This window comes from Panonychus citri, unplaced genomic scaffold, assembly GCF_014898815.1.
Source record: "Panonychus citri isolate SS breed McGregor unplaced genomic scaffold, ASM1489881v1 Contig00138, whole genome shotgun sequence".
NCBI lineage: Eukaryota > Metazoa > Arthropoda > Arachnida > Trombidiformes > Tetranychidae > Panonychus > Panonychus citri.
The window spans coordinates 126,943-694,232 of NW_026515543.1; the positions used below are offsets into that span (position 1 = coordinate 126,943).

General features: G+C 30.7%; 98 protein-coding genes, 7 long non-coding RNA genes and 4 pseudogenes across 137 annotated transcripts; 49 read left to right on the top strand and 60 right to left on the bottom strand.

The window, feature by feature from the left end:
* Positions 1-3,825: 3,825 nt before the first annotated feature.
* On the top strand, positions 3,826-6,547 carry LOC128393409 (uncharacterized). The gene is made up of 2 exons (XM_053353586.1): positions 3,826-5,164; positions 5,363-6,547. Exons 1-2 carry the CDS (start codon positions 3,953-3,955, stop codon positions 6,032-6,034), a joined length of 1,884 nt encoding a protein of 627 aa, XP_053209561.1. The 5' UTR covers positions 3,826-3,952; the 3' UTR covers positions 6,035-6,547.
* A 2,453-nt stretch (positions 6,548-9,000) lies between these two features.
* On the top strand, positions 9,001-9,957 carry LOC128393413 (uncharacterized). Its single transcript, XR_008326139.1, has 2 exons — positions 9,001-9,559; positions 9,622-9,957. It is a non-coding gene; the product is annotated as an uncharacterized LOC128393413 (long non-coding RNA).
* An 870-nt stretch (positions 9,958-10,827) lies between these two features.
* On the top strand, positions 10,828-15,594 carry LOC128393408 (TBC1 domain family member whacked-like). The gene is given in 3 exon segments (XM_053353585.1): positions 10,828-11,486; positions 12,831-14,398; positions 14,401-15,594. Coding segments are annotated over 2 exon segments (1,926 nt in total). The 5' UTR covers positions 10,828-11,486; positions 12,831-12,852; the 3' UTR covers positions 14,781-15,594.
* Positions 15,595-15,737: 143 nt separating this feature from the next.
* LOC128393411 (zinc transporter ZIP13 homolog) lies at positions 15,738-17,497 on the bottom strand. The gene is made up of 4 exons (XM_053353588.1): positions 17,208-17,497; positions 16,867-17,123; positions 16,415-16,588; positions 15,738-16,330 (listed from the first exon to the last, which is right to left on the bottom strand). Exons 1-4 carry the CDS (start codon positions 17,350-17,352, stop codon positions 15,947-15,949), a joined length of 960 nt encoding a protein of 319 aa, XP_053209563.1. The 5' UTR covers positions 17,353-17,497; the 3' UTR covers positions 15,738-15,946.
* Positions 17,498-17,633: 136 nt separating this feature from the next.
* LOC128393410 (glucose-6-phosphatase 2-like) lies at positions 17,634-19,541 on the bottom strand. Its single transcript, XM_053353587.1, has 2 exons — positions 19,192-19,541; positions 17,634-19,060 (listed from the first exon to the last, which is right to left on the bottom strand). Exons 1-2 carry the CDS (start codon positions 19,257-19,259, stop codon positions 18,070-18,072), a joined length of 1,059 nt encoding a protein of 352 aa, XP_053209562.1. The 5' UTR covers positions 19,260-19,541; the 3' UTR covers positions 17,634-18,069.
* A 1,796-nt stretch (positions 19,542-21,337) lies between these two features.
* LOC128393412 (uncharacterized) lies at positions 21,338-29,294 on the top strand. Its single transcript, XM_053353589.1, has 3 exons — positions 21,338-21,774; positions 24,297-24,423; positions 28,388-29,294. The coding sequence occupies exons 1-3, from the start codon at positions 21,722-21,724 to the stop codon at positions 28,568-28,570; spliced, it is 363 nt and encodes a 120-aa protein (XP_053209564.1). The 5' UTR covers positions 21,338-21,721; the 3' UTR covers positions 28,571-29,294.
* A 93-nt stretch (positions 29,295-29,387) lies between these two features.
* LOC128393407 (dipeptidyl peptidase 4-like) lies at positions 29,388-61,776 on the bottom strand. 3 transcript variants are annotated; one of them, XM_053353582.1, is made up of 16 exons: positions 61,526-61,776; positions 41,621-41,744; positions 39,463-39,662; positions 37,993-38,067; positions 37,798-37,850; positions 37,339-37,696; positions 36,135-36,235; positions 35,908-36,037; positions 35,676-35,825; positions 34,204-34,280; positions 33,847-34,115; positions 31,990-32,088; positions 30,953-31,223; positions 30,488-30,666; positions 30,251-30,388; positions 29,388-30,172 (listed from the first exon to the last, which is right to left on the bottom strand). In XM_053353582.1, the coding sequence occupies exons 1-16, from the start codon at positions 61,598-61,600 to the stop codon at positions 29,946-29,948; spliced, it is 2,526 nt and encodes an 841-aa protein (XP_053209557.1). In that variant the 5' UTR covers positions 61,601-61,776; the 3' UTR covers positions 29,388-29,945. The 3 variants fall into 3 exon arrangements, with proteins under 3 accessions (XP_053209557.1, XP_053209556.1, XP_053209559.1); XM_053353581.1 differs by lacking the exon at positions 61,526-61,776 and adding an exon at positions 59,480-59,716; XM_053353584.1 differs by lacking the exon at positions 61,526-61,776 and adding an exon at positions 44,000-44,227.
* A 16,290-nt stretch (positions 61,777-78,066) lies between these two features.
* LOC128393447 (uncharacterized) lies at positions 78,067-78,712 on the top strand. The gene is made up of 2 exons (XM_053353631.1): positions 78,067-78,170; positions 78,236-78,712. The coding sequence occupies exons 1-2, from the start codon at positions 78,067-78,069 to the stop codon at positions 78,555-78,557; spliced, it is 426 nt and encodes a 141-aa protein (XP_053209606.1). The 3' UTR covers positions 78,558-78,712.
* Positions 78,713-78,728: 16 nt separating this feature from the next.
* Positions 78,729-82,899, top strand: LOC128393449 (NAD kinase 2, mitochondrial-like). The gene is made up of 2 exons (XM_053353632.1): positions 78,729-78,852; positions 82,610-82,899. Exons 1-2 carry the CDS (start codon positions 78,729-78,731, stop codon positions 82,897-82,899), a joined length of 414 nt encoding a protein of 137 aa, XP_053209607.1.
* A 4,059-nt stretch (positions 82,900-86,958) lies between these two features.
* LOC128393265 (uncharacterized) lies at positions 86,959-106,880 on the top strand. The gene is made up of 3 exons (XM_053353404.1): positions 86,959-87,379; positions 88,330-88,474; positions 106,462-106,880. Exons 1-3 carry the CDS (start codon positions 87,363-87,365, stop codon positions 106,696-106,698), a joined length of 399 nt encoding a protein of 132 aa, XP_053209379.1. The 5' UTR covers positions 86,959-87,362; the 3' UTR covers positions 106,699-106,880.
* Positions 106,881-112,194: 5,314 nt separating this feature from the next.
* Positions 112,195-114,730, top strand: LOC128393226 (uncharacterized). Its single transcript, XM_053353348.1, has 2 exons — positions 112,195-112,452; positions 113,580-114,730. Exons 1-2 carry the CDS (start codon positions 112,381-112,383, stop codon positions 114,147-114,149), a joined length of 642 nt encoding a protein of 213 aa, XP_053209323.1. The 5' UTR covers positions 112,195-112,380; the 3' UTR covers positions 114,150-114,730.
* Positions 114,731-116,758: 2,028 nt separating this feature from the next.
* LOC128393175 (anaphase-promoting complex subunit 7-like) lies at positions 116,759-119,485 on the top strand. The gene is made up of 6 exons (XM_053353298.1): positions 116,759-117,161; positions 117,253-117,372; positions 117,472-118,629; positions 118,696-118,862; positions 118,950-119,066; positions 119,223-119,485. The coding sequence occupies exons 1-6, from the start codon at positions 117,096-117,098 to the stop codon at positions 119,401-119,403; spliced, it is 1,809 nt and encodes a 602-aa protein (XP_053209273.1). The 5' UTR covers positions 116,759-117,095; the 3' UTR covers positions 119,404-119,485.
* A 308-nt stretch (positions 119,486-119,793) lies between these two features.
* Positions 119,794-120,577, bottom strand: LOC128393210 (mediator of RNA polymerase II transcription subunit 10-like). The gene has a single exon (XM_053353336.1). It carries the CDS (start codon positions 120,284-120,286, stop codon positions 119,885-119,887), a length of 402 nt encoding a protein of 133 aa, XP_053209311.1. The 5' UTR covers positions 120,287-120,577; the 3' UTR covers positions 119,794-119,884.
* A 211-nt stretch (positions 120,578-120,788) lies between these two features.
* Positions 120,789-122,749, top strand: LOC128393196 (dnaJ homolog subfamily B member 4-like). Its single transcript, XM_053353320.1, has 3 exons — positions 120,789-121,508; positions 121,704-122,184; positions 122,477-122,749. Exons 1-3 carry the CDS (start codon positions 121,147-121,149, stop codon positions 122,702-122,704), a joined length of 1,071 nt encoding a protein of 356 aa, XP_053209295.1. The 5' UTR covers positions 120,789-121,146; the 3' UTR covers positions 122,705-122,749.
* Positions 122,750-123,659: 910 nt separating this feature from the next.
* Positions 123,660-125,814, top strand: LOC128393185 (NAD kinase 2, mitochondrial-like). Its single transcript, XM_053353308.1, is given in 4 exon segments — positions 123,660-124,012; positions 124,236-124,514; positions 124,586-125,140; positions 125,142-125,814. Coding segments are annotated over 4 exon segments (1,446 nt in total). The 5' UTR covers positions 123,660-124,009; the 3' UTR covers positions 125,751-125,814.
* Positions 125,815-127,544: 1,730 nt separating this feature from the next.
* Positions 127,545-129,984, top strand: LOC128393176 (frizzled-like). The gene has a single exon (XM_053353299.1). The coding sequence runs from the start codon at positions 127,695-127,697 to the stop codon at positions 129,447-129,449; it is 1,755 nt and encodes a 584-aa protein (XP_053209274.1). The 5' UTR covers positions 127,545-127,694; the 3' UTR covers positions 129,450-129,984.
* On the bottom strand, positions 129,968-131,783 carry LOC128393182 (tuftelin-interacting protein 11-like). Its single transcript, XM_053353306.1, is given in 2 exon segments — positions 129,968-131,369; positions 131,372-131,783. Coding segments are annotated over 2 exon segments (1,494 nt in total). The 5' UTR covers positions 131,562-131,783; the 3' UTR covers positions 129,968-130,065.
* Positions 131,784-132,045: 262 nt separating this feature from the next.
* LOC128393213 (uncharacterized) lies at positions 132,046-132,771 on the bottom strand. Its single transcript, XM_053353338.1, has 2 exons — positions 132,535-132,771; positions 132,046-132,370 (listed from the first exon to the last, which is right to left on the bottom strand). The coding sequence occupies exons 1-2, from the start codon at positions 132,698-132,700 to the stop codon at positions 132,192-132,194; spliced, it is 345 nt and encodes a 114-aa protein (XP_053209313.1). The 5' UTR covers positions 132,701-132,771; the 3' UTR covers positions 132,046-132,191.
* A 236-nt stretch (positions 132,772-133,007) lies between these two features.
* On the bottom strand, positions 133,008-135,194 carry LOC128393215 (centrosomal protein of 95 kDa-like). The gene is given in 3 exon segments (XM_053353341.1): positions 133,008-134,299; positions 134,301-134,967; positions 135,025-135,194. Coding segments are annotated over 3 exon segments (1,779 nt in total). The 5' UTR covers positions 135,041-135,194; the 3' UTR covers positions 133,008-133,203.
* A 2,791-nt stretch (positions 135,195-137,985) lies between these two features.
* LOC128393171 (squamous cell carcinoma antigen recognized by T-cells 3-like) lies at positions 137,986-142,839 on the bottom strand. Its single transcript, XM_053353295.1, is given in 3 exon segments — positions 137,986-138,711; positions 139,030-141,239; positions 141,242-142,839. Coding segments are annotated over 2 exon segments (2,616 nt in total). The 5' UTR covers positions 142,548-142,839; the 3' UTR covers positions 137,986-138,711; positions 139,030-139,929.
* A 193-nt stretch (positions 142,840-143,032) lies between these two features.
* Positions 143,033-147,028, top strand: LOC128393189 (transcription initiation factor TFIID subunit 5-like). Its single transcript, XM_053353314.1, has 5 exons — positions 143,033-144,176; positions 144,255-145,567; positions 145,831-145,908; positions 146,050-146,537; positions 146,699-147,028. Exons 1-2 carry the CDS (start codon positions 143,304-143,306, stop codon positions 144,753-144,755), a joined length of 1,374 nt encoding a protein of 457 aa, XP_053209289.1. The 5' UTR covers positions 143,033-143,303; the 3' UTR covers positions 144,756-145,567; positions 145,831-145,908; positions 146,050-146,537; positions 146,699-147,028.
* A 3,660-nt stretch (positions 147,029-150,688) lies between these two features.
* On the bottom strand, positions 150,689-153,978 carry LOC128393450 (putative inorganic phosphate cotransporter). The gene is made up of 2 exons (XM_053353633.1): positions 152,708-153,978; positions 150,689-150,868 (listed from the first exon to the last, which is right to left on the bottom strand). The coding sequence occupies exons 1-2, from the start codon at positions 153,443-153,445 to the stop codon at positions 150,689-150,691; spliced, it is 918 nt and encodes a 305-aa protein (XP_053209608.1). The 5' UTR covers positions 153,446-153,978.
* Positions 153,979-154,184: 206 nt separating this feature from the next.
* LOC128393180 (uncharacterized) lies at positions 154,185-156,873 on the bottom strand. The gene is made up of 3 exons (XM_053353304.1): positions 156,303-156,873; positions 156,059-156,211; positions 154,185-155,953 (listed from the first exon to the last, which is right to left on the bottom strand). Exons 1-3 carry the CDS (start codon positions 156,856-156,858, stop codon positions 155,190-155,192), a joined length of 1,473 nt encoding a protein of 490 aa, XP_053209279.1. The 5' UTR covers positions 156,859-156,873; the 3' UTR covers positions 154,185-155,189.
* Positions 156,874-157,355: 482 nt separating this feature from the next.
* On the top strand, positions 157,356-160,712 carry LOC128393451 (phospholipase A1 1-like; annotated as a pseudogene).
* A 1,172-nt stretch (positions 160,713-161,884) lies between these two features.
* Positions 161,885-163,242, top strand: LOC128393205 (5-aminolevulinate synthase, erythroid-specific, mitochondrial-like). Its single transcript, XM_053353332.1, is given in 7 exon segments — positions 161,885-161,997; positions 162,193-162,274; positions 162,276-162,407; positions 162,699-162,728; positions 162,730-162,782; positions 162,785-162,880; positions 162,957-163,242. Coding segments are annotated over 7 exon segments (729 nt in total). The 5' UTR covers positions 161,885-161,936; the 3' UTR covers positions 163,232-163,242.
* Positions 163,243-164,551: 1,309 nt separating this feature from the next.
* Positions 164,552-166,492, top strand: LOC128393467 (phospholipase A1 1-like). Its single transcript, XM_053353651.1, is given in 6 exon segments — positions 164,552-164,666; positions 165,107-165,178; positions 165,181-165,288; positions 165,291-165,337; positions 165,339-165,543; positions 165,620-166,492. Coding segments are annotated over 6 exon segments (1,020 nt in total). The 3' UTR covers positions 166,093-166,492.
* A 2,115-nt stretch (positions 166,493-168,607) lies between these two features.
* On the top strand, positions 168,608-170,281 carry LOC128393199 (5-aminolevulinate synthase, erythroid-specific, mitochondrial-like; annotated as a pseudogene).
* A 1,309-nt stretch (positions 170,282-171,590) lies between these two features.
* On the top strand, positions 171,591-173,529 carry LOC128393468 (phospholipase A1 1-like). Its single transcript, XM_053353652.1, is given in 6 exon segments — positions 171,591-171,705; positions 172,144-172,215; positions 172,218-172,325; positions 172,328-172,374; positions 172,376-172,580; positions 172,657-173,529. Coding segments are annotated over 6 exon segments (1,020 nt in total). The 3' UTR covers positions 173,130-173,529.
* A 467-nt stretch (positions 173,530-173,996) lies between these two features.
* On the top strand, positions 173,997-175,205 carry LOC128393469 (putative protein TPRXL). The gene is made up of 2 exons (XM_053353653.1): positions 173,997-174,760; positions 174,854-175,205. Exons 1-2 carry the CDS (start codon positions 173,997-173,999, stop codon positions 175,203-175,205), a joined length of 1,116 nt encoding a protein of 371 aa, XP_053209628.1.
* A 426-nt stretch (positions 175,206-175,631) lies between these two features.
* LOC128393177 (5-aminolevulinate synthase, erythroid-specific, mitochondrial-like) lies at positions 175,632-179,463 on the top strand (annotated as a pseudogene).
* Positions 179,090-181,524, bottom strand: LOC128393190 (inactive selenide, water dikinase-like protein). Its single transcript, XM_053353315.1, has 5 exons — positions 181,096-181,524; positions 180,773-181,026; positions 180,584-180,696; positions 180,308-180,498; positions 179,090-179,852 (listed from the first exon to the last, which is right to left on the bottom strand). Exons 1-5 carry the CDS (start codon positions 181,373-181,375, stop codon positions 179,455-179,457), a joined length of 1,236 nt encoding a protein of 411 aa, XP_053209290.1. The 5' UTR covers positions 181,376-181,524; the 3' UTR covers positions 179,090-179,454.
* A 525-nt stretch (positions 181,525-182,049) lies between these two features.
* LOC128393197 (uncharacterized) lies at positions 182,050-183,436 on the bottom strand. Its single transcript, XM_053353321.1, has 3 exons — positions 182,645-183,436; positions 182,465-182,579; positions 182,050-182,365 (listed from the first exon to the last, which is right to left on the bottom strand). The coding sequence occupies exons 1-3, from the start codon at positions 183,298-183,300 to the stop codon at positions 182,108-182,110; spliced, it is 1,029 nt and encodes a 342-aa protein (XP_053209296.1). The 5' UTR covers positions 183,301-183,436; the 3' UTR covers positions 182,050-182,107.
* Positions 183,437-183,478: 42 nt separating this feature from the next.
* Positions 183,479-184,958, top strand: LOC128393203 (60S ribosomal protein L6-like). 2 transcript variants are annotated; one of them, XM_053353329.1, is made up of 3 exons: positions 183,479-183,610; positions 183,944-184,346; positions 184,427-184,958. In XM_053353329.1, the coding sequence occupies exons 2-3, from the start codon at positions 183,944-183,946 to the stop codon at positions 184,885-184,887; spliced, it is 864 nt and encodes a 287-aa protein (XP_053209304.1). In that variant the 5' UTR covers positions 183,479-183,610; the 3' UTR covers positions 184,888-184,958. The 2 variants fall into 2 exon arrangements, with proteins under 2 accessions (XP_053209304.1, XP_053209303.1); XM_053353328.1 differs by lacking the exon at positions 183,479-183,610 and adding an exon at positions 183,617-183,753.
* Positions 184,959-184,994: 36 nt separating this feature from the next.
* On the bottom strand, positions 184,995-186,213 carry LOC128393198 (delta-aminolevulinic acid dehydratase-like). Its single transcript, XM_053353322.1, has one exon. It carries the CDS (start codon positions 186,096-186,098, stop codon positions 185,097-185,099), a length of 1,002 nt encoding a protein of 333 aa, XP_053209297.1. The 5' UTR covers positions 186,099-186,213; the 3' UTR covers positions 184,995-185,096.
* A 66-nt stretch (positions 186,214-186,279) lies between these two features.
* LOC128393172 (protein bicaudal D-like) lies at positions 186,280-190,174 on the top strand. The gene has a single exon (XM_053353296.1). The coding sequence runs from the start codon at positions 186,847-186,849 to the stop codon at positions 189,289-189,291; it is 2,445 nt and encodes an 814-aa protein (XP_053209271.1). The 5' UTR covers positions 186,280-186,846; the 3' UTR covers positions 189,292-190,174.
* Positions 190,175-190,883: 709 nt separating this feature from the next.
* LOC128393181 (CAAX prenyl protease 1 homolog) lies at positions 190,884-193,172 on the bottom strand. The gene is given in 6 exon segments (XM_053353305.1): positions 190,884-191,155; positions 191,254-191,705; positions 191,708-191,796; positions 191,798-192,267; positions 192,543-192,689; positions 192,871-193,172. Coding segments are annotated over 6 exon segments (1,509 nt in total). The 5' UTR covers positions 193,003-193,172; the 3' UTR covers positions 190,884-190,936.
* A 65-nt stretch (positions 193,173-193,237) lies between these two features.
* On the top strand, positions 193,238-195,288 carry LOC128393193 (pre-mRNA-splicing factor RBM22-like). Its single transcript, XM_053353318.1, has 2 exons — positions 193,238-194,106; positions 194,210-195,288. The coding sequence occupies exons 1-2, from the start codon at positions 193,722-193,724 to the stop codon at positions 194,950-194,952; spliced, it is 1,128 nt and encodes a 375-aa protein (XP_053209293.1). The 5' UTR covers positions 193,238-193,721; the 3' UTR covers positions 194,953-195,288.
* Positions 195,289-195,747: 459 nt separating this feature from the next.
* Positions 195,748-197,454, top strand: LOC128393191 (uncharacterized). The gene is made up of 3 exons (XM_053353316.1): positions 195,748-197,068; positions 197,148-197,219; positions 197,270-197,454. Exons 1-3 carry the CDS (start codon positions 196,004-196,006, stop codon positions 197,366-197,368), a joined length of 1,236 nt encoding a protein of 411 aa, XP_053209291.1. The 5' UTR covers positions 195,748-196,003; the 3' UTR covers positions 197,369-197,454.
* Positions 197,455-198,347: 893 nt separating this feature from the next.
* LOC128393186 (carbohydrate sulfotransferase 5-like) lies at positions 198,348-203,072 on the top strand. 2 transcript variants are annotated; one of them, XM_053353310.1, is made up of 4 exons: positions 198,348-198,596; positions 199,345-199,418; positions 200,975-201,388; positions 201,477-203,072. In XM_053353310.1, exons 3-4 carry the CDS (start codon positions 201,250-201,252, stop codon positions 202,769-202,771), a joined length of 1,434 nt encoding a protein of 477 aa, XP_053209285.1. In that variant the 5' UTR covers positions 198,348-198,596; positions 199,345-199,418; positions 200,975-201,249; the 3' UTR covers positions 202,772-203,072. The 2 variants fall into 2 exon arrangements, with proteins under 2 accessions (XP_053209285.1, XP_053209284.1); XM_053353309.1 differs by lacking the exon at positions 198,348-198,596 and adding an exon at positions 198,670-198,980.
* Positions 199,412-200,895, bottom strand: LOC128393194 (estradiol 17-beta-dehydrogenase 2-like). Its single transcript, XM_053353319.1, has one exon. It carries the CDS (start codon positions 200,597-200,599, stop codon positions 199,487-199,489), a length of 1,113 nt encoding a protein of 370 aa, XP_053209294.1. The 5' UTR covers positions 200,600-200,895; the 3' UTR covers positions 199,412-199,486.
* A 138-nt stretch (positions 203,073-203,210) lies between the features above and the next one.
* LOC128393202 (pseudouridylate synthase TRUB1-like) lies at positions 203,211-204,724 on the bottom strand. The gene is made up of 3 exons (XM_053353327.1): positions 204,337-204,724; positions 204,160-204,240; positions 203,211-204,041 (listed from the first exon to the last, which is right to left on the bottom strand). Exons 1-3 carry the CDS (start codon positions 204,446-204,448, stop codon positions 203,368-203,370), a joined length of 867 nt encoding a protein of 288 aa, XP_053209302.1. The 5' UTR covers positions 204,449-204,724; the 3' UTR covers positions 203,211-203,367.
* A 145-nt stretch (positions 204,725-204,869) lies between these two features.
* On the bottom strand, positions 204,870-208,553 carry LOC128393214 (eukaryotic translation initiation factor 3 subunit C-like). Its single transcript, XM_053353339.1, is given in 5 exon segments — positions 204,870-205,423; positions 205,528-207,257; positions 207,342-207,992; positions 207,995-208,049; positions 208,352-208,553. Coding segments are annotated over 5 exon segments (2,931 nt in total). The 5' UTR covers positions 208,454-208,553; the 3' UTR covers positions 204,870-205,030.
* Positions 208,554-209,121: 568 nt separating this feature from the next.
* LOC128393183 (transmembrane protein 135-like) lies at positions 209,122-211,869 on the bottom strand. Its single transcript, XM_053353307.1, has one exon. It carries the CDS (start codon positions 210,917-210,919, stop codon positions 209,462-209,464), a length of 1,458 nt encoding a protein of 485 aa, XP_053209282.1. The 5' UTR covers positions 210,920-211,869; the 3' UTR covers positions 209,122-209,461.
* Positions 211,870-212,031: 162 nt separating this feature from the next.
* On the top strand, positions 212,032-212,887 carry LOC128393212 (nuclear envelope phosphatase-regulatory subunit 1-like). Its single transcript, XM_053353337.1, has 3 exons — positions 212,032-212,282; positions 212,375-212,633; positions 212,726-212,887. Exons 1-3 carry the CDS (start codon positions 212,255-212,257, stop codon positions 212,826-212,828), a joined length of 390 nt encoding a protein of 129 aa, XP_053209312.1. The 5' UTR covers positions 212,032-212,254; the 3' UTR covers positions 212,829-212,887.
* LOC128393188 (uncharacterized) lies at positions 212,849-215,384 on the bottom strand. The gene has a single exon (XM_053353313.1). It carries the CDS (start codon positions 214,641-214,643, stop codon positions 213,264-213,266), a length of 1,380 nt encoding a protein of 459 aa, XP_053209288.1. The 5' UTR covers positions 214,644-215,384; the 3' UTR covers positions 212,849-213,263.
* A 445-nt stretch (positions 215,385-215,829) lies between these two features.
* LOC128393207 (adenosine 5'-monophosphoramidase HINT1-like) lies at positions 215,830-216,901 on the bottom strand. The gene is made up of 5 exons (XM_053353334.1): positions 216,766-216,901; positions 216,498-216,698; positions 216,306-216,410; positions 216,124-216,216; positions 215,830-216,028 (listed from the first exon to the last, which is right to left on the bottom strand). The coding sequence occupies exons 1-5, from the start codon at positions 216,898-216,900 to the stop codon at positions 215,957-215,959; spliced, it is 606 nt and encodes a 201-aa protein (XP_053209309.1). The 5' UTR covers position 216,901; the 3' UTR covers positions 215,830-215,956.
* Positions 216,902-216,968: 67 nt separating this feature from the next.
* On the bottom strand, positions 216,969-218,965 carry LOC128393178 (acetylcholinesterase-like). Its single transcript, XM_053353302.1, is given in 3 exon segments — positions 216,969-217,350; positions 217,445-218,693; positions 218,696-218,965. Coding segments are annotated over 3 exon segments (1,629 nt in total). The 5' UTR covers positions 218,892-218,965; the 3' UTR covers positions 216,969-217,166.
* A 395-nt stretch (positions 218,966-219,360) lies between these two features.
* LOC128393208 (calcium channel flower-like) lies at positions 219,361-221,666 on the bottom strand (annotated as a pseudogene).
* A 2,349-nt stretch (positions 221,667-224,015) lies between these two features.
* On the top strand, positions 224,016-224,780 carry LOC128393209 (uncharacterized). Its single transcript, XM_053353335.1, has 2 exons — positions 224,016-224,382; positions 224,457-224,780. Exons 1-2 carry the CDS (start codon positions 224,106-224,108, stop codon positions 224,627-224,629), a joined length of 450 nt encoding a protein of 149 aa, XP_053209310.1. The 5' UTR covers positions 224,016-224,105; the 3' UTR covers positions 224,630-224,780.
* A 1,194-nt stretch (positions 224,781-225,974) lies between these two features.
* LOC128393200 (uncharacterized) lies at positions 225,975-230,002 on the top strand. Of its 2 annotated transcripts, none has more exons than XM_053353324.1 (2): positions 225,975-226,304; positions 227,287-230,002. In XM_053353324.1, exon 2 carries the CDS (start codon positions 228,145-228,147, stop codon positions 229,096-229,098), a length of 954 nt encoding a protein of 317 aa, XP_053209299.1. In that variant the 5' UTR covers positions 225,975-226,304; positions 227,287-228,144; the 3' UTR covers positions 229,099-230,002. The 2 variants fall into 2 exon arrangements, with proteins under 2 accessions (XP_053209299.1, XP_053209300.1); XM_053353325.1 differs by lacking the exon at positions 225,975-226,304 and adding an exon at positions 226,399-226,753.
* Positions 230,003-230,200: 198 nt separating this feature from the next.
* On the top strand, positions 230,201-231,673 carry LOC128393201 (ADP/ATP translocase 3-like). Its single transcript, XM_053353326.1, has 3 exons — positions 230,201-230,700; positions 230,827-231,232; positions 231,298-231,673. Exons 1-3 carry the CDS (start codon positions 230,544-230,546, stop codon positions 231,635-231,637), a joined length of 903 nt encoding a protein of 300 aa, XP_053209301.1. The 5' UTR covers positions 230,201-230,543; the 3' UTR covers positions 231,638-231,673.
* Positions 231,674-232,448: 775 nt separating this feature from the next.
* On the bottom strand, positions 232,449-234,410 carry LOC128393179 (uncharacterized). The gene is made up of 2 exons (XM_053353303.1): positions 233,924-234,410; positions 232,449-233,848 (listed from the first exon to the last, which is right to left on the bottom strand). Exons 1-2 carry the CDS (start codon positions 234,160-234,162, stop codon positions 232,552-232,554), a joined length of 1,536 nt encoding a protein of 511 aa, XP_053209278.1. The 5' UTR covers positions 234,163-234,410; the 3' UTR covers positions 232,449-232,551.
* Positions 234,411-234,676: 266 nt separating this feature from the next.
* LOC128393192 (uncharacterized) lies at positions 234,677-236,272 on the bottom strand. The gene is made up of 2 exons (XM_053353317.1): positions 236,007-236,272; positions 234,677-235,903 (listed from the first exon to the last, which is right to left on the bottom strand). Exons 1-2 carry the CDS (start codon positions 236,183-236,185, stop codon positions 234,916-234,918), a joined length of 1,167 nt encoding a protein of 388 aa, XP_053209292.1. The 5' UTR covers positions 236,186-236,272; the 3' UTR covers positions 234,677-234,915.
* Positions 236,273-236,498: 226 nt separating this feature from the next.
* On the bottom strand, positions 236,499-239,081 carry LOC128393174 (GATA zinc finger domain-containing protein 14-like). Its single transcript, XM_053353297.1, has 2 exons — positions 238,392-239,081; positions 236,499-238,325 (listed from the first exon to the last, which is right to left on the bottom strand). The coding sequence occupies exons 1-2, from the start codon at positions 238,718-238,720 to the stop codon at positions 236,690-236,692; spliced, it is 1,965 nt and encodes a 654-aa protein (XP_053209272.1). The 5' UTR covers positions 238,721-239,081; the 3' UTR covers positions 236,499-236,689.
* A 473-nt stretch (positions 239,082-239,554) lies between these two features.
* LOC128393216 (uncharacterized) lies at positions 239,555-242,527 on the bottom strand. Its single transcript, XR_008326097.1, has 5 exons — positions 242,402-242,527; positions 241,443-242,335; positions 240,851-241,090; positions 240,516-240,737; positions 239,555-239,994 (listed from the first exon to the last, which is right to left on the bottom strand). It is a non-coding gene; the product is annotated as an uncharacterized LOC128393216 (long non-coding RNA).
* Positions 242,528-242,665: 138 nt separating this feature from the next.
* LOC128393206 (uracil phosphoribosyltransferase homolog) lies at positions 242,666-244,220 on the top strand. The gene is made up of 3 exons (XM_053353333.1): positions 242,666-243,117; positions 243,287-243,907; positions 244,009-244,220. Exons 2-3 carry the CDS (start codon positions 243,352-243,354, stop codon positions 244,113-244,115), a joined length of 663 nt encoding a protein of 220 aa, XP_053209308.1. The 5' UTR covers positions 242,666-243,117; positions 243,287-243,351; the 3' UTR covers positions 244,116-244,220.
* A 902-nt stretch (positions 244,221-245,122) lies between these two features.
* Positions 245,123-247,096, bottom strand: LOC128393204 (LIM and SH3 domain protein F42H10.3-like). Its single transcript, XM_053353331.1, has 4 exons — positions 246,895-247,096; positions 246,281-246,799; positions 245,546-245,665; positions 245,123-245,463 (listed from the first exon to the last, which is right to left on the bottom strand). Exons 2-4 carry the CDS (start codon positions 246,747-246,749, stop codon positions 245,231-245,233), a joined length of 822 nt encoding a protein of 273 aa, XP_053209306.1. The 5' UTR covers positions 246,750-246,799; positions 246,895-247,096; the 3' UTR covers positions 245,123-245,230.
* A 134-nt stretch (positions 247,097-247,230) lies between these two features.
* On the bottom strand, positions 247,231-249,131 carry LOC128393187 (proteoglycan 4-like). The gene has a single exon (XM_053353311.1). It carries the CDS (start codon positions 248,980-248,982, stop codon positions 247,597-247,599), a length of 1,386 nt encoding a protein of 461 aa, XP_053209286.1. The 5' UTR covers positions 248,983-249,131; the 3' UTR covers positions 247,231-247,596.
* A 763-nt stretch (positions 249,132-249,894) lies between these two features.
* On the bottom strand, positions 249,895-250,626 carry LOC128393470 (uncharacterized). The gene is made up of 2 exons (XM_053353654.1): positions 250,330-250,626; positions 249,895-250,236 (listed from the first exon to the last, which is right to left on the bottom strand). The coding sequence occupies exons 1-2, from the start codon at positions 250,624-250,626 to the stop codon at positions 249,895-249,897; spliced, it is 639 nt and encodes a 212-aa protein (XP_053209629.1).
* Positions 250,627-261,201: 10,575 nt separating this feature from the next.
* Positions 261,202-276,097, top strand: LOC128393249 (uncharacterized). Of its 2 annotated transcripts, none has more exons than XR_008326113.1 (2): positions 261,202-262,856; positions 263,040-264,320. XR_008326113.1 is itself a non-coding variant. In XM_053353386.1 (2 exons), the coding sequence occupies exon 2, from the start codon at positions 275,388-275,390 to the stop codon at positions 276,039-276,041; it is 654 nt and encodes a 217-aa protein (XP_053209361.1). In that variant the 5' UTR covers positions 261,205-262,856; positions 275,369-275,387; the 3' UTR covers positions 276,042-276,097. The 2 variants fall into 2 exon arrangements, 1 of the variants encoding a protein (XP_053209361.1); XM_053353386.1 differs by lacking the exon at positions 263,040-264,320 and adding an exon at positions 275,369-276,097 and having other exon boundaries at positions 261,205-262,856.
* A 266-nt stretch (positions 276,098-276,363) lies between these two features.
* Positions 276,364-280,322, bottom strand: LOC128393270 (GTP-binding protein GEM-like). Its single transcript, XM_053353410.1, has 4 exons — positions 279,416-280,322; positions 277,588-277,912; positions 277,343-277,470; positions 276,364-276,776 (listed from the first exon to the last, which is right to left on the bottom strand). Exons 1-4 carry the CDS (start codon positions 279,945-279,947, stop codon positions 276,541-276,543), a joined length of 1,221 nt encoding a protein of 406 aa, XP_053209385.1. The 5' UTR covers positions 279,948-280,322; the 3' UTR covers positions 276,364-276,540.
* A 6,900-nt stretch (positions 280,323-287,222) lies between these two features.
* Positions 287,223-294,402, bottom strand: LOC128393148 (uncharacterized). Its single transcript, XM_053353277.1, has 2 exons — positions 293,390-294,402; positions 287,223-288,074 (listed from the first exon to the last, which is right to left on the bottom strand). The coding sequence occupies exons 1-2, from the start codon at positions 293,499-293,501 to the stop codon at positions 287,695-287,697; spliced, it is 492 nt and encodes a 163-aa protein (XP_053209252.1). The 5' UTR covers positions 293,502-294,402; the 3' UTR covers positions 287,223-287,694.
* A 3,145-nt stretch (positions 294,403-297,547) lies between these two features.
* Positions 297,548-301,175, top strand: LOC128393139 (dnaJ homolog subfamily C member 11-like). The gene is made up of 10 exons (XM_053353268.1): positions 297,548-297,760; positions 298,042-298,171; positions 298,260-298,838; positions 298,912-299,036; positions 299,120-299,202; positions 299,271-299,387; positions 299,469-299,943; positions 300,028-300,157; positions 300,285-300,570; positions 300,826-301,175. Exons 1-9 carry the CDS (start codon positions 297,680-297,682, stop codon positions 300,308-300,310), a joined length of 1,746 nt encoding a protein of 581 aa, XP_053209243.1. The 5' UTR covers positions 297,548-297,679; the 3' UTR covers positions 300,311-300,570; positions 300,826-301,175.
* Positions 300,576-305,407, bottom strand: LOC128393141 (F-BAR domain only protein 2-like). Its single transcript, XM_053353270.1, has 6 exons — positions 305,205-305,407; positions 304,354-304,887; positions 303,793-303,890; positions 303,191-303,532; positions 302,649-302,878; positions 300,576-302,554 (listed from the first exon to the last, which is right to left on the bottom strand). Exons 1-6 carry the CDS (start codon positions 305,259-305,261, stop codon positions 302,505-302,507), a joined length of 1,311 nt encoding a protein of 436 aa, XP_053209245.1. The 5' UTR covers positions 305,262-305,407; the 3' UTR covers positions 300,576-302,504.
* A 166-nt stretch (positions 305,408-305,573) lies between these two features.
* Positions 305,574-307,851, bottom strand: LOC128393138 (ATP-dependent RNA helicase DDX55-like). Its single transcript, XM_053353267.1, is given in 3 exon segments — positions 305,574-306,689; positions 306,692-307,460; positions 307,592-307,851. Coding segments are annotated over 2 exon segments (1,836 nt in total). The 5' UTR covers positions 307,592-307,851; the 3' UTR covers positions 305,574-305,622.
* A 128-nt stretch (positions 307,852-307,979) lies between these two features.
* Positions 307,980-309,906, top strand: LOC128393145 (PHD finger protein 10-like). Its single transcript, XM_053353273.1, has 3 exons — positions 307,980-308,138; positions 308,317-308,787; positions 308,875-309,906. Exons 2-3 carry the CDS (start codon positions 308,322-308,324, stop codon positions 309,684-309,686), a joined length of 1,278 nt encoding a protein of 425 aa, XP_053209248.1. The 5' UTR covers positions 307,980-308,138; positions 308,317-308,321; the 3' UTR covers positions 309,687-309,906.
* On the bottom strand, positions 309,715-312,569 carry LOC128393146 (pleckstrin homology domain-containing family F member 2-like). The gene is made up of 7 exons (XM_053353274.1): positions 312,140-312,569; positions 311,869-311,933; positions 311,522-311,729; positions 311,273-311,401; positions 311,079-311,185; positions 310,522-310,968; positions 309,715-310,230 (listed from the first exon to the last, which is right to left on the bottom strand). Exons 1-7 carry the CDS (start codon positions 312,153-312,155, stop codon positions 310,051-310,053), a joined length of 1,152 nt encoding a protein of 383 aa, XP_053209249.1. The 5' UTR covers positions 312,156-312,569; the 3' UTR covers positions 309,715-310,050.
* A 1,250-nt stretch (positions 312,570-313,819) lies between these two features.
* On the top strand, positions 313,820-314,804 carry LOC128393147 (signal peptidase complex catalytic subunit SEC11A-like). Its single transcript, XM_053353275.1, is given in 3 exon segments — positions 313,820-313,990; positions 314,122-314,491; positions 314,494-314,804. Coding segments are annotated over 3 exon segments (546 nt in total). The 5' UTR covers positions 313,820-313,930; the 3' UTR covers positions 314,610-314,804.
* On the bottom strand, positions 314,773-320,834 carry LOC128393142 (3-hydroxyisobutyryl-CoA hydrolase, mitochondrial-like). 3 transcript variants are annotated; one of them, XM_053353272.1, is made up of 6 exons: positions 318,610-319,213; positions 318,184-318,369; positions 317,649-317,950; positions 316,781-317,179; positions 316,329-316,667; positions 314,773-315,740 (listed from the first exon to the last, which is right to left on the bottom strand). In XM_053353272.1, exons 3-6 carry the CDS (start codon positions 317,887-317,889, stop codon positions 315,619-315,621), a joined length of 1,101 nt encoding a protein of 366 aa, XP_053209247.1. In that variant the 5' UTR covers positions 317,890-317,950; positions 318,184-318,369; positions 318,610-319,213; the 3' UTR covers positions 314,773-315,618. The 3 variants fall into 3 exon arrangements, 2 of the variants coding, with proteins under 2 accessions (XP_053209247.1, XP_053209246.1); XM_053353271.1 differs by lacking the exon at positions 318,184-318,369 and having other exon boundaries at positions 318,610-319,212; XR_008326076.1 differs by lacking the exons at positions 314,773-315,740; positions 316,329-316,667; positions 316,781-317,179; positions 317,649-317,950 and having other exon boundaries at positions 318,185-318,369; positions 318,610-320,834.
* A 134-nt stretch (positions 320,835-320,968) lies between these two features.
* Positions 320,969-325,937, bottom strand: LOC128393137 (E3 ubiquitin-protein ligase MARCHF6-like). Its single transcript, XM_053353266.1, has 9 exons — positions 325,757-325,937; positions 325,143-325,239; positions 324,966-325,039; positions 324,482-324,625; positions 323,860-324,392; positions 323,385-323,753; positions 322,952-323,307; positions 322,089-322,836; positions 320,969-322,002 (listed from the first exon to the last, which is right to left on the bottom strand). Exons 1-9 carry the CDS (start codon positions 325,776-325,778, stop codon positions 321,628-321,630), a joined length of 2,718 nt encoding a protein of 905 aa, XP_053209241.1. The 5' UTR covers positions 325,779-325,937; the 3' UTR covers positions 320,969-321,627.
* A 2,196-nt stretch (positions 325,938-328,133) lies between these two features.
* On the bottom strand, positions 328,134-343,664 carry LOC128393136 (putative uncharacterized protein DDB_G0271606). 4 transcript variants are annotated; one of them, XM_053353263.1, is made up of 10 exons: positions 343,128-343,663; positions 342,683-342,829; positions 341,992-342,126; positions 341,152-341,479; positions 339,454-340,969; positions 338,703-339,115; positions 337,544-337,831; positions 337,323-337,412; positions 328,716-328,793; positions 328,134-328,611 (listed from the first exon to the last, which is right to left on the bottom strand). In XM_053353263.1, the coding sequence occupies exons 2-10, from the start codon at positions 342,767-342,769 to the stop codon at positions 328,586-328,588; spliced, it is 2,961 nt and encodes a 986-aa protein (XP_053209238.1). In that variant the 5' UTR covers positions 342,770-342,829; positions 343,128-343,663; the 3' UTR covers positions 328,134-328,585. The 4 variants fall into 4 exon arrangements, 2 of the variants coding, with proteins under 2 accessions (XP_053209238.1, XP_053209239.1); XM_053353264.1 differs by lacking the exon at positions 341,992-342,126; XR_008326075.1 differs by lacking the exon at positions 328,134-328,611 and having other exon boundaries at positions 337,549-337,831; positions 343,128-343,664.
* An 851-nt stretch (positions 343,665-344,515) lies between these two features.
* Positions 344,516-356,708, bottom strand: LOC128393140 (four and a half LIM domains protein 2-like). The gene is made up of 8 exons (XM_053353269.1): positions 356,286-356,708; positions 354,534-354,764; positions 354,245-354,460; positions 347,652-347,852; positions 345,600-345,774; positions 345,366-345,535; positions 345,081-345,267; positions 344,516-344,973 (listed from the first exon to the last, which is right to left on the bottom strand). The coding sequence occupies exons 1-8, from the start codon at positions 356,454-356,456 to the stop codon at positions 344,816-344,818; spliced, it is 1,509 nt and encodes a 502-aa protein (XP_053209244.1). The 5' UTR covers positions 356,457-356,708; the 3' UTR covers positions 344,516-344,815.
* Positions 356,709-357,418: 710 nt separating this feature from the next.
* On the top strand, positions 357,419-361,340 carry LOC128393252 (protein lin-54 homolog). Its single transcript, XM_053353391.1, has 4 exons — positions 357,419-358,803; positions 358,977-359,489; positions 360,037-360,213; positions 360,303-361,340. The coding sequence occupies exons 1-4, from the start codon at positions 357,569-357,571 to the stop codon at positions 360,319-360,321; spliced, it is 1,944 nt and encodes a 647-aa protein (XP_053209366.1). The 5' UTR covers positions 357,419-357,568; the 3' UTR covers positions 360,322-361,340.
* A 357-nt stretch (positions 361,341-361,697) lies between these two features.
* On the bottom strand, positions 361,698-364,805 carry LOC128393255 (E3 ubiquitin-protein ligase RMND5A-like). 2 transcript variants are annotated; one of them, XR_008326114.1, is made up of 3 exons: positions 364,343-364,805; positions 362,259-363,958; positions 361,698-362,149 (listed from the first exon to the last, which is right to left on the bottom strand). XR_008326114.1 is itself a non-coding variant. In XM_053353394.1 (2 exons), the coding sequence occupies exons 1-2, from the start codon at positions 364,482-364,484 to the stop codon at positions 362,913-362,915; spliced, it is 1,188 nt and encodes a 395-aa protein (XP_053209369.1). In that variant the 5' UTR covers positions 364,485-364,805; the 3' UTR covers positions 361,698-362,912. The 2 variants fall into 2 exon arrangements, 1 of the variants encoding a protein (XP_053209369.1); XM_053353394.1 differs by having other exon boundaries at positions 361,698-363,958.
* A 180-nt stretch (positions 364,806-364,985) lies between these two features.
* On the bottom strand, positions 364,986-367,270 carry LOC128393258 (uncharacterized). The gene is made up of 3 exons (XM_053353396.1): positions 367,043-367,270; positions 366,340-366,608; positions 364,986-366,120 (listed from the first exon to the last, which is right to left on the bottom strand). Exons 1-3 carry the CDS (start codon positions 367,044-367,046, stop codon positions 365,989-365,991), a joined length of 405 nt encoding a protein of 134 aa, XP_053209371.1. The 5' UTR covers positions 367,047-367,270; the 3' UTR covers positions 364,986-365,988.
* A 214-nt stretch (positions 367,271-367,484) lies between these two features.
* On the top strand, positions 367,485-370,287 carry LOC128393253 (ras guanine nucleotide exchange factor K-like). Its single transcript, XM_053353392.1, has 7 exons — positions 367,485-368,710; positions 368,807-368,887; positions 368,987-369,117; positions 369,233-369,487; positions 369,636-369,729; positions 369,825-370,081; positions 370,158-370,287. The coding sequence occupies exons 1-7, from the start codon at positions 367,655-367,657 to the stop codon at positions 370,204-370,206; spliced, it is 1,923 nt and encodes a 640-aa protein (XP_053209367.1). The 5' UTR covers positions 367,485-367,654; the 3' UTR covers positions 370,207-370,287.
* A 233-nt stretch (positions 370,288-370,520) lies between these two features.
* Positions 370,521-373,153, bottom strand: LOC128393259 (uncharacterized). Its single transcript, XR_008326115.1, has 3 exons — positions 373,016-373,153; positions 371,707-372,607; positions 370,521-371,534 (listed from the first exon to the last, which is right to left on the bottom strand). It is a non-coding gene; the product is annotated as an uncharacterized LOC128393259 (long non-coding RNA).
* Positions 373,154-374,688: 1,535 nt separating this feature from the next.
* LOC128393254 (ral guanine nucleotide dissociation stimulator-like) lies at positions 374,689-381,785 on the top strand. Its single transcript, XM_053353393.1, has 10 exons — positions 374,689-375,874; positions 376,067-376,357; positions 376,893-377,016; positions 377,378-378,187; positions 378,284-378,364; positions 378,465-378,595; positions 378,713-378,967; positions 379,063-379,156; positions 379,248-379,504; positions 379,606-381,785. The coding sequence occupies exons 2-10, from the start codon at positions 376,332-376,334 to the stop codon at positions 379,652-379,654; spliced, it is 1,827 nt and encodes a 608-aa protein (XP_053209368.1). The 5' UTR covers positions 374,689-375,874; positions 376,067-376,331; the 3' UTR covers positions 379,655-381,785.
* A 7,107-nt stretch (positions 381,786-388,892) lies between these two features.
* Positions 388,893-389,630, bottom strand: LOC128393479 (uncharacterized). The gene has a single exon (XM_053353664.1). It carries the CDS (start codon positions 389,628-389,630, stop codon positions 388,893-388,895), a length of 738 nt encoding a protein of 245 aa, XP_053209639.1.
* Positions 389,631-389,768: 138 nt separating this feature from the next.
* Positions 389,769-391,877, bottom strand: LOC128393257 (fructose-2,6-bisphosphatase TIGAR-like). The gene is made up of 2 exons (XM_053353395.1): positions 391,516-391,877; positions 389,769-391,179 (listed from the first exon to the last, which is right to left on the bottom strand). The coding sequence occupies exons 1-2, from the start codon at positions 391,548-391,550 to the stop codon at positions 390,438-390,440; spliced, it is 777 nt and encodes a 258-aa protein (XP_053209370.1). The 5' UTR covers positions 391,551-391,877; the 3' UTR covers positions 389,769-390,437.
* A 300-nt stretch (positions 391,878-392,177) lies between these two features.
* Positions 392,178-393,074, bottom strand: LOC128393480 (spidroin-1-like). The gene has a single exon (XM_053353665.1). The coding sequence runs from the start codon at positions 393,072-393,074 to the stop codon at positions 392,178-392,180; it is 897 nt and encodes a 298-aa protein (XP_053209640.1).
* Positions 393,075-394,731: 1,657 nt separating this feature from the next.
* On the bottom strand, positions 394,732-395,688 carry LOC128393481 (spidroin-1-like). The gene has a single exon (XM_053353666.1). The coding sequence runs from the start codon at positions 395,686-395,688 to the stop codon at positions 394,732-394,734; it is 957 nt and encodes a 318-aa protein (XP_053209641.1).
* A 695-nt stretch (positions 395,689-396,383) lies between these two features.
* On the bottom strand, positions 396,384-399,954 carry LOC128393260 (protein GPR107-like). The gene is given in 12 exon segments (XM_053353398.1): positions 396,384-396,735; positions 396,843-397,267; positions 397,396-397,427; positions 397,430-397,586; positions 397,692-398,021; positions 398,100-398,359; positions 398,435-398,574; positions 398,694-398,794; positions 398,920-398,970; positions 399,129-399,239; positions 399,349-399,696; positions 399,815-399,954. Coding segments are annotated over 11 exon segments (1,833 nt in total). The 5' UTR covers positions 399,442-399,696; positions 399,815-399,954; the 3' UTR covers positions 396,384-396,602.
* Positions 399,955-399,989: 35 nt separating this feature from the next.
* On the top strand, positions 399,990-403,121 carry LOC128393261 (myotubularin-related protein 9-like). Of its 2 annotated transcripts, none has more exons than XM_053353399.1 (10): positions 399,990-400,109; positions 400,322-400,470; positions 400,718-401,029; positions 401,114-401,242; positions 401,315-401,471; positions 401,531-401,635; positions 401,723-401,848; positions 401,952-402,454; positions 402,521-402,648; positions 402,736-403,121. In XM_053353399.1, exons 2-10 carry the CDS (start codon positions 400,324-400,326, stop codon positions 402,767-402,769), a joined length of 1,641 nt encoding a protein of 546 aa, XP_053209374.1. In that variant the 5' UTR covers positions 399,990-400,109; positions 400,322-400,323; the 3' UTR covers positions 402,770-403,121. The 2 variants fall into 2 exon arrangements, with proteins under 2 accessions (XP_053209374.1, XP_053209375.1); XM_053353400.1 differs by having other exon boundaries at positions 401,955-402,454.
* A 90-nt stretch (positions 403,122-403,211) lies between these two features.
* On the top strand, positions 403,212-404,739 carry LOC128393263 (vesicle-trafficking protein SEC22b-B-like). Its single transcript, XM_053353402.1, has 4 exons — positions 403,212-403,388; positions 403,630-403,739; positions 403,874-404,181; positions 404,545-404,739. Exons 1-4 carry the CDS (start codon positions 403,314-403,316, stop codon positions 404,691-404,693), a joined length of 642 nt encoding a protein of 213 aa, XP_053209377.1. The 5' UTR covers positions 403,212-403,313; the 3' UTR covers positions 404,694-404,739.
* Positions 404,740-404,931: 192 nt separating this feature from the next.
* LOC128393262 (homeobox protein ceh-30-like) lies at positions 404,932-410,444 on the bottom strand. The gene is made up of 3 exons (XM_053353401.1): positions 409,861-410,444; positions 406,606-406,802; positions 404,932-405,844 (listed from the first exon to the last, which is right to left on the bottom strand). The coding sequence occupies exons 1-3, from the start codon at positions 410,126-410,128 to the stop codon at positions 405,392-405,394; spliced, it is 918 nt and encodes a 305-aa protein (XP_053209376.1). The 5' UTR covers positions 410,129-410,444; the 3' UTR covers positions 404,932-405,391.
* Positions 410,445-413,506: 3,062 nt separating this feature from the next.
* Positions 413,507-418,710, bottom strand: LOC128393532 (high-affinity choline transporter 1-like). The gene is made up of 6 exons (XM_053353717.1): positions 418,585-418,710; positions 417,725-418,361; positions 416,987-417,094; positions 416,322-416,906; positions 416,018-416,235; positions 413,507-415,904 (listed from the first exon to the last, which is right to left on the bottom strand). Exons 2-6 carry the CDS (start codon positions 417,729-417,731, stop codon positions 415,083-415,085), a joined length of 1,740 nt encoding a protein of 579 aa, XP_053209692.1. The 5' UTR covers positions 417,732-418,361; positions 418,585-418,710; the 3' UTR covers positions 413,507-415,082.
* A 43-nt stretch (positions 418,711-418,753) lies between these two features.
* LOC128393538 (mitochondrial folate transporter/carrier-like) lies at positions 418,754-422,101 on the bottom strand. Of its 2 annotated transcripts, none has more exons than XM_053353722.1 (4): positions 421,706-422,101; positions 421,464-421,617; positions 420,841-421,359; positions 418,754-419,495 (listed from the first exon to the last, which is right to left on the bottom strand). In XM_053353722.1, the coding sequence occupies exons 1-4, from the start codon at positions 422,031-422,033 to the stop codon at positions 419,339-419,341; spliced, it is 1,158 nt and encodes a 385-aa protein (XP_053209697.1). In that variant the 5' UTR covers positions 422,034-422,101; the 3' UTR covers positions 418,754-419,338. The 2 variants fall into 2 exon arrangements, with proteins under 2 accessions (XP_053209697.1, XP_053209698.1); XM_053353723.1 differs by lacking the exon at positions 418,754-419,495 and adding an exon at positions 419,961-420,452.
* A 787-nt stretch (positions 422,102-422,888) lies between these two features.
* LOC128393541 (myosin light chain 1-like) lies at positions 422,889-424,926 on the bottom strand. The gene is made up of 5 exons (XM_053353727.1): positions 424,769-424,926; positions 424,570-424,597; positions 423,577-423,885; positions 423,361-423,447; positions 422,889-423,262 (listed from the first exon to the last, which is right to left on the bottom strand). The coding sequence occupies exons 1-5, from the start codon at positions 424,769-424,771 to the stop codon at positions 423,204-423,206; spliced, it is 486 nt and encodes a 161-aa protein (XP_053209702.1). The 5' UTR covers positions 424,772-424,926; the 3' UTR covers positions 422,889-423,203.
* Positions 424,927-426,683: 1,757 nt separating this feature from the next.
* Positions 426,684-428,444, top strand: LOC128393542 (hydroxyacyl-thioester dehydratase type 2, mitochondrial-like). The gene is given in 5 exon segments (XM_053353728.1): positions 426,684-426,900; positions 427,059-427,259; positions 427,262-427,400; positions 427,459-427,541; positions 428,277-428,444. Coding segments are annotated over 4 exon segments (462 nt in total). The 5' UTR covers positions 426,684-426,900; positions 427,059-427,174; the 3' UTR covers positions 428,432-428,444.
* A 57-nt stretch (positions 428,445-428,501) lies between these two features.
* On the bottom strand, positions 428,502-429,623 carry LOC128393540 (uncharacterized). Of its 2 annotated transcripts, XM_053353726.1 has the most exons (3): positions 429,489-429,623; positions 429,132-429,378; positions 428,502-428,992 (listed from the first exon to the last, which is right to left on the bottom strand). In XM_053353726.1, exons 2-3 carry the CDS (start codon positions 429,361-429,363, stop codon positions 428,604-428,606), a joined length of 621 nt encoding a protein of 206 aa, XP_053209701.1. In that variant the 5' UTR covers positions 429,364-429,378; positions 429,489-429,623; the 3' UTR covers positions 428,502-428,603. The 2 variants fall into 2 exon arrangements, with proteins under 2 accessions (XP_053209701.1, XP_053209700.1); XM_053353725.1 differs by lacking the exon at positions 429,489-429,623 and having other exon boundaries at positions 429,132-429,482.
* A 16-nt stretch (positions 429,624-429,639) lies between these two features.
* On the top strand, positions 429,640-435,784 carry LOC128393548 (uncharacterized). Of its 5 annotated transcripts, XR_008326183.1 has the most exons (8): positions 429,640-429,785; positions 429,933-430,036; positions 430,269-430,853; positions 430,961-431,039; positions 431,181-431,303; positions 432,823-433,019; positions 433,209-433,486; positions 435,347-435,783. It is a non-coding gene; the product is annotated as an uncharacterized LOC128393548 (long non-coding RNA). The 5 variants fall into 5 exon arrangements; XR_008326184.1 differs by lacking the exon at positions 429,640-429,785 and having other exon boundaries at positions 429,799-430,036; positions 431,181-431,308; positions 435,347-435,784; XR_008326182.1 differs by lacking the exon at positions 429,640-429,785 and having other exon boundaries at positions 429,799-430,036; positions 435,347-435,784.
* Positions 435,785-452,451: 16,667 nt separating this feature from the next.
* On the bottom strand, positions 452,452-456,567 carry LOC128393533 (headcase protein-like). The gene is made up of 2 exons (XM_053353718.1): positions 455,041-456,567; positions 452,452-454,605 (listed from the first exon to the last, which is right to left on the bottom strand). Exons 1-2 carry the CDS (start codon positions 456,237-456,239, stop codon positions 454,155-454,157), a joined length of 1,650 nt encoding a protein of 549 aa, XP_053209693.1. The 5' UTR covers positions 456,240-456,567; the 3' UTR covers positions 452,452-454,154.
* Positions 456,568-458,472: 1,905 nt separating this feature from the next.
* Positions 458,473-459,392, bottom strand: LOC128393551 (uncharacterized). The gene is made up of 2 exons (XR_008326201.1): positions 458,926-459,392; positions 458,473-458,835 (listed from the first exon to the last, which is right to left on the bottom strand). It is a non-coding gene; the product is annotated as an uncharacterized LOC128393551 (long non-coding RNA).
* Positions 459,393-459,478: 86 nt separating this feature from the next.
* On the bottom strand, positions 459,479-463,752 carry LOC128393550 (uncharacterized). 3 transcript variants are annotated; one of them, XR_008326199.1, is made up of 5 exons: positions 463,634-463,752; positions 463,423-463,519; positions 463,156-463,320; positions 462,596-462,744; positions 459,479-462,048 (listed from the first exon to the last, which is right to left on the bottom strand). It is a non-coding gene; the product is annotated as an uncharacterized LOC128393550 (long non-coding RNA). The 3 variants fall into 3 exon arrangements; XR_008326198.1 differs by lacking the exon at positions 463,634-463,752 and having other exon boundaries at positions 463,423-463,627; XR_008326200.1 differs by lacking the exons at positions 463,156-463,320; positions 463,634-463,752 and having other exon boundaries at positions 463,423-463,627.
* A 285-nt stretch (positions 463,753-464,037) lies between these two features.
* LOC128393482 (eukaryotic translation initiation factor 4E-binding protein 3-like) lies at positions 464,038-466,797 on the top strand (the record flags this gene model as incomplete). Its single annotated transcript, XM_053353667.1, has 2 exons — positions 464,038-464,508; positions 466,517-466,797. Coding segments are annotated over exons 1-2 (435 nt in total), but the record flags the coding sequence as incomplete, so codon positions are not given.
* A 3,797-nt stretch (positions 466,798-470,594) lies between these two features.
* On the bottom strand, positions 470,595-474,787 carry LOC128393529 (protein O-mannosyl-transferase TMTC3-like). The gene is made up of 8 exons (XM_053353713.1): positions 474,212-474,787; positions 473,999-474,135; positions 473,697-473,878; positions 473,443-473,558; positions 473,190-473,350; positions 472,045-473,101; positions 471,881-471,967; positions 470,595-471,795 (listed from the first exon to the last, which is right to left on the bottom strand). The coding sequence occupies exons 1-8, from the start codon at positions 474,500-474,502 to the stop codon at positions 471,145-471,147; spliced, it is 2,682 nt and encodes an 893-aa protein (XP_053209688.1). The 5' UTR covers positions 474,503-474,787; the 3' UTR covers positions 470,595-471,144.
* A 527-nt stretch (positions 474,788-475,314) lies between these two features.
* On the top strand, positions 475,315-477,273 carry LOC128393536 (ceramide transfer protein-like). Its single transcript, XM_053353720.1, has 4 exons — positions 475,315-475,615; positions 475,790-476,821; positions 476,896-477,022; positions 477,097-477,273. Exons 1-4 carry the CDS (start codon positions 475,373-475,375, stop codon positions 477,222-477,224), a joined length of 1,530 nt encoding a protein of 509 aa, XP_053209695.1. The 5' UTR covers positions 475,315-475,372; the 3' UTR covers positions 477,225-477,273.
* Positions 477,274-482,415: 5,142 nt separating this feature from the next.
* LOC128393547 (proton-coupled amino acid transporter 1-like) lies at positions 482,416-485,903 on the top strand. Its single transcript, XM_053353732.1, is given in 4 exon segments — positions 482,416-482,553; positions 483,033-483,838; positions 484,555-485,419; positions 485,422-485,903. Coding segments are annotated over 3 exon segments (1,320 nt in total). The 5' UTR covers positions 482,416-482,553; positions 483,033-483,541; the 3' UTR covers positions 485,580-485,903.
* Positions 485,904-490,044: 4,141 nt separating this feature from the next.
* Positions 490,045-492,351, top strand: LOC128393534 (neuropeptide Y receptor type 6-like). The gene has a single exon (XM_053353719.1). The coding sequence runs from the start codon at positions 490,695-490,697 to the stop codon at positions 492,234-492,236; it is 1,542 nt and encodes a 513-aa protein (XP_053209694.1). The 5' UTR covers positions 490,045-490,694; the 3' UTR covers positions 492,237-492,351.
* A 140-nt stretch (positions 492,352-492,491) lies between these two features.
* Positions 492,492-493,246, bottom strand: LOC128393543 (microtubule-associated proteins 1A/1B light chain 3C-like). Its single transcript, XM_053353729.1, has one exon. It carries the CDS (start codon positions 492,986-492,988, stop codon positions 492,563-492,565), a length of 426 nt encoding a protein of 141 aa, XP_053209704.1. The 5' UTR covers positions 492,989-493,246; the 3' UTR covers positions 492,492-492,562.
* Positions 493,247-499,352: 6,106 nt separating this feature from the next.
* On the bottom strand, positions 499,353-503,657 carry LOC128393531 (protein PALS2-like). Its single transcript, XM_053353716.1, has 4 exons — positions 502,443-503,657; positions 500,862-501,353; positions 500,502-500,630; positions 499,353-500,406 (listed from the first exon to the last, which is right to left on the bottom strand). Exons 1-4 carry the CDS (start codon positions 503,379-503,381, stop codon positions 500,152-500,154), a joined length of 1,815 nt encoding a protein of 604 aa, XP_053209691.1. The 5' UTR covers positions 503,382-503,657; the 3' UTR covers positions 499,353-500,151.
* Positions 503,658-505,690: 2,033 nt separating this feature from the next.
* On the top strand, positions 505,691-506,238 carry LOC128393489 (MAGUK p55 subfamily member 2-like; the record flags this gene model as incomplete). Its single annotated transcript, XM_053353673.1, has 1 exon — positions 505,691-506,238. A coding segment is annotated over one exon (531 nt), but the record flags the coding sequence as incomplete, so codon positions are not given.
* A 265-nt stretch (positions 506,239-506,503) lies between these two features.
* LOC128393528 (cadherin-87A-like) lies at positions 506,504-513,686 on the top strand. The gene has a single exon (XM_053353711.1). It carries the CDS (start codon positions 507,167-507,169, stop codon positions 513,485-513,487), a length of 6,321 nt encoding a protein of 2,106 aa, XP_053209686.1. The 5' UTR covers positions 506,504-507,166; the 3' UTR covers positions 513,488-513,686.
* A 58-nt stretch (positions 513,687-513,744) lies between these two features.
* Positions 513,745-515,319, bottom strand: LOC128393544 (high-affinity choline transporter 1-like). The gene is made up of 2 exons (XM_053353730.1): positions 514,613-515,319; positions 513,745-513,986 (listed from the first exon to the last, which is right to left on the bottom strand). The coding sequence occupies exons 1-2, from the start codon at positions 514,785-514,787 to the stop codon at positions 513,877-513,879; spliced, it is 285 nt and encodes a 94-aa protein (XP_053209705.1). The 5' UTR covers positions 514,788-515,319; the 3' UTR covers positions 513,745-513,876.
* Positions 515,320-517,430: 2,111 nt separating this feature from the next.
* Positions 517,431-521,837, top strand: LOC128393530 (oxysterol-binding protein-related protein 9-like). Of its 2 annotated transcripts, none has more exons than XM_053353714.1 (5): positions 517,431-518,148; positions 519,038-519,840; positions 520,026-520,557; positions 520,650-520,997; positions 521,086-521,837. In XM_053353714.1, exons 1-5 carry the CDS (start codon positions 517,603-517,605, stop codon positions 521,209-521,211), a joined length of 2,355 nt encoding a protein of 784 aa, XP_053209689.1. In that variant the 5' UTR covers positions 517,431-517,602; the 3' UTR covers positions 521,212-521,837. The 2 variants fall into 2 exon arrangements, with proteins under 2 accessions (XP_053209689.1, XP_053209690.1); XM_053353715.1 differs by lacking the exon at positions 517,431-518,148 and adding an exon at positions 518,694-518,929.
* A 157-nt stretch (positions 521,838-521,994) lies between these two features.
* Positions 521,995-524,452, bottom strand: LOC128393537 (lysosomal aspartic protease-like). The gene is made up of 4 exons (XM_053353721.1): positions 523,948-524,452; positions 522,908-523,156; positions 522,268-522,833; positions 521,995-522,203 (listed from the first exon to the last, which is right to left on the bottom strand). The coding sequence occupies exons 1-4, from the start codon at positions 524,168-524,170 to the stop codon at positions 522,042-522,044; spliced, it is 1,200 nt and encodes a 399-aa protein (XP_053209696.1). The 5' UTR covers positions 524,171-524,452; the 3' UTR covers positions 521,995-522,041.
* A 3,316-nt stretch (positions 524,453-527,768) lies between these two features.
* LOC128393545 (T-box protein H15-like) lies at positions 527,769-557,187 on the top strand. The gene is given in 9 exon segments (XM_053353731.1): positions 527,769-529,275; positions 529,277-529,383; positions 529,386-529,442; positions 529,517-529,661; positions 543,230-543,503; positions 543,595-543,762; positions 549,527-549,603; positions 555,435-555,886; positions 555,984-557,187. Coding segments are annotated over 9 exon segments (2,901 nt in total). The 5' UTR covers positions 527,769-528,592; the 3' UTR covers positions 556,922-557,187.
* On the bottom strand, positions 534,260-543,095 carry LOC128393549 (uncharacterized). Of its 11 annotated transcripts, XR_008326193.1 has the most exons (8): positions 542,638-543,090; positions 542,224-542,556; positions 541,681-541,917; positions 536,873-541,575; positions 536,635-536,766; positions 536,431-536,541; positions 536,316-536,346; positions 534,260-536,085 (listed from the first exon to the last, which is right to left on the bottom strand). It is a non-coding gene; the product is annotated as an uncharacterized LOC128393549 (long non-coding RNA). The 11 variants fall into 11 exon arrangements; XR_008326191.1 differs by having other exon boundaries at positions 534,260-535,211; positions 535,279-536,085; positions 536,316-536,766; positions 542,638-543,095; XR_008326197.1 differs by having other exon boundaries at positions 536,316-536,766; positions 536,873-540,268; positions 540,833-541,575; positions 542,638-543,093.
* Positions 557,188-567,290: the final 10,103 nt, after the last annotated feature.

Sequence of the window (567,290 nt, forward strand, 5' to 3'; positions counted from 1 at the left end):
TCAGTTCAAGTCAAAACCCACCTTCATCTTGACCACCCTCTCCACCCACACCCACTAATCTGTTTTGTCAAACAAACATAAACAAACAGACTTTACAAATCTTCATGTTATCTGTCCAATGTCCAAATGAATGACCATCACTTATCCAAAAAAGAACTGATTTGACCCAAAGAAAGTGAGACAAACCAACCAAAAGCTTGACCATTGATACATTTTCCCCCAAACTAAAGGATAATCAATATGCAAAATCCAACCTTAAATCCTAAACTAATCATATCACAAAGAATACACAGTTACAGTTAATACCCACCGGTGAAAAATAAACCAAAAAAGAAAGAAAGAAAAACTTTCCATTGAAATAAATTACTTGACCAATGTCCATATTAAATATTACTGATTACTTATGATGATAAAAACTTTCAGAAATCATTTGAACACCTTTAAGGTAAAACTTTCCAACTGACCAATGGCTAATAACGATAATCAATATCCCAGCCATTTAACCTTTATCATTATCATCATTATCATCATCATCTCCACCCCAACCCCCCTAGATATATATATGTATGTATTTCACTAATACACAATGTCCACTTTGTGTGTCCAGTATTTACTCAGATTTCATTTTCAAGGAAAAACCTTTTAAAGTTACAATTTCTTTGTATTACTTTTATTACCAAGCAAAAAGGGTTCAAAGGTAAATACATATTTTAAAATCTCATTGATACACCTTTTCCAATGGTGATACTATTAATATATTTAAGGAGACTGGACATTAGTAAAATGTTATACTGGACACAAGGTAGATTAGGAGATTGACTGACAGAATGACATTTCTCCTGTGTAAAGAACAAAAAAAAAACTTTGCAAACATGAAATTACATTATAAGGATAACCCTGTAACTTTTTTCTCCTCGAAAAGGATTATCATTTATCTTTCATCTTGTATGTTCATAATTTTTATCCTTTTCTCTATCGGGTGATTTATATATATTATTTGACCAATGGTCAGTATCAGTTGTTGATGTTGTTGTTGTTGTTGTTGTTAAGTTCAATATGTTTGTTTACTTGACTTTTTGCTTCCTTGTTTTGTTGTTATTATTATACTTTTCCTTTATTGATTGTCTTTCATTGATTTAATTTATTTAATTTCGTATCATTTGTAACATCACAATCAATTACACGTTTGTTGTTAACAATTACAATCACAATTAATAATCACAATTTGATTCTGAAACTTTTTTTCTTGTTGACAATTGATTGAGAGAGAGAGAAAAGTTTTCCTTGATTACCTTTTATTTGTACTATTTATTATTATGATTTATATGTTAATATGAAAGTTTGATTAAGTATTTTAATTGTGACAATTTAAACTTTTGTTAACTATAACCAAGTTTGTAAATGGTTCATTTGATTCTGATGATGATGATGATTGGTTTTCGTCTTGTTGGTTGATTGTTATTATTAGTTTTTTTTTCTCGACCAAGTGATTTACGAGTTTCGGTGATGATTTGAATTGTGATTTAAACCATGAGGATTAATTGAATTCTGGTTAAGAGGTAATATAAATCAAAGAGATTGAAAAATTTACCTGAGGGTTTATTTTACCTGTGGGTTAATTTGATAATAATAATAACAAGAAAATAAAAAGGTACTTGTGAGTCTTTTGTGTCCACAGGATAAAAAAAAATAGATGAAGATGAAGTAGGTGAAGCAATCGAGTGACCAAAGATTACAGAGGTCAATTGGTGGGTATTAAGGCTCAATGAACCTTTGGGTTAACTTGGGTAAAAGGTAAGAGGTTGAAATTGGTTTAAGAGGGAAATTTATTCTTGGAACAAAAAATTAAAATTAATTTTCTATCAGAGACTCGCCTCTTTTACCTTTGCTTTTCTTTATTGGTCAAATTCTGCTGGACATCGTCATCATTATTCACAAAGATACACAGGTAAGTGTATCTACTCAGTGGGTTAGTTGTTGGTGATGAGGATTAATTTAGATTATGAAAGATTTTATCGATTATTGTAACAATTTGAAAGAGAGAGAGAGAGAAGAAAATATTTATTCAAATTTTCTTGCGATGGTCAAGATTTAAAGTGACATTGGTCAGCATTTTGTTGACTTAGAAAGAGAGAGAGTAAAAGTTGTTGGCAAACTAATCAATCAACATGGAACATTTCAATTAAATTGTTTAAGGTCAGTGTGATTAGGAATTGATGATGAAAATTAACCAGGTAACCTTATGAATAGAAATTGAAATTACAGGTAAATCAAAGGATGATGATGATGACAAAGGTAAATTGTTGATGATCAACTAATGGTTTCCATTGTGTTTATTACATTAGAGGAGGAAATAATAATAGTCTCAACGATTGTTTAAGATTGTAAATATTAATTGTTCTTGATTAGCATGATTGTTAATCAAACAATCATGATCATGTTAAGTAGCCGGTGTATTTGTAAATGCGGAAGCAAATTGTTATTATCATAAAGATGAATCATGTTTACATTTTTCTTACAGGTAAGTTACTTTTTCTGATGAATGAAAATAAAATAAGATGAAGAAAGTTTTTTCTTGATTCTGATTCTGATTCTGATGATGATGGTGATGGCGATACCTGAACTGACCAGTGAATGGTACTAACACTCACACTGAATTGAAGGATAAACTGTTAAACCTTCAGAATCATTTATCATCCTCATCATCTCTTATTCAATACAATAAACATGAAAATTGTACCAGGTACACATTATGACCAGTTTATCTTTCTCTTTCTTTTTTTCTCTTTCTTTCTTTTACTATTACTACTCTTGACCATCACATTTGAAATTGACCTTTAACAGGTTCCCTTTCTAATGATTCATTTTACTTGAAAATTTTCTTCTTCATTTTGATTTTTTTTCTCTCTCTCTTGCTAATTATTATTCTATTGGTATCATAATGGTCAATACTCTATGTTCTGGACACTCACTTGTACTCTCAAGGGTCAGTTTGTAATTTGCTTTCATCCAAATGTCCAGTTTCAAGTGATGAATAACCTGTTACCTAATTGTTAGGGTCACTTTCTAATTTCTTATACATTTGTTTCTCTCTCTCTCTCTCTCTCTCTCTCTCTGTTTATTTTATCTTAATGATTGATTTACTTTTCTATTAATAAATTTCCGTTTCAACAATTAACAAATTATCTTATAAATTTATCTCCCTATTCTAATAATATATTAGCTTTCATTTTTTAATTCTCTTATTTTTCTCTCTCTCTCTTTCTTTCTTATCTCATTTTGTCTTCATCATTTCTAATGGTCAACACAATTTCCTAATGGTCAGTTTACTTTTCCAAGGGTCAATTGGACAAAATAATAAGAGTGAGAAGAAGGAAAAAGTTTTTCAATCAAGTTTTTTGTCCTTGATTATTATCCAAATTAAATTGTTCAGTTAATTGTCTCCATTTGTTTAAACTGTTAAAAGATATGATAGATCTCTCCCTCTCTGTCAACAACAGCACTAATTGTCAAGCTTAATTGTTAATCACAATCACAAGAGATTAAAACAAAACAAAACTTTAACCACAATAGAAAATATCAAAGAAAATAATCTCACTCAAAAAATAAATATAAAAATATTTTCTTCTCTCTCCCTCTCTACGCGTGTCCCCTTTCAAATCAGATCCAACAATTAACTGTTAAATTAACTGTATTCCAGTGTAGATTAATTAAAAATGAGTAATCAACAATTTAATTGTTTTCTTTTCAATTCGTAGTGAGAATAAGCTATTTTCAGAGAACGTCACCAGTAGCGCCATCTCTTAGAAGAAAATTTTTTTTTCTGTTCCACTTTTGGATCTTTAATTTTTTTGTTTATCTTTTTTTTTCTAATTACATTTTGATTGAGCTTTTTTTTTACCAAATTACTTTTACTTTTTGTGAATTTAAATTCTCATCTATGGTTTAAATTATGTCTTCAATTGCTCTGAATAATGAACCATCTTCTCTTTCATGTTCAACCAATAACAGTTTGGATAGTGTTGCCCTGGCCAATGGTTGTATCCCATTTAGTGTAATTCTCAATAGACTTTCCCAGGAGACGATTGATTTTTATTGTAAAAGCAACTTGGAACCACCAGAATCACCTGAAGGTAACGATGAAGGTGATGACATAGACGCGGATAAATATGAAGAAAAGGAGCCGCAAATAATAACAATAGATTTGGAAAAGTTTGATTCTTCCATAGTAAATAATAATAATAATAATAATAATAATACAACAACAACAACGTTTGGAAATTTGCAGTCTCGAATTAAATTGGATGATAAAATTTTCTGCCTCTTTAATTTGGAAGAGTTTGATGATCAATATGAAGCTGTTCAAGCCTATTACCGGGAATTACGATATGCTCCTTTTAGATGTATTGAATGTGACGAGGCGACCGTTGAATTAAAAGGAATGGTTGACCATTACCTTAACCAACATCCAACAATTAAAAAGGCTCAATATTGGGTTGAAGAGATACCAGCTAAAGAGAAATGGGTCCACAAGTTTATCAAATATCAGATTGCTTGTCATAACGAGGAAGATGAAATGTTCCCAAATGATACTGTAAACAAATTTTGTCCCGTTTGTAATCATTATGATTATCTTTTACGCCTATCAAATCCACCAAAGACCTCGTTAAAGGTTACATCGATGTGTGATCGTAATCACATCAATAAACACCTTAAATATAATCCATGGGAATGTATTTTATGCCGTGAATCGGGTCGCCGTTATGCAATCTCATCTGTTAACAATAAAGCCCAGGAACACTTGATTCATAAACATAAATTACCAAGATCAGATGATTGCCTGTCATACTTTAAGAAGACTGCAACTATACCGGAATTGGATAACTTTCTACGTGAATATATTAATATTATCCAAGAAAATGAACGTTCAAATGTTAAACCTGTGGTCAGAAGGAAACCTTTAGCTGGTAAACCTAATCGACAAATCGCCAATCATCAAAATAGAGGAAAACAAACTGGACAATTGTACAAACAAGCGTCAGCTTCATTCAAAAAGTTTAAAGAATCTCGTGATTCTGTGAGAAATGTTAAAAAAGCCAACAATCGAAAGTCTATCGAATACAGAGATGAAGATAACGAAGACTATCAACCATTCAAAGATGATGTAATTATCTTATTCTTATTACAACGTTACCTTTGGGATTAAGAAACACTAATGGATTATAATCCTTTTTGTCTTTAACCCAAAAGCTTTTCTCTCTCTCTCTCTCTTTCTATGTCAATTTTCTTGAAATTTGATTCTTCTCATATTTTCTTATTTGATTACTAATCGATTTGAATTTTCTCTCTCTCTTTTTACCAGAGTTCAAGATTCTTTTGTATTTTCTGTACGGATGATAATCTATCGGACATTTACTCAGCTTGGGGACATTATGGTTTACATTTGAAATATACTCCAATTATATGTGGTATTTGTAATAAAACGTTTACAAGTGATACTAGTTTTCGATACCATGGAATTGAACATGTTGAACATTCTGATCTACCATTTACTCGTAACTGTGATGAAGCAATTGAAACTTGGGGCCATGAATTTTTACAAGGTTTAACTAATGGTACAGAAGCTAAACCCGAATTTGCTGAATATTGTCCAGTTTGTGAGAAAATTTTCTCTAAACCAGTTGAACCACCTCATCTTTCAGCTAATTCAATTAAAACTCACATCTATTCACACCTTAAATATCATCCATATGAGTGTTTACCTTGTCAACTTCAATGTGAGAAGAAAACTTTTGTCGGTGATCTTGATTACCAAGCGGCTCTTCACCTTAACTCTGAACATTCAATAACCGTAACACCCGCGGAGATAAAAAATTATTATATCAAAACCCGAGGAATTGAATCTCTTGATACATTTTTAAGGGAACATTTTGCCAAAATCGCCTATCACATTGGAGGAGCGCCCATGGAATTGTCATCATCCACAGCCTCAACCATTACCCCAACTACAATGCTCCCAAATTTGTTAAATTAACAATCAATCAGATGAACAATTTAAGTGATAAACATTGATCACAATCAAGTTTCAATTACTTTTTAAAATTGTATTTAAACAAGCGGATTATCAGATTGTCATCATCATCATTGTCACCATCATCATCACCAACAACAATAACATTATATTTCCAAGATAATCATTTGATTTAAATCAATGATTAAACTATTTTTTTCATTTCTCTCTCCTACTCTCTTTACATACCTTCAACTAATTTAAATCAGTTGATTTTTAAGCCCAACTGATTAAAAACAAAGAAAAAGCTGATCCCAAGTTAATCGTAACAACAACAACAACAATTAATCTCCATTAAGATCTCTCTCTCTCTCTCTTTCTCTCTTGTTTATCCTTAATTGCTATTGACAAAACTTAAAGGAAATCATGATAACATGAAGAAAAACGGGAAAATAAAAAGTCGTTAATTGTATAACAATCATTTTCTAATTGCTTAAATTAAAAATTTGAAAAGAAAATTTCAATTCAGTTGATTAACCAATTGAATGTTGATCATTTAAAATTCTGTTGACGATAAATTAAGATGACAATGAAACGATTGTTGATTAATTAAGGATGAATTTAAATACTCATTTGATTGTTGAAGAATTCATTGAATCGATTATCATGAGAGAGAGAGAGAGAGAGAATTTTATAGAAAGAAAGAGAAGATAAAAAGAGAGTGAGAAGATCGGGAGAGAGAAGAAAAAAAAATATCAACATTATTTTTCTATACGAAAAGTTACTCACTGAAAATAAACATTTTCTTTTTCTCGTGTTGACAAATTTTCTTTTCTTTTTCTTTATTAATTGAGTTTCGACAAACTATGTGCCTTTCACCATTGGAAGTTAATTGTTAATCAACTTGTGTCCCACTAAATTAGGTAATTAGAATGAATTTTAAATTTCTAATTAAAGACAATCAATCGTTTTCTTTTCTTCTTTGGCCAATTGAGTTTTCATTTTCCTTTTAGGCTTTGTTATTGTTTTCCATCCATATTGTTGTTGTTTGTTGTTACCTGTTGATTGTTGCCCTTTGATGGTTAATTGCTTGTTCCGTCTTCATCATCATCATCATTTTCATCTTCACCTGGTCTCACATTGGCTACATCATCATCACCTTTATCATCTGTTTTCTATTCTCTTTTATTGTCAATAATTTTCTTCGCCATCACTTGTTGTTGTCAACGTTTTCCATTTTCTTTTTTTCCAATTAATTTAAAATTTTCTCTTTCTCTGTGATTATTGGTCCAATTAATTGTTTTCTCTTTTTTCCTTTAATTTTTTCAGATAAAACGTTAATTAATCCATAGAATAACTTTGATAACATGGATATAAGATCAATGAAAGATGAAGAAAAGCTAATTATATGTAGAAAATATTTCTATGGTAAATATTTGATTCTTTGTTTATGTTAATGTGTTTACATTTTTTTCTATTTTGATTTGTGATTTATTGTTATTTTTCTAAAGATTTTCAATTACTAATTTTATTTTCCATTCTATTTTCTTTTCTTTCAGGTGGATTTGTGTTTCTACCTTTGCTTTGGCTCATGAATTCAGTCTGGTTTTTCCAGGAAGCTTTTAGATCTCAAAGAGATTATCCTCAAAAAAAGGAGATGAAACGTTTTGTCGTATTATCATTTATCGCTTCTGTAATTGAATTAACTCTTCTTCTTGTATGGATTATTTATTTCCAAAACAATCGAGCCACATCGGATTGGGCTGATTCATTATCCTTCCTTGATCCAGTCGGTATTCCATGAGAGTGTAATTTTACTCACATTATCCTTGATGATATTTTCTATTTTCATTTTTCAAGTTGCTAATCATTAACATAGTCTGTCAATTGTTACAAATCAAGTTTAAGTTCTGTAAGTTAATCCTTAGACTTTGAGAGTTTGGTGAGTATACTTGTAATTAGTAAATTTTTGTTAATTTATTACATGTGAGTTCGTTAATATAAGAATAATTTCCCATCTTCTTTTTTTTTGTTGATTTCGCAGAGAAAAGGTTTTGTGAAGATGAACCTCCAAGTGATTTGATTAATGTTCCCGTTTATTATTTGGATCATTATGAATAAAGCTCAATGGTTACCTGATGCTATCGATCTTAAAATTATCGGTACTTATGCTCAGACCGAACTGGGCCATGGAAGTTATCTCAAAGGTTTACAGACTGAAACGATTATAATGATGATTCAGATCATACATTTACCGGAGACTTCATATCCGTTCATTGTTCAAATTCGTGATTTGGAAACTTCATGAGCCACTTTCTGGAGGTTGGTGAACTTGGGCCAAAGTTCAGACTCAAGGCAGCCGATAATGGTTATCTTAAGTTATCGTCAGTCGTTGTCATCGAACCAATATGCTTATGAAAAACGCTATCGTTGACGAGAATAGATGTAACCAAGCTAAAGAAGCAACTGATAAGCTTAACCTTGGAACGATGTTGTTTGTTCGTGTGATCATCATTGACATGATGTCTTTCAACATTTCGAAAGTGGCCACAATCGAAAGTGGCCACAGCGACAAGATATTCAACCATTCGTAAGCAAGGTCCAAATCCTGATTCAAATAATTCAAGTTGAATGAAGATGATTGATTATTAAGCTCAAAAGTGCAAATTTTATTTCGTGTATCGCTTTGTCGCACGCTTGTAAAGCCGTTTTCATCTCTTTAATGACCGCTTTCAAAGATGTCAACGAGAGAATGTCAAAAAGAGGTAATTATGGATTGATGCCTTTACTTCACGCAATGTCCTCTGGTCTTAGAGCGTTGGCTGTTGAAACTTGTCGAAGAGCTTGTGGAGGAAATGGATTCCTCCTTGTTTCCGGATTACCACGAATCTTTGCCAATACGGTGGCTACGTGTACATATGAGGGCAAAAACACCACTTTGTATCTTCAAACAGCTCGTTATCTATTCAAAATGGTTTGAACCTCAACAGACAATCACTTTCACTTTTATTGGTTATCTTTATCGAGTCACTGGGCCGAATATTGGTGATCTGGGAAAAAAACGAAGGACGAATTGTTAATAATGTTGAAGGTCTATCACGATTGTTTTCAGCTTATTACTACTGTCATCGAGCTTTCGGTCAAGTTGAATGTCGAATATGAATCCAAGGAAAATCATATGAAAAGGCTTAGATTGAGAGTCGAAATGATCTTCGACTCTCGATCGAATCGAAAAGCGGCAAAATCTGATCTCATCTACTACATGTTAACCAAATACTGGGATTGGGTCTCGATAGCAGATAAATATGATGCCAAAATCACTTTTACGACAATTGGTCTGTTTTTATTTCGGTTTCACGATTGTTTGTTGAAAGTAAAGGTAATTTCTTGGCGGTTGGATTGGATCTAAATTCAATTGAACAAATTCAAGATGAATTAACAACACTCATGATTGAATTACGACCTGCTATGACCTCATCTCTCTCTCTCTCTCTCTCTCTCTTGTCTATGCATTTGATTTACACAATATGGTTCTTATGTCAGCTTTAGGTAAGAACGACAATCAAAACGATTTGATGAGCAATTAAATTCAATCTTCTTTTTAATTGTAGATTGTAATGATGGTAATGTTTACAAGCGTCTATTTGATTTGGCAAAAAAGCTCATCTCAATCAAGTTGATCCAAACCCATCGTTCATCAAATACATCAAAGACTCAAACTGAACCAAATTAAAACTTTATTTATTATTAAAAACTTTAACTTTTTTAAACAATTAATTTCCATTAAAAACTCTCTTGTTTATCCTTAATTGCTATTGACAAAACTTAAAGGAAATCATGATAACATGAAGAAAAACGGGAAAATAAAAAGTCGTTAATTGTATAACAATCATTTTCTGATTGATTAAATTAAAAATTTGAGAAGAAAATTTCAATTCAGTTGACAATCAAATTGGAAACCATGATTATACCTTTGAACACTGGTCATTCAACTGATTAACCAATTGATTGTTGATGATTTAAAATTGTGATGACGATAAATTAAGATGAGCATGAAACGATTGTTGATTAATAAGGATGAATTTAAATACTCATTTGATTGTTGAAGAATTCATTGAATCGGTTAGTTAATCATGTTACTAATTTTAATGTTGATTGTTGATTTGTAATTTATTTCAATTAACTTGAATTAAAATGATTGCGAACTTTTTTTTTCTCCTCTCACCGAAAAGTAAACAACAACAATACGAACAATTAGTGAACCAGAAAATCCTTGTTGATCTAATTCCAAGTTTAAATCGAAAACTTTTTTTCTCTTTTTTGATCAGAAAAACGAAGGAAAGAGAAAAGAGAAAAGGTTGAATCTCTTATTCTGAAACTGAATATTTCATGATAACTGAATTCACCCAAACTGTACACGTCCTCATATCTAAACACAATTAGAATCAATTGAATGGTTTTAGTTATGCCTTGACATGTTTGTGGGTTACCATCAATCACTAACCAATATACAGAGTGTTCCATGAATATGATTAACCATTTCAGGGGAAAATGAAAAAGTTCAATTTTCAATGAATTTCTTTTCCTTGCCTCATGGAAATGAGGGAATCGCTTCTGACGAATACGATTTTCCAACTCACTCTTTTGGAAAATCTCATAACATTCTGAGTTATTGTTCTTCACTTAAACTGTTAGTAAAAAGAGAGAGAGAGAGAGAGAGAGAGAGAGAGAGAGAATTTTATAGAAAGAAAGAGAAGATAAAAAGAGAGTGAGAAGATCGGGAGAGAGAAGAAAAAAAAATATCAACATTATTGTTCTATACGAAAAGTTACTCACTGAAAATAAACATTTTCTTTTTCTCGTGTTGACAAATTTTCTTTTCTTTTTCTTTATTAATTGAGTTTCGACAAACTATGTGCCTTTCACCATTGGAAGTTAATTGTTAATCAACTTGTGTCCCACTAAATTAGGTAATTAGAATGAATTTTAAATTTCTAATTAAAGACAATCAATCGTTTTCTTTTCTTCTTTGGCCAATTGAGTTTTCATTTTCCTTTTAGGCTTTGTTATTGTTTTCCATCCATATTGTTGTTGTTTGTTGTTACCTGTTGATTGTTGCCCTTTGATGGTTAATTGCTTGTTCCGTCTTCATCATCATCATCATCATTTTCATCTTCACCTGGTCTCACATTGGCTACATCATCATCACCTTTATCATCTGTTTTCTATTCTCTTTTATTGTCAATAATTTTCTTCGCCATCACTTGTTGTTGTCAACGTTTTCCATTTTCTTTTTTTTCCTTCTTGTTTCCATTTTTTCTCTCCCTTTTTTCCAATTGATTTAAATCTTAATTGCTCTCAACCCAATGATAGAACTTCTTCCCCAATTAATTTAAAATATTCACTGTTTAATTATCGATAACAATTAGTGATTCATTTTCGCCAGAAATTTATAATCAAATCAAATCCAAGTTCTGTAAGTTAATCCAATTGTTTTCTTTATTCATATAATAATCTCTGTTGTTGTTATTGTTTCTTATTTACAATTTAAATTGTTTAGATTTACCTGTTAGCTTAGTAATTGATTATAGTATTTGTGCTCTCTATCTCTCATTATATCCATTTAATCTTAATTAATCATCAAGTGGATTAATCTAAATTCAGTGAGAAGTGAATCATCTTATAAGTGGCTGAATCATCTTGAAAATGAACCAGAAAAACAAAACTGAAATGTCACCGGATCAATTTAGATGGACTATTAAATCAACGGTGGAAAAAAATTTCTCACCATCACCTTCATCTCTCTCTCTCTCTCTCTCTCTCTCTCTCTCTCTCTCTCTCTTCCTCCTCCTCAGCAACAATTATAAATCATATTTAAGGTCACCAGCATCAATTACAGTTAATTGTTGTCTCTGATCTGGATACATATTCCCAAGCAAATTTAATCTCATTGAATTGTTGATTAATTTGTGCACAGTTACACATGGTACTGGATAGAAAGAGCCAATTACTTTAATGTATCTATTCATATAATAGATTTTAATTGGTCTGAGAGAGGAAAAGAAGGAGATGAAGAGAAATGAAAGAGTAAAAGAGAAGGACTTTTAGGATGATAAAGAGAGGAGGTTTTCTTGTATTCTCTTGTATTCAGCTGGTAACTGTTTTAATTCAATTGTCGATGTTGATTATCAACATTATTCCTTCATCTTGTGAACTTGATATTCATTTGTAATCGTCCATAAACATTGAGAGTTTGTGCCACGCCTTGAACATTTTGCCCACCTTGATCCTTGGATGAAATATCAACATTGTGTGAGTGTTTATTTGAGTAACAACAACAACAACAACAACGATAAACAATCAGCCTGAATGAGAAAACAATCTAGTCATGATTTAAGAAGAATAATCAACCCAAATGAAGAACCAGAGTTTTTCCTCTTCACAATTTACACCAACTCACACTTGAAGAATCACTAATTCATTCAAGTCGAATTGTTTTTCTTTTCTCTCTCAAACAAATTGTTTACTTTATCTTTTCTTTTAATTTTCTATTCTCCTTGAAATTTTCTTTCTTTTTTCGTTCATCTTTTTTTTCTCAATTGAAATTGAACTGAATTAATACAATTAGTTTTCTCTCTCTCTCTCTTTTCCTTCATTTTGATTTTTCCTTTATTTAGGTTGAAAATGATGAGGGAAAATAATAATAAGACTGTCAACTTCCGCGCGGAACATTGTCTCACATGGTTGATCTAATTAAATCTTTTTCTTTCTTTCTTTTCTTTCTCTCTCTCTTTTTTTTCTCCATCATCATCATGAACAGGATATAAAATACATACAAAACCATGACACAAAGATCGAGTAGAGGTACTAATGGACCTTGGAGAGTAGTCGCTGCCGAAGCTGCAGCTACTGCCGCTGCTTCTGGACGAAGTATACGAAATGGTGGTGAAAGGTTGGCCACTATTAACGGCGGCGGTGGTGGTGGAAATGCAAGTGTCCTTGATGGAAGCTATTCTGATGAATCTCGATTATCTGGTAAAAATAGCACTTCACTTTTATCATCATCATCTCTGTCCAAAGTAGCAATAAAACCTTCATCAATAACAACATCATCTTCATATTTACCTTCATCAGCTAATGTTATCAGCACAATCTCAAATCAAAGACAACAACAACAACCACATCAACAGCAATCACAACGTTCAACACCAACCTTATTAACAACCACAAATACAACATCTTCATTATCTTCAATGTACCACCATCACCATGAGAATCATTATTCATATAATAAAACAGGGTATTCCAGTAATAATGGAAGTATTTCCAAATCATCTATGACTGCTGCTGCTGCCGCTGCTTTGGCATCAACATCAGCACCATCTTCAACCACGGGTACTAATGCTGGTAATGGAACCATGATTGACACCTCAGATGAAGAGGAGGAAGATGAAGATGATGATGAAGATTATTCCACACCAATTAGACGAACAGCCAATTATAAGAACAATTTAATCACCGCCAGTAGTGGCGGTGGTGGTGGTGGTGGAGGCAGTTCCAGTGGTGGTGGTGGTGGTAAAATGAAACAAGGTAATGGAGAGGGATCTTCGTCATCCTCTTCACCTTCAACCGCTGCAGCCGCAGCTAAATTAGATCGCTACGGGTTTTATATTAACGATCCTCAATCGAAAGGTTTATCTGAGGATATGAGTAATTTATCTTTGGTTGAAATGACCCGTAAACGTGAATCAAAATGGCTTCACATGTTCACTAATTGGGATGAATATATTCACAAGAAGTGGAAAAAGTTGCGAACCCGTTGTCGAAAGGGTATCCCTGATTCGGTTCGAGGTAAAGCTTGGTTTTACCTTTGCGCTGGACATAAACAGAAGCAACGAAATCCGGAATTATTTTTAAAGTTAGATGGTCAACCGGGCGATGAAAAGATTAACGATGAGATTCGTAAAGATTTGAATAGACAATTTCCTTCCCATGAGATGTTTGCCCAGGAAAATGGTTCCGGTCAAGAGGATTTATATCGAATTTTGAAAGCATTTTCTGTGATCAAACCGGACATCGGCTATTGTCAGGGTCAAGCTCCACTTGCCTCCGTCCTTTTAATGCAAATGCCCGCTGAAGATGCATTTTGGTGTTTATTACAAATCTGTGATCATTATGTTCCCGGTTATTTTTCACCAGGTTTAGAGGCTATTCAGCTTCACGGTCAAATGTTGTCCAGTTTTATAAAAAAGTTTCACCCGCCAATTTATAAATTGTTTAAGAAGCAAAAAATTGACCCGGTTCTTTACATGACCGAATGGTTTATGTGTTTCTTTTCTCGAACTCTATCCTGGCCTTGTGTCCTTCGAGTATGGGATATGTTTTTCTGTGAGGAATCGTAGTTATCTTTAAAGTGGCAATCATACTAATCGCCAGTGTTTTGGGTCGAAATGAGGATCGAGTTAAATGTGTTTCCGCTTATGAAACGTTATTCGCATTGAAAAATATTCCAAGTAAATTTGTTACCGATGAATTTCTCATTGAAAGAGTAATTAACATGGACCTAAGTGAAAAGGATCTTCAAAAGGAGCACAAAGAGCAAAGTTTAAAGCGTCGAAAGGAAAAGGAAAGGTTAAATCATGAAAGATCTAAATCAACAAGTTCGATAATGAAAGGAGGATCATCGACAATTAACTCAGGATCAAATATTTTATCCACAAACAATAAAGGCTCAATCAGAAATAGATCTCGTTCCAAGAGTGATTTTTAAGAAATCGGTTCACAATTTAAACCAATCAACTCTCCTTTTCAAAGAACCACCACCACCACCACCACGAATCAGTGAACAAAAAACACTCCACTCTCTCTCTCTCTCTCCATGGTGTGTTTTTTACTTTACCAATCAATCAACAAGCTACCAATTAGTTTTTATAATCAGTTTCTCATATCTCACAATATTGGAAAGTATTAACTTGAACCAAGAAACCGACAACGAACAGCTAAAAAATGACCTACAAGCAAGCTCTCTCTCTCTCTTTCACCTCGTCATCGTTGTTGTTACTTTCGTCGTCATTGTCGTCCCACTTTGACTCTTAATTGTTTTGGTATTGTTACCCTCGATTGTTTAATTGTTTCAGATTGTTTATTTGTTAACTTTAAATTGTTTATCTTGTTTTTGATAACAACATTTATATTTATATAAATCACCAAAATATTTTCCAATTGATATTTCCGCAAAAAAAACGAGATGTATTTCAAAACCATTACAATTTATATTCCTCTGTTGATTATATATATTATTACCTTTATAAATCACAACAATTAATTGTTTTCTATTAACTGAGATTTCTATCTAATTGATTTGATGATGTTTTTTTTAAATTGTAAATTGTCCCAATCAATTGATAGCAAGAAAAATGGAGAGAGAGAGAGATTGAGAGACAAATGTGAAATTGTATCTCTCCAATTGTCAAAACATGAAAAAGCAATTGTAACAATCAACTAATTCAGCTATTTAATCAGCTGAATAAACTATGTCTTTTTTTATTTAGCGATTAATCAAATTAAAAACTTATTATCATTTATATATATAAAAAAAAGAGTATTTAATTTACATTGATTTTGGTTGGATTTTAAATGAGTTGTTGTTTTGATGATTAACTCGTTAATTGTTGACTTTAAATTGTTTGTGTGTCTCTTTTGTTTTAATCAAAGAGTAAATAGAAAATAGTATTTGCAATTATACAGTTTGTATTGATTGTTGTATTGATTTTTGTATCGACGTGGAATCAAATTTGTTGATAGTTGATTGATTGTTTCATCTGATATTTTACAATTTGAAAATTTTCTTGCGTTTTGATTGATTGATTTTCCAAGTGATTATAACGGTAAATATAAATGCACTTATGAATATGATGAGGATGAGGATGATGGGATTTACAGGTAAGGTATGAATGAAATATCTTCAACCATATTGACTAGACCCATGATTGTGACACCGAGTGTGATACATGCTAATTGTTTGATTGACTCTTTTGGATTGTCTTCCTTTAAAATATCAGGTAGAATGTTGCTCATTGCAATGTAGAGGAAACAGCCCGCTGAATAGGGTAAAATCCAGCGAGTCCGTGTTCCGACCTCAGTTTCATTTGATTGAGCTAAAAGAGCAACAGCCGCACCGATCATGGCTACACCCGCTGTTAAAATTTGAGCTTGAACGGCTTTCCACCGAGAGAAACCTGATTTCATTAGGATGGCAAAATCACCAAACTCATGGGGAACTTCATGGATTAGGATGGCGATTGTTGTTAGAACACCGATCTGAAAAAAAACAACAACAACAACGAAAAAGTATATTAATGATTAATTGTTGGAAATTTTCAATTGGGGGACAAAATGATTTACCTTTACACCGGCGGTGAAACTTGCTGCTATTGCTAAACCATGGGTAAAATTATCAACTCCATTGGCAAAAACACTTAAATAACCAGCAACCGATGGAGATGATTTCTTATCACTTAATTGTCGTTCAATTGATTTTTCAGCTTTCTGATTGTTATCATAATTAGAATCAGTTATCTGTTTCCATTTCAATTGATATTGCAGACGCAATTAACAGGAGGGAAAGAGCAAAGAACAGAAAAATTATAAGAAATTGATAATCACAACATTGAATCTCAAAAGAAGTTACAAATTACTGAAAACACGGAAATTGTTGTTCAACAAGAGTAACAACAATTAACGAATACAATTGAATTACATTTTAGTAGTAAATATTACATGTAATTGTATCCGTTTTATTTGTTTCATTCACAACAAATGACATTATAATAAAAACGATTGAACCAAATTCTCACCTTAAATTGTTGATCATCATGATGATCATCATCTGATGATGATGATGATGATCCACATAGAGTGAAGATCATCTCGATTGCGAGTAAAGTTGATATTCCGGAAACGACCCAAAGTCCCATGTTGAAATATTCATCAACCAATGATCCCGATGATTTAATTACAAACGTCCAAGCTTCCGGTAGTAAATGTAAAAATACATCACCAAGTAAACCACCAACGGAAAAGCTTAATAATAATTTCAATCTATTTCTGGAATCTGGAAACGTATTCAAATCAATATAATATTATTATAAATTCTGGCGTTTTAAGATATAAATAATTATAACCTGACCCACTTTACCTTTATCGTTAAGTTCAAATGAGGACATAAAAATGATCGGGATTATCCCAGTTAATCCAATGGTTCCAGCAGCGAGTAAAGATAAACCCCAAACTGAATCAATTGATTGACTTTCCGGTCTAATGTTTAACTCACTAGAATTCATTTTGCTATTGATTTAGCAAAATAAAATCCAAAAATATAACTGTAAACACAAACACACACTCACAGAATATACAAGTTACTTGTTGAAGAAAAAAAAAATATCATGAATTGATGCTCAAGTTGAAAAGTTCAGAATTCAAGGTGGCGCTTCCATCAAATGGTTCTAATTGTTGACAGAACCAGAAAAAAGTTTTTTTTGTTTATCGAAAAAGTGGTGACATCTGTTGACGCGAAAAGAAACTAAAGAGAAACTTTTTTTTTCGAATTTAAATTTTAAATTGATTTTTGTTTATTTTAAATTTTTATTTTCAATTTTTGATTGTTTTTTGTTTTGGTTTTTGAAATTTTTAATGATTGTAATTGAACACAATCAATGGTGTTTAACAATAGATTTTAGAACTATTATAGATGAATAGTAATTCACAAATTGTACAATTTTAGAGTTTTGGAAGAGGAAAAAATAATTCGAAAAATTATAAACTCGAGGATTAGGTTGTTATCCTTTTCGGTGTTTTCGTTGTTGATGAAAAGTGATGAGGATGATTAGAGATGAATTTTAATTTCGATTATATCATTTTCTAAATAGAGAGAGAGAGAGATTTTCATGATAATAAATATAAATAGTTTTGTTTTTTTCTTCTTCTTTTGGAATCACAATGATAATTTTGTTGATACGTAAACGAATCTTGATGGAAATGATAATTATGATGATGATGATTTATTTTGATTTGGTTTTCCCTTTCACTGATAATTTGCTAACCATGTAAGGGATAAGAGCGACAAATGTATAAGGTAAGATGATATTGATTAGAAGAGCACTTGAATAGAAGAAAAGTTGACTAATCATTGGTATCTTAATGTATTCTGAAGCTTTACAAACAGCGAAGGCCAAAATTGTGGATAAAATTTTCATTCCCAGAGTAAATTTAACCTTTGACGCCGATTTAGAGTAAGATGAGGTTAATCCTAATCCCATACCGATAAAGAAGCCAACATATCTCATAATTGAAAAGAAAGGAGTTGTATCAAGGTGAACATATTCCCGTTTAGCGCACCATTTAAGTGCCCGATCAACCGACCACATTGGATCAACACCTAAGGCTCTAAGGGAAACATAAGTGGCCATGGCCGAGGCAAAAAGGCCGAAACCACCAGTTAAATAGCCACGACGTGAAAGTGAATCTGTATCTAGATTACTGATAATCATGGCAACGGCAACACCAATTATGCCCCCAAGGAAACATTGATGAGGAAAATGAGCAGCAATGTAAACACGTGAAAGTGAAACAACAGCCAAAATGATGGTATAAAATGACCAGGCCAATTTGGCGGTTAAATTGCTTTTAGTTGAATCAACTGAACGATGTCGTAGCCAAGCTTCAATCAGAATATACCAAACGGAAGCGGTAACCATTGAATGACCTGAAGGTGATCCAGGTCCAGTTTCACAGGTGATCACAAATTGTTGTACATCAGGTAAACCTGTCTTATTATAAACTGAGGTTTCATGGATCCACCAGTAAGGCCTTTCACCATGGAGAATCCATTTTAATATCTGATTTGACCATTCGGAGATAACAGCGACCCACATTATCTTACGTCCAGTATAACGGTCAAGAGAATATAAAATTGGAGCATAGAAAAGAAAAGCATATCGAGGATCAAATAAAGTCGATATGAGGAACATTAATTTCGACGATTGATCAAATCTACAGAGAGACAAAGAGAGAGAGAGAGAGAGAGAATTATCAAATGATTAGATTCAAAATCGAATAGAAAATGAAAGAAAATGTCAACAAAGGTAATCGAAGGTGAGAAAATAAAAGTCCAATCAACTTACCGATTCTGAAGTAATGAGATTGCAAAGATACTGTTCTCATGGACAAGATCCATAGCATTTGAAATCATATTTGATAGAAGAGAATAGAATTTGAGAGAGAACAAAAAAGAACAAAAAAAAAAAAAAGTGTAACGGTAAATGAAAAACAAAAGAATAAAATAAAAATAAATAATCAACAGTTAAGAGTGAAAGTTAATTAAGGTAAACATATATAAATGTTGTTTCTTTTTCTTTGATTACTTTTAGACTGATAGGTAAATGAAAATTTCTCTTCGTTTTAATAACAATTTCCTCTCTCACTTTTTCGTTAGTTTCTCACTCACTTTGTTTACTATTTTACTCTCTCACTTGTCGTGATGTCATCTAATCAATTATCATTTTAATTACTCTCTTTCCAAAGGTGATTTTCTTATATTTCCTAGTTAATTATTACATTATAACTTCTGATTGGTTAATCTTTCAATTCTAATCATCACTTTTCATCATCTCTCTTGTTAAGTAACAAACGAAAAGGTATTTTCCAACATCATCTCTCACTCTCTCATTCCTCTCTATCTCTCTCTCTCTGTCTTCAATCGTCATCACAAAACGACCTTCGAGCTTGTTATCATTATATTTGTTTTTAATCATCAACAATCAACTAATCATTATCATCACCATGATCAACTATTAAACCTCTTCTGGTGATTCTCCTCTTCTACCTGGATAGAGATTACTCTTTCCATCATAACAACAACAATCAAATTACAATGTTGATCATTGATCTTTGAGTAAATAAAATGTCTCTCCCCCAAAAGAATTAAATTAATTCTTCTAAATTGATTCATTATCGATTTTTAATTACGATCATTCAACATCTCATAAGTATTATACAGACACATTATCTTTTCCTTTTCTCAAGTCAAACTCAAAGTCTATTCTTTCATCATGAATGAGAAAAACAACAAGAAAAAAACTCTTCTGAACTGAATTAATTTCATTTCCAATTCAATTATTCAATAATTTCACCATTGGTTCAATCACAATTAAGACCATTAGATCAACAATCAGATCAATATCATCATCAATATTATTAAATACAATTGCGATCAACCATTATCCCTTACACAATTTTAGTAAATCAATTTAAATTGATTGAAGTGTATTATTATTATTAAATTGTTGCTTCGTTAGTACAACAATCAAGGTGAGTCAATGTAACTCATTCACATCACGCTTAAAATATCAAATTGTTCACGTGAAAAAAAAATACGATTCTTAATATTATCGTAAATATAATAATACTTTACCTATTTAATTTCTCTCTCTCTCTCTCTCTCTCAAAATCTTAATCATAATACGACAAGTTATTAGATTTAATTGCTAATTAGTAGTGAGTTTTTTTCTCTCATACCACCGGTAACAATTAACTCTCTCTCTCTCTCTAATTGTTGTTTTTCTCTGTTTAAATTTAGAGTTAATTAAATTGTGCTAATCTGTCCTTGAATAAAAGCTCATGGTAACATAATAGTGTATCAGTTAATCATCTTGTTAATCATCACCTTGATCAGCTCATGATATAATTTATCCTTGAGGTATCATTATAATAATAAATAATCAACTTGTGTGTTTTTTGTTGTTGTTGTTAATCAATCAACAAAATCTAAATCATCGTATTGATTTAATTGAAAATTTACACACCTTGACAAACTTTCAAAGTGTATTAGATTATTGTTATTAATTATTATTCCCATTGGTCACAATTAACCACTTAATCAATATACAGTAACGATATGAAATCAAACGTGATCATCTAACGGTAAATATCATTTTAATAGATTAATAAATTAACCAACAATTGACTTGATTGATTGATTGATATTTGCTAATAATATTATCAACATTTCAATGAAAAACTATCAACTCTTTTTACCTTTAGGAAAAAACTTACAATTAAATCAACTATTAATCTATTAATCATTGGTAAGATTAAGTAACCATTAACTTTTCTTAATCTTTAATCAATCAATTACCTTTTCTTGTTATCCTATTCATTGTTTTCATAGACTTTTACACTTGGAAAAAAAAGAAAAGATAAAAAACAATTGAACAGGTAAATAGATAATTAAGTAATTAAATCATGAATCGGTTAATCATATTTCTTATTGTTATCTTGGTGATTCTCTTGAGTGATTACAGTTATTCAAAAAGTTCTGAGTAGAATGAAATGAAAAATTTTACTTTTCCTATTCCATGATTACAATGAATGACCAGAATTAGGATCATGGTGATGATCATGATGGTGATAAGAGGACGAAAATAACATGAATAAACAACCGTTGATACGCAGCCTCAGGTTTCAATCTCCCAATTCCTGAATCATGAAAGAACAAAAAAAAGTAGTAAACCATCAACTCTCTCATTGATATAATGTTTGAAAACGATAACCTGAACTGAGAATTGTGATTAACTATCATAATAATAACTGTGTACTTTTCTTTGCGGATTGATAATAGTTTCAAGAGAAAATATCATTTATATATAAGTTCAAATGACGATTCCATTGAGCCAACGAGAAGTTGATTGTAGTTTAACTGAGAATCGGTGAGTGATTATAATTAAAATAATTCTTTTCATGGTGATCACTTTTATCTCCTTCCTTCCTTCCTCCATGTCTCTTTCTCCCTCTCTTTTCATATTCCATCTTCGTACTTCTATCTCTCTGAGTTCCAATGGAAAATCTCATCCATTGAATCTGAATTTTCCGTCGATTGACATGAGATTATTTCTTTGGATTATGTAACCATTTTGTAGCATTTTCAGTCGACTTTTCTTTGTCGTTTTATTAGAACAATTTTCCATATAATATAAGAATCCAACTGAGCGCAAACTCGCTTGGAAAATGCTCTCATCTTATTCCTTTTATTTAGATGTAGGTGAATTCTCAATGAGAAATTTGAACAATTTGAACAGTTCAATTATATCTTACGAATTCTTTATTATATTATAATAATAAGCGAGTAGAGAAAAATAATTCAACTCATCATGCAAAACATATTCTTCATCATGATGTCTACTATTATTATAACTTATTCCAGTTTCATCTAATTGTTGTTCACTGATTATCATTTGATTGTCAAAATTTTTTCCCCTTTCACTTGAATTGTTGCAAGAAAAACAAAATTTCAAGTCCAATTCTGAATAAGCTCATGAAAATTGAGATTTTATCAAATCGAAATCATTATTTTCTCAATGTTAATTGTGTTGATTTAATGCTACGTTAGTCTCTTTATTTAGTTAAGTATAATTATGATAATATAGATTTGATTAAAGTTATTATGTACATGGAAGTAATTTAAATTGTATTCATAAATTTATCACTTCAACATTTAATTTACTTTGGTTAACTAATATTTTTTTTTGTTCCTCATTCATTTCTTAATCTAATCTGTCAACTGAATTGTGTTCAGAACTTTTTTTCCCTTTGCTACTTCAACTCGATAACCAAGAAGCTCTTCAATTCAATTTACTCTGAATTTCAAATTATCTATTTCAAAATGAGAACAATCAATTTGAATGTTCATTAGTTTGATTACAATTCTCAACTTTCAACCAATAGAATTTTCAATTCTTCTGTTTTTCTGATCAATTCTGAGAGTAACTGGACCTTGGTCAGTATTTTCTTTTCGTCCTCTTCTTACTCTTATTTGGGTTAAGGTTATTTACTTCCTGAGATATGAAGAAAGGTGACCAAACTTTTTCCATTTTTCTACTCACTATAGATTCTGATATTGGGTGAAATTCATCATGAGTTTTAATTAAAACTGTTCACTTTTTTTTCTGTTGGTCAAATTGTCCACCAATTCACTTGAAACTTTTTTCTCTTCTTCTCCAACCATTTTTGAACTTGAATTCTGTATCATGGTTTAGAATTCATTCCAGTAGAAGAAGAAAAAGAAAAAGATTATCATGAATGAATGGAAACCAACTGAATTCATGATTACATTTGGCTCCATTTTTCAGTTTCAACAATTCACCAGAACCTTTTTCTTTTTCTTTGTGATTTATCATGAACCAATGAACAGATTCAAAGTGTTAGTTGAGTAAAAATAAACATTCCATTCAAATATAATTCAGATTGATGATTACAATTAAATTACAATCATGATAATCTGATTATTGATGACCTACTGATTCATATTCAAAGTATATTTTATTCATAAATATGAGGAGAAAATAAAAAATAAAACCGTAAAGTTGATCCCATGATTTATATATGACATGAATTTCATGGTGCACTGAGATTAAGGTTCATGGGAAATTTCAATATTTGAAAAAAGTTGAACAGTTCATTGTGGCGATGAGCATAATATCTCATGGACAAAAGTTCAATCCTTTACCTGTCTGGTTGAGTTATCAAAATTAATGGCGATTCACTTGAAAGTTAAACAATCTGATGATAAATTATGATGACCCTTTCTGATTATGATTAATTAATCAATCATAAGTGTGACAGATTCAAATTAAATTATTACCTGGACCAAATTGTGATATAATTAAGGTAATACAAACAAAAAGATAGACACAATAATAATCAAAACTGTTGAAACAAATTCAGAGGTAGATTGATAATCATCGGGAAGATGATTAATCTTGTCAGGTAAATATGATTATTAACAATTATCATGATGATGATGGTGAAAAACTAAAAGCAATTGAATATTATTATTTCCTGAGAGTTGAGTGAAACATTCAAATTCAATTGATTGACACTAATTGCAATCAAAATGAATCATTAATCATAACCGATATTCACAAATGAACACATACAAAACTGTATCTATTATGTATATAAATTATGCTCATGAACTCACCATGAAATGAACTGAATCTTCACCCTGATAATCCAAGTAAAATGAATAATAACTAATTTTCCTTTTCTTTTCTTTTTTTTCTTTTTCTTCTCATCTCTTATTTCCTTCACCCTTTTTATCACAATTTTCATCTTCAATATTTACTCATGTTCATTATTATGATTATCTTATTTTTCTTTCCTCATCTTTCCATGGTGAACAAAAAAAATATCCATGATAAATGATGAACAAATCCAATTGGAAACTGAACAGAAACTCAATATTTTGCAAAATTCTGCCTTTGGGACTTCCCTTTGATATTACTGAGAAAGGGAAAGATGGGAAATTATATCAGATTCATATCAAAACTCAATCAGCAGATACGATTCTTTATATCTCGGTGAGTTCAATATCATATATATATAATATATTTACATGGAAATAAGAAAATCATGTTACCATGATGTTTGTTTTTTTCATTTATTTGTTATCATTATTATTTATATATCATGTCGATTTATCAGATAATCAAATAAAATCAGTAACAATTTATGTAACTCCAAAGGAACTCTTATCCTCTAAGTACATGATAACTTTCAATTTCTAGTCAAAGTTCATGAGATTCTCAAGTATCATGAAATCGAAAACTGAACCAATTCCAATATTGAACATTTTCTTCTTCTTCTTCTTTCTACACTTTATTCCAGTGAATCGATTGGAACTGGGTGTTAGTTGAAATTCATTTAGATGATCAGTTCTTGAGAGTTGAAACAATATTTTATTTTATATTTTTTCTCATTCGTAATGATTAATCTTTATCTGATTTGGGTGATAATCTTTGAGAAAGATTCTGATTCTCGATGATAGGAAATAAGAAACATATAATCAAGGTAATTATTATCATTGAAAGAAAATAGGAAGAAAGTGGAAAAAAAAGTTCAGAGTAAAAGGTAGATAAATCTCATGAGATTGATTCGTCAGGGTTGAATAAGAGCTAAAAGGTTTATCATGGAGAAAGGAGAGAAAAATATTCCTTCCAGAATTATGATATTCATTGAGTTAAGCTTTTCATACGCAGTATTGGTAGAGTATTATTATCATCGTCATCATCATCATCATCATCATGAAGATGATTATCATGATGCTTATTATTAGAGCTCAGATATTGAAATTAACATTTATACACTTTGAGATTCATTGAAATGAGTTATAACTTTATTTTCATGATAAATTCAGATTTCAGATCGTCAATATTGTTGTGAATATCTATTCCTATCAGTGTTATCATGTAAATACATACAGTATATGAATTTGAATGATTCATTATGATTATCACCATGATAACTTTTTTGAATAATCTGATTCAAATATCATTTGAAATAAGGTTTATGATAATATTTTCATGGTGATTGGGATTGATTTTTCACTGAATTCTTATTCATTTCTCCTTAATGTTCATTTGAACTTTTTCTCTCTCTCTTTTTCTTACCTTGCATGATAACTTTCAGTGAATCAATAAAAATTGAAATTTCGGTGAAAATTTTTATTGAAATGGAACCGAAGTGTATTAAGAAAACGTATTGGATTCTGATCGTTAACATAATCATCTGAATGTTTATTATGCTACATGATATGATCCATCATGAAATCAATATATTTACACCTAAATGCTGGTCAATCTCAGGCAAATGCTAACTTCATGTAATCATTAGTTTGATGATAATTTTCTTGTTGCTGTTATTATAATGTGAATATCAAGGTTAATCAAATTTGAGTCTATTAACTTTGATTGCTTATTGTTGTTGAAAATAGTTGATCCAATTAAGTTTATAAATAGGTAAACTATCATGAGATCATCATGATGTTGAATAATCACATGAAATCATTATAATTGGATACTCTTTATGACAGTGATGATGCTTATACTTGTTTTATTGGAAAATAAAACTCAGAATAAACTTGAAATCAATTCATCTGTTTACCTAAAGTCATCACCATTCAGGCTCTTAGTTTACTCAATTGTCTCTTCATGATGATGATGATGATGATTCTAATGATTCCCTGGTAGGTAATGATAACCATCATTTGTTCATAATAAAGTTTAGCCTTAAGGTAAAGTTTCCATGAGACTCAAATCTCAATTGTTGACCAACTTTCTGACCATTATCATGGTATACATCAGAGCTTATCGATCAACAGAGTTTAGAAAGGATTGTTTCATGGATCGAATCTAAAAGAAAAAAAAATTTCGTAAACATTTCATGTTGTATTTAATGACCATTGAGAGAAAATTATTACCTAAGTAAACTGCAGGTAAGAGAGTTTTGTGATCAAACTGCCATAGGAACTGTAACATCATGAATCTTGTCATGAACATTTTATAATCTCATGGTACATATAAGACATGATTGTGAATGAATTTGAGGACAAAAAGTTAGATAACATCGCAGAATTTTGAGATTGAACTGATATGAAACAAAGAATCGATCGCATGACTTTCAAAGACTTTTCTTTCAATATCATCTCGGAAAATGTTCTGATTTTAATAGAATTTCATTTTTCAGGATCACCTGAGAATTTATTTCTAATCTCTATTCAGTAGGTGGTTCGAATGGATCTTGAAATTCATTGCGATTTCACGCAAAAAAATGTCCCACAGGGTGAAAGTGAGATAACCATTAGCTGAAGGTGTGGTTAACTGATAGGTGATGAACAATTAAACGATTCATCAATCAAAATTATCGGAATTTGATCAGAAATTTTCAATAAACCTTTTTGATCATCTTCTTCTTATATATATTATAACAAGATTGATTTTTAATCAACCTATTGATCACCATGCAAGTGATTGATTTTCATGAGGTCGATGATCAATTCACCATGATATTAACTATCTGATGTATATCATGAGCCATCATGCAGTATGAAATAGGAAGAGTGATATCTTGAGCATATGTAATGAAGGTCAAATGTTGATTCCCATGGATAAAAAATACCCTGAAGCATTTGAACAATAATATGATGGTGAAAAAAAAAGGAGTGAGATACCTTATTCATTGAATTTCCAGTTGATTTTATGTTGATTAAAAATCATCAGATAATAATGATGATCAAAATCCGATGAAAGATTATCATGTCCCGGAGCTATTTTTGTCACTGAATATCACAACTTTTCCTTTTTAATAGATTGTGGTTGAAATTAAAATTCGAGGTCAACAGTTGAATTGATACACTACTGTTATCATCATGAGGTTTATACCTTATTCTGTGAAATTTAATCAGTCTCAGAACTTTTGATATCATGGAACAGGGCGGATAAAAAAGTGCTACAGAATTAACTTCCCATGTGATATTTATACATATTACATTTTCCTATCTCTGGATGAATCATTAATAATAACATATTACATTTGGGAAGAAAAAAAATCCATGTCATCCAAATGAGTGTCGTCTTCATGGAAATGAACCTTTCCCCTGAAGATGTAGCTCCAAGGCTCACATAAGATTAGAAGCTAAGCAAACATTTGCTTGGATTTTTGGGTAAACATTCAGAGAGACAGAGAGAGAAAGAGAGCTGAAAGTTAGATGAAGAGAGAGAGAGATAAATGGAGATGGCAGATGATGAGGATGAGGATGGAAAAGCTAATAATATACTTTAGAAAGTTCTTTGAATTCATTCGGTTCAGTGGCTGAGTTACTGAGGAAAAAAACTCGCTACGTTATAGCAAAGAAAGAGAAACAAATCTCGAAATATTAGAAAATAAACTTATAGATTACAGGGTATTTACTTTTCCCTTTTTGTTTCTTTTTTTCCCCGACTTTATTTTTCCAAAGTAGAACTGAATGTATAGAATTAAGAGAATTTCATCTCTACACTGTTCATGGGATGGAAACTGTTAGAACTTTCAACTTATTCCTTTTCCATCAATCGGAAATTGTGAATTTGAATATTTTCGCAACTATTTTCCCTTTTTTCCCAAAGGAGTTTTCTATCAATTCGATAAATGAATAAGTAAATATCTACATAATGTATTCAATCAACACTTTTTGTTGCAATTCGATATTCATGTAAATCTTATCAATATTAGCTTATCATCACCTGAAACCCAGAATTTGGATGCTACTCATTGAAACTCATTGAAAATTGAAGAGATTTAAATAATTAATCTCAGTGAAATTCAATAATTAAACTGAAACTAATGAGAAGTTCTGGAAAAAGATTGAAATGAAAAAATATTCCAAAGACTCAGAATTACAATAAGATTTTAGTTGTCAAAATTTGGTCCTTATTTGAATTCTCAGCTTGTTATCACTTTTTTTTCTCACTCTCTTTCTCCCAATCTCTTTATATTTACATAAAATAGGCAGTTGTTGCTGTCTATGTATTAGTGGTCATCGTCCTGTTGGCCACTCAATTTCTTGAGAGAGGAAATCGCCAGAGTCGGATATCGATGCCATTCAAGAAAAACACTTTCCTATTATGGGACTCATCGGATGGGGCCAATTGCTCCCTTGAATCTATGGACGATGATAGTATTGTTGTCTGATGGTCAGTTCATCAACCCAAATGACCCAATCCACATATCAATTGAAACAAACGCACATAAACCTTAACTACCTTAGCACCAACAACGCTCACCAGCACAATGACCAGAAAACCAATAATAACAATAACTAAGGTGCCAATTTCAATATCTATATATACATATATTCATGATCCAGAATCATCAATATTATTATCGTGATTATCACTGAAAACAAATTATTATTATGTTATCATGTTACCATTCATTTATTATCCTCAATTGGAAATCATTAATTTGTTGAGTTGAATTGGAAAGGAAAGTTGAAATTGATCAGCTCATAATTTTACCATTAACTTGTTATTGACCGGAATTACTTTGCAATTGATTGGGCAAAATAAAATCATATCAACAATTAAATCAATCAATTGTATAAAAAATACAAATAATACTCAACAAAGTTATCGATTCCTTATTCAAACAGAAAATTAACTTTTTTTTTCTTCTTCATATCAACTTGGCCTCTAAGGGTTTCAATTGAATGGTCAGTTTTGCTATTCTCAAGAAAGTGATAACTTTTATTTCATTATCATGATAAATGACAACAATTAACAACTTTATTATTATTATTATTACAAAGTGAATTATGATTACATTTGATTACACATGATTTTCATTACAATTAATCAGCAGTTTGATAATAGTAATATATTAGTTGGACTTTTTGTTGTTTGTTTTGTTTAATTCGTAATAATAATTATTTGATGATTGGATGGCAATCAATTTGAACAATTAAGCTGATTGCTTGGACAATATAATATATATAAAGTTTTCCATTAAAATAGATTATAATTTTTTAGTTTGTTTTGTTGTTGTTTTTAAAGGAAGTTGATGATCAGCTGTTAAGTTTCATTGTTAACATGATAATCTTCATCTTTGGCATTCTGATGACTTTTGGTGTTGTTATTAATTATCTTGATTCTGATTTACTAATTAAAACAACAAGTAATAACAGAATATGTCTGAATTAAATGGGAGAGGGAGAGGGAGAGAGAAAGAGAGATGGAAAGTTCTTGAATAGAACTTTTTTTTTCTAAAACTTTGAATGATAAAAGTACATTAGATAAGCTCGAGTTTGTTGTAAGCACGAAATGAGGGACATTTGAAAAGATGACGAGCTTAGTCACGAAATTGGAAGATGAGAGAGGGAGAAATTAAATATTTAGGATGACCAATGACGATGACCATCTCGGGGACAAAGATGGAGAATAAGTTAATTTGAATATCTCCAATTGAATTTGTTTCTCTCTCTTTTTTTTGATTAGAAATCATTTGTTGGTTTCTTTTGATTGTAGTTCGAAAGAAAGTTTGATTTTTTTTGTTTGCTTCTCTATCGAAATTAAGAATATTCCTTTTTAATTATTCGCCGTCTTCTTAGACCCACTTCTTCGTAAACGGTTCCAAGGTCGAAACATTCACACAGGAAAGATTCAATTGTTCGGTATAAATGACGATGAACTTGGGGTAGTTCGTGGTTCTGGTCAGGGTAAATCATACTTTGGAACATTATCGAATTTCGTTGTAATGCTCTCATTAGAAGCATCGATTGTTGGACATGGACATTATCTAGAAATGGGAGAATGAATAAAGAATATTAATTTGAAATATTTTGGAAAAGAAAGTAATTCTTCTTATAATCTTTACCATCAGCAGTTCCATGGACTAGAAGATAATTTTTGCCTTTCAAATTACCAATTTTCGATATAAGATCGGATTTAGTGTAGCCGATTATATTATCTTCTTTAGTTGGTAGTCCCATGTATCGTTCAGTGTAAGTTGAATCTGAATCGGGTGATAGAAAAATAGAATAAAAAATGAAATTAAAAACTCTGACCAAATTGTTTTTCGTTTTTTTTTTGCTCAATCAATCGATTTACCCACCATAGTAATACCAGCTTGTAACTGGAGCAACAGCGATTCCACAGGAAAACACTGGCTCTGAGAAACCTGGGCTCGTGGGCTCCGAAGCCAAGGCCATTGTGGTCGCATACCCGCCATAAGACCAGCCCCAGATTCCAACTCTCTTGGCATCAATATAAGGTAAATTGTTGACCAGATATCTAAGTAAATCCAAAGCAAAATAATGAGATAAAAAATACAAGTTCAAATTGATTAAAAAAAAAAATTCAAAATCGAAAAATAAATTGTAAAAGTTTCTGTTTGGTGGCTCCATCTAGTTTAGAATTTAGTAACTAAAACTGATTGAGTGCAATTTTTGATTCTAATATTTTGATTATATAATAAAAGTAATTTGATCAAATTTAATTTGTTTTCTATTAATTTTAAATTTCTAATCATCAGGAGTCGTTTTTTTTGTTTGATGTTTTTGTTGTTCATTTTAATTACCTTGTAACTGCAATTTGATCATCAATCTCAACGGTTCCTAATCGTTTGTAAACCTCATATAAAAGTTTAACACCATTATTTCCGCTTCCTCTTCCATCAATCATCCCATAGATAATCCTACGACGGGAGGCAAGATAATGACCCCAACCAATATCAAATCTACTGGTAACCTGTTGAGTACCCGGTCCACCATAAACATTGATAACAAGAGGATACTTGGTGATCTCATCTTCTCGCAATCCAGGAGGAAGTAACAATTTAACACTAGCATCTTAATTAGAGAAAGATTAAAGTCAAATAAGTAAGAGTAAGAGAAGAAAAAAACTTCAGTTAGTAAATACATCAGATTAACATGAGTCAAACATCAAACTGAAAAGGAAAATTCTGGTTATCATGAAGAAAAAAAAAGTTCATCAGTTGTTGAATTGAATTCGGAAACAGTAGCAACACCTTACATATTAAGAGACTATGATTTGGAAACGGAAAAGCTTCAGGCAAAGTTATTATCTATTTTCAATTTTCTATCTCCATCATTTTCATGTCTTCCTCATCATCATCTTCATCTTATCTTTACACTAATTTGACAGGTAAAGAGAGAGAGAGAGAGAGAGAGAGATTAATTAAACAGAGAAGAGGATGATATGATACCCAGAAAACCAGGTTAACATCAGGAAGAAGCCATGAAGACGGAGGAAGACGGCAAAATGAAGATGAGGAAGATGAGGGATGAAAAAAAAATGAAAGTATTTACAGAAAGACACTGAAGATGATGATGGAAGATGAGAAAATGATATAAAATAGAAATGTTTATATTGTAGCCAAGGTAAAAGTAACAACAAGAGATATGAAAAAGTTAAGGTAAAAAGAAAAGAATTAAGCTGATAAAATAGCCTGAGGGTGAATGATTGATTGAATATGAGAGAGAAAGTAAAGAAAAAACAAAAGATGAATGAAATCACCTAGAAGAAGATAAAGTTAAATTGAAGAAGATGAAAATATTATATAACTGAATCTGAGTTTTCGTCTTTACAACTTACTGTAACCTCCTTCAATTGGAACCTGGAGTAACTTGACCTTTGGCAGTAAAAGCTCGTCAGCCTTTTCTCGTAGGGCATCATTGGGTTGAAGAGTGGTCACTAAATATCAAGAACATGATGAGAAAAAAAAAGTTATATATAAAATTGAGAAAAATTATCGTCACCATGAAAAAGATGAAAAATGGAAAATGGAAAAATAAAGTTGGAATAAAAAGAAAGCGGAAAAGACAGACTATTGAAGGATAAGTGACATTAATTGCAATTCCATTTGATTCAATTGAACTTCCTCGTGAGGATTATCATCAACATACACAAATCACCATGAAAAAAAAGGAGTCAGTGGGTGGTGAATGAAACAATTACACCTCAAATTGTTGATAATGTTTAATCAAGTTGATCAAATGATCACAATTTAACCAATAGTATATTAATCCAGTTCCCAATGGTAATATATTCCTATTTCTGTCAAATTAAATTGTCCCACCAAATTAAACTCTAATTGAAAACGATTAATCAAATGAATTTGAGGAAATTTATCATGAAACTCAAACTCAGACATTCAACTGAATCTGAATCATATTTTTTTCCTTCCAATCAACAATCAGTACATAAACAAATTTAAATGATTTGACAGCAATTTGAGGGCTAAATTTGTCAACTGTTGGATAAAATGAAAGATAAACATGAATCTGAATAACCTCTGAACTCTAATCATGGGGAGGGGAAAAAAATGAATGACAAATAGCATTTTCGATAATATAAAATATAAACAATATCTGAACTTTTGTTTTCTCTAGTAACAAATTGTAATCCCTTGTTATTTCATCTTCCATGCAAAAATCAATTGAATTATCATCGAGCGACTGACTAACTATCTGCTGAAATTAATGGTGAAAAAAACAAATGGTTTCTGAAAAGTTCAGTGGGAATTTTACCAAAGGAAAATGTTATCATCTCTCACTTGGAAACAATATCATTTTTTATTCTCAGTCTTTTGACTTTTTAATATCAATCTTTTCTCTTTCTTCCCTTTCCCTGAGCCTCATCATGTTCATCATCAAACCACCATGTACCATGGGGCCAATTTAGTATCTGCTTGAGATTGCAAAAGATGAAAACAAGTAAACATGATAGCGACTACATGAAGAAACACAAAAAGTAATGACAATGACAAATATAATCCCTTTTCCATGGCTCCTTGAACATGAACAGCAAATACAGTCAAAGACACTAGAGATACCATCATCTTAATCATCGTCATCAACAACAACATCATGGTTAAAGATAAAGTTCCAAAAGATATCATGATAATCGTTCAATTTCATCTTCATTATTATTTTCAACCCAAAGTCCACCCATTGGTAAAGACAATGAGGTTTTTTTTTCTAAGCTAAGTTCTGGCTCTTGAGTAGGAAGAAAAGGAAGAGACGAAAAAGTTACATAATGATCATGATGATGAAGATAAAGTGATATTAAACGATCAACATGATAAGCAACTATAAATTCAATTCAAATCATGGTAAAGTTGGATATTCATGATAGAAAGAAAAATATTTCATGAAAAAAAAACAAAATCTTCTTGAACCAAACAACAGATCCAAAAGTAGGATTACCTGGAAGATTCAATCTATTGTTTTTTTATATTATCTTCACCATTCTCATGGTCTCATGTATTTTTCTGTGTACCTGTGGTGAGATTTCAAGTCACTCATTGGATATTATTTTCCAGATTGTTATCAGAATCACCTTTATCCTTTTCTCTCTCTCTCTCTCTCTTCTTTATATATAAATGATTATCCTCATCTTTTTTTTCTGATCCTTTCCCATGAATGACCATTAGGAAAGAGACAAACTTACCTAGAGAATTAGATTTAGTGATTCTCAGTTCAGTTCTTGGTATTCCCGGTCCAAGGCATGAGAGTATATAAGCTGATGCATCTTCATTAAAAAAGGCTCTTGAGTAAAGGCAATCATTAGTATTGGAATTTGAATCTTTCACTGATTCTAAATTGGAACCTTGATAACCCTTTAAATCACAGGTAAGGCAGGTAACATATTGTGTATAAACATTAACCTTGAATAGATGACGTTCACCTGGTTTACCAGGTAAAGTTGCTTGATAATACCTATGATATTAATACAGAAAAATGATACAATTAATATATAACTGAAAATTTCAATCAAATTCAGTTCATGGATTATTGAAATACTCACAAGAAGTCACGATTATATTTGATAATACTTGTTACATCAAATAAACCTCTAGTTATAAAGTTGTCTTCCGTGTTTACCTGGATCAATTAGTTTTTGATAATTAATTGTAGGTCATCAGGTTCATTTGTTTTAATCCGATTTCCAATTGTTAGTCCATATATATCAAGGTGGAAAAGTTTATATATTAAAATGATTTATGATTAAATGTGAGAAGAAAAATAATAAAATTATAATTAGTAATTAATGTTGATCATCATCATTAATATTTCATATTGATTTGGGCTCTTGCTAATTAAACACATCTTCAATTATTAACTGAATTAATTTAAAATCTGATAAAATGTTACAAATTGTAAACAAATTTAAACAAAGTATTAAAACCATTGAATTGAAATTAAATTGCTAATTGTTGAGGAGAAATTAAATTTCCATCAATAATGATAACAAGAAATGCTAATTGCTAATTGCTGATAAATTTGATTGTATTGAAATTGTTTCTTCATTTAATTGAGCTTCCAGTTCAGTTTTGATGAGTTTTATTATTATTTAGGTTGGATTACAATTGAATTTTTTTAAATTGCTTCAGGCAATTTGTCACCACTTTAAAGATTAAGGCTTGGCTATGATGAGGTTTTTTTTGCTTCGCTTTGTTATTATTTGCATTTCTTTACAATGAAAGCATTTGATTCTAAATCAACATGAATGAACTTGAATTTCCATGAGTGTTATCATGAAAATGAGCTTTACTAATACCTGAAGGGATTTCCATTTCCATTTGCTAATTAGTGATGAAAAAAAAAATATCCAACAACTTTAATTGAAATCAATTTACAGTTTCATTTATCCTTCAATGATTATCAATGAACTTTTTTTTTCCAAATCCAACCTTATAAATGTAATATCCCTGATTCTCATCATCAGTTGAAACTCTCATATTGAATCATGATATTACATGGGAATCTATGGGGTGTTGATCAAGAAGAAGAGTAAAATAATCTTATCATCTCATTTCAAGTTGAACTTTTATTTGAAATTTCCTTCCTCATATAATATAAAGGTAAACAAACTCATGGATGAAAGTTAAGAACTGAATCTTTATCCAATTTCAATTATATTATACACTTTTCTTGGTAAATTTCATTTCTATACTTGAACATTTTTCTCTCGTATTCTCAGAACTTTCACTTTAACTCTCCACCTTTTTCATTCTCTCGAATGAAAATGGCAAAAAAAAAGTTCTAAATGATGACTCGAAACACTTAAGTCTCCAAACTCGAAGAGAGAAAAAAAGAACTTTCTTTTTTCGTTAATATCAAAATCTTCGAACTGATAATGAGCAATTGGAACTAATTAACTTGAGTTAGAATAAAGAATCTCTCTCTCTCTCTCTCTCTCTCTCTCTCTCTCTCTCTCTCTAATCAATATCTCATTCAGATTTCATGACATGTCAATATTTCCATGGTCATACTCACGCTTATATAGAACTGACAAATATGATGATAAGATCCATGCTGCTCATCTTGCAATGAAGGTGCGATAATGTAACCATTGCGTCCAGTGTCATCAAAAACGGGAGATTTTAACTCAAGCCAACCTTTTCTTAGGGTATTAAAAGAGGTCATCTTATTGGTGGAGAAACAAAAAAAAATCAATCCATTAGTACATATTGAAAATCTCTTAATTATAATCAACTGATTAACTTACCCTGATACAGTCCCAACCTGTCGAATCTGAGCAAAGACTGACCAAAGAAATATCTTGACTTCTTAATGACCAAGTAACACTGAGATGTGACGCATTAATCCAGGTAACATCAGTGACATAATAATCGCGACTTTGAATTATAAAGAAAAAAAAACCAAATATCGATTAAAAAATATCGTTATTATACATTGAAAGAGAGATTAGTTAATCTCGAGTTTATATCTTACTAGTTCCGTATAAGTAGAGGAGGACGGACTTGCATTTTCAAATATAAACTAGAATCCACCTCAATCAAGGTAAGCTTAACTCCGGGATTACGACGAGCGACCTAAATTAAAACAATTAACAGAACCAAATTAATCAACTTGAATAATATTAACCACAAAATAATAATAATAACGATGATAGTAAAAAAGGATAAGAGCGACTCAGTATTATCATGATAACAATCAGGGTAATGGAACAAGATTAACGATTCTAATACATTAATCAGAATAAAAGTTCGAGGAGTTGAAAAAAGAAAAGTTTCAAAAGTTAAGTGTAATATAAAATAGAAAAGTTCTAACGTTAATAAAATTAACCTCGAAATCGATAACAACCATAGATAATTTTCTGATCTATTACTAAGTACATACTATTACATAAGATTAATGAGTTTCCATCAACTCATGATACCATTTTCATGATAGAATCAATTTAATATTTCATTAAGAAAACTTTTAAACTTTGATAGTGAAAAAAAAATTACAAAGTTCTGATGAAGAAAAAAAAGTTCGAACCGACAATTCGAACCAACTAATTTATCATCATGTGAATCATAATTATTAATGAACAAGTGAATTGTTTAAATTGCTACATCAACATCATGGTTGGTTACCTTTTTTATCATCATGATAATAAAAGACCAAGGAAAAAGTTCATTATTAATATAAAAATGATTCCAAGAGATTTTTTTACCTCTTCCTGATTGAAGGAGACAAAAAAAAATATCATTCTAATAGGAAATCTACTGAACAATATGAGAAACCTAAAGAATAATTTGGAATTCATAGAATGAGAAAGAGAGAGAGAGAGAGAGAGAGAGAGAGATTCATGGTTCCATATGGGAAAAAAGTTCCAAGAGTAAATATTAATATCATGAGAATTGTTATCATTCGATATTATTAGAATGAATTATCCTGATTATTCAGTCTATTGGCTTGGAATGAGAAATTTTCTCTATCTAATCATTTGTTCATTTCATGATGGCTCTAATTTTGTCCATGGGAAACTCATAAAATCCAAGGTGATGAAATATATATTTATATTGTAACTTTTTCTCTGACTGTGATTCCCAGAATATTGAGATTATCTCATGATAAAAAGAAAAGAAAATGATAATAATAATAATAATAATGATACATCAACTGATAATAATATTAAATATCTTACTCTTGGATAACGTAGTCCATAAATTTTAGGTAAAAAGTCATTGTAAAAGGTCAATCCGATTGTGTCCACTTGAGAATCATTAAACTGTATGTAAACCACTCGTTCACCACCAGGTGACCAATAGATTGCATTTGAATCGGAAAGTATTTCCTCCTCGTAAAGCCAATCAGGTATACCATTGTAAATAACAGATTCGTTACCATCATGAGTTAACTGGACACTTGGGGCATTCACAGATGGCTGATAGTACAAATTGTTATTGTAAACAAATACAAGGTCATCTTTTTTAGGTCCCCAACGAGCATATTGTAACCTGGCATCCGGTAGCTTTGGACTTGGTGAAAGTGGAATCAACTCACTGAGGGTCGAGAAAAATTCACCATCAATTTAGAATCAGTTGACGAAAATTGGTCACATTATTCAATTGGAATTGATTTTGTACTTAATATTAATACTTACTCATCTTTGATTTTGTAGATTTTAAACTTTGCTGTATAAGTGTGACGAAAGATCTGAAATGTTCAGAATCAGGAGAGAGAGAGAGAGAGAGAAATTTAGATTAAATTACTTAGGTGTATTCATCGTGAATTGAATTACTTTTGAAATGAATTCATGATCAACTTGAATCGCAAAGAAAAAAGTTCAACACTTTACCTTTTGTATATCTTGTTTTATCAATAGATATTGATGATCAGCTGATAGGGTGAAATCTTGAACATTGTGAATATGCTGAACAAGATGATTCCAATGATGATGATGAATAAAAAAAAGAAAGAGAAAGTTTCAATATGTAATCATGAAAGATCATGTTATTAGATCAAATGAATCAGACTGGAGAGATGAGAGAGATCAATATTAATGATATTGATGGAAAATGGAACCTTGTTGCATTTTCCTTTTTTCTCTCATGATAAAACTGTTTCCAGGGTAAATGATAATGGTGATGATAATGTTCATAATTCTGAACATGATGAGAGAGAGAGAGAGAGAGTCTATTTTTCCCTTGGTATTTGTTTTTACCAAGACACAGAACTGATTCTGATAACATCTAATGGAAACTAATTATAGACACAGTTGATTATTGTTTCCATTCAGGGAAGCTCAGCATTCACCATGATGATGGATCAACAAACTATCTGAATAATATAACCACCTACCTGGAACTTTTTTTCTCTCTCAAAGTCTTCTCCTAAGATGCTAACCAGTTTGAACTATTCAAATACTTTGAATGTGATACAATTTTCTGCTGATTTTTTGCTTCGAGAAAATAATTAAACTAATAAGCTGAGGACAAAAGTTTCCACCTCAAATGTTCAGGAAAACTATTCAATTCTCAGGTGAGATTATGTGAGGAAAATCGGTTGGAAAATGCAAATTCAAAAGTAGATGCAAATTGTTGTGATAATTAAGATGAGGATGTTACCATTTACATAATCAAAGTGATGAAGGTTTACTCAAGTGATGGAAAGGAAACAGGAAGTTTGATTGGAAAATTTGATTAAATTGTTTTAAAAAAAAGACGAGAGAGAGAGAAAAAATAATCACCTAATTCATTTATCTTCACCATGAATAACATAAAATTAGATCAACTAAAAGAAACTCAATTTCTACTTGAGAGAAAGTTAAATCATCTCAAATCTCTCTCTCTCTCTCTTCAAATTTTGATCAGATTCCAATGAAATCGATTGACTAAATTATCACAGATTAAAGCATAAGTTTATGATAACTATTAGAAACACTTCCGGTCTAATGAACTTTATCTCCATTATCTGTTGATTTGGGTGATACTGATTTACATAAACACTTTAAGGAAAATAAGAGCAAAAATAACGGTAAATGAGCTGAGATACAAGTACATTCATCAACATGGACACACCTTTTTCACACCATGAAAATTTTGTGTAAAATTGATTGACCAGGGTAAGTGGATGATACAAGAGACAAGGATAAAGATGATATTGATCATCATGCAAATTTATCATCTTCTTGATATGAAAACATAATATTTATAAGAGGGAAAAATAATCAAGAATTGTAAATTTATGCAAATTTAACTTTGATGATGAAGATGAAGATGATTATGATTATGATTATGATTCTGTTAGTTAATTAGTATTGACTTACAAAAAATGATGCTGGAACAAAGGTTTCTCGTGTTGAAGTGTTCTGATTAATGTTCCAGGTAACAAGGTTGTCATCCTCATCTTTATAAATCAGCTGATCGTTTGTTAGCCAAGATCCGTTAAAAAGGCGAGGATAAAAGGCCCCGTTAATATAATCATTCAGGTCAATTTCGTCTTTTTTTGTGTGCTTTTTAAGGGTAACTTTTAGTTCATCATCATCATGAAATCAGGAAGATCAAGATAAGAATGAAAGAGAGAGAGAGAGAGAGAGAGAGAGAGAAGAGAAAATAAAATTAGATGAAAAAAAGATGAGGATAAATTGACCATCACCGTTGATTCTCATCCCATTTGAACTTGAAGATGAAACAATTGACCAACAATTAAATGTTCATATCGATGATAAATTGTAAAGTCTAAACTTAACCAATAAGAATTTAGTTGAATAAACAATCAATCGATTAATTTTATCATTATTGTTACTCATGATGACCAAATGATAATTAATAATTAATGATCAGCGCCATTTAATGGTAATCATCATTATCATCCCTTAAATAGTAAAAGTAATTGCTATTAACAATTTAAGGTAAAGTTTTACCTTTCCTTTCAATAATAATCCATTAAGTGCCAATGATCATTATCAAGGTAATCACATGGGGGAAAAAAAGTAAATTGTTGATCAATTGATTGATTATCGACTTGAAATGCAATTTAACCAAAGATGGTCAACAATTAAAAGGAAAAAGGGTTAATTTGGTTTTCCATAATGTATTAATTAATGTGATTCAAATTTTCATGATCATTACATTGGAAATGTAAATATTGTAACAATATAAATAAATAAACAATTAAAGTTCAATAGCCTTTCAATTTAAAACTAATTCGATTTAAATGATTAACAATTAACTTCCTTTTCCTCCTTTTCAATTATCATATACAAAATTTTGAAAGAAAAAAAAAAGTTTTCTCTCCACTGGTAATATTTAATTACTTTTCTGTGTTGATCATCATAATTTGGTTAATTTAGTTAACAATCTTGATTACTATTATCATCATCATCTAATGGTTAATGATTAACTTACTGGTTGATTGCAATTAACTAAATGAAAATAAAATCATGATCATAATTATCATAATGTTTTAACTTGGTATTGATTTGGAAATGATAAAAATTAATAAGCTTCCTGATTGTGATTAACTTGATTGTTTTTGTTTTGTTTTCTAGCCAAAATTTGATCATCACAATCAACGTTTCAGAGATTTTTTTTAAATTAATAGTAATCAAATTAATTCAGTTTATGTTTTAAAGATTGAAACAATTTAAGGTTAAAATATCATCGTGATGATGATCATCAGATTTAATTGTGAAAGTGATTAATCAGCAATCAAATTTTCCCTTAATGGGCTTCTCATAATACCTATGGTTAATTGTGATTAATAGTAAAACAAAATTGGGAACAATTTAACTAATACAATTTCTTAATTATTCATCATAAACAATTTGATTCCATTTCAAATTTAATTGTTATACTTTCAGTTGATCCCAATTAGAAAGTACAATTCAATTAGATGGTTTTGATTGTTGTTGACTTTTTTTTTCTATTTCCTCTTGTCAATCAAGTTAACAGAAGCAATTAATCAACAATTAAGTTACGTTTCGTATCTGTTAATTGTTTACTTGATTTGTAAGCTTAAAAATAGTGTAACTACAATTAAGTTAATTGTTTTGGATCTTTTTTTCCCCGATTAATTGGAAATAGAAAAAAAACTTATTTTCCCTTCGTTTGGTTTTTCAAACAATTAACTAATCAACATGAGATTATTAATAAACAATCAAGAGAGAAGAGGGAAAATCAATTTTACAATCAACAATTGGTGAGTTTGGATGAAAAAAAAAATCAACAATCAACTGGAAACTTTAAGCTAATTGATTAGAAAGGTAAAACTTTGTGATTTAAATTAAATTGTGTCAAATTTAAATTGATTGATTATGTTCATCCAATTGATTTAAACCGTTAGAGTCAATTAAATTGGGGACAATAAGGATAATAATATTTATATTTATCCGGTCAACAATTAAGCTGCCTTGGTAATCAAATTAAAATGAGCATTTGGCTAATTGTTGGCGATCATTTCTGGTTATTAGTTAATTAACTTACTTATTTCGGGACTTAAAAGGAAAACGGCAACAGCGATGATCCCACAAATGACCAGAATGACCAGGAAGGCGATTCCGATTCCCCTCCAATTGCGTCCATCGCCTTCAACAACAGCGGCCAATTCCTTATTTTTGATGGACATAATTAGACACAATTAATTATTAATTAATCCAAAATCCAATGAGAGTCCAATTAAGGTAGAAAAATAGTCCACAAAATTAATGATTAAAAGTAAAAGTTGTCACCAACACACATACACAATGAGATGGATTATCGTTGAGAGATTAAAATAAAAGAGAAACAGAAAGAAAATTGAAATTAGTCAATTAATCCAATTGTTAATCATTTTGAAGATCAAAGTAATTAGTTAACTGATAAATTGTTCCATTGTTTTTGTTTTGGTAGGAAAAATCATTTATCTAAAGCTGACCCACTCGAACTTGACTCGTTCTCATGATAGTAGCAATTTAATTTGATTGTTATGGCGACAAATTTAGTTGATGGCACACAAGTCGATTTGAAGTAATACAAGATGAAAACACCAATCAACTAATCAACTTATTGTTGATTAACAATTAAATGGAAACTGTTGATTGTTGATTGTTGGTGTTCAGTCCAACAGTTAACTGTAAACTAACGGATAATTTTATATAATTTTGAACAACAACAACAATTAACAATCAACTTGCCCCAAACAAGTTTGAGTCTCCCTAATCTCCCGCTCCCTTTTACCACTCTCTCCTTGTTTACATCTCTCTTCCTCTCTCCCTCACACACTTATCATCTATCTTACTTGCTCATCATTTATCCCCTTTCTCCCTTATCATCATCATCATCATCATCATCATCATCATCGACTGTCAGTTGAAATTAACTATCTGTTACTTTCCAATATATTTTGATCGGGTTGATTATGTTCATCCTTTCATATTAACCTATGGATTCTGGTTATTACCATCATGGTGATAATAATGATCATCATGATGCCGGTTGTGGTGAAACTAACGGTTATTAACATGATGAATTGATTTAAGGACTGAAAACCTTTTTTTTTTACTTTGATAACTCAAAGTATCACAAGGAATCAATAAAAAAAAATTCACCGTTAATTCATTATGCTCATTAACAAGTAATATCCTTTTATCAGAACTTTTTTTTTCCTTGTCATTAAAGCCAAGTAATTGATCAGCTTAGCATCATGTTATCACCATGATTATTGTATATTAATTGATTCTGAGGATAAGAAATCCAATAATTACAGACCAATGGTTATTATTAATATTAAAAAAAAAGACTCTTAAGGAAAAGTTGATATTGAAAGTTATCCATTAGCTATAAGTTGGTCTTGCCAAGATTTCATGATGATTCAAACATGATTAGATTTCTGAAAGTTCAAGAACTTTTAAAATTTTTCTTTCTTTTCTATTTACAGTTATTACACCTTGAAGATGATGAACATGATAAATATACAGCAGAATGATTGTAATTTTATCTTCTTATACTTTTTTATATTCTTTCAAATATTATCTAAATCAAATCTGAATCAGAACATAAGAAAAAAAAAGTAGCTTGACCTTTGCCTCGAGCGAGCTAATTTATCGTTCATTTGATTTAAATTTAGTTTCCCTTTTAGCATCTCATCATCATCATCTTTTTAATCTTAATGATGATCAATAAATAGTATAAACTTAAACTCAATCTTATTGATGATAGTGGACAACAAACCCTTAGCCGATTGACCAATAGTTTCCCAATTGTAAATCAGAACAACTGATGAATGTGATTAATTTATTGACCATCATCATGAAAATATCCTCAAGTATCAACATGAAAAGTTACAATAGTCAGCTGAACTTTCTGGGTATCGAAATTTTCACCATGAAATTTCCAATCAATTCCCAAGGGTTTTCACCATGAGAAAAAAAATCCAAACAAAAAACTCTGAAAATCTCTTGAATGAAATAGGAAAACTCTCTCTCTCTCTCTCTCTCTCTCTCTCTCTCTCTCTCTCTCTCTCTCTCTCTCTCTTCCATCTTCATTATCATCATCTCCTGAATATAAAAATATGATGACAGAAACGTGAAAGTAATATTAATATGATTTGACCTGACTTTGAGAATTGAATTATATTTATAACATGTAATATAAGAAACTGTTGAAAAAAAACCTTAGCAATCAATTTTGATTCAGTAACAATTCAATTCACAATCAATTTGGTCTAAAATTTTTCCCGAATAATTTATTTCAAAGCCTCAAGCATCTTCATCTTATATATAACGTTTTAAATGTTAATCTTAATCTCACCAATCTAATCATCACCAACAACTAAATCATCATTTTAAATTGTAATCAAAAGAGTGAAATTGTTTAAAAACTCACCGGATCGTTACTGTTAAATGTATTGAAATTGGCAAAATTAAATCGATGCATTGGAAACTTGCTAAATTTGCTTAATGATTACGATGATTAATAAATTTAGTTGTAGTTTGTAGGTTAATAACTATTGAGAAAGTTTCAATTACCCGAGTAACTAAATTTAAGTTCAATTAACAAGGTAAAGTGAAACAATTTACTAATCACAAGGTAAAATAAGTTAAATCATTTGAATTGTTGAAAAAAAAAACAAATGAAAAAATCTCACAACTTTAACAGTAATGAACAGATTAATTTGATTGTTGATGATTAAGATGCAATTACAAATTGATTGATTTGAAATCACAATAAACAATTAAATGATGATCAGTAAATATAAATGGTCAGTTAAAGTTAATTGTCACTTTGTCTTATCTGTTGATCGATAACAATTAAGTTAACTAACATAATTAGAAGGAAAATAATCAAATATTTCTTAATCACTTCAACCAATCACAATTAAAACATCGTCTACAATTGTTAATCATGTAGCTGAGAATTAACCAGATGAAATAATGTGATTAGTAAATCAATTGTGAATGGAGATGATCAATTAATCACTATTATTACCCCCTTAATTGCTGAGAACAACAATTAGTGATCAAAAATCAATATCGCTAACAAATCAATTAACGTCAATGTGTACAAATTTTTCGTTGTAATTATTTTAATGATAGTTAGTTAATTTGTTAATTGTTGTTTTCAATGATTAATCCATCAAAATTAAACAATAATCATTGAACAGTTAACATATAAAGTACAATTAAGACTAATATACACCTAGACATAAACACTAATTACTATTAATTAATTAGCTAGTAATTAGTAATAATAATTATAATATAATTTCTATCGGATATTGATTATTGAGAATATGAATTGATGATGTTAAACATTAACTGTTCATTGATTGTTCACAATCAGCATGATTATCGAGATATTAAAGTGAATCTCGATAATCAATTCACAACAATTAACATTCCAAAATTAAATCAGAAAGCTCTGATAACCTGGAAAAAAAAGTTCTGTTTCTTAATCAACAATCGATAACAATTTATAATTAAAAAGTTTTCATGCAACTTTTTTTTTTCTTCATCTTCTCTTGCAAAAGTCTAATCATCATCTTCACCTTGAGATGAGTTTTGATCATGTTTTTCAATTAGAATCAAAAGTTTCAAATATAACGGTTTTCTTTAATCATCATTAAGTTTATCATTTGATTGTAAAAAAGTAGTAAAAAAAAAGTTAATTGCAACTTTATCGGGTTAACAGTAACAACAACAATCAGTAAATTATGATTATCATGATCATTCATTTTCAAAAATGAATCAAATTTTTTTAGGTTATCATTTTTTTTCATATACATTAATTATAATCATGGATCCAATGAAATACAAAAAAAAACAATGATGATTAGTGAATGAAATTAAGTTTCAATTGTTAATCAGGAAATTAAAGTTACAATTGTCAAGAGTCTTAAGTGTTAGTTGATAATTTAATAGTTCTGAAATTGAAATGATCAATTTGAGCAAATTTATTGATACAAATCAAGGTTAATCAGTTTAATTACGATCTGAGTGTAATCATTTAAGTTGTAATCAAAATAAGGACAATTTAATTTAGTTAAGAACGAGTTGAATGTTACTTAAATAGCTTGATGATGATGAAGAAAATTAAGAGAACGAAGTGTTTAAGAGTGTATAAGATGCCCTGAGGGTGAAATTAACGCTGAATTTAAAAGGAAAAATGATAATCAACTTGAATGTTTTAATATATTCGATTGCAAATTGAAAAGCTGAGCATCTTTCCTGATAATTTAGAAAAGAGATACTTGAGCTTTTATATTGAAAGAATTGTTGACCAATCGATTTCAATCAATTTCATAGAATTACAACTTTTCATGACAAATTAAACTTCCATCATGGTCATGCTACTCATTATCTTTAAATTATCGTTCGTGTCTACTGATTTATTATACAAGAGATAATGAATTAGATGTTCTTTTTTCTTCTTCTTCTTTTTGATCAATTGATTATTTGTATCATGAAAAGAGAGAGAGAGATAGAGAGAAATTTTCATGAGTATCAGTAAGAATTAGAAACCGAAAGAGAATCGGATCTCTTTTGCCTTGGGGCGAAAATTTTATAAACGAAATGGAAAAGATGATAAAATCCTCTTGTCAATCAATTGGAATCAATTGTGTTGATGAAAAGAGAGAAGAAAAAAATTGATCAATGTGAAGATGAAGATGAAGATGATGATGAGGATAAAGTGGATGAGGCCACTAATCATTTTATCGTTAACATGATGATGATTAAAAAGTTTCAGTGAACAATAAACAAGGTGAAAAAGACGATGAATAGATTGGAACGTGAGTATTTCCATGAAAAGAAAAAGATAACAATAATAATAATAAATAGGATAATTTATGCAAATGATGTTAAAGAAAAGAGATCAAGTAAGTGACCAGCAGAAAAAGGGTCAATTATCAATTGAACATGAAGGAGAAACAATAAAAGGAGGGGCAGAGCGAAATAGGAATCGCCATGAGAGGAACAAGAGAAATGAGCCAAATGATGATAACAATTTAATCTTGAAATTTAATAATAACAAATGACCGGTGCCCTGGACCAGATAATCATTATCATCACCAGGAAGATGATTAACCAAAACCAATCAATGAACAATCAACAACAAAGTAACCAATCAACTCCATAAAACTTACAGTGATTAATAAGAGTAATAAAAAAATATTAGTTGATCAAAGGTAAAAGATATTAAGACATTTACTAATCTATTAACTTGATCTGTCAATTGTTAATTGTTGACTACCAATCATCCGGTAATAATTAAATATAATGATAAAAGAAAATGCTAACTAATGGATAGAAAGGTAAAAGATTAAAATGGTTATTCTAATCATTTTGCTAATTACAAGTTCGATTGATAATTAAAAGGGGCAGAGGTTGAAAAAAAAGTTCCAAAAGTAATAATCAGCTTTCTGGTCAAGATTTTCGGTCACTTCCTTTAACCGATAACATTTCATCACCAGCGAAATTTACTCAGGTATATAATCATTTTCATCCTCATCTTCATCAAGATGATTATATACCTGTTGGATTATCCCCTCATCCTTGTTGCTATTATCATGATAGAAATGCTATCACGATAACTAGGGATCGGTTTCTAATAATAATACCAACTACTGTCAACAAATTACTCTTTCAACTATTACCTTAATTGTCAGAATTTAATTGCAATTACATAAATCATTTTACTACTTGATGGAACCTCTTTACCTTTATAATTATTACTATTAATATGAGAAGTGAATGAAAAAAGTTAGACTATATTAATTATGGATTTAAATTGTTATCGATTAGATTAGATTTGAAAAGTTTTCCTATTAACTTATCATAATAAAGTAACAAAATGGTTTACTTATTGTTGATCATCTTCAACAATTAGCTAAATTATTCTAATATTATCCTTAACTGTGAGCCCCTTTCATTTGCTGGGCTCACTAAATTGTAATATTATCATTAGTTAATCACTAATTTATAAATAAATACACAAACAAATTAAAAGGTTACCTTAATTGTTTGGTATCAGTTGATTATTTTATTATCATATTAGATATGAAATTTGGATTACAAATTCAATAAGTATTATAATAATTTTCAGGGTAACATTTGAATTTCATAATTTACTTAATCATAATTGTAGTTAATAGCATTTAATCATTTAGGTTTGGCATAACATGTTAATTGTACAAGTATTATAAGTCAAATTCTGGTTAGTTTTTTTATAAATCATTACTATTGATGCAGTTGATTGTTGGTAAATTAAAAGATAATCTGAAACCTCAATAAAGTAAAATCATCTCTTGATTTAGGATTGAAATTGTGATCATGAATTCTGAGTGTTATTCACATCAAGTTCATGATGTTTCAGAAGAAATTCAAAAAGGTACCACACCTTAATTAGTATCAACACCCTTTCAACCTACACACACAACCATTCACTCAATCATTGAATAAACTTAACAGAACTTGAAAAATTTTCTTTGTATTCAATTCAAGATAATCAACTAATTGTCCACTGATTGAGATTAACGGTAAATATCACTGGACTAGATTTACCCATGGTAATCCCTTAAATCCTAATCCAAACAGAGAGAGAGAGAGAGAGGATAAAAATATTAATTATCATAACGATTTTGAACTTTATCTGTGTTATTATTATGCAAATTAATTGATATTTTTTTTGCATCTTTTATCATTGATTAACCTACACTAATCTCATTGGCACTAATTGAGCACATCTTATCATGTTAATTAATCTAATATTTCCTCGTCACAATTAAACCATCAAGTTTAATTGGGTTAAAAATAACGTTCAAATAATATCATGTCAACCACAATTAACCCAACCTGTTGGGATAATTTAATGCCAATCATGATGATTAATTTGATTCATGGTCTATTGTTTTAATTTTCCTGTTTAGTTAATTGTTGTTGTTTACCTTTTTGTTTTTGTTTTCCCAACAATTTAAATCTCAACTTGATCAACAGTTTTAGATATTAAATGTTCATTTTGATGTTAAATTAATCACTTGAATCGTGTTCAAATTAACCTTTTTAAAACTATCAACAATTTATCTTTCTATTTTCTTGATTAACAATCAACAATTAACCAGCTACCGGTTGATTAACCGTTAATCCAATAAATACCTTTGGGTTATAATTAATGTTCAAAGGGTCAATCGTTTTGTATGATTAATACTCAACGATTGACCAATGGAGACAATTAACAATTAGTTTTTTTCCCTTCTTATTAATTTGGTTAATTGTTGGGCTACCATGAGAAAATTAATTAACAATCCCGTTTTATTTTTCATAATTAAATTTCTTCCAGGTTAATCAACTAAATCAATCAATCTAATCATTAACTTTACAATAATTATCATCATAATCAATCAATTAACAAATTGTCTTGTGGTTAAAGTTTTTTTTTACCCTATCAACGTTAATTACAATTAATTAATTTCTATATACGTTAATACAATTAAATTTTGAAACAATAAAAAAAAGTTCAAGTTAATTAAGCAATTTGATCAATATTTTCAGCTCATTTATTAGTTTAATTAGTTTATTGTTTGAATTATAATACTAAATTGTAATCAATTGTTACTTGTATTTCAACAATTTAATTTTGTTTTACCTTTAATTGTAAAAACAATCAGACAGTAATCAAGTCGGAAGTTAATTTCAATAAGATTGTATCAAATTGATTAATTAATTGAGGTAAATATTATGAAACTGAATTAGCCTCAAGGTTAATTCAGTTAAACTATTGTTTTGATCAATCTTTTTGTCTTAAATTAATCGTAAATCAAATTATTGATTGTAAGTTAAATTGAGCACAGTTAATATTGAGAAATTTGAAACAATAAAATTAACTTAATCAACTACAATCACACATAATGGTTGATTTAATAATAACTAGATTATCATTTCTGTGGATAAATTGAGTTACATTTGAATCATTTTACTCAATTTGTGTTCAAAATTACAATTACAATTAACTTGTAAGTGAATTGATAATCAATCTAGACCATGATAATGGTAAAACAATTGATGAGAGAAAAAAGTTTCCAAATTGATTAGCCTAAGGGTAAATAATGAAAACAAATACACTACAAAGTTAATGAAATTGTGTTCACTTCACTATTAAGGTGGGTTATTAGGTGGTGGTGGTTTTGAGGTAAACTATTGATCAATAGTTATGAAAGTTTATTGAATCATCAGCTGATTTTGTTTACCAATATGATTAGATGATGAAAACTGTTGAGAGGGTTTTGCCTTGGTGAAAACCCAATCAATTCCTATGGGATTTTCCAGCCTTTGCTCTTCCTGGTTCATGAATTCAGGGGGTAGATTTTGTTTTTATATATTTCTCAATCAATTCCAATTCATTGCACCAACTCATAAAAGGTAATTTAATTTGAATCTTGTTGAATAATCTGACCGGAATCAAGAAAAGCAAATTCATGATCACAGTTACTTAAGATCAAATTTCTGATAGAAAATGTTATGATTAATTATGAAACAATTATCAACCTATTAACATTTAAGTGGCTGATTAACATGATTAAATTTTGGCAAGTTTATTGAATGAAATGATTATAAAGACAAATGAACTGAATTGGAAACAGAAAATCAGTCAATTGGTTAGTTTATTGATTCTTAATTCTGAAAAGGATTAACTTGATAATTTTATCATCAACTGACCACTTATTCAATTTTATCTCTCAATTTGAATGAACTTTATCATGTCAAGGTTAAGTTCAAGTTCAAGAGCAATTGATTGAATGAAAAATTCATTTTTTTTTCTTCTTCTTCTCTTGTCTAATCTTATCATCATTATGTTATATTATTAGTTGAGTTAATGGGGATGATTAAGGTGAATACATTTGTTGATTAAATGTCGTGTTAATGGGCAATTGATTTTCAGATTAATCTCCATCATGATGATGAGTAGTAGTAGTGGTTTGATCTTCATTGATAAACAGACAAAGAAAGATGAAGAAATAGTGATAATTGGGTCAATTGATGAAGATGAAAATGTAACTCTCATCATTTTATATTCCCTGGAGGGTATTTTCATTGACCCTCTCAAAGATTGAAGCTCATGTTTGTGAGGGTGGTAAAAGGTTATCCAAATCAGCTGCAAAGTCAGGTTAACCCTTTTATCACTTCAAGGTAGATTTATTTTTAAAATCTGAGTCTAATTTATGCAACAAATAAACATTGATTCAAATCTTGCCTGAGGCTATTTGATGGCTCATTAAGGCTTGACTAATACTTTAAAATTCAAACTTTAACCTAAACTGTAAATTGTTATCATCTGAGCATATCTTCATGATGATGATTAAGTGACAACAATTAAGAATGGAAAACTTTCCTCTAATTTAATTTGCATCAATTTTAAATTATCAAATTGTAACTATTTCACAATTAGTCCAATTGAATTGAGGTAAATTTAGTTACAATTAGGGTTTCATAGTTTAAATTGGTGTCACACTTATATACACATCGACACAACAGTCAATTTGATTACTGACAATTTCACAACAATCAATAGATGTCACAGTTTATCGTCAGGTAATAATTAAATCACTCATTATGATGAAATTGGTTGATCGATAGTAAATTTCAATACTCGAAACGAAATCGACTCTTTGATTCAAAACTAATCATTAACTTTCATCTAATGATGGAAAGTTAATTGTTGTCTATTGATTTAGTTGTAAAAATTCACTTTTATTGGCATTAAATTGTGAAAATTAGTCTAATTGTTGAACGATCGTTAAATCAAAACTCATTCACTGTTTAGGATATTGAATTGAATTGAAATTGGAAAGGCTGTTAGTGACATCAATGATTAACTAATTGTAAACTCAATTTTCCTGTCATATATCACTGTTAATTTTGATTGACAATCTAAACAATTTAATCAGCTGATTAACAACTCATAAAAATGACACAATAATAACTAACAATTGGCTCCCACTCTCAAATTAAATACCCACACACAAAGATGATCACAATTGAATCAGAATAACAATCAATCAACTAATTTGATTAATTGTCTCATGATGAACATGTTTATATACTTTTTTTTGTTATCTCCGGTTAATTGTAATTATAACTTAGACTTTTGTGTCAATCAATACAATTCACAATAGAAAACTGAATTTACCATGAAAGTCAGAGAAAAAAATTTGAGAACGATGAACTTTTCTTGATATTTATCATGGAAAAAAATGTCAAATTATCATGACAAATTGTTTCATTTACAGTTATTCGTGAATGATTATAACTCTTTCATGAGGTTGGATTAGTGGATAGAAAAGTTTACAAGAAAAACAAAAAGTTCTGAAGCTCAATTCAATCGTACCAACGATTCTGATGCCATCTTTTGGTACGACTGAAGAAAAACTATTCCAATATTATAATTGACATGATAAGTAGATTTTAGAGAAATAATGAATTATAATCATCAGAACATTTCCTCACTCATTTTCTCTTGTCAGTTGATATGAGAGATTTTCATCAATTGATGTTGACATGGAGAGAGAGAGACAGAGACTAATGGATCAAAGTTCATTGTATCATTTGGGTCACTTTTTCATGGAATCATTTCATTCAGAGTTACAACTTAATCCTTTCAATTGTTATCATGAGGAAGAAAAAACATCATCGACACAAAGAATCATGATTTTGATCAAACATCAAACAGATTTAATCACAACATCATGAATCTACCTTCATCTTGTTACCTACACCAACATTGTCTCTTTTTTTTTGTTTATTCTGTAACTCATTGTTTCATCATGTTACCATGATGTTATCTCCATCGTCATTGACTTTAATGAAACCTGACAGACAAGATTCATTAAAACTGGATAATAACAATAATGCTCATAAAGTAATATTGTTCATAGACGATAAATTCAGGGGAATCTAGAGATAACTTTTTCAGTGAGAAGGAGAGAAAGAAGAAAAAAAATAAAGTTATTTTTATCACCATGATGATAGCAAAAAGTGATAATATTATGAGCATCATCATCTTCACCATGAGTGAAAAAAAAACCATCAGAAAGAATCACAACTTTATCATGTAACAATTTTTTTCCCCAGAACAAGAATTACAATCAACTACGATAATGTATCCAATCAATTCTGAATCATTTTCATTACCTTCCATTTTTGGATATACACCTTTCAGAACTTTATTTTCGTTATTCATTCCCTGTTATTCAGAAACATTCACATTCATCTCATCCTCTCATCTATTTTGAATGAAATGAGGAATACATTTTCCTCATAAATTGAGTCAATCTAAGTTTCTATTGATAAATATTGAATATCATGCAAACCTCAACTGAATAATGTTCATTTTTACCTCTGAACATTCATTAACCATAAAGTTATCGTTAACCATCATGATAATATTACATCGAATTCTTTTTTTCTCCTTCTATTAAAAGCATTAGATTTGATATCGATTTGAAACATTCATTAATTATCTCATATGTTGGGTGTAAGTAAATGTTCACTATCAATTCAGATTAAGTGGTGAGTTTGTTGTTAGAATTTTGAACCTCATCAAGTTCAGTAAGTTCATGAATTAGTTAATGAGTTCAGAGCATGGGAGAAAATTTCTAGTTTCATGATTCCCAATTGAATTTCAAAAGGCATTTGGTATTCATTAAAGTCTTTTAATGAGAGACTGAACAAAAATTCATTCAAGAACACTGAGCTTTCAACTTTTAGAAGAAAAAAGAAAACTTTTCATATTATTAACGCTTATGTATTGGTCAGTATGGAAAATCAGAATAGTCCAAACAAATGAGGGTTGACCATTCCAGGGCGATGAAATTTGAAACAATTATCTTACGTTTAATTATCCAATAGATGAGTTTGTTGATCGTTTTCATCATGATAATTTGATTGGTTTGTTTTTCTTTGAATTTGTTTCACATCATCAAACTTTTTCATCTTCATCTTCATCCTCATCTTTTCATCTCTCTTTCTCCTTTTCTTTATCCAATTAGTAAGAATGAAAGCTAAGAATCATCTTCATTTTGTTCTTTATAAGTTTAGAATACTCGAAGCCGGGTTAGTATTCGGGTATTATTATTATTAGCAATAAATTACTACAAAGTAGCTCAAAGATGGACTAATAATACAAAGAGAGAAAGATGATAATGAAGATGAGGATGAGGATGAGGATGCAGTTGAAGATGATTGGGACCCAGAGATAAGGAGAGATGAGCAATATATCTGAATGGTAATACTAGTGAAGCTGGTCAAGCCTAAGTGAATGAATCAAGTCAATTGTGATGATGAGCATTTTCATCTTATTTCAACTTGTTTCATTTATCTCTCTCTCTCTCTAACTCTTTTTATCTTCAATTTCATTGTATTCTCATTTAGCATCATCATCTTCATCTTCATCATTATTTACTTGATATACTTCACAAAACGATTCAAGTTAATGCACAGATAGAGTTAGAGTACAATAATAGGTTTTTCATTTGTTACTTCATTTGACCTGAAATCTGAGCAATAATTTTTACTTAATCATCATTATCAACATCATCATGGTGAAAGTTTCTCTCTCATATATATAGATATATATACACACACGGAATCAATGGAGTTCCAATCACGCGAATAATAAATTCATTAGGATTAAGATGAAGTTACTGTTGACATAAAAAGGACGAAAAAAAAGTTCTGTCGTTTTTTTTTCTTGGACATACAAGATACTAAATATATAATTGAACATGTCTCATGAATCTAGAAGAACTCAGATTCTGAGTAGAGAATCTGTAACGCTCATTATCGTCTAATATTTACTGGAAATTTGCGACAAAAATATTGAGAAATTATTATTATTTCGATAATGTTATTCGAGAAAAGAAAGCAACCAAGATTTGACAAAATTCTATCCTGATTCAGAATTTTATCACGAATCATCAATGATATTTACATGAATTTCTCTTCAATTTCAAAATTTGTCAAGTTGACATTTTTCTCTTCATAAATGAACGAAACCATCTTATCTGTTTTCTCCATATTCTTTGGAAGATTTTCATACATGAGGAAAATTCTGGTTAAAATTTAGAATTTGTGATAGAACGAAAAAAAAAAGTTCAGAAAAGTTCATTCTTAGACTTTTTTTTATCTCATATCCATCAGACTTGACTAAATAAAGACAAATAAACATAAGATTCAGATGAGTAAATATCGTGAGTATCATCATCATTATCATCATGGAACCAGATTACAACAAAATGGTTGATAAAAAGTTTTCAAAGTTTTTTTGTTCGATATCAGAACTTTCCTCTCAAAGTAGGTTATCCTTTAATCATGGTTAATACAAACTTCAGGAGCTTTGGGTGATCATTACCAACAACGAGATAATGAAAGTTTCAATCCAATTAGAGTAAACATTTTCAAGTCGTCTCAATGGTTTGTCATGATAATTCATGAGGATGAAATTTTGTCATTTCCCATTGGAACTGAATTCAATTGAATTTTCAAAAACAAAACAATACAAAGTGCCAACTAATTGGTTTGTTATCATTCAATGTTTTCTAAATTGTTCTGTAACAATAATTGTTGCAACAGTTGATTGTTATTATATAACATCATGTTAGTCAACAAAATTTAAACAATTAGCTATTGAAAATTATTCAGTCTATTCAGAAATTTATAAAGAGTCACCATGAATCGATAATGAATCAGTCATAATGCCTCATGGTCAAAGACTAGCATCTAAATGTATTAATTTCCAAGTCATTGTCAATTTAACTTTGAAAATTTATCCAAATTAACGAAATGAATAATTAAGAGTTTGAGGAATTGATTTACATGAAATATTGATGATATATGATTGAGATGAATATCACTTTGTGTTGCATGATGTATTGTAAAGATATCGATGAAAATTTAACTTACTGAATAAATCATGAAATCACTTTGAGTGTTTCATGATGATGATTTCAATCAGAGCATCCATCATGAAAGAAACTGTAAATTCACTTGGATATACAGTCGTTCAAGTTCAATATGAACAATTTAAAGAGAAACTGAAACGGCTTAAAGATCAAATGAAACAGATTAGCGACTAAAAGGATTAACAATCTTCTTTTAAAATTCAAGTGAAACGCTTTAAATAGGCTCAGAAACAGATTCAAACATTTCATTTTCTTCATTGTATTTTAGTGATAAGTTTAATTTAAATCATGAAAGTTTCAAATGAAATAAAAAAGTTAATAATTTCTGCTTATTCTCGTGGTGTCAAATCAACCGAAATATCTAAACTTTATAAAGTTAATGAAAATACAGTTCGTGTAATAGTTTCTCGTGATAAAAATAGCTCAACTGAAAATCGGAGTCCAGGTGGAAGTAAAAAAAGACTCAATGACACCATGATATCGACACTCAGGTCATGGTTCGAGGATGATTGTCAAATCACATTGTCTTCTGCTGCTCAGAGAATTGAACAAATGTTCAATGTTAAAGTTTCACATCAAACAATTAAAAACTATTTGGATCAACTTCATTTTTCATTCAAAAGAACCTCAGTCGTTCCCATTCGTCGTAATGCTCCTGATGTAATTGAAGCTCGAAAATTATTTGCAAGAAAATTATTATCGATTTTTCCTGATCGAGATAAAATTTTCTACTTAGATGAGACTGGAGTTGCTATTCACACTCGTTTTAATTATGGTTGGTCGAAAAAAGGAGAACGAGCTAATGTTCCAGTTCGAGCTATTCGAGGTAAAATTATTCAGTGTGTGCGGTAATGAACCATAAGTGTTTGTTTTTGTACGAAGCTAAAGAAAAAGCTTATAACTCAAATGAATTTCTCGAATTTATCCAAAAGTTTATCGACTATCTCAGTGCTGAGAAAATTCAGAAAGCCTACATCATAATGGACAATGTTCCATTTCATCATAGTTCGAATGTCGAGACAGTTTTCTCATCATCAGGTCATAATGTCATTTATTTGCCACCATATTCACTTTTTTTAAATCCTATCGAAAACTTATTCAATCAACTGAAATTTCATGTAAAAAAAATGAAACCGAAAAATGTTGACGAAATTTTTTCATCGATTGAAAGAGCCTCTGAAGTGATCACCGAAAATGATTGTCGAAACTACTTCGATCACATGATGACTTAAATTTTTTTTAAAATAAAATTCTTTTGAAAAATACAATGAAGAAAATGAAATGTTTGAATCTGTTTCTGAGCCTATTTAAAGCGTTTCACTTGAATTTTAAAAGAAGATTGTTAATCCTTTTAGTCGCTAATCTGTTTCATTTGATCTTTAAGCCGTTTCAGTTTCTCTTTAAATTGTTCATATTGAACTTGAACGACTGTATATTAACAGAACGATTCTATCATCATTTCAGATCAAAATTATATCTTTTTCATGATAGTGAAAAAGATAGAGGCACAAATAGTGTGAGAATACAATCATTCGATATCTTTTCACCTACTGGATGCTGAGAATTTCAGAACATTTCTCTTTCAATGTCTCCCTGTTTTCGGTGAAATTTTAGATTCCAATTCAGTTGTATTCAATTGAGAGATAGAAAATTTCAAACCAAGTTGAACATTTTTCCATGAGGTTGTTTCTTATTTTACACTTTCGTTCATGATTGTTACAAGAAAAGTAGAGAAAAAGTTTATCTAAACTAACAAGAAATCAATTGATATTATTACAACATTTTCCTTCCATGAACCAGTTATACATTAACAAGTATTCACTGAGTATACATGATAACTTACAGAACTTTTTTCCCTCATGATAACAATTGAGAGATTTCATTTTTTCTTAAGAGATTTAATTTTCTTTATAACGATTTTTATTTTGATAATGAATGAGAATTGAAACTTTCAAAAGGTGAAAGAAACTCAATATCATTTGATAATGTTTTATGGAGAAAATTGTTTCCATCATGATGATTGGACTACTTTTTTTCCCATTCTATTTATAAAGTTGATATAACTGTAAATCGCATCAACATTCAGTTTACAGATGAAAACATTTGTAAAGATTATCATTAGGATGAGGATATAATTTAATTAGTAGTAAAACTTATTGCAAACAAGGAAAAGGTTGGGGTGAGGGGATAATATAAATAAGTTTTACTCGAAAACAATTGGGAAAAAATCATCAATTCTTGTAAAAGTTAATAAGATTATCATCATGTTGTTGATTATCTTCATCATCAGCATCATCATGAGTAGTATTAATCCGATTCTATTAAATCAACTGGGTCTATGCAAATGAAACAGAACAAGTTCACTTGATTAACTGAACCTGAATTTATCGTAATTACATTTGTTAGATCATCATTATCATCGTCAATTGGTTTATTCCTCAGGTTCAAAGGAGATAATAATTCATCAAGATTCATTTAGTTATGCAACATTTTGCTTATTCAGTTCAACATTTAGTGATAATTAGTCTTCCAGTGCATATACCCTGTATATATATAAAACCATTATCATGGTGATCATCATGTTAGTTATCATGAAATCTTTTACATTATCAAAATGTCACATAACAAACTTAATCCATGGATTCAATGATTACAATCGTGATCATATTATAAAGGTGAATAAATCAAACTAATATTAACTAATCACAACTGAAAATGATGATATTAACTCATGGAAAGTTGAGAAATCATCATGAACATTCAACCTAAGGAATTGGAATGAAATTAACCAAACAAATACATTGACTGACATTAAAAGTGATCTATTAAATGTTTCAAATCGATAAGCTGATCGTATTTGATTCAAATGATTTTAAAATTAATCAAAATCGATAAAAACTTTCACATATCAGATATTCAAAGGGAGAAACATGATGTACATGATTAAATTGAGGGCGAAAGAAAATGAAACTTTTCTAATATTTTTCTCCCCTACTTATATATTCATCATCATGATATTACATGGTAATGATTTACCTGAGAACTGAACAACGAATTGAATAAACAGTCGATTTAATTTAATTTACTTGTAAATGATATAAATGTTTTCACCACCCACTGAAATAATATCCATTTAATAACCATTTATCGTAATACATTTAATCACAATTCAACATGATTTATTTTCTTCATCATGAAACAACCATGGAAACAAATTTCACATCATTTGCAAGTATTAATATTCAATTTTTACTCTGAACTTTTTTTTGTTGTTGTTCCTATTCATTTTACTTCAAATGATGAAAATTTAAATCTTCCCAAATGATATTCTCATATACATTTGATTCATGATAAACTTTTCCATCTCATGATATTAACCATTAACTCAATCTAAAGGGAATCAAGAAATTGAATCTGTTGATTATCATTATTTTTCCATGATGATAATAATCACGGAATGACAGTAATAATGTTCATTCATGATAGGAAAATGAATTTCTATTCATGTTCATCAACAAAATATAAGCATATAAGTGATGAGTAAACAAGAAAATATTTCATACACATGAATACATGGGAATCATAATCATGATAGTCTCAGAATCAGGGAAATTTTAAATTCTCATTGTTGATAACATAAATAGTATGAGAGTTTGTAACACTTTTCAAATGAGGAAAATTGAAATTTGTGATTCAGTTCATGATAATATTCATCATTCAATACCATGAAAAGCTCATGAAAATCAAATGCTACAATAATAACAATAATAATTTCACCATCATTATCATGGTGATGATGGTTATGTTTAGTTGGAATGAAAAATTTTCAATTTTGCTCAAAAATCAAAAACTGTGGAAAATTTTTCGCAACCATCAGTCAACTAATTGTTAATTGTTTACAATTATTATCATACCTCATCGGTGACCGCATAATAGGATTTAAGGGAAGGTGTTGACCCAAAGGTATCCAGCTCGTCGATGTCCAAGCTTACCGATGGTTGAGTTAATACATGAAATGAATTAATTACTTTAGGTAATAAAGATTCAGATGATGATGATTGTACCAATAATAATGCACAAGAATCAATGTTATGATTATTATCCCAATGGTATTCAGGGTTAGTTTGTTTTTCCATTAACATACATTACACTTTGTTAACTTGTAGAGATAATGTTCAACTGAGATTCATTGATTTTACCATCAAAGGTGAAAGTTAAATGATTAATTAAAATGTTACAGAAATTAATCAATTCTCACAAGTTGATTTACAAGAATAAATAAATTGGGAGTTTCAACTTTTCAAAAAGAATCAAAAGTTTTGTCACTGTCAAAGTTTGAAAAGAGAGAAAAAAATTCGATGATATTTTTAACTAATAAACAAAAAGAAAATTTGATATTAAGGTTGAAGGAGAAAGAGGATTCGATTGATTGACTTGAGTGGGATAAACGAATTCTTAGTTTTGAACTGTTTACGAAGTTCGAAGTATTTATTTTTGTGTTATTATTATTCGTTGTTGATGTTAACTAGAATTTTTATTTCATATGAACATTTTCCCTCTTTTTATTTCACAGTTTTCTAGGTTCATGATCAACAATATTCTCAACAAGGTGGAAGAGGAACAGAAATTCTGCCGCATGAGCTGAATTCTCGGTGAGAAACTATTTCATCAGAAATAACGGAAAATTAGAACATTTTCGATACTAACGACATCTATTAGCAGCATTTTCTTGTAAACTCTCCAGTTGATCAATTCTATCAATAGATGTCACTTTAAACTCTATTCCAGGAGAAATTCATTGAAATTGAAATTATCATGGAAACTTGAATCTAGTTTGTTATGAAATAAAATAAAGAATATTTGATCTATGGTGGAAAATGAGAATTTGTTTACAGAGGAAATTTGATTCGATATTTGTAACAAAAATGTTTTTCTTATAAATCATAATTCACCTGAGTTCTTATTCATTTTAGAATTGATGAATTATAATTCCATTATTTTCATATGAAATTTGATTGAATAAATCGAATGATATCAAAATCGAAAGAATCAATCAACTTGATCAGCTATGTTCAGGGTCATTTTATCGATCAAATTTCGCCAGGAAAATCATCGAAAATGAGAAGTGAATAAAGGGGCTAATGTTACTGGTCATTCCATTGTTTTCTTTCATTCTCAGGGTGTTGGATATTCCATAAGGATTATGGAAGATATGAAAGAAATGGATAAATCTAAAATGGCAGAAACCTTTACTTCCGGAAGTTGATGGTGTTTCCAACTGGTAATGCTAACCCACTAGTCAACAGTTTCCGGTAATCAAGATGATCGAGATCTTTTCTAACAAAGCTAATCATAGTATCGATCTTCAGATAATTTGAACAGAACTTATCAAACATCTGATTCCATAGTAAAAAATTGTTATCAAACTGTTATCACAATCGCGACATTGATAAAACATAATCTCAAGGTTAGCATCTGAAAATTTCGAACCAGAATTTTGTTCAATTCTAACAATGGTTGATTGTGTTTGCTAAATTTGAAGCAACAATTAACTTAAACAATCAACCATTTTCACATTGTTTATATTGAATATGCATCATGTACTTTTAATTGGATTTCAATGAATTTGATTAAAAGCTTTTCAAGCCTCAAAAATTTGATTAAAATTTCTTCCCAATCTTTGAATCAGTTGCCGATAATCAATTTTACAGGAAATTGAACAAACAATGAGTGAAAATAAACTAATCAACAATTAAGCTCATTCAGGATTTTCAAATCACAGATTAAATTGACAAATAGATTAATTAAGACAATCAGAAATTTGGTTACCATGGTTGAGAGTTTCAAATGAAAATAAATAGTTGAAGATAATTCAGTTTACCAGGAAACTGAATTAGAGTATGAGTCTAATTGATTGGAACAATTTAATCAAATTAATCGTAAACAATTACGATACTTACCTTTGTCCTTCCAAGTAAAAGGGCATCCATTTCAGTCTGTGGAGTTGGTTGAACAGATTCAATTTCCTTGGACATTATTATGTTGGTGATTAGATTAGGATGCAAATTGCTCAATATTTACCATTAATCAGTTGAATACAATGAGAGTTGAGTCATGATCTATGTTTATGATTAAATTAATTGTCATCAAAACTAATGGCCATAAAGATGAAAAACCCCTAAGGATAAATGATTAGAAAACAAGATCAATAAATTATCACAATATTACCAATTAATACATGACGATTTTCACTGATTATGATGAGAGGGTTAATTGTGTATTTTAAGTTGAATTAAATGTGAGAATCAACAATAACAATGAAAGAGATGATTATTATTTAGATTGTGTTATTATAAGAAACTCTTTTATTATTAGGAAATGTAAGAAAACCATTAACAGGAAACGGAAATGATGAGAGTAAACTTTCACTTCAACTGATAATTTGTTTGCTCTTTAATTCACAATCATAAGATTGATGGTAAATTGTTGAGATTTGATTTTCTTGAGATAATTAATAGAAAATTGCTCAATAATTAAACAATTTTTTAATCATTTCACTTAATCATAATATTTTCCAATCAAATTTAATCCTCATCGGATTTGATTTAATTGACTTTTTGCTAATCAAGAAATATTGAGATAAAAATTAACTTAATTCATCCAATGATTTATGTAAATTGTCAACAATCAAGAAATAGATATTCAAAACTTCAACCCATCCCATTGGATGTATAATCCATTTGATAATCAAAATTATTTTTTCTAGACTAATTATCATTAATAACAACGATTAGGATGTAAATCAGATTAAATTTTTGCTCTCTAATTGTTTGATTAAAGGTTATTGTGATTATCTTGCAAATTAATGATGATAATCATAAAGAAATCAAATGGTTGGTTGAACAATTTAAACTAATTTTTGTTCTGCTGCTTTGATTTAAAGGATAATAAAAGATTATCAAGATTAGATGAATTTACCTTATTCTCATGAGATTATCTTCTTATTTGTTAATATCTCTTTTTTTTCTGGTGATGTTCATTTCGTCATTTTCATCTTCATCTCAATTTTCTGAGATTCATGGTGTTCACAGAATCATCAGGGGAATCTTAGCTTCTTAATATATTAATCTGACTTTTGATTTACTTTTTCTTTGACACCATTATCATTACAAACTGTTAATCATATCAACAATTTGTATCTTTGATTATGTATCTTATTTGGTATTTGGTGTCTTCTTTAGGTACAATTATCTGTCACCCACTTAATTGTTATCATAATTTCAGCAACCATTTCGTAATTAAACTGTATCCACAATTAGCGTTGATTAGTATTTATGAATATAAATGGAAATCGTTAATTAATCAGCTGTCACAATGTTGGTTAACAGCTTTTTATGTCCAGTATCATGACAACAACACAACAATCAACCTAATTGTCTTCATCTAAAGATACAAATCATGATGAAGATAATATCAAATTCTGTAAATTAGTTAGCAGAAATTTAATGAACACTAATTACTTTATGGAAAAGTAATTAGACTGAAAGATGACGATGATTATTATTAACAGAATCAAGAATAGAAGGAGAAAAAGAAAGAAATTTTTTTTCTAATCTTTTTCTTCATCACCATGAAAATGAATTTATTTTTACTCAAAATTGTGAAATTTTCATTGGGATAATGTTGATTTTCACACTTAAAATAACCTTTACATAGTCAAACAATTAACTAATTATCACAATGAAATTTGATCATCTATTTGTTAGATTGTTTCAGTAACACTCAAAATTATAATTTGAAACCTTTTCAGAGTTTGTATTGTGGTTCTTAACATGAGGGTATTACAGTATTCAAGCATAATTAGTAAAAGATATTAATACCTTCAAGTGAATTTTTGTTCATCAACATTTTCTTCAGACTAATTTCATGATGAACTAACTGTTAATGTGTCATCATTTTATCTGCACTAATATTACATTAATGTATTAGATTTTTACCTGAGCATAGAAAAGTAATGATTCCATTATTGTTAATGAGTAAAAAGTAACCAGAAACTTCATCTGTTGCTAGAGGTTGTAATTCATTTACTAGGGAAACGATTTCAAAATATAACCTGAAGTTATATTGAAAAACTGTTGAACTCTCAGGGAGTTTATCTCCGATTTTAGATGATGAAAGTCATGATAATTTACTATCTCTTTTGTTGATTGAGTGATTTTGTTTTTATTATCTATTTTGATTGGATAATGAAATTGTCTCGATAATGTCTGAATGGGAATTTGATTCTGTTTTGCTGTTTTACAATAATTCTGAATTATTCAGACAGAATTTATCTAATTCTCTTTTTTTCTGATTATCTTTTTTTTCTTGCTTCTTTTGCTTACGAATTTTCTTCTTTATTTTCTCTTCAATCAAAAACAATGGTAAGAATTTTATGAATTAATATTCAGATGAGATTCGATAAAATTAATGAGAGAAAATGTATCAACAGGATTAAATTTAGTTCTAATAAATATAATACAAATGGAACTAAAGAAAATGAGAAGATGAAATTTCATCATGATTTTCATGAGAAATTGGTTCCAATTTCGAGATAAAGAAGTAATATTACATATTTTTGTCTCTTTTTTCTTTTTCGAATTTTCTTCATTTTCGAATCATTTTCCAACGATGGTCAATCAAATAGTAGAGCAGCAATTTAACAATCGTCTCGGGTTTTCTTTTTAATCTCTTATCCACTCTATCTCATTAACCTCCAATCAAACAGATTAGATTAGTTGGTTTTTTTTCTCTCATTATAACTCATGAAATCGTTTTTCTTTCATCAAGTTCCTGATCATCTTCATCTTTATCCTCTTTCCTTTTCCTTTTCTTTTTCTTTGGTTCCTCCATAAAACCAGATCATTCCTTCATCATCTAGTCTTCCATTAACCTTGAATGAATTTTCTAGGTTTCAGAAAGATGATGATGATGTTGAACATAAGGATGACAATGTTGTGTTTGGAATAGGAAAAAAAACAGAAAAACATCAGAATAAAACACTGTATTCTAATTCTTTATTTTCTTTTCCTAAAGGATAATCTCTATGTTGAACAATGTTACTGATCCAAAGTGAATCTCAATTCACCTCATCATCTCCTTTCACTTGAATCTTTCTGTTTTTTTCCATCAGATTCGTTCTGATTCTGTATTTATTTTCTTTCTATTGTTTTTCATGAGCATTATTTCAATCTCTCTCTCTCTCTCTCTCTCTCTCTCTCTCTCTCTCTCTCTCTCTCTCTCTCTCTCTCTCTCTCTCTCTCTCTCTCTCTCTCTAGCTATCACTCTTCTTGCCTAAAACTGATAAAGGGGAAAAAGATGATAGATTATTAGTATACACCTTGTTCATTGAAAAGGTAAACAAGGTATTAGAACTTTTTTTGCTTCTACTTTCGCTCATATTTCATCATTTTCGTACTGAAACTATTAAAAAGAGATCGTGTCATTATCATTTAGCTCTGTAGATACTCATATTACCTGTGAAAACTCAAGATGTTATCTCATGGAGAGATTTTATTTGCTTAGAATCAAATTTATTATTATTGTTTATAAAACTTATTCTCGAAACCTTAGAGTGCTAGAACCTTTTAGACTGTTGAAATCTGAATTGAATGTGATTGTTTTGTTTTTCATATGATTTCTGAAAATGAATAAGATTGTGAATGATTTATGTTACTTTGTATTATTTGACTATCTTTATTTCATTGGATTTAGATGTATACTTAAATAGCTTTTTATGAATGGTATTAGATAAATAAATATCTAGGAAAAACCATCATGAATCTTTCAACAATAAGCCTTTTCCTTCATAAAGTCACCGTAAAAGCTAAATACCAAGGAAGATATTTGATTAAATGTAAATCAGTCAACCTTGTAAATAATCACAATCAGTTGAAATCAAATCTATACAATTTCAATAGCAATTCAATCAATTCCAATATCCATGTAATTTTTGTAGTGATATTTACACTAAAATTACCATAATGAAAATTTATTCATTGATTTATAACATTTTACAGAACTTATTTCAATAGCTAATTATTACATACTCGAAACGGTTAAACAGAAACAAACAACTTCATGTTAATCATTTTCACCTAATAAAAAAAATCATCAACAATCAATGTGCATGAAATTTGTTCATTTTCACAAAGAAAATAAAGCAAATTTATCATTTGCTTTATATTGAGATATTTGAACGAAATATTACAAAAAAGAAACATAATAAATTGATCAAGACATCAAGAATTTCGTTCTGAAAATCAACTAGAGAACGTTAAAGATTTTCGATTGATACCTGATATTAGATTCAGTAAACTGAAATTTCGTAATCATATCATCACCCTGCTCTCTTCATTTGGTTATTTCAAAATCCTTCCTGTTGATTACTTTTGTTCCCAATCAACAGAAAGGATTCATGACTGATTCAGAAAAATGGTTGGTTCAGCCATTTTGAATCAGTACTGAATCACTAGATTTTTGAAGTTTTTTGAATCACTTTTTTTCGAAAAGTAACGGAAATTCATTTGAAAACTAGAAATCAGTTTGGAAAAACAATTGAATCGAGAAAACACAGAACTTGATTCATTTTACTGAATTACCAGAATCTTTAGAATGATAGATTTTTTCCTGACTGGCACTAGTTTTTTGAATATTTTGATTCGTAGAAAAACGGAAAGTGTTCCGAAAGAATGAGAACTCAAAAAACAGAATTTTTACAGAAATTTGAAACGCGAAAGTGATTTCAAGGTTGAAACTGAGACAAAAGACTGCGAAACAAAAACTCAGTAAAATTGAAATGAAAAAGTAGTTTTATTTCATGAAGAAAACGATTAATCGAATGCATTCACATTCCAAGATTCAGTTGAATCTTCATCAATGTCAAGCTTTTCATCTTTCTGACTTTCGAATTCTTCAAGATCGATATCCTGGTATGAATTTGTGAAATTTATCCTATCCGTCTTTTCTTGATCCTTATTTTGAATTTTATCTTTATCAAACTCCATTTGATCATCGTCAGATGGTGTAAAAAGATCATCAACTAGTGGATCTTTGTCGCTCTTGGAGCTTTTCTTGTTTTCATCACTTCTCGTTGCATTTATGTTACAAAGTTCTTTTGAAATTCGGACTCTTATTTCATTTTCAAGATTTATGTCATACTCCATAACTTTGAATTTTCGAAACACATGATCTGTAAACGAGAATGAAAAAAAAGTTACAAGTTTATCTATAAGATGGATTTAGTTTTAACTCACCAATAAACGCTTGGACTCGCTTGAGGCCTAGATTCAGATCAAATTCTCCAACGAAAGGTTCGTCAAAAGGGTCTGAAAACCCCCAGATAAATGGAAGAACAAACTTTTTACCATAGTTTTCTTTTTTTTCAATCATTTCAGTGAGATCAGACAACTGATAGAACTTCTTCCCTAGTGAAACATTTGAGTAATAAGATTGCGGGAAGCAATGCTTTATCAAGTTATAAGCAAATGAAAAAGGTGAAGGCTTACAATTTTTTGAAGCAAATTCATAACTGTCAAGATTGAATTTAACCAATCCTTCAACGAAGATAAAGTTCTTCTTCTTGCTCTTGTAAGTCTGATCAATTTGTGGAACTTGTTTCAGTGACTTTTTCTCTTCTTTTTCTTTCTCACAAATAACAATATGTATTTTGGAAATCAAATCGATTAAATCAGTCAATACCATGTTGTTTAGATCAACCTGAGTCAAAAGACCTTTTCTAAGGTTGAGCCTGTCTTTTAGTTTGACCATTTCAGTAAAGATTTCTTCTTCTTCTTTCACGCTACAACCAGAGCATAAAGCTGTAAGATCTTTTTCATCCTTTCTGATTTCCGAGATTCGGTTCTCACTTTTTTCCATTTTATCATCTTGTTTATTGTTAGTTCCAGCGACTTTTTTTTCTTTCTCTTTAGTTGTTATCACCATACTTAATTTCGATTGATCAATGCTAGAAAAGTCTTTTATGAATAATTTCAAAGTATCTTTATCCATGATCACTTGCTTTGGCGTACGATCTCTCTGACTAAGGGGTATATATTTAAGCTCCCAATTTACATTAACATTGCCGACTACCTTGTTACATCCATTCCAGTCTGTGTTTTTCTGAATATTCTGAGCAAAAGCGACTTTCAAGTTTGATTTAGAATCTGAATGAGAACAATCGAAGTTAGAAGATTAGAACCAATCACGAAATCATTTAATCTGTTCAAACTCACCTCCTATTGCAACAATTTGACCAGTCAAATGATGACATCCAATAGCGATTGCGAAAAAGTTCTTTTGATGATCGAAAATCTCAATAAATGGCGAAACGAATCCAGAATTAACCAAAAGATCTTTTTCAACCTTGATCAACAATGGCTGCTTGACACGATTGAAACGTTCATCGTAGATATAAGGCAAAAAAACCAAATAAAATAAATCAAATTCACTTTTATCTTTTAAGCTATATTTTGAGTGTTGAGAAACAGGAATTTTTTCGATGATTGTTGTTAACTTTTCTTTTTCCGGCGCAAGTTTCTTTGGTTCTTGACTTCTCACTTTTTCACTCGATGGCTTTTCCGATAGTGGATCCTTGTAAGATGAATAAATTTTTATCACTTTGTCTTTACTTTGAATCTTATTAGCTGAAGAATTAGTTCCATTTTTCATTAAACAAGAGGATTTTGAAGTTGATGCTATTGATGAAAATTCAGATGACACTGAGGTGTTAGACTTTTTGGAAATTGAAACAGGAGAGTGATCAAAACTTGGTAGTAAACGACGTTTAACGTTTTTTGTAGACATCGTTGAGATGCACGTTTTAAATGAAAAATTGAAAAATTGAATAGAAAATATATACTCATTTCATAGGAAACGGAAATACACAGAAAAATTTATTCAAATTCTTTTTGAAGTGAAGAAACCTTCAAAATTTGGAAAAAAAACTGTATCGAGTTTTCATTGGTTTTTAAATTCTCCCTCATAATTGATTGGTGATTGTATAATAAAGGGGAAAGAAGTAATTACTGACCCCAAGAAATCAAAGTGAAATGATTGATTTAAAGTCTCTGTAAATAGACATTTTTCGAAAATAAAATCTGATTGTAAATTTCTGTTCAAACCATAGAATTTAAAACTCTAATTGCACTTTTCGAGTTCGAAACTAATCTAGAACTATTTCAGAGACGTTAATCCAATTAATTTCCAAAATAAATGTATAAATCATAGAAAATTGATAAAAAATAGAATTTAGAAAATCTGAAAAAATGAAAAAATGAAGTAACGAAAAATTGACTTATTTTTTGTCAGCATTTACTCCTGGTTTAGGAACGATTTTAGAGATCACATTTCTCTTTTTCTCCGGAAGTTTGTTCATAACTTTAGCAAGAATTCGCAATTCTTCATCGGTCAATACTGTTTCCTCTTGATCGTCATCATCGTCTGGTTCAACAGGTCCCCATTCAGTTGATTTTTGCTGAACAGTTTGTTTGGCTGGGGCAATCAAATCAAGAGCTTGTGACAATGGTGGATCATCAAAATTCAACTGACGTGAAGATTCAGGCATTGATTCGTGAGAAAGCTGTTCTTTTTCTTGAGATTTCTCTGAAATCGCATCTTTTTCTTGTGGAGATTTGAACCTTTTTGAGGGTTGAAAAAAGGCTGAAATAGTTCTTTTTTTCCTTCGTCCAGTAAGTGGAGTACTATCAGTTGCAACTCCACTGTCATTATTTGCATCAGAAACACTGTCAGAGTTTTCTGCATCGCCGCAAGTAGATTCGGAATAATCTATTCCTGGATTTAGATCTTGGACTGTTTCTTCAGCTTCTTCAACTGTTTTATCTGGCTCGTTAACTTGAGGTTCAAGAACATTTTCTGGCTGCTCCTCGATTGTAGTAGTTTGAACTTGTGGAAGCGTTCCAGTGGTATCATTAGCACTATTAATTTCTGTATCAGGAAGGACATTATCTGGACTGTCTGGAATTAGTTCTCCTGAATCGACTAATTCTTGAGAATCTTTTTCTAAATTTCTTGAAGAAGGCTCATCATTATCCACAATTTCATCTTCTTTATCATCAGCTTGATTTGGGTTGAATTGAAACTGTGATGCTATAGTCAAATTGATGGATGAAATATTCGGAGAAACTCCATCACCAATTGCGGCAGAAAAATAACCAGTGGCTATTTCTTCAGGACAGTCAGAGTTTACAGATTGATCTTCATCGTCGTCATCATCTTCTTCCGCCAGATCAGTATCCATTGTAACATCATCAGTATTGAAATCTTCGTTCGAATCTGAGCTTACATCCTTCTTTTTCTTTTCTTTTTCTTTTCTCATGAGGACAGTTTTATGGTAATTGATAGATTTGGACATTGATATAACTAGTGCCTTTTCAATGGATCTATCGTAACTTGATTTTTTACATTTTCTTAGAACGTGATCTATTTCAATATAAAGAGAAAGATATGTTAAGAAAAATAACCGCACAGAAAAAGATCGGGAAAAACTTACCAATAATAGCCATCAAACGCTTTTGACCTAAGCCATTTTTGAAAGCACCAGTACACGGATCCGATAAAGGGTTTTCGTAGTTCCAAATGGTAACCAGCCCGTTCTTTCCACCTGCACCTCGAATGGTTGTATTTTTTAACCAATGTTTAGGGAAACAATTTCGTATGATATTATTCAACAGCATCGAAGGTTCTAATTCTTCGTAAGATTTTCCTGCTTTGGTCTTTGCTTTGAAAGCCTGGCGATAACCACTTGATTTTACCGGAAGAATTCCTTCAATATGGGTGATCTTGTTCGCTTCATAAGTTTTATCCTTAGGAATGATCCGAATATGTTGAAACCCATCACCAGAGTCCAATGGGTATCCAGCTGGAACTGTTTCTTCGTCAGGTTGTTTCGTCATTAGTTCTAGAACCTTATGTAGCTCAGCAACATAAGCTTTGACTGATGTGTGTACAAGTCGAGATGCGGCAGATGCTAAAGGTTCTAGATCAATAACTGGAAATCGATATTCAATAATTGTCTTGTTCGCTGTTTCTCCAGAAACATCTTGAACTGGTTTAGAATTAGAACCCATCGGCTCATTAGCAGGTTGTGTATCTTCATCGATAAGAGTAACAACATTGTCAATAGATGATGTGTTAGGTTGATTTGAACTTTGAGTTATCTCCTTAGATTTCAATTTCAATTCTGCTACTTTTGTCAGAATAATATCAAATTCATCTTGTCGAACACAAGGAAATGATTTCGATCCCAATGGTTCTACTTTTACTCCACTGATATTGAACCATCGAGACAGACTTCTTTGGAAATTTTTCAAGTTCAACGACTTTATATTCTTCAAAAAGATTTTATACGTCGAGAACAAATCTTGGGAATCGTCTGTTGAAAAAGAAAACACTAATTATTACAAAATTTTTAGCTCAACAAGAAAAAAAACTTACCCGCGATCGCGATTACCATCGCTGGAAATGGTTTACATTCCGGTATTGTCACATTCACCAAACTTTCGAGAGCAATATTCAGAGACTTTAAACTAGTTGGAATAAGTTCTGATTTAACTTTAAAACATATTGGAACAGTTTTTTCTCCGGAAGAGCCTTTGATACGCGAAAAAGCAGCGAGTATTTTTTCACCCATTCTCAAATCTAAATAAGAACCAATTAAGGTTCCTTGATTAACTATTGTTGTTAAACTTGACCTTTGTCGAGAATTACGATTCAATTTAAACGTATACACTTTTCGATCGGGTTTAACTTCCATAAAATACAAAACAAAAGACTTAAAAAACTAATTAATCCATAAAAACGTGTAAACAATTAATAAATTGAATTTAAATCTAATCGAAAAAGGAAACGCGATAAGAGAATAAATTTTTATTCTCTTAATTCCTATTGGTCAATTTTTCTTTCGATGTATCGAAAGGGTGATTGTTGTCAAGACGATTATCGATTAATTCTCTTTAGAATTTAAATTTAAAAGCTTTTTTAAATCCATGTGATTAACATGTTTTTCTAAATGATTTGCTTAATTAGCTTTATTTATCTTAATTATAAACAGTTTTCGCCTTTAAATGTTTATTTTTTTCATTGAAATTGTTAATTTTCTAAATAGATTATTGTGTATTTAAACTCAAGTGTCAACAGTTTAATGAAAATGTGTTCATTGCGACAAACTAATAGAGTTAAACGTGCCCTTCATGAATGTCAACAATTAGCTTATTTAAATGCTTTACCGGATCTTGATCCAAGTGAAGAGAACCAAGAATGTGTTCCAGAAAATTTTTCTGATGATAATTTTGACCGAATGTCTTCGAGTTCTGGCCGAACGAACTCATCAGATGGCTCAACGGACTCGCCAGAAATAGATCTAATTTCACCAAAGCAAAGTGATTATTGTGAAGTTTTCTTTGAAGGGTTAATTTCTCATATTGGTTTGAAGCTTTCAGAAGCAGAAAAAGTAATTTTTCTATTTAATGACTATTTAATGAGATACACAAGTTCTCAAGTGTATCTACCAAGCTTACGATACTATTGGGATAAGCAGAGCAAACAAACAAGTGTCCATACTTATATTTTGTGCAAAAGAAAACACTCACATGGACCATTCATAGGTGAACCAAATCAATATGGAACATTTGAATGTGAAAAAGAAATTATTCCAGTTGTCATAAAGCCTGGCGACTTTTTCCTTCATATTCCATTCAGACCTCAAATTATTCCACTGATAACTACTCTTCCCGATTCATGTTGGATCTACGATAGCAATCGTCTCGATGTATCTAATTGCAAGCAAGCAAGAGCTTGTAAAGGAGAGGAAAGTGATCCAAAACATGTGAAATTTACATTAACACTACACGCTGATGAAGTAGCCGCCGGAAAAAGTTCCACTGAGAAAATATTTCCTGTTTTTCTCACAATAAATGAAATGAAACCAGAATTCAGAAGAAAATTTTTCTTAATGATCGCTCTGTATGTCGGAAGGACAAAACCCGATGTGAATTGTTTTCTGGGTCCAGTTTGTGACGAATTGCTCGATTTGGCTACAAATCCAATTGAAATTGATCCTGAGACTAAAGTTTCTTTCCACTTAATTGGTTTAATTTCTGATGCTCCTATGCGAGCATACTTGCGAAATGTGAGGCAATATAACCACACTCATGGTTGTGACTGGTGCTTGGTAGAAGCGACTCAAGGTACTCGAGCAAGACAGTTTACAAGTCAATCAAGAAACGATATGGTTGGATTGAAAAGAAAACAAAGTGATTTTTTGGAACTAAAGGATCTTATTCTGAATAACTCAGAAAACTTTCGCTCAGAATTTGATCTTAACCAACGTTTTAGAGGCTTAAAAGGTATCTCACCTCTACTCAATCTCCCCAGTTTCAATATCGTTGATGGTGTGGCTGTTGAACCTATGCATGCGATAAGCCTTGGAGTCTTTCGCAATATTTTATCTCGTGGCCTATTACAAGGGGATCTAATTCGATTAAGAGAAACGGGAATCGATCGAAATGTGTTGAGAAAAGAAATGAGTTCTCGATTGGTCTCAATCTCCGTACCTTCCGAGTTTACTCGTCAACCACGAGATTTTGATCAATTGAAACACTGGAAAAGTTCAGAATTCGATTCTTTTCTAGCATATTTTATTTATGTGACTCTAAAGGGATTGTTGAAAGCTCATGTAATCAATCATCTATGCTGTCTCTCTCGAATTTATTATCTTTCTCATGTTGGACCAGGTGATGGAGATTCAAGAGCTGAAATCTCGAATCTGGTTGAAGAGTTTCAAGTTGGATGTGATTCTATTTATGGTAAAAATTTCCTTACATATAATCTGCATATACTTTCACATTTAGCTGATTCTATTGAGAACCTCGGACCAAATTCAAACATGTCTAGTTATCCATTAGAAGACTACATGGGCATCATTAAGGAAAAAGTTCATCGCTATTCGAACATTGGACCTTCGCTAATTCGCTTTTTCATGTCAGACTTTCGATATAAAAACTACAAAGCCGAAAGACTAGAGAAATGGAACTTGTCAGAAAAAGAAAAGTGGAATTTTGGATGTTTAACCTCTAGAAATAAGTTAACATTCATTTCAGATAAATATCTGAATTCAAATTCTAAAATAACTGCAGTTGAATCGTTGAAAAAGAATCTTCGAATAACTTCAATTTCGGAAGCTGATCTAAATTTCTACTATTCGGTCAAAAAAGATGGCAAAAGATACTCTTCGAGAAGATACTGTGAAAAATGTCAAGAGATGATTCAAAAATAAAGGGCAAAGACGGACAGTTCTACTCTATTGAGTATATTATTCGATACAACTCGAAGATATATTTCCTGTGCTATTGGTATCAAGTAAAACAAGTTAATATTGCCTACAAAGGATTTACTGGATCTTTCCGTTTCTCTCTACCAAATACATTCGAAATTGATAAAATTCTGGAAAAAGAGCTTGTGTGTTTGCGTGCGGAATCAGTTATGGGAAAGGTTATTTATATTGCGAGCAAAAACTTCAGCCATCGCTATGTGAAAGATCACATTGTCGAACAGTATCTTTGGCACAAGTGAACTCAATCCATTCCTAAATTATGGCGGCAAAAGGATTTGAATGGATCTTTTTTCTCATGAAAAAAAAGCTATTCGTTTGAAAACGCTCAGTGATCAAGTGCCGTCTAATTTTCGCCTAGAATTTTAATCTCAGTTAATTTTTATTGAATTGGTTTAATTTCTCACAATCTTTTTTTAATTTGTGATAATCAACAAGTGTGGAACCAATTTGATTTCAATAGATCTAATTCTTAAGTGTTTTTAAAGTACAAAAGTAAGTATTTCTATTTAACCCATTCTTGAAACGAAGCTTATTTTTCATTTGGCTATTCTAATCTTCAATAGAAGCGCAACAATGGCCAATGAAAATGTAAACATTCAATTTAATTTCGAGGAAACAATTAATGTCAACATCATCATCAACATTTCAAGTAAATCATCACCATCGTCATCTGAAAAAGATCACCAAATTTCAAGATCACACAACATCGTCCAAGAAAAAGATCAAGAGAATGAAAAGATTAACGATATGGATTGGACACTGGAAGTTGAGAAAATGGAAATTGATCCCATTTCGTTTGACACTATGGATTATGACCTCGAAATTGATTCAATGGATTTTGAAATGGAAACAGAGAATCATTATTAAGATTTTTTCGCAGTTTCAAATTCTGCATTACAACCTGTCAAAGTTACAAAATTTAAAGATGATCAAGCCAAAGAAAATTTCACAAATTTAAACCTCACATTTGTTTCATATGCTTCAATAGCCTCTCAGTACTTTTGAAAAATCTATTTTTATATTTCATGGAACCCCAATTGTTTATACGAACTATTTCTCAAATTCTATAAAATTGTAGAAATCTAATCATTTCCTATTAGTACAAATTCACAAATTCAAAAAAAAAATCTGAATTTAAATTTCAAATACATGAAAAAAATTTGAAAACAAAAAGCTTTTGTTTGTTTACATTAATTACCGACGCGTTAATAAGCGGATCTTTTTCCCGAAAATCTGTGAAAACTCCCGATTGTTTTCCGGTTGACTTTTTAAAGCTTTTTTTGAAAAATCTAGAAATTTAGATAATTGGAAATGATTTTTTCCAACAATTAAGTCAATTTCTTGATTCAAAAAGAGACTGAATTCACCATGATTCAGTTTATGATTCAATATTGATTCAAAAAAAATTCATTTCTGTTCAGAAAAATTTCTTCTGTTGATTGGGTTATCATGAATTGTATTGATTTTCAGTGATTCTGATAATGAAAGTTGACACAAAATGAGATGATGATGATGCACATTCACTTATAAATTGATTGTAATTCTATTTGAAACAGAGATGATTTCGGCTTTCAGCCTTTTCTTTATAATAATTTCAATTGATCCATTAAATTGAAGCTAATTGTTTAAGTTAATTAGATCGTCATTGTCGAGTGAGATGATGAAGGTGAGTATCTCTTAAGTGATAAAGCATCTCATTGCCAATGAGAAATATATGTTTATCTTTTTCACTTCTTTTACTAAATAAATACACTTTTCACTTGTTATTTTTCTGCCTTTTCAACTTCCCTGATTGTTTATCATCTTCATCACCATTGATTCATTATTTTTCACCAATCTAGTAATGTGATTTATATATAATAAATGATTCTCATCGTCACTGGTGATGATGTTACAAAAGTGTTTCGATTGTAATGGAAAAGGACTGTAAGATGATTTTGTCACCTACAAATGATAACTCAACTTCTTATGATTAAGAAAGTAAAAAGTAATGTATAGTTGATCAGCTGAAAGAAAATAGATGAAGAAAAAAACATCTACTCATTGTAATAAGTGGATAAGTACACCAACAGAAAAGAGGAAACATTGAACTTCCATGAATATTTATTGTTCAAGACTCTTGACCAAAGCTCTACGATTTATGATTTATTTAATATTCTTTCTCTAGATGAGTACATTGTTATTATTAGTTGTGAGTTTCAATATTCTCATTATGATGGTAAGAGTAGGTATTCATATTTAAATGAAAGATTCAAACGAGGAAAAAATTTTTCTCATGTCAGATTTTTCCCCTTGCTCAATCCATTGATTTCACTCAGTCAAAAGTCAAGTTCATGGGTCATTCATTTTATATAAGGTAACTAGAAGTAGCCTTCAACAGTAATCATCTGATGAAAGCGTTAATGTTGTTTGAAAGAGAAGTCAAATTCATTTTGAGTGAACAGTTTTCATGATAATCGGCTCATTGAGTTTGTCAATCGAGAAAAAAGTAACATTTTTATCGATTGACGTTCATTGAAAATTAGACAATTTTCACTTATCATAACCATCAATGAACTTTAATATATCTCATAATATTGCTCTTTTCTCACAAGATTTCATCATGCAATTATCTAATTGTATTCTTAGTATTCTTGACACAATTTCTCTCTCTCTATTTATAACTTTTCTTAGTTATCAACCAGTTCCACATCAATTGGTTTCAGTCACTTCGTTGACAGCTCCTGAGTCTTCTTACATGTTCATCATGAATACTGTATATTTCAAACAGTAAATAACCGTTATCTTAATCGTTTCCAGTAAATGTTTAGCTTCAAAAGTAATGTGTTGAGAATAGTAGTTAGAAAAAGGTGGACTCTGGACCAAGTGATGTTTCTGGACCAGAGTCAAGTGATGATTCTGAACCAGGTAAGGTTTCTGGACCAAGGGGTTCCGAACCAAGTGAGGCTTCTAGACCAGAATTTTTTGAATAATTTTTGTTGAGCATTTTTTTGGCGCGAAATTTGAAATTAGTAGGAATAGTATAAAAGAGGATGAGCAGAATAACTTCAGCTCATTCGATGTGATGAAACATAACATGATTTTACGAATCATCATTTCTATAATTATTACAGTAATTTTACTTCTAATATTCCGTGCACTATTTTTTGATAATATTAAATATATCCAAATCAATTTGGCCTGATTATCGTATTGATAATGTAGTTTCAATATGGTCAATTGGACCAATAGACATCAAAGTAGACAACACGAACCGAAAGAAAAAATTCAATGCTCAAGTTATACGAACTGATAATGGTGTGCTGCTGGTTTTTGCATCAGGAAAAATTACAGCAACTGGATTCAAAAGTCTACCCATGACAATTCTGTCATTGATGGAAACGTTCCCTGATCGTTAAATAACATTTATCAGAATATCTAATATAACAGCATCAAGTTATAATTCAGTTAGATTTAATACTGAAAAACTGAAACAAATATATTGCAAAAAAGATACAAGTTATGAACCTGAATTATTCCCTCCAATATATACTAGTACAAAACTAAATGGACTAACCATCATGTACTTCCATACTGGATCAATTGTAATTGTTGGCGCGAAAAGTGTTGAACAAATTGAAACCGCGATTGCGCAGTTCATGGACAGAATCAAATCACTATAAATAGAGAGTTTCAACTAAATGAAAGTTCATTTGTCATTTGAACTTTGAAGAGTAAACATCAAAAATAGGTTGTGTAATCTGGAGAACACATAGAATTTTTAATGGACCAATCATCTTTAAAATTTCTCGAAGTTAAAAGTGCAATCGACTGGATATACGTTATAGTTATAATAGTTCACCAACTAAACTCGGAATATCTTTAACACCATCAGCATTTAAATTTGTATTCAATTTTTACAACAATAATGATTTACGTAATGAACAAGCCTTCTTCTATGACGTGCAAATCAAAAGAAACGGGAGTGAGACATTAAAAATAATGAAAAAAGATTCTTGTGTTCTAACTCCAATGGATTTCTGGAGAGAAGTTACGCCATTTGTTCATGCTGCACTATTTTTGTTATCCAAGGATATACCTATCAAACAGCTAGCTAACAGGTAACTAATTACAATGAATAGTTCATCTTCATCATCATTATCTCCTCCACCACCTCAACCACCATCATCATCACTATCATCTGAATCTGATGACGATGTGTTTATGAATTACATCAGGTAAGGTTTTCTCATGTCTATGATATTGTTTTTAATTAACTTCATATATATTGTACTTATTTCAGAGATTTTTTAAATCAAAGGGGACCGGTAACACATAAGATTGACCTGATCTTCAGTTTGATTGAGATGTCCCACTCATTGAGTGATCGCAAGAAATTCATCGTTAAAAAAGTGTCGAAATATGCGATGGAGCAATTAATAAACGGGCGAGCTACGCAAATTACTCATCACCTCAATTCAAGGATCGATAGTTTGATTCAACAGTGTGGTGAAATTGATGACCAGTTCAATCAAGAAGCGGCTAAAAATGCCAAACTTTACGCGCAAAATTGGTCATTGAAAACTGCTCTAAAAATATTGCAGGATGAAAATCAAGATAATTAACTTTCATTCATTGATTGGGTGATTCGCAAAATGGGGACAGAACTAGGTGTAAAAACTCAATGGTTTCACCCCGATGGCCGAGGAAGAGGCCTTTGATTTCATTGTATAGCTATTTTCATAAACTCATCATCATTTCAATAAAAATTTCAATTTGAATTTACCGCTAAAAAAATGCTCAACAAAAATTATTCAAAAAATTCTGGTCTAGAAGCCTCACTTGGTTCGGAACCCCCTGGTCCAGAAACCTACCTTGGTTCAGAATCATCACTTGACTCTGATCCAGAAACATCACTTGGTCCAGAGTCCACCTTTTTCTAACTACTGAGAATCAATACCATGATCTTCTCAATCAAATCTTGTAAATCGATATTGTCGAAGACAAAAATCGGAAGTAGTTATAATAAGACCGGCTCCAGACCAAAGTGCCCGATCCAGACCAAATTATTTCTCAATTTTTCTAATTTTTTTGCGCGCGAAATTTAAATTTTTTGTAGACAATAAAGTGTGTAGTTATTTGTGAGTATTGTTTTTATGATATCTTTTACTTGAAAGATAATGAAAAGAAGATAATGATGCTCAAAGTGAGCGATTAGAGGCTGGGAAATCCTCTCTCTTGATACCGTATTCTTGGTTTAATTTTTTCAAAGCCCAATCAATAAATTTGATTTCTTTGTTTCCTTCCGGGCCTTCCTGAATTTGTAATAGTTTTCTCATTTTGAGATTTTCTTCCTCAGTGCTTTTGTGTCTTTCATTGAGCTCATCAAACTGGTTCATCATAATATCTATTTCGATGAATAGTTCATTAAGTTTGACTCTCAAGCCAACTAATTTGCTTGATACTCCAGGCTGAACCAATTTTATAAGTAGGCTGGTAACAGTTTCCTTTATTAATAATTTTTCTTGGTGGTTGAGCCGAGGTATTGATTCTATTACAGAGGCGATGATGTTTATTTCAATAGAAGCTGGCACTGACGAGAGCCGATCCAGCCGAGAGAGATGATGATAAAATCATGTTATGTTTCATGGAGATCACCGTATCGAATGAGCTTATCCTCTTTTATACTGTCTTTAAAACATTTAAATTTCGCGCGCAATAAAATTAGAAAAATTGAGAAAAAAATTGGTCTGGATCGGACACTTTGGCCTGGAGCCGGTCTTATTATAACTACTATAGGAAAAGAGTAAAATTCAGGTTGTTAAGGTTAGGACAATAAATTTTACTCGATTTAAACACATCAGTATAAGGGGAAGTGGCAAACCACAACATATTTGAATCACAATAAATATTTTAATAACTTTCAATATCAAACAGGATAAGTCTTTTATTATGTCTTGGTTGCCAGCATTTCAAAGACGAAAATAGGGAGAGAGCTCTGATTTATTGATCTTGTCTAACCCTTCTTCTCTGTATCTAATTACACAAGCCACCCTAAAGGAAGTTTGTACAGAGAATCGTTTTATATGGGGAATGATTATCAGCGCTATATGTTGAGACCGAATATGCACCTTATGCACCAAATAGTTTAAGAGTGGAATCAACAAAAGAGAATCAACAAAAAAGTCGAGTTGGCATGCTTTCATGATTTAAAATACTAATCTGATTATGTACCAAAATGAATTCCATGTGATTGAAATATTTAATTACCATGGTTGGGAATTAACTTTAATTATTTTGCCTGTTTACTATTGTTCAACCATTTAAGTAAAATTAAAGTTAAATGATCCTTTATCACTGATTCCCTGATAGTTATACTAACTATCATTTACCATGATGAGATTAACTTTCGATTACAGATTAAATGAATTTATAACTTTTAGTAACAGAGTAAAATATTATTATAACAATAATATTTCAATCTATGAACCGAGATGTATTGAGGTTAAAAAATAAAAGGTTAACATTATAACCAGAATTTGCTCAAGGGCATGAGCCTGTCGAGAAAATTTTATTGAGTTACAAGATTTCTAACAGAGATAATATCTATGAATGGAAAGATTTCAATTTAAAGAATAATTCAATGATCTGATTATTGAATTATTTCCATAAAAATCTATCAAATTTCATGATAATTTAAGGTTAACCTGAATCCATCTTTCGTGTTGTATACATATGTATGTTTTTCATGACTCGGAAGTTTTCAACCTTCAGAATCAGAGTTTAGATTATATTTAAAATTATCATCATCATGTCTCGCTTAGAATTATAATTACATGTTGATGATGAATTTTTACTGAATCATCGAGAATGAAAAGTACGAAAATGGTTTCACATTTCACTGTGAGAGTAAATAAAATTATATTTAATTGAACTCAATTGGAATCAGAAAATTGGAGCAAAAATTAACAATTCACATGAGAATTTTATGAGTATTTCAAATGTTATGAATAATATTCACTGAACGAATTCCTTGTCATATCTTTTCCTTTTTCTTCCATGTGAATTTCCTCTAGTAATGTAAATATTTAGTTCCAATGTTCATTCATCATCAATAGTTAAGTTTATTTGTTTCCAGCTATCAACTGAATCTGACTTATGAATTTAGTGATAAACCTGACGATTTCAATCTCTCTCTCTTTTCATTCATCTTGCACCATAAAAATCCTCAGGATAAAATTATCTTAGACTGTTTCTTTTTATTATATCCAACTGAGTTCAAGAAAATGAAAGACAAAGTAATAAAAAAAACCAACATTGAGCTCTCAACATGATCAAATAAACTCAGAGTTACGAAATGATAACAATGTTACAATTGGATTTTGATTATTTCATTATCAGTTGTTTGACCAAGGGAAATGTTAAAAAGTACCAAAATATTAAAATAATAATAAAATGTTAATATTGAATTGAATCTATCGATTCGGATGATACAAATTTAATGAACTTTTTTTGCTCATCTCGACGATTATTATTTCAAACTGATGAAAAACTTCAAACTTTTTTTTCCAATCTCAGTCAAGTTAATCACACTGTTCCTCAGTGAGAAAATGATTCTTACCTGAATTTCCCTTTGAGTCTGTTATTCTCAACCAGAAAATAATTGTTTAAAATTTAGAAAAAGTTCGAATAGGCTCTTTACAATCTTATATCTCTACTGATATTCTATTATCGGTTCCAATCTCAATCAGTAATAAATTGAATTTCATCCATGATGAAAATTTGCTGATAACAGTCTGATGATGAGGAATAGAATTGCAATTATCTGTTCAGATAGAAGTTTTTTATTCTTTATTCTTTCTTTTTTCTTATTCAATTATCTAACGTACACTCTATCAGATTCAATCTAAAACAATGAACAGAATTCTTTTTTTCATGTGAATTTCTGTTAATTTTTCATCTATGATTATATCCATTGGGATAAAATGAGTTTTCACCTTTTATCTTTACTTTTTACCTGATTTTGATTTGGTCTAATTAAATCTGACAACGATTTTGGTGTTTAGATTTTTTATCCTTGTTGGAATACTTTTTCTGGGTGAAAATGATGATATTTTATCATCTAGGTCAAGGGTAGAAGTGAAAAAAAACAATGAATCGCTGAGGAAATAGAGTGATGAATACTGCTGGTATAATGGATGATGATTGTGATTGTAATTGTAGCGTAATTATCATGTTCATGGTGATAACAATATACGATTATCATTAACCCATGTTTTGATTGATCTCATTAAATAGACTTCGTATGTTTGAAAAGATTATCACCAAAGTGATAATCTGTAAGATTCATGAGGAACTGCTCTTCTCAATTTTCTTTCAGTTGGTGTTGTCATTATCATTGTTATAACATTTTACTCTGGCGGTGCTGAAACTTCAAAGATTAAAAGCAATCAATGAGAATTTATAATGCATATTAACATAATGTTACTAAAATGATAGATAAAATACTCATACCTTGAATGAATTTCACTTTCTATGGATTTAAATTTTTATTCATCATGTAATCATATATTAAGAAATGTAAAGCCACTAATTGCAAAACTATTTCCCATTTTCTTTTGTTTCTCAACAACTAAGTCTACAGCAACTTAGTTGCTTCATATCTACATCTTAACAGTTAAAACTCGAACTTTACCCGTTCGCGCACTGAATGAGTGTTTCGTTGGAGAAAGTTGCTCGTCTAGAGTTTCCTATTGCGAGTTTTCCGTTGATGGTTTACCAAGATATAAATTTAAAAGCTCAGGAGTGACAATTTGTACCGGAACTGGTTCAACTTCCTGGTCTTTCAACATCAATCGTTTAACCGTTCAAAGTGTTAAAAGATTATTTCAAATTGTCCAAGAAGAAACTGGACAAAATGTTGCCTCTAATGAGGAAACAATTAAATTGATCACCAAACGTCAATGATTCTAATTTTGACGCCTGAAACCTGTAATGGCCTATTCGGTTCGTGATCCCATAGTGACAGGTTCTAATGATGATTATACTGATTTGCTTCAAAAATTGAAATACGATCACGAATGTTTGATGCTTGCGTTGTTATCGACGGTGGCCTTTCATACAGATTTAACGATGGGACAATCGCTAAATTTGAAATACACGAAGAAGATGCTCTTAAAACAGTCCAACTTTTTCCTTGTAACAAACAAGAGAACACAAAACAATGACACTTAAAATATCACAGATATTAATCACAATTTCCATTAAAACTCTTTTGTTTATTAGCTCAAATTACAATAGTTTCCATTTTTTCATTGATTCAATTTGAGTTTTTCATGCTACTCGATATAAATTAAATCGAAATACTCAAACTCTCTCTCTCTCTCTCTCTCTCTTTCTTTCTTTCTCTCTCTATCTAACTGCTATCTCTTTATTCGTTAATTTTTGCTTTCATGACAAGTCAAGTCAAAGTCACAATTGCCAATTCACCTAGGTAATGATAACCATTTAGAGATGAATTTTGATTGATTTTTATCTAATCGGATGACTATATTAAGATGATCGAGATCATCGATGAAGTGATCAAATGGATACGTACTAGAAACCTTTAGCCAAGTACTTTTCTGATCACCATGAATATTTACCATGAGATTTCATTGAAATTTGTAGAGCTGAAACGCACCATTATTTGGCTATAATTGAGTGTGAATACTAATATTATAATGATAGTATCACTTTTACAAGTCTCATGGTAATACTTTTCTTAGCTATTTTTCAAGTTAACATTATAACGTGATAATAATCATGATTTTACTAAGATAACGGCGCAGGCTATGCAGAAATTGATATAATCCAGATTATATACTGTGAATAACTTTGTACGTGTATTAATAATCATAATATTATTGCTATTATGACATAATAAACATTACCAATGTTATGATTATAATATTAATAATACAAAGATGATAATGATAGCCAAACAGTTTGGGGTCATAACAATGAACAAATAGTAATCTTTATTATATCAACAATTCTTATTATATTCTTCTGAAACAAATACCGATTCCCTTTCTCTATTCTATCAACTTTATACTAGTGTTATATTATTTATCTTTTTAGTTCTAAAAAAAGGTATTCATAAGGCTATTCATTATGATAATGATGCTGATAATGAAGATAAAATTCCTATTATAAATGTTCAGTCATGATAAGGTTAATGGTATCATGTCTAACTTATCAATTAGCCTTTTGAAGCTACAGGTTCAGAATTTACCTGAGTATAAAGAGATACAAATGATAACATTGGAATTTATGAGAATTACAATTAACTTTTTCCATTTCTTTAGGGAAGCATTTAGATTATCATTGGAGTGATTGTTATCAAATTAATTGAACACAGATAAACATGTTAAACTATGTGATAGTTTTAGATAATTGAATTTATGAATTCAGTCTGGATTTTTGATTTCTTCTCATGATAAAATGCATATTAACTTTTCACATATAGTCATTTGTTATCCATGATGACGGAGCTTCTGATTATCATCATAAAATAAATATATGGAACATTATGAGAAGCAAAAATATTATCATGGATTTTTTATCAGAATTCTCTGTGTTTAGACAAGAGAAAGTGTTTTTTTTTCTCCTCCATCCTTGAGTCTAAGTATAATGTGAGGATGATGGTGAAGATAAAGATGAAGATAAGAGATGATTATAATTTCAAGATGAGTGAATTCATGATGTATATTGTGTTGTTGTAAAATTTTTAGCTTTTTTAAGATGATCCAAACTCCTTTAACTTATTACTGAAAATTAACATTTTCCAAGATTATTTTCCACCTCTGAGAATAATATTTGGCAGAAATTTTCATTCTCATGGTGATCATGATATTTCCTCAGGTGATACTGAATTTTTTTCATTCATAATCCCTGAATATTCAAGTGTAACTCTCTCTCTCTCTCTCTCTCTCTCTCTGTCCTCTGGATTATCATGAAGACCATGAGATGAATTCAATTTTGGTAATTGACCATGAGATAGCAAATACTATCGATAATCATTAAATTGATGTAATAATCTCCAGGTTATCTAATTATCCTTTCCAACTCTCTACTTTTGTCAATTAACTAAATTAGATTAACCCTTTTTTTCCTGCTTGGATATAATTATGATGATTTCCACTATTCATAACGATTAGAATCCATGGTCATCATTAACGAAACCAAAGCTCATTTATAATCCAAGTAAATGGCTTAATTTAATTCCCCTGCAATTGAATATCTTTACAAGTACAATTTTGTTCATTGACAGAATTACAATTAGACAGAAAAATAAATCCAGTCAACATAAAAATAAGACAATTGTTCACATGAGATTTAGACGCTTGTGTATTGTAATACTAATGCTCGTATTTACAATCAAAATTTTCAAGATTCAGTTAAAATGCTCAATAATCAGGAACACGATAATCATGATAATACATGGAAGAATAAAGTAAAACAAATGAAGTGAAATCGTGGCCCAATTTTTTTTTATACAGCAAATGATTTCCATTGAACCGATGAATATAACAATTGCCTATGGAAAACTGCTTATGATAACTTTTCATGATAATATGATAATAGCGATGAAAGGAAAGGAAAGGTGATAAATAAGTTCTGTATTCAGTAACACACCCATAGAGTTTCTCTCTCATCTCTTCAGTCTGTGTTATAGCCTGATCCAGTTTGAGTCATGGAATGTTTTTCTTGTCATCAAGTTGATATAAATATTTCTATCCACCCAGAGAACTGCATAAAATAATACAAGAGACTGTACTAATAAAAGAATGTTGAACTGACCATGCAACAATTTGTATACTATTTGAAAAAAGTTCTAATGCAAAAGCGATCTTTTTTTCTCATTGGAATCTCAAGGTTATTATCATGTTATTGGTCATCAAATAGAAAATTACTGACCATTTATTTACCTCTCTCTCTCTCTCTCTCTCTCTCTCTCTCTCTCTCTCTCTCTCTGACTCCTATTTCCTTTTCTATGGTGTTTTCAGAACCTCATCTTCATATTCTAGTTCACTATCAATTGTATTGAAGGACAGGAAGAAAAACATTATGAGCTATTTGTAATGGTCAATAAAAAAAGTTCTGGTCACTTTGTTTTCCCTTTCATTTTACTTTTCTATTGACACGAACAGCTACAATAACTTCAACATTACCTTTGTTACTATTTATCTTTATTTGGTCAACTATCTATTGGTCACTTTTGAAAATTTCTTGAGAAAATACTCCCAGTGAATGGATAAACAATGAACTAAACTAAGTTCAAATAAAAGTATTCTGATTGTCAGTTATGAGTTAATCAGTGGATTCAGTGTATAAATAATAAAATGCTGTTATTACCTGAGACTCATTTCGCTTGGTAATCCAGTATTAATCCAAATATTATGTTCTAGGAATAAACAACAATATTCACCATGAAGAGAACGAGAGAAATCAAGTTGTCAAATTAAAGATAAATTGTAACAATTTAAGTTTGATTATCTGGTAGAAACATTGTTAACATAAGTCAAGTCAAAAATTGATTAGAAAAACCATCAAAGGAACAACGATAAAATCAACACATAGATACAAAAGTAAATTAAACGATAATTAGTTATAATTGTTGGATAAATTGTTAATCATTTGCAATTGTAATTGTCGATAGCGTAACAAGTAACAGTGAACCCACAAGTTTCATTATTCAAGGTAAATACTCTCAGTTGTAACCTGGTCTATTTAATTGTAAGCATGATCATGGGAATTCAATAAGTATATCAAAATTGTGCTGACATCTTATGATATTAATTGGAAACAAATTTTCAATGGATTGAAAAAAGTTAACTCGACATGATCAACAATCAGTCACCAGTGGATACATGAGATGGCGACTGTAGATACAGGGAGTGAATTCTTGTTGAATATCCTCCATGGATCATGCTTGTTTCATTATTCAGAGATGAGGTATTATTTATAAATGTGCGACTCGACTTATCTATCATGTAGTTTTCGTAAAAGTTTTCATCAGATCCTTTCTATCATCTTAATTACCAAAAATAATCAGAAAATTTTCAAAGTTTAACACAAAATTACGAACTTAATTTTCTTACCCACAATTGGATTTAAATTTTTTCCCTTGAATTTTATCAACTTATCAACTGTTTCTGTTGCTATCTAACAATTAAATAGATTGTTAAACGAAGTTATAAGACAATAGTTATCGTACATTTAAGTTTGTTCAAGTTTTATCCAATTGGATTAAGAAAAATTCACTCCAACATGTTATCAATCCAATTGAGGAAAAGTGTTTAATTATTGGATGTGCTCATTGGAACAGATTTTCAGAATAATCTATTGATTGGCTGATTTAATTGCAATCAATTAACCTTGCGACCATGCTAGTCAATTCAAGGTAATTTAATCATTTTGACTGTTTGATTGATTGATCAACCTTTTTTTTATCATGATTCTCATATTACTGCCAAAGTAATTCAATAATGATTACAAGACTAATTAAGTAACTATTAATAGTTGTACTTCCAAATGTAATTTAAAACTTACTCAGAATTTGTTGTTCTGATTATCATGATTATGAGGGTACATGAAAGTAGCTAATGGTTATGATAATTTACTCAATATATCAGCGAGTTACCTGTAATGTTATGATAAAAACTGAGCAAGAATCTTGATTATGTAGGAAATTTAAGTTAACAACCTTATCGACAGAAATTTGTTTATCATTAACATTGGATAAAATTATAATATAACTGAAATTAGATCAATGAATTCTATATGTATTCTCATATAATACATGAATGATTATGGATACGAATAAAAAATATTCTAATATAAAATCTTAGAGAATGTAAATGTTAGTTTACCTGTTCTTTTTGTCTGTACAATTTTAACATTAGAAAGTCTCCAACTATTTATTCACCCTCAAGGTAAAATTGTCATTCTCAAGAAGATATTTCCATGATTATCATAATATTTCCCTTTTATGATTCATGAAAATTCATTTCCCTTTCATTCAATCTGAGAGGTTGAACTTTTTTTTTTCTTCAACGTAAATACATAAAGAAACTTTATCTTATACTTTTGATGATCGCTTGAAATTCACTATAAATCATGGACATAATGACCTATGTAATTGTCCATCTTTCCCGCCTTTCAATTTTCATGTTCATTAATCAATTCAGAATTTAACTGATCCTTCAACAATCATGATCTTAACCATTATTCAACTTTACATCCTGAGGTTTAATGGTAAACATTTTTCATAACTTTTTTCTCAATCTTCTTCATTTTTTTTTCTCGTTTCCTTTTATCAACATTACCTTTACTTCAATACTTACTCTCCAGTGGTCAAGGTTCACAATGGACAATCCATTCCAATCAAATAATGACCAGTAACATTTCATCACAGCTTAACAACGAGCTTGGTTCAAATCCAAAGTTAATCTTCAACTATCTAACTAAATCATATCCGGGATTAATTTATATCATAGTAAGTAAGATTTTTTCACTTCTGTCCAATTATAAAAATGAAAATTTCAAACTCGACTAATTAATGTTCAATCAAATGCTAACAACGATAAATGGTTGAAACTGAATGACAACAACAATTAACAAGACCCAATTTACTTTAATGATGAGAATATATTTTCTATTATTTTTATCTGAATAAATTGTTCTAATCAACTAATCAAGGTGAATGTAAATCATTATGAAACAAAGGATAATATTAACATTAGATGACTTTGAGTTGGAACAAAAAAATAATAGTAATTGAAATGATAATCACTCTATGACAATTGGATGATATTAATTGTTTCATTAATCTCTTAATCTCTTGTAAAGTTAACTCTGTTTATTTGCAAGTAAATTAATTTATATACGTATTTATGAATTTATTTTAATTGCTGACAATTAAAAACAATGAAACTTTTTCTTTGAAATGATTATGTGACGAATCCCAGTTTGGGAATTAACTTTAATCTGTAATTTTGATTGTCACAGACAAAAAAGGTAAACCAATTTAACCATGAAAAAATAATAAATTACTTTGAATGCTACATGACAATTTAGATTATCAGTCATTTATGATCAACAATTTAGTGATTATTATATTGTTATTAATTAATAACATTGTGAATCAAGGGATTGATTAAGAATTAAATTTAATCACTTTGATGTCTATTTAAAAGTGACAGTTATTTGGTTTATGACAAAAGGAAAGAGAGAAAATTTTCAAAAAATAAAACTAATATCAAACTAATAACAATGATAATAACACAATGTAATAAGTTTGTATGTGTGACAATCAAAAGTAACAATTTATAAATTGTTGACAACAATATTGTCATAGAAAAATAATAAATGGAAAAGTGTACATTTCATTTTCTATGACAATGAAAAATATATAACAAAAAAAATAACAGAATTCTGATCAACATTTTCACTTGAATTTTGATATTATTTTAAGTTGAAAACATGATTCCATCTAATGAATAGTATTAATATTATTTAAAGACTGCTGATTAAAGTGAATTGAAAAATTACTTCAACAATTAAGTCTCTCAATCTTTAAATAAGCATTTTTTCAAATATTATCATCAAGAGTCATGAGATTGAATAAATATCCTTCCTGAACTTTGAGCATCGTTGAAAATGATTACCTTGTTTTCAAACATTAAAAAGTTTCTTAATTTTCTTAAAGTGGTTTAATATACTTAAAATTGTATCAACTTGATACATTACCATCGTCTTAATGATCTTCATTCAAGTTACTCTCTCACTTATATTGGCTCTTGTTACCTTGAAAGTATTAGTTGATCAGTTGATATTCACCTTGTTTCCATGATAATCTGTAAAAAGGTTGAAGGATATAAATAATGATGTGAATAAAAAAGGATAAAATTAATATAATGATGACGATTTTCAAAGAACGAGGTAAGAGCACATTTTAATGAGTATAATTCCAAGTGTTTTCAATAGAAGTGAATATTACAACTCGATTGATTGAAGGAGTGAAGAAAAAAGTTCACATGTTGAAAAGTTGAGATGATAATAAGTTTCAATTGGAAATGTGAAAAAATGTTTCATGGTTCAGAAGCGTACAAGTAAAAAGAGACAATTTTCCACCCTGCTATTCAATAATAAGCTGATAATATCCATTGAACCCGAAACTTATTTCCTTACAACTTTTTTCTTCTCCTTCTCTTCCCTTTCAGTCCCACCCTTACAAGTGACAATTGACATTTTCAATAATCATATATTTCAAATCAACGAATGCAATCACTATGAATGATATTTCATGATGCAAAAAAAATATATTATAATAATAATAGTAATCATTTACTTTTCTGTCTGCCTCTTTTGTTTTATATATATTAATACTTTCCTTTTTTTCCCAATCAGATTATTAGTTGCACGGTGATTCCCCATGAAATTATCATGTATGAATACTGAACAATTAGTTGAAACCTTTTTGATGTTGGCTTGATATCTGTTGCCATGAATATGATTTTGATATTAACTTTTGTTTCATCTTCACCTGAATACTAACCCTGTGTGTGATTTATTATATCAGAGCAAAATCTTTTTTTCCACAAGGTGGGAAAGGATGATGATGACAGTGGTGGTGGTGGAAAAAAAGTTTCATCTAAGCTTATATAATGATGAATCTATGAATAGCTTGAACTTTGAGGTGCGTAGCTAGGATTTCATCTGGTAACATTTATCAACCTTAGCATCCAACTGGGAGTGATTTTTTCAACACCTTTGCCAGAAATACTAAGTATTAGAATCTAATACTGATATTTTGACCAATGGTCAAAGAGAGAAGCAGTTTTGTTGAAATTTACTTTTTTTTGCTTCTTCACACTTTCTACCCTTTGCTCAGGGGTTTTTTTCTTACTCATTTTGATTCACCAGCATTTTGGGTGTGATTTACTTTCTTTTCATGTATAACCATTATCATTATCATCATTTTGATATCTTTTTTCTCATCCCAAGGTGAGTATTAAAGTAGAAGATGAAGAAGACGAGAAAAAATATATAATGAGAGAAAAGAATAGAGAAAAAGTTTTTTTAGTTCTGATAGAACTGTGAGAAAAGGTAATCATTTCATTAACCCTGAGGCATTTCTCTAAGTAACTCAGTAATTTATCCTTTCAGATTTACATGGTTTATGTATTTTACTAGCTATCATTATTGTCATCATCATCATCATGAACATGATGAATATACTTTCTCTATTTCTCTACTGGGAAAGATTATTACATGTTCTAAGTTTTAACCCATTGGTTCAACTCAGCGTGACGAATATGAAGAAAAATGATTTCTGAATTTTCATTAAGAAACTCACACCCACCGATTCCCTTGAAGTTTCCATCATTATCACTGTCAATGGTAATATCATTTACCCATGAAGCTTGAAAGTTCATGAAATGTTAGATTACAGAGATAGAGATTATAATTATGTTTCTAATGAAACAACAGTTTGTGTATTATTCTCAGAATATAACATGTCAATTCTGTATAAAGAGCATTTTTTAGATTTACTGAATCGTTTTGTCTCTGTTTCATATTGATTGTCATTAGAATCGAAGACATTTGAGTAATAAAAGCAATTTCTGTAAAGGTTGCGATCATCAAAATTTCTGAACGTTAACTACCTGCATTGTACACAATGTACTTTATCATCTAGCAAGATTCAGTTCTCTGATTAATAATTGTTATTATGGATTCGGTACATCGGCTGTTCCGAGAAAGTGTAGACTGAGTTTTCATGAGGCCATTTTTATTCTTAAAAAAAGACGTTAACGCCATTCTGGCTAATGAAAGGAGGTTGAATGAGTATCGAAGGAGAAATTTTTTTCAAAACGTATTCAATTTCTATTTCAAATAATATAAGTGTAAATATTTACACCGAATGAACGTGAAAAGAAATCAAGATTTTCATATTCCTGTTGATTCTTTACATGAAATTTTAGATTCACATGATTATCATAATGCTATCATAAACTATAACTGAGTTCTGATGATGGGAATTTAATTTATCCACCTTTGAGATGATATAATGTAATATTGGTTTGAACAGAGAAAACCATGATTACCATGATGGTAAACAAAATGCTGGCTCATGATAATTCACATGCTAATGAACAGTATGAAAAAATATTCCAGTTTCAGATGCAAATAAATCTCTTGTGAACATGATTAATCTTATTAAAGATATTAAATACATGAATAAGATACTCTGAGTTATCTAATAATATGTAAGATTGTTAATATGACTAATTTGAAAACAGCGATGCTTTTATTATCTATGCGAAGCTAACAATATAAAAACTTTGTTTCGAAATTTTCAGTACTTTATTTTTATGTTGGTAAGATGAGCGTTAATGGTTGGAGGTGGAGCTAATAGCTATCCAACACACTTATCCCTGTGTTTGTTTAAATAAGGTTAGGTTAGGTCTTCATTAAAAGGGTCAAAATCGACAGAGGAAGGCCCGGAGGGCCTGGGACAATCAAGCGGTCTCACAATTAACCCAAAATTCAGTTTAATTTTTACATTTTGAGTATGGACATCAACGATAAGTGTGTTGAATAACCATTGGCTCCACCTCCATTGACCAATTCATTTATTCAACTAAATTTGTTCATTCTTGTTCAACTTGAAGATGGTGCAATTGCAAAAATATGTTTTGATGTCGATGCCCATAATAAAAAATTCGTGTTTAAATCAGATTTGGTCACGGTAAACAAAAATTATAATGAAAATGATCCAATTCAAGTTAAGGTTGAAAACGAAATCAAACCTTTTTTGTTCTTAACTACAGGTAAGATTTCAATCAATGAAATTAAATTTACATTCTAATTCGTTTTTTTACTTCCAGGATCATTCCAAGATTGTAAAACGGCGAGTATGACGAGACCGATTCCACGACCTGAAAAAGAGTTGACTGCTTCAGCACGAGGAAGAAAGGCTGATCGCAGTAATTCTCCTGGTCCAAAAAGGATGAGATCGGAAGATCATCAAGCTGCATCTACACCTGTTTTGTCATCAACTGGTCCACCAAGAGTGATCGATACCAGTCAAGCCGACATATCGACCGAAGTTGTTGTTGACTCTGCTCTTCTAATTCCGGTTTCGCCTGATCAGTCGTCAACACCTACGGTTACCACTTCCGCACCGGATGTCTAGCAGTCACAATCGGTAACACCGACAACTTCAGCAATTACACGCTCTCAATCTGGATCTTCTATTTCTGGTCGAGCAAATCCAGAAGTTACAGTTCGACGCTCACGATCTGGATCTCGAAGTCCAGGAGTAGGGGCTAGGCGGTAAAATACTGGTGTATTGGATTACCTTCACCAGTAAAAATCATTTATTATTACAAATCTCTTATATCTTCCAGGCTGAGCATTTGATTAGCTTACCAAATTATCGTGGCAGCTGTTTTATGATCGCTGTTTTGGTCCCCCTCTTCAACAATGTGCATTTTGTCGACACGATCTTCAATTTTGTGATAAAAAACGAAACAATATTCCATAAAGCTTCATTTTTAAATCATTGTACCATCTATTCATGACGTATCGAAAAGCATCGAGCGAAAAGGAATTACCATTTATTAATTACCCAACTGGTCTGCAAGAAAAACAAAATTTGCAATGACTGTTGTGTATCCGATTTATAAGGTGGGAAATACGACTAGGACAATTCGAATTTCTCAAAAGATGGAGGGCGATCAATTTGAATGTCTACACGCAATAGCTATTGTTAAAACGCTAGAAGGTTTCAAAGAAGTTAATAATCATAATGTTTACACACCAGTAAAAGACTTCAAAAATGTAAGACCAAGGAGTTTGATATTTTATCAAAAGTTGATGTAACTTTCACCTACTGTTTTATGTAATAATTGATCGATTATTATATTCAATGTGAAATCACTACACTTAATTGCTTAATACGTGGAAAGTGATTCAACTAATCATATTATTAAATGACAATAATCAATATCAAATTACTCCACGATATAACTAATTAAAGGGTTTAATTTCATGGACTAATGTAAGTAAGATGAATTGACAATTTGGAGATATATTTTCGGTACCGGTAATTCGTAACAAATGTGATTTAAAATCAGCGCCACTGATGCGCTATTTAATCAAAACAAATGTCACTGAAAATCAACGCTCATCTTACCTTTATGTTTGGTGAATTCGATTCTGAACCAGTTAAGAGTCTTTTATGACTTAAAAATTAGATCGTTCAGATCGAACTGATTTTTACCATTGAATTGCGTCTCTGCTTATACTATTACCGTATAGACGCGCATAGTGGCACCGGTGCTTCGAACATCGCGGGTCTCGTTTAGAGGCCAAAAAGGTTACCGCTTGGAGCACATATGATTCTGTGAGGGAAATAGAGTTAAGACTTAAATACCGATTAAAGCACTTAATTTTGTTTCTGTTTTAAATGTTTACCGATCAATTGATTTATTCCAGTTGTTCAAACCAATGAAACCTTCTATTAAGAAAATGTAAGTGGCCACAATCATTCACCGGTAATAATATTGTAACAACTTTTCAGTTGGAACTTAAAACTAAAACTGATTAGGGTTAAGAATGAAAATAATCTTTATTCGTAAAGAGGCTTAAAATAAAAAGTGCAACTGCACTCAAAGATTTACAAGATTATATTGCCTCTCGGGTCATAAACTAAGCTCCTTTTATCCTCCTGTGGGAGTTCTCGTAGGGTCAAAGTTGGTGTTTAACTCACAAAGAGCTTTGATTGGTTAAAATTTAGGGTTGGTCAGTATAAGAAGCGTGACATTTTCCAATACTTCATCATTATTCACTCCGTGAAATTTCAGATAGCTTTTGAATTCTCTATTGTTGTTTCCTTTGTTTACCCCACATTAACTTCAACCATGAAGCGTCATCCAATCAGTACTGTTGTCAATTCCAGACCAACACCTCCAATTGCTGTCAAGTGTCCTCTTAAGGGTTTTTCCACCTCTCGTTCAGTTTCAACTGAGCAACAAACGTCCCCAATTGTCCACTAATATTGAACCTATGCCTGATCCACCTGTTAATGAAACTGCTAAATCTGCTGATGGGGAATATGAAATTAGTGGTATTGTTCGGTCCCAACGAATTAGGGTCAATGGAAAATGGCAAAATGTAAGAGTTGTGAGCTGGAAAGATACACTCAGTTTAAATGCTGATATCACCAGTGTAGAATCTGCTACTTTAACAAAAGCTGCTTATGGTCTTACTTCAGCTGATCGTAAGTTATTATGGTCTTCCAGCTTGAGAATTGATCCTGAGCGTAATCCAAATAAATATTACTGTCAATATTGTGACAGTCCTTTCACCTGTAAAGGTAATGGCACCTGGCACGAGAAGAATCGTTGTAAGTTTCCAGGAGCTCCCAATCATAATTGTATTGATTCTTGTGAGCAACCATGTCCTGGTAAAGGTATTTGGAGTTTAGCTCGAGATGGTCGAGCTGATAGAAAGATGCCAAGCCGAAAGAAGACGTTGATAGCTGATGAAGAAGATACCGATACTGATGAAGTTGTCGAAGAAGAGGCTGAAGACACTGATGGAGCTACAAAAGATGAAGGAAATGATGACTAAGGTGAGGAATCTTCAGAGGATGAAGATGGTGACAATAATTAAACTTATTCTCATTAACTCTTTCTTGCAATAAAATTTTTGAAAACAGTTCTTTTCAGAACTAAAAAAAATTGTTGAGCGAAAGGTTTTGTAAATTTGCAATTGTTCATGCTCTATTGCTGTATTATTGAAATTTTCCTGGTGATTTTAGACCCTCAGTCAGATCTTGAATTATAGTTGCCCAAGTGAGTTATAGTTAATCCGGTGAGTTATAGTCTGAATGAAATTCAATCAACGGTAAATCGAAATCTGTATTTAGCTATTCAAGCATTGGAAATGGTTTTTGTTAATATAAACCGCTTGAAAACGCGATTACCTTTGCTTTCTAAAGCTGATAAATTGGCAATAGTACCAGAAGAAAAAAAGACTTGGACACTACCTAATGGGGTTCATTGGAATTGATCGGTTGAAGCAATTTGACCGAAAATACAAAAATTGGATCACCAAGTCAACGTTCTGTAACTCTCTCCCTAGATACGTATATAATTGCAACACCCCATGGAAGCAATCAGTCGTTGATTGGTGGAATGGATGGACAGGAGGAGATTCTTGGTACTTCAAGAAACCCCAACTTTATTTATTTGGTGAGCTAAAACTCACAAGACTAGTTTCATCAATTTACTTACAGGTAACCTTAAAGTTTTTTATCCTGCTTCTCCTTTGTGTAATTTCAGTTTTTCAGATTTAGATTATTCATTTCACTGTGTCGTTATTGACGAGTTTTAAGAACCAAACAACTGTCATAACCTCCTATTACAATTATTATTATATTATTATTGACCTTAAAATGACCTTTAAACGCTAACTCCGTTAAATTACCTAAATGACCTTGAAAATCGTAGGGTTGAGCGCTACAATTCTGTTCAGTCTTCTAGTCAAGTCTGACTTTCATATGACTTTTAGTTCTGGAGATATGCAGTGTAATAGCCGTAGTGGATAAAAAAACGCCCTGTACAAAAAGTTCTTACCTAATCATCTTCAAAAACTGATAGTAATTAATCAATTTTCTCATTATCTTTCCAGCACATACAAGGTCTTTTTACTCACATTCAAAACTCTCTGTATGAGCTTTTGAACGTTTTTATGTCGAATTTATTAATTATGATGAGAATAATAGAAATGAGCATTCTCATACGTTTCAACACATCATCTTGAGGCTTTTCAGTTGAAGATAATCATCATGCAATTACATGAATAATTATGTTGAGTGTGTGTTTTTTTATGGCCAACTATTGTCTTCTTATTCTGATATCTTTACTGTGAAATCTTCATACTTCTTGTATCTGAATTGATTAAAATGAACGATCAATTATTGAATGCGATTTTGTGGTTACATAATTGACTATCAATAATGATCCTTTGATAGTAAATTTACTGAAAAGTTCATTAACCATAGTTCCCAAATTTAAAACCAGTGAACATTTACCTACTAAGGAAAGGTAGTTAATTAAAATTTTAATTCTGCTGAGCAACATTGTCAAAAATGTCATTTCTAAATTACTATGTAGAAATTTTCTTAATTACTTGTCTCTAGTTTGGATTAAGTTAATTTTTTGTTTTTCATCTTAATGAGAAGCTTGAGATTGAGGCAAAGAATAATAAGTCGCTAGAATTGGAACTTGATGATATAATATGAATAAGAAACATTCAAATGATATGTAATAGGAGAGATAATGAGAAACTAAATGTTTCCATTGACAAGTAACTATCATGTCAATTAGTAACTTTATCTCGATATTCGGTTTCTGTTGAAAACAATTGAGTAAATTACATGGAAAGATTATGAACAAAGGGAGAGAGAAACAGAAAATAATAGGATGAGTTCAATTAAATTTACAGTGATTTGTGTTGATTGAGAGAAAAAGAATACTCATTATGAAAGATTCTGTATGGAAAAAATATATCTGACAAGCAGGGAGAGAGATCATCATGAATACATGGAGAAAAAAAAGAAAAGAGTTGCTTGTTCAGAGTATTGGAAAAGAAGTTGATATTTTCAATGCTTTTCTATTGCTTTTTTTCACTTTTCGTCTCTTTTTTTATCTACACCTTGTGAAACTTTTCACTTAATAATAATAATTACAATAGAAGATGAATGATATGAGTTACATGCAGGGGAGAAAATTGTGATGAAAAAAAGTTTCATTAAGATTATTGCAACAAGAATGAAAGTGGAGAGACAAATTTTGCTTCCAATTTAGTTGAGGTGAAGAAGAAAAAAAGAAACAGATTAAAGTGATCACCATGATTCCATGGTGAAAGATGAAGATGAAAAATAAAGTTACAACGATGACAATTTAGTGGTTGCTCATTCAAATTGATTGTTGAATGAATGAAGATGTTCAAGAAGACATTGATTGATTTGTGAACAAGTGAGTGAGATGAGGAGGAGGAGAAAAGTTCTGAAGATGATGAGTAAGAGTCGGTGAACAATGGGAAATCATTGATAGAATGGAGAAAGGTTGAGAAAAAGTGTTTCAACTCCCTGTTGATAAAGAGAATGAGACAAAAAAAAAGTAGTTCCAGAAAAGTTGATTAGAGTTATATTAAGAAGATGATGAAATTGTAGTTCGATTAAAATTGATCAAGTCGAGAAAAAGTTGATGATATTCAAAGTTAATGAATGGATGAAAATGTATTATAAGAAAATAAACTAATTATAATCAATAGTCTTGTCAATATTGTCAATGATCTGTTACTCTTGTCAAGAAGGAGATTGTGACTTGAAACAACTTGAGGACTAAATTTAATTGCTTTTAATGAATAATCAAATAATTCAATTATAATTTAATCCACTTGTAAGCTGAAGATTCATTTGAAGGATGGAAACTTGAAATACCGATTAAATTCAATCTCTCTCCCTTCTTTATTATTATCACTTTACACCATGGAATAGTGAATTTGTTACATATAAAGTGAATATAAACTCTATGAATCGAGAAATTAATTTGAATAAAAAATGGAAAAACATTGAAAGGTAAGTAATATTTCCCTGGAATTACATGAATATTTTTTTCAGTTGAAATATTTGTTTCACAATTTTCTTCCATACAGTTGATCAAGTACGAAATATTTGAAGACTGGTCAAGTGTCCATCAATTCTTCCTATTCTCTTTATATAATTCTATTAATACTTTATCAGTATTGCTATGGAAAAATAACATTCATGAAGAACAATATTTTTTTCCGTAGAAAACGTGAAACTTTTATGGAGAAAAAGTCCAAAAGTAGAAAGAGAGAGAGAGAGAGAGATATGTATTAATAATAATTTGAAGGCAAAAAAATTTACCCTCATTGAATGATAATGGTCAGCATATTGAATTGAATCCTCATGGAGGTCTTGATAATGATAATAATCATGACGATGGAAATGTTTCTACTGAGGCTTCATGTTTTTTTTGCTATACTTTCTTTCACCTTGTCACGAAAAGGGTGTTCACCTAGAAAATTGAGTTTATTCTGGAATAGCAAACGAAAGGAAGAGAAAGAGAAAAAAACGGAAAGATGATGATATGAATCATGATGGAAAGTTTTCTCTAATCTCTCCTCATCATCTCTTCTTCTGATTTTGATCATCATCAAGATAAGAAGTTGAAATCTTGTCTGGGAGTGGTTTTTATCGATAGAAAAATATCAAGAGTAATTGAGATTGAACATAAAGAAGTAAGGTAACGAAAGAAAAAAGAAAGAATAAGAAAAAAAAAACATTCACTTTAAGTTTCTTATTCTCTATGATGAAATTGAGATGATGATGAGAATGAAAACTTGTCTCATCTCAACGATTGTTCATAATCGTTCATTGAGATAACGTGACAACATTTCGTGAACAGTTTGATTCAATTTGCTTTCTCCAACTTCTAACAAACGATTTTCTCACATTCTCAGCAATATTCATTGAGATGATTCCATAAGTTGCAATAAAAAAATATTCTAAATTTTCATTTATCTTCAATACCCATGGTGATTGAATATTCAGTTGGTTCCGGTATATATATAAGTAACTTTGTATTCATTTCGATATAAAATCAGCTTCTTTCATATTCATAATTTCCATGCAAATCAGAATTATTTAAAATTTCATAAATAATTAATAGTTATGAGACTTGAATACAGTAACATGAAGATCTGAACTTATTTCAAATGAGCAAAAGTTTCATCATTTTTTTTTTGCCACTGCAATGCAAACTTAATTAAAATAGATACAATCCAATGGAAAGATCAATTAATCATATTTCCATGAATGTATATCATGAAATTTACTGAATTCAAGATAAACATATTATTTGTTCAATTTCTTTGGATATTTTTTTTCCGCTTCTTTTTTCACCTTCAGCCTTTTGAATTTTTATTTCACTGAATTGCTTTAATTGTTCATTCCTATTCACCATGAATACGAAATAATAATAATAATAACATATGTAAAGTTGAGTTGGATTCTTTTGAATGAATTTCTCTAAACTCATTTAGTTTCCATGTTAGTTGTTTGTTATTTTGAAACAATTGTTATTGCAATTTAATTCTAATCAACTTACTCATCTAATTTGCAAACGTTGATTTGATTAGTTTACATTAAGTGTTGATTCTAGAAAAATTTTCTCCCTTGTATTTTATTTTCCATGAAACTCATTATCTGTTGAAAAAAAATTTCCTCAAGGAGAGAAACTCTCCATCTTGTTAGCTCTGTTTTCTTAAATTTTATTTTTTCCTCTCTAAATCAAATATTATATGAAAAAAAGAAGTAAAAAAATTATGATTATATTTACATGTATTCGTTGTAGAGTAAATTTTAAATTCAGTTTTAAAATTCATTGATTTATAAGTCATGGTGATGATGTAACATACGTTATCAAAAGGGATAAAAGTGTATCAACTTAAGCATTCTGATTAGATGATTTCATGTTGATTGTTTTTCATGTTATAACTCATGTTTTTACCAGGACAATTTCTACATGAATATCAAGTTAATCAAAAGAATCGATAATGATGATTAGATAACTCAACTTATCTCAACAACATTGAAATACAATAGTAACAACTAAATTGATAATACATACGATGTTGATTGTGATTAGAATGATGTTATTATATAATATGTAGTATCGTGATAATATTTACCAATGAATCTTATTGACAAATGTTCAACTTGAATGAACAACCGTTGGAACAATAAACTGAGTGATAAAATCAATGATTATGTTAATTTAACCAAAGTGCTAAACATAAAGATGCTTAAGATAAAGACTAGATAAAGTTATCGATTAATCCCTCGAGGCAAGTATCATGATGTTAGATTTCCGTTAACATTTTCTTACCTTTTTTTTTATTAAACTTTTTAAATTGAATGAGAAAAAGGTTTCACTCATGTTATCATCCTATTAGCTGAATTTATGACAATCCATTGAGCTTTTCTGTCCATGAACCTTTCAATTCTTTTGGCCTGAATTCAAAGTTACAAATTTTAATCCTCTCAGAATTATTAGCAGCTCTCATTTATCTGTAAATCTAAACAAAGTTAACTCATGAAATAAGATAAAAAGATGAACTTTTCTCAGTCAATTTCTGTTTGATTAATACCAAATAAACTCAAATCAAATATTATTTTGGTAGTAATAGTTTAAGTCAATAATGTTTAACTGATTAGCTAATATTAATTACTTGAGGTTATTTAGCTATGCTCATGTTTATTATTGTTAATTGAACTAAATACTCGTGAGATTTTACTTTTGTCATTCCCATAAAGCTACAACTTAGGTATTGGGATAAATTTCCTATCATTAATTGAATTGACTTGAGGATGATGATTTGATGGCTGATGTTCATTATTACCCATATTTACAGGAGAAATATTAAACTTCTGAATCCATGGAAACGATCTAATCATTTTCATAATTTTACATTGAATTGTAGTGTTTGCTCAATACATATTGATTATATTGGTTGAACTTGCAGGTTACGCGATAGGATAGCTAGAGATAATATGAAATCGGTGTGAAACTGACTTGTTAACAGTGGCATGACCTAACGAATCCATGTGACATTTGTGGACCCACTAGTGTTTCCAACACCAACATTACTAGTGTTCCCAAAAGAAACACCATTATCAGTTTCTCAGTTGCTTGTGATCCCATCACCAGCGTTTGTCCGCTCGACCTCTGGGTCCTATACATTTCCACTGATCAAACTAAATCTTTAACGCAAACTACATGTCATATTCATCACAACGTTTCTAGTGTTATTTTCTTAATTTTGATTTGAAAAGACGCTGCGAAACGTTACTACTCATACTTTATAATGGAATTTCATTTATTTCTCAAAATATCTCAGAACTTATTTGAGTCTAAATGTCCAACGAAAGAGATTGATTTTCAGTGTCCAATCTTTTCCTCTTCCTTTAAAATTTTGTTTTCTTAAGACTTTCCACTTAAGTTAGCCTTCTCATTCACTTGAGTTTCTATCTAGATCGCATTAAGATTTTGGAAAGTTACAAAAATAACAGAAATCATTTTTTCCCGTCAAAAAAAACGATAATCATAATCGATTAGAGATATTTCTCACATTTCCTAAGCATTTTTCAAGCAAAAGTAACACGAAACCAATAGAAATAGGTATGAGTTTGATTAAGTTTGACTTATGATACTGAAGAAATGAAAATGAAATTAAAATTGTAGAAATCGAATAAAAAAGTTCCATTGACAGAATGTATAAAAAAAAATCTGTAAGCAATTCAAGCGTAAAAATCAACATCACCTTTCAATTCATCCTATTGATATGAGATATGAGAGAGTAATAAATATTGGAAACTGAAAGCAGATCAATAACTGACCAACTTTCCATCTTTAAAATTCGTTAATCACTTATTTTCCAATAGAATATGATTAAAGTTTAGAAATAAACACAAATTCAAATTCAAATTTATTCATATCGTTAATGAACTGATTCATATCGGTTAGCTGTATAAATCTAATGGTCAGTTCAACATTTCAATAGGTTTCATTTGCCATTTTACCTTGTCAGTGTAACTATTGTTGGTTCTTATGTCCATTTATTTTCTAATTACTGTAGCTCATTAAATGGCTTTACTTTATCATCTAAAGTTTCAGACTTTTAGCAAAACTGTGATAGTATTGGAATAAAGAGGAAAAGTTATCATCTTTATCCTTACTACACAATATTATCTGTTTCTCGTTCATAAAAGGATTGTTATTATGATAATATGATTTTCACTGGTGATGATTAGTATCATCATGACATTGTTTACCTTTACAATGTATGTCTGTGTCCTGTCAATTGTCAAAATCATTTCTTCTGTTACTGTTTACCAAATGTAACTCATTGTGTTTACATTATAATGTTTCCTCTTGATCTATTAATACTTTCCCTCTTTTCTGCTATTTGATATTGTTCATTTATCATTGTTTTTACACTTGACTGTTTACTTTTATGTATACGATGGGTAACCTTCAACCTGACAATGGCCAATGGCTATTTCAGTGATCTTATACAGTTCATGATAATTTAACAAGAAATGAAACAACAACAATGATTACAAAAAGATCTAATGTTTTATCAATATCGATATGATAAAAGTAACTTTCAAGTTAAAAATAATGTTTCTAGTCAGAATCCATTATCAATGAAAATTTAAATTCTAGGACAATGCACTCAGTGATATTATTCAGATTGAATGATAAACTACACAGAAAAAACTTTCTGAATTTAATCAATATTTATACCTAAAGAGATATTTTGTATTTAATTTTCACAGTCTCATGATCCATGTGTTAGTTTTCACCATATCAATATCAGAATTATCATTATTCAGGAGTTCCGTTACCATTGTAACGATGTTAACTTTGCTTTCGAAGTTAAAACTTTGATTGGACCAACGAAATGAGTTAATTTGTTGCAATAAACAGCAATCTGATTGTTATCTGCAATTTTTATTGATCTGTGTATTATTATCAACTAATTGTTCATAATTAACTTTAATGATCAATTTTGAGCAAAAAAAACTAAAATTAATTCCTCGTCCAAGTTTTCATTGGCTTTAAGCTTGACAATTTACCATAATAATGACTAAGCTCAATCGATTACCAAATAACCATCAAATTAAAATTAGTCAGAAACGTAAATTGCAAATTGTGTGATCATTAATTGAATGGTGAGCCAAATCATAATGAATTCAATACAATCAACTGTTACAATAGCAAAAACTATTAATATTAACAGGTTCATATTATTATAAAGCTAATATTTTAAATGCTCTGTTAATAGTTGATTAAATCTGGAATGTTGAATCTTTTTTAATTGTTATCCTTGTCTTTTTAGATAATCTATTCATTTAGATTATGAGCTCCCTAAACTATTATAATCCAGGTATTCAAAATATTTGACACTCTCATTAACTTTAATTACAATGGATACAAACTTTGGAATTTGTAATATTTTTTTCAGTATTCTATCACTCCTGTTAATATCTATTATTAGTAAATCGTTTTTCCTAATAGTTAGACTATATAAATTAATCAACTTACCGAATGTATTTACTATCATTTTCATGGTTCCATTCATTTCCATGAGACTGGTGATAATTGTTCCTTATTCATTTATCTTCTGTGATTGCAAGTTTAGTTTCATCTTAACATGATGAAATGAATGTTTCATCAATCTGATTCATTGACTTCTAACTTTCCTCTTTTATATATTCAAACTCAAGGGATAATTTTGCTCAGTACTCATTGAATTTGAACACAATGATATCTGATTAGACAATATAAGATAAAGAGTAGAAATAGGGTTAACCTTAGTTAATAACCCAAACTGTTAATAATCTTGGTTGTAACTTTGATTCGGATATGGAGTTAACTTTACCTCCTCTTCATGCTCATCTTTTAACAACTACGATTTCTTAGTCTCTTCTCATTGTTTCAAGGCTCTCTCTCTCTCTCTCTCTACTTGCTCATCTTCATCAATTCACTTAAAAGACTAACAATCTATCTATTGTGTGTTTGTGTATGTCAATATGTCACTTTCGGGTGACTCTTTATCTCTTTACATCCTCCCATTCCTTTTCTCTTCATCACACTAAGTTCCAATTATTTATCAATATCAATAGCTAATTGAAAGTCGAACATTTTTTTCTCTTCGTCTTCATTCTCATCATATTGTTCCTGTTTTTTTTTTCTTCATATTCTGGAAGATCTCTCTCTCTCTCTTTCTTTCTTTTGCTCTTCCATCATATCTGAAAATCTTTTTCCACTCAAGCATCACTTACCGATGGCAATAAAACTCGCATTAAGAAATAAGATGAAATATATAATAAATATCATCCGAATAGGATACAGAAAGAGAGAGAGAGAGAAAGAGACAGAAAGAAAACATGGAATAAAAAGATAATGATAATGATGAAGAGTTGATGATGATGGAGAATCAACAGAGGAAAGATGAAGAAAAGATAAAAAGATTTATAAGAGAAAAATACTTCGATAGAATAGAAATAGATCGAGACATTCATTTTCTCTCCGATTACATGTTACCTGTTTATCTTTTCACTTTTATGATTCGAAGATGTCATTTTACTTTTTCTCTCTATTAACTTTCCAATGTTAATACTTTCTCTATTCTAAGAAAAAACATTGAAGAGAAAAAAGTTCCAAGATAATCTCCATGGTGACCAACAAGTTATCTCATCTTTATCCCCATCTCAATAGTATGTAATCTGAACAATCGAAATTAAAGAAAAGTGATAAAAAATCAATTCTTTCAATCAGAACTTTAATCAACTTTTCCTGTTACTCATGATTTGATTTAAGATGATTGATAAATTATATTATTAATAATGGAAAAGAATACAGATAAGATAAAAGAAAACGATTCGATCAAGGTTCAAATTCAAACAGAACTTGAAGATTCTAACAAATAATATTGAGAAAGAAAAAAATTCAACTTAAAATCGACTTCAAGCCCAATTTGTCTCGATTTGACATCTTTCTATCATTTATTTTCTCATATTCCAGTTCTCATGTAATTTTCATAGTGATAGAAAACTTTTACTGTCAAGATAAAGTTTCTATTATCAACTATCCATAAAGAATCGTTAGACTAATTGTTTACGTTAATAGTAATGCTAATGATCAGAACCATGAAAAAATTGGTTAATCACTGGGAATCAATTCTTAATATTAATAGTTGCAAGTTAGTGAGCATGAGAAACTACGAGAATCATAATTCGCAATTCAAATTGATCTTTTTCTCTATCTGTACATTAGATCTTAATATTCGATGTCTACTCATGTAAATAAAGTTTTTTCGATTCATCTTTGTTATAACAATTGTAGAATTTACTTTCATCTTATTTTCTTTTCTCAGGTAATTTTCTTCTTCCTTCCTTATTCTGTATGTAACATAAGCATCATTCTTTTTCAAATGTTGCTCTTTTTACCTTTTCCTCCATCTTTTTCTATCTCATGATTTTACTCTCATGTAAATTTATTCTACATTCAGATTTTTCTTTATTTTTTACTTCGTCACAAAAGTTTACATGAAATTCAATTCTTATTTGTGATAACATTCATGTAGCATTTTAAATGCACTTGTATGAATTATAATGATGCAACCCAACCAATCAGCTGATGATAAATCAAGTGATAATATTTCTTGGAGAGAAAAGTTCAAAGCTTCTGAGTTTCCATCTAGTGTCTAGCATTTGAAACATTAAATGTCGAAATTTTTTGTCTACATATTTCGAACATTGGTTTTCGTACTAATCTGATCTACTTTTTTTTTCATAATATCATGTTCTAGGCAACGGTGATATTTTATATTATCATCTTCATATCACTTGTATTCTCAAACTTTTACGCCAATTCAACCGATATCTATGGTTCACCCAGTCATTTCCATAAAAGTCCAGGAAGAAAGAGTCGAGATAAAAAATCAATTCGAAGGCCACTTCGTCGAGCAACATTCAGATCAATCATATGGCCAAGTAAACATTCATCATGCTGCCTGGATCCTCAGCTTAATGAGCGATTAATATAAACAATAATCAATTATTATCATGAAATCATATCCTGGGGGATTAACAGTTTTTAATTACAACATTTACCTTTAATTATCATCAAGATTAACCCTCTTAAAGCCTTGAATCTGATTGAATTCTAGTATTTCATCAAGTATTATATCAAAAATAAATTTGACCTTTTACCCAGTCGACATTTTACCATTTTTCCTTTCTCTTCATCAAAATATCTTCATAATAAAACGCCGATTACAATGTTCATTTAAAATCGGACGTTTATAATATAATAGAAATGTTAATCAATCGGATATAAGATCGTTAATTAAATAATTCATTATCCTAACATTGGAAAAGTAACAATATCATGATATTGTTACTATTGATTGGATTATATTGAGAAAAAAAGTTCCATCTCCAATAAAAATCACAAGGACTAATTATCAATTTCATATCAATTATTAAAGATAATTTATTCTGAACACTTTTTAATTACATAAATTTCATGATCGAATTTAAATTTTTCATATTTTTCAATGAGTTGATATCTTTCATACAGAGAACTACCTTTTAAAGTGATAAATACAGTCGTGAAAAATGAGTTTTGAATCATTTTTAGATCATCCGAGCTACTGACCAAAGCTAATTGATAATCTTTATCATCTCTGATAACACTTAATCTGTTCACATATTGATTGAAATTATCTTGAAAGATTTGATTGTTTAATCAGTTAATTTTACTCACTACTTTCGCGAATGATTAAAAAATCATTTGAAACTCATTTTTCACGACTGTATATGAGATACTCCCAAGTGCAACTTTGTTTCCTCTGATATTCAGAATTTTCCAACATGCGATATGAATAAAACGGATCCATCGACAATCATCTTTTGGGTTAGTCCATCGGCATTCTCAATATTGACAAATGAACAATATGGATCATTGGAAAAGTGTTTTCGTCGAACAGTCCAAACACTTTTCGATTACAAGCAGCATTTCAATACAAATTATACGAACAATTTTCTGGAATCAGATATTCTTTTAAACACATTAGCTCATCTTCCTTCAAACAGCTCGGAAATCTCACTATCAGTTCCTTTTGGTACAACGACTTGTGTACTCGCTCATACCATTCCCGATCGAATAGTAAGAACTGGATTCGCAAAATCGATATCATTCTTCTCGATAGATATATTCGCAGCTTTGTTTCCGTTATTGGTCATTTTCTGCTGGATTTTCACTGGTAAAAGTAAAAATTTCATCTATCATTCAATAGAAACTATTTGGTTGAGTGTTTTACTAATTTTCAATCAGATAAATGTAAAACCATCATCGCGGAAGTTGAGGATGAAACTATCACAACATGGAGCTATTACATTCATGGTAATTGTTTTCTCAATCAGTTTAATAAAAATCTTTTTCTCAGTCCACTTTTCGACTAAATTAACTGTGGCTAAAAGATATCCAAGGATACGATCGCTAGATCAGCTATCTTGGTGGGATGTGAAGGCTTTTGTCGCGAAAACTGGAATATGTCCATCAGTTTTAGCAAATTTACCGATATACGAAGATTATTTGAATAAAAGAGGCGACGAAACGGTTCTCAGAATGATGGGTGAATCTGCATCAGGAAGAGTTATTTTTCTTGCATCAATCAATGAAATTTCTCAATTAAAGACTAAACTTTGTTACTATTACCCAAAGAAACGGTTACATGTAAGTAAACCGTATGCACATACGACAGTCTCATTACCCTTCTTGGTGATGAACATTTCACCGAGGAAAAAAAGTTTCATCAACAAATATTTTAGCAGAATAATGGAAATGGGTTTAGATGATATTCTTTGGCGATGTGACATTGAAAACGATAACAATCCCTCGGCTGGTGATTGGAGTTGCTCTTATCAAGATAATGGACGATTATCAGAATCAAAACCGATTCCATTAACTTTTATATCAACTTACACAATCTTTATGGTGACAAGTTATTTCGTACTATTGGTTATGGTTTTCGCTGGCCCCTTAATTAAGTTTACAATTTTTCAGTTAAAGAAAACATTTGAATTGTGATAACTTTTAATGACTGTGAGTTCGACCCTCATCCATGCAATCGATATCAATAGAACTATAAAGATTATTTCATTTTCTGTCCCTTTTTTCTGGACTCTCAGTTCAATGAGCGATTAATATGAATGAATAAAGTTAAATTTATTAAATATCTAGTTATGATCAGATCTAATCCTCTAACTAATCATCATTATTCTTATCATGATATCAAGTACCATAACCAAAAAATATTTTCAATCCTATGATTTACTTTCAATTACTACAGTAAATTCTGAGATAATGAGAATCTGTTCAAATCAAGTTTCCGTTGTAACCATGACAACTGAGCTTTACTTTTGTTTTTTTGTTAATTAATCGATTTTCGAGAAATTTTATTTGAATTTTCTTGATTTGTATTATTCAAACTTCAAGTCACAGTATCCTTTAGTGTCAAGACTATCCCTCTTAAGGTTTGAACCCGATGCAACTCCAGTATTCAATCAAGTATTATCAATTTTCAATTATCTTTACGTGGTTAATAATTAAATTTTCATTCATCGTCACGAAAATTCTGATAAACTTGAGGCTTCGAACTTTTCAGCGAGTATCGATCACACCATAAGAAATGCTTTAATATCAATATCAATTGAATCATTTCGAACATTTTATCTTATTTTTCATCTAATTTGGATTCACGCACATATCGATTGAATATCAAAACAATTGATCGCTCACATGTGGGAAAGTACATGTATTATTGTTTTATTGAATTTATAAATATTTTAGATTTTCTGAAGATATAAATATAGTTAAATTAGCCTATTGAACTTCAATCAACAAGGTAATGTCTATGTGTTTAATAACTAATTTCTAATGTTGAGTGGACATGGTGAGATTTTTAAACCATTTTTTTACAAAATTCCAGCCTTATTTACTCAGAGGAATAGGATTACCTACTGATCCAGATAATGATGATACGATAAAAGATTCAGTGAGAACCCTTGAATGGTTTGCATATCGTCTTTTCATCACTCGTCGAGGACAAAGTCAACCTTTACATTTACCATTGCAATTCAAGTTTACTCTTTATAATATTTTCTGGCGTTTTTTCATAATCGTTCAAGCTATTCGACTAACGAGTTTAGCTTTGATAGATGATCCAGTTCTCGCTTTGTATGCAGGCGATCCTATGGGTCGAGCGTCAAGTAAATCACAAATTCTTATTTTCCTCATGGTCTCAGCTGTATTCTGTGCACTGTTAAGAGAATACATTTTGTATCTTGAAGAGAAAGGAGCATTCACCATGCTTCGAGTTCTTGTTATGATTCGTGAAAATGGCTTAAATGCTGAACAACTCAAGTTAACTAAAGAAAAGTTTAAAGTTTTTCGAGTAACATTTTACTTGCTTCTTATCAATTGGATTCGTATACTTTGGATTGGAATAATAGTTTCACCTTTTTTCTTATTCGGGGCTCGATTAACTTATCCCGAAACTCTTGCGACCAAACCATTGATTGTTTCCGCTTTCTTTTGGACTTTTACCGAAACGCTTGGACTCTGGGTTTTTCTTCTTGGTGTTTTTGGTACTGGGGCACATATTGTAATTCTAATGCCCTTATATTTCTGCCGACTTGCAAGTATCTCCGAGATAATTAAAAACTTTAACATTCGTTGTAAAGAAAACTATTCAAAAATTTCAATGCTATCGCTTCATACACTCAATTCAGAATTCATTGAATTTATGAATGAATATGGTTGGCTTAACGATAACCTAAAGTATCTTTATTTCAATATGCTCTTTGTGGTCTCATTCCTTTGTGATTTTGCCATCATCATAGGACCGATATCATCGCGAACCGAGGTATTGGTCAAAAACGTCTTCGCATGTTTCGCTTGTTTAGGCCTTACTTTAGTCGGAGGTGCAGGTTATGTTGGTGGAGGTTTCATCGAAAAGGTAGTTTTTCATTTATTAATGATACATGTTCTTACTTTCAGATTGATGTATTTCATTTATTTACCAATATCATCACCACATAGATACATAAATTTCATGGCGATTATATAAAACTTTTATCTTACACCAATGTCCAAACTATCGAGGATATTCAGGAAAATTTGAAAGTTTGTATCTTATCTATGATTAGACAATAATTAAAACAAATTGTCTGGAAATTTTTTACTTCTTTTCCAACTCAAGGGATTAGAGATTCTTTCTCGTATAATTGGCCCACATTCAGAAGTTACTGTTGGTGATTTTTATACCTTACAAAGGTCATTTATTATCTATGTGAGTATTAATGATAATACTATTCAGCCAAATTTTGACTATAAATTAATACTAATTTATCATGATCTCATGAACAGTATACTTTGGAAAACATGAGCATGATCATGTTGTTGTATTGTAACTTACAATTCTTGCTTTGATGTATTCGAGATGTAAGTCAATATATTTAATTGATATTGTTACTATTGATTGAATTGTATTGATAAAAAAAGTTCATTTTTCAATAAAAATGATAAGGCCTCATTATTAATTTCTTGTCAATTATTAAATATAATCTTCTCGAATTCTCTTTAATGACACAAATTTTAAGTTACAGTCTGTCGAACCAAAAAGAAACCACCTGAACCGAACAAGAGACTAGAAAATTTCATTACAATCCGATCCTGGCTGGGATTTTGTGATATTTTCGAGATAATCTTACTGGAAAAGAAAATGGATTATCGTTAGAATGAAATATTTCATATCCAAATATCGATAAATGATTTTACCTGCATAATGGTCACATGTCGATTTACTAAAGTCCCCAAACGGCATCTTTACTCTCATGAGCTGTGCCCTGTATGCAAAGTGAATTAAATTGTATCTTTACAAATGTCGAGTTGATTGGAAAGCAATTAATCTTTACAATTAAATCATATTACTAATCATCAATTATCACCAATGATAAATGTTAATTGTTAGGTCGTTAATTAAGGTGAGAGATCTCTTTCGCCAAAGTGTTTATCATTTGAACGCCCTAGTTGAACAATTAAATCAATGTGACATGTAATTGTCACACTAATAATAGTTAATTCAAATGTTTAAAATGGCAGTTAATCAACTAATTGATGGTAGCAAAGAGAGAGAATCAGTAAACAATTAATGTTTACTTTAATCCAATAGATCAATAAGAAAAAAAATCTTAATCACAACAATTTATCAAATGTTAATCATAATAAAAGTCGATGCAATTAACGTTAAGCTAACAATCTAAATCGCAATTAACTTTCTTATCTCAATCTCCTTAAGTCTTTGGGTGTTTAGAATAACAAAAAGTTACGATAATTAACAATAACAACTAATCATGAATGATGACAATTTAAGAGTTAATTATCCACTAATTGTTATCATAGTTAAGATGAAGATTAATTTGTTGGTTTCTCCACTTGAAAGTAAAACAAGTTGATTAAGAAAAAGAAGTGAAAAAGTTGAACCGAAATTTTTCATTTCTCTTTGAATCTCCAAACAAGTTACATCAACTTTTCTTTTACTTTTTCTCTTCTTCTTTCAAATCTAATTTTCTAATTTAACCTTTAATTTAATTCTTTCCAATTAATCTGATTAACCATCTTTCTATTGTTGATTGTAAGAGTTTAATTGTAATCAAAGAAAATGATTAAATCAACCGGATTCCTGATTCTCTCTTTGTTTATATTTGCTTCTTTGGCCAATCTCTCAAGCGGGGTGAGTCCTTTTGTTTACCTTTTTGGAGATTTACATTTTTCCTCTTAAATCAATTTTTCACCTCACAATTTGGTAAATTAAATTAATTACTAATTCCCAAGAGACTGTCCATTTGATTACCTTTGATTTGTGACCTTTGTGACCTTTCAAATGTTTGAATTTCTTTGTTTTTTTTTCTGGTTGTTACATTTACTCCCATTGAGAAAACCGTTTTCATCTTTTGACTTGTTTTCCCTTTCTCTTTGTTTGGTTCAATGTTTTTCTATACAAAAAAATAAGAGAAGAAAAAAATTATCTACCTGTTGATTGTTGGAGATAATTGTTGGTATATTTAAATTGTTTAAACCTTGATAATGAAAGCTAATTATCTAAGGTAAGTTAGATAGAGACTATCGTTTGTTTTACTGGCTCTTTACCTGAGTTTTTCTGGTAATTCTGGTTTTCCATTTTGTTAGATCAATGTAATTATCTGGTTTTGGGTTTTCTCTCTCTCTCTCTCCTTGTATCTCCTCACTATTGATTGTTTAAGTTAATCAATTGTTAATTTTGATTATCTCTCTTATCATAGACTCAATCTGAGAAATATTGTTGTGTACAATGAGAAAGTAATCAAATTGATTAAGAATATCTAATTGTTTAGAGAGTGACTTTCCAATCAATTAGCTTATCTTCATCAGATGATTTTACTATTTCTCTCATATATGTTATACGGATTAATCTTCACATTTTAATTAATCAAGATAAATATAATGAACATGCAAGTAATTAATAGATAAACAAGATTTTATCATTTATTTACCATTAATTTGGTTTCTAGATTCAATGAATAACAGATCAATTTGGTATCTTAATCTTTTATTAATCCACCGGTATTAAGATTTAGACTTACAAATTGTAAGTTACAATTGATATTCTTGTAATCCATTAATCTGTTTGAAAAATTGATTTAACTTGTTACTTATTTCATCAAGACAAGATCATAATTCTGAGTTTCATGATGAAAGTAGATAATCAGTCATTAACCGTTTATAAGATTAGGTGATTTGATTATAACCAAGAAACGATTAACTTTCTTTCATTGAATGAAAAGTAATATTTTTTTTTCTTCATCTTCTCTTACCTTTCAGAACGAAATTGATTTGAATGAAAAAAATCAACGCGATTCCAAGAAGGAGGATAAACATGAGTACTATTTAAATCGTCATGTTGACCATCCTGATGTTGACGCTGAAACCATTCAGAAACATGGTGCCTCCTTGGAAGATGCTAAAATGCAAGCTGATGGCCTTTTGGAGCCCAAGGGTAAAAAGGTCAAGGTAGCGGGTGAGAAAGCGGAAGATTCTGAATCTAAACTACAAGAAATGATCCATGGAGAGGAAAAGCAACACCAACGACGACACCATAGGCATGAGGTTAAAGGTCACAAGAAGAGTGAAGGATCTATGGAGTCTGAGGAAAGTTTCAAGAAAGAGGTGACCAAGGAAAAGAAGTCAAATAAAAATCGTAAAACGATTAAATCAAATAATGATGAATCTTTGAAATCGGAAGAGGTGAAAGTCGATAGTTCCAAAGACACTGAGAATGTTAAAACACCGGTGGTAAAAGAGCCCATGATAAAAGGAGAAAAGGTCACAAACATAGTGCCTCAGGTCACAAGAATAGGAAACATGGAGGTAAAAAGTCACATAAGCCATTAAAGGAAAAGAAGGATAAAAAAATGAATAAAACTAATCACAATTAGATCAAGAAATTGTTGATCATTATCTTGAAATTGATACAATTTAAAGATTTTGATGAGCAAAATTTTTTGTCAATACAATTGAAATGATGATAATCAATTGATATCTAAATTGTGATCAACAATCAACATTACAAACCTCATACTCTTATGTTCAACAATTACAATTTATTAGAAACAATATTTAATCACCATGATGATCAAGTTAAATCACCCAAATTGATAAATGGGAGAAAGCAAAGGACCAAACACAATTAGTTGAAAGTATTAATCAAATCAATTTAATTGTTTTCAATTTCAATTGGTTATCTTTTTCAATCAATGGACCAATTTTTTTGATTATAATTATACTTTCCAATTTATCTTTGTATTACTAACTTAAATAGCATATCAATTTAAATACAATTACTAATATTTTGTATCTTTTTAATTGTAATAATCAATGAAACTATTTAATTTTGTATAAGTTAAAACTTTAACTTTAATTGTAAACTCATCAAATACCAATCAATATAATTAAAATATTTTCCCACCGATTAAGTTTAAATTTGTTATAACTAAATTACTCGGAAATGATTCACACCCAAAGTGATCAATTGATTGTCCCATGTCAACAATTAATCGTTTAAATGTAACCTTGATCTTGGTAAAAGTAAACACATTAATCACAATCAATCATCTAAATGAATTAAACAATTTAGGGAAAAAAAGAGTAAAAATTAATCATAATCATTGAATCAACGATTGGTCAGTAAGTGAACAATTAAATTATAACCTAATGGTCAATCTGGAATGGTCAATCCAATTCGTTGATCACTTTCAATTTTGAAAAGTCAGGACAAGATGTTGTGGTTAACCAAATCTCTGGCAATTAAAGGAATCAAGTTAATTTGTTTCATTGGATGTTTCTTTCATGTCTATTTGATTACTGATCAATTTTTACAATTTAAAGTTGAAACTTCAGTTAAATTCATTTACCCTGAGGTAACAATTGTCCCTGATTTAGATTTGAAACTTCAACTTCCCTTTGCGATCGATATGAAAAAACTATGTAACAATAGAAATCACCTATTAGCTATTGATAGCTTTTTATCTCAACAAATCGGGTCGGAAAAAGTGGCCTCAATGAACGTGACGGAAAAATGTTCAACTCTATTTCATTATCCAAACTGTTTTACTCATTCATTAACACCTTTACTCACCTTAGACTTTGAGAATCTCCTTATCTCACCTGAAACTTGGATTGATAATATTACCCTGCAAGGATTTCCAGGTAATTTATTGGCCAACGGGATTTGTAAGGCTCGAAACTTTTTGACCTCAAATGGAGTTCACATTAGGATAAGTTGTAAAAATGGAAAAGGTGAACCAATTAGCCTGTTAACCAGGGGAATGTTAATCAATCATGAAGGTTACATGATCGTTAAGTTGAATTTCAATTCTCAAATTATCTTACGATTAATTGCTCCGGGAACACCGTTATTGTCCACTGGTTCATCGGCTAAGGTCATTTATGGTCGACGGGGAAAAGTGGGGAAATATTTTATCAACAATCATCGGACTGTTATCAAATATCTCGAGGAACCTTATGAGACCAAATGTTCTAATTATTTTCGCAAAAAAGTTCTAGTCGAATGTATCAACTCATATCTGACCAATCAACCTAATCCTGGATTATTTCATAAATCGGTGGTCAAGATTGAATCATCTTCTTTAGCTAAAAGCTACAATGCTAATCTCTCATTTATACCTTCTAACGATGAAAGAATAGTTAATCTTAATCATCATGGTAATCGATACATTTCCAAATGCTTAAATTCAGTTAAACAATTAGAATGTTATAAAATATTATATGATACTGATTCTGAATCAATTTTTGATCCAACTCCAGTTAATTCAACTGACCAAATGATAATTATTCTTGCCCCTTCAATTGAACCGGACATTCATTATTCATCTTATCCTTTTATATCGATTAGTTCATATATTATTTACATTGGTTCAATATTATCTACTTGGTTTGGAATCTCAATACTTGATAGATTACAATTAGCTCTTAATTTAACTCAACAATTAGATAGCATAGTCAATTCAGTTAAGAGTAAACTTGTTACCTTACAAGAAAATGGATCGATTAAAATTATTTCGCTAATTGAAAACTCTAATAATTCACAGTCAATCAAATTACCGTTATTTCGTTTATCAAAAAGAGGCCAACAACAATTAGAATCTAATTCCAGCTAATTAACTTTAATTGTAATATTTTCCACATTCAATCATTCATCGTTTCAATTTGTTTTTAAGATTTTCACCTAAAAGAATTAAAAAATTTAAAATTACATCTTAAAGACTATAAATCAATTCAATTGATTGGGAAAAAAAAATTCTCTTTCACTCAACTAATTGTTTGAAAATAATTCAATTTAATAAAAATCTTAAATTGTTACAATTAAAAAAAGAAAAAAGAAAAAATTTTCAGCGCCATCTAGTGAGTAGAATTAAAGTTAAATTGTCATCGGTTTTTTTGAGATTTTTTTGTTTTGATTTTATTGTCTTGTCTTCAGATCATTTCAAGTTGATGTGACTTTTAATTGTTTAAACTAATTGAATAATTAAATTTTAATTTGTCAACCAATTAGATTATGTGTTATTTATTCGTTTAAACGGTCTTTAGTTTTAATAATTCTCTCAATTGTAACCAATTAAATTAACCCAATAAGTTGAGAAATTTGGTAAACATAAAAAAAGGAACACATTGTTTTCTAACTTGAATGTGATCAACTTTTCTTTCAATTTGCTTAATCAGTTTACTATTGTGATTATTACTCTTTTTTTTTAATCTGTGTTGTATTTTTACAAAAGTTAATTAGTCAAATTTTTTACACAATCAACTATTTAATTAAATATGAACATTTTTCAAACTGTTAAACACCTTCACCAGGAAGGTTTATACTCTAATATAGTTCAACTGGTAAGTGTTTTCTTTGTTTATTTTCATAATTTCTTTTCAATAATTATTAAAGTTTAATTGTTTTCTTTCAATCTTCTACTCTATTAACCAGTTAAACGTAATGTTACCACAATTAAATAGCTATTTGGATTTACTACCTCAAAAAGAATATCAAATTCATATTTATCTAGGAGATGCTTATTTCCATGAAGGTGATTATTGCAAAGCTGAGGTAAGCTAATCGTTAATCTGTTGATCTGATTTGTTTTTTTTTTCTTCAATTTTCTTCTATTAATTGTTACATTTATCTGTTTTTTTTCTTTCTTAACAGAAAAGTTATCAGTTTGCATTAGATTTACGTAAAACATTGGGTAAAAATAAGAAGAAGAGTCAAAATAGTTGGTTACTAGATGTTTCCTCAGAAGTTGATGTCAAGTGTAAATTAAGTCAATGTTATTTAAAAATGAATCAACTTTCCAATGCTATTTGGATATTGGAGTGTATTCCTCAGAAACAAAGAACTGCCAAAATTTACAATACCCTTGGGGAAATTTATCGTAAAGAAAGGAAGGAATTATTAGCCATTGCCTGTTATAAGGAAGCATTGAAGGAATGTCCTTTAGCCCTTCAGATAATAATTAACTTGATCAAATTGGGCCTTAAGCCAAATGAACTAATTAACATGGTTAATGTCACCGGTTCACCAAATTTTGAATGGTTAACCATTTGGATTCAAGCTCAATGTTCACTTTATTCACCTGATGTTAATCAAGCCATAACATTATTCCAACAGCTTCTTTCATTGAATCATTTTCGCAATAATCCTGATATACTTCGATCTCTTGGTGAAGCTCTTTATTATAGTGGAAATTACAAAAAAGCCGTTTCCGCTTTCAAGAAGGCGCATATAAGTGATCCATTGTCTCTTAAAGCACTTGACTTTTATTCTGCCTGTTTATTCAGAGAGAATCAAATGAAAGAATTGGAGAAACTTGCCAATGAAATGATAACCAAATGTGATTCTAATTGTACAGTTGCCGAACCCTGGATTGTATTAGGTTATTATTGTCTAGGTGTTGAACGTAATGATAGAACCAATAAAAAAGATCACAAGGAAAGTCGTTGGATCGATGGGCGAACAACCAAAGCTCAACATTTTGTGGAAAAAGCTTGTGAGCTAAGTGATAATTCAATTGAAGCGTTAATTTTAGGTGGACTTGTGGAATTGCAAGTTCACACTTACAGATTAGACGATGAGTTAAGTAAAAAGCTCAATGATCGTAACAGTACCCGTAAAGATTTAATGAAAGAAGATCCTTTTAAAGATGCTAGAAGATATTTTAAAGAAGCGCTCGATGTGTCTGCTTATCGATTCGAGGCTTTAAAAGGCTTAACCGCCGTTTATCTTGCTGAAAACAAAAGATCTCAAGGTTCGTCGGTTGTCAGTAATGCGTTTAAACTTTTAGGCCAAAACCCGAGGACTTTAACGGTAAATATAACAAATTTCCGCATTGTTTCAATTGATTCTAATTTCATCTTGTTTTTTTTTCCATAGCTTTATGCTGAAGTTTTACTTTCTGATCCGGACAAAGGTTCGAATAAGAAAAATGCTCGAACTTCACTGGAAAAAGCGATTAAAATGGACCCAGGTCATCTTCCCGCTGTTTACTTATTGGTTAAACTTTACAACGAAGAGAAAAATATTGACAAGGCCATCGAGACGTATGTTCATCAATCGATAATGTTAATCAATTCTCTTAAATTCTCTCAACTAATTGTATTCTTTTTCCTTTTCTATTTTCATTGTAGACTTTTAAATGCAATCGAAGAAGAAAGTAACGAAAAACTTCATCGTATGTTAGGTGATTGTTATAAAGAAAAAAATGAGCAAGATAAAGCTCTTCATCATCACAATATTGCCTCTAAGTGAGTTGGCCGAATAAAAGAAACTGGACAATCTTATTTCTCTTTCTCTCTCTCTCTTCATCATCTCTCACTCACTCTATCTCTCTCACTCTTGAGAGTTGGAATAGCCTAACTGAAACCTAACCTTTTACTCTTATTTTTGATTTAATCTAATAGATTGGAGGTCAATTATGGTGCAAATTGTATTGCCTCTCAACGATTGGAACATCCATCATGTAGATCAGGAGCCAATGAGGCAACGATTGAAGTTGAAGATGAACCCGAGATGGAAGATGAACCACAAGAGTCCGAAAATGATATTGACGAAAGTGAACCCGATAATCTTGGTTGGCCTTAATTTTTTTTTGTCTCAAATTTTGTAAAAATGATCCTAATCATAAATATATATAAATATATAAACGTCAGTTTTTTTAAATTGATCAAGCTGGAAATTTTTTTTTTCTGATAATTTTCACATTTGTAAAGTGGATATTTTAGTTTGCCGATATGTTGTTATTGTTGTTGAAGTGGACCAGTTGAAGAAATATATTAGATGAGGAATCAAATGATTGTTATTGATCATCTTTTCATCATGCAATCAGGTAATTAGGCTTGGGATTTAAATTGTTGGCTTCTCATTTGTACAGTTGATGATGATCAAAATGGTGAGAAATGATTATTGTATAGATAACAATGAGTTTACATAAGTGTTGTGGTTAGTAAATTTGCTCGTTTTTACTTCACTTGGTTTTTACTCCATAAATAGTGACAAAAATCTTTACACTGTGTTGGCTTTAACGTTTTTTTTGTTTTCCTCTTTTCCATCATTTGAATTCACATCAACTGGTCCTTTCATCACCTCTAATTGCTCGGTATCTTGCCATGTCATTTGGGAAAACTTTACTTAGCTCGATGAGTAGCATGGTTTTAAATCTTCTGGTTGCATCTATTTTACCTCTTAAAAGTTCATTATTGGCCAAAGCTTTTTCCATACAATCTTTAGTATACAATTGTGGATTCCTTCCTTGATCAATATAGTCAAAAACTTCCAATGGTATTTGAATATCAGGAATTCTGGCCTTGTTTTTATCAATCTCTTGAAGTGAAGTAATAATCTGATTAATTTTACTGTTCAAAACATTCTGTCCTTGCGGTTGAAAATCTGTAACAATTATTCCCAATTGTCGAAGGTTTTCAATAAACAGTTCCAACTGGGATTCCAAAGAGTCAAGACTGGTCATTTTGTCTATTTTTGGAAAGAAAGAGAGAGAGAGAGAGAGAAAAAAAAATCACAATAACAAAAAAAGAGAAAACAACAAAACTCCAAACACACACACAAGAGAAACTCAAAGAGAGAAAACAAAAACACTTATTCTAGTAGATAGAAATAGAATAACGAACAGAAGTTTCCACCAGTTTCAGAAGAAAAAGGTGCAAAGAATAGATTATAAACGAAACAGAGAATCACTTGAATTATACAATTAAAATAGAGAAATTTAATTGTTGTGATTTGTTGTCAATTTAAAAAAATTCTCACAAAAATGATGAATAAAAAATTCTAAAGAGACAAAGACGACATCTATCGGATTCTCTGGTCATTATTCATTTGAAAGAATCGAACGTCAGGTGGCAGGAGAATCGAATAGGTCATTTTTCTGGTTGTTGAGCGAAGATTCCAGAATGTTCGGGAAAACTGATTTACCTTTTAAAAGAAATGAATAAAGGAAAAGGTTGAACATTTGATTTGACAAATTCTGTTCTGACGCTTGTTAATCAATTCATTTTAATTGATTCTATTTTTCTTCTGTGACTTAATTAATTTGTTTTCTCGCCTTTGTATTAATATCTCTGTGTTTCTCTGTGTTTAATTTACAACAAGTATAATATCTTGAGTTTTCTATTGTCAAATAATCGATTCTTACAGTTATTCTCATACGTTTTAATTTTGTTAATTTTATTTTTTTCTTTCGTTTCTTCTTTGATTGAGAGATTTATATTAAACTCTCTCTCTCTATCTTTACTGTGGAAGATTGTTTTCTCTTGGTTTTGTTTTGTGTTCTATTCTATTCTGTAATTGTGAAGTGTGAAAATATAAACTAAAATGGGTAAAGATTATTATAAAATCTTAGGTATCTCCAAAGATGCTAATGATGATGATATTAAAAAGGCTTATAAAAAGATGGCCCTTAAATATCATCCGGATAAGAATAAATCACCTGGAGCTGAAGAGAAATTTAAAGAGATTGCTGAAGCTTATGACGTACTTTCCGATAAAGAGAAACGTAAATTGTACGATATGGTTGGTGAAGAAGGTCTGAAAGGAGGTGCTGGACACACCGGAGGTTCTGGAGGTGGAATGCCAAATGGAGCTACAAATGGATTCTCATATGTTTACACTGGAGATCCAAGGGCAACGTTTGAACAATTCTTTGGTGGAGGTAATCCCTTCGAGGCAATATTCGGGTAAGTTATCAATTTTCTACACTTAATGTTCACCTTGAGCTTTTTTCTCTCTCTCTCTCAAGCTTAATTACTAACGAATTAGTTATTGATTTGCTAATATTTGAGGATAAAAGTTGAATATTATATTGTAAACCTTTTTGGGTTATAGTTTTCCAAATTACTTACGTTGTAATTTTTTCCATTTCATTTTTATAGAGGTTTAGGAGGTCATGATGATATGATGGATATTGATGGTTCTAATGGATTCTCAGGTGGAATGTTCAGAAATCCTCATGGTGTATCTAATGGTTTTAGAACTCAATCATTTACAAATGGTGGTAGTTGCGGTGGTGGCAGTGCCAATAGGCGTCGTCCACCTGAGCAAGATCCTCCTGTTGAGCATGATCTCCATGTAACTGTGGAAGAATTATTAAAAGGAACAACTAAACGAATGAAAATCACTCGTAAAGTTATTGGTCCAGACGGTAATTCTTATAGGAATGAAGATAAAATTTTAAGCGTAACAATTAAACCAGGCTGGAAAGCGGGTACAAAGATCACTTTTCAACGGGAAGGGGACCAAAAGTTGAACAGCATTCCTGCAGATATTGTATTTATTATAAGAGATAAACCTCATCCATTATTTAAACGAGAAGGAGCTGATATTAGATATACCGCGAAAATTTCCCTTCGAGAGGTAAGTGTCCATTTAGGATCATTTCTAATTACAATTTTAATATTCTATTTGGAGTAATTTAAGAGGAAAAGAGAAATCGGATAAGTAAAGAAAAAGATCTCATTCAGAGTTTCCCGAACTTTCTCTACTTCTCTCTTCCTCTCTCCTCCTTTCTCTCTTTCTTTCTTATTCTATTTTCCCTTCTATTTTTCCCCTTCTGTCGTCATTCTTCACTTATTCTCTCTTATATTCTATCAATCTAAACACATTAACTAACCTTCAATCTGTTTCTTTTTTTTCACTTTTATCATAGGCTCTATGTGGAACTGTAATTAAAGTACCTACTTTATCTGGTAATAAAGTCGAACTCAAATTGAATGAAGTTGTAAATCCAAAGACAACTCGTAGATTACCTGGTCAAGGATTACCTTATCCCAAAGAACCAAATCGTAGAGGTGATTTATTAATCGGATTTGATATTAAATTCCCTGAAAGTCTAAGTGAATCAACTAAAAAACTTCTATGGGGTAGTCTTGTGTGATAACAATCAGAACATAATAATAATGGATCTTACTATTCAAAATAATCTGTTAATTTCATCTGGTATTAAACACCAACAAAAAAACGTAAACACTCAATGTTAATATGCTACCATCGTCATTTAAATGTCAATAACCCAATCATCATCATCATCACCATCATCATTATCATCTTCATCTTCATCCATATTTGTCAATTCTTTTTTGTCAATCTCAAGCTTGTTACTGTAAAATGTGTAATCATCGTTAATCATCTCTCTCTTTCTCTCTCTCATTTTTCTCCTTCAACATCATTAAATTTATCAATCTCATTAATTGAAACAAAGAGAAAAAAAATTTCATTGCAAAAATCATTTATTCCCTCATCCCACCTCACCAATCAATTAAATTGTCAACGTTTACAATTCCTTAGTCACAATTGAATTTCTTTTTATGCAGAAAACAATTGCAACTTAAATTGTTATTATTTATTTATTCTCATTGAAAATCTAAATAAAAGTACAAAAAGTAAAACTTTAATTGTCACATTTTGATTAACATTCTCATAGAAAAAGAAACTTTTCCAACTATCCGAATCAACTAATTGAAATTCACCTACAATCAGATTAATTTGATTAAAGTAATTTACTAATCATTTCTATCTTGAGAAAATGAGATCAATTGAATTAATCATGATTAACACTTAATTACTATTCTAATCATAAACTAAGTTGAGAAATTTTTTTTTTCTATTTAATTAACTTTTATTATCTTTTCTCACAGAATTTTTTATTCTTTATTTAGTTTAATTTCACAACTTCACCCAATTAAATGTACTAATCATCATTTCCAATCGTTTCTCTAATTAAGTTAATTGTTGGAAAGAATTTTAATTCTATGGGATTTGAATTAACCGCTTTTCTTCCTGTGGGTTAATCGGTCTCGTGTTTTTGGATTGGTTGTTGAATAGAAAACAAAAACATTTTTGTTTACCTTTTAAATTGAATTTAAATTGATTACAATTAACATTTAATCGATAATTGTGTCAACTGATTGAAGATATCGAAACTGTTTTTCTAACAATTTAACTCTAAGTTTAGTGATTAATCAATCAATCTGATTTAAGTTAATTGTTTCAACCTGTTGTGTTCGGATTCTGTGATATTTAATTTTAATTTTTTTTGCTGCTAAAAAATTGCTTCTAATTGTTTGATAAAATCAATATTGTAATCAATTCTCTTTGATTCTATTAATAACTAGAAATTACAAATACTATCAAAGAATTTAGCTTTCATGTCACAATAATCAAATCACTATGTTCTACTTGAATGGTAAGTTGAGATTGTTTTTTGTTCCTCTTTACTATCCAATCTTTGGTTTGATCTCGTTTCTTTTTTTACAATCAATTCATTTATTTGCTTAATTGTTTAGCGACTATTATTGATTTTCTTTTCCACATATTCTCTTTTTTTATGATATATTTATATTCTTTTCTATCTGTCTCTTTTTTTTCTTTGCTAATTTACTTATGTTTGCTATTCCTTTCTCTTACAGAAAAGCATGAATCACATATCATCACAATATCGTCCATGGAAATTTATTATTCTATCATCAAGTTATCGTAAATCAATCTGTGATTATCTTACCTGTAACAAACCTGTTAAGTGCAATTACATGTCAACAATAACCAGAAATATTACACCAAACAGCCAACCAAAAATGGAAGGTGATACATTCCAAGCTAAGAGAGCATTGATTTTGACTAAATTCTCAAGATATGAATTTGAGAAAAGAACCAATCCTAATTTAAGTGAAGAGCAATTGATTGATAAGGTAGGTATTTAGATAAATACTTGACCATAGTAGCTCAAATTGATTCAATTGTTTTTCTATTTTGTTAAAAGCTTAAAGCTCGTGGATCAGATTATACCAATTTACTTCACCATCATCGGATTCACCGAACCTCAAGAGATAAATTGAAAACTGCTCTTGAAAAAAGGGGACTTGAGGTTAGAATGGTTAACCGTTTGGAATATAATAAACCAAATATTGACTGGGCCGATGTAATATTTACTTCAGGAGGTGATGGTACTTTTCTTATGGCTGCAAGTCACATAAATAATTCAGCGAAACCAATAATTGGTATTAATAGTGACCCATCTCGATCGGTTGGACATCTTTGTCTACCTGTCCAATATTCAAATGATTTAGAGTTAATGTTAGATAAATTATATTCTCGTTCATTTAAATGGTTTTACCGGCAAAGAATACGTGTTGTTTTAGAGGGTGTTAATGCAGAAGATGATCCAATTGAGTTACACAATCAACAGTTAATGTACCCTGAATATCGTTACCTGGAATCTGATGAGAAAATCATCTCTGATCACTCTAGTAATCCAGGTAGAGTCTCTCCGTTACCTTGTGCAACTTCACCAGTTTCTTCATCAACAACATCACCACAATTGACTCACACTGGTAAAAGTACCAAAAAATTCAAAGGTTCACATAAATAAAACTCGAACTTTACCCGTTCGCGCACTGAATGAGTGTTTCGTTGGAGAAAGTTGCTCGTCTAGAGTTTCCTATTGCGAGTTTTCCGTTGATGGTTTACCAAGATATAAATTTAAAAGCTCAGGAGTGACAATTTGTACCGGAACTGGTTCAACTTCCTGGTCTTTCAACATCAATCGTTTAACCGTTCAAAGTGTTAAAAGATTATTTCAAATTGTCCAAGAAGAAACTGGACAGAATATTGCCTCTAATGAGGAAACAATTAAATTGATCACCAAACGCTTCAATGATTCCCTAATTTTTGACGCTTCGAAACCTGTAATGGCCTATTCGGTTCGTGATCCCATAGTGACAGGTTCTAATGATGATTATACTCGAGGATTTGCTTCAAAAATTGAAATACGATCACGAATGTTTGATGCTTGCGTTGTTATCGACGGTGGCCTTTCATACAGATTTAACGATGGGACAATCGCTAAATTTGAAATACACGAAGAAGATGCTCTTAAAACAGTCCAACTTTTTCCTTGTAACAAACAAGAGAACACAAAACAATGACACTTAAAATATCACAGATATTAATCACAATTTCCATTAAAACTTTTTTGTTTATTAGCTCAAATTACAATAGTTTCCATTTTTTCATTGATTCAATTTGAGTTTTTCATGCTACTCGATATAAAACAAATCGAAATCTCTCTCTCTCTCTCTCTCTCTCTCTGACTCTGATTAAAAGCGACTTCTGATTTGCATCTTCGAATATTAATCTGCTTTTTTAGTGAAAAAATTTGGAAAAATGGCCTGCAAGTTATAAGAACTCGAAAAGTGCGAACTTTTGTTTCATCTTGAAAGCACTTGAGCGACAAACTGATTAGAAGGATTTTCAAGTATCTCGTTCATTTCATGAGCCAAGGTCACGATAATTAATTGAGATGATTCTCATCAGTTCTTGATTGTGTTGATTGTTTATTCGATTCAATAAAAGATCTTTGTTATTTGGACTATTATTATTGTTTATCATTAGAATAATGAATTATTTGCTTGCAAGTGTTTTAATCATCTTAAGTGTTTCTGTCGACCTAAGTTACGAAGGTGCCGTTGGAGCGGCTTTGGCTGGTGAAGAGATTCTGGACAAATTGAAGGACCGATGGAACTTTGGTTGTGTAAAGGACGATGCATTCGGTTGTTCTAAAGGTTATTGTTGGTCCAATTGTGCTGGTTTTGGACAAATGACGGTCACTTCGTTATCACTCACGATTGGTGTTATACAACTCGAGGTCGATCACAAGATTATAATTACGTTAGGTGTGAATCTAAAAGTGATTGTGATCCTTGTTGGAAATGCGCTGGAAGCTGCACCGTTTGAAACATTTCATCAGATTGGCAATTGGCTTTTAATTGGAAATCAAATGATAAATGTCAATTGTTTTTGTTGATTTTAAATTGACCATTAAAAGATGCATTCAACTTAATCAAGTCAACTTTTTATTCTCTTTGTTAATTTGTGGTCTTACAAACAACGAGACTTTCATGAAACTCTACTGAATCAGAAAACATCCCAAGGACAAAAAGCTTTTAGTAAATTGATTACCAATCGTCGATCAATTGTGATACACAAAGAAAATTCTGACGATGTTTATGTATTAATTTACTGAAAGGAAAAACTAAACTGATTGATGTTTGTGTTGTTCACTTAATGGTATTGACTTAACAACAATGAGCTTGATGAGCCAAGAAAATGCAAAGAAATTAAATTTGGCAGTGAAAGTTATCTTCTCATTTGAATTCGAAGATGGAAGACAATCGTAGACCAACAAAATCGAAGATGATACAGAACAAAATTCTATTCAAAGTTGACGAAATAATAAAATGATTGGACAATAATAATTACATCGAAAAGAAAAATTTGAAGGTAAAGCCAATAGATTATCATAATTAGAATTCGATTCACTTCAATTCTGAAACTGACCTCAGAAAATCACATCGATAATATTAATTACAATTTCTATGAAAACTTTTTCATTTGTTCATAAAAACAAACATAACCTTTCAAACCGAAACTTTTGCCAACAATTAAAAGAAAAACATTTCATTGAACAATTTAAATTCTCAAAAGAAAAAAAAACAAAAACAACAACTCATCAATCGTTTTAAAATCGAAACAATTTATGAATGAATAACAATTAACCGAAACAAAAGATCCATTTGGGATTCGAATCCGGATTAGGTCATTGGAGTTTCTTTTCTTTAAGAAGAAAAAAGAATCTCTTTCTTTTTCTCTTTCTTTTTTTCTCGTTTTTCTTGTTTCTTTTTTCTCTCTCACTTTTCTTTCTCTTCTCTCTCTCTCTCTCTCTCTCTTTTCCTCTCTTGTTAAACAACTTCTGATAATTCTAACGTCATTTGTTAGCCTGTTATGAGATAAAATGGCTTCCAAAGTGTCTTTTTCTAAAATAGTTAATCTGTTTACTTAAATCATGTTTACTCTAAATCCAGTAATTAACAATGGACTTGAATTATTTTCTATTGTGTTTTCTGTTGACAATTAGTTCATCATTTGATGTAACCATTGGTGTTAGTGTTACCTCATCATCTTCCCTTAATCCAACCCTAGAACGACCCAAAGTTATTGCCAATAATAATAGGAGAAGATGTGAAACAATAACCATCGCCTCATGTAAAGACATTGGTTATAATGAGACAATTTTTCCCAACCTTCGTAATCATGTTTCCCAACAACATGCTGGCTTTGAATTACACGATTTAGCTCCATTGATTAAGATTAATTGCTCGGAAGATCTTAAACTATTATTATGCTCGGTCTTCTTTCCACCTTGTACCATGTTGGAGACTCCATTACCACCCTGCCGATCAATTTGCCTCTCATCTAAAAATGGTTGTGAACATGTAGTTATCGCTTTCGGTTTTGTCTGGCCTGATTATCTTGATTGTAATAAATTCACCAATGATGAACCTTGTGTTAGCCGGACAGGTAACTCATTTACCTCTGATACTTCAATCAATATCAACTCTCAAGATCCACCATTAACCGGAATCCACGCCTACAATTACAATCCAAACAATGGTGATTCTATTAACAAGAATAACCGTTTCGCTTGTCCAGTTCATTTAGCTGCCCCCAAGAATTCTGGTTATATTTTACGATTAAATGGTAAAAGTTACCCTGATTGTGCCACACCTTGTGATGGTTTGTTGTTCAACAAAAATGATAAGAAAATAATCAACGGATGGATCTTTATTTGCTCCATTGCCTGTTTACTATCATCTCTTTTCACATTGTTTACTCATCTTCTTGAACCAAGAAGATTTGGTTATCCAGAGAAAGCGTTACAATTTATTTCAATCTGTTATGCTGTCATCTCTTTAGTTCATATAGTTGGTTTCACGTTTGGCGATTCAATCTCATGTAATCAACCATTTCCACCTCCTGAAGATAATCCCAATGTACCAATGATCAGCACAATAACCCAAGGAACTTCAAAAAGCTTTTGTACCTTAACTTTTATGTTCTTGTACTTTTTTGGCCATTCGAGTTACATTTGGTTCACCATAATGACTCTTACTTGGTTTATTGCCTTTTCTTGTGGTTGGGGACGAGAGGGTTTCGAAAGGATAACAACTTGGTTCCATGTTTTCGCCTGGGCAGTACCTTGTGCTGAAGTTTTTCGCGTTATCGCCTTAAATAGGATCGAAGGTGATCCTTTAAGTGGTGTTTGTTATCACAACTTTTGGAATCGTGGAGATCACATTCAACTCACCGATTCTGGCCTTTATCTTTTCTACTTATCCTGTAGTATCGTTTTTCTTTTCATTGGTTTCTATTATTCAATTCGCCTTCATCAGGAACTTAAAGCTGATCGTAGAGATACTTATAAAATGGATAACCTTTTATTACGTGTATCAATTTTTTCCATTTTCTACCTAATCTCATCATTTATTTTAATCGCTTGTAATATTTATGAAACAACTAATCTAGATTCTTGGATGCTTGACTGGCAGCAAAATGTTTGCCTTCGACCCGATTCCGGAATACCCTGTCCATTCACATCTTCCGATAAGATGCCCAGAAAACCAAATCTTTGGTACTTTCTCCTCAAATATGCTGCTCGACTTGTGCCTGGAATAACTTTGTCGATTCATCTCTTTTCTCACAAAACTCTTGATTCTTGGCATAACTTTGCTCGAAAACTTTGCTGTTTAAGTGAACCCGTTGATCCCGACAATTCATTGAAAATCTGACCAATTTATCCTCACCTATCATACATTTACCATATTTGTAATTTATCATTACTAGGAACAATCAACCAATCAAACTTTTGCAAAAAGTTTTTTTTATCCACCGCCATTTAAATCATTTGGTTCTGATTACAAATTCACCGTAGTAGTAATCAACTTTATCAAAAAGGAAAACAAAATTAAGAGCTTTGGATTCATATTTTGCCAGAAATTTTTCTCTGTAAATTAGTCGCTGTTTAAGGAAACAATTAGTGCTTATGATCACTACTTTGGGTTATTGGATCAATTTTAATCTCTCTCCCTGTGTTTCTAACCTACACTTTCACTTAATCCATCCAATTGTAAATATTTTTTTCTATGAGATTTTTTTCTGAGATTCTTTTCTATTGTAATCAATTGTAAATATACATAATAAGCCAATCTAATTCACTATAAGTTACCATATTATGGATTCTTGAACGATTAAGATAAGACTGGAATTTTAACCTAATATAATTAAATTATAATTAAATGCCAAAATGTTTTCATTTAAATACAATTGTCTTTTGTGTTTATTGGAAAATTTGTTTACCATTAATATTTATCAAAATGAATTTCTATTTACACAATTAAAACCATTTCATGTACAATTAATTACACGATTACAAAGATCTTCTAAACTAATTGGTTTCCAAGAATCAGCTATTTTATGGAAAATAACGTTATCCTTAAAATAAATAGAAAACTTTGCAAATTTATAAACTGGATTATTATCTTGGGAACTATTTGGTAATTGGGTGAACGAAAGAGCCAATTCAGCGGCTCTTTTATCAATCATCTCTTCAAATGTTATATTTAATCGGTAATCAATTATTTCCTTTGGTGGTGGTTGAATGGTTGATGGATTGTCACGATTTGAAAGATCAAAGTTCTGTTGGTATGTAATCATACCACCGGGCGCAGTAACTGAATAGTTCATCATTTCAAGAGCTTGGAAAAAGGCTCGTTGAACTTTTCTCTGAGCAAGAAGATCAGCTGAGAACATTTTTTTCCACCCTTGATACCATCGAGTTACTTCATCGTAATTGGGTGAATAAATTAACCAAGAATATAAAACATGAAGCCATTTAGGGAAAAATATTCTCACTAAAAGATCAACTGTTATTTCAATTGGTAACATATTCTCCCAATCAATGAACCAATACCAAATGTCTAGAACTTGATGATGAGGATTAATCGTGAAACTGTTGAGGATAATTTCCAATTTGGGTACAATGTTTTCCATTAGAAAAGATGACCAAATGTGACCAGCGAAAACATGTTTCCATGGTTCTAGAATCATTTTAGCTGAACGATCTTCCGGATGCCATTGTGATAATGCTGCGGCCAATTTTTGTCTCAATGGTTCAAAAATGGGCTCCATTCTATCGGCCATCATGGGTAACCAGGGATGAATCCAAAAGTGAATGGGAACCGGATCATTGAGCGGATTCCATTCGGCTATTTCAATCTTTAACCGAACACCAATAATCTGATCGTAAATGTATTCTAATAACCAACCTTGTAAAAGGGGTTTCCAGGTTTCTAATAATCTGATGACTGTATCACAGCTTCGTATTGATGGTAATTCGGTTATTGCTTTGTCGATAACAGGAAGCCAAAAATCCCACATTAGAATATCAAAATATTTAATTCCATAAGGTTCAAGGGCTAATTGGTATTCTTTAAAGTAATCAAATAAAGCTTCAGGCTTTTCCAATGGTTCCCATGTTTTGACAATTCCATTGGCATCTTGGTAAATTTTGAGTATTCGAGCTAATTTTTTTTTCAACTCTTCACAAGAATCTTTTTTAGCTGAAATGTTTTCCATTAATCTCTTTTCTCGATCCAAAAGTTGCTTAAGTGTTTTCCTTTTTATCTTAATCACTCTTTTCAAATGGTCTTTTCCTCGTCTCTTTCTTCAGCCGGTAACTCGCTTGAAAGTTTTTCCTTGTCGGATAATTTTGCTTGGATAGGTTCAATTATACCTTGACCCCGTGCACCCAATCCTTGACCACCAACATAGCCCATTTTGGCCATTAATTTAGAACCAATTCCCTTGGTGTGTTTTTCCCACTCTCCAAATCTTGAAGACATTTTCAACTCTTACCAACACCTCAGCAGGCTCAAGGTAAACACAGAAAACTAAGATAATAACAATAGAACAAAGTGTTGAAACAAAGATACACCGATTCCAAAGTGTCTGATGATCAATAAAAATCAAGAAATTATATCAATTTAAAGAAAATAAATTAATCATTACAATTTGATTAATTCAACTTTTGAGATAAACAAACTGTTTGGTTATACATTTTCTAAAATTTGTTCGTTTGCTAGTCGACAGATGGCGCTGATCGGAGCTTCGAAATGAATCAAATTCAAATTTGAAGTTAAACAACAATTTAATTTAATTGCTTTGATTGTTGATATTTAGTTGATTGTTTTGAGAATGAGTGAAAGTTAATAATTAGAACGCAATGTGATATTTATTATATAATTCTAATTGATTCAATTAGAGTTTGATTGATTTTGTGGTTGGGATGAAAGGATCGATTTTACTTTCAATTAGTTGACATTGGAATTGAATTAAAATTTGATTTATTTTTTACTTTTTAAGAAATGATTAAATATGTAGAACATAAATTAGAGTAATTGAATCTTTCAACAGCTAATTTTAAATTTCATTAGATAACAGATAATTTTTGGTACATTAAAATTGTAGGACATTTAAGAAGCTTTTAATTGTTTTTCTTTTTCCGCTGTAACGAATTCAGCTAATTCCATTTCACTTCGAATCATAATGAATTCATTTCGCTTCCAAAATTGTCTGCATAAGATTATAATCAAAAAAGTTAAGAAAATCCTGTTGAAATAGTTGTCGTTCTTGAGATACTCCGGTTCAAGATCTAAACAGATCCAATGGTAAACGAGACCGTACAAATTAACCAACGATACAAACATGAAAATAACAAGAAAAAATCACAACAATAAATTAATTAGTTCAATCAATTAGTCTAATTAAATTATAATAATCAAGAGACAATCAAATACCCTTGAGACTTTTTCTTACCGTCATAATTATTATCAGGATCTATCTTTTTGTATTTAGGAGCAGCATTAGAACCAGCGATGAATTTAGCAGCAGGTTGATCACAAAGAGCTGTCGATCTGTGGAATCCTCGTCTCCCCACTAATCTACTCGATAATCTCAATAATTGAACAAATTTAAAAGACATAATTGTAATCAGTTAAATGACAACAAACAAGAAAATCTCATTTCCAAAAAATCAAAACAAAAACAAAAAACCGACGAAAAGGTAACGACATCTCGTGAGTTATAAGTTTACTTTTTTTACTTTTTCGCTGAAAATAAAACTTTGATTAAGTTTCTATGAAATTATCTCTTCATTGATCTATGAAGAGTTAATTTTTGTTTCTCTATTTAATTGTTACAATTAAATTAATCCATTCTCTAAGCGAGTATTAAGTCGATAAGTGAAATTGTTGAGTTGACAAGCACTTGTATCGTCTTACCGACCCAATGATCTTAATGAACTTGAGCTTAAAATGGAAAAATATTGAAATTTTATTGATCAATATCATTGAATTTTCTACAATCAATCAATCATTTTAACATAATGTTATTAAATGTGATCCAATTTAACAATCCGACTGTTGAGCTTGAATTAATTGTGAGAATAGTTTCAAAATCGGGTTAATGGTTAACAATTACAAATGATTATTGGGATGAGATTAATGAATCAATTTCTTTCTCCAGTTTGGATTTTAATTCTCGTCGCAATTTATTGTAAGTTATTGTTGAATATTTGTATCGGGCTGTCAGGTCATTTTCTTCTTGGTCAAGTTTATCCTTGATCAGTGTTAATTGTTGTTGATAGTAATTAGTAAACGCGTCAAGTAAGCGCTTCCGTTTTTCTTGCTCTTTGTCCATTTGACTTTTGACCAAATCTTTGTAGTTAATTAAATCATCACGAAAAGATTTAATTTTCTCTTGAGTTTGTGATTTGATTAATTGTTGCTCTTTCGCCTGAACAGTCAGATATTTTGAACACGTTTTCCTTTCTAGGTCACAAATTAATCGATGAACTCGAGCTCTTTCAGTTCGAGCATCTCTGATCAATGACCTTTCTCGTATATGTCGCAATCGATGAGAGTTTGGGCAGTTCGTAACTTGCGATTCAAGCGCTGATTGAGCTTCGGCCAATCTTGAACTTTGCTTTTTCCATTCATCCAGCAAACCTTGACCACTATTCACATCTAATTTCAATCTACTTCGATAGGTTGATTGTTGTGGTTTGGACTTGATTAATCTTTCAATTCGCTTTGAACATATCAAAGGTTTTGTGTGAACATTTAACTTCGTCGATGCCGTTGACGGCGATTTTCTTGACACCGATTTGTTCATTGGTTTGTTTTTCCATGGCGAGAGTAAAGTTTTTCTTTTCCCATTCGATTTGTTCGTGTGTTTTTTGGGGACATTAGTGTTTAGCTCTCCCGTAATGGCACAAAGTTTGGCCTCTATTTGCTTGGTTGCTTCTTCCAATCTTAAAGCTCGTTGTAATTTATGTCCAATCTCGAGGGCGAATCTATGAGAAGCCAATGCTTCATAACTCTCAAATCTTTGTTCAAACTTTTCTAAATCGGATTCTTGGTGTTGTTTCCTTAGATCCTCAGGCTCTGTATTCGTGGCTTTGTCGACTTTGCGTCTTCCTTTGGTTTCGGTAAATCTATTGCCTGGTGATGATGATGATGAAGATGATGATTTATTTGATTGGGGATTTGATTTGGGTGCGTATTCAGAGTTTCCACCATGGGATCTGTAACAGATACACAGAATCAGGACTAGAAACTCCAGACTTAGTTAATACTCTTGAGAGATTAATTGGTGAATCAGTAAATTGTTTAGTTGGAATCAATTCAGGACTAGGAGATTTTATCACTGGAGGGGTTGGAATTATAGATGATATTGATGAAAGAGAGAGACAGGATGAAGATGAAGAAAGTGAAAAGGTTGAGTCATTGGATAGGCTTGAATTTGTCGGAGAAGACCAAGAATCCGAGTGTCCTGGAGGCGATGGAGACAATGGAGGTGAAAGTGATAGAGCTTGAAACGCTTTCGATGCTAATTGAATCGGTTCATCTCTATGTTGATTTTGTTCATCACAGGGGAGATACAATTCACAAGCAGCGAGTATTTCAAGTAAATTGTATATACTAATTGGATTGTGAGCAATTAAATCATCAGGCTTAATATGGTCCAAAGAAATATGAAGGATATCAGATTCTAAGAAATTAACTAATTTTTTAAATTGTTGTTCTTCGGGCAAACATTCATCACACAGATTTGGATAAACACCTCGTCTATTGAAGATAGAGATGAAAATTCTGGCGATAATCTTATAGTTGATCTGATTAATATGATTGATTGAGATTATCTGGTGATCACATAGAAAAGCCAATTTATTCAATAAACGAACACAATCTGAATGGAAAAGAAAATCAATCAATGAATCAAGAAAAATTCAACACAAATTCTAACCTTTTTCTTTAACCATGTTTTCCTGCTATTGACATGATGGTCCATTAATTTAACTGCCGAAAAAATTAAATTCAACTAAATTGTTGAAATGAAGCGAAATCAACAACAAAGAAAATTGATCATAACCGTTTTTGTTTTGTTCTAATCAGTCGAAAATGCTGAGTTTCTAATAGCAACTGAAAAGAAAACAAATCAACAATTGATATTTTATCACTTCGAGGTAAAGTTAATTCATATCAAGTCAAACTTCATTTAGCTAAAGTTTAGTATCATGAAAACTTGGAAAATTATGTAATAATAATTAATTTCCAATATATTCCAGTTCTAAACATTCATAAACAGATCCAAATGGAAATAAGATCGTATAAATTGACAATTGAAACTCAAAAAAGCCAACAATTAACTTACTCATACACTCAACGTCAAAATAAATGCAGTTAAGGTAATTTTCGATTAAATTAGCGAGTTCGCAACCGAATTAATTTATATTTTCAGAATCGATAGACAAGATAATCATGATTATTCACAATTAATACCGAATCAGTAAAATGAATGAAACAAAAATTATCAACAGAATTTTCAAAACCAAATTAATAATTGTGACAAAAAAAATGCAAAGTTAATTAGAACAATTAAATTAATATTTCAAAGTTTTTCCTTTTGACGATATAACATTAATGAGTCGATCAGGAATAGAATCAAATAATTTTTTCAGACAATTTTGTTTATTCTGATTGATAAAATCGACGCAATTGTCAACGGCGGTTCGAAGCTCGTCCAATCTAGAAAAATGAGAATTTTCTGAATAAATTATATTCGACATCATTGACCACACGTTCTCAATGATATTCAAATCTGGACTTCGTGATGGCCAATCAATGACATGAAAATTAGACTCATTGAACCATCTTTTAGATTGAGCCGAAACATGAATGGGACAATTGTCTTGTTGAAAAAAATAATTTTCTCCATGAAAATGTTCATCGAGAACTGGCTTAACATGTTGAGAAAGTAGCTCAATATATTTGGTACTATTTACTTTCCCCTTTAACTCTTTCACCCAAAGGAAGCCATTACTCGTTACGATACCGAATATCATAATCCCTCCTCCCTTATTCTGACGATGAGCTCGAATCATTTCTTCATCTTCTCTCATCCATGTTGACCAACTATCAGGTCCGTCAAGAGTGAAACGTTTTTCGTCGGAGAAAACGACCATTTTCCAATTGAGATTCTCTCTTATTCGTTTTTTAGCCCAATCAACTCGAGCATCCTTATGTTTCTTAGATAGAACTGGTTTCAATTTAGCCTTCGAATATTTTAAATCATTTCTTCTGAGAGTTCGATGGATTGTCCTTAAGGAAACATTGTCGAGACCAAGTTCGTCTTTTAATTTGACGGCCGTACATCGTTTCTTTTGGGACTTGAGTAATTGAACTTTCCTCATCAATCGACTCTCAGTCTTTTTATCAATTTTTTTTGGCCTTCCTCTTGTCTCATTTTGATCTCTACTATTCCTTTTGATGATTCGCATCACTGTAGATGGGTACATGCCTAGAGTTTTGGCCACTAACGAAAAACTTTGATGCCGCTCATATAAAAGTTTGATCTTTTTTACTAGATCTTCACTATACATTTTGATAGAAATTTATATTAAACTAAGATCAAGAAATTAAATCAATTGTCAAGAGCACAAAGAACAAATTTAAATCACAATGATTAATTAATTACTGATCATTTTGCATTCTTTTTGTCTCTTTATATAAATCAGTTAAAAGATAAAGTAAATTATCTGTAACGGAAATAGTTTTTTGATCAAATTTTTATGATTAAAATGATCATATGATTGTTATCATAAAGTCCAGAAAGTTCTGATTTCTAATTAATTGTAACTACAAAGATATTCAGATTCAATTGAATTTGCATTTATTTTGTCGTTGAGTGTACTTGAGACACTACAGGGCATTTCACCGAGTTTTCAACAAGTTTTTCTTGAATAACTTTTTTGTTTTTGAGTGTCTAGACCCTAGACTCGAGTTATGGTGGTTTAGGCCATACTCAATTGTCATATTAAAATATCAAGGTCATTCCAGTCATTTTGTTAGGATACAGTTTCAAGGTCATTTGATGGTCACAATCGATTTAAATTAACATGAGCCTAAATCACAAAGATTTCTCGACTCTCATGCTTTACTGTTTTGATTTTCAAACTGTTTCAATGTCACAAGTTTCTGTTTCCTGATGTAACAGATTCTTGACTATTTAAATCACTTTCACTTTATCTTTCACTTCTCTTTACTGTTTTGATTTCCAATGTCCCTTAAACCTAACCTAACCTAACCTAAACCTTCCTGTTACTCATCATCAATTTCTCACTCAGTTTACAAAATCTTGCAGAATCGCAAAATGAATGAACTCAACAAGAGTCAAATTGTGTATTTACTACTTGCTTACGCTCGTGATGATCATATTCCGGTCAATTGGCATCTCCTAACCTAAACCTTCCTATTACTCATCTCCAATTTCTCACTATAATTAATGTGGATAAGAATAACGATTTAAATCGCAATCATCTGTTACATCAGGAAACAGAAAACACCATAACTCGAGTCTAGGGTCTAGACACTCAAAAACAAAAAAGTTATTCAAGAAAAACTTGTTGAAAACTCGGTGAAATGCCCTGTATTTACATGTAATGTTGATGAGAAGATTAATAAGCAAGTGATATATATTAATACTTCTTGATTTATCGATATCAGGGACAGTTGAAGATTCTGAAGTTGAACCATCAAAGTTGAAATGTCCTCAGGAACTTTCAAAGTCACCGAAAATTTTTGATGTTTAGTTTATATTGGTGATCGAAAATCAATTCAACTACCAGAAAAGTTCTAGATCTAAAATCTTTAGTATCGGCATTTGAATTAGAATCAATAATAAATGAATAAATCATAGCATTCGAAATCTAAATTCAACTCATCATATTTTTAATTTTTTCTTTAGTGGTTATATACAGGTTGATAGCGCTAGAAAATAGGTTCGTTTTACAATTACTTTCGGACAGAGAGTTCGAGGTAAAATTATTGTCGAAATTCCGTTAACTGAGAAGCCAAAGTTATAAAAGGTTTTGTGAGACATTCTTACTGTTGATGCAGAAAAAAGTCTCGTTGTTGCCGAATAGAATTTGAACTTAGGCCTGAACGAACTTCTCCATTCGAAAGTTTTTTTTGAAAACAAGTCTATTCTTTTAGCGCTAACTCTCTGTAGAACAATAGATTTAATAATTGGCTCATTCGTCTCAATAATTGTGGTTGAAACTTTTTTCCTTTTTTCGTCTTAATTGTTTGGATTGTTTTTTATTAGAACTTTAAAACAACCGAGAGTTTGGATAATGGGGTCTCGAAGGTCCATGAGAAGATGGTGAGGGTCGAATCCTTGATCCATGTTGTGCCTCATATTTTTCGGTGAAACTACCGATCTCTGAATCGTATTCAGGTGAATAGCCCAAAGGATGGACAAGGCTGAGGATTAAGTTCATTACATCTCCTGGTAACTTGTATGTCTCACCAAAACTGTTCGTGAATTTCATGATGAGTTCCTTGAATTCAGAGTAAAAATCTTCTACCATCGTGAAAAGAGTCTCCGCTTCGTTTCCGGCCAAAACTCCTCGACCCGATCGATCAAGATTATCTGCTCATCACAATAACGAATCAAACAATTAGTTGTAAACATTAAATCTACTGAACATTATTGTTACAATTAACAAATCATTCTGCAGACTGACACTTCCTCTTTTCCCACTTACACTTCACCCATTCAACTATCTGTAAAATCAACAATCAACTACAGTAATTAACTTTACCGATCACATTTGATTAGCTCTGAATAAGCTATCGAATGTTATAACGATTAGTATTCTTCCTCAGGTTGATTATTTCAATTCTTATCTATTTTTACTCGTTTGTTAATTGAATTAAGTTATAATCATTTGGCTCGAAATTTACTTACCCACAGCCTTTTCTGCGTTTTCAATTAAAATCCGAGATTTTTCACAATTAACACTAATTGTGAACATCGATATAATTAAAATGAAACTAAATCGACTGAGATACATTTCCACTCTCTATCTTGATCACTAGTAAATAACTTTGAATTAATGTTGAATATCAAGCAAAACGTTATACTTGAGTCACTAAAGTAAATCAAATGATGTTTTCCATGTAGATTATCATTCAATTGCTAGAATATGAAATTTAATGTCAACCAATCAATAAATTACTCATTTAATTGTGATTTATTTCAGCAAATTGACGGTTAACTTTGATTTACAATCAATTTCATCGGGTATTGTTTAACACACAAGGAAATTAAAACAACATTCAATCACTAATTGACCATAGAACTAGAAAATATAATAATTTGAAAAAAAATCCAAATAACAATCAATTAATCAGCTAATTGATTCATTTCAACTAAATCATCTTCAATACTGTTCCTTTGTCTAGTTAAATTTCTTGGACATTCTGTCTTTAGGCTTAATTTTATCGTAAATTGTAAAGGTAAAGATTTAACTGTCATTCGCTTAATTCAGTTAATTAACAAGATAATGAAATTAAACGAGTCGGTGTTTTTTACCACTTTTCTTTATAAATAAAACTTTGATTCAACTGATCGATACTTTTAATTACTTGTTGATACAATCAAAAAATAATTTATCATTTTTTAGATGTAATTAAGTTGGAAATTTTTTCACAATAGATCAATTATCTTGAGCTTTCTTTCAAATTCTGAATATAAATCTCATCATCTTATTACGAAAAGAGTTTCAGATGAAAGACAAGAATGAGAAATAATTTACAGTTGATATTTTGCAGAATTGAAAATTAAGTGACCATCTCATCTTGACCATTAGGTGACTGATGATGAAGATGTGGATGGTTTCTGTTGATCAGCAATCATTTTCCGCCGAACTGATGGTGGAACCATCGAAGTAGGAATATCGATACGACGTTTAGCTGAGATCGTTGATGTTGGTGTTTGAATTAGTCCAGAGCCAAGAAATCGAGTATCTTGTTTAGTACCTTTAACGGGTGGATCACTGATTTGAACTTTAATTGGTCTATCGTTGATCACTTTTCCATTTTCTTTAAGTGCTTCTTTGGCATCTCTTTCATTTTGATATTCAATGTAAGCATATCCTTTGGGTTTACCGTTTTTAGCAGTTCCAATGCGAATATCTTTAATATTACCATAAAGACCAAATATAGTTGATAGTTGATCTTGTGTAACTTGTTTATCTAAATTGTTAACGAACAATTTATTATTTTCCCGGCAGTTACTAAATTGTGGTACATTCTTTTTACCCATTTCATCAATGAAACAGGGCCGATCCTCGATTAGCATTCTATCGTTTTTCAGAGCTTCTTTTACTGATGAAATTCGAGAGAATTCAATGAATCCATAGCCAGCTGATAGACCTTTGTAATTTCGAACCAAACGGATGTCGACAATTTCACCAAATTGGGAGAAAATTTCACGTAACTTATCCTCCTGAATGGAGTATTTCAAATTCTTGACTACAATTGTGTTCAACTTTTTATCTTCACCTTTCTCTTTGTAAGTTGATTGTCTTTCCATTTCTGCTAATATTTTCTCATCTTTCACAGCGTTTGCCGACATTCGGTGTTTACCTTTAGATTCATCGCTCAATTTATTCAATTTACTTGGAGGTTGATCGGGTACTTTAAATAGTTCATCTTCGTTTTGTTCAGCGGGTCTTTTTCTTTTTCCATCGCTCGTTTTTGATTTTGATTTGGCGGCTTTTTCTTCTTGCTTCTTTTTCAAACTTTCTTCCCGTTTAATTGTCACTCTGGCCATTGTTTTCTCATAGATTTTGGTTACTTCATCGACTTCAGTGATTGATTTGCTTTCTTCACGAGTGTATTTTATCAATAATCCGCCGATAGTTTCCGGATATTCAACATTAGAATTTAATCCTTTGATCAGAGCTTTTTTGACACTCTCATTGTCACCGTAAAGCTTTTCAAAGTTTATATACTCGATCCAAGTTGTCACATTTGTAGTTAAATCTTTTCGAGTTTGTAACAATTCTTTCCAAATTCGTCGAGCTTCATCAATATTTTTTATATACTTTGCTTCGATCGTCGCCATATAAAGAGGAATGGTACACGAATCATCACCATCTTCGAAACTACTAGATGTTCAATCGCGGTGGTAAAATTTTTCCTCAATTGTGTAACTTGAGTCTCATCATTCCAATCGGTACGTCGTCTCAAATAATCTAAATAGGTTAACCAAAGTTCAAGATAATCTTTACCAGATTGAAAAGTAATCTGAATGGACCTTTCGAAAACGGCTAGAACAATTTCATGGTCAGCACGATTCCTCTCTAGTGAACGAAGATAATTTGTCCATATACCAACTGTCCAAAGGCAATTTCGAACAGCTCTTTCGTGAATAAGTGTAACCTGAGACAGATCTTGGATTTTAGTGTCATAATATTTAGTATATTTTATCCAAAGTTCGGGTTGTAGGCAGTTTTCAAGTAAAGCTCTTTCATATATACATTGTACACGAGCAGGGGTTCCATTGGTTTCTTCATATTCAATATATTTCATATATTCGTTGTAATGAGGAGGCTCAGAATTGGTTAATTCTTGTTCAAAGGTATTCAACTTTTTTAAGAGAGAATGAGCTTGTTCGTATCCATAATTGATAGATTTAGGATCAACATCTAAACCGGGACATTGTGTTGATGCTTTTTCATACCAAACATGAAATTCTTGTAAAGTGTCTTCCATATCAATAAAGGGAATGGACAATTGTCGCTTAAACAATTCGAAAATCCTTTTGTACTGACTTTCTACCTCTTTGGAATCGATGAATTCAATTATTCCTGATTCAAAGGTTCTATAAGCAATCCAAACTGATGCTCCATCGACAACATGTAACCCAACCGAAGCTATTGCTCGTTCGCAAATATCACGAACTCTTTTCACATTGGATTCTTCACCTGGAATCATTACAACAAAATAAATGTACTCAAGCCACAGTTGAGCTGAGACATAATCTTTAAGAGCTCGTTCGAATAAACCAATTATGGCGATTTTATCCTCTTCTGTTTCAACGTAATCTTTTTCCAAACGAATCCAGTCAATCCATAGTGAAGGTGTTAGCGGGAACTTGGAAGCCATGTTTTCTCGAGCCTTTCTAAGTAACGTTAAATCTCCCAGTTGACCAGAGATCTCGATTAGTTTTACATGTTGATCATAATCATATGGATTATCCAGAAGATGATCTTGGATCAATTTGACTTCTTTTAATCTTTCTAAATCATCATCAGCATCATCATCATCATCTTCATCTTCATCTTCATCGCCATCTCCATTATTACCACTGGAATCATCTTCATCTTCATCTGAATCACCATCACTACTCTGGTTCTTACTTTCGATCATTTCTTTATCAACCATATAATCCTCGTCATCACTAACCATTTCGTCCATTTTAATCGATGATGTAGATCCAATTAATTTAACCAATCAAGAAAAAGAGTAAATCAACTCCTCTTTTCAATAAATCAAAGGCAATAAGATTGAGACCAACAAAGATTCAAAATAAAAACAACACAAGAAACAAAAGATTTCCGATTGACACCAAATAGTTTCACTACTAAAGAAACAATTCTCAGAGATAAAAGCAAATGTTAATCGATAACAATTAGTAAATTAAAAGTCAAAATTATTAAATTGGCAATTATCTTATAAAAAATAACGTTTTTTTCACAATTGAATCAAGAAAAAAAACACATTCAACAGCTGAAGTTCAGCTTAGAAAAGAAGATCAGCTAATCGCCGATTTTTCACCGAAAGAGAAAAGAAAGAGAACGAGAAAGAGAAAATAGTTTTCCCACTAGATGGCAGCTCTTTTGTTTTCTTTTATGGCTCAGATTCTCGGCTTATAATGAGCTTAATGAAAAAACGTTAATTTTTGTCTAATTGTCAATCTGATAATTTTTGGCTTTTAATTTATTAATTGTTATTGATTAACATTTACTTTTATCTTTAAAAATTGTTTCTGTAATTGTTTCTTTAATAGTGGAACCAATTGGTGTAAATTGAAATCTTTCCTTTCTTGTGTTTTTGTTGATATTTTTATTTTGACTCTTTTTGTTTTGGTTAAGATTTTGGCTCAATAGTAAAAGATTTCAGCTGATTTTGTTTTATGTCGGTTAATTTGAATTTAATTGAATAGAAACAAAAATGGATCATAAGCTTGGTGATGGTCTTGATGTAGATGCTATTAGAGAGATCAATAAATCAAAAGTTTACGTTGGTTTATTGAAAGAACCAGAGATAAATTTATCCACTTTGGACGATGATGGTGATGACAATACCGCCGATGCTACAGGTGAATCTGGGGAGAAACCCAAGAAAAAGAAGTCAAAAAGAGACACATTACTTTCCAAGAGAGCTCGAAATGATCCAAATGCTCCTCCATCCACTAGGATTCCATTGCCTGAATTGAGAGATGCTGAAAAATTGGATAAAATTCACCGTATGAGAGAAGCAACAAGATGTCTAAAGTTAAATAGTGAAGTTTTACCTTCTATTTGTTTTTATACTCTACTAAATGCCAATGTGAATAACAATATGGCCGTTCTATGTGTGGAAATCTCTGAAGATTCATCACTTTTAAGTGTTGGTCTATCAGATTCAACGATAAAAGTCTGGTCATTAACACCCAACAAACTGCGAACCATGAAATCAGCTCAAGATTTGGACTTTATTGATCGAGAAGCCGATGATGTTTTGGTTAGAATGATGGATGAAAAAAGTGCCACCGATCTCAAAGTTTTAAATGGTCACAATGGTCCAGTTTATTCACTATCTTTCAGTCCTGATAGAAATCTTTTACTTTCCTCTTCCGAAGATTCAACAATTAGATTATGGAGTATGCAGACATGGACAAATATCTGTTGTTACAAAGGACATTGTTTCCCTGTATGGGGAGCGGTATTCAGTCCACACGGTTATTACTTTGCCTCTTGTGGCCACGATCGTACAGCTCGTCTTTGGTCCACCGATTCTCACCAACCTTTACGATTTTTTGTCGGACATTTATCAGATGTCGATGTAAGAGAATACCTTTGGTTTTTTGTTTCGATTTTCAATTTATTTATTAATAATTTTTGATTTTCTTTCTTCTTTCAGTGTATTCAATTTCATCCCAATTCTAATTATGTTGCCACTGGATCAACCGATAAAACTATTCGACTGTGGGATGTTTTAACTGGCCAATGTGTCCGATACTTTACTGGACACAAAGCAAAAATTTATACTCTTTTGTTTACTACTTGCGGTCGATATTTGGTTTCCGGTGGAGAAGATAAAAAGATTTTCATCTGGGATTTAACTCATGGTTATCTAATCGCTTGTCTTCCGGGTCATACTGAGACAATTTATTCCCTATCAATTAGTAGAGATGGTGTTATGTTGGCTTCTGGTGGTGCCGATGATTGTATCATCCTTTGGGATTTGGCTAAACTATTAGATGAAGCTGATTCTGAAGATATGAACATGGCAAGATCACCAACGGTCAGAACGAATACCGATAAAATCCTTCTGAAAACATTTAAGACTAAAGCAACTAATGTAATCGCTATTCATTTTACTCGAAGAAATTTAGTCTTGGCTGCAGGAGTTTTACATTAGAAATTTTTTACGATTATACACCAATCATCAACCACTTAATCATCATAATCATTGTAAAACAACATAACAAATCAAACATAAAACTTAGCAAAATGATTACCTTCAAATCTACTGATTAAATTCAGTAAAATCAAAGATTTCCCTCTGTATTTTCATACTTAGATAACCCGTGACAATTAATCAAAATCACTTAATTTTGAAATTGAAAACTTAATTATCAATGAAAATTGTTGCTTATCAATCATTATGATCATTTTAATTCATAATAAGAAGCAAAATTAATGATAACTATTTACCGGGAAATTACAATTTAGTGAATAGCTCATCAGATTTCGTTACCTTTTCGTAGGTTTTTTGTTTTTGTTTTGATTTTTTGGAAATTAGATTTTCTTGTTTGTTGTCTTTTAACTGATTACAATTATGTCTTTTAAATTTTTCAATTCAATTGTATATATAAGTTTAGGTTTATTCTCCATGGGCCAAAGTAATTTAGTTGATTGTTCATTTCTTTTATTGTAACTGTTACTAATGTTATCCAATAAATGGCTAAGTCGAAATATAATAGGGAAAGAAAGAGAATTACCTTTGTCTGTCGGTGAAAGTGCGAAAGAAGAAGATGAAAAGAGAAGAGGAAAAGTAACAAACTCCTCGACTGAGAATATGTCATTTACAATTTACCTCGGAAACCATCGGTTCTCAATTAAATCTTATTACTATCTGTTGATTTCGAACCAAAGAAAATTGTCTCTTCACTCTTCTCAATGACTTTAAGCCAGAGTATGGATTCAGTCAATAATTTCCCTGAAGAAGAGGTGAGTTGATAACATTTCTGTTAATTTCTTTTCTCTCTCCCTCTCTCACCGAAATTCGAAAATTTTTACGATATTAGTTTTTATTTCTTTTATTTCTTTATATTCGTTTTTCGAACATAACTCTTCTCTACCTCTCTTTCTCTCTATCATTCTCTCCTTCCCTTTGATATTTTTTCATTTCTCTTCTACTTTTGTACCGTTTCTTGTATTTCTTTTTGCTTTCGTTTACTTTTTTCTTCAACTTCATCATGTTCTAACCTTAGGTACGAACATTATTTGTCAGTGGCCTTCCAATGGATGCAAAGCCTCGAGAACTTTATCTTCTCTTCACAGCCTAGAAGGTAAAATGTTACCCGTGTTTCTTACCTTTTCACTGCTCCTCATACTCTAACTTTACCTTTCACCTGGCTTACCTAACATTTTCCTTGATTGTAGAAAATTCAATGATATTGATTAATAAAATTTCATTTTTCCATTTTAAGCTCAAGTTCATCAAGATCATTGGGTCGGTAAGACGATACAAGTGCTTGTCAACTCAACAATTTCACTTATCAACTTAAGACTCGCTCAGAGAATGGATTAATTTAATTGTAACAATTAAATAGAGAAACAAAAATTAACTCTTCATAGATCAACAAAGAGTTGATTTCATAGAAACTTAATCAAAGTTTTATTTTCAGCGAAAAAGTAAAAAAAGTAAACTTATAACTCACGAGATGTCGTTACCTTTTCGTAGGTTTTTTGTTTTTGTTTTGATTTTTTGGAAATGAGATTTTCTTGTTTGTTGTCATTTAACTGATTACAATTATGTCTTTTAAATTTGTTCAATTATTGAGATTATCGAGTAGATTAGTGGGGAGACGAGGATTCCACAGATCGACAGCTCTTTGTGATCAACCTGCTGCAATTCATCGCTGGTTCTAATGCTGCTCCTAAATACAAAAGATAGATCCTGATAATAATTATGACGGTGAAAAGTCTCAAGGGTATTTGATTGTCTCTTGATTATTATAATTTAATTAGACTAATTGATTGAACTAATTAATTTATTGTTGTGATTTTTTCTTGTTATTTTCATGTTTGTATCGTTGGTTAATTTGTACGGTCTCGTTTACCATTGGATCTGTTTAGATCTTGAACCGGAGTATCTCAAGAACGACAACTATTTCAACAGGATTTTCTTAACTTTTTTGATTATAATCTTATGCAGACAATTTTGGAAGCGAAATGAATTCATTATGATTCGAAGTGAAATGGAATTAGCTGAATTCGTTACAGCGGAAAAAGAAAAACAATCACTAAACCTTAAAGCCTGAAACAAAAATTCTAAATGAAATGTATCCCAAACATACAAATGATAATTGTAAATTCTAATCCCAATCAAACAAAGTTAACAATAGTGTTAAAAATGTTACAATGTTAATTATAGTAATTAAAAGACAAAAGGCTTAAAAATTCCAATTGATTACCAATAATAATAATAATAATAATTGACACAAAATATGCGAAAAAAATGATAAATCAGAAAAAGTGAACATGCTCAGAGAAAAAAGAGAGAAAAAAAGAAAGAGAAAAAGTAACCAGGCGAGTTTATCTTTTTCCTTTTCTTTTTCTCTCTCATTTGTTATTCATTTTTTGTTCTACTCTTTGTTTTTCCTTTGTGTCCATCCCGTTAATCCAAAATCGTCACACCAAAAGCTCAACCATTAAACCAAATTCTCTCTCTAAATTGTTCCTTATAATGTGATTAAATCATCACCACAAACCTAAATTCCCAAGGTAAGTTTACAATAGTAATTTAAATGATAAAAGAGAAATGAAATCATCTTAATTAATCAAACATACACCAAGTTGTTTTTTCTTGTTACAGAAACACAACTAACCTCATCCTTACATTTACTTTCTTTTTCTCTTTCTTTTTACATTTTTCTTTCTCTTTGTATATTTTTCTATTATTGTTTCTCTTTTTAATTTCTCCATTTAAATTGTTGACAATTTGTATATTAATCCTGTTCTTTATTTTTTCTTTTCTATTGCTTTCTCTTCATCTCAATTTAGTGCAATTAAGTTGGTTGGTTTGTCTGGCGAAATTGAAAACAAAGCCTTTAATGACAGTGATTAAGTTTTGTTTCTCTAACCATTTACCCGAGAATCTATACCTTTCCCTCCTCCTCGATTATTACACCACCACCACCACTACCATCACCATTATAATTATAATCAGTACTTGCTAATGGAATTGAAGTGCAAGCAAAGTTTGATAAATTTCGTTGAAACCGAATCAAATACTGTTAAATTAATTGACTCGGATGATGATGGCTTAAGCAATCTAGAGGATGATTATACTGTTAATGATGATTACGATGTACCTTTTATTACCTATCGTGATGTTGGTATGCAAACAGAATCACCATTTATGGTTGATAAAGCAATACAAGTCAGTTTACCTCGTTCCCGACGTAAACCTACCGTAACCCGACGTTCACCAAATTATATTGATGGTGTCTCTTCAAAAAATCTAGTAACAGTTAATAATAATAATAATAATAATAGTCATGGATTAATGCCCAATATACTTTACAATAATATTCTCATTTGTTATTCATTTTTTGTTCTACTCTTTGTTTTTCCTTTGTGTCCATCCCGTTAATCCAAAATCGTCACACCAAAAGCTCAACCATTAAACCAAATTCTCTCTCTAAATTGTTCCTTATAATGTGATTAAATCATCACCACAAACCTAAATTCCCAAGGTAAGTTTACAATAGTAATTTAAATGATAAAAGAGAAATGAAATCATCTTAATTAATCAAACATACACCAAGTTGTTTTTTCTTGTTACAGAAACACAACTAACCTCATCCTTACATTTACTTTCTTTTTCTCTTTCTTTTTACATTTTTTTCTTTTCTCTTTTGTATATTTTTCTATTATTGTTTCTCTTTTTTTAATTTCTCTCCATTTAAATTGTTGACAATTTGTATATTAATCCTGTTCTTTATTTTTTTCTTTTTCTATTGCTTTCTCTTCATCTCAATTTAGTGCAATTAAGTTGGTTGGTTTGTCTGGCGAAAATTGAAAACAAAGCCTTTAATGTGACAGTGATTAAGTTTTGTTTCTCTAACCATTTACCCGAGAATCTATACCTTTCCCTCCTCCTCGATTATTACACCACCACCACCACTACCATCACCATTATAATTATAATCAGTACTTGCTAATGGAATTGAAGTGCAAGCAAAGTTTGATAAATTTCGTTGAAACCGAATCAAATACTGTTAAATTAATTGACTCGGATGATGATGGCTTAAGCAATCTAGAGGATGATTATACTGTTAATGATGATTACGATGTACCTTTTATTACCTATCGTGATGTTGGTATGCAAACAGAATCACCATTTATTGTATATTTTTCTATTATTGTTTCTCTTTTTAATCTCTCCATTTAAATTGTTGACAATTTGTATATTAATCCTGTTCTTTTTTTTTTTTCTATTGCTTTTCTTCATCTCAATTTAGTGCAATTAAGTTGGTTGGTTTGTCTGGGAAAATTGAAAACAAAGCCTTTAATGTGACAGTGATTAAGTTTTGTTTCTAACCATTTACCTGAGAATCTATACCTTCCTCCTCGATTATTACACCACCACCACCACTACCATCACCATTATAATTATAATCAGTACTTGCTAATGGAATTGAAGTGCAAGCAAAGTTTGATAATTTCGTTGAAACCGAATCAAATACTGTTAAATTAATTGACTCGGATGATGATGGCTTAAGCAATCTAGAGGATGATTATACTGTTAATGATGATTACGATGTACCTTTTATTACCTATCGTGATGTTGGTATGCAAACAGAATCACCATTTATGGTTGATAAAGCAATACAAGTCAGTTTACCTCGTTCCCGACGTAAACCTACCGTAACCCGACGTTCACCAAATTATATTGATGGTGTCTCTTCAAAAAATCTAGTAACAGTTAATAATAATAATAATAATAATAGTCATGGATTAATGCCCAATATACTTTACAATAATATTGGTAATAAGGTTAATTATTATGAATCTCCTCAATTTAGATCTTCATCTTCATTACAATCTGGTGTTGATCTGATGGAAGAAGCTGAAGATGATGATCAAACCATTTACCAATTAAAAAATGAAATTATCAAAGAGCTTAAAGTGACCAAGCGTAAAAATAAGTCTCCTATAGGAGTAACTGTTAAAAATAAGATAATTAAACAACAATTAGAAGATGAATCTTACCAGGATAATGATTCAACTGATCTCAGACTTGGATTGATCTCAGAAAATGATGATGACCCAATGGATATGTTGGATCAACCATTAATAATTAACAGTGGTGGTCAACAAGGTGAAACTGTTAACGATATTGGACTCGAAGTTGATGATATGTACATTTTCACCCATCATCCAACTGGATTGTGTTACCAAATTTTCAATGGAAATCGTTCAATTAACAAAGAAATGATGGAGAAAGTATTTTCCTCTGTAATTGGTAAAGAGGATAAATTTTACGTTTGTTTATACCCACCACACGCTGGAACCTGTCATTCGGCCGCAGGTAAATCAACCAAAATTCGGGCCATCAAAAACCATTTAACTTCTCACCTTTTTCTCTATCGATGTCGATTATGTGGTCGAACGTACAAATATTACAACAATTTATTTAATCATTTCAATAAGCATCCACAAATTTGATTACAACCCAACTATCAATGAATCCGCCTTTTTTTTAACTGCTGATACTTATTACTAATTAATCAAAGCAACTAAAAGAAACAACAATCGAAAGTATCTCATCAACTGTTCCAATTAAATCCGATTGGTTTAATCAGGAAAAATTACATGGGAGATACAAAGGATTCATAATCACAATTATCATTATATTCAATTATACACTTGTCCAAATAATTCACCAAAAATGCCTTAATTATCTGCAATCAACCGATTAATTTAAGTCCATTGTCTCCAAACCAGCATCTCAATTTTTTTCAAACACTTTAGTGTAAACAATTAACTCTAATTGTTGAAAACAAAAACTTGTGTGAATCCTTTTTTTCAAATAAGCTTTTCCCTTCATTATCATTATTATTATAATTGATGTTCATCCTCAATTCTTACCGATTCAATTTTCATGCCCAAAATCTCAGCCAAATAAGTGGGCTCTTGGGTCGCGGCCACGTAAAGTCCCCACGTGTAAGCAAATTGACTTGCGATCGCTGCGTACAAGGGAAGGGAAGTCAACATTTCTTCAATTGGAAGCGGTGGAATCTGAGGAGATAATTCAGAAACATGATTAAAAAGAATAGAAAAAAAGATCAGATCAAGATAATTGTTCTGGAAATCATTCCGATGGGAAAAGTAATTGATCAACAATAATGTGATTGTGATTGTGATCACAAGGTTGATTGAGACGATGGTGCAATTAATGTTTACATATTTGTCTGTTTTAATAACAATGATTAACGTTGAAAGAAAATGATAATCAATTAATCAGTCTATGTTTTAATCATGTTATTGTCAACCGGAAGATCATTAAATCAATACTCACAAAAAATATAAATGAGATAATAACAAAATCTATGAGAAGATGATTAAAAACTGTTGATATAAGCATTTAATTGCCTGAGATGATAAATTGCTAACAATAATTAAATCACTTGCAGCCATGATCATTCATAGATATGATTAACAGCAAATATATTACAAGTTAATTGTATTGCTGACAATCAATGATGATCAATCAACAACAACAAAAAAAACTGTTGAATGAGTTGACAATTAGTATATTTTTTTTCTTGCTAGCTTAATTGTAGCTGTTGATTGGCCAATATATAATTTTAATTAACCATCAGGAATGACTATTTAAACTTTAAATCAGTTAAGTGAAAAAAATATAACATTTAACTTCCTGTATTTAGTTAATTGTTACATGATCTGTGAAGTGATGAACATGAATTTCCCATGTCAAGGGTAATTATATTGATAATGGTCTTGAAATAAATATCAACTTGAAACCATTATCATGTTAATTGTGATTAGTAAATTGTTGGTGTAGAATTGAAACTTGAAGAAAAACCAACCAAACAGTGAAAAGATTAAAATATTGAAACAATTAACTTGAATCTAAATTGTTGCTGATAAATGACAACCATGTTTAAAATTCCATTGATTAATATTAGCAATTAATTGATTAACTAATTTACAACAATTCGTTTATGTCATCGTATCAATTTAGCGAAAAAAAATAATTGATAACTAATCAATATTAACTGAATATACTTTGGGTAGATTAATCAAAATCCGTTAATCTATTAATGTTCAAAGATTAAAATTGATGAGAATAAATCTCAAATGTTGATCTTTGATTAACTGTAATCTGATTATGTTAATCTATTGGTTTTAATTGATAGAAAAATTAATTGATTAGTAACTTTCCAAACTTTTTTGTTGTCACTTCAATAATCAACAAAAAAATGATAGGAGGGAAATATTGAGATAATTAATTGGCAACAATTTAAGTTGAAAGTACACAATTAGAAATACAGATACAATGAGAGAGAAGTTGATCATAGTTATAATAATTAGATTGAATTGGATTAGTTAATTAGATTAATCTTCACTCCTCTTCTTCCTCAATTGTGATCAGAGTTTCGGTGAACATGATTATTCAATTCTGTTCAAACAATTTATACAATCAAAGCTGAACACCTTCTGATTTAAACCAACAATTAACTTGAATAAATGTCAGTTGAATGAGTACAAAATAAAAAGAGGAACAATTAATTGTTACCTTTTCTCAGTATCTTTTTAACAATAACACACTTTCGCTTGGCTAATAACAATTAAATCAACAAAATAGGTCACATTAGACACAATAACCTCTACCGAACCAGAATGGCCTTCGAATGAGCTGTTTTCTTAAGTCAATATCGAGTTCTTTATCTCTCTCTTCTTTCTCTCTCTTTCTCTCTCTCTTATGTATTCATGTTTTGAATTCTTCTCACTATCCAAATTGAAAGAGAGAAAGAGAGAGGAATAAAAGTTCTGAATAAACAAAGATAGGAAAATTTCCTTCGAGAACATGATGAATGTTCAATGTTCACTCACCTTATTGTCTTGAGTTTTAGCTCTTCCTAAATTGATGAGAGAAACCTCTCTCTCATTAATCCATGGGTGAGCTTCAGGTGACTCGTAGACAAGAGTACACCAAAGTATGTACCAAACAACACCAGCACCACCGAGTATATAATAGATAGCAGGCCAACCACCAAGCCAATCAGTTCCCGAAAGAAAACCAGCCAGAGTACCAGAGAAAACAATTCCAATAGGTCCACCCGAATAGATAAATGAACCAACCATTGATCTTTCACCAATCGGTGCCCATCGGGCATACATTGAATGCATCGCTGGAAAAGTGACACCTAAACATAATCCTTGAAATAGACGGCAAACAAAAGCTGCTGCCACTGACCAACGGGCAGCAAAGGGAAAAGCAAATGATAAAAGGGATGAGATGAAAACACCAGTACCAAAGATGTGCTTAGAACCAAAAATCTCGGCCAATCGTCCAGCGGGTATTTGGGAGGCTGCATACCCATAAAAGAAGGCCTGTAACACGGTGTTTCGAGTAGAATGGGACCAGTCAAGTTTATTATCGTCATCGGAAGTTTCATTTGACCTTAAGGTTAAATTGGAAGAGGTGCTATTGGTCATCTCCGAACCGGACATGGCAACGATTGTTACACTGAGAATATTTTTAATCCCATGATTGAGGATGAAACCGTAAAAGGAAATGGCAACAAAAACGAATCTCCATTTGATTCTAGAATTTGAATTTTTGGCCATAATTGAAGATGGAATATTAAATTAAAACTATTTGTATTTACAACAATTTAAAAATAAGATTATGGTGAATGATGAAGATACTATGATAATCCAATGATGACTAGAAGATGAAATGAAAATCCAATCTCTCTCACTTATGTTTCTTTATGGTTAAAGGTTGATTGTTGTTAACAAAACAAAAGTGGAACCAGAAAATTTATCACATTGAAATTAGATTGAAATTATTTCCATGGAATCAGTTGGATGATGAATTAAAATGTTGACGATGATTTGATCAGTTGAAATTAAATCTGATGAAAAGTTGACAATAAAAAGAAGCTCAGTTAGAAATGAGAGAGAAAGAGAGAGAGAGGGAGAGAAAGGGAAGAAAATGTAAACAAATGAGAGGAACAAAGAGAGAGAAAAAAGAAAGAGGCAAATCTAAGCTTCTTTTTTTAACTTGTTTACAAATGGATTTTGTTTGGAATTAATTTCATTGAGATTCTAAAGGATTAACTTGTAATTAGAAACAATTATGATTACAAGTTGATGATAATTGTGATGAATTAAAGATGAAAACACGAAGAGAACGATAAATAAGGTAAGTTATCTATTCTTTTGTTGGTATTTATCTATTTATCTATTTATCTTTTTCTTTTCTTTTTTTTTTTTTGGTTTTTTTTCTATTCTCAATAAGAACTAACCTTTTGATTTGATTGTCTTTTTCAGGTAAATTTCCAATGGACGAATGTGACACTCACTGTTTTTCTGTTGATTCCAATTGCATGAGATGAGAAACTCAAGTCATCACCTAATTAGAAGGAGAAACAATTAACTAAACAAAGAGCCTTTTTGACGATGGCCAGACAGTTGAATTATATTCTCCAATTTTAATTGTGACAATTGAAGTTGATCACATAAAACACAATTGACAAGACAATTAAAAGATGATTCTTATTCTGGTGAAAATACTGAAGGTAAACAATCACAAATAGTTGATTGAATGATAATCAAAGTTTCTTGTTATGAAAATATTGTTTTCTTTTCACCAACTGATTGGGATATTTGAGATCAGAGTGACATTAAAAAAAAATTGTGAACCAAATGAGAATAACAATCAACAACAATCAATGATACATTAACTTTAAAGAATCAATTTAAAGTTGTAATTTATCAACAATCGTTTACCTCAATCCAGTGAACATGGAAAACAAGTTTCATGAAATGAATCTGCAATTCAACCTGAAATTCAAGGAAAAACTCACTTTTCAAGAGCAACATGAAGGTAAACCAATTTAATTACAATTACTGAAAATTGAATGGGAGGGTAACAATTAACTTGTAACACCCACAATTTTGTTTTTGTCAATTGATCACTTTCACTATAATTAATAACCCCTCTTGTAGAAGAGGTAAATTTAATCTTAATCGAGCGTTTGATTATCATTGATTTGATTCAACCATTTAACTGGAACTGTCGTGGAAAATTCAATTCTGATTAGTTGGGTAATTGATGAATGGATGTTCACCTTTATTCATGATTATTGTTGTGTTTTACTGGATAAACATCTGATAGAAATTCATTTTTCTATTTACATGGTGATGATGAAGAGAAATTAGCATGAGAAAGTAAAGAATTAAGATGTTTTGTAAGTAAATGAAGAGTAGTTGATTGTGACAATATAATAATAATTAGTCAGATTCTTTGTATAAAGTTGACCACAAATTGATGATATGAAATCAATGGAAAATTTCATCTTTGTACTCAGAGAATAGCGAAAAGTAAAATTGATTCACCGTCAATCATATTTTCCATTGAATAATTTGTCTCTGGAGGAATAATCACTGGATCTAATTTCTTAATCAGAACCGGGGGCTCATCTTCAATCGTGACGGCGATACTCCCTTCCATCAGGATGTATAATTGTAAATATTTTCCTGTTTTGTTAACTGGTTTGTTGCATTTTTCGATAAAACGGAAATAACCAACGATCTGCTTATCTTCCTTTGATTTTATTAGTGATGCATGTTCAAGATTCTTGTGGACTTTTAATTTTTTCCAGTTGAGATTTTCTCGATTAAGGAAAATCTTGGACAACTTTTCCTTTGTTGTGTCACTTTTTTCCACAAAAGTTTCCGAAACATCGACTTGGTCTTCGGGATCTTTTTCCTTTGGTTCGTTCATTTTTTTTCTTTTCAATGTTACTCGCTTTTTTCTTTTCATAAAATCTGGAGTGTGAGGAGCTGAAGTGCCGATGATTTTGTAGCATCCGTTTTCCAATGGAACATAAATTGGACGTTCTCCTCTCCATGTTTGAATTCGTTTGTTTTTAAGGAATCTTTTAGGTCTTGATGAAGAACTAATTCTAGTTGGTGTTAAGGTGGTTGGTTGAATGGTCGATGATGTTGATACTCTGGCTGATGAAACACCTGAGAGAGATTTCCTTGGGGTGGTTATCTTAACTGGTGTACTGGCAACTTTTTCAATTAAGGTCGTTAATCGACTGGTAGACGGTGTTGATACTCTGGCTAAAGAAGAATAAGAATTAGATTTGATGATAATTTACATAAAATGCACGAAATGCAGTTAAATTTGAGTTAATTCAATATAAATTGTTGTTGAACTTTTCTTACCAGCCTCTTCAACAGGATCAATATTATCATTAGTGATCACTGGATTATCCAATTCGACTGTTGGATTAACTGCCGGAGATGAAACAAATGGACAAGTTGTTGCATCATCATCTTCATTGGTCATCATTTCTCCATGTTCAATGCTCTCATAATCTTGAATAAAAGTGAAAGGAACGAAAAAAATTGGTCAATAAGTTTAAGGAATAACAATTGAGAGTAACACCAAAGAGAAAATTGTATTTACCATTTTCATTGTTTATCAATTCCTCATTTGGTACAATAGATGATAATCTTTTAGGTGAGTTACCTGCAGATTTAACAAGCGAATTAACTGGGGAATTGACAGTAGAATTAGCTGGTGAAGCAACGGGAGAATTAACTGGAGAAATAGGCGGTGAATTGGGTGAACCAATTGATATGTCAGCAAGTGAAGAATTGACAGTAGAATTAGCTACAGATCTACCTGTTGCTATTGAAGATGCTCTGGACGACCTGGCAGTTGATCTCGAAACTAATGGAGTAGTTAGTGATGAATTTGATTTAGAATTCGATTGAGTACTTGATCGCGTATTTGATCTCGAGACTAATGGAGTTGTTGTCGATGAGGTTGATGATTTGTTTGATTTGTTGGATCTGTTGGATTTATTAGCTGACCTGGAGGTTGAAGAAATTGATCTCGAAGCTGGTGGAGAAGGTGTTCTATCAATAAGCGAATCGGCTAGAATGGGAGATGGTGGATTGGTTTGTGGAAGAGTAAAAAGTTCGCAGTTTAGGCGATGGCAGCTTAATAGCTTCTTCATCCAACAAGGACACAGAGAAATTAACTTCTCTTCCAACCTCTGTCTCGAAAAGATCATCAGGTGGTAACATCATACTCGAAGCTTCCGACATGCTGATTTCGGAATTTGTCCAAGCATTTGTTGTTGTCGACCTTGTAGACATTTTGATACAATTTCAGACCAACTGAAATCATCTTCATCTTTATCACAATTGTTGTTCACATTAAAATCACAAACAATATGATTAATTGTAGATCTGAGTGACACTTGTTTCATTTTATTGAACATGATTAGAGTGAAAAAACCACAAAATCAATTAAAAAAACTGACCCAAACAATTAAAATAAACAAAATTTAAGAAAGCAACTTGACAAAGACAATTTTGAATTTCTAACCAACGGCTGCTCGTTAATCGAACTAATAATCGATTTCAGAAGATCGAGTTTTATCTTAGTCTTTCTATTTCTCTTTCTATTTTTCCAAAATCGATTAAACGATAAACTCTCCCGACGACCCAAATGAATCGATTAATAATCGGAGAAATTAATTCAATTGTACTCAATTCATTAAGTTGGAAAATTAAATGCTCTCATCATATTCATCGAGTGATATGATGAAGAATCAAATAATTTAACGCAATATAGAAAATCTTTGGATATTTTCTCGCTGTTTTGTTACTCTCATGATCTTTCCAGGACAAGATATTGATGAAGAAAAGGATCATTCATATCGTGTTTAAAAAGTGGCTCGATTTGCCGATAAACCTCCTTTTGCTCAAAATTATCATCAAATGATAAACCGATAACTGTTTGGTGCAGTAATGATTATCTTGGAATGACGAGTCACCCTATGGTTCGTCAAGCGGTTATGTAAGTATCTTGTTAAGGGTAGAAAAGGAAGATAACAAAGACAATCAATTAACGAGATGTTTGTAAATCGCAGTTTCCATTTGCAATTTAAGCTTCATTACGTTGATTCTTCATTTCCTTGCTATTAGAACTGATTAAAAGTTAATCATTTCAAACAGAAACATTTTGATAAGATAATTAAGATTGAGAATTAGTCCTTTTAAGTTTTATTTGTTTACTAAGCTCAAAGAATCGACAGACTTAAGTTAATCGCCCTTAACTCCTTAATCATTCAAATTCAATAATTTATTAATTGTTCTCACTTTATATCAATATGAATTTCTTTCTATCTTTCTGTCTCATTAATTTCTAAATAATTCTTAATTCTTTTACTCTGTTTGTCCAGAACCACCCGATACCATTGGAATACAGTTTTACCTTTTATCACGTTCATCGCCCAATCGATTGACTCAACATTTAACATCGCCTGTGGATCTAAAGTTGCCTTTCTAATCCATGGATATTTATCACAATCAACTGATCAACTTTATCTTGTTCCGGTTGTTGTTTTACTCATAACTTTTGATCATCAGCTGATCCAATGGTAGCTTTGGCTTTCCTTTTCCGGCTGCAAACTTTTTTCGTCATGCAGGCAAATGTTCAAGTTGTCGGTCGAGTTACAGTTAATTTAATTGCTCAAAGATTAATTGTTAACCAACAAGCTCCATGTATCAATCCCGATGATATAAGAGTCGTTGGGTTTTCTGCCGGAGGTAACATGTTATACTTTATTGCTTCCTGGTTAAAGGAAACATACAATATTACCCTTGGTCATCTAGTAGGTGAGTTAATTATTTTCCATAGGAAAAAAAAAGTTAAACAATCAACAATTATAACAATTTAATTCTGTCTTTCCAGGCTTAGATCCTTCTGGTCCACCCTATTACTTTTCCTCAAACTTTATGGAGAAACAAATTCATCCAGGATTAGCTAAAGCCGTTGACATGGTTCAGTGTACCTTTAATTTTGAGATTCCCTTGTTAACTGAACTTCAAGCTTTGAACCTACGGTTTGGGTCATTCAATGCCACCGGTCATACTAAATATCTGGTCAATTTACCTTATTCTTATATTGAACAACCCGGGTGCTTTGGGACTCCCGCTTGTTCACATTTATATTGTTTAATTGTTTATGCGACAAGTTTATTTCCCGAATGTGGATTCAACTATTCACCCTGTACTTACCTTGGTACAACAACACCTACCGGAAACTACTCATATCGATAGTCGAGCTGAAGGTTCAAAAGGATTGATTTGTATCAAAGCAAGTGAGAACCCGCTACGTGATTGTGCAATTAAAATCCAGTCAAATTTGATTCAAACCAATTGATAATTATATTCACATAAACTTTGGATCAATAGTCAATTGGAACAATTTATATAACAATTGCTAATTACCTTCATCTTGTGTACATTTACCCTTATCTATTTATCTAATTATTTACTAATTGTTAAGAAAATCTTTCAATCTATTGTTCAATTTGATTAATTGATTTACTATTAGACCTAGACTCAATTTGAAGTGTCTTATAATTAACCGGTCAACAGAAAAATTAACTCATTTCTTAATTACGAGTTAAAAGTATTGTAATTGTATTTTAGTTTATCAACTAGTTTGAGAGTTTAATCAGTAAATTTGATCAAAATCACTAGTCTGTTATTGTCTAGTTATTGATGTAATGATTTTCCATTGTTGATTAGTTTTAATTTTTACTCATTAAAATTTTCCCTCTTAATTGTTATCACTTTTATTTCGTTGATTCTGAGATAAAACAAGTAATCGATTTTGGAAAAATAGAAAGAGAAAAAGAAAGACTGCGGTAAAAATCGATCTTCTGAAATCGATTATTTGTTCGATTACCGATCAGCCGTTGGTTAGAAATTCAAATTTGTCTTTGTCAAGTCGCTTTTTTTTCTTAAATTTTGTTTATTTTAATCATGTTCAATAAAATGAAACAAGTGTCACTCAGATCTACAATTAATCATATTGTTTGTGATTTTAATGTGAACAACAATTGTGATAAAGATGAAGATGATTTCAGTTGGTCTGAAATTGTATCAAAATGTCTACAAGGTCGACAACAACAAATGCTTGGACAAATTCCCGAAATCAGCATGTCGGAAGCTTCGAGTATGATGTTACCACCTGATGATCTTTTCGAGACAGAGGTTGGAAGAGAAAACATTTCTTTTTCATCAATGAATGAAGCAGTTAATTTGGAGTCACCGAAATTATTGCGAGCTTCAATTCAACCATCATCTTCCATTTTATTCAATAAAACACCTCCACCAACTTCGAGAGCAATTTCTTCAACCTCCAGGTCAGCTAATAAATCCAACAGATCCAACAAATCAAACAAAGCAAACAAATCATCAAGCTCATCGACAACAACTCCATTGGTTTCATTTCCAACAACTACCAAATCTTTATCGAGATCTTCTTCAATAGCCGACACATCAATTGGTTCACTTAATTCTCCATTTGCTTCACCAGCTAATTCTATTGTAAATTCTCCAGTTAATTCACCAATTAATTCGCCTGTTAAATCGTTCAAATTGGATAATCCAGTGGTTACTGATGATAATATTGATACCGTTGAAGAAATACCATCTACCAGTCGACTAACGACCTTAATTGAAAAAGTGGCCAATACTCCAGCTAAGATAACCACCCCAACATCAACAGTTCTAGAAACCACCTTAACACCGACTAAGATTGATACCCCAAGGAAATCTCTCTCAGGCGTTTCATCAGCCAGAGTATCAACATCATCGACCATTCAACCAACCACCTTAACACCAACTAGAATTAGTTCTTCATCAAGACCTAAAAGATTCCTTAAAAACAAACGAATTCAAACATGGAGAGGAGAACGTCCAATTTATGTTCCATTGGAAAACGGATGCTACAAAATCATCGGCACTTCAGCTCCTCACACTCCAGATTTCATGAAAAGAAAAAAGCGAGTAACATTGAAAAGAAAAAAAATGAACGAACCAAAGGAAAAAGATCCCGAAGACCAAGTCGATGTTTCGGAAACTTTTGTGGAAAAAAGTGACACAACAAAGGAAAAGTTGTCCAAGATTTTCCTTAATCGAGAAAATCTCAACTGGAAAAAATTAAAAGTCCACAAGAACCTTGAACATGCAACACTAATAACAGCTAATGAAGCAAATCAGACCGTTGGTTATTTCCGTTTTATCGAAAATGCGACAAACCAGTTAACAAAACAGGCCAATATTTATCATTATACATTCTAATGGAAGGAGTATCTCCATCAAGATTGAAAACGACCTCCGGCTCTGATTAAGAAATTAGATCCAGTGATTATCCTCCAGAGACAAATTATTCAATGGAAAATATGATTGACGGTGAATCAATGTTATTTTTCGCTATTCTCTGAGTACAAAGACGAAATTTTCATCATTTCTATTTATTATTTTGTAAACAACTTCATTGAAGAAAATAATTGACCAATATTATTTTGTCATCATCACAACCAGTTCTCTCGCAACTCACACACCAATTAAATCCCATTCATCGAAATCCCTCTCCTTCTCCTTCTCCCTCTCTTTCTCTCTCTCTCTCTCTCTCTCTCTTTCTCTCTCCCTCTTCTTTCCTTCATCGTGTTATTTTCTTCATACTCATCACCAGTTCGTTAATGTATCTGAAAAGATCAACAATCACTTGAATGTGAACCAGTTTTTCTCTCACAACAAATAATCTTATTTTCTTTAGATTAATCAAAGTTCACTATTTACAATAATTCTTCATCTTCATTAATATAAATTCATCCTTTTGTTTCTGTGCCAGTAATTAAAGAATTACTCTAATCAAGAAAATAAACATGAAAACAATGAAATGTCCTTTCTCAACCAAATGTCCTCTTCATTTCTTTCATCTTATTCATCGCTTCTCATGAAAAACTATACCTTATTGTCCAATTATGTCCAAAATATCGCGATTATATTCAACTAGTACCACAAACGAAGGATTAATTAACAATGGAAAAGGTAAACAAATAAAATTCTCAATGTTTTCTATTTACCCTCATGTCCTTTTCTTTAACCTTACCAATTAATTTTCTCTCGTTGCTTATTAATCAAGATTCGAGAATACTCAACATGGTAAACGAATGACCAACGAAGGTGGTGACCCATCAACTTGTCCATTTCTTAAAAAGTTAATCCAATGGTCAAATTAGCTAATCCAATGGTCACTCAGGATATAATTCATCCTGTTGATAAAACTGGTAAGCAAAAAGGAGATCAGCTGTTTGACCAGTCAATCAATCCAAATGAACCATTTAATTTTCTTGTCGTTTCATATCATCTCCTCAACTAATTATCCCAATCCAATCAATTTTAATTCTCTTCCTTCTCACAATAATCTCCATGTATCAAGATAATAATAACAATCTTTTTCTCTGATTCTCTTCCACGGATAGATAATAATAACCTGTTCCATTATCAGAAGTTTTTCCAGGACAAGATATTGATGAAGAAAAAGGATCATTCATATCGTGTTTTAAAAAGTGGCTCGATTTGCCGATAAACCTCCTTTTGCTCAAGAATTATCATCAAATGATAAACCGATAACTGTTTGGTGCAGTAATGATTATCTTGGAATGACGAGTCACCCTATGGTTCGTCAAGCGGTTATGTAAGTATCTTGTTAAGGGTAGAAAGGAAGATAACAAGATAATCAATTAACGAGATGTTTACACTACAAAAAAAAGTATTGATCAGAAATTGGAATCAACTGAGTTAATATCTTATTCTCATGTTAACACAGAATTTCAGTTATCTAGAAATTTCTATCTCAAGTTGAGATTTTCAAGTGAACTTGAAGCTATTCTCACATCAATTGCTCTTCGTTGGGTTGAAGAAAAGTTTATTCTATTGAATTAATTGTTTTTTGTTCCATTCTAATCAATGTTTGTGTATCTTCTAGTGAAACTGTTGGACAATATGGATCAGGCTCAGGGAACTCGAAATATCTCCGGTAATACACCTTTACATGAAGAATTGGAAAAGAAATGGCCTCTTTGCACCAAAAGGAATCAGCGCTTTTGTTTACTTCTTGTTTTGTCGCCAACGATTCAACTCTGTTCACTTTGGGTAAATCGTTGCCAAGTAAGTGATTAATTTGGGATTCTAATTTGGTTATTGGAAAGTTAATCTTAAAATTGATGTTCCTCTTTCAATTTAGATTGTCAAATTTTCTCTGATGCTGGAAATCATGCATCCATGATCCAAGGTATTCGCAATAGTGGAGCAAATAAATTCATCTTTAAATCAAATGATGTCGATCATTTGAAAAGACTTTTACAATCGGTAGATAAAAGTTTACCCAAAATTGTGGCCTTTGAAACTGTCCATTCGATGACCGGTGATATTAGTCCGGTTGGTGAAATGTGTGACATCGCTCATGAATTTGGTGCAATTACATTTGTCGATGAAGTTCATGCGGTTGGATTATATTGAAATGAAAAAAATTGGTCAATAAGTTTAAGGAATAACAATTGAGAGTAACACCAAAGAGAAAATTGTATTTACCATTTTCATTGTTTATCAATTCCTCATTTGGTACAATAGATGATAATCTTTTAGGTGAGTTACCTGCAGATTTAACAAGCGAATTAACTGGGAATTGACAGTAGAATTAGCTGGTGAAGCAACAGGAGAATTAACTGGAGAAATAGGCGGTGAATTGGGTGAACCAATTGATATGTCAGCAAGTGAAGAATTGACAGTAGAATTAGCTACAGATCTACCTGTTGCTATTGAAGATGCTCTGGACGACCTGGCAGTTGATCTCGAAACTAATGGAGTAGTTAGTGATGAATTTGATTTAGAATTCGATTGAGTACTTGATCGCGTATTTGATCTCGAGACTAATGGAGTTGTTGTCGATGAGGTTGATGATTTGTTTGATTTGTTGGATCTGTTGGATTTATTAGCTGACCTGGAGGTTGAAGAAATTGATCTCGAAGCTGGTGGAGAAGGTGTTCTATCAATAAGCGAATCGGCTAGAATGGGAGATGGTGGATTGGTTTGTGGAAGAGTAAAAGAAGTTCGCAGTTTAGGCGATGGCAGCTTAATAGCTTCTTCATCCAACAAGGACACAGAGAAATTAACTTCTCTTCCAACCTCTGTCTCGAAAAGATCATCAGGTGGTAACATCATACTCGAAGCTTCCGACATGCTGATTTCGGGAATTTGTCCAAGCATTTGTTGTTGTCGACCTTGTAGACATTTTGATACAATTTCAGACCAACTGAAATCATCTTCATCTTTATCACAATTGTTGTTCACATTAAAATCACAAACAATATGATTAATTGTAGATCTGAGTGACACTTGTTTCATTTTATTGAACATGATTAGAGTGAAAAAACCACAAAATCAATTAAAAAAACTGACCCAAACAATTAAAATAAACAAAATTTAAGAAAGCAACTTGACAAAGACAATTTTGAATTTCTAACCAACGGCTGCTCGTTAATCGAACTAATAATCGATTTCAGAAGATCGAGTTTTATCTTAGTCTTTCTATTCTCTTTCTATTTTCCAAAATCGATTAAACGATAAACTCTCCCGACGACCCAAATGAATCGATTAATAATCGGAGGGAAATTAATTCAATTGTACTCAATTCATTAAGTTGGAAAATTAAATGCTCTCATCATATTCATCGAGGTGATATGATGAAGAATCAAATAGCAATTTAACGCAATATAGAAAATCTTTGGATATTTTCTCGCTGTTTTGTTACTCTCATGATCTTTCCAGGACAAGATATTGATGAAGAAAAAGGATCATTCATATCGTGTGTTTAAAAAAGTGGCTCGATTTGCCGATAAACCTCCTTTTGCTCAAGAATTATCATCAAATGATAAACCGATAACTGTTTGGTGCAGTAATGATTATCTTGGAATGACGAGTCACCCTATGGTTCGTCAAGCGGTTATGTAAGTATCTTGTTAAGGGTAGAAAAGGGAAGATAACAAAGACAATCAATTAACGAGATGTTTGTAAATCGCAGTTTCCATTTGCAATTTAAGCTTCATTACGTTGATTCTTCATTTTCCTTGCTATTAGAACTGATTAAAAGTTAATCATTTCAAACAGAAACATTTTTGATAAGATAATTAAGATTGAGAATTAGTCCTTTTAAGTTTTATTTGTTTACTAAGCTCAAAGAATCGACAGACTTAAGTTAATCGCCCAACTCCCTTAATCATTCAAATTCAATAATTTATTAATTGTTCTCACTTTATATCAATATGAATTTCTTTCTATCTTTCTGTCTCATTAATTTCTAAATAATTCTTAATTCTTTTTACTCTGTTTGTCCAGAACCACCCGATACCATTGGAATACAGTTTTACCTTTTATCACGTTCATCGCCCAATCGATTGACTCAACATTTAACATCGCCTGTGGATCTAAAGTTGCCTTTCTAATCCATGGATATTTATCACAATCAACTGATCAACTTTATCTTGTTCCGGTTGTTGTTTTACTCATAACTTTTGATCATCAGCTGATCCAATGGTAGCTTTTGGCTTTCCTTTTCCGGCTGCAAACTTTTTTCGTCATGCAGGCAAATGTTCAAGTTGTCGGTCGAGTTACAGTTAATTTAATTGCTCAAAGATTAATTGTTAACCAACAAGCTCCATGTATCAATCCCGATGATATAAGAGTCGTTGGGTTTTCTGCCGGAGGTAACATGTTATACTTTATTGCTTCCTGGTTAAAGGAAACATACAATATTACCCTTGGTCATCTAGTAGGTGAGTTAATTATTTTCCATAGGAAAAAAAAAGTTAAACAATCAACAATTATAACAATTTAATTCTGTCTTTCCAGGCTTAGATCCTTCTGGTCCACCCTATTACTTTTCCTCAAACTTTATGGAGAAACAAATTCATCCAGGATTAGCTAAAGCCGTTGACATGGTTCAGTGTACCTTTAATTTTGAGATTCCCTTGTTAACTGAACTTCAAGCTTTGAACCTACGGTTTGGGTCATTCAATGCCACCGGTCATACTAAATATCTGGTCAATTTACCTTATTCTTATATTGAACAACCCGGGTGCTTTGGGACTCCCGCTTGTTCACATTTATATTGTTTAATTGTTTATGCGACAAGTTTATTTCCCGAATGTGGATTCAACTATTCACCCTGTACTTACCTTGGTACAACAACTTACCTACCGGAAACTACTCATATCGATAGTCGAGCTGAAGGTTCAAAAGGATTGATTTGTATCAAAGCAAGTGAGAACCCGCTACGTGATTGTGCAATTAAAATCCAGTCAAATTTGATTCAAACCAATTGATAATTATATTCACATAAACTTTGGATCAATAGTCAATTGGAACAATTTATATAACAATTGCTAATTACCTTCATCTTGTGTACATTTACCCTTATCTATTTATCTAATTATTTACTAATTGTTAAGAAAATCTTTCAATCTATTGTTCAATTTGATTAATTGATTTACTATTAGACCTAGACTCAATTTGAAGTGTCTTATAATTAACCGGTCAACAGAAAAATTAACTCATTTCTTAATTACGAGTTAAAAGTATTGTAATTGTATTTTAGTTTATCAACTAGTTTGAGAGTTTAATCAGTAAATTTGATCAAAATCACTAGTCTGTTATTGTCTAGTTATTGATGTAATGATTTTCCATTGTTGATTAGTTTTAATTTTTACTCATTAAAATTTTCCCTCTTAATTGTTATCACTTTTATTTCGTTGATTCTGAGATAAAACAAGTAATCGATTTTGGAAAAATAGAAAGAGAAAAAGAAAGACTGCGGTAAAAATCGATCTTCTGAAATCGATTATTTGTTCGATTACCGATCAGCCGTTGGTTAGAAATTCAAATTTGTCTTTGTCAAGTCGCTTTTTTTTTCTTAAATTTTGTTTATTTTAATCATGTTCAATAAAATGAAACAAGTGTCACTCAGATCTACAATTAATCATATTGTTTGTGATTTTAATGTGAACAACAATGTTGATAAAGATGAAGATGATTTCAGTTGGTCTGAAATTGTATCAAAATGTCTACAAGGTCGACAACAACAAATGCTTGGACAAATTCCCGAAATCAGCATGTCGGAAGCTTCGAGTATGATGTTACCACCTGATGATCTTTTCGAGACAGAGGTTGGAAGAGAAAACATTTCTTTTTCATCAATGAATGAAGCAGTTAATTTGGAGTCACCGAAATTATTGCGAGCTTCAATTCAACCATCATCTTCCATTTTATTCAATAAAACACCTCCACCAACTTCGAGAGCAATTTCTTCAACCTCCAGGTCAGCTAATAAATCCAACAGATCCAACAAATCAAACAAAGCAAACAAATCATCAAGCTCATCGACAACAACTCCATTGGTTTCATTTCCAACAACTACCAAATCTTTATCGAGATCTTCTTCAATAGCCGACACATCAATTGGTTCACTTAATTCTCCATTTGCTTCACCAGCTAATTCTATTGTAAATTCTCCAGTTAATTCACCAATTAATTCGCCTGTTAAATCGTTCAAATTGGATAATCCAGTGGTTACTGATGATAATATTGATACCGTTGAAGAAATACCATCTACCAGTCGACTAACGACCTTAATTGAAAAAGTGGCCAATACTCCAGCTAAGATAACCACCCCAACATCAACAGTTCTAGAAACCACCTTAACACCGACTAAGATTGATACCCCAAGGAAATCTCTCTCAGGCGTTTCATCAGCCAGAGTATCAACATCATCGACCATTCAACCAACCACCTTAACACCAACTAGAATTAGTTCTTCATCAAGACCTAAAAGATTCCTTAAAAACAAACGAATTCAAACATGGAGAGGAGAACGTCCAATTTATGTTCCATTGGAAAACGGATGCTACAAAATCATCGGCACTTCAGCTCCTCACACTCCAGATTTCATGAAAAGAAAAAAGCGAGTAACATTGAAAAGAAAAAAAATGAACGAACCAAAGGAAAAAGATCCCGAAGACCAAGTCGATGTTTCGGAAACTTTTGTGGAAAAAAGTGACACAACAAAGGAAAAGTTGTCCAAGATTTTCCTTAATCGAGAAAATCTCAACTGGAAAAAATTAAAAGTCCACAAGAACCTTGAACATGCAACACTAATAACAGCTAATGAAGCAAATCAGACCGTTGGTTATTTCCGTTTTATCGAAAAATGCGACAAACCAGTTAACAAAACAGGCCAATATTTATCATTATACATTCTAATGGAAGGGAGTATCTCCATCAAGATTGAAAACGACCCTCCGGCTCTGATTAAGAAATTAGATCCAGTGATTATCCCTCCAGAGACAAATTATTCAATGGAAAATATGATTGACGGTGAATCAATGTTATTTTTCGCTATTCTCTGAGTACAAAGACGAAATTTTCATCATTTCTATTTATTATTTTGTAAAAAACTTCATTGAAGAAAATAATTGACCAATATTATTTTGTCATCATCACAACCAGTTCTCTCGCAACTCACACACCAATTAAATCCCATTCATCGAAATCCCTCTCCTTCTCCTTCTCCTTCTCCCTCTCTTTCTCTTTCTCTTTCTCCTTCTCTCTCTCCCTCTTCTTTCCTTCATCGTGTTATTTTCTTCATACTCATCACCAGTTCGTTAATGTAACTGAAAAGATCAACAATCACTTGAATGTGAACCAGTTTTTCTCTCACAACAAATAATCTTATTTTCTTTAGATTAATCAAAGTTCACTATTTACAATAATTCTTCATCTTCATTAATATAAATTCATCCTTTTGTTTCTGTGCCAGTAATTAAAGAATTACTCTAATCAAGAAAATAAACATGAAAACAATGAAATGTCCTTTTCTCAACCAAATGTCCTCTTCATTTCTTTCATCTTATTCATCGCTTCTCATGAAAAACTATGCACCTTATTGTCCAATTATGTCCAAAATATCGCGATTATATTCAACTAGTACCACAAACGAAGGATTAATTAACAATGGAAAAGGTAAACAAATAAAATTCTCAATGTTTTCTATTTACCCTCATGTCCTTTTCTTTAACCTTACCAATTAATTTTCTCTCGTTGCTTATTAATCAAGATTCCGAGAATACTCAACATGGTAAACGAATGACCAACGAAGGTGGTGACCCATCAACTTGTCCATTTCTTAAAGAAGTTAATCCAATGGTCAAATTAGCTAATCCAATGGTCACTCAGGATATAATTCATCCTGTTGATAAAACTGGTAAGCAAAAAGGAGATCAGCTGTTTGACCAGTCAATCAATCCAAATGAACCATTTAATTTTCTTGTCGTTTCATATCATCTCCTCAACTAATTATCCCAATCCAATCAATTTTAATTCTCTTCCTTCTCACAATAATCTCCATGTATCAAGATAATAATAACAATCTTTTTCTCTGATTCTCTTCCACGGATAGATAATAATAACCTGTTCCATTATCAGAAGTTTTTCCAGGACAAGATATTGATGAAGAAAAAGGATCATTCATATCGTGTTTTAAAAAGTGGCTCGATTTGCCGATAAACCTCCTTTTGCTCAAGAATTATCATCAAATGATAAACCGATAACTGTTTGGTGCAGTAATGATTATCTTGGAATGACGAGTCACCCTATGGTTCGTCAAGCGGTTATGTAAGTATCTTGTTAAGGGTAGAAAAGGGAAGATAACAAGATAATCAATTAACGAGATGTTTACACTACAAAAAAAAGTATTGATCAGAAATTGGAATCAACTGAGTTAATATCTTATTCTCATGTTAACACAGAATTTCAGTTATCTAGAAATTTCTATCTCAAGTTGAGATTTTCAAGTGAACTTGAAGCTATTCTCACATCAATTGCTCTTCGTTGGGTTGAAGAAAAAGTTTATTCTATTGAATTAATTGTTTTTTTTTGTTCCATTCTAATCAATGTTTGTGTATCTTCTAGTGAAACTGTTGGACAATATGGATCAGGCTCAGGGGGAACTCGAAATATCTCCGGTAATACACCTTTACATGAAGAATTGGAAAAAGAAATGGCCTCTTTGCACCAAAAGGAATCAGCGCTTTTGTTTACTTCTTGTTTTGTCGCCAACGATTCAACTCTGTTCACTTTGGGTAAATCGTTGCCAAGTAAGTGATTAATTTGGGATTCTAATTTGGTTATTGGAAAGTTAATCTTAAAATTGATGTTCCTCTTTCAATTTAGATTGTCAAATTTTCTCTGATGCTGGAAATCATGCATCCATGATCCAAGGTATTCGCAATAGTGGAGCAAATAAATTCATCTTTAAATCAAATGATGTCGATCATTTGAAAAGACTTTTACAATCGGTAGATAAAAGTTTACCCAAAATTGTGGCCTTTGAAACTGTCCATTCGATGACCGGTGATATTAGTCCGGTTGGTGAAATGTGACATCGCTCATGAATTTGGTGCAATTACATTTGTCGATGAAGTTCATGCGGTTGGATTATATTGAAATGAAAAAAATTGGTCAATAAGTTTAAGGAATAACAATTGAGAGTAACACCAAAGAGAAAATTGTATTTACCATTTTCATTGTTTATCAATTCCTCATTTGGTACAATAGATGATAATCTTTTAGGTGAGTTACCTGCAGATTTAACAAGCGAATTAACTGGGGAATTGACAGTAGAATTAGCTGGTGAAGCAACGGGAGAATTAACTGGAGAAATAGGCGGTGAATTGGGTGAACCAATTGATATGTCAGCAAGTGAAGAATTGACAGTAGAATTAGCTACAGATCTACCTGTTGCTATTGAAGATGCTCTGGACGACCTGGCAGTTGATCTCGAAACTAATGGAGTAGTTAGTGATGAATTTGATTTAGAATTCGATTGAGTACTTGATCGCGTATTTGATCTCGAGACTAATGGAGTTGTTGTCGATGAGGTTGATGATTTGTTTGATTTGTTGGATCTGTTGGATTTATTAGCTGACCTGGAGGTTGAAGAAATTGATCTCGAAGCTGGTGGAGAAGGTGTTCTATCAATAAGCGAATCGGCTAGAATGGGAGATGGTGGATTGGTTTGTGGAAGAGTAAAAGAAGTTCGCAGTTTAGGCGATGGCAGCTTAATAGCTTCTTCATCCAACAAGGACACAGAGAAATTAACTTCTCTTCCAACCTCTGTCTCGAAAAGATCATCAGGTGGTAACATCATACTCGAAGCTTCCGACATGCTGATTTCGGGAATTTGTCCAAGCATTTGTTGTTGTCGACCTTGTAGACATTTTGATACAATTTCAGACCAACTGAAATCATCTTCATCTTTATCACAATTGTTGTTCACATTAAAATCACAAACAATATGATTAATTGTAGATCTGAGTGACACTTGTTTCATTTTATTGAACATGATTAGAGTGAAAAAACCACAAAATCAATTAAAAAAACTGACCCAAACAATTAAAATAAACAAAATTTAAGAAAGCAACTTGACAAAGACAATTTTGAATTTCTAACCAACGGCTGCTCGTTAATCGAACTAATAATCGATTTCAGAAGATCGAGTTTTATCTTAGTCTTTCTATTTCTCTTTCTATTTTTCCAAAATCGATTAAACGATAAACTCTCCCGACGACCCAAATGAATCGATTAATAATCGGAGGGAAATTAATTCAATTGTACTCAATTCATTAAGTTGGAAAATTAAATGCTCTCATCATATTCATCGAGGTGATATGATGAAGAATCAAATGGCAATTTAACGCAATATAGAAAATCTTTGGATATTTTCTCGCTGTTTTGTTACTCTCATGATCTTTTCCAGGACAAGATATTGATGAAGAAAAAGGATCATTCATATCGTGTGTTTAAAAAAGTGGCTCGATTTGCCGATAAACCTCCTTTTGCTCAAGAATTATCATCAAATGATAAACCGATAACTGTTTGGTGCAGTAATGATTATCTTGGAATGACGAGTCACCCTATGGTTCGTCAAGCGGTTATGTAAGTATCTTGTTAAGGGTAGAAAAGGGAAGATAACAAAGACAATCAATTAACGAGATGTTTGTAAATCGCAGTTTCCATTTGCAATTTAAGCTTCATTACGTTGATTCTTCATTTTCCTTGCTATTAGAACTGATTAAAAGTTAATCATTTCAAACAGAAACATTTTTGATAAGATAATTAAGATTGAGAATTAGTCCTTTTAAGTTTTATTTGTTTACTAAGCTCAAAGAATCGACAGACTTAAGTTAATCGCCCAACTCCCTTAATCATTCAAATTCAATAATTTATTAATTGTTCTCACTTTATATCAATATGAATTTCTTTCTATCTTTCTGTCTCATTAATTTCTAAATAATTCTTAATTTTTTACTCTGTTTGTCCAGAACCACCCGATACCATTGGAATACAGTTTTACCTTTTATCACGTTCATCGCCCAATCGATTGACTCAACATTTAACATCGCCTGTGGATCTAAAGTTGCCTTTCTAATCCATGGATATTTATCACAATCAACTGATCAACTTTATCTTGTTCCGGTTGTTGTTTTACTCATAACTTTTGATCATCAGCTGATCCAATGGTAGCTTTTGGCTTTCCTTTTCCGGCTGCAAACTTTTTTCGTCATGCAGGCAAATGTTCAAGTTGTCGGTCGAGTTACAGTTAATTTAATTGCTCAAAGATTAATTGTTAACCAACAAGCTCCATGTATCAATCCCGATGATATAAGAGTCGTTGGGTTTTCTGCCGGAGGTAACATGTTATACTTTATTGCTTCCTGGTTAAAGGAAACATACAATATTACCCTTGGTCATCTAGTAGGTGAGTTAATTATTTTCCATAGGAAAAAAAAAGTTAAACAATCAACAATTATAACAATTTAATTCTGTCTTTCCAGGCTTAGATCCTTCTGGTCCACCCTATTACTTTTCCTCAAACTTTATGGAGAAACAAATTCATCCAGGATTAGCTAAAGCCGTTGACATGGTTCAGTGTACCTTTAATTTTGAGATTCCCTTGTTAACTGAACTTCAAGCTTTGAACTTACGGTTTGGATCATTCAATGCCACCGGTCATACTAAATATCTGGTCAATTTACCTTATTCTTATATTGAACAACCGGGTTGCTTTGGGACTCCCGCTTGTTCACATTTATATTGTTTAATTGTTTATGCGACAAGTTTATTTCCCGAATGTGGATTCAACTATTCACCCTGTACTTACCTTGGTACAACAACTTACCTACCGGAAACTACTCATATCGATAGTCGAGCTGAAGGTTCAAAAGGATTGATTTGTATCAAAGCAAGTGAGAACCCGCTACGTGATTGTGCAATTAAAATCCAGTCAAATTTGATTCAAACCAATTGATAATTATATTAACATAAACTTTGTATCAATAGTCAATCGGAACAATTTATATAACAATTGCTAATTACCTTCATCTTGTGTACATTTACCCTTATCTATTTATCTAATTATTTACTAATTGTTAAGAAAATCTTTCAATCTATTGTTCAATTTGATTAATTGATTTACTATTAGACCTAGACTCAATTTGAAGTGTCTTATAATTAACCGGTCAACAGAAAAATTAACTCATTTCTTAATTACGAGTTAAAAGTATTGTAATTGTATTTTAGTTTATCAACTAGTTTGAGAGTTTAATCAGTAAATTTGATCAAAATCACTAGTCTGTTATTGTCTAGTTATTGATGTAATGATTTTCCATTGTTGATTAGTTTTAATTTTTACTCATTAAAATTTTCCCTCTTAATTGTTATCACTTTTATTTCGTTGATTCTGAGATAAAACAAGTAATCGATTTTGGAAAAATAGAAAGAGAAAAAGAAAGACTGCGGTAAAAATCGATCTTCTGAAATCGATTATTTGTTCGATTACCGATCAGCCGTTGGTTAGAAATTCAAATTTGTCTTTGTCAAGTCGCTTTTTTTTTCTTAAATTTTGTTTATTTTAATCATGTTCAATAAAATGAAACAAGTGTCACTCAGATCTACAATTAATCATATTGTTTGTGATTTTAATGTGAACAACAATGTTGATAAAGATGAAGATGATTTCAGTTGGTCTGAAATTGTATCAAAATGTCTACAAGGTCGACAACAACAAATGCTTGGACAAATTCCGAAATCAGCATGTCGGAAGCTTCGAGTATGATGTTACCACCTGATGATCTTTTCGAGACAGAGGTTGGAGAGAAAACATTTCTTTTCATCAATGAATGAAGCAGTTAATTTGGAGTCACCGAAATTATTGCGAGCTTCAATTCAACCATCATCTTCCATTTTATTCAATAAAACACCTCCACCAACTTCGAGAGCAATTTCTTCAACCTCCAGGTCAGCTAATAAATCCAACAGATCCAACAAATCAAACAAAGCAAACAAATCATCAAGCTCATCGACAACAACTCCATTGGTTTCATTTCCAACAACTACCAAATCTTTATCGAGATCTTCTTCAATAGCCGACACATCAATTGGTTCACTTAATTCTCCATTTGCTTCACCTGCTAATTCTATTGTAAATTCTCCAGTTAATTCACCAATTAATTCGCCTGTTAAATCGTTCAAATTGGATAATCCAGTGGTTACTGATGATAATATTGATACCGTTGTAGAAACACCATCTACCAGTCGACTAACGACCTTAATTGAAAAAGTGGCCAATACTCCAGCTAAGATAACCACCCCAACATCAACAGTTCTAGAAACCACCTTAACACCGACTAAGATTGATACCCCAAGGAAATCTCTCTCAGGTGTTTCATCAGCCAGAGTATCAACATCATCAACCATTCAACCAACCACCTTAACACCAACTAGAATTAGTGCTTCATCAAGACCTAAAAGATTCCTTAAAAACAAACGAATTCAAACATGGAGAGGAGAACGTCCAATTTATGTTCCATTGGAAAACGGATGCTACAAAATCATCGGCACTTCAGCTCCTCACACTCCAGATTTCATGAAAAGAAAAAAGCGAGTAACATTGAAAAGAAAAAAAATGAACGAACCAAAGGAAAAAGATCCCGAAGACCAAGTCGATGTTTCGGAAACTTTTGTGGAAAAAAGTGACACAACAAAGGAAAAGTTGTCCAAGATTTTCCTTAATCGAGAAAATCTCAACTGGAAAAAATTAAAAGTCCACAAGAACCTTGAACATGCAACACTAATAACAGCTAATGAAGCAAATCAGACCGTTGGTTATTTCCGTTTTATCGAAAAATGCGACAAACCAGTTAACAAAACAGGCCAATATTTATCATTATACATTCTAATGGAAGGGAGTATCTCCATCAAGATTGAAAACGACCCTCCGGCTCTGATTAAGAAATTAGATCCAGTGATTATCCCTCCAGAGACAAATTATTCAATGGAAAATATGATTGACGGTGAATCAATGTTATTTTTCGCTATTCTCTGAGTACAAAGACGAAATTTTCATCATTTCTATTTATTATTTTGTAAACAACTTCATTGAAGAAAATAATTGACCAATATTATTTTGTCATCATCACAACCAGTTCTCTCGCAACTCACACACCAATTAAATCCCATTCATCGAAATCCCTCTCCTTCTCCTTCTCCCTCTCTTTCTCCTTCTCTCTCTCCCTCTTCTTTCCTTCATCGTGTTATTTTCTTCATACTCATCACCAGTTCGTTAATGTAACTGAAAAGATCAACAATCACTTGAATGTGAACCAGTTTTTCTCTCACAACAAATAATCTTATTTTCTTTAGATTAATCAAAGTTCACTATTTACAATAATTCTTCATCTTCATTAATATAAATTCATCCTTTTGTTTCTGTGCCAGTAATTAAAGAATTACTCTAATCAAGAAAATAAACATGAAAACAATGAAATGTCCTTTTCTCAACCAAATGTCCTCTTCATTTCTTTCATCTTATTCATCGCTTCTCATGAAAACTATGCACCTTATTGTCCAATTATGTCCAAAATATCGCGATTATATTCAACTAGTACCACAAACGAAGGATTAATTAACAATGGAAAAGGTAAACAAATAAAATTCTCAATGTTTTCTATTTACCCTCATGTCCTTTTCTTTAACCTTACCAATTAATTTTCTCTCGTTGCTTATTAATCAAGATTCCGAGAATACTCAACATGGTAAACGAATGACCAACGAAGGTGGTGACCCATCAACTTGTCCATTTCTTAAAGAAGTTAATCCAATGGTCAAATTAGCTAATCCAATGGTCACTCAGGATATAATTCATCCTGTTGATAAAACTGGTAAGCAAAAAGGAGATCAGCTGTTTGACCAGTCAATCAATCCAAATGAACCATTTAATTTTCTTGTCGTTTCATATCATCTCCTCAACTAATTATCCCAATCCAATCAATTTTAATTCTCTTCCTTCTCACAATAATCTCCATGTATCAAGATAATAATAACAATCTTTTTCTCTGATTCTCTTCCACGGATAGATAATAATAACCTGTTCCATTATCAGAAGTTTTTCCAGGACAAGATATTGATGAAGAAAAAGGATCATTCATATCGTGTTTTAAAAAGTGGCTCGATTTGCCGATAAACCTCCTTTTGCTCAAGAATTATCATCAAATGATAAACCGATAACTGTTTGGTGCAGTAATGATTATCTTGGAATGACGAGTCACCCTATGGTTCGTCAAGCGGTTATGTAAGTATCTTGTTAAGGGTAGAAAAGGGAAGATAACAAGATAATCAATTAACGAGATGTTTACACTACAAAAAAAAGTATTGATCAGAAATTGGAATCAACTGAGTTAATATCTTATTCTCATGTTAACACAGAATTTCAGTTATCTAGAAATTTCTATCTCAAGTTGAGATTTTCAAGTGAACTTGAAGCTATTCTCACATCAATTGCTCTTCGTTGGGTTGAAGAAAAAGTTTATTCTATTGAATTAATTGTTTTTTTTTGTTCCATTCTAATCAATGTTTGTGTATCTTCTAGTGAAACTGTTGGACAATATGGATCAGGCTCAGGGGGAACTCGAAATATCTCCGGTAATACACCTTTACATGAAGAATTGGAAAAGAAATGGCCTCTTTGCACCAAAAGGAATCAGCGCTTTTGTTTACTTCTTGTTTTGTCGCCAACGATTCAACTCTGTTCACTTTGGGTAAATCGTTGCCAAGTAAGTGATTAATTTGGGATTCTAATTTGGTTATTGGAAAGTTAATCTTAAAATTGATGTTCCTCTTTCAATTTAGATTGTCAAATTTTCTCTGATGCTGGAAATCATGCATCCATGATCCAAGGTATTCGCAATAGTGGAGCAAATAAATTCATCTTTAAATCAAATGATGTCGATCATTTGAAAAGACTTTTACAATCGGTAGATAAAAGTTTACCCAAAATTGTGGCCTTTGAAACTGTCCATTCGATGACCGGTGATATTAGTCCGGTTGGTGAAATGTGTGACATCGCTCATGAATTTGGTGCAATTACATTTGTCGATGAAGTTCATGCGGTTGGATTATATGGAGATGAAGGTGCTGGTGTCGCTGAAAGAGATGCGGTTGTTGATAAAATTGATATCATATCAGGAACACTTGGTAAGTACAGAGAATCCACTAAACAATTAACAAATTCAATGATTAAAACGAGTTAAATTACATCACAATTGCACTTTTTTTCTTCAGTCTCTCTCCTTAACTAACTCTAACTTTCGTATCGTTATGTACATGAATGTTGTTACGCTGATCAAACAATCAATGTCAAATCTTGATCAGCAATCAGCCAGACAGCACATGATAGTTATAACAATTTAATAACATTCGTAATCAGAAATAATAAATAGTGAGAGCAGTTAAACAAATTTTGATAGAAAAAAAAAGCAAAAAAGAAACAAGGAAAGTCCGTTTTATTAATTTTATGGTAATAATTATAATCTTTTGTACATTGAATCAACAATTAGGTCAAACGAAAAATGTTCAATTTGATTATATTCACTTATTGGGTCATCTTGATTGAGTTTTATGCTCCTTCAAGAAAGCAAAACAATTTAATCCAAACCCACACACACAATTTAAAATTAGCCAAAGTGAGAGACTCGAAATCGACACAATATAAATATAATTAACTCTCCAAGTTAATTATGTTCATTTAAATTGTCCGTCTGAACGATAATATATATTTACTTTTTGATTAACTTTTCATTATCTTATTATCAATTATTCATCATGTTTATTAATCATATTTTTGATGTTTTCAACTCTTTCTTTATATGGACTAATATCAGTGCCACTTTTGTAACCTTTCTTGTTATACTTATAATTTAATCAATTTTACCGTTAATCATTTCATTATAAAAATTATCATCGTCGTCCATCTTGATTTGAACTTTAATTCTAACTTTTGAACTGTTCCCGAAAATCAGGTAAAGCCTTCGGCAACATTGGTGGCTACATCGCGGGTTCGAATGAGCTGATCGATATGGTCCGAAGTTACGCCGCTGGATTCATCTTTACGACTTCGCTTCCTCCGACTAATCTTAAAGCTGCTTTGACCTCTGTCCGGGTGAGTTAATTAAGCCCCATGTCAATCATAAGTGACAATTTACGATCACAATGAATGATTGAAAATCGTTACAACGAAAAAAAAAGAAGATCAATCAATTTGATTACCTTGAAGCTCTAAGTTTTTATAGCTTTTTTTTTGTTGCTGGAAAAATCGGTCATTTGTTGATTATTAATTTTCTCTCTCTTTATTGTTGGTGTTAAATTTAGATACTTCGAGGTGAAGAAGGTCGATATTTACGTCGAGTTCACCAAGAAAATGTATCTTACATGAAAAGTTTACTCGAAAGAGCTCAGATCCCACAAATGCCTAGTAAAAGTCACATCATTCCGATTCCCGTTGGAGATCCAGTTATTTGTAGTTGGATTTGTGACCAATTGATGAGCCGACATGGACATTATGTCCAATCGATCAACTATCCAACGGTTCCCAAAGGATCGGAGAGATTAAGAATTGCACCAACACCATTCCACTCTCAGGCCATGATGGAGGAATTCGTCTTTCACCTTCTAAAAGTTTGGAAAGAAGCGGGACTCGAATTGACCGAAAAAAAGTCGACATCGTCTTCTCTTGAATCAAAATGTTTCTACTGCCATCGAACAGCCAATTCAGTTAATGGGGTTCACTCTTGCGAATGGGATCAAGCTTGTCCTCAATATTCACTCGTTAATTAATCAAATCAAGACAACAAATTAAATTTCTTCTTTTCCCACTCTTATTAATATCAGAATAATAATTAACTTTCCTCCTTAATAACTAATAACAACTCTCTCTATCTCTCTCTATAATATATTACAATATTTTTTATTGAAACTTTTTCCCTTTTTTTTGTTGATACTGTTGCTAAATTGTTGTTTAATTGATGTTATACAATTTATGATTGATTATGATGCACAAAATCAGTTATTGTTTTTGTATTTTTATCCTCAAGATGAAACAATAATCATCATCATAATAATTAATATGACCAATGATCAGAACATCATCATGACAACAAACAATTGATAACAGTAAACTTTCAATGACAAAATAGAGTAAAGAAATATAATATACATGGATTTGGCATTTTTGGATATTTCTAACGTGTAAAATTTAAAGTAAAGCCATTAGTTGATTAAAAAGCAAATAAATAGCTCAATTACCACAATTCGCCATCTTTTTCTTTACTAGGCACTTCGATAACTCTTGGTTTATCGATTATTCGAGCCGTTCGATTTCCTTTTTCAACAATTCCAATAATCCAAGCTTGATATCCTTCTTGTTTCTCGATATCTTTACAAAAGGCCGTTGCTTGTTCCCTTGGTAAACAAATCAAAAGACCTCCAGAGGTTTCGGCACAATAGCCTTGCATCAATCGAAACCTTGAACCACAAGCTTTATCGACAGAGGCCATTTTTGATATGACCGGTAAATTGTGTATAACAAATGAAACTTCATTCTTTTGATTTTTAGCTAAATTAGAAGCATGGCCAAGAATTCCGAATCCAGTGACATCAGTTGCTCCATGAGCATTATATTTATGCATCAATCGAGCAGCTAAAGTGTTTTGAGAAAAAGATTGTTAATAATGGACAATTTGATGATGTTTGTTAATTTACAACCAACAACCAAATAGTGGGACTCATGTAGAATTAGTTTATACGTACAGAATGAGCTAATTGCCCAATCGATACTTTTTAGTCAAAATTAACCTCCACTGATGTATCAGTAGTACCAAGTAAACATTAAATGAAGATCTCAAAACTTTTCAGTCATCAAGACATCATTTTGTTTTTCAATCAATTCTGAGTTTATCAGATTATTTTTCTCAATTCTTAATCATTTCAAAATCTTAGATTGTCAATCCTTTTCGGAGTTATAAGCCCACGTACTTGAGAATTGTCACCCTTGACTTTAACTGACAGTTCAAAAGAGTTTTCTCCATTTGAAAGTTATTGAATAAAATTTAGTCCAATTACTTGGCTGTTGATTGTAATTCGATAAATACTAACCCACACGATTCAATCTACTCATACTATCCATTGCTCTGAGATAAGCTTTTCGTACATCTTCATCAGAGACAACTAATTTAATTTTGTTCCATTGATCAGGATTATCTAACCATTGATATGCATTGACAGCAACTTGAATTCCTAAAGGTTTAGTGAGAACCAGAACGTCTCCAATAACAGCACTATCTGGACTGGATAACAAATAGAATATAAAATTGATACAGAGATTATATAATCATTTGAAATATGGAAGAATAAAAAATGATCAACAATTACATGAGATATTCATTTGGTTGACAGACACTTGTTGCAACACCACCGATAGTTAACCAAGGATTTTTAACTGTTTGTCCTCCAGTAACATTGGTACCAGCTTCGTAGGCACAATCCTGAGAAGTGAAAATAATAGAAATGAAAAAAAAATTATTGTCTTTTCATCATTAAATGTAATCCAATTGATGTTACCCTAAATCCTTTCATCATGATAGGTACAACAGTATCTCGTTCTTTGTCATTCATCTGTTGACTAACTCCTAATATCATAAGCATATTATCACATTCGGTGACTCCCATGGCATACAGATCACTTAGAACATTGGCACAAGCTATTTTCCCCATGACATAAGGATCATCAACCAAGGGATAGAAAAAATCGGTTGTTTGAACTAATAATAAGCTTCCATGCCTAATAGGAGTTACACTGCTATCCATACCAATACCTGTTATCAATTATAAATATATAAATTGAGCTAAACAATGAGAGAGAGTGTTAAATCAAAGTTAATTACCTATTCTTGGAAGGCCCAACTGTTGACCAGCATAATAAGATGATGATGGTGAGTTACGCTGGTCATCTACAAGTCCCTCAAGAAGTTTCCTCAATGTTTCCTGAGGAACTTTACATCCGCATCCTTTTAATTCGGTTAATTTAGTCAACCGAAAAGATGGATCTAAATTATGTTCTTCAGGATCAAATGGCTTATTTAAAGCTAAATGAGGTGAACCAGAACCAACTTCCAATTCAACTGCTTGAAGAGCAGCACCAGAAACCGTTTCATTGTCCACCATTAGGATAATCAAGATATAACCTACAAGGTACTCACAATGAGACAGCAAAAATGAGAAAAAGAGAAAATAAAAGTTTATTAATGATTATCAATAAATCCAGATAATTATTAATAAAAGAGAAACAACAAAAACAAAAAAGATAATTTATTTGCCTTTGGGCGAAAAGAAAACATTTTGTATTCTAGTTACTAAGGGGGAGGAGAAATTCGACTCCTCCCACAGAACCAAAACATCGAATATCGAAACTGCTGCCATCTAGTGGAATTTTAATGATCCTCATAGTTAAAATTGTTAATTGTGATTTTTTGTTCATTTTTATTAATTGTTAAATGTATAAAATAACAAGATCATTTGTTTACACTTAATTAGATATAAAGTAAACCTGAAAATATTCGATTAACAATAAGGTGTTCGGATAACAGTGAGAAGAGATTGTTTTTTCGATCAATTTTCTTTTTCTAATCGATTACTTTGATTTTGTTGATTTTCTCTACTGTTGATGTTTTAATTTTTAAATGACACTGAAAGATGATTATGGTCTACTTATGGTATTAATCATGTTCAGGTTGGTTTTCAAATTTGATTGATTTGATTTGAAAACCATTTGCTTGGATGAGAATTGATTGGATGTTGAAATTTTTGTCAATAATATAGTGTGAAACTTGTACAGTTACTTTTGGACCATAAAGAAGCAAAAATTTTTCGAGTTGATTTTTTTGGATACAATCAATTTCAATTATAATAATGTTCAACTCTAAATTTAGCCGCTTTGTACATATTGCGAACAATATTATCACAGGTTTTCTTAATAATCATTTTGGTAATATATGGATAGATAAAGGTGACCATGAGATGACGAGCTCGTTTACGAAGACCTCGTTGACATAAACTGTAGACCATGTAGATTGAACAACGAGCGATAATAGTTGGATCAGCGGTAATACAAGCCAATCCAATTTGTTTGATTGATGTTTCACCCGCTTTGATAGCCTAATGATTGTAAGCAAAAGAAAAAGGGGAGAATAGAAAATGTCAAGTTAGTTTACAACAATAAATTTGAACATGAAAAGAAAAAATAATCGATATTACAAAATGCAAATAATGTTCTCCAAGAGATGAATATGCTCCACCAAGAGTCGATAAGATGGATAATGTTTCTTCAATTTTTAATTTAGTCGAAACCAAGGCCAGAAATAAGTAATTGCTAAAAGATTGAGAGGTTAACATTAATAAAATAGAATCAATTTTCCAGAGATAAATATTACTAACCCAGGCCAATCGATAGAAGTTGATTGACAATCATCGGTTTTAAACCGAACAAATAAATCTATATTAGCTCCTCTATAGATTAAAGTGCGTATCGAACGACGGCATTCTTTTGGTATCAATTCTTTTCGAACAATTGATTTTCGAAAGTTTTTACTTCGCCAGATCTCTTTGAAAACAAAGGTTAATTGGTTAAGGGTAAGATTATATTTAACCAATGACCATCTATCAACTTCAAATCTAAAATGAATTCCAGATCCATTGGGATGAGAGTAAATTGTCAAAGAAGAAGATGAAGGTGAACATGTTGGTGTTTTCTTTGAAACCGATGTAAATGATGATGAACAAGACGATCCTGATGATGACAATGACGACGATGAAAACGATGACGATGATGATGATGGTGATAATGATTGTGATGATGTTGGGCTGTTGATGCTTTTTTCCTTTGAAGATTGTAAAGGTGAGAATGATGGTGAAGTATTAGATAAATGACAAGAGGCTGCTGATGAAATATATGATGAATTGGGTAACAATGAAATCCAACCCGATTTGTTTATATTTGATTTCTCTTCCCATTCATCAACACATGGATGGTACAAGGGGCACAAAAAGACAGGCCTTTCTTCATGGTAAACAAAACCAGTCAACGTAATCATCGATTATTAACAAGCTAGAAAAAAAGAGAAAGAACAAAAAGACAATAAACAAATGATCAAAAAAAAAAGAATAATGAAAATACTGAAAGAATTGGAGAAAATAATTAACCATATAAATTATAGAGAAAATTTAATAACAATAATCACATTGGAAAAAAAGAAAACAAAATTAGTGCTTTTCGCCGTTGCCATTGGCAACCGAAACTATTCTCCCAGATGTCGCCAGTTACTCGCTGAGAGAAGACAAGATTTCAACGTTTCCTGTTTCCGTCTAAATTTTAGTTGTTTTTGTGTTGAATTTTAATTTAAGGTAAGTTGATTGTTTAATTGTCTAAATTAATCAACAATTAAGTTTATTGTTAATTAATTAATAGTTTAAAGTGTTGTCCTGTTATTAGTTCTTATTGTTTTTCAAGTAAATTTGGAATTTGGTTATTTATTGATTGACCAAAAGTGAGTTTGTGGTGGTGACCGGTTTTCTTTTTTCTCTATGTATCCTTTTTTCTTGCGAGCGTGATAGTGGTTTTCTTCAACGTGTATTGTTAATTGTTGACTTGATTTTTATTTGTGATTTAATTTTACTTTTTGTTTTAATTGTTTCAGTCAATTTGTTTAATCATTTTCTCTTTTTGTTATCTTGTAGATGGTTGAAACTAAAACGAAGCTTCCCAAACAGGCGGCTGCTCCTGCTGCTGCTGCTGCTAAAAAAGTTGTCAAAGCCACTAAGGAGAAGAAATCCACTGGTAAAAAACCACCTATGACTGGAAAAACTCTTAAATTAGTTCGTAAATTGACAAGTCATAAAGTTACTCGACCATTGTGGGCTAAAATCAAGCGAATGGCTGCAAAGAAAGGTGTTCTTCCAAGTACTTTAGTCAAGAAGAAGCCTAATTTTGTTGTGAAAAAAATTGGAGGTGAAAAGAATGGAGGCAAACGTTTGGTCAGAGTTAAGAAAGAGCAAAGATACTATCCAACTGAGGATAAACCAAGAAAGCGAAAGACAGGAAAAATCACTTTCAAAATGCACAAAAAGACCTTTAAAAAGGGTATGTTAATATTTTCTTTTTCTCATCTTGTTTTTTCTTGATGCTTATCTTTCTTTTTTTTTCTTGTCTCATTTGTTCAGGTATTTCACCAGGTCGTGTTGTCATCCTTTTAGCTGGTCGTCACAAGGGTAAAAGAGTAGTAGTTTTGAAAACTCTTCCTAGTGGTATGCTAATGATAACTGGACCACACAAAATCAATGGATGTCCTTTAAGGAGAATGCATCAAAGATTTACCATCGTTACTAGCACTAGAGTGGATGTTTCTGGCGTCAAAATACCTGAACATATTAATGATAAATATTTCAAAAGTCGTAAATTTGCTCGACAAAAGGCTAAGGGAAAGAAAGGTGCAGGTAACATTTTCGAGACTAAATCTGCCGATTATAAACCAAACCTTCAACACCGTAAAGATCAAGTTGAAGTTGACAAACAAATAATTGAAGCTATTCGTAAACATCCTGAAAAGAAGCTAATGTTTGGCTATCTCGGTTCATATTTCTGCCTTCGTAATAACATGTATCCTCATAAAATGAAGTTTTGATGGTTGACTCAGTAAAAAAATAAGTTTTGGAAATAAATTAAATCCAAGGAAAAACTAAAAAAAAAACTAAATTCTAACTTGATTAATCGTTGATTGAATTCGCGATATTCAATTGCTCATAATTACATTTTTATTACTAATTTTTTGTTTAAAATTCTTAGCCCATGAAATAGATTTAAGTATACAAATTGTGTCCTTTTCTCTTACAATTACATTGGAATATTATTATTAATCATATCAAGAATTTTGGGTGTAAAATAAGTAATTATCATCTCCGCTCCGGCTCTTTTGAAGCTGATCAGAATTTCCCAAAGCGATCGATCCAAATCAAGACAACCCGAAACTCCAGCCTGATACAACATTGAATATTCCCCTGAAACATGATAAACTGCCCTTGGAACATCAGGAAATCGCCTCTTAGCCTCTGAGATAATATCTAAATAAGGTAACCCTGGTTTAACCATAATTATATCTGCTCCCTCGTTAATGTCTCTCTCAATTGCTCTCATTGCTAATCCAGAAGATCCGCATGTTAATTGATACTGTTTACGATCTCCATGTTTAGGTGCACTTCCGGCTGCATCTCTAAATGGCCCATAGAAATTGGAAGCAAATTTAGCAGAATAAGACATGATACTCACATCGGGAAAAGAAGATGAATTAAGTGCTGATCTAATTACTCCAATCCGATTATCATTCATATCACTTGGAGCGACCATGTGACAACCAACCTTCGCATAGGCGATAGATAAATCAGCTAAAGCCTTTAGAGTTAATTGATTATCTTTAATTCCAGTAGTTTGATCACTAGTTTGATAACAATGTCCATCAAGAGAGAAACCACAAAGACAAACATCAACAATAACATAAAGATTTGGAAAATTTTCCCTAATCAAAGGAATTAAACGAAGAACCGGATTAACATTTGGATCAATTGAATTATCAACAGATTTACAAGAGACAACAGGAAACAACAGTATTGAAGTAAGTCCTTTATCAACCAGACCAGTTAAATATTCAATTGCTCGATTAACCCCATACCGATTAACCTCTGGCATGGAAGCAATTTCCTCAATTTGATCATCATTGTTAATTATGAAAAGAGGAAGAATAAAATTAGAAGGATTAAAATCAACTGATCCTTGGCACATCCATTTTCTAATCAACGGATTAACCAAAGAGCTTCTCAATGTTATTCCACTGGAATCCATACTCAATCAACTAATTTAAGGGAAACATAAAGAACAATAAAACAATTAACAGAAAGGAAAAAAGTTGTTTAAATGTTGAGATTAATTGTCAACATCATCAAATGAGAATCAATGACAATTAGAATGAGAGTCACCTGGTGATCAAATTGTTCTAAAGGTAAACTAAGTGGAAGAAGAAAATTTTTTTTCTAATTTCTCTTTCTCCTTCTCTTACTTGTTAGTCTCTTTTCTTTTGTTATTTATCTTTTTCTTTCTGGTCTGTATGATTCTCAATTCTAATCGATTACTAAATCTTGTTTCTCTCTCATCATCCTCATCCCCATCTTCATCTCTCCATCATCATAAATTTTTCAACAATTCACCTCAATTCCCTCATATGTTGATTGTTTTCATAATTTCTCTCTCTCTCTCCGATTTCCTCATCCCTCTTGTTTATCATCATCTGTGTTAATTTCTGTTTAACTTTCAATATTTGTAGTATTTATTAGCACCAATATTAACTAATAATTCGTATTAGTAAACAATCAACATCATTTTCTCATCATCATCTTCATCAGCTCATCTATTCCTCTTCCTTTTTTTTTGACTTGTGTTGTTTTTTTTTCTTCTTCCTTCTATTGAGAAGAAAATTAAACATCTTCGGGATGTTTTTCTATGTGTAAATAATGACCTGGTGATAAAAGAAAACGAAGGAGAAATTATCTCTCTTTTCCTTGTGAAAAGGTAATAAATTATTTCTGGTTTTACCATGAGTGAGGTGGAAAAATTATCTTCTGAAAGGGATGCCCTTAAAAAGGAGATTGAAAGGCTTCAAGAGGAACTCACCCTTTCAGCTAAAGAGAAACACCAATCTGCTGAGTTGGGCCTTCATTTGTTGGATGAAAAAGATAAACTTCAAGTGCGATACGATGAACTGGAATCTTTACACGAAGCAACTCGAACAGAATTGGAAGCCTTGCGAAATGCTTTCGCTTCATTTCAGACAAGTCAAAAGGTATCAGCGGACAGAGGGATCGAGCAAGAGGAGAGTTTACTTCAAGAATCTGCATCCAAGGAGGCCAAGTTTGCGACCGCTTTACATGAGCTTGAAAGAGAATTGAAATTGGTTCGTTCGGAATTGGCTCGAGTGGAAGCAGAAAAGGAAAGGTTACTCTCTGAGCATAGCGATCTATCCAAGCAGCTGGAAATCTCAGAATGGGAAAGGAAAAACATGAGAATAGAGATAAAAGAACTGAAAATGAGAGAATCAAGATTATCTAGTGACATGAATGAATTGGAAGATGAGAATATAAGTTTACAAAAGACCGTTTCTAATCTTAAATCGAATCAAATCGATTATGAGACTGCTAAACACGAAGTTCGACGTTTACATGAAGAGATTGAACTAAGACGACTTCAAGTTGAAGAATTTGAAACTTTGAAAAATATCGCCGAAAAGCAGATGAAAGAAGCATTGGAAGCATTAGAATCGGAGAGAGAACAAAAATACGAGCTAAAGAAAAAACTAGACGAACGATTAACCAGTGATCCAATGTTAAACATGACCAATTTTGGCCTTCGATTTCCAGGGTTAGCTGTTTTCGAGAGTCAAGTGTCAGCTGATGCATCGGCCGGCGAGGTACTTGACGAGGAAGGATCTTCACCTTTACTCCACCAATTGGAATCTGATATGTTAAATGCAAGGAATGCATGTGAAGGATCTGAACACGATTCTTATGGCCATGATGGATCAACCTCACAACCTTCATCTCTTTTCGGTGAAGTTCATCTAACCGAAATCAAGAAGCTAGAAAAAGGTTTAGAATTGGCTGAGAACGAGAAAAATCAACTTACCCTTAAACTCAGTGAGACTCACAATCTATTGGAATCAACGAAAGCTGAATTATTGGCTCAACAGTCACGACTTTCCAAGTTAACCAATCATATCAGCAATATAATTAACAGTGAAGGCAATAATGAGATGGTTAATTCATTTGAAACTGAATTCCCTGAATGTAAACAATTTATTGGTCAATTGTGTGATAGAATAAGAAAATCAAAAGAAAGTCCCGAAGGAGAAGATGAACTCAATGAAATTAAACGACAATTAAAAGAATGTGAACTCATTCGTGATAGTCTTACATCGGATCTTGACCTTTTAAACAATTTTGCCGATGAAACAACTTCCGGTTCCATCGCAACCGTTGAAGATCTTAACCGGATATCGGAAAAATTGGCCACCCTTTATTACCATATTTGTTCCGTTAGCGGTGAAGAACCATATCGAATTATTTTAGATCATGCAAATAAATCGGAAGCACCTTTAAGCCTACGAACGGAAGGACTTAAAGATCGTTTAACTGATGAACGAAGTCGTAAACTTTTAGCCAATTGGAAATCTGGAATTCTAGCCACCTCCGAGTGTCGTAAGACAATGGATACCATTGACGATCAGATGAGACACTTGAACAATGCAGTTGAATTGATTATCGAAATGAAAACACCCGCTCGAACCAAAATTACCACCGAAAATAATAATACATCATCCGCCTCTCAACAACATTCCCTTTCCACCAATTCTTCCGGAATTGCTTCATCACCTTCACCCTATTCGGTTGGTGATGCATCGGAAGAGTTGATCAAATTAAAAGCTCTTTTGGCGACAAAGAGAGAACAGATCGCTACCCTTCGAACCGTTCTCAAGGCCAATAAACAGACCGCCGAAGTGGCCCTGGCCAATTTAAAATCTAAATACGAAACTGAAAAGGCCGTGGTAACCAAAACCATGACAAAATTGAGGAAAGAATTGAAAGCGTTAAAAGAAGATGCTGCCACTTTTGCCTCTCTCAGGTCAATGTTCTCTGCCCGATGTGAAGAGTATGTCGCCCAAATCGATGAATACCAGCGACAATTAAAATCATCCGAAGACGAAAAGAAAACCTTAAACTCTCTCCTACGAATGGCCATCGGTCAGAAATTAACTTTAACCCAAAAAGTTGAAGAAATGGAAATGGACCGAGAACGTAATTTACTTTCATCACCTTCAAACAGCGGAGGTAAAAATGCCACAATTAAAGATGGAGCCTACAAGTCAAACTTATCTCGTGGTCCAAATCGTACGAGAGCTTTGTTCACTCGCAATTTAGGCGGTCCAAGGCCACCTTCATCGCCCAGTAATCATGCATCTAGACCGCAAAGCGGACGAGGAGATTGAAAATCATTAGAAATAAATTATAACTCAAATCAACCAAAAAAAAATGGATAAATTGTGAAAGGGCAATTACAATCACGCTGATCAGAGTCTCAATGAACATTTAAACAGAAAAAAATGCAATCAAAACAAACAACAAATTCTCATCATCATCATCATCCCGAATGTAAAAGAAAAAGTGAAAATCTATTCGCACCCAAAAAAGTAAACTCACTCGAGAATCTAAACGATTAACGGATTAATTGTGGATGATAACGATCAACAAAATCGACAACAATCAAAAGTTATCATCGTTAACCATCTTTACCATCATGATTATCGTTATCAACTCATCATCATGAAACAGAATCAAATCAATTTAAACAGATAAACTGAGTATGAGAAGAAAACAAAAAGCTGAATAGTTTCAATTCAAATGAAAATCACAATCAGACAAAAAAATTGATCTTCTCAACAATTTGCCTGCTTGGTTTACCCTCTACTCACCCTGATTTTAAATGTTACCCTTTTGCCCCTCCCCAAACAAATTGTCACCATTATGATGATGATAATCAACAATTGAGAAAACTACTTGAACTGTCATCATTTCATGTTCATCCCATTTTAATTGTTCAATCTCCATGTCAAGCAAATTTTTTTACAATTCACTTAACATAATCAACTTCTTTATTGTTGATGACAACGTTGATGATTATGAGTATCATCAACTATATAATTATTATTAATTCATTTTAATTATTATTATTATTATAATTATAACTACTGTTCTCGAGGCTTCATCAAGCACGATGTAGGTTATGATTTGCATCAAGTCAATACCGTCCACAGAATCAATTATTAATCAACTGATGATTTTAATTTAAACAAATTGAAAACCAAACAAAAATATTGTCTCTAATCATTTAATCAATTGATTGCTAATCAATTGAACCAAAAACAAAATGGAAAACCTAAAAACAAGATTAAATCATCACCTTAATTGTGACCAAATTTCTCTTAATTAATAATTTCTTGTTTCTCTCATCAACATATAATCAATTTCTAAGTAAACTTAATTAGGATGGAAATTTGGTAATCAAGTTGATAATCTTAATTTGATGTTGATTATTTACTTTTAATTGATTTATTTTGGTATCAATACAAATTTAGTTATAATTGTTGTAAGAGAATCGTTTTTTTTTTCATCACTTTCCTTTTCAAAGATTTGATTTAAACTCAATCAAGTTAATTGTTGGGTGGACCATTTTTTTCCGCTTGTTCCAAGGCTTGAGAAATTGAAGCTCTTTTGTTTTAATTGGAATTTTTGTTTATGTAGTTGTTTTCTTTTCTCCTTTTTTTTTCTTCTTCATTGTCTTCTTGTTTAGAGTGCGATTTGATGAATAAAAAAGCGATAAAATTGTAAGTATGTTTGTTGTGATGAATTTTGAACTGGAAGTTGATTAACTTCTCGGTTAATGAGAGGTGACAGAGAGAAAGAGACATTAATCCATATTCCTTTTGTGTGTAATGTGAGTGTTGAATTGAAAATTGTTTTATATAAAAGTATCGCAATTGTAGAGGAAAAGGAAATAGTCTTTTCTTGTTATTTTGAATACTTTTGTTTCTTTCATGGTCTTTTTGTTTGTCTTTCTTTTTCTCAAACATTTAGTCAATCGATTTTACCAAGTGCTTTAAGTCTCTCAAGAAGAGGTGGATGAGAGAGATTGGTCGCTGAATAAAGCCAATCGTATACAGGGAATTCAAGATTATCGTTTCCTAACTTGATTAGGGCACTTCTTAGATCAGATGCTCGGTTCATTTTCTTTGCGAAATTATCAGCTCCAAATTCATTACGTCGAGTAAGACAAGTCATCAAAAATCCAACAATCTGTACGAAAGAATTGAGCAAAACAGAAACAGACAGATAATTAGTTTTAAATTATAAAAATAATCTTTGATTATCTAAGATAAAGTCAATTTAAATACCTCATTGTAAGGAGCAAAAATGTATTGAGTTATCACTAAGAGTCCAATTAGAATTGGTTGATCATTGAAGCCAAAAGCCCGATAAATTACTGGATCTTTGTAAAGGAAACCGAAAATCATGAAAGTTAATAACATTTGGACTTCGGCGATAATTAAATTAATGAAAACATGGTTAAGTTTCCAATGACCAAGTTCATGACCAAGAACAGCTAAAATCTCGTCATCATTGCAACCTTTTTTCTTCTTTTCTTTTATATCTTTTCCTTCATCTTCATCAGGTGAAATGTCAGCTGGTGAATCGCCGTTTCCTTCACTTAAAGTTTCAGTTGCTGAAACTTTAGCTGGTTCTTGATTTGATGGTCCATCTTCTGGTATATTTTCCTTATCCTCGTTTGTTAACTCTTCGGTTGATTCACTCATTTTAGGAGGATTTTCCATGAGAGTATCGAAAGAACAATTCTCTTATTCTTATAGAAACCATATAAATAAGCGTTACTATGAGATGAACGTTTAGATCCTTCGACAATGTAAACTTGGTTAACGGAATTTAAGACTTTGTGCCATAACGTTGATCTTTTCTCGAAGTGATCCTTCTGGTAGAGGAATATACTTGTCGAAAAGAGGAGCAATAAAATCGGGATAAACAGTCATCATAAGGAGTACGATAAGTGAACAGAATCCCCATAGGTAAAGGAAGAAATAATCATCACCCTTTTGTATAATCCAAATAATAGCTGGTAAAATGAGACTTGTGATCGCTTGAGAGACGATAAACTTTTTGGCCTGATCTTTAGCGTAAAAAGGTTTGGTTTGCCGGTTAAAACCGTGTTTCTCTTGGATAACAAAGTTTGAATAATAGGACCAGGGAAGATCGATAATTTTTGAGACACAAGCTCCAACATTTACAAACACCAATGTTCGTGTGATTTCATAAGATTTGTCAAAACCAAAAGGTTCCATAAGTGTCAGTGAAAAATTCCATAAAAGTGGCATCAGATCATAGAGTAAAATAATCTAATGAAAAAGAAAGTCAGCAAAATCAAACGAAAATTAATCAACTAATTCAAGGCGTTTTTTGCATCTCTATGATCAATAATTGCGACAACTAGTGCTCATAGATTGTTACTTTGTTTGCACCTAATGAACAATGTACAAGAGAAACAATTGTTCACAAGTAGATGATTGGCAATTTGAATTGTACTCTAAATCAAATCTGTCAAATATGAGCACATGTTATGTTGCATTAATACAAAAAGTGATTCATCATAAGTGGAAAAATTATAAATTACCGATGAAAACGATTGACTCCATGCATGATAATATAGAGTAAATTTGGTTCTATCAATACTATAAGCTCTAGCGTTGTTAAATGTTTCTCTATCCATGATTCCAGATAATTCCACAGGCATTTTGGTTGTTCGCAATACAATACGAAACTGTAAACATAATAAAGAAGAGAAAAAGGAAAATCAAAACACAAAACCATTAGAGACATTAAAGACAATAGAATTAGAAAGAGACAATTAACCCAAATGGAAGGTAATTACTAGATCAACATTATTAACGATTTAACATTGATATTAAAAGATCATTGAAGTCAATTAGTTAATTAATTACCTGACGCCATCCAATGTAAGTATCCCAAATAAAAACGATCCATGAGAAGATGAAAATTGCCCAAAAAAGTGTTGGTGGATTCCAATAATTGTCACGTAAATTGAGAAAAGTTTCCCTTGCAAAGTCAAACATGTTCAGTTTGAAGAAAAGAATCAACTAATTAACTAATTAATAATAGAGTAATAAGAAAAAATCAGACACAATTGAATGAGAAAAAATCAAATTAAATGACTAATTCAAATAAACCGAAAAATTAATTTTTCCAACAAAAGAACAGCTTGAAAACCGGTTGGATCCCGATACCAATTCTCTTGGATTCGAATCTTTGTAGAGCTCAACGAGCTGATCTCCTTTCGGTTGACGCCTTTCAGAAAATTAATTATTCCAATTAAATGGACAATTAACTCAACAATCTTAAATTATGTGACACCTTTTGAATACAACAGGAACAAATTAGTCAACAATTAACAATGAAATAAAAGCGTACAGGTAAGAAAAGGTTGATTAGCTGTTGACATCTTTAATTACTCTATTTCTGTGTTGGTTTGATAGTCTCAGGCCCTCTGCCCTTTATCAATTGTGAATTATTAATAGTGTAATACTGATGTCTAAACTAATTTAAACAATGACAATCAAGTGAACAATTAAGTGGATAGTTATTTGTGGTTGTGATCGTGAGCCGAAAAAAACAGCTTAAAGTGTAAATCGTGAGCTTTACCAAACAGCTGACAAGAGGATTTCTTTTGTTGTAAAATTTTAATTTCGGTTTATTTTGTTTGGTCATTTACTTGGTTTTCTTGGTTTAAATTGTGTATTGATTTTGTTTTATATAACTCTAAATACTACGAAAAATGGCCTTATCCAAAGGTACATCTCATTACAATCGGCAAGTTTGGGAAGATTCAGAATTTCCTATTTTATGTGAAACTTGCTGTGGTGATAATCCCTATTTGAGAATGATGAAAGAACAATATGGTTCTGAGTGTAAAATTTGTAATCGTCCATTTACCGTTTTCCGATGGTGTCCAGGTCATAAAATGCGATACAAGAAAACCGAAGTATGTCAAACCTGTGCTCGAGCTAAAAATGTCTGCCAAACATGTTTATTAGACTTAAACTATGGACTTCCAGTTCAGGTACGAGATAATGTTTTGAATATAAACCAAGAAATACCTAAAAATGAGGTAAACCGAGAGTATTTTAACCAAAATTTAGATGCAGCAGTTCGTGAATCAGGTAAATATCATTTTTAATACATATATAAACTCCAACATCCTTAATAAGCCATCATTTAAATACTTTAACCTGTGATTGTTTTATCCCTCCAATTATTATATAGATCCAAGTGAAGCCTGGGGACCTCATAAATCTCAACCTCCAAGTGATGTTTTAGCAAAATTAGCTCGTAATTCACCTTACTACAAAAGGAATCGACCTCATATTTGCTCTTTCTGGGTTAAAGGTGAATGTAAAAGAGGAGATGAATGTCCATTTAGACACGAGAAACCCTCTGACCCTGAAGATCCTCTATCAGAACAGAATATTAAAGATCGTTATTTTGGTAAAAATGATCCAGTGGCCGAGAAACTGTTAAAAAGGGTCGCTGAAATGCCTCGACCTCATCCACCTGAAGATAAATCAATCACAACCCTTTATCTTGGTAATGTCGGTGAAATTATGACAGAGAAAAATTTACGCGATCATTTTTATCAATTTGGTGAGATCCGTTCAATTGCTATTCTAAGGAAACAAAATTGTGCATTCGTTACCTATGTAACTCGAGAAGCTGCTGAATATGCTATTGACAAATCTTTCGGTAAACTTATCATTAATGGACAGAAACTTGTTATCCGTTGGGGTAAAGCTCAAGCCAAACGAGGAACCATGGGCGAAGGAGATAATGAAAAATCTAAAATAAAACTTGCTCCCGTTCCTGGATTACCAATTGGATCACCTGATTATCTTATTCCAACTCCTTCAACCTCATCTTCAGCTCCATCAACATCATCATCATCCCAAGTACCAATGATTCACTATCCATCTCAAGATCCAAATCAAATGGGCTCACATGCTTTAAAATAATGAACGAAAACAAAGCAAATTTCATCAAATTTTTTTTTTCGTTTCATCATTTAATCGATCAATCAATCAACTACCAATTTTGTATGCTTATTTTTCTGTAGCATCAAAATTACAGCAATTAATCTGTAATTTGTACAACTAAATTAATTGCATCGATCTACACAAAAACCAACTTATCCAATAACATAAGTGTAAATAACAATAAAAAAAGAAATCAAATCTAAATTGATTGTTGATTGATTTTCAAATGCTGTTAAAAAAAACTAAATCAAGTTAAATTAACTTTTCTAATGATTCCAGACATTAAATTTGATTCGCAATGAATCAACTCACTAATCAGTTGCATTCCAACAATTTAAGATAATTGAAATCTTGAAAACATGATGAAAAACTCGTAGAAAATTAATTTATATTTAATTTAATTGTTAATTGTAGGAGTCGAAAAAGTTTCACAATTTCATTTGATTTCTTTAAATGAAAACTTATTACCTCGATTCCAAGACAATCAGTTGATTAAATAATCACATCTATAAAGATTATTGATTAAATCTCTTGATTCAATTGTGATCAACGAACTAAACTTTAAGTCTAATCAAATTTCCGTTCAGATATTTGATTTGATTAATCATCTTATAAATAATTGTTCTTTAATTAATCTTTGATAGAAATTGATTTTTGTCTTTTATTTTCAATGGTAAAACAATGTATCTTTTTTTCTTGATTACGATGAACATTAATTGTTCACAATCATTAATAGTGAACTTGATTATTGCGAAAGTAATAATAATATAAAAAGGGAAGTTGAATTTTTGACAAAGTCAAAGTTGATTAAGTTAATCGTTAAATTAATGAATCAATTGCGTGATTAATCATAAAGATCAGTGATTGATCCTGAGCAGAAATCAAAAAATGAAATGTTGAACATTTCCAAAAGACAATTACAATTAATGAATTACAATAACTTCGTTAACTATGTAAATTTAAATACACTTTTCTCTGCTAATTAAAGTTTGTGGTGTTGATTACAATATAGAACTTTTAATTGTTATTTATGATTAATGGAAAATACAATATGACCAATCAAAAATATCGTGAATTTGACCGGACCGAATCAATTATCCATCGGTGGTTAGCAATTAGATCAACACCAATATTAATTGTCCAACTACTTAATTTGATTGAAAAATCTGGACTCCGTTGGTGCTGTACCTTTCGTGGGTACCAACAGGTCAATCGGATAACACGGAAACATTACATTATCGGACTGACCCTTGATTTCGTCGGCTTGTTGACCATCGCCAAAGGATTTGTCGTTCTCTTCGTATCGAACTCAAATGTCCAAATGTATCTGGGTGACCTGTTCATCGGCTCATCGGTTCATAATATCCAAACAATGATGATCAATATGCTTCTATTATTGGCCTGTGGTCTAAGATACTTCGGCTTTTACACTGAAAGAAAAGGTAGAGTTGAACCCTTGACACTTTATTATCGATTAAAAAGTTCGGCAATTAATTGTGAACAATTTAAATTAACACCTTCTCATTGTTCGAGTATGAGAAAAATTTTCTATATTTTTGGACAGTTTTATCTCATCGTAACACCGATAACTTGTTTCGCAATTTCGACCTGGATTATTTATGCCTTTTACACCAATCAGATCAACTTTTCGAGTACAATCAGTTTACTGACCACTGGTCTATGGACGATTGTCACTTGTACCATTTTCACCTTAGGCGCTTACCCGACAATCTGGTTGTACATTCACATCTCAATGATAATCACTTTTGTCACCTTTTCATTGGCATCTAATCAATTATTTGGTAAACAATTGATTGTCGATAAAGATCAGACCAATGAAAATGGTCAATCGGTCAAATATTTAGTCCAACAGAATAAAATTTACAATTTTATCTATCAGATGACCATTGGAATGGGTCAAGTTTTCTGCTACGGGATAATCATCGTAACGGGTACCGGTAATTTCGCAATGTTTGTCAGTCTTTTCATTGGAACGGGAAGTGGCCTATTCGATTATTTTATTCTCGCAGTTGGTTGTATGTCATTTAATTCAATTGTTATAATCAATATGTTATCATCATTCACAGCGAACCAGGTAATCAAATTCAATTTTCCACAATCAAATCAACAATCTATTAATTGGAGAAACTTTTTCCCTCCCATACAAATGATAGGCTTTAATTTGCCAAAAAGTTAACTATCAAATCGGTAGACATTGTAAACTGGATTTAAAGACGCAATTAAAGGTTAGTATTAAATTGTTGATCTATCAGTTAGTTAATTGTTCAATCATTAGCTTTTATCAACTTGTGAACGAATCAATATTCACAGAATTGGATTCAGTCTTGGAGGACTTTACACTTTAGATTCATATCATTTTCTTTTGGTAAGTTAATTACAATTAGCGAAAATGTTAAACAATCAAACTTAATTGCTAATGGAAAACCAAAACTTTTAATCAATAGTTTCTATTGGAAAATGGTGGACTCATGTTAATGTTTATAACCAATTTAAACAAAAAGACACAATAATCAAAATCTAACCTTAAATTGTAACTATTGAAATGAAAAGTGTTTATTATAATTAACTAAAATCTAAAGAGATGTAATTAAATTAAACAATTTAACCCTTTTACCATCAATAATATGAGAAGAAATTAAAATTGTTGCAAAAATTAAGCACAACCAAATCAAACACTAACATTGGCTGAATTATTTAATGAATGGTAATGATGATGGAAATAAATTTAACTAAATTGTTAATAGTTAACATCAGATAATCAAAACTAATCATCATAAATGTAAAAAAAAGTTATAATCATAATGATAATAAACAGAAAACCGGATTTAACTTAGTCCGGTCAAAATTTCATTCTTGTTGCAACGTTATCATTATTATTTCCCATTCTCATCATGATTACAGGGTGATTAGTTCATTTTTTGGCGATTTCGATAACGATAACTTTATCCTGATGAATTTCAGATCGAAACTATGATTAAACCGATTCCAGAACAATTTGTAAATTGCTCAAGAAACTCAAATTCGTAACTACTCCAAGTGAATTAGTTATCAACTAAATGAGAATCTTTTAAGTTTAAATTTCATTTTTTCAGCGAAAATTGTATCAGAAAAGTTTAAACAATTAACTAATTGACTTGACAATATTTAATCATCAATTGCTGATTAAATTAAACAACAATCGGATGATTGGTTTTAATTTTATTCTCAAAAGAAAAGCTCGAACCAACTAACACCCTGTAAGTTTTGTTTGCTTTTCTGTTGTTATTTTCATGATAAATTCATTTCGCCATCAGTAACTTGCTAAGCAAGACCATCATCATCATCCTCATCATCATCATTGGAATAATCTTCATCCCTTTCAACCGATTGAATTTTTTTCTTCTTCTTCTTTGAAAGTGAAACTTGCCCTTAGGCGATCAGTTTGTGTCGTTGCTTCTGGTGATTCTCCTTTTGTATTTCTTCATAGAAACTTTGTCCATTCTCCAATCTAAATCATCCAAATGAACAACAATTTAAACAAAAATGTTCACCCAACTAATATAATTCGTAATCATCCTCATCATCATCTCATCAACAATTCTAATTAACTTATTAACATAAAGGTAACTTTCAGTTTTCTTACTAAAAAGTGTTCACTTTTTTTTCTTGTTTGTTTACCTTTTTGTCTGTAAACATTTTCCACTCTTTTATTTGTTCATTGTCCTTGTTTTACCTTTTCTTTTAATTGTTGTTAACCATCATTAACAATTTAATTATATTGTGATTCTCTACAATTGATTGTGTTTAGATTATAATCAATTAAATGGTTTCTCATAATCTTCTCAATCTAATATTTGGATAGAATTTAAAATTTTCACTTTTCTCTAATTACACTTGTTACTCCATCTTTTTATTAATTATCTTTTCATCATCAATTCTTTCACTTGTTAATTGTTCTTTCTAATTAATTGTTTTGGTCAATCAATATTCTAAATTGTGTTAATCAGGTAAGAGAAAATTCAATTCTCATCTCTAGTTTTCTTTTCTTTCTCTCTATAACTTGACAAAACTTTCTCCTAATGGGCTTGGTCCATTCTCTTCTCAAATCTTGACCATCTCAATTTCCATTACCGATTTAAATTATTAATCATTTTCCAATAATTACCATTAATCCCAATAGAATATTGATCCTGATTCTAATTCTAATCAATAGATCAACACACATAAACTCAATTGAACAACATAAACCAAACGATCTGAATATTAGGTTAACCTATCAACTTGACCTTCTTTCAATTTCTCATTGAAATGTACCTTTGTTTTTGCTTAATTTTAATTGTTTTCTCTTTAATTGTCCAATTCTATTGATAGAAATTTTTAATTGCTCACAATCAATCAATTAATCATTTGATGGGAAAAAGAAACACGAGAAACAATCTTATTGGGTAAGTTAATTTATCTCTTTGTTTACAACGTTGATGGTCATCAGATTACCATTGACATGATGGTCACTTTATTTTTGTTTATCTGGTTTACCCAATGCTGGTTTACCTGTGTAAATTGTTGCCAAATGATGAGATATCAGGTCAAGTAATCGTACAGGTAGATAATCATAGAGAGCAACTCTTATCCTTTCCAAATGACCCATAACCCTGTAAGCTGGTGATACAAATGAATGAGTGACCGCAATGACCATTGTATCAACAACCGCTTCAACCTGAGGTCGAGCTGAATCAAGAATAATGTTCAAGAACTTTTGATAACCTTCAAGATAATCTTGACCATAGTCCAGTTTTACCGAATCAGGTGTAACTTTCCATGCTTCGTCTAACCATTTTTTCTGTACCTGATCATTGGTTAAATTTGTTTTAAACAAATGAGGTTCAATTGTGATCACATCGATTGACCATTTTTTCAATTCTCGTCTTAGCCCTTCACTAAATGAAATGACCGCAGCCTTTGAAACCGAATAAGCAACCATACCGGGAATACAATGTCTACCAGCAATCGATCCAACGTTAATTACCCTTCCACCAATTGATCCACTTGATCTGATCAATGGTACAAATCCTTTTGTAACCCGAATTGTTCCCAAACAATTAACCTCCATTTGCTTAGTGAAACTAGTCATATCTCCCATTTCAATTTCCGTTGAGATTAAAATACCAGCGTTATTAACGATAGCCCATAAAGAACGGCCCTTAAGACCATCTTCGACAATCTTAATCGCTGATTTAACATCTTCATCGCTTGTTACATCTAATTTCAACACTTTGACATTGTTTCGACAATTTTTTCGCAATTGATTAGCACCCGAACCTTCAGGCTCAAGGCAACCAGCAAACACATAGAAACCATAATGAGCCAATCTCTGGGCTAATTTATTACCGAACCCGGTATCACAGCCAGTAATTAGAACGGCCTTGTTTTTAGCATCGATCATTTCCTTTGGAATAACTTGAACCTCAGGCCAAATTAGATTTCCAATGTTAATCGAAAGGTAAACAAGTGTCGTGATTAACAATAACCAGGTTACCGATTCGTAAACTGTTAACCAGGTAAACAAAAATAACACTGAAAAAATGGCCAAAACCAAAGCCAAATAATAACCAATAGTTTTAATCATTTTGATGCTTATAAATGAGAGGAAAATATTTTATCCAATCAAAACAATTAACTTGGTTAACAAAGTTTTCACTAATGATCAAAGTTGATGAAAGAAAAATTAATTGTGATTCTGTTGGGGTAAAATGGTCAGTTAAACTTTTGGACACGTAGTCAAAATGATTTAACTTTCAGACTGTTGTTAATAACCCAATCAACGGAAAACCAGACTGACCTGATCCAACTTGTTATCGGGGCTGAGATCATGAAAGAAAACAAATTATTACTGGTTCCTCTTTTCCCCCTTTTCTCAGCATCCTCATCCTTACATTCATTACAAGTAAATATTAGTATTACTAATTATTGATTCATTTCTCTAATTTTTTTTCCTTCTTAGTTAATGTTGATTATTTTACTTTGATTTGTATTGAACGAGATGAAGCAAACTGATCAAATAATTGTCCAAGATAATCAATATGAGCTGATGGTCAATCTTGGAGCTTGACCTCTCACCTTGATTGAGATACTTTAACCAAACCATTAATATGGTCAAAGAATGGCAAACTTTTATACTCCTTTGAGAATCAACGAATCAATTAACGTACAAACTATTCATTCGTCTATTAATTACTTTAATAATCATCTAATTGCTGTTACAATCGGCAAAAAATCATGCAGAAACTTCAACTTTTCATCGTATTCATAATCTGTAGCATGGTTATGGTCATTTTACAAAATGGACTAAATCAAACATGGGATTGGTCAAGATTCAGTAATTTAATGTTAACGCCACGAAATGTAAACTCTAATGGTAATCATTAACTCACAATTAATTGTATTAATTTTTGTTTAATCGATTGATTAACTTGGAAGTTTTTTCGTTTCTTTACTTTGAACAGAAATCGATGTCGAGACTAATCTTGTAAGGATAAAAAATCTTCTCGCCAATCGAACGAGTAACTTTAAGATTTACCTGAATACCGAGAATTATGATGTACTAAAAAGTCTCGAAGATGAAGTTCGATCGAACCATAAGAAGCGCAAAAGACCCAAACATCGTTCGCGTCTATCATCGTACCATAAACTCTCATCAATTGAAATGCTGTTGAAAGTTTTATCGACTCGTGATCATCGTCGTAACTCATCTGGTTGGCTTGATAAACTCAATCGTCGAGCTTTTTTCCGTACCTTTGACCCACTGGCAAGTTTCCCGATAATCAATGGTTCCTCGGCCTCATCACCTATTCGTTACATTCTATTGGTCTCACATTTCCGTGCGGGTTCATCGTTCATTGGTGACCTTTTACAGCAAAATTGGAAAACATTTTACTCCTTTGAGCCTTTACACTTGTTTCAAATCAACTATAAAATTCAAAGTGATCAAGAAAACGCTGCTCTCTCTTTACTATCAAACATTTACTCTTGCACTTTCACCTCTGAACCAGGTTATGTTAATTGGATCAGAAAAGAAGAGAATAAATTTCTTTTAACTTGGAATCGTTTTCTGTGGAGCCTTTGTAATATTCATCGCTATTGGTGCTATGATCCCGATTTTATAAGTCAACTTTGCCTGCGAACCAAATATCGTGTAATCAAAGTGACCCGGTTAAGTCTCGAGTCAACGGAAAAACTTTTACAATCTTTACCTAAGTCAATTGACCTTAAAGTCGTCTATCTAGTTCGTGATCCTCGTGCTGTACACAATTCCCGTTCTAAACTTGAATGGTGCACCAAAACACCTTGTGGCGATTACAATTTAATGTGTGACGATTATAATTCTGACCTGGTTGCCTATCGACGTTTGGTCGACACTTATGGAGATAAAATCATTGCCATTCGACACGAGGATCTTTCCCTTGATCCTTATGGAGTAGGGAAAAGTTTATTCACTTCTCTTGGATTACCTTTCACATCGGCCGTTCGTCGCTTCCTACGAATCAATACTGAGGCCGAATTACCCGATAATCGAACCATTGATCCATATTCAATTCGACGAAGCTCTAAACAAGTAATAGCCAAATGGACGAAAGATTTAAATGGATCAACAATCAATGAAATTCAAGATAAATGTTCAACTGTTTTCCAACAATTAGGCTACAAACCGATTGATTTAAACTCTCAATCTATCGAAAACAATTCAATCAATTTTAACGATATACTGGAAGATAAATTACCTTTACCTAATTCTTTATGATGATGATTAGCAAATTAACTTGTAAACAAATTTAGCTAAAGGTAATTACACTAATTGTTGACCCAACGATCTCATCTTGCCATTTTTGAAATGTTTTCAATGTGTTTCCATTGATTAATATCATTCATATCGACAACAATTAATGTACAACACCCTAAAATTAGACAATTACTAAATTGATGTAATAACTATTTACTATCAATTTAATTCATTTGCTTTTGTATTATATTTTGTACCATATTAACTTTTCATTCAATTAACTATTGTAATTGTTGTGTATAAATTTCATTATTATGTTTAATCATTGAGCAAAATTTATTTCCTTTTGTAACAAATATTAACAACTACAATTGATATTCATCAAAGGATTACTTTAGTTAATTCATCACTAATTGCAATGAAAATTAGTTTGAAATCATGTTTACCTTTCAGGTAACAATTTAAACTCAGAAAAGGAGATTAATTTAATTGAAAGAGTTGCGGAAAATTAACTCTTCATCAATGATAATAATAAAACTAATTGTTTGTTTCATAAAATTGTTCATATACATTTAGATGGAAAGTTAATCAATTGAAACAATTTCGATTGCAATTAATTATCGTTGTTTACCCATTCGCACATCGTCATGAAAAGGTAATTTATCCAAATGTGGCCTAACGTGGTCGATAAATGGTTCAGTGTGTTTCCGTAAAGCGGGCATCAAGTACTTTAGGTACAAATCTGTCCGATCGATACACTGGTCAAGGGTAAATGGACCTTCCTTGGTTCGAAGTATTCGAGTGAACGATCCGCAAGTGTCCAATTCGGTGAAAAACTTTTCGGCAAATGATCTCACCGAAAACGGAACATCACAACTTAATTGTAACGTTAAATCAGGCGGATTAAATTTGATTACTTCGATCGAGTGGCAGGTTACTTTTCGATGGTGTTGACGATCACCGGCTACAAATCTCATCTGATTGTTAATATGTAAGAATTGATCCCATGATTTAATTTCTTCGTCATTAGATTGATCATAGTCTCCGTAATAAATTCCTAGTGGACGTAGGAAACGGGCTTTTGGCAGTGCTTGAATTTGAGGTCCAATAAATGATCGGGCCACTTTTTCCACATCCTCCAGTTTAATATGATCAAAAGGTTTACTGTCAATTGTTGGACTTTCAAAATAATCGGTAATCGTTGATTGTCCCATTCGCAGATCAAGAGTGTAATTAGAATCACAGAATTTTAAATATTTCATATATAGAGATGGTTTACCGATAGCGATTGCTAATAAATGGAAAAAGAATCAAGTATATTATTAGTTAATTGTCAACAAGGCAACAACAATATTCTGATCAAAGAGAGACTTTAATTGTAACAATTAGGACTCTAATTGTTGACTTACCTAAAACTCCGGATGCAAATGGCTCCAGGGCTCGATAAATATCAACATAGGGATTGTACCATTGATTATTCATTACGCATTCTAAATAACAATCAACAAGATAATTAGAAATTGGATTAAGTTAATTTGTGGATAACAATTTAATCTAAATTCGTGAAATAATCAAATAAATCTCACCATAAGTAATGTGAAGTTTAACCCATTTAATTATCGTATAATTGTTGATTCCAGGCTCTTTAAAGAAAGGGAAAATTCCTTTAACTGTTGGGGCCAATGATTTACTAATCATAGTTAATAGCAAAATCACAATTAACACCAATTAAGGTTCAACATAAACGAGAAAATAATATAATTACAATGAGACAATTAATCTTAGATAAATGTAATCAACTCTATGGAAAAGTAAAGCCCATAATTAGTTCAATTCGTAGTCCGAAATAACAATTAACTTTCATTTAATTGTTTCCAAAATTAAATGAGGAAAATCAACTCTCGATAATAAAAAATCTAAACAATTAAAAAAAGAGAAACAAATAAACAAAATCACTAAGAAAAAGGGTCCATGTGTTTGAGAGACTCTAACATGTGATCCAATCATTGACTCTCTCATTGGAACAGCTGATTGAGAGAAATCATCGAGTATCAACATTTGAAGACTCGAAATTGTAATTAATTAATTGCGATGAAAAAAGCGAGACAAAATTATATGATTGTTTTTAAGAAAAAAACAGCAATTGGAAAATTTTAATGCGAAAGTCATTTTTTCCCAGAAAGATTTGTTTAGATAGTTAATTGTGTTGGCTGAAATTGATTTACGTTAAGTTTGAATGTTTATCCAGTTTTTTTTTGTTTGATTAATTATCGATTGAAATCAATTGTTGTTACTATTATTGTTGTGGTTATGGTGGTGGTTATTATGGTGGCTATTGTGGTGGTTTTTACTGTTTTCTCTATTATTATTAGAATTAGAGTTATTATTGTTATTGTTGTTGTTTCGGTGATAATTTGATCTTCTATTGTCTCTATTTCGCTCTTGTCTTTGACCGTATTCTTGGTAATTCTTGTTCTGATGTTCTTGATTACGATTCTGATAACCAGTTCGTTGTTGTTGTCCAAATGATCCGGTTGATTTAAAGTCCCAAAGTCTTTCATTTTGATCAACCAAATTGGTTACCTTGTCAGCCAATTGTAAAGCTAATCCTTGAGTTCGTGAGGGTTCAGTACGATGCATGATCAGGGTTTGAGTAGGTTCATCAAGAGAAGCCTGAAAAAAGGGTAAACAAAAATACAAGAGAGAAAAAAAAAGTTTTGTTTAGAATATTGTGAGAAAATATGGAACATAATTAATCGCTTTAAAGTGTAACTAACCATCAATTCTTCATTGATTATCATTTTTGAAATAATACTATGGACGATGTTTGTTTCCAGGTCAAACATTTCACTGAGAGTTGACAGCGAGATGACATCGTAAACATGGCTGTAGGTGAATAAATAAGCACGAAGAGATTCCTCTCGAATCTTTTGGACCAACATGTTTCGTACTTTATCAGCCTGATAGAATAGATTCCAAACTTTGGTGTTCATTTTATCATTGATGATAAAATCTCTACATGCTTTCCAATTACCAACTCTCATTGCCTTTGAAGCAGCAACAACGTGCTCTCTCATTGACTCAGGTAAACCAACTAATGGTTGCTCTTCATTTTTCCTCAATTGATTGTAAAACGAACGAGAGATGACCTTTTTTCGTACACTAAATTCATTCGCAGCCACATCGGGTATTTCCAAAAGCATCGCTGAAACCAAATAGACACATTCAATTAACTCTAAGTTAATGTGCTTATGGAATGGTAACAATCGACGTTTCTCCATTTTCTCTTGTTCGGGAGTTCGCTCTTGCGGTTTGGGTAATAACCCTTGGGCCAACAGTTCTTTGGCACGTCCGAAAAATTGAATATCCAATAGGTCTTGATGAGCATCTCGGATGTTACCATGTCGAAATGCACATAATCCAAGTTGAACTAAGGCTCGATTGTAAATGATTTGTAAAGGTATATCGGCTTTTTGAATATTATGCTGAAGTTGAGACATAAGCATAAGATCACGAGCTTCAAACCAATTGTCATGAAGAGCATGATGATAGATGTGACATAAAATTGCCTGAGTTCTCAACCTATCGGTTGTATCTTTAGCGTAGATAAATTTGCAAAGTCGATCAATAACTTCAAGACTTGTCTCTCCAATTTCAGCTTCTTCAGGTTTAATCTCTTCTGTTTCACCAGGAGCAGTTTCTTTTTTCTCTTCTTCTTCTTGTTTAACTTCAGAATCAGAATCACCATTGACAAGATTTCCATTCTTCTGTTTAGCTTGGATTTGCTCTCGCTTTTTGAATACAAGTGGATCAAATTTAAAGTAAAGATGATCAATTCTCAAAATGTAGGCTCGACACAATTCAGAAGATGTACCTTTCTGATGGGCTTCAAGGTAAGTTTGAAGTCTCTCAATGATTGTGCAAATATTTTTCTCATCTTTTAACCTTTCAATATAATCAGGTGAATGAGGATCAACCGCTTGAAGAAGTTTGGTAAATTCTTCGTCCATTTTTTCAACAAGGGTTAGTGCACATCCATGAACACGGTAAGAGGGAAGAGAGAAACTTTCAGATTCTTCAGCGATATTTTCACTAACAACAATCTCTGGATTCTCTAATAGAATATCGAACAATGCATTGGCAAATTTAAGACATTTCTGCCAATTTTCCGACTTCATACAAGGTGAGACATTGGGATTGTATTCAAAGAGAGCAGCGATAATACCGAGGATAATTTTAGTGTCCATTGCAGGGCCCAATTTATGGAAAGCACAAATTTCCAGTAATTCAACAAGCATTTCAATCTGATCACTACGATGGATCCTTTTTTTACCTCTCATGGCAAGAATTTCAAGTAATTTCTTGATAACTGATTGATGATTTACTTCCTCATCTTTACTGAACATTTTCGGCTTCTCACCTAGAATACCACCTCTTGATACCTCTTTCCATCTTCCCTCATCTTGTTCCTCTTCATCTCCATACATACGCTGTTTACGATTATCACCTGAGAATTGGTAAGAAAAATTTGGAAAATTTAAATTGATCCTTGATTAAATTGAATATCAAAGGGAAGAGAAATTTAAATTACCTTCTTTGGGTTTTCTTCTTCGTTTAGCAGGTCCTTTGGTTTTGTCGATATCTCTTTCGAAAACATTTTTAGCCCGATTGCCACCATACTTTTCGTCATCACTAGAAAGTGAACTGTCATCAGAATCACCTTGCCAGTAAGAGTCGTCACTCTCATCGTCATCTTCATCATCCTTAGCAGCTTTGAGTTCCTCCTTGGCTTCATCTTTCATATCCTTTTCCGAGGGTTTTTTAAGAAAATTCATTTGATCATCATCAGAATCACTTTCATCTGTTTCCTCTTCTTCAGATTCTTCCTCTTTGTCATCATCAATTGGATTTTCTTTATATTTGTTAATCTCGTTTTCAAAGTCTTTGTTATACTTTTTCAACTTTTGTCTTAAAGTGGCCAAAGATTTGGAATTTTGTTTGGACATAGTTTTACGACCTTCTCTATCCTCCCATGTTTCATGGACAAATTGTTCCAATTCAACCAAACACTTCAAATAGAAAGCTGGTATCTTGTTGTTTTCATCTCTTTCAATGACCAGTTTAGCTTTTTGAAAGGCACGAGTCAAATTTTCAAATCCACTGAGCATTTTTGAAATATCCTTGATCTTTTTGTGATTCCTGATTTGCCTGATGATTGTATTAAGCTCTTCATACCGTTTTCCTTAGCAGTACGAACAACTCGCTTTGACTCTTCCTCTTCATCACTAACAGGAAAGCTCTGTAAAGATTGAGAACAAAGAAATAAAATTGATAAGCAAACCAGAGAGAGAGAGAGAAAACAAAATGCCGGCTCAGGCAAAAAGAGATAACCAAATGTTTTCCTATACACAAATACTAATACACCAAACTAAATACTCTGCAAAAGCCCACAGAAAACTAGCCCATAGAATATATATAAAAACATATTCAATCAATTTAACAAATTAACTAAAACAAAACCAAATTACAAGATGATTTAAGATGAGAAGCAAAATAAAATCTAATTAAAGACAACATGGTGAACCCATTCAATGAATGTACTTACGAGGTAACAGCCAACGGACGGGATGGTAAAATATCTGATTCGGCCTCCGAAGACTCAGTCTCCGAGTCGGAGACTCCTTTGAAGAAACGACCACTCATGATGAAATTGTTTAATCAAAACAATTAGAATAAACACAATTAAATTAATTAAATTAATTAGATTAAAAAACAAAACGTATTGTCACAAATTCTGAAAAAAAATTTTCTCACGTGTACATTTAGGGAACGTCTCATAATAATCAATCTTTTTAGTTCTAAATTTAAATTGGAAAAATTAATTAATTGTTGATAGAGTTTCATTTGATTAATGGAAAATTATTTAATTATACAAATTTCAATTTAAATTGTATCAAAAATATAGCGATGGAAAATTTCAGGAGAAATAAATTGTTGTATTAATATTAATTTCGAGTTTGTTGTTTTGTCATCGAAAAAATGACAAAATTAATTAATTTTTATAATTGATTTAAGATTTAACTTAATTGACGTGAAAATTGTTTCAATCTCTATGAGATGAAGGAAATCTTCATATTGTAAATTGTAATAATTGTTTTGATCGTCGTTGATTGTGATTGATTTTTTCATGATGAGGAAAATTGGAAACTAATTGTACAGGAAGTTAAATTGATGATTAATCAGACAATTTATATTGTGATGATGAACAAAATGATGTCCAAATTTCCTCATTAAGGTGATTATCGTAATGATTCATATGAATGATGGTAGATCACAATTGATTCCAGTTCCAAACTCTCTCTTTCTCTCTCTCTCTCTCTTTCCATGTCAAGTAATTAAATTTTTCTGAAGTAGTTAATCATTGAACCAGTTTCAAGATCCAGTTTTATATTCAATTAGCCAAATTGTACAATCATCAGCAACTTGAATGATTTTAAGTAAATGAATTGAAGTAAACAAAATCCATCAAGAGTAAAGTAAATTTTGTTTGTCAATAGTAGTTAACCATAGCAATCAATTTGAACTAAATAAATTTGATTGTTAAGGAAGGAGAGAGAGAGAAAAAACTTGATTAAGATATCACAGTTTGCAATTTTATCCTAATTGTTCAAGTTAATCGTTAAACTTTTCCTTTACTAATTGAGTGGTGAATTATTGTATCGTCCAGACAAGAACTGATTCTTGGAATTGTCTACTTGTATATTTGAGATCAAAATCAGGGAGAAAAGTTTTAAACCCAGCGGAAGAATTGGTTCCAAATAGGTCGATAACATTACGATTGAGAAGACGTAAACATTGATGAGTAAATCGATCTAAAAATTTCATGTAACTGGGACGTAAATGAGACGGACAAATAACAGCGACATAAAACAATTGAGAACAGGCAAGAGCGTAAGTTAAACATATAATTGTTTCCGAGTGTTTAATTTTACCGGTGGAAACATTTTCCCAGAAAAGTGTTTCCATCATTTTCCAGAAAATGTATTGAGCAATTGTTTTACTTGGATATAAGGCCATCGACGATCCAGCAATCATACCGGCCACAGTTCCGTGCCAGTGTTTAGATGAATTGTCCCACCATCGTAAAAGACAACTACAAGCTTTGAAGGTTGATGAAAAGAGACCCAAGAAAAGGCCAAAGTTGATATTTTTCCGATCTTTAAGACCTTTGGTTAAACTTGACATTGAGGTTAATGATGATGGTGATCGTAAGATTGTCGGTATGATTGAGATTCCAGTCCAACCGATGAGAAATCGTTGGAGAAAAGTGGTAATTGAATAGCGAAGACAAGAAGATGAATGAGGACAAGATGGATGATTTTTAAAGAGAAATGAAGATAATCCATTGACAGTTTTAACAAGTAGAGAACGAATTGAATTTGATTTGGAAAGTTTATCATTGCAACCAGAATTTATTCGAGATGATGAAAGAGTTGATTTTGTAGAATCAAATTTTTCCTCACATTTTTCATCACTTTTACGTTCAATTGTTAACGGTTTGTTTCGAGCCAATTCATCTTTACCAATGATTGATTTAAGAATTGTTGAGATCATGTCATGTCCAATACCATTTTTCTTGATAAAATAAACCAGAATTCCAGTGCTTAATGCAAATAAAACAACTTCACCATTTTTGATTGGTTTGATAATACGATTGGAAACTGCGATTGAGAATAAAGTTTCAGCAGCAATATTAGCGACATAAAAGGCCAATGGTCCTCTTCGAGATGGTTTCTCAAGGTGTATCGCCATGTAACTACCAATAATTGAGGGAACATGACCAATTAGTGAGAGATAAAGTTTACCCAAGGATCTGTAGCTGAAGCAAAATAGACAGAGAACTGCGAAAGCATTAAAACCAAGGAATGTTGATGAACGTAAAATTGATTTAACTGTTTCCCGGAACGATTTATAATCATAACGACGAGCCAACAATTGACCAAACAGGTAAACACCAGTGTACATTTTAAGTCCTTCAAAAAAAACCGAACCACCAATGTCAAGAGCTGCACGGGAACAAAATGGTGTCCAAGTATGTCCAACCTCGTAACAATTAAACTGTAAAACCATATCAGGAAAAGGTAACAATTTACTAAGTATCGAAGGCATTTTCAAACAATTCCAATGAAACAACAACAAAAAAAATAATAAACTTTAAGCAATAAAACAACGACAAAAAAGAGAGGGAATCCAAAAGTTGACAAAACCAATTTGTCAAATCTCAATCAAATTGAAGATTCCAAATTTAGATGATGAATTGAAAGGATAAGATGAGAAAATACTTGATGAGTAATTAGTAACTTTAGAAGATCAGGTAAATCATCTAGGGACATCAATTAAATTGATGGAAAAAAAAGAGGAAAAATTAACAATAGAAAAACAAGTTAATTGAGTAAATTAACTCTCAATTGCGAGAACATGAAACAGGCAAGATGAGAAATAAATAGAGACAAGGTTACAAGAAGATCACAATCGGCGATACTGAGAAAATGATGACGATGAACACAATTGCGAGACTAAATCACAATTTAGATTGTATGTTTACAATAGAAGACACAATTAAACAAAAAATAAAAAGAGAATCAAATGAAAATGGAAACGATGAAAGAGAAGGAGAAAAAAAAACAATGAATCAAATATTGGCTAGAGAAAGAGAGTAGCCACCATTTTCTCATCAACAATAATTCAACTCCAATCATCTAACTAATCATTTAACACACACAAATCATTTTCCATTCTTTATCGGGATTTTGATTATTTAATCATCGAAACTGGAACCCGTTAGACAAGAGTGGACAGGCCATTTTGATCCAACACACGGAGAGAGACCAGGACGTTAACTCCTTAACCTAAATAAAAGAGAACTTAAAATAGTTTCTCTCTCTCTCTTTCTCTCTCACCAATTTCTCTTTTTGTTTCATTTTTTTTCTTCTTCTTCTTCTTCTTCTATTTCATCTTCATCATCATTTTTCCATCAATCAACTTATTGGAAAGATAAATAAGAATAATTGAGTAAATAAAAGAACTTGATAACAACAACAGTTGGAAAAAAATTTTCTTTTCTTTTAATTGAAAACGAAAATTAAAAAAACCTCTAAGCCGAATTATCAGCCGATAATAGAAAAGAAAAGAAAAGGCTTAGCCGAAAAAAGAAACTCACATGGCTTAGATTTAGTTTGTTCCAAAAGTAAACAAATTGTTAATTTTATTTTTCTTCCTCTTTTTCATTATTTTCCTTGCCGATTTAATTAACTCAATTATTTTATTCTATTCTAGTTTTGGAATATTTTTTTATCGCAATTGTATCAACTAATTGTGTCTTAATTTAATCTATTGATTTGTCTGGATGGTGCTAATCCTTTAGGAGGTTAAATTGACTTTTGACAACATCGACACAGAGACAACTGTAATTTAGTTTAAATTATTGGTCAATATTTTATCACAATGTCATTGGAGAAAACATCTTGTGAAGGTAATTAGTGTTCTTTTTTTTTTGTTAATTTAAATTCTATTCTATTTTATTTGACTCTTTTTTCTTCTATTATTTCGTTGTTTTCTTTTTAGATTTGAAGGCGTTTGAAAGAAGATTACAAGAGATTGTCAATGGTATGAATTCGGATACGAGAAAATATCGATTAGCTTTAGCTTTTACAACTGCTTTCACTACTTATGGAGCTTTCCAATGGTTAACTGATCCATTAACTTCAAGAATCTCATTGTTACAATCACTGCTAAATCATCCTTTCTTCACAATTAATGCCATCATATTGATACTCTTATTTGCTCTTACTAGTATTCATAAGAAAGTCATCTCACCTCAAGTGTAAGTATCATTTTTAACCGTTAATCGGATTAAATGATTTGAAATTGATTATCCTTAATTATTGTCATTTGTTTTCTTTTGATTGTCCATAGGATAATGGCAAGAGCTCGTCAAGTTTTGTCTGATTTTAACATGACCTGCGATGATCATGGTCGACTTGTTTTAAAGCCAAGACCGAAACCCAAATTATGGTAAATGTAATGTGAAAATATGTATACAGTTAATTAAAGGAAAAATTTATTATTTTCTCAGTACACACTTGATTAATTTTAACAATTTATAGAAAATGAAAGATGATTAGCAAAAGGAATTGTTTATTCCTCAGCCTTGGCACAATCTTCACAAGTTTCAGTCTTGAGACAATCAATTGAATCTCAAATCAGAGAAAAGAGAGTTTTGATCGTTAATTTCTCTGATTAATCGAAAATTTTGTCGACAAAAAATAATTACAATCGGATTAAAGAGAAGATCATTTGCCAAGAAATCAGATTGATTAAAGAAAAATCAAAATAACGACCAAGAATCACAAAAATAAATTAGGTGAAAGAACTCATCAAATTAGGTAAACATTAATTGTTTGGACAAAAAAAAACTCGATTAAATGTAAATCTCGTGACAATTTAAGTAAATCTAAAGTAGGATTAATTTTTTCTCTATCTTTTGGACACTAGAAACAATATTTTCATTGGGATAACGGGAAAGTGTTTTCAATTTTTCTTTAATTGTTTCCACCGCTTGAACACCAAATAATCCAGAGTAAAGTGTTTCCGGTGAGGCCACTTTATTAATCGTTGGAAGATGAGTGTGTTTAATTGAACGTCGAAAAACAGATTCAACCAGATTACTGATAAATGAACATAATCTTATTAAAATTTCCTCATCAGTTGTTGGAATTAGTAAATTGTAAAGGTTAACCGGACATCTAGCAGCCAACAGGTAAACAATTGAATTTTGATTACATGAAAGATTAACCAAAATTTTAAGAGATTGTAATTGAACACGAGTACAACCCTTTTCAATGAGAACAATTAATTCATTTAGATGATCAAGAAAATCGATATGATTAGAATCACGATGAGCTAAATTGGCAAGTGCAATTAATGACCAAGTTAATTGTAAATGTGATGCAGTTTTCAATTTATCCATTAATGGAATGATAAATGGTCTCATTAATTCTTGTGATCGTTCACCGTTTGCCAAATTACCGATCGCTTGAGTTGTCGAGGCAATTACGGCCGGAATTGTACTAGAATTAAGTAAATGTAATAACATAACTAAACAACCGGAATCACAGATTACATTGATATTTGGTGTGAAAACCGCACAATCAGCAATCACCGTTAGTGTTTTAACCAGAACCTCATCATCATCACACATTAATAACATCCCAAGGACACTGGCCTCTTGTTGGGATAAATTGGGATTCTTTTGACCAAACAATTTGTCCAATATTTTCTTATAATTAATCATTTCTATTTCACTTGGTGGTTTAATTATTGGTCCATCAATCAAATGGTCACCTTGGTGTAAATGATTGTTATTGTCTTTTGATAAATTGTCAACCGATCGGCTCAAACTATTTTCCTTAGATAAATTGTTCGGACTTCGGCATCTTGGTGAATTTCTCGGTGTATTATGGGAACTTAAACTGGTACCATTGGTGGTAATTGATTGAATTCGACCTGGTGATCTAAAGATAACATTATTTGCCGTTGATTGTAGATTAAGCTCCTTGATACGATCTTGGATTGTTTTAGCCCATGGACCCCACATTTCGGGAGGTAATTTGTACCATCTTTTGTCCTCTTTAATGGGAACCGAAACTTCCGTTTGAACACATTGACTTGACTTTCGGCCATTTTTATTATTGTTATTATTGTTATTCGTAGACGATGATTGATCCTTTGAAGGTGAGAAGACATTACGAAGAACCGATAAGCTAAAGTAAGCGAATCCAGCAAATAATGCTGAACATACAACTACTTTTTTCGCATTATCATGTAGATCCATTTTCGATATGAAATAGTTACAGGAAACCAAATACAATTAAAAGAAAGTAAATTACAACCGATAAACAATTGAAATGGTTAATCTTATCCCACAGAATTTAATGACATCATTGTTGTGTCTGTCCAGTGGTTTCGCTTCAAAGATGAGATTCAAAGTAAATTCAGTTTCAGTCAAATAATCATCCAAATAGAATATGAAACAATTAAAGATGAGAGGTAATATTGAAGATGAAAAATTAATCCACAATTAGAAGAACAGGGATAACAAGATCAATTAAATTGTAGAATTTTTTTAAATGAGATCAGAAAAACATCCAGAGTAATATAGAAAAAGAAAAAAAGAAAACACGTTCTTTTTGGTGGATCACTTTGGTTTCTTTTCTTTGGAACTAATCTAATTGTCGATTAATTTAATCTTAATTAGAATCCAATGGTTTAAAGGTGAAGTTAAATTGTTTTGGAAAAAAAAAATTATTCTAAAATAATAATTCACAATTTAGAAAATAACAAATCACCTTTTCAAAGAGACAATGTTATTGTTTTTGTTTTCTGGTTTATCCAAGACAATTAGTATCAATTAACTAACTAAATGTTTAATTATTGTGGACACTGAATTAGTTGAACTGATAATAAACATGGTGATGGTGATAATTGATGATAATTAGTTAAATGATTAGAGGTGAACACTGAGCTAAATGGAAATGTTTTCATTTCTTCTTGGTTGTTTTTCCTACTAAGAGAATTTAATTTTCTCTTTCTATTTTTTCTTCTCTTTCTTTTTCTCTTTCTCTTTTTGTCTCATTTAAAATCTAATGGAAGAAATAAAATTAACCTTGTTGTCTAATTATTTCTTATTATTAGCAAATCCACAGCATAATTCATGGTCGATTGCAAACAATCAATAAAAAATTAAGTGTGAAAAAGAAAAGGGTAAATCAACAATTCCTTTGATGTAACTTGTTGTTAAATCTAATTGAACACAAACAATCAGTTGATCATTTTGGATCAACATGGAAATTAGTTGATTACGAGAATTTTTTTTTCTCTTCATTCTTAACCAATGATGAGAAAATTAAATTTCTAACTTGATAAGTGTTTCTATTATTGGTAATTGTTTTGTTGCCCGAAAAATCAAAATTCAATTTGGTCGGTTTGGTTAACTACGAAAGTGAAACATTGCCAATTGATTGAGTTTACTGAAGATGAAATCAATTCTTTAATTGTTAGGATGGATTAAATTGTTGGAGATGTTTAAATTGATCCTGGATAAGTGAAGACAATTTAAGAAAGATAGATTGAGTAGATTCAAGTTAATTAACCAGGAGGCCATGACATTTGCCTTCCACCAATAACATGGACATGAAGATGGTAAACCGATTGAGCTCCCTGAATAGAATAGAAAAGCAAATCAAAAAAGAATAGAATTTAGAACAATAGAAAGACAATTAACATGCAATTTAGAGTAGAATTAATTAACTAACCTCAACACCATCATTGATTACAATTCGGAAACCTTTTTCCAAACCTTCTTGCTTAGCAACTTTCCGAGCAACAATCAACAGATGACCAAGAAGCTATAGAAAAGCACAAAAGAGAAAACAATTAGTCAATTTGTCGCCATTTTCCAAAAATCACCAACAGAATTAATCAATTGTCTACTTACTTGTTCATCTTCATCCTCTGATTTAGACAATTGACTGATTCTCTTTTTAGGAATAACCAGAAAATGTTTAGGTCCACAAGGACTAATATCATTGAAAGCTACACACTGAGAACAAAAAAAAAGGAAAAAGAAAACACCAAAGAGAACAATTAAAAAGAGTAAATTGCTGGTAATTAATTTAATTCTTCTTACCTGATCATCTTCATAGATGAAATTAGTTGGTATTTCTTTCCTCAGTATCTTACCGAAAATTGTATCTTCTTGATTATCGGCCGATGATTGTTGAGCTTTTTTCACTTCCTCACTCATGTTTCTTTGTTTGAGACAAAACGACAACTGAACCAACCGTTTCCTATGCAACCAATTTAAAGCTTCTGAATCTTTGGTAACCAACTGTAAACAAATCTCACCTTAAATTTAAATCATTCTAATTGATTAGTGATTAAAATTATCTACTTACCTTGTGAACATTAAATCTACTTGATTTGTTAACATCCAAATTAACTAAACTGTGATAGTGTTGATTGTATTTTCCAATGTTATTGTTACAATGCCGACGGAATAAATAATTACTCAAGGTAATTAAATTTCTCATATTTTTCTCTCACCTTTTAATTGTTTACACTATTTATTTAGATATAAATTCACTTTAATAACAATCAATTGACTTCCAATTCTTGTTTATTAATTTAAATTTAATTCTCTTTCTCTCTCTCTTATTTAGATTTGAAAGACAACAAGAAGGAGATTGAGATACAAACAGAAATGAAGACCATATGATTTGGATTGATAATCATAATTATCTACATTTAGATTATTTTATTGATTGGATTAAATATATTCTTTGGACAATTTGAATGATCAAGCAGCACCCAAGAGGTAAGCTAATTGTAGGCTACCATGGAGAGTGAAATTGTCCCATTGTTGTTGACAGAATTGAACTCGTTCTCGATCAACTTTACCGAAATCGGCGACATTCAAGATCATCGCTGATTCATCGGAGTCTAAAGTTTTCCATTCGGTTCCACCAACACTTGGAGGTTTACTGTAATGATGAGAAAGAAAAACGATAATATCAAGAGGAAAATATCAGCATTATCGTAATAATAATATCGTTTTCGTAACTTGGTGAAACTTACCCGAATTCAGCAAAATGAGCCCAAATTTTCATGACCTGTGAACTTAAATCTCTTTCAGATTGGGTAGCATTAGGGTCAAGGAAAGGAAATCCAAAGACGAACGGGATTTCACCGGCATGACAAGTTCCCATCCATGAACTTGCATCACAGGGAGGAAACATCGTCGATTTGGCCTTTTGTGTATGATAATATCCGAATACTTTACCACTTTGCTGACCATTTTTGGCAAATTTAAGGCCAAACATATAAGTTGGACAAAGTAAAGCGGTATCACTATAAGCCTTTTCCAATTGTGACCTTAAAAAGGCGGAATCACTGGTTGGTGGGCCGAAATAAAGTTCACGGAAATAATCAAGAGATTCTTGTTTGAAAGTTAACGCTAAATAACCAAGAGCAGTTTGATAATCCATTGGTGAAGGATCAACTGGATTAAACAGTTTGGCGTCAAGTTTGGCCATGAAAATGGAAAATTCATTTTTCTCAGTACCAACCAATAGATCAACCGAATCATCGTATAAACCTTGATCGAAAGCTTCGTTTACAGTGAAGGGAAGAAAATCATCTCCGTAAACCCAACGGAATCTAAGTAAACCATCAGATTGATTGTCAATAATTTCGGGTACCGATAAGCCTTGTAAACAGGTCAGAATATCGTGAGATGAGGCACATGAGGTTCGATTAAGAACTGACCAAGCATTGCCAATGAAGAAACTTGGATCATCGACTGGATTGTAAATCGTTCCTGATTCGAGAATTGCTCGTTTGAACAGACCTTTGGTCAGTGGGGACAAGATATGAGCCGAAACTGACATGGAACCAGCAGATTCACCAAAAATGGTCACTTGATTAGGATCACCGCCAAATTTTGCGATATTTTCTCGAACCCATTGCATGGCCATAAGTTGATCTCGAAGTCCAATATTGGACGGAATCCTTGGTTCGCCTGCACCGAAATACATGAAACCAAAAGCATTAAGACGATAATTATGGGTCACCAGGATCACATCTTCGAAAGGTACCATTGGAAGGCCAGGATAGAATTCATTGCCCGAACCCATGGTCAAAGCACCGCCATGTATCCAGAAAAGAACAGGTCGTTTTCGAGTTGCCGATGAATTAAATGTGGACTCGGTAACATAGACATTAAGGAAGAGACAATCTTCATTTGTTTCTTCAGGTTTAATATGTTCACTTCGTTGTGGACACGAAGCACCATAATTAGTTACCGATCTCACTTCGGTCCAGGGTCAACTTTTTCCGGTGATTGGAATCGTAATGATTTGATCGGTGGTTTAGCATAAGGAACACCAAGAAAATGAGCGACTTTGATTCCGTTAAAATCAACAAATTTGCCTTGAACGGGACCACTTGAGATCGATACGATTGGTGTTAAATCATTGGCACTAATTAGTGTCCAAAGAAAACACGAGAAAATAACAAACAACATATTTAGTCAACAATTAACTCGTAACTTATTCAAGTTCAATTTAATTCAATGTGATCTCAGCAATTAACTTACGTTTATATATCCAATCTGTTTTTTCACTGATTTTCTGATTAACTATCGTTAATTTTTCTGTGTCAATTAGATATTGGTTATTAATTTGTATCAATTGTATTCCCATTATCATCTTTGATTGTTATTATTGATTGTATAATTTAATTGATCAACAATTAATTTCAAAGTTGTTGTTTTTTCCCAAACAATCAATTACAATGAAAACCTTTCCGTCAATTGGATTCAATGATTAGATTGGATTTTCATTGATTAGCTAAACACAATTAAGTGATATTGGTTCAACTGGAGCTTGAAAACCTAAATAATGAAATTTAAATTAATTGGTTAGAGCACAAGAACTGAGATTATCTAATCATAAATTAATTAATCTAATTGCTTTTAAAAACAAAACATAAAATTCAATTTTCATTGGCTTAATTTGTTTAATGGTTTAAGCTTCTGATTTGCATTATATTAAATTGCACTTTTTTCATGTTACAATTAGAATGGATGATTAATAAATTGTTGGAAAAACAGTTGATTGTTTGGTCGTCAATTTAGTGTCATAATGATTGTTCAAGTTAATTGATCTTGATTCCGACAATGTTATTAATAGTAATCAACCAAGAGTTTTTTTACTTCATTTCCATAGGAAGAGATGATTAACTTTGACGATTTTTTTTAACAATTAAATTATAGAGATGGTAATTGATGGAGGCTTGATTGTTGTTCGTCCATTAAATTGTTGTCTTCGATAATGTATAATAACAGGTTTGGATCAAATTATTAACTTTAAAGGAAACAATTCGTTAAATGGCTTCAGTTGCAATTTGATAGCAATTTAAGATTATCATTATTAAGGTGATATAAACATGATCCCAATGTAGTTGTGGTGGTTAATTTGATTTGTTTATGGTTGAGTGATAAATATGAGAGTTAAACTGGAATCATTACAATCATCAGAAGTAATGTTTTTTTTATCCTAGAAATTGGTTTAATCATCAAACAAGATGATGATGATTTTTGTATCCCCATCCAAAGGCACAGGTAATAATGATTTTCTTTTGGAGGTAAATGTAATTTCAACGATTAAGTCGCTTTGGTTAATTCATTTTTTAACATGGAATTTGGAGTAGCCATGATGAAGCAATCGATTAGTTGAACGGAGAATTGATCGAATTGGGTAAATACTTTAAATATGGAATATATGTGTTTCCTTATGTGATTGAAGGAGAAAAAAAAATGTAATAACAAGAACATGATCTCATATCTTTCTGGAGAGAAAACAACAAAAAGTCAGACAGCTCATCAGGAAATGGAATAGTGGAAGATTCAGAAAAATGATTCAGGTGAGATTGGTAAATTGATTGACAATTCCAAAGTTAAATGACGATGATTATCAAAGATACAACAGGTTGTTCAACAGGTGGAAATCGATGAGCTCGAAATGGGATAATTTTGGTCTTTTCTTTTTCAATAAGTTTCAGGATCAGAGTTTATCGGGTGGCCATTAGTCTAAACATTTCGCCTTTCAAGGCAACTATATGATGACGAATGAGAGAGAAGTGTTAATTAGAGGTGTGTTTTGATAAATATTGAGATAAGATTCTCTCTCTCTCTTTCTGAAGGATATAAATATATGAACATGAAATGAGATTGGAGTTGAATTTGATGCCAGGTCTAAGCTGGTGAGAATCCACCAGCTTGGAATCTCATGTCATCTTGATTAGCTTTCTGTCCAATCAGTATTACACCATAAATTGCAGTGGTTCCGAGAGCACAAAAGAAGCCAAAGAAAAAGAATGGTCCATAACAGCCAAATAGACAAGGTAAAATGGCTAATCCCGTAGGTGACAACTTTAATCCACAAAGGTTTTGCCTCGAAAAATGCTGTAATAGGTTGAGCGAAACGGATGAAAGAGACAAAAGCAGGAGCCTCGATAGAAAGGACAACAATTGCTCCGAAAACAAGTGAAAGTCCAGTAGGTACACAGGCAATAAAAGAGAAAAGACTGAGAGAGGTAATTATCCCAAAGACAACTTGGAGTAACGACAAACCAGTAACAATTTGATTTCTCCAAGAAACGACCCACCATTCAGCAGGTACTCCTTGTTGACTTTCTGATCCCATCATGATGATACCAAGGACAAAAGAGTAAAACAATACAACAGGTCAAGTAGAATAGTTTTAATAATTTAGGTCCGTGGGGCAAAAAAAAATAGAAAACAGGATCAGGTTTAAATTCTCAATAAATGTTCCAAAGAGAAAAAAACTGAGAGTTGGCAGTTGATGGAATTTTTGGTAGAAGAGAAGCAAAAACAAATAGAATTTCTCTTGCAAATTGATTTATTGAAGAATTTACAAGTGAAATAGGAGAATTCCAATCCAGATGGAGAAGCAAGAAATTCAGTGATGATTCAGGGAGATAATTGCAATATAGAATTAATTATAAACAGAGCAAAATTACAACGCCTTTGCAAAGGGAACTGAAGATGAGTAACAAACTGGAAGATTTGACAATTAAACCACTTGCATTACACATTCACAACAAGGAAAATCTCAAGGTTATGATGATCTTTTCAAATGATAAAAATAAATTTCTCAATAATCATCAAACCAGGAAGAAAAAGCCTACAAAAAAAAAATTAATTACTAACGAAAACAAATCAACTAAATTAATTTAAATTGAGAAAATAAAAAAATAAAGTTTCAATTGTTCCAACGTTAACCAAAAGAACCACCAGAGGGAGTAACTTGAATTCGAAAACATTTGAAGCGCTTTTTTCATAATATTCAAAAATTTTCCTTCTCAAAATAATAATTAACAGAATGAGATCTTAATCATAATCTTTAATTGTCTTCTAATCAAAATTTATTCCGATAATCAAATCTCAGATAAATTGAATTTTCTGCAGAAAATCATTCACTTACTTATCGTGTTCATTTCGATTGGTTGGTTTTTTGTTATTTCTTTTTTTCCATTGATAATGATAATAGAGGAAGATATTAATTGCGATTAAAGATTAACGTTAATTGTGAACAATTTAAACAAAATGGTTGGATAATTTTTCTTAGTTAATCGTGAATATAGAGGAATTTATTTTATTATTTAATTCCATGTGTCTACAATTTTTAAATTGTTATGGATCATAAATTGTAAAGGAAGTTTATTATTAATTTTGTTTATTATTATTATTATTGTTAAATTGTTACCAAAACCAGAAAATTTAAACATAACAATTTAGGTTTTTTTTAATGATAATTGTTATGAAAAGTAATAAACTAACCTTAATTGTGATAAACTAAGTTAATTTATATTTAGGGAAAGTTGTAATTGTCTTCTTCAGTCCATTGATTGTTAAGCCAAGTTTATCAAATTAAATTAAATTTTCTTCCCTTTGGTATTTACTTTGTATCATCTTCACATTTAATTGTAATTAATATTTCTAACCATCAGTGAACCATTTTAATTGTTGTTACTTTGATTAAAGGCCATTAGGAAAACAATATAAAACCAATTGATTAGTAAACTTAAACAATCTTGATAAAATTATAGTTGAGTTGATTACAATTAAAAGGAGTATTTTGTACTAATCTAATTGCAACTGTCAATTGTTTACAATTAAAACCATAAAGTAAGTAAATTAGCAAAACGAATTGACAATTATTATCATTATTAAATTGTTCATGATTCTCAAAATTAAGGAAAACTGTTGAAATTGAATAAAATTACTAGTAAATTATAACAAGGATCACAATTAACTAATCACAATCTGTAAAGCTAATGACTTAGGTCAATGACTAAACAATCAACAGGAAAATTAACAATAATTGTAGCAATTAATAAATTTAGAGAGTTGATTGTAACCAATTTGACTCAACAATTTGTCAAATCGTTTTGTCATTCAATGAATTTACCAAAATTAATTCTGATTGTTTCACAAAAAGATAGAGTTAACTAATTATTATTAGATAGAAAAAATCAAATTCAATCAGTGAAACAATTAAACGAACTGAATTAAAAATAGATTGTCAATAAATTGAATTATTACAAATTAAGATCACAAAACTAAATTGTTACAAGTTTTCAGCTCAACATATTAGCTGGTTAATCACAATTAAAGTAAAAAAAACAAGAATTAAGAAGATCAATTCAATTATCTACAAAACAATTAACCTTAAACTCACCGTAATTGTTAACAATTAACAATTGTAACCAAATTGATTAGAATAATTTATTTAGGTAACAAGAGATGCCGAAAAACAGAGTAATCATAATCTGAATAGAAATTATTTCCAAGATGATTAAGTTAATTGACTTGAACCAGGAGAGATAATTTGAATTACAATTAATCTAAATTGTTGGAAAGGAAAAGAAAAACTTTTTCGTTATTAGTTGATTTCGTTTCGTTAATCATGATAATCTGATAATGTTTATTTTTCATTCCTCTTGAGAAACCATTTCCATTTCCATTTGATATAATGGACAATACCAATTAGTTTAAATTGTTGGATTTACTTTTTGATTGTTGTTTGGGTATTGTTATTGTCTCCTAATGATTGTAATGATAATAATGCAAAAATAATCACGATTTTACAATCAAATTGTATTACAATCAACTGAAAGAGTTTGATTTTATAATGAGTCTACTTTATGAGAATTGAGTCAAGTTAATGATGTTGATCATATTAAATTATCATTCGACTCTCGAACTTTTTGTCCAAAGGTTATAAAGCAATTAGAAAGGTCATAGAGTTAAATTACCATTGTAATCACAAAGAAAATCTCTTAATTTAGTTGATTAGTCACAATTTTGATTCTCAAATCAACCTTGATTTCCGATACAATTGTTTTCTAAATGTCAATCGACTTAATATTTTCCTTATTCAGTAATCAGTAAATTAATACACCCATTAGATTGGATCAATTTGTCCATTTATGAAGCGAAAAGATTACAAACAATTAAAACTAAGCTGAACAATTAGTAACAATCAATGATAAACATTGAGCTCAAATTGATTAAATCAAAAGGATTCGAAGTGATAAATTTTCAATAAGTTTCTCTGAGTATAAAAACCACAACTAAATTTACTAATTAGTATCATTTAAAATTACAGAAGAAAATTAATTCGTTGTAAAGTTAATTACAATTAAAGTGAATATGAATTATTTAGTGACTTTCTCCATTCTCATCGTTGCGATCATCAATAATGTCCAATGTGATCAAAAGTCCATTGGAAAACCGATTATTATTGGAGCTTCTCAAATAACCTCAACCTTAATTGTCTTGGAAAGTGTTGATTTTGGTGCTAATTACGTTAAATTAAACATGACTTACGAAGAAAATGAATCTGATAATTCAATCGAAAATTGTAGATTATCAGTGAAAATTCAAGAAGATTTTGAGGGCAAACCCTTTTGGACCCCAGCGGATGAATGTGAGTATCTAACGGTAAATGGATTTTCGATGCAAGAACAATTTAATTTGAATCAATTTCGTTCTCGTTGACAGCTTATAAAGTCCACTATACTCGAATTGTATTGAGAAACAGGACCACTTTCAAAATTTCGATCGAAAATCTCGAACCAGCTCGAAATTATCGCTTCTCGGCCGCTTGTACGCACTCAGATAACGCAGTAACAAACTCGAATGTCGCTGAAACGCTGACGAAACCATCACCATAATCAACATGGAATCAGTTAATCACTCGATGGAAATGCTGACGATACACCAACGAATCATTGATAGAACACAAAAGAATAAGATTTTTTAATTGTAACTTGAATTTCTGAATAAAAACTTTAATCTATCAATAGTTTAATTTGATAATTCGAACCAATATTCGTCGAAAATTTTGTACAATTAGATCTAACATTTAGTGTGTTCGAAGATTATTATATTTTCGTGTTCGATTTGCCCATTTTCGAGTGTGTGTTCATTAATATAATTGATCGGCTAATTTAATTCACTTTCTAATTGTTATCACGAATCGACCAACAATTTACCGTTTTTCGTTCAAATCATTTTCACCTGATTAACATTAATCGAGAACATTATGATTTAAATAATTACGATTAAATTGCTTGTGTGTTATGTTTTGGGTTAGTGGATTAACTATAATCAAGGGATAATTTAAATCCAATTGGTAAATTTAAATAGTAATTGAAATTATTGGTTAGTCTTTTTAACTCAATCACTTTCCCTTAGGATTAAATTGACGTTTGTAACTTGACCTTAACCTTTTTCCTTGATTTTATAATCATTCAATTTGTTAATCAGTTGAAAAGGATAGTTAGTTAATCACCAAAATCAAGGTATTAATTAAGTATACAAGTGAAATTAATGTAACTATGTTTCTCTTGTTAAATGATTGATTGGTCTCATTTTGATTATTACATTTGGGTGAACAGGATGAGAGTTAATCAACAAGATAATAACTTTTTTAGTTAATTGTGTAGAAAATTAAAATTAATTTCAACCTTTTCCTTGTAATAATATTTATCTAACAATCAGTGATGATTAACTCAAGGTAATAACAATTAAGATGATGTTATCATATCAAAATACAAAACCTTCAATGGGATGATTACTATTAATACAATTATCCAAAGGTATTCATACATATGAATAAAAAAAAATTTTAATATCTCTCAATGATTGATCACAATTAGACATGGAAACAGTAATTAAACTCACCTTTTTCTCACCTTAATTAATCAACAATTAAGGCGATGATTAAAATAATATAACAACAAAATCGAAACCGTAACCAAACTGGTAACACATACAAATTAAAACCGAAAACCAGGAAAGAAACAATTTTCTTGATAATAATTCACATAACCAAGATTCTCATCTTCTGAATACAGGAAGAGAGACAAAATCTCAACACCATGATGAAGATGGACACTTAATTACAGGTAATTAAGAAAAAAAAATTCGAATCAAAATTGGAGCTCAAAGTGTCATTGGCAGAGAGTCAATGTGATTCCCTCCAAAAGTGAAGGCCATTCATTGGCAATCTCTCATTTCAATCTCTTTATTTACCTTTGAATTTGTTATTCCGCAATCAGGAAATTAAATTGTTTCAATGTTTCATTTAAATTGGAACAATTAGTTTATGTGATTAACATGAGACAAGAAGGAGAACCAATTTAGAAAGAGAACATTTTTTTTTCTCTTTCTTGGTTTTGTTGTTTTCTGGTTTCTCATAACAACATTTATTTTGCTTCTTCACTCACAACATTTCATCGTCTCTATCATTTGGTTGACATTTTTTTTTATTGTTGTTCTATTCTAAATTTAAACTAACAATTGTTCCAATGTTATTTATTCATCGTGTTAATCTAGTGATTTAAGGTAATTTTACATTCATCTATTTCCCATTTTGTATAGAAAGAAAGTGAGAGAGAGAGAAACAAACAAAATCTATTCTCATCATTGTATCAACAACAACAACACTTTACCTTTATCACTAAACTGTATCATCTCTGGATTACATTGGTATGGACTCCACCTTATTTAAAGCTAGTCAATCATGATTTAGTCACCAATGTGTTACCTGGATTTTTTTATCTCTCTCAATGTGTAGTCCATAACAACAATCAAGGTTATCTTGATATCCAACAACAACATCTACATCTCTCTCATTCTGGTTTTGTTTTGTTTTTCTTTCTCTCTCTCTCTCTTCTGGTTCAGTTTCCAATGATTACTGTTGATTATCACCAAAGAATCAATTGATTCCTCTGTGTTTATCTTTTTATTAATTCTCTTTTCTTTTTCTTTTGTTGATTACATCATTTTTACAGGTAAGACTGATGAAAGAATCAACCTTGCGATTAAATTATTCTATGGTCAACAAGATTACAGAATTAATCTCCTTTTCTATACACATTGATGATCAATATTCGTTTTCTTCATTAACTACTAATCTCTTCCCCTTGATTGTGTCTGTGAAAGAAAACAAAAAGAAGAAGATATTTTTCTTGATAATCATTCTAATACAATATTGATCAATTATCTTCTTCTCATCATCACCTAACTCTCCCTCTCCGCCTCCTTCTCCTTCTTTCTCTCTCCCTATTCATTTTCTATCTCTTCTCTTTCACTCTCACATGAGAGATACTATTTTTTACTCTTCATCAACACTTTTTTCATGTGAGAGTTGCTGATGAAATATAAACACAACGAACATATAACATTAACAGTGCATATGCTTTCTTGTTTTTAATCGTTTGATTCACTTGGTTAATCTTAATTTTTTTTTCTTTTTCACATTTATCTCTCTCTCACTCGACTCTCCAACCTGATCTTATACTTGATGGTGATGACAATTGATTAGGATTTTGGTTGATAAACATCCTTCAAATTAACCCAATTGTCTTTATTCTTGGTCCTGTATTTGCTTACACCAAATCTCCCAATCAACAACGATACACAATCCATTTTGGAAAACATCAATACAACTGATAAACATTTAACCTGATTTACTTCAATTTATATAATTCATTCAATACAATTTTATGAGTTTTCTTGATCCAGTAATTTATATATATAAAAACCCCATCAGATATCATCTTACAGTTTGGAAATTAAATCGCAATTTGTTACTAAATCATCATCATCATCATCATCATCATCAACAACAACAACAACAACATCATTTTTGATTGTGTCTATTTGTTGTTTGTGTATTTCACTTGATTGTTTTTATATCTCTCTCTCTTTTTTGGATATATTATTTACCATCACTCACTCAGAAAAAGCAACTTATGTGCCATCAAGTATAATCTTTAACATCATCATTATCATCATCAGAATAGTAACTCTAACAATTAACAATAAGTGATATCAACAACAATCGTTTTCTACTATTAAGCAATTCTCATCATCATCATTTCAATTGATTCAGTGAATATTGTTTTCGGTTTTTTGATCTTCTTTACTCATTACAATTAAACAAAATGTAATGAGAACTGTTATTTGGATTAAAAGTAACAATTAACTTTGATTAACTTTTAACCAATCAACAAATATTTGGTTAATCTTGGTCATGTGAAACAATTTGTTATTCATATCACAATCTCTTTGTTTATTTTGCTCCAATTTTCATCAATAATCAATTGCTCAAGGTTCCCTTCACCTTAACTATTGCCTTAAAAATTTTCTTCTAATTACAATTAACATCATTATCATCATCATGGCCTCGTCAACTGATGGATACAAAGACACCAAAGATGCCAAAGATTTTCAAGAATGGATCGAGATAAATAAATCACGTCATGAAACTTTAATTGATCAAATGTCAACTTCATCTCTTTCCTCATCATCTTCACACGAATTAATTAATCAATGTGGTAAAGGACTTAATGGTGTTGGTATTAAAGGGAAAAAAGTACGATTCAAGAAGAAACTTCGTCGAGCCAAAGATCACAATTTAAATTATCGATCAGGTTATTATCGTGGTGATGATCGGAGAAACGGTCGACCAAGTCAACTTTGCCATTTAGTTAAATTATTTTCAACCTTTGGTGGTTTAATTGCTCTTGTGGCGTTAATATTTGTCGTGGTTAATGTTCAAACTCACATTGAGTTACTTCAAATTCAATTAAGATCATTGAATGACCATTACCACGGGATGGCGACAACTTTGACCGCATTGAAAAAAAAGACCCAAGATCATGATTCAATCATATTAACACTAACATCAAATATAAGTGCCTGTCTAAATAATAACAATAATAATAGACTCGAGACCGATGGTGATATCAATCCCTCCCCAATGTCAACCTCACCGTTGACCGCAACAACAACAACAATCACAACAAAATCTAATAGTAAAATTTTACCTGATCTTAATTGGTTGCCCAGTCAATTGCACGATTTATCCTTCCAAGTAAACAAATTAAGTCTCAATGTGACCCATTGCAATGAGAAAATGTCAACACTAGAAACCAGATTAAACAACTCCGCTCAAACGGAGGACGGATTGACCAAGAGCTTTTCCTATGTGAATAATAAAGTTGTTGAAAATTCTGGTAAACTTGAACATCTAATGGGTTTGGTTGGTCATCTGGTTGAAGTGACCACAAACCTAACCACATCATCATCATCATCATCAACAACCAGTGATCATTTCCATGAAAATCGTTGAAGTTAATCAACAATTAAAACTGCCTTCAAGAGAGGAAACCAAATCTAGTGATCTTTTCAAATTTGTTTAATTTTTTTTGCTTCAAAACTGACAATTAAAACCAACATGGTCCAATCGTTCAACAATTAAGTGACCAACTTGAATTGTAATTTTTTGCTTTGCTAGATGAAAGCTCTCAGCCATAAATTATCACGTTAATTGCTTTCTCGTCTTGATTACCATTTTATATGATTAACGTACATATGTGTAATTTTGTATAAATCAATCTGATTGATTGATTTTCTCTCTAATTATTGGCTTGTTCCTGCTCACAACAATCAACTTAAATTCAACTGGATAAAAAATTGCAACTAAATGATGATTTAGCCAACGAATCGGATGGAAAAAGATTAATTTGGATTAATTGTTAATCTATTGTCATTTCTATGTTTCCATCAACAATAGAAATTGTAATTTTTTTCTCTTCATCAATTTGGTCACAACTTTTAATTCACTCGAATCCTGAAAAACAACAACAATCAGTGAAACCTTAAAACAATCAACGAGCACAATTACAATTCAAAGACAAAAAAAAAGACTTGAAACATAATAATACAAGATTGATAATAATTAACCATGTTCAACAGTTAATTGTTCACCCAACAATCAACCACCAATCACCAAACACAATTATTGAGCTTCTCTAACAACAATTAACACCAACACTTGAGTTCCTACCTCAATAATAATGCTGATGAGAATGATAATAATAATAATATACCGAGAAAAATAATAATTAACTAATTGTACTTATCAAAAAAGCAAGAAATTTATAATCTCTATGTTATTGTTAAAATTACAATCTAATTACAATTAAACTTTATATTAATAATAATAATTTGATTAAATAAACTTGCTCCATCAATGATAATGTTTAATTGTCATTGATCCCAAATGACAAATCAAATTTTTTAATTACAATCAGTGCGATTAAATAAAAGCCTTTAATTTCCTGCAAAATCATCTAATTGTTGTAATACAACACAACAATTAAAATTGATTACCAATTGAGTCAATAAGCTTACATATTAATGGGGAAAACTTTTCAATTAACTAATACATTTATTGAATTATAATTAACTAATGATGTGAACACTTTTCCAAGATGTTTCAACAATCACAATTAAACCGTTAATTATTACGATTTGAGTGATGATTGTTTAATCTAATCTTATAACCAGATTAATTGTGTTATCCATTTGCCACTAATTAGCCTAATTTGATATTTACTGATCAAGATAATTGCCAAACTAATGTTTTCATTGCCAATATGTATTATTAATAATCGAGTTGAATAGTTAATTGTTGTTGACTGTTTGCCTTTCGTGAACCTTTTTGATTGTAAATTGCGGGTGTTTTAGTGAATTAGTGTTTTTCTCATGTTAATTACTAACAATTAGTTGATCATGTCTTCAGATATTGTCTCATTCACCAAAGATTTCATTGTAGGCGGTGTATCAGCAACCATTGCAAAAACAATCATCGCACCAATTGAACGGATTAAGTTAATCTTACAAGTTCAACATGGATCTGAACAGATAACCAAAAGTCAACGATACAAAGGTAAGGTCACAATTTGTGGTACTAGTAATTGTTTTTGCCGAAAGAGGAAAAGGAAATGTTCAATGGTTCAAACCTCGAATTGAATATTTTTTTTGTCTGTTTGTATTTTGTTGGTCTTTTCTTGAGGTATTATCGATGCGGCCACTAGAATACCTGCCGAACAAGGATTTCTCAGTCTATGGCGAGGAAACTTGACCAATATCTTTCGATATTTTCCAACTCAGGCCTTTAATTTCGCGTTCAAGGATAAGTACAAAACGATATTTCTTCATGATATTGACAAGGACAAACAACTATGGAGATTTTTCTTGGGTAATTTAGCCGCTGGTGGAGCTGCTGGTGCGACTTCAGCGCTGATAGTTCACCCGCTTGACTATGCCCGAACTCGCTTATCGGTGGACATTGGTCGAACCGAGTCAGAGCGTTTATATAAAGGTCTCTACGATGTAATGTCACAAACCGTCAAGTCCGATGGACTTTCTGGTCTCTACAGAGGTTTAAACGCATCTCTAACAGGAACAATGATTTATCGGTATGATTGTTGATCGGAAATTTTTCTCGAAAATTAATAAACCAGAATAACGGTATTTACCACAGATCAGCTTATTTTGGCCTCTATGATACCGGTAAAAGTATCATCAGTGAAACGGGCAAGCCTTCAATCATTGTAACCTGGATGGTGGCCCAAGCGGCAGAAACTTTTTCCGGTATAATGACCTACCCACTCGATACGGTCAAACGACGGATGATGATGCAAAATGGCCTCGAAGGCTCTCGAAACATGTACAAAAACACAGTCCACTGTTGGACGCAAATGTACAAACTCGAAGGAGCAAAGGCCTTTTATCGAGGTGCTCTCACCAATATGATCAGGGGCACGGGGGCAGCGCTTGTCCTGGTCCTTTATGATGAGATTCAAGTGATCGTAGTCAAATAAAATTCATCGGCTTTTGTTTTAATTGTTCACAATCAACAGATCTCATTCTCGTGACAATTTAATTCCCGCTTTGTTTGTGTTCACCCGAGGGCATTTTACTTTCTTTTGTCTCTCTCTCTCTCTCTCTCTCTCTCTCTCTCCTCTTACTTTTCTGTTCCAATGATTAAAACCTTGACAAAGAAATTGATTGTAATTGTATCCAAAGATTTTCACTCTTTACAAATTTGACTTCAACAATTAAAACAATCGTCACACAATTAACAATCTAAGGTCTTTGAGCCATTGATTAAAAATAACAATTAACATCATCATCACCTTCGTCATCATCATGTAACTATAAATATTAATTGTTCAATTTTATTTTGAATGTTATCCAAAAATGAAGATTAATTTAAACAATTAGTTTAACTTTTAATTGTTCACTTTAATACAAATGTGATTCAAGGTAACAATCAAATCAAATTAGCTAATTTTAGAGATGATTGTTATTACCAATGAATAAATTGAATATCAATTGTTTCCAAGATGAACAATTAAATGGAAAGGGGAAAAATCAATTGATTACATTGAACAAATGAGAAAAACTTGAATTATAATTATTATAACCGAAACAATCAGTTAAATCAGTTAAATCAACTTGGAATTACCATTCATGTTAACCAACAACATACATAACAATTAACTCGAGTATATAAAAATTAAACACTGATGATTAAGTTGATCCTTTTTTTTTATGGTTTCAATTCAAATGAATGAATTGTAACAATTAGAATCCATAGCAATCAAATGAGAATTAAGAAAATCAAACAAATTATCAAAGGAACGGAAGTCATTTTAATTTGAACATTAGTTAACACAACATTGGAATTGTTTAACAATTAAGAATCACAATTAACCGATTGGTCGATTGAATTTTAAGCTCGAAAATTTTGATTCGTGTTTGTATTTGAATTGTTTATTATATTCTCGATTTTGATTCCTTCCTTTGGACCGTTATCGTTATCGTTATTATTATTGTTGTCGATGTCGATATTGATATGCTCCTTTCCGGTAGAATGGCCAAACGGTTCATGAGGACCATGAGGAATACGAGATTCATTAGATTCATGGGACTGGTGGGATTCATTGATCTCCAAGGAGCCTCGGGGATTATTGGGGTTTTTTTTTCCTTTATTTTGATTGATATTTCCTCCGCCGTTATTGTTATTATTATTTATATCGATGTTGATATTTTTTTGGCGTAAAGTTTCACGAAGGTGAGAAGACTGTTTTTTAAGTATGTTGACAGTTTCAGGATCGAGGGAGATATTGATCTCTTTTGATTGAACATGACAGAGACAATTACCATCACCAATGCGACCATTATCTCTATTAAACGAGGTGGTACAATTAGGGATAAATTTCATCTTCGAACCTTCATCTATGTAAAGATTTGGCTGACGATTGATATTGTTAGCAATGGAATCAGTTGAATGTCCAAATGTACTTGGTTTAGTTGGATGAAGACCATAAGGTAAGTGTGGTGTTTGTCTGTCAATCGATCTTGATTGTGCACTAACAGTGGGAATTGTCAGGCCATTTTCGTCTTCAAGATTCAGTGATTGTGTACTCAGCTCATCGATTTCCTTTGAAGCCAACAATGTGACCTGCTCGTTGATCCAAGATTTGTACGGACTTAGGTCAATAAATCGAGAAATCTTGTTGAGTTTACACGGGGAATCAACGGACAATCCAACCAGAAAGGTTTGACCGTTTTTGACTTTTCTCGACATAAACATGAGCGGTACACTACGAATATCGAGACAGTGGGCTGGTACTGGTTGGTATGACTTTTCAGCATTAAGATGACTATCTAACATGTTCAGTTTTCCGCAGATAAGGTCATGATCTTCAGGGCAATCGTGAGGACTGTCGGGCCTCGTAAGTGAGGCCCTCTTTTCATATCCCGGATAGATGACTTCTAAATTGCTTTCAGAATTTAATTCACTTTCGACTTCACTGTTGATTACAGGAAGGAAACTACTTCGGTAGTTGAAAGGGCTTAGTTTCAATAGAACTGGCCTGTAGGCCGGATTTTTAGGCTTCTGCATCACTCCCGTTCCCTCTTTGATCGCGAAAAACTTTTCCTCCACCGGGTTCAGGTCAACGTCAAATGTACAATCGGGAAAATAATTTACGCGATTTTCGTAAACTCGTATATCCCCTATTGGACTAATGATAAAATCAGTGATAGATTAAGAGTTGATTAGTTGATTAAATTAATTTCTCTTGGTTAACTTTACTTACCTTTGGACACAATCAGCAGTGGTCAGTACCAAGTTGGAGGATAAAAAGATACCACTACAAACATGGTAACAATTTCCCGAATAAATTAAGGCCATAAATCGATATCGATCATCAGGATTGTGTCTGATTTTAATTTCATCATGATTCGCTGAATGATTTGCTAAACTAGAACAATTAACTGTTAAATTGCTAATCGTTACCATAAACGCGAAACATATAAACAGTAAAATTAACTTCATTGGTCTCGGAATTGAATTTACTCTTGATTGACAATAAATAAGAAACAATTTATTATATACTTGTCAATTTAAATTGTTAAAAATTGACAATTAACTTCATTAACCTTCACCAACAGTTTATTATTAACTGAATTAGTTTAAAATGATTAACTAATCAAAGCTGATGAAAGTTTGGAAAATAAAAGTCACCAACTTTGTTGACATTCAATATTAATTGTTGTCAGTTAATTGGATATAAGAAAACATATTTGATTGATAATTACAACTAATTTGAAACTTAATCAAAGGTAGTTAACAATCTGTAAATTGTAATTAGACACCAAACAGTTAACAGTAACCAATTAAATCAATGAATAAAATATTACAACGAGAATTAATAATCTTTGATGATAATAAGATGGAAACTTTAACGTCTATTAATTGTTATTATATAAATGTAACAATTAACTAATCAACCACCAAACAAGCAGAGCAACAACTAAATTAAGTGAGAAAATAAAATCAAGAGAAAAAATTATCTCAAATTGTCCCAATTTTTATTTACAATTAAAATTGACAACGAAATACAATTAACAAGTAAAATTGTTCAATCACAATTTAATTATTTCCAAATCAACTAATCATCAGATAGATTTACAGTTAAGACCAATAAACGATTGTCATATTAGTCACAGATTGTGAATCTCTCAAATGACCCTTGACATTGATTGAAATCAAGAGGTCAAGGATTCTGAGGGCCAAGGGGCAGAATTGTTATCCAGTATTTATTGCACCTTTGCCGCCCTTTTTATTATTATTATTATTGTGGATATCGATTTTAATATCATTCCTGGTGTAGGTCATATGGTTTTTCATTGACAAAACTGCCTGAGGGTCAAGGGTTATGTTCAACTGTCTCTCTTGAACTTGACAGATACAATTACCATCCTGTAGGTGATTTTTGTCCTCGACAAAAGAATCGCTAATACAATTTGGTACAAATTTCATCATCGATTCAGCATCAAGATGAATAACGGGAACATTTTGTTCATCGGTTGAATATGAGTTGGGTTTGTAGTTTCCATGATAATCTTGACCATTACCAGTTATTATTTGGTGGTGATTTGGTCCAGTTGGCCCACCAATGGCTGGCGAATGGTTGAAAGGTAAACTGAATTCCTCATATGCCTCATCTTTGGTCAATTGGATGACCTTTTCATTGAGCCATTCATAATAATCCACGAAAGGGATAAATTTTCCCATTGAATTGAATGTACAATTAGTACCAGTTATCAATGCAGCCAAGACGGATTCCAGGACTCCATTTGCATCCCTTGACCACGAGATGAGCGGTAATCCAGGGACAACGGCACAATATCTATTCTTGCCTGGTCTTTCCAGATTTACCTCATCAGCGGGTAAGGTCAATGTACCACAGACCAAATCATCGGGACAGTCATCATACTCGACATGATTGAAAGTCGCACGCCCGTTAGAGCCCAAAAAATATAAAATAAATTCCCGCTCAATCGTTTCATCTTCAGAGTCAAGATGATCGGGAAGAATCACCGTGTCAACAATAGTCACTCCCTCATGTAATTGCAATAAGATTAGCCTGTCGAGTTCATCGTTGTGATCTATTTCCGTTTCCTCGTCTTTCAGTGGAAACATTTTCTCCTTAACTGGATTTAAATTGTCCTTCCAATTGCAATCAGGTAAATAACTATCCAGATTTATATAAACTCGTAACTCGGGCTCTGGACTGTAATGAGTGTGTTTGTATGTATAAATTGATTATCAGTTAATTAATTTGGTTAATTAACATCTCTCTCTCTCTCTCTCTTTCGTATCATTAATTAACTCACCTTTTGGCGCATTTTGAAGTGGTCAGTACCAAGGAATCGGACAAAAAGACACCACTACAAATATTATCACAACTTCCTGAAAAAATTACCGCGATGAATTGACTACTCAGATAATCGAAACAATTAACTTCCAAATTGTTAATTGTTACAAAAAATGAGAGATAAAAAAACAACTTCATTGGTTTAAATTGTTATTGATTATTCAAGGATTAGATAACTTTTCAATTTACTAAATTGTTTACAATTAAAAATCTAAATCTAGATTGATGATTATTATCAACTAACAATTTACTAACAATTTTGATATTTAATACTTCACAATTAAACTTTGATTGAAATAACACATTTGATTCAATTTAAATCACCAACAATCAACTTAATTTTAACAATCTGTTGAAACTTTTCCCAACAAAGGTGACATTTAATTGCAAATTAATGAAGGAAAAAAAAAGTACAATCAACCAGTTAATTACAAGAAAAACATCTAAATAGTCAATCTAATTACCCAAATCAAAATAATCGTTAATTGTAACAATTATTACAATTCGAGAATTAAAGTCAATAGAAAAGATTTGGAAAACAATTAACAATTTGATCTTTTCATAGGAAATTTTTTTCTTCTTTATTTACAATTAGAGAAAATCAATTTACAATTAATAGAAATTAACAATTTAGATGAGCAATTAATCATTTGGGGCTCTTGTCCGAAATTTCAATGATTGAAGTACTTGAATTGGCCATTGTCGGACCTGATTCCAAAAGTGTTCATGATTAACTCGTGGACGTTGATTGTCACCATCATCTTTTTGATTGTTACCATTGTTAATTGTTACCTGCAAACCATCATCATTTTTTTTATTATTATTATCATCTTGATTAGTGGGAGAATCACTAATACCTTGATTATTATTATTATTATTATTATCAATTCCAATGGTGGTGGTTGATTGATTTTCAATTGTTGATTCTGAAACTTCACTGGATTGAGTGGTTGTTTCAATATTAGAATCATTAATTTGATTATCAACTTGTTTAGGGAAATTAATATTAATCACTTGAGATTGATCAGTTTCTTTGATTACATCATTTGATATGCTGTTATTGTTAATCTGTTGATTGTTATTACTTTGTTGATTGTTGATTTCTTGTTGATTATCATTACTATTATTGTTATTATCGGTGTTGTTACTGTTTGATTGTTGATTGTTATCATTTTCATTGTGATTTTGTTGATTACTATTATTATCATTGTTAGTGTTTTGTTGATTACTATTTGAATCATTATGAATAACATTTTGATTTTGATTAATATGATTTTCCATATTGTTAACATGACTTGAATTATCTTGAGTTATAGTTTGATTAATCAAAATTGAATTACTTTCATTTGAATTGTAACTATTAACTGGAAGATTATTAAAACTACCGGTAGCATTGATTAAATTACTTAAATCATTCAATATATTATGAGAGTCACTGGTTAAATTGTATCGTTGATTGTTGTTGATTGAACTAATATTTGTATTTGTAACTTTATCATGAGAATCAAGTAAATGTAAATTACCATTGTGACTATTGTAATGAACATTGTAAACAATATTAACTGGATTATCTGATTTAATTGATTTAATTGGTTCTAGTGGTTGATAAATTGAAAATATCTTAAATATCCAAGGTAAGTAATTAGTTAAATTAAGATATAAGGTAATTGAAGGTGGACAAAGTTCAGTTTTTTTCATCTCACATGAATTATGACCAATTAAACCCATTAAATAGTAATTTAATTCAAGTGGATTAACTGATTGCTGTGAATAAATGATTGGAAAACCTTCTTGATCATAACAATTAGCTTTCTCCAAATCATAATAACCACAAATCGTATCGATTGGTGTTAAATTAGTTTTGAATAATGAACAAGTTTCATGTTCAATTAATCGGGTTGATATTTTTTTCATGCTGTTAATTGTTGATAAACTGTTAGTATTATTATTATCATCTTGATAATGATGATGATTGCTGTGATTTGTTGAGTTAATTGTTGGCCATAAAAAGGTAAACAATTTAGTTGGTAATTCTCTGTGTGAGTAAAGTAATTGTTGAGAAATTGTCACATTTCCATTCAATAGTTTAACCGGTTCAACGTATTGATCAATTGAATTAAATAGTACAATTAACGCGAGGTTACCGTTAATTTTATCTGATGATCGATGGAAATTAGTATAATTAATTATTCGGAAAATTGGATAAGGTATTTGATCCCAATGACATTCGGGTAAATAATTGTCAATATTAGGATAGACTCGGACATTTCTGCTTCCTCTGATTGGAAAGAAACAATTTAATTAATTGGCTAATTGTTTAATCGTATAACAATTAACAACTTACAATTTAACACAACTCGATGTTGTGATTATAATTGCTGGTCCAATGAAAACACCACCACAATGATTTGAACAATTACCGGTGAATATAATTGCTATTGATTTATCAATGTTAACGGTTAATTTTTTGCCAAAATTATCAACACTGTTTTTAAATTGTGGGCCAATTGTTGAATTAATTGTTACACTTTCATTGCCATTAGATTCATCAGTTGATGGGTTAATTGTTGTTGTTAGTATTGTGGTTGTTTGAAGGGTTGAATTTTCAGTTGTAATTGTTTCAACAATTAATTGTGAACTAATTAAATAGAACCAAATTAACAGGTAAGACATTGATGGTTTAACTTTTTTTCAATCATCAACAATATTCTTGGTGATTGTTAACTAATTAGTTGATTTTCATATAAGATTTAATTTCATTATCGATTATGATTATTTTGATTAACACTCTGATCAACTTTACTGATGAAAAGTTAATTCAAATTGGCTGGAAAAGTTTTAAATTACAATTACCATATTTGATTAGATCTTAATTTTAATTATCATTGAGATTTCTATTGATTGGAATATTGAAATAAATAATCACAGTTAATTGTTCCAATTTGAATATAGTCAAATTTAATTACTGGTTCAATTAAAGTGTGAAATGTTTACATTGTTAGTTGATTGTTGTGATGATTAACTTTCGGTCAGTTCATTTGGGGCTTGGGAAATATCAAAATGGGTTGATAATGGTCAGTTGTTTTGAATGAATTTCTAATTGTTGATTTGATTGATTTACATTGATTCTGAGTGAGACAAGTTCCATTGGGACTTTCAAGATAATTGTCCTTGCAAAAACAACGGGAAACACATTCACGGGTACAGAATTCGGGCTCAGGGTTGACGCAGGTCGGTGGACACGCTGTCCCACACCCATGAAACTCTTTGTGATCATCGGTACAAATTTCGGGAATACCTGAGAGAAATTAAGAGAAGATTAATAAGAGGAAGACAATTAACTAATCATAGTTACCACTCACCTTCAATCCAAGAGTCTTGACCATCCGCTTGACCTGATAATAAGTAAACAATCAACGTAAACAATGAAAATACAGAATATATTTGAACAATTGGAAAAAGAGTTAATCGTGATGAGATTATCATAATTAAAATTGATTCCTCTCATTAACAAAGTGAAAATTATTATTATTGATTAATTTTTTTCTCTCTCTCTCACTTTGTCAACTAAATGACAATTTACATTTGTTATTATGAGAAATCGTAATAATAATTTGTTGGAAAAATAATCAATGTAATTTAAGAGATCAACTAATTGCCAGTAAAATGAAAAATTAAACATATCAAATGAATCTCAATTCACCATATGTTATCAATTGAGTTTGGTGAAAATCAATTAAAGCCATGGTGATTTTAGATGATGAACAATTAAGCTAATTGTTCATTAGCGACTTTTTGATCGGCGATGTTTATCTTTATGGTGTTTCCGTTCATGACGATTGTCCTTTGATCGTTTACTTTTCCGGTCTTTACCTTCCCGATTATGGTGATGATGTTTACGAGATCGCCGTTGGTCATCAGTAGATGATGAACTTGAATCTGTTTCTCTGATGAATTAAGAAAAAAAAACGAGAAAGAAAAATGAATCAAAACAATTTAGAAAGTAATACAAATTCAAGTGGAAGATTTAAAATTTAAAATCAATCTGATTGAACAACTTTAACAACAATTTAAATCACAATGAACTTGACGAAATTAAGTTCAACGAGTTTTTATCAATCATCAGATTTAAATCTAAATGATTTAACCAATTCGATAACAATTTAGATAAGAATAGTTTCTCCTTTGAAGAAGATGAAACTTCACCCTAATCACTTCACCTTAATTGTAATAAGATTAGTGATCATTGAGAAAACTGGTTAATCATGAAAATCAGAGATTCTATCGGAATATCTGACAAGGTATTACTCTAGATGATTGAATTTCTCCCATGACAAAGGACTTAAATTAAGTGAATTAGGTTGGGTAACAATCAAGTGATAAAATCGATTGTTGTTCCTAAAGTTGTTCCGTATTAAGGATAGTTGTTAATTGTTAACCATTAGAATGATTGATAATTTGAACGTACGAATCTGAACTGGAAGATGATTTTTTCTTTTCTTTTCTTCGGTGTCTATGAGAACTGGAATCGCGATGTTTACTCGAATGTGACCTTTTCTTTTTGTGTTTTTTTCCTTTTTTATGTGAACTTCTACTTCGTTCACGAGATTTACTTTTCTTCCTCTTTACTGAACGAGATCTTCCATGTTTCCTATCACCATCATCATCTTCCGAGTCCGAATGAGTTGATCTAAATCACAGAAAATTGAGAAGAAAATAAATACAAAAACAAAGAAAATCATAAGATATTAACAAAAGAAACAATTATAACCATTAAAGAATAAAAAATTGCCGTTTAATTACCGATGGTTATGAGTGAATGGTAATGTTTTCCTCCCATCACCAGGTAACAAACTGTTGGAACCTGAAGGTAAACCGATTTCATCCAGATCAGATTCTTCATCGCTTGTACTGGTCCGTCTAAGGCCAATTCTAATCTGGACTTGGTGGTGAAATTATTCCGACATTGGTAAGTAAAGTGACCAAAGAAACCGCACTTCTTACATCCGGGTCTATTGGGTTCGGCTTTTTTCACAATCACATCTATAGAAAGAAAACAAAAACAAAAAGGATCACCATCAGAATTAGAAATTGGAAATTCTATTCGTAACCAAAGATTATCTTCAGGTAATCCAGTTAATGGGAACAACAATTTACAAGAAAATCTGGTACAATTAGTGGAGAAAATTAATCAACACCAACATATCTTATTCAATCACAATAAACATGGAAAAGTGTAAAAGGAAATGTTTACTTTTTGGAAAATACAGAAAACAAAAACAAAAGAAGTAGAAAAAAAAAATTAATTCTACTCTTTTGAAATTCTAATCGTCAATTAGTTGTAGACAATTAGTTGATTTCGAATATTTGGTGATTAGGAATGTTTGATAATTACCTTTAATTGTGTTTTCCATTGTTCTTGAAGAAACATTCAAATCACCGAGTAAATAGTAAGAGGGAGAGAGACAAAGTGAGAGTAACTTTGTGAGAGAGAAAAGTGTAAACATCGATCACCTGATTCTCATATGTTTCGCTATTGAAGAGAAGAAAATTTTCTTATCATTTCATCACTTCACTAACAATTAAGAAAAAGAGCATTAGATGAATGTAAGTTTTTTAATTGTATCAACCGGGATGTTGAAACTTCGAGAGGTTAATCAAAGATTTAATTGCTCTGTTGTACTTTTTTGATCAAAAAAGACAGAAAAGTTGACATTTATGAAGTGGATTTCTTGGATTTACTCAGAAAAGCGATCATGTTGATCGCATGATTTTCCTTGTTGATTTAATTGTAATTAAATTTGATTCATAAAATTGTTTATCATTACTTTCATTAGTAAGACTAATCATTTGTCATTTATTTACAAACAAATTTACACACATGTAGTGTATACAAATGTCATAGTAAATAGTCAATTACGTTAATTGTTGTATCGCGATTGATTAAAACTTTTAATCATTTTGGAAACAAATTCATCTTCTCCTTTAAGATAATGAGGTAAATTTTTTTTATGATCAGCGAAATTTCAACTAATCCCTCCGAAACTAATCCTTCAATGATTTTGTCAAATCCTTTGTCAGCATAAGTTGAATCTCGTTCTGCATAACGATCTGATTAGTCATTCCCCATGAAATGATACCACTTTTCATCAGATTGGACAAATGATTAGTAGTCAAGAGTCCAGTTCCTGCTCCACAATCAAGGATTTTACGATCTTTAAGTTAATTTAATTCATCAAGTCGATCAGCTGTTCCTTTAGGTGCAATATAAGAACAACTCGGCATATCCTAAATTAAGAGACAAAATAACAATTAACAAAAATCATCAATGAAAATGGTCTCATTTGTTGATACCTTTAGGAAGACAAAGATGATTGGAAGATGATGATGATAAAATTAGACAGAGAAGATAAATGGACTGTCTTTTTCTCTCAGTTTTATTCTTGGTGTTTCTGTCATTTGTGTCTCAGTAGAATGTTGAGTGTCTCCATCTAGCGGATTCTTCGATTTGGACTGAGGAAAAACTCGTCAGATGGCGTAACCTGAATTCTTTCATTTTTTTGTTTTCTTTTTGTTTTCTTTTTCATTTTCATTTAAATTGTTTCACTTGACCATCAGTCTAATTATCCACTAATTTAATTGTTCTGATTCCATTTTAATCAATTGGAAATGTTTGGTGTTAATTGTTGAAAACTTTTTCGATCGTTGGTTTATTGCTGCCTGGTTCTTGGATTAAATTTACTGGAAATTGTTGCTTTTTCGGCGAATCTTGTTGTTATTAATTCATTTTCGCAATTTAATTAGCTTTTTAATTGTTTTTCGTTTATAATTAATTTTTTTTTTCAATATTTTCTTCAGTATATAATTACAACTCTTTCTCATTTAGATTTCTTTTCAATTCTTTTTATTTATTTACTGTTGTTGTTGTTTTTCCTTCTCCTTTTTCTGAGTTTTGTTTTGTTTTCCTTTTGCTGATTTGGAAAATTAATTGTTTCTAACTTATAATCAATCCTTTTAATTCATTGGAAGTTAATTCTGTATAATCAACTTAAATTTCTCCATCTTAATCGGTAAGTGTGAACAATTTATCTTCTTAATTCCTTTTCCTATCTCATTTTCTTGTCTCTCTCTCACTCTTTTCAAGGCTCATTGTCAACATCTTCTTGAGAGTAATCTTCACATATTGATTTCTATTTAATTTACTAATCAACATTTTCAATTTCTTTTACAATTAACTAGGTAAATTCTTCCAATCATATTCTTGATTCTCAATTATCTCTTTCTCTGTGTGTTATAACAATAAAATGGACAATCCGGTTGGAATGGACAATAAACCAATCGCTAGGACAAATTTTGGATCCAATTTCAAAATTATACCAACGAATGATCAAATTAAGGAATTACAAACAGTAATTAGAGATAGATCAACCTCTCGAAGTGATTTCGTTTTCAATGCTGACCGTTTAATTAGATTGGTTGTTGAAGAAGGTCTTAATAGTCTACCTTATGGAGATATGGATATAATTACACCGACCGGTGAAACTTACAATGGATTAAAATTTCTTAAAGGTAATTGTGGTGTTTCAATTGTCCGTAGTGGTGAGGCCATGGAACAAGGTTTACGTGATTGTTGCCGTTCCATTCGTATTGGTAAAATACTTATACAAAGTGATGAGGATACTCACGAAGCTCGAGTTCTTTATGCCAAATTTCCCGAAGATATTGCCGATCGAAAGGTTTTACTCATGTATCCAATTATGAGCACTGGAAATACGGTTATCAAAGCAATTAAGGTTCTTAAAGATCATCATGTTAAAGAATCAAATATTATTCTTCTCAATTTATTCTGTACACCTTCAGGTAATCAATTATCATCTAATTGTAATCATTTCATCCGCTATTTAACAATTTACAAAGATTTAATTCTAACTTTTTTTTTCTTTTTTTCTTCCAACAATCAGCTGTTTCTATGGTCACTAAGGCTTTTCCATTGATGATAGTTCACACTACTGAAGTTCATCCGGTTGCTCCTAATCATTTTGGACAGAAATACTTTGGAACAGATTAATCAATTAATTGTTAAAATAGATTGTTGTGCCTGTTGATCAAATTATCAATCAGAAATCTAGACTTGAAAAACTTTATAAAAAGTTAACCAATTGAAATAATCAAACGTTTTTCTCATCAATTTTTGTCTAATTGTTAAGTTTAAACAACAATTACACTTCTCAATTTTGATTGATTGTATAATCAATTTGATTGATAATTTTTTTTAACATTAATTGGTTTACCTTTGGAAAATTATTACCGGAAATTATCATTCCAATTAATGATTATCCATGAGAAAAATGAATGAGCTTCCGTTAAAACTTCCTACAATTAATTAGATTTAACCACTTGCCTAGTTAATTGTTTCATCAATCAAAATGAATGGGAACAATTGATGATTAACAAAATAATCGGTAATAATTGTCATCAGAAAGACAATTGAAAATTCAATGAAAAAAGAGTAAAAAATGATAAAAGTAATTGATGACAATTAAAATTTAATCGTTTTGGTAAAAAAAAATGATTGATTGACTTGACATAGAGTTAAATTGCTCCTGGTAAATTGTAGAATCAGATTTAAGATTAATTTAGTTAATTTCTTAGCATAATAATTATGATAAGTGTCATAAAAATGAGAATAAAGAAAATTGTGAAAACAATTAAATTTGAACAGAAAAAAAAAGAGTTGAGATTATCAAGAGTAATGTTAATTTTTCCGTTTAAAAGGACAACTAAATTGTTACGAATTCTCATTAAATTAAATCATAATTAAAAGCAAATCATTACTAAAATTGTGTGTGTGTGTGAGTAATAATAATTTAGGGTTAAATTGGATAATTTCTATGGGTTAGAAAATAGATGTTGATTGTTTTCGTTTACTCGAATTGATTATACATAATAATGTAATTAGTAAATTAGTAGAAACTGATTAGATGTTACAAAGATGCAAAGATTGTCATGGTTAGTTTTTAAGCTTAATTGTTGTTGTTGTTGTTTTCCTATCAATTAGTGAGTAATAACATATAATTTATGTAATAATAATAATAATAATATATATAAATATATATATATTTAAATAATATTATAAGTGAGTTAAAACACTTCATTTGTTGTCGTTGATTGTTGAAAGTTAATTCAGTTATAGGGTTCAACATAATTGGCCGGTAACATGCCACGGAAACCAGTCCTTTGAACAGTACCTGTCATCCAACCTCCGTCAATTGATTGACAATTAAAGATCACATCACCTTCACGGAAACTGATCTCATCAGTATCTTGAGCGGTATAATCGTACATGGCTCGGAATAAGCGACTTGGCATTTTATAGCCCATATTTGCTTCTTGACCCATCACATTGATTGGTTGATCTAAATAGAAAACAGAGAAACAACAATTAGAAGAAGACAATTTATCTCGAGTATCTATTGATTGTTTCATGATTATACTCACTAAAATATAAGGTTGTTGGATTTTCTCGCCGATAACCAGAAGCGATTGATCCGTAATTATCATTCAATGGGTCATAATTAACAATTGAGCCAACTTTCCGTACAACATGAGTATCATTAACTGTAAACAATTAGAAATAATAGTAAATCATGATTAGACATAAAAAAAAATAATAACGAAATCAAGTTGTTGATTCACTTATTGTGTATGTGAATCTTTATAACAAGAAAAAGGTTTGAGAAAAAAATTGGTTAGCAACAAGTCCATGAGGAGAAGATTAATTTGATTGAATTGATTAGAGAAAAGCGAGAGAAAAATAAACTGAACAAATATAAAGAATTGAAATTAAACAATTAATATATACACTGGAAATGTTTTCTTCTAGTTATTGTTCATTAATCATCTGAGCGTTTGTAGAAATCATCTTGACAACTCTTTGACTTACAAGATGATTAATTAATCAATGGTTTTACTATGTAGTTTAGTAATAAAATGTTAGTTAAAAAGTCAGCTAATGATACTTGAAATAAGTACTAATTAGTAATCACTCCCCTATAAGAGATTAAAGTAAAACTAGTTATAAATATTGGACCCAAAACACTGATATTAGTTAGAGTTATGGTTAAGTTGTGGAAATAGAAAATTTTTAAAATCAATATTTAACATGCAAATGAGATTATCTCTCTCTCTCTCAATTGTTGTTGTTGTTGTTAATTGTAACTGTGTTATATTCACCTTGATTAATAACAACATTTTGAGGCTCAACGGGCAATTCGGTTGTATCCGAAAGAAGTGATCTTTTCTCTTCCATTTGTTTCTTTTTCTCCAAATCTCCGTGATAAGCCACGTTACTAATCATCTTTGAGGAATTTAAAATTCTCAATGTTTCCGGATCATCAGCAACTTGGGTGACTTTTCCTTTAAGCTTTTCAAAATCTTGATGATATTTAATATTACTTTGAATCCTTGTATTTTCAGCCAATCTACGAGCCTCCGGTGTATCCGCAACCGCTGTATATTTAACTTGGGGTACATGGGCATTACAATAGGGCATCTTATTGTAACCCTTGTAGGTTTTAAGGTTAAGTGTCATACCACATTCTTGACACTTGAAGCAACTTTTATGCCAAATTTTATCCAAACATTTTAACTCTTCAATAGGATAGACACGTTTCTCACAACGGAAACACTTATTTTCACTCATAATAATAATAATTATTATATATTATTAACAAACCAATTCGTTTTCTTCTTCTAAACAAACAAATATTATCATCAAAATAAAAAAAAAGAAAAGAACAAAAGTTAACAAAAAGAGAAGAGAATTTTCGTTTTTTCTTTTCTCTTACCAAAAAAAAAGATTCACCAGAAAAAAAATATTATCCAATTTGATGTGTTGCTTTTTTCTTTTGGTCAAAGATTTTATCTCACCGGTAGAAAACTAGTTTATCAATATAATTAACATTTACAGAAACTGTAACAACAATCAACAATCAACAAAAGTATTTAAAACAATTAACTAGATAAATAGAAATATAAATTACTAGAAATGATAATAATCTAATTTGTCTTAAGATTAAAATCAAAATAAAAACAATTTCAATTGATGAGAATTCGAGAAAACTGGTGACATCTATTGACGTAATTTTCTACTAATTTAGTGAGAAAAAGTTTAATCCTCCAAATTTAAATTAACTAAAAATCGATGATTAATTGTGTTTAATTAGCTGATTTTAAGAAATGATTGGAATCATTCTTGAGTCAATCGTTCAATCCTAAATTGATAGAGAATTGATTGTCTTGTAATGTTTTCTAATCGAGTGAGTTAATTGTTTGTAGGTTTGGGATTTAGATTTAGATTTTTTTTTTACAATTTGATTTTGTCCGAGAAACAATTTGTTTGAATTAATTTGGAATTTTGTTTTTTTCTTTCAGGGATGTTGGAATCTCGGTTGATTATAGTTGTGGAATAGTTTGTAATTATCTTGATGGTCATGGAAGGAAGATACATTTTCAATTGGAATTATTATGATTACAAGTTAATTTGTTGGCTAATTGTTGTTTGGCTCTTTTTTCATTTTAGCTTCAACTTTTTCCTCTTTTATTTTGGTTTTTGCCTCTTCTTTGTTTGGGCTTGAACTTTGAGGTTGTGGAGTTTGAGATGTTTTGGTTTGGGTGTCAAGTTTTTCCTGTTTTACTATGACTTTCATGTTTTCTTTGGCAAATGGATTTGGAGGTTTTGATGATTCGAGTGTTGCTAATAGTGATTCAAGATGCTGTTCCTCTTTAATTGTGATTCCAGTGTTTTCTTTAATTGTTGAACTTTGAGGTTTTGGTGGATGAGTTTTCTGGGGCGACGGTTGAGGCTGTGGCAGCTTTTGTGGTGGTGGTGGTGGTTGTGTTGATTGTGGTGTCTGTTTTGATGGCTGTGGTGGTTGTTTGGATGGTTGTGGCTGCGTTTGTGGTGGTGGTTGTGGTTGAGGAGGTTGTTTTGATGGTTGTGGGGGTTGTGTTGATTGTGGTGATTGTTTGTCTTTACCAATTTGATCTTGACTAGATATGTTTAGTTGTGATTCTGTGGCAGAGTCTGATTCATTTGGCTTGTTGCGTTTTCGTGCTCTCATTGGTTGGGGTCTTGATTGTTTGACTCCTGTTGTAACGGGTTTTTTGGGTGAATCATCACCATCTTTACGTGATTTTTTAGATGAATTTGGGCTTGGTCCTAAAGGTGGTAATTGCCCTGGACTAATTTGTTTTACTCCTGTTTTAGATGCTGGTCCTATTTTTTTCTTTATTAAAGTTGAAGTGGAAGCATTTAAATCAGAACGAGGTTGTATTGGCTCTGAATCTGGAATAGATTCAATAATTGTTGTTTCTCCAGGCCTGATAGAAGAAGGAGAATTTACTGATGGCGCTGTTAACGATTTTGGTGAAGCATTTGATTGTGGTGAAAGTATACTATTCAGTTGTTTAATCAGTCGAGAACGTTGTTGAGAAAGCTCAATCTCTCTTGAACGAACAGAAGCTAATTCTGTTTCCAATTGATTTCTTCGGGTAGAAACTTCCTCCTCTTGTCTAATTAATTCAAACAATCTTGATGAAATAACCGTTGGATTTGAAGGTAACGAAAGTGATGATAAACAATTAGTCGGAGTTAATGGTGTAGCTGGTGAGGCAACAGTTTGAGCGGCAGCGGCGATATTATCCCAATCAAAACAATCGCTATTTATCAAATCTGATAAATTCTCTGGTGCTATTGGTTTAGAGGGAACAGTTTGATTAGCAACAGGAACAGCAAAAGTAACTGATTTAGATGAAGGTGAAGGTAAACGTAAAGGTGAAGGTAATGATGATAAAGATTTTGGTGAATTTGGTGTTGAGTAAACAGGATCACCAATCCCGCTATTGGGTCTACGAAAAGGATCCCAAGAATCCATGAGATGAACAGGGAAACCGATTAAGGTTAACAAGAGAAAATCACAATTACATGAAAAGAATAAAGAAATCAAAAAGAATAGAAAACCTGACCAATTGAAATGCGAAAACAGGATTGACAGTTAATCAAGAAAACGAGTTGCAATTAACCAACTAAAGTTAACGAGTGTTAACCAACCGAGAAGATAAACATTCACATGTACGGTTACTATGGAAACGAGAGTTCTAAATGTGCGAAATTCAAAATTGAGAAAAAATTTAATTCTTATTGATCGAAATGAATTGAATTTCTAATTGGCAGTTAAATTGATTTGGTAAAATTTTTAATTTTTGCTCTTTGATTGTTTTTTTATTCAATTAATAGACTGAGTATTGTTTAGATTATATCATATGGAATAGATAGAAAGTTTTAAAGGGAAAATTAATCAATTTTTACCTTTGGACATTAATCATTAGTAATTACAGTTGATTCAAGTTTCGTGATTAAGTTAATTGGTTTGGTTGGTTTTTGTATATAATTAATAATGTATAATAATTAATGCAAGTAATTTTGAAATGTTGTTGATTGTTGATTCTCTTTTCTGACCAATTGAAATTGTAATTGTAAAAGCAACAATTGTAATTTCAAGTTGAACAGTTTTCTTTTGATAGTTAATTGTGATTGTAATATTTACATTGATAAAATGTTCATCTTGGCTTGGATTTGTTGGTCTTTCATTGGTCTTGTTAATTGTCACAATCAGATAATCAATGTTGATTATTTAGTTGATAATAGTTGTTAATTATTTTCCATGTTTTCTACTTATTTCCATCGATATTTGTTTTGCTTTCGCTTTTCAACTCGATTGATCAATTGTCAGTTGTTGATTTGATTAACTTTAAAGTTGAAATTGCTCTTTAATTGTTAACCAGATTTAATCAGCTGAACACTTTTTACTCATTTTGGCTTCTTTCCTCCTCTGACTTGTTCTGGATTCAACCTTTTCCAAGGGAGATTTATCATCTTCAAAAAGATCATGTTGCCATCTAAATGGAGATTGTCTTGGTTTCCTTTTCCTGGACATCTTTTTACCACCTCCAGTACCACCATTTTTACCACCGGTGGATTGAGATTCTCTATCATCATGCTGAAAATAAGATGGATTATCCCAACAACTTATCGAACGACTTGTAGCACTTTTACAAGATGATCCAGAAGCATTAATACTACTAGAGAGTCGAGAAGAAACCAATTTATTAGTATCATGATTATTTCTCTGTTTACTATTATTATCCTTATTGGAATTAGAATTAAAATCATTTGAATTATTATTATTATTATTATTATTGCTATTCCCCAAAGAATTTGCTGTTGATTGACTGCAAGAAATAATAGATTGTTGTTGATCTTGTCTAGATGTTGTGGATGTTGTTGTGGTAGATGTTGATGTAGTTGTTGGTGTCATTGTTGTTACTGGTGAAGTTGATGTTACCACTGTTGACTTAGATCGACTATTAATCTCATTTTTAACAGAATTTCGAGGTCGACGATTTAAAACTGGACATCGCCTACCAAAAGTTGGACTTCGCTTCTTATAAATATCATAATCATATTTAATCGGAGTTGGACTTCTGGTTAGGCTTCTGGTTAGACTTCGTCGCATCATAATCATCTACCAATAGATTGATGAGCAACAATTACAAATGAATAGAAAATAAAAATAAAAACAAATCACATAACAAGAGAGGGAAAAGGAGAGCAATTAGAAATTAACTCATTCACAAAGAAAACAATTGATCAATCAGCTGATTAAAAGAAAAACAATCAAGAGAAAAACTGACCCCTAGCGGTGGAAAATTCAACTAATCGAATTTCGAAATAAAATTTTTTTCTTCTATTATTTTAATATTTAAATTGATTTCGAAACATTGGAAACAATTAAATGATTTGAGAGAGAAAGAGGAAAAGAAAGTTTCAAGAAAACCAGTTCGATGGTTGAGATTTCAGATGAGAAAAATGATGGAAAGACAAAAATGGAATCGAAACTTTCTTTTGAACATTTCGAGGAAAAAATCAAATCCGTAATTAAACTTGACCAATTTATAGACGATGACCTAGTGAGAGAGAAGAAAAAAATCTATGTTTGATGAGAAAGAAGAAGAAAAGTTCAATGATGACCAATATCGATTTCATTTGTGAGCATTTCACTTAAAAAGAAAAAAAAGAATCTTGAAATTTTCGTTATCATTTTCATCTGTACTCATTCAGAATCGTTCAGTTAGAATCAGATAATATCATGAAAAAGCAAAAGAAAGAAGAAGAAACAAATTGTGAAAGTTTTTTTTCCTCCACAAACTCGAAGTGAACATTGTTCTAGATCGTTTTTGCCTAACTTTCGCCTTAAATGTCATCATGACGATCATCATCATCATCATCATCATCTTTATCCATTAAATTGTTCCAAAAAATGTTGAACCTTTTCCTACCCATGAAGTTCAGTTGATTGTTGACCAACAACCAAACTAAATCATTTTTGTCAAAACAAATGAACAATTTATTTAGACTCATGAAAGAAATCACGATTTCCCAACCCTTTTGGACTTGAGCCATTTCATGATGATGAAAATGAAGATAACATTATCACACGAAATGATGAAATACATGATGAAAAAAAAGAGAAAGAAAAAAAATTCTATTCTTTTTCCCCCTGTTGACCAAAAACCTTATTCTCATATTTTCCCACCACCATCATCGTCATCATCATGATCTCTATGAATACTCAGTCTTATCAATTCTGATGCAATATAATGTTTATCGTCCTTTTTTCAGTTATATCTCATTGGAATCTGTTCAAGACCCAGTTTCATGATGACATGAATGGTAAGAGAAAGAGATTGAACAAGAAGAAGAAAAAAACTTTCATCATTTTCATAGGGAAAATGTTGATTCTTATCGATTCTGATTCCTAAACACTGAACCGTCGATCAAGAACTTTTTTTCTTATTCTAATGGAAGAAAATGAAATAGTAGAAAAGAGAGAAAAAAAAAATTCCAAATGAACATTTCTAACTTGGAGTCTTCTTCCTTAGGATCATCATCTCTCATTGTCATATTAGGTTGAGAAAATGAACTTCTCATGAACAATATTAACCAACATGATGATGATGATGATCATCATCAGAGTCATCATTATGTTACATACAATTCTGGCAGATAATATTTCTTACCTTAAATACTCAGTTTTTCACTTAACTCACAAAATATTATCAACAAATATTCAATTCAGAATGCTCATGATTTTATCTCCAATTCTGTTTACCTCACTGAAGGGAATTCAGAGTTTACAGAATTTTTCTGAGTAGAGAATTTATTTTTCTTCCTTCTCCCTGTTCAATATATATATAAATCTTTTTAAATTGAACAATAAGTTTAAACAGATTTCGGTTATCATTACATGTTATTGTCATTTTTTTCAACATTAACTGTGTTTATATGATGATCATGTTTAAATTATTATGTATTCTCATGATTATCATGATGAAACGAGTCCCAAAAGGTAAGTTAATACAAAGTGGGTATGGGTGGTTAGGGTGTGTGGTACAAGGTTGGAAAACAAATATGAAAAAAAAACTCGATGGGAGGGAAATATTATCATTTCTCATCATCATCACCCTGGAAGGAAAACAAATTGTCCCCAGAACTTTTCATGATGATGATAGTTTCAAATTCGTTGAAAATTTAGAAGATCATCTGGAAACGAAAGATGAAAAAAATGAGTATTCGATAAGTTCCAAGTTGTAATCTTATTCATCCCAAAAAGTTCAAATGAACTTTTCCTCGTTCATGATTAACAATCGTAGTTTAATTCTCGATGTTGATTAAGTTCAAATGATCATGATTACAATCAATTAGTAAAAATAACATTCGGAAGTTGAAATTATCATCTTCCAATGACCATGATAGTTATAAAAACACCATTGACCATCATGATGTTTGAATGAGTGAGTGTTGATGTTGAAGAGTCGCCGGAAATTGTAAGTTAATGTATTTCCGGTTCTTGAAGAGGTTCGAGTTGGAAAACTTTTTCTTTGTACTTTCGAGCCTTTGATATGATCGAGTGACAACTTTTCTCCATCTAAAATTATCAATAATTTCCAATAATTATGGTAACCTGATTATTTTGATTGATTTTATTAACTTGATTGTCTAAAACCTTGAAGGCAAATTTTTAAATTTGATTGTCATTTACAATTGAATTTTCAATGACAATATAATTTATATATAAGTTTAAAGGTAAAATCGAAATCAAGAAAAAAGAGAAATGTTCTAATTCTTGATGGAAATGTATTCTTATGGTTTAAATCATCAACAATCAGTTGATTGTGAGACCAATAATTTCCTCGAACGTGATTTGAATCGCTGAGAAAAGTTTTCATGATGTAAACAAACAAAAAGTTTATTCTTACTCTTGATTGTAAAAGTTGATTGATCGATTGTAAAAGTTGTGATTAATTATCGTTAATTGATTACTTAATATACAAAAGTAAACAATTTAACACTAATTGGTGTTATAGCCAATTGATATTATTTTAATTCTGGTCATTGATTAAAATTGTTCTGATACTTTTGGTTAACTTTTTTTTTTCTCAGAGATGATTAGTCTTAATTAGTGTTAACCTTATATACCCACTACTTACTATTGATTTAAATGTTAACCTTTTGTGATTTATATATAAATTTATCACCAAAGTAGCAATTTAGTTAATTACAGTTGCTAATTAAGCTGATTCAGTTGTTTTTCTCAAGATATCAATTACTTTTTTTTGTCTCATTTCAATCAAGAACAAATCAAAGTTAATCGATTAATCAATGAAATTGATTGAAATTTTAGATTGATGATTGAAATTAATTCTTGCGTAACAATTAAACTATTTTACTCATATATGTGATTGGAAAATTTATTTTCATTAAATTTTAATTTCTCTTATATTAATATACCTTAAAAATCAATCAATAACTGAGTTGATTAAATTGATTCCAATCAATTGCTTTGAGCCTTCATTATTTTGTTGACTACATTATATTTATATACTTTTATGCTTTGTATTATATTTAAAATGTTAGATGAAAATTAAATTATCATATTATAATTACACAATGAAGATCAATTATAATTAACAATATTAACAACATACATTAAACTTAGCTAATCATTATGGTTTAACATTTAAGTTCAGGGTAAATGAATTTCTTCAGGATATTGATTCATATTCATTATTTACTCAGGTAATTGACTTTCATTTTATTGTATCTCATTGGAAATTTACTATGATGAATTTCATGGAGAGAGAGAGAGAGAGAGAGAGAGAGAGAGAGAGAGAGTTATCTCTCAGAGCCGAAAATGATGATGGAAGAAAAAAAATGTTATTAGAATTTTTTTCTTCTTTTCCACTCTTCCTACGAATTCTTGATATTCATTGGAATTCATAAATTTCAAGAATTGAGATAAGTTATCATGGATACACGATGATCATCATCATGAAGTAACTTCAATGATATAATGTATCAAGTATTTAAATTTTTGTTTTCTCTTCATTTCTGTTCATTGATTTTCATTGTTCATTTCAAGGTTTTTCAATACTCATGATAACTATTCATGTGAAAATTGTTTTATCATCATGTTTTCATACTACTGAGTCATCAACAGAATGTTCATCTTCAGAACTTTTTTTTTCTCCTTCCAATCTAATATTTCATTGTTTTTTTTTATTCTTCTTCTCGTAAATGTTCATTGAATAATCTGAATACATGTTGAGATAATAATAATGGTGAAAATGATAGACTATCGGAAGATAAAAATGATAATTCTGATAAAGAAAAGGATGAAGATAAAGTTGATGATAAGGTGGTGACATGGATGATAACTTTTCTGTTTCAACTTACAGTTATCTTTTCATATCTATCATGAGTCTTACCTTTTATCGTTCACCATTTTAACCTTAGCTGATTGATGTGTGAAGGGAAAGATGATGAACATGGCGATAATGTATATAAATGGATGAGAAAAAAAAATTGAAGAAAAAAAAAGTTCCCATCAACAATCAGAATTGTCAATCAATCTTGAGAACTTTTTTCTCCATCAACTCGTTTTATATGCAAACCTTAACATCTTATCACAATGTTATTGTTGCCCATCCATTGGAAGGGAATAAAAAAAACTCCCTGGTCTCTTTTCCCTCCAAACGAAGTGACCAGAACTCTGTCCACCATATAAGATGATTGAAACAAGAACAACAACAAAAGTGGTTGATAAACAAAATCGTCAACACACAGAATCCCATCAATATAAGAAACGAATGGAAAAAGAAAAGGAAAACAACAAAAAACTACTTTTCGATTACATTAGAACTTTTTTTTTCGATTCTTCTTCTTCTTTTTTCTCGTAAGAAGAAAAAAAAACTTTCAACTAACTTTTCATCTTGAAGAGAGGAAATTTTTCATTCTAATTATCCTCTTGTTTTCAATAATTTCCACATGTAATTTCATGATGATTCAGTTGGTAAGGTTTCCATTGTTATTCAGAGGTTTTCACAACTTCTAGTGGGAGGTAAGTAGAGACATCGAGAAAAAAAAAGTTGTAACCAAATTAAAATAATCACATGAATTAGCAATCACAATGGTTTCAACACTATTTCCTGAAATGCTTGAGGAACCATCACTCTCATTATCATCATGATCATCCTGTTCTTCATCATCATGATAGACTCATATAGTTACCATGTTAATAACAGTTCTTTTTGTTATTCATTCAAGGAAAAACTAATGTCCAAGAAGAGAGAAAAGGAGAAAAAAAATATTCTCAATCTTCAAGTAATTTCTTCAAGTTTCCATGAACTTTCAGCTTCCATGAGGATGAATTGGGTGAAAAAAATATAGACACTTAATATCTACTTGAATCTATTAGTATTACAATGAATAATAATCAATGTTTTATTGTTTCATGATTAGTTTTTTTTTCTCAACTCTAATTACTCAAACAATCAGAAGAAAAAAAATTACAGTTTCTCATTGAAATTATACAATTAACAACAATGGGAATTTCAGTTGAGTTAATCTAATCATGTTTCAGGACAATCATCTTTGATCATGATAGTGAGGATAGAGAAACAATTTACTCTTCAATCAACAAAATAAACAAATCATCATGTAAATTGTTTAGTTAATTGCTTTTTCCAATTCACTCAGTTCAATTGTTTTGATTAACTTTCATTCATTTTTATCGATTTCAGCTCATCCCGATAGTTATCCTGCTTTTTATCATGAAATTGAGGTGAAAACTTTTTACCTGGAAAAAAGTTTTCACTTTAGCTCAATAACTTTGACATGTTTACATTTTCTGTCCTCGTTGATTACAATTGACATTGATCAGAATTGATTTGATTGATATTGTCCAGAAATTGTCACATCAATTTGATTTTTAAATTGACAAATCTTTTCATTGGTTCGATATATTTAAAAAAAAACATCATGGAAAGAATCACAATCAGATCAAATTTAGAATAGAAATTTGTGTTTAAATTAGATTTCCAAGGTTCGATTCTGTGAACAAAAATGAAGAGAAAGAGTGAAAAAAAGTTCTAAATATTAGAACAAGAGAAAAACTTTCTTCATATTATACGAAATCTCGATTTTTTCTAAAGGATTTGTGAGAAAAAAAATTCGAAAAAAAAAGTTCTGAACTCGACAACCTAAGTTCCAATGGATCATGAAGTTAAACACTCAACTCATGATATCATTTCCGATATTATGAATATAATTGTCACCACCAATTGAAAAGTTAATCAAGTTAACAAATATCGATATCGATAAAAAAAAAATGATCACCAAATCGATCAGAACAATTTGAGTATTCAGAAAGTGTTCCCAATCAGAGAGATTAGATAAAGACTAATCTAATTCATGATATGATGAAATAAACTAATCACCATGATGACAGAAATGAAAACTCATAAAATAATAAGTCAAAGATTCAATAAGAATCCAAGTCCATTCAATATGAATGGACAAAGTTACACAATAATAACAACTGATGGTCATTCAGATTAATAAGGATAAAAAAAAAGTTCCAATCAAATTGATTTTACTAATTAAACTTGATCAACTTTGATTTTCGGGTATTACCCAGGCAACTTTCCTCTCACTGTCCAGTGGTCATCATCAATATCACACAGGGGGATTCATATTGACATGAGTGTGAATTAATACTTGGTTACACTTGAATTATCATTTGACCATAAATCTGTTACAATATTACATCTAACAGGTTGTTAACATTTAATATCCTCTTGTTATTAACCTTTTACACACCAGTGGTCAGTTTATAAGTGGACAGAGTGTAAAAACTACAGCTACTAACAGTTAGTATTAGAAAACTGTGAAACCTTTGGAGGGTAAAAAAAAGCAGAATGTTGATCAATTCAGTGATCATGATAACTGAGTTTTCGTTTTATGTCAACGTTCAGAACAATTAATTAAAAACGATTTCATCTAATTACCTTTTACTTATTATCCATTATTCATTGAATGGTCACCTTCAAGGTCCAGATAAATCATCTATCGAATCCTCCCCTTTTGTAGGTCAATTTGTTTCCATGGAATTTTTTTCTCTTTTTCTTTTCTTCTTTTTCATCATTTTCTGTTATTATTATTACTATTATCAACTACTATTAATACTTTTAGTTTATCTTATTTAATAGTAACAAGAGTTTTCAATTGAAATGATGAGAAAGGTGAACAATTTAATAACGGTAAATATGATTTCCTATCAATCCAATATATATCAGGTTGATTGAAACTATTAGATGATGAAAGTTGAGTTGGAAGAGTGAAAAAAAAGTTCTGATTCAATATGTTTGAGGTGAAAAAGTGAAAAAAAGTCATTCCAATTCCTAAGTTATCATGTATTTCATTCATTTCTTATCATCTGATTGATTCATTTGATTGTGTATCAGAATTTTATCTTCTCCTTATCATCACTCTCTCTCTCTCTCTCTCTCATCCACCAAGGAGATAATAACAATTGAAAGAAACTGGAGATTTAAAGATTGATTCAGCAATTTGAAACTTTCTCTCTACAACAAGGAAACTCTGAATGAATTTTGAGAAAAATTCTGTACCATTTTCCTATTCTCATGGAATGTGCTCTTATTATTATTTGTTCCTGTTAACATGGTGATGAGGATGATAAGGTTGATGAGCATGATAATTTATCACCATCTTAATAAGGTGGAACTTTTTTCCATCTCCACCTACAAATACCATTGACTGAAAAAGAATAATAATAAGAATAAGTTGAGTGGATATAAAATTGAATCGAAACGATAATGAACTGAGAAAGAGAGAAAAATTTTCTCATGTTTATTGTATTCTAACTAATAAGAAATGTTGATATTAAGGTTAATATTTAGATAACTTTATCCTCATTGTTCAGCATCCATCATGGTTATAGTTGAAAACTTTGTCCTTACCTGGGGGAAGTTTGTATGTAAAGTCAACATTTAATCTCTACCTTTGAGTAATAACTTTCATGGGGAGAAAATTTCATCTACGATAAAATAATGTCAGAAATTGGTAAATATATGTTGAGGTGAATGGATGAGGAGGTAAAATGTTGAAAGACCATTGGTAAGGAGTGGACTTGGAATCGGTAAAGGGAGTTAGAAATATTCTTTATCCAGATATTATTCCTCATGGGAAGAATTTTTTTTTCTTCTTCATCACAAGTTGAATCTTTCAACATGATTCACAACTTATCTCCTTCCGCCTCCACCCATTTTCCAGGTAAATTGATAATACAGCCAATTATTACCTTTGGAAGATAAAAGAGGAAGAGACGAAAAAATTTCTCAACAACCAGAACAAATAATAATCTCCACTCTCACCATTATGAATTCTCTCTCTCTCTCTCGCTCACTCACTTCACATCTACTCATTGACGGTGAGAGATTTCCTATTCCCACTGAGCTTACAGAACTTTTCAAAGGAAACTATTAGTTAACTCGATGGGAATTGAAAAGGTAAATAACAAGGGGAAAACTATTATTTCCACCATGAAGGGAGGGAATTTCCTATTGAACTAATGTATTAAAATGATGAAAAAATAGTTAATTCGATTACTTTGATTGGCTAGAATTTAAATTTCAAATAAATTATATTCATCATCATCATGATTCAGCTGCTGGTCAATATATTTACATGCATGTTCATCATTAAATTTAAATTATCATCAAAACTTAGAGTATAAAGTTAATACATTTGAATTAATAACAATCAGCAAAGTGTAAAAAAATAGCCGATTTATTGAAAATATGATTAGATAAACTATTCGGATGAAAGTTCATTAAATGTGTTCAATTATCTCACACCAATGATTATGATTGAATATCATCATCACCCTGAAATTGATTGCGATTCATCAATAAATCTGAATGATTTTCTTCTTCTTCTTTCTTTATGATTTCTCTCCATGATAATAATATAAACGATAATTACTATTAGTAAAAGGTGATGATGATAATAGGAAGAGGAAAAGATTTCATGATATATAAGATGAGAAAAACTCTCTCTCTCTCTCTCTCTCTCTCTCTCTTTCTCTCTCTTTCATCTGAATTGTTATTATCTGTAGTAAGTGTATCATTATCAATCTAATAGTTTCACTCATCCATTCACTTGTTTCATTCATTGACTCATGATAATGGACTTAAACAGTAACACCTTATAAACAGTTGATTACATTATACAAACCGGAAAAAGGTAAACAGGAAACTTGTAACTTCCGGATTCATTGGGTTCCTTGTTTTTCTGCTGTGATAGAAAAAAAAGAGACACAAAAATATCTGATTAATAGATATTAACTATTTCATCATGTAAAGATTTATCCCTTTGGAAAATGTGATAATCATGAAACTTATATAATAATAATAATACTTTTATATATTAAATCTATTGATATTATTATGATAAGAAAATTGTAATTAAACCAGGAAATTTAAACAACTTTACCATTCAAGTTTCCTTTGAGAATCATGATAATCTGATGGTTCATGATGATTCATTTATAATAATTATCATGGATTCAAGCTAAATCATCATGTCATACTTATCTTGAGGGCATTTTATTTCAGTTAATTGCAATTACGAAATCAGGTGAATGAAAAACAGCATTGCAATTGTTGGGGTATTAATACAAAGTGAATGTGTGTCTTTCATGATGCCTTTTGGTAAGCTGATTACTTAGAACAAAAAAAAAAGTCGAAGGGGGAAAGGAAAGTTCTATCTTCGATAGTTCGATGAGAATAAGAGAGAATCCATTAGAAGATGAATAGATTTATCTTCATCTTCTTAACCATTTTCAATATCATCTTAATCTTCACTCTGATCTGATTTAGTTGTTAACATAATCGCAATTTCAGAATTAATACTCAGAACTTTGGAGAAACAGAATAAGATAAAAAAAAATCAGAGAATCGCCCGGAAACTGAACATATGAACTTTAATAACGATTAAATTAATCATCGCCAGGTAATGAGAAGACAAGAAGGTGAATCGTTTCGAGGAGAGAAAATTATTTCTTGGAATCGTCCAATTGAATTGCGATAAATATATTGTGAGATTAATTCTTTCATTAGATTTCTTCATGATTCTTCATGATACTTGGAACGATAATATTATTTATAATAGATCATGTAACTAATTAACAATCGACATTCGAGAATCAGTTTGTCTTTTTCTTTCATATGTTATTAGATTTTTAGAATTCCTTTTTTAGAATTTATTTTCTTCACTTTCCATCATGATGATTTCTTTTCACTTTCTCTTCATGAGATAATGAATCGGATTCAATAAGGAAACTTTGATAAAATTGAAGATAATGATAAAACGATGAGAAAGCAATAAAAATCCTTTAGCATCCATGGTGAAAAGTTTCAAGGGTGAATTGAGAAAGAAATGATAAAATGAGTTGGAAAAAAATTCGTTCAGCAAAATGTTCAGATCTTTTTTTTTCATCCGAGCTCTCTATCCATGATAGATAATGGATCCTGGGATGGAAATGATTACTCTAACAATTATCATCATCATCATCATCATCTGATCAGTTTTCTATGCATCAATAAGTTCAATTTCAATCAAGCCTCATTGTGGGTCGTATATTCATCATCTTTCATCATGATAAAAGCTCAAAGACATCACCATGAAATCCTGAGCTTTTAATTTTCTCTCAGTTGAAACTTTGTGAAAATTTTGTCAACAGAAAAGAGAGAGAGAAAAAAAGAAACAGATAAGATAAACATCTTAATCTATTCATTCATCTTCATGAAGCATCTTCACATCTTCCACCCACTTATCCGCCTCATCCTCATCTTCATTTTCATCCTCATCTTCATCTTCATCCTTCATCTTTTGTCTTATCGTCTCTGAGAAACCATGTTAACATTTATCAGAACTTTTCTTTCCTCTGAGTAAAAAAACAATTTTTCAGTTTTCCACCCAAAGTTCAGTGAAAACATAATTCGTGTTGATTAAAATACACTTAATAAACTTTTTCATCAACATTAATTATCACTTAATTAACACAATCTTACCCGGAAATTAATCGCAATCAAAAACAAGAAGCCGATATAATTATAAATTGTTTTTTTCTTGAGTCAATTTTTCATCAGATTAAATTGATTACCAAGCAACATAATTTCATGACAATCACCATAACCACAATTAGCAAAAAACAATTTATCCTATCAAATTAAATTGCTCTTCGTGACAATTAAGTACCAATTACTAATCAAACTTTCATTTGGTTAACAATTTGAAACAATCAACCATCATTATCATCACCATGATTACCCTGAAATTAAATTTTCTTACTCAAATCCTTAATTACCTTAACCTCCCATCTCGAGTGATTTAAATTGTTACCCAATTAACATGATCAAAGTTTAACAATTTAAATCATTAAAATCAACTGATGGTGTTGATGATTAGCAATTGTAATTTTGTTGATTGTTTGCTGATGATGATGATGATGGTTAATCAATTTACTTCATTTCAATTGTAACCAATGATTTATGATCTTCAAGATGAATTAAATTTAACTTTTAAATTGTACCAATTGATAACAATTGAATCAAGCAAAGTGATTTGTCAAACAATCAATTGCAGTCTCTATTGTTCAATTGTAAGAATCAATATTGTTAATCATTATCAGTATGTTGATCATGATTAAGGTTGATTGACATTGATTAACACTTATCATGATTTTGTGTAATAGTCAATTATGACAATTGAACCAATTAAATTGAAACATGAGATGAATGTTAATCATGATCATAATCATCATCTCAATCATGTTGATTGTCAGTTAATTGTCATTTATATATTTTGATTAACTTGATTAAATTGTTATGTATGATTATCAGTTAATCACTACAATTGAATCATTTTAAACATTCAATTTCCGTTTCCTATTCAATCAATAAAAATCAATTTCAACTTGTGACAAGTGTATTTTCAGTTTGACAATTTAAATCAAATCAATTCTCAATCAAATACTTTTTTTTATTAAAACGATTAATCAAAAAAATCAATTTCAACTTTAACCAAGTAATTGACATTTCAATTGATTGTTAAATTGTCAATAATTCATCATTATCGTTAATTGTTACATTTACAAGTCTATTTAATATTTTCTTCTTGATCAATTTAATCAACGATTAACTTTGAACATTAAGTGAAGTGTTACAAGTTAAATTAATCGTGAATATTGAGAGAGAGATTGAGATGACCATTGAGATGGACACTCGAATATTTCAATTGGAAGTCAAAGTGAAATCAATGTCAAAGGTGAGTGATAATGGATAACAATCTCATCCTCTTTTCCATGTTGACCCACTGCGGAACTTTTGACCAGTGATCTATCATGATGAGCACTTGAAGCTGTTCAAGTTGTTTCAGAACTTTTCAGAACTTTTTGCTTTTCTCTCTCTCTCTCTTTCCTTCAATTTCCGCTAACATGATATTTTCCAGTCTCTCATCTTCACCTCATCATCCACCTCCCACTCTTGTTGAATTTGCCTGCATCTTGTATCTTACCTTACGATGTTGATATTGAGTGAGTATTTACTCATCAGAAAGGTGGGGAGGGAATGAGAGAGAGAGAGAGAGTGAATCATGGGTGGATATTCAGAACTTTATTCCGTGTCAGAATCGTTGAACTTTCCCCGTCCACATGAACAAAAACCGAATATTTTTCCCTGTTTTCCATCCTGATAAAGATGAAATCGTGAGTGTAAAATGTCAAGTGAAATGTCAAATGACCAGAGAGCCATGAAATTGGTGAGAAACTCATATATTAAACACCAAGGGAAAATCGAGATCACATTATCATGATCTCAATGAAAATGAGGCAAAAAAAAAATGTACACTATGAGTTAATATAAAAATGGACATTTATATTATCATATATTATTTGATCATGATGATTACACACTTAACTTGTCAAAAAATGATTCCCATGATATTGAATATGTAATATTTCATGTTATGTTCAATTCAAGTGCCATCAGAATGATGATACATTTATGTACATATCTTGTCACCAATTGAAACAATAGATATCACCATTGGTGAGAAATAAACTATTGAAATTTTAATCTCTATTAATGTTTTACATGATGATTCAAAGATTCATAGATTTCAGTGAATCATATCATTCAGGGTGAACATTATTGTCACCGATTAACTCATGAATGAATTTGTTACAATAATGAAAAACCTACAATTTAATATTATCGCTTACACATTAATGATAATCTCAAATTTACTCAGTCGGTAGGAACTTTTTTCATATTATTCTGAATGAAAAAAGTTCAGTTCTTCCCACCCAGTCAACTATGATATCCATTTGACACCTGTACAGGTAAATGATAGATGTACCAACTGAACTACTCATTTTCTTACCTGAATCTTAAAATTATCATGAAGATTTTTGTTTCCTTTGGTGGAAAAGTTCAGTTGATTGATGAAAGTTCAAAATTCATTGGAAATTGTTTTCTTTTCACTCCAGAGAGTGGGTGGGAAGGGTTAGGTTGATGACAGAATTAATTAACTTTTTTCTGGTGATATTATTTGATGAACTTTTCTTTTTGTTACATGGAAATTATTATCTACCCATGATATCGTCAGAATTATTATATTAACAAGAACAAATTTTTTCCAAGAAATTTTTTCTCTTTTTCCATTTTTATTTGAGTTTAAATTGATCAACACCACGAATTCAATGAGAAATTGAAACAAAAGGTATAATCATATTATTAATCATGATGATAATCAAACTGAATTTGAGTCAACAATTAATTTCAAATTGTCACTTTTGATAATAGAAACTATTGAATGAAATATCTCTTGAGCTTTTTTTAACAATAAAATTCATGATAAGATCAGAAACTTTTCAATTTTGGATGAAAAATTTTTACTCTGAAAATTTCAATGAATAGGAAATAATCATGTAACTGATTGTAAGTTTGATTGTTGAAATGAATTGATTTTTACTCTTTTTGATTATCAATTTGATTGTCAATTAATCAATCGCTTTATTAGTTGATCTAAAATTATGAAAAAAAAGTAATCAAAAAGGTTCAACACTTGACCTCATTTCAATCACTCTCATTGGATCATGAAACTAAGGCAATTATGGGTCATCATGATGATAATCAAGTTTAATCCGATGAACATCATCATTCAAAAATCTCATGCTGAGCTTTAAGATGAACAATAAATCAATGGTGACCAATGAATCTGAATCAGAACAAACAAAGTTCTGAAACTTTCCCATGAATTTCATGCTAGTTTAAGTTGCTCTCTCTCTCTCTCTCTCTCACTCGTAAATAAATCAATTGAAATCCTAGAAGAAAATTTCAGTCAGATAATAATCGGTTATATCATATATCAACTCTCACAAACGAACTTGAAAAAAAGAACAAAAAAACCCTCAACCCAACCCTTTTTTCAATTGACTCTCTCTCGTTTCCTTTGTGAATGAACGTAGGTACCATTCATTTGACATTCTATTTGATAGTTATCATGTTAAATCATGATGAGTCTCATGTCTGATTCTTTGTAGATTTGACAAAACCATAATGTTCATCATCATCATTATCATGATGAAACAATTGCTTTGAAATTGATGGTATAACAACAACCAGAATCCGGAAGATGAACACAATAAATTGATTGAATTGGAAATATACAAAGAGGAAAATGGAATCACTTGATTTAAAAAGCTGATGACAAGGAAGATAATGTTAATGGGAATCATATTCATATCAAATAGAGAGAAAGAGAGGGAGGATGAGAGAGAGAGAGAGAGAGTGGGTTAGTGAGAATGGGAGTGAAATCCAATATGATAAAAGTTTTTACCACAATATACATTAAGAAACAATCTCAAGGTTCTGAATGGATTCTGATGATTTGGAATCAGAATTCAGTGAGTAATACTGGAAATCCATGATGTTGGACATGATGATTATACTCGAACATATCAACTCTATCATTATGATCATCATTTGATCGTATTGTGTATAAAGGTGTATTTACTTTCACGCTAGGGATTGGCGGAAATCTCTCTCTCTCTCTCTCTCTATCCTGTCATGAGTGGGAGTTAATTGCAAGGAAATGGAGAGGGGAAAAAACACTTCGTCAGAAAGTGATAATTTTGTTCATTGGGAATGTTCAGTATGTTATCAGCACTTGGAATTAGCTAATTCTCATGATAATATCTCTCACCTCCAGATTAACATTTCCTTTGAGACGCTAAGATGTAACAACGAAACAAATGAAAGTAAATTATGATTATTATTTTTCATCCTTCTCATAACATTGAAATTAAGACAATAATGATGATGATGATGATAGATATTGAGGTTAATATATTAATGATAATAATGATAAAAACAACAAAACGAACCAATGAAAATCAATGAACTGATTGTCAGGGTTAGTTGCTTATTATTGTTATCCACATCCTCCTAAAACTTATCTTTCTGCTCATCATCATCAATATGATTCTTACAACTATTAATACTATCATTGTCACCACTATTAATAAAGTTTCCCAATTTTCAGAACCTCTTTGTCCGGTTCCCATGTCAATTTCAGTTTCTCCTCTGGAAGAAGAGAGAGAGAAAAAAAAAATTTCTGACCTGAAAAAAGAGTCAAAAGGCAAGAAGAAAAGAAAACACAAGAAGGAGAAGAGAAAAAAATCCTTCGAATTCTAGTGACAGAATAATGAAGACAACGAATATAAGAAGCAAAACTAAGGCTATTCTTTTATCTTCTTCATCATTATCTTCCTCTTTCTTCGTAGGCTCTTTCGCTCTCTCTCTCTCTCCTCTTTCTTTCTGTGTCTTGTTTCTTTATGCCAACTATTAGTATATTTTTCCTTCTCTGGTGTTACTACTATTATCATCTCAAGCAAACAGAACAAAAAGCTTATGGAACATTTTCTTTGGACGATTTCTAGCATTTAACTGTTTCCTTTTCATCATTTTCCTTCATTTTTATTATCATCATCTTTTATATTTCCACTCTCGTCCCCAGTCTTTATCATCATTATCATCTGACTCAATTCTCTCTCTCTCTCTCTCTCTCTCTCTCTCTCTCTCTCTCTCTCTCTTCATTTACTCATCTCATTCATGTTTACGCTAAATTGGTTCACAAAAAATGACAAAATGATGACGACCAACGGAAACATTTTTCATGGTAGAATTGGAACTCTCATCATGAGATGATAATCTTTACTGTTTTTATCTCTTTTTTCCTCCCTTCTCTGAGTATTCTGATCTTGATCCACTTAACCTCAGAATTTATCTAAAGAAAATTTCTCCATCTTCAAAAAAAAGAAACATTCTACAAGGGGGTTGAATAAAATTCTTGAATATTCAGAGTGTGAATATTGTTCCAACGATTCTTTACTCAAGATAGAAATATACATGCATGATTACCATGAACTCTTTTCTGAACTATCGGAGAGCATGAATCAGGTTCAATTTTCTTACAGAGAAACAAAACAAAAGAGAGATAGAGAGAAACCTCAGAATAAGAATTGACTAGATTATCTTATATTTGCTCTCATCTTGATCATTATCATTGAATGTAATTCATCCTCTTTTCTTGTGGTAGATTCAGTTTCATCTGATTTTTTCCTCTTCTCTCATCATCATCATCATCATCATCATCATCATGAACTTGATCAATGAATAGTTAAGTTTGATGATCATTATCATCATCAAACATGACGATTCAAAGTATATACTTGTAATTACCATTAAAAATAGTTGATGATACTAATCAACAATAAACTGCAAACAATAAAAGGAGAAGACAAAAAAAAAGTTCACCAAATAAACTGAATAAGTTTGATTTTCACTCACAACTGAATCTGAATCATTATCATGGTGAAAGTCATGTCTACATTGATACGATAAAATTGGATAATGAGATAAAAAGACAATCAAGTAAATAACAATAAGATAATAATGATTATCAGGTATTGTCAGGCACCTTTGCCAAGTTCATCATTCTCATTTTCATGAGTATCATGAAGCAAAATTTCAATCACTTCAGAATCATCATCTCTTATATTGTTAGACTATCATATATATAATTCAGATGAACAATCAGATTGTTGTAGGGAAAAATAATATTACCAAATGAATTATCATATAAACATCATGATTCAAGGTAAATATTGATCATTGTTTTCAGGGAGAAAAGCAAAATTTACCCTGAAAATTTATCAGTAATTGAGGGAAAAAAAAGTCGAAACTGAAATTGTTACTTTTGTCTTGATAACATTTTCCTCTGATAATATTTATTATCTTATAGATATTACTTTGAATTGTGTTCATTTTTATTCATCTGATGATTATCATGATAATGATGAAAGATAAATGAACCAGAATTTTATATATATTTTTCTTTCTGTTGAACAAAATTCAGTTATCGTATTTACTTTATCACTTACTCATGGACCATAAAAACCGTAACACTTAACACAATTTACTGAATCAGTTGAAAAAAAAGTTCATGATAAACAGTAAAAGTAAATGATATGAATAAATAAATCAGGACGAAAGAATTTCCAAAAAAAAAAACAAATAACCTTAATTCTGATCAATAAGTAATCAATTTAATTAATTGCTCAACAGGTAATATCAGTTTCATGATGAAATTGCAGTGTTAATTTAATAATAAACTAAAAGATAATAATATAAGTTGCTGGGGAAAAAAGTTCCCAAACTTTCAAATCAATATTGAACTTTCTCGATTTTTCAATCGATTTCAACTGAACTTTTTTCCTTCACCACCATGTTGATAATCGTGCTCATTGGTTATGATAATTATATGCAAACTTGTTGATATAACATGATGATTATGATGATAAGATGTGAGAGGCTAAAAGGAGCAAAAAAGTTGTTGAGTTATTATCATGAAATTCATCATGATATATATACATTTATTTGAATATATAGTTGCATGAATGATGAGGGAGAAGGGGAAAAGTTCAGCTCATTCTGAATATTATCTAACCTGTTAGAGTGATAATGTTGATGAGGATGAATATGAATATGAAAAATTTCCCAGTGTCAAGAGGCAAAAATTATCATGAAAATGCTGAAGAAAATGTGAAACATTATTTTTTTTCATCTTCTTCTTCAACACTCTTCATGTGAATATTAAATTATCATGTCAAGTAGATATTATCATGATTATATTTACTCATTTGATGTAACACTTTTCAATTGTTCATTTATCATGAAAACTCAGGTTGATGATGATGATGATGATGAGGGAATCATTATCATGGAGTAGATGTAAATTTAATCAAACAATGAAACATATTGAATCGTAATCTCATTATAACGTCTGATTGAATTAAGATGGAACTTTTTTTTTCATCATTCCCTGAGTTTTTTTCCCTCTCATCAGAACTTTTTAAAAGTTGAGCTTCCGTTTCAATGTTATTAACCATGATGATAAGAATTGCTTGTCATAAATAAACTAACTAATGACTTTATGTCTAAATTCATGGTGTAGTTTGTCATTAGTTTAAGTTCAGGTTAATCTCATGAAATTCATGGTTATTGTTATTATTATTTTCCATCCTTTCAGTTTGTTCATTTCCAAGCATAAAAAATTTTTCTTCATTCTGATTCACATGAAAACGATAACAGATTGAATTTTTGGAATGAATTTTAATACTGATTCCATTCACTTCGTTAGGAAACTATAACTTTTCATGGTGAGTAATTTTCTCCCTGAAAAGTTCATTTGAAACTATGAATTTTCTGTCTCAGATAATCTCAATCTTCTTACAGATTAACTTTCATGAGGATTTAAATCATAAATTGAACTTAATTGTAACACTAATCGTTTACGTGAAATTTTATCAGTTCAATTAGATGATAAATATACATGATTATCTCTGAATCTGAATCATATCATGATCATGATGAGATTTTGATTGAAACTTATTTCTCTTCCAATGTTGCTCTTTATTAAAGATGTCATGTTTTCAGAATTTGTTACTACTTTTTCATGATGGTGAACATGATGATGAGGAAAATGAGGCCAGAGAAATGTTTATGATTAGATCTGAATATGAATCTTGTACATGCTAAAAATTCATGAGAAAAAAAAGTTTAGAGTGGAAAAAGTTTGACTTTGAATGAGCTTATTGTTGTATTATTATGAATAAGTATCAATATTTGTAAATTGAAAAGTTGTGGATTAAAATGAAGATGATATATTACTGAATCATTGAATTGAGAATCAAAATGATAATAAGATGTAATAACTTTTCATCATAATCTTAAGCATTTAGGTTAATCCGATAAGCTGATTCAAATCTGGTCTCTAAATGAGATGAACTTTTCAAAGGAAAAATCATCAAATCAAGCAAAGGAACTTCTATTATCTAACAGATCTTTGAATCAGAATTTTGTGAGCATCAACATGATGAGGTGAGAAGAAGGTGATGAGAACACAACACCGAAAATTCAATATTCAGAATTGAATATTTCTCGAATAGAATTGAGTGAGAGAGAGAGAGAGAGAAAAATATTCGAAAATTATTCTCAATTTAATGTAATCATTTACATGGGGTTTTCTGTCATGGGTTGGATTCGATGAGATGTTTTTTGATCATTAGAAGGGCGTAGGAATTGGGTGATTATGAATGCCGATGATCATGTTGATGATGATTGATCCCTTCATGGTAATAACAAGATAATGATTTAAAATACAAAATGGTGATCATGTCTACACACCCGATGATGATATTATTGCATAACAATAACAATAATATAATGATGAAGATGAGAAAATTTTTTTTTATATAACATTTCAACCTAATTAGATTTAATCTTTTCCATCATGATAATAATAAGTTCATATGTGTAGTCAATTGTTGTCATATAGTTGTAGACATGATGATAATGATGATGATAATGATGATGATGAAGATGAGGATGATTAAGGTCCAGTAAATTGGCCTAGAATGATGTTGCCTTGTGTTCATTGTTGAAATTCTGGGAAAATTCAGTTTGAGAACTTTTTTTCAGGAGATAATTATCATTAAGAATACACTTATCATCTTCGGATGATTTCACTTTTTGTTTCCTTTTCCTATTTTCTTTATGGAAATTATGAAATTTGTACTTATTGTTTTTCGTTGGTGTTTCGGATCTCCGTTGAGGTTTGGTAATGTTTTCAGAACTCAGAGTGACAACGATTTCAATGGGTTTTTGGTGAATTGAGTTTTAGTGAAAATGATGATGACGATGTTGGTGATGATCATGTTAGAGTCAGTGGAGGGCTGGACGTGTTGACATTTCCAACCCTCCACTTTCATTTTCATGTGACAAAAGGCCGCTTTTTGGTGTAGGGTGGAGCGGGCATTTCCTTATAATTACCGTTAATATCATCTGTACACTCCCACATGACCCTTGAGTAGCACTGACAGGCCAATATGAGGAAAAACATTGAAAGTATCATGCCAACAATAACCAGAGCAAGTTTCATCTCCTCTTCAGTGTAATTTCCTGAGCATTCAGTACAAACTGAATATACATCATGAAATGAGATTCAATGGTTATGATAATGATGATGAAGTTCATGAAAATTATACAAGGAAAGAGAGAGAGAGACAATGAGATGATTATTAAATAAATTACTGGTGATTTTCATGATGGAAAGTTTTTAAACTTGATGATATTAAAAAAACTTGATGAAATGTGTTACAATCTGATTCCGGTTCTGATTAAAAGTTCAGTAACCATACAGATTAAATCATTAATGGTTGTTCACAATCATCATGAATGGTTCACCATGTGTAGTTACCATGGAGATTACATTTCACCATGATAGACTTATAAACTGAGGAAAAGTTTCAAGACTTAATTGCATATAAATAAAACTCAGAATTCACTCATGAATGAAATGCTCAGATTTTGAGAGATGAAGAAAAAGTGAGAGAAAAAAAATTTCCTTCTTTTTTTTAAACCATCATTATTATCATTCTATTATCATTATCATCATCATCATCATCATGTTTTGATTCTGTTTCCTGTAACGAAAATGATGAGCTGATTAATCGGGAGATTATCTGAGTAACTGAACTTTTATTACCCAATGGAAAATAAATACAAATATATAATCCTCAGAATTTCACTGAATTATTATTCTTTCAAGAGGAGAGGAAAAAAATCCCTTTGAATCCTTGAACATTGAATATCAACTAAGAGATAAATAATCATCATGGTGATTAATCTGAACTGAATTCCAAGAAAAATAATTAAAAGAAAGTTCATCGACAAAGCCTCCATTTTGATGAATGACAAATCTTCAATCACTTCTAATAACCATAACTAGAATATCAATCAAACTAAAAGCCAACAATTCATCAACCTAATCGTTAATTACAACAATCAAATGTTGACAATTAACCACAACTAATCAAGTTAATCAACTTACCTGCTCGATCACCTCCACCAGCACCAATGACAGCAACACCCTTGGAGTAAACCGATCTCACTGATTGTAGTAACAATAAAAGACAACGAGGTAAACAACCTTTGATTATCACCATGATTAAGTTGATTTACACAATTAACGGACAACAATTAGCAAATTGATAGATGATGAGAGAGAGAGAGAGAGAACAATTTAAGTGTAAACAATTAACCAAAAGAGAGGAAAATCAGGGAAAAATTAATTAGAACAAAATTTGCTTCATTTTCACTTTATTTTTTATAATAAAAATGGAACGAAAAAGTTTCCCAACAATATAAAGTTTGATTATCATTAATCAACCAGTTTGATTGTTGATTAATTGATCGTTTATTATTATTTTCATCACAATTAATAATAAACAAGAGGTTTCCAGGTTGATTAGATTGATGATTATCATTGTTATTGTTGGTGATTAAAACTATTTGTTTTATTTATAACCACGAATTTAATTTAACTTTAATCACAATATGATCACAAAGGATTTTAAAAGAGATTTAAATTAAATTTAATTTTGAAACTTTTTGTTTAGTTTTGTTTCTTTGGTTTAATCAATTGAAGGCGTAATTATCTTAATCATTATTGGTTTGGAATTGATTGTTGGATCTGGATGGAGTTTATTAGTCACAACGATTCTGATATTCTGATATTCACATTAGGATCACATTTTCACATGAACAATGTAGTTATCATGAACATGAACTTTCTGAGACTGAAATGTTTACCATGAAAGAGGAGATTTTTTTACTCTCTCTCTCTCTCTCTCTCTCTCTTCTGATTCTGATTCTGAACACAACCATTCAGATTCTGGGATATAATTCAGGGGAGTCATAGTTTCCGATTGTAAGTGATCATGATCATCATGGTGATGTTTATGTTAATCAACTGATATTGAACATTATTCACATTCTTGATTATCAATTAAGGTGACATGATAAATATCAGCAGGTTAACATTGATCAACAATCATCATCATTATAAATGAAATGATTATTAATTGTTAACATATTAATACTATTATAAGGATTTGAAACGTAATTAAATCAACTGTATGTTAATTATGGTTAATCAAAGTAAAGTGGAATTTTTTTTTCTCAATGATAATCGTTGAGATTATTATTAGTCCACCAATCAGAATTATAAATGGTGAAAAATGTGATATAAATCAATGAATTTCAATTGTTTGGATCTGGTGATCAGAATTGTTTTATTTTTCTGTCAACCATGTTATTGATCATCAGAATCAATGATTCCAACCGCCTTTATCATGTTCAATATCATGTTTAACCATTTAAAACACACACATATACTTATATATGTGTATACAAATAAAAACAAAGTTAATCAGTTGATTGTTGGTTGATTTTTCATCTTCAATTGGTGATCAAGTTGATTCAGCATTTATCATGAAAAATAAGATTAACTTTGTTTTGATTGCTTATTTGATTTTCATATTAACATGGATGATGATCATCATCATCATGTAACTTAATTGCCTGGGAGGATTAGAAATAAGAATCAAGAAAAATCATCCTGAAATCAGAATACAGATTCTGATGATTCTGAGAAAAAAAATATAAAAAAAAATCGGATAAAAGTTCTTGATGATTAACTGAATATCTTCATTGATGAGTTATTAAAGTTGATAGATGATCATCAAATTAGAGGAAAGTATTACATGTAAGAGGAGGGAATCAAGTTAATACAGATAATTGGTTAAATTGTTACGATAAACATGAATATTTATTAATCAACATTGAGACTAAGGAGGAAATCTAATCTTGGACCGTTAATATTTAACGATTTAATTGGATTAACATGATAATATTATCAATGAATTAAAGGTTAACCCAATTGCCCCTGTAAAGTAAATTCATCTCTCTCCATGATAATTATCATTGATATTGATGATTATTGAATGAAAATTAATCAATATCAATTAACTGATCCTAACTGTAAACTAATTGTCATCATGAGCATGAGATAATCCGATTATCTCATATAATTCATATGCTTATTGTTTACATAATAATAACAAGCATTTGATTTATCAACAATTCATCTTGTTAATTATTGGTTATCGTTAAACAATGTGGATAAATTGTTTCAAACAATTAAGATTGTTGATCACATTGATTGTGACAGGTAAGACACAAAATACAATTAGGATTATCCTTAAGCCTTTGATTGACAGTTAAGATTATAATCAATCAGCACAATTAAATCATTGGGATCAGAATAGATCAACATTCATCATTATTGATCAATCGATTACAATTAACTAATTGTCACCTTTCTGTGAATGCCAATTCAATATTGATTATAATAACAAAAAAAGATTTCCATAAACCCTTAAATTGTTAACAATCAACTAATCATTAGAATCACCTATTAATAATTATCAATACTTTTCTCGTTGAATTAAATTTTTTAAATCACTAGGAAAAAAATTTCACTAATTAACTGAATTGCTACAAATCATTAAATTTTATTCAAGTCACCGGATTAGTTTAATCGTTAAGAGGCTTAATTGTTGATGTTTTTTTTTCAATTGATTGATTTTTTTGTATCTAAATTTAATGTTACACTTTTCATTGTTGATTTCAATCAAATTAATTGTCTATCCCATGTACAGTTAATGATTATTATTAAATCATTACTTTTATCATTTAGTTTCCTTTTAGATCAACAGTAACAATCAATGAAAAACTGTTAATGATACGTTTGTAAATCGAGAGCTAATAATAGTTAATCATCAATTGGATCACAATTAATACAACTGACCAGTCGGATATTATGATGATGACCTTCAGCTTTGAATAATTTAGTTATTATTTTGTTTTCAAAGTGAAAAAATGGTTCATTGAATATGGAAAAAGAATTGACCATTTCATGTAAGGTTGGAATAAGGAAGATAAAACTTGACCACTATGTCCACCCTCTTATCGTCCTCTCTTCAGCTCTCTTTTTTTTATCGAATTTCCTTGACCATTGTTCGATTTTTTTTTCTCTCTCTCTGTCCTTAGAACTTTTTCTTTAAAAATTTGCTATTGTTTCGTATTTGCAAGTTCCCTCGAACTCAACTGACCATATAACTCAGTTGTTATGAGGAAAAACTGACCAGCAACTTGCATGTGACTGATTGACATTTTTGAGTTTCGATTGTGTTGTTTATTGCTGTTGATCAAATTTTCCATCACCATGATCATCATGTTGAATCATCAACATTGAAATAAATTCTGACATTTTTTTTTTCTTTCTTGAAAATCCATCAATTGGTCAAGCAGATTGAAACTCTTTTGACCAATGGAACAACTTGTGATAAATAATCTTAAGCTCAACACTGGAAACGGTGTAACTTTAAAATCACTTCATCCTGTTAATCCAGTTAATCTAAGATTAAATTCATTCTCAGCTCGTGTTCAACCTCAGGATGAATTCAGTGAGAAAAGTTTATGCTACAGGGTGTACAAGTATTTCCTCTTTATCCTACTGGCCACTTATATAATCTACTTGGTCGCTGAACTGTTCAATATCCTTTCGTCGGATGATCAATCGTCACTTTCAAATGACCTTATCCCTGGACTTACTGAGGCATTGAACTCAACCGCCAATGACCCAGATAATGTTAACAATGAAAAAGATGCAAATAATAATAGCGATAACTTTGACCATCAGAATAAAGGAAATTTCAATTCAAGGGGCAGTTTTGGACGTAAATTTGACATCATTTGGTGTTTCTCAATGTTGACCATTAAAGGGTTGACCTTTATCGCCGTTTTCTGGGAAACAATTAAACTGACCTATGTGTCCATCGGGTTTACTTTCATCTCATTGGTTTACAATTGTATTTTCCAAGCAATTCTGCCAGCAATTAGCGACTCATTCGTAATTATTTGCCTTGGATTTTTCGCTTGGAAAACTCAAAGTGAAGCAAAAAATTCACTCGATTTCAAATAACACAATCAATATAATCATCGATTCAATCATTTAATTAACAACAACTTTGATCTGCTCAATTCTAATCTTAAAATTGCCAATTGTCACGTCTTCTTAATTGTTCCCTGATTTACAACAATCAACCTTGATTGTGATAAATTCCTAATACCAATCATGATGTAATAATGATCAATAGACTAGAAATTTTGTTCTAATGACAACTTGTGCCATCCAGTGGACTTTTTCATTACCATTAGAACTTTTTTCGAGCCTCGAATATGAGAATTCTGTGATTTGTGATGATTATAATTCTTAATTGATGTTAATTGACACAGAGAAAGTTAATTGTTTACAATTTATTGTTTAAAATGATACTCGTTCAAATCAGAGGTAATAATAATATGTAATAATCATGGTAAATAATAACAAGGTGATGATGATAAGGATGATGATACAAGTTTCATTTGATTTTTCTTTAGATAGAGAGAGAGAGAGATTGGTGACAATTAGTTAATTACAATTAAAGTACATGAAGATTGTCACATGATTTTGATTTCTTGAGAACTGCTTTGTTTAGGAAACGTTTAATTATGTTTGGCCTGCGACCGTTAGATTGACTTAATTGTTGTTTCTTTGAGTTAATTTTGAGGTTTATCTGGACACCGATTCCGGTTAATAGGAAGTCAACGTTATGTGATATTGCACATGAAGTTTCAATGTATTTACAATTGTTCATCATGGCGATTTGTCTTCCCTCTGAAAGAATGTAAAAAATATCAAAAAAAATATATTAAGAACAGTTCATTCATCAGAATTTGGTTGAGAGTTTTTTTCTCTTCAACCTTGAATTTATATTCCATGTAAATCTTAATATACGTTCATGCGAAAATGAAATTGATTCAATCAGTTGAACATCATGATAACTTTGACTCTGATTATGATTGATCATCAATAATGATGATTGAATGAACTCCTCATGAAAAAAAGGGGTGAATGTATGACAGATTATCAACACTATCATGAAATATGAATATTCAATCACTATGATTACATGAAGGGAAGAGAAAAAGTTTTGATTGAAAAGAAAGAGAGAGAAAAAAATGAGATTTGAGGACGAAAATGCTCAAAAAAGTTCATTTGTTGGCAGAAAACAAGTTGACTTCAGCTCGAAATTTGAATGAGTATCAATAAATGTTGAGAAAATCAAATGAACTCGAAATGAAATTAAATCTCTCATTCACCATGATGGTAATTAGATTGATCGATTTACTGGATTCTCAAAATTTGATTGGAAAAATTTTCTTTTCGTTCTTTTTATTTACCTTGTTTGGATACAGTTCGACTTCGAACCAGATCCGTTTTATTAGCGACCAATATAATCGGTTTACTATCGACATCGTCCCATTTGAAGATCTCTGAGATCGTTTTCTTTGCCTTTTCAAACGATTCTCTGGTTTGATAAAAATCGAGAAAATAAAAAGATTCGAGATTAGAGCTTCGAAATCGAAAGTAAAACTAAAAAAGATCAAAAGTTTTTTCGAAAATTTCGATTCGTATAATAGTTTACCTGCTATTCACTCCATAGACAACAATATAAGCATCAGGCTGATAAACGGTGACCGGAGATCGTGGATAACATGAGTTGAGTGAATTGGCTTCGATAAAGTTAAGATACAAGATCGGTTTGATTCCAGAATCATTTGAACGTTTCGAACTGTTATTGGTACGATTTTCATCTTGATATTTGGTTCGGTAATAAGCATAGTCCCGATCGATTGAATCGACATCGGCCAACATTTGCTCATCAATATAAGCCTCGAATTGCTTAATCAAACTGGACTTTCCCGAACTCGAAGAGCCAAGAACCAGAACTCGACATTTACTAAAATTTTCTTTATCAAGAGACGAAAAAAAAATAAAATAATTAACAATCAGGTAATAATAATTATCTTAATAGTAAATGATTAACAATCAATCTTAAGCTGAAACAGCGATTAATTTGATTGTCACTTGTAACAAAAGCTCAACTGTAGTTACAATAAACATTTATATTTAGACAGAAATATCTAGTTAATTATAACCTAATTGTCAAGTTAATAATAGTAAATTGATTTATAATTAAATTGTTTGTGAGTAACAATTTAGTTAAACTACAAAACAAAACAAATACACTTTAATTGAGATTTAATTTTCTCAAGGTTCCTATTAATTTGATTGCTATTTTTATCAATGTTATTTCAATGGATTTAAGATAATCACTGGATTCAGATGATGAAGATGATTAGATGATCATCATGATGATGAAGAAAAAAAAATCGATTTTGTTTTTCTCACTAAAAATAGATTATTTTTCATCTTAATCATCTGTAAACAGTTGAAATAACAACGATCCTGGAAAAAAAAATAAAACGTCATAAGAAACTGAATTATATCAAATTCATTAATCAATCATGATTCTAGTTAATTATAATAATCATGTACTGGTCAGTGTTTGATCAGTTCAATTTATTAATAGTCCAATCAGCCTGGTTAGTTGATTGTTGGGCTAAGTGGGAGGTAGTTTGATGATTATTATTATTTTCATTGACGTCAAGGGATTTGAAATGAAATTTAATTGTTTGGATTATGTGGTAATCGGTTAATTGTATTCGTTAATTGTTTCGGTTGATAATATTCTTATCCATGTGACATTTATTTATAATCTATTAGAAGATGAAACTGTTTCTTTTTTTTAGAACTCGATTGTTGCAATTAGAATGGGGGAAAAAAGTTCTAAGTTCTAGTTCTAAGTTTTTTTCTCAATTCGAGGAAAGGAAAAAAACTTTTTCACTTTCTCTTGAATTGACAACTTCTCATGCCAATAGTCTGAATTTTATCATGAATATTATTATTATCTATTCATGACAGTGATGGTGAGGATGATAAGGATGAAGAAGATGATAATTTGTTTGGGTTAACTGATTTAATCGTTAAGCTTTTTTCAGCAACAATCAATGAATGAATCCTCATGAAGAAAATGTCATCATAGTTGCTCGTTCACTAGAATTATTCATTTTGAAACTTTGACAATTAGTAAATTAATTTACTCTTATTACGGTGCAATTAACTCTTTCATCATCAATGATTTAAAAGTTACCACTAATTGTTGAGAGGTAACCGGATAAATCAAATTACGCACTGATAACAATCAGCTATTACTTTTGTCATGATTAATGATTGGAAATCGTTGACTTAATCATCAGTAATTAGTAACCAGTAGATTAGCTCTTGATTGTTAATCTCAAAGATTTTTTTCATATCAATCAACATTTAACTTTAGGTTTCACCTTGATTGTAACCAGATTTGTTGATTGTCAAAGACTTTTGGGTTAATCAAATTGCGATGCAAAAATTACCTTGTTTGTTTTGATTGTTGTTGTTAACTAGTGTGTTTGTGGTGGTTTGTTGATTGTTACAGTTGATTATGTTGGTTGTGTTTTGATTTTCTTGGGAATCATTTGAAATCATTAAAGTAAACGGTAAACTGGCCTCAGGTCGATCAATTTTATATTGATAATATTTAACGAAATCAGTTTCGGTGTGAGATCGGCTACTTTCAGTAAAAGATGAGGGTGTTGATGAGACTCGACGGGAACGGAAACTTGGTGTCGATGAGAGTGAACTAAATGAACTATTGCCCGAAGATGATGAACCATTACCTCCGTTACCATTGGTACCGTTTATTAGACCGTTAGGATTTTTCATCGATTGGCATCTTCGAACTGGATTAAGTTTCCGTTTTGTTGAACTATTGTAACGACTAAATGAACCAATTGGACCAAAAGATGGAGGTGATTTACCGGTTGGCGTTGATGGACCTGAACTTGGAGTTGATGGTTGCGAATTTGAAGTCGACGATGATGAACTTCGTCGACTATCGGCCGACATGGCCAATTTGATTGCGGTAACCAGGTTGATGCCGGTACTGAATTAAATATATATTTGAATGATACGAAAAACTTTGAGTCTACAATCAAATTAAATCACAATAACAAAATGAAACTTTTGCTTCAATGTTTCAAAGTTAATTGTTTGACTTGATTAATTCACAGAGATATAAAATGTTGATATCTTTTAGATGCTGGGAAATTAGTTTTAATTGATGAACAAGTTATGATGATGATGAATGAAACGATTCAGTTGTTGATTCAATATGTAAACTAGAAACTCTGAAGATGATGACGATGAGATATGAGATGAGTCTTGAGTAATGGGTGGAGAAAAGTTCATGCTCAGAGAGTTTGATTATCATGATGATGATGATGATAGATGAATATCTTTGCCTTTACACTGAGTCAAAGCAATTCATCTGATATCATGTAAGCAGAAAAAAACAAATAACTGTTACTCAGATTTTCAATCTGAATCTTCATCTTCATCTCTCCCTGAGCTTTGAACAGCTATAATTATCTTCATCTTCAGTCTGAGGATTGCATGAGTTACCATTTGAAATTTTTTCTCAGTAAAAAGTGTATTTTGTCATGAGATTTCATGATAATTTCCATAATGGTTGTTTCCATTATCCAACGAGACGTTTATTCATTCAGCATTATCATGAAAATTTCATCAGAATTTGTCTCAATTTAAATGTGGGGTATTCATCCCTTGAACTTACAATAAAAATACCGAGAGTATCATGATGACTGGATGATTTTTTTTTCGTCAATTTCAAAATTTCACTTATTGAAACATGAAAGTCTCATTCATGTTTAGATTATGGTGAGTCGAATGAGTTTATTATGAATAATTAAGAGGATTAAAAGTTTAATTGTGAAAACTGTCATATGAAAAAAAAAGGTTATTGATCTGAAGTTTTTCCTCTGGCACACTGAGGATTCACCATGGGATTAGGGTGATGATGAAGTAGTTCAAATGTTGTAAGCCAAATGAAGTGTAAGTTTGAATTTCCATAGGAAATTGTGTTGAATCAGAGATTGGCTCAGGATTTAGGAAGAGGAACCAAAAAGTTTTCTTGGCAATCGTTGTAGTTTGAATCATTCAGAAAGAGAGAGAGAGTAATTGACAATTAAGATAAGGTGAGAATGAGGTGAAAAGGGTTCCCCATCCCCTGACCCACAGGGTGAAAGGGAAAGATTATCAAATTGACACATAATCAACTTAGAGGATTATCTCAATTTTGAGATGAAATTGTTGACACAATTAAAAAACCATGAGCAAGAAAAGCTGATGATTTCAATAGCGATCAACTTAATCACCACACAGGTGAGAGATTAAGATTGAGAAATGAGGAAACGATAATATCTCAGAGTAGATTAATATTTAAATATTAACAGAAAAGTGTCAAGAACAAAATTTCTAATGATAATTAACAAGTTCATGTTATAATAACGTGAAAATTTGACGTAAATTACAAACCATCAAAAGTAATCAACTAACGATAACATTAAAAATCCAGCAACAATTTCGTAAATTGTTACAATTGATCATGAACCATCTTAACAACATTTACAATATCAAAATCTCCTTATCATCTCTACATATTAATTGATTAATCGAGCTTAATGGTGAAAGAGAAAATGATCAACTTAATCATCGATTTAACTAAATTCAGTTTATCCCTGAATTTTTGAAACTTTTGTAACGAACTAGGTTATGATAATAATAAGGAATCAACAACATGTTAATGATGTTGATCATCATCATCATCTTGTATCTAGTCCAATTAAGCGAAACACCAACAATCATAATCATTTAATGGGAACATATGATGATGAAAGATGAGGATGGAGGATGGAGGATGAGGATGCTATTGAAAGAGAAAAAAATTTTCTCTTCAAATTTAGGCCAAACTAATATAAAGAAATTACTGTAAACTATTTAATGAGTTTTAACCTATGGTAATTTTTGGTATCATCTCTAGTTATTAGAGAGACACAAAGCTCAATATTCACCATTGGCTTGCGAATTGAATTTATGATTTGTTAATTGTTGATGGAACAATTTAACTTTAACTTGAATCTCTATTTCTATTCTTAATCTTTGTTAATCTTTTTCATCTTAATTTAAGATCAACTTGATTGTGATTCAAGCAAATTAGGTGACTCTTGAAGGCTCACTAAATATACAGGTCATATTGTGAATCCATCTTACAATTAAATTTAATTTTTGACATTTTCTTACTTCGCAATTAACTAATTACCTTCATTATCATTTGTATTATTTACTTTTCTTGTCTAACAATTGCTTTAGTAGATTGGGAACAAAATTTTCTGGTTCAAGATCAGATTTTCATTCATCTTTTTATTTCATTCTCATGATTTAACTTTTGATTCATTTTTAATACAAGAAGATTAATTAATTCACGTTAATTGTAATTGATTCATGAGCTTTAATCAGTTAGATTGTGGTTTTAAGATCATTAATTTTCTTCACCTTGTTAGTCTGTTGTTAATTGATTGTCTCAATTTCTCAGTTTTTATCGTAACCATGGTAACGAATTTTTTGAACATTCAGCTGATGATTTGTGAGGAAATTTGAACAATTAAATATTGCGATTGTATTATGATTACAATTAACAGGAATTCGTCAGTTGATTGACAGAATTTGTTGAAACTTTGAAGTGTATGAATGAATCGTTGAGATTTAAGATCATCAACATTTCCAAGTATCAGGAAGTGATTTCATTGAAATGCTGATTCTTTTGGAATGACAATGAACATTATCATCATGATATCATGAATAATCTGTCAATGTTTCAGAATTTTCATTCTTTTGTGTAAAGAAAAAAAAAGTAACTCTAATCGGTTATTTATCCCTGAGAAATTATCATGAATATGGTTAGAGTTGAAGTGATTGATCAGAATTTATATCAGAAAAGTTCTGAGACAATTCAAACTTTGAAATGTCATGGATCTCATGATAACATGATCCCAAGTCTACATGTTTATGATCATTCAATCATCATCATGAAATTTATATAAAAAATTATCATGAAAAAGCAAAATCCATGGAAAATGATGAATCCGAATCATGGATAATGATCATCACCATGATTATTACCCTGAACTTGGAAACCTTGAACTGACGTCAGAATATAAAAATTACCATTCAATTTACTTAATCAAAAGACTAATCATTCAATTGATCATTAAATCATAGCACTAAATTAATAAATTGCAATTCCATTGAAATTTAAATTGTTTATTCAATTTTAAGCCAAAATTGTTTACATGATAAAGTTCAGGTAATGAAGAGACAAAATGAAAAACCAATTGATACGATTAACGGTAAACATTGAGACGATGATTGAACTGAATTAACTAATTGTTGTTCTGCTAATTGAATTATTTTATTAATACAAAATAAACAACAACATCAACAACAATTAATATCAAGATAATCAACATAGACAATCAAGACAATTATCTTATGATGATACAAACTTTTAGTTTGTTGCTCATTAAAACTAATTCATTAAGGTTAAATTGCTTAATCAACAAATTTTGTCTCTTAATCATCAACATCTCGTTGATTAGTTGTATGTTTATCTTATAATTATAATCAACATAGAGATGAGAAAAACATAATCATTTGGATGCTAATTGTTGCCAAAAAAAAATGGTTTCGGCAAAATTGCTGATGATTCAGTTTGAGTTGATTGTTGAATCTAAACAATCAGGAAACACACAATCATGATAATCAATTGTATTGACATATTCATGATTATATTCATTACTTATTATTATCTTCATCATGTCTCTCATCACTCAGAGTCTCTGTATCAATATGGCTCATCTTTTTCATGGTAAATTCAGAATCAGGAAATTATCACTCATTAAAAAGACAACTTGAAACCATGGCTATTATTATCATGGAGTAAATTGTGATAACACTACAATTGGGTGACAATCAGCATCAAATTAAACACCAATTAAACATGTTCGATAATAATCTTGAGCGTGGATTCTGTTTCCATGATTGGGCTTGAGCCAGAATTTGAAATAAGGCGAAGAAAAAAAATTTTCACCAGTCGATATTTGGGTTTACCGCTTTTTCCCCTGGTATCAGAATATAACTTGTAATTAGTTGGTGATCTGATTTATTTTAATTGTTCGCTCTAATTAATAAATTCAACAATCAACTCTAATTGTTTGTGATTAGTAAATACAATCATCAGATAATAGATGACGCGACCTGATACTTAACCATGGAGATGAAAAGTTTATCTCAAATTGTGAATGAAATTGAAATGAATAAGTGGCTTCATCTATTGGGAGAAAAGGTTAAAGTTGTTTTCTTGGTGACAATTAAATTTAATTAGCAACAATTAGGTAGGTAAAATATTAGGTACACATTGATCAAGATTTGATGAGGATGAGGATGATGTTAATGATGAAGATGATGGTTGAATAATTTAAGTTGAGATGGTCAATCAATTGGTTTTGCTGGTTCATCAATGGTTAAGTTAATTGTTTCCTTCATTTTTCTGTTGGTGTTTTGCTTTATGTACGTTTCCAATTTTTAATTAGTACAGCAATTAATACGGAGATTAGGGTGATTATTGCATTGGAAACCAAACCAATTAACGAGTAATTAACTTTAATGAATCTAAGTGATGAGAAGACAAAGATTATGAAACAAATTCCCAATCCAATTGTTATGTATCTCCTTTTGAATGCAATGGAAACAATTATTGCAAATCCGAGGAAAAATGATAAAATGGTTGACACAATTAACCAGATTCGGCCAAAGGTCACTTCGGAAGGTGAAACGTCAATTTTATTCTGATTAATAACTGATAGTCCATGGATCATACAGATAATGTCCACAATTAGGCTGATTAAAGTGTAACCAGCGAGGATACGGACAACAATTGACTTGATACTGGTCGATGTCGATGTCCGACTCAGGTCACAAGTCACTTCGGGATTCACTTGTTGCATCAAGAAAAAAATGGCCAAAGGTCAAATTAAAAGGTAAAAGACTAAATTACAACGAGATGAGAATCACAAAAATAGAGAGAGAGAGACAGAAAGAGAAACAATTAAACAATTAAATCAAATGAATATTAAACAGCTCAAACAAACAAAAGATAACGGTAAATGTATTGACCATAGTGAAGTAAAAACAATCAATTGATTACATGATTTAAATCGCTGTGATTGTGATTAACTTTCCACTTAGAAATGTCAACTGATTAAGATGATTTGATTATGATAATACTGTCGATGGAGCTAAATTGTTGACCAATTGGATGGTTAATTTGATTTTCAATGGTGACAATTTGAAAATTATCATTGCCATTAACATCATCATCATCATTATCATCATCAATTGTTTTTATCATACAATCAACAATAGTTAAATTGATGATTAAATGATATTATCACCATGTTAACATAATGATAAAAAGTTAAATTGTCATCATAATCACTAAGACAAAAGGATTTGGTGGTGATGGTGATAACTAATTGTTATTGTTGATTGTTGATTGTTGAATGAAAATGAAAATGAATAAGAATATACAATTTAACTGGATAATATAAACTCCCATTTGACTTTTTTGTACATCCAAAGCTAATTGTCATTCTCATCATCATCGTTTCTCCTCTGGATTAATGCATTTATGTTAAATTGTTTCATTGATTGTTACACCATTTTGGAAGAAATTAAGAAGATAAAAGGAAGATAGGAAGAAGAAAAATATTAAGGTCATCATGTAATAATTTTCTTCTCTTCTTCATCATTAACACAATTTGGAGAATTGACCAGCGACTATCGACTTCGACTCTGTTCTGGTTCTAAGTTGGAATCGATCGATCATCGATAAAAAAGTAAATAGCCAACAGAAAGATTTTCTCTTTCTTTCTCTTTCTTTATCTTCTTTCTTTCATCATCATCATCATCATCGAGATGATAACAGTTGATTTATAAAAAAAATTGATTCACAAAAAGCTCATAACGATTGGTTAATGTATCGATTGATTTAGTTACTTTGATTGTAATCAAGTTTCTGTTGCTTTACCTTTACTCTGATTATTTACAATTGCAATTACTTTTAATCACAATTAAACACTTTTCATACAATTAGCTCAACTGTTAATGTGGATTAAAATCACAAGTAATCAATTATGATTCGCGATCAAGTAAAAACAATCAATCAATTGATTGTGAGTCTATCGTTTTCATTTTCCTAATTGTCTTGATTATTTTTACCTGTTGGTTATCATGATTATTATTTTTTCTTGTTACTTATAATTAGTTGATTATGTTTATCATTGTTATTATTTTTCAGTGTTACAATGAACTTACTTACAAGACTATTGGTAAGTAACATTTGCCTAAGGGCAATATAACGGTTAATTGAATGAGGATAATATAAATTGTACTAATAATATTGATGATCTAAAATGAATACAATTGATTTTACTCATTTGCCTTTTCTTACCATTCAACAGTTAATCAAATAGATATCCAATGGAATTAATCAAGATAATAATCATCCTCATCATGGTGAATTTGGTAATTGAGCTTAATCATGAAGCGAATTGAATAAGTGTTCATCTACAGATGATAAAATTAGAACAATATTTTGTTCTAACTTTCGATTTTGAATTGAACCGGAAATGGAAACAAGTCCTTATGAATTTCTCCATGAAATGAACTCATTGAATTATCCCTTTCACCTTTGGAAATGATAGATTTCTTCTAAATTCTATCCGCAAGGAAGAAGAAAATAAAGTTCGATTTATATTTTATTTCGTCCTTTTCCCTTTTGGTTATGATAACAATCTAAAGAAAAGATGAGGAGAAAAGTCCAATGTCTCGAGTTCGAAGATGATAAATAGCTCGAAATGTTCGTGTTCGATATTGATCGTAGTGCTAATTTCACCTTTTTGACGAAATAAAGTTCGAAACTCGAAAAGGTAAACTAATCCAAATACAATTTACAAGTAAAGGGAAATTACATTTATATTTAAAATAAATAATTCTAATAGATAAACACAATTCCCACTCCACCCTCACCACGGTGGTAGTTTAAAATGGTGGAAAATATTAGTTATCATATTGAGCCCTCGGGCTTTGTATATATAAGTTGACATGATTATCTGCCCTTTGGCCATTTAAATGTACATTTTTCTTGCCTCACCAACAATCAATCAGCAACAATTCAAAATGTAATAAATTCAATTGCTCTTTGTTATTATATTTGTCTTTTTATTTGATTTAGTTAATCATTTCTCTCATAAATATACAATTAATTTACGCAACCAGCAACAAGACATTAGTTAATTGTTTGAACGTTTCATTTTAATACTTACTTTTGTTTTTCTGTTGATCAATTTTTAATTGTTATCATTATTGTATGAAAAGTTTTCATATGTAATTATGATTATTATTTGGTTGAAATTTCAATTGTTATGATGTTTACTTGATTGTTGTTTATTTCCTCCTAATAGTTGAGCTAATTAAAAGTTTTCATTGATCTAATTGTAGTGTTTACTAACTAATTAATATATTTATTTGGTAATTAAATGAGGGAAGAAAATTGTTTGTTATTTGATTGGTAAAATTGATCGATTGATTTTGCCAAACAATTAACAGGTTAGAAGTTAATATTATTATTATTAGATAGATGGAAAGAGTTTAATTGTTATGATTAAACTGATTGTTATCATCGTTTACCTGGTCCACCGAGAAACTCTGATCCACCAGGTCGATAAGGTCCAACAACGGGGCCATTTGAGTTTCGGGATAAAATTTCGGACAATTTTTTAGCCAAATAATAGCCGGTTGTTGCTCGTAACCTTTTACCCGATTCATTGGATGAAGAGGATGACCCGTAACTTGGATCTCGTTTACCGGGTCCACCCAAAAATTCAGAGACTCTTTTACCTGGTCCACCAAGAAATTCAGAATATCTTTTCGGTGGTGATTGAATTAAGAGGAAATCAGCTGATGGTGGGAAAGAAAGAGGCAAATGATCAACCGAAGGTGAAGATGAAGGTAAATACATTGAATTGATTGGAGAATCAAATGAATTTAAAGTTTCGACTGTTGAATAAATTGTTGATACGAAAAGAAAAATTAGAAACAATTAATTAGCTGATAATCAATACAACAAATGATCAGAAAAATTTTCTCATAACAATCAATAGTTTTATCAATAAGTTCATTTGAGTTTAGTTGATATTCATTTAAATTAGTATCAATTAGTAAGTTTAGTTTAGTGATTTAGTTATTTTTAATCTTGGATTTATTATTATTATGGATTAAACAATTAAGATTTAGATTGAGTTAAAGTTAATTAGGACAAACAAACATTGGGAGGAAAAAAGTTTATATTGTAATTTAGCAATTAATTTGGTTAAATACTTATGACAATTTGATTTGAGTAATAAAATTGATTCGGATTAACAACTTGGACAATATCAACAATTAGTAAATTGTGAACATTTTCACCAAATCACTAAAATATAATGTTTCAAATAATTATACTCAATGATTAAGTTACACCTTGATTAACACTAATGATGAACAGGTAATACATTTAATGGTTAATTGTGTGTATGTGTGTTGATTGTTGATATTATTTAAATTGTTAAGGTGACAATTAACAAAGGTTTAATTGTGAAATAAAAAGTTGAGAGATAATCGGATAAGGTCAGAGTTTACAGGTTTTTCAGTTGATTGTAGAGGGAAGTGATAGAATCCCTTTTCCACCGACTAGAAGGTGGGAAATTTTGTCTACTCTAACCAAGGAATTCTGATCCCATGCGCTTTCCCAGGAACTCCGAGCCCACCCTTTTACCCAGAAACTCTGAGCCCACCCTTTTGCCCAAGAATTCTGAGCCCACTCTTTTTCCCAGAAATTCTGAACCAACTCGTTTACCCAAGAACTCGGATCCCATTCGTTTTCCCAGAAATTCTGAGCCCATTCGCTTATCCACCGGTGAAGAGGAAGATGACAATGTTGATGATAAAGAAGAAGATGATGATGAAGATGATGAGGTGAGGATGATGATGATAAACCAACAGGTAAAAATAAGCTCGATCTGAACGATGATATTCTTGGCCCAGTTCCGGTTAAAATGTAATATAATTCAGGGCAACATTGGGAATTTTTTAGTTTATCGTTAACTGAATTAGCGTCTCTCAAATATTGAATCAATTCATTAAGCAGATTGTTGTTATTATCATTATTATAATTACTTCCTGGTCTGATTGTTTCTTGATTATCTCCAATGACAATATCTTAACCAGTTGAAATTTTGGCAAGTTCATAATTCATAAGTTGCAATAAGATTAATTAAATTTGAAAACAAGTTAATTAGTCTAATGATTAGTGTTTACATGATCATTTCTTTCATTTCTTAACCATGTACCGGTTAAGCTCATTAGAGTTTTTTTCGAGCTCAGAACTTTGGTTAGAACTTTTTTTTACTTCTTATTCGATGATCGACAAAACCTGATTATTATTATCTCCTTTTACCTTAGGAACGTTTCTATGACTTTTTTACATCATAATCTACAAAGAAAATGATGATTTGGATGATAATCATGAGAGTAAATTGTTGATTGGTGAAAGTTTTTTTCACTCTTCCCATGAACAAGATGATTTCATTAACGATTCAATTGTTGGTGGTTTTGATTCAGTTCTGTACATGATTATATGTTCAAGATGAATTTTCTAACTCATCAAATTAGCTTAAATTATCAACTCTGATAATCTGAGTGAGTGAACAATTAACTTAATGGTTTTCGTTATGTATTAATAGTGAGAATCAAATTGTTTATTTTACTTTTCTTGATAATATTTTTCATTTCATTCAATCACCATGAGAGTTTGAATTATATATATTGTGAAGGTGTTGAATCATTCAAATTAGTTGATTGTTTCATATGTAAGGAAAAGGAATTGATTGATTATCAACAATCAGTCTAAATGGTTAAGTGTCTTTGAAATCAGATCGGTTTGTTTTTTGTTTTGTCGAGTTGAGGAAAAGTTTTAAAACTTTTTGTTTCGAGTTGAGTTTTCGTTGAGTGAACATTTATCACTAAATATAAACAAAATCAATCAACTATTAATATAACTGATTGATTATTATTATCAAGTGAATTAAGATGAGTCAATAAGATAATTGAATATCTTTAACCCTTTAATGTTTCCACCATTTACAATCAATACGATTTTGGGTGAAAATATTGTGATTAATTTAATTTGATCCAGTTAAATGATTTGAGAAAAAAAAGTTGATCAACCAAATCTGATTGGTGGTGGGTTAAAGGGTTAATCATGATGATTAACAATTAGGAAGAGAGAGAGAGAGAGAAGAAAATTAATCAACTAAATTCTGTTGGTTCCATTAATCTGATCAACTAATATGAAATCAAATGGAATCGGTTGAAACTCAATCAAATCCTCATAGGAAAACAAAGTGAATCATTTTTGTCTTGAGGTTTTTTTTTGTTCAATAATTTCAATACTTTTACAGGGTGATGATGATGTTTATAGTTATCTAATCATTATCATGTACTATTCAAGTGAATTGTGTCAGAACTTAGATGATGTTAATTGTATTATTTATCTTCACAGACTTAAGATTATCCCTTTTGGATTTGTTAGTGAGTTTTATCATCTCTTTAACCATTGACTATAAATCATCATCTTGTCAACATTAATTTAACCCTGAAAATATTTAACTAACTCTGGTTATGTTCAAATGATTATCTTATTAACTGTTGATGAATCTCAAGTCGATATCAGTTAACCTCATCATCAGCCATTACTTATAACGGTAATTGAATTACATCATTATCATCAGGTGACAGGATCATCCACCTTCCGGATTTTCAGCAGCATTTCAATTTACTTTCATATCTTTTCATGCAGGGGATAAATTTTCATGGGAAAATCTGAATATCTTCAAGATAATATAGTAAATTTATATATTATATAGATTAAGGTGAAAGAGATTGAAAAATGAATTGGAAATCAGGAAAAAGCTTCATGTTTATTAGCATGTTAATTATGTGAGTATATCATAATCACCATGATGATATTGAGTAATCAACATGATAATGAATAAATTAACACAATCTGATGATGGTTAATATGTTAACTGTAACTCGTCAGGTTTATTATTCATGAATTTCATTGACAACAGGATTTACAATCAAATGATTTTCATGATTATGATGATACTTGATGAAAACTGAATTAACCTAAAGGTGATGATTGAACATGATTAACAACAATAGGTGATAATTATCATAATATAATAATGAATCAAGTTAATTCAACGCTGATTATCTTTACGTTAATTTGGTACAATGAATCAACACTTTTGACAGCATAAATTGTAAATTAACCTCATGTTTAGGATGACCAATAGATTAACTCTTGACCAATATCAGTGGGTAAAATTATCATAATCATAATCATGATAATCAAACTGAAGGTGAAATTATAATACAAACGAAAAGCTTTTGAAAGCATTTTAATCAACTAACAAATCAAATGAACATTGAACATATTATCATCATTTCCTTTTCCTTTTTCCATTCTCTTATATTTCATCTTCCTTGTCATCATCATCGTCATCATCTTTAAGTGCATCAATTGTTGATTGAATACTTGAGAATCATATATATAAGAGGCCAAAAGGAACTAAAAGAAATGTTAAAAAAACGATTTTTCTTCAACATCACTTGAGATTTTAATCTAATTTCCGATGATGAACATTAATGATTTAACTGATTTCTAATGATTCAACTTAATCAGATTGTATTTCATCATGTTGACCAATGGTCAACATGAATCGGTGAATCTAATCAATAGATAACAAAGTAAAAATGATAACAATTCCCTGTTGAGTTGTTATTATAATATCAACAATAAACTGATTTCCAATCAACTTGAACGTTGGTGAAAATATTGTTATACTTTTTAAAGATCAACAATCAAATCTATCAATAAATTATTACATGGGAGTTGATGATTACCATATGATTATTATCATATCAAGTTGATGATATTATTCAGAACGTTTTTTTTTCTTTCAGAATTTTGTTTCATGTAATTTTTCCCCCCTTTCCGTAGTCATATTATATTCACAAAACTATTATCATGGTAATAATTCAAATAGTCAGGGAGGGAGAGAGAGAGAGGAAATATTATTTACACCGATCTCATTATTATCCATGATTATTATTCACATGAAAGTTGTACTTTTTTTATTATGTTTCATGTTTTTTTTTTCATGGAGACTGAATTATTTACTGAATGATTGAAGGGGTGAACATGAGTAAGATAATTCAATGAGAATTCATCTTCGATATCATGATAATCATGAGGATTGTTACAAGATATTGATTGAAGTTGAGGTAATATTTTTTTTCTTCTTCAACGAAATTGATTCATTCCGATGAAATCGAAAGTGTTCAGACTGAAAATCCTGAGCACCAACACCAAGATTTCATATTTTCTTATGTTTGTCACTTGAAAGTTGATTGAATTTCGAACAGGAACTTTTTTCCCTTCTTCTTTTAACTAATTTTCTCTTAGAAAATTCATCTCTTGAACTTTTCCAGGCAAAAAAGTTCCACTTTCATCTTTAACTTTCAGCTGAAAACGTTAATTGTTACTGATTTTTGGACTTTTGCTACTTTGTTGGTAATAACAATTTACTAAATTGTGTGCATACTTTTCATGATCATCATAATTGGATGTGAATATTAAAGTAACCTGGATGATTAACAGGATTCCATGGGAGCGACAGGGAAATAATGAAGCTTCATGAAATGTTACGAATTGATAATAATAATAATAAAAAAGTTCCAACTTCAAGTCAACATTGATTAAGTAAACTTTTTGTTTTCTGATTATATTTGAATATGAATTAACACCCAAACATTATTAGCATGATCATCAGGGTAATAATAAAGTTGATGATGAAGATAAAAGTTCAGAGATGATTAAGTTGAGTGTTCATTAACATTTACTCAATTTACTGGGAAAACTTTAGCATCTAATTTGTCTTGGAACATTAAATTATTGTTAACAACAATTTAGACTTAATCATAATCATTTCGGGTCTTTTTATTATAATTTCAATCCTATAGGAATTCATATAATAGAATTAGAACTTTTTTTTACAAAATCTTAATCTCGAAATTTTCGATTTCAATTTCAATTTTTTGGTTCTAAGTTGAGATAATTAGTTCTAATTGTCATGGAATAATAATAATCAGATTTTCTCTTTCATCTTTGAAGTTGATTAATTGTTTAGAATTGTTGTTAGATTAGTTTTAGTTTAGATTTAATTTGGTTTGTTAATTGTAATTGTAATTAAGTTTTAATTACTTACCTGGTTTGTAGGGTGAGTATGAAGTTGTTGTAGTGACCATTGAGATTGTCATTAAGATGATTGTGATCAAGATGGATACACAGGAGTGTTGATTAATTACTGATTGGCTCATGGTGATTACAATTAAGATGTTATAACAATCAAATTTGAAAGGATTGTAATGTGAGTAAGATGATTAACTAATTTTGTCTTTCGAGTGAAATTATTTCAACAATTTATAGATGAAGTAAATTTCTTATGATGATTTATATTCAACAGCAAAAGAAACAGAGAAACAAAAAAAGTTTAATTGCTATGTTTACTGAGACAATTAACTGATTCAGTTTTGTCCTAAATGATATCAGACTCAAAGAGGAATTGAAATATTATCACAATTTTTTCATTCTTTTATCAGTAAACTTACCTGTTAATGCTCAAGTACAGTTGATGAATCAGACAACGACTGCTCATCTTATATGGTTAATATTATTATCGTAACAATTTAATATTGATTAACATCGTAGGTGTTAATTGTTGGTTCATTCCAATGGTTTAATCGCTCAAATTTATACGATAAAATTTAATAATAATCTCTTGGCGGGCGCATCAATAATAATTCAATTTTCCATCAGAATTTTCATTCGATCTCAGGTAAGATTATTAATTAATCTCTAATTTCAGATTCTCTTTTCGTCTGAAATCAACTCAATCACCTTTTCGACATCAAGGGTAATCGATCATCGCTGATCCTTGAGACCTCTTGTTCTCAGAACGATTTTATCAATAGTTTTAAAGAGCATATCAAATATTATTTGGAAAACTTTTTTCAAATCATTTTAAATATAGAAAAATGTAAAATAATATCAATGGAAGAAGAGAAATTATCTTAATTGTTACTCAGACGTAACAATCAGCGTTGATATTTTGTTTCTTTTTCTTGATTTCCATTGATAAAGATGAAAGAACAATTAACTTTTCCATAATTTATCATTTTAATGTTAACTCGTAAATCCGATTAATCAATTGTAATGATCGATAATCAATAGATTTTTTGGTTTATCTTCAATTGGCTCATTTGGCATTTCGACTACAATTAAGGAGAAATATTTAAAATTAGATTAATATCATGAGAAAGAAAAAGTTTTCTAATCATTTCCAATCGTAATTAACTCTGATGGTTAATCAATTAGTAACTTTGAAAATGATTAGAAATTAGTGTTCACATGTATCTTAAGCTGGAAAAACAAGACTTATGATTAGTTTAATTGTTACCTTATTTTACCGATAATTTAATCAATATAATTTACAATTCCATGTTAATTATGATGATGTGATTGGGTTGATTTCTCAGTTAAAGGAACATTAATAAATCATTTGAATGAGAGAAGAAAAAAAAATCATTAAGGTTTAATACTCATGTACACGAATAAGTTTCAATGTTGATTCCTTAATCACATTGATTCATTGATAATCAACAGATCATCTTGTTGAATACATTTTTAATTAGCAACCGTAGGATGAAACAATTAACAGTCAACATTGGTTCGTAATATTAATTGTATGTTGTCGTGATTTTTTTTTCTAATTTCTGATCTCATAACATTTGATAATTGAAGTTAATTTCTGTTGGATTAACTTTCTTGATAAAGTCTAAATCCGATTAGTTCATTTGAGATTTGATTGATTAATTATGGATAAATTATCATCTCAACAATTAACTGAGCTTTCCAATTATTTTGAGAAACAATTATTACTCCACTTTGATTATATTGGCCAGTCAACTAAACGGAAAATAGTTTCTTATTTATCATTAATATTTTTCACTCTAATCACAATTAAGACAATTGTTTTTACCCTTTTACCTCCTACTAATCCATTGTTGTATTATCTTGGCGATGCAACGATTACCTTTGGCCCTATTCGGACTCCATTGGACTTATTGTTGACCATTTGGACAATTGCCGCTCTCTACTGTGGCCTATTCCTTAAATATACCAATTGGTCAGTTAAATATCAACACTGGGTCCGAGTTAATTCATTGTTAACATCTAAAAATCAATTCGATATTAAAGTGATCAAATTGTTTCTCCATCAAACTCAATCCAATCTCATCTTAGCTTTTGTATTGACCGTTGGTCTTAATAGTCCACTATTATTTCAATGTCCACCGGGTTCTTATTTACTCAATATTATTTACATGGGTCTTCATGGAATCGCCGGTTTCCTTGTTTCCGCTTATGCGATCAATTTTGGCTTCTTTTTTGGCCTTGATATGTTTTTTATCGCTCAGCGATTTGATTCGTATCATCTTTCCTTGAGGTCACTTGGTAATTCTGCTGATATATCCAATTCCAAGAGAGATATTTTAATCCGTCGATCGGTGAAACATATTACCAACCAATTAAAGTCGATCGTTGTTACTTATTATTTTTGGGAGAAATTAAATCATTCACTGTTCATCTCATCGTTTATTAATCAATCGTTAATTTTGTATCTTGTCTTTTGCTCGCCAACTCGACAGGATCTTAAAATTGTCTTGACCATTTATGGATTACTCAATTGTGCCACTGGTCAATCGTTACATTTTATATCAGCCAATTATGCCCAGAAAAAGGTAATACGTTTGGGTTGAGTTTCCATTTGATTGATTTAATTGTTTTGATTGTTTGATTTTGTTTTGTTTTGTTTTTCCTTTCGATCTTTTTTTTTTGTTATTGTCACAGATTGACCACACCATTGGTCAGTTAACTTCGATTGGCATTAGGATACAACAAACCCGAATCAAATTGGCAGTTCTAAATTTCCTTGAATATGTTACCCAGAGAAAATATTTCACCATCTTTGGTGATCTTGAATATTCATCAAAGAATCTCCTTAGTGTTAGTTGATTGATTCTAATTGTTGACAATATTAATTGGTCCTTATTTTGTTTCCTCCATTAGGTGACCATTGAAAACGCTGCTCTCTTATTACTCCTTGTGGCCAATTTGGGGGTTCGACAGATATTCTGATTGTCGTCTTGATCGTTGTCCTTTTATCTTGTAATTAACAAGAATACAATTAGAGATAATCAAAGTTTATCTGTGCAAAAGAAATGATTCATTTTTTAGTTACATGTATTATATTACCGCTGTATTAGATAAACATTGAACTTGAAGATTGGTCAAATTTAATTGTGATAATCAATGAGAAGTGTTTCAAATTATATGATGAATATTCATCTTTTACGATTTCGTCTCTTATTTACAACCGTCCATTCATTTGAATCACTCATTTCGACATCATTCCCTGATTGTTGTGAAGTTAAATTGCTCTCCGATGATGATGATGATGTTGTTGCTTGTAAATTTGGATCAGTATTTTGAACAGCTGATGGTTGTTGGTCATTTGAGAGAACCATTCTCTCCATACTCTCAGTAAGGGTTTTATTTTCCTTGGCCAAGGCTTCCTTTTTTAGACGATTTAATCGTTTTCGATCATCCATTATCCCGCACACCGAATTAACTTTACCAGTTGACCATAATAAATGATATTCCAACAGTTTATCAACAAATATATCCATCGATTTATCCATAGGAACAAAATCAAACTCGTTATCAACTATTGCAGCAACATAATTGTTTATCTCGTTTTTTAATTGCTCCTCGGGTGTAGTTCGAAAATAATCAAATAAAACATCACCCATCCAAATTAATTTCTCACCCGCTTGCCGACCACCAGCTCCATAAACTTCAATCACATGTAACAATTCAGTCCATTCGTTGATAGATTGTTTTATGGCCTCTTGGAATATATAACTAGTATTACCCTCATAAGTCATAATTAAACAAATTGTTCGACGAAACAAAAAAAAAGAATCAAAAACACAAATTTAATAGAAAACAATTAGAGAAAATTAAATTCAATATTCCAAATAAAAATTAACCTTCTCATCATCTGTTGGAAAAATGATGAAACTCCTTTGGGGAACATTTAATTAGAACAAAATGGAAAACTAATTATTCTTTTCTGATTAATTTTCTTTAATTAGTTAACGATTATTTAGAAAATAGTTTAATGTTGATTGTTGAGATTAAGGAAAATTAATTTAATCATTAGATGAAAAGATTAATTGTTTTAAAGAAGGAAAATGGATTAGAACTTAGGAGATGGTCCCTAACACGAGGATTCTGTTGATTTTTTTTTCTTGGTTTCTTGTAATTCAATGTTTCTTTTAATTTGATTGTTGGACTTGATTTTTTTCTTTGTATTTTAGATTAATTGTTTTTGTTTAATTGTTAATCGAGAGTTTAACTCTTCTATTTTACATTAATGTCATTTGAATCGGTTGATGAGCAGAGTGGAAGACTGATTGAAGATGATTATTACACTTTACTCAATCTTGATCGCACTGTAAGTACATATGAAGATTTTAATTTTCCTTTTATTTTTGATTGTTCAATTATAACTGAATTAACTTTCATTTAAATTGGGTATAAGATTGTATTATTCATTAATATTTAGGGTGCAAATGTGCTAACTATATTATGTTAACAATTCTCTTTTTTTTTTCTCTTTGAAAATGATTGAGAACAATTTTCTTATTCTCACCGGTATTTTTTTTCTTCTTTTTTTCTCTCATCATATTATCACCTGATCTTCAATGCTCATGGATTATTTTAACCTTTCTCCAGGCAACTGTGGACGAAATTAGAGATTCATACAAGAAATTTAGTAAAATCTATCACCCCGATAAACACACTGATCCTCTTCTCAAGAAACAAGCTGAAGTTTTATTTACCAAGACCAAAAAAGCCTATGAAGGTTTGTCTCAATTTATATAATTGCAAGATCTTTGATGACCTTAGATGACAATTGATTTTTTGGTTTTCTTTTCTATTCTTTTCTAAAGTGCTAATTGACCCTCACAAGAGAGCTATTTATGATACCCTTGGTGTTAAAGGTTTGGAAACTGAGGGATGGGAGATTGTCCAGCGAACCAAAACACCAAATGAAATTCGTGAAGAATATGAAAGACTGGAAAGAGAGAGACAAGAACGTCGTTTACAACAACGAGCAAATCCAAGAGGAAATATCACCATAGGAATTAATGCCACCGATTTATTTGAAACTTATGATTTCGATGATGGTGAAGATTATGATGATGATGATGAAGGCTTCTTTTCACTGGCTAATCTTGAAATTAGCTCAATGGAAATTGATCAATCTTTAGATGCACCATTAACAACCAAAGATACACTTTCGTTAACTGGTAATCTACAAAATAAAAACGGCATCGGTGGTGGTGCCTTTGCCACAAGCCTGCGACATGTTTCATCACCGACATCTTGGTATGAATATCAATTTACCGCTGGTCAAGGTCCACTTTTTGGTCTTAAATGGTTTCGCTATTTAACTAAACGATCATTTTGTACCATCAATGGTCTATGTCACTATAATTCAGGGGAATTGACTCCCGGAATCGAAGTTGGTTAGTTCATACATTTATCTCCAATCACCAGAAGAATATTTATCATATTTAATTACCTTTTCTCTCTGTATAGTTTTGTATCGTCATCTTGACAAGAATCTCGAAGGATTTTTAACTTGGAAATTTGGATTAGAAAGTTGTGTCAATACAACAATCGCTTGGAAGAACCCAAATCATTCAGTTATCAGTCGAATTCAGGTAAAACAAAATTTACCCTCCACAACAATTTAGTTATCATGCTAATCATTAATTTTATTGATTTAATTCTAATTCCGATTTAGTTTGGTATTCCAAATACATTCATCTCTATGAGCTATACCCGTAACTTGTCATTCAATGATACCAAAATTAAATGTGGAATCAAGTAAGTATTCAAATGATAATTTACTTTTCTCTGACAATTTGAAGACTAATTTAAATCATCTAAATCAGAGGTGGTTTCTTTGGTGCGATCGTTGAATATGGCTGGGAAACTCGGATATCACAACATTCAGTGGCTGGAACCACTCTATCTATTGGTACAAAATCCGGTGTATCATGTAAATTAAGGTATCAAATTGAATTCCAATCAAATTGATTAACTGTTATGTCAGAATTTAATTTAATTTTCTTCTTCTTTCTCTTCCATAGATTGAAACGAGCAAATCAAAGTTATACTTTTTCCATTCTTCTCTCGGAAAGTATTATACCTTCACCCATTTTCTATGGAACTCTAGTTCCAATAGCTGCCTATTTATGTGCCAAATCTTTTGTGATAGATCCTTATAACGAAGCGGAAAAGGAAAAGGAACTACGAAAATCGAGGAATGAAAATTCAGCTGAAATGATTGTCAAAAGAAAAGAAGCTGAAACTGCTATCGATCTTATGTCCGAAACTTATCATAGAAATTGTTCTAATGAACGATCAAAATCTGGTCTATTAATCGAAAGAGCAATTTATGGTTCCAAGAAAAGTATCACTCTTATTCTTGAGAATGACCATTCAATGGACTCAACATCCACCTCTTCATTTTCATTATCCCAATTAACGGATATTCATGATGTCCGAATACCTTTACAGTGCCTTGTTCAAAATAGTAGTCTAACATTACCTAGTTCATCAAAGGTAAACTAATTGTTTGTTAATTATTCTCACGTTTAATTAGTTGATTCATTTTCTTTTAAATTGTTTTTCTCTTCCCAATAATAGTTCAATTTACCAGGATTCTATGATCCATGTTTTGGTGAAGACAAGGGATTGTTGATACAATATAAATTTAGAAATGATAATTATCAAATTGTTATCAACGATGACGATAAATTGAAAATTCCATCTCAAAGTAAGTGTTAATTGTTAACAATTATATCGCCAATCCACTTAATTGTCCTTGATTATTGATTTATTTACTTATTAATTATTCATTTTCAACTAATAATTGTTATTATTTTTTATCCTTCCCTTTTCAGATCACATTGTTAATCCTGGTTTTTAGATTTATTTACTTAATCATGATGATAATGATAGTAATTAACTTTAAATTGTAAATTGGATCAACTTGATCAATCCATCCAAATGAAGTCAACAATTTCTATCACAATTTGATCTTTATCATGATGATAATGATAATTGTTTAGAATTGATTATTATTATGAAGGACAAAGAAAAGGAAACAAAATAGTAAACAATCAACTGAACAATGATCACTTTTGATTAAATTAACTTTTCTTTTCCAATACAATCAACTGAACAATGGTAAATACATATTAATATATTTTTCTCTTTTATTTATAAATATTAATTCAGTTCAAATTGTTAGCAATTGAGAGGTTTAAAGAAAAGTTCTCTTTCTTTTTATCTTTCTTTTTTTCTTCTCTCAAATCAATACAAAAATTAGTGAGATACAATTTACATTGTGAATTTGATTCGATTCCTTCTGATAGTGTTAATTGTTGTTAATAACCATGAAATTTTTTCTCTCTCTCTTCCTCTCTCTCTTTGAAAACAAAGCATCAGATTTAGTGTCATCATCATCATTACAATTAAACATTACCATTTACAAATGGATTTAGGAGGAGGAAACGTAAAGAAGGAGCAATTAACAGGTTATTACAATTAAAGTGACTTATTTTTTGTGTTTGTGAAGAGATTACAAAGAGATTAGTTAATATAAGATTAAAATGAGCAAAAAAAATCAATAATAATAGATTGATAATCATACATGTACATTGTAAAATTTTTTTAGACAATTAAAATTAGACGATAGATTGTTGTATAAGAAAAACTTATTAAATTAATTGTTACACTCGTTTTACCTTAGATTAGATCTCATTAATAACACTTAGAAAAAGAGAGAGAGAGAAAGAAATAGATTACATTGATTGGATTATAATTAAAAGGAATGAGAAATATATATAGAGAAAAGAAGATTAATTAATTATGGAAATTAATTGATTTTCAATAATTCCACTGAAAAAATATTTCGGTTTCGTGTTATATAAATGTGACTAGTTTAAAGTAAACGAGTGTTAATTTATAAATGGTAACTTTTTTCTTTCTCAATCTTTCATATTTTAATTAATTGTAAATTAATTTAATTATTTATCAAACTCGACTTTGTCGTCATACTTGAATTTTTTAGAGAGAGAGAGAGAGAGAGAGAGATGAGCATGGGAGTGGGAGGGGAAAGATTCAATTATTGGAGTGTATGAATAGGAAGAAGAAAATTAATTCATTGATCTTAATTGATTGATTGATATTCAGTTGATATTTCAATTGACAAGGCAGATCTATGAGATATACATTGTAAGTGAGAGAGCATGAGAGTTGATTGATCAATTACCAAAAAACAACAACAACAATATCAACAGTTTATGATTATGTTGCACAATTGATTTCGTTCAATGTTGATCAGTTGATTGTTTTTTTTTGCTTCTTGCTCAATTGTTTTTTGTTTTGTAAATTCTGGCAAGTAAATTCATGTTTAAAATAAATACCATTTAACTTAACCAAGAAAAAAGGGAAGATTAGATTGTTGAGAGATACGAGAAGGCGTGAAAGTTGATTAGTGTTGATTTTGGTTGTAATAATGGTTTGGTGTATGATGGGAGTGAAAAAGGATAGGGTGTCTTTGATCTGGATTGTTTGTTAAATTGACATGATTAAGATTCAATGGTGTGAGTGTTTTTTTTGTTGATCATAACAAACACATGATAAAAACCGGTTCATATGCATATAATTTAAATTATATTAAATATAATATTTATATTGCAAAGAGTAAGGGGAAAAATAAGATAACCATGAAACCAGTGATAACTTTGCGTTTGGTAATCAATTTGATTAACTAGTACTTTTGATGACACTTTTCGTGTTTTCGACAATGATTAATGTTTAAGTTTGTATCTTGGTTGCTGATTTCTTACTTTTACCTACTCTTTGGTGAGTGTATTTGTGTGGGGAGGTTATTGTGGGTTCTATGTTCATATGATTGAGATGGAGTGAGAGAGAAATGGGAGCAGAGAGAGAGAGAGAGAGAGAGATGAGGCACTATCATAGGAAGCATAACACACAATGATGGAGAGGGAGAAAGAGAGAGAAACGAAAAATGAAAGGATGAGAGTGAAATTGGGGGATTGATGAGGACGAATCAAAGTGTCTCGACTTTTGGACAATTAATTACATTGATTTTCCTATATGCATGCATAGCTTATCGATGAATCTGCTTCACTGAGATAACGCCCTAGAATGAGAAAAGATAATCATTGAGAGAAAAGAAAATTTTATTAATATGAATTGAGTTTGAGGTGAGAAAATTTTTTTCAATTTATTCATACCTGTTGAGATTTGTTTCTTCATTAACGAGATCCGGTAACCAATACAATTTAAAGCAAACTCTACACCCGAAAAAGTAGCCCCGTTACCGCTGAATTGTACATTAACTGCTCCTGGTGTTGATGGTCCATCGGATACATCAAATTTGGCTTTTAACGATCCCAGACCTTTTCCTTCCGATCCAACTGATACTTCATCAAATTGCCAGGAAATTGATTTTTTCTCCTCGTTCCTGTTAAAGTATTTTTATACATATAAATGAATAAGAATGAAAGATAAAGTTAATTGTGATTAATTTTGATGGTTCATTTTTTTTTCTTCTTCGCTTTCAATTAGTTTGTTGTTTTTTTATCGACTGATTGTTTATAGTTTCTTGCTTAATCACGTTGTTCTAATAGAATGAGTAAAGTACGTAATTAATTGATCAGAGTGAGCAACAGTACCATAAGCACTCAATCATATGAGAAGTCAACAGTAATATGAGTAATAAATAACAATGAGAAGAAAAAAAAATTGTATATCAAACTCGTTATTAGTTAATTACCATGTAGCATTGGGCGTAGTTTTAAATGATTGGACTCCTCCATCAACATTAACACTGAAAGTTACATTTTTTAAAGGTTGAATTGATGATAATGCACAAGCATTGTATTTGTAATCTACTTTCAATCCTGTTGTGGTTGGTTCACATTTCCAATGCGAAACGACCTGAAGAGGACAAAAGGTCGCTCCCCTGGCCTTTAATTGATACTTTAAAATTTCAGCATTGAAATATCGACTATGAGGTGATTGTTCACTCAATTTTTTCAAATGATTTGTTAATCCGACCATATTCATATCGAAACAATATGTATCCGTTTTAATACCATTCTCAATGCTTTTATTACTATAGAAATTGAAAGAAAAAAAAAGAAGCGAAAAGAAAAATTCATATTAGTAAAATTATATAAACAGATCGAAGGATTTTGGTTGATTGGTGAATATGAGAAATTAAGTTTAAGATGATAAACTGGGTCGATGGTGAAGAAAAATAAGTAAACATTTAGAGAGAGAGAGAGAAAGAGAGATGATGATGATGATGATGATGATGATGATGATGAATCAAGATTGAGGCTCAACGATCCATGGTTAACAAATTATACTCACTGCATCACAATATCTTTGTTCGGGATCAATCGCTCGAATCTGGAGCTATTGGTAAGTTTAAATGATAATAAGGCTGGACAAGTATTGTTTGCGAAAACCTGTAAACAGTAAACATTAATAAGTAAATAAAATTAAGAGAAAGGTACATAATGAACAATTGAAGGAAAAGATGATGGAAAGGAAAAAGAATGTAAAGAGAAAACTGTTAGCTTAATTTTTGTTTTTCTGTTCTTTTCTGTGAAAAAGATCTAATAAGTTGGAATAGGAAGATAGAATGTAAAGAGAAAGAGAATGAGGAATATCAAGAAAAGAATGTTGTTTTTCTTTCCTCATAGTAAGATGTAAGTAAAATGTGAGTAGGAGGAAAGAAAAATATTAGGAAGATTAAATGAAGAAATTGATGATGAAAACACGAGAGAAAAAGAAATTTAAAAAGATGAGATTAGGAAGGAAAATTAAAGGAAGCAAATGTTTATGATAATGATTATGATTATGATTATGATGATGTGATGATGGTGAAAATGATTAAGAGACAAGCAAACGGGTCATTTGATACTTTACTTGTATTATGCCAGAAGGAAACGCTATCTTGAGACTACCAATAATCTGAATCCGGCACTTTGATTCATCTGAGCCCTTAAAACGAGCTGAAATACATTCTTGAATTGCCACAGCAATTGGAATCACATTTGTCAGTCCAAGTGTCAACGGTGAAGGTCCTTGGGATGATGATGAGTTCACTGACACTGGAGTCATCCTTACTTCACTTGAAAGACTACCATACGACTTACAACGAGTCATATTATTAGGATGAGAGATAGAAGGTGATATTGAAAGCCTTTTAACTGTTTTCCTAAGCTCAGCAACACTTGGTCCACCATTTGTTAACTGGATGGGTTTAATTTCAAATTTAAATCTTTTCCCTTGTTTTTCATCTTCAGAATCATCATCGGAACTTGAATAGAAATGATCATCCTCTTCTTTACGATTATTTCCAACATCATTACGGATTATATAACCTTCTTCATCAACTTGAACACCATCCGGACCAACAAAAGTGTTGATATTTTGTTTTCTTCTTGTCTCTTTGCTATTCTTTAATTATGTGGACGAGCGAAACAAACAATAACAATTTCAAACCAAATGAGAGAAGAGAACAAAAATTGAAATGGAATTAAAATGATTGGATTGACCATCATCAAGAAAAATCCAAAAATCAAAAAGACAATAACGTTTCGATATCCAGATTCATTTCAACATTTAAACACAAGGTACCAAGAGACAACAGCATAGAATAAAAAAAGGAAAAGAATAAAGAAAAAGAAAAAGAAACAAACATTAATAACAATTTCAAAGTATAAAAGGAAAAGAAAATGAAAAAAAAACAATTGTCAAAATAAGGGAATAAATACCTTAGCCGTCATTCGTCTTATATCACTTAAGCCTAAACTATCTAATACTTTATCCATGGTTGATTATTACACTAGAATCAAATTACTTTAACAACAAAAAAACAAAAAAGATTAAAAAATAAAACACTAATTAACTTAAATGTAGAAAAAAAAATTATTCAATCACACGTAGAGTCAATTGAATGGTTAATAGAAATGAAGAAAAAAAAATTCTTTTCTTCATTTTTGAGAACTGGAAACTTTTTCTTTCCACCGATAGAGGGAAACAGATAACAATCTCTACGTAGATGTTAGAATAGCCTTTTTGCTGTGGAAATAGACAAATGGTCGTAAGTTTTTTTGTTTGGGAATAAAATTGAATTGGAAAAATTAATTCTAATTACAATTTGTTTTCTTTTTTTTATACAATAATTTGTTTTTAATCGATTCCAAAATGTTTATCAAAATCTGATGCACTTATTTTTCCCTTTTTTAGCTTTTTAACCATTCGTGCATCTTCAGCGAGTTCATCAAATTCAACTTGATTAATGAATCGTTTTTTTTTCTTCCCTCTTAATCCACAAGAGTTAATTGTTGCCTTCATTTTAATCCGTTGTTCGGTTATTGGAATATTTTTCTTCGATTTATGGCTAATTGTTGGTTGTTCTGTTGTTTGGCTGGTTGATGATAAACCTTTGCTTTTATTTCGTTGTTTTAATATATTTCTCTGATGGTTAAGGGCAATCTCTTTGTCTCCTGGTTCACTTAATAGTTTGGTTGGACAATTAGATAATTTTTTCCGCAATTCTGGCATAACTGGAACTTTCAATAATCCATAAGCATTTGCCAAGTCAATCCAGTCCATTGATTTAAATAAAAGGGTTGACATAATGTTTTGAGTTGAGTAATTACGAATAAAGGAAACAAAGGATTTCATTGAATTGATATAAAAATCACAATTATCTCGAGCTGATTGTCGTAACCAGGAACAAATTGAATCAGCTAATTTGATCACTTTCTTTGTTGGTACTTTTAATTGGGTAAAAGTAATTCCTTTCTCTTGGCATAAAGTAATATAATCAATCTCATGTTGTAAACAAATTATCAATGAATTACCCTGAGTACCAATTTGATGGCCACTTCGTCCTGATCGATGAATATAATCTTGAATTGTATTGGGTAAATCAATGTTAATTACCCAATCAATTTCAGGAATATCAATACCACGACTCATTATATCGGTACAAATTAGAATGGATCCTGTTTCGATTGATTTAAATTTGTTGAAAATCTTTTGACGACGAGCTTTTAATTTACGGTGAATTTTGAAAATCGTGATTCCGGTTGGTCCAAAATTTTCCAAAACTTGAGTAAAATGATCAACTTGAGCACAAGTTGAGAAAAACAATATATATTTGAATGATGGATTTCGAGAGATAAATTGTATCACAAAGGCCAATTTATGAGTGTTGCTTTCGACTGTAGCATAATTGTTGGACAGGTAGGAGATATTTGGAGTCCAGTTGATTTTAAAAGTGATTTGGTTCCTGAAGATAAACTAGATTCAATTCCAGAGTCTCCTAGTTGGATTGCTTTCTTTTCCTTAATCTCAACACGAATTGGATTCCGTAAGCCCAATTTAACTAATCGACTGATTAGTTTGGTCTGTGTTGCACTAAATAAACCAGTTCGTCGTAATTTAGGTAAATAACTGAGAATTTCATTTACTTCTTTATCGAATCCCATATCAAGTAGAACATCAGTTTCATCGATAACCAAAACTTGAAGATGTTTTCGTAATTTATAACCAATTTGTGGATATTTTTCCAATAGATCAACCATACGACCAGGGGTGACAACGAATATATTTCCTCCATTGGCGATGAAATTTTCACCATCAATTATTGGATTATTACCACCGATGAACAGTTGAGCATTAAGAAAATTGGAAAGTGATGGATCATCGACAAATTGTTTCAATACATCAAATGTTTGTGAAGATAATTCTCTGGTTGGACTGATGATAAGAGCACCAATTGCAAATTTATCGAAAGACTCAGTTTGATATTGTTTGATTAGAATGTCAAGAATTGAAACAATAAAAGCTAAACTTTTACCCGAACCCGTAACAGCCTCACAACAAACATCTTTGTAACCAGTGAATAGAGGGATGACCGCTTTTTGAACGGGAGTCATTTGTTTGAAACCAAATTTATCTCTAATAATTGATAAGATTCTTCCATCAACAGACAAAGAATCCCATGAAAAATCGTCCATCTAGAAAAGAAAATAAAAAAGAGATAGAAAAACAAAATAGAAAAGAAAAGAAAAAATCAACATTGAAAATATCGAAAAGAAAATCAAATTACCAACCTACCGAAAAGAAGAAACAAAACAACTGAACCTACCTTGTTATCCGAATGTCAAAACGATCGAATTTGTTTAGAAACAATTAATATCGAACAACAATTAAGAACAATCAAAAAAGAAAATATAATATCAAAACAATTTAAACTCTCACATGTTGAGAAATGAAATCAGCGAATTCGGGAACTCGGATTTTCGCTTGGATTCTACTCTCTTTTTCAAGTACTTCGGGTAATACAATTAATTGTTTATTCTTCAACTAATCGGTTGATTAAATCAATTTCCTTGTCGAAAACAAACATCGAAAATCAGTTAGTTAGTTAAAAGTTCGAAATAGAATTAAAGAAAGAGAAAAAATTGAAAAAAACATTATCCGGATTCGAATAGAAAATAAAAGTAAAAATATCGGTTAAGGATTCGCCCGAAACCATATGATGAATTTCTGGTTTTCTGTTTATGTTTCAAAATTGTTGTTCTTTGTTTATTTGTGCTAATTGTTACTAATCAATTTGAATTGTTTTTCTTTTTGTGAAAAGATGAGATTCAATTACTAGAAGATATCTTTCGAAGGGATTTTCTCCAATCAATGTAAGTGACAAAATCTGTAATTAGTTCACTTGTCAATTTCTTATTATTATGTTTTTGAATTTTCTCATTATGAGTTATTATTATTGACTTTGATTCTTTTTTTTTTGCTTTGGTTAAACTTTAATTTGATTCTTGATTTTAAATTGTCAATGGAATTTGATAAATTGGGATTTCTTAGGAAATATGATGACAGATCCATCTGACTCTTTACCAGATTCATTTGCAGCTACAAATTCAATTGACCAAAAGCTTGTTTCACTTGAACAAAACGACCAATCAATTGATCATTCAATCATGGAAACCGAATCAATTACTGATTTCGACAATGGTTCCGAAATAGCAAATGAAGATTCCCAGAATAAAACTTTACTCAAAAGATTAGGTCCAGTTATACAATCGGAAGATACAAGACTTTCCTTTGCCGACAACAATGAAGTTATTTTGGCTCCACCGGAATCAGTTGATATGAGGCCCAGTTCCTCATCATGTCCACCCATGGGTCACAAGAATCTAGAAGAAGCCTCAATGGATGAAAGTAAAGATAGTGTTGTATCATCTCAAAGTACTTCTTCCAGAAAACGAAAATCAAACGCTGATTGTCTGGTCATCGGAACCGCAATGACCACCAGATCAAAATCAAACGACTCAAGTAAATTTATAATCCCTAAGAAAATGATCTTAATTTAATTTCTATTCTTCTAATTTATCTTCTTTTTTTTCACCTACTTTATTCAAGATGGTGCATTTGTAACCATAAATGTCTCCTTTCCTGCCGATAAACTCTATGAATATGAATGGCCTACAGGAAGTGGTGACCATTACATGTTACAAGAGCAAATATCTGAATATCTTGGCATAAAATCATTCAAAAGAAAATATCCCGACCTGGAAAGACGTACAGTTGAAATGGAGGAGAAACAATTTCTCAGAGATCAGAATGTTGTCTCGGAAACTCAATGTGATTTAGGATTATTTGCCCTTAAAACCGATGAAATTATGGATCTGATTAGTCGAGATTATCCTGCCAAATATGAAGAATACATGAAAGTATTGGACAGAAGGAAAGAGGAAAATTATGTGGCCACCAAGATAAATAAACCCGCTTATCCAACCGGAAGTGTTGAGAAAAATAAGATGAATGAGATGATGAAGAAGGCGATTAAATCGGTTACCGCTTACAATTCTGAATTAAATCAGTGTAGAAAAGATGAGAGACGATTTTCAATTGATCTACAAACCTATTCAGTTCATTATCCAATTGGTTTGGGTAAAGATAATAAAATGTTAAAGAAAAATGTTGCCACTGGTAAATGTTTACAGGTCGGTAAATATCCGGTGGCCACGATTCATGGACAATATCAAGATTGGTACATTAAATATTCACCTGAGGAATTGAAATATTTCCCGATTAATACTGTTCTTTATGGACCAATGATCTCATCTAAACCTAAACCTGATGGAGAAGGTGAATGTTCATCAGCCAGTGATTCTGCCAGTGATTCTGATAGTGGTTCTGGAAGTGAATCAGAATCATCATCATCCAATTAATCATTCATTTTCTTTTTCTAATTACTGATGATCATTTTACTCTGACCATAGTATGAAACCCATGGCGAATCCATTTTATTTGTGACAAATATCATCTTTTTTTTTATCCTCTGTTGTGTAAAAAAAAAGTAAACAATTTTTACCAAAATTAAACAATACATTTCAAATTGTCAAATTAAAATGCAATTGGTTTGTTTTCAAACTTTGTTAGATTCAACTATCAATAGTAGAGATGATTTAAGATGAATTGTATTAATGATTAACTTGATTTTGTTTTTCCTTTTTTTTGTTGTTGTGATTTGTTTGGTTTTGTTTGTTTGTTTGTTTTCTTGTTAACGGTAATCGTCTCGTGATTTAATTGCTATTATTTAGATTTGCTTGAGTCAATCGAATTAGACTTATTAGCCTGACGATCAATTGAGTTGCAATTAGATTTAATTGTTCCTTTTCCTTGTTTTTGTTGTCCTTTTGATTGTAAAGTTGAATTAATTTGATTGTCTTCCTTCAATTCTTCCGAGTTAAGTGCAACGTTATAAAATGTTGGCTATAAGAATAGAAATCAACAGAAATTATTAGAAATATGATTAGAAATCTAGAATTGATCATCTCAATAGTAAAGATATCAATGAGATTAATTGTTAATTAGATTAACAGTTTGTTTATGTTTTCAGTTAACCGGATAAATGAAACAAATCAAATAAAAAAAAGGGTTGAAGGGAAACTGGATTTCCTTTCATTATTTTTTTTTTCATCTTCTTCTGATTGTAATGTGAGAAATAATCTAATTAAGTTAATTGTAACCTGACCATGGCCAAAGTTTATTGAATCTACCTACTTTTTCAATTTCATAAGGTTCTAGAAGTTGATTTAATTTTTGGTTGATTTCATCAATATCTTCATCGGTATCAGAGGAAGACTCAAGATCTTTGGGATTTTCAGGATTAGATTCAATCTTATTTTGAGCAGAACTGGAACTTGATGAGACACTTGTATTCACCGAATCGGCTAAATCAGTACTTGTTGGTTTCTCGTTACGATTACCGGTTCCAATTCGAGTTGACGTTTTAACAACAACCGTAGACGAATTTGTTGACGTTGAATTATGACCTGTTGATGGCGTCGTCATTGTGTTGGTTGGTGTAACTTCACCTAAACGTTGGGTAACCAATTTATTTTTACAGGTATCACAGACTCGTACCGGTTTAGATGATTGCGAAGGAATCAAAAATCTACTCTTAGAGCAAGAGGCACAAATTACAGCACCACAGTTTCTACAATGATGCTATTAGAAGAAAAAGAAACAAAATTCATCCCATTAGAACTGAATAAATGAACACCCAAACAATTGACCAAGTAAAAAGATTGATTTGAATGACATCGATCACAACATACCCGACGATTAAGCAAAGTGAATTGCATTACATTACAATGCATACAAATTTTGGCCTGAGTATCGGGAACCCAAACTGCTGCATGTTCCCCTGAAGGCCTCGAACCAGCTGAAGAAGGAAACAAAGTAAAAAGAATATAGAAAATTTCGTTAATTGTTTGGATTTAGAATTGAAGGATGACCATTGACCACTCACTTCTTTTGAGAAGACTCTTAACACATTTTTGAATATGTTGAATCCATTCATCTTTTTCTGTCTCTGAACCAGCATAAACAGCGAAAGATCTGGTTGGTGTTTTAATCAACCAACCATATTTAAGGTCACCTAATGATGGATACAAAAGAAGAGAGAAAAAAAAATGTTTAGAACAATAAAAAATAAAACAAATTCTCTTTGGTTGTTTCCAATTCAAGCAACCAAAACGAAACTTTTCTCTTCTTCTACCTTGATTCATATCATCTGGAAAATCTTCTAAAACAACTTTCTCCAATGGAATAATATTCTGTTTAATATACATCTTCTTTCGTACCAATATTTTTCCATAAACAATAATATCATTGAAGAGAAAAAATTGTCTCGGTTTGGGTCCTTTACGACACATTTTGGTTAATACTCCTTCACCGACAAGAACCCGACCTTTTAGTGCTAATGGCTAATAAGAGGAAGAGAAAAGAATAAAATAACAAAAGCAATTTAATTAGAAATGGGTTGGGTTGATTAGAGAGAGAGAGAGAGAGAGAGAGAGAGAGAGAGACACAAATAAAAACATAGAATAGAAAATAATTGATTACCGTTCCTGATCGACCAAAACAACTTTCAATGTGAGCAATTCGTTTATTGTTCACTTCACTTCCAACTAAGGAACCAAATTAGATGACCAGTTGATCACAAGCCGATGAAGAAAAAGAGATTAATTACAATTAGAAGACATTAACCAAACCCAATTGTTTACAATGGAACAACAAGAAACAGAAGAGAAAAAGTTAAAAGGATAATCAGGATTAACCAGAGAGAGAGGAAAGTGTTGTAGAGATTGTTAATCTCTGACAATTTGTAACTCACCTAAAAGGTCAACCATTTTTGATACAATTATGTGTATTCGTTGGTTAATTAAATGATTGTGATGATGGAGAAAAGTAAAAAAGATACACTGTAAATCAACTGGTTAAAGAGAAGGCGGAAAAAATGATGAAAAAAGTTGATTCACTGTGAGAGTGTAAGAGAAAAGGAGAGAGAAAGAAAATGAGATTGAGAGAGAAAGAGAAAGAGAGAGAGAGAGAGAGAGTTTAAATCAACAGGCCAGTGATCAGAATAGAAAATTAAAGTAGAAGATTAAAAGATGACACAAAGAGATGATTTTATGGGAAAGATGGAGAACAATTAAAACAAAGAGAATAGAATAATTTAAGTGTTAGAAGGAAATTATTCTAATTCATTATTGGGAATAAAAAGAAAAGAAAAACAAAAAATGTTGACAAATGTTTTTCTCTTTGACAACTTGTAGGCATGGAAGCTGAATAACAATAAACACGAGAGAATAGAAAAGTTGAGCCAATTTTAATTATTTCATTTTCTTTATTTTGCTTTTAAATTGTTTTCTTTTTCTTTCCTTTTCTCTTGGTTTTCACTTTGTTTCGGGTAAATTGTTGGCTTTTTCTTGTGAGTGGATTAATTGGTTGACAGGTAATTGATTTGGAAGATTTTGAATTGGCTTTGAAGGAGGAAGTTTTTTTTTCTGTTGGTGTTTTTGATTGTATTAGTAGGGGAGTTGGAATATTTTTCTAATTTTTTAAGTTTCTTTGAATTGGATTGAGTTATTTTCTCCAGGTTGGTTTAGTTTTGGTATCGTGTTTTAATTGTTGATGGTAGAGTTTGGATTAATTGTGATTGTGATTGAGAATCGAGTTTGGTTGGTTGTGTTACTCGGGGTTTTATTGGCTTCTTTTCATTTGGTTTGATGATGATTCCATTTCTGATTTGTTTGTGTTAATTGTCATACTGACATGGTCTTGAAGACTTACTGATCTTTCAAATCCAAACCATTGAATTGAATTTAAATTTTGATTGATTATGACAAATTAACAATTTGATGTTCTCCAGTAACCAGAAGACATTTTCGGTTGTAGTCTCTTTGAATCTCCATAAATTAATATAACAATGTGAAAACAGTGTATCAAAATTAAATGAAATTGAATCCTAAACCATATTAGTTAATTAATCAACCTAAATCAAATAAGAAAGTGAACCAAAAGCCAGAAAACTAAAGAGCAAAAAAATCAAAATTATCAATTAAAACTAAAGAAAATAACAGAGAACAGAACAATTATAACCATTAAACTTACCTTAACTCCAAGAAACTCCAATCTCATAATAAATTATAAATGTTTCATTGTAAACAATTAAAAAATAATCAACTCAAACAATTTAAAGTTTCAATGTAAACACTAATTCACATGTTGCGGTTAAAAAGACCGAAGCGAATTCGGTAACTAAAGATTACCCCAAGTATCCGATTCGGAACTTTAATTAAAAAGAATAAAATTGATGTGTAAAAAACTTCTAATTGAAATCAATATTATTGTGGAAAATTAAGAATTTTAATTAATTTGATTAATTGAAATTCAAAGAAAATCAATAAAATCTAATGAAAAGACAAAGAATCGTCATAACCGAATGAATCTTTATCTTTATCGATTCAAATATCTACTGGAATTTGTCGCTTTCTGATTGGCTGAAACTCTGGTTGAGTAAAAATTGACGTGTGCTTATGATTTGTTTCCCTTTTGGATTTAATTGTTTGATTACTTGTTTTTTTATCTAAATCAAATTAATTTATTATTTAAATTATCAACCATGGATAAAGTATTAGATGGATTAGGGTTAAGTGATATAAGGCGAATGACCGCTCGCCAGGTAAGTTTAATTGTTTCAAAATCTGTTTCCTCTTTCAACCCAAACTGTTTCTCTTTTAGTAGATCAAATGTCAACATTGATTTTCTATTCTTTTCTTTTTTTTTCTCTTCATTTTCTTGATTTTCTTTTAGATTTATTATCAATTTTTAAATTTTGGAATGATCGTCTCATCCGCTTTGATGATATGGAAAGGTTTAATGGTTGTCACAGGAAGTGAAAGTCCAATTGTTGTTGTTCTCAGTGGTTCCATGGAGCCAGCATTCCATCGGGGTGATTTACTATTTTTGACAAACTACCGAGAAGATCCTATTAAAGTGGGTGATATTGTCGTATTTCGAGTTGAGGGTAGAGAGATACCCATTGTCCATAGGGTGTTAAAATTACATGAAAAAGAGGATGGATCAGTGAAAATATTGACCAAAGGTGATAACAATTCAATTGATGATCGTGGTCTTTACGCTCCAGGTCAACTTTGGCTTCAAAAGAAGGATATTGTTGGCAGGCGAGGGGATTCGTTCCTTATGTTGGTATTGTGACAATTTTAATGAACGATTATCCTAAATTTAAATACATGGTACTGGGATGTTTAGGTATATTCGTTCTTGTTCACAGGGATTAATTCTCATGAAGGAAAACAATTATTCAACAAACCCAATCAATTAATCAGAAGTCTTCATTTGATAAAAATTTTTGATTACTAATTATTATTTCTCTCTCTTGCTCTCTCAAATTTAAACAAAACAAAACGAAAAACACCAACAGTCAACAAAAAACGATTAAAATTTGATTATAATAATCAATTTGCTAATTTTAATTCTCACTGAGTTGAATTGATTACCAACAATTTACAAACATTTGACATTCTACGAGTTTTTTTTTTCGTTTATTTTGGCATTTTCATTACTTTTCGAGAGTTGGATTATTTAGTTTTCCACAGTAACGAAGTCGGAGTGGGTTGGGAAGAGGGCGAAGGGAAGAAACTTATGGAATCAACAATATATTTATCAGATTTTCCACCTTCGACAAGGAAGGAGAAGTAAATTGCTTATTAAATCACAACTAATTTAAGATAATTTTCGTTTATCAAGTTTTCGTCCATTGTCCAATGATAATTGTGTCCTCCAATTCACCGCATACACAATTAACTCATTTTCTTTAAACAATTTGAGTTTGTGCTTCTTTAAATTGTGTTAATGGAAAGTTAATCATTAACCACGATGATATAACTTGGTAATTGATTAACTTTTCCTTTTTCGATATTTTGTTTTCTTCTTCTTCATTTGATTATGATGATGATGCTTCTCAAAATTTCTCGTCATCTCTTCACAATTAAGCCTTTTGATTGATCTCCAAACTTTACTCTCTTTCTCTCTATCTTTTTTCCGATCATCTGGTTAATCAACCATTTGATTAGATTTTAAATAAATTGTATCATATCCAACATTTGATATTGTGTCTTCTTAATTGTAATCATTGGTAATTTTGTTTTTTCCTTTTTCCTTGTGTGTCTTTGTTGTATATTGGTTTATGTTTAGAGGATTTTTCAATTTAAAATATTAACTTCATTTCATCAGCATATATTTATAATAATTGTAATAGTAATTAGTTATCATTACCATCATCAATTACTACAATTGTAACTCTTTAAATTGTGGATCTGATGGATTGAAATAAGCGTTAACTTGATCTTCAGTTACATCTTCAAGTTTACTTGGTTTCCATTTAGGCGATTTATCTTTATCAATTAGAGCTATTAGAAAGATAGAAGAAAATAATTACAATTAGTGATTAATAATTAGAATCATAACCTTTTATAATTAAAGGAAAAATGAGAAGGAAATTAATCAAAGAATCGGTTAAGTTTTTTTTCGTGGAAAAAAAATTTTTTGGATCCAATCCAATTATATGAAATGAGTTAAGATCAAGTTTGTAAATAACATTGAAAATATCAACTGAGTTTATCCTTTTGCGATTTGTGTAATAATTAAGTTAATTTAGTTTATGAATTTGATAGTTAACTATAGCTAATCGTTTAAATGTGAAGAGTTGTTGAGATTTTGTGCAAGGCTAAGATTTTTCAGTTTCTCATATGATGTCCCATCAATTCTGATAACAATTCATATGAATAAACTAATTGTATTCTTATCCTAATCAACTAAATTCTAGATAATCTTAGATTCTCATCTAATAAGGTTAACAATTGATGATTATTCAGTAATAAGTATCAAACTTATCATCTAGAATAAGAAAGTTTTCTGTATATCTTTTTGTTTCGTGGACACGTAGACTTTGAAAAATTGGATTGATTGATTAGGTGAAAATAGAAATGAAAACTGACCAGCTCTGACTCCTTCGAAAAAGTCCGATTCGTGCATCATTTTATGGGCGATTCGATATTCCATTTTAAGACAATCGGGTAAGGACATCATTGCACCTTGTTGTAACGCTTTGAAAGTGACTTTTAAACTTGTAGGTGAGACTGAATTCAATATTTCGAGTTGTTGTTTACTCCAATCGGATGAATCTTTCGACAAATTTTCCATAATCTGTTCAACCGATTCGGCACCAAAGGCTGAATTGATTCTACCTTTGTATTGCTTTAATGAGAACTCTTTCTTATAATCGGCTTCCCATTGTTCTTGATACCTTGTCAATAGAGAATCAATTCCCTTTAAATCTATACAATCAATAGAAAGAAACCAAACAAGAGAGAGAAAAATAGAAAATCAAAGAATAAGAAAATGTGAATGTTGACAAGAGATTCCAAGAGAAAATGTAAACAATTTTTACCTGGAACTTTCATTCTGAGCAGGTCACTTTCCAATTCTTCCAGACGATCAGAGCAAACAAAATGAGTGGCGATTCCTGCTTTAAATAGATCCCTACCATGTAAACGGGCACCAGTCAATGCAAGATAAATACCAAGTTTACCAGGTAGACGAGGTAAAAAATGAGATCCACCGACATCGGGGAAAAAGCCGATAGCAGTTTCAGGCATAGCGAAAACGGCTTTCTCAGTGGCTACTCGATAAGCTCCATGAACAGATAATCCAACACCACCACCCATAACAATCCCGTTTAACAATGCCACATAGGGAATAGCCATGGAACCGATCTGATTGTTTAGACGATATTCTTCACGGAAAAACTCTAATCCAAGCGGTGATCCATTACCACTTTGAGCTACCACTGTAAAGAAAAATATATAAGAAAAAAAATAACAATTAGTAAATCATGTGAGTTGATAATAGCAAAGAAAAAGGTTAAATGTCATGTTATCATTGAACATCAAACATGATTATCATCATCACTCTTTCAATAAGATAATCAATGATGAGATTATCTTAGAAAGGTAGAAAATTGCATTTTGCAAATCAATTATCATCAATCTAATTAACCGGTATAACTGATTGAAAAATATCAGTTCAAGTTGATTGTAATCAAAATGATAAGAGTTGAGTGTTGGTCGATCACAAGTACAATTGTGATTTAAAATGAAAAACAAAAGGTGAATAAGGAAAGAGAAAAGGAAAATGTAATCATAACCAAGAGAAAATTAAATTAGCCAACAATTAGACCATAATATCTAAATTGAAAGACTGGTTCAAGGTAATGATGATGAGATTGAATGACAATTTAAGCTAAATCAGTATCGCACCTTTGATATCACCACCAGCACAAAAAGCTTTATCACCGGTTCCCTTGATTATAACCATTTTCATTGAATTGTCCATCTCCCATTTCCTTAATTGGGGATAAATTTTTCGTACCATTGAGAGATTTAGAGCATTTAATTGATTGGGTCTATTGCAGATGATGATTCCTTTGTTATCTTCTCGATTAAGGATAACATCGTCATCACTAGAAGATGATGATGATGCTGAAGAGGCAGAGGACATCCTTTGTCGAGATAATTGGTAAATAAGGTTCACCGAGTCATTTCGCCTTGTAAACAATAGCCTGTGAAAAGAAAGATGGATTCCAATATGAGATGATGATAGAGAGAAAAGAAAAGAAAACAATTAAATAATATTCGTAATGAAAGATCAACATTATGTCAAATTAGAAAATAACAAAAAGGATAAAGAGAAAAACAAATTGAAGATAACTAATCATCTCCAATAAAATATAACATTGTACATGTTACATTGTATTATCATGTGTTTTTTATACCATTAATTTTATCAACATACAGTTAGGTGTGTGTGTGTGTGGTGTTTGTTGAGAATTAGTAACAATTAGAATGGAAAATGATCAAATTAACAATAAACAATTGGGTGAAATTGACATGATGATAGGAGATTTGTAAATGTAAAAGGAAGAGAAAATGAAAACAAGAGAAAAAGAGAAAGAGGAAAGTTGATCAGCAAATTTGAGAGCTAATTGGTGAATAACAATTAATTAACATACAGATTGGAACAATTAAACAGAGGAAAGAAAAAGAATAAAAAATAAAAAGTAAATTTAGAAAAATAAAAGAAAAACATAGAAGAAAAAAAAGAAAACAATAACATTGAATTCCAATAACAGGGAAACCTTGATGTTGGAGAATTTTTTTTTACATCAAAAAAAAGAAGGCGAAATTTTCATTACAATTAATGGGAGAATTAAGTAATTACCTTTTCATACAAATGTTGGACATTGTCGAAAATTTGATAACAATTAACTGTTCAATCAGATAGAATTTTCTATATGATGAGATTTGCGGAAAATAGTAAATGAATAACAAACAATCACAAATTGAAGAGAGAGTGAGTGAGGTAAATGTTGCGTTTTCTACATAGAAATGGAAGAGAAAAATGAAAGAGAAGAAGATTGAAGATAAAGAGAGAAAGGGAGATGTAAACAAGATTCTCTCTGGATGAAGACAGACTTAAATTGTTTCGTTCTTGTCTCTTTCTTTTCCTCTTTCTTTTCCTCTGTTAATCTCTTTTTCTTTTTGCTTTCATTTGATATGAGAAAATTTTTCTTTCTCTTCTTCTTTACCAGTTAATCTAAACCCCATGAGGTTAATTTAGATGAATGATTTTCCCGGTTTCATGATTACAATGAGAAAAATCAAACACTCGGATTAACAACGATGGTAATTAGATTATAAATTAATTTCCCTTCTTTTTCTTTTTGGTTTCGCTCACTTTGATTGTAGACTAATTGTGTTGGTTTTAGTGTCTTTGGTTTGGTTGCAGGGGAAGAAGGTGTTAATTAACTCATTTGCAAAGTAATCTAATTAAATGTCTTCAAAATCGAGAAGATTATTTTCATCTTCTATAACGGAGAAAACGTTTGAATTAAATTTGATGTTTTGCATTTTGTCGTTGTTTTCATTGTCTTTTTTATCCATATCAGTTGATTCGTTTGACGATTCTTCAGATAATTCTAATCCCGATTCCTTTATATTCGGTTTAGATGGTTTTTCGAATGATTGATTGTCTGGTTGATTCGATTCTAATTGTGATGGTTCTTCTTCTCCCGCTTCTTCCGCTGCTTCTTCTTCATTTTCTCCATTTTCTTTAATTTCTTTAATTTCTTTATCTTCTTTGTCTTCTTTATCTTCTTTATCTTCTTGATCTTCTTGATCTTCTTGATCTTCTTGGTCTTTTTTCTCTTCCTCTTGGGTTGATTCGATTTCCATTTCTTTATTTTTAAGATTTTCATCCACTATGGAGGACAGAATGTTGGTAATTAAATCCTCCATTATTTCTTCATTTTTTTCGGAACTTGTTGATTCATTAGAAGATTCTTCCGATAGTTGTAAATTTGATTCTACCCTTGGTTTAGCTGGTTGATCCATCGTCGGCTTAGAAATTGTTTCCGCAATTGGTTGGTTAACAGTTTCATCTTCCACAACCAAATCCATTTGATCAATTTCTTTATTTCCAGTTGAATCCAACTTTGATTCGTCCATAGTGACAATAAATTCACTTTCCATCTCATCATTATCATTATCATCTTCATTGTTTTTATCAACCATTAAATTTTCAATTGCCTGTTTGAGTTTCTCATCGGGCAAAGGTAAGTTCTGTTGTTCAGTCTCTATAGTAAATGGCGTTTCTAACGCTTCTTCGGCTTCTTCGATATCCATCGAATCATCTTTGAAAACGGTAACATCTCCACTAAATTTCGTAACCTCTCCAATCAAATCTTTCTTTGGATCTTTGTTTTCTTCTTTCGATTTTATCGACTCTTTGGATTTTGTCGGTTCTTTAGCTTCTGTTTCTTTCGGTTCAGTTTCTTTCGACTCAGGTTCTTTAAATTCTCTTTGTTTAGTCGTACCATTGGTCAATTCTTCAACCTTATCCTTGGTTTGACCGAAAACATGAGTCTTGTACCAATCTAAAACATCGGGCGGAATTTGACTGTCCACAAAAACCACCGGCGCCTTACCAAGCGTTTTTCGAAAACGATTGAAAATTTTCTCATTCACCAAATCCAATACACTTGAATAAGTATGAACAATTGTTTCATTAACATTGGAATGGATGACCGATGATTTATCAGGAGATGAAGATGAAGAAGATCCAAACATGATGTAATAGTTAAAAGAAAAACAAAAAAAAGCAACAACAACAAAAGAAAATCCCGTTAACAGAAAAATCTAAACAAAGAAAAGAAAAATTATTCTAACACTTTCACAAGAAGATGTTTAATTGAATAATAGTAGTAAGTAAAGTGAACAATCAATGAACAAATTAGTAAATTGTAAGAAACAGAATGAAAATTGATTAACAATAAACAGCGAATTAAAAATTAACTCTAATTGTTAGAAAAGATAATTTTCTTTAAGAGTTTTTCTCCAACAGATGGAGCTTAGTTATTGGAGAATTTTAATTTCGAATTTAAAATTGGGGGAAAAAGCGTATTAATGTTAACTTCTTTTCCCTTTTGGGGAAAGAGTTTTGACTCTCCCAGTAAATGGCACTTTTTTCAAATGTGTAAACATTAAAGAGACTTTTAAATGAAGGGAACAAACAATTAATCTTAATTGTAGATAATAATCTTTTGATGATAATCAATTGATTTTCTTTTTAATTGTTGTGTTGCTTTCATTTTGTACATTATATATACAGAGAAAATTAAAGGATAAGTTTGTTGTTTTAGTGATGGACTTTAAATTGTTTGTGCTGCTTGAGCTTAACTTTTAACTAGAACATTGAAATGATTGTTTTTGATTGTGATCAAATTGCTAATCAATTGATTTTTTTTTCATTGTTTCCTTTTTTTCCTCCTCTTTAATGGATAAATTGTAGTGCATTTGTAGCTGTCGTTGATCACAATTTGTCTTTTGGTTGGTTCTCTATATTTATATGGCATAAGAAAGAGTTGTTAATGATTCCGATGGTTTCGATGAAATTAAGATGTTGACAGTTGATTATCTTTGAGAATTTGTTGCTTATTAAATATAATTAGTTTGAAAGAAAACTTATCATCATCATCATCTGAAAGCAAACAATTCAAAGTCTTTCGTCCAACTGATTAGAGGGGGTAATATAAGAATCGATCCAATTGAAATAGCTGGAAATCTATTGTTAAATATTTGAACACGTTGTTGTTGTGAATAGATTTTGTTGCGATAATTGTTTAAATTAAATTTTTCCTCTTCTTTTATCCAATTATTGGTGATTATTTGTGCCTTCATTTCAGTTAACAATAGCTGGAGAATTGTTTGTTGATGATGTTGTTGTTGTTCCGGTCTTTTTATTTTTAGATGGATCATAGTTAACCAAACGTTTTCCAACAAGATATTTGTCGTTTTTGATATGCTCATAGAGACGGAAAAATTTGTTAATTTGCCAATGGATCACATAAATTAAAATTGAAGCAATCAACAGGAAAGGATAGATTCGTCGGATAAGAAAATTTCTGGTCTCAAAGCTAACATCAAACATTGGTAGGATACCACAGATGATAAAATAAGGTAGAGAAAGAGTTGAACCAAGAATAAGGATAACAGGTATTGCCAATTTGGTCATAATGTATTGAAGATTGATATTGATTAAACCACCATGATATAACTGTAAAGAGGAAGTGAAAATTAAATATTAAAATTTTGATAATCCATTTTTCATCCAAAATTATATTATGGGGAAAAAATATTTACATTTTCAAGGATTTCACGGAGAGGCCATTCAGCCATCATGGCTAAACCACAGATCGCTTTTGTATGAAGTATACCGAAAGCCCAATCTTGCCATAGATAAAAAATTGGTGTTTGATTAAGTGGTACACGAATGGGGACAATGATTAAAACATCAAACATAAGTCCAATCAGAAGTGGTATCACTCCTAATAAGATCATTCCAGCAATCAAGGCTTTACCGGCTATGATTAGGCCATCTTTTACTTTAAGAGCGATAGCTGTCCATCCACGAGGTAGCCAGTTACAAAGGACGGCACAAGCTCGTGCAAGTAAAAGGCCAACATACAGGCCACAAGCAGCAGTGTTCAACTCGTGGACTCGAGTTTCACCCAACCAAACGGAAAATAAACGCCGTCCAATGATCACAGGAACAGTAAGAAAAAAGAGACCTACAGCAAGAAGGGAGCCCGCAACACAGAGAAGGAGACAAATGATTTTAAGAGCAAAGTATTTGGGTACAATGTAAGGTTGATTGGAATCATCATTTCGAATTGGAACTAAACTATCATCACTTCCATCCTTTGTACCTGGTTTAACATCACCTAAAAGGAAAGATCGAATATCTAAAATGTAGGAAACACATATGCACCAAGCTCGAATGAATGATTTTAACCATGATCGAAGATGAGTGTGATCGAGAAGGGCAGGTAATATCAATTGAAGAATAAGAAACTCTAGAGATACCTCATTGGCTTGATTTTCGTTGTTACTGAAAACAGAAAGAGGGAGAGAAAAAAAAAAGACAATTAGTTAGTTGAGGAAAAAAATTTGTTCTCATGATTAAGATAAATAACCTCGAACTTATTTGCTTGAATTATTCTCACCTAGAATGTAAAACATGATAAGGCAAAAAACCAGGGAGAAACTTTTGTATGATACAAACAGGAAACCAAACCAAAAGTAAAACTGTTGTACCAAAAATGACAAGAGATGCGACAAATTTTCGTACGTGCCGAAGAACAGAAAGATTTATCATATCCTGAATAGGATTGAAATCGGGATCATTTAAATTTCGAAGGAACCAAAGGGCACCAGGACGAAGAACCTCTCTTAATATATACATAAATGAGGCAAAGTAGAAGACATAAACCATTCCAACGAGCCAGTGAATGAACATCGATGTACCAGGAGCAGATCGTAAACCAGATTTTCGATCAGAAAGAGTTGCTCCAAGAATAGGCTAAGATGATTAATGAAAGAAAAGGTTAAATTAGAACCAAAAAGAAAACATCTCGAAAAGAGTCGCGAAAAACTTACCAATGAGCAAATGTCAAACCACCAACCAAATACTAGAGGGAAAATGCCAATCTCAAATATAAAAAGAAGTGCAACTTTTACAGCAACATAAGATAATCCTAATAGTTTCTGTGTTCTCCTAAATCTTAAAATTATAGCGGTAGAATGTAAAAAGACTAGACCCAAGGAGATAATGATATAACCAAAAAGGGTTGTAACAAGGCCTTCGAAATTGGTAGCGGAGACGGTGTCCAATAGTCCTAAACCTCGCACAGAAAGAGCACCAATATGGAAAGGGAAGAATGCAAAAATAAGGACGAAAAGGGTATTGAGAGAAATGGCCCAGAAAACATGTTCAAAAAAGATTAATGATCCATCAAGTCCAAGTATCTATGAGAAATTTTATATAATCAAAAAGAGTAAAAAAAAAGATCATCATTAACAATTGATTGGTGGAAAAGGTATTGAAAGTTAATTTATTTGGATTGATATTTACTCGTTCCCATGTGAGATCTTCAGCTGCTCTATCCCATTCAACAGGATTCCAGGGAATCTCTTCTTGAGCAGCAATTCGAGCAGGTTCTCCATCATCAGGATTAATAAACTCGGCATTAGGTGCACCATTAACTGCCTCGATTGCAGCTTCAACAGCTCTAAGATTATCTTCCTCTTGATGGTCATCTTCAGAATCTTCAGAGTCTTCAACATTTTCACCTAAATTATTATTATTTACATTATTATTTAATCCAATACCCGGCTGTTCATTTGGTATATTTTGATGACGATTGGGCACATTTCGAGGTGGTGGTGGTACTGGAATAGGTTCAACAAGGTCAAGCCATTCAGGGCCACCTCCACGAATAATTTGCTCTCGTAACCAGACGAGACTGAGAAAGGCACAAAGAGTGCAACTAATGAGACAGCACCCATAGAAACCGTCAGTGGCAATATTTTCAGTACTCAGCAAATCTGACGGAAGTGACAAAACAGATGACCAAGAATCGGAAAATAGACAACGATAAATTCGATCTGAGGCCAAAATATTGATGAGAAAAAAACATAAATATTAGATTAGCAAAATATATCAACAGAGAAGGCAAAAAAACTAAATTACTTACAGGCTGTTAAGGGGACGATTCCCAACCAAGCTATTGCCACGATTGAATAATGTATCCAATATTTAATTGCTGTTGCTAAACTTCCCAATAATCCAGTTAGAATATCATTAACAGGTAACCTTTTGGGCATATCAGGTGAATAAACTAGAAATAGATTGATATAAAATTAGTTATACAATTAATCAGGTAACATTTTCCATAGCGAGATCATCACCAACAGTATGAGAGTATTAAATGATATAAAAACGATGATTAGTTTGTTGATAGAATTAAATTAGAATAGATCAAGTTTTTCTGATTATTATACGATTAGAAATGTAACAACTAATTTTACAACAGTAATTTCTACCCTGATATAAATATTGTAAATTTGATTAATCGACTGTTGATAATAACAATAATGGTTCCAATAGTTGATCTAATTGATTGGTGGTGATGAGCTTGCGGAAAATGAGTAAGAAGATGATTAGATTGAACCACTAACTTGGTATAAATGAGAACCTGTAATTGCATAGTTCACAATACTCCTTTTCACTATATTTTAACCATTGTACCAAACTAGAGAAAAGCGAAAAGAGAAAAGAGAAAATCAATTAGCATAAACCATACAATCAATTAATTATAGTAAAAGTAGATCAATGAATGACAGATATACACTTACCAATCTTGGTGAATATATTTTATGCTTCCAGTACAAATACATGGATGAAATAGAGGCTTTTCTGTTGACCCCTCGGATCGACAGACTCGACAAATGTCTGTAATGATGAATAGATGATGAAGAAAAAAAATTTAGTAAAAAAACAATGACAGAAGAGAAACATTTCCATGCAATAGATATTCAAATGTTTGGCTGGAAAACCAATCATCATGTAGGGTACGTGAATGATTATAGATTTTCAGGTAAAATAAGAGATGAAACGAAATATAAAACGGTCTAAATAGAGACTTTTCTTCCTGCTAATCCAGGTAAACATATCAGCTAAAGAGAGATAAATAGATAGAGAGGAAGAGAGAGAGATAGAGAGAGAAAGAGAGAAGAATGAAATTTAGGCCTAACATGAAAAGTAGACCGATAGAAGTAAAAAAAGGTAGAAAAGAATATTCTCAACAATTCAGAGATAAATAAGAATCGTATATTCAATCAGATACACGGAAAAATAGCTAAAATCACAGATAAGAAGAGAAATAAAATCAAACCTAAAGAGAGAATAGAAAAGAATAAAATTAACAAGGAGACAAAAATATGGAAGAAAAAAAAACAAATTCCATTACCTTGAACATTGTCGTCCATCATTTACCATATTCTATCCAAAAACCAAGAGAATTATGGTTAATTAATTGTAAACTCAAAAAAAGAATTAAATTGCTACCAATTAATTAACTAACACCAACAATTAGATGATAATAAATTGAAAACAAAAACAGAGGAGCAAAAATGTTTCATGTAAACAAAATTTGGAGAAAAAAAATTCGATTGAGGTTTAGAAATAAATTTTCTTCCAAGAGATGGCGCCAGAGTGGAATTTTCTATTTTCATTATGAGTCACTTTAACTAATCTTTATCTCTCCAATTAATTAATTATTTAGTAATTAACTAACTAGTTATTTGTTATTTATTTTTACGAAGTTTTTCTATTCAAAGTGTGGTGCATCTTTAACCGTTAAAATGTCCGAAGGAGGTACAATGCCCTTTGTATATTCTCCAAAAGAAAATATGTCAACAAATGCTCTTTTCACTGGCATGTTAAAGGTAATTGAAGAAGCTTTTGATTCCTTGGATCCATTGGTCAAGACATTAAAGGCCAAATCTTCAATTACCAGACAGAAAGAAAATGTTTTATATTCAATGAATGAACTGGTAAAGGTGTTAAATGTGAAATTTCAACAAACCGAGAAAAGTTTAACTACCACAATTAAAATGGGACCAATTAAATGTGACGCAACTACACAAACCGAGTCAAATTGGACAAATATTTTTACCACATCAAAATCATCATCATTTAAATTTCCACCCTTAGAGAAACTGGTAATTGAAGAGGATAATAATTCCATTGATAATAATGATAAAATTGTAACCGATGGTGGATTTGTGGACAATACAATTAAGGAAAAAGGTTTAATCAATAAACTATGTAATAACAAAAATAATCATTACATTGTTGGTAATAGGAGTACAATCAAAATGACCAATAATATAAATACATTGATTCAAAAAATTAATCCCTCTGAGCTTATTATTGGTGGTGGAATCAATTGTCAGCAAAAATTTTGGTCTCCAACAACATCAACAACAACATCAACACCATCAGAATCCTCGCTTAATTCACCAGATCGATGTAATCCAATTTCCTCACTTTTCATCTCTATCATCATCATCATCATCATCATCATCAACCATCCAATCATCACCCTCACCATCAAAGTTATCAACATTCACAACACCAAATGATACCTCAGTCTCATCATATTTCACCATCATCATCATCCTCATCATCATCAACCTCAAACTATCCCCATTTCCCTGCAAACTCAAACACAAACAATTTAATCATCTCATCTTATCCATCTCATTACAATGGTGCTATTGTCCAACTTCAACAATCACAAAAATCGCCACAAACTAATCAAGATATTCCAGTCGCACCTCCACCGCCCGTCTTAAAATGTACCAATTCATCAATATTTGATAAATCAATGTCACGAGCCAAGAATGGACCTCCACCTCCACCAAGGCGTAGTGATAAAACCCGTCTCTCTGGTCGTTATTGATATTAAATAATCAACTAAATTGGAAAAATTAATAATAACAATTGTATGCAAATGTTTACCTGCAATAAACAAACAAACAAAATTAAGGTTTAAACCAAAACCTTTAATTGTGATCAACAACAACAACAACAAGAAACATTAACACAAAGACAAAATGATAATCATTATCGTTTTGTTAAATCATTTGCTAACATCAAATGATAAAAAACATTTTTCAATTGATGAGATTTCAATGAAATCATCGCAATCAACAACAATCATGATCATTTAATTGTTTCCAAAATTGGCTCATAACTATTTGAGTTTTTTTTTTCTTGTCAAACAATCAAGTTAACAAAACAATTAAATTGATACCAAATACAATCTGATAACGATTAACGGTTCACAATTGTTTATTATTTGTTGATTATCATTTAAGTCCAAAATCGTTGGTCAATTGTTGATAATAATCAAGTAAATTGTAGTTTATTTTATCTCAATTTGATTTACAATTGTTCAGATATATTGATACAAAAAAAAGAATGAGATTAAACTACAAAATCGTAATAATCACAAAAAAAAACATTAATTAAAATGATAATATTATGATTTAATAGATAGATAAAGTTGATTGATTAATTAATGATAATATTAATTGTAATAATAATAATAATTAATATGAAATGATTAAGCTAAATTATCACTTTTGGAGCTAAAAAATGCAAAATATGAAAAAGGCAAAGGTTTAAATTGTAAAATTATGAGATATTGATGAAGATGATTAATTAACATGAATTATTTGATCTGATTGGTGTTAATTCATGTTAATTGTTGTTTTAAGAGTTAATTGTTTGTATTTTCTCAATTGTTGGTGATGAAACAATTGTTACATTTTTTTGTAAAAAAAAAGATACAAATAAATATATAATAATATTTATATAACTGCAATTGTTGATTGTTTTAAATATAAAATGTAAATACTGGTTGATTATCATGATAAAAGTAATTGAGGAACACAAAATTAAATAGATAACAATTAATTGTTTTTCATCATCTTCAAGTATTGAGTTGCAATTGTGTCCTTAATTGTTACTATAATTGTTATCATAATTGTTATTCAAGTTATCAGCTTTTTCCTATTGCTTATTGAATAAATTGTTGTTGTTGTTGTTGTTAACAGTTTCAATAATTTTGGTTTGCATTTACATAAACGATAATTAATTGTTGAGATGATCAGCTCTGTCTAGAATTAATTGTTGGCCGTTGGTCAGAAAAATACGTTAATTTAATTGCAACACTTTCGTTTTGCGATCCCAAATTGTCATTTAAATTGTGAGTCTTCAATGATTAGTCTTAAACACGACTAAATTTAAGTCCAGCTAAATGATTAACAGAATAGAAAAGAAAACAAGATAATTAGTTAATTAGTTGGAATAAGTAAAAGTTATCATTATGTTGATTAAATTGTTACACTTAATTGTACCTTCATCATTGGAATAACAATTGTGGCAGTGAAGTTTATGATTACGAACTCGAACATCAGTTCCACATGTACCGTTACCTGAGAAAATTAAAGAAAAGAAACATTTTAATTAACTTGATCAAATTAAGAATACAAAAAGAAATTAAATACATTTAATTGTGACATGTAATTCAATTGTAATCAACAATTAGGATCAAGAGAGAGACAGAAAGATTATTAATCTAATGATGAGTTATTTAAAACGTGGTAATAACAACATCTAAATTGTAACAGGATAAAAAGTAATTTAATTTCAATCCTAATCAACATAATCACTATTAAAATGATTATTTTTGACAAAAATTTGATGACTGAATTAATTACTCAGTTTATGAGATTACAGGAATAGCAGTTAATTTGTATTATTGACGAGGATCAGTGGATAATGAAAACGTGTTAGGAAACATGATTAAGATTAAGATGATGATGACCCATTAAATTATCATCAAGATGATTAGTGTGAGTGAGCTAATGAAAAAAAAAGGTATCATCTCTCAGGACATGACAAGGTAATCCAATAGACAATTAAATCACGTTTTAATAACTATCATCAGATGTAATTGTAAAGCATGTGAATCAATTGATCAAATTAACTTGACCAATAGTTAGAAATGAGATAATCCCAACTGACCCAGATTAATGAGTTTTGATCATTTTTTGTTTACTGTTCATTGTGTTTACTATTAAGATACATATCTTTTTGATTGTTATGTGTGGTCAATCATTATTATCAATAAAAATTTGATAATAATAATCAATTGAATGATATTTACTTTGATTGTTAATACTACTATTACATTAACATCATCACCATCATCATCATCATCATCATCGGTAAGAGCAATTTTTTTGTGTCTAATCAAAACAATCAAAGTAACAATTAAGTAATAGTAGTAGTCAGGTTAATGAATCAAATGATAATATGAAAATAATTCATCATCAGTAATTTTGATTGTAAATAATTGTTACTAATCCAATGGTTTAGTTATAATCACAATAATCATTATGGTAATCATCTTATTCATGATAATGATTAAGATAAATAAAAGATTCTCATATTGATTGTTAATTATCATTATCACGATTATTTTAAATTGTTAAATATTGTGAATATTGTGAACAGTTCAAATTAACTAACAAACAAAATTAGTTAACAATCAACGTTGATTGTTGTTATTATTTAGGAAATATCATCTGCAAACTTTTTAATTAAATTAACTATAATCAATGATTAGATAGCATCTTTGATTTTTAATTTTTAATTGTAAAAAGTTAAATTTAAATTATAATCAATGAAAGTTTTTCTTTAATTCAATTGTTTGCATATTAAATTGACTTATTTAAATTAATCAATTGCTGTTAACTATTCAATGATCATCTCAATTTAAAAACACAATTTAAGTTTATTGAAACAAATAAATTGTTTCACTAACTTTTGATTAACTATTCAATTTAAATTGGTTAATTGAAATTCATTTTCACTTTAATCATTCAATTCAATTGATTGATTGTTATTACTACTGTTTGTTTGAATAGTAATCAGCTGATTCTAAGTAATATATGATTATTCATATCACAATTTAATGATTAATATGATGATCATCAATGAGAAACAAAAATTAAGATTAATTTCAACCAATTCCATCAAATTAAATTGTTAATCTACTCGCAATTAAATCAACTGAATACTAAAATAGACAATTCAACAATCATTCATGATTAGAAAAAAAAAGTTAACAAATTGATTTTAATTAGTCCATTAAATGATTATTAATCAAGTTGATATAATTAAGACGTTAGTTGATAACCAGTTTTAATAATGATGATCCTAAAATTGATTTAATGATTAAGATCAATTTCATCATAATGAAAACAAAATGAATGAAAAAATAATAATTAAAATAGTGAATCAATTAATCAATGATGAGAGATCGGTAAATAAATGATCACCAACGTAAAAGTATAACAAAAAATATACTCATACAATTAACGTAACAATTAACGGAAACACAATACAAGAAATGTAATCAACATGAAAAAAGTAAAAAAAAAAATCTGCTAAACAATTAAAATAACGGTAAAAGTTAATGAAGATAAAGTAATTAGAAACAGATTAACATGATAATGATGAGATGATCAGACTTTTACAGCAATTGATTATAATCACAATTTGCAAATGAATTAATTGTTATAAGAAACATTTTAATCGCCGTTTATTATTATTGATTAACTGACAGAATCAGAACACAATCAGTCAAGGGTTAACTATTAGTTACATCAAATTCATTTTACAAACAGACACTCAACTCTCATCATCATCATCATCATTATAAATCCTACAAGAAACAAATTCTAAGACAATAGTAATTACAATAATGATGGAGAAGGTAAATTTATGCATTTATGCAAAGTTATCGTAAAAATCATCATTTCAATGAATGTCAATGAGTGAAAATGATAAACTTTGATACGAGAAGCAAAAAAATCAAGCATCGTAATCGAGTAAAATTTTTTCTTAATGGGCTTCAACTGACCAGCCACAGTAGTCATCCGATTCAATATTAACAACTGACCTTCACTGACAGAATCAGGTCAACGGATTGAGAATGAATCTTTTTTTTTCAACCTTCTCCTCTCATCAAGTTGATGGTGAAAAAAAAGGATGAGGATGATTTTCAGAATCTTCTGATCCTTCATTCATTGACTAAAGTAACTTTCAAGTATCATGAATATGAAAATTGTATTAATATTATTGTGAACAATTTGATGTTGGTGATGAGGTAATAGTAATTAGTGGTGGTTTTAATTTTAATTGTATTAAGACAAATCATCATCATCATCATCCTCTTTTGTTTGTCTGTCTACCTGTTGATTGTTATTGTTGTTATTGTTGATTAGGTTAGCACGTTTCAATGGATTACGATTAATTGGGATTGATAGAGTTTAATTAAAAACGATTGTTAATGTTAGATATATTTATGTAGTTTAAATTGGCGTGAGAAACTTAATTAAATAGCTAATTGTGAGAAACTGATTCCAAAGAGATAGTCATCCGTGATTAAACTTGATCATCAGTATTTACTTCATGATACATGAAAGAAATGAGGAAAAACAAATCAACAACAATAATCATCTGATTTATATGTTGATCAAATTGTGATGATGAAAAGCAAAAAGTTTTCAACCTTGATCCAGATCCAGGTAAAAGTGACCATAATTGTCAAAAAGATTTGATTAACTTTGATGTGTAAAGTCAAAACAATCACAATTTCATTGAATTAACTAACCACTGTAACTAAAATTGTTAATTAGTGTATAATGATAACGTAATCATCATCAACATCATCATTGATACATTATAATTATAATTCAGTTCCGGAAACCCTGAAGAAGTTGATTCAAGATTATAATTAATATCAATTCAAATGTTATGGTTATCAATTAAATGTACATTGAAAACAAAATGGTTAAACTTAAGCTTCATTAATTGTTGATAACAATAAATTAATTATAACATTAAAATCAAGAGCAAGGGAAAAATACAATTAATTGTAGAGTAATTAACAGTTAATTCAATCAAAGGTTTTTTCATAACAAAAAAAAACCTTCGTGCTAATAGTAATTCAATAATCATGAATTACATGATGAAATCTTTTCCAATGTGTAGTAAACAAATTTAATGATTTTAAGCTAATCCAAAATAACAATTAGATAATTAAGTTTATTAACCTAATTACCTGATCCACAGTTGAAGGATATTATCATAATTTTGGTTGCTATTTGTTGCTGCTTTGTTGTAAAGGTAAATAAATTTAAGAAAAAGGTAAATAATAAACAAAACATTTTCCCAATTATCAACATTAATATACATTCAAGGAGGAAAAGGGAGTGTCCCAGCCAAAAGGGAAGTTGAATTGACAGGAAGTAGTAAAAGTGATGATGATGATGATGATAAAGATAATAAATGTAAACACATTAAATTATCACACAGAAAATGGTTTAATTTTTTAAAGATCTTCATTTAGTAGTTTAATGAAGTAAAAGTAACTTTTTCATTGATTTACCATTGAAACATGAAATTTGATGCAATGGAAATTATCAACATCATGTAAAAATGTATTATTATTATTATAACATGATGATAATGATGATGATGATTAAGATGATCAACGTAATCTTCATGATGATAATCTGCTTTTTCACGCTTTCTTCCGTCTTAGTTTTAACTTTCTTTTCTTTTATTTTTCTCAACTCACAAGAAACTTCATTCTTGATGGTTGCTTATTTTGGCAACCAGAATATTTTGATGCATTAATATTTTCTTGGGTGAACATGATCAACATGAACTTTCAGTGTAAACTTTAAGTTAACTGTTCAGGTTCAAATTGATCACAATCTAATAGCATCTTCATCATCAACAGTAACAAAAATAACAATAACAATCCAAGTACCAAATGTTTCATTCGTTGACCGTGAAGTGCTTGACAAGCAAAAATCACGTAACAATCTTGAAATCGCTCAAATTCAGAGTTGTTCTTGTTTCTATCTTATCTCTCTCTCTCTCTCTCTCTCTCTCTCTCTCTCTCTCTCTCTCTCTCTCTTCTTCATGCTGTCTCCCTATCTTTCAATTCGTCAAAAATAAATTCATTCTCACATGAAAATCATGTTGTTGATGATGATTGGAGAGAGATTTTATTATTTGAAACAAAAGCCAAGACAAACATGGTCAATATAATGAACAAAATATCTCAAAATAGCCTGAAAACTAATCTCTCTTTCATCCTTATCATCCTCATCTTCATTGACAAAAATATATCTCTCCCTCAGTTCCACACCCTTCAAAGTTATCATGGATTTCTGAAAAATGAACAAGATGCTTGAAATAAGATTCATTAGCAAGAGTAATAGTCATAATTATTCAAATTGTTAATCATTTAACAATCTGATATGTGAATTGTTTTGCTAAATAGTAACCACACTAAGTTATTAAAATGTGAGTTTTCACCATAATTACCAGAGAGTAATCAAGATAATCAACAGACAAATCAGCAGTTAATTGTTTACAATATCACATTTCCCTGGTTTCAATGTAATAGTTGAGAAAAATGAATTAATTCCCAATTAGAGTTATGATTAATTGTCTGAGCATGAATTTTACAAGGACAAGCAAATAATCAGATAAGAAATACATTTAACAGTCAATCAGCAATTAACTGTTGATCAAAATGTCACTGATTAATTGTGACAATTTAAGAAAGGATAATGAAAAACAATTGTAACTTAAATTGAAAATAATTTCACGACAGTTTGATTGAAAATGAGTGAGAAAATTACTAATCCAAATGATTACTTGCAATCAGAATTACAGTAGTAAAAGATAAATTAAATTGTCAGTAGTTAATTAAACATGGACACAATTAAGTTGATATGATAACCTTGATGCATAAACTTTGTTTATGGGAAAAATATTATTACCGTATCATCATTATCATCATTAAAATGATTACATGGATGATGTTTTTTTAATTATTTTTACCGGTTAAATGTTGATTAAATTGAAGGATTAATAGTAAGAAACTGGACCAAATCATGAAAATAACTTACTACTAACATGATAATGTTAATTGGGTTGGTTCTGGTCAAGGGATTAAAGGGAAAACATCAAATAACAATCAGACCAATAACAGTTAATCATGAAATTTTTCAACACTGTTCAGGGTGATTTATTTGAAGAAATGGGCAAAAAGATAATCAATTCTTGGACAATAACAATCAGACAGAATCTTTTCAATTCAATGAACCTTGAATGGTTAGCCAACAATATCAATATTGTCAAAATAATCTTAAATTAACAATAATCAACCAATCTCAATCATCTTTCAGTCAATTATTCAATTTTGATTAAAGTATTATTGTTGATTGTTGGTGGACTTTAAATCTTTATGTTTCATGAAAACATAAAGATAACAATCAACAAGTAAAATACAATCAAATTAAACACAACAAAGAGAAAGAGAGGAATATTGGTTTGAATACAATTAAATCTAATTGAGGTAAAGTTTCAACTGAAGAAACAAAAATTTAAACATTAAGGAGGATGAGGAAAGATGATGATGATGATGATGATGATCAAGAGATGGTAAAGATACTGTGTATATGAGAGACATGATCAATCTAAATTCAAGGTTATCATAAAATTGCAATTGGTTGATGATTGATGATGATGAAAGATGAAGATAAAAATCTTCTGAGAAATCAACTAATCCCGAATTAATCTTGAAAAAAAAGGAGCTTCCGTTTCTTACGCAGGTAATATCAAAAGAGATAACAAGTCATATCAAATTGTATTATATCAATAATCGGAGTAATAAAGAGACAGGGGTAGATAGATAGAGATTTCTCAAGAAGATGATGATAAAGGATGAGAAATATATCAGGATTGGGATGATAATAATTGGCTGAATGGAGAGAAAATAATTTCGCAGTGAACGGATTTAGTAGGTTATGAAATGGATTCTGGTTTTTTTTCTTGTGTAATATATGATTTTAAATTGATAATAGTTTAGATTATCATGAATGAGAAAATAAAAAGAAATATTTGATGATGATAATGCAGATGATATAATAAACCTGCTTACAGAAAACTATTTGATGAGAAACATTTTCTCTCGTTTTTTATCATTCTTACAATTTTTTATTCTCCTTCTCTCTTCTCTCTCTCTCTCTCTCTCTCTCTCTCTTTAATTTACTAATAAAGTAAAAGGTGAATGAAAAAAATCTTCCATTTTTTTACTGGTCATTTAATTGGGTCACTTGTGTGTTTTAAATGAAAGCAAGGTAAAAAAAGGTAAATAGTATAACAATAATAATTATAATGATGATGCTAATATTACCCTAAGGGTATTTAGATCATAATTATCATCATCATCAGAGGTAGAGGTGCAAGAAGCAATATAATTATAAGGTTGAAATCTGCTTTAAGCGATTTGACATTGGAGAGGCGATTCGTTTATGTGAGTAAGTCCGAAAACAAAACAAAAACCATTGAAAGTTTGATGAAACTTTTGGGTTAACACTGAGTGAAAAGATTAATTAAAGTAACCAAGTGATAGATTAAGATACAGGATTAAATTAAACAATTAAAAGCGATAATGATGATAGAGATAATGGTAATAAATTATCGGAGACTCAAAGAGCTGACAAAATTGTTAACAAAATAGGAGGAAGATGAGAGGGAGTAAAATGAAATTAATTGCTGCTCATCATCACCTAAATGATGCTGATTGTTGATATTGACTAAATAAATGATATTGATCTAGATGAGATGATGATGATATGCTTGAGAGAGAGAGAGAGAGAGAGAGAGAGGAAAAGATAACATTTGTTAAATTTACTGAACATGAACAATTTAATTATTTGTATATTGTATTTAAAATTGGTCATCATGGTAACATTATAAGTACTTGACCAATCCTCCAGTCCCTTTAAAATATTTAACGAAAGTTATCATTTTATCACCAACATTATCATCACAGTAACAACCCAACAGTTTATCAACATCAACACGATTACCCATCAACATAATTATCATCTTAATTCATCTCATTGTCATAATTAACTATAATCATCATTTTTTTTGAATAGGTCGACAGGTTGAGAGGGTAACAAGATAAATACCCTAAATTAAACCTTAAAAGTTACTGTTATTCAACTGATATACTTAAGGAGGAGGACGATTAACATTTTTTATTGTTGACCAACAATCAACAACAATTCAAAATGAAGCATCTAAAATTAAAATTGCAATAGAAATCAAATTCTGTCAAATAATTCAAATTCAGGTAACACACACACACACACCACACACAATGAAGGGATAAATTTGCCTACTATTTAATGAGGAATTGGAAAAGTCATAAAAAAATCAAAGTTAATCATCGTACAAAATGATAGGTATAAGAAAGACAAACAATTAACAATCAACAGACAAAATTGCCATTTCAATGATACACAATAAACAGAAAATAATACAAATAAACAATCACACAACCACCATAAGCATCATTGTTTAACATCATCATCATCATCATTCCAATGAGAAATGAATTTTCTGTTTCAACAATTCATCTGTAATATTAGGATAACAATTAAAGACAATTCACTCTCTCGGTTATTCAACTTTTTCCCCTCATCTTCATGATTCTTCTTCCTTCTGTCTGATTTTGTTCAGATTTTTCATCTGATTTCCATTCATTCAATCATCACAATGTGAAGTTGAGTGGTTTTAATTGTGTTGATTTAAATTGACAGAATGCAGAGGTAGAAAGAAATAAAGAAAGAAAGGGAAATAGAGAGTCAAAGTTTCTTCACTTTAAAGGTAGGAAGTAACCAGAAAAAAAGCATAAATGAGATGAAATAATATAAACTTGAGTAAATTTCTGCTTCTGCATCATCACCGTGCTCATCATGGTTTCATCTATTATCTTTGCTATTACTCTCTCTCTCTTGATCTCTATTAAATTTAAAGGGAAATGTGAATCAAATGACGTTTAAATTATGAATACTTACCAAGTTGAATGTGACATACTGAGCATCGGAAACAATTGATGTGATAATAAAGGGCTAATGTCTCAATGACCATTGCAGCGCACCCACGACCTTAGGTGATGAAGGAAAAAAATATATATAAAAAGAAACAAATAATAACAAAAGAAATTGTTAGAAAATTTTGTCACTATAGTGTTGATTCAATTCTTACGATTAACAATAAAGAGAAAACATCAATTCACCTAACTCATCACCGCAGTTTGAGCACTTTTTTTTACCGCTAACTGAAAGCATTTGCTTTTGTTGTTGAGCTTGTAAAAGTTGCTGCTGCGACTGTAATAATTGTTGAGATTGTAACGGTTGGGCTAATTGTAAAGGTCCTTGGGATTGTAATTGATGTAATTGCTGTGGTTGGGAAAGTGGTAGTTGTTGTTGGACTTGGACTTGGGCTAGAGGTTGCATTGGAGGAGGTTGAGGTTGGATCCCTTGAAGTCCGTTACTTTTTTTCATTAAACTTGTTGTATCAGCTCCTGATTGATATCAGCGTTGATTAAAGGATTGCAATCCAATTATTAATCCAATTGTAAAGAACAGGTTAATATCCAATGAAAGAAGAGAAAAAGATAATTTTATTAGTTTGAATTTAAAATTATACGTTTATCATGAAACAGAATCAATAAAATAAACCTTTCAACTATGAATAAGTAAAAGATATTCAGTAAGTTCTGAAAAAAAAACACTCAGAATCAATAATTATACCGATCATTATGATTGTTAATAATTATTTTTGTTAACAGTTTAATATACAATTGAGTCTGATAATAATTGTTAACTATCAGTTGATATATTAATAATTAATTATTTTAACTACTTAATCAAAAATCATCATGTTTCCTTAATTGTTTTCCTTAATAATGTTGATTGAAAATAATTTGGACGATAATGATGATGAAAATTGATTGTCACTGTCATTAAGCTTTGCAATATTATCATCATGAGAAATAAATTGTTATTGGTTTTAACTTGTATTTCTTTCATTGATTCTTGATTAATTTGAGTAATTGAGCGTTGATTATAAAAAGAAAAATTTTTCTCATCATTAAATTATCATCTTCTTCTGTTAATTAACAGAAAAAGCGAGAGAGGGAGAAACTTTCATGTAAAAATACACTGGACTCTTCGATTTCATAACCAACCTTGACACACCCTTTTTCTAAAGAAGATGAGGATGATAAGAGGAGAATATAATTGAAAAGGTTGATCATTAACATTGAAAGAAATGACAATTTTGATTCAATGAAAATTATCCAATTAAACAATTGAATGATTAGTTTAAATTCACAGGTAAGAAAAACATAAAAAGAAAAAATGAAAAGTGAGAGTAAAATAATTAATACTAACCTGCAACATTCTGAATTCTATTTAGCCCGGAGGCATGCGAACCACGAAATGGACTGTTCTCATAGACATGATTCTCATAAGTGTTACTATTGGTACTAATGTTGGGATTAATTTGACTTGATTGGGGAAACCTGTTAATTGATGTCGATCGAGCCATCAATGCAGGTCCTGTTGATTGTTGTTGTTGTTGAGCATGATGAAGGCGACGTAGTTCAGCCTCTTGAACTACCCAATGATTAATATTATAAGGTGAAGTTTGTTGAGGTTGAGGTTGAGGTTGAGGTTGGAGTTGGGGTTGGGGTTGTTGAGTATAATGAAGACGACGTAGTTCAGCCTCTTGAATTACCCAATGATTGATATTATAAGGTGAAGATTGTTGGGGTTGAGTTTGTTGAGAAGAAGATAACATTATTCTGGAAATCGCAATGAGTGAAAAAAAAGAGACGAAGATGAAAAAAGATGGAAAAAAATTAATATATTATCATGATTATTTTTAGAGGTAATGATGAGTGAAAGAGAGAGTTGTTGTTTGGGATCATTAGTTGTGTTGTTTTTTTGCTTGAAATATCAAATAGAGAGTAAAGGTTAAAATAATATTGATAAATTAATGGATAAAATCAACATGATCCTTAAAAGAGATATGATTTAAAAGGTTTGCCTTCCGATTATTTTCATCTAACAAGTCAACATGAACTTTGTATTATTATTATTATGATTTTTCATCAAGCTGTACATTAATTTGTATACTTACAAGTTGGGTTGCTTTTGGTGGCTTGATTGTTGTTGAAATTGGTGATGATGTAGCTGTGTAGCTGATTGTTGTAGTTGCCGTGGAAGCGGTTGTGTTTGTTGTAATGGCTGTTGAAAGGTATGAAGTTGAGGATGTGAGTGGTGATGTTGTAGTGTTGCATGTTGGTGTTGTTGTTGTTGTTGTGTGTTAAATGAATTGGCTTGTAATGGTGATTGTGAAGCATAAAGAAGGTGCTTTTGTTGGTCAGCTAAATTCTGATTTTGTAACCTTTGTTGGAACACTTTCATTTCCTCTTTATAAGCGAGATCTTCAGCCGTGGGAGGCCGATTATTTTTCATTAGAACAGAGTTTTCATATTCTTTATTATTATTCTGATTGGTCATGATAACGGTTGTTGATGGTATTCCTGTTGTTGTTGTTGTTGTTCTTGGAGTTGCTGTTGAAGATGAAGATAATGATGAAGATGGTGAGGGGTTATTGTTATTAGCTAATGTCACAGATGATGATGAAGAGGAGGACGAAGATAAAGATAATGATGATGATAGGGATGAAGCTGCTGATGGGAAAAGTCGTGATGTTAATTGGTCGGCAGTTTTTTTCACTTTTTCAGATTTTCTTATAGGTTTAGAGGTTATGGTTTGTTGTTGTTGCTGCTGTTGTTGGTGGTGTTGATTGTGATTATTATGGTTATTTTGTTGTTGTTGTTGTTGAGTTGGTGCTGGTTTACATTTTGATAAACTTTCGAAAGTAGATAACTTGGCTCGGAAGGAGAGCATCTGCTCTTTTTCAGCATCTTCATCAGCATAAATGCTATCGTTAAGGTGATCATCATCTTCACTTTCAGAATCGAGCTGATTAAATCTACCATTAGACCTGTTGCTAGGATGATGTTGATTGGGATCAATGTTTTGATTAGATAGATGTGAATGATTGACAACTCGTGGATCATCCTGTTGTTGAAGTAGATAATTCCATACACTTTTCTGACGATTATTTTCATTTATGGTAACGGTTTTAGGTTGTGATTCACCACTAGATTGGTCTCGTCTTGATAAATCCGTTGATGAGTTTCGATTGAACACTTTCTTCTCACGGAAATTATCATTTTGTTTTTGTTTAATCTCATCACTATTTCTTGAATTAACCTTTCCTGCGGAAGGATTGATTGAGCTTTCCTCATTTTTGATTGACACGATCACGGTAGGTGAGATTAAGGTGGCTGATGATGATGAGGATGAGGATGAGGTTGTTTTTGTTGTGGCCATGGTTGTTGGTGATGGTGATGATGAGGATGATGATGATGATGATATAACCTCACTAGTTGAAACCCTTTCCTGTCTTTCCAGTTCATTTTGTTTCTTCTCAAGTTGTTCTAATTCTTGAAGTTTATTGTTTAATTCTTGTCTCTTTTTTTGTAATTCTGCTTGTTGGTGCTCATAACTTTTCAATTGATTAGATTCATCATCTTCATGATAATCGCCTAAGTTATTATTTGCATTGGAAACCCTTGAAGATCCTATTGTAATCAAATTTGGTTGACACAAAAAAAAGAGAGAGAGAGAGAGAGAGAAATAAATTAATGAGATTAGAAGGAGAAAGACAATAAAATAATAACTAATAGAGCTTCAAATGCTTGACAGTTTCTCTCACATCATCAGATCTACATTGTTTAGACAATGGATAACATAAAAAACTTACCTGTTCCCTGTTTATGGTTATTGTTATTAGTATTGTTGTTGGCTAAAACTAAACTTTCTTCCTCTTCTTCATCTTGAATACCAATATATTTATGTAAATTATAACCTATCCTGTGACCAGATTTTGCTTTCTCATTGAGAATCTCTGAGAAGGTTTTAACTTTTCGCTGTTGATTATCACCTGAATCAGATTCTTCACCTCCGGTTAACCTTGATTGTCTTCTTTTAGATTTCCAATTGAGAAGATTATTTTGCCATTCTTCTTCAACTTCTTTAATCTTTTCCTTGGTAATCTTAACCTCCTCAGCTAAACGGATTTGTTCAACAGCCTGTTGATGAAAAAGAAAATTATTAGACAGAAGAGAAAAAAAAATATTATCATTATTATTAATATTATTTCAAGAATCATTATTGATAAACGTCAATGTTGAGTGAAATGAGTGAGAGGTAATAAACAAAAACAATCAACCAAAAATATCAAAAATAATGATCGAGGTAACTGGGCCATAGCAAGAAAATGGGTGCAAGACCCAATTGACCATTAGAAAAAAATAAATAAACTATTATAATGACCATAAGGTAAGAGAGAGAGAGAGAGAGAGAATCAATCTGACAAGTTGAATGAAATATTTGTGTTACTTGTATATACACAATAGAAAAGCTAATAAGTAATTGTTGTAACAATTTAAATCTATTTACTATATTTTGTAACAATTTTTGTTTTTTCTTTGATTATAATGTAGTATCATCATCATCTTCATCTTCATCATCATATTAATCATACAAGAAAAAGGATATTGATACAAAATGTAAAGGTAATAATAAGATTTGACCAACTTACCTTTTTACTTAATTCTGTTGATTGAATTTTAACAAATTGTAGGGGATCATGAGTTTGTTTACTTCCAGGGCGGATAACTGTTGACACACAGTGAGTTGTTATCACACCGCCAGGTAAATCAAGATCTAAGCTTATCTATTGGAAGATTAAAAAAGACAATAGAACAAGATAAAAGATGAAGATAAGAGAAAGAAAGAGAGAGAGAGAGAGAGAGAGAGAGAGAGAGAGAGAGAGAGAGAGAAATTAAGTCAATAGTAAACAGAAACGAAAAACTAGAAAAAAAAGAGGAGAAACTTGATAGATAATATTTTTGTGTACAGAAGATTAATGAATGGAGAGTATTAATCACTCACAGACTATTGTGATGAAATTGAGAGAGAAAAAGCAAAACATTAGTGTTAATATTATTTACAGCGCGAGGTCACACCTTTTCATTACACTTATATTGGTCAACTTAAATTACCTTTTAACTTTCTCTCTTTTTTGTTTTTTTGTTTGTTGTATCTCTTTCACACTCTTTCCCTCCCTCTATGATAATATTACTTTCATCATGTATTTATTTTCATCAATAGAGATGAGGAAGAAAAAGATTCTGTCTTTTCCTTTCCGTCTTCCTATTATTTTGATCACATGAGTTAACAGAATAAAAAAGTGAAAAAAGAATTTTTTCTTCTTCTTTTTGATAACTTACTCTTCGGGAAACTGAGGAGCGATTAATTGAATTGTCATCCTCATAGTCATCACTTGAATTCCAACTTCTTTCAGATACAGTTGACATGGTCCAATAATAACATGAATAGATAACCACAAAAGATACAAGGATTTAATATCCAACGGGCTGTACAGACACAACGAGGTAAATGTGTAATTAAGAAGATTTCGGTTAAAACAAAGAAACTTAAATGAGAGACAAAGAGAAAGAAGATACCAAGAAGAGAGAGAGAGAAAGAGAGAAAGGAAAGCCCCAAAGAGAAAAAAAACTAAAAAAGAGGAGAGTTTTTGGAAAAGGCAAAGGAGAAAGAGCGAGAGAGAATAAATGAGGTATGAAGAGTGAGTGGGTGAGAGAATATGAAGAGAGAGAGAGAGGAGAGAGCAAAGAGTATTAAGAAGAAGAAGAAAAAAAAACCTAGACTCACATAAAAAGATGAAGATGAAGGAAAGAAAAAAATTTATTCCTTACACAGGAACCACAGAGAGAGAAAGAGAAAAAGAGAGAGAAAAGAATAACCAGAAACGTAAGGTGAATAGACCAAAATAAGAAGAAGGCGAATTGACACAGATCAATGGAACCAAAACGGGAACACTAAGTTTACCACAATGGAGAATTAAATCACAATGTAATTAACTGTCACCGTTAATTGAGCCGATTAATCATCAATTATAACAATTCCATTTATTATTGTAATGGAAAAATAAATTGTAAAAAAAAAGATGGCAAGGTAAACATGACTCAGAACAGACTTTTGGGTTAAGGAGTAAGAAGAACAATTTCTTAGGTTAACCCAAACAAAAGATGACAACCAATGTTTTCTACAATTAACTAATTGTTCAAACTCCCAGTTAACACTTGAGTATAAAAAAGAATATGAAAAATTGTGACAATTAAAAGATTTTATAAAAAAAAAAGTAGAACTTAAGTCTCATCCAATCCGAAGAGAAACAAAAAGTAAAATAAAATTTCTGTTTATTTTTTTCTCTTTCTCTCTAATCTCATTTTTCTTTCTCTTCTCACCTGAGGGAACGTCTCCTAATTACGATGCGAAATTCGAAAAAAATTTTGAAAAGTTTTTTATCGAAAAGAGAAAAACTTGACTAATTAACTAATCGTCATTCTAATGATTGAAATTAGTAATTTGGAATAATTTTTAGAATTAATTGTTAGGCAATGGTGGCAGATTTATTACGTTGATATGATACAATTAATTGTAGAAATCAACAGATAATTAGTTGATTAATTGTTTATGGAAATTGATTAAAATTTAATTCTTTTTTCATTTTGATTAATTGGAAAAACAGAAACATTTAAATCCAATTGAGTTTGTTTGTTTCTTTCTCTTTAATTGTAACAGTTATTAGCAATTAATAGTTAATTAATGTTGTTGTTGATTAGTGATTATCATCAACTCGGACGATTTAAACTGTTGGGCCAATTGATTTAATTGTTTTTTTTGTGTGTTTTTATATTGAAGATGATGAAATAATTAAGTGATGATGATGATTACTAATTAGATTGTGATTAATTGTCCTAAATTGTTTCACATTGATTTGATTGTTAAAAGCAGCACTAGACATGTAGAGATACAAGCAATTAAGTTAATTGTTACCAAATTAATAAATGACTTTTGTTTTTGCTTCAAAAACTACAATTAATATATTATTTTAATCAATAGGATTTAATTATTGACTCTAAGTTTAAATTGTGACTTTGTTTTTTTTATAATGATTAAAAATATAATATTATTATTATCATATTGTATTGATAATAATAGTAAATTGTAATAATTAATTGCAATGAGATAAAGGATTGAGTGTGAAAAATGATTTGAATTGGTTAATTATTTTATCGTTTTGAACGATTAAAGTTAAGTTGATTGTAACGTAAGTATAATTTTGAATTAGTGCCGATTGATTAACACAATTAAATGAGAAGCACAAATTGGTTGATTGTTGGATTTAATTGATTTTCAAATGATTGGAAGCCAAGAAGAGAGGAGGAAAAAGTTAACCAGGATTATATTGAGAGCGGTGGTGGGCTTTTCATTGCCGGTGGTGCTTTTTGGTGGTGGGTCAGTCTTTATGATGGCGACAATTTGATTAATATGATTTAAAGTAATTTTTGTTTAGCACATTCTGGACACAAGATATTTGGTCCATCGGTAATGAAACCTTTTCCTACGAGTGAGATTTTACATTCGGCACAATTAAAACAATCATTGTGCCAATTACGATCCTCAAAGCATATGAATCGAGTTCCACCAATTCCTAAAGAACAATTAAAAAGAGAGAGAGAGAGAATCAATATATCGGTTATCGATTAAAATTGAATAAGTTCCCAAATCGATTGAGATTTTGGGTGATTAGTTAATTACCAGTTATTGGCCTTTCACATGAAGTACAACGTTTGGCAAATAATTCACCGAAACATTCAGCACAATAAGGTTTATCGTCTCGAGATGTGAATCGTTGACCAGCCAAACAATTATTACACTCGGTGCAAGTGAAACACTCACGATGCCAAGGGGCATTTCGATAGGTCACACCGCCAGAGGTTATTATCTATTAGTGGAAAATAAAAGGTCAATTTGGGTCAATTTTTCAGAGAAAAATCTTTCAACTGGTCAGGTTAAAGTGACCATATGAATACGTGGACATACCTGACTACATTTAATGCATCTAGTGGCATATTTATCCTCGTAACAACCAGTGCAGTAAATTTCATTGTCTTTGGGGATGAAAGATCGAGTGCCGATTGGATTGGCACAAACAACGCAAATGAAACAATTCTCGTGCCATTGGTGTCCTTTGTACTCCATTTTTTTCATTCCTAAAAGGTTAAGTTAATTGAGATGATTAAGTTGATCATTTGGTTAATTGTTCTAATCACTTACCGGCTTTGAATGGTTGATTACATCCATCGCATCGGCTGGCAAATGCTTCGTCGTAACAATCACCACAATAGACTCGTTCGGCTTTCGAGCCGAAAGGTTTGTCCACCAATGAGACTCGACATTTGTTACATAGGAAACAAGCTTCGTGCCAATGTTTGTCCTTGTAAGATAAATCCTAACAATCAGAGGGAAATCAAAAATCAAAACAACAATTAGTTAATTCACTGAATAAACGCCAATCAAACATTTAACTCAATAACAAATCAGTTGATAGATTGGGATTAATCAATGAATGGATTAGGTTATGAGCAACTTGAAGTCACAGTCGAAACAATTAACTGATTGTCTTAAATTGTGTAAGACTTGATCTTTTTTTTCCTCGTTAAAATTAATCAATTAGTTGGAGTGATTAATTAATCGTCATTTTTTTTCTTTTTCTTGTTAGCAATTTGACTCTTTGTGTGTGTTAATTAGTTGGAAGAAAATTTTTTTTCATCTGCTTAATTGAGGCTCAATTTTTGCCTCTCGGTAATTTATTAATTTTGATTATTAATCACTTTCAATTAAGATTATAATTCAAGTGCCCAATCAAGTAACGGGTGACAATTTAGGTTTGTTGGTTTGCAGCCAATTAACCAACATGATATTTGATTGAACTTAAATTAGTTTGGGAAAACTTTCCGTTAATCTAGTTTTAATTTAGTTCGGTGGGTTAAATTAGTCAATGTTAGTTAACTTAATCAGTAATTAACACACACACACACAATTGAGCTGGCTGCAAATAATTTTAATTGTTGGATTTGCTCAAGCAAACAATATAATCAAAGATAATTACTGAATTAAGTTTCAATATCATCTTACAATTAACCTAATTAACATTTGATGGGCATCGAAACTGAACAATTTAAATCTCAATTACAATTTAAACTTAAATTGTTGAAACTTTCACAAGGGAAGGATCAAAATTTTCAAGATCAACAATTAACCCAATCAGGTTAATATCAACATGCAATTTATCATAGGAAACAATTAACTTAATTGCATGTTAGTTAATATATTTATTAATCATGATCGTGATTTAAATAATAATAACAATCAAAAGCTATTGTAATGGATTGATTATATTTAGATACATTTAAACATATGAGAGGAAAAGGAAATGAATTATTTATTATGTTCAATTGATGATTAAGATTTGGTAAAGTAAATAATCAAATTTACAATTAAAATTAACAAATAAAAAAGTTTCTAGATGATTATTAATTTAATTCAAATTAGTTATTTCCATTAGATTTTTAATATAAATCATAGGTTATAACATTACATTTGATTGTTGATGATGATCCTTTGATATCCTGAATAACTATCACAATTAACTGATTATCTATGCAAGAAAATGAAACAATAATATAATATAATGTCTAACAATCAATTTTTACTTAATCATGATTAGATAATAATCATAAATAATCAAGTTTAAATAAAAATTACGTCAATTTATTACATAGTTGATCAAATTTAACCTTCGATTAGTTGAAAAATGATCAACAATCAATAAATTTTGTTTGTAATAACATCTCAATGAACAAATTATCAGTAGTAAACAATTTAAATTATATTTCAAGGTTAAGGTTGAGTATGGTTACTCACTAAATTATAATCAATTTTGATCACAATCAACTCAAATGAAACAAATTCAATAGTCCAAGGTTAATATTATATGTATGAAAACCTGCATAAATAATTAGTAAATTACAACAATTAAGACAAACAAATTGACTCAAAAACAGAGGGAGAGAGTTAAAAATTAACACACTGATAGTAAATCATTTGATTTTATCATTCTGTCAACTTAACTAACGATAATTATCAACAATTTGTTAGTGATTAAGGTAAACAATTAAGTCTTATCTTTTACTTGACAATTCAAGTGTTGATGATGAAAACAATCAGTTAATCGTTTGCCATCAATTATTGTTATTAGAAGGATATAATTAATCAATAGAAAAATTTTTTCTTCTTCTAAATTAACAGAGAACTGAATTAACTTACCTTTGAATCAATTCCAATGATTTTGTTACATTCTTCACATGTATTGGCAAAAACTGATTCATAGCATTTGACACAATAGGGATGGTCATCTCGAAGGACATAACGTTGACCAGTCAATGATTCATCACATTGCCAACAACTAAAGTGACTTGAGTGCCAATCCTTGTTCATGGCTTTGGTATATTCACCCGAGAAAATAAGCTAAACAATTTAGAAAGAAATTAAAAAAGTTTGAAACAATCAGTTAATCAATTGGTGAACATTCAATTATAATCAACTAGCATTTAAATTGTCGTTTCAATCAAGATCAACTACTTTTGTATATACTTGTCGTTATGGTTTTAATTGTTATGATAATCAACTAATGTTGATGATTAATATCAAGACTATTTCATCAAGTCAACACTGAATATAAAATAACATGTAAAAAAAAGTGAGATGAATAAAAAAACAACAATATTCAAGCTCACTTGAGGCTCCCTTATCATCATGACTCTCTCACTCACTCTCTCTCTTCTCTCTCTCTCTTTATGTCTTTCTTATCATCCTCTTTCTTACATTTCGTCAGTTAATTATGCTTGGAATTCAGTTCTGGATGAGAAATAATGATAATGATGATTAAGAGGATTATTCAGATTCTCACAAGATTCAAGGTATTTAGAGTTCTGATTAGATCAACAATTTTTTCATTCTCTTTTCGATACATCGAACATTAAACTTGACAAGATTATCTTCATCATCTTCATCATCTTCCTTCAACTCATCACCAATTACCTAACCCACCTACTCACTCATCTTCATCCACCTTCAATTGAGTAAATATTTAATTCACCTTTTTAACTCCCAGTTCAGCTCGACTTCGGGAGTGATTTTTAAACATTCTAACTCACTTTCCTAATACTTAAATTGTATCCTTTAAATTGATAGTAATTAAATTTTCTCTCTCAATACTTGTCATCATTAATTCACTAATTGTTGTCAAGCACGAGACAATTAGTTTGGAATCTCAATATTTCTCAATCTCATTAAAACTTACATATTACTTGTTAACAAATCATTTAATTTGATTAGACTTAATTAAAAGATTATATTGTGAGATGATTTGTGTTAATTGTATAAGTTGATTATTGATTATTTGAAACTGATTAAGAAATTGAATCAATTTAAAAATTACTATAAAATCATTTTGTCAATTGAACAATAAAATCAAATCAATAATCTAAATTGTGATTATTTGTAATTTGATCTGATTGAGTAAATCATAATTTCTATTTGTTTTTATATCAAATAACAATTTCGATGGAAAAACAAATTGTAACAATTAACGAAGTGTAAGATAAACTCTAATTTAGACTAATGATATAATGATTATATGATAGAAGAGTTAATTGTTTACCTCATTATCTGGTTTAGAATTAGAGTTAATTGTATTTGTAATCTCGATAGAACCTGATCTTTCCTCTCGAACATCACCTTCGATGGTAACTTTTTTCTTCTTTTTTGTTGTTTTAACGATTTTTCTCACTTCGACATTGGACACTTCGTCAGACATGTTGAGATGATTTGATTAGAAGCGATTGTAAATAATAAATGACAATTAAAACACAATCTTTAGAGACACTGACACTTAATTGGATGAATACAAGATGAAAATAATCACTAGAAACTCAATTAACCAGGGAAATTAAAAAACAACTTGTAATAAGCTTGAATAGTTAAAATGAATTGAACAATTTGAAGAAAATTATTAGGCTATAATAATGATGTTCCTAAGCCACATGAGTTGTTTTCAGCTCCCGATGATGATGATGAAGACAGAGGAAAAGTAAGAGAGAAAGAGAGAAAGAAAGAAGATGGAAAAATATCTCTTTCTCCACCCAAGAGAGAGGGAGGAAAGACCCTTATAAGTAGGTGGAGAGAGAGAGAGAGAAAGAAAGAAAGAGAGAAGATGATAAAGTGATGAGGATGATGAGGGAGACTCAAAGTGCTTGTTGATAAAAAAGATGAAGTTTCAAAGTGATGAAGTTTATTGTGATTCCTTCAACTGTGCCAACAACAAGTTGGGTATTTGTGCTTTGGAGCCGTGAGGAAAATGCATTTTTTAGCATCATTATCATCTTCTCATCATCTTTATCATTTTCATCTTCATCTTTTATCTCCATCCGCTTTTTATCATCCTCATCTTCTAGGAACTTTGTCTCTCTCTCTCTCTCTCCTTTTTGCTTCCCTTTCTCATTTATCAGATTTATCGTTGTTTATTTGATATAATTAAATGTGTTACTAGTAATTTACTTGACAGGAAGGTTGTTGTTGTTGTTGTTGTTGTTGTCAGTTATCATCTTTGTTTACATCATCATCTTCAGTATCTCCCGACCTCATCCTTATGATTCATCATCATGATCACTTTTCATTTTTGATTTTTTTTTCATTTCCAATTCAAATGATTAATCAATGATTTCTCATTCATGATTTTGATCAGATTTGTATTGTAAGATTGAGGTTGGTGACATTTTCTAACATTGTTTGAGTTTAATTGTAAACAGTTGATTCTTAATCATATCTTTAAAATAATCATTAGTTTAAATTTTTCTTGGCAATCAAATTGAATCTTCACTGAATCAGAAAATCAGAAGGAAAAAAATTTTCATCAAAATTGGAAAACATTTTCATCAATATCAATTGATTGTTGTATTAGTCTGATAGTTTTTGTCCAACAATCAGTCAGCTAAATTGTATCATGAAAAAAAAGTGTTTATAAATGATAATGATGATTGTTGACTTGATTGTTACAATTAAAAGATTAAATATCAACAATCGAGGAATAGTTTTCCTTAGAATCGATGATCAAATGAATTTCTAGTTGTTACACCAAACTAAATGTCTATCAAATTGTAAACAATTAAGTTTCGTGTGCAAGTGGTTTTCATCATGTTAATCATGATGGTATTTGTTTGGCAAATCAGAAAAAAAGTTCAGTGGAAAAAAAAAGATTCAGAGAAAAATTCAGTAACTATCAATGTTACCATGTTAATTAGCAACTAAATTAACTATTAATACCTTTTGAATATAAATAAACTGGACTTGGATTTGGAAAAACTGTTGGAAAAAAAATTCAAATTTATCGGCGGTGGGAGAGTGAAAAATTCAGGGTGGGAAAAGTTTCCATGATAGTTTACAAAATCCTAATGATGAACGGCTCTCATCTGATCATTAGATTTGTTAGTTTGATAGAAATCAATAAATCAATTGATTTAGTTTGAATGTATCATCTCAACGATTATCTAATAATCATACTGATGAATTACAATCAAAATAGATTCTTTATTAATCTCTCCCTCTCCTAATTGGATATAAGCACAATTGAAATAACGGTGATTGATTGTTGATTAGAAATTGGAAATTGGTAACTTTTCAATTGTATCCTTGAAGTAGATGAGGTAAGAACGGAATTGAAATACGGATGCGGATGATGATATTATTACATATGATGATAGAGAAGGATAAAACTAGTGTGTGTGTGAGAGAGAGAGAGAGGATGAAGATGAAGATGAAGATGAGGATGAAAAGGAACCTCAAAATAACCAATGGAGAATCGTGTGCATAAAATAGTTGCAATCATGTCTGTCTTAGGTGCAGGGCAACCAAAAAGTACAGTTATATTTGTAGACAGAAAAAATAGAAAGAGAGAGAGATGATGAAGATGAGGATGAGGATGAGGATGAGGATGATAAGACTGTTGTTAGAAAGGAATACAGAATGAAGATTAAGAGTCTCCATAAAAGGAAACCCTTGGGTTCATCTGTGATTCTAATCCTCATCATCTCCATATATCCATCGCTCGCTTGTTATTTTACTCGAGCAAAAAAAGTCAAATGAGCACAGAATTGAACACGAAACTAATATGTTATTAAGAATCAAAAATTTACGATAATTATAATTACAATTTAAACTATTCTCTTCCTCATTATCAACTTGGTGATTAAAATTAATCATTAGCTAATTTTGAGCTTCCATATTATTATTATCCATTAGATTCAATCTAATGGATAATAATTTAACTCCCAGTTAACTGATTATATATTATTTTAACTTTGACGTTTTCTTTTCATTGGTCAATCAACTTTATTAAGATAATTGATTGATTATCTAATTGTTGTTTCTAATCACAATCATTATCACTGTTAATTGTTGCGATTACTACTTGATACTTGAATAAATGGTTAAAGTTTATTAACCTAAAGGTTATGATCTTAAATCTGATTTGTTTGCCTTTGAAGCATTTGATTGGATTAATGGATTAATTGTTGTGATTTAATGGGATGATTAAGAAAAGTGATTAAGTTAATTCAGTTATTTTCGTCAACTGTTTTCAGGTAAATTATCAAAATTAACATGTGATTCATTTAATTTCATCATCGATTGTGTTATAATCCCACTCAATTAACTTTTAACATAAATAGATTAAGATTATATGTTAATCGTAATCAATGTGATCACTTAATCAATTTAAACTTAATCACCATTGGATCAATGATTATCAATGTTGGTAAAGTTCAATTGTTAATCAATTTAGAGATTTAATTTCGTTGAAACGTCATTAATCATTTAGAAATCTAAAACAATTAATCAACACTCCTTCCTGTGTTACTATTAATAAATTCACAGTTTTTGCTTCATAATGATTAAGGTTCACAATTAACTAATCATAACCTAAACCATTATCTAATGATAAACAATTAGTATTTCAAATTAATTGTTAAGACTCATTTTCAATCATTGGAATTAAACTTTTTTCAAGGGCAAGAATTTAATTGTTGTAAGTTAACCTAATTGTTAATTTTCATGATATTTGATATCAAATTGGATTAAATTTGAAATTAAATCTTTGATAACATGAGATTGAAAATTAAATTGCTCGATCAGTTTCATTAATTTTCCCCCCTCTTTAATTGTTTTAATTGTTAGAAAACAATCAAGATAATATGATAGAATATGATAAATTACAACAATTAAAAATTAAGTGTTAGAATGTAAATTAGACGATAAATTGTTGTGAAAGAGAAAAATTGATTTACTGATTTAAATGTGAATAATTTAAACTTAATCATATTACTAAGTAAGTTAGTGTTATATCATAGGTGTTAGGTTGATAATTAAATTGTTTACAATACAAAGTTGATTAGTTAAGCAGAATTGAAACATTAATGATAGAGGCAACAATCAGTTTGATTGATGTTTAATCATCATCATGGTGATTGTGATTATGATCAGGATTAAATGTCCTTGTAATGACTTGAAGTAAATGTTTAAATGTATTTTTGAGTTTAAATTGTGAGCTGATTGCAATGAAAAGGGTGGGATGGATAATGTTAATCCAGTTAATCAGTTTCCAGATTATTATCAAAGTTTAACTAGATTAGGATTAGCAAGGGAAATGCTTACGACATGAATGAAAAAAAAGTAAATCAAATCAAATCAAAGATAAAATTAGAAATGAGATGAAAAAATGAGATGAAGTGAATTAAGTTAATTGTGAACAGAAAATCAATTTTCATCAATTGAAATGTTGAGCAAATTTAGATTAGCATTAAGAAATCACTTTCGATTTGATTAATCCAAATGTGAGATTTATAGTTTATCTTATTTTGATTATTCTCCATCATTTATGTAAGTAACAATCAATGTTAATCCATTAGGAACAATTAAGGATAATGATTAACCGATGAGTCATAAATTGGGAGCTTTCATCTCATTTCCGGGTTAGAATGAAAATTTTCATTCCAATCGAATTGGACATTTCGATTACCTGGATTAGTCGATTGTTATTTATCTCTCTCTCTCTCACTTTATTCATGATTCGGTTATGGGTAAATCGTTAATTGTCTCCAATGATTATCTTGATTACTTTTCTTTATTATTGGACAATTGTGAACAATCAATATTCCTGCGACTATGACTAATACTCAATACTCAATTGAACGCATGTCAATTGTTATCTTTATGACAATTGGTTTAAATTGTCATCTTAAATTTCACCTCAACAATTTAAATTGATTAAAACTCCCACACACAATTAACTTTGTTGTCTGTGATTAAGTTAATTGTTGACCTTTTCTTTTTACTGGTCAACCGTATTTAACTTTTTACACCAAATAAAATTGATCAACTTCTTTACGCTCTTCTTATCATTAACTCAAGAGAATTATTCCATTTTTCTTCCTGTTATTTGCAATTAAAGTGAAAATTAATTAATCAGTAATCGATTAACTTGTTTCAAAATTGTTAATTAGTTTCTAAATTGTTGATTGGAAAGTTTCATTTGCTTTGCGAAATAAGTGGCGCCATCTCTGGTCACATTTTCGAAGTGAAACAAAATCGAGAAAAAAAAAGTTTTTTTTTCGACTCGAAAGTTTCAAGTGATTAGAATTCGAATAGATTTATGATTAAATTGAGTTGACAAAGAAAAGGTAATTACTACTAATTAGAAGATGCGTGTGGTCAATAATAGATTAGAAATATATGGATTGTCGTATTTGGATGATTAAAGTTAATTTTTGATTGTGAACATTGGAAATAAATTATGATTAACTTACCTCATCACAATTTGAACATCTTGGTCTAATTGTATCAGCAAAGTGCCTCTCACAATAAAGTGAATCATTTTTAATACAATAAACCAAATCAATTAATAATTCATTACAAACAGAGCAAATGAAACAAGGTGGATGCCAACAATTAACTTCACCAAATTTAGGAGCAATTACAATTATCTCCCGAGATCGTATTTCTTTACCACAATTTTTACAAATCTGCAATTAAAAATGAAGAAATTAATATATTTTCTTTATAGAGAATTTAATTTTTTTTCACTTAATCACTCACTTTATTTAGTTGATTAGCTGGACGATAATATCCAATATCTAAATTGTAAATGTTTCGACTCTCAACGAAATCGATAAATTTTTCCTTCGAATCTGTATCAACGTAATTACAATAAGCTAAAGCTAAATCATGGGCTGGAAGTTGTTTAATTAATTGTTGATCACGAAACTGTTTATCACTGGATCGAGGAATCATCTTGTCAATTGGAATCAGATTGAAAAAATCATCGGTCTATGAAAAAATAGATAGAGAGAGAGTTTAATTGTTACTGGTTAGAATTTAATTAAACAATCAACGATATTGATTAATTCAATTTCTACCCTTCTACAATTCAATTAACTTGATTATAAGTTACGAGCACAAATGATTAACTTATACACATAAGAGGATTGGATAAGTTAATGGTTATTATCATTGTCGAGCTTGAATTTAATATAATTTAATATGATTAACTTGATTGTCTGAGTTTTCATTGTTTAAACATTAATGGTTGAGTGAGTAATAAAATATATCATAGTGACAACAATTTAATGATTATTGTTGATAATAATTTACCTCGTTTAATGGATTAACATTAATTCAGTTTGTTCATCATTTAAATTGGTTAAAATAAACATGATTCCCAATAATTTAATCACAATTGAAAAAATTAATTCATATAAAAGTGGTTTGTGTTAACCAATGTGTCAAATTGTGTCGACAATAACTGATGATTAGTTAATTGTTGTAACAAAATTAGATGATGAAAATTTCCTGAGATGATAAAAACAATTTCCTTATTGAAGATACATTTTAATATCCGTTTTTCCTGAATAATAATAATAATCATCAGATTAAATTAAGATAATAATTATCATCATCATGATGATAATATATTGATTGTTGATAAATGATGATCATCATCATCAAGATGATGAGGATGATAAATATGATGACAATATTATCAATTCCCAGTTGAATATTTATCACGCAATTGATTTCAATCCCTGATCATTTTTACCTTCACTGATTATTAATCAAACTGATTAGTATTAAAAGCTTTCCAGTCTAATCATCAAATTATATTATAGTGATAATTAATTGTTATCATGTAATAAAAAAGTTACGTCAATATTGTTATTTGTTTTAATCACAATTAACTGATTACTTTGAAAAAAAAACTTTTCATCAACTAAAAGGTTCATTTACATTGGACTCGATTTGACAGTTAATCAAATTGTTATTCATACTTTTTGATTACTTTCAATTAACTGTTTTCTCCCTCCTTAATCCGATTTACTCAGCTAATCCTAAATCTAATCTTAATTGTCGTTTGGCAGCTTATTTAAAGACACGAGTAATCACAATTAACCTTGACATCCATTAACTAAACATATATAAATCATTTGATTGCCAAGCTCATTATTTTGTTTGGGATTTGAAAATTTGGTGAAACAATTGTAACTGATTAATTTGACAATCAATTGTAAATCATGATTAGTTGGTCAGCTATGTAACTAGACGTGATTTGTAATGATTAAACAAAATTTATTTAACTATTTCAAGTAATTAATTCAATGACTGATCTGATTGTGTAAATGGGATTGAAACAACTAAATATAATATAAATTAACACAATTTTTGATTGACAGTTGAGGGTTTAGGTTAACAATTAACTGGCGCTTTTAACAGTTTACAAGTTAAAGATCACTAATTGTTAATGGTTAATAAAGGGATTAGGTTAATTGTTAAGGTTATTATGAGATTTGTTACCTCATCACAATTTGATGAATTGGAGTTAATTGTTGCTGTTGTTGTTGTTGTTGTACTTGTAATATCAATGGAATTGGGTCTTGATTGTTGATCCTCTTTGTCAATGGTTAATTTTTTTTTCTTCTTAATTGTTTTCACTGATTTAGATAAATTTGACACATCGTCAGACATAATTGTTGATGTTGATGAGATAATTGTGATTATTTTGATTATTTTGATTGTTGTATTTACTTGAAACTATTGTGAATATGAAATGGTTAAAAGTGATAAGTTGATTACAATTTAAGGGAAACGCGGGTGATTAAAATTAATAGTAAACTAACAAAAATACAAACATATGATGATGATTAAGATGAAATTAAGTTTTGTAATTACAAATTCAATTATTTATAAATAACTTGATATTTTTGATGATGAAAAATCAACAAATGTGAATGAAATTAAATTAACGTTAGTAACCAAAAAGTAAAGATATTAACTCAATTATTAGGTTATGATAATCAAGCTTGAAAACCACATGAGTTGTTTACAAGCTCTAGATGATGATGATGATGATGATGATGATGGAGAAAGAGGAAGATGAGGATGAAAGAGAGAGAGAGAGAGGAAAACCTTTTCATCCAAAGGTACAAATTGAAGGATGAAAAGAGGGAAATGGGTAAAGGGAGATGGAAACTTTTTCGAGGGGAAAAAGAGCATAAAGAGAGAGAAAGATGATAAGGATGATAAGAAGAAGAAGAAGATGATCAAGGATCATACTCACAAGGTATTCTTTTAAAAGTAACTTGTGTCAATCAAATGATTCTTTAATTGATCAGGTCACAATATCGAATGACAACCGGCGAGAAAAGGTCATCAATCTATTTTTATTTATTTTCGAAAACATGTCAACTATTTACTCGCAAATATTTTGGAAAAAAAAAATTCTTCAATTATCCAGAAAATTTCGAAGCAAAAAAAAAACATCAACTTAACTCTTTCATATTTTCTATTTAATCAAAAAATCAAAACAATTCAAATTGATTCGATTTTCATTTTTTATTTTGTTCGAAAGGAAAAAAAAAAATTCTTTTCGATGGTAATTAGGTGACGGTCCCTCTCTCAAGATGGCGAATCTTTTTGGATTCACTTTTGAAATGATTTTGTTTTTTTTTTGTAGTGGAAAAATTTGTGAATTTATTAACGAAGTATATTTCCTGTGATGGTGATTTTGATCTGGTGTTTATCAATTTTTATTTAGATATTTAAAGAGATTAATTGTTTGTTGTTGTTAGAGGAAAGAAATGGCTTCCGAGGATATTATATTTCAAAATGTTGGAAGTGAGGTTAGCATTGATTGTTGTGGTGAAGAATTGGTTGCCCCGCTTGAAGGAGTTTCTCTTCCCGCCACAAGTACCAAAGGCTTACGTCGTTCAAAGGCTAGTGAATCAAATAAACAATCAATGTTAACTGATGCTTCTTCAAGTCAACTATTGGATTCAACAGGTGATAATCAACCCTCCAATCTGGCTCAATTTATAACATCGATACGACCACCATCTCTTATTGGTACCTCGGTTGTTGGTCCTATCACAACCAGTGAATCTATTGGTAGCAGTAGCAGCGTTACTTCATTAACTGGTGTTGTTAGTAAAAATCTTACCATCAGTGGTAATAACAATACAACATTATCATCACCTTCTTCTAGTAATACCATTATCATAAATAGTAACAACAACAACAACAACAATAATAATAATAGTAACACTTTGGCCACGAGTGGTGGTGGTACAATTATTGTCAATAGTAATAATATTTTTACTTCTGTTGGTAACACTATTTCCAGTAATAATATTATCAATTGTAATACTGGCGGTGGTGAGAGTGTAATTAATGTAAGCCCTGCTTTTAAAAGGATTCCAAGTTCCAGTAATCGAAATTTAATTAAAAGGCAACCACAAGCAATTGCACCGGCACCACCAACCCCAACCCAAACAACTACAAATACCCTTCCAGCGTCTAGTATTATAACAAAGGTGATAATGACACCAACCGGACAGCAATTATTGATAACAAGTCCTGTTAAACAGGGAGGCGATCTTGTTAACTTAAAGTCTGTACCATTCTCAATACAACCCGCACCCAGTTCAACTAATGTTAACAAACCCGTTAACAAGCAACAAACCTCAACACCGACTTTCCTTGCAACAGGATCCGGCGGGCTAATTATGGTACCAGCCCAATTTGTTCAACAACAAACCTCTACCCCTGTTGTCGATCAACCTGTCTCTGGATCTGTTTTAACTCCTATCTCTACAAAAAGTAATCAAATTAAAGGAACTACCTCATTATCATTAACATCATCATCATCTAACACCAAACAAGTGACTTTGGCTGCAAGTAAACCAATAACCTCTACACCAACTAGAACCAATTTTGTTCCCATAGCTCCAAGTCCAATTTCGCATCAACAAGCAAGTGTCCTTTCTGCAAGTCAAATTTTGGCAGGTTTGAGTTCTGCAAAACCTGCTCAGAATGGGTAAGTTATCATGAAAAGAAGAAGAAGAAGAAAACAATTTTAAACGTTTTAAACAAGAATGAAAAAAGAGAAAATGATTCACTAAAAGAAACATCAAATTCTCAATAAACCATTTTACTCTCACTGACTAATCTCTTTTTCTCTTTTTGTTTTCTCTCCTTTCTCTCCGATAGCCCAAAGCTAGATAATGATCCAAATAGGCCTCGTAAACCCTGTAATTGTACAAAATCTCAGTGTCTGAAGCTCTACTGTGATTGCTTTGCCAATGGAGAATTTTGTAATAATTGTAATTGCATTAATTGTGCAAATAATCTAAAACACGAAGAAGAACGACAAAAAGCAATCAAACAGTGTCTTGAGAGGAATCCGCATGCTTTTCATCCTAAAATTGGTAAAGGTCGAGGTGACATTGCTGAACGAAGGCACACCAAAGGTTGTAATTGCCGTCGAAGTGGCTGTCTTAAAAACTATTGTGAATGTTACGAGGCTAAAATATTGTGCTCAGAACTTTGCAAATGTATCAGCTGTAAAAACTATGAAGACTCTTACGAGAGGAAAACTTTAATGCATCTTGCTGATGCTGCTGAAGTTAGAGCGGCTCAACAATCAGTGGCCAGTAAATCTCATCTATGTGGAAGTGATTTCCGTGCTAAGCTACCAGTTTTCATGGCAGATCGAGCTGAAAGGTACAACAATTAATCACCATTTAAAACCCTCTCTTTTTTCATTGGAAAATCTTTATTTTACTTTTTCTTCCAACTATCAAGTTTACTACTTTGGCAAGCTTATTTTAAGAATCTTTACTTTTTCTTAAACTTATCTTGATTATTACCATTGGCATTCATATGAAATGGCTTTTGAATGCCAAAGCTCATAGTGTCTATTTACTTGATAGTTTTAACATTTCCTCTCAAGTTTAATTTTATTCCAACTGATTGACAAGTTAATGCTCATAATTTTAAGGTCAAATTATCTAATTATTTGGGCCTCTTATTTTGTATGTTTACTTTATCCATCTCTATGATATTCAACTAATTGATTAGCTTTCCAATTCATTTGAATTATGTACACATTAACTTTTCTCCACCTACTTAATTGAAAAAGGGAAAAAGATACAATTGTTTATCATATTCTTATCAATCATTTGTTAGATAATTGTATATATATATATTTGTAGATTAATTGATTGTTATACTAATCATAATTTTTTTTCTCTTCTTTTTTTTTCCATAGGACACATTGCTCTTTCATTACTAATGACGTTATCGAAGCCACGAGTGAATGTCTATTGGCACAAGCCGATGCCGCTGAGAAGGAAGGATTAAGTCAAGATGAAGTAGAGAAACTGATTCTAGAAGAATTTGGAAGATGTCTCAGGCAAATCATAGAAAGTGCTAATAACTCTAAAACGTAAGTTGTTAGATTATTTTAATTTCGAGATGATTTTCTTTTTTTTTCTAATCATTAATCTTATTTTCTGTTTGTTTGTTTTTTCACAGAGCCAAAGCCAATCAATAATTTTTACCCAACCAAACTCTGGTGTGAATTTTAACAGCACAATGAAAATCAACTACAACAACAACAACAACAATTAACAAATAATTAACATGGTTATCTTCTGTAAATTGACTATATCTAAGCATCCATTGAAGGAAAAAAGAATTTGAAATAAGTCCAAGGCTTAAATTTTGTTTTGGGTGATACATTTGTATCCACCACAAACAACAATTAAGGAGGAAACAAGAGGATTTTTGCAGTTTCAAGCGTCAGTTTTGGAGTAAACGGAAGGTGGTGGGAAAGATTAATTTCTCATGGAGACGAGTAATCACTTAGATTTTTCTGAATTTCTGATTCCATGTTTTTCATGAGCAGACTTTTCTCTCTTTCTTTCTCTTTCTCTTTCTCTCTCTCTTTCAATTTGACATCAAGGAAAACAGAAACCAAAATGAGTCAGAAATAAACAAAAGAAGGAAAAAGACAAATTAATGTTTTCTTTTTTATAATTAACATGGATGTTAACTTAAATTCTTAAAAATAAGCTGATCTTTGTATAATCTTACTCACGCTTCTCTTGTATCATCCTCCCTCCCTCTCTCTCTCTCTCACTCCCATCAAAACCAAACCTTCACCCACCACCACCCACTCACTGAAATCAACAAACAATTATCACAGGTATGAAAATAGTTTATATTTATCTAAGTGACATCAACATAAACTGACAAAGCCAACAATTTAAACTCATAACAATAAGGGAAACTTAAAAAAATTAAATGATGCAGACAAACCAACAAATCGATAGGATTACAATTACAATCAAATCGAGAGAAAGAGGAAATTAGATAAACATAAACAATTAATTGCTTGTGATTAAATCTCTTATCCTTCCCAACCTCTAACACCACCTTCAAAGTATAAGGTGGCACAATTAATACCCACAAGCAACTTATATCTAATTAATTATAATTAATATCACCATTTATTATTATTATAAAAAAAAATATTGTCATCACTGATATAGCAAAAAAAAACAACAACAATCTATAAATTGTAATTACCAAGAGAGACAAAATCAACAGAAATGTAAAAAAATTGATATAACAAAATACGAGAAAATGAACCAGACAATTAGCTTAATTATAAATGATTAAGCGAAACCCAAACCAAATTAATTGTCCCCTAAAAGAACACAAATTATAATTAACTTGATTTCTTTTTTTTTATATTACAATATATTCATTTATAAATATTTAATTCGTGTCCCATCAGAAGTTAATTTCTTTCATTGGTTTTAATTGCTAACAATTAGTAAATTTTGCAACAATTTTTCTTTTTATTCTTTTTTTTTGATTAACTTTTTTTCTTTCCATTTTTTTCATTTAAATTGTACAATAAGGTTTATGAAAAGTAATTTAATATTAATGATTAAATTGTTTTCTCAATGTGTATATAATATATTGATTGTTGACATTAATTGTTGTTGTCAGTTTTGATTGCAATTTAAACATTGGAACATGTTTTTGTTGTTATTGATAAACTTTTGGACCCTCAATGTTGTTGGTAATTAAGTTTGTTGATTAACTTTGTTTTGGTCGATTTGGATTAATAATGTTTACATTAATGGTCAAGCTACAATTTAACTGATTGCGTGGATCAAATTAATTATCAAATTGATGTAATTTCTTTGTGAGTGTCTCTTTTTTAAACCATCATCAATGTGGACACGAAACAAAAGTCTTTAAATATTCAGCAAGTTACTGATTGTCCTCAAATCGTGTTAATTGTTGCTGTTGATTGTAATTAGTGTTAGCTTATTAAAAAAAAAGTCCAATGTTATCCTTTGTCTCTGCTGGTCATCCAATGGACAGAAGGTAAAAAATATAAGTAATATGTACATGATAAAGTATAAGATTGTGATTAGATTGTTTACTAAATTGTTAGTTAGTTAATTTGATTACGTTAATTTGTTTGCAGCTTTTCCTTTAGTCTCGTATCGTTTTTTTTTGTTTATAAAATATCAGCTTTTCCATAATGTAGTTAATCATAACCATTAATGACCGATTTTTATAAGACACAATTAACTTTGTGATGGATTCACTTTGTTTTGTTTTGTTCATGTTTAACTTTGATGATATAATGATGATGATCATGATGATGATACTTTGTTATGATGATCACAAGGGTGTTAATTAAAACAAAAAGTTGTCATTGTTTATTAAATGATGGATCAGCTGGAAGTTGAGCTTAATGATTTATGTTGATTGGTCTCGGCAAAAAGTCATCATTGAGATTTCATTTCATATTCATTGGGAGGGTTAATTCAATTGCTGCAGATGATAATTGTGATGATGATTAGGCTTCTCAATGGTAATACATTGAAGGTGATTTAATATATAAATGGTGTTGTTAATGATGAGAAAACGTGATGATCCGATTTAGTCTTTTAATTGGTCCGGTGTCAAGATGATAGAAATGTAACAATTACTTTTTTGTTTTGTCCAGTGTTCGATTGATTGTTGATTGTTAATTGTATTTCGTTTTCTTTCCGTTGGTCGATTAATGTAAATGTGGAAAAAGAAATGAGGTAAAAATGGTTCTTCTTTTTCTTGCTTCTAAAAGAATATTTGTTTTGCGATCTGAGGATTTTGTTCAACTGGACAATAAGGACATTTAACTTTAGTACTTCCATTGGACATTTTGGTGAGAGCATCTCGAGAGATAACATGACCACAATCTAATCTCATGGGTGGATTAACATCGGAAGCTTGTTGACGTAAAATTGGACATGCAAAAATTGAATGAAATTGAAACTTTTTATCCAAATCAATGACTATTGGTAGTTCATCTTTAGCTGTCCAAACACTGGCCACTCGTCGTTGACTCATCATTTGTCGGATATTAAGTAAAGCAGGAAAGGCCACTGTACCCGCTTCAAAGGCGATGTTAAGTGGACTATCGACACTCATACCCATAAGGCAGCAAGAATCTCTAATGAAAACATCACAAATCTCACTCCAATTAAGAATATCCAACAAGTAGGCATAAGGTGAATTTTCTAGACCCGTTTTAAGATACAATAGGCTTCCCATGAGAGCTTGAATCTCTTTAGCGTGTCGATCGACCAGTGGTTGTAATTTGGTTCGAGCAAAGGCAATTAGTTCAGATTGTTTTTCAACTCCTTTACAAAGATATTCGATAAACTGTAAACGGTGAAGTTTAAATTCAAGGGATGAATTTTGTTGGATCAATTTTTCCCGATTAATTTCAACCCAATCAAGAGCTGGTTTGAGGTCACGTTTACGTAATGAGATTAGAATTTGATTTAACTCGGTAAAAGGTTTCTTTTCCTCTTCAAGCATTTCTAAACCTGCATCGGTAACCAAGGAATCGACAATATCCAACATTCCTTTACGCATAAAATGTTCAATGATAACTCGATTAAGAATAGTTTTCGATTCATCATCAGACCAGAGAAGTCGATTCTCCATTGCTCCATAATCAGAGTTAAAATTTTTATCGATTGCTTTTCCAACACGAGAAACTGTACTATGGAAATCACGATGTTCTTTAGCCAATTGTGAGGATACATCTTGAACCTTTTTGATGACATGATTTAACATACTGAAAGAGTTTGTGGTTGGCAGTACATCATTTGGAGCTGAAGCAAATCAGGATAAGAAAAGAGAAAAGATTAAACGAAAAAAGAGATCAAAGTTAATCCAATGAACCAGAAAAGGTGAAAAAAATACAAGATCAACACAATGATAGAAATTCTCCAAAAAAAAGAGAGAGATGAAGGTCAATCAACTTGGAGAATATCAAACAATAGAATAGATGATAAAACAAAGAAGAAGAAGATAAAAAAAATTAACAAGAGAGAAAAAGGGAATAATTGTAACAATATGTCATCTTTCAAGATGGAAGACCATTGAAAGAGAATATAAAATGAGAAAAGCTAAATAGACACAAAGGAGAAGTAAACAGAATAAGCGAGAAAATGGAGTAATCAAGTTAAGAGAGAAAAAAATTACAAGTTAATTACCATTAGATTGTGAAAGATCAAATTGTAATGTTTCAATTTCTGAGATGAGGTCAGTTAAACAGCTATCACAATGTTCCAATAGACTTGAGAATTTACTTATAACCTTATCCGTGTCTTTTTCAACATTTAAAATTGAATTCATGGCCGTTGAAATGGAAAGAGAATAAAGTAATCAAATCAATTGTAATTAATGAATTAATTTTAATTAGAAAAGGAGAAAATGAAAACAAGGAAAGTGAACCAGAAAAAGTGAATATAAAATAATCACAAAGGCAAAATTGTGTTGATGTTGATGAAAAGGTTGCAACAAACAGAAGATATTAAATTGATGATGATGGTGAGACTTGAGGATAATTGAAGATAATTGAGTGAGTATAAAAGGAGATTAGAGAGAGAAACAGATTAAATTAAAATGAGCAACAAGATAATCTCAAAATGGATCCGAAAGGATTTAAAGTCTTCCAACTTCTTTCTTCTTCTTTCACAACAAAAACAAAGAATAAAATTTTTTTTTCTTTTCTTGTTTTGATTGGTTTTCTTTTGGAAGATCAACTAGCGCAGAATTTGAACATTTGTGATTCTTTTTTTTTCTATTTTTTTTCTTCTAAATTTGGTTAATTAATTTGGTGATTAGTTGATTCGATTTTTGGTTTTCTTCTTCTTCTTCTTCTTCTTCTTCTTCTTCTTCTTCTTTCTATTGGTGATTGTTTCTTTTTTTTTGTTTTCTATTGTTTCGATTTTCGGAATTTAGGTCATTGGTTTGTTGTGTTTTTCCGCTGATGCGATTTAATTGTTGTTGTTGTTGATTGTGTTTGTTGGAAATATTATTAATAGTTGTAGAAAATTTTTATTCCAATCATGAATAATAATTAATACCATAAGTAAGAAAATTAATTATTTTAGAAAAGGAATTGATAAATTGTTTACCTTTATAGTTTTATACCTGATGAAAGAAAATTAATTTAATTAGTAATCAACAGATGAGAAAAAGTTACCTTGAGGAAATTTAAAAATTTTCTTTACCTTCAATTGTTAAGAGTTAGTTTAAATTTTAGATAATAATCACGATGTAACAATTGAATTTAAGAAAATAATTAAATCCTAAAAATTATCTTCTTAACATCTTAACCAAGTGATAAATAGAAATTAAAAATTGACATTGAACAAAATCACAAATAATTGTAATAATGATACGATACAGAATATTAGATTTAACTTGATTTCTAATATATTTTTTTATATTTCTTTTCATGATCTAAAAAGCTTAGTTCATGGATCCTAATTACCTGGATGATTAATTAATCATTTGTTTCGTGTTAACAGAGATTTGAGATTCGAACAAAAAAAACATTATAGAAATCAAGTGGAATCTAATTTTCTATACTGTTTACATTGGAGTAGAAAATTGTTTGGATAATATAATTTTGACAAGGAGTAATCAACAATATAAATTGCTTGAGAGATTAATGATTATTGTCTTCAGTGAGGTGGTTTTCTTATTAAATGGTTAAACAGAGATTTGGGTAAATCAATGTAGGAAAAGCAGTATAATTAAGATCACATTAACACTTTGATAGAAAAATATAATCAATCAGGTTTCCAATGGATAATTTGAAGAGGAACCTTAATTTTTTTGGTAAAGATGATTAATATTTCTTGGATTTTCCTGGTTTACCTGATCCAGTGTCTTTCTTGTTAATCTTGATATATTCTGGCATATCAGGTGATGGAATAGCAGTTGTTGTGGTCTCTGTATCATTTGGTGGATTGATACGTAACTAGATTAAAGGAGAAAAAGAAATAATAAAAAGATAATGAGATTTTTTTTATTAACTTTTCTCAATTATAGCGTAGGCTGAAAATCAAATTGAGACCATAACTGATCATCGGTATAAAAAGTGATCTTGATCTAGTTATTGTTACCTTGAAATCAGTTGATTCATAAGTAACTAATATAAAATTAGATGAGAATAAAGTTTTATTAATGATAAACTTACCAAAATTCTTTGTTTTTCAGCACAAGCATATTCAGTCTCATCGATATCATTGTAACAGTCAGACTTTGAATTCTTAGGTATACCTTTACCTTCAAATTCACACAATTTGTCTAATGAACGGGACTTGACAATCATTTTATTAACATCAGTTGGTTTTTCTTGTGGACAATAGAAAACCTTTGGTGTTTTAATATCAAAAACGATACTTTTCCTCATCATATCACCTTGGACCAAACCAATGGTTAAAAACAGTAAAACCAATTTCATATCTAAACAAGAGAAAACAAAAAAACGAAATAAAAAAGGATGAATACAAAGTAAATCTAAACATATCACAATTAACCATTAAAAAAGGGTTAGGTCACTTGTCAAGAATATACAGAAATAAGATTGAAAGAGAAATTCAACAGAAAATTAAAAATTTTCTTTTCAATCAATGGACAAGACGAACACACACACACACACAAAAACTAAACAAAAAGAACTAAAAATGCAGAGATTAAAACAGAGAACAAAAAATTGAAGCGAATTTCATCCAAAGAAAAACTAACCATAAAATCAACTTCAGATGAAGAGAACACAAGAGAAAAAAATTTCTTCTAATCTTAAATTGTTCAGGCCTAACTAAAATTTCCAAGAACAAGAAAGAAAAGGAAAACCAGGAAAAAGTAATAAAAAGGACAAATTGTAATCAAAAACTTACCCATTTTCTTCTAATCACAATGTAATCCAATATAACAAATGGACTCGAATTTAAACCAAATACAATGAAACAAAATTAACAGGACAATTAAGAAAAATCAAATGAAAAAAAGAGTAACAATCATATGCCAACTTGTCATTTACCAGATAAGGTAAAAGTCATTGAACAAAAAGAAGACAAAAAAAAGCGGAATGAAGGTTACAACATCTTAGAACAGGTTTTTATAAGAACTTCGGGAAGCGAATTTCATTTTATTCTAAAAACTTCTCTTTCTTTTTCTCTTACTTTTTATTCTTTTCAATAAGGTAACCCCATCTGTCGGTCCAATTAGAAACTAATTTCAGTTCTATTGTTGAAAGAAAAGAATTTTTTCTATATCAACGGTCCCTCTTATCTCTTCGTTGTCATGGTAACGTTAATGTTACGTAGAGAAAACGAAATGTTTACAATATTCTCATCATTCTAATTGCATCTAATTTTAATTCTCTTTTTCTTTTTCTCATCCCTTTTAAGTGTTATTATCATTATTTTAGATTTTCTTTTATTTTAAACAAATATCTTAATCTTAATAGTGTTGAGCTTTGTTGTTTTGAGTGGAAATTTGTTGTTATAATGTCCACGAATAAACATGAAATCTCCATGTCACCTGCTCGACGTTTCTGGAATGCAGAAACAAATCGTGACTCATTGTACCATATCTACTTAAAGAAGATCACCTATTCGTCTAATAATGATTTAAATGATAGTGATAGTTTACAATGGGAAACTCGTCGGATACGTTTATTAAAAGCAGCAACAATTGAACATATAATGGAATATATTTTATTATTAACTCCACACCAAAGGGAATTAAATGTCTCATCATCATCATCATCATCTTCTTCTTCATCACCATCAAATCATCATCATTGTAATACCACATCAATGGAGGAAGGTCGAAATGATGTAACCCATATAATGCATGTTATTTTTTGTACTTATCGTAAATACTGTTCACCTCAAGAGCTTTTCACCATTTTGGTTAAACATTCAAGAAAAGCATCACCCCACCAGTTAAGATTTGTCCTTCATTATTGGTTAAGATATTATCCGGAAGATTTTCTCACTCCATTGCAATTAGAATCAACTGATGTAACTACAACAATACCAACAACAAATACTACAACTACTATTTCAACAACATCAGTATCTACAACAACATCTACAACCTCAACTACAAGTACCGATGATGAGAGTATAATTAATGATAGTCTACCAATTGATGATAATTGTACATCATCTCCTTCCGTAAATACTAAAAGCAAAACCACCAGTAATCGAAAGTCTTCCTCTTATCTTCCTCGTATTTTAACTGCAATTAAAAGTAAAAATATAAACAATGAAAATGGTAAAAAAGGTAATGATGAGACTACGAAAATTGACTCATCTCTATTAACAGCTAATAACCAAAGTAAATCACCAAGAAGTTCATCTCAATCAAAATCAACCCCATCAACACCAACACCAATACTTAATTCACCGGAAACTCAATTGTCAAACCAAAAAACTTTATTTGATCTTTTATTACTTCTTCCTTGTATTGATGATACTCTTTACCGAAAGGCTCATTTATTTGTTGAACAAAGTAAATTTGATCAGACTGATCAAACTTCAAATTCTCGTCATAATGTAAGTTTACTTTACCTTTACAAATTTATACACAATTTCACAATTAACTAATTGTTGTTTATTATTCTTTTATTTTTATTTCCATTTCTATTATAGTCTATCAACAAATCTCCTGCTTATTGCATCATTGATTTGGACACTAAATTTGTCGCTCAACAATTGACCGCTATTGATCTGGTAAATTTAATCAGCCACTTGATGATATGATGATTAACAAAATTAGAGATGATAATTAATCATTGTTATTATTATTATTATTATTATTATTTCTTTTAGGAAAACTTTTTATCTTTAAAACCTTACACTCTATTGAATGGCCATCGACAAAATCCTCGAGTTCAAAATATGATTAAAAATTTCAATCTATTATCTAAACATGTTGTTATTACAATTCTAAAAGCACATTCGTAAGTATAATAATAATTATTATTAGTAATTAGTAATAATTAATAGTTGATATTAATTTTCTTGTTTTAATTGTTAATTGTTAATTGTTTGATATTTGTTTGTCTTTTTTGTTAGTCCTGATCTAGTCACAACTCATTGGATTAACATTGCCCAACAATTGAGGAAAATGAAAAATTTTAATTCACTTAAAGCCGTAATTGCTGGATTAAGTAATGAATCAATATTCCGTTTAAAACAAACAGTTTGGTCTAAAATTAATAAAACAATTGAATCAACATTTAAACAATTATCAACAATTGTTGATGATGTTGACAATCAAACTTTATTGAGACAAACACAACTGGAAATTGAAGGAACTGCTAAAGTTAGGTAATTAATCAGTAATTAATTTTTCCAATGATTACAAAACTTTTCTAGTTTTTACACAATCTAATTTTGTTTTCTTCTATTTTTAATCATCTCAATGGTTATGTGACTGATCAACATGGTCGACAATTAATTGTTACACCATCAACAGTATCGAGGAAGAGTCTTTTGGTACAATACCTTACCTTGGTATATTTTTAACTGATTTAACTTTCATCGATACTAAGTCAAGTAATTACATTGAAGTAAGTAAAAGAAAAATTGTATAACAATTAATTGAATTGATAATTGATCTAAATTAATAATGATAATCAATTTCTCCTTTTGCTTTTTCTCTTAGAATCCAAAAGCTGCAGGGAAAAAATTAATCAATTTGGAAAAATGTTGCAAACAATTTGAGATAATTACTCAGATTCATTTACTTCAACAAAACATAAATGCTGCACTAACTGCTTACCATCAATCGCAACAATTAACTGGACTCTCACAATTACCAAACTATAATAGTACACCAACTGTCCCTCGAATTGTTGTCGCTCGATTGTTCAGAGCTTGGTTTCAAGATTCAATTATCGCTGACATGACAGATAATGATTGGTAAATATAATCGATAATTAACATTCTCATTCCAATTAGATTAATAATCAAAATTTTTCTTTTATTTCTCAAACAGTTATAAGTTATCACTCGCCTTGGAAACATCTCAAAGTCAAAAGAAATGATCAATCTCCATCATCAACAATTTACCTTCTTAATTATTTACACACCAAAAGCAAAAAAATATTATTTTTCTATACAACTAATTAATCACTGGACATCATTTGTTTTTTTTTCTTGCATTCTAATTGCAATTATACTTGACCAAAAGAATCTCCATCACCTCTCTCTCTCTCTCTCTCTCTCTCTCTCTCTCTCTTCTCTGTCTTTCCGCACTTTGTTTTTAAATTGCTTATTATTTCGTGCATTTTTATTGCAACAATTTAATCAATTGTGTCAATTACCATTCAATTTAGATGTGTAATTATCACATTGATAGTTTTTTTTACAGTTTTCTTACTCACTTTTACTTTTACTCTCTCTGTTTACTATTTGTTAAAACACCAAAAATGCTTAACCAAAAAAAAGAAATTGTTTTCTAAATCATCTCTTTTTTGATTCTTTTATACAATCATAGGCACACACACACAATTAAATTGTTTATACTCAATCAATTGTTTCCATATAACTCAATGTATCCTTTTTGGGTTAAGAATTTGATCCATTTCTAATTGTTATTCAATTTTAGCTGTTCAATTGATTGTCCTTGAAAATCAGTTGTTCAGTTGATTATCAGAAACACAGGAATATGATTAACAATCTGGTTAAAACTTCAAGGACTCAATTTACTCTTCCAGTGGTTAGTCAACTTGATTTAATGAGAATTTTAATCTCACTCATTTTGACTTTTTCCTCTCTCTCTCTCTCAGTTGTTATTTAATTGTCACACCAATTTGTTCAACCTCACACCGAGAAAATGATCACAATAATCAGCTGATTGTTTGGAGTGTAATTGTTTGTAAATCACACGCCTGTCCATTGTTTTGATTTGATTTAAACGCCTCTCATTGGGTAGAAGTAAAAAAAAATTAAACCTCCAGGTAAATGATGATCACTTGATTAGTACAAATTGAAAAAAATTAATCATCATATCCTTGTGATTAAACAGAATCAGTTCAAATTGTAATTGATTAAAAAATTCAATTCTTTCATGAGTGTGTAGCAAAAACAGAAAACTATTGATTGTAATCAATCAATATACAGAATTTGTTTTCTCATCTAATCACCAACTCAGCTTACAATTAAAAAGATAATCAGATCAGATGAACCTAAAGACTATCAGTTTTTCATGTAAACATAAATTCATTGATTATTATTAACCAAAACAAAAAATCAACTGGAAAGATTATCAATTAAGATAATCAGTTAATCCATGAGACGATATTAACTCAATTTCAATGTTCCTTTGGCATGAAAGTTAATCCAGTCAATCCCACGTAAAGAAAAGGCAAACCTTTAAAATGAAACAAAGAATAAGAATAAAATTAAAAATTAGAATTTCAAATCTGATGAACAATTAAAAAATAGAATTAAAAGAAACTTAATCACAAACGACAATCAAAATATTCCATAAGTTTAAGATGTTCCCTCTCTTTCTAGGAGGCAATACACTTACAGATAATTACCTTGAAAAAAATGATTAATTGTCAACTAAGATGGTTAATTAAGTTACACTAATTAAAGATACAAATGTAAATTAGTAAAAGATAAACAATTAAAATCGTCACTTGATAAAAAGGTTAACATGTGATTGTGAACAAAAACGAAGAGGGAAAAGATAAAGTGATTAACATTTTCGTGATGAAAGTTAATTAGAATGTTTTTAATTTCTCTCTTAATTGTTTCCATTATGATCTTCATGAAATCATCAACTTCCATGTAAATATCTATTTTAGCGGAGATTTTTATGGAATTTTTCGTTTTGGCCTCCTAATGTGAAGAAAATCAATCAATATAATCACTCCGATACTAATTTCTTGTGAACAATCAAAAAGACTTCAAGAACTTCAGTTTTGATAACATCGAACGGAATTAACTCTGAGTACCAGGCCAAAACCCGTCATTGTCCTGTCGTGTAAAGGCCCAATGTCCAATTCAATCCTCCGAAACTTTTTCATCATTTGTCCGATTTGAGCAACTGACTGAATGGTCGTAATGAAACAAACAATCAAATCATCACATCGTTTCAATTTTGATCTGGTTCATATAAGCAAAATAATTCGTTCCCGAAAATTTCAACAATTAACCAATTAACCAATTAACTAATACAATCAACATTTTCTCAATTTTTCAGTCATGATTAGAATAGTTGAGTTACAGATGATCGTTGATTCTCAAAGAAAATTGATCAGCAATTTGTCCTCCGTTTGTATCTCGAGACCGACGACCTTTGGATTCTCAATATTTTGATTCCTTTTTTGGATCCAACAATTTGCTAATCAACGAGTTCTCTATTTCCTAATTGTTGAGAATATGCCAGTGATTAACATAATCTTCTCATTCATTGGATTTCCAACAATTTACACCCTGTAAGTGAAAATGATTAGTGTTTATTAACAAGGTTACAAAATGATGATATTCATTGTTTATGTGTGGAGACAGTTAATTAATTACAATCAATGAGATTCCTACATCTTTTTCAAGATGATGAAAGTGATTAATTAAAAAGTTAATGTGTTAATGGCCTTCCAATGGTTAGTTTTTGTCTTTCAATAAAAAAAAAGGATAACATGTTAATCAATTTATTACCACAATAAATTGATTGTTTTCCTTTTTTTAATCAACATCTCATAATTACTTTGATTGTTGTTGTAAAACAAAACATAATCATTATCATGTTTCAGATTTTTTTGTTATGTTTCCATCAGATTGACGTTAATCAGTCAACCGACCTTTTAAACAATTGAACAATTAACTGATTAACGTTACTTTTACCTTTTTATTTGCAGATAATGGATTTAATATTTTCTCATGCCAACAATTAACTGATTAACCAGATAAATCGACACACATTTGGGATCCATAGCTTCATCTTTACAGATTATTTGATTCTTGGTTAATCAAACTGATGAGTTTTTCCACTAAATCAACAATTTAAGTTGATTGTAAATCTTTTTTTTTTCTCAGCCATCAGGGTTTTCCATGTAATCAGAATCTTTGGAATAAACTTTTTCTCTGCTTAATTTTTGCTTCCATTTCCAAAGGAATTTTGTTATGATTATCCTGATGCAGATTCTACTTTGGATTATGAGGATGATGATTAAGATTAAAATAGATTTGAACTTGAAATCCATCCATTTACAAGGTTAACGTTCAATTCTGATTCTTCATCTCTCTTTTTTTCCCAAGCATCTCATGCTTAATTTTTAATCTACATTCACCATTTTGATGGTTAATCAATTTCTCAATCTTTTTTTACTCTTCACAATCGTAGCAAAAAAAAATCTAAATTCAATTGTTGTTTATATAATGTTAACAAATATCATATATGGGGTTACTTAATTTGACAGTTTCCACGTCAATCATCATTTAATTGAGTTAACAACAAATGCTGTAATCCCACACTCCCACGTGAGAGAATCAATTGAATTCCAATCAATCCGTTTAATCATCTTCATGGTAAACAATCAATAATAAATCAACAATTGATTTTAGAAATCACAAATTCAGATGAAGATTGAGATTGAGATTAATCATCAATAACATATACCAACAGCCAACACAACCACTGAAAAACCAACGATAACCAATTTGTTGACAATTGTTAATCATTCCAACAATCACTTGAAGATAATGTTACAATTTAACTGATCACAAAAGACAAACAAACAAGAATTTGATTAAAATAGATTCCCAATCAAATCAATAAAAATCCAAGAAATCAAATGAAAATAAACCAAGGAAAATCTTCAAATCTTCTAATGTCACATGAAAGAAAATGAATGTCTCTTTTTTTTCATGAAATTCTCACGCAAATAATCAGAATCAAATTGTTAATCAGTAATATCCTCTTTTCATCATGAACCATAAATACCAAAGGGAAGAGCCATCATATCAATAATATTGAACAAAGAAGAAAACAATTACAATTATGATTTATGGAAAATGAAACAAGATGAAAACAATTGATCACGAAAATCACAAATCACATTAATCACTTTGAATCTCGATTGATTAGGGGGAACATATTGTTACAAACACCGAATGAAAATATAATCCTCATTTAGAGCGATTAAATTATCCCAATTTCTATTGCAATTAAAGAAAGAAAGAAAATTATGATTGATCAAAATTAGAGAAGAAAAAAAAAGTCAAAGAGAACATTTTTTGTTCTCTTTTGTGTTAACCAATGGGAGAGATTCGGAGGCATCGACACCATTTTGGTTTCTCTTTTCCCTCCAATTGTTTCAACTCAAAGACTAAATTGTTTACCCTCTTGATCATCACGAGTAATTAATTGATTTGGTTTCTAATTTCACTTTAATAATTAGTTTGTAACAATTTATTTCGTCAGATTGTCAACCGATTTCTCGTCACTTGATCAATTTATTGGAATTTTCTGTGTACCTGGATCGATGTAAACAAATGAACAATAATTTTGATTTTCTCTTTTTTTCTTCTCTGTGAGATTTGATAACCTTGATTATGATTTTCTATTCTCTTGATCATGATTAAGAGTATTTGAAGAAACCCTGTGAGTGTTGATTCTTTTTCCCTGTGTTATATTTGATTGTGTGTCTCATCATCATTTTCTTCATCTTCTGTTTCTTTTTCTTCTTCTCTTTTCATCATCATCATCATCATCTCTCTCTCTCTCTCTCTTGTGTGTGTGCGTGAAAGTTAATGAGTATTTATACATTATGATGGTTAACATTAACTCACTTTAATCACTCGACTCACTCAATTTATCTTCATGTTCTCTTCCTCACTTCTCTCTCTCTCTCTCTCACTGTGTTTCTCTATCTTCCAGTGTCTAGTTTCATCTGTATCATTATAATCATCCAACTTTAAATGTAATCGTCATAATCATAATATGATGTTGACGTTCTGTTCCAAGTAGGCGACATCTCAACATTTTGCTCTCTCTCTCTCTTTTTTTCTCTCTCTTCTCTCTCATTCTTTTCTATTATCATCATTTATTAACACCATCATCTACAGTGAACATCAAATATTACATCTTCCACTTTAATCCTCATACACCAGCGACAACAAAATCAATTCATCCTTGGCATAATCTCAATCTTCATCATCATAATCAATTTTTTGTTCTCTCTTTCCCTCTCACAAATTCTTATAATTGTTTTCATTTTCTTCTTCTTTTCTTTTTCTGACATTTGTGACACTTTTTTGTTTCTCTTTTTTGTTTTTTTTTCTGCTTGGAGAGCAAAAATTTTACTTTTCAACCTTAAATTGAGCCTGAATTTAATCATGATCAGCTCACGTTAAATTCAACAACAAAAAGAATTTAAAAAAAGACCAACTGATAATCTACCTAAGCTTTTACCTTCAATTGACTCATTCTCAATACCTTTTGTGATCAAATTAATTGTTTTTGGATTTTTACCTAATACAAATTGAGTCTAAATCCAATTTAGTGAATATCAATTCAATCACAATTGTGCCTTTTCTCATCTCAAATTATCTCAAATCTTTTGTGATCTATTTTATGCTTACCTTTGCATGAAATTAAGTTCAATTGTAACTACTGTTGATTGTCCTTTAGTTTTCTCCACAATTAACTACAACAGTTTAAACGTTCAGTATTTTGATACTTAAATTGTGCTAAATTACAAGGTAATTATTGGTCATAAATGAACGTGTTAATTTGACAAATTTATTGGTTTACTTTCACATCTAATTTGTTTCCTTTATTAATCATACTGATTATCTACTACAATATACTAATTGTGTCGACTTTTTTTATCTTCCTTTTATTATCTATCTTCATAAACTGTGCTTCTGTTAACTCTTATTCCAACAATTAAGCTGATTTAATTGTAACCTGATTGATTATGGTGATGAAAATGAAAACAAACCTTATCGATTCACAATTAATAAATCACTTGGCCTCGTGTTAAATTACATCTAATAGGATTGATCCAATTCATTGACATCATTTATCCAATCAAATTGTAAACAAATCATTATTCAGGAACCAGTGATTAATAAGCAAATCAATTATTATAAATATTAATCATCATAATCATTCAACAATTAACATAACATCAACAACAACAACAACAACCTTTAAATGAAATACATTGGAATCAAATTCTGGTTTGTTGATTCTTTTAATTCATAATTTACCTTGATTAACATCATCACCATCGTCATCATAATCGTCATCAACCCTGATTATTATTTATTATCATGATATGATCAAACAATTAACATCACCTTTTCTCCCATTTCCACATAACTTAATTATTTTACAATAATTAAGGATTTTCTATGTACGTGTAATTGTTTTAATTTTGTTTACTGAAAAAGCCACTCTGATTAAGTGACTCAGTAAATGATAATTTATCCCAATTCTAAATTACCCTTATAAACAATTTTAATTAATTTGTTACACTGATTATGTTAATTGTTGATAAATATCATAATCATTTAAGTGTTAGACCAAAAAGAAACCCAGCAACAGTTAACAACGATTATGATTACCAATGATGATAGATTTTAATTAAACAATAATGACATTGACAATGATTTTCTCAGCTTGGTAACGATAAACATCATGATTTTTATCACTAATTATTTCCTACTTTTTTACTTCTTCCTTTTCTTAATTAACTTCTTCCTCGCAATTTAGGCGATCTGATCGCAAATTGAAAAAAGATGAGGCTCTCAACGTTAAAAGGATGCCCCGTGTTGATCTGCAACCAGAGGACCGACGACGTCGATCAAAATCAGTTGATAAGGATGACAACATGAAGGTAAGTAAATACTCATCTCTATCATTTAATAATCGATTATCAATCATTCAATCAATTGTTAATGAAACTTATCTGTGAGTTGTAACAATTAAACTTTTCCTTACAATGTAAACAAATGAAAAAAAAATATACATTAACCATAATTACATGTATTGATTAATCTTTGCTGAGAGGTTGATTATTTACCCTTTTCTGTTATAATGTTAAACATGATTTAATGAGAAAACAATATTACCTAGAATTGAAATGATTATAATGAGATTGAATTTCGAAACTGAATTAACCATTTTTTTTTATTGTTTGTTTGTTAGGTAATTTGATTGTAATTCTTACTGATTGTTCTCATTTTATTTTTCCACAGACTCATCAACGTGAAAAACGCAAAGTTCGTATATTAAAGGCAGCAACCATGGATCATATAATTGAATATATTTTACTATTAACTCCACACCAACGGGAATTAAATTTATCATCAACAATTCATCAATGTACTTCCTTAATGGAAGAAGGTCGAAGCGATGTAACCCATATAATGCATGTTATTTTTTGTACTTATCGTAAATACTGTTCACCCCAAGAAGTTTTTACAATTCTGGTAAAACATTCACGAAAAGCATCACCTCAACAATTACGATTCGTACTTCATTATTGGTTAAGATATTATCCGGAAGATTTTCTTTCTCCATTGGAAATGGATTCACCTGATATAATAACAGAAGCAAATGATAATATTGATTTAATTACTGTTAGTTTGCCCATTGATGATTCTTTATCATCTCCTTCCGCAAATTCTACAATTAATGGAAATACTTCCTCCTTAGAAGGTAATTGTATTTTAACAGCAATTAACAACAAAAACAATTACAACAGCAAAAACATTAACAATGAAATTGATGGTAAAGTCAACGATGAAATAACGAAACATGAAACATGCCCATCAACTAATAACCAAAGTAAATCCCCGAGAAGTTCATCAATCTCTCAATTAAAACCAACGCCAGTATTTAACTCAACAACATCATCAACAACTCAATTGTCAAACCAAAAAACTTTATTTGATCTTTTATTACTTCTTCCTTGTATTGATGATACTCTTTACCGAAAGGCTCATTTATTTGTTGAACAAAGTAAATTTGATCAGACTGATCAAACTTCAAATTCTCGTCATAATGTAAGTTTACTTTTACCTTTCAAATTTATACACAATTTCACAATTAACTAATTGTTGTTTATTATTCTTTCATTTTTATTTCCATTTCTATTATAGTCTATCAACAAATCTCCTGCTTATTGCATCATTGATTTGGACACTAAATTTGTCGCTCAACAATTGACCGCTATTGATCTGGTAAATTTAATCAGCCACTTGATGATTATGATGATTAACAAAATTAGAGATGATAATTAATCATTATTATTATTATTATTATTATTATTATTTCTTTTAGGAAAACTTTTTATCTTTAAAACCTTACACTCTATTGAATGGCCATCGACAAAATCCTCGAGTTCAAAATATGATTAAAAATTTCAATCTATTATCTAAACATGTTGTTATTACAATTCTAAAAGCACATTCGTAAGTATAATATTATTATTATTATTAGTAATTAGTAATAATTAATAGTTGATATTAATTTTCTTGTTTTAATTGTTAATTGTTAATTGTTTGATATTTGTTTGTCTTTTTTATTAGTCCTGATCTAGTCACAACTCATTGGATTAACATTGCCCAACAATTGAGGAAAATGAAAAATTTTAATTCACTTAAAGCCGTAATTGCTGGATTAAGTAATGAATCAATATTCCGTTTAAAACAAACAGTTTGGTCTAAAATTAATAAAACAATTGAATCAACATTTAAACAATTATCAACAATTGTTGATGATGTTGACAATCAAACTTTATTGAGACAAACACAACTGGAAATTGAAGGAACTGCTAAAGTTAGGTAATTAATCAGTAATTAATTATTCATTCATCGCCCATATCAACAATCACGAATCATATCTTAATTTAATTCATTTCACCAATTTGTTTTAATAGCTTCGAGGAAGAGTCATTTGGTACAATACCTTATCTGGGAACTTTCCTCACTGATTTAACCTTCATCGACACAAAATTAACTAATTACATCGAGGTATTCCATCTTTACCATATGATTGCTTAAACTCATCTGATTACCATTTCATTTTACTAATTTGATTAACTTTTGCATTTATCCTTATTAGAATCCCAAAGAAGGAGGCAAAAGACTAATTAATCTGGAAAAATGTTGCAAACAATTTGAAATACTTACCCAAATCCGATTACTCCAGCAAAACATCAAGGCCTCATTATTTGCTCTCTATCAATCTCAACAATTAAGTGGCTTCACTGAATTACCTCCTTTCTACAGTAATACTAATGTACCTCGAATTGTTGTTGCTCGATTATTTCGATCATGGTTCAATGACTCATTAATTTCAAGTATGTCAGATAACGATTGGTGAGTATAATTAACTTTCATTCATAACTAACTCAATTCTAATTGGAACAAAACTCTGATTTCTTTCAATCTAAACTTTTTTCCTTCTTCATCTTTTCTAGTTACAAATTATCTTTGGCCATAGAAGCTCCAATAAATCAACGAAAGTGAATCAACTAATTTTTCCTTCGAATCAACTCAATCTAAATTCGAAATTGAATCTTCTCAAAGTATCTAAATTAACCAAAAACCATCAATTCTTTCCGTCTCCATCATCAACCACCTTCATCTTATCAATCATCACAATTAACTCGAAAAATTATCCAACAAAATCAATCATAACTCATCATTTTCATCTGTATCATAATTTATATCAAGACAATTTCAATTGTTGGTTGAAAAATCGTATCATCTATTTTGAATCAATGAAACTTGATAATAGTTTCCGAGAGTCTTTCAAATTATATAATTTATTTATTTAGTTAATCAATTAATCAGTGAACAAAAAGATACACACCTTAACAATTAATCCAACAAACTTTTGATGGATATAAACTGTTATTTTTTTTTTGCTTCAGAAAGAAAAATCAATAACAATGATAATTAAAAAGTGATTTAATTTTTAATCACCAATGATTTAAATTACAATATGATATTCTAATTGTCATATTTATCAAAGGAATCACCATATGAGAAGACTAATTAACAATATGTAAATTGCTTAATCATCATCATCGTCACCAATCTTGATATCACGAGAAAAACACTGTTAATCAGTTAAACAGTAGGAAAACCTTGAACAATTAATTAATCATACATTGAACAGACTAATTTACTTGATTACATACAATTAAAAGAGAAAGTAATAGGAATGGAAATCAAACATTATCAATAAATTAATTTGTAACAATTTAATCAACAGTCAAAAAGGGAGAAACCATTGGAAATTAATTATCTCCATTAACATAAATTGACGTAATAATTATCATTGACCTCGTGGCTGAATTAATTGTCGTCAAACGAAAGTAACAATTGTTACAATTATTCATCTATTTTTTGAATTTTTCTTTGAATTTTGTTAACTTATTTTTCATAAGATGTTTTTGGATCAAACCTCGAACGGTCATGAATGGAACACCGAAACCCGTCGATTCAAGATTCCGCTTCTCCTCATGCGATAAAAGTACAAATCTCCACACGGAAAATGTAACAAAAAGGATAAAACCACAGATGAAAACGAACAGAATTTCGAGTAAATATTTAGAGATCGAAAATGGTAAACCAGTGTTCGCTTTACCCGTTCCAAGAGGGAACTCATGCCGATCCATTACAATTGAACAGTTCAAAGTTTTCTTATATATTTGATTAAGATCAAATTGGAATGTTAAATGGTCGAGCAAACGATTTACATTTGAAACCATTCTTTCCCCACTTTCATCACTCAAATCGACACAAAATACTTTTGGCCTTAGATAAAAATCTCCGTTCGATTGGATGAAAAACTTATTATACTCTGAATTCCAAGTGAATCCATTGAATGTTGGAACTTGATAAACTAACAATCGCTTATTGATAATTGATTGTGGTAAATTGTGAGAATACAAAGTGAAATCAGCAGCCCAACGACCAAATTCACTTGGTACTTTAGGTAAACACTCATCTCGAAATGAAGGTTTAGAACAGTTCAAACTACTCGAATCTACAATGGTACAATTAATAATAAGTGAACAGTTTAACCTCAATTCTTCATCAACCAATTTGGATCGATTAAAGTAAACTAAAACATAAGGTTGATATAAAGCGTTAAAATTAGTACCAGTAAAACTGATTCCGTGTTCAATTGAATCGTACACCGATAACGACGGTCGAGTTACTACAAATGTCGGAGTCTCGAACATAGTTATGTTCGTTGTGAGGTTTCGATTTGAACATATTGATTGATCCTCGCAAATTCTAGTCACTAATCGGAGTAAATTGTCTTGGGAATAATCGTAGTCCCGCCATGGACATTGTAAATAATCTGGACGTTCAATTGAATTACGATCGTGACACGATTCCTCCGATGGATAACCAGATAAGGGACCACATTGGATGTCACAAAGTCTCAAAGAATTGGGTTGATACCTAAATTGACAAAAACCGTACTTGAAACAATAATTAGGAGTCATAACTAATTGTTGACAATCAACTGTTTGAAAATAGTTGATCATGATTAGAATCAAATTAGTAATCAGACCGATTGCTTGTAGAAACATTGGATAGTTTAAAAATACTACAATTAAACTTGTCAACATAATCAGAATATATCAATTGCTTAAAAGGATTACAATTCAAATTAAGAGTGTTGGGATTATTTTGACTAAAGGATAACACTGAGATTGATAATCAACTGTAATGAAAATCTACTTGCAAATTTATCGTCCACTTTGTGCACATAATTGTAATCGTAATCAAACTAATTGTCATGTTAATTAAACGTCAATCAACTAAACAAGATTGACAATAAAAATCGAGTCATAAATTGTTAGAATAACGATCTTGTTATGATTCAACTCTCATCATGAATTTATCACAATCAAATTGTAATGAAAAAGTTTAAATTCTATGATTAATTTATCATGTTAATGAACAATTTATTTTACGCTTTTAATAGGAAACTAAATTACAATTGATAGTTGGCAATGATTAGAATCAATGATTCTGCTTAATTATTTACCATTTGATTTAAAATCAGTCGCTGATTTTAACCTTAATTCATGATTTTTTTGGCTTTTGATCACAACAAATGCAACAACAAGGGTCAATATTAAAAGGGAACAAGTTATCACAATTAAAATGGTCACAGTTAAATAATCGATTGGTTTTTGTTCGGGTTCCGGTTCCCTTTCTCGAAGGGTCACCAATCCAAGTGGGTAAACCATTCTATCGTCCATGATTAAAGTACAATTAAGCGTTTTGTTAGCCAACAAGAGATGGTCAAGTTCAAAGGCCACAATTCCATCGGAAGTATAAACAAGAGACGAATACACAGTTTCATCATCTTCATCAATTACGACACATGAGGCTTGAGCCTTCAACAGAATATGACCCGTCAAATTGATGATAAACTTTACCTGCCTCGAATCCCAAGTAACTGAATCAAATGTCGGCAATTGGTGGACATGAGCGATAAATGAATAAATCGGTTGATGATAACCATGAGATCTGAAAAGAACTGAGGTATCATACCAAGAGCCGAACTCCTCTGGTGATTGGGGTAAACAATCGTTTCTTGCTTCTGGTTTGATACAATTTAAATTATTCTCATCGATAATTGTACAATTGATCTCATAAGTGCAGTTTCCTCTAACACCAATGGGCAAGTGAGATCGTGTAAATCTAACAATCAATTTGGGTGAATAAAAGGCATTAAAAAGTTGACCCTGTAGATTGAAGTCATGTTCAATTGAATCGTAAATCGAGAATCTTGTTGAATTAAATCTCGGTGTTTTATAAATGGTTATCTCATTTTCAAACTCAGTAGAGTTCTGACAATCTCTGCCAAGTTGATCACAAAAACCTATTCTCAAGGTGATCTGACCGAAACCATTTGGTTCAGTGATAATACTCGGGTCGAATGGCGCACAATAGACTTGATGTCTTAACAGATCAGAATTTTGACAAAACTGATCGGGGGCAAATCCTTGATCCTCACCACAAAAAACGAAACAAGCATTTCGATCTGGTTCTGAACCGTTCACTGACAACCAATAATGACAATTGCCATCAACGAAACCATGAGAAGGTGTTAAATCATAATTGCTGACGATTTTATGATTAAACAGGAAAAAGGTAAAAAAAAGGATTAACATTTTCACTTCACATTTAGTTAATTGTATATTATTATTGTCAAGAAAAACATTTAATTTTCATCCTTAACAACTTTAATTGGGATTATTACAATTGTAGGATCAACACCAAACAATTAATCAATAACCTTTTCCATGATCAACTTTAGTTGGATTAAAAACTAATCTTTAGTCAATAATAAGAATTAGTTGATTATATAATAACAGAAATTCATCTCAATACTTTCAATCGGATTATGATTCAATGAATATCATGTTTACGATCAAGATGATTGAGTTTTCTTTTGGTTTGTTTTGTAGTAATTAACTTTTTACAATCAATTGTACTTGTTGATTAAGTTGAAGATAGTTGGTCAAGTCTTTTTGTTACGGTGATTATTTTTGTGTCAGTGGATTGAAAAGTCGTTGCAACGATATTGATGCAAAAGGATTCAAAGCTGACTGTTCACGAAGTTCATTATTCCGTCGGGCGTTATTAATAACGACCAGGGCTAAACAGGAGATTAATAAGATGAAACCAAAGGCCGTGATTAAAATCATCTCATTAATATACTTCTCTGGTGAAAGGAAAGGTAGCAGAATGGTATTCGCTTTACCCGTTCCAAGAGGGAACTCATGCCGATCCATTACAATTGAACAGTTCAAAGTTTTCTTATATATTTGATTAAGATCAAATTGGAATGTTAAATGGTCGAGAAAACGATTTACATCGGAAACCATTCTTTCCCCACTTTCATCACTCAAATCGACACAAAACACTTTTGGCCTTAGATAAAAATCTCCGTTCGATTGGATGAAAAACTTATTATACTCTGAATTCCAAGTGAATCCATTGAATGTTGGAACTTGATAAACTAACAATCGCTTATTGATAATTGATTGTGGTAAATTGTGAGAATACAAAGTGAAATCAGCAGCCCAACGACCAAATTCACTTGGTACTTTAGGTAAACACTCATCTCGAAATGAAGGTTTAGAACAGTTCAAACTACTCGAATCTACAATGGTACAATTAATAATAAGTGAACAGTTTAACCTCAATTCTTCATCAACCAATTTGGATCGATTAAAGTAAACTAAAACATAAGGTTGATATAAAGCGTTAAAATTAGTACCAGTAAAACTGATTCCGTGTTCAATTGAATCGTACACCGATAATGACGGTCGAGTTACTACAAATGTCGGAGTCTCGAAGTAAGTTATGTTCGTTGTGAGGTTTCGATTTGAACATATTGATTGATCCTCGCAAATTCTAGTCACTAATCGGAGTAAATTGTCTTGGGAATAATCGTAGTCCCGCCATGGACATTGTAAATAATCTGGACGTTCAATTGAATTACGATCGTGACACGATTCCTCCGATGGATAACCAGATAAGGGACCACATTGGATGTCACAAAGTCTCAAAGAATTGGGTTGATACCTGAATTGACAAAAACCGTACTTGAAACAATAATTAGGAGTCATAACTAATTGTTGACAATCAACTGTTTGAAAATAGTTGATCATGATTAGAATCAAATTAGTTATCATTGTTCAAGATGATTTAATTGATTGATCTTTAAGGAGGAATAAATAAAATTGTTACAATAAGGATTAGATTATAATTGGGATAATTTTTGCAAATCATAAACGTTAATTGTAGTTGTGTTTTAATGACCATTTGATGATGAGTTGAATGAACAATTAAATAAATGTTTACACCGATTGATAGATTACTAATGAAAGTCACTCTGTTTACTGTTAGGTACAACTGAAGATGTTGCATCGGATTTTACGGTTAGTTTGTTGATTAATGATCGAGCGGAAGAGTCCAAGACTATTGGGGCTCGAGTTTTACTTAAACTTTGTCTTCGTGGTTTTGCTAAAATGGTTAAAACGACGGCAAGTAGACAAAGTAGTCCAAATCCCGCTCCCCATAGAATTGCATACCCAATAGATGACGTTCGGCTCGTTGATTCTTGCAAGTTAGACGAAAGGTACATTTGTCCGATGAGAAAATGATAGTCACCCAATTGTATGGAACAGTTAAGAGTTGCGCCTCTTAAAAGGTCAACCGGCAATTCGAACATGTAATTCTTATCGCCTAAAGGGTCAAGATTGGCGACCAGTTGATCCATGTTCGGTTCTCCGAGGATAATACAGAAAACTTTGGCCAAAAGTAAAAGTGTCTCATTGGAAAGAATGAAAAACTTTTTCTGTACCTGGTCCCAGGTAAATGAATAAAATATCGGCGGTCGATAGACTCGTAATGATCTGTGGTTGAGAATAAACTTGGGTTGTGCTTTTCCATGTGAATAAAAGTCAATATCTGTTGTAAGTATATGATGTTCGGATGGAGGTAAACAGTCAACGGGAAATTTGGGCTTATTACACTTTAAATAAGTCGAGTCAATAGCTGAACAATTGGCTCGAACTTGACAAATGCTCGAATCAGGGTGTCTCAAGTGAATTATGAGATATGGATTAAAGAAAGCATCAAATCCTGAGCCATAAAAGTTCATCTCATGTTCAATAATATCATAGACTGAAAAGGTTAAATCTTCTTCGGTGATTTTTGGTGTTTCGTAAATTCTGACCTTCACATGGTCAATTTCATTTCCACATATTGTATTGTTACATAAGGTTAAATAAATGTCCATCTCGTCACCCGATATCCATTCAGATCCAAAGCTAATTACAAAACAATCAACCGAAGCGGCAAATGAAATTTCATCATGGTAACATGATGGATCGGGTGAAAATCCAAGTTCATCACCGCACGAAACCCGACAAACACCAGGATTATCTCGAGGTGAAACAACTGAATATGAACATTCACCTTTATCGAAACAATAATCAGGTGACAATTGAAGACAATTAATCGTTATACCATTTAAACTAATCAAGACAATCAACACACCAACGAAAAAGTTTAACATTTTAACCCAAAACTGAACAATTAACCGATTAGACTGCGAAAAATTAAAACAATAATTAAGATCAATCAATCAGATTACTCATTTTCATTAAGATTTAATTGTTCATTTTTAATCGTTTAATAAATGAAAAACTTTAAATTTAATCGAATCCCAATTTCTACCACAATTAACCATTTAGGATATTTAATTAACAAGCTAAAAATGATTGTGATGGTTAATTTTTAACCAGGTAAACATTATGATATCATTAACTGTAGACAATCAAAAGTAATTTAAATTGATCATCGAAACATTATTTATTATTTGATTATGGATTTAAATCAATAACATTATGATGTAAAGCTTGAATATCTCCTGACTGATTTGTTAATTGATTTTTTAGTTTTATTTTGTTTGTTAGTTGGTTTGACTTTGGGCTTGGAATCAGTTACGTTTAAGTCAATTTTAGATGAGGATTTTAATTTAATTGTACCAATGATAGTGGCCATTAGAAAAGCGGTTCCGGAAATGATGAGCAAAATACTTGGACGGATAAAGGACAAGATTGACCATATTGATTGGCTAGGCAACGATGAGATGGTCACTAATCCCAATGGGTAGGAAAGTTTGGCCATTTGAATTGTACAATTTAACGTTTTCAGGAACAAAGGTCTAGGATCAAGTTCAAAATATGAGAAAGTTTCCCGTGAAATAGTAACTTGAGCAATTAAAGGTTCGATATCGTCCGAATTTTGGACAATACAAGTAACTTGAGAGTTTAAGATGATTGGAGTTGTTGAATTGATAATGAATCGATTTTGAGTCGGTTCCCAGATGACTGAGATAAAATTCGGAGTTCGATATAATATAAATGAAACATTGAATTGATCTTGACTCAGGTCATGGGAAAAGACCAAGATTTCAACGTTCTTTTCATTTTCGTCAAGTAAACACTCGTCAGTTAATTGGTGTTTTAAACAATTTAAATTGTTATCATCGACAGTGGTACAATTAAAATCAAATTCGCAAAGAATGTAAGATGAATCTCCATCTTTCTGATGGTATTGTATGTTGATTCGAGGAAAATAAAGTCCATCGAAATGATCTCCGCGAATGTCAAGTTCGTGTTCAATTGAATCGTAAGCGACAATTGTTTCATCAAATTCCGGTGAAGATAATATGTGAATAGATGAATTGAAACCGTAAGGTAGGCAACCAGAATCACCACAAATTCCTAAACTGATCGGCAGGAGATCATGGTCTTCAGGTGATAGATCGGCGGTGTAATCTCGAGGCCAACAGTAAAATGGACGGGAAAGCGCATCTGAATCGCTGATGCAAAGTTGATCGGGTGCAACTCCGTTTGATGAGCCACACTTAACGGTACAAATGCTCGCGAACTTTGAGGCCAAACGGAATGAGCAAAAACCATGTTGAAAACAGAAATTAGGAATTAGATCATCATCACAATTATCCAATTTAATATTCACAAAGATTATTATGATAACTATCAGTTGCAAGTTAATTAACATCATGTCCAAATTTGTCGACCAGTCGATTCACAATTTGACAGAATCATCATCAACATATATTATTGTTATTCTGTTATCATTATTATCATTCAGTTAAATTTGATTAATTAATTCAACTAAATTTAAGTACTGACAACAATGGATTATAAATTGTGTTTAAATCTCTCGGTCTCTTTTTTGTATGTGGATACAATTAATTGATAATCGGGATTATTATTGATTAAGGATCAACACAGTTGATCAATTTTATGTAATTTTTAAATTGTAACACCATTAGTTTCAATTAATTAGAGTAAATTGTTGACAAAGGTTTGATTTTTCAATTGAAACTTTTATTAACTCCAATTGAGATAATTGAATTCAGGTAAAGATGATTAAATGATTAATGTTACCTGAAGGTAAACATAAACATAAACTTGGTCACTTGTGGTCAAGTCTATTTGTCCATTGAGAATCTGACACTTTTCCGCTTTTTTCCTTTCGATATCGAGCCGGAAGATTTGATTCCACTCGAAAAATGTCTCGATGATATCGTTCTGAGTGAATTTACATGTAATTCTGGAATTTTCTTCATATCATCAACATGAACAGGTCGACGTTTCCATTTTCTAATAATAATCAGTATGATTACAATTGTGAGAATAGCGATGAAAATTGAAACTCCAATTACGATTAATATTAAATTGTCCTGAGCAAAGGACAAAATTGACCTTAAACTGTTATCAATTACTGAACTATTGCCTTTATTGCTCTGTAATAATCCTAAAGGATAAATATCATTTTCCATTTTGACAAAAATATCACAATTTAAACAACAATTAAGGCGTAATAATAATAATAATAATAGTAAGGATTATATTCAAATAATTAACATGATCTTCAATTGATTTTCAATTATCTAGTTAATCAATTGGAAAGATAATTGAACGTAATCATCATATTGGAAATTAAATTCAAACTTAAACTGTCATTTAATTGCATTTGATGCAAACGGATTATATTAGTTGATCATATTGGGATTATTATCATTGATGATTGTGGATTAACAGTCTTGAATTGAATCAAATTTATTGATTCTAACTAATGGGAAATTTTGGATTCTATCGATAACAAAAATAATTTAGTTCAATTATTTGATAACTTTTGAAGGATCAACACCCAGAGTTATGATTGTTTGATATCCTGATCCTAATTCAGCTAATGAAAGTGTAGTTTCAGCTCCTTGATGATTCGTATTGTAAACTAAATCATCCTGATTGGTGATGAAATTGATTTTTTTCAAATGAAGTGAATAAGGAAACGAAACCTTTACAAGCTCGAGAAACTTTTCCTCGAAAAACAATTGACCATTGTAAATGGCCGACTCGCTGGTCGAATCTAAAGTCACTCGAACATAAATATGATTGGTTCGTTTAGAAATCCAGCCCGGTATTATGGTCTTAAAAGAGACATCACCTTGAGGGTCAGTAATCTGATGACCACGAAGAAACAGTTCATATTCATTGAGTTTCATTGAGTTGATTGTTCGTCCAGTTGAAAATTGACCGAAAGCATTTGCGTGCCAAACATGAACATAAACTCCTTGTAACGGTGAACATGTATTGGAATTAATTAATCGGATGATTAAATGTAACGGTAAACCTTCTTGTCCATCAACGATGTTTGACCTTTCAATGTCGTAGATAAATTCAGAAGAATCATAAATTGTTGATAATTCACAAGCATAATTGTAATAGTCTCTTTTGAATTGATTGATACTTGTTAAATTAGAAATGGCTAAAGATGAAATCAACTTAATTGTAGTACTGATTAAAAAGATAGTCAACAAATTGGATATAATTAACATTTCCTTTGATTTAAGTGTCATAATTAAAGTTAATTTGCTTATAAAATCAACACTTTGAAATCATTATACCGATTGTAATATTAATATAACAATTTTGATTGATTATTAGTGAGAAAATTATCAAATTGTGTTAATTTACTGATTAGTTATCTCGGTTAATTTTGTTAAAATATTATCATTGTTTATGTGATATTTGATTGACATAAATGGATGAATATAAGTTAATCGTTATAATTTAATCAATGGTAACCATTTATTGATCTTGATAATATGATAAAAATAAATATCATAATCAAAATTAATGGAAATCATAAACAGATTTGATTAAACAAATGAAACAAAATCTTCAAGTGTTAATTAGTTTCTCTTGGTTGACTTGATTCGTTTCATTTTTCAGGATTATGATTAAGGTGATTAAATGTATCAATAATTAACCATCAATATCATTTTGATGAATTGAGAGAGAGAGAGAGAGAGAGAGAGAGAGAGAAAAGTTGTTTAGAAAATGACAATTGTCCAAATGTCAAATTTAAATTAAGTAATTAAATCATGTTGATTAATTAGAATCAATAAATTCTTGGCTAGAGAGATAGGCTGTGATCCAATAGCCATTATTAACCATGAGAAGGTTATTGATTAGATAGAAATAAGTAAATTGTAATTAATATTTCGAGAAGAAAAAATTGAGATTCCAATATTAATATTAATTCATCAGGATCGTTACTTTGTATGAATGAAAAGGATTTGACTAAGTTATGATCTCAAGGAGAAAATAAGATGATGATGATTGCGATTACTGCGATGGCGGTGGGTTGATTTTGGTGGTAATTAAAGAGCCACAAGTGATGGAGTATCATCATCGGTGGTAGTTGATTGATTATTATCAGAATGATTGTCGTTATTTAGATTACTCGACGGTTTAGATGGGATACTTTCAGCGTTTTCATCAATTAAATGAGTAGTATCATGAATTTTTACCACTTCAGCTTTCACTTTACCACCGGGAAGAGTTGATATATTGAAAACATTGACTCCGGTGTTTGGTGTAACAACCATTATCTCAGCTTTCATGAAATCGCACCTACATTCATCACGAAAATATCTCATATACTCCCGAATGACACCTCCATGAGTAACAATAACAACTTTGGGTTTATCAGCTAATTGTAAGCTTGTTAAATGTTCAACTAATTCGGTGAAAAATCCCTTAACCCGTTGATAAACTTGTTGTAGTGTTTCACCTCCTTCTGGGGTAAAATAACTCAACTCTTTCTCCTTGAAACCAGCAGCCCGAGCAGCGGCTCGATAATATTCAATTGATTTACCCTCTACCACACCGAATGCCCTTTCTCTAAGTCGCTTATCCGTGATGATTGATTTCTGATCACCAACAACCAGTTCAGCGGTTTCAAAAGCACGAGATAAATCACTAGCGTAAACATGAGTAAAAGTGGTTCCATTTTGCTTGAAGAGAGCACCAAGTTTCCTTGCTTGACCTCTACCAACATCCGACAAAGGTACATCAGCGTTTCCTTGGATAATTTGAGCTTTATTGGCTGCTGTTTGTCCACTAATAAAGAGAGATAATAGTAGATTGGATTAAAGAAAGATTAACATTAATATCAACAGTTTGAAAAGGAAAACAAAAGGGATTTAAAAGGAGAGAAAAATAATCTTGGTGATTGAATTTTTGTTGGTCTCATTTAACATTAGAAAGACACATCAAAATTCAAGGTGAATACTTTGTTTCCATTTCATGGTAGATGAATCATGAGATAGCAAAAATAAAGAAAATGAGAGAGAAAGAAAAATAGAGACACAATTGTGTAGAAAATTGAACATCCAGAGAAATGAGATTAGGGCGTAAGGATTAAATTGATTAGATTGACCATTAGAATTAACTTACTGACGAATAAGAGTAATTTGGAAATTAGAAGACATTTTGGAATTTATATCAAGGATGAGAATAAGATGACAAATGGTTGACAACAGAGAGATAATTTGGAGAAAGGAAGAAGAAGATGTTATTGTATTGTTGTTGTTGTTGTTCGTTGTTGATGATGAGAGAAATTAAGTTAACACAGAAAAAGAGTTTGAAATGGTTCAGCTTTTGGCGAAAAAGAGACAAATGGATCAAGAGAATAATATGAGAAGAGAGAGTCGAATATTAATTGACAATTTAGAAGAATAAATTAAATTAAGTGTAATTAGAATTGCGAAAAATATGAGACACACAATCGACTTGCAATTGTGATGAAAGAATAAAAGTGAAGAAAAAGAAAGAGAACATTTTTCTCTTACTTTTTCTCCATAGAAAAGGTAAACAAAGTGGCGACTCTCTACTTCGAGTTTGATTTGGAAAACATTTTAAACTTATTCTTTTTTCTTATTCTATTGACAGTTACGAGTGAATTAGGAGTTAATGGATTTGAATGCGAAGGAAAAAGTGACTTTTTATTGATTATTGAAGGGAAGAAAATCTAATTAATAAATTAATCCATGAGATGAACTTTTTACATTAGAATTTTCTTGTTATTTGTTGAATTAGTTTTTGATTGTTTGGTTATTTTATCCGAATAACTTGAAACCACTGGCGATACCTTTAAGTCCATTTTCAGCGACTGATCCAATAGATTTGGAAGCATCACCGGCCATACCAAGACCGAATTCACCGAGTTTTCCTTTACCTCCCAAGACTGTTGCAGCGGCATCTCCAGCGGATTTTATTGCGTTTCCTTTCATGGCGAAACCTTGTTTAGCGGCATCGGCCAAATTACCGGAAAGATTTTCAGCTAAATTACCGGTAGAATCGATTCCAGAGGCGACAGCATTGGCACCAGAAGTTGCGAGATCACCTAAACCCTTGAAAGAGTTGTCGATCAATTTACCAGATCCATCCGCGAGATTGGCCACCGATGAGGCACCATCGTTGACAAGACCTCCTAAAGCACCTAAACCGATAGATGAAAGCATCGAGTTGGCGTTTTGTCCGAAATTCTTGGTTACATCAGAGACTAAACCAGTACCAGTTGATGCAAGACCGCCGAGAAGACCAAGTTTAGTGGCTTCCAAATCACCTAAAGCTTTAACGATTCCAGAACCAAATTTTGAACCAGTCGAGGCCAATGATCCGACACCCTTGATGGCATTACTTGTAGCATCGCCAAGTTTATTTTCGGCCTCTGCAGCCATACCAGCACCACTTTGGACTAAAGCACCAGCACCACCACCGAGGGCAGAGCTAAGTGAACCAGCAGCCTTAAGGCCACTTGAAGCACCGTTAGCAACATTGCCAGCAGCAGAAGCGGCAGCTGAAATACCGCTTGAGGCCATTGAGAGCGGGTTGAACATAGAAAAATGTCTCCCATGAACATTTCCTCCAGTTAATTGTTGAAGTTGTTCATCACAAATGGCTGATGAAATTATTAACAACAAGCAAAGAGTTGAGACTCCAATTGATTGCATGATTACGGCGATGATTAGATCAATTAAATTGAACGTCAAATAATATTAAATATTAATATTAGTAATTAATAATGATAATAAATCAATTCGATTTTCGATCGTTTTTATATTCATTCATCCAGTGCTTCCTTTTCTCATCAACGCTAATTTGTCTCACTTTTGTCTCACTTTTTGTCTTATTCTAGTCAATTAATTTCATATTTACTTCATAATTAACCATCAAAATCAGATGGCCATCATCATTATTATTTAATTGTGATCACTTTTCTTCATTTTATTTTCATTCACTTTAATTAACTTACGAACCTAATACAATACAATAGTTATTGTATCAAGTTGTATCTGTACTTAGATGTGTATATTTTTAGATTATTAGGAATTAATATTGGAGTAAATTGATTATTACTCATAAGGTATTTGAAGGTTAACCCACAATTAATAGCAACTGATATGGTATATGATATGATATGGTACCTCATCGGTGGCCAATCTCGCTGATGGATCTGGTAAATTGATCGACAACTCTTTCAAGGGTTTAGGTGATCTCGCAACTTCTGGTGCCAATGCTGTCGCCTCTGGAATCGATTCTACCGGTAATTTAGCTGAAAATCTTTCCGGTAATTTGGCCGATGCCGCTAAACAAGGTTTCGCCATGAAAGGAAACGCAATAAAATCAGCTGGAGATGCCGCTGCAACAGTTTTGGGAGGCAAAGGAAAACTCGGTGAATTCGGTCTTGGTATGGCCGGTGATGTTTCCAAATCTATTGGATCAGTCGCTGAAAATGGACTTAAAGGTATCGCCAGTGGTTTCAAGTTATTTGGATAAAATAACCAAACAATCAAAAACTAATTCAACAAATAACAAGAAAATTCTAATGTAAAAAGTTCATCTCATGGATTAATTTATTAATTAGATATTCTTCCCTTCAATAATCAATAAAAAGTAACGGTTGATCAACGGGTTTACCGGAATGAGAGAGTGGCCGTTGATCTTCGAGGGCTAATATCTCCTAAACACCCAACACCTAGAGATGACTGAACAAGACTAATCATCGTCATTCAACAATAACTATAGAGAATCACAATGAGCGCCAATTGTTAAGGTTAAAAATTGATCACTTTCTATTTCTTTTCTTTACTTTGTTTCCCATTTCATGGGAGATAAATCATGAGAAAGAAGAAGAAAAAGAGACATAATAGCGTAGAAAATTGAACATTCAGAGGAAAGAGATTAGGGAGTAAGGATTAGATTAGATTGATCATTAGAATTAACTTACTGACGAACTTGAGTAATCAGATTAGTTTTAATTGTTACTCTTTGACAATTTCGAAAATGTAAAACAATAGAAATGTCAATGTTATTAATGACTCGTCATGTTAATTAATTTACTCCAAGACATCACAAGACTTAAATGTATCAATTGAAACCGAAAATCGTTCGTGTTGAGCTGATAAAACTACCGAGAGTTCTGAGTTGCGTTTTCGGCAACTGAGTTTTTAGATCAATTTTGATTTGGGAGTTTTTATTGCTTCATATTCGTGTGTTGATTAAGAACTAGAAATTTGTGAATTTGCATTCGAAAGAAAAGTTACTGTTTATTAACAATTAACGAAAATTCATTTTATTAAAAGTTAATTTTTTAATTGCTTGACTATTTTAACCGAAAACATTTAAGGCACTGGCGATACTGTTTGCACTTGAGTTGGTGAATCCACCGAGAGTCTTGAGTCCATTGTCGGCAACTGAACCCATTGAGTTGGAAGCGTTAGCAGCGATACCGAAACCTACTTCTCCAATATTACCTAAGCCTGCGGCAGCTGCTGCGGCAGCGTCTCCAGTAGCGTTCATCAAATTGGATCCAACGGAAATACCAAGTGAAGTGGCACCGGCGATATCGTCGGAAAGATTTTCAGCAAAGTTACCGGTAGAGTTGATTCCAGAGGCGATAACATTGGCACCAGAACTTGCAAGACCACCTAAACCCTTGAAAGAGTTGTCGATCAATGAACCAGTTCCATTGGCAAGATTGGAAACGAACGAGGCACCATTGTTGACAAAACCTCCTAAAGCACCTAAACCAGCGCCTGAAAGCATTGAGTTTGCCATTTGTCCGAAACTGTTGGTTACACCGGAGAATAGACCAGCGCCAGTTGATGCAAGACCACCGAGAAGACCAAGTTTAGCGGCTTCCAAATTACCAGCAGCTTGAGCGATTCGAGAACCAAATCGTGAACCAGCTGAGGCCATTGATCCGACACCCTTGATGGCATTACTGGAAGCATCGGCAAGTTTATTAGTAGCATTTGCGGCCATACCAGCACCAGTTTGAGCTAAAGCACCAAAACCATTAGCGATGGCAGAGTTAAGTGAACCAACAGCTTTAAGGCCACTTGAAGCAGCGTTAGCACCATTGGTGGCAGCAGAAGCAGCGGCTGAACTAGCACTTGAGCCCATGTCTCCCATTGCTTTCACGGCACTTGAGGCCATTGAGAATGGGTTGAACATTGAGAACAAACCTTTTCCATGAACATTTCCTCCGGTTAATTGTTGTTCACAAATTGCTGATGAAATTACCAACAAGAAGCAAACGGCTGATACTCCAATTGATTGCATGATGATTAGAATGATTAACGTTGAAATAATCAATCACTTTAACTTTCCGATCGTTTTTATATTCTTTCATCGATTGATTTGTCTCGAGACATTTGCCACATTCACTTTTTGCGTCATTATAATCAATTGATTCTACATTTAGATGATGATTTCCAATCACAATCAGATGGTAATTGTCTTTAACTGTCAAACATTTTGTACATTTCTGTATTTAATTTAACCAACTCATGACCAGGCCGATGATCATCATGTAAATTGAAGGTTAAATCACAATCAAGATTAATAACAATTGAATCATTGGAGTCAATTTAACTTAGAAATAAGTTAATTGGTGACAATCAAAAAAGGTAAAACAATATGATCATTAAAAACAATAGAAATGTCAACGTTTGAATAACAGAGTTCCGATAAATTCATTGAGAACACAATCAGAACAAATCAACTCTAATTAAATTAATAATATCAAGCAATTTGTTTCATTCAACACAAAGGAGAGTTTTTGATCAAAAGTAAAAGTAAATTATATTCAACTAATTTACCTTAACATTCATCAAGATTTATGCATTTCAATTAACAGTTAGAGCTCACAAAACATTAGATTGATGCTAATCATAGACTAATCATGAAAATTCATTAATTGTACAAATTATATTTGAGGAGAAAATGGTCTCAAAACAATTTGATCACTAATCTGATCAGTGATTTGTTTTCAAACGATTAATTTGAATTGTAGTTCTCTTTTGACCGTTAGGATTTAGATTTGTATTACAACGGATAATTACAATAGAGATTTTCTTTATGTTATCATTTTTGAATCTTTTTTTTTTTACTTTTGTAAAATTTATCAAAATTTTGAAAGAATTTTAATTTTTACACCTTTTATCGTTTACTACCAAAATAAACAATTTTCTTGATCATTCAAACTCGTGACTATTATCTCGTTTGGTTAATAGCGAATGCCGATCCTCTGAAGTTTCGTTATCCTTTTCCTTGATTCGTTTCTTGGTCGAACTGGCAATGTATACGTTAGGTGTCACATTGAACAAGCTTTATAAAGAAAATCAAAAAAGATATAATAATTAGCGATCAAGGAAAAGAATACATATTGAAATTTTTCATCGAATGTTGAATTTAACTTAAAATTAGTCACTTACACTTCTTCCATTTCAAGATCTTCTTGTGATAATTGGAAATATGGATTACTATGAGTTGGCTGGAAATGATATCCAGTTGATATGAAAAACAATAAGGTGGCAACGTGTTGGAAGAAGACATCAAGCCATTCAAACTGAAATGGAACAATTAATCTGAGGATGAAAACGATAATTCTGGTAAAATAGATATAGCAAACAATCATAACATAGAATCGACGGAAAAGTTTCAATTTTCTGAGATTTATGGCCGCCTTTCCATCCGTTTGAGATGCTTCTTGTAGATGTCTGATGGACCAAACAATTGGGAATAAAATTGCTCCACAACAGATTAAATCTACAAGAAGAAAAACTGTTCTCCAAATATTATGCATAAATTGTCCTTCCTCACTTTCCTCAGTGATAATCTCAGCTACATTAGCTAAAACCTTGATTGAGAGAAAAAGAAAATGAATCAGATTAATTAGAGTAAGTCTACATTAGTTAACACTTAGTTGATAGCAATTAATCAGTGCATAACAAGGCAGCTGTTAATTGTTGAATCAACAAAATTTACCTGTAATGGAATAACAATCATGAATATCTTTTATCTTTATCACTTAGTATGTGTTTAACAAAGGCCCATCCAGTTCCTATCAAGGCAATGGTGATAAAAAGAAGAGCTCCTTTAAAAAAGTGCGTAGTGTAATAGAGAATGGCCCAGGTTTCATTTTGTGATCCAAATTGATCAATGAAATGATAATCAATCTGGAGATGTAAAAAAAATATACATTAGAAAATTAGATGTAGACAAAATTCATATGATGAGAGAGAGAGAGAGAGAGAGAGAGAAAATACAAATTGTTCACTTACAGAGTGGAAAAGTAAGGCTAAAGCTTTGACGAAAACAAGAGCTCCCATAAGATAGTGTATTTTAAAGGCATCGTCTTTTCGAGTTCGAATAACTTGGAACCAAATTATACCGAGAATGAAGAAAACAACGGACAGAGTAAAGTATAGTTGTGGTAAGGGAATTTCACCGGCAGAGAGATAATTGTCATAATTTTTCTCTTCAATGACCATGGAAAGGTTGATGAAAGTTGCTTCACGAAAATTTCTTTGGTGAGATCGATAATTTGGACAACTATGAAAGTATAAACTGTACAATCCAACCAGAGAATCATCGGTAATAAAGGTATGGAACTAGATAAAGAAGAAGAAGAAAAAAAATAGATAAGGTAAATAATAATTCTTGTAATCAGTAATTAATGATTAATTTACCTCAAAAGAATATGTTAAAACTCCTTCGATTGGTTTTTCAATTAGATCGATTTCAGATTGTTCTTGGCAATAATTTTCCAAATCTTTTGTTTCATCGACATTGACATCGTTATTATTATTATTATTGTTGTTGTTGTTGTTGATGATGTTATTATCGACATTGACATTGCTTTCGACAAGATTATTATTGTTATCAAGGGCAACCGATGGGTCAACATCGGGAGAGTTATTAACATGCAAATCTTTAGAGGCAACTTTCTCTGTTAGAATAGGTTTTGATGTGATCAGAGCTCGTTCATTAATTCTCTCTAGTATAGTTTTAGAATCTAATTTACCTGCGACTGGAGAGTCAAGCATAGCAATGGAATCATTTTTATCAGCGATTACTGCTCGTCTCTTTCGATCAGATTGGTAATTATTGTAACCTTTAACGATTCTCAGTTGCTTCATCAATGGATTACAACGGAATATTGCCCTGTAAAGGTAGATGTAAATAGAAGAGAAGAGAAGAGAAAAGAGAAAATTAACAAAATTTTGTTCTTTTCATGTTGTAGAAACAAAACAATTAATGATTTGTTGAGGGTTTAGGTTTACTTTTTCTTTTTCAAATCAAATGTAATCGAAACCAAGCCAACGCTATCATCGAATCTATTGATACCATTTTCCTGGTCCAGGATACAAACGTCTTTCTCTTTCTATAAGATACATTAAGGAAAATAAAAGAAAATCAGTAAATAATAGTAATATATTTTTATAGATAATCATTAAATCAACGTGTAACCAATAATCAAGAGAAAAGCCTGAGATGGAATTAACTTACAGCAAAAGGATGTAATCCGTCGTTGATTGTTTTCAACAATGTGAAACCAAACTGGATTAGAAGGATAAATAATGGTTAGATTAGAATTTATCAGAATAATCAAATTAACGATTGGTGATCAATTTTAACGCTGAGTCACAGAAATGGAAACAATTAAAATTGGAATAAATGACTGATTTTTAGATTGGAAAATCAGATGACACACTCACAGTGGATCCCTTGTCGTATGGTGAAAAAGAAAACTGATCAACATTGACTCTTAATGTTCCTCCATAAAGATAGCCAAATGTAGAAACTTTAAAATATTGCCTTGAATCTTCCTAAAGAATAAAAGAAAAAAAAGAATAAAAGAAAAAGAAAATATTAAATATTCTATTTAGAGAACATCAATAGAAAATATCAAATTTTATATCATCGAAATTAACAAACCTTTAAGGTTAAATGATGTAATCTGGCATTAACATGTAACATAAGCCAAAGTAACACAGTTAATTGTGAGAATAAATTATTAATAGAAAACATTTTCTCTCCGTTAATTTGTTAATTAGACCAAAAATTTATCCCGAGAGAGAAACACAAACAAATAACCGAACAATTTTTCTTCACCGATGAGAGAAATTTAATTTTCCACAAGTGAACAGTTCCAATCAATGATGATAGAATATATATTTAAGATGATATATAGTCCAACTAATTTGATGACAATCAATAGAATAATAAATAAAATAATAACCTAGAAATGTGAAAAAATCTCATCACCAAGAATAAATTTTCACACTGAGAAGAAGAGAAAAAGCCAAAAGCAAAATAGAAAAAAAAAGACAAAGAAAAACAATCAATTAATTAACGAGCAATATTTTCAAATATTCTTAAATTAACTAATCACTTCACTTACCTACATGATTAGAGTTGATTTGAGAACAGTAAATTTAGAAAGTGATCACAATTAAAGACGATGACAATTAACAAATATTCAGAGAGTTTGGTAAACAACAAATGAAAAAGAAACTGAAAATCAACTGTTTTCTATTCTCTGTCTATTTGTCTGTCTAATTTTTTCTCTTTCTTTCTTTTTCTCTATTTTTTTTTCTTCATTTGGTTTTCCAACGCGCAACCGAAAAGGCGTTCACCTCAATCACATGTTAGTAATCAACCTAATCAACAATCAGTGAATTAAATTGTCAACTAAGGTAAGAATCAATTTCCATTTTCACCCAATTTAGTCTTAATTGTGACCAACAATTGATTTCCTTTGAAAATGGTTAACTTTTTACTCTGTTGCTTTTTCTTTGACTGTTGATGTTTTCACTTTGTTATTGTTTTTTTTTCCATTGAATTTGGTTACCTGTTAATTATTTTCTTTTTTTTGTTGTTAATTTTATTGGTTTTTTTTTATTTATAGAAATGGAATTTACTGATCTAATTAAGACACATAAGCTTGAAAATGTGATCCTTCATCGACCCTTTTGGGAGCCTATTGAATGTGCTCTATGTATAACTAGTCATCAATTGTTGGTCTCATCAAGAAAAATTGATGGTGATGAATTATGGGTAAGTCATTTAATTGATTAGATTATCAGTTGTTGAAGGGAGAAAATTTGATTCAATCATATTCTCTATCTCTCTTTCTCCAATATTCTCATCATTCTAATGAGTTTTGTTTACATGAGAAAAGTTCTCATTCTGTTAACTTTCCATATTGACGCTAATTCTAATTTTTGGCTTTTTTTCTTTTTTTATTCTATTCTATTCTATTTTGATTTTGATTTTTCTTTTTCATATTCCATCTTTTTATCAGCTTCTCCATTCGATTGTTGATGTTGTTGAAAGAAAGGCTACTCCAACTGGTGGAAGTATAACTTTAAAGTGTAAAGATTTTCGTATCATTCAACTGGATATTCGTGGTAACGAGGAGTTTAACAATGTTGCCAATTCCATTGATTGCCTATCAAATATCGATGACCCTCGACTGTTATTCCCTTTCTATTATCCATGTAACTTCGAGATAGTTGAAGATGGTTGGGATGCATTCCAAATTGAGAAAGAATTCTCAAAAATCATGATGTACTCAGATGCCTGGAGAATCAGTTATGTAAACAAAAATTTCACGGTTAGTTTGATATTTTTCATTTACAAATTGATCCAGAAAATTGATAGAATAATTTTCCGAGTACTTTTTTCTATTCATATTTAGGTATGTCCATCTTATCCTGAAGCTGTAATTGTTCCTAAATCAATTAACGATGAAACAATCATTGGAATCGCTTCTTTCCGATGCCTTGGTAGATTCCCTGTTCTCAGTTATCTTCACAAAAGTAACAAGGTAAACGTAAAATAGTTTTCCATTAGACCTTTTTTTTAAAAAAAATTCTATTTCTTTTCTAAAAACTTTCAGGCAGTAATTTTACGAAGTGGTCAACCAATGGTTGGAACAAGTTCGAAAAGGTGTAAAGAAGATGAAAAGTTGATCAACACTGTATTAGGATCTCAAAAGAGAGGATATATTATCGAAACAAGAACACAAAATTTAGCTCAACTTGCAAGAAGCAAAGGTAAATTTGTATATCGACTTGACTGTTAATCGAATCTAATGTCTCATTCTAATTCCAAGGTGGAGGCTTTGAACCGGAAGTACATTACCCTCTCTGGAGAAGAGTTCATAAACCGATTGATCGACATTCATCTCTATTGGATTCACTGAGTAAACTTGTCGAATGTAAATTGAAATCTATTGGCTTTTTCGCGTTTACTTTGAAATTTACTAATATATTTTCTTAATCGATTCGATAATTTTATCTTTCAGTATGTAATGAAACTTCATGTTCGATGGATAAATTTTTATCTCGCCTTGAATCTTGTGGATGGTTAAGTCACATTAAAGATGTCCTAATGTGTGCCTGCCTTGTAGCTCAATGTATTGACCAAGAAGGTGATTACTAAATTTGTGTTTTGTTTGTCTTATTTCTAATTGTTAATTGTTGTAGTAACTAAAAAAAAATACTGACCAATACAAATTTGTGTTTATTTATAAGAAGCGTCGGTTCTAGTCCATGGAGCTGAGGGAATGGATTCAACGTTACAAGTTTGTTCATTGGCACAAGTTATTCTTGATCCTGATTGTCGTACAGTCCATGGATTTGAAGCACTAATTGAACGTGAATGGATTCAAAGTGGTCATCCATTTGCAACCCGATGTAAACATGGTGCATATACTATTCCCTCTTCTCGAACCCGTGAACAAAGTCCAATATTTTTGGTCTTTCTTGATTGTGTCTATCAAATTTATCACCAATTTCCCTGTTCATTTGAGTTTAATGAGAAATTTTTAATTATGCTCTTCGAACATGCCTATGCATCACCTTTTGGTACTTTTCTGGAAAATTGTCTTAAACAACGAAAGGCACTTGAAATTTCAAAGAAAACCGTTTCTCTCTGGTCTTACATTAATCGGCCTGATAAAATTTGCGATTATCTTAATCCAGCATACGAACCAAATAATTCAGTCATCTGGCCCTCAGTTGCTCCTCAAAGTATTGTAAGTCAACTATATTTACCTCTTTGTAATCTAATTGTTAATCTAATTGTTGAAATTATTTTCCAGGTTCTTTGGGAAGCAATGTACCTCCGATGGTCAATCCCTCAAGGCTATCGTGATGAAATGTACACTGCAATCTCACAACTCAAAGATTACGAGAAAGAAATGAAAACCAAAGCTGCCAAACTCAGAACGTAATTACAATCAAATTAAAAAATTCAATCTCAATTTATTAATCTAATTTTATATTTGTTTTTTCCACCGCTTCCTTTTAATTACAGACAATTGTTACAACTTGCGATTGCAAATCGTTAAACCTATCGAAACCACTTCTTCTTTTTTTATATAATATGGGGATAAAAATTTGAACAATTTATTAATCCAATTAACTCAATATTAATTACGTTTGCTCTGTTTATCAACAAAAATCAATTTTTCTTTACTCTTAAGTTATTATTATCATTGATTGTTTACTAACCTCCCTCCTTAAAAAAAGTATTGTTACTTATATAATATTTCAAACGAAAACTAATTTTGTAATCTCAATCACAGATAAATTAGTTTGAATTTGAAACTCAGAAAAATCAATTCTGATTTTGTAAACAATCAACTTGGAAATTAATCAATTTTCCCAATTGTTAATCAATTAAAAATTTTATCTGTCAAAATGTTTGAAAAACGCGGTCACTTCCTTTTCCATCCCTATTGGTGTTTGTGTTTGGTTGTCATGGTAACTTTGATGACATCAGTTACTTGAGATTTTGTTTCATTATTATTTTGTCATCAACAATTTACACGTCAACTTGCCCTTAATTGTTTTTAGGCTTTTAGGTTTTTAATTAATTTTGATAAACCAAAAATGGTGCTAATGACGATGATAGCCCGAGTCTCTGATGGTCTACCATTGGCAGCATCAGTTCAAGATGATCGACAGGTAAGTTTCTTTTTTTTTTGCTAGAATCAAATTCTAATTTTTATGTTTCTCTGTCTCTTTTGCTCTTCCCTTTTCTCTAATTTCTTAATTCTTTTTCCTTGTTAATTTTATTGTTTTGTCTTCTACATACATGTATAATTGTTACTTTAATCTATCACAATCCTTATTGTATACTTTTTGTTACATCGTATTCTAATTCTAATCGTGGAACCTTTTTTTTTTCTTTTTTGCCGACAATTAGATGGGAAGAAATGTCGTTGACTATCAAAATCAGGCTAAAATGTTATTCAGAAAATTAAATTTTGAGTCACCTAAACAAATGTCCATTGAAACCGGTAATTACCTATTCCAGTAAGTTAATCATCTTATTCAACGTTAGATAATAAACAATTAAAATGTTTAATTTTCTCTGTAATTTATTTGTAAAGGTTAAATGTTGTACTAATTGTTTTTCTTTTCTCTCCTTGTTTCTTTGTTATTTGTAGCTATTCTATTGAGAATGGAGTCTGTTACCTAGTCTTATGTGAGAAATCTTTCTCCAAGAGACTTGCTTTCAGTTATCTGGAAGATCTTCAAAATGAATTTATTAACCAATATGGTCCAAGGATCGCCAGTGCTACTCGACCTTATTGTTTCATTGAATTTGACACATACATTCAAAAAGCGAAAAGATCATTTATGGATGCCCGAGCTAGAAGAAATTTATCACAATTAAACAATGAATTACAAGATGTTCAAAAGATTATGGTTCAGAATATTGAAGATGTTCTTCATCGAGGTGTAGCTATATCAGGTAGGTTCCTTATTGAATTCAGTTCAGGCCTCATATTCAAACAATTAATTATTATCTGTCAAACCTTTGTTAATAGTATACAAAAGATCAATCTTAAATGGTGATGTTTTTTTCCTTTACAAATCAACTTATTGTTAATCAATAAGCATGAAATGATTTTTAGATTTCTTTTTCATGATCCTTCAATGATCAGCTTATTACTTTTAAAAGTTTCCTCATCACACCAGCAATCGATTCCCTTTTTTTTTTACTTACTGTATATTTCTTGATTGTTAAATTTGAAACAATCTGACATTATTTCAAATTGAACCGATTTAATTCAAAGTATGATTTTAACTTTATCTCTTTTTTTTTACTCCTCAGATTTGGATAACAAAGCAAGTAGCCTTTCATTGATGTCAGCAAAGTATAAAAAAGATGCCCATCAATTAAATCTAAGGTCAAAATATGCCAAAGCCGCTGCCGTTGGAGTCATTTTTACCGTAGTCATATTATACTTTTGGGTTTTATGAGCTAATTGTCACACAAAATACATTAAAAAAAATATTTTTCTTGTGACATATTGAAATATTTTTTTTTTAATATTTCTTGATCATCTCCTTTCCAAGCAATATACTATTGTGTAAATGATCATAATCAATTAATTGAATTGTACATATATTAAAGTTTTCCATTGAAAACTAGAAATCGGTGCTTCGTATTGGTTAAAGTGTTGATACTTTCAAGATCAAATCTGCAAGTCCCTCTTCATCCAGCGACGATTCCAGGCCGATAGCAGATTCTGATTATTTTGAAATATCAATCATTTGATCCAAATTGGCACTTTTTTCTTCACATGGTTCACAAAGATCAATTCAAATGAAACTCTTGGCCTCATATCGTAACCATGGACATGAGAAGTGCATTTGTTAACATACTCACACCACAAAATACACGATGAAATTTGTGTATCTCTATTCTCGTCTCGGTTATAAGTGTAACAGAATTGGAATCAATCAATATAAAGTTTTCGCATCAGAATGATAATAGTTGAGTGTTTGTTTTGATATGAAATTGGATTTGGATTTTCAATGAGCCAAGAAATAAAAATAAGGTTAAAGGAATGAGCGAGAAAAAAAAGTTTACAACTAATCAATTGTGATTTAAATGGATTGTAACTAATTGGCATTTGGATAAAAGTGGATTTCATCTGATTGGATTGAGAAAATAATCAAGAATGGTCTCTTGCAATGTAAACACCTCTAAACAAATTATGATGATGATGATGATGAGATGATCCATTTGTGGTCATTGATGGGAAACTTGGACTTAATCTAATGTGACTGTTTGCCAATGAAGTGATACTTGGATGGTGATTAACGTTAAGAAGCGAATAATTTGCATTAAAAAGACCACTAACTGGATTACAATCAGTGAAAATATTCTCTCCCGTTTCAACCGATAATCTTTCCTTGTCGATAATAAGTTTACCATCTGATTGAGTTTTGTGTCTGTATTCATCTAATCGAGAATTGGTTTGTCTTTTCCATTTGGTTCGTCGATTTTGGAACCAAGTTTTCACTTGGGTCTCGGAGAGTTTCAATTCTTTGGCAACCCTGTTCCTTTCAGCGACACTCAGATACTTTTGAAGGTTGAAAAGTCTCTCAAGATAAATCAGTTGATCCTGTAATTGAGGAAAAAAAAATATCAATCGGGAAACAGATAAAATATGAGCTCAATTTTAATGGAATATCTGAGTTGTTTTCTCACTGGAAAATGAGACCAATTATCAAATGAAAAAGAATCTATTTTATTTCCTCTTCTTAATTGGTGATAAATTAATTTCTCTACAAAGTTGCCAAGGCTCGAACTGAACACTTCGGAATAAAATATCAATGGTTAGCTCATTACACTCGCTGGCGATGCTCAGAATTTCAAATAATGTGCTCGGTTGTTTTTCTGCAAAATTTTCTCGATAAAATGTTCATCTGAACTTTGGCAACCCTGTATTTCCAGTGACTATTATACAGAGTGGTACAATCTAACATCTACTCTTTTGACTTGTTATTACTGGGCTGCCAAGAGGGTAGAGCGTAAATGTAATTGGAGATAATTTTGTTGATCGAAATAAAAATGATCTGATTTTTCAAAGGTTATATTCAGATACACATCATATCTGCGTATAGTCTCTGAAAAAGGTTATATTCAGATACACATCATATCTGCGTATAGTCTCTGAAAAAAAAATCAGATCATTTTTATTTCGATCATCAAATTATCGCTAAATACACTGTACACATACGCACCACCTTATTGATAGCTCTGTAATTTTAGGCCATTTTTTTTAGATGAGATTGTCTATTTGTTACATTCGACTATCAATTTGGCCTGATTGGTGTTTTCTTTTCGCAACCATAATTCTGTAATTGTTATCATTTAATTTACCTGAGTAAATTGTGTTCGTCTTCGTCGAGCTCTTTTACTTCGATCTCTATTATTATCTTCTTCACCTTCGAGAGAATCTTTTTTATCATCTTCAATAAGATCATCTTCATCATCGTCATCATATTCTTCGTCTTTAGGTTCACCTTTTATATGGTCCATATAATGATCGTCATCTCTTGTATCGGGTCTACCGAAATCTGGAAAACAATCAACGGAGAAACAAATTAGAATTGAAATTTCACCTTCTCAACTTTAATTACCTAATAACTTTTATTTCAATCAATTTTTGTCACCTTTTTCTCAAAAACTATCACCAAACAAACAGACAAACAAACAAATATTACAAAAATTAATCTTAAAAAAACAACTAATCAACAATAAGTTAATTGAATTGCCTTTTCTTCCGGTTTGACCAATTCTTAAATGACCAATGGTCATTTTTTTTTCTCGTCAATTTATTATCTCAATTTAAGTTTAACCAACACCAACATCTCAAGACTAACAAGAAGAATGAAAAAAGTAAACAATCAACAATCAACAAGAATAAAAAATCAATGAAAGCTATTAGTTAATCACAATCAAAATAAGTGGTAAAAATTGTTTAACCAAATCAATCAAGCAACTTGAAGATTTTATCATTGCAAGGAAAAAGTTTAACAAACGACAAACGGGTTGATGAAAATAAAGGAAGACAACTCATCTCCTATCTCTCACTATTGTGACCTTTACCTGGACTTTATTATGACCATTATATAGTTGGAAAGGTAAAGAACTGACCACTTTACCTGTCCAGCCAAATAGGTCAACTTGGAGACTCATTTTAACAACTCAAAAGACTTTAGTCAAAGAGGTGAAAGTTGAAGGTAAAATTTGGGACAAACAAACAGGAGAGAGACCAAGAAATTAAAAGTTTTTACATTAACATGTTGTAAGTCAATTAAAAGGATCATTTTAATTATCATCCTCATCTTTTCATCTTTACTTTTAACATCCTCATCCCAAAAATTGCCACAAATTGATAACAATCAAAGCTTAAAACAAAACAAAAATACCTTAACTTACAAGGGCCTAAAGTTAAATTGTCAAGACTAATCGTAAATTGCTGATCCATATCATAACTGTAAAAAACTATTTTAACACTTCTAATTAGCAATAAGTATAATCAACGTACCCATAAAAGAAAGTATCAATCATCATCATCATTTCCGTTTCCTTTACAATTTCAATTGTTAAACAATCAAACAGACAAAAATTGAAAACCTCTTAACCTTTCCTGTTTGTATTGATTGTTATCAATATATTATTATTATTAATAATCAAGGGTCAATTTCTCATGATTAAATTGTAACCTATTATCATTGATTGTTGTCGTTAGTTAATCATAACAATAAATTTATTGTCAAGTATCAATAATCATAATTTAACAACGATAACAATCAAAAATCACTTCACCTTTTTTTTCATCAATCAAAATATGAAAATTTAAACTCGATCATGTTGATAATTGTAAATCCATATTGATTACAATTAGTGTTTTTATAACAATCAGTAACCTTATTAGATGTTAACTAACCTTTGATTGTGATATTATCATTAGTTAGTTGATTGTTAACAATGAAATAATATCAATGATTCATCTTAATACATGTAAACGATATGTAAGTTGTTTAAATTTAATCATCATCATTATGATTATGATTAAAAGTGAGAAATGAAATGAAAATTGTAACTTCTCATGAATCTCTCATTGTAATTTACAATTTGTTACAACACACAATTAACTGATTGTGTTGATTACAAGTGATGATTAGATGTTTGAATAATAACATGTATCTTTTTTCATTCAATTGACACACTCACTTTACTCACTTAACAATATATTGATTGTGATTAAAATGACAATATAGAGACCTCATGTTGTTATTACATTTTAAAGGTTTACAACAATCAACTAATCATTGATAATAAGTAACATAAATATACAATAAAAAAAATAGTAACAATCAAAATTCATTGATAACAAAGCAAAAAAAAAATCTGAATGAAAATTACAAAGATTTATAATCTTTTACTCCTACTGGATAAAAGTGGGAGTGATGTTGATTACTGGGAGTGAAAATTAAATACAATTGAATAACAATCAACGACAATTGATTGTATCAAGTTGATTGTGATTAACAATAAACATTAACAATTGTCCAATGTTGATTATCATTACCTTTTCCGTTTGCCCTTAGCTTTTCAACTTGCAATTTAAATTAACAGCTACAATTAAGCGATTAGGTGATTTACCACCATCATGATTAGGATTAGGTATTAGATTTAGATTTAGATTGTTAATCTGATGGATTAATTATTCACAAATTATGTTGAAATAAAAATAAATTTCAATTAGTTTATCAAAAAGGAGGATTAGTAGTAAAATTTTCACCATTAGTGTTAATCTAATTTGATTGTTGATCTACAATTCAACTCATCTAATGGATTCGAGTGATTTAAATAAATTTACTTTAAACTGTCATACTGATTACAATTTATTGATAGTTAACAGTTGATCAAATTATTAATTATTTCGGTTAATCTCAATTCTAGGTTAGGTTTTTTTTTTTACTTCTTGTTCATCATTAAGATTTTTTTTATCCAACCAATTAGTTGATTGTTAGTTAGTAAATTGTGGTCATTATGTTACTTGATCAATGGAGAAACTTGAATAACTAATCAATTAGATTGATTAACTGAGACACTTTTGTAATCGTTCAACTGGATCAGAGTTTTTTTCCCTTATTCATTGACAATCAATATTTTATATTCTTGATTGTAATTTATATTTAATCAAGCAAAATGTTGATGTTAATCACTGAATTAGATGGACAATGATATCTTTCAATTAACTAATAACACTCAACAATTTAATCAACCAAAGAAAATCATTTTTTTCAGATCAATTGTAAGTCAATTTCAAGATGAAGTTAATCACAATCATAATAAGCAATTGAATTAATCATTGATTAGATTGATGAGAAAACTAAATATCTGATCATTGATTACAATCAATAATTGATTGTAATTTGGAAACGATTAATCAATTTAACCGATATTGGTGATAATTGAACTGAATTGAAATCTCAATATTTGATCATTTTAATTGTAATCTAATACTATCACAGTCGTTAATCAAATTAACTATTTCAATTACTTTTCCCAATCTGATTGATACAAACAATTAGAGCTTCATCTTGTAATTAGTTAACTTACCTTTTAATTTAGTTGTTGGTGATAAATGAAATGATTTAGTTGATGATGGTGAGGATGATGATAGAGTTGCCGTTGAACAATTAAGTAAATTGTGATCACTGATAATCAAGGGAAATGACGATGATTTAGTTGACTTTTTCTGAAGGATATTGTCAATTGAAAAAGGTAATGAGTTAATTGTTGACATTTTAAACATTAATGATAATAATTTAGTAGTAATTGGTAATGAAGATGATGATGATGATTGATTGGTTAATTGAGAAATCATTTAATTAGAAACAAAAGTAAATTAAATCACCACAATTGAGATCAATTTAAAAGTAAATGTAATAACAAGTCCAAGTCTTTATATGTGATAAATTTTTCACTCTTATTGGTTGGATAATCTGTTGAACGATTAACTAATTGTAATGTTGACCTTGGGTCAAGATGATCCTCTGACCTTTGACAAGTAAATGTTTAAGTTGAGGAAAACAATTTCTATTTTGTTACTTTGTTCAAGGTTATGTTTATATATATAGAGAAGACGAAAAAAAGTTCGAGGTTTCCAATGGTTCGAAACCCTGTTCTAAAAGGTTAGAACCGCCTTCGAAAGTTTCTCATTGGTTAACCAAACTTCCTATACAAATTGTGAATTAACTTAATCATCACAATAAGAAAAACAAACTGATTGTGATCATTAAGTTAATCATTAAACTTGATCCTCTCTAATCATGGTTACAATTATTAGGTGAGAGAGAAAAAATTAAACCAAGGATTAGGATTAAGGAGATTAACCCTTGGGATTATTGTTAATTTTCAATCATTTGATTGGTCAAAGTATGGAAATTAATTGTCCATTAAGTGTAGTAATTAGTTAATTGTTATAATCATCGTGTGTGTGTGTTGTGGTTAAAACAATTAATCAAACAGAGTTTGAGTTTGAGTTAAACAATTTAATGAGTTTCGGTGATAATTGAGATTATTATTTTGTTATTATTGAATCAAATGAACACCAGCAAATTAATTAAATAACAATCAACAAATTAGTAGTAGTTGTGAAAAAAAAAGTTCATTAATTAAACAAATTGTTTGATACCCTGAAGATGAAACAATTAACACGTTTAAACAATCAACTAATCAATTTGCTATGAAAAGTTTTGTACATGATAAATATTAACATAATTTATATTCATCATCATCATCATCATCATCACAATCAAGTTAATCATTACAATTAGATGTAAATATAAGTGATTATGAAAAACATAACAGTTAATCAGGAAATGTAAGTAAATGTATATGAAAAAGAAAGGGTTGAAAGTTAATTGTATTTTGAATGAATACTAATCATTAATTGTAATCATCATAGGAAATAATCAGGAAATGAACTGAATTTACAGATCGTACAGTTAAATTGTTACTCTTTCTTGGAGTGTTAATTTACTTTCACTTTCAAGATAAATTAACTACAATCATTTACTACAAATGTACATGAATGAAACTGGATTAAGAGTAACAATCAACCATTAAAAACAAAATCCCCTAAAGGAAATGAAAACATGATGTTTTTTTTATTGATATTATCATTTATATAAATTGTGATTATGTAAAGATGATCATCAAATCATCAGAATAAATCAACACCAAATCATTAATGTTAATTGTTACAACTCTCGGGAGATTGATTATAATCATCATATGTAAATTAACCTTTAAAATTACAATTGCTCAGTTAATCATTACTATTCAAGCTATTCAATTACATGAGAATTGACAATAATAGTTATTAATTGTTTCCATAAAGTAAATGTATTATTTTCCTTTAAATTGTTACAATTTAAGAGCTGATAGTTTGTCATAATCATTATAATATAATACATAATTTGATGATCATTAAGATGAATAACAATTAATAAACTTTAATGTTAAAAGTATTGATCAGTTAATCAAAATCTAGCCAATTGATTACTAATAATGATAATACAATTGGATCGTAGTTTTTGAAACTGAATCAATTGTAAATATTAATTGATTGGTGATAAATTATCAAATGGATTATCGGGTTTGTATTATTGAAAGTCTTATGGTATGTAATTTATTGATTTCGTTGGTTAATCATCAAATGGTGTTAATAGTTAATCAAGAGGATATTTGTTATCCTTTTGGTTAATTGGATTTGTTGGTGAAACTTTTCATTTCCATTGATTAGCATTAGGGTTTATTGTTATTATGAGAAGGAGGATTCGGGAAAGTTGTTCAATTTGATTTTAATCCATGGACCACTCAACAAATTAACTCAATGGAAATGGTTAATTTACCTTTAATCATAATCGGAAATGGATTTGAACACATCAACATCAACATCATCATCATCATCACTTAATTTTGTTGGTATAAAGATGAAACTTTTATAACCTGGAATCAATTTGATGGTTTGATTGATCAGTAAACTGGCTTATAGCACTAAATTGTTGATTATCCTTTTCCAATTGTGGTTGATTAGATTGATCATCATCTTCATCTGATCATCAAAAATCATTTAATTTTACCATCAAAAGTGGTAAAAGATAATCAAATTTACCTGCTTATTATTATGGAGCAAAAACTAATGAAACTTTAACAATTTGATTCTTTCCTTTACTTACCTTTCATATTTTTCCTTTTATAAACTTCAATATATCAATTGTATCAATTTCCTTATTCTTACCAGACAATTTACCATGTAAATTAATCACCCATTAACTTTAATCATGATATAGAGAGATAATTACTCAGAGGATAGAAAAAATAAATTTCTATCAAAATAAAATTTCCCCAATCAAATGATATTCAATATTAAATATAAATATAAATGATCGGTGGTCAATCAATAGTCGAACTGGTCAATCTCATCAATTCAATTTCAATTGATTATCACCTTAATTATTTTCCCATTGGACAAACAATTAAATTACTCTGATTCCAATTGGTTTGTCAATTGTTTCAACCAGAATCTTGAAGAGTAACTATTTTCACCATTTTAACAGTTTCTTGTTAACACTAAAATCGGTGAGTATGTTTTCATTTGCCTTGTTGATAATCTAGTTTATTATCAATAATCAAATTTATTGTAATAATATAGTAACAATTTAGGTAGGTAAAGGTAAAGGTAATATGGTTATCTTTTAGTATAATCGGTTTAAGTCCATGAAAACCATAAGTCGCCATTATCCTTTTTTCAATTATCTATTTTCCTATTCCTTTCCTCCAATATATCGGCTCGATTTTAGTATCTTCCGTTTTTTACCAAGGCCTAAATAACCCTTTACTCTGTCTCTAACTCTTTACCTTTCTGTCTCTTCATCTAGAATGTGTTACTATTGCTTTAGGGTTAATTGTTGTCCGAGAGTAATTACTAATCATCATCATTATCTTAACTTTGGCCACACTTATCAGAATACAATAATATCGAGCTGCGATTAATGAACAGGAGAAAAGGACAGAAAAAGATGAAGTAAAAGATTCGAGATGTTGACAAACTCGATGAGAAGAAGAAAAAAAAAGTTTTTCCTTTTCCTTTTTATCGGCCATTTTGTTCATCTCTCATTTAACCTCTAACCCTTTAAGGTCTAACCTTTTAACTCGATATTATATTTACCAATCAATTAGTAAATCAGTTAATCAATAATCGTTTAAATTTCTTTATTAGATATTAATCAAGTTTCTGTTTCGTTCACAACCTTTTGAGTTTATACCTGAATTTGTCTTTGATTGTTGTTGTCCATTTGTTGGTCAATTCACTCAGTTATTAAATTAACTAATCTCAGAATTATGTTGATTAAGTGTCATCACAATTGATTATTTTCAATTGATTAAAACAAAGATTAAATTAAAACCCTAAGAAGGGGCAAAAAAGTTACTCCGTGTAAACAATACGTTTGTTGTTATACAAATGTAAATATCAGGGTTGTTACAATTTAGATAATAGTTAACAATTAGAGTACAATTTTACTGATTCACAATTTAAATTGTAAATCAATTTGGATTAACACAACAATATTATTATTTTTTTAAATACATAACGATAATTAAGATAACCCTGATAATATTATATGAAACATTTAACATTATTTTTAAACAGAAAATGTTATCAACTAAGACAATCAAGTTGATTGTTTATAATACCAATTAATTTGTTAATTGTTATCACCATCATTCTCACAACCTTAAGTTTTTAATTGTTATTATTATTTAGTAATCAAAAATGAGATCGTTGGTAATGTTTTTTATGACGATCACTTTTTTTTTCATTATTAGTTAATTGTTATTATTATTTTCTAGTAATAAATAGGTTTCTTTGTGGGCGAAAAGCAAAACAAACAAATTATAATCAACAGTTAATCAAAAACTTAATTGTTTGGACATAATATTATTGCTATTATAGCACCTAGAACACTCTGAGCAATTAATAGGTTTACAATTAACGCTGTCAACAATTAATATCTCAACAATTATCTTCATTTCTAGTTTGCTTGTTATATTTTTGTCCAAATCAGTTGCTAATTTGATTACTTTTAAAATTGATTTGATTGAATTGAAAATCCATTCATATAAATATTAGTTAATTAGAAGCGTTTTTTTTTTCAATCAAAAACAATTTGTATTCAGTTGAAATTTGAAATTAAACTAAACTTTTCTTGTTAATTGATATTAACAATTAAACAAACAAAAAACTTTCCTCTAGAACTCACAAAATTAATTTAAATAAAAACGATCAGCTGATTATTTATCAAAAAAAAAAAGTTTACAGTTAATTTTTTTGTTTAACTGAAAAACTTTCAAGTTCACAACCATTATAATCTTAGTTTGTTTCTTAATTGTAGTTAGTTAATTGTGGAAATTAACAAATGATATTTTGAAGATTTCTCTTCAATCACAACCTTTGATTTTCCTTAAATTTTTTTTTTCTTTAAATTGTTTCACTAATCCATTGATTATTTCACTTGGAATTGTTTGGATTAACTTTTGGTTTTTCACTTTAGGATTTGGCTTCCATTCACAACCATTGATGATTATTGATGAATAAATAAATAGTAATGATTATTTACTTTACTAGACTATCAAAGGTTAATCAATTGATCCTTTGATCTGTTGAAGATTGAGAAATGCAGAGATGTCATCATGTCGATATTATCGGTGTTTAGATTGCATTTTTCCGTCCAATTGTTGACCTAAAATTTAAAGCTTCGAAACTTGTGTAGTCAGATCTTGTTCGGGTCCATTGATTGGTGAAGGCCTGTCAACAAGTCGTTTGTAACTATCCGTCGTATCGGCGGCTTATCATCGTTATAAGAACTAAACTTTTCCTCTAATGTACTTGCTCGAGCCAATAAGTTTTTAGCTGTTACCCCATAGCTTTTGGGTCGCTGGGAGGAGGAAGTCGATGAGGAAGGATGAGAATCAACAACGGCACTTGATGAGACAATTGTTGTGGTATTATTATTGTTAACATCATCGTCGTCCGTTGCCAGGCCTGGATTGATTCTTCCATTGATCTCTGATTGTTGATAACTTTTGGCAATCGATAAGTTAAGAACGGACAGTTCACCTTCTTGAGGGTCACCAACAACAACCGCATCATCGGGTATATTTATTACACAATGGAAAAAGTCATATTTAGCTGGTAGAATATTATTCTCGAAAATGTGCTTGGTGAAAGTTGATACACCCAAAAGTGTACCGAATGAGGTCAACATGGCAAAAGTACGAAATGGGAACAATTGACCTTGTTCCTCAGAGTAAAAGGGATATTTAATTATCGGCGGAAGACCAAGTATATCTTCACCACCAAGGGCTCGAAGCATGAAACCGATAATATAAGCTGCTAGGGAACCATAGGTGTTACAATGGCGTTTAAAGTAGACAACACAAACTAATTGCGGGAAAAGTATAACATAGACAAGGTCCGAAGATAAATACCAAAGGCCGTAAATTGATTTAACGGAAAGAGCCATTGCCGTTGCGATAGCGCCAACAACAACGATTGAAATTCTCATAACCCAAACAACTTCGTGTTCAGATGCCTGAATGCAAATCAGAAAAGTATTAATATTAATAAAACTTTGAAATTAGAAAATCGGAAATAATACTTGAAATGATTAACCTTACAGGTTCTTTGATTTTTGTCGCTACTTACATTTGATCTGATCATTAATTTATACACATTATGGGCAAACATTGACGATGCACTGAGCAGTGAGGAATCGGAAGAAGACATAACAGCAGCACTTACAGCTCCAAGGCCGACAAATTGTACAAACGGAGGAGTTAGATATTGAAGAACCATCGGTAAGACCAATGATTGATGTTCCTTATCCAAGGGAAGACTTCCTGGGAAATCAGTTTCTTCCCATGCTGTTGGAAAGATTAACGAATTCATGGAGAAAGGAAAAGAATCAGTATTTTATCAATTGATCATTTTGTCTCTTAATTTGGTTTACCTGTAGTTCGGGCAACGGCGCCGATAATCATTGAAGGAATGGCCATAATTATACAGCCAAAGGCTGCAACATATGAAAGTATTTTCGCCTTGAAAGCTGACCTTGATGATAGAACCCGTTGAAAGTAGACCTGCCATGGAACACCACCAAGTACCAATAGAAGACCATAATCAAGATATTGGCCAAATTGACTGGCCGGAAGTTTACCAAACCAATCATGTATCTCAGGGGAGAAACTTTTAACCGCTGGATGAGCGAGGCTAAATGGAATACACAACCAGAGGCCAATAAAGATACAGAAAAGTTGGACAACATCGGTATATGCAACGGAATACAGGCCACCGAAAAGTGTATAAATTAGTGCAATGACGGATGATAAGATGATGGATGTATCGTTGTCCAAGTCAATGATAACAGAAACGGTTGCCCCAAGGGCAGCTAAAATGGCTGCGGACCAGAAAACCTCACCACAGAGAGCGGGTAAAAATAAAAGGCCACCCATTCGTCCACCAAGAATCTCCTGGAAAGGATCTAACATTGTAACGTATCCTTGTTCACGCATCTTGGTGGCAAAAAAGAATCCCCCTGAAAACAAACACCAAACCAAACAACCGATAAACAATCAATATTTACCAAGAATAACAAAAATCTTATTCCAATCATACCAACAACTAAACTCGCCGAGTAACCAAACGGAGCCTGGCACCAGATCAGTCCATGGGCATACATCGCTTCAGCGGTTCCATTAATATAACCTCCTCCAACCCAAGTAGCTGAAAAATATCAAATAATTGATGAGAAGGTGAAAAAAAAACGATAATTAAAGATTTCGATGAAAAATGCAAATCGATTTGGGTAAAAAAAAATCAATAAACACTAACATGTTACACTCTGAAAGTATTATCATATTATTATATTGATGATAAAAAAAACTCCAAGATCATTATTGTGATAATATAAGAAGAGTAAAAATAAAAAGGTCAAGAGTCATAAAAGGTTAATTGTAGTGAATGTTTCTGCTGATGAAATGTTTAACTAATCGAGTTGTTTACTTGATTTTCTGGTCAATTTATTATCCTTGATGATCATTAGATTGACAGAATTATTTTATCGCATTAATTTACTGAATATTTAATTGGAGACTGAAAAAAAACTTATATGAGTTATCATGTTACTGATTAATCAGAATTTCCTATTGTTATTATGTGCGCACAAGAATTGAAATTAGTTTTTCAATCTGTGAATCTATTACATGTAATGGTGACAATTTATTACTATTATTTGAAATAATCAATATTCTGATTGATTCTAATTGATTTCAAGTCAAAATTATATCGATAGTTAGTTAGTTTGAAATCTAATTGCAAGGTATTGGATTATTGTTAGTTTTTGCTTGGAATTACCTGTCATGGTGAATATACCGACGAATAGGCCAATGTTCCGACCTTAACCTCTTCCGTTTCCGTTTCGACGCCATCAGGTGATTTCTTCCTTCCAGCCCAAATACCAACAGCTAAGATTAGAATGTAAAATATCACAACGGAAAAAACTCCGGCCAAATTAACCGTCATTTGTCACAACCTTTGGTTTCGAATTGATTTGTTGATATTGATTGATTATCGATGATATAAAATGAATTTCAGCTTGATAACAATTTGGACCAGCAATTGATTAATTAGATGATATGATGAGTAGTAACATTTGGGAACAATTAAAGTGGAAAATATTTTAAATCAGTGGACTATTAATGTGATTCCCTTTGGAAGATTTGAAATGATAATGTAATTTTCGGATCAAATTGTATCAAACGGAATTACACTTAAATTAAATTGACTCTTGTTCAACTACAGATTATTATTAGTAGGTGAACAATTAAATCTAATAATTAACTGGGAGCAATTTATATTATTAGGATGATCGCTGTTGGTAAAAGGTTGGTTAAGGTAATCACTGGGTTGAAGGTTATGTTGGGGTTAATTGTTATTAATTATCCATTGGTCTCTTGGTTAATTCATTGTTAAACAACAGCTCAGAGTCCACCTAAATTAGATAATCACAACAATTAACAATTAAAGTAAAGTACACAATCAAAATTGGAGGGAATGACCAACAAGAAAAAAAGTAATAGAAAATATTAGAAAATAAAAATTGTAAATATCAACATTAACTTTCAATTAGAATCACAGTTTATATTAACTAATCTTTTCATCGATAATTAAACAGGTTAATTAACATGAAATGTAACAATTTAAATTGTTCTTACCTTTGAGGAAAATAATATTTCTCATCAACAGAAACAAAACAAAACAAAAAGATGAATTTTATTGAATAACAAATGGAATCAATTTATTTTTTTTTCTCCGCGAAGAAAACGTAAAGGTCCAATTCGATTGTCGATTAATTTGAATCAATGAAAATTTGCCAATCGAAAATTTAATTAATCATCTAATTTAATTGATTTAACATTTAGAAATTCTATCTTGATTCTGGTACAGGTCAGTTAAGTACAATCAATCGTTGGTCATTCTTTGGTCAACTTTCAGTTGAAAGTTTCCCTTTTCTTTTAATTGAACATCAACAAAGTTAATTGTTGACAATTAGAAACAAAGAGGGAAAAAAATTAACTAATTACAATCAAGATTGACGATAAAAAATACTCGGACAATTGAATAGATATTACATTAAATTCAGGTTAAACTTTATCAAACTAAATTGTTGAAAATTAAATTTCTTGCTAATTTATATTGTCGGATAACAATTAACAATTGTAATGACTAATATATTTACTAAATTGCAAATTGGTGAATAAAAAAATTTTCATCTATTGATGGTTAATCAAATCACTTTGATTTATGCTTAAATCGTTTGCGTTAATTGTGTGTGGCTGTTGATCGTTTCTCCTTTTGTTTTTGTTGATCAACAATTAACGTTCAATTGTCAATGAAAAGGGGAAATGAGATCAATGGATGACAATTTAAATGATGACAATAATGATGATGATGATGATGATGATTAATTCAAAACAATGAATTCTTGGATTGATATGATTCATTTTTTTGCTTCTTCAGGAATCTAATTGTGTTTTCGTAAGTTAATAATGTAATTGATGTTTGAGGAACCACTCTGATTAAGCTTGGTGTTAATCCTTTATAAAAGGCTCGATATCCTTCATTCCTGTAATTAAAAAATAAACAATTAGAATTCATTGTCAAATAGATTATCATTAAGGTTAATTAACAACTCGATTGTAATGTTTTTTTTTGTGATATTCTTATTAAACTAAACATCATAGTTACATTTTCAGATCTAATCAATTGTTTGACTAAAAATATACATCATTTTTTTTGGCTATTGAACTTTAACTTAATTGTGAATTGAAACTATAATTTGATTTAACATTGTTAACGAATAACAATTTACATGGGTTCAAATCTTACAACTAAATTACTTTGAATTGATGAATTCAAGGTAATTCTTGACTTTGATTTAAGTTAATTTAAAGTTAACAGTAATTTGGACCAATTTTTGAATATTAAACAAAATTTGGTGATTTTTTTTGGGTTTGGACAACAAAAAGTGAGAAAATTATTAGATAATCAAGAAAAGGATTAAAGGTTTACAAACAATAGATAGAACGGATTAAACTGTTTCGTGGTTTTTTTCCCCACAATTAACTTGACTAATATTCCTATTAAACTGACAGAGGGGTTTGTTAATTAGGTACAGTCATGATAAAGAAATTAAGGAATCGATGAATAGATAAACTTGGGTCATGGTTAGAGTAGGAAAAATTATAACAATTAATATTGATTTGAAAGAGTGAATAACAATGCAGATCAGGTGATGGATGGATTAATATCCTTGCTGATGGGGTGATGAACATGATGATGATGATGATGATGATGGTGATTGATAAAGATGGTTCAGATGATTGGGAGATGATGGTGAGTGTTGATCTGTACGTTATCCCCTCAGTCAGTTAATCATTTTTTTTCCTAATTTTTTCTAATTCGTGATTTATCCTCAAATAGATTTGTAATTGTCTCGTAGCACCAAAATACGATAACTATATTTGGAGTTACATGAATAACGTAAGCCGGGAAGCCTCTGTAAAATCCTCTAAAGCCTGACCTAAAATCAATTTGTACACCAAATTACCACGAATCGTGATACATAGAGTTAGTAATATATAAAGAAGAAACAAAAGGGAAGAGAGAGAGAGAGAGAGAGAGAGAGAGAGAGAGAGAGAGTTGATAGAAAACAAATAAAATCTCTCGGTGGAAACAAATTAAATCTTTCTCTTCCTGATGTATCTTTTCATGTCATTATCTTTTCCTCTAGTTGTCTCAACAAAAGAAACAAGATGATAATTGTAACGATCAAAGCAAAAAATATCAAAAGATAAATAAAACAGAGAAATTCTCATGATAAAATATCAGAATCAGACTGATTAGTGGTAAAAGATTTAGATTTGTGATAAACCGAGAGATTGAAGATTCCGAAATTGTGAAATACTAACCTCCAAGTTCTAACTATCACATCTCGAACACCTTTAAAATCGGTATGTTGATCTTGTAAACGAGCTCGAACCACTTGATAAGGAAATGTAATCGAAGCAGCAATTAATTTACTTATAGCTGCACAGGCAATATACTGATGATTATCCAATTTAGTCTCAGTTGGTAAATTTCGTCGTTTGTTTATATTTTTTTTCAATTCCTCATAAACCATAAATTGCAACGATCCATGGGTGACCCCAAATAATCCTGGAATTACTCCTTTATACATTCCTCTGATTCCTTCATGTTTATAAATCTTATAAAAAGCATCTCGAGTTCCCGAATAGACTTTATGATTAGGAAGAGAGTTTAATAATTGCTGTTGATTACCATATTGAAGGCATAGTCGTGTTTTAACAACCCAAAAAGGATTAGTCAAGGTAACAGTAAGAACACCCGCTTCACCTGCGGCTAATAAATGTAACCAAGGTGTTAACTCAGTTCTTTCCATCATCAAATAATCTTTGATACAATTGTAACTAAAAGAAAAGAAAACGATAGAATCAAGTCATTAGAACGTTCAAGGTCAATAGTTACGAGAAGAATAAGAAGAAGAGAAGGAAAAAAAAAGAATTCTCCTTACAAAAGAAAATAAAGTCCCCATGATACACCGGCGCCCATGAGATTGGGAATTGTTCCTCGGTAGAATCCAGCGATTCCTTCTTGCTTGAAAATGGTTTTAATTCCTTCTCGAAGATTTTGGTAATGAGGTCTAATAGATAAACGCCCATCATTTACTAAATAAAGAAGCAAAAATAAAAAAGAATAGAACATTTAAAAGAAAAATCAAACAATTGGTGGAAGAGAAAACAAAAAAATACTAACCAGCAAATCTAATCTTCAAAAGATCCAATGGATGAAGGACCAGTGTTGATAAAACACCTCCGGTTACACCAGCGACCAGTGATTCAAATTTAAGGTTACTAAGAACTGCGTACACATTTGATTGCCATTTATTAACAAAAATATATTTATCTGATGTAGAAAATGGTATTACATTAATAGGTTTACTATTTGAAGGTGATTCATTTATATGATTAGTTAAAGAAGATGGTGAGGTTTCAGTTAAAGCAGAAGATGGGGAAGATAATCCGGTTGCAATTGCTTCCGCTTTTAGAATACATAAATGTCTCCAAAATTCACCAGGATTCATGATTAGATAATAATGAATTAATCACAATCCATTGAGAAATAAACATAACTAATAACAATTAAATGAAAAGATAAACAGTTAACACGCTGTTACCTTGGTTACCATAAGAACGAAAAATTGACCGCCAATTTTAAAAAGTAAATTCTCTTGGAAGGAAAAGTTATTTCTCTCAACAATTAAGATAATTAACATTAAACTAGAATTTCTAACTTAACAATATAATCAGTTTATGTTATCAACATCTTTGAAGATCAAATTCGAAAAGATCGAATCAAATTTCTCTAAGCTCAACCGATTCTTTCCAAGTCTCTCTACCATTCGATTATCAATTTGCTCGAAATTTGCCCGAGGCTAATTGAGAAGAAAATTCGCTCTGATAAAGAAAAATCTTCATCATCATCTTCATCATCATTCTCTGATTCTAATTAAAAGCACAAATCGAATATTCTGTATTCCTATGAGTTCATTGATAGATTATTCCAACTAACAACCGAATTGATTTCTCTTTCGATCAATTTGAAATGAATAATCAGAATTGAACAATAATTCAACTGTTATTAGTTGATTATCACAATTAATTTGATTATTCGATTACCGTTTAGAAAATAAAATGGATCACAAAATTATCTTTACTAAAGCTGATTGATTATAATTAAGTTGCAACGGAGGATTTTGTAAACGTGTTGATCTTGTTAAATTGTTGGTGGAAATTAATGAAACGAATTGATTTTTTTTCAAAAGCTTTAATTGCTTTATTTTGACCTTTGTTTGATGTAGAGTTCACATAAATCTCATTGATAATATCTTATACGATGGAAACAATCGTGTTAATTTAACGTTGATTATTTACTTGAGTTTTCGGTTTTTTTTTTGATTTAAATTGTTTAAATTTCAATTATGATTTGATTGTAGATTCAATCAAATTCATGGTTTCGTTTTCAGTTCTCAACATTTTGTGTGTTTGTTTTTCTGCTTTCAATCAATTAAAACGATTTGGACATTGGTGTTTTGTTTTTCTTTGAGAAAAGAAGATAGAAGAAAGAAAGAAAAAGAGAAAGAAAAAGAGAGAAAGAGACTGACTCAGAGAAAGAAAGAAGGATGAGGAAAGAAAGAAAGAAAAGAAAGAAAAGAAAGAGAAAGAGAAAGTAAGAAAGGGAAATTAATGATAGATTATTGAGCAGCAGCAGCTTCCTCTGGGTAAGGTCCTGCTAATACGTTCTTGACGAATGCTACGAATTGGAAAGAAAAAGGTTCAATTAGAACAAAAAGTGAATAAAAAAAAATTCGAAAATTCGAAAATTCGAAAGATGAAAAATTAGCTAATTACTTTCATATTTAATGAAACCATCTTCGTCAACAGTTCCACCACAAGCCTTCATTAACTCTTCGACTTCAGCGTTTTCCATTTTTTCACCTGAGAGCAAGTTAAGAGTAAAGAAGGTAAAGTTAGTAAAGGGAAGAAAAATCGGTTCCATTATTTAAATTCTAAAGGTTAATTAAAGGTTAATCGTGATTAGAATAAAAGAGAAAAGGAAAATATTACCAAGGGAGAGAAGAGTATGAGCCATTTCAGCTTCCATCATGAGTCCATTTTCATTCTTATCGTAGACTTTAAGACCTTCGGCCAAATCTTCGTAGGCACCACAATCCTTATTCTTTTTCAACTCACTGTAGATTGGTAAGAATTCCTCGAGAGATAAAACTTTTTCTCCCTTCTTCTTGGTTCCTCCCGCTTTCTCAATCGCGGCATTGGTGGGTCGCAGGTCAAGAGAACGGATAAGATCACCTAGTCTTACGGCATCTACTTTACCGGTACCTTCAAAATCATAGATTCCAAAATGTAATTTTGCTTCTGTTTGGTTAAAGTTTGGGAGAGAAAAAAAAGCAAAGAGTTAAAAATGTAAATCGAGAAAAGAAAATAATCAATTGTGATTATTATCGTAATTCTAAATGATAATATCTTTCGAGTTTTCAAATTAATTAACAAACTGTTAAAGAAAAAATCTAATTTATGTGAGTGTTTCTTTCGTGTCTCTGATCACCTAATAAGGTTCATTGAGGATCGAGTAAAATATGCAGAGGTAAAGCCAAGTTGCCACGAATTTTTTGGACCTTTGCCAGAGAAACATTGAAAAAGGACAAGTTCTAAAGCTCGAACTTTTTTTTTGCAATCAAAACCTAAGCAAAAATTAACATTAGAAAATTTAAACTTTAAAGTAAAACAAAAATAATGCGAATTACAGTTAATGTAAATTAACCAACTTGTTGCACAATTAACATTGAATCTAAACAAATGAATGAATTTGTTATTCGAACGGTTTTGTTTTTATTACTAATTAGATTCGTTCAAATTAGATCGAGAATTGAATTGAATTGTAGAATATTAATTGTTTCGTTGATTATGTTTGTCTTGATTTTAGATCATTTTGGAGATTTTGAATAATATGATGGAGATTTGGAAAAGGAAAATTAGGATAGAGATAGACTTGAAATGATGATTGATTTAATTGTAGAATTGAATGAAAAATTAACTTACTTTCAACTTCGGCAGGTTTAAGGTCAGCCTGAGGTTATCGAGATCGTGGAAAGACGGTTTGAAGAGTTGATATGATGACCAATTGGATAAGATGATGGACATGTAATTATATGGAAAAGAATAAATCACAATAATGTTTAGTTAATTTAATCCATAATTGATTGAAGAATTTTCTTATTTAATTGAAAAAAAAACTCACCATTTTATTTGATTACAAATTAAACTTGAAGACAATGTAAACTAAAGGAAACAATGAGAGAAGAATAAGAAAGATGAGGATGGAAGATGATGAACAATTTGGACTGAATGAGAAATGCTGATCGACTGAGGCTTCAGATGAAGAGATGGAAAAAAATGTCAAGAAGACAGAAGATGAAGACAAAGAGAGAGAGAGAGAGAGAGAGAGAAGAGCTTTGAGAGAGAAAGGCGAAAATGGTGCGCGTTGTTATTTGGATTAAGTAGAATAATTAAATCTAAGAGGGAATTGATTAGAAGACATAAAAATAGTTTAACTTTCCACTGCGGGGATAACTCGGTGGCAAGAGGAAGAAGTAGGTTGATGATGAGGATGAAGATGCAGATGAGGATGAGGATGTAGCTACGATTGGGCGAGGTTTAAAAATACACTGAATTTTATGGTGGAAGGAGGTTAAAGACAAAGTGGGAATGGTGATGGAAAGGAAGTTTGGATGAAAAGCAACAGAGTGTGTGAGAGAGAGAGAGAGAGAGAGAGAGAGAGAGAGAGAGAGATAATTCTGTAAACGATAAAGATGATCCATCCTTGGAGGTTGGATGAAAGATTCCAACGCTATTTCTGGTGATGTTGAACAATCAAGGAAGAGGAGAAGAGGAAACTCTTTTTGGGATAAGAATTAAGAGATTGAATTTTCATTCTTTTTGGATTCTTTTTTTTTCCTTCACCAGTTGTTAAATCCATTGTTGTAAATTATGATGATGATGATGATGGAGATAACAAAGTAACAGTTGATTAAGATAAATGTTGAGAAATAAAATTAAATCTGCTGGGGAAGAATAGAGGTAAAAATATACAGAGAGAGGAAAAGAGATTAAGACAAAGAGAGTATAAGAGAAAGCGAAAGTGGCAATTACCTTGAGATTTATCCGCAAACAGATCTTTGGATTAAGAGGTGAGATAAACAATCTAATTAATGTTTTCGACAATTAAAACGGTTCATAATTAACCCACTTACCTGAAAGTAAATTTAAATTGTAACAAAAAGAATTGCAATCAGTTTGAAGTTTGAACAATTGACAGAAAATTATTTCGATTAGTAGACAAATCGACAAATAATCAAGTTGATCATCTTGGAAATTAGATCAACTTTGATCTTCGTTAGCCTTAAATTGGTTAAGCATATTGATTGAAGAATTGATTAATTGTGATTATATGAATGAATGATTTATTGAGAGATAATTAATCATGTAAAAGATGAATTATTGTAATGGAATTGTTTCAATTGGAGCAATTTGGTCAGGGTAAATTGGTTAATTTGTGAATGAGAATACAATTAAGATTTACTTCTGATCTTCATCAAATTTAGCTAAGATTCCCAATAGACATTCAATTAGATTTTTAAATTGTTTCGATTGTAAAATATAATCTTTGAGAAATGATTGTTCCCATGATTGTAATCCAAAGCAATTCCTTTTGATATTAGATTTATTATCGGCATTAAATTGTTTTGAATGTTTATCAAGTACGATTTTAATTAGATCCTTGAGACTTTGAGATTTAATCATATCTTGGATTTGGGGGTTTTCGGTTATCATCCTTTTCAAGATGACAGAATCATCTTCTAATTCACCTTCCTCCATCTCGGAATCATCGCTGCCATAATTTAATTGTATCGGTAAAAGTCCGGACATTTTAATTGTAAACAATTAACAGAGAAACACAATCTATAATATCAACATTGGGAAAAATCAACAAACATCAACAATTAGAGAGGGAAAAGTAAATGATCTTGATTTTTCAAATTCGAGAAAAAAATTATTACCTCGATTGGAAATCCTTTAATTATAATATTGATTATCAATTGATTGTCACAATTAAAGATATTTAATTAATTTAATGGTTAATAATAACACTAAGAGCCAAATGAAAATTACTCACGTGGTTGTGGCTTGAATCAGCTGATTGAGTGATCAGGAAACGAGAAAATTATTTGTGTGAGATTCAAATTGTAAATTGTAAACAATTAACTTGATCCGCTAGTTGATTAAGACAATTGTGAACAATTTTCTTGTTTAATTAACTCCTTGTTCATGGTTTAATTGAGTGAAATCAATCAATGTTCATCTTTGTTTAAGGTAAATATAAATTCATTTTGTTTTTCCTCAAAATCTCTTGTGTCCTAATTATCAATTAGTTAACAAGCTGATTCACTATGGAAATTAATTAATTAATTGTGGTTAGGATAAATTGGAATATAAATTTGATGATTGATTTGTTTTGGTTTTTGTTGTAGATGATTTAATATTTTCAGGTTGATTTCAGTGGTTGTCTCATTTTTCATTTTGTTATTCAAAGGGATTGAAGTTATTCTGGTTTGGCGTTAATTGGACTCTTAATTGTTGATTGTTAATGGCGATTTTTAACAGAATTATTCCTCTAATTAACTCGGTTCGTCAATGTTCAACAATTGAAATTAAAGTTGGATCAGAAGCGATTGAAAACGTATTTTCACCCGAGAAGATGTGATGAAATTTTGTCAAATTGTTGGTGACACTAATCCACTTCATTTTGATGATAAATCAGCTCAATTAGTTAATTTCTCAGGTATAATTGTTCCAGGATTACAATTAAATGGGTGAGATATCCAATAAAATTAGAATGATAATCAAATACTAATTGTCTTCATCTTAAAGAACCGTTTCCTCAATCATTGGAACCAAATTACCAGGACCAGGATCCATTTTGGTTAAACAATTTCTTGATTTTGTTGCTCCTTGTAAGTTGATTAAGACTTTTAATTGTTGTCATATTACCAAACAATAAGTTGGAGAGAGAGAGAGAGAGAGAGAGAGAGAGAGAGAGAGAGAGAGAGATAGAAATGACAATTTAGTGACAAACGAATAAATCAAAAGGATTCTAATTGTTGAGTGAAGTAAATTGAAAGAATCAAGTGAAAATCCAAGATGGATATTGATTCTGACACCGGATCAAATGGATTTGCTCATGTTGGATTAACGATCACATTAATTGGCGGAGTTTGTTACACCTTTTATAAATTTCTATCTATCATGTTTACTACGCCATCGAATGATAGGGTTGAAGGGTCATTATCAACAACATCGACCCAACATGAGTCATCTGATAGGGCGACACTTTTATCAGGTGAAAAGTCAACTTCTAGTAAATTTGCTCGAGCCATGAAAGCCGTTGATGAGAAAATCAAAGGTACTAGTTGGTTCATATCACCACTTAATCGTTGGAAAACTTCATCGTCATCATCGATCAAAAGTGAACGTTCAAAGAAAAAGTCCAAATTATCATCGGTCACCAGTTCTGGGACAAATTCGACTGGTTCCAAGAAATCAGACTCTTCCAAAGATTCAAGAAATTATTCGTTTTTCTCACCAAATGTTAAATAGGAGAGAGAAAGAGAAATATTTATGTTCCAATTGTTTACATTGACGATTCTTCTTTAAATTTGATTAATTGATTGTTAACTCGAATTATTCAGGTTACATTGGTGAACAAGTGATGACTCGTGTTTGGATCGCTTCGATTAAGAAGACATTCATTGATTGTCACTACGAATGTATCATAATTGGAAACGGAAAGATTGTAATGAAAGGCGATGCTTTGATTTATAAACCTGTAGAAATAAAAATTTGATTAATTTTGCAAAGGTGACACGATTCAGTTAATTTTATAGACAAATGCCCGATGCATTCTTTTGTTGATGTTAGTTTTGATAAAGTTGAAGGGATGATGATGATCACCTTCAACTTCATTTATTGGATTTTTAAATTTATAGTTGTAATTATTGTTGATGTTAACAAAATTTTTATCGGTATCGGCGTAATTGTAAAGTGTTTCTTCGTTTCCAAGATGCTGAAACAGAGCCACCAATTGTCTTAGCGAAACCATGACCGCGTCCTCTTAATCCACGATGTTTCTTACCAGCGCTTGTCAAACCTCGGCATTCTCTGTGCTTATGAACAGGATCACAGATCCAGTTAACCTTAGGATCACGTCGAATGGCTTTATGATGAGGATCAATACAGATAACCTCATAAAATTTGAATGTTGAATCTTGGCCAACCCAATAAGAACCAAGAATTCTCAAAGCTTTAGCCACACGTTTACCAATACGGGTCTCAGCGATAGCTTGAAGATTTCGCTTGTGTTTCAATTGGTTGATACCAATATTCTTGGGTTTACCAAAAACGGCACCTAATTAAAAGAAACATTTAAGAAAAAAAATAAATTTAAGAAAACAAATTAGTAAAAGTAAAAGAAAAAGAATAGAAAATTTAAAAGTGAACACGTTTAACACTAATCAATTTTATAGACATTGAGACAAAAGACTTACCCTTTGGTACTTGTCGTTTTCTACAACCTCGTCGGACTCTAACTCTGTAGATAACAAAACCTTGTTTACATTTATAACCTAATCGTCGAGCTTTTTCAGGTCGTGATGGTCGTGGGCATCTAACAATTACACGTTGTTGACGGAATTCCCATGTTCTCAATCGGAGTAAGAAAAGCATCACATCTGATTGCTTCTTTTTCCATAATTCTTGGGTATACTTATAATAACCCATGATTAATTTAATATCCTAAACAAGAAGGAGAACAAATTGTAACACAAATTAGATAATTACAAATGGTGATAACAATTTAAATTAAAAAAAAACCAATTAAACAAAGAAAATAAAATTCCAATTACCTTTATAATGAAAACTCAAAAGACAAAATGTTGAGACCAGAAAAAGGAAACGGAAATTCAATCAACACACTACAACTTTTTCGGTTCACGATAGATGGAGTTACTTTCGCATTCGTCGCTTTATTTGAGTTTTTATCTTTTCTTTTTTCTGTTAAATTTAAATTGTTTCGTTTTTTAATTAACTTTTAACTAGACAATTTATTGATTGTCTTTAATTAAATTTCTCTATGCAGTTGATTGGTTTAACATTGAATAACAATAAATCTTTTTCCATTTTTTATTCCAAGTGTCCCTAAGGTGATGTATTTGTTTTTCCCTCTAATAATTTTCGATGTTAATTTTTTTCTCTAAAATTTAAATCTAATGTCCAATGAGTAATAATCTTTTTAATTGGCCACCATTTTAATTTAATTTTTTCCATTTCTTTTTCTTCATTTAATTTAGGAATTTTTGTCCAATCTTTAGGTTAATTGGAAGGAAATTTCAATGAACATCTTGAAATGAACGATAGTAATTGTAGAACGTTTTCTTTCCACAAAGAGAATAAGGTATTTAATTATTGTTTCTTTTTTTCTTTTTATCGGTTTACTTGGTTTTTCTTTATAGAAATAATTCTGTTTATTATGGTAAGAGTTGAGATTTTGATTCCAAGAAATCATCATTTTTCTGGGGTTAAAATGTTATTACCAAAACAAAAACTGCTTCTTCTTTTTCCAAAAAGACATTAGATTGTTGATCGTTGATAAGTCTCTTTTTTCTCTTTTCTCTGCAACAATTAAGATGGTCTCTATACTCTCTCCGTGTTATTTGGTTCGAAAGGAGCAAAAAAGGAACGAGTTGTAATGTGTATTCCAGTTAGAAAGTCATTATCGAACCGCAAATCATTTCTTCTTAAACCATTTGACTAATAATCAACTAACAAATAAAAGATGGAGGAAAAAAAAGGAAGGAGAAAAAAGATAAATAACAAGAGAGATACAGATTTATTTACATACAGCGATACATCTAAATAAATCAGTTCACTGTTGCTGTTGTAACCTCTCAAGTTCAACTCTCATCAATTATACATGGACATACTTTCTCAGTTAATTTATCTCTTTCACTTTCCATCTTTAACACTCAAACAACAGTCTTTGTACACTTGATATAATTGATTAGTATCAATTAATTGGTCTTCTATTGGTACTGGAAAAAGAGAAAGGATTGAGTCTCCATCAACTGTTACCAAGAGAATATTTTTGATATTTTAAAATTTTTCTCCATCAATTTTTATTACACATCATGTGTATATTTTACCGGCTCATTTTGTCAACAATCAACAATCTCCCATATCAATTGCCTAAATCGTTAATTACTCTTATTAAGGTTGTGCATGTTTCTTTACCCTTTTCTATTTACATCTTATTCAATCAAACAATTAACTCTTTCTCTGTTTTTTTTACTTGCTCTTCTGTTTTTCTTCACTCTTCCAGGAAGATGCTGATTAATTAATTAACTGGTATGGTTGATGATTCCAATTTGTTATTAACTCAACAGAAATAAACTCGTAAGGTAATCAATACATTTTATGCATGTACTCATATATTCATTTTGGTAACAAATTAATAGTAAACTAACTCTTCATTTCTCTTTCTCTCTTTTTATTCTATTCTATTTTATCCCTTTTCTTTCTCTTTCCATCCTCCTGTTTAGGTCCTTTTCCATTGGGATATAACATGGTAGATGTAAAACCCAAAATCATCTCAAGCAAGATTCATCTGGGATAATTAATACATGGTGTAAATTAATAAAGCCATTGGAATAAATAACAAGCCTGTAAGGTATCACACTCTTCTCGTACACTTTCAACCAGAAATTGTGGTTTTTCTGCTGAGAGGTGAACTCATACCATGGCTAACACCCTCATCATTACTATTACTTATAATAGCGTTCAGATTTTTGGATTGTTGATTAAAGTGATCAAATAATGAGGAAATAGAGAGAGAGAGAGAGAGAAAAAGGAGAAGAGAAAAACTTACAGTGCAATTAATTTCTCTTAGGAATCAAGTTTCTTCTTACCTGATGACAAAAGTTTCGTTGGATACAAAAGAAAAGATGAGTGAGAACAAAAAAGCAAAAAGGAAAATGAGAAGATGATAATAATCAGAAATGAACAAATCCTACAAAATAATCATAAACAATCACTAGAAACATTTATACACATAAATTCATACAAAGTCCTGAAATATAAATGAAAAGAAGCAAAAAAAGCCTACCAACAACAATCTCCCATGGAGCTGTCAATGATACAACGTTTTTTAGCTTCTTCATCAGCCACCATCGTATAACTCACTCATCATCTGATCGTGTAACCTTTTCCAATGCAAATAACTTGCAACAAATTTAATTTCTATCTCATCAATCAACAGAACTCTTTTTTTTCTATTCTCTCTCTCTTCTTAAATTGATAAAAAACCCCAATGAACATGAAGTTACACTGAGAGAAACATAAATTCTGTAAAGAATCTGATTGATTGTTATAGTATTTTACTTCTCTATTTGTAATTAGATTCCCTGTGTTCTCAAATTCAAATGTTGCTCTCTCATCTCATCTCTCTCTCTCTCTCTCTCCATGTGTATGCTAATTATCAACCCCGGACGTAAACACTTTTACCTCTACCACCATCAGAACCACTTCCAAAAAAATAATCTATTTACATGTTAACTCAACTAGCCCCAAGAGCTTAGTAATTTTTTTCCTTCATCATCTGTCTCTTGCTCTTCTTACAGTCTTCAGCTCATTTTCATGTAATAGTATATGCATAACAAATATCCACAGAAAGTTGACTTATATTTGCCCAAAGATATTAACTGAACATGATTGCTGACAAGTAACTGAGAACATGAAGAAGAAGAAGAAAAAAAATGAGTTAGAAAATAGAATTTAAAATAGTTTTCGAATATAGTTTTTCTCTTTTTCTTTCTGACAGTTGATGTAAGCAATACCTCTTGTTAGATAATAACAAATACAGAGAGAAAAAGAGTAAAAAGTAAATTCGAAACTAAAACCATCAAAATTAACTCTAAAGAGACTCTAATTCATTTGCTAGAGAAAAAACAACAACACCTTAGATATTAATTACCTTTGAAGAGAACAGAAAAATTAGAGATATGAATCTGAATTTCTGTCGAAAGTGTGAGACAAGAGAGATTAGATAATTTCCTCTTAAATGATGAAATATGGTGTTGAAATAGATCATATCTCCTTCATCATCACCTCAAAGTTTAATTTCGCCAAGTTAATTGACAATTTAGTTACCGAATACCAAGTAAAATGTTAATTTGCTCACCTCAGGTTTAACATGGATACTAATCAGTCCAAGTTGATGTTACCTTGATTTTGAAAGTATCTCAATGCCATGGCCATGATGTTTGATTATCGCTGATGATAATTGTTTACACAAATTGATTGTTCACAGTTTCATTTACTATCTGGATTTTTTCAAAGTATCTTATGGAAAACTATTCAACCTGTTGAACGATTTTCTTCAGGTAAAACCATTCATCTTCTATGTAAACTCTTAGCATAACTTTTTGATCCAAATCTTTGTTGAATAATAATCAACAGAGAGCGTAAAGAAAGAAAGAAAGAAGAGAAGAGAGAGAGAGAGAGAGATACATTATCATTAAATTGTGTTCTCTTTTCTTCTTCATCTTCTTTGTGAACTTGTTCTAAATCAGAAGTTGATATGGAACAGAAATTCGTATACACTCATTGATAATCATGGAGATTATATGTTGATATAGATTCTGTATGAATACTCTGCTGAATACCTCCTATATTCATGACTGGATATCATGAATTTTATCAACTTGAACAGCAACTTGTGGCTTTTTCCTTCTTTGGTTAACTGTTGTTGGTTTACTATTCCAATCAATCTGTTTACCTCAACCAAATACAATCTCATCCATCCATTGATCCATTTCTAAATCCTCATAACAACCAAGGATAATACATGGTAATCATTTTAATCTAATCACGAAGATGAAATTAATAACGGATTTCCCTCTCCACCAATTGATCAGCTGATTTAAACTGATATTATTTCCCTCCAATTGAATCCAGATCATCACAAATCAACATGATAATCTCAACACAATTCATTGACACACATTCTCAATGAATCATCATCATAACCATGAATATTATTACATCATGTATTCATTTGAATCTTTTTTAATTCAATTGTATGAATACATATCAATAGATTCATTCCTATACTAAAATTTAACTTTAATCTAAATGATTTAGTTTAACATTCAAATTGTTTACTAAAACAGGAAAAAAAAATTACCCAACATAATTACTCCCGATACTAATTCCCTGCAAAGTTAATTGTAAAACTCATTACGATGAAGTAGAAAAAAAAAATCAAAGTTAAATCAGTGAGAAAAAAATAGTTTTCAATGATTAACTTTGTCTCTCTTAAACTCTCACTCCCATTAACCAATGTAACTCTCAATTGAATTAATTTTAATTAGAGAAAACATTGTCAATCATTTTAATCACCTTTAAAAATAACTAACCAATTAACTTTTCTCGGTTATCATCATCTTGTTACCCTAATTAAATGATGACAACATCTTAACAACAAATCAATTGCAATAGTAAACCTAATTACCACTAAATCCTAATGACAGAGGGAAGGAAAAGTTTTCAAATTGTGTTAATCAAAACAGTTCAATCAGTTAATTACTTTCAATTGGTAATAACAGTTTTTATTTAACTATAAAAATTGATTCAAATGAATTAAAAGTAATCAACTTGGTAATCATATGCAAACAAACAAACAATCAGTGATGATTTTGATCACTTGATCGGTGGGAAGGAAAACTTTTTCCTCCTCTTCCTGACTCCAATTTACTATTAATACCATGAAAATGGCTCCCACTTGATGATAATGAATGAAGATTAACTATAAAAAAAAATTTACTAGGATAATTTTCACTGAAATAATTGAATAAAATTATGCAAATATAATGTCCAATGATTTACTAAGGATAACTGGATTTCCAGTGATATTTATGAGACATTGAGGACTCATTCACGTTGATATTTATTATTATGAGTACAACAATTTACTCCCACTCATATTTTATCAACATCCTCATCATCATCTAATGTATTTTCATTCAAACATTTTCATCTTATAATATTTTATATTCACATGAATATATTTACTCAAAATGATCAATTGAAAAACTGGACTTTGTTATGATTATGATTTTAATCATTGTTGTTAAAAGTTGTCATCATTTTTAAACTTAATTATGATTATATGAATTTTAGAAAGCAAATCAATTATGTTAATTAACAATTAACTTAATCACAATTTGGGTTTAACTTTTATTAATATCAAATCAATTGAGAATCAAATTGATTTGGTGATGAAACATTCACTTGAAATTGATTCACCTAAAAAGTTTTACAAACAATTTACATTTGAAAACTTTTTTTTTTTACTCTCAATGATTAATGAATGAATAGTAAAAAGAAATAGCTTCAAGTGATTAACTAATTAAGTTAAACTATTAAATACTTTAAATACAATAATCTCATGGGAAGATTATAATACAAAAAACTAACAACATTTCCAATTGAAATTGACCCAATCTAATTTACTTGGAATAATTTAATTCCATGTTTAATTGTGTCCACTGATGATTGTTATCAATTCTCCCTTGTTTTTCATTAACAATCTAATTGATTTGATTCAATTCCAATTGAAATTAACTAACAAAACAAGAATTATATTATCTTGAGCTATGGAAATCGAATTAATTTATTCTCTCTTTTTTTTTATATTCTTTTCTAATAGTAATCTACCTTTCTAATCATCATCATCATCGGAATAAGGATACATCTTAATACAAGGAAAAGCTTAATTGTAATAATCGTAAAAATTGTCTGTCACATTAATAAAATAACCATTAACCTCAATGGTCCAAGATCAAATTGCTTACGATTGTAAGTTAATAGGAAATTAAATTATCCATTGATAACAATAATAATCTAAATCCTCTTAAGACAGCTGATGATGATCCTTTAAAGTGTCTTGAACATGTTTACCATCAATTATCATCCTTTTGTTATGTTACATCACCTTAAATTGTTTACCATCAATGATAATTAACATTGTATTATAAGGAAAATGATGAGATGCTAATCAAAAGTAACTCATTTTATCCGAAACATTTTCTTGTACAACTAATTAGAGTAAATCTAACAGGTAATAGATTCTAATTGATAACTCGTTAACCCTTTGGTAACCGGACCAAATTAACTTGAATTTTACAGATTAAGTTGACCTTTTAGGTGATGGTCAAGTCGCTGAACAGAATTACCGTTTTCTATTAGTTGGTCACTAATTTCAATTCAACTACGAAAAGATTATTACTTGTAAGAATATAATTCGATGGCCTTTCTTGATATTGTTCTCAGAGAACTGTCCAATTCCTCTCGTTGAACATATGAAATGTCACCAAATGAGCTTCGAGTTATTCTTGCACTGGAACTTTCAGTTCTCGTTTCAGTTTTTTTTCCGCAAACAGAATCTACATGATAATCTATTAGAAATATTTTTCTGTTCCAAATTCTTTAATCAACTGTACAGAGAGAGAAAAATACTAGTGAATAATGTCAGAATTCTGGACAGATATTTACAGAATTTGGAAACAGACAGTTTTCACCAAACGATTGAAGTTCATTTCTATCTTGTCAAAGTTTCGATCAAAATTCTGTTAATGTGAATATATTATATACATATAGGGATAGAAAAAGCGTGAAAAAATTTCGCCTAATTGATTATGTGAATAAACTGCTAACCGATATGCTAACCAATGATTAATCAACAATCAACGTAAATATGAAATTAATATTATCACCATGGTATGAATGGAATTGAATATCTCTCGGTAAACTTGAGTGGAACAATTTGATAACAATTAACTCATTGATTATTAACAACATTCCAGATTCAATTGGGATGAAAACTTCATATACATTTTGATGGTAAAAAGGGTGAAAATTGATTCATTGATAATCAACAATACAAAAAGTGAATGAATGGAAAATGAGAAGCAAGAATGTTGGATACAAATTACTATGATAAATTAATTTTCCAATAAATAAAATACACAATAAACTGTTAGTAAATTGAGTTAATATAAGAATACACCTTCCACCCACCACTGAGAGATGAGGATGAGTATTAACAATAGATAATAATGAAAATACCAATAGAGTTACTATTAGAAGAGAAATAATTTCAAAGGTAAATCTCATGGGAACAAAATATGGAATATAAATTTTAATCTATTCCCATGTATCATATTATCATCACCAATCGACTACGTGACTTAGTCATCGTCATCATCATCTTGGGCCTTTTTATCATCATCATCATCACCTTTCACCTTTTTATGGGTCAGTCCCTTTTCCCTTTGCAAGTATTTCCATGTACATGATGATGATGATGATAACCTAACTCTCCAAACCTGAGCCATTAGGGTCTAGGTTGCAATCGACATGCAAGGTTAAGGGTCCACCTTGTAAGTATTTTCTCAAGGCCAATGGAGCAAATTATTACTTCCGCTTTGTTGTTGCATCCATCGGAACCGGAAAAGAGTATTATTTCAAATGGTAATCCTAACAAACCTTTACCTTCATTTTGTTCATCAATGAAATTACCTTTAGGTTTTGTATTATTAATAATAATATTTGTCTTATTTGTTATTATACCTTTTGAATGATTGATTGATTGTTAACTATTAGATTTGGTTGATTAGTTTCAAGTGTAAATGAGAAACAATTTGATTGTTAGTTTAGGTTAAATTAGGTTAACAATATGGATCATTTATTTTCCTTCATTTATTTTTTTTTTTCATTTGATTTTACAATTTATGTTGATCAACTTTTATTATTTTCTTGCTTCGGGAAAAATGATTCTCGTTGATTTGATTTGATTGTTTGGTTTTGTTTACATTTAAATCAAACTCTCAATGTTCAATCATATTTACTAATATTAACTTCAATCAATCAATAGTTTTACCTTTGATTAGTTGATTAGGTTAACCCAATTGTATATATTGTATGATTAAAATGAACAATCAACCAAAGTGAAAATTATATCCTTGTAAATTTGTTTGATTCCCTCTCGAACTGGAAACTTACTCAACAATTAAATTATTACTGAAAGATAATTTCTATCACCATTAAACTTAATTGTAACGGTTATTGTTAATCATGATAATGATTATAATCAACAGATTATTATTATTATTAACATTATTTTATTCAAGTTACATGAAATTGTAATAATAACAAAACTTATTTAGATTGTAACTCCCAGCAATTTATTATAATTCCCTGTGAATCAGTTAATTGTAAATCAGTATTAAGCTTGAAAACAAAGAGACACAGTTGAGAAATTGATTGTTATCATAATGATGAAGATGATAATAAACAATGATAATCACAGTTAAGAGCAATTAAGAGTTTGAATGAGTGAGAAAAACTTTTAATGTTCAACTTGAAGATGAGGAAGAAAAAAAAATCTCATTGAAACACTTTCACTCCAATCATCATTTTTATCTCCATCCTCATCTTCATCATCAACCTTTTGATTATGATGAAGATGATAATGATTATCATCATTCAATTAACATGAAAAAAGGATCAACAAGATAAAGATGAAGATGCAAAGAGATGATTATAAAAAAAAGGTAATAATCATTTCTATGTAAATTTATTACTCAATTACGATCAAATTTTTGAGAAGAAAAAAATTATTTGATCAGTTAATTTAATTCCGTTTCCTTCCTTAATTACCTAATATAAATTTTCACCTTGAGATCATCTTAATCATCATAATTATCTTAATTGTAATCATAATTATCATAAATCTTAATAAAACAAAGTTTCTTGATCATATAATCATTGTAAGTTTTTTAATATTAACCTTTCAGATTTAAATTAAACTACTACTATTGGATAATTAATTGTTTCACTCAATTAATATGTTTACCTTGATTAAATTAAATTCAGCATATTGATTGTTGATTAATTTCTGATAATTGATACTCATTGAAAACTTTTCAAGTGTAACAATCAAACTAATCATAAAACTTTTGATTACACTCAAAAAGTTTGACAAAATTTAATCCATTTCAATTTCAATATTTATTATTACATTTCTATGAGTAAATTGTAATACTAAATTGTTATTATCAAGTTAATTAATATCCAAAGGTAATTAAAAGATAATCACTCCATTGATAATAATTGCAACCCTTTAATTGGAAACCTTTTCTCAATTAGATCCACTTTTAACTTGAGTTAATTGAAATATAATATATGTTACAATTAAGCCTTTTTTTTATTTACTTTGCCATTAAATTATCAAAATAATATTTGTAATCAAATTAAAAGTTGATTATGATGATGTTGAATTAATTAATTGAATGAAATTGATTAATTCCAGCAACTAAATTGTTTGCTTTTGTATCCAAAATCATCACAATTTGTATAATATAAACAAGATAGAAAGTGAATCTTGAATTGAAATTGAAAATTGATACAACAATTATTGTTAATTGTTCATAAATTGTTATGTCATGAAAGTTATTACAGTAATCATTGAAAATCCCATGAAAGTGATAATAACTTTTTATTTGTACACATAAAAAGCTTGGACATTGGTCAGTTTCATATTAATATGAGTCCTTCCCAGTTGATTGTTGTATTTAAATGTTAATATTGTTATTAAGACACATTTGTTTATCTCAAGTGGTCCCAAGATGATGAGGATGAAGATGAAGATGAGGATGATAACTAACCTATTAAATGGATAACATTGAAGGTGTCTAATGTTTGAATTAATAGCATCTAATAACAATCAAATTAAGGTTACAATCAGTTTCGTTTTTTTTGATTATCCAACACCAATGGAAATTTATTCCTGTGGAAATTTTTTCTTTTTATTATCATTTCTCTTTCAGTCTCAAATAATTTATTACACTCTCATTGTAGGTTAATTGTTCACCTAAATTGCTGTTAAATTGTTTTCTCTGCGCCTTATAAAATGGATTAACAATTAGTAATATATTTGAGATTAGCTGAAAGTTAATAAATCTTTTCATTTCAATTTATCAATGAAAAGGTTTACACTTTGATTTATATATATTTCAACTTTTTGTTGTGACATTAAAAATTGTCCAACAATTTGTTTACCAATTTTCATTGATTGCTGTTCACATTTATCTCTGTTTCTTAATTGTTACAATTTCTTACCATTGATTATCATACAATTGTTTGTATACTCGCTTAGTTGGTTAATAATGTGATGATAATCATTTGACAAGCTAAATAATGTTTCAAATCACTAGTGTTGTGGGTTAGTGTTTTTCCATGAGAAGCAAAAGTTTAGTAAGAAAATAGAAAGAGATTTTTCATCATTATCATCTCTTCATTATAATCATCCTCATCATCATCATCATCATCATCTTGTGGATCATTGTTAACACGATCAGGATGATGATGTTGATAAAAAAAAGAAAGAGAAAGAAAGAAGACTAAATTTACTTCTAAAACGATTTCTAAGGCAAAATGATCTTTTTCCAAGAAACACTCTCTCAAAATCTCCTCCCTTCATCATCATCATCATCATCTTCTTCTTCCTCCTCCTTCTCTTCACCTCTCCCACCTTAGTGAAGCCAAAGTCGAATTGGAGAAAGAGATGAAAAGATGAGAACTCATTTATCTAACTTTTCTCTTTCTCTGCTCTTTAACATCCCATTTTCACTCTTGTAAATACAATGATGATGTACAATTGCACATCATCATCATCTTCTTCTTCCTCATCATCATGATACTAGATTCCAGGAATCGGTTAACCAGAATATAGTTTGCAAAAGGCCTTAATGTAAGATCGACCCTTGTACAGGTCGCAACAAATTAGCTTGTATCCTTTTTCCAGAATACAATCATTTCTTTTCATCTTCCATTCAAAATGCTCCTTGATTATGATAATAATGATGAAGATAATGATGATAAAGGAGAGAGAGAGACGGCAAAGCAATAAGAAACAGAAGATAACTTTCTTTTTCCAGTTCATTATCTCTCTCTCTCTCTCTCTCTCTCTCTCTAGTAAATGAAGGTTAGAAGCTCAAAGTTCACCAACAAACTTTTCTCTCTATCGCCCAAAAGTGACCTGAAGACCCGAGAATGGGATTGGTAAGCAAAGAGAGTCTAAAAAAAGAACCTAAAATCTCAGATTTACTATAAACGGAATCGATGGGAGGAGAGTCCTTGCCGTCATCATCATCATCATCATTACCATCATCATCCCTATGAGAACTTTTTTTTAATGTAGATCTTTTTAGTCCATGTTAGTTATATTTACCTTTGCAATTGGTTTTCTTTTTGTCAATCAAAACGAACCCTTAAAAAATATGTTCGCTTTTTTTACCATCAATTTGCTATCGTCAATTTACATAAACTGACGGGTTTCGAGTTGGCCTTTTCCATAGAAAGTCCGTTAGTTAACCTTGAGATCGTTTTCTAGGACAATTAAAGCCTTTAGTGTCCAGATCCTGGTTTCTTTTTACCTATGGGAGAAAAAAAAAGAAACCATATTTCTCCTTATGAAGCAAATTGTCAATGGATATTATATTTTTCTAAGTGTAACAATAATAATACCATAGGATTATCTTCATCTTCATCATCCTTATCATCTTTAAAAGGCTACCGATAACATTGCGTTCCCAAGCTTTTTTTTTGCTTCGGGTTTTTCCTAGAAAATGGCCTAGTCTCTTTTTCCTCTTTCTTTTTTGTATGGTTTCCTTTTTTATCTCTCCCTTTCTCTTCCTTATCTCTTTCTCTCCTTCTGGTCAACCTTGACCCAAATTATTATCGTCATGGTCAAGGTTATGAGATAATACTGACCATCGGTGTGAATGGTCAAGAGTGAGGGAGAGACAGAGAGGAAATCGCTCTCAACTGTTAAGCGGAAATATAAGTTTAAAATTTTGTTTCACTTTAAAAAGTCACTAAATTGTTGATTAACTCAATCAACAATTGATCATTATCAAGTTAAGATTCTTAATCTAAAGCTAAATCATCAAGATCGGTCATCTAATCATCAACAATTACACGGCCATTTTGTTTTCCCCTTAAAACTTGTTATGATTAATCATCTTAAACAACAATCAAAAATGACAAGCATAACAAAATGGATCAAGTTGATTGTTCACTGATTTGTTGATTAGTTTATCAACTAGATAATAATTAACCTCCTAACTCCCAATAACATTGTTTTTTATAAAGGTAAAAATCAATTGTAACAATTAATAGCTACAATCAAAATAAACAACAATACTCTTAATTCAATGATAAGTAGGCTAATCCAGATAATGATTAGTTGATTAACTGAATAACAAAGTTGATTAACAGCTAATCTGATTTTGAATAAGAGGCTTCTCATTTCTAGGAAACGGAAGAGGAAAAAAGGTGAGATTAGAAAATAAAGAGATAACAAAATGAGAAGAAAAAAATGTATATATTATCATCTTCATCTTCATCTTCATCTTCATCTTCAGCCTCATCTTCAGCCTCATCATCATCATCATCATCATTTTTTCCCCTGATCATCATTGTAAAAAATGGTAAAGGAAAAGTTTTAACAGATTGAATTATGTTTTTTTTCATACTATTGAAATAAATTGTTGAAAATTCCTGGAAAATGGTAATGGATAAGATATTGAAGATAAAGATGATGATGATGATGAAAACTACATTACCCACCGCATGCTCTTCATCATTATCATCCACCCCACTCCACCCTAACTTTTATCATCCTCTTCCTCCTACATCAGTTATAATCTCAATTTATTACATGAATTATCATCAAGTGACAATGTTTCCTTCATGAAACTTTTTCCTCTAATTTTGTTTCGTTTACAACAATCAAACAAGAAAAACAATCAAAGGATAAACAATCAAATTAATCAATACTAATCACTTTGAGAGATGATAATTATAATCAAAATTTCCGATCATACGATTTCAAATGAAATTCTAGAGGAAAACTCAGAATTTTTCTCTCTCTCTCTCTCTCTCTTCATGTAAATCATATTCTCTATCTCTTTGAATTATTCACAATTACTTTTAATAGGGAACAATATAAACAACAGTTCAATAAATTACGATTTTATAGATATCGTTCATCTGGAAGAGGAAAAAGTTCTGATAAAATTGAGAAAGAAAAAAATATGAACATGAATTATTGCTTTTCCATTTTGACTTTATATTCTTGTCCATTGGTTAGTATTAGATGTTGATTGTTGAACAATTGAATTTAAATTGCTATAAATAACATATTTTAATATCATCTTCAAGTAAATCACACTTATTCACACTCGAATAGTTCACAAAACAGTTATTAGAACATTTCAAGTTCGATAAAAAAAGAAGTTTTTTTCCCAAACTTATTATTAACATTTCTCATTCTATGTTAATCTTTTCAACTCTCTCAAAGTGATAATAAAAAACAATATCAACTTGAATTGAGATTAAATCTTTACCCTTGATAATTTAACAATTTCAATTGTAAGTTGGTCATTTAATTGTTTACCTCACAATTTACAACTTATTTACAATGCAATTGATTACAAGTTGTTGTTGTTATTTTTTAAACAATCTCATGATAATCAAAACTTTCATTTGATTATATTCAAGGGTTGAATTTAAAAATAAAATATTGCAGCTAAATTGTTGAGCAATTGATTAGATTGCTGTTGTCATTTGAATTGAAAACAATCAATATATTACATAAGATTTAAATGATAACCGATGATAATTTAAGTCATTGTAAATCAGGCTTACAATTGAATCGGATTTAGATCTGAATCCCTTGTTGAATGTTAATGCAACAACAATTTGAATTTACTTTTTTTTCATCCCAATAAGATCATCATCATCATCATCATCATCATCATCATCATCATCACCAACCTTATATCATCAGAATAAAGTATTTACTCAGCCTGAGAATCATCAATGAACTAATATTTACATAGGAAATCAGAATCCTCTGTGTATTGTATCATCGTTATAAAATTTTAAATCTAATTGTAGTTAAAATAAATTGTTCTTGGTAAAAAAACAACAATTTGTTGAAAATTTTCATCATGAAAATATTTCTTTATGATTCTGATTATTATTCAATTCATAATGATAACCTAATAATAAAATTTGATCACTTGGAGCACAATTAACTTATGACAATCAATTTTTAAATCGACGACAATTATGATCTGACCTCCAATCTAATCTAATATTTAGCATTTAAATGCTTTGAACGGAGGCAAATCAACGGTCACTCTTAAATTGTGATTTGATTGCTGATAAAATGACTAACCTAAATTAAAAGTATTAAATATTATTAATATAAATCTTAATGATAATGAAACATGAAACTATTATTACATTCACAGGAACAGAAAAAAATAAAAAAGTTGTAATAAAATTGAATGAAATTGTATTAATGTGAATTAACCTCCAACAGTGATTTACAAATTGTAACACAACCATTATCATGAAACAGAATCATTGATAAAATGCTAACTTGTTAGAGTGAGGAAAAAAAAAACTTCCAAATATGAAAGTTACCATGAAAAATAATTTGGATTTGAAATTAAATTGAAATCAACAAGCATCATTACAGTGTGTTGATAATTTCATCCTCATCACCAATGGTAAATCCTGAACTCACCATGGATAATAATAATAATAATAATAATAACCTTGTACATATGAGAGATTCATGATGAAGATGAAAAAAAGTTGACTCGTTTTCATGGTAATATTTTTATTCAGCATTTACCTTGAGAGTGGTAAGAAAAAAGGACAATCTTGTATTTTATGCTTGTAATATGTTGGGAGTGGGATTGGGTGCTGATGGTGATGATGATGATGATGATGATGGTGGTGGTGGCGGTGGAGTGTTAATATCAAATAACTTCAACCATTCCCCCTTTAGTAATAACAGAGTGATAATAATAACAATAACTGTCAATGATCATAATCTTTGGATATAATTTACGGATTGGATTTTTATTAAACAGGGAAACGGAGAGTGGGTTATGTGGGAGGGAGGGTTTAATTTCAAGTTATCATCAAAAGTTATTATTTGATAACAACTCATAACCGTTAACCATGAACAAAACCAATGATGATAATTTAATCAAATCAATAAATTATCATCATTAAAAGGCCTTTGAATTTATATTTTATTTCATTGTCAACAGAAATTGTATTAATACTTTACTGGAATTAAAGTTGTGACACTTAATCAGAAGCCACAAACTTTTGTCTTCCTGTAACAATTAACAATCAAAATGATTTGGAACAATTTTCAGTTGAATGTTGGGAGTTTTCACTATTATTATTATTATTACTATTTGCAATTAAAGATGAAGATGAGGATGAGGATGATTGGGGGGGAGAGAAAATGGAAAGTGCTTGAAAGATTTGGGGGATAAACAGGATGAGAGGATGAGAGGGAGTTTGGAAGATGGGAAGATGATAAAGGTTAGGGTACAAGTGACACAGATCTTTCAGTTATCAGGGAAAAAGGTCATTGACTCAAGTTGACCCACTTTTTGGTTCTCCATTAATTAGATAACCTTATTTACTATTGGAAAAAACCTTGAAATTGTTTTCACTTTTTTTTCACATTCGAAAATTTTTTAATTCTTCTCATCCTCACACAATTAAAGTTAATTACTACTAAATCTTGTTGCTTTTCATCCCAAATAGTTGATTGTAATTCTTGCATAACTATTATAGAAGAAAAAAAAATTATTATCAATTCTCATTTTATCAGAGATTTTGTTATTATTATTATTATTATTGCAGTTAATTAGGGAAAACGTTTTAAACGGAAACGGAAATGATAACCTTATCTTTTCATTCATTTATATTCATGGATACTTATTATCATTGGGTAACCATTGGAAGTTCATTAACCTTAATTGTGATCATTTCTTAGTTATTTCTGACTATTTAATAATAATAATAATAAATTATCAATGTTGAAAACTGTTTCCGTTTTTATTTGTAAACTTCCGGGTTAAGTAAATTTTAGATAAATTTAAAAGTTTCCCTTTCTTTTTATTTCAAGTTAATTGTTGATTTATTCAATTTGATAATGACCATCATTGATTAGGTGATGATAATGATTGTTTGTATTACCATGATAATGATTAACTCTAATCCAATTAATTTAATTTCATCTCTTTTCAAACAATTTGATTGGAAATGTTTTTTTCCTCTTCAAAATGATGGTCAATTATAACATTTTATTGACAACATTTAATCAGTTAATCCGATTAATTATCAGTATTATCCCTTTTTCTTTCATTGATAATAACTAAATTGTTCAAAATGATTAACTAGTTAATTGATCTCAAAGGTGATTATCCATCTAGTTAATACAGTTTAAAGTTTTGTTTCTCTCATCATTTACTTTTATTAACCTTTAATGATTTAGATGATAAGCTAAAACGAATTGAATTTAATTGACCATTGGGAAAGAGGAGAAATAAAAAAAAACAGAGAATTAGACTAATAATATAATCAATTTTAATTAGAAATTCTTGATTCTATTGAGAAAAATAAAGAAAAGAAAAACTTTTCATTCTCATGTTTGATTTTCTCAAAAGGTGTCACTAGTTTATTCTTAGAAAATTTTTTTCTCCAACTTTTTCAGTGACAATTTTGTTCTCTCTCGTTTTAAACTCTCTTCATGTCTGCTAATTAGTTTTTTCTTAATTTCCACGTAATTAATTAATTTCCATCCTCAAGTTGTTTCTCCAATGATACTTGGATCTCCATGGTTTCTTTTTGTTTCCTCTTCCATTCTCTTTGTCCCCTTATGGATCCACTTTTCCTCTCTTTCTCTCTCTCTCTCACTCACTGCCCTTCCCTTTGTGAATTACTAACTTGACATCGATAATCTGTGAAGATTAACATTGATTTGGAACTAGAAATTCAATCTATGTGAATAAACCATAATGAAGAAAAGGAAGAGAAAAAGAAAAAGACAGACAGAGAGAAGTATTTTGTTTACCTTGATACATGTACACTCTATATGAGTATATTATTCACTAGGTTAGTAGGGCCCAAGTGTGATCGGTGTTGCATGTTAATCTGGCCTTGTAGATACTAGAGAAAGAGAGAGAGAGAGAGAGAGAGAGAGAGAGAGAGAGAGAGTAAGTAAAGTTGGCTAAGGTATATTTCTCTATATAAAAATATGATCAGGATCCCTCTACGACTACTACACTTGTGAATTAAAAACAAGCCCACTTTTCAAAATGGCTTCTTGTTGTTAATTGTAGTCTCATAATGACTTATAAAATATTGTTGTTGTTTCACTTTTTTTTCTGACGGACTTTTGTTTATTTTCAGGCCTCGGTGGATATTTTAACTGCTTACCAATTATAACCCAATTTGGCTCAAACACACACTCATACATACATTTACCCCACTCTCTGGATCTTGTAACATCACCAACATCAACAACAACAACAACAATTCATCTACATCAAGGAACAGGGGAAAGTTTAACCAAGGGCAACAAGAATTAGTTATAAGTGTTGCTGTTGTTGTTAGGTCATGGAAATAATAATAATGTCTATTAATGGATAATGTTAAGTATTTATACTCACTGATTAATAATACCAGAGATTTATATTCATTATCATTAACCTCTTCTTGCTCTCTCTCTCTCTCTCTCTCTCTCTCTCTCCTCTCTATGATATTCTAGTTATTTTTCTCCCATCTTCTAATAGCTTCAGGCAATCAACGGAAGAATTGATAATAACATATCTATTGATGGAATAATCAAATTGCCGATCGTAATTTTTAATCACCATTCAACTATAATACAGTTTCACAACATTTAAATTTGCTGAATCAAGGAGACAACAAGAAAACGAGCTTAAATAAATCAGCTAATCCATAATGATTTGTGTATGTTAACATGTAAACAAAGTAATAACAATTATAATAATAATTATAATTATTATCACTACTACTACATAATACTATTAATAGTATTATTTTAGTTACAATTAACAACAACAGACAATATTTAATCAATGTTACGGTAATTTTTTAAGGTAGCTCAATGTTTTCTGTTTACCTTGTTTATATCTTTGGTTAATCTTGTTGTTTGTTTTTCTCAGGATTAATTGACTGATCTCTTTTTTTCCTAAATACAATCATTATTACCTGTTAATTGTTGTAATTTTGCTGCTGCTGTTGATTTAATTGTGTAAATTTAACAGAAAACACCTTTAATTGTTGCTGTTCAATTTTGGAAAAGTCTTAGTTTAAACCCACAGACAATAGACAATGGATAATGTTAATTGTTTATATTGTACTTTTGTAATTTACAAAGCCTTAAATTGTTAAGGTTAATTTTAGGTAAATTAATTGTTTCAAAAGAATATGCTTTTCCAATTAGGAGAGAATTTAATTATCCATTTGATTGTTAAAACAACAATTAACCATAACCATAAATTGTATAACCAGAAAAAAAAATATTCTCACAATCAAATTTAACCAAATCGGTTTGGTTATGAAAAAATTTTTCCTCTCAAATTGATTAACATTTGGAAAATCAAATGTTAATCAATTAAATATCAACTAATTACTTTATGATTCTAATCAATTGATTCTTTTGTTTATAATTATAATCAATTCATTTAACCAGAAAGTTAATTAATCAAATTGTACACAGTTACATAAGCTTAACTTAAAGTCAATTAACTAACCAATATCTAAAAATAATCTCAATTTAAACTGATTGTTGATCAACAACAATTTCAATCATCATTAATTATAAAAGTTTAAACAAAAATTTAAACCATATATAATACTTGATGAAGTCCTGATTGTCAATCAATCTTTCATCTAATTGTAACAATTAACACAGAGAAAACAAAAAAAAATATTCATCATTGACAATGAAAACAATTTTCATTAATAACTTTTTGTCTAATTGTTGATTAACTAACACAATTGAATTAAATTGTGCTATTTATTATTATAACAAAAGGTTTTTGCTCAATCAATTAATTGATTCACTTTTCTGCTTTATTGCCTAAGGCTAATTAGTTATGATGATTATCAATCAAGACTCAGTGATTACATTGATTCATTTTGATTAAATATTTAAATTGTTGAAATTGTTTATCCAATATAATCATTGACAATCAAGTTGATTAAAGGTTTTCCCTATCTGATTAAATGTTGACATTAATGTTTAATTGTGTCATTATGTTTTTAGTTGATTTAGTTAATTTAACTGATTGCTGTTTATTAGATTGAAAATGTTACCTAAACAATTTAATTTAATTGTCAATACCCTCAAGATAATAATCAATCAATGTAATAATAATTTATTGTTATTGTTTCCAATTATAATTAAGTTTAATATTAAATTTTGCTTTTAATATTAATCAACAACAATCAAATTGTAATCAACTTAATTGTCAGTCTAGTTTTTCAATGTAAACCAAATTAATTTATTAGTTGGTTAATTATTAAAACTTAATTTGTTTCAATATGTTAAATAGATGTGATATAAACTTAATCAACAATTAACCAAAGATTTGATAACAATTTATACACAATCAAAAGGAAACCTGATCAATTGAATCAATTAATTGTTGATTAATAATTTACAAAGGTTTCTTGTAAGTTGATTGATTTTGTGTAATATAATTAATTTAATTGTTGCCAAATTAACTGTTTTCAATTGAAAGTGATGAATTGAACTGATCACTTGAAGTTAATCAAAAATTACAATTATCAATTATAAGACAATCAAATCTATAATTTAATCATCATGCCAGTTAATTGTGATTAGTTAATTGCTTGGCCAAGTAATTTACAAATCATATGACTGATCAATTGATACAATCAAAGTTAAAGCTCAATTTTAGTAAATAAATCAGACCAATCAATTGATTTTGTTAATCAGTCACAATTTTGATTCAAAGTTTTTGCACTTTGTTAATGATTAAGGATTGAAATTTGTTGTGAACAACAATCAACAAGGTTAATCATTAACTAACATTTGATTGTTGAATTGATTTGATTTTAATTTATGATGTTTTTCAGAATAACAACAAGACGAAAAAAACAAATCAAAGGAGAATTTTTTTTTCGAAAAAGAGAAAACTTTTTTCTCTCTCCATGAAGATGATGATGATTATCATCTCTCTCTCTCTCTCTCTCTCTCTCTCTCTCTCTCTCTCTCTCTCTATCTTCTCTCTGTGAGTGGATCAGTAGGGCCAAAATGAAGATGAATAAGGAGAGATGATGATGATGAGGATGATAAATGAATGAGAAAATAAGAAAAGACCTTGAAGTTTGTTTTTATTCAGAGATGGAAATTATCAACTGAGAGAGAGAGAGAGAGAGAGAGAGAGATGATGATGATGAAGATGAAGATCGGCTGAGGTGTAGGAGGAAGATGGTGATGATGAAAAGGAAAAGGGGCTGAAAAAGGAAGCGGAAAAGGTTGGAAAATGAAACGAGAAAGAAAAGTTTTGTCTTAAGAAAACAAAATGTCCTTGATTCTTTAATTGTTGTGACTATTTCATTCTAATTTAATAATTAATTAGTTTTAATTGTTGTTGTTGGTTTAGTTTAGTAATTTAATACGATCAATTAAGACGATGAAATTTTACATTGATTGTTGAAAGTTAATCACAATCTAATTTGATTCTCACTTGTAATTGTATTTCAATCTTGTAACTGATTAGAAAATGAAAACAAAGTTAATTAAATACTATTCACTGATATAATCAACAGATGATAATTAAGTTGAATGTTTGATTATGATTAGTTAATTGTCCTCTCTCTCTCTCTCCCTAATGAGATAATTTTTAGACAACAATTAACTTTGTTGAGCCAAAGTTTGATTTACAATGTTAATACTGTCAAGATAAGATGAGAGACTGAAACTATTACATTGATACGATAATTGACTAAAAAAAGCAAAACAATTAAGTTAATTGTTATTATGATGAGATGTTGTTGTTGCCAATCAACAACAATGTTGAGAATGAGAGGGGAAAGAGTAAGATACGGAAAAGGAAATAGAGAGAAAGTGAAGAAAAAGTTGATGAGAAAATGAAATTTTCTATTTACATTGAACTGGTTTTCTCTTTGATGCAACTTTTTCACTCAATGAATGATCTTTATCATCATCATCATGATAATCATCTTCATTTACCTGTTGAACTACAATTTTGATGAGACCTGAATGAAATCAGGAGACCAGAAAGAAAGAGGAACCAAAACCAGAACCAGGTATTTTATCAACGTGGCTCAAACGTTAGGAACTCAATGTATTTATATTGTTATTATTTCTCAAAGCCCAACCCGGTATTTGGATGATGATTATCATGATGATGAGAGAGAGAGAGAGAGAGAGAGAGAGAGAGAGAAAGAGTGAGAGAGATGATGTAAAAGTTGCCTGGTTCCTTTAATCTCTCTCCTTTGCCCCATGAAATTCAAGCTCAATATCTACTGGAGGTTGGGAGAGAAAAAATTTCAAGGTAACCTTGAGCTTTCCCTCTCCACCTCACTCACTCACTCTCTCATTTACTCATTCATTCTCACTCTGTCTCTCTCTCTCTCTCTCTCCTGTTTCTGAACACAAAAGGAATCTCACCATGATAACAAAAAAAGAATCATAATCAAATGTAATATATTATAATGGTAAACACAGAAACATAGAGAACTTCAAACTTCAAATTCTTGTTTTTTTCACCAAACTTGAAATTCATTCATGAAACAACAACAACAACATTCACTTTCCTCCCTTTTTACGTGAAAAAGTCATTATCATCATTTCATCTTCGCCTCATCATCTCTCTCTCTCTCTCTCTCTCTCTCTCTCTCTCTCTCTCTCTCTCTCTCTCTCTCTCTCTCTCTCTCTCTCTCTTCTCGTTCTTCCTTCTCTTACTTTCTCTTCCATCATGTCTGTCCTCTCTCACTCTCTCAATAATAATGACTCCCACACCTTCATCATCATGATAATAACATTGAATTATATCCTGAACCGGCTTCATTATTTATCATCATTTGGTGTAACCGGTTGAGACAGTTTGTTTATCATAAATAGCCACAGACACAGATCATAATTAACTTGATTACTATTTGATTACAGCAATTTAACATCACAAGGGTTAATTGTTATTGTTTAAATTCACTTCATGTCCATCATCATCATAATCATCATCATTCATTTTCAGTTTAATTAATCTCACAAATGTCTAATCGATTATCTTAATTATTAACTTTCAACAATCATTTCAAATTGATCAGTTGATTTTTCATCAATTCATTTGTTGTTTTGATTAACTAATCAATTCATATGATTTTAAATACTACTTAATAATAAAACATTCAACAATCAGTCAGAGATAATTAAACATCATCTTAATCAAAGTGTTAATTACTATTCATATGATCACAATTAAAATTTACCATTGTAACCATAAATTTAATCTTATATAAAGATTAGTTATTAGTTTTCAACTCTCTTCTTAATTGTTAATTAAAATTGTTAATTGTCAACTCACCTTGAATTAAACAAATCAATAGACACAAAAGAAACACAATTAATTGATTGTAAACATCCGTTAGCTATTTAGATACAATTAAAATTCATAACCCGTATCAAGATGAAACAATCAAGGAATCACAGTTAATCATTAGTAATTAATTAATTCTCATGATTATTAATAATCAACAAGACTATTAATAGATCAAAAATCAACAATAATCAAAGTTAAAACTAAAAATAATCAACAATTAATCAAAACGATTGCAAAACAATCAACATTTTCACGCAATTAGTTAATAATATTTATTGAATTTTTATATAATAATCAATTAATTAATCAAAGAAAAAAAGTACACAATTAATAATAATAATGCAAATAAGAGAGGTTCATAGATCTCTTAATTAACTAAATTGTTGATTTCATTTAATAGCAATTAAGCTTAATTTTTGTTTACCATTTAATGACAATATTCAATAAATGATAATAATATTTAATTCAATCAAGTATAATTAAATTATGTGTTGATTCAAATTGTTTTCATCTTTTTCTAATAAATGATGATTAACATCATGTTTGTGTTTTGTAATGGACATAATTAGTAATTAATTGTCTTAATTATTTTCTCAGAATTAAGAGAAAACAAAAAGAAATTAACTTTCTCAGCAAATAGAAAAAAAAACTTTGGTTAACCCGTCATATTGTTTTCTTTCCAGTGGCCAGTATATGTGTTTGGATGAGTTTCGTGGTCATTAATCAGTAATTAAAGTTGATTGTGATTAAAGGGCATTACAATTAAGTGATTGTTGTATCAAAACAAATATTGATTGATTGGTGGAAGAAAAAAAAAGGCTTCGATGAAAGAAGGTAACTCTTTCTCTCTCCTTGGTGATTGAGTGTATTACCTGTAAATGTTTCCAATGATGATGATGATGATGATCAAGATGAACAATTAACAATTGTTTTTCATTTCTCTTTCCATAGTTAATCATCAACAGAAAAACAAAAGATGAGGATGGAGATGAAGACTTGATTTAGTTTTTCCATTGATAATAGAGAGAATCCATTTTCGTTGAACCATCCAAAATTCATCATCATTTAAGTTTCAGCTCTTTAAATTAATCCCGTAATATGATTTCAATTGTTAATCGTCGTTAATTTAGTACGTGTTTTTTTTGTTGATTTTCTTTTGTTGTTTTGGTGATACAATTAACAAACACAACTTTTACCATGGGTAAATTATCGGTTATGTTGATAATTGATATTGATAGAAAAAAAAAGATTTGTGTCAGAATGCATAATGAGAAATAGCGATGATGATACTCATGAAAAATCAGAATTGAAAGATGAATGAACGAAAAGAGAAGAAGGAAAAAAAAAAGTTCGCTATTCAACAAAATTTCAAGATATTCCAATAAAGGTAAAGGTGATGGTGGTATTCGTGGGTATCCAAAAAATTGTGACAGAAATGAAGGAGAGGAAAAGTTGCATAAGAAGAGCTCAAAAGTTGTTCTTTCACTTGGTTTACCGTTCGAGTAATTTAGTACCTTTGTTGATTGTTCATTTCTCTCTTTCCCTGGTTCGGTGTTTCAAAGCGCTTACTGGATAATAGATGTGAATGGTTATCATAATCACAATACATAAACAAATGAGCTCTTCCTAAAGGGCTTTTCAGTTTCTTTGCAAAAAGTTTCAGGCAAAAAGTAAACAGGAAAGAAAAAAGTTTTCCTTATTGTTTTGAGCTTTCTGAATAGGAAATAATAGTAAGGATAATGACATATATTTGTGAATGAAACACACAATCATATATGTAAATGCATGTGACGATAATTTTTTGCTGGTCTTATGAACCTAATAGATAAGTGTTTGTGTGTATGTGTGTGTGAGTGTTTAAGTGTATAAATAATGGTGCATTTATGTGATTGGTAGTGTTGGTTGGTTATCGACATAAACATCATCATTTAAGCCATCAATTTTTCATCATCATTCTCGTCCAGTTCGGATAAAGTTGACCTGTAAAGGTTTTGCAAAATGAAAATCAACGATTCCACAATGTCCACAAGCAATTGAATTTGAATAATGACTGAAAAATTGTAATCGATGATCAGGTGAGATAACAAGGTTTTTACAATTGTTACAACGAAGACGATCAGTGCAACAAGGAACCGCAGCGAAAATATCATAAGAATACATTGAGCCAAGAATTAGGTGAGATCCGGTCCATCGGCTTGAACAACTACGACATTTTACAATTGAATTCCAACCTTCTAAACAGCCCATACAAACGGCATTTAAATATTGTTTAGAACCATTTTCAACGGTTGTTGGTACAGCACCTTTACTATGCTGGGTTGGTGATAAGAAAAAGGTTCCATCAATCAATGGATATTTATCGAAAATCATCATGGAAGTGTGACACATGATGCACGATATTCTGTTGAGATTGTAAGAGATGATTTAAGAGAGAGAGAGAGAGAGAGAAACGGTTTTAAATGATGGAGAAAAAAAAGAAAAGAAAACCAGATAAGATTAAGATGATTTTACATGTGAGTCAATCGATATGAAGATAAGAGTGTTAACAGAAAAATTAACTAATTGTTGATAAAGGAAAGGGTTCAAAGAGAAATGTTTAAATTGTTAACAGTTTAAACTGATGATGAACATTAGTTAAGCGGGATGATGATGGATGGATGATGAGGAAGATACAATAACCTCTTGTAAATAAACTGTTGATGTAATTTGCAAGTTCTTTGATTTTTTTTTCTCTTTTCCTGATTTTATCAACAATTGCAAGAAAAATTAAAAGAAACAAAATCTCTTGTGACAATTTTGTTAGGGTTAATTTAGATAAAGTTGATTGTTGGCTTACCTGTTCATACGATTAGCACTGAGAGTTGATAGGATGAAATTTCTTGTATCATCGTTACCATGATCTTCCTCCATTTTAATGTGATAAGAATTGATTTTATGCCTTGGAAGATTGTTAAATGATGAATAGTCTTGACGACGAGTGAAAATTGATCCTGATCCTCGTCTCTCTCGTCGTCCAATATTTTCATGGTGAAAATGATGATGGTGATGATGATTATGATAATTGGGATGCTGAGAGATTGATGTATTTGCTGTTGCTGTTGTTGTTATTGTTGCTGATGATGATGATGATGATGTAGATATTGATGATTGTTGATTGTGATCGGCAGCACCAAAAAATTTCTTCATGAAAGCAGATTGATCAAGAAAACCTGGTGAAAGTGATTCTGATCCACTACCTGGCGGTGATGTACCACCTGAACCTATTGAACCGCTTGAAGACATTGACGATGTCCTGAATCGACTAATTGGTAAAACTGAAACATTGCTTGATGATGAAGGTGATGAACTAATTGATCCAATTGGATTAGAGTTAATTGAGCTGCTTGAAGGAAGATTAATATTACCCGTAGAGATTGGAACATGAGTTTTAGAATTTGACCCGTTATTACATGTAGACATTGAGGTACTTATGATGAGAGAAGGTTTATCATTGGATTTCTTTTTTCGATTCTTTTTCTTTTTACCCGTTTCATCGGAAGCGGTTGAAACTGGTGCGGTCCAGTCCAAGTCTTTGCGAAGATGACCTTTACCACATTTACATCCACACGCTTTGTAGGCTAAATCGTAACCCTTTTTGGTCCATAAATTTTGTAACCTTTGTTTCTCTGACCAACTACGAGCACGACCAGTTGAACGGAGAAAGGTCAGAACACTTTCTTCCCAAGATTCGAAGCAACATTTATGCATATAACGGCCTTGGTTACAATTCTCGTTGTTACAAATAACCTTAACACAATCGTTTAGATCTTCCATTTGAATGGGTTGATTTAGATTACAAATTGTTGGAACACAACATTTGGTGATATTTGGATCTTTTGAAGCACCGGTATTACCTTTAACGTAATAGTCTTTTGAGTTATGGTGGTGATGGTTATGTTTTCCACCGGAAACTTCAGTCTCACAGAGACCCGAAGGGTGAACAATTTCAACGGAATCACCACCATGGTACTTATGGTTACCACCTTTTTGAGGCATAATTGCGATGGCAAAAGAGAAGCGAACAAAATGGAAAAAAAAGAACAAATTGAAAAAAGAGAATAAATCAGACACAAAGAGAAATTAAGGTGAATAGAATTAAATTGGCCAAGTGACAGTTTATGGAGAATAGAAAAACTTAATCAAGGGTAAGTAATTAGTGGCGATTAATTGGATTGGTGAAAATTGGACTGTCCAAAAGGCGAAAAATGAAGGGACGAAAAAAAAGAAAATGAGAAAAAGTAGAAAAACAGTTAGAAAAATGTATGGGAAATTTACGTTTGGAGATTCGAATGTAAACTAAAGTGAAGACATTGAGTCTGTTTGATGAGAGAAAAGAGAGAGACACAAAGTGAGCAGAATTGAGAAGTGAGAATTCGGGAGAATAGAGGGAGAAGCAGTTGATGTGATTAGGGGAGAATCTGAAAGAGGGAAATCACTCGACTTGTTTTCAACTTTTCAGCCTTTCGAAAGGCTTTTGAGTGAGTCACTTATCTAAGGGGAAACTGATAGAGAATCAATGAAATGGTCTCAAGGTCGAAGGGGAAACACAATCCATATTTAATACAATTCTCCCTTTCGCTTGTGATTCCCCTTTTTCTCTTCTTCTCTTTTTACATAATAGACACACTCCCGAATTTTGTCTCTTTCTTTTTTATTATATAACCAAAAACAAGGAAAACAAAAAGAAAGAAAGAAAAACATTAACCGGCCTTTTCTTAATCTTCTCTTTCTTTCTCTCCATCAATTCTATCTTCTTCTTCTTCTTCTTCTTCTTCTCATCTTCCATTTCTCTCTCTTTCTCTCTGTCTATTTAATTTCTCTTCCTTCTCTCATGTTCTTTCATCTTTTTCTTTCTTTCTCTCATCATCTGTCTCTCTGTCTCTCTTTTTCTAGTATTTTCTTTCTCTTTCTTTTATCATCTCTTGTTATCATCATCATCATCATCATTTCTCTCTCTCTTTCTTTCTTTCTTTCTTTCTTTCTTTGGGTTACCAAATTTCCACCAAAAAAGTAAAAGTGTTACCTTTTATTTTTTGTTTGTTCTTCTCTTCATCCAATTAGAATTAAAAATTTTCGAATTCACTCCAATTTTAATAATGTTCCATTTCTCTCTCAATATGATAACTGTCATTTTCTCCCATCGATTATTTAATGATCATCATCTTCTCTCTCATTTATATTAATTCACCCTTTTTCTTAGAATCATTGATTACATATGAATTTCTCTTTTCTTTTAACCGAATATCATTTCTGCTATTTTTTAGCTCATTTGAAAGAGAAAGAGAACTTTTTTTCGATTTTCTTCTTCTGGTCAAATTAATTCTCTGTCTTCTCCAGATAAATAAAAGAAAAGAAAAGAAAAGTTCTAAATCGATTTGATCGAAGACAATTAACTAGATAATCATCACTTTTCAATCTTCTCTTCATTAACGATAATTGTATCGAAAGTTTTACTCTTCATCATTAAGAAAAACAAGAGGTCACTTTGTTTTCTCTCTCATTCATCTGCTTGATTCTTAATTTCGATTAATTTAAAATTAAGGGAGAAATTAATTCTTTTTCTTAATCAATAATTTAACCTTTTCATTGATTCTCTTTCACGGTCATATGTTGTTTTCGTTTTCACAATCAACCCAGAAACAGCTTGTTACCAATGTCGCAGATGATAATCATTTGATTATATCAAAAACTAATGATCAGGATAATTAATAATGACAATTTTTAACCGGAAAAACAATTAAAAAAAACAAAAAACTTCATTTTCCTGTTCCTGTTTAGTCGCGCCATCTATTGGTTGACATTGTAACTTTTTTCGAAAACAAAAAAAAAACTTTTCCTTTCTTAGTGAAAACTTTTCATTCATTTAATTAATTACTGATCAAATTTCAATCTGAATGATTTAACTTTTTAATCTGATTAATGATCTTATTGAAAATGATCGATGATTGAAAAGTTGGAAAAGTATTAATTTGATTGGAATCCATTAGAGGGCAGCTCAATTTCCAGTGATTAACAAATTGTTGTTAAATCTTGTTGTTGATTAGTTTTAATCGGTGAATCTAATTACCCATCAATCAAATAAAACTATTTTTTGCCTTTCTCTCTCTCTTATTTGTTTATTCATAGTTATTATTGTAATAGGATATAGTTTTAGAGTTAATTGTGTCTGAGAATCAATAACAATCAACGAATGGCCAAAATAGATTAACAATCAAAAGTAATTATGAAATTAAGGTAAACAATGAAAATGATTCATAATTTAATGATGATGATGATGAAAGCGATAAATAAATTACAAGGTTAAATTGAAAATGAGATGACAATTTACCTGGATAATAATCATGTGAGTTTGATTAAAAAGTAAAGTAAATCAATGACAAATTGTAATCATTTGAAAAGCCGGTTTTGCCTGATTAAAGGGTAAACACAACAATTAACCAATCAACTGGAACAAGGATCAACAATTAAATTTAAAATTTCAGCTTTCACGTTGTTATAATTGTTACAATGATTAAAAAACCGAGACAAATAAATTGATTGTGATCATCAGATGATTTCAATTGATTGATTCAAGTCGTTTTCTTCATTGACCCTGTAAGAGGAAATTGATTAGGAAAAAGAAAACAAAAAGTTAATTAGTAAACAAAATTTAAAAGGAAAAATTTAAAAGGAGTTTTCCAACCTTGAAAAGTTGTTTCCATTTCATCATAATTATCATCATTATCATCATTATCGTCATCAATTTTATCAATTGAACAACAAAAACAACAACACCACGAGTATTTAAATTACTATACAAATTACAAGCTTAATTGTTGCTTTACAAATCAAATGAGAAGATGTTGAAAAACAACAACATTGATAAATTGTCTTCAACAATATTGTATAATCACAATAATTAATAAATTACATTTAAAAGTAACATATATAAGCCTAGACAGGAAATTTATGCCAACTTATAAATTGTAATAGTAATCAGAGGGAATATTTAAATTATCCCAGAATTAGATTTATAAAAGTTGGCAAATATAATTACAATTTACGTAACTAATTTTATATTATTTTCAATCTTGTCTACGAAATCATTTTCATCATGAACTCAAACATGAATAACAAGATGATGATGAAGATATTGAATTTTACAAGAGAGAAAGAAAGAAAGAAAGAAAGAAAGAAAGAAAGAAAGAAAGAAAGAGAGAGAGAGAGAGAGAGAGAAGATAATGATGATCAGAGAGAGAGAGAGAGAGAGAGAGAGAGAGAGAGATAAGATATTCCAATGACCTTGATGTTCATAATTAAATACCATGGGAATGAGAATCTGTGTGAGGAAAATCATATGAAAGTAAAAGAGAGGAAAAAGTTAATCAATTGAAGTTAATTTTCAAATTAGATAATCAATAATTGTGACAACTATTGGAGGATAAATATGAATCTTTTTGGCAACAATTTCTGGTGACAAACGGAACTTTTTTTTCATGAAAAAAAAACAACAACAGCAAAGTTCAATGATGAACAATCATGAACAATCAACGGTTGGGTTAAGTTGAAAATAACAAGGTACATATGACATATTCTGATGCCTGAAGTCACAAGGATTTTTTTGTTCATCATTTCAACTTGTTTTCAACTGTCTCATGATACTTATCATCATGATGCTTACTTGATGTTGTTGTTGTTAAGTTTCATCAAGATGATGAAGATAATGATGTGTAGGCAAGAAAAAAAAAGGTTACACATATTTAACAGCTATCTAAATGTATCTCTCTCACTCTCTTCAATCCTGTTCACCCAACCAATTTAATTGTATCAACTAATTAACTTATCAAGATGCATCATTTTCCGCATCATTTAAATGGAGTAGAAAACAACAACAACAATGATGATGTTTGCACTCTGTAAGCTCATTGTTTCATCCTTGTTGTTGATATTTACACATGATGATATTTTCTGTTCCCAATGTTTAATTGTTTATCCAAATCTTGATTGTCGTTCACCTTAAAAATCACTTTGAGATCGCAATCCTTTTGTTTTCATCTGATATTTCTGTTGATTCAGACAATAATCGACTGAATATGAGTCATGGAAATTCATCATCATCAGGAAATGAAGTGAAAAGACACGTTGGTGATTTTCTTACAGGTCATATGAATGGGGAGATGACATGAGAATGATGAATAATCTTAAAGGTAAATTCAGCTGAACTTTTATTTCACAGGTGAGTAAATAAGGTAACTGGTAAAGAGAAAACTGAAAACATTAAAAGGTAAGAATTGAAATGAAAACTGAGAAAACGTGGTAATAGGAAGATAATATAATTCAAATGAAGATTCATACTCAAGGTGAAATATTGGTGACAAAGTTTTGTTTTTCCATGAAAAGATTCATCAACTTCTGTGAGATGAAAAAAAAAATTAACACAGATTCTTGATTCTCCAAGGTAAGGGCATCAATTAACTCCAACAACGAAAATAGTTAATTGTTACCTTATCCAAATTTTCAGAAATTCTGACGATTATCAATAGAATATATGTTCATGGTGCTGAATTAATGATAAGAACTCAATTTTAGAGTTCGAAGATCATGATGATCCTCCATCGTCAGAAAAAGTTCTGAACTTCTGAATATCAAATAAGGTTGTGGAAATTTTTTCTTTCAAACAATTGGACATTAGTTCAATTCCTTGTTGATTGTAATTACAATTAACTTCGAACGCGTTTAAGATTAACAGTAAATTGAGATTACCAAGTGTCATTGTAAGATTGAAATTGAAATAAATTGTCAGAGGAATAAATCAATTGATTGATTTGTAATCATTAGAGATTCAATTCAGAATAATCAGTAAGTCATATGTTGAATTTCATTGGGAATTGTTTACCAAAGATGTAACAATTAACAGTTACAATGACTAATTGTTGATGAGAAAAAGTGTTTTTTTCTGTTGATTGTTGCAAAAAAGTGATCAAAGATTGTAAGTTCTGTTATCGACAATCAATAAGATGATCAATGGTTAGATTAATTGTGTAAAACTATCAACGATTGATAGAAAGCAAATAAAATAACCGGAATCGAAACAATCAAGTTAAATGTTGTTTAGATTATCACAAAATTAACTAATCACTCGAAAGGAAAATTGAACCACACTCAACCAGCGATCATGATTATCATCTTGTCAGGTTATTGATTGAAGTTTTGAAACTTAACCAGAAAATCATCAACAATTAACAAAACTTTTCTCGTGGTAATTAATTTACTTGTATTCCATTTGATTCCAATCCTATTACAATATCACTTGTTTGACTTGAACAATAAGACACCTTAAGGCTGAACCACGTTTCAGGATGAAATTGATGGTTGATTGAATAATGATTAAGATGAAAAGTAATCAAAAAGATGAGAATAATTATCATATTGATTAATCAATACAATCATTAAAATCTAAATGGGAAAACCACCTTGAGTAGGATATTGTTTTGTCTATGGTATTTTTCATCATACTCATCAATTGGGAGAGATCATTGCTACTGAATAACCTTTTCCTTTTTCCATCATCACAATCTTCCCCTTAATCAGTTAATTATCGTCTATTTTTAAAACTTTCTTCGTTCATCTTCGCATTCTCTTCTTCCTGGAGAGAGGCAGAAAAAAGTTCGCTGATTCTATCCATGATTTTTGTTCGTTGTTTTCGTCTTCGAATTCATTTCCTTCAGTTACTTGACTTAAATCACGTTCTTCCTCCTCTCATGATCTCCATCAGAATCCATGGATTGTGAGTTCCCTCCGATTATCTCATTTGATTCCTCTTTTCCTTGGAATTTGGCAAAAATGGAGTAAACAACGATTAGAGAGAGAGAGAGAGAGAGAGAGAGAGAGAGAGAGAGAGAGAGAGAGAGAGAGAGAGAGAAGATTAAAGAACCATGAACAATCAAATTTCTTCTAAATTGTAAACAAATAAAAGAGGGAAAATTAATAACAGAAAAGATTAGGTAAATTTAGATACGATTATTTTTCTAGAAATTACAGCATTTCGTTGGTTAATCATATTGTTAATTTAGATAAACTAACAGTTAATTCAAGGTAATCAGCCTAAAATTTGAATGATAAACTTAACTAATATTCATTTAAATCTGCTCGAAGTGGAAAATCAGTCAAGGTTATGGAAGGAACGAAATAAAATTCTCTCTAGAATTGAATCATACGGAAGAAGGAACTACAAAAATCAACCATAAATCACTAATTGTTAACAATCAATATGTTCCCAATGGAATGGGAAACAAAACAAAATAATCGCTAATAATTGGATTAGAAAATTACTTAATCAACTAATATCAACAATAGAAAATAACAATTTATACTATCAGGATCATTCACATTGTGGATAAACTAAATTACTGTAATTAGCAGATACAAATCACGTTCTATCTGGTTAATTATCATCACAATAATCCATCCATTTCCCTCCAATTGAACCAGTTTTATCCTTTGGGGTTCTCGCTCTAGAAAACTGGAGTAAACAACAATTAAAGAGATACAACCATGAATAATCAGAAATCCATCTAATTGATAATCAAGAATAATAATGCTAATAAAATACAAGAGATTAAGTTAAATATCACCAGATAAAAAAAATCATCACCACATTGATATCTATTGTTGTAGCTGTTGTAGGTGATGTTGTTTGTTTCAATTTTATGCTAATCAATTATTATATTGAAGCTTAAATCATGATTAAAGCATGAGGATGATTAACTCACACACATACAATGTAATCTGTAATAATATTGATTAGTGTGAGCATCAGATAAGAAGCGAAAATGATTCAAGATTAAGTGTATTGTGTGAATGATAAAATGGGAAAAGTCTCATGAGTTTTATGGTGTAAATCATGAATCAGATAAGGTGACTGAGTACATACCTGAACCAAGAAGGTGCCAATACAAAAAAAGAATTCACATTCAGGTGATGACAATGATGATGATTATCAGATGATCGTAAAAAAGGGTTGATGATGATGATGATGACAGAGATGATGTAACAACAAATAGTGATTATTTAGAGGATAAGAAGAAGATAAGAAAACCTTTTTTTTTTTGGAAAATGATTGAATAAGAACGAGGGAAAACAAGATGGCGACAAGGTGATAGAAAGAGAGAGAGAGAGAGAGAGAGAGAAGCTCACATACCTTGTTGTTTACTTAATCCAAACCAGATGAATTAATTTCTAATCCAAATGATGATAAACAAGTTGATGATACCAACGATTCATCATCGACCATTGACCTAGAACAAGATGAAAGAGAAAAATAAAAAGGTGATGAGGATGATTAAATTTTATATTCGAAACGTGAACAGTTATTCTAATCATGATGTAATTATAAACAAAGAAATCATCACCCCTGAGAGAGAGAGAGAGAGAGAGAGAGAAAACCAGAAAAACAAAGACCCAAAAAAAGGAGGGAAATAAACAAATAAACAAATTCTACATAATTTAGACAGAGAAGATAATGGAAGATGGAAGAAAGAAGATGAAAATTACTCTTTGTTGGTTGATGATACCAAGATTTAGAAACGAAAATGATGACGAGATGAAGAAGATAAAGATGATCGGGGCTAAGGGTCGAAAATAAATTATCCAAAACAAAAGTAATTTGGGTAAGAGAGAGAAAAAAACCTTGAAAATAGAAAATTAGACAGTGAAAATCGAAAGAGAATCGACTACGTAAGAAGCGAATGGGAGGAGTTTCCATGTTGTTTATTTTTCTTCTCTATTTTTCTGTTTATAAAGAGAAGAACAAAATGATTTTCTCTTATTCTGTCTTTTTCTTTTTCTCATGTAACTTATTTTTATTTTATTCTTTTTTTTGATTTAATTTAATTCTCTAATTAATTGAACATTTTCTTCTTATAAACAATTTATTGTTTTCTCTCAATTTGTGTTCTCTCTCTCTCTCTATTTTTTATGTTGTATTAAAACTCTCTCACTTCCATTGACATCACTTGTGTTTCTTTGCCTAACATAAAACTACCAATAGTATTTTTAATTTTCTTTTTCGATTCAATCTATTCATTGTTTGGAACTTTTTTTTTGTCATTTCTATAAAAATTAAATACAATCATGTTTTCAAGAGTAACCCCTGAAAAACAATCAACCACTGGTGTTAGTGGTCTCAAAATACCAACTAAAAAGGTTCAATTGACCAATCTCTCTCAATTACCGGATGATTACTGCCAAACTCCGGGTGGAACAATGTTTGCAACTACTCCTGGAGGTAAGTTAACAATTAATTCAATCATTTAGTTAACGATTCATAAATTCATGGTGAAATTTCAATTCAAATCCTTAAAACGTACGAAAAGTAGTCTTGTTTTTTTCTTCTGTTCATATTCTATTTTCGTTCCATCGAATATTCTCCATTTTCTCTTTTAAACTAATTTTCTATTCTATTCTATTCGTCAGGGTTAGTTGATTGGTTTGATTGTTCTTTTTAACTTTCACCTCTTGTGAGTTGTTATTTAGGAACGAAAAATGGATTATCTCCATATCTATTCTGTAGAATATTGTTAATCTTTTTCTCTTTCGATATTCTCTATTGATCACATGAAGAATAGGTTAAAGTAATTGAGCCGCCATATTGTCTGTTGTTTGATGAATCACAAGTCACGAGGTTTAAACAAAAAACTCCAACAACTTGCAAAGTTGGTTTTGTCTGTTGATTGATAGTCATTTGACTCTTTTTTATTGCCAAGTTGCATATTCCCGCAAGTATAACAACATGCAATCAACTTTTCATCTTCTCTCTCTCTCTCTCTCTGCTTTCCCTTTCTCATTATCTTTCTCTAGTTGATATCCTTCAAAAATTTTCTAATTAGAACACCAAAAACAATCACCAGGTTAATTTAGCTTTTCGGATTTTATATCTCTTGAAATGATCCAATGATTTCACCAATTGAGAAAATAAACTAATTTCGAAAAGTAAATTTTCTCTGCTTGAGAAATTGAGAGAGAGAGAGAGAGAGAAATGAAAATCCGGTTTATCTAAAATAACATGTTCATATTTCTCTGTTATTTAATATTTTCATCCTCATCTCTCTCAGTGTCATGGGTTTATCACCTCATCGAAATGAACAAGAGCTTCAACGCTCCTTGAACAGCGATGTCTCATGATTTCTCTCTGTTTCTATTTCTTTATGAATAGTTTATGAACTTCATTTTATTATTTTACTTCTTTGAAGGACTTTTGAAAGAATCAAGAAAGAGAAACACATGATCAAATCAAATTCTTTTCTCACTCTTCTTCTTTTGTCTTAGGCTCAATATCAAATTGTCACATGAGTTTCTCTCTCTCATATTTTTTTTATGGTTCTTAACGTTGATTTGTTTTCTTTTTCGTTACTGATTAACTTTCCTTTTTTATTAATAAACTGCCTCAGGATTTAATTAGTCTCTTTCATTATCTTGAATCTTTAAATTGAAAATTAACTTCTTTCAATCTGATTTTCTAATTTATTGTTATTAGAAACTTTTCTTTACTCTTCATTCGAGTAACTTGTTACAATTTGTCTTGCAGAGATAATTACATTGATTAATCATTGCTTACATGTCTCTCTCTCTCTCTCTCTCTCTCTCGTACTTAATATTAATTACTCATGATATTAGTTTTCAAGTTTAATTGTTGAAGTAACAATTTAACCAGATGCCTGTCGTTTAAGATTGATGATCAATTTCGCGATCAGTTAAAGTCCTATGATCTTTATTAAATCATGACACTTTATTATTATTGTTGTTATCATTATTTTATTATCATTCTGTTTATTTCCTATGATTGTCATTATTAATATACAATTAATAATATATATCATTGTTTTTGTTTTTACTTTTAATTATGGTTAAGTGATGGTCTCATTAAATTAACATTGTCAGCTTTATTTTCTGCTATTTGATTACTTAATCTCGTTCTTATTTTTTCCAATCTCCATTATGTACCGATTGTTGTTGTTATTTGTTATTGTTAACTCTTTAATTTTCTCTTGATTTTGCAATTATCACTATTTTTAGGATCGAATTGAACATCAATAATATTATTGTTTTTTTTTTCTCTACTAATCAGCATTAATTTTCAATCTATTTGATTTGAATCATCATGAAACTATCATCAACTATTAGATATTGTAATGTGTTGACTCTGTTGACCTATTGATTATTTGAATCGTTGATTTCTTTTTGTTTTCTACATTATTTTACTAATTAAATTGTTTTTCTTCTGTTAACTCTCTTAGGAACCAGAATTATTTATGACCGAAGTTTCCTCCTAAAGATGAGAAACTCACCCATTGCATCAACTCCACCCAAAAATCTTCCCTACATAGCTGGTGTTACAACGGGTATTTCACCTGAAAGCCTAAAGGAAAATAAATCACCATTTAAACCCTCATCTTTAATAAAATCTGAGCAATCAGCAACAATTCAGAAAAAGATTGAGCAATCTAAAGCAACATCACCAACACCATCAACCGTAACAACAACAAAAACAACAACAACAACAACAACCCTGCAACTACTACCCCTAAAAGGCTGTATCAGGTGAGTTTCTGATCCCATTTGGCCTTCGATTCATGATGAATCCCATGATTGATAATCATTTTCCTCCTCTGTACATATATATATTTATCTTTCTCTCTCTCTCTCTTTCATCATATAGCAACCAATGAAGAGCCACAATTTTCAATGGAGATGTAATCTTTCTGGGACAAATCGTCTACTAGATTATGGTTGTTGTTGTTTGATTAGTAAATCAACAAATTACATCTCAAAAAATCATTTAAATGCAAAAGTTTAAAAACTGAATACGACAAAATTTACAAAAAAATTAACGGATGGAAGTCAAGGTGACTGATGAATCGATTTTTTAAAACAAAATGTAAATATACAAAAATGAATGGAAAAAACAAAGTTTCTATCATCATCAAGTTACAACACCTTCTCTATAAATCATTTGAAAGAACAGAAAAAAAAATCATCAACAATTTAATTAAAACCAATAATGATTGAGAAGCCTGATCATAAACATGATAAAATATAATTTATATTTATAAACAATAACAATGGAAAAAAAAGTTCAACAACACCATCAACAGCAAAGAGGAAAAAAACTGTAAAAACTCAAGCAACTTTTGGATCAAATTTTAAACGAATGACAAAAAGGATTTAATTTTACTTTGGTGACGAATTTGATTATCATTTAAATAGTAAAAATTATCAAGGTATAATTAATTTTACCTTGATACAAATTGAGATGAATGAAAACAACAATGAGACCAGCAGAAAATTTGCAAACAGATTTACAAATGAACATGATGTTTGTCTCTTTCTCTCTTAATATTAACTCAGATTTCAACAATCTGATTAAATCCAGTTAATCAACAATCAATCTCGATGGGAATATTTATGTATTTCTAAATGAATAAATAACAACAACTATTCCCATTGGTGTAACAATAATAACGCAACATTGCAAAAAGGAAATGTGATTAAGATTTGGTTACCATGAAACACGATGAAATTATCATGATGAATTTTGATGTTTATTAATTTACTCGAGTTAATTAACTTGTTCCTGTCCTTGATTACATTCTGGATAAAATGTTCAATCAAAAATCATCAACAACCTCCTACAAAAACCTAAACGTATCTCAATTGGCTTCTCAATGGAAACAATTTCATTTTTACTACTAATTGGTACTCCTTTTTTTCCCTCTGGTCTCTCTTTGCTGTAAACACGAAATTAGTAACAATTAAATTCTATTTAATTGTAACAATCTAATTATCAACTCACCATTACACCCAAATTTGCATGGATTCAAATGATAAATTTTCACATCTCTCTCTCTCTCTCCCCATGCATTTAAAAAACAAAATTGATTGAAAATGTTAACGAAAAAAAAATATCAAAATAAAAAAAATGGGATTATGATTAAAACTCTCAAATTAATTATCACCAATTGAATGGAATACAATTAATCAACTGATTAGATTAATTGTCTGGTTGATATTTTACTTTGAATGAATTACAATCAGTTTAAACGATCATCTGACTCTACATAGAAATCACCTCATGTTAGTTAAATTTAATTTTTTTCTCATCCAATTAAATGATAACAATTAACAAGATTTCTGTTTTCTATCAATCAGACTGAAACACTCGAGATCCTGATAGACTGGAAAAGTTAATTAGTGTTAATCAAATACTAATTACCTAACATGTAATCAACAAATTGTTATGATTATCAACAAGTTGATTAACTATTGATTAAAATTGTCTTTTAATTTGATTGTTTAAAATGTTTATCTTTAACTGATTAACTTTGACGTTAAATTACTAACAGATAATTGCGATTTTTATTTTCTTAATTGTAGTAATTAAAGCTGATTGAATGTAAACAACCCCATTAATTATTATTCAATTGAAATTTAATCACAATTAAGTTACTTACTGAAAGTTAATTGTACTCATTTAATTGAACACTTTCATGTTTAATTGTTGATTTAGATGATCATTTATATACAATATTAATGTTAATTGAAACGTTTAAATTGCAACAATTAAGTAATCATGGTAAACCTCAAATTGACGAGATGTTTAATTTAATTACTTTTGTCTTATGATTTTTTTTTCCTGGTTAATCTAACCCAGAATAACCAGTTTGATTGTTGTAATTAAATTACGAGTAATCAACAATTAACCGGCTTCAACCGACTCTTTAATCATAATTGATCATTAATCATACTAATTTATTAATAGAATAATAAAACAAAAGTTAATTGTGTTGATTGTTTACTTTTTGATGACTTTTCTTCCCATTGGAATGATTTAAATGATTACAATTGTTCATTGATTAATCAAAATTGATCGAAATCAATTCGAATCTGCGATTCTTTTTTTGTAACAATTAAGATGATTGAGACCATCGAGTATCGATAAGCCGAACCAAAGGCCGAAAATACTACTGATGTAGATTAGAAGATCAGTAATTGTCGATTTTGGATAAGCTCGAATGATCAGATCGGGTTCGTTGGGATATTCTAAGCAGATTTTTTTATTCTCGACGTAACTTGGTGTCGGGTACGAATAATATGTCGTCTCATAATCGATATAATTACATTGGGGCGAAGGGTTAGCATTCGAACAGATCTTTTCGATTCGCTCGAGCAGATCGTTGTTTTCTTCATTAAAGAAACGGAAATTGGGAGGATATTGATTGTCTTCGTTGAACGAATGTACTGTATCAGAATAGACGCAATTAAAAGCAGCGAATTGTTGATTTAGACAATTATGTAAAGATGTCCTCTTATTGTAGCTTGAACAGTTAGTTTTCCGAGGCCAAGGTAAATTTTCCCGAACAAGTCGACGAGTATGCGATCTAACTGTAAAATAATTCGTTTCTATTCTGATGTACTTGCTGATGCGAGTTTCGGGTTCATAGGTTATTGAAACCAAACGAAATCCAAACTCTGGAAAATTACGAGCTACGAAACAAACGATGGGCGATCTACTGGATCCGTCCAACTCTCGAGAAAAGTGAAACTGAAATGGTCTTGAACCATTTCGACACGAGATTCTAATGATATAATTAAGCCCAGTGTGGAAATGATCAATTTTACAAAAGCCACGAGTTAATATGTTACCTTCGTAACCATTCAAACTGATAGAGATTATGTTTGACCTTAGGTCAGGGCAATGTTTTCTGATATCTCCAATATTCAGAAGTGATAATAGTTTATATGAGACAATCGGTGTTGGTCCAGTCCAATTTGAACAATATCGATTATAATCTTGCAATGAGGTTATTTTTAGATTCTTTCGCTCGGTTAGATTTCGGCAAATTTGACCTAATTCAATGGGATATCGTTTGTATAATGAAGTCCGATTAATAACTGACCCAAGGTTCATGGTGATATCGATCGCAGGTAAATCAAATATCTCCGAGTAATCATAAGTCACCTCAAATCTAACCTCAAATTTCAAGAAATCACCAATCACATCATTCAATTGGATAATTGATCCAATTAAACAAATTGTTACAATCAAAGATTTAGAAAGTAAACTTGAGGTCATCTTATCAAGTTAAATGTTACAACTTAAATGGATTTACTGGATTTAGAACTGATCTGAATCGATTGAAAATATTTTCAATTCTTAAATTACTATCAAGTTGATTGATTATTTTCTTCAAGTTGGTGGTCACTTTAATGATTTATTAAGTGATTAAGCAACTAATTTACAATCAGATTATTCTGATTGTCACTTTTTTCATTCGTTAAGAGAAAAAACTTCAATTTAATCGATACGAAGATGAATGAAAATAATCAATGAATTATTAATAGTAAGAATACAATTGAATTAAAGATACACTTTAGGTCACATGAGAGATTAATAAATGGAATGGATAATAATTTAATTGATTAGGACACTTCTTTGTTGCTGCAAATTGATTTAACAAGTGAAAGTTGGGATTATCTCTCATCAGAATGACTAGTTAACGAGTTGATTATTGTAGTAATCTGATTGTTAAAGGAACAGAGGCAAAAAATTAAATCATCTCAAGATTCAAAGACAAAGATCAAGAAAAAAAAAATACATGATCAGTGAATCAGGATTACAATTAACAGTCAATAATGATTTTTTTGATTGTTAATTTTTGATGGTTGAAAGGTTAAATGTGTGTCTTGGTGAGAGATTCATTGGTTGATTGATGATCATCAAAGTAAATTGAATAGTGAGAAGCCCAGACAAGAAAACAACTTTCATAAGTGAACAAAGTTGTTGATGATTCTGGTTGTAGTCATGAAGAGTAAAAGTAAAAAAGTATAAAAGAAGATGAAGAATTGATGAAAAAACATGATCATTTCATGTTCTTGAAGTTGAATCAGGAGAAAAAGAAGAAGATGAAGAATCGTTGAGAGCAGAGTTTCCATTGTTTAACATCCTCTTTTTGGCAATACGATTCCTAACGATCCGTAAATGCTTGTCAATATAATCCTGATTGGAAGAGAGTGAGCTAACTTTAACTAAACATTTCTCTGCATCTTCAAGTTTATCCTTTTCAACGTAAATAACACAAAGATTATGTTGTCCTTGAATATTTTTAGGATCAAGTGAGACAATTTTGTGGTAACATTTTTCCGCTTCGTCAATGTTTTTAACAGTATTAACATAAATATCAGCTAAAATGAAAAGACCTTTGATATGATCAGGATAATAATTGAGTAATTGTTTCAAATAAGGCAAGGCCTCCATAGGTCGATTACTGTCCGATAAAAGGAGGGCCAAATTAAAAAGTGCACTTCGGAAATCGGGACGGCTTTCGATTGCTCGTTTGAACCAAGATTCGGCAGTCAAATATTTTTTATCGTCCATTGATAACATCCCAAGATTGAAATAAACTCGTTCGTTGGCTTTGTTCAATTCAATTAACTGAATAAGACGCTTAATAGCCAAAGGTCGAGCTCGTTCATCGCCCGATTCTTGTATTAAGATCGCTGAATTCAATAGTGATTGCTAATGGTAGAGAGAGGGAAAAAAGAATTGATTTTAGTAAAAGAAAATTTTCCGATTGTGATCATTAGATTTCAACAATTTTTACCTCATGATATGGATCCAATTTAAGAGCTTGATCAAAATAGGATAAAGCATGAGTGGGTTTCCTTTGCTCCAACAAAACGACACCAAGCTAGTGATAAACAAGAGTTTAAAGGGATTAGATTTGTATTGATTTGTATTTGAATATTTAATTATGATTTGACTTACATTATAATAGATATCGGGATTAGTTGGATCTATTTGTAAAGCTTTTTCATAAACTTCTTGGGCTTCTCGAGTTCTGTTTAGTTTTATCAGAATATCACCACGATTGATATAAGCTTGAGTGTAATCAGATCTCATGGAAATTGCTTGACGATAAAGTGAATCAGCTTCTTCCAATCTTGAATTATTTCGAGATATTAGATTAGCAAGATTAACGAAAACGCTTAAATGAGAAGGTGCAATCCTCGCTTGATATTGTTGACCCGTTTTCGGACGAGGGAGTAAACTTTTAGCAGTTAGAAGATATTGTTCAGCTAAATCGTACATTTCCAAATGGTTGTAAGTTCGTCCAACATTCATTTGTGAACCTAAATCATCGGGTTGGATTGTCGATGCTTTTAAAAAGTACTCAAGGGCTTCACGATATTTTCCTTGACTTTCAAACACATGACCAACATTATTGTAAAGCTTTGCGTTGGTCTGACAAACTTTCAGACCAGCGGTGAAAATAGTATATTCTGATGTCCAATCGTAGTTTCTAAGCCAAGTTCGAGCTGAGAATGATAATAGCAGGATAACCAGGGAACCATGGAGTAAACTTTTGGACCAATATAATTGTTTGGATAAATTTCCAAGATTAGGATTAGTGTTTCGCAATTTACAGGATAAAAGATACCATCCATAAGAGATTAACATGATAAATCCCATACTAGGTAAATATAAAATTCTTTCAGCAATCACAAAACCAACAGGGAAAAATAAATTTGATGCAGGAAGAAATGGAAATACAATTAGACTGAGCGACATAATTAAAATATTTCTATCTCTTTCTCTATGATTGAGCAAACATTTGATTGAAAGTTTGGCTAAGATTATGTAGAAGGCAATTGTGGTAAGATTACGAATATCGGTAATAGATTCAATTAGATTAATTGTTCCCATGGTCCAATCACAAAGTAAATTCATTGGATATAAAAGTAACCAACTGTTAACAACCAGCAAATAGTTAAAGGTTAATTGCCGAGTAGGTGAAGATGCTACTGCAGCAGGATTATCATATCTAAAGAAAATTAGGAAAAACAATTTAGGAAAAGATTTAGAAATTAGTGTAATAACTTTTTCGATTCCTTTCTAGAGTGAAAACATACTTTGTGAAAATCGGTAATTGTGATCCCATAATATGAACTCGAATCAAAAGTAATATTACAATAGAAATAGCGATCAGGATTAATCGTAACAAGTGGCCTTTCATCCGGTTCGATTGGAGTGATTTAATAGATAAATAGTTTTTCAGATTATCCAAGTTAACCTAAGAAAAGAGAAAGAGAGAGAGAAACAAATTGTTAGAATTGAAATTAAAAGACAATTCGTTCCTGAATTTGCTTGAGAAAGTAGATTAACCTTGTGAAGAATCATAACTTCGTAAACAGCCATAACAGCGAGTACAGTGATACCTTGTTCCTTACAGAAAGTGGCAACACCAGCCAAAAGAAGAGACAATGTAACGGGAGTCCAGGCTGAAAAATAGAGATGGAGAAAGAGATGAATTAGTTGAGTTGGAATGAGAAAGATTTGAATGTGCAAGAACAAAAATTGGCTTGAAAAGCAAAAATATAAGGGCAGAAAAAAAAAGCAAAACAATTGGCCCAACATACAAGAATTTTTGTTGCTGATTGTACTTTTGATGTATAATAATAGAGCTGTTAAGAAGACAAGAGATGATAATGTTTCAGCTCTTCCAACGACTCCAGTAACTGCTTCAGTATGAATTGGATGAACAGCAAAGATGAGAGCTGAAACAAGACTTGCTGAATTAGGCATGAAGGTGAAACAAAGTCTACGGGAAAGATCATGAAAGAGAAGAAGAAAAAAAATTAAATGGAGAAAAGAAATACAATTAAAAAATTAGGAAGCAAATTGCAAATCAAGAAGCGATCATGTTTATCCAATTTCATACTTGTAGTAAAGTAAACAGACTGTTGAGTGGATTAAAATGTTAACTAGATGATAACCAAATGGATTGAGTTCATCAAAAAGGTAATTAAGGCGAAATGTAAGGACGGTCAGTGGTCGATATGATTTATGGCTGTGTTCCTATGGAAATAAGAAAATGAAAACAGAGAGATGATTAATTGAATTGGATAGAATTATTTTCCATTGTTTTAATTACCTTTCTGATTGATGTACCCCAAAAATCATTGGAGAAAAGGTTTATTATCGGAGTGCTTGGTTTAAGATCTTTGTTATCTCTAATTGCTGGGATGTCATCGAAAGCGAAACCACATGATAATGAATTGAAATAAATGGTAAATGATATGATAAAAATGATTAACATATATTTCAATGGAGGCCATTCAGATTTAATCAACGAAGGCTCATCGTTAGATGAACAATCTGAATATTTATCACTGATTCCAGAGGAATCTGAGAAAACTGGTGAAGGTGTTGTGTGTCGGCTCATATTGAAATCTTTAACTTGGTAACCATAATTAGTGAACTATTGGAATTGGCAAAGTTATTTTGATTCCAATCAAAATAATTTAACATTCAGATAAAGTGACAAACATTTTCAAATCACTCAAGTTTGTCCAATATCATAAGGCACAAGTGGTTGAGTTTTACTTTCTAATTTAACCGAATCACCAATTGATTACAGTGTTGATCAATTATAAAATAATTAAATCTAATTAAATTAAAGATGAGACGACGAAAAGTTTAACAATTAAAAGTTTAATTTGTCTTCAATTAGAAAACAAAACAAAAACAAATTTTGAAAGAAAACGACGACAACTCCATCTACCGGAAAACTTTTTCACTAAAGAAAACGCGATATTCAAATAAAGAGAAAATTAAATTAATCAGTAATTGAATAAAATAAATTGATTCTTACGATAATTCATAATCAAATTCTTAAAAGTTGATTGTAAGTGGGATTTAAATACTTGCCGAGAAAAAGATTAGAAAAGTTAATGAGAAGGTAAAGAAAGAAATTTAAAAATTCGGTAAAGTGAAATGTTCATCATGATGATGATATGGAAATACGGAAAAAAGTAGAAAGAGAAAAGAATATAATTCAGATTTTATTCCTGAATAGATTATAAGATGAACGAAATTGAAATCAGTTGATTGTTGATTTTGAAAGAAAATCAATTTTCAATTTTTATGGAAGAAAAAAAGATTTTGTTTCGTTAATCGACCACCAGATGGGGTTGGATGTTCGTTCGTTGCCGATTCTTGGATCTGATACTTTGAGAGATCCGATAAAACTTCGTGTTTGTTTACGTTTTTGTTGATTGAGTTGATTCATGTTTTGTTTGTTTGTAAATTAATCATGAGTAAAATGGAAATTATTTGCAATTCAAATAATTCTGATAGTTTTTTTATTAATGATGATAATCAAATCGGAAGTAACATCACCTATCAAGGAATATGTAACAAGTGGACCAATTATATCCACGGTTGGCAAGAGAGATTCATCTTACTGAAAGATGGAACCTTGACTTACTTTAAATCAGAAGATGAATCAGATTCTGGTTGCAGAGGAGCGATGAGTGTATTCAAATGCAATGTAACTGTAAGTATATTTCTCTCTCTCTCTCACTTTGTCTGGGTACTAATTAATATAATTGTTTGGTTTCTTTTTTCCTTCTCTCTCTCTCTCTCCCAATCTTTGCTTCGCCCTACCCCAATCTCTCCCTCTTTCTCTCTGTCACTGTTCCTATGATCTATCCACCTTATTATTATTTAGTTACATGAATTTGATGAGTGTCGATTTGATGTAAGTCTTGGTGATAGTGTTTGGTATCTACGAGCTGATTCTCCAGATGAAAGGAATCGATGGGTTGAAGCAATAGTTGCTCATCATCGAATCTTAGCAACTTTATCACATTGTATGGATTTAATGCAACAAAGGGAAGAGAATTGGAAGCGAAAGTGGGAAATTGAAGTGGAAAAGAGGAAAAAACTCGAAGAATTGGTCGCTACCTTACAAGGAACATCAAGTGAAGATCAAAAGATGATGATTCTTAACGATCCAGATTATGAAGAAGGTCCTCATTCAAAGATTAAAGAGGAAGAATTTTTTGATGCCGTTGATGCGATGTTAGATCGTAAAGATCAACAAGAAGAGGAAAAGAGACAATTAAAATTACGAGCAAAAGAAATTGGTGAACCTTCATCATGTTTACCTGAGATTTGTGATCATCCTTTATGGTTGGAGATAAATAAAACGACTCTTGACCAATTGAAACAAGCTCGATTAGAGGTCGGTGAAGATGATGGTGAGACAACCGGTGGTTGGGAATTATTTGCCGCCGAAGGTGATATGAGACTTTACAAGAGAGATCTTGTTGTCGATGGGCTTGTCTGTGATCCATTGAAAGCTGTCCACACAGTTCGAGGTATAACTGGACATGAAGTTTGTTATCATTTCTTTAGTCCTGATGTCCGATGGGATTGGGAAAACACTTTAGAATCAATGAAAGTCGTTGAAGAAATCAATCCAAATACTTTAGTGTTTCATCAAATTCATAAACGTGTTTGGCCTGCAGCCCAAAGAGATGCAGTTTTTTGGTCACATATTCGTAAACTTAACCCAAGTCAACTTTCATCATCATCATCATCACCTTCTTCCTCTTCATCATCAACATCATCTTCAGTTTCCTCATCACCATTTGTATCAAATTCATCTCCATCAACATTACCAATATACACCGATAAAAAAGATCCTGATGATATTTGGATCGTATGCAATAACTCAACGGACCGAAATGACATTCCAGTAAGTCAACTAATCCATCAATTAATAACTTCCCAATAACTAATTACTAATCACTAATCATCTTTAATTAACAGGTCGGTAGATGTGTTAGAATGAGAATGACAGTCAGTTTAACATGTGAAACTTTCATTGAACCTCCTAAAGAAGGCCAACCAATTACTCGAAATAATTTAATCTGCAAAATAATCTACTGTTCAACAAGTAAGTATTTCACACCAGAATCCAATCAATCATCAGAATCAAACAATTAATAAACTCTTCATCTTAATCAACAGTTAATCCCGGTGGTTGGGCTCCTGCATCGGTATTACGAGCTCTTTATAAACGAGAATATCCAAAGTTTTTGAAAAATTTCTCTCAATATGTGATCGATGCTCGAAAAGAAAAGCCAATCATGTTTTAATCAACACACACACACCAATAACAATTAATTAACCAGAAAAAAAAACAAACCATCAAAGGTTAATTGTGAAAATCAAAATTGCAACAGTAATTAAATCAAATCTGCTCAAATATAATCAAAAGAAAAGAAAAAGTTATAAGCAAGATAATATTTTGTAATAATAATAATTAACTCGTTAACAAGCAGAGCCTTCATATTTTACAATTAATTTAAATCACACAATTAACCTTGATTGATTGATTGATTTCAAAAGTTGATTCAGTGATTAGTCAACAACAGTGGTTAATATTTGTTTTCACACACATCAAATATTTCAAGAGATTATAAAATTGTGACTATTTTTAATGCTTATTAATTATGCCAATCAATTGATTGTTGATCCTAATTGTGTGCTTATAATAATGTTACTAATGATACAATTAATTAATTTAAACAAAGCGAATGCAAAAAAACAACAACAACAACCAACCTTCAATTGTTTTTGTATACTAATTATTATTATATTTTTCATTCAATGTAAATATTGAGTATATTTGAATGGGATAATCATTAGATGGATTGAAAAATAAACAATCAATCAAGGTTAATTAGTTAATTTCTGCTTTGCTTACTTATGAAAAAAAAATTAATATATGATAACAATTAACTGAAATAATGTAAATATTAATAAAATTGAAACATTTTTTGATTGTGTTTTTCCTGATTGCAACAATTAGCAACTGATTTGATTTGTTTTTTTTTTCATCTCTCAAAATGAACATTATTATGACGATGATTGAATTGAATTAACCTGATTCATTTGATGATCAACAATCAACATTTTATTATTACAATCAATTCAGCAGAAATGATGATGATCATGATGATTTATCTTGAGACTCATTCATCTGAACTTAATTGTAAGATAATTGGATAAAATGGTTTATTGTAATTGATTAGATTATCTTGAATTGTCTTTTAATCTGTTCAGTCAAAAGTAACAATCAGTAAATTTTTACCTGAACTAAATCAGATTATCTTTCTAGATGATTAAGAAAAAGTTTCAGCTCTACAACTAATCAGATTAATTTCAAGTTTAGTAAACAATCAGTTGATCTTAATCACTTTAGTCAATGTAATTAAAGTCTCAGACAAACCAATTTAATCAATTTGTTTAATTAACTCAAGGTGTAGACTGATTTTGATTGTTAATCATTAAATTTAGTTAACGATCAATAATTTGTTCATCATTTAACATTTTGGGATGATATTAATGGTTGAATTAGAAGATGATTTGACAATTGTAACAATTTAGTTGAGAAAAATTCATTTTAATTGTAAACCATTTTTAGTTTAAATTGTCATTCATTGTATTTCAACAATTAACTTAATCATGATTAAGATTCAGATCGAGATTCAGGTAAATTGTGTTGACCACTAAGTATCAGGAAGATGAGGTTGACCAATAATCGGAAGATAATTACAATTATCTTTTCATAGACTAGACCAATTTAAGATCAAATTGTTCACAATTAACATGGAAAATTTTGCTGATCAATAAACAATCTTGGAATCATTGTTAATGATGATTTTGTATCAATCGACTAATTAAATTTTCGTCTTTTTTTTGGAAGAAAAAACTTTCGAACTTTATTTTTTTCTAAAAATCTTCATTTATCGATCTTCTCAGATTATATTAACTCGTAGTATTTTATTGTGAATCAAATTGTAAACAATTAAATCGCTTCTGCTCCGATTACTTGTTTACATCTGAATGAACAATCTGAATTGCAAGTTTATCTTTTGATTCAGATTATTTGATTACCATTAACATGATAAAGAAGATGATTAAGTAAAAAGATCAGTTGAGTATAATCATATTGAAATCAAGTTGATTGTTATAATACAATTTACATTCAACAATCAATTATTTTGGATAAACTTATTGTCGAAAGGAAATCAATGATTAAATCACAATCTGATTAACTTTTGTCAGTAAATTAAGTTTTTTTTTACTAAATTAGATGACCATTGATTAGACTCAAAACAAACTGATTTAGTGACATTTATCATTTGGTTATATTGACAATCATGTTTATTATTAATTAATAATCATACAAATGAATAATTTGATCATCATTAAACGATCGATTTTGATAATATTCAGGTAAATGGTAAAAGGTAATCAGCTGATTGTTGTGAATCATTTTTGGAAATCATCAACACGTTATTCTGGTATTTATTCACCGTTAGGATAATGACGAGGCTCGGGGAAGTGCTTTGAGTATTTTCTAAGATAAAAACGAAAAGGATTAATAGAAAAAGCGAAAAATCAACGAAAAAGAAAAAAAAACTTACGAATTCACATAAAAAATCGCTGAGCATTCATACACTGAACAAATCTGAACCATGACAGACTCAAGGAATTCAATAAATGCAAGTGTCACAGTAACTAATCCACCAGTCACTCCAATAATCCGGCTGAGATTGAACAATGGCCTCAAGGAAATGACTTTTTGAAGATTTGATTGGATATCATCAGTTAGTCCATTCGATCCAGCCTCTTGAGTATTAGGTGGTTTTCACTGAAAACAATGGGAAAATTAGCACAAGAAAAATTAATTAATAATAGAAAATTAAAATCGAGACATTGTCAAGTTCATTGTAAGTGAGTGAAAATGAGTTCGAAAAGTTCGAGCTTATATTCAAATTAATAAACAGGTTATCATTTTAAATGAGTTTATCTCAAGTTTTGATTAGTCTATGAATGAAATGGTGAATAAGTTTAAGAAATGGACAAAGATCGTAAGTTAATTGTATTAATAATTAACGTGCGATCATCTAACCTTTCAGAGTATCGTTAACCTTTATCGACTCTTGATTTTATTCCTGATTCATTCTCATTCTGATCATTCATTTTCACCTGAAATAATAATCATCATCTCATAATCCATCATCTTGATTACCACCATCATCATCAACATCAACAACAACCCGAATTAATTTGCCATGGCAAACTGTACATACGAATTTGGATTGATTTCTTCAACGACTTTCATTGATTCTAAAGTGTTTTCCCAATCCCATCGGACATCAGGACTAAAGAAATGATAACAAACTTCATGTCCAGTTATACCTCGAACTGTGTGGACAGCTTTCAATGGATCACAGACAAGCCCATCGACAACAAGATCTCTCTTGTAAAGTCTCATATCACCTTCGGCGGCAAATAATTCCCAACCACCGGTTGTCTCACCATCATCTTCACCGACCTCTAATCGAGCTTGTTTCAATTGGTCAAGAGTCGTTTTATTTATCTCCAACCATAAAGGATGATCACAAATCTCAGGTAAACATGATGAAGGTTCACCAATTTCTTTTGCTCGTAATTTTAATTGTCTCTTTTCCTTTTCTTGTTGATCTTTACGATCTAAAATCGTCAAAAAGCTCTTCCTCTTCAAGCAAAATTTTCTTTTGTAATAATAAAATTTTTCTTTTTCTCTGTTCTCTTTTAATCATGGTAGATTCATTCCTTTACAATCTATTTAAAAATAGAATATAAAATAAATGATTTTAGAAATTATTTCACTTTCACTGATTATAATGAGCATTTCATTTGGATGCTTTGTTTTTTTTCCTCTAGTTTTCTCTCTGTAATTTCCCAGTTGAATTCGTTGGTAGATCGCATGGTGATGGTTCATTCAATTGCTCAGCTACGAGAAAAACTATTTCTATTGATGCATTTGCTTGAAGTTTATTCAGTGGGATAAACAATAATGTCCTCAATTTTTTACGGATATTTGACCGAATTGTAATTTTATCAATGACGAAAAATTTAATAAAACAAAATATTCCACTTATGAAAAAGTTTATCTCAAGTTATCAGATAAAACTTCGTGTTTGTTTACGTTTCTGTTGATTGGGTTGATTCATGTTTTCAAATGTAATGTAACTCTAAGTATCTCTCTCTCTCTCTCTCTCTCTCTCTCTCTCTGATAAGTGTCGATTTGTTGTAAGTCTTGGTGATAGTGTTTGTTATCTATGAGCTGATTAACCTGGTGAAAGGAATCGATGGGTTGAATCAATAGTTGCTCTTCACCGAATCGTAGCAACTCAATCACATTGTATTGTTGACCATTAACAAAACGAACTATTTACTCCTCGATAACATTTATCGTTTCTCTCGCAGATCCAAACAGTTAATCATATCAATCGATTCGCCAACCGAAATAGTGACCTTCTTAAAACGACAAGGCAACAACGATACTCGGCCAGTGGCCGTTATTTTTATGGTTCCATTCGTTGGTAGGTTACAATTAACATCGAATTGTATTAAAAAAAAACTTTAATTTTCTATTATATTTGTGACAATCAAAAGTGATTACATTATTAGTCAAATATATTAATAATTATGATGATATTTAGGTAAATGGTAAAAGGTATTAATCTGATTGTTGTAAATCTTTCATTTTTTATTTTCCCTTTGATTGTAACCATTAACAACGGTAAATATCACAATCAATTGAGATGATCAGGTTACAATAAAGTAAATGAGTTTAGATGATTACATTAACTCGTTTATAAAAAGTAATTAAATTTGAATAATTGATTGTGAAAAATTAGTAATTTAATTGTTTGAAAAGTGGAAAAAGTAACAATAAATTTTATGAGTGAATAAAAAATCAAACCAAACAAAAAAGGTTAACTGTTAACAGATAAATCAACAACAATTAAGGTAAATGATTGAATCAATAGGAATTAACTTTTCATTACTCAAATTAAAAGTGAATAAGTTGTCCAGTTACTGTTTAATTTGGTTAAATGTTTGTGTTTATTTGATTGTCTTTAATTGTTTACTTGTTAATGGACAATCAACTGATGAAACAACAACATCATCACCATCACAATTAACTAATGATGATAAGTTTTCACCTATTTGGTCAAATCTAATTGATGTTACCTGTGAAAATGGATTACAAACTTGGAACTCATGTTTAAATGAAACTTATGATTATTGGTCAACAATTAAGGATGAGGATAAACGTGATTGTTGTGCTTCTTGGTTTCTATTTAATTGTTGGTCTTATCAAGTGAAAATTGTTTGCTCTGATATTGATCCGACACAATTGGAACAATCAAGAATCAAATTAACTAATCAAAGTCAGTGTACCAAATATTATGATCTAAGTGTTTGCTTAGCAAAACCATTGCCCCTCTGGGCAAATATATTTATCCTTTCATTTGGTGCAACTTTAATCACCGGAGCGGCAATTTTTGTCTATTGGAGATGGATCAGATTAATTTAATTCATTCCATTAGGTCAACAATTAACAATAGACACACGATTAAGGTGAGACAATCAAACTAAAACTCATTAACTTTACTCAAAAGTAAATCTATTTAATTGTTCAATCAAATATCTTATTGATCTTATTCCTCTGTGGTAGATTAATTTTTATGATCAACTATTTATTTGTTAATTGTTAGACAATTAGTTTTACTTAATTAAACTACAAGGTTAATGTAAATACAAATGTACATATGAACATTTTCATTTTCATCTAAAACCAAACTAATTGTCAACAAAATAAACTATTCAACAATTAACCATTTCGCGTTTTTTTTTGTGGGGTTTTCCTTTTATTATCATTATCACAGTTAATTACTCTACAATATAGTTTGATCAACTTTAATTCTGTGTAATTAATTAATTACTAAAGACATGAGAAAAATAAATAATATTCCTCTCTTCAAGTGTTCATATTGAAAAGGATTTCTAATTGTAATCATATCTTCACTTTTATTATATTACTTATCCTCTTCCCAAAGGTAATTCAATAATCAGCAAACAATTATAATCATCATCATCGAAATATCATTTTGCTGGAAAAATTTTTTCTCTTCCATTAATCGTTAATTGTGATAAAGTGATTAAACTAATCAATTTAATCACAACGAATGGAAAACTTTTCCAGCGATAAAAGAGATGGCGCCACTTGAAATTCGAAAAAAATTGAAAACAAAAAAAAGTGAAACAATTAGTTGAATGTTTGTTTATTCAATGTAAACAACTAATTGATTGATTTGTTATCTTTATTTTTTTTTTACTCTCTTTTATTAATTGTAGAAAATTACTCTCACTCTTATTATCTCTCTCTCTCTCTCGTTTTCTTTCTGTGTGTGTGTTTTACTCTGTAGTGCAATAATTAGCTTGACAATTAAATTTCTTCCCACCAAATAATAGTTGTAACTTTGGATCTTCCCAAAGAGTGAAAATTGCAAACAAAACCTTAAAACTGTGAACGATATGTTACTTGTTGATTGTTACTTTTTTCAATATGAGTAAAGACGAAACTAAACCTTTGACCCATTCATGTACCTGTTCAGGGAACCACGAATGTCAATATTCAAGCGACAAATTAACCTCCAACACGTTGACTTTCATGCAATTGATCAAGGCAAACATAGGAACAGGTATTCTTGCCATGCCAAGTGCCTTTGCCAATTCTGGTCTAATTGTCGGTACAGTCGCTCTACCAATCATTGGCCTAATAGCGATTCATTGTATGCACCTTTTGGTTAATTCTCATAATAAGATATGCTCTATATTAGGCTACAGGGCCTTGGATTATCAAGTAAGTAACAAGTGGTTTCCTTTTCCTTTCCTTTTATTTCTCTTTAAAATTCTTTTCTCTTTAGTCACCATTTTTCTTTTCTCCTTTCTACTGTTAACCTTTTTTCTTTCGCAATCCTTTCAAATTCATTTGTTTTTCTCTCCTCAACTTGACTTCCTTTTATAATCTCTCCTCGGTGAAATTGTTTCTTCTTCTTTTAGTCTCAATGGGCTTCTTAGATTCTACAAACGAAATGATATATTTTTGGAAATTTTCCTTGGAAGAAACCATTTTCTACTCTATTTGCACTGATGATCTTCAAGGTCTTTTCACTTTTTTATGAGTTCCTCCTGTTGCTTTCAATCATTTTCTCTTTCTCTCTCTCTCTCTTCTCTTGCAAATCAAAAATCGCTTCCTATCTCTCATGTTATTTCCTCCCCTGTGAAATACTAGGAAATTTCATCTTGATATTAGTTAATTGTTGCGACAGCTGATCTAATCTCCTGCTGATCTTGATGAGCACATAAATAATGTTATTGATCAACCTTTGAACACACACACCACAATCTAATTACCCATAGTAGCTTATTTATCAACAACCTGTCACTCTAACTGACATAATAACAGTAATAATATGATTTCCTTTTTTTTTTAATTGTTTCGATTTTATCTTATTACAATTGAATTTTTCTAATCACTTCCGTTATTTTTTGTTCTTCTCATTGTTTTCCCTACAGGTAGCCGAGAAAACTTTATTATTGGGACCCCAGTGTTTACGAAGTAAAGCAATTTGGGCGAAACGAGCGGTCATCCTTTTTTTAATTATAACCCAATTGGGATTTTGTTGTGTCTACTCTTTATTTGTTGCAACCAATTTATCAATTGTGATTAAATCTCTTCTTGGTTACAATATGCCAGTTGAACTTTTATTGGTTATCGAGCTTCCCGCCATGATATTATTTAACCTTATCCGTAATTGGAAACATTTAGCAATAGCATCAACCATGGCAAACATTTTACAAACCTCTGGACTTATTTTTGTTTTTTACGATCTTTGTCAAAATTTACTTGAACCCTCGACTCGACCTTTCCTACCTCCTGACCTTAAAAAGCTTCCTCTCTATTTTGGTATAATAGTTTACGCCTTTGAGGGTATTGGTGTTGTTTTACCTTTACGGAAAGAGATGAGACATCCATCCGCTTTAAGTGGCCTTTGTGGGGTTCTTAATACTGGTATGGGTTTGGTTCTTTGTCTCTATACAGGTATCGGATTTTTTGGTTACCTTAAATATGGACCTGGAGTCCAGGGCAGTATAACAATGAGCTGGCCTCCAGAAACAAAGTACGCCATTGTCCAGTTAATGTTCTCAGTGGCCATTTTCCTTTCCTATGCAGTACAATTTTACGTCCCAATTAACATAATGTGGCCTTACTTTGCGACCAAATTTGAACTTGTACCCGGTGAAACGAAAACAATCATTTTGGATACCGTATTTCGAACTTTGTTAATCTCTTTGACCTTTGCAATCGCTCGACTTGTACCCGAACTGGATACCGTCATCTCACTTGTCGGTGCTCTTTCCGGAAGTAGTTTGGCCTTAATTTTCCACCATTAATTGACACTCTCGTTAATTGGGATAACCCTGTTACTTTTACCAAAACCCTTTTAACGATCAAAAATGTGGCCATTTCTGTTTTCGGTATCATCGGTTTTATCACTGGTACTTATGTAAGCGCCCAACAAATAATCAAAAAATTCTAATCAAGACCAATTTGTATTCTCATAACTTGGTGGTTAATTCAATCATCAGTAAACTTTGGACTCTCTTCCATCCTGAACAATCAAAATTGATCATCAAACAAACTTTTCCATCTTTATCTGTATCAAATTTTTCCTCTATTATTATTCTCACTTGTTAATTGTTACCATTACGATCACTCAGACAACCTTTATTATCATCCTCATCATCATTATAATGGTTTTGTACTTATTTTTTTCCACAAAAAAAATTATTGTCAATAATTTTTCAAGAAAAAAACTGTCACTTTGTACTTTAATGTATCATTAAAAAAGACCAAGTGAAAAGAGAGTTGATCAAATTTGATGATTTCGTTAGAAAAATATTTCATCATTAATCAATCGATCATCAAATGAAAGGTTGATTGATTTTTCGATGATGATTAGATTGATAAGATGATGAGAGAAGTAAAAAAAAATCCGTCCAACTGAATCAACGGGATTACAAGAAATGATTAAATCTGCTCCGAAATAAGATCAATCCAATGAAATATCAACAACAATTTATTGATTTAATTCAATATTTGATACATGAGTTTGTTATTATCTCAAGTATGAATAGTTGAAGTAGATTGATATAAGAGTTAAATTTGATTGTCAAGATTAACGATTTCATAATAAGACAAGTAGAATCATTTTGATTGAAGACAATCTAATAATCATGTAAAGAATCATAATCATCTAATTGCTATCAAATTAGTGATTCCATTTCAAAATATAATCAAGGTTATCTTTTCAATTTCTTTACACTGTTACATAAATTCAACTGAATCCATGAGAATGAGAAATGCAAAAGTTAACTTGAAGATGAAGATGATGATGAGGATGGAGATGAGGATGGAGATATGGATAGATGATGAGGGTGAACACATGAAAATATCATTCGAATTGTAAAAAATTCTAGAAACCATGATAACTGAATAGTTCGTTGTCTGGAACGTGACATTAAAACGATAATAAAATAATATGTCAACTCAATTTTTTAGAAGGAGGAAAAAAAATTAAACTCATCAATAGATTTCTAGTTAATTCTTACAACTGATTAACCTTTATATTCATATTTTCATTGATCAATCAATCCTTATAATTCAATGGATTCAATTCAATTACTATTCAGTTATTATCTAATTTGTGATCTATAAATTGTTGAATAATTTAAAACTTTAATAGTCTATTCAGAAATGAATCAGTGTATGTATAAAATTGTTAATTGATTATAGTAAAGTCTCAATGAATAATTCATTGGGATTCAATTGATTTAATTCAATTGCGATTTCAATTGAGCCGGAAAAATAAATTCAATATCAACCTATTAAAACTAACACATTAATCAATTCAATCAACCATTAGTTAGATTATAAATTGTATTCACTTTTATTCAATCATTTGATTCATCATGATGAAACTTTCTGATTATTATTGGTGAAAATATGATCACCTTGAGCTAATCTCTTGATGATTTCATGGTAAACAATTAAATTGGTCAACTTGAAATGGATTCAGTGAGTTTGAAAAAAATAGGTTTACCATAATGGACACTGGTCATTTTAATCAATCTCATGATTCTGAGTGGGAATCTGTATCAAGAGTGGGTTGATAAAGGAACTCAATTTTATCATGAAATTTCATCTTGAAATGAATAAAAAATCCTATGCTCAGATTTTCACAGAATCAATTAATTATTTAAGTTTCATTGTCTTCGTCATTGTTGATTTAGTTCAATCAACAAATAAACTTCATTCAATATAACCTTTAACTTCATTAAATTTAATTGTTACTTTCCCCTTTTCTTATTTATCCCTATGATTGAATTCAATTTGCCTGAGGCAATTAAATCTAATCACTTTAACTAAATGTGTACACATCTTGTATTTTTTTTATATCAACATTAATATGTCACATTATTTGATCTGATTAACTATTAAACTATTGTTACAATTTAATACTAATTATGTCTCTAGGTAATCAAATCAGTAAATCCAATTTCAAGCGGATTAAAGTAAAACTTTTCAATTGTTACAATCAAAGTTGAATCAATGTGAAAATCTAGTTAATCTTGTTTGATCTGAAACCAATTAACCTGAGTAATAATCAACTAAATTGATCGTTTCAAAGTAACTAAAGTTTAATTTCTGTTTAATCAACAAAACTAATTACAAATCAGATTAGATCTTTTTTTGGATCTGGAGACAATCAAAGATATTAAGAAAAATCAATGGAATCTCCAGGTAATTTAATCAACAATAGTAAAGATAATTCGAGGTCAACCAACTAAACTCATTTTCGAGAAAAGATTAGAACTTTTTTTCGAAATCAAAGACAACCATTAGAAAAGTTCTATTCTGATTATCAGAATAATCCTCTTAATAATTAGAAATCTGATTAAGTGTTGACTCAATAATAACAATCATGTCGATAATCAAGATTGACTAAAAAAACGAGATCACTCAAATTCAGTTGATTAACAAACATTACCTTTAGAATTAATGAAAATATTAATACATTTATCGTAAGCTCGATGATAATAAAACGTGATACGATTCGGTAACAATCAGAGAAAAATAAATTCGAAAATATGAGAATCAGGATAATTTTTCAATCTCAACTTGGATTCGAAAAATGAATTCGACCAAAAAAATGAACTTTATTTGGCCAAGATGAAAATCGAGACGGAAAAATGTTCAATGAATGAAAAAGAACAACGATTATATTATCACAATAGAAAATTCTGATTCCAAACAATATAAAGAATTCTTAACATGAGATTCAATTGGAATTCATTGAAAAATTCAATGTTAATCTCTAAATACATAAATGGTGAGTTTCCAAAAGAATATCAAAAGACGAATTTCATTTCGATATCATGAATAATCATCATGAGATTTTTCTCTCTCTCTCTCTCTCTCTCTCTACATATTCATGAAGGTGAATCAATTATCAACTGTGATGATAATATTGAAATTCATTTCTGTTGACAGGAAAATGGTTCATTTGTTTCATTATTCATCATGATTTTTGTGATTCACATGAAGATGATTATTGAATTTCCTGATTCAATGAGATATATATTTCATGATGGTATCATCTTCATTATTATTTACTTATTTCCTCTTCCCCTCTTCCTCTCCATGCTGAATATTCATGTAAAACTAATCTTCAAGTCAACTAGAAACCTACAAATCTAATCCCCAATGATTATTAGTATTATTATTTTCATCCCAATAAGATTATTGATATTTTTATCAATTACTATTATTCAGTTATTATTATTGCTCAGTTTTACAGATTCAATTATTCATGATTATCCTGAAATTTATCTTCATTATCTTATATTATATTCAACCGTAAGTAAATTGTTAAGGATAAATAATTATGAGTTGAAGATTGCAAAACTTATCTGTTGATGATATTTATCAACCATCATCAGAATCATCATCATGATTATCATGCTGATAAACATTTTCATCTCTCAGTTAATTTCTCATTAAAACTTTCTCCTCAATTCTAATATAAATTACATGAGAATATAATTTCATCTTATTATTAACATATCTCTTTATGATTAGTTAATTAACAAGTTATTATTGTATCAGTTTAATTCACCATGAAAATGATTACCATTCTCATTGCGATATTATGAAATTATCACATTGATCTTTGTTAACAATCATCATCATCAGCATGGAATCGCAATTTATTTATTAACTAATCAATTAAAGATAATTGGAATCATTTCTTTCATATTATTCAATATTTCAGTGAATTAATAGATAATTGTTTCCTCATCAATATCATGATGAAATGTTGCTAAAAATAGAAAATAAATTGTTCAATTCTCGAATATGATAATCAATTCTAGTTGGAACTTTTTTCAATCCTTTTTACATAAAAATATTTCATCATCTTCTATCAAAGTAAACAATATGTATGAGTAAATATTATTTTTTTTTCTCGTCTCATGATACTAATGTCAAGTGTTTCCATGTAATTTTCAGGATAAATTGTTGATCAAGTCTAATGAACGGATAAGATAATCAATGATTCTGTTGATCAATTTGGATTAACCTGGAAAGTTGACCGTAGATAAATAGTGGAAAGTTGAGTAAACATGTAATTAGGGATTTTCACCTTGAAAAAGGTAATAAATTTCACGTTGAAATAAAGTCTTAGAGAGAGAGAGAGAGAGAGATGAGGATCAAGATGAAAAGGAAGATAAAATTGACTTGTTTCCCTACCTACGAATCCTCAGAACTTACCTATACTTTGATGAAGATGAGGATGAGAATAATTTACTCACGCGTACTGTCAACTTGTATCGTCATTCTAACATTACCAATGCTCACTGAATGGACTCTGGGAGTAAGTTGAGTGGATGGTGAACATAAATTGGAACAACGGCTAATCGAAAGTTTGAATTTTCCAACGAAATTAGAACGAGACAGAAAAAAAAAGAATTGTTTCCAAACAAGAAAACAAGTCGAATTTACTTTTGTTTCTAATGTCATTCAGTTTTCTTTCATAGTAATGTGTAAATTGAAAAGTTAAGTAACAAGTAAGAAAAAAGTTCTCAACAACAATTCTGATTCAGAAGAAAAGGAAAATCTGAAAAAGAATCTAATATAAAATCTTCAATTCTATCAACATTTTGTTGTCATCAACTGAGAGAACTGTCATTCATTCAATATATCCAACACAAAGAAGATACCCTCAAGTGGATTTTATCATCTTCATCTCTCTGTTAATATAAATTTTAATCATATTATCATCATTCAGTGAGAGAGAGAGAGGAGAAATTTTCACGTTTCCATGTTGACATTTGTTGCGAAAATTTCACTTTAGTATAAACGATCAGCAACTTGACATGTCATCTTCATCCTCATCATCATCATCATCATCGTCTTATAATCAACTTGAATAAGAAAATTATATTAATAACTTTTTCCAAGTGAATCAATATTATTATTAAGAAAACAAACGAAAATCTCCATCAATTTGGATCCAATGAGTTTGCAATTCATTATTGTTCACCTCTAATCGTTACAGTTACAGTTTAATTTTTTCATTAATTTTCTAAATACAATGGATAATTTTTTCCCGTCAACGTCCATATTATTCAATCTATCGATTCCAATTGAACTTGAGAATTTAGTTCGTCGCCATTTTACTCATTCCAATTCAATGTATTCCACATCAACAGAGTTTATATTTATTTTGATGTACGCACTCATCGGCTGCCTGGGAATCGGTGTTAATCTCATCGTTATATTGGTAATTTTATCAACAAAAAGACTTCGAAACTCAGAACATGATCTAATACTCAATCTGTGTGCTGCTGATATCCTTTTATGCTTCTGGTGTATTCCATTTACTTTGTATCAAATTTTAAGACGCGACTGGTCACTTGGTCAGTTAATGTGTTCGGCTGTGCCTTTCCTTCAGGCTACAATTGTTTTCGTCATCGCTCAGACGATAACTGTTATAGCATTTGACCGGTTCAGTGTAATAACAGGTCAACATTCATTGAAACGTAAACACTGGTCAACCCTTTCAGCTCGAATGTCCTCCGGCGGTGGTTCATTAACTTCAACCACTTATTGTTGCCCATTAACAAAACGAATCCCTCTCATATGGATTTCATCATTTCTCCTTGGGTCACCGTTAATCTATTTCTATAAAGAGGTCAACTTTAATTATAACGGTATTCCATTGTACAACCGGTGTATCGAAGATTGGTCGGGTCAAGTTCGAATTATTTATTCAACCATTACATTTACCGTTTCGCTTGTTGTTCCAATCATTTGCTTAGTCGCTTCACAGATTAAAATTGTCACCTTTCTAAAGCGTCAGGGTAACAATGATAGTCGACCAGTGGCCGTTATCTCGAGAGGAACAGTTTCATCCATTGGTGGGCTACAATCGACATCGAATGTCGCTACACCGGTAACAGTATCTCCAAAGAAAATCGCAACGGAAAGCAAAACAGAAAAGAACCAAAGTGATCTCATTAACAATAATAATATCGACAGAGAAAATGCTCAATTAGAAATGGACAAAGGTTCAAAATCGATGATTTTTTTAACAGCCGAAACTGAGAGCTGCATGAATAATGTTGATGAGAATTCAAATTTAACAAATATCAGCTCAAAAAATGATTCCAACAATTTAGATTCCAATGTTAACACCAAGATTAACAATAATAAAATCTTAAGTTCGGTATTGAAAAAAGCACGACCTTTAGCCCCATTAGCCCGTTATTCCGTTACCTTGCGACCGGTTCGCTTTAAACTGTCCAAAGGTAATCGCAATAGACGAGCGATCATCTCACTTTACAGAGTGTCTGTCACCTTTATCCTCTCCTGGTTACCCTTGAATATGGTTAACCTTTACCTTGACCTTATTGACCCTCCCTCAATATCGGGGGCAAAGGTTTACCTGATCCTCGGTGTTTGTCACCTAATCGCCATCAGCTCATCCGTTACCAATGCCATTTTTTATGGCCTCATGAACACCAACATTAAACGTGAATTATCAAAGATCCGGGGAAAATTGAAACGGAAAACTAATCATTCATCACAATTATCACCAACTAATCACAATCATCAGAGAAAATCAATCAAATGATTGATCAATGATTCTGCCGACAATCAACACAACAACAACAAAAAAACCAAATGACAATAATCAATTGCCTTCCCATGTGATCATTAAATCATCTTTATCAGAACAAAAATCCTCAACAAAGTCTAATTAATAAATTTGATTACAATCATAACGAAATTGAGTTTGACTTTTTTTTTCCTGTTCACATTAATATTTTTCTGATTAATATCGGTTGATTAATCTAAGATGAAATAAATGAAAATGAGAGGCAGCAAATTCAATGAATATTTTGTTTAATCGTCATTGAGTTAATCCTTAATTGTCCATAAATAACAAATTTCTTGGTTTTAACCAAACACATTTTGAGAGGCGTAGGTAATGTAAACAAATCCATCTTCATCTTTGAATTGATCGTGAATCTCAGCTAACGTTTTCGTCATGTTGATCATAGTCCTATTAGCGGTCATCAGGTAAACCGCTTGAGTGTTGGAAAGGTCCATTCGGGAGCGAATAATCATCATTAATTTACTGGCACAAAGATCTTCGGGCACCAAGAATTTGGTCTTGTCGATAAGGGGAAGGTAACGTTCTTTGGCGTATCTTTCAACCACCACCATCACTTTGTTCGGGAATTTGGCCTTTAAGGTGGCATATTCAGCCTTTCGGACACTTAGACTCTTCCTTTCTTTGAATCTTTTATATGATGGCGGACACGGAAATGGTTGCTTCTTGTCTCGTTGATTGTTGATGATTCGCGACAATTTGAGGGGCATTTTTAACTGAAGAACAGGTGTCACTTTGTTTAATAAGCACAGAAGAGAGAAGAAATAACAATAAAAGAATAGAATAAAATTTAAAAAAGAATAAAACAACTTGATGGAATCAAATGGATTCGGATGATCACTTAATCCAAATTGAACAAACTCATCGTTTCACTTTATGTTTTTGTCTCCAATTAAACTAATCACTTTCTTCGGTCATTGGTCATTTCAACAGTTTAATCTTCATCTTAATGTTAGTTTAAACCAATTAGATTAAGAGGAAAATCTGTTAACCAGAATAAACCAAATTAATCTGGTTGTTAATCAACAAGTTGTTGTTTACTTTTCTATTTTTTTTTCTTGAGAAAACAAAGGACCAACACTTAAAAACAAATCGAAAGACAATTAATCAATTAGTCTGCAGATTAATTTTCACAATTTTTTCACTTGAATTAATTTTCACTTGTTGGTAATAACAATTAACTCTTTTTTAATCGATTCATAGATAATCTAATCGTTTAGATTTGAATCTTTGGAATCGAGGGTGGAAAATAGTAATGAATTTAATCAATCAATTAGGTGAATTTTTGACACACGGATTAAAAGGCGATTTCCTGGTAAGATTGAAGTTTAATTAATCTAATTGTTGGTGATAAGTTAATTGTTATTTTTTGTTTTTGATTTTTAAAAAAAAGTTCAGCTAAGTGGTGACATCTATTGAGAGAAAATATCGAACGGTGATTTTAAAGTTTACTTTTTCTATGATTAGATGTCACTACTTTCACTTGTTGATTAAAAAGTTTAGAGGAAAACAAAAGTAACAATTAAACTTTTTTTTCAATTGATCTTATTCATGACAATCAAGTAAGAAAAGTTTAACAGCTGATATTATGTTGTTATTAATTGAGAATATTATTATGCTCGTTTCTCGAATTTAATGAATAAGGATTTAAATATTCTAAATATACAAATTATATCATCAGATTTTCAGAGAAAAGGGTCACATTGACAATTGGAATTCTTCGTCAACCTCGAACAGGACGACAATTTAGGTCCAATCGAAATTAGCCTAAGAAAAGTTAATTGGAATGAAAAAGAAAAAAAATCAAACAAATTGTTAATTATGATACAAGAAGTTATCAGACTGTTCCCTTGATTAATTATTGTATCATTTAGTATTCGCTTAGTTGACCAAAGCAACTGACCATCAAACGACCTTGAACTTTCAAATCAACAGAATGACCGATCAACCTTTATGATAAAGTGATTGTCTAATTATCTCAATACAACCAAAAAGTGATTTGTAAAATTTGATAAACTGCTCGCGAGAATCAAGAGTTGACAAATTATTGGTTAATTGAGTTGAACAGTTGAAAAAATCTAATTAAATTAATAGAATAATAAATTGCCAATAAGTAACCAGGAAATTGTATGAAAACAAATAATTACGTAAATATAATTGAAAAAAATACAACAACTAACAATCTAACTAGCCAACAATTCACTTTAATTATTAATAATAATAAACATAATAATAATTTCCTTCTAATTGTGATTAATAGTATTTTTCTACTAGGAAGTGATGACAAATTCACCAACAACAATTAATCAAAAAATCCACTTCAATCTCTGCAAGGTGATTGCAGAGAATCAAGGGAAGAAAAAAAAACCGATTTCAATTAAATTAACGAAATTAATTGAATGTCATGTAATTAGATTTTATTGCAAATTCAAAATTCACCACCGATTACATATAAATAAACATGTAATAATAATGATTTAACCGACAATCAGATTAAATAACAATCAATAACTTTGCACATGAATCAATGAATTTTGAACAACAATCATTAACAATTAACTTAAATCATCAAATGATAAAAGCAACAGTTAAAATGGTTTTGTTGAATGAATTTATTTTCATAATAACAACAAGAGAGAGAGAGAGAGAGAGAGAGAGAGAGACTTGAGAATTCAATGTTAGAGAAATTGTTTTTTTATTCTATTCTTTTCATCTCATCCTCATCCTTTCTCTCTCACATAAAATATGACTTATGCTTCACCGGCTTACAAAATTTATCATCCTCATCCCAAGAATCAATCGATATCATCCTCATCTTCATCATCTGCATCATCTTTCAATCTTACTCTTTCTTTATCATTTCCTCTGTCTATTTCATTTCGATACCAATTACTTTTCTCTCTCACTCTCTTTCTCTCTTTCGTTTTTTTCTTCTTCATCATCTTTTCATCCTCATCTTCATCACCACACATGCTCTTCAAATCTTCGAGCTCGATATTACCTGTAACCCTGTTTATCTTCCCAAATCCCTTACTCATTGATCTCATTCAATTCATTTTAACCTTAACACTGATTTCATTTACTTCTGTATTTAGTTACTGTTTTCATCCTCATCCTCATCATCATCATCATCTTACTCATCTTTTTCTCATCATCATCTTTCTCATCACATTAATTTCATTTCATCACATATAATTCATTGTACTTGTCATCTCACCATCTCAATAGCTCATTTATCATCAACTCTCACAGTTATATCTCAGTAATCATCTTATTAATGAGTTTCAATTATTTCTAAATTTAATTTATTCTTTTCAGGGTAAAATTTTCATCATTATGATCATCACAACTTTTTATCATTTCTCTTTTATGTTTACTTTCATTTTCTCATTATAAACTATTTTAATGAATGAATTAATTCAGTTGATGAAATGAAGATGATGAGAAGAAAAAAACTTCAACATTCACTTTTTAATCATTTTCAATTTAATTGATGCAAAAATGTTTACATTCAATTTAATTGTGAAACTGCAAATCTATGAATCAATTTGCAAATCGCTTGTCAACAAGTGTTGACACTTGATAGTAATCAATTTAATCTTGATTGATTTGCAACATTGAAAACAAAACTAAACACCAAACAATCAAACCTTTAGCCTGATAAATGTTGAATCAATCAAGTTAAAACACTGATTCTGTTACTTAATCATCACCATGATCCTTAATCAAAATCAGCTGATCACCAGGTAAACATTTCCATCAACCACAAGGTAAGTAAATTAATTGTTTCCTTTTAAACCCAAGAGATTAGCTTTTACTTTAAACTAATAGTTCTTGAACCAAATCAACTCATGAAAGTTAATTGTTATCATTTAGATTAGAATAGAGTTGAAATTGAATTGGAAATTAATTCCAACCACTTCCTGTTCATCCTCTCAAATTAACTGTGAAAACTTTAGGGCATTTAAGGTAAAATTTACATAGATATTGAAAAAATAAATTCATTTCCATGAAAATTCAGATGAAACATGATAAAAAGTGATGATAATGTTAACAGGGAGTTAGAAGTTATCATCAACATTTATATTAAATCCCTTTGAAAGAAAAAGCTGAGAAATTCAAAATTGTGACCACTTAAAGTTAATTGTAAAAATCTCAATTGATTTCAACTTGATTGTAAAGAAATTAAATCGCCATTTTAAATCATTTGAAACTGAATCTTCATTGATGATTAAATCCTCTTGAAAATCAATGTCCTATTGTTAATGATACAGAAAAAGAGTCGATGATGAGTAAGATTAGTGTCTTTGTATTGAAAATGATGATGAAAGTTGTTCAAGTGATGATGATGTTATTGGAGATTAAAAAAAAGATGAGGATGAGAAAGTATAATATGAACATGTGAATATTAGAGTTAAGTAATACTAAAGGATGGAGAGGAAGAGGAGGAGGCGAGGATGATGATGAGGAGAAGATGAAAATGTTACATGATAAAATAAAGGACAAAATCCTTGAATGATTGGAAATGATTTACTCAAATTGAATTTATTCAGGCAAACAGTTTAGTTCACCCTGAAGGGATACTAAGTTTGTCATCATTTCTTCCCCCTACAACCACCTTTCATCATCTTCTTCATCATTTTCATCTTCATCTTCATTTCTCTCACTCTCTTCACCTTTCCTCAAGATAAAAATCTAACTTTCTGCTGAGGTTTCTAATATTTTCACCTTTGTTTCCAATCTTCATCTTCATCTTCATCATCATTATCATTAACATCTCTCTCTTTGTCATCTTCCTCTTTTGTCCACTCTCTCTCTCTCTCTCTCTCTCTCTCTCTCTCTCTCTCTCTCTCTCTCTCTCTCTCTCTCCGTCATCTATTTTTTATCATCCTCATCCTTTGTCTTCCCATCCTTACACATTCAAGAATAACTCACCTTGAGGGTTTTCATGTGTAATCATTATGATAACAATTGATTAGTTAATCATTATAATTGTGATGCTCCCTGCAGGTAAACTTGTTAGTTGTCAATTGTGTGTCCTGTTAATATGCTTCACTTGATTGTTGATCATCAAAATCCTCCAATTAATCAAGTAATTATTATGATTAAAACGTAATTTACTTTTCCACTTTCTTAATTTTTAACAAGCTTACCAAATCCTCACACAATTAACATCAACAAATTAACCAATTACATTTATAATTAATAATAATTTTAGTTAATTTATTTCTCTCAATCTAATCATCAAAATGCAGATTAATTAACAAAAACAATTTTCACTAATTAATTAGTGCAAATATAATATATTAATTGATATTCAACTAATTATCTGCTCAAAGATAAATTCATATTAATCAATTGATTTACCAACTAAGACAGAAAATAATTAAATCTAATCTGTTAACAATTAGTGTTATCATCTTACAGGTAGCAAATTTAATTAGTACAAAATAAGCAATTAATTGCTAATCAAAAGCAAATTAAAAGATTCATTTTAATTGTAACCATTTTGTTAGCTCATTTTAAATCATCAATTTAGATTATATTTCAACAATTAACTATTAACAATATCAACTACTCATCATGATCATCATTTTGTATCATTATTGAACTTTAATTGTGATTGTGGTCATGATTAAAGACTAATGATTCAATAGGATGAATGAGATTCAGGTAAATTGTGATGACCACTAAGTATTAGGAAGATGATGATGATGACCAATAATAGGAAGATAAATGATAAATATAATGATCTTTTCATAAACTAGACCAATTTAAGATTAAATTGTAACGGTTAATCTTAATCATCGATACTTATTATCAAAGACACTTTCTGATAATCATTATAATCGCAAGCGAATTGGTTAAATCAGTTTATTATTCCTAATCAATGATTGTAATGATTACGAATCAATCAATGAGACTATTATCAGTTAATGATGACAACTGTTAACAATTAAATCACCAGAAAATGTCCAATTTATTGCAGGTTTAATCATTGAACAATCATCATGATCATGATCATAATCATAATCAATCATTAAATTAAATTGTGTAACAGATTATTTTCATTTGTTTGATTGAGTCGAAAATAAAATTTTCAATTCAAATGTTTCATGATAATTTTTCATGAGAAGAGTTGAAAAAACTATTCCAATTCAAATTTCATATCAATTTGATTGTTGTATCAGATTGAGTTGACAATTGAGTTGATTGTTTGCCACTGAATCAAGTTTGTAATCATCATCATGTTAACAATGAGATTACAATGTTAATAATGTTTTTTTTATATTTTGTCAACAGACAAACATGATAATAATACAATACAAATACGATATTGAAATCTAACCCTTGAAATCTTAAAGAAAATCAGAGAAAAATTCAGTAAACATGAAAATAATAGAAAATCATGTAACTTATCATCTTCATCCTCTTTTCTCTCTCATTCATCTGATTCCAAATATTTGCTCAGAATTTTCTCCTCATTTTTTTTCATGAATATTTTTCATCTTCATCATATTCACCTTTCATCTTTCATCTCCATCATCATGCTTATTATGATCTTTATCTTCTGCTCCATTCAATTCTCTCTCTCTCTCTCTCTATCCTGAGGATGATGATGAACATGATTTCGTATTAGAAAGTTCATCTTTCCATTGTCATTCTTAATCTTCTTCCTTCCCATGATTTTATTCCTGATTCATTCTCATTCTGATCATTCATCTTCACCTGAAATAATCATCATCATCTCATAATCCATCAACTTGATTATCATCATCATCAACAACAATCAGAATTAATTTGTTATGACAAACACCAAAGCCTTGGGCTACTGACTTCATCTGATGCTTAGATTAAAACTTTTTCAGTGAAATTTAAGTTAAACTCTAGCACCACATGAATTCAGTTCATCCGAGAGACTTTCAATTTCAACAATCAATCAATAATTAAATATTGATTATCAACAATTTCACCACTAATAGTGAACGAAAAAAAAAAATATCAAGGAAAAAGAAAACTCAATCAATAGCAATTTAAATCCTCAATTGAATCATGATTGAAAATGATTACACATTAAATTTTAAGGTAAGTTTAATTCAATTTTGATATAAGGTTAAAGCAAATTTATTAATAACATTATATTGCTTTCTTATTATCATTGCAGTTTTACACTGAAAATTGTAATTTGATTACGAAAATTGTTCAATTTAAAGTTTAATCATCGCTAAATATTAAGTGACAATTAAAGTTGATTGTTGTCAGCTGATAATTGACTTTAAATTGGGAATGATTTGATTGTTTATTTTGGTGAGATTCAGTCAATAATGAAAGAAATGCATTAATACAAGCATGAGAAATGATTACTTGATTTAAATTAGAATTGAATTAATTCAAAATCATTTAGTATAAGAAGATGTTTACAAAAAATCTTGGATATGTGTTAGTGGTTTGATTGAGATAATTTAGTTTCCAGTGTGAGCGTTAATTGTGTTGCTTGATCCTTAATTGTTGCTTGGAATATGTATAAATTCAAAGGGTCACTTGTTGTTTTTGTCATGTATGAAGAGACGGATTAGTAATTATTATGTTACAATTAGGTAGTAATTAGTGGTAATACTGTTGCTACTAATGGATGGAATATGTTTTCTTTTGAGATTTCAATTCTGTTCATGCAGCTCAATTGTTAACATTTTAATGATACAATTAAAGTTGTTTGTTTCCTCTTTCAAGTATTTGTTTTGATTGTCAATTAATTATCTGCACTTGTTGCCAATGTTGTTGTTGTTGATACTCTTAACTAATGAGATTATTTTTTTTTGAGTTTCTGTTGCTTTGTCTGTTTTGATTACTTGTTGTTTTGGCCAATTGTTGTTCATTCACTGAACACCCAATTAATTGGAACCCATTGAGGTTCAGTGCTTAATGCATTGAGAGCTTCTTTCAAATCCTCGAAAGTTTTGTCAAAATTGTTATTAACCAAAATCATATCGAAGTATTTTTCATAGGTTCGACTGAGTCGAGCACTTTCCTCTATTGTTGCTTGAAGTTCATCGTCATCACAAAATGAGGCTAAACTTTGTACGGTTCGAGCTCGACGAGATTGATGACGACCCAAGGCACGATCAAGCTGAAAGTAAGATTAAAATATTGATCAATATTAGAGAATAATTATCATACTAATTACTGTGAAAACAATAGAAAAAGAGAAAAATCAATACTTACAGTCATTGTTCGGTTGGCAGATGAATGACTTCGACCCCATTCATTCATATATCGAAGTTGATCTATGGGTGGAGCGGCGATGAAAACAACGAATGGCATAAATTCAGCAGTTTTCAGCACTTTCAGGCACTAATCATGATTAATAAGAACAGAAAATGGAAAAGTTAAAAAGTTGATAAGAGAAAAAATCAATAATAGTTTGGGAAACGATCAACAAATGTAATTGTTAACATGCAACTTGTTGATTCAACTGGTCGTAAATTTGATTGATCACATTAATATTGGACAATAAACGTAATCAAATTAAACTTTTCTTGTTGTTGATCATCTTGTTGTAAGGGTGTTGACAGAATTTCCTACCTGAGGATTACAATCAAGGATACACATTTTACCCGATCTGATGATGGCTCGAATGGAATCTAATTTGGTACCATATAAGTGACCATCGAACTGACCCCATTCAAGGTATTTATGTTCACCAATATCGGCTTCCATTATTTCTCGCTTGACAAAATGATAAACTTTACCATCTTGTTCATTTTCTCGGATCGGACGTGAAGTGTGGGGCAAGGGAGATGAAAATCGATCAGAATCATAAGAGGTCAATCTTTGTTTGAGTGTTCGTCGACCGACACCTTGAGCACCAACAAGAACCAATGTTTTCCTTTCGAAAGGAGGAATTCGACAAACTTCTTCGTACAATATGAGCTCTGCTTTGTCGAAGTAGTTGTTCGCCTCAATTTGGTACATTTCTTTTCTCTTCTTTTTGGTGACTCGAGTTCCACAGATCGTTGTCTTTGTAGCATAGTCGAATTCTGGTCGAACAAAGGCTTTTCTCTTCTCTTCCAGTTCCTGAAAACAAAAAAAAGAGAAAAGAATTAAAAACAAGATATTTACAGAATAATGAAAAACAATTGATACAATCAATGGAAATGATAATTGATTTTCATTCATCAGGAATTAAAACAGAAACTAATTAATTGCAGCAGAATTAGAATGTAAATTGTATTCGTAATTAACATCAGCAACTAATAAAAGTAATAGTTTATGTTACAGTTAGAACTGTTTGCCTCATCTTTTTCTTGATTAACCTGACAACTTTTTGCTATTCCTTGAGTGTTAAATATGCAAATGATGATGACCGGAGGATAACAAGTTTCCATGAGACAGAGACAGAGAGAGGGAGAGAGAGAGAGAAAGAGAAAGAGAAAGAGAAAGAGAAAGAGAGGAAAATGAAGTAAAAAAGAAAAGAAAATGATTGAAGGAAAAAACTTTACAATTAAAATACTCTCAGTTGATGAAAGGAAGAAGATCAAAGGAGAGAGAGAGAGAGAGAAGAAAAAAATAATGATGATGAGTGAAAAAGAAGACGATCTCCCATGGAAACAGTAATAACATTGGAAAGATGAAAAAAGTAATGAGAGAGAAAAGTTTCCATCTTTTCATAAACCAATCGTATCGATTTTAGTTAAATATCTTATTCGTTTTCTTTTTCACTCAAAAATAATAAACTATTAGAGGAAATTTGAGTAGATCAATAAACGTGGATGAAGATGATATATGAAGAAGATGATGATGATTATATCAGGAACAAAGTTGTTATTAGGAAAGACAAGGTAAATAGAGAAAAAACTTTCAACAGCTTCTCTTTCATTTTCTCTATTACACTTTTCTTTCATTCTCTCTCTCTCTCTCCTACTTCATGTTCAATACACAATTCAGGTTGTCAGGTAATCTCATTAAGGTTGAAAGTCATTTAATATGAATGAAGGAAAAGGAAAGAAAAAAAAATAAAAGACTTTGGTTGATTTGGAGATTAAACTAATTTGAAGGCAATAAAATAACTTATGGATGATGAAGATTAAAGGGGATAAGGTTTAAAACTCCTGAGAGAGATGGAGAGAGATTAATAGAGAGAGGAAAATGGAATAAAACTTTTACCTGTGAAGGTATTAATCCGATGGGAGCGTCTTCTATGTCGGTCCTTCTGGCTTGCCACCAATTTGGATCTTCTTGATTCAGTATTTCCAGAACATCTCCTTGAATGAAACTGATTCCAATCTCTTTACAGGGTAACAAGGTGTCTTCGGATGGATCATAATTGAAAAGAGCTCTCATGTAACATGGAGCAGAGATAACGGTCTCATGGAAAGAGGGTGTGACCTTAAGACGGACACTTCCATTTGATAGACGAAGTTCTTCCATAAGTTCATGGGGCGAATTAACTTTTCTACCATTAATTTGCTTGATAACATCTCCAACTCGAAGGATTCCTTGACGATCAACTAAACCACCTCGCAGAATACGAGCAATAACAACCCGATTATCGTCAATTTGAACAGTCATACCAAGAGGTTCATCGTTTTTACGGATAATACCAACATTACGAATGATTTCATCATCTTCGGGCGTCGTCCCATCACCTGAACGGGCTCCTCGGGTAATCACAAGATCACTGTCAAAATCCATATCGGAAACATCCTCTTCCTTGGCCATCATATCATTTAACACTTCAGGTTCATCATAGTTTTTGTTTGCCACCAAATCATGAGCCTCCATAACCGCAATAAAATGAGGATTGGCCAGTAATTGATACAATTCTCCCGCTATCTTACTCACACTCCGACTGGTGGTTGGATTTTTGCTTAATTTGTAGCAAATATCAATAACTTCACTTAACAGTGAGCCAGAGTTACCATGAAATACAGGTTTATAATCATTGGGAGAAGATGATTCCAGTTTTTCTGTAACTTTGACAAGTGAATCAATAACAGGTGATTGTAAGACACCTTTAAGAAAAAGAAGATCAGGTTCACTCGCCCCTGGTAGTCTAGTGTCCAAAACCTCAAGGCTTTTCTTCAACGCTTCATAAGCAGCCATAGGTAAAGAAAAAAGGTAAATAAAAGTGAGAGAGAGACAGAGAGAGAGAGAGAGAGAGAGAGAGAGAGAGAGAGAGAGAGAGAGAGAGAGAGAATTCAATTCAATGTAACGTTAATATTGTTCCAGTAGGTGAACTTGTGGATTGGGTGTTGACAGAAAGATGAACAATTCTAGTTTAACATTATAATCTAAGAAAAAAACGATTGAATTAAATAATAAACAAAAAAAAGAAAAAGAATAAAAAAAACAAAACAATGACAGAGAAAAAGCAACAGATGATTCCGAACACAGAGTCGCCATCTCTTGAAAGATTTTCGAGTCTTTAAGTCAATTTTTTAAAGAATTTCAATTTATTAATTTATCATTTTGTCGAAGAATAATTATTGGTAAAGAATTTGTTATTTATCGATTCGATTTATCGATATTGATGGAATTTTAAATATTAATTATTCCTCCTGAAGAAGCGGAAATAAAAAAAACAATATAAATGATGATTATTTGAACAATATACCATATGAGGAGAACCATTTCTCTAATTATTGAATTAGAAGTCATTAATTTATCACGCAAAAAATTGTCCATCAGTTTTTGTATCGCTAATCCAGTTCCAATTGCTCCGTAGATCTTGAATCTCGAATTTTCGGCAATTTTTATCAGTCCATTACCCGAGTCATCGTTGAGTTTATCGTTGGATTCAATCTCTTGGACTGAGATTGACTCTTTACCTTTAAAAATGACAGAAAAATTAGCAAAAGAAACATTTATTAATATTAGAAAAACTAAAAATCGAAACATTTTGCCAAATGAATGAAAATAGGAAATAATCAACCTTATATTTGATTTCTTTAAAAGTTTAATTTATTAATGAGTTTATCTCTCAAATAGAGTTTAATTAGATTAATCTCTTAGCTGAGAGAGGCTTATTTCCCTTTTTTCGCCTTAATTGTTAAAGTTTAACCTCTAAATTATTAACATAGGAAAATTGTTCATTCAAGGTTTACACTTTTACCAATAAACTTTTTTGTTTCTCCTTCTTTTGGCTTTAATTGTTTCAACAGTAATTCAAATTGATTAGGTTTTTGTAGTAAAGTTTAACCTCTAAATTAGTGGGAAATTTAATCTCCAATGATTAGGGTTAATTTTACCAAAAAAAAATTAACAGTAACAATCAACTAATTGTCTCAGGAATGATGATCATCATGATCATAATCAATCATTAAATTAAATTTTCATTTGTTTGATTGAGTCGAAAATAAAATTTTCAATTCAAATGTTTCATGATAATTTTTCATGAGAAGAGTTGAAAAAATTATTCCGATTCAAATTTCATATCAATTTGATTGTTGTATCAGATTGAGTTGACAATTGAGTTGATTGTTTGCCACTGAATCAAGTTTGTAATCATCATCATGTTAACAATGAGATTACAATGTTAATAATGTTTTTTTTTTATATTTTGTCAACAAACAAACATGATAATAATACAATACAAATACGATATTGAAATCTAACCCTTGAAATCTTAAAGAAAATCAGAGAAAAATTCAGTAAACATGAAAATAATAGAAAATCATGTAACTTATCATCTTCATCCTCTTTTCTCTCTCATTCATCTGATTCCAAATATTTGCTCAGAATTTTCTCCTCATTTTTTTTCATGAATATTTTTCATCTTCATCATATTCACCTTTCATCTTTCATCTTATTTCATTTAACTAAACTATTTAAGAGATAAACTTTTTAAGAAATCGAATATAAGTTTGACGATTTCAAATTTTCTGTCATTTACTTTTTACAATTTTACAATGTTTCAAGTTTTAGTATTTCTAATGTTGATAAATTTTTCTTGTTCTAATTTTTCTATCATTTTCTCAGGTTCTAATCAACATAAAAGTGCAGATCTTGGTGTTGATAGCGTGATTCAGTCTTCCACCATAAATATGAATTCTGAGTCCAAAATAACGAGGAAAGTTATCTCTTCAGGTCCATTGGCAAATTCCATGAGCATAATTTCCGTTGTGATGGGAACTGTAATCGCCTTATTTTGGCAAATTCTAGGTTATCTTTTGACCTTTTTGTAAACCAATTTTGCTCAAAATATGAGTGTTATCCAATTTTATACCAATAATTATTTTTCTCAAACTGATGATAATAAATTGAAATTCTTTTCTAATTCTGCTGCAATTAATTAGTTTCTGTTTTAATTCCTGATTAATGAAAAATCAATTATCATTTCTATTGATTGTAACAATTGTTTTTTATTATTCTGTAAATATTATGTTTTTAATTCTTTTCTCTTTTTTTGCTTTCAGGAACTGGAAGAGAAGAGAAAAGCCTTTGTTCGACCAGAATTCGACTATGCTACAAAGACAACGATCTGTGGAACTCGAGTCACCAAAAAGAAGAGAAAAGAAATGTACCAAATTGAGGCGAACAACTACTTCGACAAAGCAGAGCTCATATTGTACGAAGAAGTTTGTCGAATTCCTCCTTTCGAAAGGAAAACATTGGTTCTTGTTGGTGCTCAAGGTGTCGGTCGACGAACACTCAAACAAAGATTGACCTCTTATGATTCTGATCGATTTTCATCTCCCTTGCCCCACACTTCACGTCCGATCCGAGAAAATGAACAAGATGGTAAAGTTTATCATTTTGTCAAGCGAGAAATAATGGAAGCCGATATTGGTGAACATAAATACCTTGAATGGGGTCAGTTCGATGGTCACTTATATGGTACCAAATTAGATTCCATTCGAGCCATCATCAGATCGGGTAAAATGTGTATCCTTGATTGTAATCCTCAGGTAGGAAATTCTGTCAACACCCTTACAACAAGATGATCAACAACAAGAAAAGTTTAATTTGATTACGTTTATTGTCCAATATTAATGTGATCAATCAAATTTACGACCAGTTGAATCAACAAGTTGCGTGTTAACAATTACATTTGTTGATCGTTTCCCAAACTATTATTGATTTTTTCTCCTATTAAAATTTTCACGGTTCCTGTTGGTGTTCAAGGTGATGGTCGATGGACATTTAATTATCAAGAAATCATCTATGAATGAATAAAAGATGAAATCGAGAATAAGAAGAGAAAATTTTTTTATTAGTGATCTTTAACACGAATCAAATATCTAAAATGTGATTAACTTTTTGTACATTTAGATGTTAAAGTCAACTGGACTTACTAATCACGATGATAATGAAGTCAAGAAAAACTTCTTAAACCAGTTTAAATTGTTTTGATTCTGTTGATACTTAGCTAACTTGTTCACGAGAATCAAAAAGGTAATAGTATTAGAGAGTAAGAAAAGAAAGAGAGATGAAAAAATTTTCTCTTCTCTTTCTTATTACCTGTTTCTTTCATCATCATCATCCTCATCTCTTTCTCAGGCCAACCTTTAACAGCGTCAGCAAGTTTTTAAGGTAATAAAACAATTGAAAACTTGTTGGTTCCAACCTGTTACCTTGGTCAGAATACTGAAAGTGCCAAGTCAATAACGATAACCAATTAGTTAATTTATAAATTGTATTCATCTAATTATCTTTGAGTTAATTCCAGTGTAATAATCAACATGAACAATTAATTCCTTTTATTGTTGTGGTCAAACAAAAAAAAATCGTCAAAGGTAAACATCATCTTGTTATTGTTATTGTTTGGTGATGATGTTGATCTTGATGCTATTTTGATAACAATTTAGGCCAACTGGTTAATCTTAATCTAGTGAATAAGATTGGAAATCAATCAGTTTAAAAGTTATAATTAGTTTTATTTATTTCCAATGATGTTCCAAATGGGATTTAATGTGATTCTGTCCATTAAAGTGGTCATTTTGTTTTGTTTTCTTGTGGACCAAACTCAAGCCAATCAACCGCCCACTTTTATCAAAAACCTTGACCTTTCAGTGGTCAATGAGAACAGTCCGATTGGATTTGTTATTGGTACTTTACAAGCCGTTGATCCAGAAAACTCATCTCTATCTTATGGATTAGAGGGAACTAATCTTTTCACTGTTAATCCAATTTCTGGGGCTGTGTCCGTTTCCTCATTGATTGACCGGGAATCGTTGGGTGGATCGGTCAAGTTTAACGTTTTCGTTGAGGATATTGTCGGTGGTGGTTCTTCAAATGCCAATAATCGAGTTCGAGTTCCGATCACAATTTTTATCATCGATGAAAATGATAATCAACCAAAGTTTGATATTGACCCTTCACTTGGACCAATAAGTTCACCAACTGGTCAATTTAATGTGATAACTGTTAATATTAGTGAAGATTCACCACCGGGAACAATTTTAATCGACAAGATAATCGCTCGAGATATTGACCTGGTTGGTTCAATTCTAAGAGTTTCCTGTAAATCTTGCTCACCCCATTTCACGGTCAATTTATTAACCGAAGCATCAACCAATTTAATCAGTTTCTCAATTAGTTTAGTCAAGTCAATCTCTTACCAGCCCAATATGGAGCCAATTGAATTACTATTGACCATCTCTGATGGTTCACATAGTTCAATGTTGGCCGTTAAAGTGATCGTTACCAATGTCCAAAATAAACCTCCCGTTTTTATCGGTTCAAACACGGCAGTTGTATCGGAAGATTTACCTGTTGGGTCACTTGTTATGACCCTTAGAGCGGTTGATGGCGATTCTCTGTCCATTGAGGCTTACCGGTCAGGTATAGATACGCTTGCAACAAGTAATGGTCAAGCAAATGACCTAAGAGGACGTCCAGTTGTCTATGAGCTGTTAACAAATCCCTCTGAGTGTTTTAAATTAGATTTGAAGACTGGTCAGTTGCGAGTAGCTCGTAAACTGGACAAGGAAGCATTTCCTTCAACCAATGGTGTCATCAGCGTCAAGGTAAAGGCCATTGAAGTGGACTCACTGGATTCACCTTATGGTAATCGTGATGATCCTCTGGCAACATCAATCGCTTCGGTGACCATAACTTTACAAGATGTTAACGATGAATCGCCTCGGTTTAATCGTCACGAATATCAAGTGACCATTCCCGAAGGTGTTCCCAATGGGACACCTTTGGCTTCGTTGGACATGATGGTCGAAGATCGTGACACTGGATCCAATTCTGTTTTCAATATTGCTCTGGACGATGCTTCTGGTATCTTTTCCGTTGAACCTCCACTGGCCACTGGATCATCTTCGGTATCAATTAAAGTGGCCAAAGGTCCACTTGATTATGAGAATCCAAATCAACGGAAATTTATCCTTCAAGTAATCGCAACTGAAGCTTTTACCAAAGAGCGATTCTCTTCAACCTCTACGGTCACTGTTATGATCGAGGATGTAAACGATAATCAACCAACCTTTGAAGAGGAAATGTACACAGGTAGTGTTCTTGAGGACGCTTTAGCTGGGACAATAATTCGAACCATCAAGGCCACTGATCGTGATTCCCCTAGAATTACATCTTTAACTTATTCCTTGTTTGGAAATGGTGCTCATCTTTTCTCAGTCCACCCAACTACCGGTGTTATAACTGTCGCTGAATGTGAGACACCAGGTAGAGGAAATTGTATCGACTATGAAACCCGTTCATCGTATTACCTTTCGTACCAGGCCAATGATGGCTTCGGACAAACTGCCGTCGTCCCGTTAACCATAAATGTAATGGATTCTAATGATAATCCACCCGTTTTCTTGAGAGATAAATACACCGCCATCATTGATGAAGGTTCAACCAAATTTGAGCCTCCTCTTAGAGTGAAAGCTCGTGACCCCGATGTGACCTCCGTCATTACATATTCCCTTTTATCTGGAAATTCGGAGAAACTTTTCTCTATTGAATCCCGTCTTGGTGAGATTAAAGTTAATCAAGAGATTAGATCAAAAGAGGAAAAGATTATCCTTAAAGTTCAAGCAAGTGACGGAGGTAAAGGTCTGGCCACTGCCGATGTTGAAATTATCGTGAGAGATGCCAACGATAATACACCGATCTTTGAGAAAGAATCTTATACAGCTTCAATCTCCGAATCAGCTGAACCGGGAACAATTGTCGATCGTATAACGGCCACTGATTCAGATTCAGGAATTAACTCAGAAATTTATTATTCCATTGAGAAAGGTTCATTCGATGCTTTCACCATCGACCAAAATACCGGTGCCGTTTCGGTCTCAAACTCTTCAACCTTGGATTATGATCGTAAATCAACTTATACGATTGATATTATCGCTGTTGATCGAGGTGTGCCCGCTCGAACAGGTACAACCATGTTAACCGTTAACCTGATCAATGACAATGATAAGTCACCCTACTTTTACCCGACAACTCAACGATGTCAGGTAAATGAGGCCACATCTCCCGGTACTCGAATTCATCGTCTCAATGCAACCGATCCAGATGCCGAATCACCAGCATCCTTAATATATCACATAGAATCAGTTCAAGGGGTTGATAAAAATGGCATCAGAATACGACCTCATGATAAGGCCATGTACGAGGTGGAAAAGTTTTTCACCATCGACACCGAAGGTTGGATTGTTGTTGGATCAAAGCTTAATCGTGATTCAGCTGCAGTGGTCAACCTAAATGTTTCCGTTACCGACATCTCTTCATCAACACCAACATCTCAGGTTGGTTTTGGTAACATAATCGTCACCCTGATTGATCATAATGATTCACCACCAACCTTTTCATTACCTTGGTCTCCTAATCGACCTGAAATGACCTTTTCAATCGTTGAAGAGCTTCCAATTGGTACAGTAGTCGCTAGTCTGTTGGCCACTGATCTGGAATCAAAGATATCCCGTTACACAATTAATCCAGAAAGTGATTACTTTGAGATAAATGGTGAGTCCGGAGTGTTGACCATTAAAAAGTCAATTGACTTTGAGCGACTTCCACTGACCAGTGAAGGAGATCTTGATGAAGGTCAACTAAGGCACGATCAAAATGACCCATCGCTCCCAATACGATTCAATGTTTATGCTTACGACTCAGGGATACCAATATTATCTGCAACGGCTAAAGTGACCGTTAACGTTATTAATATTAACGACAATGAGCCCCAATTTGAGGTTCCATTTTACAATACAACGATTCCAGAGGACAGTCCACCAGGATCGGTTGTGGTGAAGGTCAAAGCGACAGATCATGATCGAGGTAAATTTGGTAAAATTGCTTATTCAATTATAAGTCAATCGGGTTCGTCAGTGGCTTCGGTTGATCAAGCGTCAAGTTTAACGGACAATTTCATCATCGATTCTGAGACGGGAGTCATTAAAGTCGCTCCTGGTGCCCTTTTGGATCGAGAGAAAGGACTTCGAGAGATAACATTACAAGTCGCTGCGACTGATAACCTAGCCGACGAAACGACAAATTCATCGACCTCACCAATCAATCGATTCCTTTCAATTCCTGTTTACATTAAAATCGTCGATGTTAATGATAATTCACCAGCATTTAAAAATCGTGATTACGAAGGTTCAACTTTTGGACATTTTGATGGCTCTTCAACATTAACTCGAATTCCAGTTCTTCAAGTTTTCGCTGAAGATCCCGACGAAGGAGTTAACGGTATGGTGGCCTATCGAATCGTCTCTGGTAATACTCGAAACATCTTTGAGATTGACCGATCAACAGGTATGATCTATGCCGTCCGGTCACCTCTTGAAGTTAATGGCAATGTTAAAGAGTATAAATTGAAAATCGAGGCTCGAGATCAATCAGGAAGTGGACCATTTTTTGACGAAACTTTCGTTAAGATCAAAGTTATCGAGATGAATCGACATAAACCTCGATTTATTATACCTTCAAGTCCAACTATAAGTTTCCTCGAGAATCAAAAACCAGGGACCAAAGTGATTCGAGTTGAAGCTTATGATGAAGACAATGGACACAACGGAGTTGTCAGATATTCGTTCAAAAAAGATGCATCGACAAATGTCCAAGAAACGGATGAGTTCCAGATCGATCCTGATTCTGGTCTTATCACGTCAAAAGTACCTTTCGACCGGGAGGAAAAAGATTCCTATGAACTGGTTCTATCTGTTGAAGATTACATGGGAGAACCACAATCATTTGAATCTCTTCAAAAATTGACCGTTCTGATTAAAGACATGGACGATAATCGACCTGAATTCCAACGTCATTCCAACACCGATGAAACTTATTTGTTCACAATCGCTGAGAATCAACCTCGAGGCAGTTTGATCGGTAAACTTTCAGCAATCGATCGCGATGTGATCGATAAAAAAGTCTATTATTATTTAATTGGTTCCAATGGATCACCTGGTGAATTTCATATCGATCGAACCAGCGGCCAATTGTTTTCCAATGTTTCGTTTGATCGTGAATCTCAACAAGACTATTACCTCGTAATCAAAGCTACATCGGCAGCAGATTCAGCACCCCTGACCTCCGATATAAATGAGACCAACGAAGGTGTTAAATCCACACTGACGGCTGATAAACGCAAGGAAAATGAAAAGATGACAATTAAATCCCGTTATTATGATCCTGATGATTTATCATTGGCATTGGTTCATGTAATGATTAGTGATCTTAACGATAATAAGCCAATATTTAGTAAGCCCATTTATCGAGCAGGGATCAACCACCGAGCCGAAATCGGTCGAGCTTTGTCCGTCTCAGTGAAGGCCAATGATCCCGATCAAGGTGCAAACTCATCACTTGTTTATACGATTTCATCAATCGACTTGTACAGGAAAGGTTACGATTCCCCTGATACTCCAGTTCGTCCAATTCCCTCTCCGTTCACGATAGATCCTGATTCTGGTAAAATTATCACCGCTCATCTTATGGCTCAATATCCGATTGGATCTCGATTCATCCTCCACCTTGAGGCTAGAGAAAAGGCTTCACCTCATCGAACGGCAACCGCAAAGGTTTATCTTTGGGTCTATGATGAGACCAAACTGATCAAAGTGACCATAAGAATGAAACCTGAAGCAATTAACGCTCGAAAAGACGAGATTGAAGAGCTACTTTGCAATGCTACCGATTCCCGGACCATTATCAACGACATTAGGTATCATTTTAGCTCGAAGATCGGTCGACCTGTGAAAAAATGGTCCGATGTTTACACTTTGGTGGTTGACGATCGAACCTACACCAACCTTAGTCCAGCTCGAATAATTGCCAAACTAGATTCTAGAGCCGATCTACTTTCAAGTGAGAATCAAATTCAAATTGAAGAAATCACATTAGCCGGTGTATCGGCAGCTCCATTAGTAACTTCGTCCTTCTTGGGTTTCGACATTGAAGATATGGACGTAATCTCAATCGTCCTAATGGTTCTCGTCTTATTATTAATTATCGGCTTCCTTTCAATGGCCGTTGGCTGTTGCTGTCTCCGTACTTGGTATCACCATAAACTCATTGAATCGGCATCAAAAGCGGCCTACAAAGCTAAAGTTTCCGCTCTCAAAGGTTACAGTAATGTAACAAACACCAATAATCAAAATGGTGGACAACAGCAATCCCAACAGCAGCAACCAAACCAACAACAACAACAACAAAACCAAGGACAACAATCGTCCCCCGATTCCCCACCAAGTGTCCACGGTAGTAGCCTTTATTTGGCCTCGGGTTTCTCGGGTCAAGAAACAGCTAAATCACGATGGCGAAAACCAAAGAGCATCTCAAATGCTGATAAACGTCAACAAGTGCCCACCAGTAATTCATCACCAACAGGAGTAGCTTCGGCTCGAGCAAATTACGCCAAAGAAAATCCACTTTGGACTGAAAATGGGTCAAAATATTACGAAGAACAAGAATTATCTTATCGAGTTGCACCTTCAACTGGACCAGGGTCAGTCTATGACGGTTGTCTACCCACCGAACCTTCATCAATGTCAACAACCAATTTAATACCACCAGAAACAGAATCAAACCATTACGCTTCTTTGGGTGTTCGAACTCGAGTTCGACAACGAGTACCACAAATACCAATCTCCACTCTACCGATCAATAATCAACAGGATACATCTGATTCTCATGAATATCATGAATTATCACCAAGAATTTCACCCGATAACATGGACACAACTAATCTTGTCGAGGGCGAGGTTAATCCGTACGATAACTTTGGTCAACCACAGTTAATTGGTCATTTACTGTAAATACAATTGATCAATAGTAACACAAATTATGATAAAAAATATTTTCGTTTATCAACTTTGGTTAGAATCAATTTCTAACTAATAGATTCTATTATTTTAAATTGCTCATGTAAAGCTTTTATTTTTTAATTGGTTAATTTATTGTTTTCTATCCTTCTGCTTAAAGTAATGATTAAAGTAACTTTTCGAACTTGAAAATACTTCCGCTCATCTTATGGCTTATTGTCTGATTGGATCACGAATTATCTTTCACATTGAGGCTAGAGAATAATCTTTGACGGACGGCAACCATTAACTTCGAACTTTTGTAAAGGTGATTATTTCCATTTTTTGGGAGTGAAACCAAATAAATTTCTTGGCCAACGGAAAGTAAATCAAATTTGCATTATTTATTTAGTTGTTGTGCTTTCATTTACACATAAAAAAATTGACCAGATCAGTCCATGGGCATACATCGCTTCAGCGGTTCCATTAATATAACCTCCTCCAACCCAAGTAGCTGAAAAATATCAAATAATTGATGAGAAGATGAAAAAAAACGATAATTAAAGATTTCGATGAAAAATGCAAATCGATTTGGGTAAAAAAATCAATAAACACTAACATGTTACACTCTGAAAGTATTATCATATTATTATATTGATGATAAAAAAAACTCCAAGATCATTATTGTGATAATATAAGAAGAGTAAAAATAAAAAGGTCAAGAGTCATAAAAGGTTAATTGTAGTGAATGTTTCTGCTGATGAAATGTTTAACTAATCGAGTTGTTTACTTGATTTTCTGGTCAATTTATTATCCTTGATGATCATTAGATTGACAGAATTATTTTATCGCATTAATTTACTGAATATTTAATTGGAGACTGAAAAAAACTTATATGAGTTATCATGTTACTGATTAATCAGAATTTCCTATTGTTATTATGTGCGCACAAGAATTGAAATTAGTTTTTCAATCTGTGAATCTATTACATGTAATGGTGACAATTTATTACTATTATTTGAAATAATCAATATTCTGATTGATTCTAATTGATTTCAAGTCAAAATTATATCGATAGTTAGTTAGTTTGATATCTAATTGCAAGGTATTGGATTATTGTTAGTTTTTGCTTGGAATTACCTGTCATGGTGAATATACCGACGAATAGGCCAATGTTCCGACCTGCCAACATAACCTCTTCCGTTTCCGTTTCGACGCCATCAGGTGATTTCTTCCTTCCAGCCCAAATACCAACAGCTAAGATTAGAATGTAAAATATCACAACGGAAAAAACTCCGGCCAAATTAACCGTCATTTGTCACAACCTTTGGTTTCGAATTGATTTGTTGATATTGATTGATTATCGATGATATAAAATGAATTTCAGCTTGATAACAATTTGGACCAGCAATTGATTAATTAGATGATATGATGAGTAGTAACATTTGGGAACAATAAATTGCAAATTGGTGAATAAAAAAATGTTCATCTATTGATGGTTAATCAAATCACTTTGATTTATGCTTAAATCTTTTGCGTTAATTGTGTGTGGCTGTTGATCGTTTCTCCTTTTGTTTTTGTTGATCAACAATTAACGTTCAATTGTCAATGAAAAGGGGAAATGAGATCAATGGATGACAATTTAAATGATGACAGTAATGATGATGATGATGATGGTTAATTCAAAACAATGAATTCTTGGATTGATATGATTCATTTTTTTGCTTCTTCAGGAATCTAATTGTGTTTTCGTAAGTTAATAATGTAATTGATGTTTGAGGAACCACTCTGATTAAGCTTGGTGTTAATCCTTTATAAAAGGCTCGATATCCTTCATTCCTGTAATTAATAAACAATTAGAATTCATTGTCAAATAGATTATCATTAAGGTTAATTAACAACTCGATTGTAATGTTTTTTTGTGATATTCTTATTAAACTAAACATCATAGTTACATTTTCAGATCTAATCAATTGTTTGACTAAAAATACACATCATTTTTTTTGCTATTGAACTTTAACTTAATTGTGAATTGAAACTATAATTTGATTTAACATTGTTAACGAATAACAATTTACATGGGTTCAAATCTTACAACTAAATTACTTTGAATTGATGAATTCAAGGTAATTCTTGACTTTGATTTAAGTTAATTTAAAGTTAACAGTAATTTGGACCAATTTTTGAATATTAAACAAAATTTGGTGATTTTTTTTGGGTTTGGACAACAAAAGAGTGGGAAAATTATTAGATAATCAAGAAAAGGATTAAAGGTTTACAAACAATAGATAGAACGGATTAAACTGTTTCGTGGTTTTTTTCCCCACAATTAACTTGACTAATATTCCTATTAAACTGACAGAGGGGTTTGTTAATTAGGTACAGTCATGATAAAGAAATTAAGGAATCGATGAATAGACTTGGGTCATGGTTAGAGTAGGAAAAATTATAACAATTAATATTGATTAAGAAATTAGAGTTTTGTCTCGGAAACTTAAGCAACACTTGCTTCAATTATAATGACAGCAGAATTTTCGTCTTCATCAACTGTTGATCTATTTTATTGGTGGGTGTGATTAGAATGGTCTTGATTAGTTTGTCCATTGTTTACAAAAATTTGTAAACCACGAAAAGAGCGATTAATTTAAACGATACAGTTAAGATTATGACCAATAAGATTTGAAGTTAAAAAAGTTTCCATGTCATTTCAATCATGATGATCATTTTTTATTATTATAATTTGGTTGTGATTTCTCTAGGTAGCATCTTAATTATCAGGGACGATTTGCTTGCCTTGGTTGATCGTCAATTTCAAGACTATACCCTCGTAATTAGAGCTACATCTACATTGACCTCCAATATGAATGAGGGTCGTTTAATTTACTGGTGAAAGAACGTGTTTCAAGGTCATTTGTAGGATTTTAGTATTCTACGCGTTTTTCATCCTGATAGATGAATTTTAGCTCATTGTGATAATGATTCCAAACACAGAGCTCTTAAAGAATTTTCAAATCTTTGAATCTTCGTTCCAAAGAATTTAAATTTGCTGAATTCAATAATACCTCCTGATGAAGTAAATAAAAAAATTCAAGTTATTTATTAATCAGTTTGAGAAAGAATAATTAGTAGTACAAAATTTGATAACACTCATATTTTGTGCAAAATTGGTTTACAAAAAAGTCAAATATTAATAGATAACCTAGAATTTTCCAAAGTAAGGCGATTACAGTTCCCATCACAACGGAAATTATGCTCGCGGAATTTGCCAGGACTTGTAGAGATAACTTTCCTCGTCATTTTCGTCTCAGGATCCATATTGCTAAAATTTCTTAACTGGCTCATGGTGATGACCTTTTTCTGAACTGATTTTATAGGAACTTCCATTGATGTATCTTAGTTCTGATAGTTGTAACCTTTCGTTTCAATCACTTCAATTATTTCAAAACTTTTTTCCTGATGAAAAAACAATCAAAAATTTAGTGAAAGAAAAACCAATTGCCATAATATTCATAATGGTAATCGCTCTTTTCAGATCTGCTTTTTCAGGGTTGTTTGGGTCGATTGTGACCACCAAATGACCTTGATATTATAATACGACAATTGAGTGTCGGCCAAACTACCATAAGACGAGTCCGAATCCAAAAAACTTAATCGTTGTGTTTTAATATCAAAGTCATTGATGGTCAAACACAAATGACCTTGAAACCTTATACTAAAAGAATGACCGGAATAACCTTGAAATTAAAATATGACGATTTATTATTGTCTGAATTCCCATTACTCGTTACATTTTATCAATTGTTTTAATACCTCCAATCGTTTCTCCTAAATAGTTTCTTCTAATCTGCCGCTAAAAAAGACTTACACCTGTTACCATGACGACGAGAAGCCGTTCGGAACGCCTACTTACATAAGATTCGTTAACAGTGTGAGAAAAAAAGTGTCTCCATCTAACGTTTTGTTATGATGAATTTCGGTTCTTTTTGTTTTTGTTTTTATTTTCTTCATAATTTTAATGTTGAGACTTTTCTAAAATTGGAGAATTAATTTATTAATTTATTTTCTTGTTCTTTTGTTCTCCTTTTTATTTTAAACATTATCGTACAATTTTTTTTACAACAGTTGTAAACATGAGTATATTGGAAGGGCCACTTTGTAAATGGACAAATGTTGTCAATGGTTGGCAGTATCGTTGGTTTGTTTTGGACAATGATCAAGCTTTACTTTCCTATTATACATCAAAGGAGAAAATGGTTCGTGGTGATAGGCGAGGATGTGTACGTTTAAAAGGAGCCGTGATTGGTATTGATATAGAAGATGATTTTACCTTTACAATTACCGTTGATTGTAAAATGTTTCATTTTCAAGCACAAACCGCCGAGGAAAGGATTAAATGGGTAACCGCATTGGAAGAAACAATTCTTAGGCATACACATAGACGCCGACCAAAGAAAAGTGAACACTTTCAACTTCCCTCTATAAAAGATTATGAAAGAAAAATCTCTGAGACTGATACTTATCTTAATCTTCTCATAAATCAAGCGAAATACTTGGATAGTCAAATTGAATCGATTTGTGAAGAAACTGATCGACAGAAATTAATTGACATAAGAGTTTCCCTTTTGTCTCTTTTAGATTCTGTTAAACATACAATTATTCTTCTTCAAATTGCCAAGGTAAATTCATCTTTTGTTCTTCCATCTTTTTTTTTTGTTCTTCTAAAATTGAAAAAAGAAGAAAAATTCTTTTCCATCATCACAATCATCATCATCATTACTTTGCACTATTTAAACAATTGTCCATGGTTCAGATTCTCTCCCTTTTCCTTTCCAAGTTTCTTTTTTCTAATTCAATTTATCAGCTTCATCAATTAATTTGTTCCAATTTCGTATTCACCTGTTTACCCAACTACCTGTTCGTATGTTTAAACTGTTTCCTCTTGATGATTTATCTCTTATACATCATCAACAAAATTGTTAATCTAACCATGTAAACACTTACAATTTTCAATGTTGATTATTGTCTGTGCTCATCTTTCAACCATTTTCATCATGAGAGAGAAGAGAGAGAGAAAGACAGGTTTTATCTCTTCTCAATCCACTTTTTTGTAATGTTCTGGATGGTTAATCAGACAAGAAAAAAAAATCAAATTTGAATCAAGAGAGTGAGACAGAGAGCTAGTGAGAGACCAGAGAGAGAGAGAGAGAGAGAGAGAGAGAGAGATATGAATTCAGATTAGCAATCAAAAAGCATCAGTTTCCCACTTGTTACCTTAAAACAAACTCACACCCCTTTTCATTAGTAATATTTTAATTAATCACTTTTTCCATATAATCTTAATACTAACCATTGATTGCTCATGTTAAATTATTGTTCTTGCTCAAATCCATGTGCGATTCAAATAATAAACAACAGGGAGAGTCTCAATCTAAGTTAGATAATCTCACCATTGTGAAGGTAAACAGAAGGTTTTTCCTTAACCAAAAAGTGATTTTATTTTATTTTCATTTAATTTATATGATTTTTTTATAATTTTCTTTTTTTTCTAATCTTTACATCAATTAGAATACATTAAATCCTATTAATGGTGTTTTTAATGAAAGAATGAACCAAAACTCAGAAGTAATCCAACAACAACAACAACAACAATCAACATCATCATCATCATCTAAAGAACCACAACAATCAACAAAAGATTTAAATCAACTTGAAACAAGGTCATTCTTACCAGATAATCTAAATAATTCAACGGATCCTGTTAAATTATCATCCTCCTTATTATCAACCACATCATCAACAACAACAAAAAGAGTAGGAGGTGAAGAGGAAGAGGAAGACGAAGAGGTTAATCATCATAATTATACCAGTGATCTTGTCAGTGGTGTTACAGGTTCAAGGCCAGAAAGTGTTAGTTCAAATAATAGTGGTGATAGTAATAGTAACAAGTTAAAAAGACGATTGCTTGGTGAGATCAGTGGTTTAAATGGTGTTCCCGAGGTTTCCTATTCCTCCTCCGATGAAGAGGATTGTTTTTATGATGCAACCGAGGAGACACCCAATTCACCTTCAACTGTAGTTGGTTCAATTGATGCTGCTTGTAAATCTATCGAATCTTTTAACATAAACTCTCTCCATGAATATAATAATATGGATTCGTCAACCATTGATTATGATAAATTTTACGAAGAAACCGATGATGAAGATCTTGGCTCATTTGAAAGCCATGGGTCAGTTATATCTCACCTTTTATCTCAAGTTAAAATTGGTATGGATTTGACCAAAGTGGTTCTACCAACATTCATTTTAGAAAGAAGATCTTTACTTGAAATGTATGCCGATTTTTTTGCCCACCCTGATCTATTTATCAGGTAAATAATTTCTATTCTATTGTTGTTTCCATCTACTCTAATTCTAATAACCACCTTACCCTGTCATATTTACCACCTTCAATTCATATTCACATTCATAATCAATCATCATGATGATCCATAAAATCCCAACGTCATCAACCTTTGTTTTTTTTCTTTCTCTCATCTTTCTCTTGTTCATCTAGTATTCCTGATTTTGAAACACCAGAGGAAAGATTCATAGCCACTGTAAGGTGGTATCTCTCTGCATTCCATGCTGGTCGAAAGGCCAGTGTAGCCAAAAAGCCCTACAATCCCGTTCTCGGTGAAATATTTCGTTGTCATTGGAAATTACCTTGTAATGAAAACGATCCCTCATCAACTACCGTTAAAGATGGACCCGTACCATGGGCAGTGTCTAATGATCTTACTTTTCTTGCTGAACAAGTTTCCCACCATCCGCCTGTTTCCGCTTTCTATGCTGAACATGTTAATAAAAAGATTATGTGTTCCGCTCATATATACACAAAATCTAAATTCCTAGGACTCTCAATCGGTGTCCACCATATTGGCCAAGGGTCAATCTATTTATTGGAAAAAGGGGAAGAATATGTAATCACTTTTCCAAGTGCCTATGGACGTTCAATCCTAACAGTTCCTTGGATTGAACTTGGTGGTTCTGTAACTGTTAATTGTCCCCAATCAGGTTACCATGCAAATATTGATTTTTTAACAAAGGTAAAAACAACTAAATCCGCTCATTATTATTATTCATTTTACTTTATAATTGCTGATGAAATTATTTTCTTTTCTTTCATCCCTCAAATTAGCCTTTTTATGGTGGTAAAAAACATCGAATCACCGGTGAGATATTGAATCCGTCAAAAAAAGTGGTTCTAACGCTATCTGGTGAATGGAATGGTGTAATGTATGCGAAAAAGGCCAACGGACCAAGTGAAATGTTTGTCGATACGAAAGCGATGAAAACAATTAAGAAAGTTGTTCAACCAATTTCAGAACAAGAGATTTATGAATCAAGGCGATTATGGAAAGATGTGACTCGAGCCTTAAAAATGCGCGATGTAAATTCTGCTACTAATGCGAAATTTGTTGTCGAACAAGGTCAACGTGATTTAGTTAAAGAGCGTCAACAAGCAAAAGAGAAATGGACCAATCGGGTAACTAGTAATTCCAAACAGCGAAATTAAACAATTTGGAAACAAAATTAATTCTAAATCTATTCCAATTCCAATTCTTTTTCTCCAGGTCTTCCACAATTTAGGTGATAATTGGTATTTTAATCATCCGTTAACTACAAGATCTTCAACGAGCAAAGGAGCAACAACAACAACAACAACAACCACTACCACCACTTCACCAGCAACATCTTGATTAGTGATAATATCAGAAAAAATGATTTGCTTTTAATTGTTACTCGTAAATCACAATCAATATCAAATTGATCATGATTGCAAATTGGAAAATCAATTGATATATTTTTCCAGTTCCCTTACAAATGGATCAACTTTACGCCTTCATCGACCATGTTTGTTATTAATTAACTAATCAAATTTAACTCTTCATATAACATCAATGATCATAATCATCTTCACCCAATCATCCTAATCAATTTGTTATTATTATTATCATCAAAAGAGAAACCCTAGTCGTTCCGTTCTGATCATTTGAAGGGAATCAATATAATTATATTTTTGATCATGAATAATCATTAAGTATGAAAATTAATGATAATTAAAAAAAGTTAGTGAGAAGATGAGATTAAATTTTTGAATTGTCAAATTTGAAGTAGCAATCCAATTATCGCAACTATAGTTTTCCTCCCCTTTCTCTCAATTTGATTGTTGAAATTTTTCAATTAACTTTCAAATTGAGACTATTGATTGTGATTTGTATGATTTACCCTTTTGTCCTTAAATTGTAAATTGAAACAATCTTTGCAAAGTGTCATTAATACAAAATGTGGTTTTGCCAACACTTTTTTTTCATACAAAATTTAATCAATTTGTTTTTATTTTAATTGTTCATTTTTTTTGCTGTCAAAAATGAATTTTGTTGATTGTTGATTGTTTAGTTCAGTTTCAACATTTTTGGTTTCGATTCTAATTGTGTATCTAATAAGTAGACTAATCTATACAACTCGTAAGTCTAATCTGATTAAGGTTCAATGGTAACTTTTAATTGTCGTCTTTGTCTTTAAGTCTTTACTTGGCTTTAGCGAAACCCAAACGCTCATTACCAAGGTCAAATTCAGTGTAATAAGGTCCAATGAAAACATCTCCCAATATCCATAGTGGTCCCATTGGTTTCGGTATATCCATGGCAATTAAGCCAACAAGACAAACTGTCCGTCCAAATTGGCTGACCTGTTTTTTTTAAATGAAGGAACAAATTAATCCAATTGAAAGATGATCAAAGTTAATTATTTACTTGGAGAATGTAATCTTTTCCCTCTAATGGATAAAGTTTACCACCAATTTTAAATGTTATGGTTGGAAGATCAGGAATACGATCACAATCAACTGAATACTCCCCGTTGACCAATGGTTTAGCTTTTAGGAATTTATTTATATAAGTTACTTCCTCGACTGGACCAGCAATTAATGAGGTACCAGTATCGGCGATTGCTTGACAACCACCTGAACAAAATGATTGTTCAAGTCCATCGACGGTAACAGCGTCCATTTCAAATTGCCAATATGCTTTTCGGGTAACAGGAACGTAAGATAAATCACCATGATAGTGATCAGGATCAGATCCACCAAAGATTATCTCACCACCTACACTAGCTGATGGATCACGGCTTAGATAGAAAGAGAAAACTGCATCTTGAACCAAATTTTGTTCAATCATATTCTCAAAGATCGTGGTAACACCGTCAACCGAGATACTTGAAAACCCTAGGCCAAGGATTCCGTCAAATTTTGCAGCAACGAAAGTTATTCCTGGTTCGATAACAGCTTCACCGAAAGTTTGATTCTGAACGGCAGCAGAGCCTAAAAATATCAAATTAAAGACCAAACATTAATCAACACGATCCAACTTATCGTAAATTTTTCACATATCCTACCGATATTGACCACATCAGTGGACAGGAAACCTTTCATAGAACCAGTTCCATAACGTAATTCAAGGTCAGTTCCGTTGGCGACATAAGTTTTACTCTTATTGTGGTCATATTTATTGTGAATTAAACAGGCAACGTTTGTCCATTTACATTGTTTCGAGGGAATCCAAAGATTTGATGATCCGGTGTCGAAAATTACTTTAAATGGTTGACCAGGAGTACCAATTGAAATCTCTCCATAATATTGAGCATCTAAACATTTTGGATAGAAAATAAAACAAACGATTAACTGATTGATTAATTTGATCAACTGATTATCAACGTTATGAAAAGATGAACAAGTTTCTATTTTTTTCCTTCATCAGGTTCAAGATAAAAAAAATAAGTAAGCAATAGTTGACAAGAATTGATTACATTTGAAGTTCAGTAATCAATTAAATGTTGTGATACAATTAGTTAATTGATTAAACAAAGAAGTTGTTTTTCATTATAACCATGAATTGGTTTGATTAAAGTAAATCATCAAGTGGTAATTAATGAATAAGACAGACACACTCTCTGTTAATTGTCTGAGGTTAATCGAGGTAATTGAAAGAGACAAGTTTCAATCTTGAAAATGTTATTAGCGATTAGATTAAATTGTCAAGTTTATCCTTAAAAGTAAACAATCAAATCAATTGAAAGAAATACATATAATAAAGACAATCAACTCGTTATGATTAACAATAATCAACGGTAAGCAAAAAAAAAACAAATCACACTCTTGGGTCATGTTAAATTGATTTGCTGTTCAGGGATTTTAATTGTTTCAATTGTTTTTTTTTCAGGTTAACCTTTTGTTTTCTGAATTCAAAATCAATCGATTGAATGTCAAGGTTGGTGTTAAATGGTTAATTGGATTTGAGGAGCGAAAGAAACAAAGAAACAAAAAAAAACGGTCAACAGTTAAGATGCCCGAATGTGACACTCAAGAAACTTAAAACCTATCGATCGATTCATCTGACCACAGGGCAGAGGCAACACCCATTTTCTTTTCTACTTACCCAGGTAATTACTCAAAGGTTCAGGAATCGGTGATCCATTTTTAACAAGAGCCTTAAGGTGGTTACGAGGAAGAGCATATTTGATTGGAGTGCCAACCGAATGGAGCCGATGTCGAACAGTTTCAATCTTTTTCAATGCAACTCGGAACGATTTACGATTCGATCTGGTTTGACCAATGGAGAAAACTGATAATATCACCAATAGACAAAAAAGAATCTTCATTGTAAGAGAAATAATTAGAAAACAAGAGAACAAAAATGGAAGAAGAAAACAAAGAAGAAGAGAAACAAAAAAAATATTCCACAAAGAGAAAAGTTAACACATTTAAGTCCAAAAGGTTAACACATAAGAAAAGACAAAGAAAGAAAATGAATTTGAATCTATTTTCCAATAAACGAAAAACCAATGACAATCAAAGAAAATGATCTTTCCTTGATGGTGACAAGTTAACAATTAACTGATTGTTGACAGGAGGGAAATTAAGTTTAAATTAATACGAAAAAAAAAGAAAGAGAGAGAAAAATGAAAAAGAAAGTAACAGTTTTTATTAGAAGAACAACAAACTAAACCAGAAAAAGAACATGACAAAAGTGTCGAAAAACGAACATAGATGGCGCCAGGTTTTCGATTTTCGAAAAACTTTATCAATCGAATGAGTTAAATTTCGAGTGACAATCAAAAGCTTTAATTGCAATTAACTGATGAAAATCAATCGGAAAAAGAAAATCTAAAAAAAATCAGAACATTAATCTAGTGACATTTGCAAAGAGAAGAAAAAAAAATCAATCCCTTTAATTAGCAATTAGAACCAATCAGTTAATCTCTTCAAATATTGATAACATACTTTGTAGAGTAATTAAAGTTTTAATTAATCATATTTACACCACAAGGAGACTGATTAACAAGCTGATAGAAAATCGTTGAAAAAAAAGTGTGGAACAACAATTAGAAAATTTGAACAATATTGTCAACCGAATGGTCAACTCAATGACAATTGACCCATATTAAGACAATATGAGTTGTTATAATTGTAAGAAAATCAATTGATCATCGACCAAGTGTCAATCAATTGATAGAATTGACTTTAATTAGTATAAATAATCAAGATGATGATTAGCTATAAAAACTATATGGATAATCACACTTTCCTTAATCACTATACTCTCATTTGTTAATCATCTTAACTGCGTCAATTGTTATTAAGGTGTATATCTTATTATTAATTAGATGTATTAACATTTACAAGGATTTACTATTGATCATCATCACAATCAATAATTAACTTAATCATCATCTCAAGTGGCCTCTTGTTTATTTTTCCCTTTTGTTTGTCAATCTAATGGCGACAGTAAGTCGATAACTTGTTAGCGGAAGTACAATTAATTATCATCCTACCCCACCCATACCTCTCCCCCCTCTCATCATGATCATCATCCTCATCATTTAATAACTGTAATCATCTAAATAACAATCAAATTCATTGATGCTTAATCATCATCTCTCTCACTCTCCATCCTTGAAGATGAAGTTATTATTATTGTTATTACATTGACAGAAGGAAAAAAAAACTTTTTTTTTCTCAATTCAAGTTAACCCAATTAATTTTAATCGTTTACAATTAAAAAGTCAATTAGTTTATTAATTGTTACCATTGATTTATATATATATACATACTGAGCTCGTTTCTCTTTCCGTTGTTCAACAATTAACTTTCACCCAATTAGTTAATTGTTACAATTTAATCGTTTCTTTGGTAAGAAGAAAAAAAAACTTTTTTTGTTTCCTTCTCTTTCTTAATTGTTAATTATTTACACTTTTTGATTGTTGTTATTATTATGAAACCATTATCACAATTAATTATTATTACGATGAGTCTGATTACCACTAATTAAGAGTGTTAACTGTTAACAAATTAAATGAAATAAAGAGACTTACACTTGAGATGATCAAATGATTAACTGTTAATCAAAATAAATCTTAATGGTTGATTATCATTATCATTACGAGTGGAGAGACATTTTTTTCATTCTAATCAATGATCAAGATAAATTTGCAATTAACTAATTGTAATTTTCATTAATTTATTGATTTTCTAATTTCTTCCAATTGGATTAAAAGGTAAATCATATTTCCAATTAAATTAATTACCAACAATCAACGTATGACCGTTAATCATATCAATAGATGTCACCACTTGTTACGAATGAAAAATTTTCATTCAATTTATTAACCAACAATTAACTTGATTAGAAGACAACAATTAACTAAAATAAAAAGTAATCAATGAAATGAATAAATTGTAATTCCATTTGAAATTAATTTTCTCTCTCTCTCTGTCTCTATGTAAATCGTATCATAGTAGTTAATTAGTTAATCCAATTTACTTTACTATCGGATGATAATTTAATCCTAAACCAATACGATTTGTCAAATTAACCAGATTAATCTTGATTTACTAATTGTGATTCCATCGTATTAACTAATTGCTGTCATTAAGATAAAAATAAGAGGAAATTTGATCAAGATTAAATTACCTTTACAACTTTACACAGTTAATATGTTTAAGTCATCGTAAGTTTTTTTGTTAATCAACTAATTAATAACTAAGTGATCAGATTAAGTGGATTAAGTAAAGAAATACAAAAAAAAAGTTGCAAAACAAAACGATGAAAGAGGATTAAGATTAGCGATTAGTTGATTGTAAAGGATTAACTGTTAAGTGAAAACAAGAAATGATAATTATAATTTTCATCGCAACAGAAATAAAAAATATAAGTTATCCCTTGAAACTAATTGTTGTATTTGGATAATTTCAAAATCCTTTCCAATCACAATTAATAATCTTGTCAAAAAAAAAGAGAGAGAAATTAGTTAATTAGTCTCATTTTAATCCAGTTCTGAAGAAAAAGAGAGAAAGAGAGTTAATTAGTCGGCAGATCAATTGACAATTAGTATAAACAGAAACATAATTGAAACAGAAAACACAATTAGTTTTAATTATTTAGGTGTAAAAATACAATTAAGTTAACCAAAGTTACAACCACCTCACACTGAGATGAGACAATTAATCATGTTAATATTTAATATCCAAAGTTAATCAGATTAGTAGTAGCAGAGACAATTACAATTAAGACTAATTAATGTAATATTACAATAACAACAAAGTTAAAGATTAACGATTAACTCCCATTGAGAAAAAATTTTTCCCCGAAAAAAAAACAAAAAAGTTGTAAATGAAAAAAAAAAGTCAATCAATGAAAAGGACAATTTAATGAATGGGAACAATTGAATTGACAGATTATCAGGAAATACTAGAAGCAAATTCTGGTGATGAAAATGAAGATGATCAATTGAGTTGATGATGAAAAATTTTACTATCAAGATGAAATAATAATAATAAAGGTGAGATGATGATGATGATGATAAGAGGAAGATGATTGTTTATTTATTATTTGATTTGGTTGCTGACAATTAACTGAGATAATTGTTGATGATACTTGATGATGATTAACTTATAAGATGTTGTGTCGGCTTTTTAATTATGTTATTTAATTGTTTTGCTTTTCAATTTGTTCTGTTTATGATATGAGAGACCCGAGGACTCGGCACCTTGGCGCCTGATTAAGAAGAGGAGGAGGAACATGGAGAGAGAGAGAGAGAGAGAGTGGGAAGAGGAGGTGGTGAAGGTGAAGGTGGGAAAAGATGAACAGGGAAAAAAGAAGAGGGGAAAAGAAAGAGATTCAAAGAGAGAAGATGAAATTTCATATTTTCCAATGTTTTTTTCTCATTGGGGATAGTTGAAGGTGGAACAGGGTGGAAGTGGTGGTGATGATGAGGAGAGGAAGAAGAAGATGAGATGATGAAAATGATGATGAAAGGAAAGAGAGAAAGAAGAAGAAGAAAAAGAAAAAGAGAGAGAGAAACAGAGAAAAAGGGGGGAGAGTAGAAGGAGGAGTTTACCCAATGGAGGAAAAGCTTAAAGGGAGGAGTTTAACTCGTGTTACATGGAGAGTAGAATGTGAAAAATGGGAGGAGATTGAAAGGTGAAAATGAATTTGTATTGGTTGATTTTTGGAGAAAATAAAAGAAATGTTTCTTTTTCTCTTTCTTCTCTCTCTCTTTATCCTCCTCCTTCTTTTTTCTTCTTCTTCTTTTCTTCTTCATCATCCTCATCATCAACTCTCCTCATCCTTTTTTTATCCAATTTTCATATGACCTCTTAAACCAAAACGTTCTCTCAACGTTTAGAATTTGTTTCTTTCTTTTTTTCCTTTTTTTCCTAATTTTTTTCTTCGTCCTCTTCATCCTCATCTTCTTCTCATATATTCAGTGTGATAATAATTTTTATTATTGACACGTTGATGATTGACAGATATCATCAACTTTATCATCTTCATCATCTTTATCTTCATCTAAATCTAGTTAATCAACTTTTCCCTTCATTTTTATTTTCATTGTTTTAACTTTTCAAACAATCAACTTAAATCTATTAACCTGATTATCCAATTCTAGTGGATTAAGACAAAATATCAAAATTTCCTTTTAATCAATTAATCAATTATTGGTCTAATTGTTTGTTTAATTGTTACTTCTTCTTCTTGGATTATAATTAATTCAATCAATGATATTAATCTTATCATCTAGATGCTTATTACCAATTTGGATTTAGTTATGACCTCAGGTTTGAGGAAAAGTGGTAACAGTAATAATAATAGTAATTTAAACAATTCGAGTAGTGGTCATCATATTGTCCATCCTCATCCTCATCATCATTCTCACCATCATCATCATCATCATCATCTAAATCATCGTAGTAAAGGTTCATCAATGTCCACACAATCAACTCGCTCAGGAACCAGGGGTCAACCTTTAACCTCTTCCAATGGGAACAATGTTAATAATAGTAAATCAGTTTCCAATAATAGTAATCGACCTTCAACCGACTTTTCAATTGAAGCGATTATGGGTCGTTCCAATGGCGATTCAATTGTTAACAATCAGTTAATTGGTTCACCACAATCTCAGCTTAATCATAATCTACATCATCTTAATTCCCAACAACAATTAACCTCTTTTCGAGGTTCGTCTTCATCACCTCCCTTTGTACCTTCACTGGTTTTACCTTTAACTGGACTCAATTCATCTTCATCTTCAACAATCAATTCAAAATCATCAACTTCAGTCTCGGTTAATCATCACAACAACAACAACAACAATCATCATCATCATGCTAATCATTCACCTCCACCGATTTCCCCTCCGTCGATTGATGTTGATTACAATTCGTCTTCCCCACCGCCAATGGAGGCTTCTTATGATTCCCACTCCACCTATTCGGTCACCGGCCACCAGTCGATCGCCGATAACTCGATCACCTCCTTTACGATCTCCATCAATCAGTGAACTCGAACGTCCAATGTCCGGTACTTTGGACAGAGGACACCTTCACCTTCACCTTCCACCGGGTCAACTAAAGATGGTTCATCTTCATCTTGTGGTGGAGGAGGAGGTGAAAGGGCAGGAATGGTGAAAGAGGTGAAAGGTCCAGTCGAGAGGAGAGAGGGGGAGGTGGTCCTAATCCATATGCGGATGCGATTAAGCCCAAATGTAATTGTGAAGAATTGGCTGGAATTAAATGTCACCTTGAGAATAAAGATCTTTGGGATAAATTCAATGAACTTGGAACTGAAATGATTATCACCAAATCTGGAAGGTAAGAGCAACAAACAATTAATTCTCATCATAATTTATAATCATTTTCTAATCAATCGATAATCTATACAATTAACTATTCACGAAAGAACTTAAATGAAAACAATTAACCATTTTCTAAAATCAATACAATCAATTTCTTATTATAACAAATTGAATATAAAAGTTGCAACAGAAAAAGAGTCAAAATATTTAATCAACAGACTTAATAACAACAATTAATTGACTCATATCACGATAATCATTTAAACAATTAATCTTAATCACCATTAGTATTAAGAAAATACCACAACAACAATCAAGATATTGAGAGGGAAAAAAGAAACTATCAAGTTTCAACTTCCTACACAATCAGAATTAAATTAATTTCCAATTATCAACAATTAACCAGAGAAACTTAAAACCCTTTTAAAAAGTAATCAACACAATCAACAGTTATTATCATGTTTCATGAATAAAAAACAGAGACAATTAACTAATCAACCTGAAAAGTATCTAATCAAATGAGGCAAAGTTAATTATCAGGCATTTTCTTAATTGTCAACAACAACAATTAAAGAAAATTGATCAAAAATTGAGAAGAAAAAAAAAACTTTTTCTATCCATAGGATTTTCCTAACAATCTATTTAAAGTAACAACTGAATTTAAATTGTTTGCTTTAATTTTAACGAGAAAATTAAACAATTTGCCAACGCAGCTTAATTACAATTAGTAAATCATAATCATAATCATAATCGTAATCATAATAACCAAAAATTTTGTAAAAACAATTAAATTGATGATAATTAACATTAGTAAACACAGAAAACATCAAAAAGTAACAATCAACACAGAGACAACAACAATTAACTGAAAGATAGTTAATTAACTAGTGATTAAAGTTTACAAAGTACTTTAATTACAAAAACAGAAACACAGAATTACAATTAAAAACAATCAACACAAAAATCCAGTTAAACACAATCAAATCATAGAGAGAGAGAGAGACAATCATGATTAACTAAATTAACTTCTAGAGGATTGATGATGAAACAAATCAACAATCAACGGTAATTATATTATAATAATCATCCAAATAATCATGATTGGTTCATATAATTTATATATTTGATTGTGGTTTTTTTTGATAACATTAGTTAATTCACAATAATAACAAAGTTAATAACATTAATGATCATCATCATCATCATCATATTAACGTAATGGTTTACACACTTAAGTATAAATTGTTAAGGTCAAATTGTTTTGTTATGTAATTAACCTGATTACATTGAAGGTTGGCCGAAAATTGTAATTTGTTATAATATAATAATGATGATGATTGTATTGAGGATGATCCTGATGATGATGATGAGGATGGCGATGGGGATGATGATGTTTCTCATCTTTAAATTGTTGTAATGTCAATTTACCAAGAAGCTTGTTAATGTTATCATCCAATTGATGATTCCAATTGTTTCCTCTTGACTGATGAGTTTTATATATAGAGAGAGATGATAAGGAATAGGAAAGGATGAAGATGAAGATGAGGATGAGGATGAACTTTCTCTCTCTCTCTTCCATCTCTTACTTTCTTATCTTCTGAAACCTATAAGATGCTCACGAATCCACAAGAAAAGTAGGCAAAGTGAATCAAGAGATTTCATGATAACCTATATTCTGATTAATTCAATTTCTTTCATTTTCTTTTTCTTATATATTCTAATCATCCTCATCTCTATCATGATGATGATGATGATGGTTTTGTTTTTGAAACAATCGCATGATTGGATTATCTTGATTAATTATTTTTCTCTTGCAATTTACAATAAAGTTAATCAAGTTTTCCTTTTTACCAACAACAATCAATGAAAGGATAATAATGATTATCATGTTTACTTATCGTCATCATCATTATCCTCATCGTCACCAATATCATCGCTTTCATCATAATCAACATTCACATTATCACCATCATCATCTTCATCATCATTATCATTGTTGGCAATTTTTAACTGTCACCGCAAATTGTTGTTGATTTAGCTAATTTAATTGCCAACTCATTCCCAATTGTAACACATAAACATTACAGAAATACAATAAATCATAAATAATAAGGACAATATAAAAAACAAATGATGATTATCATCATTATCATCATCATCGTAATTAACAGTAATCATTATTTTCATCATCTACAAAGACAATAAACTTATATTTATACAATTAAATAATAATAAAAAGAGAGAGACACAAATTGATAATTAATCAATTAGCTAATTAGTAAATCAATCAACTAATTAACCAATATAAACAAGTATCATCACAATAATGATAATAATAATGACAGAATGTTAATCAACTTAAACATCATAACAATTTAACATTTCACAAGTAAATTTTTTCAGTTAATTTCAATGAAAATTAAGTTAATCAAGTTAAATTTTTACCTTTTATAACAAAGCATAAAACAGTTAGTTGATTAACTAACTGAATTCAGTCAATTGATGATGAGGCAAATTTTGTCTCTCCCCTTGATTGTTATCAACAATTTGATTTGTCAACTATCAACAACAATATAATATTATTATAAGCGGATAGCGGATCATTAAGTCAATTGAAATTTCAGATCAACAACAATCAACAATCAACAATGATAACAAAATGATTTTTAAACTTGAGGTTCCTGTTCAATGGTAAATCTCAATGGCACTTATGATCCCAATGTAAGGAATTGACTGTGAAGAGGAAAAATAAAAAGTCAACTGTTTTGTTGATTGTTGATATGATAATAGTAATAATTGTCAATTGTATGGGCAATCAAAAGAGTAACCAAATTTACACGAAAACGCCTTTGGTAACAATCAACGATTACAATAAATTGTCAGAGAGTCTTGATAATAACACCAGAAGCATTTGTTACTTGAATCGATTTTACCTCCTCTCGAATATATTTACTTGAAGAAGATGATAAATATCCTCACTCCCTTTGTATTCTTGATAATATACTCACATAGACTCTCACTCTCATCATCATCATCATCATCATCATCATCTACCTCTCTCACACAATCTGGTATCACAATGATGATGAAGATAATGATAATAATATAACAGAAAGAGTGAGAGAGTAAAACTTATCACAATAATACAACTATTCAGATACATAGAGATGCCAATGTATTGGTTACAATACTGAGGGAGAGAAAGACACACTTCCGTAATAAGTAAGCAGATATTGTTAACGTTTCTCATCATCAACAGTATCATCATCATCATCATCTTCATCTTCATCTTATCATCATTTTGAGCTTTATCCACAGTAAACAATACAAAGTGTAAAACTGCCAAATGTAAAGTGCCAGGTCACAAAATGTATTGACAATTTCCTGTGATCGACTTTATTTCAGCCTCATACCTTAGGTCACAATAGATTATCAATAAATAATGATCCAGATAATAGACTTGACTTTTCAATCTTATCATAAATATTATCTTCATCTCTCTCTCTCTCACTTTTTATCATCATTAACAATCATCATCATCATCGTCCATCTTTTGTCGTTGTATATTGTCCTCCATCCTCTCCCTATGTGTGATTGGTATCAATGGTCAAGCAATAATTGTTCAAAGAAAAACAAAATGTTAGTTGATTGTTATCAATTTTTTGATTTACTTCAACTTTTCACCTTTAACTTGACAACAATCAGCTAATCACAATATCAATTGGTATCAATTGACTTTCAATCAACTGGGTAATCAATATTTACTCATGCCAATTATTTACATAATAATAATAATACACAACAACAACAACAACAATTTTCCAAGTGTTAAGGTAAAATCAATTGATTGTAGTGATTAAATTATGATTTATAAGGATTAGTGAGATAATATTTATCCTCTATTTTCATATTATAATCCCATTTACCTTTATTATATTTTCATTTAATCATAAATTGTTGCTCTGTTATTATGATAACTTTTTTTTTCTTGACTTGGAAACAAAAATTAACATTAATTCATTATAATTTAGTGAATTAATTTAAATTGAATACTAATAATCAACTGTGATTACCTGTCATAGTAAAGAGATAGAGAGAGAGAGAATTAAGTTAATTTAGTGACCAAACAATTTAAATTGTTGTTAACCTTAACTTAATTTTTTTTTCTTCTTCTTCATCAGAACGAAACAACAAAAAATCATTTATCAAAATTAAAGTGAATTAAAATTTACACTAATCAGAGAAAAAGTTAATTCCAATAATTTGAGATTAAGTTAATTGAGATTTCAAATATTTTGATTTGCAAATTTATGCTCATTAAATGTTGTTGTTTTAACTGTTGGTTGCCCTTGCAATTGATGCCCAATCATGATAATCATCATGAAAACGATGATTCCATCATGATAATCTGAGATTCTGAGAAACTAATGAATGTGATTTAGGTGTAAAAAATATTATAAATCCTTTAATCTGTTTCTGTATTAATCTCAATCTTTCCACATTATCTCACCATGAAAATGATGAAACTGAGATTTTTTCACTCACTCAACGATGATGAAGATAAAGATGATGATGATAATGATGATGATGGTTCATGAAACATGTCAAGAATGAATAATTGATGATAACCATTACACTTACATTTCTCTTCGCCTTTTTTTCCTCATCTTGTTAATCAGATAATTTATTTTTTACCTTTGCTGACAATATGGAAATTCAGATGAAAATAATATCATCATCATCATCATCTTCATCTTCATTCATTATCTGGTATCTTAGCTAATGACGTAAATTATTTTGATTAATATCAGTTAATTATTGTGTTAGATATCAAGGTGATTAAATTGTGATACCAGAAAACGCAAATTGTTCAGTTAATCAACTCAGAGAATTTAATTGTTACCTGTTGGTTTCCTATCAAACTTTAAATTGTTTACTATCAACCAATTCAAATTAACTTTAAATTAACGCAAACTCTGTTATATTATCATGAAGATGATGATGATGATGAGAGAGTTTTTCAAATCAGGTTATGTAATGTATAGGTTGAAGATGATGATGATGATGATGATTAAGATTAAGGATGAGGATGTAAATTGATCCATCATGGTTGCCAGATGAGGAAATTTAATCCAATCAACATGTAACATTTTTTTTCCGGAAATTTGTTCATATTTTCATTTCCAATTCTTCATCCATAAGAGATCCAATTTTGCCTCTTTAAACTGTGAAAATTAACCAGCAATTAGTAAATTGTTGACTCTTACAAATGATCATCATCATCATCTATTATAATTATCATATGCTGGTAAATAGCATGATAATGATGATATAATAAATCCATGAACAACAGTAGGTAACAAATCAAATGGACAATGTTTACCAATTGTTGTTGTTGTTGTTGTGATGATGATGATGATGATGATGATGATAACTACAACTTCAACATCTTTTCATCATTTAATGTGACACTTTCATGATTTGTTTGCTATTGTTGTTGAATATGTTGACTGGTAATAATTTACAGAATCCAAGTCTTGATAATATCAGCAACCATATTAAAGGACTGTGGGGGTATAATAACAATTAGACAATGATTATTATTAAATTTAATGATCATCAAGATACTTAACAATTAAATTGCACTGTAACTACATCAATCCAAGGTGGAAACCATTAATTTGCTGTTAATTGCAGTTTCTAATCGTTCCTGATACTTTACGCTTTCTTTGAACCAATTTTTTTGCATCATCATCATCACAATTAACAGTTAACAATCAACGTTTTTCTGGTCTCTTCCCTTTAATCAATATGACAAAAAATAAATTAGTTAACTAAATTAACACAAATCTAATTATTAATAGACTTTAAAACTTTTTGTTTCAACAAAAATGATGATGATGATGATGATCACCAGATTAGATTTAATTGAATTGAACAGTAATTAGCAATTAATCCAATACAGTGCTAACAATTTAGTTGATTATCACTATGAGAAACACAAAAAGTTAAATTATTACCTGAAAATTGAGAGATAATTGTAATTGGATAAAGATTAAGACAATCAAATCAATTGATCAATTCGCAAGGGAAATTGATTGTTTAAATTGTCTAATTACTAATTTGTAATCATTAAGATGTAAGCAAACAATTAAGGATAATGAAGAAAGAGAGAGAGAGAGTTTCAATTTCTCATAATTATAATAGTCATTAAATTGATTAATTAATGATTAGTGAAAAAAAGTGAGATGATAAAGTGATGATTATTGTGGCGGATAAAAGTATCCGGTGGTCATCATAATCTTCAGCAATTTAATGATGATAACAATAGATGATCAGTTAATGATGTTGATTGTTGTGTGTGGTCGATGGTGGTTTTTTATCATCATTATCATCATATTTATCATCCTCAGACAAAATAATAATAAAGAAGCCGGAATCTAATAATAAATAAGAAAAGAAATTAGAAAACTTAAAATTGATGAAAATGATGATGATGGTGAGAAGATGATGATAATCATTTCAGTGAGAGAGAGAGAGAGAGAGAGAGAGAGAGAGAGAGAGAGAAGATGATAAACAGTAAAGTTCAGCAATGGAAAACCAATGCCAGGTTAGTCTGGATGGAGAATTCAATGTTATCATTGAATAGAATGAAATTCTGTCTAGTTACCTGTCGATGTTTACATTTTCCTCTTTCTTACCTTTCCAGGTAAACAAAAGAAAGAAGAGAGAGAGAGTAAGATGATATCTAATGAAGATAAAGAAGATGAAAAATAGATTCTCACTTTTCCAATGAATGAGCAAAGATGATGTAATGATGATAATGATGTGGAAATGTTTCTTTCCAAATCTGAAAAGGTAAAATTTGTCTCTCAGGTAAATGAATCAATTGATTCCTATGGTTGAGAGATGAATACAAAATTTATGAAAACAGAAAATGTATCACAATTGATTGATTGGTTTTCCTGAAAATCATCATGAACACTTACAGTCATTTACAAAGGTGTTTACTATTGAGATCATTTGAAAAGGTAACAGGATATGGATACCTTTTCAATTTCATCAGTTCCAATCAGATGATATTGTTAATCTCTTCCTACAATAATTAGCCGGATATATAACTGTTAATGAGAGAGAAACTTATCAGAACATCAATCCAAGTTCAATTCAATTTCGATTTTTTTCTTCTTCAAAACCGATAAACGTTTTCTCTTTTCAGTTTCTTACCTTGAATTCAATTCAATCTCTTTCATTGGAAATGATTATTTTCATCATCTTCTTCTTATTTCGAACCTTTTTTTCTTCTTCTTCTTCACAAGATTGGAAATTCTTTTCATTCCAATTTCTGAGATAATTCATCTTTTTTTTCCTCTTCATCTGATTCTCAATCTCTTCTTTTTTTTCTGATCATAATCCGTGTTATGTTGATGATATAATTGGTTTGAGAAGTTCTTGTTAAGAATCCAACTTGTTTTCTCCACCATGTTACCTGTTTTTATTCAGAATATTTATCATCAGGAATCATCTTTTTCTTTCCTTCTTCTCCATCAAGATGAGAATCAAGGTTAGAATCCTGGTTCAGAATCATAACCAATCAACAGGTAAAAGGACAACACCAAGAAATCATTTCCAATTTATCAGTTTATTTTATCTCTCTCTCTCTCTCTCATCTCATTGAATTGTTGTTGTTATTTTCCAATATTATCACCATAATCATAATCATGATCATCCTAAAGTCCAGGGTCAAACAAATAGCAAACTACAAGATACATTCAATATTCCTGCTTAATCAACAACAATTGATGAATTAATCAACTGATAAATTTTCATTTACCTTTGCAATTATAATTATAAAAAATAAGGTGAAAAACAATGGAGACAATAAGTACAATATACTAAATTGTTGACGATGATGATGATGATGACTTTGGTTTCTCTTTATCCTCTTTCTTTTGTCTTCATTACGATGAGTGATATATTTATAAATAAATATACGGGGTGTATAATACATATTATATATATAAATTGTAACCTTCCAGCAAGAAAAACTTTCTAGTTGTTTATAATGGACTTGAGTTTATGTTGAACAGCGTCTCTCTCATCATCATCATCATCATCATAATCATCATCATGATAATATTACCAACGACAGGTCTCATAGGTTTTGAAACAAAAGGCCATAATTGTTGATGATGATGTTATTACAATTTAGATTGTTATCAAATTGTTTGCTCAATTCGTGTTGGATTTTTGTGTAACTTTTTCCTCCACCCTTAGTATTACCCTGCTTCTTGTTATTAGCATTGTATATATGATGACTTCTGCTATGGCGATAATATTTGTATGTACTTTGCTGAATCAAATATCACCTTATTATCATCATCATTATCAGGTAGTAAGGGAGAGAAAGAGAGAGAGAGTATGTGTGTAAGAGGGAGATAGACAGGAGTATAATAAACAACATTGATCCATAGTTAAACATGTGATTATCCAATAAGTAATTTATTAGTATCACACATCATATTAAGGTGAGTCGATTTAGTAACGCAACTGGAAACAGTAAAAGTAACGGTAAATAGCATCTTGTTTATCTTGCTAATCCAGTTAGTTTTGTCTTTGGGTTTTCCAATGGGTTTTTATGGTCCCAGTGATGATAATGATGATGATGACCATTGGAGACTTAATTGTAAGGATATTGAATGGTTTTCTTTTTGTTATTGAATTTCCTCTTGCTTGATAATTTGTCTCTTGACTTTGATTGTGATGATTGAATTCACAGGAAATTTAATCAGTTCACTTCATGGAAATGAGTCTAATTTTAGTACTGCGCGAGTGGGAAATTGTTAATTGTTGTGGTTATTGATTCCAAGTAATTTTAGCTCGTCTCCTTTTTGTTTCCTTATCAATTTTCCAAGGGGTTAATTAGAGTAAGTTTAATTGTCTGTTTAATTGTGTGAGTGTGAGTGTTTCTTGTGTCTCTCTCCATGAGTGTCTCTCTCTCTCTCTCTCTCTCTCCATCTAATTGATCATGTTACACTGTTGATTAATTTAGCAATTGTGAAGAGCACTTGATGCTACTGGCTCCGAGGATCTCGCTTAGTTCATCAAAAAGAGTTAATTGTCAAGAATAGATTCAAATGATTAACTTGATGATGATTATCAAGAGTAACCTGAGAGAAAATAATAAGAAACATTAGATTAGTTAATGATTAGTAAAAAGCTTGAGAAATGTTTTTGACTGATTACATGATTATCAGAATGATTAAGAAAAATGTAAACTTAACCATAATTTCATTAATTGCTGAGAAAAGCAATTAATTTTTCTCTCTCTCTCATTCTCACTCATTTGAAACTTTTTCTTCAATTATATGTTACCATGTTAACCATATTCACATATTGATACTGTCGATAATGATTATGTTGATTGTGACTTTCACAATGATTTATTAACCCAAACAACTAAGTTAACAATCAAATCAATCATTCAGCCAACATGAACACCGTCAACAATTAAGTTACATACACATGTTCAAATATAAATAAAGGGTTAGTTGGTTAATTTGATTATAATACAATTACCTAAATCTCATCATCATGATACTTGGAAAAAGTTTAAGGATAAATTGTTTCATCATCAACAATTTAGCTCATATAATAATATAATTGTAACATTTTCTGTGTCAAAGTGGAAAATTGTAATTAATGGAAAACAAAAAAAAACTGATTAACCAGTAAAAAAACTAATAATAACAACAATTACGAAGATTAAATTGTTACAATCAGAATTAGAAACAATCGGTTAATTTATCATTAAAAAAAAGGTGAGTAAATGAATGAATTAAGTTTACGATTAACAGTTTTGATGTGTAATAACAATTTAGTAATAATAGTAACATTTATTACTATTATTTGAATGATAGGCTTACATTTGAATTAATCTGATTTGATGAGAATGAAATTGCAATAGAAATCAAATTAATTCAGAAAAATGAAACAACCACCAACCAACAACAAGAAACGTTGAATAGATTGATAGATTCAAATATGAATGTAAATCTTAATATCATTCACAATCAAGTAAACATCAAGTTATTACATTTTCTTTACCTTGATTATTATAACGTTATTATAATAATCAAGATAATCATAATCGTAACTACATATAATATCATCAAAGATGATTATCTTTTAAACAAAAGAGTAACCCGCAAATTTCAAATTCAATTTACTCGCCCAACAGCAAAGTGAGTGAGAGAGATTGAGGGAGAGACCACCAAAGATGTAAACTAATGGTTACATAAGATGATAATGAAGATGAGGAAGATGAGAGAAAAGAACTAATCTTTTTCTCTTTCTTTTCGCCATCCTAATCACCCTGTAAACCATCAATCTCATCTAAAATTTTATCCTCTCATATGTTGTGTTGTTGTGGTTTTGACGAATCCTTTTTCCCAATATTTGATTAACTTGCACGCGTTTTTCATTATACATTATTGCTTATTGATATTTTTCCCATTCCAATTTTACTTTCAATTTTTAAACGATTAACCAATCAAACCACAAATCCTGTGCTCCATTAATTGTGAATAATGATCATCATCATGATACCACTTATGATAATAACTGTAGATGAAAAAGAGAGAGAGAGAGAAAAGGAAAACCATTAATACATTGAACAGTTAATTTAACATTGATTATAAACAAGTAACAACAATAATAATAACAGAACATGAAATTAGATTAAAACAAATTTTGACAGTTCTGTAGATAGTCAAAAGTGTGTGTGTGTGTTTCTGTATGTAGGGTGGGCCAAAAGGAGAAAGAAAGAAAGAGAGAGAGAGATATAATAAAGAGAGAAAACAATAAAACCGATAATTTTCTAGATAAAAGAAAAGAAGAAAAATGTTCGTTGTAAGATGAAAAACGATAAAAACGATCATGATGATTATCTTTGGATATACTTAAAATACTTTACACAATCAATTCGAATGGTTCATCATCATCATCATCTTCTAATAAATTTCATGGATAACACCTTAGGCCAAAATGTTTCTTTCCCGTTTTCAACTCGTTGTTATTGTTGTTGTTATTTCGCTGTAAACTCATTTTTCCGCTTAACAGGTAAACCTCGTAATCTACCGCAGAAAATTATCATGGACAGAGAAAAGAAAGAAAAAAATAACTTACCTGCCCTTTTTTGTTACCTTTTACCTTTTTGCTTAACCTTTATACCTCCTCTTCATTATCATTATCATCATCTTCATCCTCATCACCATCTACCTTCATCTTTAGCTTCTCTTTTCGTAGCTCTTTTTTCATCATCATCATCATCTTCTTCCTCTTCTTCTTTGGTACATCGACCGATTAACCTAATGTGTTATGAGGGTTATTCCAAGTTGATATAACCTAGAATTAACTTTTTACCTGATTGCAGGTTAATTGTAATGTAACAACATTCGAAGGTGTAACTTTTGACACCTTCGAACCTTCATTACAGTGGCAGCAGAAAATAGAAAAACGTTCTCTCTCTCTCTCTCTACCTCATAGTAGCTAATATATACCAATATGTGTACATCCAACACGTTAGAAAAAGGATGATGATGATGATGATGAGAAGAGAAAAATTTTACACACTCAATGTAATCCTTTTCTATTCTTTTTCGTTACAATCAAACTTGCAAGGAACATCCTTTTGATGGGTTAACAGCCTAATGTAGTTGTTGTTGTTGGAGTGGTTGTGATGGTGGTGGAGTTGGTGGAGTTGGTGGTAGCCTCAGAAAATTAAAAGTCAAAAAGATAATCATTATTATCGTCATCGTCATCATCCACAGGGTATAATTATTTACACCATTTCGACCATAGTCTTAATTGTTTTCTCAATCTTACAAACTATGAATTTGATGTAACCTTTTATGCCTTAAGGCCTTTAACTAGATGAAAAGAAGAGAAAAAGAATTGACCAACAAGAGAATGTAAAAAGAATAGGGATAAGATAATAAGGATAAAAGAGGAAAAGGATTTGATATTGAATTTACCTCAACTTGGTTTCCTGTTAATTTGAGAAAATTTTGTTCTTTTGTAAATTTTGTGTCTTTCGTTGTTCCAATGTCATTGCTCATCATCTTTTATCTTCATCATTATCACCAGAATCATCTGGAAAAAGTTTCAGTCAGTTGGTTGGATGATTTAATAATATGTTACAAGAGTTTCAATTAAATTATCAAGAAAATAAGATACATGATACCTTAATGATCAGCGTAATTTAAGAGAGCCTGTAAGAGAGAAAGGGTTAAAAGGACAAAATAATCAACAGAAAAAAAAAACAAATTCATGAGAAAATACGTGAAAATTGTGACAAATCAAAGTTTCACCTTCTATTAACCCTTTGCTATTTACTTGCGAGCTAGTGGGTTGTATTAATTATCTAATGTAAATTTTAAACAATTAATTAACTATCAAGTCAGGGTTGGGTTAATTTGTGACAATTTTTGCTCATATGTTGTGTCACTTTCACACTTTCATGAGAGGTGAACACAATATCTAAGAATGACAATAGAAAACTGAAAAGATGAATTCACCTGAGTGTCAATGTTGATTTGACAAAAAAAAAGAGAGAAACATTAATCTCTCTCTATATATCAATTAACACCACCAATTATTTCCTTGTTTTTGTTTACTAGTTTGAACAATTGGTTAGTCGTTTTCCAACAATGGTCATCTTTAAAGTCCACTTATTATCTCATGTATCTTTCGGTCATGGTAATAAAATCAAATAACCATTGGTGTAAAAATCATCACCTTAGCGCCTACGCTTTACTTATGAATATTGATTGTTTATCTCTCGTTGGATTTTTTTTTTCATCCGAAAAATTGTATCCTTTCCAAACAATAGAGAACCAAAGAGAAAACAACTGAAAAAGAAATGAAGAAAAAAAAATAGAAATCAATTGATAATCGATGAAAATGATCTTTCATTTTAGATAATCACATACATTGAGAATCAATGGTTTCCATTGTCTTGCAAAAATTGTTCCCAATACAAAAAGTGACAAAAGGAACAGAAAAAATGTTCTCAAAATAGTTGTGTCCAAGAGAACAACAATCAATAAATAACGTTAATTGTACTAAATTATGTACAATACAAACCATAGATTATGAAGATCAAATTAAAACACGAAAGAAACAGAAAATAGAAAAACAATAATAATCAATATGTCGGCATCAGTTTTCCCTCTAATTTACATATGACACATTGTCTTCTCACCCAATATTTACAATCTAATTACCATCTAGTTAATTTAGTTGTCACATGTAATAACAGTTCAATTGATGGTAAATCATCAAGCAAAAAAGGAAGACACAAAAACCACAATTAAAATAAGAGAAACAAACAAAATTGGAATCAAGATGAAAATGAGATTAGAAAAATTGAAAACAAAGAGAAGTGAAAAGTTGAAGCGCTTTTTTTGAAAAGATTAATTTTCGATTAAAAAATGATTATTATTTTGCAATTTTCTATTTTATTTTGTTCGAGAAATATTCCATTCTAATTGGTGATTGATTTTCTCTTTCCTATCGGATTAGACGGATGTTTCCAACAGTTCGAGTCTCTTTTACTGGAATCGATGTGAATGTTAAATATTTGGTTCTAATGGACATCGTTCCCGTGGACAATAAACGTTACCGTTATGCTTATCACCGGTCATCTTGGCTTGTAGCGGGCAAGGCTGACCCTCCCTCACCCGCTCGACTTTACCTTCACCCAGATGCACCCTATTCAGCTGACCAGTTGAGGAAACAAGTGATTACCTTTGAGAAAGTTAAACTGACCAACAACGAGATGGACAGATCTGGACATGTAAGTACAACAACAAAAAAACAGACAATATTTGTAACTCAATTTACTTTAATGAAAAACTTTTCCTTGTTTGATTTTTTTTCTTATTCAGATTGTATTAAATTCAATGCACAAATATCAACCTCGAATTCATCTGATCATATATCGTGAAGGAATTACTTTCAATTCAACCTTCATCGCAATGGAATCAGAACGTTTTAGAACCTTCGTCTTTCCTGAGACCGTTTTCACAGCCGTAACTGCCTATCAGAATCAATTGGTAAGTTAATCCATTAAAAAAAAATCTCATTCCAAATTCAACTTGACCCTCAGAAAAGCATCAGTTCCGTTTCCGGATAAAAAAAAACAAGAAAAACAAACTTTTTTTTCACTTAAGCAAAATTGAAGTAACAACAAAAAAAAACATCATCATCATCATCATCATGATAATAATGATTTAACACAAGGTAATTGTTACCAATTGAATAATATATTAGTTGATTGTCAAAAGTTGTAAATTGTAAATTCAATTGATCAACCTGAAGTAAAGGCAACTAATCAAATTACAATCTAATTTAGTTGATTCAAAAGTTTTGTGTGTTGTTAAATTCAATTCAATTTAAATAATGATTTTTGAAAGTTTTTCAAAAAAAAAGTAGCAAATATAAAACAAAATTTTCAATTCCTTTGTGGTTTTTGTATCAGAAACCAGTTAATGGTTTACAACAATTTACTTTCGATGATTAATATTAATGATAATTTACAGCAATTTATCAACAATTTAAGTCACAAACACACACACACACAGAGAAAATGGTGAACATCAATTTTTTATTGTAACCATAATATTACATGAGAAACCATTAAGAGGTTAATATTTAGTTCATTACCTATTAGTGGTTTACCTTGAGTGTTATAAATGTCCAATCTTGTCCTTTATTCATATACATATGAATACTAGTCCATACAGGGTGCCCTTTGCCCAGTATAATAACAAGAAACTGGACATGTTAACCAAAAAAAAAGCCATAGGTCAAGATTAACAGTAACCCAACAATGTTAATGTTACCTGAGGTAATTCATGTTAATAGTTTACCTTTAAAGTTGAATGTTGTTCAAAGCTCTTGGATCAAGATGGAAACCATTTCATGTCATAATTTAAATCAGATTAAACTGATTTCTTACAATTAGTGACATTAAAAGGAATGTGACTCTCTCTCTCTCTCTCTCTCTAAAATATATTTATCATCATCTTCATCTTCATCATCATTGTGATAAAAGCCACTTAAAGGTTTCACTTTTTATTACCTTTAATCTTGAATATGATAAAACTCACAGGTAAATTGTAATTGCAACTTTTGCAATTGATTACGATTTGATTGCAATATTAAAATGACCATTGATGATAAGAGGGAGAGAGAGAGAGAGAGAGGTAAGAACTGGACTTACCTGTGTAAATTTTTTTCCTTAAATTTACCTGAAAATTTATATTCACCTTAATTTTAATCAACTTTTATATATATAAATGTATTAACTGTTACTTATGTTAATCAATTTGACTTTTTTTCCCAAACTTTTACCTTTGGTTTAGATGAAAAAAAAAACTCTGAAATAAAAGTTAATATAATACTTAATCCGACACATAATTAACATTAATCATGATTAATTTTTGTCTTGATAGTCACACAATTAATTCCTATGTGTCATTTATGTACCTTTGATAATCAGGTAACATAATCTAATAAACTTTAATTACCATTGATTAGTATTTCTTATTACAATCATTTAGGTGGTTTGATTAGGATGATTAATTGTTGACAGTTGATTAAAAATAATAACACAACTCTAATTGTCAATTACTGATCACAATTGATAAAATCATCTTTTATCATTATGATTAACCTAATTTCATAATTAATGATAAATCGAGAAGGGAAAGTTAAGGACAACAATTAAGGAAAACAAAAAAAAATAACCAATTTAATAGTTTAATTGCTTACGATTGTAAATAATAATCATGATTGAAAAATATTGATCACAATTTTCAACACCAATAATAAACACAATTAACATCATCAGTATCATCATAGCGATGATGATGATTATTATTATTGTAATGATAATCATAGGCTGTGTGAGTGTAAATCGTTTTGTTTAAATTAAATTGTTTCAAAGCAATTTATTGATTAACGATTCGTGATCATCATTGGTGGGTTTTTTTACCCTCAATTCAATTTAATCACAATTGAATTGTAATAATCATAATAATCTAATATTATCTAATGTAATAAGATGATGATGATGGAGATGAAGATGTTAAATTGATGAAAATTACCAGAGAGAGAGAGAGAGAGAGAGAGAGAGAGAGAGAGAGAGAGAGAGTGAGACCACCGAGATTGAACATTATCATCATCTCTTGATTGTTATTGATTATCATTGAATCTGTTATTATTATGACAACTTTATGAATATGGTTTTATCATCAAAGGTATAAAAGTGGGAGGATGTGGACCTACTGATGATGAGGATGATAATTGACTTCTTATGACCTATAATTTTTTGTGTGAAGATGATGATGATGATTACGATGAGAGAGAGAGAGAGAGAGAGAGGAGACAGAAAATGATAGTTACCTGTCTTCCTAAAATAGACACTCAAACTTAATAGGCATAAAGGTATTCACAATCAAAGATGATTACTCAATTCACTGATTCTCATCATCATGTTCATCCTCATCATCTATGAATGAATGAAAGAGGAAGAGATGAGAATAAGAAGAGAAAATTTTTTTTTCTTCTTCAAGATTTATCTTCCTCTCTCCTTTTCTTGTTGATAATTGTGTGTGAAGATTGATGCTGATTGTTGTGATAATATTAGTTAATTTTGTTATTGTTGATGATAATGATGAGAGGTCATCATCATCTTCTTCTTCCTTTATCATCCTCATCCATTTATTATCATCTTTATAAAGGATTAATCTTCTCACGGATCAAGATGATGTTGATGATCAAATTGACCCATTATCCTTTAATCATTTCAATTGAGTGAATTAACAATTTACTTTTTATAGATTAATAGTAATCATATTAACCATTAACAATTTAAATTGTCATTATCATCATTCAATTTTCAGGTAAATCTCACAAGGTGGCCCTTAATTACCCACCTTTTAATTAACTTAGTGACCTTAATCATGTAGGAATTAATTTAATTGTGATAATATTGAACATTGATTAATCATATTGAGAAGATGATGAGATAAATTTTTAATCATGATCACAATTTAATATATTAGTTGATCATGATGATGATGATTTAATAATTAATCCGGTTTGTAATGTGTTCAAAATACAATTTTCAGTGTAAACAATTAATTGTGATTTATTGTTAATTGTCAACAACATTTGATTTTGTATCATCATTTTTAAATCATCAAAGTTAATCATACGAAAATATTAATTATAGAGAGACAATTAACCTTCACAGTGACAATTAAGTAATAATTAAATTAAAAGTGTAAGTTAATTTATCGACAATTTAATAAATTAACTAACTCGATAATGAGTTAATCAATTGACGTTTTTGTTTTAATTGTAACTTGATTGAGTTAATTTTTTTTTTCCTTAATTTCTTCAAGCAACAATTCAAACAATTAACTAACGACAAGTTTTCAATGTTAAATTGTTGAAAGGTTTGTGTTGACAATTAAGCTCTGGTTAGAGTAAGAAAAAAAAGTGATCACAATTAATCATGATAATCTTATCAATCTAACAATTTAGCTTATGATTAACTTGACAATTTAAATTGTTTGCCCTTGAAAAATTATATTAATTTAGTTTAGCAAAAAAATGAGATAACTTTAAATCATTTGATTAACTATGTGATTAAATTTCAACGTGTTTTAATTGCAAGAAAAAAACTATTAGTTAATCACAATTAACTTGATGATGATCATGTTTTCAATCAATTTCAATTGATAATATTAATTATTTTAATTACTAATTATAATCATCATCATGATTTTTATTAATTCTTGTTGTTAATTGTTGGAAAAAAAAATTAACAATCAAGAAGCTAAAAAACTAAAGGTGTGCAATTTAATTAGATTTCATTTTAATTGTTAATTAAGGCTGAACAATTTAATAAACTAAATTAAGTTATCAAAGAAACAAAAACAATTTAAATCAATGTGAAATTTTGTTCTGATCAACCACAATTAAGGTTTAATCATTAACTGGTATCAGTGTTAATTGTAATCAACCGTGTAAATATTGTAACTAAATCAATTGTTGAAACAATTCAAGACAATTAAGCTAAATCATGAGTTAAGTTAATAACAACAATTTAAAGGTCCAACAATTTAGTTAATCACAATGAAATGATTCAATTGTTTGTTTCATTTTAACTCCTAGACTATTGATTTGATTGAAAAGTTAATTGTTGACCAATTGTATCTGATCAACAGGTTATCTGGTTGAGTGAATCAAATAAAATTGTTTACAATTAAAAAGTTTAACCAATCGAATCAAAGTTAAATTATTTCACCTTTTATTATATATTGACCAACACAAAAGGAAAACATATCAGATTAACTGACCACTATTATAATCACAATTACCTGTAATCAATGAAACAAAACAAAACTGACCACTTGTATTGGTCAATCTAATTGAGTTGATACATAATCATTATTATCATTTTGTATCAACCTATCAAGCCAATCAAGGTAAATAGTAATTGGTTCAATCAAAGTGTTTCTGTTTACGTTTATTGTCCAGGTAAGTATTAGTTGTAATGTTGATGATGATGATGATGATGATGATAATAAGGATGATAACAATCAATTCAATGATGAAAAATGAACATAAAAAATAAATACATAACTCGTGAGGGTCATCAACTCATCAAACATCATCTCTTACCTTTTTTATACCTTGAAAGGTATTTTGTTATTGCTGTCAAATTATTGATGAAGATGAAGATGCTAAAGATGAGCCTCATCATCATCTAGAGGATCTCTCTCTCTCTCTCTCTCTCTTCTTTTCTCTTTGGTCTTTTCTCCCACTGATTACCTGTTGAACCGTAACTTACTGATCAATTTGTTACCTTTTACCTTCAGTTTTCACGGTCCATCAGCGCATACTGACCAATACAACAACAGAAACAGTTCAACTACAAGTGACCTTTTTTTTATTGGTCAATAGTAAATGATTATGATGATGTAATAATAATTGACCATTGATACTAAATGGTCAAGAATAAAGAGAAAAAAATTTTCCATCAAAATTTTTTCTTTCTTTTTCACTCTCTCACTAAGATTATCTCTCCAGGTAAATCTTTTGGTCAATATATTTTCTGATGTCATAGTTATCACCATCATCATCATCATTATCATTTCTTTTTTTTTCTGTTGATACCTGTCATGTATATCTAGCTATATATTATTGACCCTGATAAACTGAACTGGACAGTATTAATTGGATTTAAATTGGTTATTCCTTTTTTGTTCATTACCTTCAAATAAATAACAATGGTGATGATAAATTTCTCACTGTTATTATCATGTCAAAGTAACAAAAATAGAGACAAGAAAATGATGATGATTGTACTGACCAACTGACCACTAATTAACGTAAAGATTTCCTCATTTCTAGTAGAAGAAAAAGAAAAAAAATTCGATTGAATTTTCTGATTACTTGATGACTTTTAGCACCAATATGACAAAAGTAACATTATCTCCCTTAGTGAGAGAGTCATACAGACAGAAAGAGAGAGAGAGAGAGAGAGAGAGAGAGAGAGAGAGAGAGAGAGAGAGAAATGAAAGATTATCATCTTTAGCATCTTCATCATCTTCATCCTTATCTCTCAAAACTAATCATGATTAGATACGTGTGTCCAACACCTTATTGTTAAGTTCTTGTTACTTTTTTATCTAAACTTTTGCTTACCTGTCCACTACCAACTCTTGACCATTATCATCAATCCAATTATAACTGACCCTTTATTTTTTTTCCACTTTATTTCACCTTATGGTCAACAAATAGATAACCAAATTGAAAATTGACAGTAATCCATTTGCCAAAGGATTCCGAGACTCATCTAGACTCAGTGACCTGGAAAGGTAAGTCAACAAGTCCAAACTGGACACACACTTATAATATACATACATAAATCACTGACCATTACATTTAGAGTGTTCATCTTTATCTGTATCCAATATTTTTGTTCACCTTAAAAAGCAAAACTATCAACGTAATCAATGAGTTGTCTCCAAATTTTGTTTACTTAATCAAATACCTTTTAATCATCATCATCAACAATCAACGAGATACAATCAATCAACCAAATTATTTTTTGTTGAAATTAACAAAAAAAAAACAAAATTCTAAGCTTGACCAGTCCAGTCTCTTTTCATCCTCTCAAAACTTTATCTTCCTTGGACATCTTTACCTTTTCCCGTTAACATTCAACTGACCCCCTCCCATGTTAGCCCATTGTTATCACTCTCTCAATAGACTGACCAGTACAACTACTACTATTGACCCTTTGTTTGACCCAAAAAGTAAAGTAAAAGATACAGAAAAAAAAAACTTTTCATAGTGATGATGAAGATGATGATTGAGATGATAAAATTGACCTCGATTGATTTATAGACTCTTTCAATTGTACAAACTAATTTAGCAAACAATTTATGACCCAATTTTCATGGTAAATCATGTTAATAATAATAATGATAAAATAACACAAAAGTAGCAAGAGTAAAGTATCATAAAGATAATCAGGTAAACATTATGATGATGATTAACTAATTGAATAATAGGAAAACAATCTCAATTGGATAATTGAATCAATCATCTGTTTATTATTATCAACAACAATCAAGTATTACATGATAATATTAATATAATGAAATGAAAAAATGAAAAGGGATAAATTTGCTTGATGATGTTGATGGTTTTGTTTCAAGGTGTTTGCTGTTGATCATCATCATCACCATTGTTTGATTGTTGCTGTTCAATTATCAACCATTTTGCTTGTAAAACAGCAACAGCACACAATTAAATCCATTGATTGAAACATAGTTAATAACGAAGGTGTTTAATCGTGATCAACTAATTGCAATTCATGGTCAGAAACCAATTGCAATCAAGATAATCATTAACAAGAGAGCAAGAAAAAAAAGTATCCAGGTAAAAGTGGGAGGCAAAGGAAGAGCAGAAAAAAACTTCAATTGTTTTTGATTGAAACTTTTTCACAAGAAAACAAGATGAAGAAAAAAAAAACCTTCAGGTAGAAAAAGACAAAGAGAAGAAAGAAAAAAAAAGAAAGAGTAATATCTTCCTCATCCTCATCATCATCATCATCATCGTCATTAACAACCTTAACTGACCGCCCCTAACACCCTTTACTCATCTTCCATCATCATCATCACACAAACTCACAAATTTGTGAGGCCACTTTGTAAGAAATGAGGATAACGGCTTTAGGAAGATGATGATGATGAAGTTAAGTCGGCTCGTTGAACTAAATTAAAGGGAATTGCATTTCCTAAATGATCAATGAATTTGTTGAATGAGGTTGTGTTAAAATGGGAAGCATTTGCTTTCTCATATAATAATTTATACTAGGAAAGCAATTGAAAAGGTGCGGACTCAAAGTGTATAGTTACCTTAAGTTACCTGGTCACATATAAGCATAGGTACTAACCAGTAGTAGTGATTGGCTCACTTACCTTTTCAAGTGTAGTTTTTATTTTCTTACCTTTTTTGTTTTCTTCTAGTTGTTGTTGTTGTTGTTGTTTTTTATCATCATCATCTTTATCTTCATACCCTCCTTGTGTGTGTGGTCTTTCATTTATTATAAAACACTCCGATTATTTACCCTCAGGGTAAATGAACACGCATTCTTATAAATGTATATATATATATTCACCTCCTCTATTCTCACACATATTGTAATAAGAAAAATATTATATTTACTCACAGGTAGATAGAGAAAATTTCATTCACCTTTCTCAATCTATTTCTTATTCTTATCATGCAACACCAACATCAACAACTTCATCCTCATCCATGAAAAGTTATTTACTTTGTTACAATTATGATAATAATCACAATCAACATAATCATGATCAACACTTACAATTTAAATATCACCTCACAGAGATAGAGAGAGAGAGACAGGTAAATCTATTGCATCAATATATCAACACTGATAATTAGATTTTGTTTTTACCTTTGCAAATGAAACAATTTACTAATAATAAAGGTAATTAGTTTGCCAAGTTAATTGTGATAACACTTTTTAAATCATTACAATGGTTGAATTTGTTTTGCATGGATAATATTATCATCTACTCTCGACTAATTATCATCATCTTCCTCATCATCTGCTCTCTTTGTCTTCATCAAATATCATCTTAGGCATAAAAGGCTGATGATTACCTCCACTGTGAGTGCAAACTGTATTTAGCCGTAAGGTGTACTTACCTTAAATGTCACTCAATTAAATGCAAAAAAACAGAGTAATCTTGTTTTCTTAGTTGTGCAAAAACCTTTTGGATGAAGATGAAGATGAAGATGAAGATGATGATGATGATGAAGATGCATTTTCTAAGGTAAGAAAAAGTTGCACTAATGCAACTATTTAGTTACATGCACACTCTCACTATCTGACTCTCGCCTCACAACAAATAAATCAATTTGATTTGATGATAAAGATGATAAAAGAAAGAGATAGAAAGAGGATGACGATGATGATGATGATGATGATGAAGATAAAGATGATGAGCTTGTTAGAGTTGAAAAGGCAAATGTTAGTTTTAGTTGTTACTTCATTTTCTGATTGATTACTCTCATACATCAATATTTGCTTCATCAAATGTTACTTCATTGATGATGTTTGTTGTTTACAATCAATTGCAATCATAATTAAATGTTATCGATGATGATGATGATGATGATGATAAACAACACACCACTACAAATTGATTGGGTAAACATTAGATTTGATTGATGTTAATCAGCAAATTTAGTTTAACTTTCATTTTTTCCCCACAAATTAAATTGATTTAATACACTTTTTGCCTTTTATCTTTATCGTTATCAATTAATGATTAACCAATTGATTTAACATCATCATCATTTTTTATTTTTGGTTTTAATTACAATTTAAATTGTATTAGATATCAATTGCTAACACAATCAATTTTAATTTGAATTAAATTGTTTCACCAATGTGCAAATGGAGAGAGAGAGATGAGCAATTTAACTACATCATAATCATCAAAATTAATGATGATTATGTTGATTGTTGATGCCGATGTCAGATAAACTAACAACTATTAACTGATTGGTGATGTTGATAAAACTGTAATGATTTACTTTAGGTAAAAGCTTTTCAAAGGTAAATTGATGGTATAATCAACTTAATCTCTTGACCATCGGTCAAGTTGATTACAAATTGTTTTGTTTCCCTAAGTGTATTTCAAAAAGTGTGAGTATTTCAATTAGTAACTTTTTTTTTAATATTTTCCTTTCAATTCAAACAATCTAATCCAATCAATACAATTAAGATATCGTTGGTCAGTTAAAGGTTGATCACACAGTTGGGTTTCTGTTTCTCTAATAATCTTATCATTACTTTGACCCTTCCCTTGACCTTATAAATATTCACCTTAATAGTAACTTGACCAATGGTCAATAATTAGGAGCGATTGTTTTTTTCCTTTCATTTGAAAACTTTCATATATGTAATCATAGTTTCTGCAAACAACCATCAACATGGTGATGATTTTAATGATGATCATCATCATTAGAGTCATCAACAGAATCACCTTGATATAATTATCGTGCATCATCATCATCATCACTAATCATCATCAACGAATCAAGGTAAGTAAAGATGAAGATGAAGATGAAGATGAAGATGGTGATGAGGATGAGGATGGAAAATTTTGATCCGTGAGGTTGGAATCATCATCCCAATAGGGTTACCAATCAAACTGATTGTAGATTATTGATTAAAGATGTAAGAGTAAAACAATTAACCGATTAAAATTGATTATGATTGATTTAGTTTTCACCTTGATTGTTGTTTAAGTTGAAAAGGATAAATGAGAAATTTTCTCTTCTCATTAAGATTATCACTTTTAATCGTAATCGTGAGTTGACCATCACACCTTTTCTAGTGGACAAAAGTTACTCTTGATGATGGACACATGACTAATGATGGTAATGATAAGTTAAGAAGATAATGATGATGATGATGATAAGAATGATGATGAGAATGATGATAAAATGTGAATATAATGTGTTGAGTTGAAATGAATTAACAAGCATATGATTTTAGTTACATTATCAAAGATCATCCACCTTATCATCTTACCTTTTTTTTTTGATCATCTTTTCCCGTCATCATCATTATCATCTCATGATTACCTTGATACTAATTTTCAATCATCATCCTTTGTCGCCTCTTGTCATCTTCACAGTAAAAGTTTCCTCTATCATCTTCATCATCATCATTTCCATCTTGTTTCCTCTCTCAAATCTTTTGTCTTCATGAAGATAAAACAAAATGCCCCAACATACAAAAATACATGAAGATGATAAGATTTGCTCTCTCCCGTAATATCAACCTCATCATCTTCCTTTACCACAACAACCAAAATTCACCCTCAGGGCAAAACCCTCCAAAAATCACTCTCTCTCTCTCTCTCTCTCTCTCTCTCTCTCTCTCTCTCTCTCTCTCCTTTTCGCACCTAGCTCTCCTCCTACCAGATAATGCATCTAATTTGAAGTAACATCCTCTTGAATTAACTTTACCCAAAGGTAATAATAATCACCATAATGATGATGAGGATGAGGATGACCTTACGCGCGTTTACAACAATCATCATCCGCATCATCTTTCGCCTCTTCCCTTCTCCCGTGCGAACAATTTTAATTCTTAAAAATTTTCTCCTTCCATTGAGAATACATGAAAGAAAAAGCAAAACCAAGAGAGAGAGAGAGAGAGAGAGAATTTTTCTTCTATCAACAGAAAACCCATCACATTGTTGTTGCTGTGTGGTCAACACGCCGCGAGGTGTTACCTTATCCACACACAAGAAATAACTTCCTCCCATTGAGAGAGAGAGAGAGAGAGAGAAATCTAATCAATCCTCCTCCCCACCTTCACCTCCTCTTGCATCATTTTCCGTGTTTTATGGCTCATTATCATGAATCGTAATTAATATAAGACTATTATTATTAATTAATCACGCCGATGTTGTTAATCGTTCGGCCTTTAGATCACCTTTTATCTAGTTACTTTATTATCCTATCATCATCATTACCTGAATCTTTTGTTTCATCATCATTGTTGTTGCTCTTTAATTGTTTGTTATTATAAACCGTTTGTTACCTTTGGGCCACCCTTGAGTTTAATCAACGCCAAGCACATTAATCCCACTTAATCAACCAGGAAGAGCCTCAGCACCTTGGGTGGTTTTCACTTTAGTTAGTTAGTTAATTTACTGCTAATTTAGTTTTGATTGTTATTAATTTGTTCACTTTTCCTTCAGTAACAATAAAGTTAATTTAGTTTCTCGTTTTGTTTCAACTTGAAGTATCAAGTAATTAGCATCATCATCATAATAATCATCATCAACTGTAATTGTTATTGTTTTCGTAAATTGATTGTTGCTTATGATTAACTATTTACTATTAATCAATCAAACTTTGTTTAAATTGAATTAGTAAACATGATTAAATATTAATTGATGTTTTAATGGTTTTGATACAGATAAAGATGAGACTTGATTATGATTAATCGCTCATGATAATCATCTCGTTTTGGATAATGGTTTAGGTTATTGTGTATTTCTGGTTGAGTTAATTGTTAATCATTTCTGTTTGTGATTTAATTGTTTACCTTTTTTTCCGCTATTTTCTTTTTGTCCTTTTTTAGGGAAACTATGGAATCGCTGATAAATGACCCTTGTTATGGACGAAGTCCAATGATATCGCCTTACCTGATTGAAGATACAGCGAACATGTTGCTGAGAGAAAGAGCAATTCTTATGGGTCATCCTCCACCTCCACCTCATCATATTCACCATCATTCCGGTGGTTCACCTAATCCACATCATCATCCCCATCACCATCAAGCATCACCTCATCATCATCCCTCTGGTTTGCCACCGCCGAATTCATCACCTTCATCTCATCCTTTCTCACCCACTGGCTTACCGCCAGGACTTTCACCTAATGGTGTAAGAGGTGGTCCAGTTATGTGGAGACCTCATCCCGCCTTCCCACCGATCAATCCAACAGACTTTTATAATCTATTAGCTACTTGTCCACCCTGGTATTCAGCTGCAGCTTTTGGTGCTCACCTACGATCTCCTAACCCCAATTCAGGTAATCATCAAATCCTTAAGCTCATTCAATCTTGTTGATTAATTTCAATGAATTAATTATCATTAAATTTGTTCTTTCTTTCTCTCTCTTCCATCAGGATCTTTGCCTGGTTCTCAATCAATGTCTCCAACATCGGCTGCCGCCGCTGCTGCTCTTGCCTTTTCAACTCCCCCTCATTTCTGGGCAGCCAATGCAAATAATCAAATATCAGCTGAAATCGCAAAACAGTCGTTAATCAATGCAACCAATTTAGCCAATGCTTGTAATCCTCCCTCATCATCAACACCACCCTCTGGATCCCTCACCACCACCAACAACAACAACAACCACAACAGTAATAACAGTAAAGGAAACACTTCCACCACCCACAATAACAAAGAGAGTACTAGTAACGGTATTGGTCCAACTCGTCCTAATCATCCTCACGACCAATCAACACACCGATATACACCTTATCCTTTATTTTCCCCTTCAAAGAAAGACAATCATTCAAGTCATCATTTATCATCTTCCTCCTCCTCATCATCACTGCCAATATCATCTCTATCCACACCACAACAACCCCAATCACAACACCAACAATCACCCACATCACTTGCACCTCATTCAACCTCTTCTCCATCTCCATCACCAACATCAAACGTTTCCTTACTTTCCTCATCTTCATCTTCATCTTCATCCTCTTCTCCTCATCCTCATCTTCCTTTAAACCTTCTCAATGGTCCAACCAACGGATTAAACTTATCATCCAATCATCATCATCTCAACCCAAACCACAACTCCAACAACAACAACAACAATAACAACACAAGCAAACGATCAACAATCAACTCCAATTCCAAGCATAAAAACCTCAATCCAAATGTAAACTCTGAAAACAATAACGATGAAGACGATGATATAAACATTGAAAGATCAACTCCAAGTCCATCAAATTTAACGACAATTAAAAACTGTATTAACAACAATTTAGAAAACAATAAGAGACCAATTGATTGTACAGATAAATCTGATTCAACTGAACCAATCAGCTGAAAGATGTTCAATATGATTAGCAACAATTTAGTAACCAACTAATTAAATCCAATCTAAATTTCTTATTTCCTATTGTAAATTAATTCATCGTAAAAAAAAAAATTAATAAGCAATCAACTTTTTATTATGATTAACTTTTATTATTTAATTGTTAAATAATCAATGATTCAATATGATTATTATTATTATTGTATTACTACAATTAAAAGAAACTGTATCAATTAAAACTAATAATTAACTAATTTAGTAAGTTAATTAATCACAACAACTAATTATCATCATTGTAAACATTATAATCATCAAACTAAAATAATATCAATTAATAATTAATATCATTGAGAAACAATTAAGTTTTACCACCTTAATTTCATGAAACAAAAAAAAAATCAATTAATTAATTATCAATCAAATTAACTGTATCAATAAATGCAACACAATCAATATAAATAGTTACAAATATAAATATAAACAATTAACTTAATTGTATCCTTGTTGCTTGTATATTATAATAATTGTGATTAGTTTTTAATTGAAACTCAAAAACTCAAATAAAGACAAACAATTAATAGAATCCAGATTGAATAAAGTTATTATTAATTGTAACAATTAAATTATTATCTTACAAATCAAATCTTTAAATGATTAACAATAGAAACGGAAAAGGAAACCAAAGAAACAGATTCAAGTTTTCCCTCTTCAATAATCAATATCGATTTCAATTGATATTGACCATTGGTCAGTTGGTTATTTTTACCTTCAAGATAATTATCATCTTCATCATCAGATGATCAGTCTTTTGTCATCTCTCTCTCTCTCTCTCTCTCTCTCTCTCTCTCTCTCTCTTCAGGGTGGATACCTTTTAATTGACCGTTTCAAGTTACTCACCATTGTTGACCAGTTGGTGGACATTAGAGCCTGGTGATGAGAGAGAAAAGTGAGAGAGAGAGAGAGAGAGAGAGAGAGAGAGAGAGAAGAATCCATCTTTCTCAATCTTCTGTTTCTTTTAATCTTCTTTTCATCTTTCTCTTTTTGTCTTAACAACTGTAACCCTCAATGGTCAACAGTTATAATCCTTTAACCCTTTTTAACCTTTCAAAATCTTTTGGTCACTTTTACTTATTGTTCACTGACCAATCCTTAATAAATCTTAAATCACACACTTGACTTTTTGCCTTCAAAACAACACATACCCTTTGGTTTGTGGTGATGGTCAAGTTAACTTGTGGGTTGAAAACTTGGGAGGTGGACAATATGTGGAGTAGGAAGAAGTGGTCAGCTATTTTTTGTTGAAAAAAGTGATCTCATTCAACCATTTAGAAGACAAATGTCACTGTAATTATCCTACTGACCATCATCACTCTCACCTTTTTGACAATTGGTCTCATATATTGACCAGTAAAGAAAAAAGATTCAGAAACAATTAACAACAATTATCAGTTTGGTTAAAATATATAACCAGTAAATTTATTCAAATCATTTGAACCTTTTACCCTTCAATTAATAAACATTAATTACGAAATACCTACAAAAATCAAACTCTACTAGGAAATTGGATGAATAACAAATTGACATCAATTCCGTTTCCGGTTTCATTTTTCAGCCCATTTACTTGCACAGTCACACATACACATTAACCTCATCCTTCCGCTTCAATTAATATCATCAACATGTTGAAATTATTTATAATCCAAGTGTAACCCTATAACTTTGTATTTATAATTCATTTCCACTTGAAAAACTGACCATTGTCCAATTAACCATTATAACAGTTTATCAATGAGAGAAAAACAAAACAATAGGAAAGGACAGATGAAGAAACAAATAATTTATATGATTCTCAGATTGACCATTGAGATTGAAGATTAAAAATAATTGAATGAAATGTGTAGGGTCAAGTAAATCTGATCGTTTATTATTGTAATAGTAAATAGCCATTACTGACCACACCATTCAACCCCCTAATTGACCTCTAATTATTATACACAAGGATACTAATAGTACGTGTTTTTGCACGCGTGTTAATTTAATGAAACATTTTTACAATTGTGATTGTGATTGTTGTTGTTGTTGTTATTTATTGCATCTCATTACAATGGTCAATAGTTGGGGTCATCTCTTGAGATTTACTCTCATTATCAATAAACATTATCATCATTTATTCAGAGACACACAGAGTTCAGCATCACTTCCTGGTGTTGGTTATTGTTTATCATTATTATTATTACTTTGAATCGATGAAGAAACAAAACTTTTACCAGTCTGTTCACTAGCCACTGGTCAGTAGTAATGATGCTAACAATTTGTCAGCATTTTTTTTTCACCTCTCACTAATTTTCAACCTCATTCACTCACTTTTCCTTAGCCACACTCACTCCTATGGTCAAGATGTTTGATCCAACAAATGACCTCAACATTATTAACCATCATCTTGACCACAATCTAGTTAAAGGTCAATAATTAACATTTACAACCATTAAATTATTAATAATAACAAACTGGTCACTTAATTGGTATCAAAAGTTTCAAGAAAACAAAAAATCCCAAAGCCCTTGAGGTTAAAACCATAATAATAATGTTGATTACAATTAAGATTTACAAATGATAATCAACAATTGTAATAACTAATAACGATTTCGTTGACAGTTGAAATCAGTTAATCATTTGATTATTATCAAATAATAACTTATTTAATGTTAATTATGATGACAAAATATTATTATCATCAAAAGATACTATAAAATTATCAATACATTTTGATGATAATGATTAGGTAAAAATAAGTAAACAATTATTATCATTCTGATAATATAATGATGACGATAGAGATGAAGATGGAGATGAAGATGATAAAAAATTTTGAATTGTAATCATGATGATGAAGGATTAATATTGATATTAAAAGGAAATGAAATTATTTACTCCAACAGTGAATTTTTAATTTATTATTATCATTATTATCTAACAACGTGTTTCATGTTTTATTATTATTACCCTGTAATGATGATGATGATGATCATCATCATCATCATCAGGTGAGCTTCGTTGGTGGTACACAAAAGGTATGAAGATGATGAAGGTAGAGGTATGAAAATGATGAGGATAAGGATGAGGATGATGAAAAGAAGAGAAAAAGGCAAATTCCTTTTTTCGAAAGAAACAAAATTCACCTTAAAGAAGAAGAAGAAGATGATGATAATGATGATGATGGAGATAAGATGATATTCTCACTTCCATTTACACTTTGAAGAAAAAACAACATAACCCAACCTCTTTCTCTCTCCTCTTCAATCTTCCTCATCCTCTTATCATCATCATCATAATCATAATCATCTTCTTACCTTATTTTCCCCTCATTCTATCATCTCTCTCTCTCTCTCTCTCTCTCTCTCTCTCTCTCAACAATTAACTTTGTACAAAATTGACTCTTCCTAATGACTAATAATCAATCAATGAAGATAATGATTACAGTTAATTGTTAAATAATCTAATTAAAATACTATATTCTTGCTTTTAATTGGTTATTCATTTTAATTTGATAATCTTTCATTCATCTTTATGTTTGTTTTAATCATTGGGAAAACATTAATCGGATTGATCAAAAAAAAAAGGACAATCATCAATTGAATCAATGATAATGATAAATGGCTGATGATTAACTACACTTACAATTAACTAAATAATCCAAAATTAGATTTGAGTTACAATCAGATTAATAACAATTATTTTTCATCTTCATCATTACAACCAAACCATTTTTGTTTACTATTGTATTTTTATCAATGATGATGATTAACATGATTATCATCAACCAAATAACAAAACCATTGGAAAAGTTAATACAATTGTTATTGATAATGTAAACAACATTGAATCCACAATTAAACTAAATAATAAGCCCACTTTTGTTGACCCTAAACTTTTATCATCATCTTAATCCTCATCTTCATCATCATCAAGGCTCATCAATCAAAGGATCAATTGATTGTGATTTCAGTCAATTTAACCTTAACATCGATTAAGGTTAAAGTTACAATGGTAAAGTATTATTATCATCATAAATCTCCTCGAGGCATCATCATCATTATCATCATCATCTTCCATCTTCCATCTTCCAATGAGATGATGAGAAGAAGCGGAAAAATAATAAAACAATTCCCTTCATCTTTATATCAACATTTTCCCTCCTCCGCATCCTCATCTTTTCCTCTTCCTCTTCCTCTCCCAATGGTGAACAGCCAAAGGTAAATCACAGATCTTGTTGACACTATATTGATATAATGTTACCAATCTACCAACATGTTAATCATATTTGTTACAATTTTTAACTAATATTAGTATTGATTGATTAATAATCAAAAATGATCAACTGATTGTTATTTATTTTTCTTATTATTTTGTTTCAATTTGGTCTCAATTGTTTACTCTCCTTGACAAAAACCTTAATCACCTTCAATGGGTAACACATTGTCACAGTTAAACCTAAATTGTGACAACATATTGTTCATGATTAACATGATTAACAGTAAACAATCAGTCTTCAGTATATTAGATTGTTAGTCTGAGGGAATGAGAGAGAGAGAGAGGAGGAGGGAGAAAAAAAATTGCAAATTCGAAAAAGAGAAAAAAAAAGTTTTCTTTCTCTTCTTGTTCTGAATATATAAAAAAATTCTGGTTCTATCATGATCTCTATTCATGCGCATTCAGAAAATGTACTAACATGATAATCAACACAATCTATATACTTAAACTATCAACATCATCATCATTTTCTTCATGATGATAAGTGAATCAATTTACCAGAATTTTACCAGAAAAAAAAGAATACAAAATTTTCACCAACATTCGAAAATTTCTCTTTCGTTGTCGAATATTCGAAATAGGGAAGAGAAAATTGTTCTATCGATTATCGATTTCCTCTCTCTCTCTCTCTCTCTCTCTCTCTCTCATTTTACTATTCTCTTTATACCGAATTGTTAAATTGTGGATTAATTTTGTTCCCATGAACTTTTATTCTGTCATTTTAAATCATGAGCGCTAATTAACTGTAACTTGAGACTCGTTACTTTTTGATTGTTATTAAGTAGCTCAATTTATCACGCATTTCAATTGATTAATCATCAGTACTAATCAGAGTTATTGTATTCTAATCATCTCAACCAATTAGATCCATTTTTCATCCATCGTCAGTTTTTTTTGTTATCCTGCCAACAATAAACTTGTAAACATGAAACTAACTACAAATCATAATCAAGCTTATTATTGACTGTCAGTTGATTCAGTTTGATTGTTATACATAAATAAACACTGATTAACTGATGATCACAAATGTTAATCATATTGGCACACGTTCAGTGGCATCCACCCACCTACACACACACACACAAATAGACACACACCAATATGGACAAACCCATGGACTCATGAATGAAATATTTCACCTTAACGAGAAAGCAGATTAAACTGAATTAAATTTGATCAACTCTCCAATTACAAACAAGAGTAACAAAACAAAACAAAAAGGATGAAGATGAGCAACATTATTTTTTTGTCTACTCTTCATGTGTCAATGAATTTGTCTCCTCTCATCATCCTCCATCCTCATCCATCATTATTACATCACAACTAAAAATATATATACATGACAATATGGATGATGATAAGATCCAAATGATTGGTATCGATCAGAATGAGCAATCGGCAATTATTAACGCTAAATGGTGATCTGATTTGTGGTTCAAGAATACAATTCTCCACCTTCCACCGCCACCATCTCATCCTCCTCTTCCTCATCTTCATCTTCATCCTCCTCACAACCTGACAATAGGTTAGGATATGGAAAGGCAAGAAAAGGAGAAACCGATTAACGTCAAATTTACTCTTACTCGGATATTGTGGCTTCTTATACAACAATTTTCTCCTCCACCTCAACCCACCTTCCACCTTCACCTCTCTCTCTCTCTCTCTCACTTGCTCCTTTTTATATGTGTAAACACGTGACTTTCCCACTCCCACTCTTCATCTTTCTCCTCTTTGATTATATAGTAAATCCCTCTTATCGTAAATGCTAAATAACAATAACATTAGAAAAAGTAAATGGATCAGAAAATAAAAACTAATATGTATTAAAGTTGAAATTGTTGTTCAATTGTTGGTTAATGTTACCCAATTGTCTTGATTGTTGTTGTTAGTTTATTATCATTGTTATAAATTTAATCTGAATCAACAACAACAACCCCATAGGCTTAAATTGTTAACTAGCAATGAGAATCCTTGTTACATTTGAAAGACAAGCGTATAAATTGTCTCATCATCTATGGAAGAGAAAAACTTTTCCTTCCTCAATCTCGAACTCAAGTTATAAGAAGAAAGTTAAAAAAAAAAGTTTCGAACTTGTTAGAACTTTTTTTTTCTCTCAACTTCTATTCTTATATAACTGTTATTCTGAAACATTTACCTTTGGGTGTGTCATCAGAACCTTTGATCATTTGGATCTTCTTGTTGATTAAGTTGATTGTTGTTTGTTTTCATGATGACAATTAAAGGTATAAGCAACCAATGTTTAGGTTTCCATGTGTGGATATGATTATTTGGTTAATTTAATTTGATTCTGAAAAGATTAAGAAATTTAGATGAATTATTTGATTGTTGTAGAGAAACAAGTTTAATTGTTACACATTACATTTTCACAATTGTTAATTGTGTATTAATAACAACAACACACTAACCAGTTAATTAACTTGATGAAGGTAAATTAATATTAAATTCATTTTGAATGAAAATTAATTCACATTATTCAATTTGATGATGATCATTGTCAACCCTTAATTATAATTGAATAATAATAATACCTGATGATGATAATGATGATAATCAAGGATCAGGTTGTTCTTGATGATGTTGATCATCAAGATAATTAACTAATGATACTTTAATATATACACATAATATATACTATTCGTGTGTAAGTGACACCCTTTATAATAATTATAATCTTAATCTTTAATCACAATTTGTGAATATAATGGATACCTAACCGATTAGGTAGCTAAATTGTGTAGTCGCCGGTTAATTGTTTAAGAACTTTTTTTTTTGATGTTACCGTAATCAAAAGTTAATTCAATTGTAATTTTAATTGTATAATTTATTCACAACAATTATCATCATAAATCAGTTACCAAAGTAACCGTCATCTTCAATTATCATCATCATCAAGTGGGAGGAAGAGGAGGATTTGTGACCTGGTCATCTTAATGATGAGACTGAGTGATTACACCTTTAGGTGATGAGAGAGAGAGAGAGAGAGAGAGAGAGAGAGAGAGAGAGAGAGAGAGAGAGAGTAACTGGTGAGAAATTAGGATGATAATGATGAGAAGATGAAGATAATGATGATGGTGGTGGTGATGAGGTAGAGGTGGTGGAAGGCTTGAAATTACAAGTGACACTACAAGAGGATGAGGGAGGGAGAGTGGAAATGTAATAATAATCTTGTAATCATTTTCATCCTTGAGCATCACCATCATCCACAAACTGATGATTATCATCATCATCATCATCATCATATTGACTCCCTCTTGACACCTTCAATGGACACTTCATCATTATTATTACCTCCCCACCCCTTTAGATTTACACTCCCACTTTACCCACCGAGTAACAAATGATGATGATAAATAATACAAACAAAATTCAATGGGTAATAAAGTTAATTGTTTATTATTATTATTGTAACAATTTATTATTCATTGTTGTTGGTTAATTATTGTTACAATAAATTTCATTCATATTATTATTTTTAGCTTCATATAATCATAATATTTTGATTCAATTAAATTGATATTATATGTTAATTAAGTGTAAAAATTAAGCTTAAAAGTAAAATTAAAGCTTAAATTATTACAATTTTAATTGTTACTATTTAAATAGTGAAACAATTTATTGATCATCTTAACCATAATTGTAATAACTTTAAGCCAAACTTTTTTCATTTATGTTGTTTACATTTTATCATAAATTCAATTGTTAATCACAATCATTATCATATAAATGATTAGAGAAGATCAATTTTGATAACAATCAATTTGATTGTAAGAAAAAATCAATAAATCATCATGATAAACAATTGAAATCATCAGTAGTTGATAATCTGAGTGATTGAACTTCAATAAATGATGAAAATATCGAAGATTAAACTTTTCGATTTTACTTTTTTTTTGTTCGAATAAAAAAAAAGTTCTATTCTATTATTATTGTTATCGAAACTGTTAAAATACACTATAAACATTATTCTGTTTATCGATCAGATTTCATCATGATAACTTTCCTCTTAAAGAATATCATCCAAATGAAGATAACACAATTTTCCAAAGGAAAAGGAATTTGTTTTCTCTTCCTCTTCAATTACCTTTTTTTTTATTTAATCTTATTTACCTGAAGAAAAGTGTTTGAAAAGTTTTTCCTTCTTGTTTATTATCCCATCAAGGTAATCAAGGTGATCTCCATAAGTGATGAAGATAACAGGTAAAAAAAGGAATCAAGAAAACATGAAGAAAATCATGTTAATCACATTAACCTTTTAAATAATAACAACTTTAATCTCACCTTTACCTTTCGCCATCTTTTACTCTAATCAATATTATCCCAAATGATGTAAATTATCCTGTAAATCATTTGCCAATCATTATCTTTTAAACAACAAGAGTACAATGTATAGTAGTTATTAACAGGGTGATCCATACTCTCTCTCTCATAGAAAATATTATTTTACCTGGACAGGTATCAATAAATATCAAGGACCATAGGTAATCATGGTAACTAGAAAATTGAACAAAGATTAACAATGTTTTTAATGTTACCTGGAGGAGAAAGACATTAATCGTTTTGGTAAACCATTTCATGTCATAATTTAAATCAGATTAACTGATTTCTTACAATTGATTAGATGACATTCAAATGAAAATCTCTCTCTCTCTCTCTCTCTCTCTCTCTTATCTTTAGCATCCTCATCCTTACATTTATTATACATACATTGTGATACATAAGAAGCCACTTAAATGGTTACAATTTTTTTGCCTGTTGTTTATTACCTTTAATCTTGTATGATAATAAAACATCATTGATGTAATTTAGCAATTTGCAAATTGTGCAAATTAATTTTGATTGCGAGGAAGAAGAAAAAAACTATCAGTTGTAATTGCTGTTGATGATGATGATGATGATAAGTGAGGAAAAGTAATCAGCATGAGATGAATATACATACTCAGTTATATATATATATGTTCAGGAACAATTTCCAAATGCATATAAATGGGCTCAATCTTCATCATCATGTTACCTGAATTCATATTCATGCAATTCCTGAATCATTATAATAATAATAATCATCATCATTATCATTGGCAAATGAATGCTAATCAACTCATATATCATATTTATAATAATTACAATTGGTTATGATTATTATTTGAATATAAAAACTTTTTTACTTTAATCTGGACCACCCAATGAACAATTTAATTTAATTGTGATCAGATGGAATTACAATTATCTTTGATTTACTTTTTTTTTTAATACTCTAATCAAATCGTTAACTAATTGTTGCTAATCAATTTATTCTGTATACAGCCAATTCTGATAATTCAGTTTTCATGTCAATATCAAGGTCATTTGATTGTCAAAATCCGATTCAATTATTGAAAATGGTCAGTTAATTTTAGTTTTTAATTTTGATTGTTAATCATGATTGTTGTTGATCTACAGAGCATTTCAACAAATTTTCTTGAATAACGTTTTTGTTTTTGATTGTTCAGACCCCAGACAAGAGTTGTGGTAGTTTGGGCGATACTCAATTGTCATATTAAAATATTAAGGTCATTCTGTTAGGATAAAGTTTCAAGGTCATTTGGTCGGTCGCGATCGATCCAAATTGAAGTAACAAACATGTACCCAAAGGTTTCTCGACTCTCACTCTCTTTGTTAAGAGCAAATTAAGGAAAATTGAATGAAAAGGATTCCGAATCAAAATGCTATATCTCTGCAACTAAAAACGTCGAAATCCTAACAGAATGACCGGAATGACCTTGATATTGTATGTATTGATATCAACTAAACTACCATAACTCGAGTATGATGTCTGAATGCACAAAACTGAAAAGTTATTCAAGAAAATCGTATTGGAAACTTGGTGAATTGCCCTGTAATGGTGAAAGTTAATTGTTTTCAATCAGATCATTAACCGTTATTAGATTTTGTTTTTATCATTTACTCTCTTTCTGGTTATGTAATAATATCAACAGTTAAAAGTTAATTGTGATCAGTGATTACCTTAATTTTCAGCTAATTTAACACACTCAATGGGAAAGAAAACAATTGT

Excerpts from the sequence above, each read along its gene's own strand:
- LOC128393447 (XM_053353631.1), top strand. The coding sequence starts at position 78,067 with ATGAATAGTTCATCTTCATCATCATTATCTCCTCCACCACCTCAACCA. Across the intron at positions 78,171-78,235 it reads GTGTTTATGAATTACATCAG|AGATTTTTTAAATCAAAGGG; the intron begins GTAAGGTTTTCT and ends TACTTATTTCAG.
- LOC128393204 (XM_053353331.1), bottom strand. The coding sequence starts at position 246,749 with ATGAGTGAAAATAAGTGTTTCCGTTGTGAGAAACGTGTCTATCCTATT. Across the intron at positions 245,666-246,280 it reads AAATGTTGTTATTAATCAAG|TTAATGATACTCATGTTGTA; the intron begins GTGAATATAACA and ends AATTGTTTACAG. Across the intron at positions 245,464-245,545 it reads TCCAACAACCTTATATTTTA|ATCAACCAATCAATGTGATG; the intron begins GTGAGTATAATC and ends TTTTCTATTTAG.
- LOC128393532 (XM_053353717.1), bottom strand. Across the intron at positions 416,907-416,986 it reads CTCGGCGAGTTTAGTTGTTG|GGGGATTCTTTTTTGCCACC; the intron begins GTATGATTGGAA and ends GTTTGTTTTCAG. Across the intron at positions 416,236-416,321 it reads CGCCGTTGCCCGAACTACAG|CATGGGAAGAAACTGATTTC; the intron begins GTAAACCAAATT and ends TCTTTCCAACAG.
- LOC128393263 (XM_053353402.1), top strand. The coding sequence starts at position 403,314 with ATGGTGCTAATGACGATGATAGCCCGAGTCTCTGATGGTCTACCATTG. Across the intron at positions 403,389-403,629 it reads CAGTTCAAGATGATCGACAG|ATGGGAAGAAATGTCGTTGA; the intron begins GTAAGTTTCTTT and ends GCCGACAATTAG. Across the intron at positions 404,182-404,544 it reads TCGAGGTGTAGCTATATCAG|ATTTGGATAACAAAGCAAGT; the intron begins GTAGGTTCCTTA and ends TTTACTCCTCAG.
- LOC128393479 (XM_053353664.1), bottom strand. The coding sequence starts at position 389,630 with ATGACACTTAAATCAAAGGAAATGTTAATTATATCCAATTTGTTGACT.
- LOC128393137 (XM_053353266.1), bottom strand. The coding sequence starts at position 325,778 with ATGATGGACGACAATGTTCAAG. Across the intron at positions 325,240-325,756 it reads GATGGACGACAATGTTCAAG|ACATTTGTCGAGTCTGTCGA; the intron begins GTAATGGAATTT and ends TCATCATTACAG. Across the intron at positions 323,308-323,384 it reads GGTTTGACATTTGCTCATTG|CCTATTCTTGGAGCAACTCT; the intron begins GTAAGTTTTTCG and ends TAATCATCTTAG.
- LOC128393409 (XM_053353586.1), top strand. The coding sequence starts at position 3,953 with ATGTCTTCAATTGCTCTGAATAATGAACCATCTTCTCTTTCATGTTCA. Across the intron at positions 5,165-5,362 it reads ATCAACCATTCAAAGATGAT|AGTTCAAGATTCTTTTGTAT; the intron begins GTAATTATCTTA and ends TCTTTTTACCAG.
- LOC128393449 (XM_053353632.1), top strand. The coding sequence starts at position 78,729 with ATGCTCAACAAAAATTATTCAAAAAATTCTGGTCTAGAAGCCTCACTT. Across the intron at positions 78,853-82,609 it reads TGATCCAGAAACATCACTTG|TTAAAACTCGAACTTTACCC; the intron begins GTCCAGAGTCCA and ends ACATCTTAACAG.
- LOC128393213 (XM_053353338.1), bottom strand. The coding sequence starts at position 132,700 with ATGTCTTTTAAATTTGTTCAATTATTGAGATTATCGAGTAGATTAGTG. Across the intron at positions 132,371-132,534 it reads TCCTGATAATAATTATGACG|ATCTTGAACCGGAGTATCTC; the intron begins GTAAGAAAAAGT and ends GGATCTGTTTAG.
- LOC128393189 (XM_053353314.1), top strand. The coding sequence starts at position 143,304 with ATGGATCATAAGCTTGGTGATGGTCTTGATGTAGATGCTATTAGAGAG. Across the intron at positions 144,177-144,254 it reads GACATTTATCAGATGTCGAT|TGTATTCAATTTCATCCCAA; the intron begins GTAAGAGAATAC and ends TTCTTCTTTCAG.
- LOC128393480 (XM_053353665.1), bottom strand. The coding sequence starts at position 393,074 with ATGCAATCAATTGGAGTCTCAACTCTTTGCTTGTTGTTAATAATTTCA.
- LOC128393410 (XM_053353587.1), bottom strand. The coding sequence starts at position 19,259 with ATGATTTCAAATGCTATGGATCTTGTCCATGAGAACAGTATCTTTGCA. Across the intron at positions 19,061-19,191 it reads ATCTCATTACTTCAGAATCG|ATTTGATCAATCGTCGAAAT; the intron begins GTAAGTTGATTG and ends GTCTCTCTGTAG.
- LOC128393194 (XM_053353319.1), bottom strand. The coding sequence starts at position 200,599 with ATGATTAAAACTATTGGTTATTATTTGGCTTTGGTTTTGGCCATTTTT.
- LOC128393180 (XM_053353304.1), bottom strand. The coding sequence starts at position 156,858 with ATGAAGAAGCTATTAAGCTGCCATCGCCTAAACTGCGAACTTTTTACT. Across the intron at positions 156,212-156,302 it reads ATTGATAAACAATGAAAATG|ATTATGAGAGCATTGAACAT; the intron begins GTAAATACAATT and ends CTTTTATTCAAG. Across the intron at positions 155,954-156,058 it reads TGATCCTGTTGAAGAGGCTG|CCAGAGTATCAACACCGTCT; the intron begins GTAAGAAAAGTT and ends ATTCTTCTTTAG.
- LOC128393412 (XM_053353589.1), top strand. The coding sequence starts at position 21,722 with ATGACGATTCCATTGAGCCAACGAGAAGTTGATTGTAGTTTAACTGAG. Across the intron at positions 21,775-24,296 it reads TGTAGTTTAACTGAGAATCG|AAACTCAATATTTTGCAAAA; the intron begins GTGAGTGATTAT and ends GAAACTGAACAG. Across the intron at positions 24,424-28,387 it reads ATACGATTCTTTATATCTCG|GCAGTTGTTGCTGTCTATGT; the intron begins GTGAGTTCAATA and ends TACATAAAATAG.
- LOC128393191 (XM_053353316.1), top strand. The coding sequence starts at position 196,004 with ATGATTAATGGAAAATACAATATGACCAATCAAAAATATCGTGAATTT. Across the intron at positions 197,069-197,147 it reads CATCATTCACAGCGAACCAG|GCTTTAATTTGCCAAAAAGT; the intron begins GTAATCAAATTC and ends TACAAATGATAG. Across the intron at positions 197,220-197,269 it reads ATTTAAAGACGCAATTAAAG|CTTTTATCAACTTGTGAACG; the intron begins GTTAGTATTAAA and ends TTCAATCATTAG.
- LOC128393258 (XM_053353396.1), bottom strand. Across the intron at positions 366,121-366,339 it reads CTGAAAAACAAAGAATTTTG|TTACGTATCAATCCACCAAA; the intron begins GTAAGTTTATCA and ends CCTTTAATCTAG.
- LOC128393136 (XM_053353263.1), bottom strand. The coding sequence starts at position 342,769 with ATGTCAACTGTATCTGAAAGAAGTTGGAATTCAAGTGATGACTATGAG. Across the intron at positions 340,970-341,151 it reads TAACCATAAACAGGGAACAG|GATCTTCAAGGGTTTCCAAT; the intron begins GTAAGTTTTTTA and ends TGATTACAATAG. Across the intron at positions 328,612-328,715 it reads TTGTTATTCCAATGATGAAG|CTGGACTTAAATTTAGTCGT; the intron begins GTACAATTAAGT and ends TTAATCATTTAG.
- LOC128393140 (XM_053353269.1), bottom strand. The coding sequence starts at position 356,456 with ATGTCTGACGATGTGTCAAATTTATCTAAATCAGTGAAAACAATTAAG. Across the intron at positions 354,461-354,533 it reads CAGCTAATCAACTAAATAAA|ATTTGTAAAAATTGTGGTAA; the intron begins GTGAGTGATTAA and ends TTTTAATTGCAG. Across the intron at positions 347,853-354,244 it reads GATGTTCAAATTGTGATGAG|CTTATTTTCTCGGGTGAATA; the intron begins GTAAGTTAATCA and ends TAAATTGTTTAG.
- LOC128393203 (XM_053353329.1), top strand. The coding sequence starts at position 183,944 with ATGGTTGAAACTAAAACGAAGCTTCCCAAACAGGCGGCTGCTCCTGCT. Across the intron at positions 184,347-184,426 it reads CAAAAAGACCTTTAAAAAGG|GTATTTCACCAGGTCGTGTT; the intron begins GTATGTTAATAT and ends TCATTTGTTCAG.
- LOC128393141 (XM_053353270.1), bottom strand. The coding sequence starts at position 305,261 with ATGGATAAAGTATTAGATAGTTTAGGCTTAAGTGATATAAGACGAATG. Across the intron at positions 303,891-304,353 it reads TTCCTTCTGGCATAATACAA|GTTTTCGCAAACAATACTTG; the intron begins GTAAAGTATCAA and ends TACTGTTTACAG. Across the intron at positions 302,555-302,648 it reads GAAGAAACAAATCTCAACAG|GGCGTTATCTCAGTGAAGCA; the intron begins GTATGAATAAAT and ends TTCTCATTCTAG.
- LOC128393536 (XM_053353720.1), top strand. The coding sequence starts at position 475,373 with ATGAGTAAAATGGAAATTATTTGCAATTCAAATAATTCTGATAGTTTT. Across the intron at positions 475,616-475,789 it reads TATTCAAATGCAATGTAACT|TTACATGAATTTGATGAGTG; the intron begins GTAAGTATATTT and ends ATTATTATTTAG. Across the intron at positions 476,822-476,895 it reads CGGACCGAAATGACATTCCA|GTCGGTAGATGTGTTAGAAT; the intron begins GTAAGTCAACTA and ends TTTAATTAACAG.
- LOC128393541 (XM_053353727.1), bottom strand. Across the intron at positions 423,886-424,569 it reads TAAACCTGCCGAAGTTGAAA|AAGCAAAATTACATTTTGGA; the intron begins GTAAGTTAATTT and ends TTAACCAAACAG. Across the intron at positions 423,448-423,576 it reads TCATACTCTTCTCTCCCTTG|GTGAAAAAATGGAAAACGCT; the intron begins GTAATATTTTCC and ends ACTTGCTCTCAG.
- LOC128393531 (XM_053353716.1), bottom strand. The coding sequence starts at position 503,381 with ATGGCTGCTTATGAAGCGTTGAAGAAAAGCCTTGAGGTTTTGGACACT. Across the intron at positions 500,631-500,861 it reads TCCTTGATTGTAATCCTCAG|TGCCTGAAAGTGCTGAAAAC; the intron begins GTAGGAAATTCT and ends AATCATGATTAG. Across the intron at positions 500,407-500,501 it reads CTGCCAACCGAACAATGACT|CTTGATCGTGCCTTGGGTCG; the intron begins GTAAGTATTGAT and ends TCTTACTTTCAG.
- LOC128393261 (XM_053353399.1), top strand. The coding sequence starts at position 400,324 with ATGGAATTTACTGATCTAATTAAGACACATAAGCTTGAAAATGTGATC. Across the intron at positions 401,030-401,113 it reads ATGTAAACAAAAATTTCACG|GTATGTCCATCTTATCCTGA; the intron begins GTTAGTTTGATA and ends ATTCATATTTAG. Across the intron at positions 402,649-402,735 it reads AAAGCTGCCAAACTCAGAAC|ACAATTGTTACAACTTGCGA; the intron begins GTAATTACAATC and ends TTTTAATTACAG.
- LOC128393183 (XM_053353307.1), bottom strand. The coding sequence starts at position 210,919 with ATGCCTTCGATACTTAGTAAATTGTTACCTTTTCCTGATATGGTTTTA.
- LOC128393207 (XM_053353334.1), bottom strand. The coding sequence starts at position 216,900 with ATGAGAAATTTAATTACCTTGAGTAATTATTTATTCCGTCGGCATTGT. Across the intron at positions 216,699-216,765 it reads GTAGATTTAATGTTCACAAG|TTGGTTACCAAAGATTCAGA; the intron begins GTAAGTAGATAA and ends ATTTGTTTACAG. Across the intron at positions 216,029-216,123 it reads TAATCAATGATGGTGTTGAG|GGAGCTCAATCGGTTTACCA; the intron begins GTTAGTTAATTA and ends TATTCTATTCAG.
- LOC128393202 (XM_053353327.1), bottom strand. The coding sequence starts at position 204,448 with ATGATTAGTAAATCATTGGCCCCAACAGTTAAAGGAATTTTCCCTTTC. Across the intron at positions 204,241-204,336 it reads TAAACTTCACATTACTTATG|AATGCGTAATGAATAATCAA; the intron begins GTGAGATTTATT and ends ATTGTTATTTAG. Across the intron at positions 204,042-204,159 it reads ATTTGCATCCGGAGTTTTAG|CAATCGCTATCGGTAAACCA; the intron begins GTAAGTCAACAA and ends TCCATTTATTAG.
- LOC128393226 (XM_053353348.1), top strand. The coding sequence starts at position 112,381 with ATGATTAAATCAACCGGATTCCTGATTCTCTCTTTGTTTATATTTGCT. Across the intron at positions 112,453-113,579 it reads TGGCCAATCTCTCAAGCGGG|AACGAAATTGATTTGAATGA; the intron begins GTGAGTCCTTTT and ends CTTACCTTTCAG.
- LOC128393148 (XM_053353277.1), bottom strand. The coding sequence starts at position 293,501 with ATGAGCCAATCAGTAATTAATCAACACTCCTGTGTATCCATCTTGATC. Across the intron at positions 288,075-293,389 it reads ATACTCACCCTACAAACCAG|TCGAAACTTTAAATTCATTT; the intron begins GTAAGTAATTAA and ends TTTATTCAACAG.
- LOC128393146 (XM_053353274.1), bottom strand. Across the intron at positions 311,730-311,868 it reads GTTTTGGTCGATCAGGAACG|CCATTAGCACTAAAAGGTCG; the intron begins GTAATCAATTAT and ends TCCTCTTATTAG. Across the intron at positions 310,231-310,521 it reads AACCTTATGAAATTGAAAAA|CCAACATTTTATAACGTTGC; the intron begins GTAGGTAGATTC and ends CTATTCTTATAG.
- LOC128393481 (XM_053353666.1), bottom strand. The coding sequence starts at position 395,688 with ATGCAATCAATTGGAGTATCAGCCGTTTGCTTCTTGTTGGTAATTTCA.
- LOC128393470 (XM_053353654.1), bottom strand. The coding sequence starts at position 250,626 with ATGATGCGACGAAGTCTAACCAGAAGCCTAACCAGAAGTCCAACTCCG. Across the intron at positions 250,237-250,329 it reads TTTCTTGCAGTCAATCAACA|AGAAATAATCATGATACTAA; the intron begins GCAAATTCTTTG and ends AATAGTAAACAG.
- LOC128393174 (XM_053353297.1), bottom strand. The coding sequence starts at position 238,720 with ATGTCTTACCTGTTAATTTGGTTCTATTTAATTAGTTCACAATTAATT. Across the intron at positions 238,326-238,391 it reads ACATCGAGTTGTGTTAAATT|AGGAAGCAGAAATGTCCGAG; the intron begins GTAAGTTGTTAA and ends CTTTCCAATCAG.
- LOC128393201 (XM_053353326.1), top strand. The coding sequence starts at position 230,544 with ATGTCTTCAGATATTGTCTCATTCACCAAAGATTTCATTGTAGGCGGT. Across the intron at positions 230,701-230,826 it reads CAAAAGTCAACGATACAAAG|GTATTATCGATGCGGCCACT; the intron begins GTAAGGTCACAA and ends TCTTTTCTTGAG. Across the intron at positions 231,233-231,297 it reads ACAGGAACAATGATTTATCG|ATCAGCTTATTTTGGCCTCT; the intron begins GTATGATTGTTG and ends TATTTACCACAG.
- LOC128393407 (XM_053353581.1), bottom strand. The coding sequence starts at position 59,707 with ATGTTAATGGAAAAACAAACTAACCCTGAATACCATTGGGATAATAAT. Across the intron at positions 39,663-41,620 it reads CCTTTTAAGTCCCGAAATAA|TTACCCTTAAAAAGCACACA; the intron begins GTAAGTTAATTA and ends ATGAACTAAAAG. Across the intron at positions 37,851-37,992 it reads TAAAACAAGATATACAAAAG|ATCTTTCGTCACACTTATAC; the intron begins GTAAAGTGTTGA and ends TGAACATTTCAG.
- LOC128393186 (XM_053353310.1), top strand. The coding sequence starts at position 201,250 with ATGCAGAAACTTCAACTTTTCATCGTATTCATAATCTGTAGCATGGTT. Across the intron at positions 201,389-201,476 it reads ACGAAATGTAAACTCTAATG|AAATCGATGTCGAGACTAAT; the intron begins GTAATCATTAAC and ends TACTTTGAACAG.
- LOC128393209 (XM_053353335.1), top strand. The coding sequence starts at position 224,106 with ATGAATTATTTAGTGACTTTCTCCATTCTCATCGTTGCGATCATCAAT. Across the intron at positions 224,383-224,456 it reads TTGGACCCCAGCGGATGAAT|CTTATAAAGTCCACTATACT; the intron begins GTGAGTATCTAA and ends TCTCGTTGACAG.
- LOC128393529 (XM_053353713.1), bottom strand. The coding sequence starts at position 474,502 with ATGAGCCGACACACAACACCTTCACCAGTTTTCTCAGATTCCTCTGGA. Across the intron at positions 473,879-473,998 it reads GTCTGTTTACTTTACTACAA|ACTTTGTTTCACCTTCATGC; the intron begins GTATGAAATTGG and ends TCTTTCCCGTAG. Across the intron at positions 471,968-472,044 it reads ATCCCGATATCTATTATAAT|CTTGGTGTCGTTTTGTTGGA; the intron begins GTAAGTCAAATC and ends GTTTATCACTAG.
- LOC128393206 (XM_053353333.1), top strand. The coding sequence starts at position 243,352 with ATGGACAATCCGGTTGGAATGGACAATAAACCAATCGCTAGGACAAAT. Across the intron at positions 243,908-244,008 it reads TTTATTCTGTACACCTTCAG|CTGTTTCTATGGTCACTAAG; the intron begins GTAATCAATTAT and ends TCCAACAATCAG.
- LOC128393528 (XM_053353711.1), top strand. The coding sequence starts at position 507,167 with ATGATGTTCCAAATGGGATTTAATGTGATTCTGTCCATTAAAGTGGTC.
- LOC128393198 (XM_053353322.1), bottom strand. The coding sequence starts at position 186,098 with ATGGATTCCAGTGGAATAACATTGAGAAGCTCTTTGGTTAATCCGTTG.
- LOC128393249 (XM_053353386.1), top strand. The coding sequence starts at position 275,388 with ATGGAACAACTTGTGATAAATAATCTTAAGCTCAACACTGGAAACGGT.
- LOC128393197 (XM_053353321.1), bottom strand. The coding sequence starts at position 183,300 with ATGATTACGTTGACTGGTTTTGTTTACCATGAAGAAAGGCCTGTCTTT. Across the intron at positions 182,580-182,644 it reads ACTTCTATCGATTGGCCTGG|CAATTACTTATTTCTGGCCT; the intron begins GTTAGTAATATT and ends TCAATCTTTTAG. Across the intron at positions 182,366-182,464 it reads GAGAACATTATTTGCATTTT|GCTATCAAAGCGGGTGAAAC; the intron begins GTAATATCGATT and ends TACAATCATTAG.
- LOC128393262 (XM_053353401.1), bottom strand. The coding sequence starts at position 410,128 with ATGATTTCTCAATTAACCAATCAATCATCATCATCATCTTCATTACCA. Across the intron at positions 406,803-409,860 it reads ACCAACAACTAAATTAAAAG|ATTTCGGTAGACCCGATACA; the intron begins GTAAGTTAACTA and ends ATTGTTTTCCAG. Across the intron at positions 405,845-406,605 it reads GACGAACACAATTTACTCAG|GATCAACTGATTTATCTTGA; the intron begins GTAAATTAAATG and ends CCTCAATTACAG.
- LOC128393175 (XM_053353298.1), top strand. The coding sequence starts at position 117,096 with ATGAACATTTTTCAAACTGTTAAACACCTTCACCAGGAAGGTTTATAC. Across the intron at positions 117,162-117,252 it reads ACTCTAATATAGTTCAACTG|TTAAACGTAATGTTACCACA; the intron begins GTAAGTGTTTTC and ends TCTATTAACCAG. Across the intron at positions 119,067-119,222 it reads CATCACAATATTGCCTCTAA|ATTGGAGGTCAATTATGGTG; the intron begins GTGAGTTGGCCG and ends TTAATCTAATAG.
- LOC128393450 (XM_053353633.1), bottom strand. The coding sequence starts at position 153,445 with ATGGCCAAAAATTCAAATTCTAGAATCAAATGGAGATTCGTTTTTGTT. Across the intron at positions 150,869-152,707 it reads CTAAAACTCAAGACAATAAG|ATTCCACCGCTTCCAATTGA; the intron begins GTGAGTGAACAT and ends TTATCTCCTCAG.
- LOC128393212 (XM_053353337.1), top strand. The coding sequence starts at position 212,255 with ATGTCATTGGAGAAAACATCTTGTGAAG. Across the intron at positions 212,283-212,374 it reads GGAGAAAACATCTTGTGAAG|ATTTGAAGGCGTTTGAAAGA; the intron begins GTAATTAGTGTT and ends TTTTCTTTTTAG. Across the intron at positions 212,634-212,725 it reads AAAGTCATCTCACCTCAAGT|GATAATGGCAAGAGCTCGTC; the intron begins GTAAGTATCATT and ends GATTGTCCATAG.
- LOC128393188 (XM_053353313.1), bottom strand. The coding sequence starts at position 214,643 with ATGGATCTACATGATAATGCGAAAAAAGTAGTTGTATGTTCAGCATTA.
- LOC128393253 (XM_053353392.1), top strand. The coding sequence starts at position 367,655 with ATGTCCACGAATAAACATGAAATCTCCATGTCACCTGCTCGACGTTTC. Across the intron at positions 369,730-369,824 it reads AGTCAAGTAATTACATTGAA|AATCCAAAAGCTGCAGGGAA; the intron begins GTAAGTAAAAGA and ends TTTTTCTCTTAG. Across the intron at positions 370,082-370,157 it reads GACATGACAGATAATGATTG|TTATAAGTTATCACTCGCCT; the intron begins GTAAATATAATC and ends TTTCTCAAACAG.
- LOC128393411 (XM_053353588.1), bottom strand. The coding sequence starts at position 17,352 with ATGAATTCTAGTGAGTTAAACATTAGACCGGAAAGTCAATCAATTGAT. Across the intron at positions 16,589-16,866 it reads ATGATGATCAACAATTTAAG|ATAACTGATTCTAATTATGA; the intron begins GTGAGAATTTGG and ends AAATGGAAACAG. Across the intron at positions 16,331-16,414 it reads GTTTCACCGCCGGTGTAAAG|ATCGGTGTTCTAACAACAAT; the intron begins GTAAATCATTTT and ends GTTTTTTTTCAG.
- LOC128393544 (XM_053353730.1), bottom strand. The coding sequence starts at position 514,787 with ATGACGGTTAATTTGGCCGGAGTTTTTTCCGTTGTGATATTTTACATT. Across the intron at positions 513,987-514,612 it reads CGGTATATTCACCATGACAG|CTACTTGGGTTGGAGGAGGT; the intron begins GTAATTCCAAGC and ends GATATTTTTCAG.
- LOC128393176 (XM_053353299.1), top strand. The coding sequence starts at position 127,695 with ATGGACTTGAATTATTTTCTATTGTGTTTTCTGTTGACAATTAGTTCA.
- LOC128393139 (XM_053353268.1), top strand. The coding sequence starts at position 297,680 with ATGTCATTTGAATCGGTTGATGAGCAGAGTGGAAGACTGATTGAAGAT. Across the intron at positions 298,172-298,259 it reads GACCAAAAAAGCCTATGAAG|TGCTAATTGACCCTCACAAG; the intron begins GTTTGTCTCAAT and ends TCTTTTCTAAAG. Across the intron at positions 300,158-300,284 it reads ATTGAAAATTCCATCTCAAA|ATCACATTGTTAATCCTGGT; the intron begins GTAAGTGTTAAT and ends TTCCCTTTTCAG.
- LOC128393543 (XM_053353729.1), bottom strand. The coding sequence starts at position 492,988 with ATGCCCCTCAAATTGTCGCGAATCATCAACAATCAACGAGACAAGAAG.
- LOC128393172 (XM_053353296.1), top strand. The coding sequence starts at position 186,847 with ATGAGTGAGGTGGAAAAATTATCTTCTGAAAGGGATGCCCTTAAAAAG.
- LOC128393469 (XM_053353653.1), top strand. The coding sequence starts at position 173,997 with ATGAATGAAGCAGTTAATTTGGAGTCACCGAAATTATTGCGAGCTTCA. Across the intron at positions 174,761-174,853 it reads GATTTCATGAAAAGAAAAAA|TGACACAACAAAGGAAAAGT; the intron begins GCGAGTAACATT and ends TGTGGAAAAAAG.
- LOC128393210 (XM_053353336.1), bottom strand. The coding sequence starts at position 120,286 with ATGACCAGTCTTGACTCTTTGGAATCCCAGTTGGAACTGTTTATTGAA.
- LOC128393533 (XM_053353718.1), bottom strand. The coding sequence starts at position 456,239 with ATGCCTCAAAAAGGTGGTAACCATAAGTACCATGGTGGTGATTCCGTT. Across the intron at positions 454,606-455,040 it reads AGTGCTAATCGTATGAACAG|AATATCGTGCATCATGTGTC; the intron begins GTAAGCCAACAA and ends CAATCTCAACAG.
- LOC128393254 (XM_053353393.1), top strand. The coding sequence starts at position 376,332 with ATGAAATACATTGGAATCAAATTCTG. Across the intron at positions 376,358-376,892 it reads TACATTGGAATCAAATTCTG|GCGATCTGATCGCAAATTGA; the intron begins GTTTGTTGATTC and ends CTCGCAATTTAG. Across the intron at positions 378,596-378,712 it reads ACAATTCTAAAAGCACATTC|TCCTGATCTAGTCACAACTC; the intron begins GTAAGTATAATA and ends CTTTTTTATTAG.
- LOC128393538 (XM_053353722.1), bottom strand. The coding sequence starts at position 422,033 with ATGAATCCTGGTGAATTTTGGAGACATTTATGTATTCTAAAAGCGGAA. Across the intron at positions 421,618-421,705 it reads TTTGAAGATTAGATTTGCTG|TAAATGATGGGCGTTTATCT; the intron begins GTTAGTATTTTT and ends TTCTTTATTTAG. Across the intron at positions 421,360-421,463 it reads TGGGGACTTTATTTTCTTTT|TTACAATTGTATCAAAGATT; the intron begins GTAAGGAGAATT and ends CTTTTCTTTTAG.
- LOC128393187 (XM_053353311.1), bottom strand. The coding sequence starts at position 248,982 with ATGGATTCTTGGGATCCTTTTCGTAGACCCAATAGCGGGATTGGTGAT.
- LOC128393192 (XM_053353317.1), bottom strand. The coding sequence starts at position 236,185 with ATGAAGTTGTTTTTTTATCTCTCATTTTTTGTAACAATTAACAATTTG. Across the intron at positions 235,904-236,006 it reads ACTTCAAAATGCGCCAAAAG|TCCAGAGCCCGAGTTACGAG; the intron begins GTGAGTTAATTA and ends CACTCATTACAG.
- LOC128393193 (XM_053353318.1), top strand. The coding sequence starts at position 193,722 with ATGGCCTTATCCAAAGGTACATCTCATTACAATCGGCAAGTTTGGGAA. Across the intron at positions 194,107-194,209 it reads TGCAGCAGTTCGTGAATCAG|ATCCAAGTGAAGCCTGGGGA; the intron begins GTAAATATCATT and ends ATTATTATATAG.
- LOC128393537 (XM_053353721.1), bottom strand. The coding sequence starts at position 524,170 with ATGAAGATTCTTTTTTGTCTATTGGTGATATTATCAGTTTTCTCCATT. Across the intron at positions 523,157-523,947 it reads ACCTTTGAGTAATTACCTGG|ATGCTCAATATTATGGAGAG; the intron begins GTAAGTAGAAAA and ends CAAAATGTTTAG. Across the intron at positions 522,834-522,907 it reads CACTGATGTGGTCAATATCG|GCTCTGCTGCCGTTCAGAAT; the intron begins GTAGGATATGTG and ends TGATATTTTTAG.
- LOC128393142 (XM_053353271.1), bottom strand. The coding sequence starts at position 318,632 with ATGTCCAACATTTGTATGAAAAG. Across the intron at positions 316,668-316,780 it reads GCTCAGAATGAAAGTTCCAG|ATTTAAAGGGAATTGATTCT; the intron begins GTAAAAATTGTT and ends TTGATTGTATAG. Across the intron at positions 315,741-316,328 it reads TTTCGAAGGAGTCAGAGCTG|CTCTAATTGATAAAGATAAA; the intron begins GTCAGTTTTCAT and ends TCTTTCTAATAG.
- LOC128393270 (XM_053353410.1), bottom strand. The coding sequence starts at position 279,947 with ATGTCGGCCGATAGTCGACGAAGTTCATCATCGTCGACTTCAAATTCG. Across the intron at positions 277,471-277,587 it reads GTCTATGGAGTGAATAGCAG|AGAATCGTTTGAAAAGGCAA; the intron begins GTAAACTATTAT and ends TTATCAAACCAG. Across the intron at positions 276,777-277,342 it reads TCGAACTGTATCCAAACAAG|AGGGAAGACAAATCGCCATG; the intron begins GTAAATAAAAAG and ends ACATTCTTTCAG.
- LOC128393540 (XM_053353726.1), bottom strand. The coding sequence starts at position 429,363 with ATGGGTTATTATAAGTATACCCAAGAATTATGGAAAAAGAAGCAATCA. Across the intron at positions 428,993-429,131 it reads AAAACGACAAGTACCAAAGG|GTGCCGTTTTTGGTAAACCC; the intron begins GTAAGTCTTTTG and ends TCTTTTAATTAG.
- LOC128393179 (XM_053353303.1), bottom strand. The coding sequence starts at position 234,162 with ATGAAGTTAATTTTACTGTTTATATGTTTCGCGTTTATGGTAACGATT. Across the intron at positions 233,849-233,923 it reads ACTGCTGATTGTGTCCAAAG|TCCAATAGGGGATATACGAG; the intron begins GTAAGTAAAGTT and ends TTTTATCATTAG.
- LOC128393257 (XM_053353395.1), bottom strand. The coding sequence starts at position 391,550 with ATGTCTTCTAATTTCCAAATTACTCTTATTCGTCA. Across the intron at positions 391,180-391,515 it reads CAAATTACTCTTATTCGTCA|TGGACAAACAGCAGCCAATA; the intron begins GTAAGTTAATTC and ends TCTCTTTATTAG.
- LOC128393252 (XM_053353391.1), top strand. The coding sequence starts at position 357,569 with ATGGCTTCCGAGGATATTATATTTCAAAATGTTGGAAGTGAGGTTAGC. Across the intron at positions 358,804-358,976 it reads GCAAAACCTGCTCAGAATGG|CCCAAAGCTAGATAATGATC; the intron begins GTAAGTTATCAT and ends TCTCTCCGATAG. Across the intron at positions 359,490-360,036 it reads ATGGCAGATCGAGCTGAAAG|GACACATTGCTCTTTCATTA; the intron begins GTACAACAATTA and ends TTTTTTCCATAG.
- LOC128393534 (XM_053353719.1), top strand. The coding sequence starts at position 490,695 with ATGGATAATTTTTTCCCGTCAACGTCCATATTATTCAATCTATCGATT.
- LOC128393255 (XM_053353394.1), bottom strand. The coding sequence starts at position 364,484 with ATGAATTCAATTTTAAATGTTGAAAAAGACACGGATAAGGTTATAAGT. Across the intron at positions 363,959-364,342 it reads TGATCTTTCACAATCTAATG|CTCCAAATGATGTACTGCCA; the intron begins GTAATTAACTTG and ends GATTTGCTTCAG.
- LOC128393196 (XM_053353320.1), top strand. The coding sequence starts at position 121,147 with ATGGGTAAAGATTATTATAAAATCTTAGGTATCTCCAAAGATGCTAAT. Across the intron at positions 121,509-121,703 it reads CCCTTCGAGGCAATATTCGG|AGGTTTAGGAGGTCATGATG; the intron begins GTAAGTTATCAA and ends TCATTTTTATAG. Across the intron at positions 122,185-122,476 it reads CGAAAATTTCCCTTCGAGAG|GCTCTATGTGGAACTGTAAT; the intron begins GTAAGTGTCCAT and ends CTTTTATCATAG.
- LOC128393200 (XM_053353324.1), top strand. The coding sequence starts at position 228,145 with ATGGCCTCGTCAACTGATGGATACAAAGACACCAAAGATGCCAAAGAT.
- LOC128393265 (XM_053353404.1), top strand. Across the intron at positions 88,475-106,461 it reads CGGGATTAATTTATATCATA|GCAACGGTGATATTTTATAT; the intron begins GTAAGTAAGATT and ends ATCATGTTCTAG.
- LOC128393145 (XM_053353273.1), top strand. The coding sequence starts at position 308,322 with ATGATGACAGATCCATCTGACTCTTTACCAGATTCATTTGCAGCTACA. Across the intron at positions 308,788-308,874 it reads ATCAAAATCAAACGACTCAA|ATGGTGCATTTGTAACCATA; the intron begins GTAAATTTATAA and ends ACTTTATTCAAG.
- LOC128393530 (XM_053353714.1), top strand. The coding sequence starts at position 517,603 with ATGAGTATATTGGAAGGGCCACTTTGTAAATGGACAAATGTTGTCAAT. Across the intron at positions 518,149-519,037 it reads TTCTTCTTCAAATTGCCAAG|AATACATTAAATCCTATTAA; the intron begins GTAAATTCATCT and ends TACATCAATTAG. Across the intron at positions 520,558-520,649 it reads ATATTGATTTTTTAACAAAG|CCTTTTTATGGTGGTAAAAA; the intron begins GTAAAAACAACT and ends CCCTCAAATTAG.
- LOC128393190 (XM_053353315.1), bottom strand. The coding sequence starts at position 181,375 with ATGGTGGACAATGAAACGGTTTCTGGTGCTGCTCTTCAAGCAGTTGAA. Across the intron at positions 181,027-181,095 it reads GTTGGGCCTTCCAAGAATAG|GTATTGGTATGGATAGCAGT; the intron begins GTAATTAACTTT and ends AATTGATAACAG. Across the intron at positions 180,697-180,772 it reads TCATGATGAAAGGATTTAGG|GATTGTGCCTACGAAGCTGG; the intron begins GTAACATCAATT and ends TTCACTTCTCAG.